Source organism: Stegodyphus dumicola, chromosome 5, assembly GCF_044657685.1.
Source record: "Stegodyphus dumicola isolate Sdum_Otavi_A_Nest chromosome 5, ASM4465768v1".
Taxonomy (NCBI): Eukaryota; Metazoa; Arthropoda; class Arachnida; order Araneae; family Eresidae; genus Stegodyphus; species Stegodyphus dumicola.
In genome coordinates this window covers 118944223-119520938 of record NC_140772.1, presented here as the reverse complement: position 1 = coordinate 119520938, position 576716 = coordinate 118944223, and the positions used below count along the sequence as shown (strand labels likewise).

Below are 576716 nucleotides of genomic sequence, written 5' to 3'. Positions count from 1 at the left end.
TAGAAAGATGGAAAGCAGGACTGAATGATTTGCTTGCGAGATAGATAACATTGTGTATGCTGTTATGCTTTTCTAAATTTGAATGAATTCTTTGATTGCTTTCTTAGGTCCTACGTTTCTTAAATAACTGAAGAAATAAGCATGTGTCTTGAAGCAAGGAATAAGTTAAACTTTCTTCCCCCGGTAATATTCCATTTATAGAATTTCTTAAAAAAGAAAAAGGTATTATTCAAATTGTAAATCTGAGGTAGCAGAACGTAATAAAACACCACCTTGATTTACAAGGCAAAACATTTAAAAATCCCTTTAAATAAAAGTGAAAATTAAATGAAAAATCTCTTCCTAGAAAAATTATAAACTTTAAGCAAAAATTTAAAAAAAAACTCTCAAGAGTTTTCGAGCAATACATGTTTTTAAAAAACCCAGATATGAAGCCTGCATTTTGCTACTTAATATAACCCAATGCGGTTGAATATAATTTCGGTATATAGTAGGTAAGCTAACGTTGAAATAATTCGGTGGTATTAGGAAAAGTTTTAATGAGAATGCAAATGTAATTAGCCCTAATAGATACACACAGTCTTCTATTATACAGTTTAGAACAGTCTGAGTTACTACTCGAAAACCCTTAGCAGCAAACATCAACTAATTTCCAGTGGTATACTATTATTCTATTAAGGTTTAACCACTTTACGGGAAGTGACATTCCTTCTGCGTTTGGATAAAAACATATCATTAATTTCTAGATCGATGACATATACGTGGCTCTTAAAATACCCTATGGCATCGGGTGGTTTTTAAAGTGCACTTCCGTTTCCGCTTGATACATGATGATCACCACGTGCATGTGCTATTGACATAGCCTATCGACTGAGCATCATCTGTAGTTAAAGGATAATTAAAAATGTCCGAATATAGTTCATGAATATCTACATATAATAAGAGCCGACAGAAAGTTAAATTTTTTCTTATATCTCGCTTACTACTAATTTTTTCCCATGATTAAAAAAGCATTTTTCTCTCAGTCCATCACTTCGTTAACATATCATTTTCGCATGTTTTATCAAGATAAAATTGCAAAAGCAAGTCCGAAAATGTTGTGCAAAGTAGATATTTTCAAAGACAACAATTTTCCATCTGTATTGATCCCTTTTGAATGACATGACATATTTTTTCATAATGAAAATCAAAGATTTTGAATTGCTAGATGATTATGATAAACCGTATCTCCCAGAGAGGCTGTAGATCAAAAGTGTAACCTAAAACTAGATCTGAATACTGTTCTGCAGTCGTAGTGCATCGTTATCTTGAGTAAAACATTTTAGACAAAATATATGAAGAGTTTTCTTGCAAAAACAGAGAAGAAAAAACTACAATAATTTATTATATAATTTTAAGTTATGAATGCAAAGATTATATTATCAGAGTTTTGAAGCACATGAAACATTTATGAAATTTATGATATTTCGGGCATAAGAAACTTTCTTGAAACTGCTTTACTATTTATATTAGACTTGGTAACACTGGAATAACTAATCTAACATATTTTCCTTTGGAGTGGTCCTGGTACTTTGATTTCAAACTCAAGCACAGTCTATGAAAGGAATTATGCAGTTATAATTCTTTTCTGAATATTCATAACGCGCTGACGATGAAAACATTGCTGACGAAAACGTCTCGGTGTAAATTCTGCAAGCAGAAAACATCGTGGGAAAACAAAAGCAGGGAGAAAACTTATGCAGCAATTCTAAAACATCGCAGCATGAAACATTGTCGTCCAAAATAAAACGGTTCATAAACATCACAGTTTTAAAATAACGTCGAAAAAATATCATGGTAAAAAATACAGCACCTGCAGATTATCGCATGAGGAAATATCGCATACATGTATTTTACAGGCTTTAAAATTTGTGTATTTGTATGATGATTTTTGACTGCAAGTAGAAATGAGGAATATTTTTATCTTTATATTTCGTATTTTTGATTAATTAATAAATTTTGCTAAAACAGCTAGAAGAAGACTTCAGCATTCAGGAACTGAAAATGAGTAGAAAATTAAAGCTATGTATAGCAGTTAACAGAATTTTTAATTTATGAATCTATTATAGATCATTATTTAATTTATCCCCTTTGAAAGTTATATTGGCAGTTTTTTGTAAAAAGTATAGTCTAAAAAATCAGAAAATAGAAGATGAGTATTACTGCATGAAATACCTACATTAAAAATGTATACTTAATTATCAAATAATAAAATTACTTTCTTTACTTTTGTTAAAATGATATTGTTTTAGTAAAAAATAAGTCATGTTTTGTTTCATTTTCTTAAAAAATCATAGACATTTTCAGGTACAGTCTGCAGTTAAGCGTTTGAATGTTGATTCGTTAGTTATGACGAAACATGCCAGGAAGTAACTACACTGCTTGTCATTAAAATTGCAGCATCAGGAACGAATGATATGACGAACGTCAGAAGGAAGGAATGATCTGACGACATCTCAGTCTTTTGTGGAAAGAGTTATGCTTAGGAAAGGTAATGTTTAAGTCATATGTTCATTTATATTTTCAGAAACCCTGGTCGTTTTAGGAAGATAGTCGCCAAGAGAGTTCATCGTATTTATACTATATTATTTCTGAAAAGTTGTCATCAGTGGCCGAAGGGTAAAGCTGGTGACCACGAGTAGTTCGACCCAGCGAATAAACTAGCTGCTTGAGTTTTTTGTCATTTTCCTAATATATAATTTAGATACAAGCTATTTACTGAGAAAGTTCTCCATAAAGACATCACACATAGTTCTAATGTGTTTTCTCAGAATCCAATAAATACAAACCCTCTACTAAAATATTATATATCTAAACCTTGACATGTTTCGTCATAGCTATCGAATAAGCATTCAAATGATTAACTTCAGGCTATACATCAGAATCCTGATGACACTTAAAAAGACGAATAAACTGCAACAAAACAAGATTTAATTTTTACTAAAAGACTATCACAAGCTTAAGAAAATAAATTTTCTACTTAATAATGAATTAAACAATAGTTTTTTCCCTAAATTTTTTAGACTTTCATGAAAACCTTCTATTTAACTTCTAATTAATTCCAATTTTCTGTTCATTTTCAGTTTTTGAATGCTTAAGTTTTCTTACATTTTAAGCAAAAATTCATTTATTAATTGTAATACAGTTGGTCATCTTCTCTTTTCTAATTTTTAGGCTCTATTTTTCATGAAAATCTGCGAAAAGAACTGTATAAAAGATATTAATTAAATAATAATTTTTAAAAGTTAGGTACATAAATTTAAAATTGTATTTATTGCTATACGTAGTATTAATTTTCTACTTATTTTCAGCTTCTGAATACTGAAATTTCTTTCTTATTCGTTTAACTAAAAAATAAATTACTACTCCAAAAATACAAAACATAGAGGTTAAAATATTCCTTTTTCCTAATAGCGCACACAAATCCTTATACAAATACAATTTTGTAAATTTTAAAGCCTGAAGAGAACACACCTGAGATGTTATCGTCATACGATGATTTGCAAGAGCTTTATTTTTTACCGCCGTATTTTTTACGACGATGTTTTGAAACTGCAATGTTTTTAAACTGCTTTAATTTCGAGGACGACGTTTTACACCCAGTTCCTTTTAGAACTGCGACGTTTTCTCCTTGCTTTATTTTTTCCTCACAGGATGTTTTGTACGACGATGTTTTCGCCTTGCCTTTGTTTTTCCAGAACATTTACTTTCGATATGTTTTTGCATCGATCTTTTCAGCGGACTCCGCCCAAAAATATTAAAATGAATTTATAAAAGCTCATATAAGCATGAATGCTATTATTTAAATGATGATAAATATGGCATTTAAATTTGTTTCCATTCTCTACCAACTATTCAAGTGAAACAAAATAGAAGTATTTCGAGAAGAAAAACTTCAAATTCATGAGCAGGAAGTAAAAGTCGAACGTAATCCGTTCATTTTCTTTGAAGAAGAAAAAGGAATGTTTGATTTTAGTTTTTTATTCTTCAAAACGAAAGTTGCGTATTTCGTTTTTATCAAAACAGGAAATTTCTTTCCACAATCTCTTTGTTTTATACTATTTTATAGGAAATTTGTGTACTTCTTACGTAAATCAAACTGATAAAGAGCTCAATAAAAATTTTGTTTTATTTGTATGGCTGTAGAGATTATGAAGCTCTTCAGGAGCGAGAAGCATGAACAATGAACTGTACGATTGATAAGAATTGAATAACGAATCTTCCAACGTTTAGATGAATGTACTAAACACTAAGCCACAAGGATACATAAAAAGAATATTTTAAGTTCTTTACATCATCTTTCTCACACATGAAAAAGAACAGAGAAGAAATGGCTTCCAGTCGACCAGATCCATTTGTTGTTAAGTTATTGACACCAGATTTTATTCGGGTTCAATCGTAAAATCTGTAAGATGTGTGGAACAGAAAATGCGAAAAATAATCTAGCTCCTCGACTGATCTTGTTGGTTGTGCTAATTGAGACAGGACAGTGTGTAGTGATGCTGACTGCTGTGCCGAAGAGTTCCCGGAGAAGGTATAAATGTTTGTAAGTTCATTGTGTCTATACGGCAAGAGAATACTCGAAATGCACGGCAAGCATAAGTCCTCTCAATAGACTGTTGGTGGGGAAAGCGGATTGCCTATCTTGGAATTTCAAATTGGATCGGAAGTTTAATAAGTACAGACCTAAATCAGTACTTTAGTGCTATAGATTATAACTCCGCTACTTGCAAATATTTAAAATAGCATAAACTGAAAGTTTAAACACAAGAAACCTTTTCTGTGATTACACACAAAGTAGTCTACTTAGGCGGGCTGAAGTAATTAACCATCATAGTTTAACGTCGTTATAGTTTAACGTCGGCTAAGAAAAAGGCTCAAAATAAGAATAAACTTCGGCAGAACTGGCTATTAAGACGGGAACTGCAAGGGAGGCTGCCAAAAGCTCTAACCCTAAAACATTCATAACCTTGACTTAAATACTCTACAATTGATTTGCATTGTGCTGAAAATTACGTAAAGAAAACTATATAATAAAATTTCAAATCATATTAATTGATTAATTGACATTAAATCTTACAATGGCTTCTGATGACAGCTGCTCCTATTACCTTAATTCTTTCGTTTTCTTCAAAACATGTAGATAGGCTTTAGTTGATGAGGAATTTCTCATGCAGGTAAATTTCTGTACCTGAAAAATCTAGCTATTCCCTTAAAATTTCCCACTGCTATCTTTTGATTAATGTCTCTGGGTAATCTTCTCCAACGCCGTTTCGTATTTAAAAGTAAATGTGTGAAGAAAGATCCTTTTTCTGAAGTTCTCTGAAATTTTCCTCATCATTCAAGTCGAAGCTAATCTCTTCAAATTTCATGCTTATATAAAGTCTCCAGTAGATATAGTTCCAGTAGATATAGGTCCAGTAGATATAGATATAGTTCCGCAGTCCTATTTAAAAAAAAACCACGCTCAATAGCCTTTTTCAAGAATGGCAGAAAAGATGGGAAAGAGAAAGCACAGGGAGGAGAACCTACAAGTTCTTTCCAAAAGTCACGTGCTCAGTTAATACATTCAGCGAAGCACAAACTCAATTCTACACTGGCCATGGTCCCTTCCCACATTACCTTAAGAGATTCGGCATACGAGCATCAGATTTGTGTGAATGTGGTGCGGTAGGTGATGCAGATCACTTCCTCTTCAACTGTCCACAAACCGATAAACTGCATTTAAAAATTCCAAGCAGTGAATACTGGCCGTAATGGGCAGAGAATACCCGCGGCAACAAGCAGACGAAAACTAAAATAGAGGAGATAATCAGGCTTTGCTCAGCAAGATACTAAGAAATTCTCCTCCTCTCTTGAGAATTGTATCTTCGCAGCATAATTTTAATAGCAATTCAAAATACTACAACTGAATATCAACATTAGGAAAATAGCTCACCCCGTAGAATAATAACAGGACTGTAAGAGCAAAACTATTGTAATGTTATCAGGTTCAATGTTCCGTCTTACTTTCTTTGGGAACATGCAAGGACCTGATTCGGAACAGAGAGCTTACTAAAGCTATGTTCAATAACTGTGGGAAGTAGACAGGATACACAAGAAGGGTATACAAAACCCTTTATTTTTCTCTATTTACAATAATTTCCGTACTTCGGAATACAAAGACCCACTACTTGTGGTCTAAACGTAAGAATATAAAAATAGAACTAAACTCTAACTTAACTTTGAAATAATAAACGTGGAAGATTGGCCTTATATTAACAGGAAGCCGTATGTAGTACAGAGAACTGTTAACACTACAATACGTTTAAAATTATCAAGAGGATTACACCTCTGGCCTGGAACCAGCAACTGAGTAAAACTTCTAAGGTAAGCGGCCTGCTTCGGCTAACTCCTTCCTCTCTCTCGCTTGGCAAAAAGCCACAACTTAAGTACTTGGCGTTCGCCAGACAAATTTTGCATAAATAAGTTAACGCTTTTAATTCTGGCCGGAAGTAGAAAATAAGAAGTGATAGTAAAGATTTAAAATAAAATAAACGTTAGTAAAACTTAAGATCCTTACATACTTCCCGCCAGAGTTAATTAGTTTGAAACTGAGGTCTAAAACGACCTTGTTGAAAACTTTTAGCTCTAGAATCTAACGCGAGGCCAATCTTTTACAAACATTTCTGACTAGAAACTAGAAATTAAAAAAAAAGAAATTTGTTTTTACAATAGCAGCTCCAAGGACACGTAATTTTTCATCTGTACTGCATCTAAACAGGAGCTTTTATTCAAATCTGGTTCCTTCCAGAGATCTGGAAGGAAAACTAGTTTAATGAAATGTTACACAATGAAATGGCAAGTAACATGCATATTTATATTTCTCTTAACATTCTTATTTCATTCATGACTATTTTAATTATCTCTCCCCGTGCTCTCTGACATGTGTTGTAAAAGAACACCAAACACGAATGTGTTTATGTATACGTGTTCAACACTTCCTCCTACAATCAAAACACTAACGTGTTAAAATTCAACATACCAAGACCTCGTAACACCCCCTAACTTCAACTCTAAACCCTGAGGTACTTTTCTGAAAGTGGCTAACTCTGAAATGTAGCGTCAGAGAGCCTAACTACATTCATTCAACCTTTAACACATATTCACCATGATTTGGTCTTTTTACAGTCACACGAATAAAAAAAAATTTTAAACATTACTTTCACTTTTACCATATCACGGTATTTCTTAACATTTAAAATAACAGTTCACATTGTATATAAGAACATATTAACATGCCGTTAATTTTACGCATTTGAAAACATACATTAGTAGTACATTGTTAACTTCTATTCTTTTCAAAGCAAGTGCCAGTTCTTCTACATTGAAATACTACATTTCAAAAAGTCTTTCAGACTAAAACTTCTTTCTTGCCAGAATGTTTTAAATAAAATTTATACAATAACTTTTACAATATTTAAGTATTTACACATCGCTATTATACATCAACTTTTAGTTTTACGCGCGAGTAATTGAAAAACATAATACCAAAATCGGTAACAACTCATTTCTCGCCTTTTTGGCGATAAAGGTAGACCTCACATGAGGTAAAACTTCTTGAAATCTGCCACTTGCAGTAAGAATGAAAGATTAACTTAAGTTTGCAAAGTAACATAAAATTTTACTTATCTTTGTGATATTTGGACATTCTTTTCTGAGCCCAGTCCTGGAAGGTAGCACAGATTCTCGTTTGATTTATCCTCCTTCTTGTGCGGGCTCGCCCTTCAGTGCCTTCCTCTAGAAGCTTTCTTTTTTTTTCCAGTTCGGTCACCCTTGAATACCTTCTTTTTCGCCTCTGCCTGTGGTCTTGGCCGTTTGATGGCAGCTGGTCTTGGCGGAACCGGGAGACTTCTTTCGCGTTCCTGCTTGGACCTCGTTGCTGGCCGTTTAAATTTTCCTTGTAACTTTTCCTCCGCCGCTGGTGGCCCTTCCGCAGTTCGGCGACATTTACTGTGGAGAGTCCTGTCGGATAAGTAGATCTTCCGTTTTAGAGCCGCGTTATAGTTGCCGTCATTTCTCCTGGCTCTCTTTGCATACGTCGTCCTTCTCCCTTCTTCATTCTGGGGGTGTTCGTGAGCTCTCTTTTCTGGACGGTGGAACGGCTTCTTTTTCTTGTTACCTTCAATTTTCCCGCGGGGAAACTTTCTTTTCACTTGCTTCTGTGTCTCATTGGCTTGCCCTTGTACTTGTCGTTTTCCCACCTCTGGAACTTGTACCTGCGGTGTCTGCCGTACCGGATCCTGCAAAAGATCTGAAAAGATTTTCATTTTATTACGATCGAAGTAGGGTTTAATTTGATCAATATTTGCGGAACAGGTTTCACCATTTCTTGCCTTTAACACTACAACAGCGTGAGTTATTTTTTCTATAACATATGGTCCTTCAAAGCGTGGAAAAAATTTAGCAGTTTTATCTTCTGGTGCTGAAGAAAGTGAATGCTTAATTTTTAAAACTTCATCCCCTACTTTATAAGTTACTCCCCGTCGTTTCAGATCATAGTATAACTTCTGTTTTCTTTGTGCTATTTCCGTATTCTTTTTTGCTTCTTTTATTAGTTTTTCTATATCACCCATTTTAAATTCTGGGGCTCTTTGTTGCACATAAAATAGTTTATCTAACGGTGTTATAACCTTTCTGCCTAGAAATAACTCAGCAGGAGTTTTGCCCGTCGTATCATGTTTTGCGGTCCTAAGGGCGAAAGCAAATTCATTGACATAGTTATCCCAGCTTTTATGAAAATTTTTAACATAACTACGGATAATTTTCACTATATTTCTATTGACCCGTTCCGCTATATTTGATTGCGGCCGATACGGGACCATTTTTAAATGACGTATGCCCAGTTTTTGGCACATGTCTTCAAATATATTACTTACAAATTGAGGATCATTATCCGATATAACTTTTAGGGGCGCCCCGTATTTTAAAATATATTTATTTAAAATAGAATCAGTAACTAATTTCGCGGAGGCTCGTTTTAAGGGAACAATTTCGGTCCACTTACTAAAATGATCAACCATAACAAGGAGATAGCGACTTTTATTTAACTGACTTTTTGGGAAAGGGCCCAATAAATCGATGCCGATTATTTCATTTGGAAATTCGGATTTAATAGTATTTAGAAACCCGGCCGGGCGGAAATTAATATAATTAACGGCTTGACATGTTGGGCAGGACTGGACATACGCCCTTGTTAACTTTTGCAGTTCAGGAAAATAGACTGCCTCGCGTACGCGTTGGATAGTTTTTCGAATACCAGCATGAGAAGCTAAAGGGCTGTCATGGAGCTCCTGCAGGATATTTAATCTAAGACTAGCTGGGATAACAGGTCGAAATTCGTTGTTGGAATTCGTAGTTTTTGTATAGAATAATAGACCATCTATTAGTTCGTAATGGGCCGCCCTATTTCTTATCGCCACAATATCTTGGTGGCTAAAATTTTCAGGATCCTTTAAATACTCATAAATGCTTCCAAACTCAGGATCCTTACCCAGTTCGGTTATTACTGTTTCTCGGGAATTTATTGTACATGCTGAGAGCATTGCCACATTTACAGTATTACCTTCTTTATCTATTTTAATTCTGGATAGGGCATCAGCTACGATATTTTCCTTTCCGGGGGTATGCTTGATTACCGGATTATATTCTTGTAGCTTGAGTGCCCATCTTATTAACCTTGGGGATAAGTTTTTCCCTGAGTACAATCTAGTTACCGCCGCATGATCAGAGTACACTGTTATTGGCGCCTTTCCAAAATAGACTCGGAACTTTTGCACTGCTAACAGAACTGCAAGTGCCTCTCTCTCGGTCGCGGAATAGTTTCTTTGTGTTTGATTTAAAGTTCGGCTAAAAAATGCCACGGGCTGCTGATTTTGCGAAAGTACCGCTCCTACCGCATAATCCGAAGCATCCGCTGAAATTTCTAAATTCTCATCCTTTTCAGGAAATTTCAACACAGGGGCTTGCGTTAATGCTTGTTTTAATTTTTCGAAAGCACTATTGGCTTCGGCCGTCCACGAGAATCTTGCCTTTTTCCTTTTTAATTTTGACAATGGTTCAGCAATAGCTGCAAAATCTTTTATAAAGGACCTATAATATGAACAAAGTCCTAGAAAAGAAGAGAGCTTCTTCGCCGTATTTGGAGTCGGATACTTTTGTACAGCGATTATTTTTGATTCGTCTGTCTCGATTCCTTTCGGAGATATTTTGTAACCTAAATATTTTAATTCAGGGGCTGCAAATTTGCACTTTTCGACATTAACTTTTAGACCGGCCTTATTTAATAAAGAAAACACCTGTCTGAAATCCTGTACATGTTGGTCGGAGATTATCACTAGTAATAATGATATCGTCTAAATAGATAAATGTGGACTTTCCAAGAACAGGCCTTAACACAATGTCCATACATCGCTGAAATGTTGCCGGTGCCCCTGAAAGGCCAAACGGCATACGCAAAAATGCATAAGTGCCAGACTTGGTTATAAAAGCAGTCTTAGGCACGTCCTCAGGCCTAACCCCTATTTGAAAATAACCAGTCGTTAAGTCTAAAGTCGTCATATATTTGGTGGGTGTTATGTTCCTTAGAATTTCTTCAATAATATGTAACGGATATACCGGATATTTAATTATGGAGTTTAATTTACGGTAGTCAATTGCGAATCTCCACCTTTTTGGATGTGTCAAAGGATAGTCATTATTTTTCTTACATAAAACCACCGGGCTAGCATAACTACTTGAGATGGGCGTTATGATCTTTTTACGTAGCATATCGGTGATATGCCATTCTATAATTTTTTCCTTATTCTTATCATACCGGTATGCTTTGTGGCGAACTGGCATTGAATCTCCGGTGTCAATACTATGGTTAGTAACCTGAGTAAATCCTGGAATATCACTAAATAACGAAGCAAATTCCCTTACCACTTGTCGGATTCTTCGTTGGTGTTCATTAGGCAGGTGGTCAAGGTTTACCATCGGCGGTTCAGCCTTTTCTTCACGAACTGGTTTCATTGTCAGGTTAAGGGACGCTTCATTAAAATCTAGCGTTGCTTGTGCCTCTGAAAGAAAATCTATTCCTAAGATAATATGTGCTTGCAGATTCTTTACTATGAAATACATGACCTTTACTTGTTCGTCCTTGATACGGACATACAGCGGTAATTTACCTATACGCTTACATCTTTCTCATTGCGCAGCTAACACTGTCGTATTATCCGAATTATATATACGGTATTTCCGAAAATACTTCCTAAAAAAATCTTCCGCCACACAGGAACACTGCGCGCCTGTATCCAGGAGTGCGGTGGCTGGGATATTATTCACCAACACTTCAATCTTCGGAAGAGTCAAATTTTTCACCATTACTGTATTTAACTTGAAGGAAGAGGGGTTTTCGTGGCCTTCGGATTTCCGCACCCTCCCGTCAGCAGAAATCCGTTTTAGTTTAAATTATTTTTCCTTTCGGTGCTTTCCTTCTTTCTCCACTAGCCTTGAGACTTTTTTCCTGGGTTGCTATTGAACTGTCGACGTTCGCCGGCTGTTTTTGAATGCTCGGGTTTCCTTGCCCACTGATTCGCTTTGCTTCCGTAGCCGTGTGCTTGAGTTTGCTGTAGTCTTGGCGCACCAAATTGGTTTCGCTGTTGATATTGGCGTCTTCTTTCAATATCCGCCGTTCTTCTACTTTCAAACTGGATTGCTAGCTCAAATAACTTTTCCAGTGTAGTCAGATTTCTTAATTCAATAAAGTCTTGCACTTGAGGCAGTAACCTCGGCAAAATCACTTGAATTATCTCAGGATCCGGACGGTTTCCATACAAGAGTTTGAAGACGTGAATTTTTCTTAAAATAAAGCTTGAGAGATTTTCGATTCTTTGCTGATATATACTGAAAAGTTCCGTTTCTAATTTCGCACGATCCCTTACAACAGGGAAGGCTTTTAGTAGGGCAGTCTTGAAATTTTCGTAAGTATAGGTGGGACTTCCTGCTTGACCCAAGAGACTTCTGCCTATACATTTGAACCAATTAAGCGCTTGGCCCCTCAAAGCGCTGGTAGCTAAGGTAACTTTTTGAAATTCGTGCACGGGGTAGAGCATGAAGTGGTCATCCAATTTTTCCAAAAAACTGATTACCGGTGAGTTTCCATTAAATGTTGCTTCTGGTTTCATCGAAGCGCGCAGGGTCTGGACGATGTAACCAAATCCTTCCAGGGCGGCAGCTGGCATTTCTGGATTCTGAGCCGCTTCTGCAGGCAGCACAGGTTCTTCTTGAAACTCGGCCATGGTTATTCTTCTTCGTCGGGCGCCACTATCAGGTTCAATGTTCCGTCTTACTTTCTTTGGGAACATGCAAGGACCTGATTCGGAACAGAGAGCTTACTAAAGCTATGTTCAATAACTGTGGGAAGTAGACAGGATACACAAGAAGGGTATACAAAACCCTTTATCTTTCTCTATTTACAATAATTTCCGTACTTCGGAATACAAAGACCCACTACTTGTGGTCTAAACGTAAGAATATAAAAATAGAACTAAACTCTAACTTAACTTTGAAATAATAAACGTGGAAGATTGGCCTTATATTAACAGGAAGCCGTATGTAGTACAGAGAACTGTTAACACTACAATACGTTTAAAATTATCAAGAGGATTACACCTCTGGCCTGGAAGGCAACCAGCAACTGAGTAAAACTTCTAAGGTAAGCGGCCTGCTTCGGCTATCTCCTTCCTCTCTCTCGCTTGGCAAAAAGCCACAACTTAAGTACTTGGCGTTCGCCAGACAAATTTTGCATAAATAAGTTAACGCTTTTAATTCTGGCCGGAAGTAGAAAATAAGAAGTGATAGTAAAGATTTAAAATAAAATAAACTTTAGTAAAACTTAAGATCCTTACAATGTAAGCATATTACTATCCAGTTTATATGTACTTGATAAAAATAATATTGTAAAGTAGTTTAAATGATATTGAAAATCCAGTCAATGTGTAAATGAATTACAAGTTTAATTTTGATTATCTCAGTAAAAGTATTGTAAATATGAATTCATATAATGTCTAAATGTACACATAGCTGTCATGATTTTATGTATCTATCATATGTAACTTGTACAAGACAATGATTGTAATCAACATATCTATGCTTATACACAGGCCTTGTATGCCCATGTAATATTTATATGTATATTTTTATACGGAGGAAATTTTCCCTTCTGCCAGGATGACTACTAACACTGTAAGACTTTTACATCAAAGTCAGGTCAGTGGTTATCTCAGGCGGCGCTCAGTAGATATAGTTAAAATATATCATATTAACTTAATGCATTTCCACTTCAAAAAAGAAATTAGTAAAATTTGACTACTTCCTTCAGTTTCTTTATTTCTTTCATATTTCTCTGAAACAGATTATATCATATTGCATTTATTTCTTTCCTTCATTTTTTTTTCTGATCTCATTTCAAATTTTACAGTTTTTCTCGACAATTTCCATCCACTTTACGCATTTCTCATTCTGCTTCTCTGTTACTTCATCAATTGTTTCCTGTTCTCAGTTTTTTTCAATCCTTTGAGTTCTTCCAGGGTTACTGTATAACGTATTTATTACCTCTTTTATATATGCCTTCGTGGTATAACTGGAAGTAAACTCGATGCGTATTCGAGAGATCCAGGGTTCGAGTCCTGGAGAGGACAATGCACATTTTTCAAGACTCCTGCTTCAAAATGACCTAATCACTCTACGAGTGGTGCCCGAAATGAAAGCTGGTGGACGATAATTCACCACCGTGAGGTTTTGGCGAATGGTTCCCCTAATTCCCAATCACCCTCTAAAAGCAGGAGTATTTAAAGCATTTTTCCCTCCTTTCCACATTCCTTCGTAGCGTAATTGGAAGTATATTAGACGCGTATTCGAGAGGCCCAAGATTCATGTCCCGGCGAGGACGTTTCATTTATTTACAGGATTTTGATTCTTATAAATTAAACTTAGTGTTGGTTTCTACTTGTTCATTTGAAATTTAAGAATTTTTTATCTGTGAGGACTAAATGCTATTTTTATTGACTGTCATAGGATTTAAATTGAACTGTAAAGTTCGTAGATCTAAATCTTAGAATGCGATAGAAAACAAAGCTATTTACTAACTTACACAGTTTTGTTTTTTGTTAAAAATGCTTTATGCATGCAGAAGATTGAACTAATTTGCTCTTGGTTTCAGACATAACTTTCTCATAGATTGAAAATCACACATTCGCAACTCCATCAACCACTGTTCACTAGAATTAACTTAAAAAAGTTATGGGTAATATGATTTTAAGTATAACGATCTGATGCATTATTTAGCTCAACTCACTGGTTTTGATCTTTCTGCATACTTCAAAAAAGCAGGCTTCAGGAAAATAAACATTAAAAAAAATTTAAATGCCAGTTTTATTCAGGGCTAGGATATATTTATGTTGATTTGTTACTTTTCAAGAAATTTCTCGATATAAAGGCTTTCGAGAAAAATCGGTACATGGATCCAGATATTTATTCATCCCTACTCATCTTGCAAATCCTCCTTATTTTTACTCGCCGGCAGCTTAAACACAAATGCAAGTGGTAATGGGTTAGACCCACAAATTTGATAGGGAATTTTCAATGAAAAGTATGAATTCCTACAGCACGTTTTTACTATTTTTACAATGATGTCTGTGTGTATGTATGCGTGCGACGATTTTTTCGTCCACAACTCTTAAAGCAGGAGTTTCTCATATTTTCAAGGAGAAAATATCGTCAGCCTTTTAATTATCTGTTAAGTATTTAGTTCCTTGTCTTAACGTGGCATTGGCCGAGGGGTCATATGCTGCGATTCATCAGATTTTTTGTTTTCTTGAACGAAGTAAAGGAAGGATTGTAATCGCGAAAATTTCTAGTATCATATTTCAACAAAAATAGCAATTTTGACTGCCTTCGAATCCATTTAAGCGATTTTTTGTGTTATATCTATACGTACGGATAGAAAATACAGTAGAACTCTAATTATCCGTCTCAACTGGGACTGGACCCCATTCGGATAATCAAAAATTCGGATAATTGGATTTTTCCAATGAAAAGGTGTAAGTACACTTTAATGAATTACTGTATATACTGTATATATTGGGAGGAAAAAAAAAACATTTATAAAAAAAAAAGGTTTTAATTTATTAAAATGAAAAGACATGTTATATAATGTACTGTACGTACGTACATGTGCTTTTACGTAAATGTTATATAATGTACTGTACTGTATTGCACAGTGCTAAAAGTCATCGCTTGCTGCACATCTCGGTCAAAGTAAGCTGTTTGACTGTCTTCATCTATTTTGGGGCAGTCAAGTCGCGCTCGCTTGACAAGTTGCATGTGGTCACACTCGGGCTGACGTCCCATCCACTTCAAAGCCGTATCAAGGCTGGCAAACGTTTCACTAGCTGATGGTCCCGTGTCTGCTTCAACTTCGATATTAAGGTCATCTTCTTCCTAGGCACTTTCTTCTCTCTCTTTCTGACGAATCACAACACCATCCATTCTGTTGTATCCTCAGCACTAACATCTGAACAACCAGGAATTTTTCGGAAGAATGTTTCTTAATTTTTCAAGTGAAACGTCATTCTCATCTTCTCCTGTCTCTTCCCTTACCTTTTCTTGAGCTTCTTTTTAATTTTTATCCTTTTCCTTCTCTTCTTTAGTTGATATGCCTTTCCACTTGCGCCATGCACGTCTTAAACCGGCTTTATCCGGTCACTAGACTTTTTATCACTTCATACATATTAGTTAATAACTTAAAATATTTTGCTTTCTTACTTTCTTTAATCTTAATGAATGTATCCTTCTGAAAATAGAGGCTAAAATAAGTAATTATATAAATTTAGCTAATAAATGCTGCATAAATACAGGCCTTCATAACAAATCCAAAAACTCGTGCAGCTCAGAGGGCTAATCAAACTCCAAACTTCCGCCACCATGTGTTCGGATAGTCGGATTTCGGATAACTAAAGTTGTACTGTAGGATTATTCTTCCAAAATGGGTTATAAAATGGATTCATAAGGGATTTTTTTCAAAACATCTGTGCGTACATAGCGATGTATATATCTCGTGTAACTCAAAAAAAGATTAGCCGCAGAAATTTTTTATCAAAGACTACTATCGTACCTAGATATGCACTTCCCTTTCCTGTTGCAATCGGCCCATCAATCGTATATATACGTTTGATCCAAATTCCAAATTTTGACTTCCAGACTATATTCGAGTAGAGGACTACGTTATTCAAAATTTTATGTGTCTATGTACCGTTGGTTTCTAACAGTGCGAGAAACATGCATACTATATATATACATATATATAGTATCTATAGATAGATACTCACTTCGTTACTCAGCATAGCGAGCTCTGTTTTTATTCTTATATGTTCGTAAATTGTGCATTTCTTGCTTTAAAAGTTATTGAATTATGTTGCTTTTATGTTCTGCTTAGGGTTTTTATGCCTTTAATTAATCAGCAGGCAAGGGTTGTAGAATTATGAACAATTTAATTATTTATATGTTTAAGTTACGTTAGGCTTAATGAGGCTGACATTTCTTTGCATTTGAAACTCTAAGTAGAAAAGTAAATTAATTCAGTTGGTGCACCAGTTTCAGTACATCTTCTCCAGTGGGACTAAAAGTTAACTTTCATATTTGGGCTTCGAAAATTTTGTCTTGCTAGCCGTAGCCGAATTGGTTGTTTTTTGCATAGAAACTCTGATTTTAAATGTGAAAAAAATTAAACTGCCTTTAAATCTGTAATGTTTTAATTTTTTCTGTATTTTACAATTTTTAATGAAAATATTTTTAGTTTTATGCATTTTTGCTTATCGTGAAGTGATAACTGAATTGATTAAATGACAAATGTACCCCTAATGAAATTCGAAGAAATAAGTTTAAATGAAGTATAGAAAAATGTCTAATAGGCCGTACAAAGAAGTCATGTGGTGTGTGTCCACATCAGATTTTTTTATTTATTCCAATAGCGTTTATATGAAGAAGTATTAAGTGATATCCAGTAAATACTACTATTCGAATAGAGAGAAAGTACAAAATAAGTATCCATTGTGAAAAGAATAATTTTGGAGCCAAAGGTTTATTGTACTTCATATTATAGATCTTCATAATTATCCCAAAGAGGCAATTTGCCCAGAAGGGCTATTAATTTCATTTTGGCATTTTGCGTCTTCCATTATAAAACTGCGTTTCACTTTTCAAATTGTTGCCACCAAATAATAAAGCCATACTTTAAAGAAATTAAATAATGAAAAATCTGCATGAATGTATGTATGCTTCTCGCACTGTTAAAAACCAACGGTACGTAGACACATCAAATTTTGAATAACGTAGTCATCTACTCGAATATAATCTGAAAGTCAAAATTTGAATTCGGAGTTTGCTTTATTATCTGTTTCATATTTTGTAAAACTTTAACAAATTTTTTATTAACAAATTCAACGATCTGAGAGTGACAATACAATACGAATTAAAACATTTCTATATTGCACGAGAGACTGTGCATCGGAAATTCTAAAAATATGCTCTTTTTAAATATTTTGTGAAAGTGCTGTTGAATTGAATTTTATGGTTTAAGTGCGAAGAACGTGATGTACAGGAAACACATAAAAAAGCCTCTTTGGGAGTAATATAAAATATGAAATCTTTCAAATTTTTTTATTGTTATTATTTTTTTAAAGTATTACCAGGGTAAACTCTTCTTAGATTGACTGAAACAATGTTCGAAGGATGATGGCGTGCTTAAAGCTGTTCTCTTAAACAGAAACAGCAATGACACGTAAGTGCTAATTTCATCAATTTCTATTTGCCAGCCACTTTCAATTACATAATTGGTAAAGACAACTGCAGATACAAACATGTTTGAGCAATTGTTGAACAAATGCAGTGTAACAACCGTAGAGGTAATGCAGGTTTGCGTGAGGAAAGGCTACGCACGACTTGTTTCAAATATCGGTTGAAGGTTTTTATCTCTCTGTATAGTTAAAGGAAAACTGCATTTTCTTCTAAATGGGCAAGAAGACACTTTCATTATTTCCAAAAAAAAAAAAAAAAAAAAAAAAAATCAAATTATTATCCCCCTTTGTCTTTGTTTGTAACTTACAAAGAGAACAGAAAAATAATGCTTTTCTTACGATTGAGAGCATCAAATTTCATAAATTAGTTGGAAGATTTACAACTAAAAGCATCGCAATTGCTTGCATTCAAACTCTTCTGAAAGTTTCAGACTGAACTGCTGGTAAACCGAGTTGCTGGTAAATTTTCAGGCGAAAGTGCTAGTAAAAACGGCAAGAAAAACTTCTTTCCGACTGGAAGGAAACTCCATGAAAAATTGGATTTGAAACAGAATACAGGAAAGAAAACTGTCTCACATAAATTAAGAGATACAGTTTACTAAAATATGAAGCCATGCGTGTTATACTTTATATGTAAGAAATTTAAAACATTGAACTCAAAACTTACAACTATTTATGTTTTCAGCTGTCTGGTTTAAGAAATCATACTGACTGCATGCAAAACATACCATTAAATGTACTTGCCATTAAATAATGTGTGTACATACCATTCAATAAGCCTGCTGTTGAAGTTTATAGAATAGTATTAGATTTGGTTTACAGTTATTAAATGCAATGGATATAGCCATGCTAAAAAATTGTTAAAACGTTTCTATCCTTATTATCTTGCAAGTTCTGTAGTCTGATTGGTTCAGAGCATTTAATATTTCGCGGTATCAGGCGGTACGTAAGATCAACTACGATTAAAACGCATTTCAGTAGCAAAAATCACAAATCGCTAATAAGGTCTAAATTGCTCGGCTTGTTGAAACTAGAGTATAGTGAAAATCATTGCGTTTGATCCTTGCAGACAGGGAGATGTCCAAGAGATCTTGGAATCCTTGGAAGACATCTGCCAAAAGTTTTAGTAAGTGTGTCAAAAGTAATTTGTTACAACATGTATATAGCATCGAATTACGGCTTCCATAGTCGAGCGCTTCTTGAATTAAGTTTCATTTCATTTTATGAAATCTTGTCATCAACATGTTAAATGTTGATTTTGAATAATTAGAAAATTTTCTGGTCATATGAACATAATTGTTATTAAATTATGCAAATTTAGAATACGCATGTATTATTCAGCTGGAAAAATATTGCATAAGAGTTGATGATGTGTGGGCTTCGAAAAAATAAATCAAATGTTATCCTAGGAAATTTTTATGCCACTATTCACATATAAAAGAAACTGATATGACGTCAAACAATTAAACGGCTTTGGACTGGAAACCAGGTACACACTGCACACACGCACACATTCACGCAAAAACAAAAAGGACAGTTTTATACATCCCTTTCTACTGGGCCGAAAGACGAAATTTAGTTTTCATTTTTCCAGTCTCGAAAGCGGAAATTAGGATATATTATATACAGCATTGTTCTAACATAGGTATTTTCACACAAAATCGAACTTTTTCTGAAATGGCATATATATTTTATCCATATGTCTATTCTACGACTCAAATTATGCCTAAATATTAAATTATCGAGAAATTATCTAAGCGCACTTTCTGCAGCTTTCGTCAAGAATAAGTCACTGAGCGAAATTCTTAACTTATGGTAACATTCTCCTTTTTCTTTCTTTGGGCTGTAGCGGAAAAAAAAGGAGCTTCATTCAAATAATTTTAACAAAGAGCATAAACCACATTTGGCGTTACTATAGCTTACAACAAATATGCCAACTTTCAAAACTCTCCTATACATAAATTAAATGATATCTTGGAAAAGTTTGAACAAAGAACTCTAATTACTTCCTTGTATGAAGTAAATGAAGTATTGCAATTGCGAAAATTTTCGGGTATCATGTTTCAACGAAACCATCCATGTTGACCGCTATCGATTACAATTTAACGATGTTTTTGCTTGACATCTGCACGTAAGAAGAGAATAAAGGACTCTTTTCTCAAAAAGGGTTGCAAAAAAGATTTAAAATGGATTCAGAAGAGCTTTTTTGTGACGTCTGTATGTAGTACGTACCTCGCATAGTTCAAAAACGAGTAGACTCACAACGTTGAAATTTTGTATATAGGGCTGCTGTAACATGTAGGTGTGCCCCCTTCCTTTTTGTTTGCAATCGGCAGCACCAAAACCATATAAATATATACATATATATCCACTCTGTTATGCGGCTTCGTGAACTCATTTTTTAAATTCTTATATGTTGGTAAATTGGGCATATTTGCTTTAAAAATGATTGAAGCTTGCTGTTCTTACTTTCCGCTTAAAGTTTTTATGGCTTTAGTTAAACTGAATGCTGTAGTTGTAGAATTATCAACAATTTAAAAGTTGTTTAACTGATGCTAAGGTTAATTTTTTACTTCTTTGTACGTAAAAAGGGAAGTATTGTAATCACGAAAAATTCCGGGTATCATATTTCAAAGAAAATACCCATTTCGACGGCTACGGAATGGAATTTAACGATATTTTTGCGTGACATCTGTACGTAAAGACAGAATAAAGTACTTTTTTTCCCTAAACGAGTTATAAAACTTCTGATTTAAAATGGATTCAGAAGAGATTATTTTCGTTGCGTCCCTACTAAAGTATGTACATATGTATGTATGTATATATCTCGCATAACTTAACAACGAACAGTCTTAGAACGGTTAAATTTTGTGCGTGGGACTGCCATAACATGAAGATGTGAACCTCCCTTTTTGGTTGCAATCGGCCTCACCAAAAGTATATATATATATACATATATATATATATATATATATACACTTTGCTACTCGGCTCAGTGAGCTCAGTTTCCTTATTCTTATATGTTTGTAAATTGCGCATTTTGTTCTTTAAAAATGATTAAATTATGTTATTTTGGTTAAGATTTTTATGCCTTTGGTTAACCTGCATGTTATATTTGTATAATTATCAACAATTTAAAAGTTGTTTAAGTGCGGCTAAGCCTAATTATTTATAACATAGCAGCAATGTTTGTTTACATTTTAAACTTGGCAGAATAGTGAATCGTGTCAGCTTCTGAACGTTCAATGTTGTCTTTTTGTCGAGGGGGGCCAAAAGTAAACTTTCAGTTTTGTGCAACGAAAAATCTGAATTCTTGCCCGTTGGTCGAATTGCTTGTTTTTGAGTAGAAACTCTAATTTTAATTGTGTAATTTTTTTATTATTTTAACTGTATTTGGTGTTTTATATTTTTCTATATTTTTTAATTTTTGATAAGGATGTTTTGAGGCTTTATGTACTTTTTGCCTTGCCGCGAAGTGAGAACTGAGTTAATGGAATTCGAGGAAATAAAGTTTAAATGAATTGAAATAAAAATAATTCATTAAAATAAAAGTTTGTCAACAAAGCGATATGGACTTTGTTTTCCTGGCAAAGCAGGAATGAATGAACTTTGCTGATTTGTATACTCTGAAATTATGCTTACTTAACATTTTATTATTAAAGAGTAATGGATTTTGTGCCTAGTAGAGCAGACTAAGGATTCTATTGTTATTACAATTATTATTTTATTTTAGTTCAATTTTACTATCTCATGTCAATATCATAAAGTGTATTTATGCTAATTATAAATTCACCATGCCTACCACAATGGCTCAAAATTCCAATTCGCCTGATAACATCACGTGAAAACCAAAAATAATTCATTTCGAATTCTCTCATTTTACTAAAGTCTTTTGTGCTCAAGATAAAAGAATATATTTATTTACTAATATAAATGAATCCAAAATTAACGCCGTTTCTGAATTTATGCTATCTCAGTACTTTTAAGACTGTATCTCCTCAAATTGTGAACTTTGAAATGTTTACGACTACTTTGACTTTCCACTCCATCAAAATCACCTGATTCAAACTCATTAACTGTATTTTTGCCTTCGGGTGAGCAGTGCAATTGCACGCTACTTAATAAAAAAACCGTGAATGGCCATATAGGCTTTTTAGAAAGAGTTGGCAAAAATTCTTAGAAATTCCTACCAGAATTGAAAAGAAAGCAGTGGGCAATCTCAGTTCATTTGTTTAGTTGGCTGCTGTTGTTATTGTTGCGAGTTCAGCGTGACATTGGATTAGCTTTCTCTTTACATTGCGCTCTATTTTAACGTTTTTAGTAGTTTGAAGAATGTATACTGATTATATTGCGTGATGTTCTGAACACTTGTTCGATTATCTCTGAGGAAAATTCCAGCGTTCTCTTATATTTCTTTTGATAAGAATAAATTTTATTAACCTTTTATCGGACTTAAGCATTCATTCTGCTAAGAACCCGTACTCACGCAACAATACAAAGTGTTACGATGCAAAGTGTTTAATACTTTATAAGGTATTTCTCCCAACCTTCTTGGCATGCGTTCGTGGTGTGGTGGTCTGCACGCTGGGCGCGTATTCCAGAGGTCAGTGGTTCGATTCCCGGCGAAGGCGTTGCTCATTTTTCATCTTGCCTGCTTTTAAAAATATATCATTCTCTATAACTTTATTCCGTATTGTCTTTCGTAGGCTGCCATAAAAAATTCGTTTGGAAGATTGTAAAGAAAAAATGTAATTGCCGACTTTATTAAATTTCAGAATGGTAATTTGTTTTAAATTTGTTCGTTGATAATTTGTTTATGTTTTGTTATTCACATATTACAAGTGTACTACCCATGTTAAAATATATAGGAATGATATTCAGATATGTTACTTAATTAATTTCAATTAAGAAAGTAAACTACTGTTCTATTAAAGAAATCTTCAGAAATATGTTATTCTTAGTCAAAATTAGGAATATTAATACCTTAAAACGTAAGAGCATACTGGACTTAAGTAATGCGTCTGCTGTATTCTAATTTAATATACTAATTACTAATAAACTGACAAAATAAAAACTCAAAGAAATGAACTATAAATTGTGTTTTTCATACCGTTAAAAACAAATTTGACACGTGTAAGTACGCGCAATCTAAATACGAATTTTATACAAATTCATGTGTAGCTTCCGTGAAAACCATTACCTGTAATGATGGGAAAAAGTCGCATCTAGAAAGGAAGATGCTCGGTAAATCGCAATTCGCATTCCAACTACTACCACGATACCATATTTCAGAACTGGGAGGCAATATGCTCATTTCAAAACACTGCAGGATTTATCTCTTTCTAATCACATAATAGTTGAGCTTACTCAATGTTCCTGTCTTTTAAATCCCCATCACAATGTAATGTGACCTTGGAGTTAATGCGATTCGAAGGAAATGTTCTGTAACTTGGCTATATCTTTTGTCGTGTCGATCTCCGAGTTAGTAACTTATGATTGCTTAAACGGATGTGTTACTTTTAAATCCTAGATCTCTTAAAGGATAAGCTACTACAGCTACAGAAGTTAAAACAGCCTCGTTCTCGATTCAGTAGTCAAGATAGTTAAAATAAAAGCTTTATTAACTCCTATGAATAGTTACACTTGTCATCGAAACTTTGTATTGTATTTTATGTGGTGAATATTTTAAATTTTGAATACAGAATGTTAATTCAAGCTCTTATATCTTCGCATAGTTTTGATTTTATTAATAATTATAACTTTGCTGGAACAGTGCGGTACGTCATAAGTTACTACATTCATTACATATTTTAAACATTTACAACAATTTACAGGACATAATTTTTTTGGATGTTGGATATAAATAAGAATAACTATAATAACACGAAGACTAAAGGTGGAGTTTAAAAGTAAAATTTTTAAAACGCTATTTGAAATATATTTTCAGGGAGAGCACTAATATTCTTAAGTCTAAAAATGTAATGGAAGTTAACAAAAAAGCTGGGAATCTCATGTAAGAACAAACAACAAACCAAATTCAGTTTTCAGTGTTTTGGTTGATATTAAAATTCTGAAGATAATTTTAAAGTGCTTAGAAGTACGAAAATATAAATACTTCGCAGGTAACTAATTAGCCCTCGTTGATCTAAAATTTTGCTATCAAATATGCTTAGTTAATTGTCTGAGATTATGACCAGTTCGTTTCAATTATGCCTAGTTAATTATCTGATATTATTACCAATTCATTTCAAATATGCGTAGCTAATTATCTTAGATTATTACCAATTAGTTTCAAATATGCTTAGTTAATTATTTGAAATGATTACAAATTCATTTAACTACAATTTCTTAATTTCTTGATAAAAATATTTAATAAATATCACTAAGAAACGAAATATAAGTGCTGAAAACTTTAATTCATTCTTGATGTTAAGGGTTTTTTATCCTACACAGCTCATTAATAAAGGTTTCTGTAATAATTCTTATTTTAATAAAGATTTCTGTAGGAGATACCTTTGCTCAAGAAAATTAACATTCGAATTTCAATTTTTTAATAAAATAATTAAGCAGCTTTACGGGTTGAAAACCTTCGTATTTTATTAAAATATTTTATAAAAATATTTCCTTCTGAGCCGAAACCTTTATGGGATATAAATCTCACGGTTTAAAGCAAACGCTTTTATTTAATCACTGTGACAACCTTAGGTATGAAAGTTACGTACTGTTCGAAAATAATGAACATATTTTCATTTTGTGGCGAAGTATTTAAGGCAGTCTTAAATACAGAAAATGGAAAGTATTTTTAGACAGAGTTATTTGATTTAACCTATAAATCAAACGTACACTGTCGATATTGCAAAATAAAGAATAAAGTAGATTCAGGTATAATCAACAGTTAATGGAAGTTTCTTTATTTCAATGATACTTGCCTTTATTTCACACCAAGGAGTAAACTTCACCACTTACCTTCGAAGGAATTTAAATTTTAACACTAATACAACTCAGGAAATAATTTACTTCCAATCACTGCAAGTACTGAATACACCAGCGAATTTGCCGTTTCCTAAATTAATCAAGTTGACATATTTGAAAATTTTATGTGACTGTTTTTCTCAAAGACCAAGATCATTTCTAAATGGAAATGATCTTCTGCATACAGAACATGCGATTATTCCATCAGTCATTTCACGAAAAGGAAACAAACTGATAAGTAATGCCAGTAAACAGTTATCTAAAAGAAACGCTGATTGGCACTTTCTAGGGCTTAAGACAAAGTAGTCACCTAAGGCGAGATACGTTTGAAACCGCAAATAATACACATGCAAACACGAGGCCAAGATAAACAATTATTATTTTTATATGCAATCATTATTAACAATGCAGAATCTTCTTTTACCTTTCCCGCATTCTTCTATACTGGAAACAAAGCACCTTCTTAATATACTTTGGAAGAAATATACTTACCCCCCCCCATCATCCCAGCATATATTATTATAAGCTTATAGCAAACGTGTAAAAATAATTTAACGAAATAAGTAAATTTAAAAGTAGCAAAAACTAGTATCAACTATATTAACTAATAAGTTAAAATATATGCCTGTAGGTAATTTTCGAAAGAAATTTCCGACAAGAAGAGCAACTTAATTGGCCAGCAGTGGTTGAAAATGTTTTCAACGCAGCGTTACTCGTAACGATCCTTGGCCTAGAAGGCTTCAGGGACATTGAAGATTCTGACTGCTTTGTACTTCCTCGTACAAGAGATTACTATCTATTTGATTTGCATGCAGTTAATGGGATTTTGATGGGGATTCAATTTTTTTTTGTGGTTTGGCATATGTTTTCCTAAGTAAGACGAGTAATCAATGAATGAAATCAGCTGATCCTGATTTTTTTTAATCGGTATTTACAAATTGCACATTTTTTACAAGTATATTAAGGATTAATAATCCAATATACTAGCATCTAGCTTCTTACATTTATTACGTGAATAACTGCGCATCACAATACACAAAGTTTTGGTTATTGGCATTTTGAACTGCTGGTATGCTCGATTTTTCTGCGTTAATGTTGAAAAAAAATAATGATATTTTCTTTATAAATTGCAAACAATAAATAATAGAAGTTACAAAGCAATAAAGTACAGGCTTACATCAAACGAAAATACAGCAATTTTTTTTTGGTGATTACAAGAGAATTTTTTAATACACGTTATCCATTCAAAGGACACCTTGTATTAGAGGTATATTATTAATTTCAAGATTTAAAAATTAAAAATCTCGGAAACAAAGATAGATAAAGGAATACAACAAGCAGTATTTTATTGTCAAAGCTGTAAAATTCTCATACAGAAGTTTTCAAATAATAGTTACCAAAGCTGCCAGCATATGGCACTATAATCGCAATACGTAGTGCGTATAAATAGCACTCTAAAAGACGCAGGAGCGATTAGTTCCACTCTTGAAATATGAAAGGAGGTTGGTGAATGGAAAGAAGAGGTTGAAAGCATGTATTCCATTGAACAACGTGTATTTATAGTACTGGAATACCAGAGGTTATATCAGGCTTATGGCATCAAGGCATAGTTTTCAAACACGATTCAATATTCCCAAAGGACCCGAAGTGAAAACTATTCACACGCACTTCTTAAATGTCCAACGGACAAGTAGCGTGGCCGGTGATCTGGTAGGAAGATTTGGTCGGGGGAAATTGTAGTTACTCCTGAACATGACTCAACTGTTTCTGGAATTATTCAGAAAAAGGAAAGGAAATCCTCCTGAAGTAGGAAAACGGATAATATACGCCAGAGTCTGGTTTGGCACCAGAGTCTGGTTTAAAGAGTTCTAGCAGGCAGAAAATACTGAGAAACAGCCAAACATGTTTTCATTCAGAATCTAAAATCACCAGGCGCAAGCGTACAGCTCCGCTTTTAGCCGCTTTTGTAACTGTGATTTCAAAACTTCTTTATAACAGTCTAACAGATTTCACAATAAATATACCGCTTATTGTATTCCTCTGTCATCTTTGCTTTTGTGATTTTTAATTTTGAAAGTAGGGGCTCCTTTGCTGGACACCCTGTATATTATTAGGGTACTCAGATACTTTGGAAATATAACTGCATAAATCATTCTTTTTTGCTTAAATAATAAATTACCATTCTTAGTTAAATATGTTTGACGCAAACACTTTAAAGGTTTTTAAGTGAAGTTTCAATTATCCGTTTCTCTACTTTATGCTGTGTTATTATACGTTATGCTGTAAAGATAGAGTGAAACTAGAGAATGATTATGTTTACATTATATTAGGTTAGTATCTGTGGGTTCCTTTAAATTACTTTCAAATGATATTTAGAGAGCTGTCTAATTACAGTTTGTTAAAAAATTTAGAAGAGGTGGATGATATCTTTCAATGTATAAAAGGAAACGAGGCTTCTTCTTTTTCCAAATGGCGGGCTCTAGCTATTTATAGGCGTTGGCCACTACTGAGGTGAAAGCAGCGGTCTCTTTATTTATGAGGCAAATAATAGATGAGCCGCCATTGCCTCCTATCAAAAGGCGTTCAAATTACATTCATGATTTCTCTGGGATTCAAACTCGCACCCTTCGGTAGGGCACTCTGTGTTACTAACCACTTTTCCGTCTGGACGGCAAACAAGAATGAAATTTTCTGACATTTGTATTGTTTACTCAAAAACCGATGGCTGATTTATGCCAATTCGGCTTTAAGTTATCTATTTAAAAGTGTATTGTTGCCTGAGAAAAACTTCAAGATTTTTCTTACACTTAGTGGGGGGGGTGAAAATAATAATAATTTCAGTAGTTTAAGATTTTTAAGATTCGAAAGAATGATTAATGATTAATTGGTACAATGAAATCAAATAACAGTTTTAATCATTCTAAGTATTTATTGTCAACTGCCGATTGTCTTAAAGCGAAGTCATAAACCGTCAAACAGAAATGTGTTTCAAAGAAATCTTATCTGTATTCATTTCTGCCAAGAAAAGAGATTTACATCAAACCGATATCTTTATCTAGACGCCTTCAAAATTCTGATAAAATCAGAAATATATTTCTTCGAGTTAGATTTGATTGTTTAATTTCTATCATCATGAAGTAGCTTTGCTGGAAAAATATCTGCAGATATTAATACTAAAATATACGAGTCGATTAACTAATAGACCTTGCATTAAGTTTCGATGTTGCGTAATATTCTCGTCCAAATCAAATATACTTCAGTTACATTTTAAACTTAAAACAGTTATAAAACTTTCAAGTTTCTGTTTTCGAAACTCGACTCTGCTTGTCATAAAGCCCTAGGGATATATTATACATAGTACTTAGTACTTAGATATTTCACGCAAATCATTTGCACGAAATGCTTTAAGAATACTTTTATCTTAAAATGATTACGGCTGTGAGGTGAGAAAATTTATCACTTTTTAATGAATTTTCTCCATCTCGGCTGCATGTCTTCGTGTTGTAATTGGTAGCACGTCCGGTCGACAATAGCAAGATCGAGAGTTTAAATCACTGCTAGCCAGTCCTACTACCATTTACATCACAAAAGCAGGAAATGGAGAAGGAGAAAATTCCTGGCAACTGAATTTTTAGGATTTTTACTAAAACATGTAGAGTCATTAAGTTTTTTTCGAAACAGGAGTGGTGAAAAAGGCGCATTACCCTAACCGGGACTCGAACTCTTGACCTCTCGAGTACCCGTCAAGTATGCTTCCAATTACACCATAAAGGCATGCGGAAATGAGGGAGAAGATACCTTATATACTCCTCCTCTTAAAGAACCCACTGGAGATTAGAGAACGCAATCTTGAGATTCTGGTGGTGACGAATTATTGTCCACCACCTTTTAGTTCGGATGCCATTTGTAGAACCATTAAGTTTTTTTTTCGAGGGGGGGGGGAGAAAGCAAGAGAGCTGAAAATGTGCAATGCTCTAACCGAGACTCGAACCCTGGGCCTCACGAGTACGCCTCGAATATTCTTCGAATTACACCACGAAGATATACGGAAAGGAGTGAGAAAAAAACTTTATAAACATTTATAAATTTCTGGCATAAAACATCTTTTTCAATTTTATGTATTTCAGGCTCGAAGAACTCGTTTTATTCCCATTACTTGATTGATGAATTCATTTAAAATGAGCTGATTGTTAACTGAACAAAATGATTTACCATTTCCACTTTGGCAATGATATACGCTTTCATTTTCTGATAGACGTTACAGAATTTAAGAGACCAACACAAATCAAAAGTATTTACAAACAATTTTTGCAAACCTCATTTTAACTCTTTAGATTTTTTGCCAGTATACTTGCAGTATACTTTTTTGCCAGTATACTTTGCAGCAGTATTTAAGCATATAGACATTTATATTTCAAACTTGAAATCTGCACCCTTTAAACTGATTGTATCATAAAAATTGTAAGACACAGATGTTGATTTTTATATTAAGATGGATCCAAGACCAGTACGGTATTAGTTTTATGCTAATACACAATAATAACTTTTAAGACTTGTAATACGCTTGCTGCAAATTTATTTTTTAAATCTCTGAAATTTGTGAGTTACTATGTTATAACTAGAATTCATAGATTAAGAAATTTGTAGTATAATTTCACTCAGTGATTGTTGTAAGATTTCTTAAGGCCTTTTGTGATATAGCAGCCCTTTTATTCTAACGATATTAGGTTCAAACAAAAGTCTGGGTATTACAATTACGGGATCCTTTTACACTGCTGTTTCTGTGCGCAAGTGGTATCAAAGAGAAGACCTAGTTATCTTACCGTGATGCCAACACGTAGAACGAACAGCCACTGCAGCAGTATTTAAGCATATAGACATTTATATTTCAAACTTGAAATCTGCACCCTTTAAACTGATTGTATCATAAAAATTGTAAGACACAGATGTTGATTTTTATATTAATATGTGTGAAACTGGAAGCTGAGAGGAGTCGGAGAAAACGGATTCTTCCGGCTCATTTATAGTTCGCTCACTCTAGACACTTTCAGAAACTCTTGTTGACCGAAGAAAGAACGCCGACCTTTAATATATGTTGCTATCTTTTCTTTACATCACATTTTAATTGCATGTTTTGATTTGCTGAGTTTTGTTCTAGAATTTTGTTCTCAGAAAGTATTCAATTTGTTTTCAGTGACTGGTTTCTTTTTCTATCTATACTTATCTACTAAATGATTTAAATAATTTGGAAAGAAAGTTTCTGTTTAGTTGAATTCTTTGTTGCTGTTTTGTGTACATCTACTAATTTTTAATGGAGCTAAAGCAAACTTACTACAAATTCTTACTTATAATTTCGTTTGATTATGTCAGCTTAATTAATATGATTACAAACTATCTAACATTATTCTACTTTCCAAATGATAGAAAATGCTTATATTGGATAAATTTGTGCAGACAGAAGATGTCCTTAAAAGAATAATTTTTTTATTGTATTTCAGTATTCGAGACTGTAATCCCTATCGTAAAAACTGGGAAAACTAAGGTATATTCTTTATTAATTGACTCATTTTCTTGTGAATAAGATCTGTATTGTCACTTTTGCTTTCATGAGTTCTCACTAAAATGCAAATTAATTACGACTGTTAAAAGCTAGGATTTTGAATCTTTTTGCATATAGACCTTTTATCAGCAACGCCCTCAACTTTATCTCCCTCGTTAACTTCCGCTAAGTTAGCATTATGACATTAGTCATACTGATATCCGAAGTTAAATCGCACCATTAAACGTTTTGCACCAATGTTAGGCAATTTTGTGCAGCCCCAGCCAACGAATCCTTTTTAGTTTGTAGAATCAATTTTATATTAATACTCGCAAGGGGTGGAGTTTGATTCGGTAGACGAATTTATACCTTTCTAAACTTCAGATTTTATTAAAAGGTTTATTTAAACTCTTCATAAAGCTTCATAGAACTTTTGAAAGATGAAGCGATAAATCGTTGTCAGTTTAATTGGGGTCTGATGAACGTTTAAATTATATTCACGCAGAATCCTATTCAAGTATAAGAAATGGGAAACTAAGCTTTTAAAAAAGAAAAAAATATTGGCTTTAAATTCTCAAACGTTGATTACAGATATGTGCCACTAACTACAAATTTCTCAATTAGTAATAAATTTTATGAGAACAATTTCATTCCTTAAAACGCTTTACTTGATTTAAGACAATACGTATACAAACCGCGTACATATTTCAACATACAGATGAGAATTCTCTTAAGTACAAAAATTTAACGTTATATATGTTTTCTGCATAAGGAAATTTCCAGTTAGTAAAATGTTCATTATGGTTAAGAAGATAAATGCAAAATCTAATGTACTTATTGATTTAAAATGTTTCCATTGCTTTTTTTATCAGAAGTCAAAAAGATCTTCTCCCCACTCAGAGAGACTGAAAAAATATCCCAGTTTAGCAGATTTATGTTTCTTAAATGAGTTAAACGGTGTTTTTACATCCATATAGCTAACACATATAGTCCTGTGAGGCTGTGAATTATTAATACATCCGAGAAACTCCCCCCCCCCCAAAGTATGAAATGTTTTGAATTTAATTTATTAAATCATAATGAACACGTTACGAACTGAATATTTTGCTCAAAGAAGACTTTTAGAATATTACGTTTTGGAAAATTATAATCTCTGTAACTGGATGTGCATGTCTAGAACCAATATTTAAGGAAATAAAGCTTGTAGCTACATTTTCCGAACACCCTTGTATAGGACACAAGAACAGCTATCGTACAAAATACAATTGTACTGCTTTCAGATATTTTTTAACATTTTACGTCTGTCCTATGCAAACTTTTATTTCTTTTTTATAATACAACAATTGTTAATTTAAGTGTTTATTATATGAGGAAATGATTCTTATTATTGAGAAAACAGACATCATCTTATTTAGGACCTGATATTTTGAACAAGCCCGCGGAGAATTATGGATGGGAGACAGATTTAGCTATCGCTATTCGTATATATGGGGGCACACATAATGATCAGTTTGCAAGTCTGAGCTTCACACCCTGGTTTTACACACCATTTTTTACTGTTTTGTTTACACAATCTTTATTCAGCTGTCGGAGAATCCGGAGAATGGTATGCGGATTTGCGCATTTCTTTATCCCTTTCAGCACGATACAAGGTTTTTGTAGAGATAAATGTAACTTGGTCCTATTTCATGACAAGTACTGTAATCGAAACGCTATTATAGTTTAGCACTCAATAATCACTGTGATAGTTTTCATCACTAAGCCATTAGGCGAACGCGATTTTACATTAGTTAATGTCAAAATATTTGTAATGCGTGGGACTGACTTGAATAGCATTTAATTTTATAAAATCCATTTTAAAGATAAAGATATGAGTTTTCTTTATGCCATTCCTTGATTTATATTTAATTAAAAAACTTTTTAATTACTTATGCAAATTTAATTTTGTGTTTTGGAGTTTCTTTCAGAAGAAAAGTAAGAAGATAAATAGCTTTGATATTATATTTGCTCATATAACCCATATTTTAATGCTTGTAGTGAATGTTTTTATGCAGGCCATCTATTACAATAAACGATATGTTTTTGAAATTTCTTTCCAAGTTCAATAAAACTATTTGTAATATAAAAAAAGTATGGTATATTTTTCTCTTACTTAAAACAAAATTATTCAACAGGAGTCAAAGTTTTCAAGCAGATCTATTTTTGTATTCTAGTTTCTTTTGAACAAACCTCCAAACAAAAATATAGTTAGTCACTAATACATACCAAAATTAACAGATTGAAGTTTAGCTATAGCAAAAAAAAAAAAAAAAAAAAAAAAAAAAATTAAGTTTTAGAATATTACTCAAGAAAGAATTCGTTCAGTTTGTTTTTTAAAAGTTTCTCATACACTGTTGAAATTTTATATGCTTATGCCTATTAAATTAAAAAAAAATACTACAACAATAAATATTTTAAAACTAGAAAAGGACATTTTCTTTACGAATACACGCATTCCGATCCATAAATATGTATATTTTGGTCTTCCACTGCAAACATTTGCTGAAGATTCTCTAACAAATATGTATGTTTTATAGTGCGTTTCGTTTTTTTATGGAAAGCAATCATAATTTATCCTGGCAATGATAAATACAAATTAAGTTCCTTTTTATTGTGAAAACAGAATATCCCCATTTCTAATTTACTTAACTTACATATTTATTACAAAATTTGAATCCGTAGGAAATGCCGAACTTCTTTCTTGTCAAAAGTGAGATTAATACCGTGTTCTTTTTCCAAATCTTTATCTGTTATGTCTTTTCTTTTGGACACTGTAAATATACATATATATACATAATGTTAAGTTTTATTTTAAGCTATTTTCAATTTCAAGCAGGAAAAACATATATATACAGAGTGGTTCAAAACTGTATGTCAGAAATGTAAAGTCAGGTAGAAGGGACCTAAATAAGCAGATTTCGTATAGGAATGTGTGTGCGGTAATGCCGAGTTGAGGCAGTAGAGAGCGCTGATGAGTACGGCGTATAAAAGTGCTAAGCTAGCTGGATTCTTTATTTCGCGCACGGATCTCGAGCAGCATGCATCGTTACACCAATGCGGAGCTTGCCGACATGCATTTCATGTATGGGGTAGCACAAGGAAATGGATTATCTGTTCACAGGTTGTAGAAGGAGCGATCGGATAGGAATCAGTCGGATCGTAGAACGTCTCAACTTTGCCCATTGATACCTACAGCAGACTGCAGACACTCAGACTTACCCTGAAGTTGCTTTATTCACTGATGAGGCTACCCTTATGTGGTTGGGTATACTTAACATCCATTATCCTTCCATGTGGGCTCATGATCACCCAAATGGCACAATAATATACGCCTACCAAGAAAGTTTTTCCATTAATGTTCGAGCAGGAATTGTGCACAAAAACTTAGTAGCCCCATACATTCTACCTAGTCGTATAACTGGCCACCTGTTCAACAGCTTCTTACAGGATGTCTTACGCGAACGTTTGGTCTATGTTCCTCCAGCTGCTCAGAGACGAATGCGGTTACAGCACGATGGACACCAACTCAGTTCAGCCGGAACTTCAGGAATCACCTGAACGCTGTGTACGGCTTGCAATGGATAGGACGAGGCTGGTCGGTTCTCTGGCCACCGCGTTCTCCTGATTTAACCTGCTTCGATTTCTTCTTTGGGGGCCATATTAAAAGCCTCGCGTACGAAAGTTCGTCACATCTGCAGAGGATCTTCTTGCCCACTTTTCTGTTGCTGCCGGAAGTGTGCTCGACATACCTGATGTCTTTTCTAATGTACGCCGATTCACGCGCCGGGGCTACAAATCTTGTACCGCCGTTGGTGGCCGCTCTTTCGAAAACCTATTACGAACTATTAATATATTTTTTTTTAATTTTGCCTTTACAGTTTCCCGTGGTTCATACTGCTTTACGTGCTAGCGCTTTAACGCGGCATTACCGCATACACATTTCTATACGAAATCTGCTTATTTCGATCCTCTCTACCTGCCTTTACATTTTTGACATAGAGTTTTGAACCACCCTGTATATATCGAGGGTAAAAACAACTCTCCGCAATTTTTTTTTATTAAAAATTGGTCATTTATTGTGAAAGAATGATAAGTTATGTTTTATACAAAGTATTGCCCATCGCTATTCATTATTCCCCCTCTTTCTGGCAGCATTCGGGTACTGTGTCGGAAGAACGCTTCATCTTTCGAGGCTGTTCACAAATGAACCGAATTTTTGGTATCTTCATATGATGTGAAGCTGTGATCAGACAGGCCATGCGTCATCAATCGAAACAAATAATAATCAGAAGGAGCAATGTCTAGTGAATACGGCAGGAAGGGGAAAACTTCTTATTTGAGTGTTTCCGAGTAGGTTGTGACCAGCGCCTCAACATGTGAATGAGAGTTATGATGTATGATGATAATTTTATCTTTGGAGTAGGAGGTGAGAGAATGCTCGACTGTTTGAGTGCTTGCCTCAGTCTTATCAACTGTGTTGGGTAGATGGCCCCAGTAATGGTTTCGTTCTGTTTGAGAAACTCATAATACATGATATCAAGTTGATCCTACCATATACACAGCATGATTTCTTTTCCATGAATATTCGTCTTGACTGTCGATGTTGAAGCATAGTCAAGAGGTCTCCATGATTTTTTATTCTTTGGGTTGTAAGGATTATGTTAATTTTATTAACAGTTAAATTTTGAGTTAAACTTTCTTTCCTATCGATTCTTACTTCAACTTACCACTTCCGGCCAGAACGTAGTTTTAGAATCAAGTCTGAATAATAATGTGGAATGTGGAAGAGCGGTATATAACCTCGAAGTTCTGCAGTCTTAGTGAGAAAGATACCAGATATTCTGGCTGCACGCTTCCGCCTTTTTAGGCTACTCTCCCGTAAGCTATTATTACGCTCGGCCGTACTTTCGGCCCTTGATAGCTTCGCAATCAATTAGCGTTAAGGGGCCAACACTTAGAATTTTGATAGCTTCGGCTATATCTCTTTAGTTAAAATTAGTTTAGTTTAAGTTTTAGTTTCTTAAGCCCAAGTGTCGGCTTTATTGTACAACTCCAAGACGGAGTTTTGTTAAACTTTAATTGGAACAATAAAGGGTTATTTTACCCTTCTATCTTGTTGTTACCTGTCACAGGAACTCAAACGATTATTCGCTTGTAAATTCTTAAGATTCTTCACTTCCAACAGTAACTTAGAATTACACAGTGGAGAATCCTACAGGGTTGTCGCAGGTGATCTATTTTTCATCATCAGTGACTAAACGATGCAAAAACCCTTTTCGTTTACGCCTGGCAAGCACCATTTCACGAATCTTTATCCAATAATGCTTCCGATTTGGCGTACACTTGCATCCTTTCACTACGTTCTTTGTCTTCGACGTCAAATTCACTGTTCTTGGACTTTTGAAACCACTCACGACAACTTCTCTCACTTAAGGCAGCCTCACCATATGCTTTTATAAGCAATCGATGCGCCTCAGCTGCAGATTTCTTTAAATTAAAGAAGCAAATCAAAAGGTTCCGCAAATGACTGCTCATTCGGCTCAAAATTTGACATTTTCGAACGAAAAAAATATGTGATGCTAGTACAAAATTGCTAATATTTCAAAGTTATGTTTTTAGCAAATGTCCAACCTTACGATATGACGTTTTATATCAGGCAAGTTACCAGTTTTATATATACAACTTACCAGTGGCGCCATTTTTTGTAAAACGGCGTATACTTATTTGCACTCCCATTATAGTATATATATGTTTTGCAAGCATCTCTGCTTTTCTTTATACTCCTGTCAGATTCGACCAATCCGTACAACTCCGTTTTGTTAAACTTTAATTGGAAAAAAGAAACAAATCCCTATGTTTATTTTTTCTTGTTACTGGTACATCCCTGAAAATTTTACGACCGCATACTTTTCGCTCAGAAATTTCAATCCAAGAAATAGAAAATTGGAATTAGCCTATTTTTACAGAATGTCCATGTACTAGCCCAACTAACAGATATCCATGTTCTGTTGAAACTATCTTTTATAGCTAAGAGTAATCCATCGCAAATGAAAATTAAATGAATCGAAACGAACGTTACTTAGTTAAACAACATTTAATGGAGAGAAACATATATGCGTATATGCTGAAACATATATGCAGCGACTAGACAATCGCTACTCCTAGTGGACGCTTGACAACACCTAATAATGTTCAGTTATTACGTGTGGATAATCTCCAGTTATATATCGGTGCCATAGTCTTAAACCTCTGTGTCTGGTCGATGTTCTTACGAGGTAATTAAATGTGAATTAAAACTAAAAAGAATGGGAATTTAATTGAAAGGTACGTTATTATCACTTTCTAAGAACACCTTCTGTTCGGATATCTGGAAATTACGAGTCACTACTGAACAAGCCCTGACTTCTCTCAAATCATTTTATTACTAGATTTCTTTTGGCTACATTAGGGGAAGTATTTGCAATTTCCATTTGACAGATTTAGTGACCTTCGAAATTTCTGCGAAGCACCATCAAGTGTATGCTGTAAGTTCAAGTGTATGCTGCTCAATTTTCGTATAAGCAATGATCAAAAGTATGAAATCTTACTTTCTATTGGTTTGGCTTTGCTTTTTTATCTTCTCTGATATTTAAATAGACTTTTTAGCTTCGTCATTTGCTTATTTTTTCTCGAATATACACGCAATATAACTTTCATTAATTAGGATTTTCTGTGAATAAAATCGTTTTACAAGTTGAAGGAGATTTGTCTCATAATTCGAGAATTTCCAGTTTTTGTGAAAACTCTGATATATAATTTATAGTTTAAACGAAAAATTCTTCCATTTTTATATATGCGTTGAAAGCTATTGGAGAAAAATTTTCAGTAGCCGTCAACGACTGCAAATTGCTTTCCTTTCCACGAGCATACAACATGGTGTTATTCACGACAGGCAAGACCGAAGTGCGATTATCTGCAAAAGACTTTTACCTTAGATTAACTCATCTGATGATCATATCGTCTCTTCTCCCACGACATGAGGGTCAGTGGAACTTCTGTCCGACGTCTCTCGGCATGTAAATCGTCCATTGTAATCCTTGACCCGTAGCAAAGGTCTTGTCGGTAATCTGAGGACCTTTTTCCTCTCCTGCTTTTCTTTTGTTCTTGTCTTTCCTGTCTAGATTCATTGTTCTTTCCTTTTTCTCAGTTCTACCGCATCTGATTTTACAAGACTCCCTATGGAAATGTGCAGAGGATTCAGCGAATTTACGAAGTTTTTGCGAACAGCTACTTTTGGGGCTAAACGTTAATTGATATGTTACAAGTTACTCCAGGCATAATAATGACACAAGATATGAATAATTTATAGAAACGAACGGTAATCTAAGCAACGAAATCTGAGTTATGAACTGCTTATGTTTGATTAATTAGACATAGAAACATCATTCAGTGGTAATAACTTAAGACATTTTTGAATGCATTAATTTATTCACTTTCGTTGCCTTTGAACAGTGAGTACTCAGTTGATGAATGCAGAGCATCTCCTCATATGCCCAGAACTAGATAAAGAGTCTCAGGAACGTGGTAAGATAAGTAAACTATACTGGAATGCCAGAGATTTCATCAACTCCTTGTAAAGACTACATGTCTTATGTTCATTTCCTTGTTGTTTAAATTTTTAACTTTTTACTTTTGCTCCCATGTATATTTATTCTGATTTTTACTTCATAAATGTTTTTTTTAATTATTTATCGTTGTTCTTATGTAATACTTGAGCTGTTTAATATGTTTAGACTGATCTTTCCAGTAAAGTCATATGTAACAACAGATTACCCGTTTAAAAATTAATTGCACAGAAATTCAAAATGTAGAATATAAAATCAAGCGTTATAAAAACGAGTTGTCAAAGTGAGCAAACCAAATGCTAGGAAATAAAAAATATTTAAAATTTGTTATGTTTTATTTCATCAAAAATTTTGGCCATATTCTCTTGTTTAGGAAAGGGAAAAAAGTAATGATCCAAGACGTAGCTGTGCATTTATTTTATATAGTTAATTTCTCCTTCCTTTCCTCATACCTTCGTGGTGTAACTGGAAACATACTCGAGGCGTATTAGAGAAGTCCATGGTACAAGTCTCAGAGAGGGCATTGCACATTTTTTCCGTCTCTTGCTGCTAAAAGTCTACAAGTGCACCTGAACTAAAAGTTGGTGGACGATAATTCTTTATCACCAAGACGACACTGGGTCCTCTAATCCTCAGTTGCTCTTTAAATGGAAAAGTATCTAAGGCATTTTCTCCCTCTTTTCCTCATGCTTTCAGGGTGTAATTGGAAGCATACTCGATAGGTCGAGGGTTCAAGTCCCGGCGAAGGCACTGAACATTTTGCACTGTACGTCTCAAAAACCGTAATTTCACTGGCTCGAATATGCGTACCAGGTCCGCAATAAATATTTCCGTTAAATAGCAATGCTTTTTATTTGCCAGCAAGCCAGATCCACTTATTGCAAGCAATAAATACCTTGAAAAATGTTTCTTTTGAGGGCTTTAATAGTAACAGAAATACACAGAAGTAGAAAATGAACGTTGTATGGCCATTAAATATGAAGTGAAAAGTTTTATTTGCTTACTAAAAATTGCTCCACATTTTGGAAAATTTTAAATTAATTATACAGAGTATGGGTAAGTTTCTCAAATTATACAATGTTCACAGTTCATTACTCATATTCTCTAAATTTCAGTTCCTGTAAATTAGTTTACGTAAATTATACTATCAGAATTCTGTTAAAGTTTTCATCACCTTTCTTATAAAGCATTAATTGTTTAATATCCCCTGTATATTTTTATAATATCCTGTTTCCTGACAACTCCTTTAAAATTTTGATATAAATACGAATATGGAGTGTTTAAAAAAGGAAGTGTTTTAAGATGGTAAATATCAATTTGCTTCAGTGTTTCTGTGATTTAAATTGATTGTAGTTACTTAAATATTTCAAATAAATTATTTACCAAGTTGACGCATTTATATAAATTAACGCTACTTTTTGACTGAATAGCGGATCCCGCAGTTCGAACACGTAGAGATTAAAAACCAGATTCCTGGATATTGTGTAGATCACCAAAGGAGTTTTCGATGGCTTCGACGTATTATAATGCTTAATTTGCACTTGTAGAATCACTCGAAATATTTGATTTATGCCAAGATTACAGGTAGACAGAATCTGGAAGAAAGGATTCGTCATACTTGTTTTAAGACTGAACCTACCACCAGCAGCTGTCTAAATTCATTTACAGTATGTCTTGTTTATGCACGCTAAGAAGATTATTTGCATATAATAACTGAAACAGAGAATTCGTTACATTTATCTTCAGACTGACTTCACCTGTCTTTTATACAAATGATTTTATTTCCACAGAATTTGTAAAATTCCCTGCGATATATTATGGTCTTAAATTTCCTTTATTTGCATAATTTCTAGTGCGTGCAAATAAAGCTATTAGTTACTTTGAGTGTAGTTGTCACAGAAAATTGTCAGACAGCTCGCATGAACATCACTCATAGTAGCAGGCTTTTGTTTTTGTTTGAATTTTGCTCAGTAAATCTTATTACTCCAAAAGAGATATTAGTCTCGAATGGCATATTAGCTTCGAAATGACATTTTGCGTTGAATCACTATAAATGACGTATCACGTTTTAAATTGTTGCCACTAAATATTATCGCCTGCATTATTGGGTTGTCCCATAAGTCCTGGCGTTTTTTTAAAGGAAAATTTTGCGTAAAAAATAAAATGTTTTGGAAATGCGTTTTACGCTATTCGATAGAGAATACCATGCTCTATAAAATAATGTGTTGAATTTTTAAAGCTATTTTTTATTTTATTTTTTATTTTTTGTTCTTTTCGTGTCATGAAAATGAAGTGTCAAATCGACAAAAAACAGCATTTTCGACACTACCTCTTTTTTGTGTTTAATGAAGGTGCCAAAGCTATAGAAGCTGCTAGAGAGATTTGTGAAGTGCAGGACGGCTCACAATTGGTTTAAGATACTCAAAGAGGACGATTCCAACACAGTATTTTCTAACATCGAGGTATTGAAAAGCTTGTTGAATGTTAGGAGTTAGGAGGAAGTTGTAAAGACCAACGTAGAATATACAATTGATTGATTTGTTGTTTATTTTTGCGGAACCTATACTAAAAAAAAAAGGTGGGTGCACAAATTATGGGCCAACCCATTATATTTAAAGAAATTAAATAATGAAGAATCTGCATGAAAGTCTGTATTTTTCTCGCGTTGTGAAAAACAACAGTATCTAAATCTTGAATTCGAATTTATTTTATTATCTTTTCCATACTTTGTAAAACTTAATTTTTGATTAACAAACTCAGCGATCTCAAATCGAGTGGCAACACTATATGGAAAAAGCGTTTTTCTCCACCGTGCCAGACTGTCAATCGAAAGTTCTTAAGATATGGTGTTTTTAAATGTTTCATTATTTTGCTGTTGAATTTTATGTGGCGTAAGCATCAAGAACATGATATTTAATAAATAAGCTAACACGCAAAACGTTAATAATAGAAAGACAAAAGTTTTGTAGAATCATCTTAGTATCTTATCTGAACATTAAACTGAGAATGACTGAAAAAAAAAAAAAAAAAAAAACCCAGAAAATTGCATGCCAACACTTAAGGCTGCGCTGCATTATTTAAGCCTGATTCATTCTTTACGTTTTGGTCAAAATTTTAGACTTTTACAAAAAATGTGTCATTTTATGCATATTATTTTATATATATTAAATAATTATAAATGACAAATCATTCGTCATATAAACCCTAGTAGAACCAGAACAAGAATTTTGGGAAAATATATAACACACGTTATTTCACGTGTATAAAGTAATTTGAAAATAAATTGTTGGTCAATTTATTTTGAAACACTTCGTTCAACCTTTTGGAGTATTAAAGCTTCAATGTGTAAGAGTTTATTTATATAAAGAGTGAAATAACAAGAAAAAAATATCTGAAAGGTTTCAGGTATTACATTACGTCTAGAGGGGAGTTTTTTAACGTTTTGTGTGTTACATTTATTTATGAAATATCATATTCTACTTACTCAAACTATACAATTCATTCAACAGCAATATCGCAAATTAATTCTAAAATGAGCAAATCTTTAGAATTTCCGATACAGAGTTTTGCGCGCTGGAGGTAAAAATGTTTTTTTTTTCGAACAGTATTGCCACTGCTCATTTTTAGTTTATTAACGAAAAATTCGTTAAGTGTTACAAAATCTGAAATCGATAATAAAACAAATTTAAAATTCAAATTAGGGCTTCCATTATGCCCATATTCTATGGAAGATTAAGTTATTCAAATTTTGATGGCTCTAAATACCGTTGTTTTATATCACTGTGCGAGATACATTTATGCAGATTCTTCATAAATTAATAGTCCTTAAGTGCAAATTGCCTCTTAAGACTAATAATTCTTACTAAGCGGGATTTTACAAGAAATAAACTATTATTTTAACTACAGTAATCTGATGATTCAAATTTAGAAATAATATACTGTTTAAAAATATTTTGAAAGTGAAATTACAGATTTGAATACTAAAACTGTGGTTTAAGCTGATTTAATTAATTTTGAAAACTTATTAGGTGACAAAAGTTTAACTAAATGTGTGGGCTATTAAAGTTAAAAATGGCTTTTTTATAACCTGTGTGAAGTTATCAGAACTTTCTCTTTTAATTGTAATGGATTAGTTTTTTTTTAAACAAATGATTATAGTACAGGCTTTTCTATTAACTCTTATTAAAAAAAAAATTGATGTGTACACCACATGACTTCCTTGTACGGAATATTAAGTTATATGCATTTTTTTCTTGTATTTCATTTAAACTTATTAGATTGAATTAAATCTACTTCGTCGATAGCGCATAAACCACAACAGAATAAATGCACTCTTTAAAATTCACTATATTTGTTTACCATAGCGACACTCTGGCCTTAGGTTCACTTAACAGTGTTAAATTTCGCTCATATTTTAACTCAAAACGCATATAAATTTATATCATTTGAAGAATTATCTAATCTTTGCCACATGTTCTATTCAAATACTATAATAAATCTAAAACGATGTATAAAAGAAATTAAGCAAACAAAACAAAAAAGGAACATTTTTTTCACAAACGATTCAGTATTTCTCATTCAATTAATTCAGTTTTCACATCCCGACAAGGCAAAAATACATAAAAACTCAAAATATCTATATTAAAAATTACGAAATAAATCTGAAACACTTATTTCCTCGAATAAATTCCAGAATGGATTAGGCATTATTTAATTCGCAATAATAAAAGAAGGCGTTATTGTTGCGAAGCTTAGTTTCTCTAGATTGGCAACAAATCCACTATTTTGCCGAGTTTGAAATGTAAAAAAACATGTCCGCAATCGCAAAATTCATTAGGCTTGGTTGCACTTAAATAACTTTTAAATTGTTGATAACTCCACAAATATTGCATTCAGATTTACTAAAGGCATAAAAACCTTAACCGGAAGATAAGAACAAGATAATTGAATCATTTTAAAATCAAAAAAATGCACAATTTACAAACATATTATCAGGACTGGTATTCCTCTTTACTTGCTTTGGAAACATGAACTGTCCTGACTCGGAACAGGGAGCTTACTAAAGCTATGTTCAATAAATTGTGAAGTAGACAATACACACAGGAAGGGTATACGAAACCCTTTATTTTTCTATCTTTACAGAGATTTCCGGACCTTCGGAATACAGAGACCCACTACTTGTGGTCTGAACGTAAGAATATAAAAATATTAACTAAAACTCTAACTAAACTAACTTTGGATTAATATACAAGTGCCTACTTTAAGATTGGCCGTTAATTAACAAAAAGCCGTATGTAGTACAGAGAGCTGCTAAAACTACGATACGTTTAAAATTATCAAGAGGATTAAACCTCTGGCCTTGAAGGCAACCAGCAAACGAGTATAACTACTATGGCCAGCGGCCTGCTTCTAATAACTCCTTCCTCTCTCTTGCTTGGCAAAAAGCCACAACTTAAGTACTTGGCGTTAGCCAAACAAATTTGCATAAATAAGTAAAAGCTTTTAATTCTGGCCGGAAGTAGAAAATAAGAAGCGATAGTAAAGATTTAAAATAAAATAAACGTTAGTAAAACTTAGGATCCTTACAATATAAGAATAAAGAAACTGAGTTCACTGAGCCGAGTAACACAGTGGATATATATATACGTATATTCATATACTTTTGGTTCGGCCGATTGCAAGCAAAATACGAGGTGCACATCTACATGTTTTAGCTGTCCTACATAAAAATTTGCAAAGTTCTGAGGCTACTCGTTTTTGAGTTATGCGAGGTAATTACGTACGTACATACGCGCGCACATACGCCACGAAAAATTATCTTCAAAATTCATTTTAAATCAGTTTTATAATTTTTTGGGTGGAAAAGAGTCTTTATTCTGTCCTTACTTGCGAATGTCACGGAAAACATCATTAAATTGCATTGGATAGAGGTCAAAATCGATATTTTTGTTGAAATATGATACCCGAAATTTTTCGAGATTACAACACTTCCTTTTTACTTCATACAAGGAAGTAAAAAACTAAGCTTTTTCCTTATTTTCGTTTTAATGCGAAAAGCGAGTTAGTTTCATTTAAACTCTGCCAAAGTTGTTTGCAGCTATGTGTTTTAAAAACACATGTTATTTTCAGTAAAGTTCTTATAAATGGTTAAGAACATGACCCTCTTTGAGAGCCCATGAATGGCCGAGTAGACAAGACCTTTGAAAACAGTCAATAGATTTGTGTCGAGACAGGAAACATGAAAAATCAACAATGCCCTAGCTTTTCAACTGGTTCTCGGAGACGCTTCCAATTTCAAGACAAAGACAAGTAGGAAATGAAGTGAAAATAAGAATCTGGCACTCAAAAAAACCTTCGTGCAACGTGCCTGTGCAAAGTGGACGTCCAACACACTTAAAAATATAGTAGTGCTTGGTAAAACAATGAAAATTTCAAGACACCGTGAATTAATATTGTGTTTGAAATGATCACCATTTAAAGGAGATAATCAGGATAACGCTAGGAGTCTGCAGTTATGAAGCTAAATAATCCTCGAACTACTAGTAAGGGTTATGATCGAATAGTAAAGCTTGTTTCATTCAGCAAGACGTATAAATCTGAGCGACTGTTTGAGGTACTCAGTGTTATTATTAATAATTATAATTTTAAACAAGAAAGACTTTGTAAAATATAGAAACTGCTATTAGTACATAAGCGTCGCTGTGATGAAATATAATTTCGTTTAGTTCAACTCCGTGGTCGCAAGCCATCTTAGGGGTGCACTCACTCTTTCCTTACATTTTCCCATTCTTAAAGGACAAGTAGGAAGGTGTCACTAAATCCTTCCGCGCCGCAAAAATTCCTGGTGGTGATGAGTTATCATTTACCACAAATTTAGTTCAGACGCTAGATAATTGATTTTAAACAAGAAACTCAGATTCGAACTAGGAACCTCACGACTGCTAGTCGGAGTGTATACAGCAATACCTTGGTTTATTTGATTACGGGAAAGCTCATGAGGGCTATCTGCCTAGGAGGAGGGATGCCTTTGTGGAGCATTTTCTGAGGGAAACTTGCTCATGTGCACATTACATATGTGGAAACCACGAAAACGCCCATGCAGACAGCCCGATCGCCGGAATTCGAGCTCCGGAGCGAGCGACGAGTTTCCGACGTTACCGCTCAGCCGCTCAATTGCAATACGTGGGCACGCAGTTAGGAAAGAGAAAATGTTTTACAAGGTAATTTGATCTGGATTCAAATAACCGAAAATAAGCTTTCTCTATGAATTTTTCGTAAATTCCGTTTTGTATAACATCGATATTAGTTTCTCTTAGATAATCTTCTTAGGAGCTATAACTTCCTTTAGTAGAAAACTCTTATGTTCTTTGCCTTAAAATCAAACAACGTGAAACCTCATTTAGAAAATGAAGGGATTTTTTTTATGGTAATCAGTAACAGTGCAATAAATAATACATCTATTCAAGGTCTTCTGAAGAGTCAGTACAAATAATTTCTTAAACAATTAGATGTTCGACTATGCAGTCTTGTCACGCTATGAGATACTGAGTGCTTTCAAGGAAGTCATCAGCAAGGGATAAGTTGCTATATTAGATTATGAAGGCACACTGCTTCAAACAACTTGCACAAAGCTTACATTAAACTAATTTGATTTTCGCAGAAAAACGAAAATAGGAAACGAACCTACAGTTTTTTGTAAAAGAAAGTATGAACACCTTTTTCTATAAACTGTTTTTCATTTTCTTCACATGGCTGACTCAAGCTTTCACCTTGACATCGCAGTAGAAATATTCTTCAGGATTTGTCACAATTGAGTGGTCTTTTTACCACTAAAAACATTCCAGTCTCCTTGATGTGTTTTTGAAGAAAATATATCAATTTGGACAGTAAATCCCTTTTACATAGTACTTACCTGAGAGGATACAGATATGTAAAATATAAAATTTATGCACCATAGATTAAAACTCTGCTATAATCAAAAACGTAAATAAGTTGTACTCAGAAAGAAATTAAGTGCTTTTCTTGAAAAAAGGTAAGTCAGAAATGTACTGAAAAATTTCTGCAGATAAAAATGGAATAACTGTTAAATTTCATACACATGATATTCTTATACATTTTGTTTCAAGTACTCTGTAACAGTAAGGGCAATATTTAAATCGTAAATATCAGTTTGATGATCCTAACCGCAAACTGAAATTTTCTGTATCTATCAGAAAATCAGAATTACACTACATAATTTGACAAGAATATGATTTGGAGCATAGTTAGAAATATTTTACCAGACCTGCATAAAACTTTAAAGTATAAAATAAAGTACCAAGCTGGCGCAAATACCAAGCTGTCGTACTATACATATCTACATTAACTTATCTACATACTTTAAGTGTGCTATTTGTTTTAAGTTGAAAATGAACCCTTATATATGAGCCTACATATTTCTGTTCACAAAGTTTGTACAACATACAAATGGCAATAATTTTCAGACTAGACACTTGTTTGTATGCAAACAAAATCCTTTCCATCTTTTACCACTGATACTGCTGATACCAGTTATGGGCAGTTTTCCATGGCAAAGCCTATATTATAATGTGGTTAGTATCAGGTGATACAACCATTACTAACCAAAGCCCTTGACAGAACAATTTAGGATCTCAATTTTGTTCTAGAAGACCTTGCAAGAAAGAATCCAAACGTCTTTTACCCCATCAAAACGTAGCCCTTGAAAACACTTTCAAATATGCCGATTGTAAGTGCAGTCATCCCCCAGATATTGCAATTAATTACTTATATATGACAAACAGTTTTAGGATTCAAGCCCAAATGCCTAACAGTAACACTTACTGTTATATTGTAATGGATAGCCCATAGTACTCTAGTATACTAGACAGAAGAATCCTGACCTAGGCTAAAGAGAGCCTTTAACGTAGTATATGACTCAAATAACCTCAGTTTCTAGAGGCGATCCACGTGGGACAAGCCACCGGTGTTCAACCCCGGGCGACAAATAGCAATGTCAGGTTATATTTAAGCAAGACAAGGCGAACAAGCAACGCTGGCCACCAGGGCCGGGCCGAGGGAGAGGCAGGTGAGGCACTTGCCTCAGGTGAACAAATAGAAGGGGCGCCAAATTAGCTATTCGATCAAAAATTCAGAAATTTATTTTTAAAACTTATGAGTTTTAACTTTAATTTCGGAATACATCAGTGAATATTAAAAGAATTTTGTGATATAAACAATCCAGTTAAACAAGGAAAAAGAAAAAGTAATTAATTTTTGAAAAATGTAAAACTTCAGCTTTAGAGATGAATATATCATCAGAATTTGAAGAGAAACGAAAAGTTAATAAATCAAATTGTTAGGAATCAATTGATATAAATTGTAGTTTTTCAGAAAAATATATGTTTGTAGAAATTAAAGAAGTGTTCGACGTTCTAATTTTACAGTTGAAATGGCGATACGATAAGTTAAATGAAATCTAACTAGTTTCTAACTGGTGAACAATTAATGTCATTAGAGTTAAGTAATTTAAAAGCAGAAGCTTATAACTTGGCACTTAAATATCCGAATGATATGAACGCTGAAGAAATTCTTTAAGAAATATCTAGTTTCAAAAATTATGCTATTTCAATAATTCCGGAAACAAAAGCAGCTACAAGCTTAGAACTTGTAAAAATAATTCACGATTATAATTTAGTTTATTCCTATCCGCATTTGGAAGCAGCATTAAGAATTTTTTTAACGTTGCTAGTTACTGTAGCTAGTGGCGAAAGAAACTTTAGCAAACTTAAAATTAAACTTAAAATCAAAACCGATGAAAATCGAAAAATCGTTTCTTTTACAATGCCACCGGTTTCTTTAGCGTCAGAGGAGTTTTAAGTCCCGAAACGCACTTTTTGTCTACAGCATTTTCTATCCAATGTTTCGTATTTGTTTTTGATTTATTTGGTATTTTGTGCAAATTTGATGAATTTTGTACAAACTCAGCGATTTGAAAGCTAGCAGTGACACCACTGTTCGTTAAAAACGTAAAAACGTTTTTATATAAAACGTTTAATATCTGCAGGCCGCGAAATTGATGGATTTAGCAAAATGTCAAATATTTATATATTTTTTAGTTTCAGTTAACAAACTCGGCTAAATGTCTCGTGTACGCCAGCGTGATGTCGTTCAGGGAAGCTTAAGATATTTAATTTTCGCACTAAGTGTAAGATTACTGTGCAGAAAACTAAGAGATTTAAAAGCAATAGGCACAGTTTTCTATTTTTTATTATGTTTGATTTAAATAAAAATGTATACAAATCATGAGATATATGATTGGAAATTTTAAATATTTTATGAAATGACGCTAGCTGGACTCATTACAATCATTATATAAATTTAAATTCCTTGTAAAGAAAGTATTGTAATCGCTAAAAATTTCACGCATTATATTTCGATATAAATATCCATTTCGATCATTCCCGAATTCATTTGAACGACTGTTTTTGCGTGGCGTCTGTGCGTATGGATATAACAAAGGATATTTTTTTTCCAAATAGAATTGTAAAATGGATTTAAAATGGATTCAGAAGGAAGTTTTTCATGATTTCTGTACTTACATACGTACATACGAATGTACATACATTCCTGTGTACATGTATTCATCCGAATGTACGTATTAAATTCGTATGTGCTTAATAATTTACTTAAAATATTAAGTACTTTAGTATGTAAAATATACGCAAGTTTGTGTCTCCCATAACTCCAAAATAATTAATCGCAAAACGTGAACTTAGCGGTGTACTAAATTTTAAAAATTTGTAGTTTTTTAATGTCATTTTCAATTTGCCTTCTGGGATCAGCTAATTGCATAAACAATTCGATAAGTTTAAATGAAATTCAGAAAAAAATGTATATAATTTAACAGGCCTTACAAAGAAGTCATTTAGTGTTCAGATCTGATTTTTTCTTTTTTATTGATAACTCTTTCAGGCGGCTGGCCATCGAGAGGTTAGTTTTCAAAGATTTCATATATTTAAAAAGATGTGTAGCAACTCTTAAATGACTCTATTGGAATTCTAAAGATACGCTATTTTTAAACATTTTGTAATTTTATTCTTGAAAGTGGTGTAAATGGCTCTTGAATGGGAAATTTATGTGGCGTAAGTTCGAAGAAAATTGATGCTTGATAACAAAACAAAAACAAGGGGAAAATGTGTTAGCAGGAGGGGGCCAACAGTAGATTGCTAACCTGCGATGCTCTGCGAGAGCATTAAAAAAAAACTCTTATACGGCATTTTTTTCTTTTATCCATTTCTTTTTTTTTTTTTTTTTTTCTTTTTTTTTTTTTAATTGTCCAAACGTCAAAAAAGGTAATTAATTGTTACAGATTATTGCAAACCGCAAATTGCAAATAGTGTTTGAAATACAATTTTACAATATTTGCTACACCACAGTCAAACGAAATCTTAAACTTCATAAAGTAATTACCTCAAATATTGACTTACTTCGTAAATTGTTTCTAATACTTTCTTTGATTCTTTTTGCGAAGTGTTACATTGAACAAAAAGGAGGTAAAATAAAAAAAATAAACAATAAGCATCTGCTAAAGTTAGTAATATGTTCTTAATTGTTTGGAAAATATAAGCATTAAGACCTGATTTTGAGGAAACAAGGAGGCAATGAGACATTTATCTTAAATGTAAAAACAGACATTTTGAAAAATATCATTACATTTAAAATGAAGATCTTTTTAATTGTTTAAAAAGAAAGTTTTTAAACTTGAATTTTAAATTAACCAGAAAATTTGAATGCTTCAGTTAAAAAACATCAGGTTTAATTGTTCTAAAGTGCGAATCAGCATTATATTTGCCTACAATAGATATGTGCATGAATACAATTAGTATGCACAAGTGTTTCACATCACATTTAATTCCTTCTCACAATATTAAGTTGAATTTGAAATGAAATTGATGGATTAACTTATTTTCCAACCCATTAGCCGCTGGTGTTGCGTTGACGCAACGGTCAAAATAAATGCGTATATAAATATAACTACTTAAGATATTTTATACCAGCAAATGATTTTGTGTAGGGAATATTATGAAGATTATTTCTGTCAAAAAATATTTGCCTTCAACAATCATTTTGTTTATAATAATTAATCTCATACTTTAAGCAAAATTTAAGCAAAGCTTTCGACCGGGTATTTTTGCTGAAAATATTTAACGAAAGAATCGCCGTCTTTATGAGTGATCTATTTGTAGTCAAGGTCACAGTTTATCAGAACATTACATCAGTCAGATGTTTATATTTGTGTTGGGAAGAAAGGGAAAACAGGTGTTGCGTTGACGCAACGTCACCAGGAAACGGGTAGTCAATCTCCTTTTTTACTCATTCCTTTCGATGTTCTGTTTCATGTTCTGGTTGTTTAAAAATGACTAGAACGAGGTATCTTACATTAGAAGAAGCCCTTCAAAGATTTATTGATGAAGAAACAGATGATGATAATGTTAATAATGACCGGAAGGAAATGACAATGTTTTAAATAATGTTAATAATGACCAGAAGGAAATGACAATGTTTTAAATAATGGTAATGATATTTTACCAAAGTTGAATGAAATTCACATAAAAAGTAAGTTTCAGCCTTCTAAAAGCAGTTATAGTCATACTAAGCAGAAGACTGGAAAAATACTAAGCAGAAGACTTAAAAAGCAGAAGACTGAAATCTTGAAGTGGATAAAAAAGGAACTGTTAGTTATGTCTCGGGAAGAACATGAAGAAAGAGATAGAAGAGAAATTATGAAAGGCAAAACACAAGGTAAAACTAGTGCTCCTATTTTCGATTTTCTTTTCGGTTTAGACGTTTACTCTCTTCTCGTTGAACAGACATACGCTCAGCAAAAGAAAAAAAAAAAAAAAAAAAAAAAAAAAAAGATGCCCAGAATTTATTGCATCTGAAGCCTATATGAGAAGATTTATTGGAATATTATTGCTTACAGGATATCATTCTTTAGCTCAAGAAAAAATCTATTGGTCTTTTGATAAGGATATTTCTGTTCCTGTTGTACGAGAATTGATATCACGTTTGCAGTACAGGAATATGAAGCAGAATTTGCATTTGAATTTGCATAGTCAAATTGACAATACTGATAAATTATATGAGGTGAGACCGTATCTAAACTTACTAAATATCACCACTTTTTACTACTGGAAATATAAAGTCTCTTTTGGATTTCAGACGCGAGAATGTATTATTCCTTTTGCAAACTCCTATTGAGAGTGTAGAATTAGCCAGAAATATATTAGCAACTGGAAGACCTAGTAAATTCAGCATTCAAAACCCATTGCATGGAAATGGTAGACATTTTATCGTGAAGTCCGTTGATAACAAATGATGTTGTAAAGAGTACCATAGCCAGACTGTTTGTAGATGCAAAGTATGTAATGTAGCTTTACATCATGATTGTAATCAAGCTTTTCTTGCTTGAATCTTTCAAATGAAATAATCTGTATTTGTAAAAGAAATACAATGTATATTTTAATATTAAATTAATTACAAATAAAGTGATTTGTAGATTTATAAAACTTTATACAGCTAAAAAGTAATCCTGCACTCCACTCGAAAGAATCATCCACGAGTACAATCCTACTCACTAAACATCCGTAGTCTTATTCCGCTGACGTTGCGCGAACGCAACACTTGCTTTTTCCACAGGTACGAGCATTTTTTTATTTTCAATGTAAATTTATGTTATAAATGCTTAATTTAATATTTGTTATTATTTTCATGAGAAAAGAAACATTCCTTGTAGTTTTGGCGGTTAATGGGTTAACACTCATTAGCTTTTCTAGCTGGAGTGTTTATCTATGTATCATAATACATCCCAAGTATTTATTTAAACTTCTGAATCATCAATGAGATTACTGATTCTACTCTTGTCTAAATACTATTACTTAATATATATTATATTAAGTATATTATATTTTCTTCCTGAACAATCGAAATGGGAATTTGCTACTGCTTCATAACAACTGCTGTATAATTATTGGAATTACCTTATCCTCAGTTATCATCAAATCATTATTTCAATTATAGATAGTTATTTGGATAGAGACATTCGTTATGTATGTTTAATAGCAATTATTATATCAGTATGTGGGTTTTTTCCTTTACTGCACAATAAACTGAAAAACAAGAGAACTACTGCTAAATAATGGAATGAAAAGGACAGTTTATCTTGAAACTTAAGAAAGCGTGAGATTTGTAGATAATTTATGAATGTTACATTCTCTAAAAGTTAAAAAGAAACCGTTATCAAGATATTATTGCATATGAAACTTATTGAGAAGATTAATTTAAAAAGAAAAAATTCATTTGATTCTGAGAACTAGAAATCTTTGAAAACAAGTTCAGAAAAGCATTGGGGGCATTTTAGAAAATGCAAGACATCGTATATTTGTAAAGTGCATTTACCAGCTAATAAAGGAAAAATTTAAGTAGTTAATATTTATAAACAGAAATTTTGCAGGTACAATAAATACACATTTCCTAGAAGAGCGGTATAAAAGTGGCTTTTCAGGAAAGCAGTTTATTACTGCCAGAGAAATAAATCGGAGAATTGAGGAAGCAAAATCAATTGAAATATGGGAACGAATCCCTAAAATACGCAATCACCTCGCTTAGTAAATGATAACTTGAGAACGTAAAGTTGAGTGTGAGGCGTAACGTAGCGTAAAGTCAAATGAAAATTAAGGATAAAAAATTATTCTCGATTAAGCTGCAAACGATCCTAGAAATAAATATAATTTACTGAGAAATAATCTTCTGTACTTAAAAAATCCGTTGAATATATTTTCAAATTTCTAAGATTTGGTTTAAACTTGAGGTAAAACAAGAAAAACGTATTAAATTTATGTTTATTTCGTAATGAAAAATCTAATACGATATATATTTTCTGAAATTATAAATATTTTTGCCTATTACTTTTATTCCATTGTATATTTTTCGTAATATTGAGTATTTGTGCCAATTTTTTTAATCTTTATTTAATACGTCATTTTATTGCACTTCTCATTTATTTCTCGTATGTGTGTGAATAATTTTTAATTGGCAGCTATTTATTGCCTTTTATACACTTTACCACCAACATCTGATTTTTTTAAAAGATGATTTTATGAAGCAACACTATAGTGTCATTAAGGTTTTTTTGAGGCTGGGGGAGGTTGGAAATGTATAATGCCCTCGTCGGTACTCGAGTAAGCGTCGAGTATGCTTCCTATTACACAAAAAGATATGCGGAAAGAAGGGAGAAAATACCTTATATATTCCCCCTTTTAAAGGGCAGCTGGTGATGAGGGGACCCGATTGCCAAGTCCTGGTGGTAACAAATTATCGCGAACCACCTTTTATTTCGGGAAGCACTGTAGAGTTATTATTATTATTATTATTATTTGATGCTGGAGACGAGAAAAATATGCAGTGCTCTCATCGGGACTTAAACCCTAGGCCTCTCGATTACGGTCGAGTATGTATGCACCATGAAGGCATGCGGAAAAGAGGAAAAGAAATTCTCTTGTCATTTTACTAAATTTTACTTACTATGAAATGGATATATAATAAATCGTCCCTTAGCATAGTTCGGGACCTAAGGACTCTAGCTTTACGTCTTTTGTTTAGCTAGGAAGTACCCCGAGCATCTAGATACATTTACTAGTTTAAGACTAAATACTCACTTTCAATTTTAAATAAAATTATTAATCAATAATCTAAGACAATGATCGTATATTTGGAAATTTTTGTAAAAATTTCATATATAATCATTGGCGCAAAGACCCGACTATCACAACTGCACATCCGTTCAAACTTATAGTTAATAAGGGAAATTGTAAAATATTAGTGTAACAAGTTTAACTGTTATTCTCCTTTCCAAAATGAAAGGATTGTTAGATTTTGACTATCCTAACACTTGCAATAGCATTCTCAAATAACTTAAAAACTGTTAATATTAAAAAGAATTCATTAATAACAAGTTAACATGGTACAAAAAATATTAAAGAAATTTTGGCTATGAATTGTTCGTTCTACTGCTATGTAATATTGTTCGTTCTGTAACTTTGATACGTAGCTACATTACACGTCAGTTTCATGTATATTACACAAAACTGTAGCACGACCTTATCTTACGCATAATGTAGAGAAGCTATATACGTTCTTGCTGGAATATATTTACAGTCTTCGAAAAATGAAGCATATGCCTAATTATTGTAATTGCTTCTACTTCATGTAAATTGTATATATCTTATGATTAATACCAAAACAGCCTAAACATATTCAACTTAAACTCTTCTCTCAGAATGAGTAAAATAATATTGTTAAATGCGGTATTGATAAATCTTTGCTTGCCATGGCTTTTATGGATGCCAAGCATATTTTCATTGTTCTCTCGTTGACAGAGAAATTTCTTCTAGTGGGTCGCCCCCTTCATCCATGTGCCTTTAATGACTCTTATAATGTTTTCAGGGTTAATTTTTATTACAAGCCGTTTATCTTAAGGGGAGTTGGAAACCCCCTATACCGACAAAGTTAAATTGGCCATTTTCGATGTACCTTTTCTCAAAATCTGCTATAGATACACGTTTGAAATTTTTTGTGTAATTAAAGTATACCTATCTGATTGCACTGTAATGAGCTTTCGAAGCATTTTGAGTTTTAGAGTAATTTATAGAATATTGTACTAGGCACAGTAAAATTTAGCTGTGATTCATTCAAGTAAAATTTAGTGTGAAATCACAAAAAAAAAAAAAAAAAACTGATTTGTTTTTCTTAGTTTATCACAAAAAGCTCCTTTCAGTAAATATTAGGAAACATAATAAATAAACCATAAAAATTGACATTCCTGTGAGCATTCCTGAGAATAGGCACATCGAGTATAAAAAATCACATTCGGAATAAAACGCATTTTCATGTAAAAATCCTCATTGATCAAAATGTTCGATGATAAATTAAAACTAGATTTTTTTAAGTTCTAATTTTCACAGAGATTAAAGTATTGAATTTTCAGAGAGCAAAAAGTGTAGAGAATTTGAAAATGCAAAAATCCCAAATCACCGTTTTTGGAATAGTTTAGGCTTCCAACACACCTTAAATAAAGTGTAATAGACCAATTTTGGAGTTTGTTTGATTTTTGGTAAGACAAATTTCTGATCCATTAATGTTATCTTGGAATATGATCCACACTTCAAAGAATTTTTAATAATTCCATATTTATTTATTTTTTTTGATATATCAAAATAATTCAACGATTCGGATAAATGATTCTTTGAATATTTTGAATGTTTTTACCATTTATAAAATAATTTAAATTCCAAACAGAATTTGTAGATTAACACTTTCGGAATAAATTCTTTTAATACAAGGAATATTTAGCTCGTCCTGTATTATATTTTTCAGAAGAAAAAAAATCTGAGGCGTTTTGTTTAATGTTTTGTGTTTTACTTATTAAATATCATGTTTTTCGCATTTAAACCACATAAAATTCAATTCAGAAGCAATATCATAGAATATTTAAAAATAGCATAGCTTTAAAATTTCCTATAGACAGTTTACAGCGCTTCAAATAGAAATGATTTTTTTCGGTATTGTGTTGCTATTGCTCGCTTTGAAATCGTTGAGTATTTTAATCAAAAATTCGTTAAAGTTTTACACAATACGAAATAGATAATAAAGCAATTCCAAATTCAAAATTCGGGCTTCCGGGTGCTCATGTTCGGGTGGAGCATTATGTAATTCAAAATTTCATGGCTCTAGATAGCGTCGTTTATTTAACAATGCGAAAAACATACATACATTCGCGCAGATTTTTCATTATAACAAATAAAGAATCTGCATGAACGTATGCATGTTTCTCGCAATGCGAAAAAGCAGCGGTACTTACATCCATCAAATTTTAAATAACCTAGTCCTCCACCCTAATACGGGCACCTAGAAGCCCGAATACTGAATTTCGAGTTTCTTTTGTTAGCAATTTTGTATTTTTTAAACCTTTAAGAAATTTTAAACTGAATGGTTTCAAAGCGATCAGTGGCAACACTGTACGGAAGAAAACATTTTTATCTCCAGCCCGCTAGACTGGTTATCGAAAATTCTAAAGATATGCTGTTTTTAAATATTTTGTGATTTTGCTGTTAAATCAAATTTTGGTGTAAGCGCCAAGAATGTGATATTTAGTAAATAAAGTAAAAACACAAAATGTTAATAAAAAAAGGACAAAAAAAAAAGTTTTGTAAAGACATCTTAGTAAGAAAACGGAACATTGATGTAATGAACTGAGAAGAGCCTAAAAAAAAGCAAATGTATGCCAACACTTCATCCAGCGTCGGGTACTCTAATCGACTCAAGCTATACTGCTTTTAAAGTTTTTGTAATTTTGCTATGTGTATGGCGTAAGTACGAAGAAATTGATGCTTAATAATAAAGCTAAAAAGAGAGAAAGAACACTAGCAGTTTAACAGCGGACTGTTAGACTGCGAGATGAGCGAGAGCGTAAAAAACCTTGACAAACCCTTTTATGCAGTAGTTAAATCTGAAACCTTTTAGATTTTTTTATTTATTTACAGGCAAAATTAATTTACGCATGAGCACACTTTTTATTATATGCATCAATATATTGGCATGGTAAATGAAAGAAAAGGTAGTGCAAAAAATTTCCGTCCAACATTCCTGTGCGAGTTGCCGTTAATTAAATTGTAAAATAACGGCATGAATGTAGTTTATATTTTTATAGAAGTTTAACACTTAAAAGCTTAACAGCATACAGTTGATCCTCATGATCAGCAAATTTGAAATAAAATGCACTACAAAACTTTGACTTGTCTCCTTCTACTTTTGCGTTCAAGGCGTAATTATAGCGAATACTGACTTCTTTCACACAGCAATTAAAGGGCTTTCAATAATTCGTTGGATATTTTAGCCACTTCAATTACTGTCTAGCACAAAAATATAATCAAAGATGCTCAATCATAATTTGTCTAGCAAGTAAGACCTAGTTTTTCTGAGGGGATAGAACAGAAAGGCAGGACCGGCTAGATGAGCGAGCACTTTTTTTAATATTGTTTTTTCAAGTTCCCGGTCTCTAATCTTGGGTGGTCAGTTTTCGGAATTAGAGGCCAACGTAAGGTGGGCTACCGTGAAGAACAAGCAAGCTAGCTCTTTTAATGTCCAAGTATTTATCATGTGTACATCTGCTGGTGTTACATATGAAAGTGCTACGCCTCTCGAGCGGTGCGCTTTTCTTGGAGATATTTTAAAGTGAGCCTAGAATGCGTGAGGGTTGTCCTTAGGCTAAACCAATTTATCAGCGGCAAAAACCGCTCCTTAGGGCAGTCTATCTGCAGCAGGGGCCATTTAGAAACACCAGAGTGTGTTAATCACTAAGCACTGCACAGAAACTGTCGGCAGCTATAAGGGAAAATTACATACATATGTTCTGGAAAATAGAGACATTATATCATACTCTTATTAATCTTGTGGGCTATTATCATTCTTCTGGTTTTAAGAAGCAAGGCAATTCTATGACTTCATGAAACTTTTTCCCCTTTTAAGATTCATGCTATAAGCTTGATGGTATACGAACTCGTATATGCAGTTGATATGAACTGATGAATTGCGAAACTTTTGTTAGATGTTTTCCTCACATAAAATTTAGTTTGATGCATTTTTGAAAAAGAAAATGAAATCTGTTTTTTAACACCCTGACCTTCCCGGAGTTTTGCTAAGAAAGTATATACGTCTCAAAACTATAACGAGAAAGAATTATTTTCTTGCTTTTAATATCAATGTGCCCCTGGTACTTTATACGTTTAATATATTGCTTTAATGTCTTGGATATATTTATAATTGCATGTACACTGCTCAAAAAAAAAAAAAAAAAAAAAAAAAAAAAATGGGACAGTGCTATATCTCCCGTTCTACTGGGCCGATTGACAAAATTCAAACTGCGTTTTTCATGTCTCGAAAGCGCGACTTAGGATATATATTAGATTTATATATAGCACTATTCTAACATAGGTATTTTGACACAAAATCGGACTTTTTCTGAAATAACATACCAATTTTTTTCCATATTTAGATTCTACGGCTCAAATTATGCCAGAATACCAAGTTTTGTAAAAATCGTACGAGTAGTTTTTAAAATATTAGGTCTCAAAATTTTAGCTCCTCAATGTTAATTGAATTCGGCAAATATTTATTAATATCTCTTTTTTTACTAAACTTTTTTGATTTTTTCTCTCACATTTCGAAATTTAGGTTCATTCCAAATAAAATTGACCCATTTTTTGTGTTTTATTTTTAAAATTTCTATTTTTAAATAATTTTTATAAATTTTTCGAAAAAAATTTTGAATTATAACCTATAAAATTTTTACCATCATCATAAAGTAGGTGTAATTTTAAGCATATCTGCAAAAAATTAGACTTTTTTATTCAAAATTTTCTACGATATACACGAATTTACATATTTTCGCGTTTTGAAATTTGGCATCTTTTTTTTGAGCGATAATAACGCCAAATGTGGTCTATGGATATTTGTTACACTGAATTGCCACAGCTATTTTTAACCTTAAATTTCAAGTAAAATTTTACGGAGAATTAATTATATGAAATTTTTTCCCACAATAAGACGTAATAAATATTTATTAATACTATATGAAAATCTATTTTTTAAATTATAGATGATATTATTCAAATTTTTAACAATTTTTTTAAATTTCTCTCTTTCATCCATTTTTTAAAAAAAATAAGAGTACTTTTTCTAAGAGTAAATTTTTACCTTCGTTTTATCGTCTGCTACTTTACTTCGTTTAAATCGAATTGTCTAAAACTGAGAATTTTCGTTTAATGTTTATTTGAATTTAATGAAAATATTTTATGACATTAACTGCATAATTTATTTCTAAACAAACTGTTGCTTTTGAAGTGGCTGAAAGAGCGGCAGATACTATCATCCATATTTTTAAAGCATAGTATATTCTTATAGAAATATAAGATTTTGAATAATCATTTTTATAAAAGTCAAATTATGATATAAACATACAACCCTGTAGAGACTGAATTAATGGAAGTTCAATGGTTATGTAGAAATGATCTGCAGCTACTTAATGGCTGGATAAGTCAGCAGATTCTGTGGACAAGCAAGAATAATTATATAAACGACACCCAACATTCTGTATTTTTGTATTTAATGTCAATTTAATCTGTAAAAATGTATTTTTGTGCGTAGCTTATTTTCATTATAATCTTAAAATTCTAATTTAGAATGTAATTGTCAAGAACTGAATCCTAATCATCAGTAATATAATAAGTAATTATTACGGTTATTAATAAATCCTTCTTATAAAGTAATTGCAAATATTTCAAAAAACTTTCTGTCTGAATGCAAATATTTTTCTATGCAAAATTTTTAATTTATATTAATCAAGATTGCACACGATATTATTTATTTGCACTTCAATTTTTACCGTCAGCTCTAGTAGAAGTTACAAATCAATTATATTTAATTAAGGATTGGATTGGATTATTTAATTATGGCAAAGCACACGAGGGCTATCTGCCTAAAGGGAGGGATGCCTTCGTGGAGGACTTTCTAAGGTAAACTGGCTCGTATACACGTTACACATGGGGAAAACCACTGAAACGCCCATGCAGCCAGCCCGTTCGCGGGATTCGAACTTCCGACAGAACTACCAGTGCTCAGCGTCTTTACCGCTCGGCCGCTAGTGGGCTATTTAATTAAGGAATGACCATCTAAATTTAGAAACAGTGTACCGTAACAGCAATTCAATTATTGGCGCCGTATCTTTCATGTTACTCCTGATTGGCAAGCTACATGATTTTTAATGAGTATTCGGGTTTTGCTAGTAACTTCATTTGGAAATCGCGCTTAAACTAGGTTAGTTGGTTATTTGAACATAGAAAGAATGTGGAAGCTATTTGGTTAAGATGCTTTCATAGAGAACCTTTGTAAAGAGAACCTAGAAAACTACGAAAACCAACCATGCAAAACCCTGGGTTAGACTTCGCAACAAACAGTTAGTATTTAACAATCTTCAAATGCTAGGCAACTGGTGAGGCTCCAATTAAATCTCCAATTTAATATTTTATTTGTAAATATTTAAAATATTGTTGTATACTTAGACATAAAAAGCAGAACTACCAAGCCGTAGTGCAAATGAATATTCATTTTCTTTTGCAATAATTGTATTCACTTAATATTCTTGGAATATGAGCTGAAGATGGAACGTTCTCGGAAGATTAAAAAAGTGTTTAAATCCAGTGATATAAGGTTTGTCTTAGAAGCTCAGGATCAAAACGATTCTGCAATTGCCCCATTAGTTGACTTGTAAGACTTTTAATCTTACGTTTTCAGTCAGACAACGTATTCCAAATGTTTTGTATTGCATGATAATGCATCTTTTCATTATTCAATAACCAGTCGGAGAACCGCTTGTGTTCCGAAAATAAGTATGTGTACTCAATCGTCCTGAATGTTTTTCAAATTTGTCTTCTTGTGATTTTTTTTCTTTCCCAAAAACTAAAGTTGCCTCTCAAAGGAAAGTTTTTTGATATTGAAGAGACAAAAGGAGTATGACATCTACTTTTAGAGGCATATCAAAAACAGATCTCTACAAGCCTTCTCTTCCATTACATGTTGTGCAGTCAGACAAAAAGATAATGGCGTAAATTCTATAATCTATTTTTATTACACTCTGATTACTTTACTAACATACAGTGAATATATACTAAATCTTTTACATCAGCTTAAGTAATTCGGAATTTTTGACGGAATTGTTGTCGGAACTAGGACTTAGAAGATAGGTCATATTGAATACTTCGATAATCCAATAAATTGAAGGTCGAAGTTTCAATATTTTATTTTCGGAGGGAGGGGAATTTTTTTCAGTTTTGTTCCATTATCCTAAGTATATTTGCTTCGATTCTTTATTTTTTCTATAAAAGCGGAAATCTTACGCATGGTATACATATAACGCATAGCTTCAATTAAAATTTAATAATATACAGGGTGTTTATAATTAAAGTTCCACATTGAAACGGTCATAAAACAAAAACTACTGGATCAAATGTTATCAAACCTGGTAATCGTGTAAAAGAGATCATAGGAATTTATTTTCCGCGAAAAAAGGGAAGTTCCAAACCTCACCACCAGGGGGAAAATGGCGCTGTATGCAATATTTTTAAACGAAATATGGGTCGGAATCTAACTTAACCTTTTATTACACGGGTTTAATATGTTGCATACCCTTAAGAAATTTTGAAGTAAGAAAATTACCATTTAAAGGCGTTAAATTCGATAAACGTCGAGTGCGCCATCCGTGTAAGTGAGAAATTCGTCCGTGAAAACCACGAATTAGCGATTAGAAAATGTGAGATCGCAAATCACTCGCACAAGTGCTTACAATCTGGAAATCGTTTTCTTACAGATCGCTAATTTGTAATTTTTGAAGCCTGAATTCGGCCCTAAAACATGAAGATACTGATTCAAAACGCTTTTAATCGATTTGGGCGAAAAAAATCCCGCATGTTATCTACCTAGTTCCATAGCATTCTCCTACTGCATTCGATTGCATAGCAGTCATTCCACACCGTTTGGTGTGGAATGACAGCTAGTTTTATAACTGAACCATTTTTCTCTGAAGAACAGTCGACAGCTGGACTACTGTGATTGCAGCTCATTTAGAGTCAATGTTAAAATGTTTCGTGATACATGAACTGCAGTAACGTGGCATTTTAGATACTACGACTTTTATGCACGGCTGGGCCCCACCTCACGTGTGTCGCACAGTTACTTAGGCAACATTTCACGAATGAACGTCTTATACGCCAACACTTCCCCTCTTCCCACCAGACCTCAACCTCTGTGACTTTTAGCTATGGGGTTTCCTCAAAAACACTGTTTATGGTGATAATCTAAACAATTTGGCAGAAATGAAAAATGTTAAACACTGACATGTCCGTAACATTCCTCCCGATTTGCTAAGAGCTGCTGTTGAGAATGCAGTAACAGGATTTAACTTGCTTTCGGAAAATGCTAGACGCTACATTGAACATGCTTTGTAACACGTTTCGGAAAATATTAAACACATTTTAAACAGATGTTTTCGTGTCTTATTTCATTTAAGAATCTTGTATACAGCGTCATTTTCCCCCTGGTGATGAGTTTTTTTAACTATTTTTTTCCTCGCTGAAAATAAATTCTCATAACCTCCTTTACACGATTCCCAAGTTTGATAACATTTGGTACGGTAGTTTTCCTTTTATGACCATTTCAAATTGGAACTTTAATTATAACCACCATGTAAATTAAACTTTAAAAATTTTACAGTTTGGTTCAAGTCCCAGCTTTAAATATATATATATATAAATATAATCTTTTATATTAATCCTCTTAGAAAGAATGTTTTAAGAAGCTAATTTTTCTCGCGCGTTATAGATTGTATAAAAAAACATGATCTTTAATATGATTTAGATTGTTTCAGCCGATATAAAAATCGGGTTACTCTGTGGTACAGAATTAACCCTGCTGGACTGTTTTATTTCTTTGTCATTTAGCAAAAATCTTTTAATTAAAATATTTATCCTTTGGACTTTAATTAAAATATTTATCCTTTGGACTTTTTAAAGTTTGTATTTGTATTCTAAACACTTTTTCGCAAAACATTTTGCTCCTTTTCTCGAAAAAGATCCCACCAGTGGCCGAGCTGTAAAGTCGCTGAACACTGGTAGTTCAGTCCGAGGTTCGGACTGGCTGCATTGGGCGTTTTTGTGGTTTTCTCCATGTGTAACGTGTATATAAGCCAGTTTTCCTTGGAAAGTCCTACACGAAGGCATCCCTCCCTTTAGTCAGATAGCCCTCGAGGCTTTGTGATAATCACACACACACACTTTCTCGAAAAAGATATGTCTATAAGTTATTTCAGATTTGGCACTATTTGTATTGACAATCTGGTAATATGTTTTGCCTAAGGGGGAGGTTAATTTTGCATTTTATATTGGAGTATTTCTTTTCATATTCATTTGTAACTGGCTACATTATTCTATTTATATTCTTTCTTCCTTACATGCAGTATGGCCTAAAGTAAACCTAACTCAAAACATCTGAACTATAAGGTGATATTATAAAGATAAACCGGACCGGAGATAGGAGACTTCACTAGCTTTGGGTGCGGTTTGTCTTGAACCTACTGAACTTCTTTAATTTTCCTTCAGGGAGCATTTTATTGACTTTTCACAAATGTCCACTTTTCTAAAAACTAGACTCAATGTGTTCAGTTTGGAATTGTTTATTTAGAAATAGGTAAGGTCCGCAGTGTCTTTTCTTAGTTTCCTGCATACTTCTAACTGAAATACTTTTATGATATGCCTAAATACTTAAGTATCTAAAACCTCCAGTGTTTTCTAAATATGCCACTTGATGCTATTTATTTTCTGATAAAAGATAATTAACTGCTATTGATTTTCTGATAGCAGATAATCAGTGGAGGAAGAGTGATCGCTTCACATGTTTTTCTAGCTTTTCATGAAATACTTTGAACCGCAAGAATAAAACCTATTTGTATTAGTTTACCTTTAAAAGATTTCAATAATTATCTCACTTTGAAGTTTTACCAATACGAAAATTATTTCATAGTTTCAAAACTAACTAGACTAATATTTCTGTTTATTATGGGCTTTACAAAACATGGTACCTTTCAGAAACTTCTGCCCTTTTTAAAAGCACATTAGATTTTCTTTAAATTTTAATTTAACTAATTAACTTTTTCTTTACTTGCACGCATGGTTATCAATAAAGCGTATAGTGCAAGGATGCCCCAAATCTACTTTGTGATATCGAACCGAAAAAGAATCCAATATGGGGTATGCTTTTAATATGCTAATTTCTGATGAATCGTGCGTTTGATCCATTATTAAATTCTAACCATACTACTTAGAGTAAATGATTCATTCACTGGAGACAAGAACTGCATTGAGATAACGATCTCTGCAGACATATTAAACCAAGTAGCATTTGACTTGCTATATCAATAGATATGTTGATCACTGAGACGTACTACATCAATAGATATATTTATAAGAATAGAACATTACTGTTTCAATGCGCTGAAATCTCACAAGACAATAGCCCATCTATATAGGTATTAAAAATTACTGGCAACGACATGCAGAGAAATTCCATTAATTGATGATCCATGAAATCAGAGTTATCGGGTATTATACCATCTGAAGCTGAATTTCGTGCATAGCGTGTGCTCATATAGCACGAAGAAAGAACATATTACTTCCTGATATTCCAACATCTTTAGGATTTCAAAAATGCCTGACAGTCGGTTCCGGAACTGTAAATTCTTAACTGCTTCACCGCCTTACTGATAGAAATATTTTTCATATCAGTTGCTGCTGTGCTGCGAATGAGGATTATAAGGCCTTCAATTCGTGAAGATATACTTAGTAACAACAAGTTCGGGTCATGTAATCATTTATTTTTCTTTTTGTTTTGTATTGCTAGACCAGTCCGATCCTTGTGGACGGTCGAGATCGCTGGCTTTAATATCAGTAAAGATAACAATTTAAGGATTAATATTTTATCACACTGTTTTAATATAGAAAACATAATGGAAGTTTATTCCTTCTGCAAGAATTATAGGTCACAGATGACAGACTATGTAAATATAAACCAATTGTTCTTTAAATGAAATTAACAAAATAATAAGTTAGTCCAATAATTTGGGAAGGATCTTGAGGTTTTTGGTATCATATAATCATTCTAGTTATGATGTTGGGAATCATTTTTACAAATATTTCAAAGCATTATAGCCAGTTTCTCCGACTGCTATCGAAATTTCTATTTTTAAAGATGAAATCTAAAATATTTTAGTATATGAAACTATATTTGGATGCCTATAATTTTCATTGTTTTGCTTAGGAAACAAATTTTTAATTTTTTAAAAAGATCTGTTAATTCTTACTGATATAATTATTCTTCACATTTCATTTTCCTTTTTTCATAATCGAGTTGACACTTTTCTTTCTAAATGTTTTTATTACAGTTTTGGCTTCATTTTCTTTGCATATTTATGCGTCTCACTAGCAGTGGTAGTGCATTATGCATACGTATTGCACCTATATTGGAAACTCTGCATGATAATGATGAGTGATCCAACTACTGAAATAAACAATGCGAGGAAAATGTTTAATGAGGTAATATTTAAATATGCTGAGGCATGATCAAGAAAGATTTTTAGATATCTGTCCAGGAAAGACGTTAAAAAATGAAAGGAAGATAGCAACAAGAATAGCGGGAAGGATATTTTAGCAACTTTCATTGTTACAGGAATAATGGAAAGAAAATAGTCTTCGAATTCCTTTCTTATTCCAATAACTGTCACAGCGTTTTAGATGCACTTGCATAGTGTTACGAAGCGAATAACGATACTAATGCGTAGTTCGAAAGGCTAGTAATAACTTGACGATTCTTGTTCGAACGCTAATTTTGTTCCGACGAATATGCATCAGTGGTAAATTTGATCTTGATTTGGATACAAAAAATTCATGACGATGTCTTTCATTTATATTTAATGAAAGCACCAAAATATATCACAGCAATACCCATACATCGCAATGGCGAACTACAGTTACATAATGTAAAAAAAACAGAATTCTTTTGGCGCAACAGCGCCCTCTATCCTATGAAAAGTTCCAACACACCCCACCTGTGCTCTTTTAAGAGCACATTAAATTTACATATCAATAATATATTTAGATATAATCAAAACCAATATGCACAAATTAATACTGAAAACTACATTGCAAATTAAATACAATACATGAAACAAACATATATATATATAACTTTAAACTTCAAAAGGATAGATTAATTGGACGGGTCTTCGATAAAGTCCTTGAGAAGTACGAATCAAACATGAACGCACATACCCATCCCTACCTTTATAAACTTCTTCTATAATTCCAATAGGCGATAAAAATTTTGATTTCGTCGACCCCTCCAGCAATACAACCTCACCCTTTTTAAGATTCCTTTCAGGAGATGGATTTAGAAAAGTATGCGCAGACCGTAATTCGAGGAGATAATTCTCCTTCCACTTTTTCCAAATTTGTTTCAAAAGATTAGTTAGATACAGTTTTCTCCTAGTCAAAGTCTGCCTGTTCAATGGTTCATTCCTGAAAAGGTCGGCGAAATGTACAGGATAAGAAATATTTTCTTGCCCTGGAAACAAGAAATGGGCAGGTGTAAGAGCTTCTGGCTCTTTTATTTCATTATGGACATAAGTAAGAGGTCTATGATTTAAAACTAACTCAATTTCTGATAGAATAGTCATCATTTCCTCAAAGTTAAGAAGAGCCCTTCCGAGAACCTTTTTCAAAGGATCTTTGATACTTTTCATAAGCCTTTCATAAAAACCACCCCACCAAGGCGCGTGAGGCGCAATATATTGCCAAGTTATGCCGTTTATTGATATGAAATCTTTCAATTTTGAATCTATTATAATTTTTGCAAATTCTTTAAGAATTTCATTAGTGGCTCTAAAGCTCTTAGCATTGTCGGAAATGATAACTTTACAATTTCCTCTCCTAGCTAAAAATCTCCTTAATGACAAAATAAAATTTTTTGTTGACATATTTGCGATTAATTCTATGTGCACAGCTCTAGTAACACTGCATGTAAATAATGTTATATAAGCCTTTTGAGGCGTATCCTTTCCTGATTTTATTAAAACTGGGCCAGTGAAATCTATGCCAGTTACAGTAAAAGGAGGGTTTTCAGTAATTCTACATTTAGGTAGTTGACTAGTTATTTGTTTAGCTGGTTTCAACTTATACTTTCGACAAATTAGGCAGTTACCTAATACTCTTTTTATAATTTGTCTACCTCGTGGAATCCAAAATCTAGACCTAATTTTGGCTAGCGTAAATGTAACTCCACCATGAAAAATTTTATTATGTTCTCGAATAATAATTAACTCTGTAAATTTAGACTGCTTAGGAAGAAGTATAGGATGAGCTTCATCCTTTGTAAACGCTCCTTGTTCTAACCTTCCTTTTATGCGCAATACACCACAACTGTCGACAAATGGGGCTAAATTCGAAAGTGGAGAGTTTTTAGGAATCGATTTACCATTTTTAAGGTTCTGCAATTCTAAGTTGAACTCTATGTTTTGCTCATGTTTTATCCAGTCTATTTCAGCATTTTGAAGTTCTTCTGCTGTGAGAGGACCTGCAATCGTTTGTCGTTTTCGAAGTTTATTAACAAACCGTTTAACTAGTGCAGTTACTCTTAGTACTTTTAACAAACAACTATATTTCCTTAAATCTAAAATAAATTTCGAATTTTCTACCAAACAGTTATTTTGCACTGTACTTTCAAATTCTTTTTTTAGCTCTAAGTCTACGTCTGTAGATTTTAAGTTCTCTCTTTCAGTAGGCCAGTATTCAGGTGATTGGCTTAGCCACGGTGGACCATTCCACCAAAGATGGTTTGTAGCTAAATTTGCTGCAGAAATTCCTCTGGACAAGATATCTGCAGGGTTATCCTTACCAGGACAATGAGCCCAATTATTGGTATCTGATAAAGATTGAATTTCTTCTATTCTATTTTTTACGAAAGTTTTGTATTTACTAGCTTGTCCCTTAATCCAACATAATGTAATCATCGAGTCGGTCCAAAAATAACTAGAAGTATTAAATTTAAGACATTTACTTACTTGATGGACTAATCTTGCGGACAATAAAGCTCCCATTAATTCCAGTCTTGGTAATGTAAGACCTTTCAGAGGAGCTACACGACTTTTAGAACAAATAAAACTGATACTTATCCTCCCATATTCAGATATAGCTCTTAAATACAATACAGTTCCATAGGCTAAAAGAGATGAATCTGAAAAAGAATGAATTTCAAATGAAATAAATTTACAGTTCAAATTTGAAAAATAACATCGAGGAATCTGGAGATCTTCTAAGTGTTCGATTTCACTGCACCACAACTGCCACTTGCGATCCAGTGACGATGGAAGTTTATCATCCCAGTCTATGTCATGACTCCACAGTTCCTGTAGAATGCACTTCAGCTTTATGATGAAAGGCCCAAGAAATCCGATAGGATCATAAATACGACCCACTACTCGAAGAATAAACCTTTTCGAAGCAGTTCCGTTCTTGACAAACTTTGATAATTCTTTCACGTTAAAAGATATACTGTCTGCATCTGGATCCCAAACTAGACCCAACACCTTGGATGGTGAGTCAAGTCCCGTACTTGAGCTCTTTTCCTCATCGATGTCGAACTCAGCATCTTTCCACAGCTTACGCAGTTCCATGGAATTGGTTTTCCATTTTCGTAATATCATGCCACATCTTTTGAGAATTTCTACACTTTCAGTCGTAATTTTCAAAGCCGCTTGCAAATCTTCTTCTCCTCCAATCAAATCGTCGACATAAAACCATTCTGACAGTAATTTGCAAGTATCAGGAAATTCTTCTTTACATTTATCAAAATGATATTTCAGAGTTGCAGCTAACAAATATGGACTTGGTTTTAGTCCAAATAAAACTCTACTAAAGTTCATTTCTTGATATGAATTAGAACCGATATCATCAGTCCAGAAGAATCTAGTAAATTTTCTATCACTAGGATTGATCAAAATTTGTAGATACGCTTGCTTTATATCCGCTGTGAAGGCGATTGTATTTTGTCGAAACTTTAAAATCATTTCAAATAGATTCGGATACAAGTTTAGTCCTTTAAATAAACAGTCATTAATTGAAAGTTGTCCTCCTTCATGAGAAGAACCATCAAACACGATTCGAAGTCGACTAGTAGATTTGTCCTCGCGAATGACAGCGTGGTGGGGTAAGTAGAATGACTGCTCAGAATATGACACTTCAGTATCTGACGACGAATTCTCAATGATACCTTCCTTACGATAATCATCAATTACCTTTTTATAATCCTCATAAAAAGCTGTATCATTTCTAAATCTCCTAACCAGATCATCGAAACGTTTCCGAGACACTTCTCTATTATTTGCTAATTTCTCCTGCATACCTGGTTTCCATGGCAACTTTACACAATATCTTCCATCTACGAACCCAACAGAATTATTAAATTCATCAAGTATCTCCTGTTCCACTAAAGTCAAACACTCCGCTTCCTTGTTTTCAATACCTAAACTTTCCAGTTCCCAGAAACGCCTGAGTTCAGCTGATACAGTGCTTTGATCACCTAAAACTAAGTTCACAGCAGCCGTTTTACTCATATCACCACAATTTCCCTGCAAGGACCATCCAAGTTCTGTGTTTACAGCTACCAAAGACGTATTTAACCTTTCAAAACCTTTTGTCAACTTCCAATAAAAATCTATACCTATTAACAAGGAAATTTCATTATCATCTGACGCTTGATTATATCCCCACGTTAAAGTTAATCCCTTGGCTTCCATTTCAGCTCTTGTACGCTCATTCGGCAAATTAATCGCCGCCCTCGAAATTTCATCTGTTTCCAACGCCTGTATTACGACTTCATTTCCATCTAAAATATTTCGCAATCTCACTTCAACTCTGCGACATGTTTGCAACCTAGGATCCTTTGCTCCAAATGAATAAATCTTTAATGTTTCTGACCCTAGACATTTTAATCCCAACTTCATAGATACATTTCTTTTAATAAAACTCTTCTCACTACCGTTATCAAACATTGCAATAACTGTACCTGACGATTTACGACCAACAATTTCTGTCCTAACACACTGCAATAAAATCACATTCCTATCATTTACAACTGAATTCGAAATAGTAGGCTGAATTTCCAATTCCTTTGGTTTTTCTTCTTCCGGTTTTGAATTAGATTTACACTTGCTAGAATTTTCAAATTTAAAACAAATAGCTTTAGCGTGTCTACCAAAGCAGAATGAACACTGTTTAGCATTACATTTTTTCACAAAACAGTTTGTGTTACAACATAACAGACATCTCCTTTCCTTAATTAATTTATCCCTTTTTTGTTGCACAGTCATGTTCTCACATTCAGTCTTACAGTGACCTTGACCACAGAATAAACAAACTTCGGAAGTTTTCGCCATAAATTCTGTTACTGACGCGTGTTGATTATTGCGACTCGAATGAAAGTTTCGTTTCTGATTTCGAAAATTGTTTTGTTTGTGTTGGTTAGAATGAAAATTATTATATGAAGATATATTATTAGAATTAATACGGAATGCCTTTTCTCTTGCACTAATAGCATTGTGTAAAAACTTCATCAATTCCTGTAAATCATGACAATTATTTATATTTTGTTTCGAAAATTCAAGAGTCAATTCTCCTGGCAGATTTTTTAGTATTATGTTAGTCAGTATTGTTGTGTATGTTTCCGATTTGACATTTAATTCCTCTAAACATCTAATTTGAGTTTGGGCTTCAAAATAAAGATTACGAAGGGCCTGAATGTTAGAAGCATTTTTTACAGGTGCCAGATTCAATAAATTTGACAAGTGAGCATTTATTAAAATGTCTCTTTGGCCAAATGTTTCAGAAATCAATTTAACAGCCTGTTTATAATTCTCTGGAGTAATTGAGAATCCTTTAATGCTAGCTAGAGCTTTACCACCTAATAACGACTTTAAATAGCAAAATTTATCAACCTCAGTTAAATTAGAATTATTATGTACAGAATTCTCAAACTGATTCCAAAAATCTAAATATTCTGAAGGCTCACCATGGAATCGAGGAAGCGAAAGTTTAGGAAGTTTAGTTCTGTTTCCTAAAGTTTTATTTTCTACGTGAACATTTTCTGGATTTACTGTTTGTTCACCTGACTGATATGGAACTTTTCCAATTGATTTAATTTTGTTTTGCAACTTTACTTTAACTGGTATTATTTTTTCGTTATATTCATCTACTGTGTTAATTTCATCCTTAATTTCTTGTTCTTCTTTCAACAATTCATCAATGCCACTATTTAGTATGTTAATAATTTCAATTTTACTATTCAACTGTTCTAAATATGAATCACATACATCTATGTCAATATCTGATTCATTCAAATATATGTTTATTTTTTCTACTAACTTTAATGTTTGTTCACGATATGTGTCACGCTTAGTTCGAAGCTTTAACAATTTAGCCATTTTCAGTTTCTAGCAACAAATTTTACCCCTCAAATACTTTAACAATAAATTCTAATTCTAGAATTCTAAGAAAACAAACTGTAATTTTCAACAACAAATCACACTTCAAGCATTAACAACAAATTCTAATTCTAAGAAAGCACAACATTTTCTTATTTTCAAATACCAATGCAAATATTCAGTAAATGCGAAACCTAAAGTTGTAAATTTTTACCAAACAAGATCAACAACATCAAATAACTTTACCACTTCAACAATTACAAAATATTCTATTCAACCAAATTTTCAACAAAACTATTTACTCACCCCACCATTACGATAATTCCCGGCGACAGCACCACATGTTACGAAGCGAATAACGATACTAATGCGTAGTTCGAAAGGCTAGTAATAACTTGACGATTCTTGTTCGAACGCTAATTTTGTTCCGACGAATATGCATCAGTGGTAAATTTGATCTTGATTTGGATACAAAAAATTCATGACGATGTCTTTCATTTATATTTAATGAAAGCACCAAAATATATCACAGCAATACCCATACATCGCAATGGCGAACTACAGTTACATAATGTAAAAAAAACAGAATTCTTTTGGCGCAACAGCGCCCTCTATCCTATGAAAAGTTCCAACACATAGAGATAAATGGCGTAGCCTTAAGTAACTGTATTTTTTCCCTGGTTTAATGACAGTATTTAAAGATGAAAATATAAGCAGTAATTATTTGCAACGTGTAGTGATTTGCCAAATTTGTTCAATACACGAAGCAGCATTTTTCAAGAGTTTTATTTTAAGCGTAAGCGACGTTTCAGATATCGTTCATAAACAAATTTAATTTTCGTATTTATTTTGGGGAAACAGGAGCTGTGGAAGTTATGTTTAGTATAAATGTGGTAATTTTGATAATATAATTATCTATGCAGTAAATTTTTAGCGATGTGTACTTTTAAAGCTAATTTAGAAATAATTTCTCACATCAAATATAACGGTACGGTTTTTCATAATTTGGAACCACTGAATAGGCATCTTTAAATATGGAAGAGAAGGGGACTGCTATGTAGTATACGGATTAATAGAGCATTGCAATGAAAGCTAAATAATTTTTTTATGCTTCATCATATTTTATTTCAACAAAAGTTTATCGCATAAGAAGCTTTTTTAAATTTCCTTAAGACGAAGAAATACAAAACGCATGTTAAATAACTAGATTATTAAACATGCAATCAATTTCTATTTTGAGTCAAACAAAACAGTGAATTTTATTCAAGAAAGTGCGAAAATTAAACACATAAATTTATTATTAATTCTGCAGCTCTAAAGTCAAAGAAATTATTTTTATTTCCATACGATAAAAAGCAAAATTATTTCTATTCTAATAATTTAAAATATACTATAAAATACAAGCTATTTTATTAATAAAGAGCAATATGCACTTCGAAGATCTAGCTGTTTGAAGTGATAATAATAGGTTGTTTTTTCCCTTGTAATTTTCATTTACTCTAGAAGAATAGGAAAACAAAATGCTAAATTAATTATAGCATATTTGAAAGCATGACGGAAAAGATTTAAATATAGGAGAATCATACCTGTGGTATCTTTGTTTTACATTAATCGCTTATAAATCCAGATCTTATTCATTTGAAAATATCTTTAATAAAATGTTAGAAGTACAGAAAATTTATATGCTGATAGTTCCGATACACCTAGAAAAAAGGTATACTTTACAGCCACTCCTGTTAAATGATTAAATGCAGAAGACCCTGAAAATCTAAGAAAATTCAATCCCTTTAATTTAACTCCTTATTTGTGGCAAAACAAATAAGATGGAGCATTGCGAACTGATCTGAAAAGTTATTATTTAATTGAGTCAATTTAGCAACGCTTTACATAGCAAAGATTCACTTTTATTTTTAATTGTCAATTTTAAAGGGAAGTTTCAAATTTACTGTTATTAGATACAAGAATTCTGATTGACCCATCGCAATGTTATTCAGAAAGAAAATGGGGTTAGTTCTTTCTTTTAAGGATTTTCAATCTTTTCTCAATATTTTGTTTCTGAACCTTTTGAACAACAAAATTAAATCTTATTTTACAGGTCCAAGTAAAAATACAAATCAAATAGTGACAATGTGTGACTTTTAATTGCTGGTGTTCTTATTTCATAAATTATGAATTTTAATTTTGTTTAATAAAAATATTATCAAAAATAAACATCTGCTAGCTGCAGTAAGGTTAGGCAAATTCTTACGCGTTAAATTTGCTGATGTCATGCAAGAACTTTACACAATTGGGTTTAGAGATCTTTAAGATACATTTTATCAGACGAAGAAAAGCAAGGAAATGCAAGCCAAACAAAGGCAGAAGATGAAAGGTGACGTGAGCAAGACGCTTGTCTTGGCAAATACGAATACAAAAGGAGAGGGGATAAAAGTTTGAAAGGTTTCAGATTTTAACTGTCACCCAAAAGGGTTTGTTAAGGATTTTCACATTTCTGCTGAGTTCGTAATCTAACAGTCCGCTGTTACACTTACTCCTACTAACCCGATTTGTTTGTCATTTTACTTTATTATTAATCCTAATTTTAATCCTAATTTTTTTCCTAATTTTTTTCGTATTTACGCCATATACAATTAAACAGCAAAATTACCAAAATTTTAAAAGCAGCACAGCAGTGTACGTTGAAATTTCCCGATGCAGCTTTAAGTTTTGGCATACATTTCTCTATTTATTTCAGTGTTTTCTCAGTTCATCATATCAATGATCAGTTTTCTTAACAATATATAACTGTACAAATATTTTTGTCTTTTTATGAGCTTAAGACACATAAACATAGATTCAAGGGGGAAATTCACAAAATACTTAAAAATAGCATATCTAGATTTTCCGATAGACAGCCTCGTGCGCTGGAGATAAAAAAGATAAAAAATTTCCGTATAAGTGTTACCACTGCTCGCTTTCTAATTACTGAGTTTGTTAATAAAAAATTCGTCAAAGTTTTACAAATATGAAATGAATAATAAAAAATTTGAAATTCAAAATCCTGGCTTCGGGTGGAGGACTGCGTTAATCAAAATTGCATGGTTGAAGGTACCGTCGTTTTTTCACAATGTGAGAAACATACATACATTCATACAAATTCTTCATTATTTAATTTCCTTAAATATAATACAGGGCGATAATATTTGACGGCAACGATTTGAAAAATAATACGCCGTTTATAGCGATTCAACCCAAAATGCCGTTTCGAGACTAACAGCCCATTTGGGGACTAACGTCCATTTTGGGCTAAAAAACAAATAAAAAATAAATAAAAATAATATAAATAAATAAAAAAATCTGAAAGCTCTCAGATTTTATGTTACACACAAAAAGGCGTTTTTTCAACGTTTTATGTGTCACCTTTTTTATTAAATGCCATGTTCTTCGCACTTAAACCATAAAAATAATTAAAAAAGAGAAAATAACTAAAAAAGAGCATGTCTTTAGAATTTCCAGATACACAGTGTGGCGCATTGGAGATAATTATTTTTTCCGTACAGCGTTGCCATTGGTTGCTTTGAAATCGTTGAGTTTGTTAATAAAAAATTCTTTAATGTTTTACAAAATATGAAATAGAAGACGGAGGTTAGATTTTAAGTAAACGTGTGTTTGAATTTTTTATCGTTGTTTTGGCAAGGCTAGTAGTTTTTAGCCACATTTGATTTAAATTGCTGAACTTATATCTATTTGGAAAGGAAGCTTTGAGTTTAAACCAGATCCAAGTTGTACGGTAAATTTGTGCTTGTGTATTATAATTTAATTCCTCACAAGTGTTGAGGTAGAATAATCTTAATATGCTTTAGTTCTGTGTCTGTTTGTTTAATGAGAGGGGAATTTGGTGGTGATAATTTACCTTGCAAAACATAAATAACATATTTCTGTTAGTGTACATACCTAGCTAAGTTATTTGGAACCCACGGCAGGTATTATTATGTAACTTGCAATACCCTGTTTGGGATTTTCAATTCATGGATAATATTACCGAATGCATTCACTAATTCATTTGATTAGACTCCACTAAGCAAATGAATGGTTCGATATTCAATGTTCAAAATGCTAAGGCAAATACATAATGGTAATATAAATAATAATAAAAGCTCTTAAAACCAAAGCTCTTATATACATTTTTGGTAGTGTATAAAACATCATTAATATCCAATTTTTCTTAAAATGGTACCCCTGAATCATCGAGAATATAATCAAATATAAAGTATTTTCATAATGAAAGAATCTTGTACGACATATAGATTATTATTTCATTTTAGTTATTGGTATTATCATTTGCTAAAATTGGTATATTTATAAAAAGAGACTTATCTTTTTAGGTTCAAATATATTTTAAACTAGTTTGTCTTTCATATGTTCTTTACTTGCACTTTATTAGTTTAATGACCCAATTTTTTGATATTACAATCATCGTTTTGGCATTTAAAAGGCTTTAAAACTGAGCCAACATGATTTGTTTTTCAGTTCATAAAGTAAAGTAATGCGTATAACACCATTTCTAAGAAACACGCAAAATGAATATATATATAATAACAATAATAATTGCTAAAGCTTTTCCAAAGTCACAGAGGAACCATCGACCCTAAACCATCCCACACGCACAAACGAGGGTGGTAAGCACTATGCGTGATTTGAAGCAGATCTTGAAGCCCGGAACCTAACCCGCAAATCGGGACATAAAACGCGTCTTCGAGTTCCTGTGATAATTGCCCGTAGGATATGCTGCGGTTCCAGTTACAAGGTAGCTCATGAATTTACTCATCCGAGTAGCATGTGGGCCAATGGTGCGGAACGCAGCAATAGTGGTTTAAGTTAGCAAGAATTCGTTTTTACGGCTCCCAGCATAGCAAAGTGAAGGGCGTGAACTGAGAGAAATGTATTTCCGATGAAGCGAGACGGGTAGACATTAGAATTAAATGAAAAAAAAAAAAAAAATATGAAAAAAGGTCCAGGAATTCATTTCTCTTCCTTTGCCTACCTAACCTATTCAGAAATAGGATTAAAGTTTTGTCAGATCGTCTCAATATGAAAACGTTTTACAAAATTAATATTTAATTTTTTCATACAAGCACCAAAAGTATATGAAATTTTTAATTACTCATTTCCTTGTAAAAATGCACATTTCTATAGACTTGGCATTCACTTTGGACGTGTGCGTTCATTTAAATGATAATTAAATATCGGGATCAAAATTTCGTTAATAATATCGTTAGCGCTATTTGTAGTTGAATTAACTTTTGGTATACAGCAATTAATTTCAAAATGTAGGTAATTTAAGTGAAATGACAAATTTCGTCATTGAAATTCGTGAAAAGAGTAAATATTCATTAGGAATTCCTGAGGTTTATGCTAATCAAAAAGGTTTTCTTCAGAAATGTGCCTCACTACAATGACTAGAAGATAAGGGGATTCATAATAGGAATTTTGATAAAGACATAAACAGCTGCTTACTTAAAGACTGGAAATTTATGCCCAAATTAATCCCATGAAATGGATGACAACAAAAACATAATAAATAAAAGACAAAAATCTGAAAGTTTCAGATTTTATATTAGGTGCAAAGAGACCTTTTTTTTTTTTTTCATTTACACACACATACACATTTCGGGGGCATTTGGATAATGACCCTTCGGGACTAAAATATTTAAAAACAGCATATCCTCAGAATTCCCGATAGACAATCTTGCGCTCTGAAGATAACAAATGTTTTATTCCGCACAGTTTCACTTCAAAATTGTTTAAATAGATAATAAAACAAATTCGAAATTTCAAGTTTGGATTTCCAGGGGCCCATATTCGGGTGGAGGACTATGTTATTCAAAATTTGATGTCTCTAGACCGTTGTCTTCTCACAATGGGAAAAACATAACATTCACGCAGATTCTTCATTATTTAATTTCTATAATTGTAAAACAAGGCAATAACATTTGGTGGCAACAGTTTTAAAAATGATTCAACTCTTTTAGTAATTCGTTCCAAAATGCCGTTGTGAAACTAATAGCCATTTTGGGCTAATAATACATTGCTTCCTAAGTATCATTCTTATGAACCTTTCAGTAGTAAATGCTTAAATTACACAGAGTCATAATGAAGAAAAATGCGTTATAAGAGGTGTCGTAAATCTAAATACTAGCAACAAAACTCTTAGAAAATTTGCGCACTTCATAGAGTTATACGAAGCTTTTTGTAAAAATATCAATGGGAGTGAAAATTTAAAACTTTTACATTAATGAATGCAAGTCTCTGAAGGACCATACTCTGAAACGATAGAATGCTATTGATGAACAAACGAAAACCATAGAATATTGACAACACTTTTAAATACTGCTATTACTGTTATTTCAGTCGTGATACTGATAAGCATTCTTGTGCAATGGTCGGAGATCCCAACCTTTATCTCTTCAGCTGTTCAAGTACCACGATCTATCATCTCCACAGACTTGTGGTTGCAAATGCATCAAAAGATGTATCAGGTATGCATAGTAAAAAAACGCATTTAGAAATTCTTTTACTCTCAAATTCATATGAAAACGCGTATACATAGCCAATCACATTTCAACATTCTGAATTAATGACTTTCTGCAAACAATATCGTTGGCAGAACCATACTCGTATCGTAAAAATTGAATTAATTTGAATATAATAATTTAAAACTTTCTCTTAATTATCTGAATAACTGCTGCTGGAATAAATATTGTTATGAAATGTCCAGCTGCAATAAGATAGCTTCCCCGCAAAGCGGGTTTAGGGTTTCCAGAAAGTAGCAAGGAAACGCACGGTTTCCAGATTTGGCTTGAAATTGCTCATTTGGCAACAAAACTGGTGGGAGCGACAACATTCTGGAACGAATTCTTACCGGTTTGCCCTAGAATTATCTCGAAGGCAGTCCAAAAGCTATATAAACCCTGCCTGCATACACAGTAGCAGTGTATCGTCAGTTTTTTGTGAAGAATATCTTGAATGTGTTGAGATCCGAGAGCGATTGACCGAGTCGGCAGCTGTATTTAGTCTTTTGCTGTGAAGCTGTTTTCACAGTTATAGCCTGAAGGCTGTGTTGCTCATTGTTTCAAGGTGCTTATCTTAGTATTTTGACGACTGTAAACATACTTTTTAAACTGCCCTGAGTAATATTGCCTAATAAATTCTGTTTTGATTCTTCATCAAGTGTTGTCATCAAATCACTCCAAATCCACGAACCCAGAATTGTAGAATGCAACAATATTAAAACAATCTGCCTTAGAAGCTGGTGATCACTGTTAAGTTAAATTACATAAGTCATTATACTTGTAAAGTAAATTATATAAATTTAAAATTAAAATTCTTTAAAGCAGTATAATTGAGAATGAAGTTGTAGAGTCATTAGGATTGTTTGAAACAGAAGTGAAAAATGAGCAATGCTCTCGCCGGGACTCGAACCTGGACCTCTTAAATACGCGACGAGAGTGCTAACCGTTACACCACTAAGGCATGCAGAAAGAAGGGGGATCTCTCTATGTATCTACTGGTTCGCGAAGTGTTAACCTACATGTGGATACCTAAATTTTGTGTGTGCGACCAAAAAATTAGCGAAGTTATAAAAGTTTTTGTGAAAATTACAAAGGAATCCGTCCGCCGCATTTCAACGGTGTTTGTGCTTACCAGCATAACCGTCATCTCGACGGAAACGTGCCGACGAGCTACCACGTGGCGACCGGGGTAGGCCTAAGTTTTCAGTGTAACTTTAGTGCCTAAAAGTGCTTATTTTTTCAAAATTCAAAATCTCGCGATCTACTCGACATAGCCACTCCATCTGAAGAAGACTAAGGTAGGACTGTTATACTCCTTCCATTAATATACCGCAATAGCCTGTAACTGAATTTTTTCAACATTTGATATCAGGACTTAGAATATTCTTCGACCATTTTAGCGTCTCTTTCAGTTAATATTTTGCTTATTTTGTTAAAATTCAATAACTCGGCCCTTAATTACCTTAGCGATCTACTCTAAAGATGTTTTTAACTGTCTAATAGTTTTCTTTCTGTTTATTGCATTTATGTTTATTTCAACTTATTTTTTGCATTAGGTTATCTTTAATTACATGCACTGTTAACATTATATGTTCAAGGTATTTTAATACCAAGTGTAAATTTTACTTATTTTTGTAAAAATCAATAACTTTGACCTCATACGCCCTAGAACAACCATCTAAAAAGGTTTTTTTTTTCATAGAATTTAATGCTTGTTAAATTTATTTAAATGTTTTTCATGTATCAGTGTTATTCCATGTTCTGATTATTTACTGCCTACTGTATTGTAAATTTTCTAAGTCACTCCAAGTTCAACTCACCACTATTAGCGATTTAGCCTCAGCACACCAAATAGTGCCCACAGTATTACACGGAATATCATGTCTCGTGCTTCAGTTATTCCAGCTGATAGTGATTCCACCTCTACATCGCATACCATAATAGACGCCTCAGCAGTAGTTACATCGGACCTGCCCCACGTGGAGAAAGTCACCATTCTATACAAGGATATCAGGCAGGTAGCGACTACGACAAATCAAGGCGCCAAATTCCTTCTGTCAACAGATTTTCGAGCGCGCCTACTAGATTCACTGGCTGCACTCCAAACGCTGGCCCTAGAGGGTTCGGAATTCACGGTTAAACCTGCAAAAGTTGACACAGGAGTAAACACTTCAACAGTGTTCTGTTGCGAAATTTCTCATACACAGCAAATAGCGTCAACTACTCAGCAGCCACACGATCCCCATACTCCAACACCACCACCATCAATCACATATCCGACATTTGCGGAGATTGACCGGAAAACTAAAAACCCGTGCCTGTACATACGCCCAAAGACAGACATTACAGGCACAGAGCTAAAAGAACAGAGCCAAATTGCCTCTCTCCAAGTTAAAAGTCGGCGTTGAAAGAGTAACAAAGAGCAATAAAGGCGGCTTTGAAGTAGTCTGCAAATCCAAAGAAGATGTCGCAGCCCTTGAACAGCAGATCAAGCAGACAGAAATCCTGGCGGACATCTGCAGGCCAAAAATGCGTAAGCCCAGGTTCGCGGTACATGACCTGCCCGAAACAGCAAATCCCGAAGACGTACTTGCAGAAATTAGCGGTGCCTCAAATATGCCCAGCCCCACCTTCAGGACTCTCCACCGACTCCAAGAGCGCCGCAAGGGCAGAGTCAAGTGGATATTTGAATGTGAGCCCACAAGCTTTGAGGCCATCATGCGTCAGAGAAAAATCTTCCTTGGCTGGCAGGCCCACCGAATCACTGAGCATATTGACATCAAGCGATGCTACAGATGCCAGCAGTTCGGACACACACAGGCCGACTGCAAAAGCCGCAAGCAATTCTGCTCCTTCTGCGCAGGCAATCACGGAGTTAGAGAATGCAACGCTCAGATGCCACAATGTATCAACTGTAGAGAAGCTAACTACCGCTACGGGGACAGATACAACATTCACCACCCAGCGTAAAATTCAGACTGCCCGCAATACCAGCGAAACGTGCAGAACATCCGTAACAATACGGAATACTAACAATCAGACAATGGAAAATACTACAAGAAGCAGACAGAATCAGCAACCCCCAAATGTACAGCATAAAAATACACAGTTGGACATCAACGGTACGCAATCGCGCAGACAGGACGCAATACAATGTTTGCAGATAAATCTGCAACGCGCTCGTGCAGCAACGGCACAGGCAGCCATATACACCTCCACAGAACAGATCGACTTCCTACTAGGACAAGAACCTTATTCTTTACATGGCAAAGCCGTGGGCTACCCCCTACAGTGGACTGTTTTCCAAAAGGAAGATACCAACGAGCCGCCAAGAGCCATTATAGTAAATTGCAACCCTATGTGGACCCCCGCTGTAATCATTGCGGAAAAGGACATAGTGGCCATCCTGCTAGAGGTGCACAATTTGATAGCAATCCTAGTCTCCGTGTACTCTCCGCCATAGGCAGATATCGAAAACAGTATCTTGCAAATGCAACAACTGATGCGAGAGCAAAAAATAGACAACGTGTTGATTGCGGGAGACTTTAACTGTCATAGTACAACAAAGGGATATGCTACCACAGAGCCAAAGGGACGTACCCTGGAGGATTTTATTTCAAGCAACAACCTGATCTTGCATAACCAGCAAGATGCGCCACCGACTTTTGATCGCGTCCACTCAAGAGGGTGGCCGGACCTTACAGTCTCGACCCTTCAAATGGCACAACTAGTACAAGATTGGATGGTCGTGGAAGGCGTAAGCCTTTCCGACCACAATTACATACGATTCACCATTGCCAGAGCCACAGAAACAACTATCATCAGAAGGTACAACCTACCAGGTCGCAAGGTCAGGTCATTCGTTACAGCTATCAAATCACGCCTGGCACCCTTTAGCAATCGAATTGAGCAAGCAACCACTAGAGAGGAACTACATGTACTCACGAGTGAACTGATGTCAACCATTAGGACGACTTGTGACGACATCCTACCAGTACGAACAATACGACGGGTCACCACATTAAACTGGTGGAATAGCCAATTACGCGCGCAACAGCAAAAGTGTCGTGCCTTAAGACGACGGCTAAAAACGGGAAAGCTGTTCAAACAGGCCTCCTTTCATCTCCTGCCCATACCTAACACCAATGAACACCTCACTGAAGCTACATTGACAGAAGTGCTCAACACGGTCTTTACGAAGGACGATCCTACAGATGACACAACGACACAAGCAACCATGCGTAACCAAACCCTGGCTATAGATGCCATGAACGATGCTCTTTTCACAAATCAAGACATCCTACATGTCCTACGACAGCTACCGCAAAAGAAAGCACCGGGGCCAGACGGAATAAACTATCGAATAGTTAAGATCGCAATACGGTCGCACGTCAACCTCTTCCGTGCGAGCACGTCAACCTCTTCCGTACCCTTTTCAGCAAACTTCTTTCCACTGGCACATTCCCCAGGTGCCTCAAAATTGGCACAGCAATAAAACTCCAAATAGCTGAGACAAAGCCGTATACACGGAATACTTAATTATTAAGCCGTATACACGGAATACTTTTAGCCGTCGTCTTAAGGCACGACACTTTTGCTATTGCGCGCGTAATTGGCTATTCCACCAGTTTAATGTGGTGACCCGTCGTATTGTTCGTACTGGTAGGATGTCGTCACAAGTCGTCCTTATGGTTGACATCAATTCACTCGTGAGTACATGTAGTTCCTCTCTAGTGGTTGCTTGCTCAAATACTGCTGATTAATAAAAAAAGGGGCACACTCGCACGCCAACCAAGAATAACGCTCAACGGCCAAAGACTCCGCATTAAGCGAGAACTAAAGTACCTGGGCATAACTTTTGATGACAAACTAAACTGGACCCCTCACGTGCTGGAGCTTAGGAAACGAACAGCACAGATTGCCCTCAAGCTCAAGTTGATGAATGGTTACAGATGGGAACTTAACCCCCATTTACTCAAGATCCTGTATATGACAGTCACTGGGAAAATAGTAACATATGGAGCTGCAATATGGGCCTCTCCGATGCAAGGACGCAAAATAAAATATCTACAGAGTATACAAAGGCCGTTCCTGCTCAACATTACTAAAGCTTTTAGAACATCTCCAACGAATGCACTCAATGTCCTGGCCGGATTGCCCCCTCTTTACATAAATGTGGAAAAAGAGGCAGCCTACCAGTTGGTGAAGCAGCTTAGCCGCCCTGCGGTGCTTGGTGACCATACTTTTACGGCAGATAACCTAGAACGGGAATCCAATTGCCTCCACACACACCCGTCGACGCAAGGCCAAGGCGTGCACATTAATATTAAGCAAAACACAAGAGCTACGGACAATGATATCGTGTTCTACACAGATGGCTCAAAAACTGACGAGAATGTTGGCTGTGCATACATCGCATTTCGGCAACAGCAACCAATACGCCAATGGAAAGGACACTTGGAATCCAGAAACAGTGTTTTTCAAAGCAAAGCCAAAGCCATTTGTCACGCAATAAACACTATTACCGAATATCGACATCAAAACAGTTTTATAATAACAGTCTGTCAACATTATATGCTATATTAAATCCTATGCACGGCTCCCCCATAATTGCAGCAATTCAAGAACAACTCTCTTTTCACAAGACCTTAAAAATCAACCTAGAATGGACAAAAGCGCATATTGGCAACCTTGGGAATGAGGCCGCAGATCGGCTCGCAAAAGAAGCAGCCCAAAATAATGATGCAGAGACACTGCAAATTCCATGGCCCACCTCATATCTAAAAAAGAGCTTGAAACAGGCCGCTTTCACACTGTGGCAAGAGGCATGGAACAACGATGAGACAGAACGACGTGCGTATGCGAATCTGCCAAAGGTTGATCCAGAACGTCTTATAGTAAATCCACAACTGGTCTACTATATTACCGGGCATGGCCCGTTCCCAGTCTACTTTGAAAGATTCGGCAAGACGACTACCTCCGTATGTTGCTGCGGTGAACTGGGAACGCCAGAACACTATGTCGAAAAATGCTCACTAACGGAGGATCTACACATCCCGTTCCCAGAGACAAACAGATTAGCCTTCAGCGAGGTTCATAATTAAGCAGCGACATCTTAATTATGAACATTAATTATGAATTAATTAATCATTAATTATGAATTAAGAAGCGCAGCATTACAAAAATTGTTGACAAGCTTATGGGCTTAGGAACAGACCTATGCCAAGTATAAACCATTTAAGAGTACTTAGTGCATCATGCAACATTCCCATACCAGCTAAAGGGAGCTCACTGGCAGCATTATATAATTGTAACTGCACATATGAATGGCTCTAACTTATTATGTATACAAGTACTTTGTCATCATAAAACGCAGTAATGGCAGCATCCGTAATCACAGTCAGCAGCATCCATATGTACACATGAAATACCAAATGTATGCTTTATGTACTCCTATATTCTGCCACCAATGCACTGTTATTTTCGTATTTTTGTAACGCCTGTCTGCAATTTCACTATACGTATTAAATTTGTAATGCGTATTTTTCCCCGGTATTTAATTCAGTAATCATGTATATAACTCACTATCTCGTAACACTATAATCTCACCCTCTTTTCTATGTTTCAATATCACCGCACTATGCATCTCAAGTCTGTAATTTATATACGCCATTATTACACACTCCTATATCCTGTCACCAAGTGAACTGTTTTGTTTATGTATTCTTGTAGCGTCTGTCTGCATATCTTGCTACGTATTTAACATTATAATATGTATTTCTCTCCCATATTTAATTCAGTAATCCTGTATATAATTTATTATCTTATATCAGCATAATGTCACCCTTTCTATGTATCAATTACCTTACTATGTATTTCAAATCTGTAATTCATATATCATCCTTGTATAACTCAGTAATCCGGTATCTAATTTAGCATCTTGCGTCAGTATAAACTCACAAGGTACTTCATGTCACATTTTATTCAGTAACAGCATGTTTCATGTTTCAGTATGTTCAGTTTCCCATGTTTCTCTATCTTTCAAATATCAGTATAACATAAGTATTAGTATCAGTATCTTGTTTCAGTATATCCTCATTATGTTACCCTCGTGTTTCAGAATGCTCAGTTACAATGTGCTTTACTATGTACCTCAAGCACCAGTATAACCTTTCTATACAGCTCAATATTGACATATGTATATCTCTCTTGGATATAATTAAGTATTCCGTGTATAACTCAGTACTTTGTAGCAGTACATTATGTATTTCACGACTTAGACTGTACAATTATAGTATGTTATATGTTTCAGTATGTTCAGCATTTCCTGTTCCAACATGTTTTTCAAGTCTCAATACAATCTCACTATGCATTCTATGTTTGTCATACGAATATCTCTCTTGTATATAATGCAGCAATCCTGTATATAATTCAGTATCTTATATCAGTATAACCTTACCATGCATTTCACGTTCCGGTATGCTCAGTTATAGTATGTTTTCTGTCTCAGTACGTACAGTATTTCATGTTTCATTAGGTATTTATTTCGTGTAATTAGCGTAATCAGTATTATGTCACTATGTATTTCATGTTTCAATATGCTCAGTCATAGTATTCTCATGTTCAGTATGTACAGTATTTAATGTTTCACCATGTATTTTAAGTCTCAGAAATATCTGTATAACCTCATCATGTATATCATATCTTAGTATGTTCAGATACAGTAAGTGTCATAATTCAATATGTATAATACTTCCTGTTTCAATATGTATTTTGAGCATTAGTATAATCTTACTATGCATTACATGATTCTATACCATATTGTATATTGTACTCCAATATATAATTTAGTAATCTGGTATATAATTCAGCAACGTGTGCATACTAATGTCTGATAATTCAGCCTGCAGCAGCAGTGATGACCCTTGTTTAGCCATGTCATTTTCTACAATATTTGTAAAATAATTTCCCAGTGGTCGCAAGGGTATAGCTGATGCAATGTGGGCTGCATCAGGCGCTGGGTTTCGGTGGTCGGTGGAGGCGTTTTTGTGGCCTCAGTGACCTTCGCACGTTTCACTAGACACAAGTGGACGTGGCGCTATACCAATTAACCCTAATGGTAGAAGAATGGTGCCCACGTCCTCCGTCGCATGTCGCATGTCTATGTATCTACTTTACGTTTTTTTCTTTTTTTTAAATTTTTTGTTATGCCTTTGTGGTATGGCATGTCCTCTCATAGCCATATGGCAGGTTTCACCTGCTAGGTGGGCTGGGGGCCAGTGCTCAGAACCAACTAACTAACCTTATATACTCTCCGTTTTAAATGGCAACTGGAGATTAGGGGACCCAATCGCCAAATCCTGGTGGTGAAGAATCATCATCCTCCACATTTTAGTTTGGGCACCACTATAAATTCATTAGGATATTTTTAAAACAGGGGAGGTGAAAAATGAACAACGCCCTCGTCGTTTCATTTTATCAATTCAGGTACTCCAACTTCTCCAGGTTCTCCCAGAAGCATTGCTGTGGTCAACGGAGTAAGATCCTATATATCATAAGAGAATATGTGAATGGTCCAGAATTCACTACAGGTTTACAGGCATATGAAACGTTAATCGGCTGTTCGTATACTAAAGATGACGTTCCTAAACCTCAACTAAAAAGATTTTTAATCATTTGAGCCATTCTTCTCTCGAAACCTTTTCCCTCAGAAGGCTACAAGAAGGTTCATTCCATTGGATTCTTTTTACTGAAACTTCAGTTTTAGTGACATCTCGCTTTATGAATTTTAAAAGATTTTGACGCCTCTGAAACTACTTCTGATATCACTGTAAATACCAAAGTGACGTCCTCTTCCTGCAGTGCGCATTCCAAATAAAATACTTTGAGTTGAAAGAAAGGTCCGTGAATGGCCCTGTAAGCAACAACAACAACCAAAAAAAAAAAAAAACTTAATTAAAATCTTTTCTTGATTTTCACAAATAGAGACCCGTTGAATTCACTCCATGGATCTCAAAAACAAAAGTGTTTCGAACTCTGTTTTCAGATGCAGGATACTCTTTATTCTTTTATTTTCATGTTCTGTATGTTTGATTCATAGGGATATAACTGCTTAAATTGTCTTTCTATTTTTTTACGCTTAAAGATCCAAAATGTTTCTTTTAGCTTGGATATCAAAGCACGTAAGCCAGCATGGTGCATCTTTAAATTCATATTTTTAAAGATATATTCAACAAGTTTATGATTGCTTGGAAGCACCACAGGATAGTTAAAATCTTTGCGATCTTTTATTTCAGTTACTTGATTTTGACTCACAATATGTTTTTCGTCCATAAAGACACTACTGATTTCAATTCATTTTTTACTGATCAACGGTTTCTGCATCAAATATTTTTTGTTGTTTTAACTTCACAAGGGTCTTCTCTGTTGTAAACAGTTCATAAATCTTCAATTCTCCAGTTTCTTTCTTTTCGCTTAATGAATCTAAGCATTCCTATCGTTCTTAAAATTTTCGTCAAATGTCAAAAATTAATCCGTTATCCATGAATCCATATCGCTGTTACAATTTAGTATTGAAGTTAGAGGGTTACACTTGATATGGTACTATTATTTCAGTATAATAACCTTAACGGACGTAAAGCGAAATATCACTAAATCTGAGAACAATGATAAAATCTTGAAAAGGTTAAAATGACTTTTCTATTAAAAAAAATTTAAAACATAAGGACATTCTCATGCGCATATATATCTAACAACATAAATATATATATACTCGTATATATATCTTACACAACTTGTATTGATGCAAAATAAAATAGAAAATTATACTAGTCCAAACTAAATCAAACTTTGAACTACACAATCAATGACACTCAAAGAGAGTGCACAATCAAATACTGTAGAAGCTGGTTCAGTAACCCTAGCGGATCGTCAGATATGTCAGCAATGAGATCGCAGAGCTGAATAATTACAAATATATGAGCTGGCGGGAAACTAATCACGTAACACGCAAACTATGCTAGAAACACTCTCAGTCTTAAATCCAAAAATCTCAGTTTAACTATTTACTAATAATTTTTATTCTGGTGAGGAATACGAAAAAGGAGAAGTAATAATAGAGACAAATTATGAATGACTGGTTAATTGACATAACATTCCCTACAAAATTATAATCTTTATTCGGCTGTTAATTCTTTTTTTTTTATTTTCAAGTGGGTTTGTGGTAGGCTACTTTTTTTCAGCCAGCGTCACCCAGCGTGGCTCCTTGCATTATTTGGATACTATAAATGTGTTGCCAGAACAACCTTTATAGGGTAAATCTACCGGATTGGGGGGGTCTTATAGCATAGTGCAAGTCTTCAGTTTTCGTATTTCTTTCACTCTTTTGCTCATGAATGTTCCCCAAGTCTCATTATTCTTAATCCAATTGAGACCTGTTGTAGAATCAGTCCAAGAGTTTTCTTTCGAAATAATAAAAACAAATAAAGTTAATCTATCTTCACTGAAACAGGAGAGTAATTCAAGATCGAAGATTGTGATTTCTTTCCAACGGACCTACTCTGGCCTTAGCTTGAAGGAGTAGCACTTTTACCTGCTCCTCATTTTCGCTTTTCAGATAAGCTACCGCTGCGTATGATTTCCTCGAGACATCAGTGAAAGTGTGCAGGTTGTACGATGGAGCATCAACTAATGCTATATGTCTAAAAATCTTCGCTGAGGACAATAAACGTACACCGTTCATCCATTTTAGAACGTTCTCTTTAATATTGTCGGCAAATTCAGCATCCCAACTCAGTTTTCTCTCCGAGGGCTTTTTTAAGTATAACTTTGGAAGAATGTTGAAAGGGTTTGGATCTAATACCTTATGTACAACAGATAGCAGATTCCATATGGTCATTAAAAGCTTTCCTAATCCTATATTTTGAACACCACAATATATAAGTTGTTTATACTATATTAGTCCTAATTGCTTTTAAAGGCTCAGATTCATTATAAATTTCTTCGTTTCCGTTTATACCATCCTCTTGAATCGAAATATGAATTTGCTTTAATTTCAGTTGTGTATTAAACGAAAAGTTTTGCATCATTTTCAAAATCTATCGAGCCACACAGTTGTCAACTTAAAAAAAAGCTTGAAGCTTCTCAGCGATACTTTTCAAAGATGGCTGATGCAGTTTGAAATGTGAGTCTGTCATAGACCCAAAAGGAAAAGAACTGCAGTTTTGTCCGAATACTTCATAGCAGTGGCGAAATTCTTTTATCAGTGAGTGACTGTTCAGCATCATTCTACCAGAGAAACCTTAGAAAATCTCTGTGATTTGCATTCAGAGAAATAGGCAAGAACGCTTTTCTTATATCTGAAATAATGCCTATTATCTTTTCTCTATTTAAGCAATATTGCTGGGAGCAACTCTAGAAGGTCTGACCCTTTTCCTAAGAAGTGATTTAAGTAAGAAATTATTTTCTTTTCACACGATGCGTCAAATATCACTCTAAGAGGTATCGAGGCATTATCTTTGAAAAACTAATCAATCAGGAAGGTAGCTTATTTCCCCTCCTGCTTATTTGGCAATTTTTTTTTTATCACTCCCGATTTTAATCAGTCTTGGATTACAGCATTATAGTCCTCAAATCTTATTTTCTAAGCTAAGTTTTTTTGTAGTTGAGAGCGATTTTTGACGGTTCTAATTTTCTTGGCTTGTCAAGAACATGACTGTCGAATTTTGTTAAGTTGTTGCTGCCATATGGCTGAACTGTCCATTTTTGTGGTGAGCTATTACTGATCTGAGAAGGAACTGTACGGAGGTACATCATATAGAGGAACAAGGTGAGGTGCCACTTTTAAATCGTATAGAAGAAGGAGAGAGAAGAAGTGTAGAGGAGAAGAGTATCGAGTATAAACAACATTGAACATGAAGTTAATTTCCGATAACACTGCCGTGTATCTACAACGTATGACGTTTTTCATGAGTTGACATGCGTCTTGAAGTTATAAATAGAAAATGGGAGAATATATATATGCATGATGTATTGCAATATTAGAAAAAGGTAAGAGATAAAAAATACGATGTGAAAAATACAGTACAAAATATGTAATATAGAAGATAAAATATCAAGGAAGCTGAGCAGTGTGCATTGTCCCATATATGCATATAATGGCGCCACGAATAATACGTAAAACCACTAAAATTCCTAGGCCACATCGTAAAACCACTAAAATTCCTAGGAGGTTTAGAGTGCCAACTGTTAAGCAAACTAGATTGCTGAAGCTAAGCATGTAAGCACATCGAAAGTAATAAACATGCAATGAAATAAGCATATCGAATATATTAAACACGCACTGAAAGCATATGGGCAGGCACGAGAGTATTTCGATAGAATTACACAATATAGTATATACACAAGGCAAAAGGTAAAAACACCAGGCAGAAGTGTGTTATTGCCATCCTTAGTGGAGTACATTAACACGTAAAGAAACTTTCGGGTTTCTTACAATGTAAGCGAATGTTTGCCTCTTTCCATCGGATGTTTCATGTGGGATACTTTGTGAAATGGACTATCGTAGGTTCCATTTCGATTATACTGGGAGTAAATTTGAATAAGAAGTTACTGTTTTTGGAATTATCTTAAGAAAAACTTTGTCTTTAGGTTAAGTATTGTTACATGCAATCTGCTTGAACGTATCCAACAGATCCATTATTTTGATTCGTTAAGCATCTTAAATAGCACATTTAGTGTCTCTTCTTGCCGGCACCACTAAAATATAATTACTGTAAATCTTTCTATTATGGAGCTGACGTTTACTAATTTTGGAGGTCTCAGAACTTTTCTGAGATGTTTTTAGAGAACTTTGGCGCAACCTCACATGCTAGATGCGTATGGCAGCCAGTTAACCAAGTACCTTTTGCAAATAAGAATGGCGAAAGATAACCTTAGTATCTGACACAAAAGAACGATCTCTATAGAAATGAATTCATTGAAAAAAAACGTTTAGTTTGATGTTTCTTTCTTCTAAAATAAACAGTTTATATACAGAATTTCGAATCACCCCATATAATATAAACAGAAAATAATAGATTTGAGTTAATAGTAAGCAGAACTACTGTGAAACAAGAAAATAGCTGTAGTCATTGACTAGACACATATGACATTTATCCTGATTCTTAGGTTTAACAATGGTCTTCTGAAATTTGCCTACTATAAGTTAAAGAATTATCTCATCAATTATATGAAAGAATTAAGGAAGAAAAGGAAATGCTCGAATGGCCCATTCACTGGAACATTAGCTTCCACTTTACAATATAAATAATTCGATGCTTAAACTTCCTAATGATGCACAATAGAATATCTGTACGTGAACGGAATTTTATATTGTAGATTCTGAAAACAGGAAATGAGAGCATGAGCCACAGGTTTCAACAGAATATTTTTTCGGCTGTTAAATAAAACTGTATAGGAATTAAGAGGGTTTGACAACATCATGGAATCTAAGCAGCGGATATAAAAGATGCAGAGCTTAATCATCATAATGATGTTTATCAAAATATCTACAAGCGAGCATATATTTACAGAACAAATCATTAAAATCTAGGAATGAGAGAATAGACTACGATTATAGAACGAATACGCTTTCCCCTCTTTCATTTTTATTTTATTTTAAGGTAGAATTATAGAGGGGGTTAAGAGCAATTGATTGCATTTCCACTGTATGTACAACGTGCTGATTGTTTTTCAAATACTTTATCACTCCTATCCTCTATGTATTTGAAACTGTCTCATTCTGCATATTTCCTCGTAAAGAGAAAACATTATAGTATTTAAACTAAGGTAAAAATTTTAAGTAGCTTGAAGCACTTACATCTAATAAGAACGAATAAAACTTCTAAATTACTTTTATTCATAATAGATATATCCACAAAATTATATGTGTATTGAATAAAACAATACAGTATCACTCATTTGATTAACTTCAAACAGTCCAGAATATTTCATCTCATATTCAGCTTTCTTTATTTCGGAAGAAGAAGGGCAGTAAAAAATATGCTGACATTGCGGAATTTCTAGTATTCTAGAGAGATGCTTGGTGGTAAAATTTCTTAAACATAATTTATTACTAGACATCAATACTTCATGAAATAGACTAGAAGAGAAACACGCTAATGTGACAATCAAAATCGTAAAAACAACCTTGTATTTAGCGTAAGTATATTGAAACACTCAATCGATTTCGAGGGCAGCTAAAGGTCCCTCCTCATCAGGAGAAAGAAATACCTAGAAAGAAGAAAAATAAAATTAAAATAAAGGGGAAGGAGTCTCAGAAATGAAATATTTAATTTTCTTTTATCTTAACGTCACATTTTTTCTTCTGTTCCATGACAACCCTTTGCATTTAATCCTCTGTGATACAAAAAGAATTTAAAGAAAAAAGCTAAAAAATCAGGGAAATTTTAAATTACATCTAGAAAAGAGAAATACAGCGTTTGCTTAAAATAAATGCTTTTCTCATTAAGAAAGTATCGTAAATTCCGGCGTATAACGCTCACGTTTAATACAAAAATTATAATCTCAATTTATGGGTACGTGTTATACGTCGGATATAAAAATGCTAGATTAAAAATAAGAAAAAAAAATCAGCGTATAAAAATTAGATTTTTACGTGTACCTAAATGCTGTTTATTTAAAAGAAATAATATACTTTATGAACTTAAAACTTTCATTATCGGGTAACATTAAAAGTTCGTCATGTTCGACTTCAGTTGTATGCTTAGGCACATCATCAAATTCTGTTTCGTCTTCGCCTTAAATGTTACTCTAATACATAAATAATTAATCATTATCCGTTTTATCGGTGCTACTTTGGTAGACGGTTGCACGGATTTTGGCGAGTTTTTGGCAATTTTTCTTTTGGCAAGTAATACGACTTATGGTAAATCCATTGCTGGATAAGTTATTTATGGTAACCGATACTTTGCTGACATTTTATTTAAAAAATAATGCGTGTTATTATGCATAAATTCCGTGTTTTAAATATTATTTATGGCTTCTAAATATTAAAAATCAATTTAATTTTGCATTTTTATTTGAAATAAAAATTTTATTCTTTATCATATTTTATGAAATTTTATGCTGTGGATGATGTAATCAGTGACGTCGCCTTACTTTAAAAGTAATTGGTTTTAATATCTCTAAATTTAATCTAATGTTTTAAACATTATTTATGGCTGTTAAATATTAAGATACAATTTAATTTTGCATTTCTTTTTTAAAATGATTTTATTATGTATGATTATTTAAATAATTTTAATTCTAGGCGTGATGTAATCAGCTCTCTGATTGGTTTTAGAATATTTGTGCATTAATGAGCTGTAATCAGCTCCCTGATAGGTTGCTGAAAATTTGTGCATTACCGCGCCATTTTAAAATTTAATTCATATTTTCGAATTCCTTCAAAAATGTCTCCTTCAAAGATGAATGTTGTTTTTGATAAGTACCAAGAATTTTTGGTTTCGGAATCAAAAAATTGTCCTTTGAGACCTTATTTTCGCCAGCCTGGCTTTCCTAATCAAAGATTTATTTATAAATTCTTACAAGGGTCAGAGGAAATTTATTTTAAATTTTTGAAGGAAACGTCGCTAATTGTTTCTTCAATGAAGTGCGAAAATGTAGATCACAGATGAAGACCTTTAGAAGAGCCGATTCTGAGATGGCCGTATATGATATTGTGGCCATGTTGGAAGAAATAACAGCTGTAACGGTAAGAAAATTATTAGACATTCCTTCTTTTTTACCGACAATAAACTAATTGCTGTCATTTTAGCTTACGAAGCGTTCTTATTTACTTATTTTAAAGTATTTAATTTAAGTAATATTTTAATTATTTTAAATGTTGGTATGATGGTTTTTAATTCGATATTCAATTTACGTAATATTTTAATCCAATTAAACGTTTGCGCAATGTTTTTATAGTGGTATTTTTATTCTATTTCTATGCTATATGAAATAAGTAATAATTTAACCTTTCTTTAGTATTTTATACTCGTAGTAAATGTATTTATTCTATATAATATATATATATATATATATATATATATATATATATATATATATATATATATATATATATATATATATATATATTATATTCTATATAACGTATTTTAAAGTATTTAAATTTAATACTATTCTAATTCTTTTAAATGTTGGATGATGTTTTTTATTTCGATATTCAATTTCAGTAATATTTTAATCTAATTAAACGTTGGCACAATGTTTTTATAGCGGTGTTTTTATTCTCTTCTTTGCTATATGAAAGTAATAATAACCTTACTTTAGTATTTTATACTCATAGTAAATGTATTTATTTACACTTGCCTGCCATCTTAAAAAACGACATTTTCAACAAAAAAATTAATCCGTTATTTCTAACGATATTTATTTATTTATTTTTTTTTAAGTTTCGAATACTTTACTATGCGTAAAAACAGCGTTTTTCAAGATGGCTGACGTTTGTAGAAATCGCGCCAACAATTGCGCCAACGTAAATCGCCAAAAATCCGTGCAACTGTCTACCAAAGTAGCACCGTTTTATCTTTCACCAACATCAAGCATCCTTGTTTCAGCATGATTTGCATTTTCTTTCGTAAACTGAATGACTTTGCATTCGAAAACAGCAATGTGTTGTTTCGCTTGGCAAGAGCCATATTTACTACTAGGCGTAACCCTAGATGAACTGTACTTCAACTAAAGCAAATGCAGTTTAGTGAAGCCTTCGAAGTTCACTTTAAAATCCTGACTTTGACTACAGAAAGAGAAAATATCCGACTCATAATTCCATGAATGCATTCGTGCCAGAAGGGTATTCATACCTCAAATTATGTCCCCCTTTTTCCAAAATCTTAGAATAACATTCCTGCGCACATCTGTACTGAATACAACTCGCTTTCTTTGCCGAATTACACTCTCTTTCAAGCATGTCCCCCGCCCACGAGTGGCCGAGCAATAAAGCCTTCTGAACACTGGTAGTTTGGTCCGAGGCTCGAATCCCGTAAACGGGACGGCTGCATGGGAGTTTTCGTGGTTTTCCCCATGTCTGACGAGTTGGTACGAGCCAGTTTCCCTTAGAAAGTTCTCCACGAAGGCATTCCTCTCTTACGTGTAGTGCCTTAAGGCGGAACACGCAAATAATAATAACAAGAATAAGCATTTTCCTCCACACACATATTATTCCTCTTATCCCTGGTTAGTTCAGTATACCATTGTCCGAACGCTTGGGAAAAATCTTCGAATGAATGACTTCAAAAGATACGACCATCGCACATATATCTTTCAGGTTTCTTTATAAAGAAGAGTGAGCATTATGCGGCAAATATACCTAAAAATTAATAAATACAGTTTAAAATTTTCGTCTTATAGAACAATGCGCATTATAGACTGGAATATAAGGCACTCGTTTGTTACACTGACTTATAAAAGTAAACTCATAAATCTTTAAAAATAATGTCAGTGAAAGAACTGTGCATCGTATATTGAACATGCACTTTTCTCCCGTTTAATATAATGTTTCTGTGAAATTTCACGAGCAGAAATAGCGCAAAGCGAATAATAATTTATTAACCGAATAATATTTTATTATAAGACCAATCTTGTTAGGTCTTCAATAAATCTATCTTACCATACCAAACAACGCATAATTAAAATAACTCTGTAATCAAAAATAACATAACCGAATAGCACAGAATCCATATAAAGAGAAAGTGAGTTGTAACATCTTAGGAAGTCTGTCTCATGGTTTCATAATAAATTTGTGTCGTAAAGTGCATAAACAGCAATATAAGTAATAAGAGTTCGGAGTAATTATAGAGGGATAAAACTGCCAAATAACTTGCCACGTTTGCTACCAGATTCGCTGTCTATCTACGAATTAGACTAGACAATATTAAATTTTATTTTTTGGAACTTTATTTTTTATTCAAAGCTGCAGTTTTCAGTTTCGCATTATATAACATTTCCTTAAAATGAAATAAATTATGACTTTCAAATCGAAATATTAGTTTGCTACTAAAAACCATAAACAAAATGACTTCGAATTGGATCATAAATCATCTTATGTGAAGAAATATAAAACATAATTACTATAAATATTAAATCTGAAAATGTTAAGATTCAAATCACATACCATTATCAAACAGGGCAGAAAATGAAAATCAAAAGTATTCTGTAAGGGAAAAGGTTAAAAATTACAAGAAGTTGCTTGAAACTTAATCTTGCGCTTCACGAGTAGAGTCATGCTGTGATGAAAATTAAGCTCATTTGTTTGGCTGAAGCTCGAGAGTGAATGCAGAATGATTTCTTACTAGGACTTTTAAAGCTTAGCACACTTATGAATATCAATGTTAGTGTCTTTCTTATCAAAACATTTATTGAGTGCCATGTTTTGTGTAATCGGTAACACGCTACACAACAGCTGGATGGGTTGATTGATTTGTTCAGAAAAAGGTTTGGATTGAGATTCATTTTTAATTTTAAAATAAGTAGAATGTAAGACTGTTAAAGAATTGTTAAAATATAAATTTTAAGTAGATGGGATATTCTTCATATAAAAAGCTAGTACTTGAGAAAGTTTATTGACCTAGTAATTAGAATAATATGCATACCCCGTACATCTGATGACTACAATAAATATAATCTAAAAAATAATGATGTATAGTTACGCTTCGTTATAATGTTTCATTCAATTGTGATAATAATTATTAGACAGCATGCCAACAGACTTAAATAACTTTAGGATAGTTTCATGGAGGACTGGTTATAAGGCTGCTGTATGCAAATTCAAAGTTTATTGATACTGAACACTGGAGAAACAAGAATGGCCAACTCCTGAATGGCCAGATCCAAGATAGGTTCAAAGGACATATCTTTGACGAAAGTGTAATCCAGAGAAGAATTATCCGCCTGTGATGCAAAAAAGACTTGAATGCTCCTGTCACTATGGTCTCGGGCATTGTTCTTTCATACTACAGAACTAGATATACCCCGAATCATGACTTCGGCCACTACGACTTTCTTAATATTGTGCTTGCTGTTGAGATTGTTCTTAATTTGTACACATCACATTATCGCACCTGGCTTTTGGACAATATGATGCTATTCCCATTTTGTGCCATTATTCTGCAACGAGTGTTCTTTCCAGACATAGTAATAATTGAGTAAATTATTGAATAACCATTCATCTTATAAGTATATTTTGCAATAGAATATCTCATTATTAAAATTTATATTACGCGCATATATTTTGTTTAAAATGCTGATTAAGAAGATTGTCAGTTTTCTTTTATATATTTATCAACTACATATTTGTAATTTATGACAAAACTGTAAGTGATTATACTAGAATTTATAAAAATTGGAATAAATTGTATAACTATTACGTTATTATAATCTTTTGATAGAAACCATAGTTAACGGAAATATTATGTTTTTGTGGTTAAAACTTTAGTCAGAAAAAAAATAAAATATTAATTTTAAACAGTGATACTAAAATTTATTAAAATTAGAATTATTAATTTTTTATATGGGTAAGTTATATTATTAGTTAAGCAATAAATTACTCCAGTTGCTCAGATCAGTCGTATCCGCTGAAACACTTACACCACTTTCGACTTGATACCTAAATCAAAAAACTACATTTGTTTTTTGGGAGTGGAGACATCTAAAATATAGATGCAGGCATTAGAATCATTTAATGTGATATGAACTTAGCAACTGTCGAAGTTGTGTTACTTCGGATGCATTCCTTTTATGGCTGGTCTTGATTTATTTTACTGATTCGTGGATCGTAAAAACCTAGCCTTGGATCTCCAAGTAAGACGTCGTTTTCTTTTTCCAGCACTCCTTGACGCGGATTGCTTTGTCACTTCCCTTGGCCCTGCATGAATCTTTCAGTGCATTAGGTGGAGTCAACGTTGCTGATTTATACATAGATTATGCAGGGCTTTGTAATGATCTAGTACACGATCTCCAAATTTAGTGGCCCACATGATCTCTAGATTCAGTGACTGATATCTCTAGATACAATAATTTATATTAAATTATTATTTCTTTTCCGTTTTATTTTGATATCATGCATGATTTCTATTGATTTATATTAAATACCGATATATATTGGATATATTATAAGGTGTTTTCTTCCTCCTTTCCGCATGCCTTTGAGGTGCAACTAGAAGCATACTCGATACGTATTTGCAAGATCCAGGTTTCGAGTCCCGGCGAAGTCATTGCACATTTTTCACCTCATATGCTTACAAAAAATGTGGAATCTACGGTGCCCGAACTAAGAAGAGGTGATGGACGATAGTTCGTCAACACTACGATTTGGCGATTTGGTCCCCTGATCTCCAGTTGTCCTTTAAAAGGTTGAGTATATAAGGTATTTTATCCCTTTTTCCGCATGACTTCGTGGAGTAATTGGCAGCATAATCGACGCGTATTCGAGAAGTCCAGGGTTCGAACCCCGAAGAGGGCTTTGCACTTCCTTGATGTCTCCCTTTTGAAAAACCCTATTTACTCTACAGTACAGTATATGTCACTTTCATTAACTTCTGTGTAACTTGAGGAGACTGGAAATAAAAATGAGTTACATAATAAAATATTAGCTTCTCTACAATTAATTAATTGCAGCATTATTAAAACTCAAAGAGCATTTTCTTTTTATCTCGAAAATATGATTTTAGCTGCCCTGAAAACAAAAGTTGTTCTTTTAAATATGTTCTTGAGATCTTCCATCCAGAGCACTACATTAGTCTTAAAATTGTAGGGTTGTAATTGCTGAGAAGTTTAAATCAATGTCCTTAAGATCTTAATATACTGACGATCCAAATATCGTTATAGTTTGAATTCATATAATACAGTCATGAGAAGGTTAAAATAAACTTTTGATTAAAGTGTTGAAATAAAATAGAATGCACCACTTGTGCGTACAGTTAACATTCGTCACTTTCGGATATTGAAAATAACATAAGTTGAAATTTAAATTCGAGGTAACACAGTCGGAGGCTGCACAAAATGGTCTACTTAAAAGGGCTCAAGTATTTTAACGGCGCGTCATTAACGACGGCTATCAAAATGACTAAAGCCGAAATAATCTCTGGACGTATCCTGCAGGCGAGGTTGCCAAAAGCTCTAACTCTAACATGTTCAAAACTCTCTACTTAAACACTCAGAAAACTACATTGCATTCTGGTGAAGATTAAGAAAATGACAATTTATATTAAAAGTTTAAATAATTGGTTAAATAACATAAAATATTCTATAAATTAAATGCAGAAAAATTTCTGTTTCAGAAGAAGTAATAGAGCAATGAAAGTTTTATTAAAACCTCAGCTATTTAAAAGTTTTGTGTTACCAATCTGTAAAGCTTAGTATAGATGTGCTTCGAATTTAGTCAGAAAACTCGGCGATATAAAAAAATTGTGTTGCCACTCGGAAAAACGTAATTATATTAATTCATCTCGAATTATATAAACAAACTCAGCTTTTTAAGAGAAATCTGTTGCTACCACCCAAATTAAAATATTTTAAAGTGCGTTATCGTTCAGAAAAAGTAATTAATTTTTCCCGCATTAAGACGCACGCATTAACACGCGTGTTATCGCATCACAGGCTTTTTCTTTGCTTTCTGAATGTGAAATTCTAATAGTCGCCAAAGAGCATTACTTTGATGTGAAATCCATTATGCCACCGAAACAAAAATTGATTGTTTGATCAATTTTTCTCAACCTCCAAAAAAAGGAATCACCAGTTTCAAAAACAAAGGAGGAACGCGAAGCAAGTCTGGAAAACGTTCGAGTACGCACTAATCAAGGCCGTTCATTTGAAGCAGATGAACAACGAGGAGCAAGACTGGAAAACATTCGAATACGCCCGTTCATCTGAAACAGACGAGCAACAGGAAGCAAGACTGCAAAACATTCGAGTACGCACTGTTCAAGCCCGTTCGTCTAAAATAGACGCGCAACGGGAAGAAAGAACGGAAAATGAGTACGCACTGCTCGATCCAGATGAACACTGCGCACGCTGATTTAAATCTTGGAACAATCCATTAGATGCTAATTATGATTACAGTATTCATCAAAGTGTGGTCGTATTATGCATATATTGAAGAGCCCGGAAATTAAAGAATGTTATAAAATCAATTCTTCGAATTGTAGAAATTAAAATATAAACATTTAATTACAGCTACATAAAGAGGTTTAACATCAGAAAAGCAATTTCTAATAAAATGGTTAGCGGCGTATCAAAACAAAATTGTCTGCTAAACTGAATTATTAAGTTCTAAGAAACAAAACATTATTTTCATTTACAGATTCTTAGAGATGAATATCTATTGGTAGAGTATACTTAGAAATATCATTTCTAACAAACCGGAATCTGCTGCGCGAGAGGAAAAGTGAAATTGCCGGAATTAAATTCTCCACCCAGAGCCACTATCAACCTTGGTATCGGGTGACACAAGCCAATCTAATAATGCAAAATGCGCATAAAGAAAGTTTCATAATACTATTAGAATTCAAAAACTTTCTTTCTTTTAAATAGCATTGCAATGCACGCCGGATAACAACTAGTTAGCGTTTTATAAGGTACTGAACAATTCCTAACATCTTAATGAAATTATATCATAAGCAAAAGCCTGCATTTTATTCATCAGCAATTAACACGCATGCAATGTTTCAGTCAGTATTTGAATATGACGTCCGTTAATTGGCGGCTCCGCTGCAATATTTCGTTAAGATTATCTAAGGATGCTGCAAGATTTCGTCCTTTTCCTACTACTCTTACTGAACATATACGGTACAGATGTCACGGAAAAACATCGTTTAAATGGATTCGAGAGCCCTCAAAATGGATGATTTTGTTGAAGTATGATACCCGAAATTTTTCGCGATTTTTATACTTCTTTTACTTCGTGCAAGAATTAAAAAGAGTGCTTATGGTACTTAAAAGCATTAATATAATTGTTTAACAGATAATTTTATAGCAGCAATATTTATATATTTTGAAGCATAATATTTTAAACAGTGATATCATAGTAACTCATAAGCAACCCTTTGCTAGCTAGAAACGATTTTTGAAGATAGTAGTAAAGTGATTAAACACTATTAAATGAAAGTTATCATTATGCAGCAGACTTATGTTACTCGTACAACCGTAATTCAAGCTTCTAAAAAAACTTCTTTAAAATGAGCTTATAAGCAAGAGTTCCTTTGCCAGTTTTTATAGCTCCTACATTTTGTGCTAACAATATCAAAATATATTACTTTAAGCCACTGTAGAGATATTTTCTGTCAAATCTCTCACTTACATTAAAAGAGAATAATTAGGTTGCAGGTTTTAGAGCATGGAGCTGCTAAGATAATTACACATAAGCCAAAAGTGCGTTAATTTATGTAAATATTATACGTGCTTTCCTATATAGAGTTCAATTAATCAGTAGTGGACGGGTCAGTTTGAAATAAATTTTTGTTAGTTTACCCGGCGTTTAAATTGGAAAGCTATCTAACCGGTAAGGGACGGTACTAGCCGACCTTACTTTCGACTTTACTTGTCGATCATACTGTCGGGAGTCGCTACAAATGATGCACAGAAGTTGGTAACTGAAAAAAAAAAACAGAGTATTACAGTCTGATTATGGCAAATATATAAATACTAATATAAGTATTAAATGAATAGCTATGTAAACTTTTAATAGCCTGAAAAAAATTTAGTTTTTGAATATCGCACGGATATTGAAATGAAATACTGATTCAGTTTCGCATATATTTTTAATTTTAACTTTAATTTAGGAAAAAAATTAGGAATAATTTGATGTAATACTTTATACAGTTTCGTATTCTTTGGTTACATCAAATGTGCGAGATCTCAAAACTAACGCCAGAATATCGCTATATCGCTTATAAGTACCCCAGAGACAGGGAAAGTGTGTAAAGGACATTTTTACTTGACTCACTTAAACAGACGGCACCACCCTTGTTTACAGAAATGTAGTGAAGACGGTCGCCAAATGTTAACGCAAAAGTTAATTTTAACATACAAGGTATCGTCTCCACAAATAATTACTTGAAGTGTATGGAATGTGCCCACTGAGCAAATGTATTCCGACTAGAAATAAATCCCAATGCGTTGCGCAGACAGTAACCCAAATGTTAAAACACCAGAATTATCGACTGTAACATTCAATAATATTAAAACATGTTACTTACCTATACAGTGACGTTTCTTTACTTTCTTTACACACAAGAAACATACTTTTGTGCATTTTGTTAATTTTATTTTTCAATCGTACTCTTTGAATTAACTAATTTCTTGAATAATTATGTATATCATTTTATCGTTACACCAAAAATATTTCATAAGTGTGTACAGACATTAGGTTATTTCGAAGCAGGACCTGTGAAAAATGAGCAATGCCCTTCCCGGGAATCAAGCCACGGACCTCTTGAATACGCGTCGAGCGTGCTGACCACTACACCACGAAGGCATTCTAACAAGGCGGGAGAAATACTTTATAAGTGAATGAAATAAAAGCACATCTTGATCGTCTTCATGACCTCGATTCCCAAGCTTGCACGGGCATATTCGCCTATCTTTAAACATCTGGATTAATTAATCAAGAAAACACAAAATATGTTGATACATCGCGACGAATGATACGTTTTTTAAATCACAGGTGATATTATTAGCATGTAGGAATAATTATTTAGGTATTACGCATGCATCACAATACCCACAGCACATGGTGAATGATAGGTGAAGCTGGCCGAATACTCTCCTAATAACTCGTCTTAACTTTCATTGGAAATCAAGCAGTGAAGAAATTGCTGTAGTTCGGTATATATTTTTTACGGTTACAGTCGAAAGCATCGCGGCAAAATCATCGCGGACGAAAACGTCACGGAGTAAACAACGCAAGGCGAAAACGTCGTGGTAAAAAACATCGTTAGAAAAAATAAAGGGAAAGCATCGCAGTTCTAAAACATCCGTTGTGCAAAATATCGTCGTCGAAAATAAAGCGGGTCAAAATCTTCGCAGTTTAAAACGTCGTCGTGGAAAATATCGTGTTAAAAAATAAAATACCTACAAATCATCCCATGGCAATAACATTGCAGACATGCGTTTTTCAGCCTTTGGTAACTGTAAATGGATATTCGTATAATGACATGTGAGCGCAATATGGAAAGAAGGATAATTTTTACTTTCATATTTTTTATTAACTAATAAATTTTTAAAAAGCGGAACAAGAAATTTAAACAAAAATAATTTTAACTATAAGAGTGTCAGATTAACAAAAGTGAAGAAATTTATCTTATAATTACATTCTCAGCAAATATTTATTAGTTCATAAAACAATATGCAAGTAAAAATTATCCTTCTTTCCATCTTGCGCCCACAGATCATTATACGAGTTTATTATTTTACAGTTATTAAAGCCTGAAAAACGCATGTCTGCGATGTTATCGTCATGCGATGATTTGTAGGTACTTTATTTTTTATGACGATATTTTCGACAACTATGTTTTTAAACTGAGAAGTTTTTGAACCGCTTTATTTTCGAAGACGATATTTTGTACCACGATGTTTTAGATCTGCGATATTTTCTCTTTACTTACGATGTTTTGTACCAGGACGTTTTTTATCTCGTTTGGCGAAGTATGAGCGTACACGTTGCGACCCGAAAGATGGTGAACTATGTCCGGGCAGGACGAGGCCACAGGAAACTCTGGTGGAGGTCCGTAGCGGTTCTGACGTGCAAATCGATCGTCAGATCCGGGCCTAGGGACGAAAGACTAAACCATATAGTAGCTGGTTCCTTCCGACGTTTCCCTCAGGATAGCTGGCGCTCGAGATTCAGTCTCATCCGGTAAAGCGAATGATTAGAGGCCTTGGAGCAGAAACGAACTCAACCAATTCTCAAACTTTAAATGGGTGAGAAGACTATCTTGCATGACTGAATCCCGGACAATTGGATGAAAGTGCCCAGTGGGCCACTTTTGGTAAGCAGGACTGACGTTGTGGGATGAACCAAAACGCTGGGTTACGGCGCCCGATGCGAGATGCTCACGAAAGGTGTTGGTTGCTCTAGACAAGTGACAAAGAGTTGTACCATGACGTTCTCGCATTGCGTTGTTTTCTCCGCGACGTTTTCTTCCGCGATGTTTTCGGCGGACACCATTTTTTACTTATTCATACATGAAGTTTTGTAGAAAAATTGAAAATTTAAGAAGATATCAACGAGACACTCACTTCAAAATGCGGAAGGCACGAGGCGAGGCTAAAAAGTCATGCCGTCCCTTGCAACTCTCCGTAGAATAATGCGTCACAAAACTGTTTCGGTCAGACTTTATGCTCTTGCGCTAAACGATGACGGATAATTTCATGTGGTGACGGCGTAAAAGCGTGATTTTACAAAAAGGCAACAATTATGGTTTAAATCAAAGATAATGGATTAACTAAAGCTAAGAACAGTAAGTTAGCCTATACATCACAGAGATGGAACCCAGAGATAAGACAAATGCAGATGGGGTGGAAGAGGCGTATGGGATTCGAACTCACGACACAGACATAATTTACAATTTTGGCTTATATGCACCATCAAGTAAATGAATTCTTAGAAACTAATTTTTTTGGCCTTATTTCAATGTGCTCTCTCCTAAAAAATTCAGCAGAGTTTGTTTTTTAGCTTCCGATGCCTTTCTCACAAAAAAAAAAAAAAAAAAAAAAAAAATTAAATGACATTTCGACTGAAATTTGACTGACTGCTAAAAATATATACCAAATGAAAGATACGCTTACAATTATATTTTAAATTAAAAAAGGTATGTTTATAAACAGAGATATACAAATTTAATATACTTTTAATGTAGTAAAATATTTAAAAGGCTATAAAATTTAACATCTGAATCACGTTATTAATTTTTTACCTGTTTCAAAAGAAAAAAAAATCTTCTAATGTCTTATCTAATTTGCTATACCAACGTGAGATAGTGAGATGTTCATTTTCATTAAAAGTATATGTATATGCATAACCAGGACCGGGAAACAATTGTCAGGACAAATTTTGTTATTTCATGGACTTGATATTTTTTATAATTGATTTTCTTGAAAGTTATCACTACCTCTATGAGAACTAACACTGTAGTTTAATACTCAATTTTTTTAAACTAGATTCAGCAGATTGCTATCTTTTTCGATTCTCTCTATAATGATAATTCAGAAATAAGTACTTTTTAGGAAACATTTTTTCCTTGATCCAGCTTTAATATCTGCTTCTGTCGCGATCATTTTTTTTTGTCGACAGCCTCTGATTGCTCCTTTTTTACCACGTGACGCCAACGCTACCAATACGGATAGAAGTTGATCATAGTTAAACTCTTTGCGATCCGTCATCCTTCAACGCAGATGTCAATCAAAGTCTGTTCGCTCGATGATTAGAGAAACGCATACGCAAGGCGTCCGCACCGTAGTAATGGAAACGGGCCTAACGCGCCAGCTGGCTCTGATCTAAGGTCGGTGGAATAAGGCCTAATGGCGAAAATAACGCAACGCCGCAGAATACAAGCAACAGAATCAAACTAGCAACGTGGCTTTCAGACATGCAGAACACGCTCGATAACCGAAATTGAAAGAGCTACAGAATAATATCGATTAACGAAAAAGTCTGTTTATGAAAAATAGCTGATTCCATCCTCAAAAACCTTTCTTTAAATACTCTCTACTTTCTACCTCATTTGAATATCCCGCGAGCCAGAAATTTACATTCTGGCAGGAAAATGGAAAATAGGAAGACAGGAAAGATGATTAACATAAAATAACTGTTTAAAAACTAAATGTGAACTCAACAATTTCATAAACTGGTGATCATTTCTTGTTTTAAACGACAAATAATTAGTATTAATGCTAGGGATTAGTTTCTGTTATATAAGAATCACTTGTGCAATATATGACTTTCATGTCATTTGCGTACCGGATCCTGAAAGGGTATTTTACTCGTAATTGAGCACCGAAAATTTGTTCAAGGTCGGACTTCTGGTGACAAACAGGTTGGCTTCAGAGGTGCTTTGGAGTTTTTGGTCCTATCTAAGTGCGGTATATTTCAGCGTATAACGCGCACTTTTAATACAAAACATAGGATCGAAATTTACAGGTGCGCGCTACAAGTCGGATATAAAAATTATAAATTTAAAAATAAGGAAAAGATGAGCACACAAAAATTGTATTTCTACATGTAAAAGAAATGGCATTCCTTATGAATTTAAAAACTTTCTTTATCTGATAACATGAAAAGTTCGTCACACTTCGTCACATTCTGTTTCATCTTCACCATCACTGTTATTCTGATCCATAAATCAATAATTATTTTCCGATCCCATCTACACCGTTAAATGTATTAAATTTTTTAATGTACTCTGAATTATATTGTGTTTAATTTCTTTCCAAGTTTTTATTAACCACTCGCACACTATTTCTAGACTAGCATGAGGTATTTGGCCTCCTTTTCCTTCCTTGCCTTCATTGTTTACTTCAAACAAATGTCTACAAAAAGGGAAAACATTCAACCCCTAATTTCACTAATTTATTCAGGCCGAAAGTGCATTCTTACCACGAATAATACCCCGAATAACGTTACGCCTTTTTCGAAAGTCTAGAGTAACATTCTTGGCCCATCTCAGTTGAATACAAGGTACCCTCTTTGAAGAATTCTTTACTCCCTCAAGCATTTTCTCTACACACATTGTTCCCCTTATTTCTTGTCAATTCAGAATACCATTGTTAGAAAGCCTGAGAGAAATCTTCGAATGAACGACTTCAGAAGATAAGAGCATCACACATGTATCTTTCATGTTTCTTCATGACGGAAAGGGTGCGCGTTATACGGCGCATATACCTAAAACCTAAAAAAATGTAGTTTGAAATTATGGGTGCACGTTCTACATCGGAATATGCAGTAATAAATAGTCAATATTTTTCTTCAGAACACACTTCATTTCCTGACCGGTGTTAGAAGGACTAGAGCTGCAAAGCTACAGTAGCTTATTCCAAAATTATAGTCCGAGGGGGACTAAAAGCTTTGGTTGTACATTGCTGTCTGATATTCGGTACGTTTAACAGCAGTAAAACCATTTTCAGTTAGAAAATGTTTCACGAAAGTATTTCTTGTTAGACAGAGAGCTTTAGGGTGTTTTCGGAAATTAATTCTCCATTACGTAATTTTATCGCCTTAAAAAAACAGTTGATATGTGATTTATCGTAACCAATAACTGCCAATATTATTAGTTACAACTATAAAAATGATGTAAAATATTTAAAAAAAATAATGTAATGCGTACTTTATCTATTGGGAAAACTTAAAATTATGTAGGAAAAAGTGCTAAAAATGAAAAGGTCTTATGTACTGTATACTCCGGCGTATAACGAGCACCGGTGTATTACGCGTCCCAGTAATTTCAAACTACACTTTTTAGTTTACTGGCATATTCTCGGTATAACACGCACCCTTTTCTTTACGAAGAAACCTGAAAGATACACGTGCGATGCTCTCATCTTTTGATGTTATTCATTCAGAGATTTTTCGCAGGCTTTTGAACAACGGAATACTGAATTGACAACGATACGAGAAATATATATGGGAGGAAAGGGTTGAGACAGTATGTAATTCTGCAAAGAGGGTGCATTGTATACAATACAACTCTGCACAAGAATGTTATTTTATGGTTTCGAGAAAAGATTGTTTGATGTACGATTGCTCTTCCAACCAGAATGCATTGTGATGTTAACAGTTAAATATTTTCTCTTTCTGTAATCGTGATTTTAAAGTGAACATCGAAAGCAAGGGAAGAGGAAGGAAGGAAAAGAATGCCAAATGCGTCATATTCGGTCTAGAAGTAATGTGCGAGTGATAATAAAAACGTGGAATTAAGTTTGATATAATTCAAAAGTTATTGAAAATGTAGTATATCTGACGATCTAAACAGAACGGAAGATGTTTATTTATTTATGGATCAGAAAACTGTCATGGTGAAGATGAAACAGGATTCTGTGATGTGTCTGAATGTATAACGTAAGACGAATTTGACGAACTTTTCATGTTATCAGATAAGGAAATTTCTTAAGTTCATAAGGAATGTCATTTCTTTTAAACAAACATCATTTAAGTACATGTAGAAATATAATTTTTGTATGTTCATCTTTTCCTTATTTTTAAAGCCATCATTTTTATATCCAACATATGAAGCTAGAAGGCACATCTCTAAATTTCCATCTTATATTTTCTATTAAAAGTTCTGTTTATACGCCAAAATGTACGGTACTTCTTAAATTGCATTATCTTCAGTTTAAGATAAGATACTGTATTCTCACCATAAGTGTATTTCCTTCAAAATGCTACTTTTTTTGAGAAAAAAGTGTCAGTAATAATAGAGAATAATGACAATTTAATGATCCAAAACTACTGTTGGAACACAGTGGAAATGTCGTAAATGTGATGAAAATATGTACTTAATATATATCCTGTCTTCCATGATTGATGAGAGAGAGAGAGAAAATTTAGGTCATATTTCTTGGGTAAAAGTTCCCCAAAATATCGTAATTAAATTCTTTGAGCAAGGTGTTTTCATCGTTAGAGCAGAAATAACGAAATGGTGTGCACTTCACAATTTTTGTGCTTTCTAATTGGAGCATAACGACGTGCGCTTCTAATGGCTCTGTTATTAAAGCGCCAAATAAGGTCTCCTTGAAGAAGTCAATAGATTTTGTTTATGTAATTATCCATATTGCATTTTGGTTTGGCCTATATTTTATTCATTAAAGGTAGTTTAGTTCTCAAGGATATAATGAAAGGATGCTATTAAATTATTTGTATGATTTGGTAGACAAGTTGTGGGTAATTACTTAGCTTTAATAAGCATATTTCCTTGCTGAGGAGCTATACAATTATCCTTGAGCTGTTATTCTTGTGTAAACCAGAAAGACAGTCTCATTACGTCTTGAAATATATGGCCGACACATCTTTTTAAAGCTAGTCAGTGAATTAATTTGATTAATAAATTTTAAACCTACAGCCTGCAATGAGTAAGTGCATTAACTAATGTTAAATCGCAGCATGTAAAGAATTTCTATCTTACGGAATATTTAAATTTTACCTTTAAGACAGTAAATGTGTTTTTAAGGGGTAAAAAATGATGGTTTTTAATTATGGTGTTTTAATCATTATGGGCATCACCATATTGTATTCACAGTTGGTTAAAACTGTATTTGTCTATAATTATATAACATCGGAATGTCAACTCTTTTTTTTTTAAGAGCAACGGAGTTCATATTAATGAATATTCGTGTTCTGTATTTATGAGTTTATTGAGGGATCTTTTTTAAATGAATAAATGTGCATATATATGCCAGATGGTTAAATGTATAACTATTTTTACTAATTCTGCATACAAAAAAAATTCTTCGCTAGGAAAGCTTTCTAACTGCGTGATAAATCAGTGATGAATTTGTAAGAAGCTCACTTTAAAACATTTCTATTTCCAGCTTCTGGAAATAAAAAAAAAAGGGAATTAAAATTTGGTAGAAATTTATATTTATGGAAAATAAATATTTGCTTTCAAAAATCCAAGACGAAACGAAGAAAGTGCTTTTAATAACAAGTGTATTTATTTTCTCTTTCCAAATGCACCAGATCACTGAATTGATTACTTTATTTCTTCGAATTTAACATTTCTTCATTTTTACTTCCGTAAACATCGCTAAAATAGTTTCATTTAAGAACTTAATCTGTCTTAGAATCATTTAATTTTCTTCATTTTTAGTTATTACGCTATAATAAATATATCTAAATTACTAATTTAAATAAAAGTCCTGTTGCTGTCAATAAATTAGAAGAATATTTTGCTAGATATATTCCAGTATTCTCATTCCTTTCATTTTAATTTCTTAGAATGAAACTTTTTTTTTCTGTTGGTACTACTTAAATTAAGAGGTGCGATTTAAAATCTATGGTGCCTTAAAAATCAAAGAAATACCGTATGCCGCTTTTATAAAATTACAAATTAAGGTATTTCTTGCTTACATAATCCCGCTCTTTACCACTAGTTCTTAAAATCAATTACCTCAATTGATCGAAGAATATTTGTTTTCATAATAATAGTTTAAATTCGTATTTATATTACAATTTTACCAGTAATAAATTGCTGTAGAACGTTACAAAAAAGCCAGTTGTAGACTTATTATAAACCTTTTATAAGAACATTTCTTAATCTAGTTCTTAACTTTAAGATAACTCGGTATGTTAACCTAACTTCTTTTATTAACGAATTATCTAACAAGACAAACAGGCTAATCATTATTCTTTTAGCGGGACCAACATGAGTCAGGCGCCAATGATTTCATTGCAGAGTAATGCGCTGAGTAAATCGGAACTTTTAATCCGGAACTAATCATTGTTCAAAGAAACTCCACGGCGAATGTAAATTAATTCATTTGATGAACTTAAAAAAAATTTAAAAAAATCTTGAAACTCGGAACCACCCTCATGACACCGACGCACATTCATCATTCATCATCTATCTCCACGATTCTTTTCTTCAAATAAAATCCTGGACAAAAGGATGTATAAATAATCATTCGCGTGGCCCGAGCATATACTTCGTATGAGAATGAAATTATTTATGAGTCTTTTTATTCATGCTTGTATCCGATTTATTTTTGCAACACTAGCACGTAAATTACGAAAATAACAATCTCTATAATGAGCAATTATCTCTTCCTTAACCGTTTATAGTGGGTATAGACTTCGAGAACACTGAAAGAAAGAGTCTTATTTTCAACTCACCAACTCCATCTTTAATGAATTCTTTTCATTTATTTCTTGAAAGATCCACGTAATTAGCGAAGTATGGGATACATTTCAATGCAATCTGTTATGACTACCTAAAATCTGAATAACAACTATTTTTGATTCGCGTCTAGTATTTTACTGGATGAATTCTGTTTATTATTTTAAGACATCATTTAATACTTTCCGGGTAAAACGTCCAAAATAAAGAAGATGTCATTATGCTAAAATTTTATAAAATAATATTATAACATTGTGAAATACGCTAACCTTGATACCATGTGATGTAATCGTGCACAAAAGCATGAAACTAATTATTGCATATCAATTCAGTCCCAAGTAGTTTAACTAGTGAAGACTCTTCATATGTAGAGTACAAGTTTACCTATACATCATCGTTTTTATTCATTTCATTAATTTAATGAAAGTAGGTGGTGATTCTTGTATTTTGATTGGAAGAGTTATGAAGAATTTTAACAAAAATAGTGGAAGGGAGAAGATTTATTTCTAGAAATAATTTACTCGGCAAACATAAAATATAATTCCAGGATAATAACAAATATGTTGTTGAATATGTTGTTGTTGTTACTTATGGCTTTATTGGATGGATCAATCCACACATATAAAACAGCTGAAGTATGACACAAAACCAATGATATATAATAAAAGTGAACAAATATCTAAAAACAGGACAAATGAACATGGAAACAAAGTGAAAAGTTAAAAATTTAAACAACAGGGGAAGGAACATAAGAGATGTAGTCTTTACAAGGAGTTCATGGAAGTTCTGGCTTTGCAGTATAGTTTGCTTAGCTCTCCACGTTTCTGAGACTCTTTATCTAGTTCTGGGCATATAAGAAGATACTCTGCATTCATGATGCCCGAATTACAAATTTGGCATATAGTAGATGGAAGGATGTCAATTTTATTAAGATGATGTGCCAAGCGATTGCCTGGCAACATGATCAAAACATGATGCCTGTTTGCAGCCTGAAGCCTACTCAGCCTTTTTACGGGGTTTTTGACAAAACGTTTTTCCAAGTGTCTTGAATGTTAGACCGGTATTTGCCTGTTGATTTTGCTACCTGGTCAGATTAAAGAGTATCCATTAATTTCTCAAAAATATGCTTTTTTATTGTTCGATATGTAATTGCTCTTAATTATGCATTTCTCTTTTCATCACATTTACTTATGTGAAATGTATGACATTTTTATGACGGTCCCATTGCCATGTTGCAGTTGGGTAGTATTCAAGTTTGACACGTTGCATTCATACTGAAAATGTTCACACAAATCAACGATTAGTCATTTATAAATCGAATATGTCACCAAGATCAATTTCGAAATATTAGAAGCAGCCTATCAGAAGCTTTAAAAATATTTTAAACAATATATATACACAGAAAATAATAATAAATAGAAAAGAATCTTTTACGTTATAAACTTCCCTTCCCTCATCTAGACTAAAAAGAACTATTATCTCTGTATCATCAGTTTTAATTCGCATAGTATTAAATTATAGTGTGTTCAGAGTATAAAGCAAGAAGCATTACAAGTAAAGTGTAATTTCACTTACATTTAACTTAAGTTACATATGTGGAAGTATACAGTATTTTTTTCACATGCAAATTTTAATTTTAAGATTCCCAACGATATGAAATATTACTTAAACAATTACGAAATGTGTTAAGTTTTCCCTCTCATATATCTGTTCCAAAACCTTTTTATAATATCTTAAAGTACTACTCAGCGTTAATTATTTAGAAGTCCTTGACAGCGTTTTTCTATTAATTTTAAATTTTCATAGAAACGCTCTTCATAATCGTCATTAACGTAAGCTAAGGAAGAAGAATTTCTATGTGAATGCAGAAGGTGTTAATTCAGAAGTCAAACAACAAAAATCAGCGTTATATTTACAAAATTTTTTAACGCTGATTCTTGTTGTTTGACTTCTGAATTAGTATTTATTCGGCGTGTTATTGTGTCTTAATTGCAGAAGGTGTTTTTTTGTTTCGGGGGGGGGACGATACGATATCGATAACCATAAGTCTTTACACCTTATCCTGATAATTTAATGGAACTAATTGTTGTCTCATAATCTAATGGAAATGTGAACAATTTAATGTATACTTTTTCAGGTATGTTGTAATGACAAGTCTTTATCACTTAGCTATGACACCGCCATATAGCCGTGTAATACAGAAAAAAATGTGCCTGTAAAGCGTATGTCTTTAAAAACATCGTAGCATTTAAATTTAAATATGTCATCAAACAAAACAATCAGTTTTTCTGAAACAAAGCCAATAATATGTCGCCTATGCCCTTGAAAATTATTTGAAAAATTAAGTAGTTAAAATTTAATTCAAAAACAAACAGCGAAATTTTAGAAAAAGCATATTAGGAATTAAACAAAATGATTACCTTAAAACTGCTAAAAAAATTACTTTAAAAATTGCAAATAAATAAGTACAAACCTAGCGTAAAAACACTAAAAAATGGTATTCTGGTAATTTAAAGAAAAGCAATGCCCCATAAAATGTAACAAAAGTACAAGGTAACCAAAAACGTTCTTGCCGTTTCTAATATGACATCGGAAGACTGAACCCCAACATAAAAATAGACGCCAAACCTAACGATGAAGTGGTTAGTATGGGAGCCCGGACATTGACGAAGAGTATAAAAGCGCGTTGTATCGTACTTCAAACATAACTCACACAGCGACTGATTGAAATGGACGCGTCAAAGGTGCTCGTTCGGAGTTGTAACAGCGTGTGGCTGCCTGTTTCTCATTTCTTACTCGGCACCGCAATGCATCCATAGTTGATTGAGTACTCATCAGCGATGAAACGTGGGTCCAGTATGACACAGACAGGCGTTTCAGACGTTGATTGTGACCACGGGACCCTGTGCGTCACACTGCGAGACCTTCTTTCCATCCAAGGAAGATTATGCTCTGTATATGGTGGACTAGTCGCCAAGTGGTGCACTATGAGCTTCTGCCAGTGTGCCAAACCGTCACGGCAGGCATGTACTCGCAGCAGTTGGAACGTTTGCATCAGGCACTGATGCATAAAGAGCCACCATGGGTCAATAATAAGAATGTATTCCTCCTCCATGAGAATGCGAAGCCGCATGTGGCTCGGGAGGTCATGGACACCATCCATCGACTGGGCTGGGAAACACTATCCCATACACCATATACTCCCCAGACCTCGCGCCAACAAACTATCTCCTTTTCTATTCCCTGGGCAACCCATCTTCGTGGTAAATCCTTCAACAACCGGCCGGACCTCGAGAGAGCTCTCACGGACTTTTTGCGTCCAAGACTCCTGAGTTTTCCCGCGATGGCATGCACTGGATGCCGATAGTGATTACTTTGAGGATTAGCTGTGACTATTATTTGTTTATGGGTTTTCTTTCTGACTGTCCAAAACGGCAAGAGCATTTTTGGTTACCTAGGGGTTCGTATATTTACGCAGAGAAACATGCTTGATTTAAAATATGTCATGCTGTACAGAAAACGTAATTCTGCATCTAAAATCAGTAAATTCTGATATACTTTTTCTCTAACGATCGCTGTCTGTTGATTAGTGAAAAATTAATATAAGTGTAAGCACAAACAGCGTAAACACATAAGGCACTATGCATTAAGTATGCTGAAGTGCCAAGAATCCTGATACAAACCGGTCTATGCAAAATGCGTAAAACACGCCATTTTTTTAGAGTCAATCAGAGCTCATTTAAAGCGATGGACATCCGTGGAAATTTCTAGAGCTGTTTCCTATTTGTTACTATTCTTAGTGTTAATAGAAGATCTTCTATTAGGGATTTTTGTGACTTCTACCGAGCTGGTAAAGACGGTTGAGGAGGAGGAAAACAAGTAGCTTGGTTTGGTGAGTCACGTTTCTAAGGTTTCGGTTTGATGGAAAGATCCATTCGCAGAAAATTACGTGAAACATGGACCTCGCATGTCGAAAAGGGAATATGCAGGTTGATGATAGCCCTATAACGGTATGAGATTTACTTATTTGAACATCGGTAGAATCACCTTCCCATTTACTGGCGGCTTTTGATAAGTGAGTACAATGTATGCAATTGTCAAGAGATATACATGAATAGATGCCTTAAGAGTTACACCTGTTCAAGTCTCTGTGCTTGATGCAGGTCTGGGTTCGTCTGTTTGTTCAATGTAGCTTCGGATAAGTATAGAGAAACCAGTTTACTATTAGATTACTTATAAGAGTAATATTAACCTGAATTTGGAGTCCTGACATGCCTGCATCTAAGTCACCAGGTCTCAAAGCTGTCGAATGCAATCTGGGATGTAATACAACACGTTACGGAACACATAAATCCAAGTCAAATTTCAGACGAACTATGGATTGCTCAGAAAGAAGTATGGTATTCGTTGCTTGCACGATATCTCTACAAGCTTTTGATTCATCTATGGCAAGTTTATGATCCACTTGTATTCTTCAGTACTGTTTCTATTCTGCAATCGTAGACTTAGCAAGCATTGGGTTAGTTTACAGCTTTTCAGTGTATACCTTAGCAGTATTCATAAAGCATTTTATATTTCCACTAGAAATTTTTTTCACGCTTTACCAATTTTAAGTAGCAAATAAAAGACAAACTCCAAATCTCCAAATGTAGAATATGGCCAAGCTTGAAACATCTACTCAACCCTATTTGTGTCTTGTGTGAACAAATATATGTAGAAAAATAAAAATTCTGCTTAAAACCGGATTTCTGTCAAAATTATGGAATAAAAATTCACTCTCAAAGATTCTTGATCATTAGATGTCTTAGTAAAATTATACTTCTAATAGCTAGATATCAGATTAAGACGAACAAAGCGAAATATTAAATTCATCAAAATCTTAACCAATCAAAATGCGTAACATATAGTACATTGAATTAGTGAAGAGATATAGTGCATGTTTATATTGCAACCTGATCTCAAAATACAGCTAAGATGTTAAACTCAAAAATTATATCTGACAAGCAACAAATTGTTTTGTTTTTCCCAAGGCAAGGTAAAAATGACATCAAAACATAAAAAATTTGAAATTAAATATCCTGCTTTATTTTCGTCTTACGGGAGTCCAACTTCTTATAATTGTATTGTTTCGTAATGAGCATAAAATTTGCTCAGGTATAACTATAGGAACCGGGAGACCGCTTTAAAAATTCGATTTCCTTATTTGTCGAAAATAAAAGTTTTTAAAAGTTCGCCGAACTTGAATATTTTCGTCATTTAAACAATTCTGCATTTGGAAGTATATGACTACGATCAATTATTGAGGAAATAAAGGTCGTGTAGCGGGTGTGGGTACACATTTATACTTTTGCTACTGCCGGTTGCAGTAAAACTGGGAGGTGCACAATTAGATGCTATAGCAGTCTCATATAAAAACTTTCAATGTTCTAAGGTTAATCGCGTTTAACTTATGCAAGATACATACATATGCGCGTACGTACGTACAGTCGTCCCGAAAAAATCTATTTTAAATCCATTTTACAATCCGTTTTGGAAAAATGTTTTGAAAATAAAAAGGTTACCAAAACGTGTAACCTTTGATTTAATCCAAAGGTTACACGTTTTGGTTTTGGAAATTACTTGATTATGTCCATATGTACAGACATCAAGTAGAAGAATCGTCCAGATTGATTCGGGAAGGGTCAAAATGGATAGGCCCGTTGAAATATGATGCAGAAATATTTCATTATTACAATACTTCTTTTACTTCGTACAAGGAAATAAAATAATTATATTACCTTAAACAAAACAAGAATATATATGTAAATGGAAGCATATATTCTGGAATGGTGGAATGACTGCGTTCAAAATTTGAACTCATATATTCACGTATATTTATATTGTATTTAATATTATAGATGGAAAAAATAGTTAAAACGAGGCAATCTAAAGAGGGAGATAATAAATGTTCTAAACGCCAAGGATTTTAAAATTCTTCCTTTTAGTTTTGTAGCTTGAAAATAAGTTATATTTCTTCTCTCAGCTATTTAAAGCCAAAGTGAGATTGATTAGCTTTGGTCTGTATTCTTCTTAAAGCTTAACTCGCAATTCGATTGGTCTTTTCGGTCGGTAATTCGTGCATTTACATTTTATTGGAGTTCCTTTACGACAGGTAAAAAATTATGGTAAAAGTGTAAAGTTTTAAAGTAGGCATCCCTTGTGATATTGTGGTGCAACGACTACCGTAGCAAATAGGTTGTTCGGACACTTGATTTTCGACTTTGGGTTGCACGCAAAGTTAGTGAATAATTTTATGAGTAAAACAATAACTGGCTGATTAACGTAACTGAACTCTAGGAGAGTTAGTTATAAGCAAAATAATAAACTCCTCTAATGTAAACTGAAACAATTTTCTAAAAGATAACTTAATTATTTGATATTTTAAGAATTCTGATAAATTCTCACATATTCTGATAAAAGTTTCAATAATTACCTTCCCAGAATTCAGGATAAAATTACAGTAAAAGCCGTTCATTGAAATCAGATATTATCCTCATTGAATGAACGATTTTTCTCTTGATTTACACATGTTATCCTTGATTAGAATTACAATCTCTCGGTTAATTTAGCCTTCTTGGTGTAGCTTATTAACATTTCTAAATATCGAATATCAGTCTAACATTTCTAAGGAAATACTCTTTTTTATCGCATGACAGATTTTTACTATTTTGAAGCGGCTCTTTAGAAAGACCATTGAACATTATGCAGGGGGAGCCATAATAATCCGCACGTCGTCACCAGGAAAGTACACCACCTTAGCTTATTCTCTTTTCTGCACCTCAGGGGCAGGTTTCTGACCCCAGAGACTCATTCTTCTATTGTTTCCTTTTTCTGTTTCTTCTTTTCTCTTCCGACATAAACCATTGCTCAAGCGCTCAAACCTCCGAAATGAAAATGCACAAGGACACGACTTTATCCGCTTTCTTTTATTTATAGAGAAAAGAAATCCTGCTACAATGTTCATGTAAGTCATACACGCAACGATATGCAACCACATAACCGATACTCTCTATTACCGTTTTTGTTCATCAGTATGCTAATGCTATTTTTATGAATTAATGTATCTCACTTTCAATTTTATTCATATATCCATAATTAGTCCCAAAGAAACATACATAATGAGGATACTAAATAATTTAGATCAAAATACCACTTTCGAATAAGTTGCTTCATTTAAAAAAATAAAAAAAAGTCTAGGGTTTTATTTGAATACAGAGGCTTTATTGGATTTATTTGTGATTTTTCTTCTTTTAAATAGTTATGTTTAATTGTTTCTAATATTCCTTATCCTTTTACTATAGTTTTATATCTTTTACCACCAGTTTCGTTATCTATAATTCTGAGTGCTTAAATTTAATTTTTTATAAGGATATTTCTAGATGAAGGAACATTTGTTTGCCAAATGATTGACCTGTTCAAATATACAAGCTTTTACGGGTATGGTTCATGTCTATGGTGAAATAAAATTATTCTGAAATTGTTTCACTCGATTGAAATATCTATTTATCTATTTATTAATAATATTAAATATCTAATTGTTAATAATTACAAGAAAAATAAGAAAATGTTTTCACGGTTATCTTTATATAATTATAAATAATATAAATAGATAACATAAATAAATTAGAAATGTAAGACATAATAAAATGTAAATATTCAACGAAAAGCACAGCAGCATTTGAGAAAAATAATTTAATTCCATTGCAATGCACAACGTTTTGTTCTAAAGTTGATTGTTAGATTTCTGTTAAGATTGTTAGATTGTTTCCTGTTTCCAGAGATTGTTAGAGTTCTGTTATTAAGTACGCAATTTGAAACATTTATTTACAAGGAGCTGGAATGAATATACAAACGAACATATAAAAATCGCTTCTGTTATAAAATATTCAATTTAAAAATTTACATGTGAGAAAACGAAATGAATATATGAGAGAACATCCGAGAAAAAATTTCGCTTAGGTGATGATCTCCTTTCACATTTATTAGAAATTTGAATTCAAAGACAACATGAGCGTAGTAAAAAAAAAAAAAAAGCTTTTAGATTTTAACGGTTGCCCCAAAGTGTTTGTTGAGGTTTTTTACGCTTTCGATGAGCTCGCAGTCTACCAGTCTGCTGTTACACTCTCCTCTACTAACCCAGTCTTTTGTTTTTCGGTTTATTAGCTTTACATTAACCATCATTTTCTCCGCACTTACTTCATATGCAGTTCACAAGAAAAATTTAAAAAAAAAATAAATAAAAGCAGCGCAGCAATATACGTTTAGAATTTCCGATGGAGCGTAGAGTGTTGGCATACGTTTTTCTGTTCTTCGCAGTCTTTTCTGAGTTTATCATATCAATGTTCAGTTTTCTTTTTTACGAAACCTTTCTCCTTTCCTTTTTATTATTAATTTTTTAATTCTTTGTGTGTTTACTTATTTATGAAATATATAAAATAAAAAATGTATATATATAAAATATCAAATAATTCGAATCAACAGCAAAATCACAAAATATTTAAAACAGCATATCTTTAGAATTTCCGACAGACAGTCTCGCTCTCTGGAGATAAAAATATTTTTTTTTTCGTACAGTGTTGCCACTTCTCTCCTTGAAATCGTTGAGTTTGCTAATCGAAAATTCGTTAACATTTCACAAAATAAAAAATAGGTAATAAAACCAATTCGAAAGGTTTCCAGGTGCCCATATTCGAGTGAAGGAATAAGTTATTCGAAATTGGATGGCTTTAGGTGCCATTGTTTTTACGCAATGCAAGAAACATGCATACATTCCTGTAGATTCTTCATTATGTAAAGTCTTTAAATATAATATAGGGCAGTAAGGTTTGGTCGCAATAGTTTGAAAATTAATACACCGTTTTTAATGATTCAGCTCACAGTATCGTTTCGAAACTAATATCCCATTTGGGAATAACTTCCATCTTGGTCTAAAACCATACGACAATAATTTTATAGTTCTTTCTGAAAGGGCTAAATAATAAAGTGTGAATTTACTGTAGAGTTTCAAGTAAAGCTGAGCTCTTTCAGCCGTGCGTGATGGATATTATATTTGCAATAATAGGTAAAATTATGTTTTTTAGATGATCGACAGCCGGGTAAAGAAAATGAAAATCAATCGCATAGTATTAATTTTTGCATTTATTAGCTCATTCTCAGATTTCCGATTTTAATTATTCTTCAGTCCCTCAAGATTCCATAGCAAAGAAATAATACCTTCTTCATTATCGTCTTCAGTTTCTTAATAAGAAATGAATATCTAAAGCAAGTAACACATGAAGTCGAAGTCCAGGAATTGGCAGCAAAATTTAATATGTTCTCGCATTATTTTTTCCTGTTTTGTGCAAGAGCATATCGTATTATACAGTAAGATAGTTTAAACAGAATTTAATCACTATTTATATTATTACTTATTTAGTAGTTAGTTTTATTTTATGAATATATATTTTGTTATTTCATTCATTGGGCTGCTTTCTGAGGGGGGGAAAACTGCAAAGAACTGAAAGTTTTTTTTGTTATTCGTAGCAAACATATTCGAGTCTAATTATGCATAATTTCTACTAAAGAAGAATTACAAAACTCTCAGAGCATTAGGAACAATCATAGAAACACTGAGACTGCATTTAATTTTCTTATACCAAATACCAAAGACCGAAGATAATTTTAGAAATTAATTTCTAATACCAAAGACCCATATCTGTGGGGATACTTTGCTACATTAATTTGGCAGAATTTATAATTAAATGAAAGTAACATTAAGAAAAGATGCTGAATGGATTTAAAACATTTGCTCCATTTAATTCGAGATGTTTATGAAGAATCAAGGCATATAGGAGACAAGAAGTCTGTACTTTTGTACTGATATTTCAGATAGCTGAATAAAGGCCAAAACTTCAGAGGAGATAGTTAAAAAAGCCTTATAACTCAGTATCTGAGCACAGCTACAAGGCAACTGTTCAGAGTATCAAATTTCAACTAACAAACTGATTTTCTTGTATAGTATATAACAAGACATTTTTAGAGCTCTTAGGTTAAAATAAAAGTTGTTTCTCTACTGCAACATCATTTATGTTCTCTGGACTACTATTAAACCTAAGCTTTTATAAACCCCAGAACATCCAATCGCTTGTTTTTTCACTGAAGGATATTTCAAAAATTATGTAAGCAGCTATATCAGACCTAAAAAATGATCTAAGGAAGATATTTGAAAGCACATTTAAATGCTTTCTTACAAAGCATTAACTCATTGTAAGCAGAATTAAAAAAAATCTCTGGAACTCTTGTGAAAAATATCAGTGTCAGTTGTTAAGTTAAATACAGATAGGTACGACAAGTAATAAAATGCGCTAAAAGTATTAAGTAGTAATAAAAATAGTAATAATAAAAGTAGTAATAAAATGCGCTAAAAGTATGCCTTTGTGCATATTTATGCAAAACAAAAGATTTTGTACTTGTCAGATGATTTCTTTAAAATTTAGAACCATTTAAAATCAACATCTTGCAACTATTTAAGGTAGTTGCTTTATTTCATTAAATTAAGGAACAGGTTATTAAAAGGTTCTTCCAAGTATGATTACGGACATTAACTCACTTGTAAAGTCTAATTTTTCTAGACACTTTTGTTTTGGAACAAAATTTTTGATTATTACGATATTTTTAGTATACCCTAGGAATTCAATTAAAAACCTTGTTTAGATACTTCCTTTCTAGAAGAACCTTGTTTAGATTCTTCCTTTCTAGATGAATTCTTTCTAGAATTCATCGAAAGTTAATCCTTATAAAGCTATTAACTTAATTATTTTAAAAATATAAATTAGGTTAATCGGACATCGATTTTGAATCATATAGTTGAAAGGTTTTACCTCTTGTTCTTTACATTTTTAAAGAAATTTGTTAAAGCTGAATTATTAAAGCTGACTTATTATATTTTATTAGATGAATAAAACAAACGGCTACATACCAAAGCAAATTAAATAAAAAGTTTGTTTATTTTTATTTCAAAGTGCGCTCATTGGGAATATTATGGCAGTTACAATGTAAAACTTTATTACTTCAGTTTTTTAGTTATAAAAAATGGGCATTATTTTCAAGCCTTTAGTTGTTTAATTTTGCAAGTTATATTACTTGGAGTAGTTTAACATACAAACAGGAATTAGACTGTTGAGACTAAAACCGCAATATTAAGACAAATGGATTCGTATAATATACACTTTAAGGCATACAGAGTTTGTTTACATAGCAAAATAGGAGCAATTATTCATAAAATATTCAGTTATTATCTTTCTTTATCTAGGAATGACGACCCAATTACTTTTACCAGATAAAAAAAAAAAAAAAAAAAAAAAAAAAAAAAATTACTGCAGGCAATGGTGTGACAGAAAGCTAGTGACAAATTCATGCGACAAGGGGAAATATCCAATAAAATTCACTGACATCTTAATGAGAGATAATTATCTCAATTACTGGTAGCCTTGGCCTCATTAACCTACAGTAGAAATTCTCAGTTTTGCGATTGATGTGGAAAATCCAGAAAGTGATAAATGCACTTCTTATGGATTATCCATATTTATGAATAGACTGCAGATTAATAATTGAAGTTTGAGTACCAACAAGTCATTAATTATTTTGGCTGAAGGAAAGTAATATCTACGTAAGGTATTTAGAAATTATATTAAAAGTGATATTTATTGGCCGAAAGATTACCTGCTAGAAATTGGGATCATTCAAACGTAATTTCTAATGACTGTAAACCTATATTCGTGGTTATCTGAATAAAAAATAAAAGTCCATATTGAATCTTAGATATTTAACCCGGCAGTTCACTCTGTGTCATTATAAAATTCGCTTTATGTTATTTAATTAAATAAAATTGTATTTAACTTATATTTCTTGTAATCTGTGAGAAAATGATTGCGTTCTTTACTGTGAAGCTATAAACGATTTACAAGAAGCGAAATCGTTACTGTTGTACAATTTAAATCTTGCTTCCAGCTTGTAACATCTCTAAGCGGAATAGACATGTTTTAATCAGTTATAACACATACTCATCAATATCAGAGACTTAGTTTAACGAAAGTAAGAAGCTGTAAAAGGTTAAAAAAATTACTTAAAAATTAGTACTTGATCGAAAATAAGTGCTTTGGTCGAAAATAAAAATGCTTTATGCATGCAAATTTTACTTATAATAACTACCCGTAATCTAAATAAACTGACTAAATGAAGTACTGCAATTTAAAACGGAACCTTCATCTTACCATCTATTTTTCTTTTGCAGACATCCTGTCTGATCTCTCACATAACAGTTTCAATAGCAGACCATCAGTCATTGCATACTAATTCCAGTTTCCCTGTACCTTCTTTTCATAGAAGAAGGATGGTGAAAAAACATTTCCATATGCTTATCTAAACAACTCCCAAATTTTCAGCACGGTGTCCAGACGAGAGGGAAAAAAAAGCAACTTGTAGTAAATACCAACCAAACTATTGGAAAAATGAAAAGAATTCCTTCACTTAACCCTCACAGTTTTTGGAATTTTCACAAAAATTGCTGAAAATTTATTGATTATTATATTCCAGGCTATATTTTAAGGCATTCCTAATATGAAAGCCTAAGAAAGTTCTGTATTCCTAATCCGATAGTAGCTCACTTCATTATCTTAGACTCACCTATGCCGGGAAATTTCTCTTTTGAATAAAGGAATCACTTTTGAACCATAGTCTTAACTAACCGTAGGATGAAGGATGGCTTATAACGCGTATATTAAAAAAATAATAAAAAAATAAAGAGAAATTTACAGTTGTGCATTATACGACGGATATAAAAATAATAGATTAAAAAATAATGAAAAAAATAAAAATCTGAAAGCTTTCAGATTTTTCATTACGCCCAAAGGGGCGTTTTCTGTGTTACCTTTATTTATTAAATATCATGGTCTTCACACTAAAACTATAAAATTAATTTCAACAGCAATAGCGTAAAATAATTTTTAAATGAGCATATATTTAGAATTTCCGATACACAGTCTCGCGCGTTTGAGATAAATTTTTTTTCGTGCAGTGTTGCCATTGCTCGCTTTGAAATCGTTGAGTTTTTTAATCAAGAATTCGTTAAAATTTTACAAAATATGAAATAGATAATGAAACAAATTAAAATGTGAATTTTTTTAAAAATTAAATTCAAAATTTGGGCTTCCAGATGCTTGTGCTCGGGTGGAATTATACGTTAGTCAGAATCGGATGGCTCTAAGTACCGTTGTTTTAACACAATGCGAGAAACATACATTTATGCAGATTCTTCATTATTTAATTTCTTTAAATATAATACAGGGCGATAGTATTCAGTGGCAACAATTTGAAAAGTGAAACTACATTTGTAGTGAACCAACGCAAAATGCCAAAACGAAATTATTAGTCCTTTTGGGCAAATTGACCCTTTGAACTAAAAATAAGCATACAGAAATTTGATTTCTGCATAAGAGAAAAATTTGACTCTTAATTCTGTGAATTCATTCGGATCGGTAGAAAATTCGTATCCCAAATTATTTCCCCACTTTTCTCGGACATCTAGAATAACATTCTTGTGCACATCTTCATTGAATAAAACTAACCCTCTCTGCAGAATTATTTACTCTCTCCAAGCATTTCTCCCACATACATATTGTTCCCCTTATCGCTTGTCAGTTCGGTATACCATTGTTCGAAAGCCTGCGAAAAACCTCAAATGAACGACATCAAAAGGTGAGAGCATCGCACATGTAACTTTCAAGTTTTTTAGTAAAAAAAAAGGGGCGCGTTATACAACGAATACACCTAAAAACTAAAAAAATAGGGTTTGAAATTATAGGTGCGCATTATACACTGGAATATACGGTATGAAGAAATCAATCTTTTCGCTTCTAAAGTTTCACGTGCCGCGTTTTTTTAACGAGCACAATATTTTTATTTAGAGTTTTCATATGTAATGTGTGAGTTCACGTGTATCACCTCATTTACTGTACCTTTCCCATTAAATGCAATATCTGATAAAACCTTCTTGCAATCCCTTCGTTATATCACAGGCTCTAAATTAGTCCATGTTTGTAAAAAATTGCTCTAAATTAGTACATCTCAGTTGGACTCTGCAATGCATATTTTGAAATAATACTCAAATATCAATGGCAGTTACTTCCATATTTTACAGTATAAGCTATAATAACGGAAAAAAATCTTACTTTGGGAGAATCTATGAAATGTGTGCTGCTTTTCCGAATAATATAGTTTTTCAATCATCAATCAGTTCTTGATCAACATGACATTAATTCGTTTTCCTTTTCTTTTCTTTCCTTTTTTTCCTTCATATTGACATTGTATTTTAAAATCGTTAAATAATGCTTATAGTAATAGACTGTGATTCACTTATAATAAAAAAAACCAAACTTTAGTAATAAGATTTATATTCTTATATATATATTTTTGATTTGACGACCTTATTTCTGAAAAGCGATTTGTCGTACAGCATTTTTGAAAGTTCAGGTAAAGGACGTATCAATTGTACAAAACAGCCATCGATGTAGCAAGCAGGCTTTTTTTTAAAACAGCGCCTAATTGTTCCAATAAAAATGTCCTGTATTTAAGTATAATTTTAATAGGTATATGTTACTGGTATTCATTCGATGATTTTCCCATTATTTAATTCATCTTTTTGATTTCGCATGCGTTGCAATTCTCGTCATATTTAAAAACATTTAAAATGTGTTATTTTGAATGCTATTGCATATTTTAATGTCTATCAACACATTTCTTTCTTGTTATAAAAAATCGTCATAAAATTTCATAAATAAGCATCTCTCTTACATATTATTAAATAAAGAAAACTCTATATGTATGTATGTATGTTCCTAGCATTGTGGGAAAATGCCGCCCACATAGAAACATCAAGTTTTGAACAAACTTAATCCTCCACCTGAACATGTGCAACTCAAAAACCGAATTTTGACGTGAGAATTTTTAGCCTAAACGAGGGGGGGGGGTTGTTAGCTCAGAAGGGCTGATATTTTTCTCTAATCACTTAAAGCGCTGAAACACTTTTCAGATTATTCCCACAAATAATATTGTCCTTTATTATATTTAGAGAATAATGAATAATGGAGAGTTTACATGAATATATGTATTTTTCTCGCACTGTGAAAAAACGATGGAACCTAGAGCCATCAAATTTCGAATAACGTAGTCCTCCATCCAAATATGGGCACCTGAAGGCCTGAATTTTGAACTCCGAATTTGTTTTTTCGGAGTTTATTTCATATTTATATTTCAAACTTTCAATATTTTTACTATTATATATTTCATACTTTGTAAAACTTTCTTTGTTACAATTATTTCATTAAAAAACTCAACGATTCAAAAAGAGCAGTGGCAACACTGTACGGAATAAAACATTTTTATATCCAGCGCGCGAGACTGTCTATCGGAAATTTTAAATATATGCTATTTTTAAATATTTTAAGCCCAAGCTCTCGAAACGTGTTGTGCGCAATTGAAAAAATACGACCCTTTGGGAGTAATATAAAATCTAAAACCTTTCAGATTTTTTAATTTTATTATATTCTTCTTTTCTTAGTTTTAATAATCTTGTTTATGTTTCGGGAGAACTTCATGAAATTTTTATTAGCATACTGAGCAGTTTAAAAGCAATGTATTGCCACTCGGCAAAACAAAGTATTTCAAGTTTAATCAGAAAACTCACCTATTAAAACGAAATGTTTTGCAACTACCCTAAATTAAATAATTTGTATTCCAAGAACCAGGGTGTTGCCATTCGCTAAATCGTAACTTATTAGTCCGAAGAGGCAATTTACACTAAAGGACTATTCGTTTTGGCATTTTGCGTCGAAACCTTTAGAAGGCTGTATCACTTTTCAAATCGTTGCCACCAAATACTATCGCCCTGTATTATATCTGAAGAATCTGCATAAATGTATGTATGTTTCTCGCAATGTGATAAACGGTACCTAGAGCCATCTAATTCTGAATGACATAATCCTACTGCGAATATGGTCATGTGGAAGCCCAAATTTGGGAATTTGGAATTTGTTTTATTATCGATTTCATATTTTGTAAATCTTTAACGAATTTTTGATTAACAAACTCAAGGATTTCAAAGCGAGCGATGAGAACGTTGTACAAAAAAAAAAAAAAAAAAAAAAAAAAAAAAACATTTTTATCTCTAGGGTGTGAGACTGATGATTGAAAACTCTAAAGATATGCTGAATTTAAAATATTTTGCGATATTGCTCTTGAACTGAATTTTATGGCGCTTAAGGGCGAAGAAATTTAATAAATAAAAGTAACACACAAAATTAAAAAAAAAAAAAAAAAAAAACCCCTTTTATTTTAAACCCCCCTTTGACGTAATTTTAAATATGAAACCTTTCAGGTTTTCTTTTCTTTTCTTTTTCTTTTTCTTTTTTTTTTATTTTTCTTTCAAATTTAATGCCTGATACTGTTTAACAAAGTAAGGAATTTAAAAGCAAGAAATGCAGCTATTGTTCTTCTGTTATCAATATTGTTGCGTTCTACGGGTTCGTGGATTTGGAGTGATTCACGAAGAATCAAAACTCAATTTATTCGCCAATATTAAAAAAAAAACACGTTTACAGTCATTGAAAACTACGACAAATACGCTGAAACAATCAGCACACAGCCTTAGACTATCATGCTTTTATAACGGTAAAGACAGCTTCACGGCAAAAGACTAAATATAGCTCCCGACTCGGTCGATCGCTCTCTTAACTCAAGACATCTTCCCGAAAATCTGACGACACTGCTACTCTGCGTACAGACAGTATTTATATAGCTTTGGACATGCCTTCGAGAACATTCTAGAGCAAACCGTTAATTATTCGTTCCAGAATGTTCTCGCTCCTTCTATGGCATATCGCCAATTTTGTCGCCAAATTGGTGATTTCTTAACCAATCTGGCAACCTTAAACTCGCTTTGCGGGAAAGCTATCTTACCGTAGCTGGGCATTTAGTAACACTATTTTAACTTCTCTCTTATTAATTATTAATATTATAATATCTATATTATTAATTATTATTTATATATTAATATTACCCATGAAATTACACTATTTGTACTTCTTAAAATCATTTTCTATCTTTCTTGTAATATCAATTTTAGGCGGCCGGCCGCGCAAGCGAATAATATTATAAAAACCATATCGGCATGTTTCTGTCTGGTTATATGTAATAAAAATGGAATTTTTGGATTAGAAGAACCAAATATTAAATAAATGGTACTGAGCGACTGATTTTATATCAGCATTACAGCAAAAGTATTTCTTAATGTGCAAGTTATGCTGAAATTTTTTCAAACCTCAAAATTTTTTAATTTGCTAAATCAAACTGAATTTTGACAGTAAAATTTGATAATTGATTTTGGGTATAGTAAAATTAATCATGTTAAATTTAGGCGAAAAGTTTAGGAAAATAAAATTTCATTGCGTAAAAGCATATTAAGTAGAAAAGTCGAAGGAAGTTGTCGGAAAGAGACAAATTTTAGCGATGGAAGTACTCTTTTGCATCTCAATTCGCAGGTAGCTACTTTTATTTTCTCTTATGAATTGAAAAAATCAGAATTTTCTGGCAATAATGCTTCTAAAATGTGAAATGTAAGTTAAAGATTAAACACTAAATGAAATAAATTCAAAATATGATTGATTTGCGCCTGTGAAATTATTCTGAAAATAATGGAGAAAGAAGTTATATTTTTCAATTCAAGAAAAGATTTTGAAAGAATCCTTTGCGGATTCTTCGTTGATGGAATATTTTAATCAGTAGTTATTGCTAAAATCTGTAGTCAATAATGTGCTTTTGCACTGAAAACTTATTACTTCCTGTTATGCAAACATTTTATGAAATACTGCTGTACAAAGGTATTTCAGCTCTTTATCCAAACGAAACAAAGCCATAGTAAATAAAATCTCAACCTTAAATTGAAAACTTGATTAAAAAAATGGCTCTGTTTTCATCTCAGGTAGGACACGCATATAATCGAATAACAGAAGCTACCCTCCACGAGCACCTGGTTGAACGACCCTTAAATGAAAACAAGCGTCAAAAGCAAGATAACCAATTGCAATATGTTTATGTAATACAATGAAGCAAAAAAGCAGGCGAGGAAATAAATGAGTGAATAGTTTATCAAAGTGCCAACAGATGCCGCCTCTGCGTTATGCGTGGGTGGCTTCCCGCTGAGATTTAATAGACCGACTGCGATTTGGTTTTTATAATATATTTAAATAATAGAAATAAATAGAACGTTTCTATGCATTCCATGGAAGGGAGTACACATGGCTGATGGTTCAACCATTAATGATCTGCTAGAGCAGGTCAAATCGTTTACAATGTTTTGTTCGCTATATGTAGAAAGTTTGATGGGGAAATTATTCCAAAACAAAAGGCAGTTGTAGCTTGTTGTTGAAGTTTAATATAAAGATAATTAATGCGCGAGGCTTAGTATTTGAATTACTTCTCGGAATATCATTTCTATTTGATATTTTCAACCACTTATCAATTAATTTAAAATCGGACCTCTATATGAATATCGAATTTAATTTATAATCTGTCTTTCAAAGTGTTGAAGGTATTGTATTTTCACAATGTCGTAGTGATTTAAATATTTGATTTCCTTTGATTTATAAGAACAGAAATCTACTTCATGCACAAAGTCTTTTTTTTTACGAGGTTATTTTAACGATTCTAAACTTCATTCTGCTCTTCTGCTTCTCATGTCTTATGCTATCTGTTCTTTTAGGAATTAATGCATATCTGCTAACATTTTAAAACAAATTTAACTATACGCAGCTAAAGAATGAACGAATAAAAATATTATGATTTGTTTAATTTTTCAAAAAAAGTATGTAAATAATAAGAGTTACAAAATAAGTTGCTATGAATACTTCAGTTTAAAATGTTTACCCCTATATCATGTAGCATTCCTTCATTTAATATAGATCTGAACAATGTACAGGTAGGTACATCTTTACGGAAATGATGAAACTAATTCGTGTTTACATTGTGTATTACTTTAAATAAAATCTCTTCAATGGTTTTTCATGTTTTCAAAAATACATGAAAACGATTGAAGAGATTTTATTTAAAGTAATTACTGCAAGAAATGATTTTTACAAATAATCGCTTAATTGATTGCCTGCATTCATTAAATGCCATGAAATGATTTTTTTTTGATTACTTCATTCTGTTTGAATCAAGTAAGGGGAAAAAAAAAACGTTGTCCATATAAATTACGAGCGAAATTAATCCTTGCGATGTATGTTGTCCAACAATATAGCGTACAAAATTTCCTTACCTGTTTTAAGTTTCATAAATAATCTTAAATAAATAGTTATTACAAAAGCAAACTTTACTGCCATTTTAAGATTGTATTTGCTTTCGAAGAAAAATGACTTTTACCATATTAGTAATTAGCCAAGTGCAGCAGAGAAAAATGGATTTTAGCAGAGCGTAATTCCTCCAGTTTTTCGTGTTATGGTAAAACCTGATGCATTTGTTACTATATCATAATTTAAAAATGCATTCGAGAAAATAAATGCAATAATTATCCCTATGGATGATGTAAAATGGTATAGTTTTCAGTTGGCTTAATAATGACATCCACTGGTGAACAAAATGCAGAACTTATCGTGTAATATATTTCTAATATTTTGTGTAATTATGAGATTCAATTAACTAAAATACATTCCAAAAAGAAATTTCAGATCTTTTTAACCTTGCCTTTTTCTCCTTGCTTGAACTAAAAGAAATTCTTTCTCTACTTCCACTATTTAAGAAGCTTTAAGACATATAAGAGCAACGTGCAAAGCTTTGTGGCTTTCTAAGATGCATTGCTAGCGTACTGTTATGGGCTCATAATACATCATGAGCATATAAATGCAACCCATACAGGGCCTAATTAAGACCTTTGGAAGTCCTAAGCACTTAACAGGCTTTCGTTTTCTTATGCCGATTTGCCGATTTTTCTTCATTCCTTCTTTGACTTGGTCCCCCTTTCTCTCATGTCCTAAGCGCGTACTTATATTACTTAATGGTTAATCCAACCCTGAGCACAAAAAGTCAATACAGTATACATAACATATACATCTGTCGGAATCTAATCAAAATATATACGGAGGGCATCCTCTTATGAATTATTCATTCGAATTAATAAAGGGTGAGAAATTGCCCAAGAATGCCCAACTGTAGAATCCACATTCATGACTGATGAAATGTGGTGCCAGGATTCGAACCTAGACCTCCTGAATACGTGCTGAGTGTGCTATCGTTACACCACCATGTTAAATATTGGATTATAATATCTAACATCAATATAGATATTGGAACGAGAAAGAGAATATCTTATATACTCTCCTTTTTAAAGGGCGACAGCGGGTTAGGGGACCCAATCACCAAATCCTGATAGTAGCGGATTATTGTTAGCCATCGTTTAGCTCGGATGACACTTCTAGAGTCATTAGGTTTTTATTAAGCAGAAGACGTGAAAAATATGCCATGCCTTCGCCGGGATTCGAACCTGGACCTCTCGAATACGCGCCGAGTGTGCTATCGTTATGCCCCGAAGGCATAACGGAAGGAGGGAGAAAATCCTTTTTCATAATATTCAAAATCATACTAACATTACTTGATCGTATTATATTGCGTTGCTATTAATAATCGCTCAAGCCAGCTATTGTTAGATTTTATCCGATAAAACAGAGTGAAAGGCATTAAGACGGAAAAAAACACAGCTATTCTGGATTAATTGATTATTTTGAAAGATGCTGTTAACAACAGAGCATAAACTTCATCAGGTATAGATTTCAACATTCTGATGTAAAAGTCAGAAACTCAAACAGATTCAGTTGAAAAAGTTATTGTTGAAACTAAACATATCTCTAGCAACTTTACATTAAGCATTTATAAGACATTTAATCCCACTAAGGGCCTTTGAAAGACCGATGTCTTTTTTGATGTATTGTTTTCAAACTTTCTTAGTCTAGAGAAAGACTTGAAATCTTTTTTAGTGTCATGAAATTGGTGTAGGAAAATTATTTGTCTATAACTTTCATATGCATCACATTATCAGTAAGACCAAGATGATATAAACCTTAATAGTATAAAACCTTAATAGTTTTCAGCGCTGTTTTTTTATATGAAATTTATTTTTTTATTGATGTATTTGATTCATTTACGAAGGTTTTCTTGTTTTAAATAAAAGTATGGCAGTAAAATTTAACTTATCTCTCTTGAGATTATTATCTTCCTGTTTTTCTCATAATTTTAAATTTCTTAACAAATTAATGATTCAAGTTAACTGACTCGAATCTTTGGATTTAATTTCTAGTTAAACAGGCTTTTTAATGCTAATTGTGTTCGGGATCCTGTGTAGAACAGCTGTTTTATGATTAATATCATATATCAAGGGGCTTGAGTATTATAGGTAGCCATTTTAAGGCCATTTGCCATTTCAGTCAGGTGGCCATTGCCCATACCTAAGGTCAGAAGTGGTGTCCATTTTATTGTGGAGGCCCTTAATAGGCGGCCACCTTGACCTCCTATGAGGGGACAGACTATTTACATCCATGTCTTCTCCGGAATTTGAATTTGGACCCTTCAATATTGCAGTCGACTCTCCTAACTTCTATACCATTTGAGCGGCCGCACTGAATACTTATTAATATAGTTTATTTCACTTGTTTCACATTCTGAGAGCGACGGCAGCCGTATCATTTGCAGAACCTTTTCATATATATGATTAAGATATTTTGAATCTACTCCTATTTAAATACATTATACGTATATTGCGTACACGAAAATAGGTTTTAAGGATAAAAATTAGAAAAGATGATGATGATTACAGATGAAAAATTTATATCAAGATGCTTGATAGCACACTGGAAAGTGGCTATTAGCCATACTGTCTAGAAAACAGGTTAAAGTTGATCTCATAAAACAATAGCTGCTCTTGACAAGTCGCTTCTTATGATTAATGTCGCAGTAGCTTAACATAACATAAAGAAAACTTAATTCGAAACTTGGCTAAAGAATAAATCCGAAACTTGGCTAAAGATACCTATAATCCCAAACTTTCAAAATTTGAATTGTTACTAATTTAACTAATTTACTGAGTAAATGTTAAAGATGGAGTTACAGTAATATCTGGCATTTACTTCCTCAAAAATATTCAGTTCAATATTTAAGCACAATGCCTATTTCTATTTTATTTATAATTAAAATTATGATTTATGAGTAAAAGCTAATAGCTTTCTTTGTATTTTAATAATGGGTATGACTCAGCCCGGTAATGATCGCATATATAGTTGCAAAAAAGCAAATTTAATACTGCCCGAAGTTAGAAAATGGCAAATTCGTGACTCGCACCCGGACCCGTTTAGTACCAGCATCGGTCTAAAACCTCACTGTTCCACTTGCGTCATTTATATTGATAATTATATAAATATAAAGGAATTAATTTAAGTAACGGAATTAAAATTGTCCAGTGTATAGAAGCGTTATCCTTCTTTGATCTAGATTGCAATTACCATCTATATCTATTATTAAATGGCATCGTTAATTGCGATAAAAGTTGATAATGGGAAATACGTTTTGGAAATTGGCAGAACTAACTTGGCAGTCAAGGGCTTGGCATTTGAGGCAATGATATTTTGGGTCAATGTTGTGATAGCAATGAATGCACAATTTAGATTTTGAAACCGAGTATTAAATCATTATCCGTTACATGTATGTAAAGAAAATAGATTTTGCATTGTGACTAAATTGTTTACTATATCTTTGGAAGTTGTATGCTTGCAGGTGGGAAGTTACAGTTGCTTAAAGTAAACTCACAGGATAAAAAAACACTTCTAATAACATAAATTAGGAGGAAACTTTGATATATTTTTGGTACAAAACATAGCTATTCAGAGCATTATTATCTCAAAAGGATTTGCATCGCTTCACTTTAAATGTTCGTTCACTGTAAATGTGTTGTTTCACGTTTTATTCGAATTTATCGTCATTCGGCATATTTATCTTTGAAATTTAGTCTTAATTTACAAATTCAGATATTTAAGAGGAAAAGATCCAGAATATTACTTTTTTAGCCCAAAGGTTCAATTTGCCAAGAACGGTTGTCAATTTCGTTTCGGCATTTTGCATCGTCCACTATAAAACGGCGTTTCAAGTTTCAAATTGTTGCTACTAAATTTTAGAGCCCTACATTAAATTCAAAGAAATTGTCTTATTTGCCGGCGTATAAGACCCACCGACCTATAAGACGCACCTTTTTTTTAATACATACTATATTTGAAGGATAAAACTTTATTACTGAATTTACAGTATTTTAAATGAAAAGTAATAAAAATACAAAGTAATACTTTCTGCAAATACTCAATCTGTCTAAGAAAGAACACCTTTTAATCTTCGTCATCAAAATCCAGACACTCATTTCCAGAGCTACGTGAAGACTCACTTGAAACCTCTTCTAAATTAGCATCCATCCATATTGAAGAAGAATTTTGATTGTGTAGTATTTAAAGAACTTGGCAGTCGAGGCGATTTTAATTCCATTTTTATTTCCAATTGACATATGTGGCCACAGATCACTTGGCACTCTAGTCGTGCCTTTCCACAGAAGATTTACATTTTTGATATTGTTGGGATAGAAAGCAAGCCAGCGAAATTACATCTTAGCACAGTAGAGAACAAAAGCTGAAGTGCGTAGTTATGAAAGATGGAAGCACGCGAAAAGTTTTGGTTTACAATTCGGTGATTGGTTGTCAAGAGGCATCTGGTATAAACGGTTACGTAAGATCGCATGATTAATTTGAATGACGCAATGCAGATAAGTTATTACGATTTTAGAATAGAGAGGAAGAATTAATGTTTATAGTTATATTATAATTCTGATTCATACATTTTTATCTTACATATATATATATATATTATATGTACAGTAACACATTTTTTTTTTACTTTTTAATTGATTGATTTAAATAAATCTGCATTTAATAAATGTTATATCTAATTGAAATATAAAATATTTTAGACAGTTATGTTATATATTTCTTCTCTTTTCAAATTAACTGTAAATATATAACTTTCCCGTGTTAAGTCTAAATGCGTCCTCCATTTAACATCCTATAAAATGTTTCATTGTTCCACTTGAGGCATTTATATTGATAATTTATACTGATAAATCACATTAAACTTTTAAACTTAAAAAATCTATTCCAGGCGACCGTTAAAACCTGAGCCATTTTAAAAATGGTATTTTATTTTTTCATTTTTATTTTCTGTAAAATTTTTATTAGATACGTAATGTTTTAATTTTGGACGAAATGTTTTTCGCAGAATAGATAATGATTCTATTTGAAAGATTTTCTCCTTGTAGTTTATTGTAAAATGCAAATTTTCTGTTTCAAAAAGGGAACATATTTAATCAAATTATACTGTACTTTTACGAAGTTTTAAGACTAATTTTTAGCAAATTCCAACAATTCTGCTGGCAACATTTAGTAATGCATCTGAACTTGCTTATCGTCGGTTTACGAATGGTACTATCTATGAAAATAATGGTTTGCTTTGATCTAGAGTACATCTGCTGCTATTGATTCAGCTATATGAGCTATATCTAGCAGTAAAGCCAGAAATAAAGCAACAGACACGTGTCAAATGTTGTATAATGATACGGTGATGTAATTCTAGTACAAGCTGTTATAAAATTAACAGACAGAGTGATGGCTAATTGAAATTTTGGAATTTATTAACAAAAAAAGTAAAGAGAACTTAGGTGCATCTTATTGTTTACATGACAAGAAGAATTATTATTGCCAATTAGAATGGCAAAAATTATAATGCATAAAACATAATAAAATAATGATGCATAAAACATAATAAAACAATGATGCCACTGAAACTGCACATAATATCAATTAAATACTCGATTATCAACAGCCTCCTTCGAGCATGAAAATAGTCATTGTTCATATAGATTAACCGTTACTTATTGACTGTTTTTACACCAATCAACTTCTTTTGGAAATGAAATTGAGGTGATAAAAGCGCTTTAGCCAGAATGTCTGCTCGTTGTTCATTACTTCTGACATAGCCTAATTGAAAACGTCCCTTAGAGAACTCATCTTGCACAAACTTGCACCTTTGGTCAATGTTCTTTGTGCGTGCGTGGAACATTGGATTTTTGATGTTCTTGATGGTAATCTGATTATCAATTTGTAGGATAGGCAATGAGACATTATTAGCTATCTCATTGAACAAGCTCTTCAACCATATCAGATCTTTCGTAGCATCAGCTGCTGCCATGATCTCTGCCTCTGTCGTCGAATTGTATATGGCCTCCTGTAGCTTGCTTCGCAACGTAATTGCATCTCCACTATAGAAAGAAATAACACCTGTTCAAGACCTGCGTGTTTCTGCACAGCTGTTGTTATCTGCATCACTAAACAACATCAAACTTCTATGATCTTCATTATTGTACACAATGCCGTGTCGTATGTTATTGCGAAGGTACCTTAATGTTGTCTGTACGATTTCCCAATCAATCTCGGTAGGATTGTTCAGCTTTCGAGAATGAAACTCACTGCATAAGCAATATACGGTTGCTACATCGCCAAGTACAGGAAACTGCCAACTACTGATCGCCTTTTTTATCTTGATCATGCCGTCATCATTCGGTTGACCATAGTCTACCTTGAGACTCGACTTCTTTACTGGGATGTGTGATGTCTTAGCATATCCATATCGCTCTAATATCTTTCTTCTAAATGCTTCTTGGTGCAGGAAGAGTGAGCCGTCTTTCAAACGTTCAACTTTGTAGACCAAGGAAACAATTTAACGTCGTTACTCGAATGTTAAAGTGTTGCTTGAGTTCGTGCATAAATGTGAAGAATGCTGCTTTGTCCTGAACAGTGACAATGCCATCATCAACATAAATCGCCATCAGCATTTTATGTCCATAATCATTTCGTATGAACAGGCAGCTGTCGGATTTACTTTGTATCATGCCATGTTTCTTCAGCACGTCAGTAAACTTGGCATTCCAACGTCGTCCAGCTTGTTTCAAACCGTATAAAGGTCGAAGCATCTTGCATACACGCTTACTTCCGCCGTTATAGCCTATAGGTTGATGCATGTAAATCTCCTCAGTTAAGTCACCGAAAAGGAATGCCGTCTCCACGTCAATTTGATATAAGTTGAGATTCTCATTGGCTGCCGTTGCAATTAGAGCTCGAATAGTGTCATAGCGACACACCGGACTAGATGTGTCTTCGTAGTCGATATTCACAGTCTGGATGTACCCTTTTGCAACTGAACGGGCCTTGAATCTCTCGATTGAGCCATCGGGATTTGTCTTCACTCTGGAAACTCAGCTATTGTCGAGGATTTTACGTCCTTTAGGTGGCTCAACAAGTTGCTATGTTCCATTTTTGGCATGCGAAGCCATTTCTTCGTCCATGGCTCGTTTCCAGTCGCCGTATTCAGGAGACTTCGTTGCTTCGTCATATGTTTTAGGCTCTTCCAACTTCAGAATGCTATTGTACACGTCGTAGTCATTAAATCTGACATACCGTTGGATAGTTGAACGGTCTCGCAATGTATGCGCGGTCTAATTTACCTCTGTTGACATTAAAACTTACGTACGTCTTATTGTTTACATGACAACGTTTAGAATGACAAAAATAATAATGGCAGATGTATAAAACGTAATAAAACAATGATGCCACTGAAACTGCACATAATATCAATTAAATGCTCAATTCTCAACACAAGCCAATGATTTTATTTGGTTAAATTTACCGTACTGTTCATTAGTACACCGTTACACAATTCATGGAAGATTTAATGATGGACGGAGAAATACTGATAATTAGTCAAGAAATTCTGCGTAGTTTCGAATGAATGAGAACATTAAAAACGTTAGACAATTAGTAAAAATAATTATCTGTCTCCTGAAATGATAAGTCTAGCGAAAGACTCCAAAGTTAGTACATTTTTTTAAGAATTTGAGTTCAGATTTGAAAATTGCTTTTCGTAAGATCTATTTTATTTTGCGACTAGTGAAGTTATGAAAGCCATGGGAATTAAAAATTATACCTTTCATAAACGAAATTGTGAGAAAATGCCCTATGACATTTCCTAGCACCTTGGTCTAACACAGAACTGTTATAGTTGCAGATAACAAAATGTTTCATCAAATTTAATTCGTAAATTACTTTAGATTCAGTTTCAATTCTAAAAATCTGAGAAAAAAATCACAATCGCTACCTAACTGCGATTGCATTTAATGTACCCCTGTGAATTCAAACGTCTAAAATATACTTGGATTTCGAAGATTAGTATATAAGTTCAGCACTGCTGCTCAAGACTATCATGCATGAGCGAATCTCCTATTTTTACGACATTAAAACGACAGTCCTCCATTTGTGGAATTTTGAATATTTTCGACAAATTTTGCGCATTAAAATTATATCAACCATTACCGTTCCGCTTCGGTTAGTATACTATTTATTATGGATGCTTTGTCTCATAATATCTAGATTACCTGCTGATTCTTACCGCATCATGAGTTACATCTGATATTCAGCATCTTTAGTCTTTTGGCCGTAAAATATAATGGCACATGCATGGTTTAGCTCATGTTTATGGGCATCATCCATATTAGTAAGTACGTAAAAAAAAGAGGTATTTTTTTCGTCAAGGTAGATTTGTTTGATATTCCGAATTATTCGATGGATAAAACCATATTTTTCAGAACGAGTGTATTTTAAAATGAAATGAATTAGTCATAGCTTTATCTGTATAAAATGCCAACTGTGAATGCAGAGGATGAAATTTGTTTCGAAATGCCTTTAAGTCGACATGCCATGGAGTAAACGATTTATGTGCCGTCCAGACGGAATAGTAGTTAGCGACGTTGACTGCCGTACCGAAGGACCCGGGTTTGAATCCCGGAAAAGGCATGGGTATTTGTAAATGTATAGTGTCTTGGGGGTATGGGGGCACTCAAAATATGCGGCGAGCCAAAATTCCTCTTGAGAAGTTGATGGAGGGGTTAATGATGGTGGAAGTTGATGAAGTGGATAGTGGAAGAACCTTGGGGTGCACTCCATCAAAATTGGGGGCAGAACTGAGCAAAGTCGAACTGTCACCTGTATAGTTTTCAATGCTCTTGCCAACGACAGACACAATCTAGTACTCATTACCACCATAATAATTCATGGACTTGTTCTGATTCAAACAAGTTAGGTTAGTAACAACAATGATTTATGTCGAGTTATCGAGATAAGGAGAAAAACTTCTAACAGTTTATATTTAAGTTTACAAGGAACATAGATATACTTCCTAATTTTCAATGTAATGCAAGTAATATTGAAGGTTTTTATTTGTATTAAATCTCTTCTGAATGAACGCTTTTATTGCCTTAAAACTTATTAATTTAAATGATTATTTTTAAAAGCATTTTAAAAAATTGCTTTTATAGTTCGTTATTGTCACTGTATTGCATATAAAATAATTATGTTAGTGTTCAAATGCTGTTTCTGTTTCATCCTGTGTTCAGAAAAATCGACGATTTTGATGCATAGTTAGCAAATTCGCTATTTTGGGACTCAGTAACAAACTCATTTTCTAAACTCATTGCTCATTAGCATTGTTTGCACTGCCAGGAAGCAGTATTGTGCTTAGAATTTCCTCTTCGTTTATCATTTCAGCAATATCAAGATAAACATCAACTAAATGCCAGATATTATTCACTTTCTCAGTATCTGTGTCGTAAATTAATGTCAACCACTTCCTTATATTATAAAATATAGGTGAAATTTGTTACAAGAAAGAGAACTTTATGTTAATTTAAATAGGTATTATTTTTTGTGATAATAATAATAGTCTATTAAAATAGACACTTTATGATAGTAAAGACTCTTCTAAATTTTACGATCCATAGATCGTAAAATGCTTCTTCATCACAGCTTAGTGGAATTTAACGGATTTTATCAAATTAGAGGATTATCGACCTTTTCTTTCCATAACAGTCGTTGCCATGTTTATGAACTACGATTTGGGATGAAGTGACCTTGAAATGCTTATTCTAAAGTAACAGACTAAAATGAGAATTTTCTCTATATGTTGTCACAAAAAAAGGAGGGGAAAGTATCTTTAGAAATTCGAACTATCGTGAATGTTGACTAATCGGAGATCAAGAAAACGTGATTCTATACTAATTACAGTATAAATAAATATAAGAGAAATTACAAATATACTGTTTTCATGCGAATCTCGGAATCTCAATAATTGAATTAACGTACTTAACTGCACTTGACCCTGGGATAAATTTAGATTGAGAAGAATGATTCTGTTTTTAAGTAGATATATTTTAGTTTCTTAATAAATTAGAAAGCTCCCAATTCTCTAATGAATCGAATAAGTGAATGGTACGAATGACATGAGAATGAGGAAGGGAGGATAAAAATGTAGAGAATACATGAAGCTTTAAACCTGTGTATGCATTTTAAGACTTGACAATAAGATTAAAAAATCAGAAAGGTGTCAGATTTTTAAAGATCGCCTAAAAGGGTTTGTTAAGCATTTTTTATGCTCTTGCTGATTTAGACGACTACCAGTCTGCTATTACACTGAGTACTAATAACCCATTTTTTTTTGTCTTTTTAGCTTTATTATTAAGCATCATTTTCTTCGCAATTACGCGATATAGAATTCAACAGAAAATTACAAAAATTTTAAAAACAGCATAACAGTATGCGTTTAGATTTCGGGATGCAGCGTTAAGTGTTGGCATATATTTTTCTATTTTTTTCCAGTCTTCTCTCAGTTCATATCAATGTACAGTTGTCTTACTAAGATGGCTTTACAAAACCTTTTTAAATTGTCTTTTTATTATTACCCGTTTATGTGTTTATTTTATTTATTAAATATGATGTTGTTTGAAGCTTACGCCATATTATAAAATTAAGTTGAAGTTGTTGTTTGAAGCTTACGCCAAATTATTAAATTCTCAAAATATTTAAAAACAACATAGCTTTAGAATTTCCAATAGACACTCTCCCGCTCTGTGATAAAAGTGTTTTTTCCCTTACAGTGTTGCGATTGCTCGCTTTGAAATACTTGAGTTTCTTAGTAAAAAATTCATTAAAGTTTTACAAAATATGAAACAGATAATAAAACAAAATCGAAATTCAAATTTCGGGCTTCCAAGTGCCCATGTTCGGTTGGAGGACTACGTTATTTAAAATTTGATGGCTGTTAGGTACTGTAGTTTTTTAGTAACGCGAGAAACATTCATACATTCATGCAGATTCTTCACTAATCAATTTCTTTAAATATAATAAAGTGCGATACTATTTGATGGCCAACAGTTTGAAAAATGTTACGACGTTTAAAGTGATGTCGTCATTACTGTTTCAATGGAAAATATTTCGAGACTAATAGCCCATTCGCGACTAACGTCATTTTTGGGCTAATGAATAATATTAAAGTAGATAAGTGCATTATTTTTTTATTTTATACCATAATTCAAACTTTTCCCAACAATGAGCTGTAAAATTAATAAAATAAATGAACTCATGAAATTAAAAAACTTCACTGAACAAAATGTTTCGAGTAAGAACATTTTTAAACATTGATAATCTCAGTACATCTAAATCACTCATATTTTCTTTTTTCTCTTCATCGTTTCCAATATTTAAAAAACACTTTTAGATAATTATGACATTTGAAAAGTTGGAAAACATGCTTTGTAATCTAGATTCATGAAACAAATGTTAAAAAGTCTGGTATGCTAAAATTCATAAAACATCATCATTTATGATAAAAAAGATGCTAAATATATTAAAATCTTATAGATTTTAGTACTTAACAATGTCAATATGCGTACTGTTTATATTACGACTTTGTATCGCATAAAAATATATTCATGCGGCTATAGTAACCAATCAGTTCACCTCAATTGTAGATCTGAGCATGAATAAATAAAGTATTGCAACTAAATTTTCACTTCCTTGCTATACTCCTTGTAATATTTTCTTTCTTCATCTTTTCTTACAATAATAATATAGAACGTAATAAAATAACATGCAAAATTTGCTGATTCGTAGCAAACGTTATTAGTTAGTCTTTTGGATAACAGATAATTGCCTATACGTTTTGTAGGAATCAAAAGTTTTTCAATAGCACGGAATTATTAACAGCTTTGTTCAGAGATAAGCTGTAATGTTAAAAGTATTATTTATTCCCAGATTGACTTTCTTGTGAAAAGTAAAAGAAGTATTGTAATCGCGAAAAATTTCAGGTATCACATTTCGCCGAAAATATCCATTTTAACCGTTCTCGAATCCATTAGAACACGTTTTTGCTTGTCACCTGCATTTACGGACGGAGTTAAGGACTTTTTTTTTCCAAAGCGAATTGTAAAATACATTTGAAATGGATTCAGGAGAGAATTTTTGTGACGTCTTTACGTACGTACATATGTAGCTCCCAAAACTCAAAAACGAATAGCCTCAGACTGTTGAAATTTTATATATGGGACTGCTATAACAGAAAAAGGAAGTTTTACTCCTTCCTTTTTTTAGTTGCAATCGGCCGCAGCAAACATATAGTATATATATATATATATATATATATCCATTCTGTTATCCGCCTCGGTGAACTAAGTCTTTTCAATTTTATACGTTGGTAAATTGAGCATTTTTCAGTTTTAAAACTGAATGGGTTACGTTGTTCTTATATTGTCGTTAAGTTTTTTATGCCTTTAGTTAATCTGCATGCAGTGGTTGTAGAATTATCAACAATTTAAAAGTTCAAGTGAGGCTAGGCCTGACAAGGCCTCCATGAAACTCTAACTGAAAATTCAGTTGGTGCATCAAATTCAATGCCTTTTTGCACAATGTGGCAAAAGTTATTAATTTTGTGCACCGTAAATTTTGTCTTCCTGTCCGTTGGCCTGTTTTCCAATAGAAATTATAATTTTAGTTGCAAGAATTGTTTTTAAGTATTTTAACTATATTTGGTGTTTTAAATTTCTCTATTTTACAATTTTTAATGAAGATATTTTTAGTTTTTAAGCATTTTTCTTTCCCATGAAGTGATAACTGAATTGACTGAATGAGAAATATACATGTAATTAAATTTGAGGAAATAAGTTTCAATGAAGTGCAGCAAAAGGTATTTAACAGGCTGTACAAGAAAATCATGTGATGTCCACATCAGAAATTTTCTTATATATTATTAAACAATTCATACATTGTTATATATTAAAACAATTCATACATTGTTTAAAATTCAGTTTCGTTCGTGCTGTAATATACACTTCGCCTAAGTCATTCACTGAAATTCTATGCAAACAAGCAGACATCGCACAAAAATTTAAGTAAAATACATATAATTATTTCGGCATAAATACAAGACCTATAACGTGCTTTGAATGCTTACGTCAGATAAAGCAAAGCATGACAAATTAAACTGGACGTTAACGGTTGATCTAATTAATCGTGTCGCTACTGCTAATTTCGTCGGATTTGTTTATTCTGAATCAAAACTAGTGGAATGATAATTAATGTGCTGCTGTTAAGTTACAAATTAAAAATAACGCAACAGTTAGAGAAAATGCCCTAGTTTGACCTTGAATTTACGAACGTTTCATGTTTGACCTTGAACTTTTGCAAGCTGAAACCCACTGCTTTCTTTTCTTACGGTGTTTCAGTGGTCGAAATGGTGATTACGAAAAGCTGACGGTTTCCATCAAGCGATGTAATCCGCTGTATTAATCGTCGAACGTCTTGCTGGACAGACTTAAATTTTTGCTCGTTTTACCCCTAAATTCTCAAAAGAGTAAAAATGTATGCAAAATAATTTGGGTCTTAAATCCACGAACAGCCCTAAAGAAGTAAAAAGACATCGCAGAAGAATTGCAAGAAACTTGGGAAAAATTTCTACGGTTGACAAAATGGTGCTGTCCAACACTGGATAATTCCAGAATGGGGTAATGCGAATGGAGTCAAAAATCTTCAAAATACGACTATTGAACTTTTACTGGTAATTTAAGCTTTATAAAGGATGTCGACGAGCCCTTTCGCAGTAGGTATGAAAATTGCCATCTCCGACCTTAATTCTGTCTACTTATAACGTGAAGACAGAAGTTTATTGTCAGAAGAGGATTAGACCTTAAACATTTGAAAAAGTAGGTATACATGACATCTAATGCCTTATTTTATCTCTGAAAACGATTACTATAAAAATATGCAAAGTATATTAAAATTTCGTAAAGGATTTAAACACGTATTTAAAAAAAAAAAAAAAAAAAAAAAAAAAAAACTCAGATGTGTTATATTTTACCGGTTGCCCCGAAGAGATTCTTAAAAGTTTTTCTATACTCTCGCTGATCTTGCAATCTATCAGTTTGCCTTTGCATTCAATCCTTCTGACTCATTTTTCGTCTTTTATAGCTTTGTTACTTTCTTCTCACTTACGCCATATACAATTCAACAACAAAATTAAAAAAAAAAAAAAAAAAAAAAAAAAAAAAAAAAAAAAAAATTAAAAGCAACATGGCAGTATACGTCTGGAATTTCAAATGCAAAGTTAATTGTTGGCATACAATTTTTCTGTTTTTTTTTTTTTTTTTTTCTTTTTTTGTTCCATGTCTTCTCAATTCATATAATTGTTTAATTTTCGTACCAAGATGGCTTTCCAAAATTTCTTTGTCTTTTTATTATTAAAATTTTGCGTATTTCGTTTATTTATTAAATATCACGTTCTTGGAGCTTACGCCACGTAAAATTCGATTCAAAAGCAAAATCACAAAATATTTTGAATTTTTGAATTTCCGATAGACACTCTCGCGCGCTGGAGTTAACAATGTTTTAATCTGTACAGTGTTGCCACTGCTAGCTTTCATACCTTGCAGTTTCTTAAAAATTCACTAAAATTTACAAAATATGAAACATAAATTTCGAAATTGAAAATTCGGGTTTCCAGGTGCAGATATTCGGGTGGAGGAATACTTGATTAAAAATTTGATAGCCCTAGGTATCATCGTTTTTTCACCGTGTGAGAAATATACAGATTTTTCATTATTTAATATCTTTAAATACAATACAAGCGATAATATTTGGTGGCAACAATTTGAAAAGTGATACGCCGCTTAGAGTGATTCAATGCAGCATGCTGTTTTGAGGCTACTATGACACTCGGGACTAAAGTCTCTTTTATGCTAAGAAAAGAACCAGTGATAAGAGATGTATGATGTATAAAGCGTTAATGAATTTTTAATTAACATACTCAACGATTTGAAAGCTAGCAATGGCAACACTGTACGGAATAAAATATTTTTATTCTAAAGATATGCTCTTATTAAATGTTTTGTGATTTTGCTGTTGAATTGAAGTTTATGTGATATAAGTGCAAAGAACGTGATATCTAAAAATTAAAGATAACCCGCCAACACACAAAGCATTAATAATAAAAAGACGCCAAAAATATTTGTAAGCCATTTTTCTAAGAAACCTGAACATTGATATAATTAACTGAGAAAACTGCATTGTCAACATTTAACACCGCATTGGGATATTTATACATATGCTGTGACGCTGCTTTTAAAATTTTCTAATTTTGAATTGTATGTTTGCTTAGTAATAAAGCTAGCAGCAGTCAATATAACTGCAGACTGCTAACTGTGAGCTTAGCGGGAGCGTAAAAATTTCGGTGATAGTTAAAATATGAACACTTTCAAATTTTTTAAAATTTTCATTAAATTAGTTTTTTTTTTTTTTTTTTTTTTTTCTATTTTGTAAGATAATTTTTCACTTCATTTAATGTTATTATTTTGTTAACGTTATCAAAATAAACATGGACAAACGTAATTATGCTAAGCGGCGCCTACTGTACTTCAGCCTGAATAGCGTTCGTCAGTTCTAGCAACATGAAAGATTTTAATTGGTATATCCCGCATTTAAATTCCGTCTCAACCATTTTAGTCCAATCCAAGGATCTCGGAGGCTCGTGTGTCTTCTCCAAAGATATCGAACAGAAATCTATTTACTGAATGTGTGATGTGAAACTGGGTTTATTGTGCTTTACACTTACGAACAGTGTTAAAAGTAGGTGCATATTTTTATATAACTTTATACAATTAATATGAAAACATGAATATTAATATTGGCTAACATAATAATTGGAAAACCAGTTACGAATAACAATAACATACAGACCTTATCGATGAAATAAGCATGAATACGAGTATCTTTACAAAAACTATGCTAAGACCTTAGTAAATCTTATAATATTCCAAAATTTGCGTAACCAAGTAAAGCACGGTATTAATAAAAGGAAAGGAAAGGAACTGTAAACAGTTATGTACTTACAAATATTACAAAAAAATACATATGGTATGATGCTGGCTAGTATGCTCAAAGCATCATTATACAACTGTTAATGGCAGCAGTTAGTCTTAAACTGTTAATAGTAGCAACTAGGCAAACACTGACACGTTTAACCGTAACTAGGTATATGTTGCATTGTGATTTAGACTGAGACGTGAGGTTTTAATGTAATTTTGTGTAAACAATATCACATGTGTTAATATCATTGCAAGTATTGTATAACTTATTATATTATTCGTGAATATTAAGAGTGAAAATGTCTAACTTTGTTATAAAGAATATCTGATATATGTCTTATTGGGCCGGCTTCTAGTGCGAGCCGACTGCACGTCCAGTAGTCAAGCACTCTACTTAGTACCTGTAAAATGACCGGCGCAATACCTGTAAAATGACTAATGAAGTTCTGGTGCCCCGTCCTCTTTTTCCTGTCCTTGATTATACAGCGCTAATGTTACGTAGGACATCCCAACTCTTTCACATAAAGAAAATACAACAGGTAACAGGTTCACCTCAAAAGGCCATATCCAGCCACATTCACAGTACATTATTTCCAGTTAATTGTTTAAATGAAAACACCAGTAAAGCCTCACCAAATTGTGCCGTAAGATTAATGAAGTACTTTCTGAGTATATATGCGTGAACTGGAATTCCACAATGCAGTTCACAAAACTTTGAATAACTAGCGCAGTTACCTGCTCGATCTTTGCTAAGGCTACATCACATACGTTTCCCACTCTGCAAATCCGATGGTAAAATACTCGTGCAGTGGGTACAGTTTCTAAGAAGAGAAGCGCTTGTTATTGTAAAGAACTTGGCATATTGATACTTACGTGTACGGATCGGGAAGAAAGATACACCACCGGAGCTCCTAGTCTTTGGACACTATCACCATCGAAAACTTGTAGATTCCAGAATGTCACCAAAGAGTGAAAGAGATCGTCATCATAAATCTGAAAAGTCTTCCAAACGAACTTGTGAACTTGGACACATTCTGTACGTGTTATCTCTAGAATAAACCTGAAAAGCTAAGCTATTGAGGTAAAATGAAGTTGACATGGAACATTGTAGGTAAAATGAACTTATACGCAAGTACGAAATAAGTTGAACATAATATACATTAAGAGGGAATACAGAGATATGCTGAGGAAATACGACAAGGATATGGAATATGTACTTAATTTAGAACTGAAAATAACAGATAATCGAAAATGAAATTATAAGAATAAATTATTTTTAAAATACACAAAATTAAATTATTGTTAACATGCGTGTTTTCAGTAAAGATACCTTCGAATATGTTCGAAAAACATGAACATATTTAGTGATGCTTTATTATTGTTAGAGTTCTATTCTCGAATGGAGATTGGTATATCTGGTTATGACAAAGCACTTTAGAGCTATCCGTAAAACGAGTGATATTTTCGTGAAGGGTTTTATGAGCGAAACTGACTCATTTACACGTTACATATGGAAAAAATCACGCAAATGCAACAAACTCGTTCATCGGAATTTGAGCCCCGGACAGAACTACCAGTGTTCACAATTTCATCTCTTGAATGAAGAATGAATTGCCTTTTCATCCAATAAGAATTCCGCAACAAAGATCTACTACAGTAACGACGATCTTGCGCTTCGTGGACGATCATCTAAACGACTGATTTCTCCGATTCTTCTGGCAAATTTAAATAGTCCAGCATATGATATAGAAAATTTCCACTTTTTCCTTCCATATTTATGTGATAAAAGTTCACTAACAAAACTCGATCTGGCAAATGTAGCTTAGCTGATGTTGTTTTTGTTATGAATCTCATTTGTCTGAAGTCAGAGCAAACTCACGAAATTCATCGTCACCAGGAGTCAAGATTACATCTGTTCGTCCGCAAAAGCCTTGGGCACCAGACAGGTGACAGTACGACTTTGATCAGATCCACAACCAATTTTGAAGGCGGGCACGCCGGGGGAACGAGTCCGAGGATCATCCACCACTCTTTCTTTATCACCAAGCTCTACAGAGGACTTTCTGCTCGCCGCAAATTTAGAGTGTCCCTATGCGCCACAGACGCTGTCGCATTTGCTTACTAGAACTTTACTTCCACGGACGCCCTCTGGCGAAAGAGACTAAAAGTAGTCAGTTGAACGGCTGACGCGTCTAACAGATGTATAACGATAGACCGTCTCCGTATAAATTATGCTTGTAATCATTATAACTTGTAAATATTTTGTAGATATCTTTCATATGAATTAAAATTTCTTAAAAAAAGTTTATAGCTGTGTTTCGCAGTGAATCGAAGTTCATCACAGAGACGGATACCGACAAGAAGGAAAGAAGGCAGTTCAGGGCAGCCCTATTTAGAAGGTAAATGAACTTTCACTTATCTATTTAATGATCTAAAAATTTTAATAGTACAAAGTTGATAAAATTTTTAACATGGCGCCCGAACAGGGACTGCCAGTAACTGCTGTTTTCCTAACTACTGAAATTGTCTAAATTGATATCAGTTATATAGATAATACATGCATAAATAATTAGTGAATTGCTGATAGTTGTTGAATTATTGAATATTAAACAATGACGGAATTCATCGATACATTGAAAAGGAAACGCGGCCACATAAGGGCTGCCGTTACAAAATTAATTGGCCGAATCGAAACTGAATTACCAAAAACAGAAGTGAATGCAGAGGAACTAGAAATTTCCTTAGAACTCTTAAATGAAAAATCGAATGAGTTAAAACAAATAGATGCCGATATAGAAAAATTAATAGACATAAATTATCTAGACCAGGAATTAAACGGTGTTGACGAATATCGTGAAAGAATAACTACATTTAAATACGAAGCTAACAAAAAATTGAAAGAAATTAATATAGAACAACAAAGATTTAGTGTGTTAAGAAGCACTGAACAGTCAAGTGAAAGTATTATAGAAAACGTTAAAATCGAAAGTCATAATGTGAAGCTTCCTAAACTTACGATTCCGAAGTTTTATGGCGAGAGCTGCGAATGGCTGACATTTTGGAACACTTTTTCATCAGCGATACACCAAAATAAAACGCTTGACGCTATAAGCAAATTTAATTATTTGAAATCCTTTTTGGGAGGTACTGCTTATAACACCATTGACGGTTTCGATTTAACCGAAGAAAATTACGAAACTTCAGTTAAACTCCTCACAGAAAGATTTGGAAATAAAGATGTACTGATAAACGTTCATATAGATAAATTACTGAAAATAAGACCTCTAAAAGATTCTAATGACATTCAAAATTTCCGTAAGTTATTCAATTATATACAGAAACATATTCGATGTCTTGAATCATTAAATATGACCTCAGAAACATATGGAGCTTTATTAACACCTATTTTGCTTAAAACATTGCCCGCAGATTTGGTTTTGGAATATAATAAAACAGTTCGAAAATCAAATTACGATTTGAATCACCTAGTGGAATTTCTTTCTGAACAGTTAGTTGCGCGGGAACGTACATTCCAGACGGTCCAGCCAAAGGCGGCGCCGCAAAAGCATAACAAACTGAGTGAAACCAGACCTATTGAGAAACACACAGCTTCGGAGTTGACGAACGCAAGTTTGCGGGGAAGACAAACACCATGTGTTTTCTGCGACTCTTCTGATCACGAGTCTATAACGTGTAAACAAGCATCTTTATGGTCTACTGAGAAAAAAGGGAGAAATGCAAAGCGAAAGGAATATGTTATCGCTGTTTACACCCTTGGCACCTTAGTTTTAATTGCACTTCTAGAATAAGGTGTGAATTATGTAAACAACGACATGCCACTATAATGTGTTTTAAAAACGAAAACGGAGAAATTAAGGAAGAACAAATTGAAAATAAGGCCTTAAGGAATAATTCATCCTATGAAAGTGTAATCTTGCAAACTTTAATTGTCAATGTTTACGGAGATGGTGAAAGCAATTTTATACGAATAATTCTGGATACCGGAAGTAGCAGATCATATATCAGCACATTTCTTGCGGAGAAATTAAAACTAAAATCTTTAGGTCAGGAAAGTGTGACTCATGGGCTTTTTGGAGGGATAGAAAAAAGGGAAAATCACAACAAGTATCTGATTAAGTTAAATAAACCAGAAACAGGATTCACAGGCGAAATGGAAGTTTTGAGCCAAAAAACCATATGCTCACATATTCCAAAATTGGAGGATAGGGAATTCTTAAAGAAACTAAGAGGTTACAAAATTTTTCCCAGTGATGTAACTAATGAGAATTCTTGTTTATTTGAAAAACACCCTAACGAAATACACATGCTTGTAGGAGAAGATTATGCCGGAAAACTCTTTACAGGGGAAATAAAACACGTAACGGAGAGTTTAGTAGCGATGAATACACACCTTGGTTGGATTATATTAGGGAGAACGAAGGTAAAGGGAAAGAATTTTAATGAAGTTCTTTTATCACTACACATTAGTGACAGAAAAATCTGTGACTTGTGGTCTCTTGATTCTATCGGAATAACTGAACCAGCTCTTTCGCAAACAAAACAAATAGAAAAGGCTACAGAAAATTATTTCATCCGTACTTTAGAAAGAGATGACGCTTGAAGGTATCAGGTATCACTTCCATGGCTTCAAATTCATCCTGAGTTGCCAGATAATAGAATCCTTGCAGAAAAGCGTCTGAAGTCTTGTGTGAAAACCCTTCAGACAAAGAATTCCTTAGAAGCCTACGAAACTGTTTTAAAGGATTGGGTAGAAGAGGGAATAATTGAACCTATCGATATTTCGGAAGCAGAAAAGATCAAAGGGCATTATCTACCACATAGAGCCGTGTTTCGGGAAAATTCGACTACCAAAATTCGACTAGTGTTCGACGCATCTGCAAAGGAGAAAAATTCGGTATATCTGAACGACTGCCTGGAAAAAGGTCCTAATTATCTTGAATTGATCCCCACAATTTTGACAAAATTTCGAGAGGGGAAGTATGGAGTAATTTCGGATATAAAAAGAGCATTTCTTCGGATAGATGTGAACCCAGCGGATCGAGATTTTCTCCGGTTCCTATGGTGGGAGAAAGGAAAGCTTGAAAAATTGACTATATATCGGCACCGAAGGGTTGTATTTGGCGTAAACGCCAGCCCCTTTTTACTCGCTGCCACGATTAACTACCATTTGGAAAATGTACCAAAACATCATCAGGAAATAGCTTCAAAGCTAAAGAAAGACATGTATGTGGATAACTGCGTAGCGAGCGTGGAATCAATTGAAGAATTAAACTCATTTATCAAAGGATCTAGAGAAATAATGGCTACTGCAAAACTTGACCTAAGAGGTTGGAAACATAATAGACTAAAAAATGAAACTTCAATTTTAAACCTTTCTGATAAAGATTATGAAGATGTTGTGTCAGTATTGGGATTGAAATGGGACTTGTTTGACGATACTTTGTCTTGTCACGTAAAATATGAAGAAAACCCTGTATCGAGCAAAAGATCTGTTCTTTCCGAATTGAGTAAAATCTTTGACCCAGTTGGGTTTACTAGTCCAGTTACTCTCATGCCTAAATTGATTTTGCAAGAGTGCTGGAAACAGAAAATTAACGGGGATACTAATCTGCCGAATTATCTAGCAAGGAAATTTTTCACATGGTCATCTCAGTTAAAATATTTGAAAGACATCAAAATTCCTAGATTGCTTCCCGAAATAGACGAAAGTACCACTCTGCATGTATTTTCGGACGCAAGCAAGGACGCGTATGCGACCTGCATTTTTCTTAGACACAGCGGTGAGAGTGGAGTCACTTGTCAATTGATACAATCAAAAGCAAGAGTTGCTCCGCTAAAAGCACTTACCATACCTCGACTAGAGATACTCGCTTGCACTATTGGAGCCAGGCTCTCTCATACAATAAGAGAAGACTTGAAATTAAAAAAGGCTCCAGTTTTTTACTGGACGGATTCCACAAATGCTCTCTTTTGGATAAAACAGAAAGAAATTGGTCCACTTTTGTAGCCAATCGAGTAAATGAGATTCGAAAATTGAGTAACCCAGATCACTAGCATCACATTCCCGGAAAGTTTAATCCTTCGGATTTGCCATCACACGGTTGCTCTGCAAAAGAATTGAGGAAATCCGAATGGTGGAAAGGACCAGATTGGATTTATCGACCTCCAGAAGAGTGGCCTATTGCAGATTGAGAACATCCTGACTTCGATATAGTAAATGGAGAGAGAAAACGAACTGTGGTTTCAGCCAGCAATAACACGAATACAGATAAATTTAACCTTTTTGACAATATTTCAAAATTCGAAAAGATCATAAAAGTCGTATCTTGGATCTTTAGATTCATTAAAAATGCTACAACACCACCATCTAAAAGAACTCATGGCAGAATTTCAGTCGAAGAACTAAAAGGAGCTGAAACAGTGGTTTTCCGACTCATCCAACGAGAATCTTTTGAAGGATTAAAAGATAAAAGAATACGTGCTCTAGAACCTATCATGGACTCCAATGGCCTTATAAAAGTGAAGACACGTATCTTTCAGAGAGACGATGACGCTGACTTTCGTTACCCAGTTTTACTTCCCTCAGAACATCCATTAGTATTAAAACTGATCAAATCTGAACATGAAAGGCTAAGTCACGCTGGAGTACAATGCGTTATGTGTGCTTTGCGTGAAAAATATTGGATCATAAAGAGTAGGAAGACCATACGCAAGGTTATCCAAAACTGTGTACGATGTCGAAGGTTCGACTCTGATTCATATAAGATTCCTCAAGCGCCACTACCTGAAGACAGAATAAGAGATGCTTTAATTTTTGAGATTATTGGTGTTGATCTGAGGGGTCCCTTAGTTTTAAAAGGAGGCCAAAAAACATGGATCGTCATTTTTACTTGCGCAATATATAGAGCAGTTCACTTAGAGCTAGTCTCATCTCTATCAACCGAAAGTTTCCTGCACGCATTCAGGCGGTTCATCGCTCGAAGGGATAGACCTGTCACTGTATAATCCGACAATGGAACCAATTTTATTGGATCAAATATTTTGTTTGAGACCATAGATTGGAATTCTATCTTAGAAAACCCAACAGTTAAGAAAATTGAATGGAAATTTATTCCCCCTTCCTCGCCATGGTGGGGAGGGTGGTGGGAAAGATTAATCGGAGTACTAAAGAGAATTCTTCGAAAGGTACTAGGAAAATCTTCTCTGAACTACGAAGAATTGTTGACAATCATTTGTGACTGCGAGAGCATTATGAACAACCGTCCTCTCACGTATTTCTCAGAAGACGTAAAGGATTTAAGAGCTCTCACCTCAGCAATGTTTCTAGCAGAAATTCCAGAGACAGGAGTTCCTGAATTAGATTTTTTGGATTCTAAATCCATCAATAAAAGATACCTTTACAGAGCCAAATTGAGAAAAGATTTACGAAAAAGATTTCGATCAGAATATTTAGGGCAACTAAAACAAAGTTCAAAATTCATCCGCGAACCATCTTCTGTGAAAGTTGGTGATCTTCTAATTGTGTCCAACAACGAAAAAAGGATAAACTGGCCCTTAGCTAGAATCGTGGAAATTTTTCCATCCCACGACGGACACATTAAATTAGTGAAACTGAAAACTGCACAAGGGGAGATTATAAGACCTACTAAAAACCTCATACCTCTTGAACTCAACTTTACACCTGAGTCCGATATGCAAGTGAGGTACAGAACTCGACGTATGACGAAATCTCAAAAGACTTGAACTACAGGTCAGTTGAGGTCCATCCTCTGTTGATACTGGACCTCAAGGTGGGAGTGTCGCGTTTGCTTACTAGAACTTTACTTCCACGGACGCCCTCTGGCGAAAGAGACTAAAAGTAGTCAGTTGAACGGCTGACGCGTCTAACAGATGTATAACGATAGACTGTCTCCGTATAAATTATGCTTGTAATCATTATAACTTGTAAATATTTTGTAGATATCTTTCATATGAATTAAAATTTCTTAAAAAAAGTTTATAGCTGTGTTTCGCAGTGAATCGAAGTTCATCATAGAGACGGATACCGACAAGAAGGAAAGAAGGCAGTTCAGGGCAGCCCTATTTCGAAGGTAATTGAACTTATCTATTTAATGATCTAAAACTTTTAATAGTACAAAGTTGATAAAATTTTTAACAGACGCTATACATTTACACATACACTACATCTATACTACAGACACTATACATCCATGCCTTCTCTAGGATTCGAGTCCAGGCCCTTCGGTTTGGTAGTCATAGTTACTAACCACTATCCTGGTTGGGCGGCTAGCTGATTTTTAGGGAGATTTATCAAAAGAACTGAAATAAAAACTCAACAAAGTAGTCACATCTTTTATCATCCACCTCCATTTATATAAATTCGTTACTGAATTCAATGAGTGCAATCTATCGGTAAACTTTCACATTAGTTTTATGGCTGTTGTAAAAATAATTCTTCTTTTAGGCAATGCTGTTGCTGCAAATCTCTGTCTCTTCTCATCATATTTTTTTTTTTTTTTTTTTTAAATTTTGATTTTTACGAAATTCTAAAGCAACCGAGATTCAGAGCCAGGATTATGAAATCACGGAAATCGCAGTCTTGAAGGACTTCGAGATTTAAGCAATAGTAATTAATTAAATTTGATATGATAGTAATTATTTTTTTTTAAATAGTAAAATATCTTGTATCTTAAGATGACGAATTCCCCAAAGCTCAGGTAAGATAGGTTTCCCATTTCCCATATTTGTCACTGCCAGTATTTAATGTTATATGTAATAATAACATAATTAATTATTTTCGTATAAGCTCTTATACTCTTTACTTCCACATTGCTGCCTTTTTGCATTCAGGATATTCATTCACTCAAGAAGAATGCAAGTTAGGTGAAGAAAGATGAGTTTATGAGCTTGCTATTGTTTTTATTAGTTACTTGCTCTCTGGCGCCGATTACATTTCAATCTAGTTTCATGTGGCTGATAGCAGTTACTTAATAACAGAGTAAGTGAAATTTGAAGCTTTAGCAATTCTGAAACTTCCTAAAATAGAATTGAAATAAATGATTAATTTTCGAAAATAGAGACTTGAACTGGAACAATCGATTTTTAAGTATGGAAATCGATTATCCGAACATAGTTGCGTCCTACTCGTTTCGGTTAATCGAGGTTCAGGTTAGAATATACAATGATTAAAGAAGTTTCATTGCCTTCACTGTTATTTTAGGGGTATTGTTATGCTGAAAATGATTTCGCCTGTTTTATTAAAGGAATAGGTTTCGAGATCTTCAATATATGTATGATCCCCTTTTAAGCGGCAAGATAAGTGAGGCTGTGATCTCGGTAAGGAGCCGCGAAGGTGTGGTAGTTACATAAGAAGGTTCTGGTGCGGCAGCGTGTGCGTTCCGAAAGTAACCACCCTCGCGCGCGTACTCTGGCGCACGTTCCCACTTGCATCCTGGGAGAGGCAGTTAAAAAGAACAAAGAAAACAAAATCGAGGAAGCAACACAAGAGGCACGCTGTACTTCACCCTTTCCCCCCGTCAAGTTTCCTTTTGCTGTTTATATTGTTTATTTTTCATTTATGAGTTATTCTTCTTTTGAAGAGCCGGTGAATTCTGCCATATTGCCTGAAGCTTTTTCTTAGAATAGCCTTTTTTTTTCTTTCTTTCTTTTCTAAATCTTCGTTACATGCCCATCAAGCGTTAAGTATCAGAAAGTATCGTAAAAATGATAAAAAGTAAAGAAGATGAAATGGTCACGCGTTTTCCTGCATATTTTCTGCGTCCCAGAGCATCAAAGAAGCTGAAAAGTTACTTGCGACTTGATCCTACAAAATCCAGTCTAGCATTTGAAAGCTAATACAGTATAAATTATGAGAATCTGTTAAAATATTTAAACTGTTCCGCCCCCAATAACGAGAAACAGTGGTGGCGTTATCTTTATACGGTCATATGCACTATTTTCTGAATTTTTTTTTTTTTTTGTTGAAAATGGCCGGACACTTGGAAAAAGAAAAAGCTAAACCGCACTCGAACTGCACCGAACAGCCTCTGTTAACCAAAGTACTATCCAGGAAGAGTAGTTCTTCAAACACTGCTGAGCAAAACTAAATAAATTTATTACGTGATACATAATATAAAACATAAATAAAATCTCAAAAATGCATAGGCCATAAAACAAGAAACAGATGCAATCGAAATAATACCTGAAATAATTTTAGAGAAAAGACGATGCTTTAGAAACAAACATAGACATTTGGAATTTATAGGAAATAAGATTTTCTTTAACTCACATACACACATACCACATTATTTCATATAACTGATAAAATGGTTGAGGTAAAAGACACATGTTTTACTGCTCCAATAATGTGATCTCTAAGGCACTGTTGCATTAATATGGCTCCGCTAATATGATATATTACTCCACCAATATGATCTCGAAAGCACTGTTCTCCTCCTTAGAAGCACCATCATAAAGCATCTCTATCTTTTTTAAATTTTTGTATTCCTTGTATTTTTCTAAAGTTTAAATATTTTATCATTTCCTGAAAACCAGAAGATAATACAATTTTTTCTTTTTAGACTAAATTATGCATAATTAATAATAGCCTTAATTATTTTCAGTACTTTAAAGTTTTTAAATTTCTCTTTAGACTAAATTATGCATAATTAATAATAGCCTTAATTATTTTCAGTATTTTAAACTATATTTTTTGAATAACTTAAATTCTTATTTTAAACTATATTTTTTGAATAACTTAAATTCTAAGTTATTATATAAGATTTCATCATTTTTCCCTAAGTGAGAGTAATTATGAAAGTCGTTATTATAAATATATAACATTAGATTATAAGTAAATAAAACTCAATTAGACATAAATAAAAGTAAAGAGATATATGTGAGTTAAAAAAAATAGCGTTTCTGATAGCATTATCCCATTTATTTCTGTTAATCTCAAAGACAGTGAAAATTGCCCCTGTCATGATAAATTAGGAAGCGGTTCTTAAGGTAACATAATTAGTATTTTACCTGAACTCAAATATAAATAAATTTATTCGCGTTTCACAGCAAAAAATATAACCATTAACTCCTATATCTCCAAGATATGCAAATGAAAGACAGTATAAAGTAGTTAATAAATGTGATCAAAAATGTTCCTAAATCTAATAACTTCACATATTCATATCTAAAAAGAAATAATAACCTAACAAACAACATACATGACAGCATTATTTAAGAAAAAAAAAAACATAAACTAGTAGTGTTTGAAAGTATAAATAGCAGAAGGAAGGTAACAGAACTAAAATTTCCAATTAATAAAAAAAAATGTATTTTTTAAATAGTAAAAAATACATTTTAGTTTTTATTTCTATTTATTATGAATTTCTTTGTTATCACAAGCACATAAAAAGTAAGCGAAGAAAATAGAATATACTTAAATTTATAAAAAATAAAACCTAATTTGCAACATTCATTTATTGAGATAATCTAATAAACATACATAACGGCAATATTTTTTAAATAGTATTAAAAGTGCAATAATTATGGATTGCAGTATTTACTAGTAATGCTGATGATTCTTAACACCATTTCTTTCTATCATATGTCAATGTATTTTCTTATTTTTAGTTTCTACATTTTAGAATAGTGGTAGATTACAATGATTATTTCATGCACTTTAGTAGTATAAAAATACGGGTTCTGCTGCACGCGGTGTGCGGTGTGGGCGTGGCCAACGACGTCACACAGAGGGCGGGACCAAAGGCAACGTCATCACACCAGGAGGCGTGGTTTCGAGTGGAGTTGAGTTGTTTTTAGATTGCTGATTGAGTTGTAGACCTCCTGCTTTTCATTTAAAGTTAGTTTTTTTTTTTAATTGGCAACGGGAAATATTTTCTGCATCTTAATTTTGATGATATAGCGATGCTGCCCTCTCTTGACGAAAAAGTGAATTATATGTTTTAGAAATATATTTTTTAAGTCTGGTGTTAAAATTATTCAATGCGCGACTCTGAAAACAATGTAAAAGAAACAAATATAAAAAAGACTTTCCTTTAATGATAGTTCATCATGTTATGAAAATGTAACTACAAGATAATTTTTTTTTATTACTCTATTTTATTCTGATACTTTTATTCTTTCTAGTTTTCCATGAAACTTTAACTTATTTCTCAGGTTTTCTGTTTTCATAATAACATATTCATTTACTGTCATATTTTTTTAATACTTAACGTTTCTAATTTGTAATATTTTATTTAATTTCCACATACTAATTTTTTTTTTCATACCTTTCATAAATTTCAGCATACCCTGATTTTTAACTTATATGTTATATTTCACAAACGTTCCGGCACATGCTGTTTATTTGTTACATTACTTAATTTTAGATGCAATTTCACACTTTTTTTAACGTTATAATGTTCAATATATTCTGAATTTTAACTTCATTTACTTTTTTTAAACCATTCTAGTATTCTATACACACTTTAACTTAGTGATATGAAATTGTATTTAAAAAGAAACGTTTATTTTTCGTGATCTTAGTTTTTTACTAAATTTTCTACAAAATTTCTAATTTCTTTCACGTGTTCAACAATATCTTCCTTACATTACCGAATATTTTTTTTAAAAAACTTAAGTCTATAACTCTTAATTGCTTTTTTTACGTTCACGATTTCCCTTCTGTGTTTATATTTCTTAATTCTAGTTTAACTTATTTATTATAATGTTTTTATTTCCGTCTCATCACTCGTAAGTCCAACATTTTATCCCTTTTTATTCATTTTGACGATATAAATTGTTTTCATTTACTCCATATTCAAATATTTCCTTACAATTTTTATAATACTTGTTTTATTCCTCGATCATAATAGATCATCTACAGGTTTTACTCAGAAATTTCCATTCACAACTTTACAGTTTAATACCATTTATATCTAAATGTATTTCTTTCTCATATAGTTTTATGGTCTTCAAAGTTTCTAACATCATGTTTAGTTTTAAATCCCGATTACCTTTAAGTGTGTTGATAATTTTCATTTCTAATTTTACAACCACGTTCAGTGTTTCATCCACACATACCAAAATATTTCTTACATTTTCTGATATTTAGTCTATGTCATATTTCAGTACTTCAAATGAATTTACACTGCTCACACTATTATTTTTTCATGTTTTAGAGACACTAATTATACTAATTTTACTATTTTCCTGCACTAATTGCATCTATGTCAGCACTCATGATAAACTAGCAACTGTTTTGCATCACATGCATAAAGAAATTCTTAAAACCAACTTTTTCAATATCGTACTCAAATTACTGTTTTCCAGATGGGAATTACCAGTATTCTTTGGTTTTACTCTGTTACATCTTTTTAAATTTTAACATCTTACTTTTAATTCTAACATACATCTTTTAAACAGTTTTTTCTTTTAATGATAGCCTTACCTTATTTTTTCAAATTAATTCTTTCATTCACCTTCTTTACTACCTTTCAGTACCTTCATAATTCACTATGCAAACGCAATGTCTTTCACTGACATTCTGTTTAATAATACCACAAGTTTCCTTAATTGACAAAAAGCGAATTATTTCTCATTTCAAAATAGAACTACTATATTTTTGCACAAACATTACCTTTATCCATTCAAGGCACCCCTTAACCTGTAACTGACGTAGCGATAGGAAAGGAGATTCTTATCATATGCTCTTTCGACATTTGAGGTTTCTAGAACTTCTTTGACAAGTATATCAATACCATCAGAAAATATACTTAACACTTTTACCTAGTTTAAAGGCAACATACTGTTATAAGAATAGTTTTAGTTAAATTTATCAGACAAATAAACACATTTTGTGCTAAATAGGCATAAACATTTAGATTCAGAATATTTCTTTTTAATCTGATGTAAGACTTGAATTTCATTCATGATACGGATTGTCTCTTGATTTTTTTTGTTTACCTTACACTAATAGAAAATTTTTATTTTACAAGTTCAGCTTTTAACGAAATAAAAACTACGATACACCTGGTGTTTTTAAGAAAAGGAACTTTGATATATTTCTGGAAATGTAAATGCTTTTAGAGTTTCTTTCTTTCAATAATGTTGATTTTCATTACTTTACTAATTTCAATAATTCTCTTATTAGCTAATATGAATGAAAGAAGATTGTCAAAAATGTGACACAGTATAATTCTTACGAACATACGTACCTTTACCAGCATACAGATATTACCGATTGAAATGAAGAAAGATACAGATATTTTACTCCAATCTACATTAAATTAAAAAAATATTTAAACTTTCATACATTCCAAAAAATAAACGAAAACTCAATAGATATTGTCATGTTTGTATATATGAGATAAAAGTTTTATGAATGATATTTAAAGTAATGCTTAGAACTTCATAAAAGCGAACATTCACTATGTTAATACACATATCATCAGTTATTTACATAATTCAATGTAATATTAATCATTACATGTACTATATGCATATATATTTAAAGTTTAATTGTCTTACAATTGAATAATTAACTATTGAGAGAAAGAGGTTCATATCTTACACTATTTAATTCACATGGAACAAATTTTTCCATCAACCACATTGAACCAAGTTTATTAAATTCGCCAAAGCTCTTTTATTTCTGCATTTTCACACTCACGACACATTTTAAATGTAACTATTGATTACCATTTCAAACACCGATTTCATAACTCAGTGTAAAACTACATCATAACTCATTTTTTCCCTACTAACTACAATTTTATATATTCAAGAAGTACATCTAAGACATGATCATTTTCTATGTTCTAGCAAATCGATTCAATTGCGAACATACTATTAAGACTTGCGATTTTAGAAGACTTGCATGTATTAACGATGTCAACGTTTCTTCGTTTTTATAAGATTCACATCAAATCATGTCGCATTCGAATGTGGTGTAAGAGATCACTTTTTCTTTTAAACACTTGTAAACAATGGATGCAATTTATAAGAAGAGAAGTAAAAAAAAAAGGTTCGTGAGATTTTCTTCAAATTCTGTTTTACTTGAAAAAATGTCCGAACATTCAATACGATGTAAAGATTCATATTGTTTTAAATTCTTATGCTCACTAAATATTTTTTATCACGATTTACTCTTAAAAGTAACTTTATAAGTTTTCATATCCTTTTTACATGAAAAGAACTTGTGATTATTCACTACAAAATTCTAAGACGAGAAGCTTCGCGACTTTTCAAACTACAAACTTAAATTTCTTAGGACATACACTACATCTGATGTTTCTTTCATGAGATTTCAAATATCTCTTCAGATTACTCGTATTCAAGAAACCTTACAAATATATCACATAAGTTCAGCGAATAATCGCTTCATAAACTCTTAAATTTTCAACACGAGTGAATCACTTGAAGCATATACTGCACTGTAAACATACAATACTTAAAAAAATTGTTATAAAAAATAAAAATACATTCATTTCACCAAGAAGCTTTTCTATTTAAATACATTTATTTATTTCCAAAGAACAAGTTTCTGTATTATACATAAAATATACTTAGAATTTTCTTTCATTAGTTAATATCAAATTAACAACAATATCCATTTACTGATATTTGATATACATGTTTGCTTTAAAATTAAAACTAAAATTTCAATATATTTCTATTAAAAAAAACATAAGGAAAAAAAATACTCATAACATCAACCAAAGACAGAAATTTAAATAGAATAGCTGTACTTATATTAGTGCATTTTTATAATCTTCATAACATTTCGATTCAAAAAACCTATTACAAAATAAATGAAACATTTTTTTTCTGCCTTAAAGAATCTCTTATATTTTTAAAATTAATACATAAAAATATATCTTCCCCAATATATTTAATTCTATCCTCAACACTTATTATAATGCAATCATGTCTTGTTTGTGAAGGATGATTTACAATACAACCTTCGCATTTAAATAGTTTTTTAATCACTGAATTTAATTCAGTTTTGATAGAGTTTATGAGTTCTTTAAAAAGTTCATCATCATCACTTACCATATCCGAACAATTGTTTTTACATTTGATTTGCAACGGTAAAATAATTTCAAAAATACTTTTATATAAAGTATTAGATACATCAGGAATAATTTCTTTCAATTTTTTTAAAATATCACAGTTTACTTTTAGGTATGTAGGTTTTAGTTTAAAAGAATTTTCATCTTGTTTAAAAACTTGTTGAAAAATACACTCACCTTCTTTGTTGAAAACTACCAACTCATTATTGCAAATGATGCTGGCAGTCGTATAGACAAGATTAAATTCATATATTTTTGAAGAAAATTCTTGCCATGTTGCAGGAGTTATAACAACACTGCGTGTAGTAGGGTATAATATTTTATTTTGTTCCACACATTCACGTAGATGAATGTTCATTCTGTTTTCAAACTGATTTATGGACACAAAATATCCCCAACCAAGAGTCCACTGTGCAATCAACTTCGAACTTTCTTTTTTTCTGTTCTCAATTATTCGGCATGAAGATATTTTCAGGAACAGACTTCATATAGTGGGCAAACCAGTCATCCTCTGGAAGTTCATCCTCATTATCTTCCAAGCGTCGTTTTTTAATTTTCGAAATTTTTATGTTTCGGAATGTGATACTAATTCTAGGATCTTTAACGTCAGGTTGAGAGGGTATTCCATGCATCCAAAATTGATTCGTTGGGTGTTTCATTACAAGGAGAGTTCCATGAGTTAAGTCCACGCTTCGAGATGTGAAATTTCGTCTGGTAAATACCATTTGACGTTTTGCACCTAAACTGATGATAGGTATATCACTTTCAGGTTCGAGACAAGTTTCATTGTCTTTATGCGTTGAAATTTTCGCCACTCCGTCAGGATAATAGTTCAATAAAGCAAAATTATATTTTTTGCCAGTTATCGTTTCAACATAATCTTTTACATTTAGAAGAGTTTGAGTCCATGGTTCTGCACAAATGCTCGTTCCAGAGAATTCGTAACTAAGTCCTTCATCACCAAAACCGAGTACTTTTCTTCGTGGAACATACTGAGTCCTATTAATTTCAAAACTAATATTTTTAAAATCATAATTTGATAGTTCATCTAGCAAAATATCAGCTTCCTTTCGTGAATAAAATTCTTCGTATAATTCCACATTTAACTCTGTATCACATATATTCCTCATATTCGCTTTTAAATCTAACGACAATTCTGAATGATATAGAAATACATAGCATTCTTAAATAGCAAAAATTATCTAAAACATACATTAACGAAATGATTTCATCAACACTTATCGTAATACATTCTTGTCATGTCTTGTTTGTGAAGCCAGTCTTTCCGGCGTCATATGTGTAAAAATAATCATGATAGGATAGTGGGAAAGAGTTATAGTGTCCTAATGTTGTTATTCTGAACCTCGATATTACATATATGCATAAGGAGAATCTTAAAAGCATCATCCACTTATCATGATAGAGTAATGGAAAATTTCTAAAACTCTGATAATCATACGCGAAAGAATGTATTATCTTAAGGTTGTTGTTGCTATTCCAAATTTGACAGTACATACAGAAGTGAAGGAAGATCCTTGATAAGTGCTGTAGACTTCACGTTATCATGATAACGTGCAGCACAAATTTAAGAGTTTATGAAGCGATTATTCGCTGAACTTATGTGATATATTTGTAAGGTTTCTTGAATACGAGTAATCTGAAGAGATATTTGAAATCTCATGAAAGAAACATCAGATGTAGTGTATGTCCTAAGAAATTTAAGTTTGTAGTTTGAAAAGTCGCGAAGCTTCTCGTCTTAGAATTTTGTAGTGAATAATCGCAAGTTCTTTTCATGTAGAAAGGATATGAAAACCTATAAAGTTACTTTTAAGAGTAAATCGTGATAAAAAATATTTAGTGAGCATAAGAATTTAAAACAATATGAATCTTTACATCGTATTGAATGTTCGGACATTTTTTCAAGTAAAACAGAATTTGAAGAAAATCTCACGAACCTTTTTTTTTTTACTTCTCTTCTTATAAATTGCATCCATTGTTTACAAGTGTTTAAAAGAAAAAGTGATCTCTTACACCACATTCGAATGCGACATGATTTGATGTGAATCTTATAAAAACGAAGAAACGTTGACATCGTTAATACATGCAAGTCTTCTAAAATCGCAAGTCTTAATAGTATGTTCGCAATTGAATCGATTTGCTAGAACATAGAAAATGATCATGTCTTAGATGTACTTCTTGAATATATAAAATTGTAGTTAGTAGGGAAAAAATGAGTTATGATGTAGTTTTACACTGAGTTATGAAATCGGTGTTTGAAATGGTAATCAATAGTTACATTTAAAATGTGTCGTGAGTGTGAAAATGCAGAAATAAAAGAGCTTTGGCGAATTTAATAAACTTGGTTCAATGTGGTTGATGGAAAAATTTGTTCCATGTGAATTAAATAGTGTAAGATATGAACCTCTTTCTCTCAATAGTTAATTATTCAATTGTAAGACAATTAAACTTTAAATATATATGCATATAGTACATGTAATGATTAATATTACATTGAATTATGTAAATAACTGATGATATGTGTATTAACATAGTGAATGTTCGCTTTTATGAAGTTCTAAGCATTACTTTAAATATCATTCATAAAACTTTTATCTCATATATACAAACATGACAATATCTATTGAGTTTTCGTTTATTTTTTGGAATGTATGAAAGTTTAAATATTTTTTTAATTTAATGTAGATTGGAGTAAAATATCTGTATCTTTCTTCATTTCAATCGGTAATATCTGTATGCTGGTAAAGGTACGTATGTTCGTAAGAATTATACTGTGTCACATTTTTGACAATCTTCTTTCATTCATATTAGCTAATAAGAGAATTATTGAAATTAGTAAAGTAATGAAAATCAACATTATTGAAAGAAAGAAACTCTAAAAGCATTTACATTTCCAGAAATATATCAAAGTTCCTTTTCTTAAAAACACCAGGTGTATCGTAGTTTTTATTTCGTTAAAAGCTGAACTTGTAAAATAAAAATTTTCTATTAGTGTAAGGTAAACAAAAAAAAATCAAGAGACAATCCGTATCATGAATGAAATTCAAGTCTTACATCAGATTAAAAAGAAATATTCTGAATCTAAATGTTTATGCCTATTTAGCACAAAATGTGTTTATTTGTCTGATAAATTTAACTAAAACTATTCTTATAACAGTATGTTGCCTTTAAACTGGGTAAAAGTGTTAAGTATATTTTCTGATGGTATTGATATACTTGTCAAAGAAGTTCTAGAAACCTCAAATGTCGAAAGAGCATATGATAAGAATCTCCTTTCCTATCGCTACGTCAGTTACAGGTTAAGGGGTGCCTTGAATGGATAAAGGTAATGTTTGTGCAAAAATATAGTAGTTCTATTTTGAAATGAGAAATAATTCGCTTTTTGTCAATTAAGGAAACTTGTGGTATTATTAAACAGAATGTCAGTGAAAGACATTGCGTTTGCATAGTGAATTATGAAGGTACTGAAAGGTAGTAAAGAAGGTGAATGAAAGAATTAATTTGAACAAATAAGGTAAGGCTATCATTAAAAGAAAAAACTGTTTAAAAGATGTATGTTAGAATTAAAAGTAAGATGTTAAAATTTAAAAAGATGTAACAGAGTAAAACCAAAGAATACTGGTAATTTCCATCTGGAAAACAGTAATTTGAGTACGATATTGAAAAAGTTGGTTTTAAGAATTTCTTTATGCATGTGATGCAAAACAGTTGCTAGTTTATCATGAGTGCTGACATAGATGCAATTAGTGCAGGAAAATAGTAAAATTAGTATAATTAGTGTCTCTAAAACATGAAAAAATAATAGTGTGAGCAGTGTAAATTCATTTAAAGTACTGAGATATGACATAGACTAAATATCAGAAAATGTAAGAAATATTTTGGTATGTGTGGATGAAACACTGAACGTGGTTGTAAAATTAGAAATGAAAATTATCAACACACTTAAAGGTAATCGGGATTTAAAACTAAACATGATGTTAGAAACTTTGAAGACCATAAAACTATATGAGAAAGAAATACATTTAGATATAAATGGTATTAAACTGTAAAGTTGTGAATGGAAATTTCTGAGTAAAACCTGTAGATGATCTATTATGATCGAGGAATAAAACAAGTATTATAAAAATTGTAAGGAAATATTTGAATATGGAGTAAATGAAAACAATTTATATCGTCAAAATGAATAAAAAGGGATAAAATGTTGGACTTACGAGTGATGAGACGGAAATAAAAACATTATAATAAATAAGTTAAACTAGAATTAAGAAATATAAACACAGAAGGGAAATCGTGAACGTAAAAAAAGCAATTAAGAGTTATAGACTTAAGTTTTTTAAAAAAATATTCGGTAATGTAAGGAAGATATTGTTGAACACGTGAAAGAAATTAGAAATTTTGTAGAAAATTTAGTAAAAAACTAAGATCACGAAAAATAAACGTTTCTTTTTAAATACAATTTCATATCACTAAGTTAAAGTGTGTATAGAATACTAGAATGGTTTAAAAAAAGTAAATGAAGTTAAAATTCAGAATATATTGAACATTATAACGTTAAAAAAAGTGTGAAATTGCATCTAAAATTAAGTAATGTAACAAATAAACAGCATGTGCCGGAACGTTTGTGAAATATAACATATAAGTTAAAAATCAGGGTATGCTGAAATTTATGAAAGGTATGAAAAAAAAAATTAGTATGTGGAAATTAAATAAAATATTACAAATTAGAAACGTTAAGTATTAAAAAAATATGACAGTAAATGAATATGTTATTATGAAAACAGAAAACCTGAGAAATAAGTTAAAGTTTCATGGAAAACTAGAAAGAATAAAAGTATCAGAATAAAATAGAGTAATAAAAAAAAATTATCTTGTAGTTACATTTTCATAACATGATGAACTATCATTAAAGGAAAGTCTTTTTTATATTTGTTTCTTTTACATTGTTTTCAGAGTCGCGCATTGAATAATTTTAACACCAGACTTAAAAAATATATTTCTAAAACATATAATTCACTTTTTCGTCAAGAGAGGGCAGCATCGCTATATCATCAAAATTAAGATGCAGAAAATATTTCCCGTTGCCAATTTAAAAAAAAAACTAACTTTAAATGAAAAGCAGGAGGTCTACAACTCAATCAGCAATCTAAAAACAACTCAACTCCACTCGAAACCACGCCTCCTGGTGTGATGACGCTGCCTTTGGTCCCGCCCTCTGTGTGACGTCGTTGGCCACGCCCACACCGCACACCGCGTGCAGCAGAACCCGTATTTTTATAATCAATAACTTTTTTTTTGTTACTGTACAGAAATAATTGAAATAAAAATATAGTATACGATAGTAGTAAGCTAAGTACGTTAAAGTAAGCTCTTCGTTTAATAGCACACGATGAAACTTTTTATTTCTAATTAAGACACAATAACATGCCGAATAAGTACTAATTCAAAAATCAGCGTTAATTTTCAAAATTTTCACGGTACTAGTTTCGATGGTTTTACCGAACCACCCTCCTCAGCTGCAAAACTGAAAAAAAAAAAAAAAAACTTTTTTTTTTTTGGGTTCGGTAAAACCATTGAAACTAGTACAGTGAAAAATTTTGAAAATTAACGCTGATTTTTTGTTTGACTTTTGAATTAGTTTTTATTTCTATTTATTATGAATTTCTTTGTTATCACAAGCACATAAAAAGTAAGCGAAGAAAATAGAATATACTTAAATTTATAAAAAATAAAACCTAATTTGCAACATTCATTTATTGAGATAATCTAATAAACATACATAACGGCAATATTTAAAAAAACGCGAATTACACAGTGTTTGAAAGAATAGGCACCAAACGAAAAGTAATAAAACTTCAACTTGATATCAATAAAAAAATATTTAGTGTTTTTTAATATTACAAAATTAAATATTCCGTAATTATAGATTACAATATTTCATAAAAATGCTAATGTTTCCTTAACACTAGGCTTTCGATCATACATTTCATACACTGTTTAAAATCATTAACCTTTTCTGCATACTGTACAAAAGACAATATACTATAAAATGTGCATTATTATTAATTTTAATAATTAATTAATTGCGTGTATTATACATACATCTAATTCATCTTCAGCAGTCATATTAAGTACTGGTACCAGTCCAATAATTTCTTTGTATTTTGAAAATAATGAACATACCATAACAGCTTGAATTGTTGTTGCTTCTGTATTGATTGCATTTTAAGCAAAACTAGAAAGTGGCTTACCGTTGTATGTTATTTTTGGTTTTATATGAATTAATTCTGAAAGTCAACTTTTAAATATGAACACAATAATCGATTAATATGAATGATATGCGATATAGCATTAGGAGTTATAACCGAAGTACAAAGCTAGTAAGTTTATCCAAATATTGCACCGCTGGAGCCACAGCGATTGGAGTCAGACACTATTTCCACAGAGACATTATTTCACGAACCACAGATATACTATTTCACGAACCACAGAGCCACAGTTTCACGAAAACTATATTCTACAGACCACTATAGACCACAGAGACACTATTTCACGAACCACAGAGCCACAGTTTCACGAAAACTATATTCTACAGACCACTATAGACCACAGAGACACTATTTCACGAACACTAGATTCCCGATAGCAGATATTAACATACAAAATGAAAGTAGAGATATTATATGTGGCAAATTCAGCATTCTCACGATAATTTCATTCGCTGAAGAAAGTTGAAGTAAATAGATACAGAACAATGAGAAGATTCAGAATGTGTTCTTTGATTGACAGTGCATTACATTTACTTTTAATATAATCAATATTATTTATATCAGTCATTGCTTAATTCAATTTCAAACATGAAATAAGTCTTTTTAAACGCCTTACAGATAGCATCTTTACCCACTGACTTGAAAGAACTGCTAGAATCTGAATTAATTGCGCAGTTGTTCGAATTTGACAGCTATCCAAAGCGGGCAAATCTCGAGATGTTCATTTATATAAGCATGCAGTAAATAATGTACAGGTCTGCTTCTCCTTCCGCGATATATATTACAAAGCCGTGAATTAGTCCTTACTTCAAAAATAAGAAATGAAGTCATATTTCAGTAGTATAGTTGCTAACACGTGATTTGCATTGATTTCGGCAATATGATTTTTTTTAGTATATAAAATGTATAACTTAATAACTTACTTTATAGATAAGTTTCATTTTTAAATATTTTAAGTATTAAATTATTTAACAAAATTTTAAAAAATTATTTAGCACGTATTTTTAGTGCTAATTAAATTTAATAAATCAAAAGTATTTATATTAAATTTACATTTCATTAGATGAATCTACCTTAGATTAATATATTTAGATGAAGTAAAGTAATGCAAAATAAATATTATGCAGACTTCAGATTCCTGAAAGAGCAGATTAAGTCTCCTTTCATTCTAAAAGTAACGTTGATGAACTATGAAAAAGATGCTAAAATGACTACGTCTAAAAGCGGTCATGTCATGACGTTTCAGCGACGTCGACAAATTGCCAAGATGCAAATGCAAATATTTTGCGTGTTCACAACGTTGTAAAGACGTCGTAAAAGTTACCACGACAACTTTGCAACCTCTCGGACGAGTTTGCAATGTCGTGTGCTACTTGGGCCGTATAATGATTTGTGAGCGCAAGAAGGAATGAGGAAAGTTTTTACTTTTATATTTTATATTTTTGAATTAACTAATAAATATTTGCTGAAAAAATAAGAAGGAAATTCATGCATTCACATACTGAAAATGAGTGGAATAATAATTAATAATTCTAGGTTTAGCAGTTAACAGAACTTTAAAATTTTATAGTTAACTAATAAAAGTCATTGGAGGTCATTTACTAATTAAAATTTTTGTAAAGGTTTATTGAAAAATTTTTTTTATGAAAAACATACTTTAAAAAAGATTAGAAAAAGGAAGATGAGTAACTGAATGTGGTTACTTCTATTAAAATTGTTTAATTAATTATCATTTTATAAAATTATGTTAATCGCTATACGTAGCATTAATTTTCTACTCATTTTCAGATTTTGAATGCTTAAGATTCCCTCTGAATTTCAGCAAAAATTTGTTAGTTAATTCAAATATTTCTAAGTAAAAATATTCCTTATTCCTTTGTTGGTCTCACAAATCATTATGCGAATATGTTTTAACAAATTTTAATGCCTGTGATGTTACTGTCATGTGATGATTTGCAGACGCTTTATTTTTGACGACGATTTTTTTTTTAACTGCGAAGCTCTTGAATGGCTTTATTTTTCACTTGTGAGGCTGGATGCATACAATTCCGCGTTAGAGTAAGTAATGTATGGTTTGAAAACATTAATGTCATTAACGGTGAAAAAATATTTTAAGGTTTAAAAGATTAAAAATTTTAAAATGTTTTTAAAATTAGAAATTCACGTAAATTAAATCCATTATATATATATAAAAAAAAAAAAAAAAAAAAAAAAAGAGCTATTTTAAAGACTAAATGAATTAAACAATTTCTAAAACGTGTACATTGCTATTGAATATTAAGTAATATATACCGTTAATTTGAAAGATAAATTCAAGATCATATATTGTCAAATGACAACACTTTTCAGAAATGACAGATTGGCATGGATGAAAAATGATGTGGTAACAGGAGCCGAATATATTTATCTATATTTTATATCTATTATATTTATATATATATTTATATCTATATTACCTATTTATCTAAATCAAAATTATCTATTTTTATGTCAATAGAATTTAAAATTATGACATTAGAAATATAGGATATATATTTTGTACTGCTCTATGTTTTTTATTAAAACGATTTTTGTCATGAATACTCAAACAATACTCCTAACAAGCGTTAGCAAAAGGGAAAATCTTTATTATTATTATCACTACAAATAACTAATTGGAGTTTTTTTTTTTTTTTTTGAGCGAAGTATTGCATTTATCAGGTAATGATTCAGATTTGTTCGTTTGTAAAATTATCAAATTAAGAATATGTTTGACAAGGTGCTGCCATCTATTATTAAGAAACGAAACCAAATTTAATATTAGTAATAATTACCTAACTTATATTATTCATTAACTATTATAGTCTGTAATTTGTCGAATAACTAATAAAAATTAAAAAAACTTTTCAATAAACTGGAGTATTATCACAAAAGTTTCATTCTTTAACATTTTTTATACAGTAATTTCATATTTTACTTATTTAACTTTACTTTTAATGATTTGGTTAACAATTCATTTAAAGTGACTTTATCAATAATTCACTTACTAAAAATTCTCTACTGGTCATGATTAAAAAATATAGTATTCTTTTGAAACGAGCAGAGGAGCTTGGAGTCAAATTACGATGTATTTTCATTCACTTCCAGCAGATGGCAGCACATGCGATTGAATTTGCTTGTAATTTTAATATTTTTAAGAAAGAGAGTGCAATGAACAAAAAGAAATACTTTTAAGAATTCATACTTTATAAGAAATGAAAATTTGCTCATGTATTAAGTGGTCTACCTGAAGATTCATGTCTTCAGAAGTGAAAAATTTTCATTTTTTTTCTCCGAAATTTCTACGGCGTCAGTATGGTAACGGCGTTTATTGCTTTCGCACTCTTAAAATACTTTTATCCTTTATTTATTTTTTATTATTATTACAAATCTTTAGGGTTTGTGATTTTACTCACGTTAAAATTACATACATTTATACGTATTAAAGTAAGTAATGGGCTCATCAATTTTCTTCGGGTTTATACAGAATTATTTACCATTAATAGTAAATTTCGTATAATTGTACTACCGAAGCTTTAAAATCGGCATTCATATAAAGACACTAAAATTTCAATCAACAGGTCGTATATGGTACTGTATTAGCTTAAGCTAAAATAAAATAAAATGCATTGCCATCACTTTTTCTCTGTTCAGTTAACAAAACTTATGCAGGTTCTCTTAATTACTATGCCTTTTAGTTTCCAAATTCTTTTGATAATTTTATTTCTCATCACAGGAAAAAAAAAAAAAAAATAAATAAAAAAAAATGGACATTTAATTACTATGAAATTCTTTTGTAAAGTGTGAGTTTGATAGTACTGTTTCAAATTAATGATTTAGTTTTTCCACAAAAATATTCGTTTTAATAGCACATTTTTAAGTTGTCACATTTTTTTTGTACTGGTTTAACATATCATCTGTAGTCTGTTCAATCAGCTTTTAAGTTTGTAACGACTGAGGATTATAAACCATTAGAACTGCTAGCTTAGTTAAATCATGAACTATTTTCGCTGTTGTTTTTAACGGTATTAGTTATTTGGCTCTATATCCTACTATGCTGCCTTTACATGATTATAATCTGCCGAATAATAATAATAATAATAATAAAATGAATTTTAATTTATGTATGAAAATTTTATTTTTATATCTTAAGAACAGTGATTATGTCTCAATATTTTTTTTTTTCAGTTAGAAAATACAATGTCTGCTATTTTATCATCATGTGATGATTTTGAGATGCTTTATTTTTTTATCAAGATATTTTATACAGCGATATTTTAAAACTGAGATGTTTCCTCCTTGCTTTCTCTTCTTTCACGATGTTTTGAAACGACGACGTTTTCTCCTTAGATTTTGCATTCTCAGCAATGCTTTCATCTGCGTTGTTTTTGTTACGATATTTTTACCTGTAACCTTCATAAGAACGAACAGACAAAAATACTCACACTGAGTGGAATATTTGCATTAATACATTTTAGTGGAACAGTTTTATTGATAGAAGCATGAGCTTAATTCAAGTCTTATAAAGAAAATTACATATAATTGTATAAAATATTGAATGTAGCTAACAGAAACAAAAGTATACTCTGTATGCAATTCAAAGTCTGAGAGATTTTTTTTTTTTTTTTTAGTATAAATTTTTTGGACACATTGATATCTATTTTCTAAGTAGTAAATAAAAAATATGCTTTGTGTCCTTTTCCTCGGAAAAAGATGTTTTATATTTGGTTTGAATATACTTATGAAGTGCTAAGAAAACATTATGAAGAAGAGTACCGATGTAAGTTATCAATACTTTCATTAAATATATCTATATATATCTGCGCTTATTTGTTTGTGTTTTTTAGTTATATACATTTTTATTTATTCTATGGGTTCACTTCACTAGCTAAAGGCGTGACTACTTCTCAATTTAATATTACTTTGTCTTGCAGTTCTAAAGTGGTACCTTACTATTGTGGTTTTCTATGGCTTTTAATATGTGACTCTTATTGCATTAACTTTATGCATCTTATTGTTTTACTATTCATATTATTCATATTCCGCAAAATTAGACATTGAAGCACTGTGTTTTGTAAGGAAATTGCTTATATGGACTGTTAAAATCTCTTGAGCATATGAGTCAATTTTTAGTTGCCAATTTTAGAGTCATTAGAACTTTCTACAAAACATACAGTGAAAAGCCTTAAACTGATATCACTAGAACGATCTATTAGCGGCTGAGCTGTAAAATCACTGAACACTAGTAGTTCGGTCCGGTGGAACGGGCTGGCTGCATGTTCGTTTTGGTGGTTTTCCCCATGTACAAAGTGCATATGAACCAGTTTTCCTTAGAACATCCTCCACGAAAGTTGTCTTTCTCCGCTTAGGTAGATAGTTCTCGAGAGCATTGCCGTAATCAAATAAACCAAACCAAATGATTTGGTAGTTCGTTTCCTGTTCGTCCTCTTGGCGATGATATAAGTAATACATTATGAAAAACGATAGTAGAGAATTAATTTCGTTTGCTTGCAGACCTTTAAATACCTTTTTATACCTAAAATAAAAATACCTTTTAATTTATGTATTCTCTGATTTTAGTTTTAGCTTATTGAGCGATTTTGTAATTAATAATGATCCTTTCTTACACTGACCCGAGGGAAAAATTGACATTTACTGGTTTACTTTGAGCTATTTTGTGCTGATTTCCGTTATTTTTTAAACTGATTATCACTGAAACTGCACAAAAATTCCAGTACTTGTACGTTTGTCTAGTTCTTTACAAAATGAGGACACACAGCTACAATTTCTGCCTACCCTGCAAATTCAGAAATCTACCTTTCTCGTTATCTCTGATATATCCGAAAAGATTTTAACAGTGAACCATCCTAGTTATAAATAACCCAACATTTAGATTTCATTAATTTCTACTTTGACTATATTATCTCATCGAAATAGGATTAAAGATCTCATCACAAGTTTCTATCACACGGGACTTTAATGAAATGCAATAAATGTCACATTGCAAAATAGATTACAAGACTGACTGTCTTTCCCATTTAGAACTGAAAATATCTTCTTAATTACCATTTTCTCGATAAAGGGAATGTAATCAAGCTCATCGTCTCTCTTGAAATCACTTTCTTTCTCTCTTTTCCAGAAATTTCAAAAATGCTTTGACAAATCTAATAAGTTTCTGCTAATTCCTTAAGCTACATGGAGATAATTCTTTTCTACATGCAAGTTGAACAAAACATTTTTCGTTTGGTTTTATTATCTTTTACGGAGCCCTTGACGACCTCTTGCGGAACTGCGGTATCGAAAAATTACACCTGAGAAACGCTAAGGGCATCTTATAATTTAATTAGTTGAAAGTGATGCAAAAGCAATGAGAATATTATGAATTCGTTCATTTTCATTTGCTGTAACTTCAACCATCTCATTTACTGCGATGGATGCAAGATGATTTTTGTTCAACGCTTTAAAAATGCTTCTGATTTATTTCCACGCAAATCCATCATTTTTAAGGAAAATTTATTTAGCTTTTTATCCACAACAAATTCGCCATTTGAAATGTATCTTTCAACATGTAATAAATGACGTAACGTAAATTACATACATAAAATGCATTCTCTGAAAAACAGAATAAAAAATATTTTCTTTCTTTTTCAGTTAGTAATATTGCCGAATTTGTAAGTTATTTTATTTCAATTAACCAATTATTATGATTTAAGCTTTTAGTGTAACTTCTTTCAGTATTCCTCACTAGAATACAAATTAGGCTTAATTGTATATAAGCCTAGGGTTTTGAATGTTAGGGTTTTGAATTAGAGCTTCCGGCAGCGCCGTCTTGCTGTAATTTACTCTCGCCAGCTCTGGTTAAAGTTATATTATGGCTTTAGCATCTTACTAGCCGATGTTTTATAATTCTGAGCCAGCTCAAGTAAGCTATTTCATGTGTAATCCTAGACTATGTTACATACGTCTGATTTTAAATACCGGGTTATGTTAATTTAGATACGCACAAGTAGTGGAAGCCTCGTCCGTAGCACAAGTTGTGCTTCTTTTGTTTAGTTTAAGACTCAATAAAAATGTGATATTAATCTTCTTCAGTAATGTCACTTGTTCAGGCCTAAGCGACTACTGACTATCAGTCTAGTAGGATCTTCAGGACTATTAGAAGTTTCGGCTTGTAACAGAAGCCTAGAAATTCTTAAAAATGTTGCCAAAGGATTAAATTTATTTTACGGTATTTAGCATTATTTTACGGTTTTAATGTTGCATGATTTTAATAAACATTTTGTCATTTTAAATACTCGTATGTCTGTTTTAAAAATCATTGGACGATTATATTAAAATTTGATATAAAGAGCAAAGGCATACTTTAAAATATCATTTGATAACCACTAATGAGAAGTAAAGTGAATATATAATGATAGTTTCTGATTGTAGTTATGCTTATTTTAAGATATAGACATGAAAGGTTAAAAGAATCATAAGGTTTCTAAAGCACACATTAGCAAATTTTCACTGGAATTGCGTAATAATCAATTAAGATCAGACAGAGTTTATGAGATTTTAAAGTTATGTTAAACATATTAAAATTCATTTAAATTAAAGGTTTTGTTCTAATTGCAAGTAATTTTTATAATTTTGTATTTGTGTAAGATTTAATGGAGGGGAGAGTTTCAAAAGGAAAGCAAAAACCATTTACACACTTAATCAGATGCCAAATATCCTGAGAAGCAGAAAAAGTGGTCTAAAGATGTGAAGACTAATGTGGATTGGATTTTTGAGACTTAGATTTAGTTTTCCTATTAGTATTTGGTTTTATATTAGTAAACGTACATGCCTTCTTGATATATCTAGAAATAAACTCGACGCGTGTTCAGGAGGTCCAGAGTTCGAATCCCGGCGAGAGTATTGCAAATTTTGCACGTCTTCTTTAAAACCTTTAAAAAAAATCGTTTGACTTAATCTTAACTTGTTGGATAAAAGTAAAATAAAACGTTTGTAAAAGTATGTGAATAGATCATGCAGAAACGAAAACTAATTTTACTAAAAGTAATTCAGAAAAAGTTCAAGAAAAGCAAACGTTCAGCGCCATTGAGGTTCTGACTGATATCTGAAAATTGTGTTGAAAATTATAAGTTCTGTAATTTCCCTATATGTCGGATATGAACAATGAGGCATCAGATAAAGAAATTAACAATTTTAAATATTTTAATTTGAAATAGCTAAAAAGAGAATTTTATTCTGCTTTAACATCCTTAAAAATAAAATGAAATATAGTTTATTTCATTTACAATTTCTGTTGGATGCTTGTAAGTGCCAGTAGTAAATTCAGTTTTCCTTCAGATTTTAGGTTATTTGCAAGGAGAAAAAACTTACTATTTACCTGCTACTTACTGAAAAAATAATTAGAATATAATAGTAATGCGCACAAAGTTTTACAATGCTGACTTATAAAGTGAATATCAACTCTTTTAAACAAAGTAACTTCCCGAAAATCTTAAAATAATATTCTCGTCGTTTCGAGTTTGAAAAATACTTTATAGTTTTCGATTTTCCATTAATAAGAATGTGGTCGAAGTGTCTGAAAAATGAAGGAAATATGTGGCATGTAGTTTACAAAAAAAGTGATTTATTCACTACAAAGAAAGATTTATAACAAAGGATTATTACAAAGAAATGATTCATAACTTTTTAAACCATTTAACCAAACTTCTATAAGTAATCTTTAATATATATTCTTTTGGTAGAGTTTTATACAGTAAGACATTTGAGAGAGCGATGTATTTTTGTAAGGATGGAAAGCCCATCTTCTGCTATATTTTTCATTAGTCTTTGGTTTTATTTGCTTTCAATTTACGCCCCATTTTAAAAAAGTCGATTTTTCTGATTTACTTTTTGTTTTCTAACCTGAATAGGGGATGGGTAACAAAGATGGATATACTGAAAACAATACTGATTTTTTAGCTACAAAAGGTCGTTTTTCTTCGATAATAATTTATTTGGAGAAGCTGGAGACTCTGAAAACTCAGACAGCAAAATGGTTTATTAATATTTATCCATCCGCATTCTCATTATAAAGTAGTTTCATAGTTTCTGTCTGTTTGTTTTCTCTTTCGGTGACAAGGAGTCACTTTGATTCAAAAACAGACACATGGCACCTGGAATTTAGAGTTTAGTGTAAGATAAATTTGGATTTATAATAGGCTCATCAGATTACATCTGTATCTAATTGGGATTCGACATTCGAATATTCTAATCTCAATAATAAGTTTTATTTAAAAAAAGGAGAGAGAGAGAAATTAAAAAATTCAAATTGTTACCTAGTTTTCGTCTTTTGAATTTTCTAACCCTGATTTGAAACTTTATGAGGTATGTTCTCCTTTCTTTCGTCATACCTTCGTTGTATAACTGGAAGCACATACGACGCGTATTCAGGAAGTCTCGCTTTCGAATCCAGGAGAGAGCGCTGTCCATTTTTTACGTACCTGCTTCCCCCCTGTGGCCCCCATCAGCGGCCGAGCGGTAAAGTCGCTGAAACACTCGTAGCTCTGCCTTGGGTTAGATGCCTGGCGAATGGGCTCGCTGCATAAGCGATTTCGTGGTTTTCTCCATGTGTAACATGTATACGAGCCAGTTTCCATTAGAAAGTCATCCACAAAGGCATATCCCTCTCCTTAGGCAAATAACCCTTGCGTGCTTTGCCATAACTAACCTAAACAAAAATCAAACATGGATTGTTATAGCCTAATGACTATAAACTTCTTTAAACGTTTTAACTCAAAACTTCGGAAAGATTAGTTTTTCTGACGTCCAAAAGAAACTTTTCTTGTAAAAAGAAATAACACTGTTGCAATTTTAGTTGATTTGGCTCATTAATAACACTTTGTTGTGTCCTTGAGTGACCTAGAGTTGTTTATAGACTGATAATTGTATGTTTAACGTTTAACTGTGTAACTTCTTGAAATTAAATTCATTCCTCTATATTCGCCTTGATTTCGTAAGGTTATGAGAAAATACGAAAACTTAATTTCTGTCAAATATTTGTCTCAAATGATGCTGAAGAAATGAGCTACAAGGTTTACAGACATCTTTAATTCATTTAAATTTGCCAATCATTTAGATACATTCAATTATTTTATTAACAAAAGTAGGCGTATTTTAAAAAATTCGATGTGTACACCACATGCCTTCTTTGGACAGAAAATGGGTAATTTTCCCCCCTTTCTTTTAAAATTATTTCCTCGAATTTCCTTAGAAATATATTTCTCAATCAATTAATTCAGTTCTCACTTTGCGAGAAGGCAAAAATACATAAAAACTCAAAATATCTATATTAAAAATTGAAAGATATAGAAAAAAAATAAAACACTAAATGCAGCTAAAACAATTAAATTATCTTTTTTCAATTAAAAGTGCAGTTTCTACTCAACAGTAAGCAATTCGGCCAGTGGGCAAGAAGGCAGATTTTCCGGGGCACGAAACTGTAAGTTTCCTTTTTGCCGAATGAGGCCAAAAAGACACTGAAGGCGTAGAAACTGACTTAATGCTGAGTCAATATATGGGATAATTTAATAACTTAAATGATAATTTTAGAATGCATTAAGCATAATTTAATTCGCAATAATAAAAGAAGACGTTACAATAATAAAAGAAGACGTTAAAAGAAGACTGTTGCGAAGCTTAGTTTCTCTAGATTGGCAACAAATCCACTAATCTGCTAAGTTTCAAATGTGAACAAATATGGCTGCTATGGTAAAAAATAATTAGGCTTATCCGCACATAAAAGACTTTTAAATTGTTGATAATTCTACAAATATTGCACGTAGATTTACTAAAGGTATAGAAAGGTTAACCGGAAGCTAAGAACAACATAAATTAATCATATTTAAAGAAAAAAGTGCGCAATTTACCAACATATGAGAATAAAAACCATGAGCTCACATAGCCGAGTATATATATATATATGTGGGGATTTTAAACGATGAACAAATTAATTAACGAAAGACATTTTAATTAGACAAACGATTATTACATAAATTTAACATTTAAGAGAATTAAACAAGTAATGATTCGTCAAAGTTCTTTTTGAACGGAAGCAGCGTCTCTGCTTTCACATCAATCGTCTATCATCTCAAAACGGTAATTTCCCTAATTTTTGCTTGGCGCCTTCGCAGCTCGTAGAGAGAATGACGTCACGGCATCTGGTTTTCATCACAGCTCCAAGCGATCGGCACTACATTTCGGCCATCCGAGGGTGGACTGGCCCTCCAGGACACTGCAAAATACAAAAAAAAAAAAAAAAAAAAAAAAGCAACAAGCAAGAATATACAATAACAGAAATAAGTGTTCGTGAAAAATTTTAAGGTGCCGTCCATTTCTTGAGGAATTCGGCACATGTGGTAGTGCATATGGGCCCCTCATGGCATCCTTCCTTTATTACGTCATAGGTGTTACCACCCTTAACTTTCTTGATCTTCTAAGGTCCGAAATACTTCGCTCTTAATTTTAAGTGTGGTCCGAATTGAGTCCTTTTGATTGCCACTAAGTCACCAACTTTGTACGGCTGTGCTTGTTTTCTTTTGGCATTATATGTCTTTTTATTTTCCTGTTGGACTTGGAAAATTTGCCTCTTGGCTTGCTTTCGTAATTCTTCTCTTTGAGACTCGAATTGAGATTGAAACTCACTTTCTATCAGTTCTTTGAGCTGATCGGTGCCCTTACTGTTCATTTTAGTACCGAAGAGTAATTCGAACGGAGTAGTGTTAATGCTTCTTTGATATGTTGAGTTAAGCGTTCTCTGAACTTTGTGTGTATGTTTATACCATTCGGTTGGTTTTTTTAAGGACAGTTTCGCTAATACTGATATAATGACTTGGTTGATTCGTTCGACTTGTCCATTTGCTTTCGGCAGGCCTGTGGTGATTAGATGATGTTTAATATCTTCTTTAGCACAGTAGTTAGAAAACTCACTGGATGTGAAAGCCGTTCCTCTATCAGAAATGATCTGACAAGGGCTTCCGAAAATGGCCTTCTGATTCTCTAACTTCGCTATCACCTCGGCTGAGGTCGTAGATTTTGTTGGATAAATCCAAGTAAATTTAGTAAAGGCGTCGACCACTACTAATAGGTGCTTGTAGTTTTTATAGGTACTTTCCAGAGGACCCAAGTGATCTATATGATAAGTATGCGACGGAATGTCCTCCTTGAATCGCGGATGTAAAAATCCTTCCTTTTTCCCTGCTTTGCGATTTATTAAGATGCAATGAACGCAATTCGCGATAACGTTTTCTATCTTCTGCCGAAGTTTGGGAATGAAATAGTATTCATCCAGGTGTTTCTCTGTATGTTTGATACCGGTGTGCCCTTTCTCGTGAGCACCTTTTATGATTTCAGTCTGCATACTTTCCGGTACGACTATCAATTCTTTACCGTCAATAAACTTGTATAGTACGCCATTTCTATTACAATAATTTTCATAACTTGAGGTTTTCAATAATTTCTTAATGGTTTTTATTTCAGTGTCATTTTCTTGTGCAAGTTTTAATTCAGGTAAGATATTTTCAATAGAAATGCATAAGACGTTTACAGGAGCTCGACTTAGAGCATCTACATGTGGCATTCTAACACCTTTACGATGCTCTATAACATAATCGAATTCTTGTAACAACAGAGCCCAACGAGCAACACGCGTCGCTAAATCTCTTTTTTCCATCGTCCGTTGAAATGCTGAACAGTCCGTCACTATCTTAAATGAAATTCCCAAAAGGTAAACACGGAACCTTTTCAGTGCTTCTACGATCGCGAGGACCTCCAACTCGTAACTTGAGTACTTTTTCTCTGCATCAGAGGTTTTCCTACTCATAAAATAAGTGGGGTGAAAACTATCACCTGGAAGTTTCTGCATTAGAATCGCCCCATATCCTTCTATACTGGCGTCTGTGTGTAGTTCGGTTTCATAATTAGGGTTATAAATTGCAAGTACAGACTTCTCAGCTAGCGCTGATTTCAAACGATTGAATGCGATCTTTTGTACTTCACCGAATTCGAACTTATTACCCTTTTTTAGCAGGTCGCTAAGTGGCTTGGCAATTATAGAGTATTTATTAATAAATTTTCTGAAATACCCTGTCAGCCCAAGAAAACTTTGGATCTGTTTTAAATTAGATGGTTCAGGGAAATTTATAACAGCTTGCGTCTTCAAGGTGGATGGGAAAATTTTACCCTCTTCTATGACATGACCTAAAAAGTCAATTCGTTTCTTTAAGAATTGCGATTTTTTAAAATTTATTTCCAATCCGTATTCACTCGCTAGATTTAAAACTTGACTCAGCCTCTCGATTCCCTCTTCGTATGAGGCGGACAAAATGATGATATCGTCCATGTACGGCAAAACGATGCCATCGTTAACTAACGGTCGGAAAATGGTATTTATGAATCTCTGGAATACAGCTGGTGAGTTACAGAGTCCAAACGGCACTTTCAAAAACTGGTACTGTCCTTCATGCGTAACAAATGATGTGTACTTCCGACTTTCCTTTTCGACGTCCACGTGAAAAAAGCCATTTTTGAGATCAATAGTGCTGAAAATACGTGCTTCTTGAAGGCGGTCTAGGATATCCTCAATCAGGGGAAGGGGAAATCTATCCTTTACGACAACTTTGTTTAAACGACGATAATCAACGCAAACTCTTGGTGTCCCGTCTTTCTTTTTAACGATGACCAATGGGCTGGAATATTCCGAAGAACTCTGTTCTATAATTCCTGACTTTAGCCATTCGGATATTTAGGTTTCAACAATTTTCTTTTCCGCAAACGGTAATCTACGCGGTTGATGCGATACTGGTTCGTTATTTTTAACGAAAATTTTTAACTGTATGTCCGTAGATTTGGTCTTACATGGCATATAGTTCGAAACTAACTGCTGAACAGTCTCTTTAAAGTAGTTTGGAACACTAGGTGCAATGTTTATTTCTTCTTCGTTACTAGCTAGGTCAACAGGTAAAACAGATACAATATTTACTTTCTCTACACTCTAAGACTTACTTTTTATGGTAACCCCATTTTCATTTATTAATATTTCACCTTTTAATATTACGTTTAAGCCTAAAATGGCTTCATGTGTCATTACATTGTTGTCTACAACACAAATATCTGCAGTACACTGGAAATCATTAATTTTAATATTACCTTTAAAGAAACCTAGAGGTTTTACTTGACATTTACCGAACCCACTCAGCGTTGAACTTACGGGCACGAGGCCTTCGATATTCAGTTTATCAAAAGTCGATCTACATAACAAAGTAGTTTGACTTCCTGTGTCTATTAACGCGGTTACATATACATCATTAATTTTTACTTCTTTGGTCAACTTCGAGACTACATCAATATTCACGGTTGATACTTCTGGTTTCGTATTCATATTTGAGCATTCGAAACTTCGGTGCCCAAATTCTTTACATTTAAAACACTTGACTCCCTTATCTTTATGAACACATTGTTTGGAAATATGATCGCTTTCACCGCAGTTGAAACAGGTTGTATTACGTTTAATTTCAGGAATTGTTCCTCGACTATCTGTTACGTTACGCTTTGTTTGGTTAACTGAATTTTTTGAGTCATACTTATGTCTAGATTCAATTTTTTGTTTACTTTCAAATTTTGTTTTAGACGTTCGCGACTTTTCTTCATCATCACATATCTGTTGATAAAGCTTCAATTTGTTCTTAAAATCAGTTAATGTTTGTGACCCATACAAGCAAGATTTTTTAAACGCGGAGCCTGGTATACCATCTATAACATATCGTATTAAAGTAACATCTTCAATTTGACCATTTTTAGCAATTCTTTTCATATTTAAAAAAAAACCTCATCAAATGTTTCATTGCTCTTCATTTTTTGTTTTGATAATAACTCATGCAGTTCGGCCGAATTGCAGCTGGACCGGAATTCATCAAGAATGGCATTCTTAAAAATTTGCCATGAGTTCAACTTTGGTTCACTAAGAACAAATAGTTTTGCTTTGCCTGTCATCAGGCGTTTAGCAAAAATCAGTTTTTGTAAATCATTTAACTGAAGAATGGTAGCTGCATCTTCAAAACTTTCGACCCAACTACTGACATTTTCGTGGCTTTGGCCATCAAATTGAGCAACAAAAGATTTGATGTCTTCAATAGTAACATTTATACTACAGTTATGAAATACATTCGACTTGTTTTCAATTGTACTAAGAATATTATCATTAGCACATTGGGAAGGAAGTTGTCTCACTGTGGCACCAGAATTGTTTCTTAGTTTCGTTTCATCTCGAACATTATCATCTACTTCATTTTTATCCCCACCATCCACACCCTCTAAATCACTTTCTTCTAAAATTACATTATTTTTAAGCAATTCTAAATTATTCAGATAAGAAACAATTCGGGTTGCTAAGTCATCTTGTGTGCCAGAGCTATCAATGCATAAAACATTGGCAATGGAAATTAATTCATAAGCCTGAAAATCTTGTTTAATTTTTTCGAGTTTTTCATTAAGTTCTTTACTATTCTCTTCTAAAGAGAAACCACTAAATTGTCTTAACCTTTTTCGATTATTTCTGTCGCCCACATCGTTAAATATTATTTTGTGTAATAATTTTATATTATGCGCTTTTTCACTTTTCAGGACATCTTCCATTCCCGGCACATCAATTAGAAACATAGTTAATAAAATTGAGAAAATCACTCACTTCATATAATGGTAATCCACGATGTTCCTGCCTCTATAATCCGGAAACAGAAACGAAACAAATTACTTCCATACCATCCAATGGATCACAAATGGTGTCGACAAAAGGCGAGTAGAAACAGGTTATGTCCGATGGATTTTTGGCCACAATTCACGTCTTGACACTTGACATCCAGTATTATTAAAATTAATTCCAGTCTTTAATAGAGCCGCACACTATTTACTCACTATTACGCAGTTTCAGTTCAGGTAAATCAGCATACATTCCTAGGAGTTTGATGAGGTTTTTGTTCGAAACATAGTTGATTATACATCGTAAAACAGTCCAGCACAGCAACAGTTATTCTTCAAAACCGGTAGTAATCCAGGAAAGCAGATAAAACTACAGTTCATTCGAGTGCTAAAGTGATATCCCACTTCTGAGAAAATTTTTGTGGGGATTTTAAACGATGAACAAATTAATTAAGGAAAGACATTTTAATTAGACAAACGATTATTACATAAATTTAACATTTAAGAGAATTAAACAAGTAATGATTCGTCAAAGTTCTTTTTGAACAGAAGCAGCGTCTCTGCTTTCACGTCAATCGTCTATCATCTCAAAACGGTAATTTCCCTAATTTTTGCTTGGCGCCTTCGCAGCTCGTAGAGAGAATGACGTCACGGCATCTGGTTTTCACCACAGCTCCAAGCGATCGGCACTACATATATGTATATATATATATATATATATATATATATATAAATGTGTAAGATAAAAAATATGAAAGCAAACTTCTAAATTTAATTCACTATAACCTCTTTTATTTTCTATTTCATTTGGGAATTTCATCTATCTATCCTAAAAATAGCGCTTAAGTCTAAACTGCGTCATTCAAATTAATCATGCGATTTTACGTAACTCCTAATGCAGATGCCTCTTGACCAATCACCTAATTGTAAACCAAAACTTAAAACTCGAACTTTTGCCTCCCCCTTCTTCCTCTGCATTATTACTGCGACACTCACTCTCTTCTGCCTTATGCTTTCATCCTGTTAAGACGCTTTCGCTTCAGCTTTTCCTGGCCGGACGCTTAGCGGCTACCTTCTTTGTTCAAGGAATATGTGCTGATGTAACAAAAATGGAGAGCGCATAAGACGCTCGTCCGTATGTGAACCAAATATTGCGAATCCCTACTTGCTTTTCTTCAATAATAAAGTTATTTTGAATCCGGGCGTGTCTGCCACATTTCTTCGCTGCTCATCTATTACGGCACCGCTAAGCTCCAAATCATTTATTTTATATCATGTCATTTTCTGTACCTGCTGCCTAGAACTTTAATGGGAAAAGTATCTGTAAGTTCATCGTTCTTAAAGTTAGATATCATCGAGTATTCATATATGGTGCTTACTTCATTTTGCAAATTCTTCAGAAAAAGTGCGAGGAACTAAGTTCCAATGCAGTGCTTCCAAAATGTGTGTTTTCATTACATATATATACTTAGGATACATATATATACTTTTGGTGCGGCCTATTGCAAACGAAAAGGGAGATGTACATATCCATGTTATAGAAGTTCTGTATAACAAAATTTCTACGTTCTGAGGCTACTCGTTTTTGAGTTATGCGAGATACATACACATATACGTACGTACGTACAGACACCACGAAAAACTCTCTTTTTAAATCAGTTTTATCATTCGTTTGGGTAAACAGAGTCCTCTATTCTGTCCTTATGTATTACGTACAGATGTCACGCAAAAACATCGTTTTGTTGCATTAGATAGCGGTCAAAACATATATTTTCGTTGAAATGTGGCATTCGGAATTTTTGGGCGATTGAAATACTTCGTTTTTACTTCGTAGAAGAAAGTAAAAACTATTCTTAATTTTTTCTCTCTCTCTTTTTTTGTAATTAAAAATTTCAAATTCCCTTTGCACCACATAGGATTACACAAGACTTACAGAGGTAAGTAAAAAAAAAAAAAAAAAAAAAAAAAAAAAAGCAAATAACAACACAACACAAAATACAATAAACTTACAAATTCACAGATGACACACATAAGAGAGCTTTTATTATTGCGAAGAACCGAATAGATTCAATATTTTTAAGTTTCGGATAAGAGAAAATTTACAGTTTGTCACATTTCTAATGCTTATATATCCTGCATGTGCTGCAGAAGAATTTTATAAAACAGCAATAAAATGTCCTTAGTATATAATGAAAGTAACTTTCTGTTTCATTTTCTTAAAGAAATAAGGTTTAAGTAAATTATTCTCAATGCTTATACAACAGCGCTTCTGTAGCAGGAATTATTCCTTTAATCTACCTACTGTGAAGGAATAAACTCGCGAAATTTCTAGCAAGGAATGCTTTTATTCAAGTAATATGCCAATAATATTCTGAAGAAGACACTGCAAATATCTCTTTTGAGTCCAGTAACTACGTAGAGACATTAGGTATTTTCAAAGCAAGAGATATGAAAAATGAGCAATGCCTTCGCCGGACTCGAACCACGGGGCTCTCGAATACGCGCTAAGAGCGCTGGACAGTGCACTACGAAGGCGGGAGAAGTACCGGAGAAATATAACTATATCTGCAAATTGTGTGTTTAGATAGCTAATTTTAGTAGAATTATAATTAAAAGGGTTTTATTTCCCGTGCAACGCATCGCCAGATAAATTTTAAGAGAAAGCTATGCAGGAAGAGCAAAAATACAGAAGCACCTGCATTTAATATTGAATAAATGGATATCTTGGTGATTTATATTCAGATCGAATAAATGTAATTGAATACTATGTTAGCAGTAACGGTAATTCCAATCTTTTTGCTTTTCATAAACTTCGAGAAGCAGACAATCCTGGAAATTTCTCGCCCTGGTTGAAAACTATAAAAGGCCGGAGAGAGCGTCTTAGTTATACCATCCGCTGATTCAGATCGAATCGAATTATAATGATGTGCTTCCGCTGCCAAATATTTGCCACGGGCAGTTATTTTGAAACAATGCTCCGAAATGGCTTAAGTGTGGGCTTGACCATTTAACCTACACTTGTAGTTTATCAAAAGATGAAAAACCCACTTATGTCAGGTGCAAAAGATCACATATTGCTTCTTATAAGGGTTGCGGATTTTATCCAAAAATTTGAAGTATTCCAACTGATCATAAGACCGCCTTTCGGCTTTCGAAAGAAAATAAGATTGGCGAAAAATCTACAGAACCCGTTCCTGATGTTTCTGCAGCCCAAGAGGCTGAAGACTTTGATAAATTTGCTGGTGTGCAATTTAGAGACGACAATTTTGCTGGTTTCTTTGGCGAAACTTTACACTTTGCTAAGATACTTAAGGACTTTTGTTCTCAGGAAGATAAACTTTTAAACCCGCAGTTTATTGAATTAATTGAAAAACTGAACATTTATTTCTATTCTATTTTCAGCTTCATGGAAAGATTGACTGTGTATAACTTCTTTTTTTTTTCATCTTATTACTGTTTATTTATTTTTCTGTTTCAGTTTTTCATATTTATGAATTTGTATTTTTAGATTAAGTATTTCTTCTACTTGCAGGTTAATTGTACTTGAACTGAGCCGGAACAAATCTAGTTAATTACACTAGCGACTAGCGGCTTAATAAAGTCATGTCATGTTATGTCTCAATCAGTTGCTTAGTTAATATTATTGCGAGTTGTAGTTCCGCGTGAACTGAGATAAATCAGATTAACTTTCTCTTTAAATGCGCTGCGCATAGCGTTCTATTTAACGTTTTTAGTATTTTGAAGTATAGCTACTGATTATTACTGCGTGTTATTGTGAACACTTGTACGAATATCTCTGAGAAAAATTCCAGAGTTTCGATATATTTCTTTTGATAAGAATAAATTTTATTAATCTATTGTCGGACTTGTGCTTTCAATCTATTATGAACCCCATGCGTACATCACACTATTTAGCTCCTTGCAGTCTGGAGAACGAAATCATTAGACTAATAAGTTTAAATTTAATTTAAGCACCTTTGTCATTTATCAGACGTATTCACACAGGAATAACTCAATATGTGCAATTAGTGTTAGAATAAATAAACAAATTAAAGCTTTATGGTACACATTTTTGAGAAAGTCATTCATAGTACGTTAAGCTAACTGAAAATTTCCGAAGTATTTTACAGAAGGAATTCTAATGAGATAGAATTCTGTTGTGACATTGAAGTATCGATTAATATTGATATTTTATGAAGAAACGTGATCGACATGTAAAGCAATGAAGATCACGAACAGCACATATTAGAAAATATTTCGCTTACTTTGGCAATAAAATCGGCAAAATACATTTTAATAATAACATATAAAAATTGCAGTTTCTGAAGAACTGACTAAAGAGTGCAAAATACGACATTTTAATATGAATGAGATATAAAAATTTAATTACAAAAGAAATTTATTTCCTAGGCGCAATGAAATGATATAGCTCACAATACTCAACTAATTATAAATCATACATAGTACAGAATGAAAAAATTTTTACAAAAATTTAAAACCAACGCTGTTATATATAGATCTGATAATATTTCTAACGAAATAAATGCATTAAAAGTTTTACCTCAGAATTTCTCATTACTTCACATAAAATCGCTTTAAAGATTTTGAGATGATAGGAAATACGGAATTCAGGTTTTGAATTTGTTTATTTGATCATGACAAAATACTCGAGGGCTATCTACCTAAAGTAAGGCATGCCTTTGTGGAGAACCTTTTGAGAGAAACTGGATCATGTACATGTTACACATGGTTCAAACTACGAAAACGTCTATGCAGCCAGCCCGTTCGCAGGATACGAATCTCGAACCGAACTACCAGTGTTAATCGACTTTACCGCTCGACAGCTGGTGAGCCCATACGGATTTCAGAAGATTCATAAAATTACATTGCATTTTAATGGCGAAAATACGGAAAACCGATTCAATCATCTGAGAAACCCGAAATTCCGACAAACTGACTGACTGTAGGGGCGTTTTTGTGGAATTTCGAAGTATTCAGCGTATACGAGCCAGTTTTCGATAGAAAGCCCTCCACGAAAAACAGACATCCCTTGAATGCTTTGCCATAATTAAATAAGTAAGAAATTAAATAGAATTATTTGCAAAAGTTATATGCATAACATTATAGTATAACAACCAATAGTTATTAAAAATTAGAACAAAAATTAAACCATCAAACAGGTATAACGTATTTTTAACGTCAGATGAATCTCGAAGATCCTTTTTAATAGGAAGGAGGGCTTGAATTCAGTCTCAACCCACCAGAGTGTAGCTCTATTACTACTCAATGTTTTAGTACTCCAGTAGCTTGAAGCCCACGTAAAATGATCTCCGTTATTTTATATTATTATTTAATTAATTTTAATCAATTTAATTTAATTTATTACAGTCATATTTTTATTTCAATGTATTATAGTTATTTATTAATTATTTATTGTCCATTATTCTATTTATATTATACTTTTGTTCACTTTTCTGACGGACTCTCACAGGTCTCCCGCACTTCTTATTTTCAAAATTTAACTCTATATAAAGAATAAATATATCACTCAAGTTCTACCGATAAAGGGTATTCTACCATGTCTATGATATTAAAGAGTTTCCTTCGCTGGTAAATACCCCAAAAAATAAAAGTTCGTAGAATTGATACTTTGTTAATTTCTTCTGATGTGACACAGCTCCATCTGTTGGTAGAAATTATATCCGACATATATCCTGTTGTTTAGAATTCAACATTTTACGACTAGGAAATCATTTCAAAAAGCTTGTCAAACACGAATTCTGTCAGCAGTTTTGATATGCTTCTGTTTCCCTGTTCTGTGTCACAAATGTTTTTAACAAATTGAGTATATTTGTGTGATCTCAAATTTTTGTTTTGATCAAAGATAAAAAAAAAAAATATTGCAAAATTATTTTTTCTTTCCGATCAGAAAGCAGACTTCAAGAACGACTTCCGCCTACAAGGAGAATCAAAAAACGCCCTATTAAACTTCAGTTAAAATAAAAATCACTTTAATTTAAATCCGATATTAACTGAAGCAAGTAGATATGAAATAGTTTGGAAATGAGAAAATCGGCTGGTTATTTTTAGAAGTAAAGTTTAGGAACTAAATATAAACGTGTTAATGCGTCCTACTTCCTTTCATTAATTTATAATGTGATTACGTGCCTCCACCCTAGATCGCTTCCAGCAATAAATCTTAGCTTAAGGGTGTCATTAATTTCCTTAAGTTATTTGATAACCGTATAAATGTGGGAAGGTACGATTTCTTTCACAATTTATTTAAGCCATTTAAACCGCAAATAACACCAAAAGTAGTTATTTAGTATAATTATTTATTAAAAGTAGTTATAAAGTATTTAAAATGTATTTCTGAATGTATTTAAAGTATTTTTTACTAAACTTGCATTAATGTAAATAATTGCATTCTCTCTTCCTCGCATGGCGGCTACAAAGCCGATATTAATTATTACACTCTCCTTAATTTCCAAATGGCAGCAGTGCACGAGCTGGAAAAGTTTGATGTGGTTATTTAGCAGCACGCAACGCAAGATGTATATCTGGCTTAGGTAAGATGCTTAGCTTATGTGGTGAATTTTCCAAAGAAAATAAATATTCATATTAAAATTACATATGCAAAAAAAGGCAAAAACTGCTTATAAGATATTTTCTTCCTCCTTTCCGCATACCTACGGGGTATAATTGGAAGCACACTCGACGTGTATTCGGGAGGTGGGGTGTTCGAATCCTAGTGTGGGCATTGCGCATGTTTTTATATCTCCTGCTTCAGAAAATCCTAATTACTCTACAGTGACACTTAAACTAAATGAGAGCCCACCAGCGGCCAAGCGGTAAAGTCGCTGAACACTGGTAGTTAGGTCCGAGGTTCGAATCCCGCGAACAGACTGGCTGCATGGGCGTTTTCGTAGTTTTCTCCATGTGTAATGTGTATATGAGCCAGTTTGCCTTAGAAAGTCCATGAAGGCATTCCTCCCTTTAGCCCTCGAGTGAAGTTTGTTTATAATTTAGCAGATAGCCATCGAGTGCTTTGCCATAATCGAATAAACCAAACCTGAACTAAAAGGTGGCGAAAGATAATTCATTACCACCAAGAAGAGACCATCACCACTAGAATTTGGCGCCTGGGTCCTCTAATCAGTGTTTCTTTAATCAGTGTCTTTAAAAGGAGGGGTATATAAGTTATTTTCTCCCTCCTTTCAGGTTGTCTTCGTGGTGTAATTCGAAGCATACTCGACGGGTATTCGGGAGCTTCGGAGTTCGAATCCCGAGGCGGGTACTGCATATTTTTCCCGTTTCCTGCTTCCAAACACCTAATGTCTGTACAAACCTATAGCATGCTCTTTCAGTTTCTGAAGAACCCATGAGATAAGCAGAGTTCAATGGTCTCTCTCTCTTACTCGATCATTTACTTAATCAGCGGCGGAGCGATAAAATCTCTAAATGTTGACAATTTTACCCGGGTTGAAATCATAACGAACGGGCTGGCTAGAAAGTTATATGGTTTTCCCATTGTGTAATGCGAATTAGATCTAGTTTCTCTTTAAAGTATCCTCTGTGTAGGCATCCCTCTTTTGAGAAAGATAGCCCTTGAATATTTGTCTTAATTCACATAATTACTCGCTCATTATTAGTAGCTTATTTGAAAGGAGTGTGCAATTTACTTGTTGCTTGAATGAAGGTATTCGACTACGTTCTTGACATTAATTTTGATGAAATTCTAGAAAAACATTATATTTGCTTTATATTAGAGCTTATATATTAAGCTTCCCAAACTACTTTTATTTTATCTTCCCTGTCGTTAGAGGCAAAACTGTGGCTGTTCTTGTTTTACGTCTTAAACAGGAAGTTTCTGTTTGAGAATTCGGAAGCTGATGTCTAAAGGTAGACAGTCTACTCTAAATAACTTAAAAACATAACATAAAAAATTAACATAAAAAATGCGACCGTTTCATTTGAATACTTTTAGTGATGTTTAAAAGATAATTTTGATACTTTCTATTTGTTATTATGTGCTCGGGAATAAGATTAGTTTTTCTATTTAAATTTCATGCTTGGCAATATTTTCTTTCCCTTCTGTATGTGTTTGTGTTACATTAAACCTATTTTTTGGATACCTTCATTTTAGAACTTTTCTGTTACGAAAAATTCTTTAACTTAAAATACAACTACAGTAATTTTACGAAACTTTTTATGAAAATATTCTGTCAAATATTGTAAATTAAATGGACTGGAAGTTTAGGTTTATGTACATATCTAAATTTTTTTCAGACAATTTTGTAAATGAAAAGAGAGAAATTTCTCTAAAAATAGCTCGTGCATGTACTCAAGCTGGTATATTTAATAGATAATTTTACTTTATCGCTTGAGATTTTAGTTCATTTAATTCCCTATAAATTAATAAATATAAGTGACAAATATTGATAAATATTTAATATCAATATAATAATAAAATATTGATAAATATTTAGTATCAATATAATAATAAAATATTGATAAATATTCTTGTAGGAACATATCTAGTAATCCTGAAATTTAACATATTTTAACCGAAAATGTAGGAAAAAGAAACAGAAATTAATCACCTGTTTCTATTACTTTAAGTATTATAATGTTAAATAACGCTAATAATAGATTTTATTTGTACATGTTTCCAAAATTTGCTTCTCGAACGTAGTCGAATAAATATTCATAAATACAAGTAACAAGATAATTCCTAGTTTTATCATTCTCACATATGTATGTAAATACTGAAAATAAACTCGGAGTGTTTGAATTAATATTCGTTATACAGTTAGTCGGTAGCAGACTCGTGGTTCTAGTTTATGAAAAAGAATCAAATGAGAGATATTTTCAGACGATGGAAATTTTGGTCATACGATATGTTGCAGTAAAATATATCAAATTAAAAATTTTATGTTGTACCTTTACACAGAAAACTTCAATTAATAAGCTTTTCAGATCCTACTAATAGTCTTCTACGCATAAGAAATTTTGCAATATGACACATTAGGTAGTGAAAGAAAAATCATATTCTCGTAGACGTGACTGAAGCGAACTTAGGTAGAAAACTTCGAATTTTAATATACCTCAGAGGAAAATTCAAACACGTACTTCGATGTAAATGTTATTCTAACACAAAATAAATCTTTAAGAAATCTGCATTTGTGACTAATAATGTGCAAGTTTCTTTAACAGTAATTCCATATCATCCCCACAATTTTTAGTTAATTAAAAATTACATATTTTTGATTATCTTAGGGAAATTTTTAAGAAAAGTAGTTCTGAGTATAAAACACACTTCCCTCCATTTTTTACGAATTTCGCATAAAAATTTCAGTTTCATATTATTTAAAACTAAAATGATCCCATAGTAAAAATATCATCAAACGGAAAATATTTGTTAATTTATTCAAATTTTAGCGCTCCTTGCTGCTGTGTCTTCGCGTTCAGGTTCGAAACCTAGAGAAGGTATGAACGTTTCTAAGTCTACAGCAAGCCTCGACAACCTATGACCCACGGGTGACCGAGTAACGCATTTCATAATTACGAGTAACCTCTTGAGTTCGGAAATAAAGTGTAATATATAATACTAAATTGTAAAGCACAAATATGAAACAAGCACTTGAAAAATGCAATGTATGCAAAATGCTGTCCACTACATCACGAAGGCATACTTAGAAGGGGAGAGAAATACCTTATAAACTCCCCCTTTTAAAGGGTGACTGGGGTTTTAGGGGACCCAATCGCCAAATCCTGGCGGTGAAGAATCATCATTCACCACCTTTTAATTCGGGCGCCACTGTAGAGACATTAGGATTTTTTGGTAGCAGAGAAGATGAAAAATGAGCAATGCCTTCGCTGGGATTCGAATTCGCGTCGAGCATGCTGACCACTACAACCCGTAGGCATGCTAAAAAGGTGAAATATCTAATAAACATGGACTTTTATTTTTTTTAAATACAACTTCAAGAAGAAATCGGTGTCGAGCCATAATATACCATTCCACAAAATTGGCTTTGCCATTTTGTCCCCACTCGGTTCAACTTATAAATACAATCAAATATTTTCATACACGAAATTTACTTTCAGTAAGAACAGGAGCAGCTCAGCTACCGAAAATCGAGATGCTTGTATTCGTCTGAAGACGACTAACCATGACTAAAATCTGATGTCCCAAGTTCAGCATGAAAATAGAGATTGATATCGAAGAGAAAAATAAAGTTCATTCAGGTTATGTTTGCTTTTATAATAATTAGAATTATAATTTTTTAAGTTTTAATTTTAAAGTTTAACGTGTATTGTAATTATTTTCGCAATGAAATATATCTTATTATTCTCCAAGAAAAAATGAAAAACGAAATCTAAAACAAAAATACAATTGACCGGAAACCTCTTCTAAATGCACACATTTTAGTTGATTTTGACCCGTAATTAAAAATGATGGCCGTCGACTGATCTATAGCGTCTGTGCGGCATGAGGCGCTCAAAATGCAGGACAAGTCGAAAATCTTCCTGAGCGGTTTGGTGGTAAGTGATGATGGGTGGAAGACCATCGAAACGGTCCCTCGGGAAGTTCTATATTAAAACTGACACGGAGCTGAGAAAAGTCATACTGTTACTTATATAGTACTCAAGAAAATGCCAACGACTGATGCAATCTTGTACGCCTTGCCACGATAAAAATTCGTGGACTTATTTTGATTATATCAGACATGTGAGATAAGTCACATTAGGAATTTTAATATTAAACTCGGGGTTTTTCAAATGTTATGTTAGAATATAATTTTTTGATGCATCCAACTTGTAAACTATTACCACTAAAATCCGAGCTTTTTCAGATTAAAAAAAAACATTTCTTTTTTTAACCCCAAAATTAATTAAAGGTATTGATTCAAAATCACATATACATTACCATCTAGGTGCAAACATTCAATTGTCGAGAAAAAAGGAAAAATATGTTTCATCTAAACATCACGTTTATCTCTGTGATGACATTCAAATATCGCGTTCAAACATCATACATTGTTTAACGCGATTGTTGACGTGAAAAGCGCTAGAGGAGATTTATTTTAGAATACACAATAGTAATAAAGTTAGATTCATTTTCTATCACCAAGATTACGAGGAAGGGAGAGTAATTAGATAACTTAAATTCAGAAGTAAATTAAAAAACAAAATAAAGTGAATTTGATTTGTATTAGTCGAATTTAACACATATTTGAATTGTAAATTCTATTGATCATTTCATAACTCCCAACTATAAAAATCTATTAATGCGCGATTTCCATGCATGAGCTCCTCAGCCTCCTGCACTCGTCGGTAGGAAGACCAGCGGGGAACACTGGTAGTTCTATTCGGGCTCCAAATCCCGGCGAACTGGCCGGTAGCATGGGCGTTTTAGTGGCTTTTCCCACGCGTATACGAGAGAGTTTCCCTTCGAAAGTCCTCCACAAAGCATCGCACCTCTTATGCAGATAGATTTTGAGTACTTTACCATTATTAAATATACTATACCATACACTTGTAAGCAGCAACAACTGTGAAGTAAACAAAATTGCGCTTTCGCGTGCGCATACGCAAACAAAATTCATGACAGAGATTATTGTCTTTACCTCCTTTATAATAGTAAATTTAGTATCAGCATAGCAAAATCAAACTGTGAAATTTAATATTTTAAATAATTTGAATTCTTAACAATGCACGTAAATATTAAATATTAGCATGAATAGGCCTGAAAGATTTCCAGTGGGGCGAAACCTTTAATATAAGTGTAGTAATTATTTTGGAAAACAAAATATGTTTGCAATGAGATTTAACTATATAATATTTTTAGATGCTGAAGCTGAAATTATTATGTGTCCATAAACATTATGTTTATATTGTAAATTATCTTATGTTTACAAAGGGTAGTAGCTGTAGCTCTTTATTTATGAATGCATAAATAAGTAAATATGTATATACATTAAGACACAATAACACGCCGAATAAATACTAATTCAGAAGTCAAACAACAAAAAGGTGGCCAGATAGTCGTCATGGATAAGAACACTTACATCGATGGTGTCACTAAACTCTTAAACGAAGGACCATATAATCCGATCCCTAAAGATCCTTCACCTTCGGACTTGTCAGAAATAAAAACTGCGATCAAATCTTCTCAAATCATTTCAAGCAACTTAAAACATTCGCTTATCCCATCTGTTTGCGAATTGTGCCAGATTATATGCTCTTCCCAAAATTCATAAAAGTGGTATTCCTTTCCGCCCTATTGTATCAAATTTAGGTACTGCCTCGTATCCATTAGCTAAATTAATTTACTCATGGTTTCTTTTGATGTAAAATCATTATTCACCAATGTCCCAGTGGAGGGTGCATTAAGATGTCTAGAAACCAGACTTCGCGAATTTCATTTCTCTTGCATCGAAATTGATGAGCTAATTTCTCTCACACAACTCTGTTTGAAACAAACACATTTTGTTTTCCAAAATAAGTATTACAAGCAAACTGAGAGATTAGCCATGGAAAGCCCCTTCAGTCCTATCCTGGCTGATATCTACATGCATTATTATGAATCAAAATTGTTTGAAATTTTAAACTTCCCGGCATGGTTCCGCTATGTAGACGATACTTTTACCCTGTTTGAAAGTAATAAAGAGGATTTAAATAAAGTTCTTTCAACAATAAATTCTATTGATCTTGCTATTCAGTTCACTTTTGAACTTGAGACTTGCAACTCTCTTCCGTTTCTCGACATTCTGGTCACACGTAACACATCCAACTTCAGTACTACGGTTTACCGTAAACCTTCATCGGTTTGCCTTCCACCACACTTTAAATCACGCCATCCGACTAAACAAAAGTTAGCTTCATTTTATTCCTATGTTTTCCGTGCTCTTCAAGTTTGCTCCTCCAAACTAGCCCTTGATGCAGAACTAAATTATTTAAAAGCAATAGCTATTGACAGGGGCTTTTCACCCAACATTATTAATCAAGCAGTTAAAAAATTCTCATATTAACACACTAAAAGGCACACTCTTGTTTTAGGAGATTATAAAAATTCTGTTGTCATTCCCTTCTTTCCATCAATTAGCTATAAAGTTGCACATATTTTGCAGAAATTTAACTTTCGGGTTGTTTATTCTCCCATCAATAAAATTACGAGTTCCATAATCAAGGATCCCATTCCGGATATGAATTCCTGGGGTATTTATAGGATTCCTTGCCAGTGTGGTTTAATTTACATTGGCCAAACTAAGAGAGCCTTAAAATTTCGCTTCAAGGAACATGAGGCATATGTTAGAAAAAAGGAAACACAGAAGTCTTCTGTTGCTCAACATTGTTGGTCGAAAATCACACTTTCAATTTTTCTGCTGCCAAAATTATTCAAAAAACATCTTCCATTGGAGAAATGGATTTTCTAGAGGCATTTCACATTCATAAAAATCTTTCTGTTCTAGTTAACGATCCTAATTCCAATCCAAATTTGCCTTCGGCCTTTAAAGAAATTATGTTTTAGTTCTGGTTTCACCAACAGATGACGCCACTTGCTTATTCTTATCCAGGCTTTCTTATCTTATCTAATCATTATTTCCTATCTTGTTCATTTGCGGTTTTGCAGCTGAGGATGGTGGTTCGGTAAAACCATCGAAACTAGTCCTGTGAAAATTTTGTAAATATAACGCTGATTTTTGTTGTTTGACTTCTGAATGTATATACATATTTACACATTCATAAATAAAGAGCGGAGGAAAACAGCTGATGAAATAAATTAACTGTGAGACCCAAACGGTGTCATCGATAATAACTAGTTTAATATTTTTGTCAGAGGATAGTTCCTTTTTATAATGGCACTGGTTTTCAAAGGTATCTTCTAGCAGCTTATTCACTATTTTCTGCACACGAGCAATATTAGTATTTTACCTGTTTTTCTTTTTAATTGCCAATTCAGCTCCCATCACTGACATTACAATTATTTCCCATGTAGATTTCTTTCTCACAGCTATTATATATTCAGTTTCGATGCAAAAGAAATGAAATTCCTCAAGTGTTTTTTGTAGAAACTTCAGATTTCACTGAAATATTGATGAGTAATGATTTCATATCGAAAGGAAATATAATGAAATTTTGATGCACTTTTTTATTCATTAACAAACTTAAAAAACTTTTTTATGCTTTAAATGTTATTGATCGGTAAAGTAGAAAAATCTGGAAAGTAAACATACAGCTAATGGTTAAGAACGCAGAGGCTGAATCGCGGAATCGGCTACCAGTTTTCCAATTTTGGTGGAAGGGCATAAAACTAGTTACACTTTACAACAAGTGGATAAGTAAATCTTGCAACTAAGTAGGGAGAGTTTGAGAATATTTAAACCGCGTTTTCATTTTTGAGAGGTTCGAAGATGAAGCAAGAAAGCTCTGCACACACACAAGAAAGTACAGTTCTCGTATCTACAGTTTTACTGAGCCTATTGTAGAAATTTAATTTGTCTTTTTTATGTCTCAAAGCGCGACATGTCTTCTAATATATGCTATATAGAATTGTTCTAAAATAGGTATTTTGACACAAATTGGAATTTTTCTGAAATGATATTTCTTTCCATATTTCGATTCTATGCCTCAGATTATGCTCTAATATTAAATTTTGTAACATTTGGTGAGACATTTAAAAAAATTATCTTTTTTCTAATTTTTTCTTTCTTTTTTTTTTAAATCTATTTTTCTTAACGAGAAATTGAACAATTATCCTTGTGCACTTTTTTTAGCTTGCGCCAATAATAATTCACTTGGCGAAATTCTTAATTTACAGCAACCTATTTTTCTTTCTATTTTTCATTGCGCACGAGCGGAAAAAAGGGGTCTTCGTTCATTCTTTAAAATAAGTTTTAAAAAATGCGTAGAGAACATTTGACATTATTATCGTTAATAACAAATATGCCAAATTTGAAAACGCGCCAATATGTAAATTTACGTACTACATCTTTGGAAATTTTGAATGAAAAAAATTTTTTTTTTGCAGGTATGCCTAGAAATACATTTACTTTAAGCTGATGGTAAACATTTTATAGGATTTTAATTCACATTTCTTTTAATTTATAAAAATTTCTAAAAAATACAAATTAAAAAAATAAATCAGAAAATATCTCGGAATGGTATTTGGATTGAATCAAAATTCCCAAATGTTAAAGAAGGAATCAAATAAGTTTAATAAAAAAAGAGATGTTAGTAAATATATATCACATTCAATTAACACTTTAACAAAGCTCGTAACTTTGAGAGCTATTTTTTTAAAATCTATTCGTGTGGTTTTTAAAAATTTGACACTTTTTCATAATTTGAGTCGTACTCGAAATATGGAAAAAGAAAATAGATTCAGGAAAAGTCCCATTTTTTGTCCGAATACCTATCTTAGAACAATACTATATCTAAATCTGGTAAGATGTGCTTTCGCAGCATGAAAAACGGGTGTTAAATTTCGTCAGTAGGCCCAGTAGAACGGAAAATATAGAATGTGCCGTTTCTTTTTGTGTAAAATGTACCTTTAAGGATTGAAATTATGCGGACCTACACTAAAGAGGTTACCAACACCTTTGATAGAAGCATTTTTGTCCTTGACGACATCCTTATTGGCTTTAAAAAGAAAGTTTTCTTTAATCTTCAAAATTATAACACCGCAAATTAACTAAAATTACTCCGATTCCTATTTGTTAAATTTTAACAGCTTAAATATTATTTTTTTCATGTTCTTTTACTGCATTCATTAATGCATCTCCTACAAACTCCAGCTTATCAAGCACTATTTCTGTCATTATTTAGCCACTTGCTTAATTTACTCCTACTTTACATTTAAGATACTGCTACTTTTCTTTCTTTCTTAATTTACTCCTACTTTTAAGATCCGCTTTAAAGCGAATAAATATTAAGAACTTATTTACGGTTTTCCTTTGATTTAAGTGTTTTAGATATTTATTTTCTATTTTAAGACATTTCCATTTGTTCCAGTAAATGCGTTTTAAAGAGTTCTGCCCCCGCATTTAATTTTAGATAAGATGAAGAATGAAATTTTTTTCAACGACTTGCTATTTTTGCTATTTTTAACACTATTTTATTACATTAGGAATTTGTTTGCTGTTGTTTTTCTTGTTTTAATTTATATCATATGTGACATATTTCATCAGTATTTACTTTATGCCCTGCTATAAGCATCTATTTCAAAAGAAATTCTAAACTGTTCATTAAAATTATACATTCCTAGCTATTCACAGAATAGCAGTAATACTTCTATCTCAGTTAATACAAAAACATGTTGCAATACTATAGCATTTAATTTTCGAAAGCGATTAGATCAACTCAATTAAATGCATGATAGTTCCATTTTTACTTACTTGTACGAAATTAAGGAAGTATTATAATCGAGAAAAATTTCAGGTATCATATTTCAGTGGGTCTCGAAACCATTTGAACGATGTTTAGCGTTGCATCTGTACGTACTGGCAGAATGAGGAACTGTTTTTGCAGAATAGATTTTAAAATGGATTTAAAATAGATTTAGAAAAGATTTTTTTCCTTGACGTCTACATGTACGTACGTACGTATGTATGTATCTCGCATAACTCAAGAAGGATTAGACGTAGAATACTGAAATTTTGTACATGGGGACTGTTATAACGTGTAGTTATGCACTTTCGTTTTTCGTGAATCGGCTGCACCAGTCGTATATAAGTATATATATATATATATTCCCACTCTGTTACCTGGCTCGATGAGCTTAGGGCTTTTATTCTTATATGTTGATAAAATGTGCAATTTTCGCTTTAAAAGTGCTTGAATTATGCGGTTTTTATGTTCCATTAATGTTTTCATGCTTTTAATTAATCTGCAAAAATTGTAGAATTATCAACAATTTAAAAGTTAAGTGGCGATTTAAGCCTAACGAACCGCCATTTGTTTACATTTGAAACTCAGTGGAATGCTGAAACATAATATATATATAACATATATATAACCTATATATAAGTAATATTATAAGATATATATGAATCTAATTTGAATTTAACAAATACATTAATCTCATTTATAGAAAGCTAATTAAAATTTTAAATTATGAAAATTCAATTGAAAACAAATAAAATGATTAATTATTGCTGCGGACTAATTTGCAATATCATTAAAATTCAGAAAGCATAAGCGAATTAAGTGCAAGCATCTAAATACATGAAAAAATATAATAATCCAAAAATTTTATGTTAAAAACTTCAAAAAAAATTAAAGCTAAATTAATTTGCATTAGGTGAATATTGTTGAGCAGGCAGGAGACAGATCGCTTCAAAGGGAAGTTGCCTCCAAACCTGTCTCTTCAATTACTCAATTCGTGTTTCGTCATCCATACAGGCACGGGTAAAGAATTACACAAAACCAAAAGTATTGAAACTTTAAATTAGAAGTTTTAATAGTAAAAGAATTTGGAGAAATTTACAGTAAACATTCCACTATAGAAAACAATAGCCAGTGCAATTATGAGTACAAATCCAAAGTAATTTAGAAACCCTTACCTATACAGGTACTTCCCCGACACGAATTATGTATGACACGAATTATGCATGCAAACAATAATAAACTAAGAAACTGATCTAGACATCATAAAAATTAAAAATAATAATATAAAATAAATACAATCTGTAAAAATAATGCAAAAAAGACAAGTAAATAGTAAGTTTCAGTTTAACTTGCCATGTAACTATATATTTTTGTACGCGGAAGAGTGGTGTAGCAGTTGCTAAAAAATGCAAGGTTGAGTAGTTTGTAGCTTCTAACTGTGTAAAGAGAGGGTGCTGATTTGATGTAAAGTTGAGTAGTGTTAAGCTGCTAACTGTATTAGGTGTTGTAAAAATGTAGCTGCTATGGATTTTCTGTATGAAAAAATGAAAGAAAAAAATATAAATGTAGTTGCTAACTGCCATAGGATTTTATAAATGTAAGTGATATGTGAAAAATGGCGTAAATGTTTCCAAATTTTGAATAAAAGTACGAAAGGATTAAACAATTGAAAAAGTGATAAAATATTTTAATGAATTTAGCTAAATTTTATTAAAACCGAAGCTAAACTAAAACTAAACTGAATACTGGCCAAAGGTAATGAAAATTAGAAAAAGATAAAAATCTTCACTCAGTACAGGCTATAATTGAGACTTTAAAAAAGAGCTACCCTTCATTAATAAAAGGAAAGAATCCAGTATTGATTAATATGCAAATTTACAAAATTAATCTATTAACTCTTCAAAATCCCCCACTACCTTCCATTTAATGTTTAAGGTAATGCTATCATACTATAAAGAGTCACAAAATTAAATAGAAAAGTTAATGTCTGCCTTTTTAATACAAAAATTAAGAATTTGTGTTGGGACCTGGTTATTTACTTATACATTAATTAACTTTAATATTTCTTCTTTTAAATCTTCCATTTCAGTACATATATATTCAGACTCGTGATTTGGCTATAAAATGTGTTACCTATTACTTTTTTAGAAATATTATTAGAGTTCCAATTAATTAGTTTGATAGTCTCAAATTGGAAATCCCTCCTTTTATCACATAATTTAATTCTGCTGTGTTTAAGAATTAGCAGTCAAGGTATTTAATAAAATTCTGTTTCGTATTAGTTCTATGAAGTATTAAACCATCTTGGTATCAGATCGTTTTCGTGGTTTTCCCGTTGTAACGTATATACAAGCTAGTTTCCCTTAAGTCTTCCGTGAAGGCATCCCTTCCCTTGGGTAGATAGCCCTCGAGTGTTTTGCTTTAATCAAATAAATTAAACTAAAATAAACGACGACTTGGTTCATAGGTTTGAATTGTTCAATAGCATAATCATTGTTGAAAGTTATAATATCATCAGTATATCTAAATATTATCCAAACCTAGAAGGAATTTAATATTCGCTAGCTAAAGGTGGTGTGGTGTATTTCATTATGGCAAAGCACACTAGGGCTATCTGCCTAAGAGGAGGGATGCCTTTCGTGGAGGACTTTCTAAGGGAAACTGGCTCGTATACACGTTACACATGGGTAAAACCACGAAAACACCCATGCAGCCAGCCCGTTCGCGGGATTCGAACCTCGGACCGAACTACCAGTGTTCAGCGACTTTACCGCTCGGCCGCTGGTGGGCTCGCTAGCTAAAGGAAATAGATTACAGATTTGTGTAGAACTGTTCGCTACCATTGGAATACCTCTCACCTCCTGAAAGATCTCATTATTGAAATTAATTAATTAATTAAGATTCTCATTTATTGTAATTAATAAATGCGAAATTAATGTGCAATGCAGGTATGTTTTCCGTTTGTAAATTGAGGATGCTTAGCATGTCAAGAAAAATTTGTGGTAGTTGCATTAAACTAGTAAAAGTGTCGTCCAATTGTAGAGAAGTATAAAGGTTTTGAAGTCATAGCAGTTAATATTCTTGATTTCTAAACTTTTAAATTATCTTAAGAACTGGATCGTTGTTATAAATTATCTAACAATAGTTGTGCTGCTTGTTAACTAGTTGTACATATATTCAAAGTATAAAATATTTTACATTCAGTAACGTCAGTAGCAAATAACTTTTCTTCTTTACAGTTATTTCTTAGTGTTCCAATTAATCTGAAAAGGGTATCAAGATAAGTTTTGCCTTTTTTTTTTGTATTATCCAATATTTATATTAACAGTACTATGTTTTGTATTTAACGTCGCTCAATTTCTTTTTTCTTTACTTTTCCTTCTTCCTTTCTCTCTCTCTTTTTTTCCATTAGAGAATTTGATTAAATAATAATTTATCAAAAGAAATTAAGTTAATTTGGTTGAATCTAGCTGTAAAGCATTTTAAATGATTGAAATTTTCGCACAGGCAAGGATTATCTTGCTACAACTTTCCAATATATTGCAATTATGCTAACTTTACAAGAGAATTGCATCAAGAAAGGAAAATTTATTAACTACTTAATTGTCGTATTGCTCCTAAACGCTTAAAGCGAGCTTCTTCATGTAATCACACTTCAAGTTCTTGATCACACCTTGGTTCGCCCCACCAGCGGGGGAGCGTTAAAATAGTTGAACACTGGTAGTTTAGTCCAAAATTTGAATCCCGCGAACGGACTGGCTGCATATGCGTTTTCGTGGTTTCCCCATGTGTAGCGTATATACAAGCTAGTTTCCCTTAAGTCTTCTATGAAGGCATCCCTTCCCTTGGATAGATAGCCCTTGTAGTGTTTTGCTGTAATCAAATAAATGAAACTAAAACAAATGACAACTTGGTTCATAGGTTGCAGCTTGAAAAATACTTCGGTGGATGACAAAATAATCTTATACTATTCTAAGTTTTCGTCATTTATTATGCATTACAGATATCAACCAAGAGTAAAATATTCCGGTTTTTAACTGAAAGTTCTTCATCCAACATTTTTCACTTTTATTCAAACAATTTTAAAATTATCCAAATTAATCGTGCCTGATAATGTGCTTAGTAGAAAAGAGGAAGATTTTTCCAGTTTATTTAAGAATCTTGGCTTTTGAGATTTTTCAGCCTGGAACGCTTCATACGTATATCAGCAAACACAAGAGCTATGAATCGCGCCTTTTACAATTTTCACGCAATGGACCTTTGGTCTTTAAAATGTCTTTCTCTTAATAACGGAGAGCGAGATTTTTTTCTATTTCTTCATATCTTAAACATTGCTTCATTTGTCCCCGAATTTTCCTAAAAACATTTTAGTCTGCCACTGATGTGTATTCAGCCAGCCATTTAAGCATAAATGTTCAGTCTCTCCAAAGTGTTTAGTAAGTAGTATTAGTAGTGTTTCCTTTAGCGTGTAGGATCATGGGAAATATATAATTGAAATGTATTTAAAAGATGTAGAATGCAACTATTCCAAGATGAGTATAGTGATTACAGAAATACCCATTCATTTTGGCTGCCAGTGACAGATATTCTTCTATTTCCCCTTTCCAACCGGTATAGTGGTACGTAACTGATTCTTATCGCAACACAAAACACAAAATCACATCGAATATGAAGTAAATTCCGTAAATTACGTTCATGATGAGTGAAATAAAAGTGATGTTCTTGAAATGAGTTTTAACCCATTAGCCGCTGGTGTTGCGTCGACGCAACGGTCAAAATAAATGCGTATATAAATATAACTACCTAAGATTTTTTATACCAGCAGATGATTTTGTGTAGGGAATATTATGAAGATTATTTCTGTAAAAAAATATTTGCCTTCAACAATCATTTTGTTTATAATAATTAATCTCATACTTTAAGCAAAATTTAAGCAAAGCTTTCGACCGGGTATTTTTGCTGAAAATATTTAACGAAAGAATCGCCGTCTTTATGAGTGATCTATTTGTAGTCAAGGTCACCGTTTATCAGAACATTACATCAGTCAGATGTTTATATTTGTGTTGGGTAGGAAGGGAAAACAGGTGTTGCGTTGACGCAACGTCAGCAGGAAACGGGTAGTCAATCTCCTTTTTCACTCATTCCTTTCGATGTTCTGGTTGCTTAAAAATGCCTAGAACGGGGTATCTTACATTAGAAGAAGGAAGCCTTTCAAAGATTTTTTGATAAAACAGATGATGATAATGTTAATAATGAGCAGAATGAAACTGATATTGTTGTTGTTTCCCCAGAAATTGCAGAATCTAGTGACAAAGAAGAAAGGAATGGCAGTGTTTTAAATAATGATAATGATATTATACCAAATGATACTGCTGGGGAAGTTGAAATTCACTTAAGAAGTTGTGGTGTTGCGTGGCCCCAACTTGCCCGCAACAATAGTAATGACTGCTATGAACTGGAAAGTACACAAACTCTTAAGAAGCGTTTAACTCCCTTTTTATTTCACTTTAGAAGTTACAGATGCGTTCACTTGACGCTCACAAACTACGCCGACTCGATGGTTAAATAAAAATAAGAAAGTACAACTAAAAATGAATAATAACAAGTCACTACCTACGAGGCTCTCTAAACGTAACTAACTTAACCGCGTTCTAAGATACAGCTGAGATTTCAGCAAACTTTCTGAATAAAAAGTTGAAAGATTCATCTAACTGCCGAAGCAAGCACACAGGCCGAAACGCGCGGTTCTTAAATTTCTACCTAGCAACCTTCACGCTCGTGAATCAGGAAAGCACACCTTCAAACTCGTTTCCCTTCTATTTAACTCAAAATTACTTCTGCTAAAAATTTGAATACTTTGCGCGTTCTACTAAAATTTACATACTCTGGCATTGGCAATTCCAGGGGAAAGTAAAGGCTTGACAGGAAAGATAGTTTAAACTTAAAATAAATATAAACCCTACAAAGTAAGTTTCAGCCTTCTAAAAGCAGTTATAGTCATACTAAAAAGTTTAAAAAGCAGAAGACTGAAATCATGAAGTGGATAAAAAAGAAACTGTTAGTTATGTCTCAGGAAAAACATGAAGAAAGAGATAAGAGAGAAATTATAAAAGACAAAACACAAGGGGTAAAACTAGTGCACAGATTTTCGATTTTCATTTTGGTTTAGACATTTACTCTCTTCTCGTTGAACAGACAAATATATACGCTCAGCAAAAAAAAAAAAAAAAAAAAAAAAAAAAAAAGCCCAGAATTTATTGTATCTGAAGCCTATATGAGAAGATTTATTTGAATATTATTGCTTACAGGATATCATTCTTTACCTCAAGGAAAAAAAATGTATTGGTCTTTTAATAAGGACATTTCTGTTCCTGTTGTACGAGAATTGATATCACGTTTGCAGTACAGGAATATGAAGCAGAATTTGCATTTGACATAGTCAAATTGACAATACTGATAAATTATATGAGGTGAGACCGTATCTAAACTTACTAAATATCACCACTTTTTACTACTAGAAATATAAAGTCTCTTTTAGATTTCAAAAACGAGAATGCATTATTCCTTTTGCTAACTCCTATTGAGAAGGTAGAATTAGCCAGAAATAAATCAGCAACAGGAAGACCTAGTAAATTCAGCATTCATAAACCATTGCATGGAAATGGCAGACATTTTTATCGTAAAGTCCGTTGATAACAAAAGTTTTGTAAAGAGTACCACAGCCAGACGGTTTATAGATGCAAACTATGTAATGTAGCTTTACATCATGATTGTAATCAAGCTTTTCATGTTTGAATCTTTCAAATGAAATAATCTGTATTTGCAAAAGAAATACAATTTATATTTTAATATTAAATTAATTACAAGTAAAGTGATTTGTAGTTTTATAAAACATTATACAGCTAAAAAGTAATACTGCGTTCCACTCAAAAGAAACATCACACGAGTACAATCCTACTCGCTCAACATCCGTAGTCTTATTCCGCTGACGTTGCGCGAACGCAACACTCGCTTTTTCCACAGGTAAGAGCATTTTTTTAATTTTCAATGTAAGTTTATGTTATAAATGCTTAATTTAATATTTGTTATTATTTTCAAAAGAAAAGAAACATTCCTTGTAGTTTTGGCGGTTAATGGGTAATTTGGCATCAAGTTCTTACCCTCTAAATTTTGCAATTTTAATTTGGCTATTATGGTTGAAAATAGAAACTATTACACATAATGTACATACGATGATATTTTATTTTAATGTTTTTGCATTTGTTAATAACGTTGCTTTAAATTTATATTTTTGGTAATATAGCATTCTCAAAGTTTCGTATAATAACGAAATAATTAATTGGTGCAATTAAACAATCAGAAATTTGCCAGTAATTATTACTAACTTTTACTTCGAATACGTAGCTTTGTTTTAAGGTATTAACCAACAACATTTTATGGCATCAGAAAATTAATTTTCAGTAATTATTTTAGATAAATTCGTTAACAAATATTAAACATCTTCAAATATTTCTGTATTTGAAAGCTATTAAAATGTAAAGTAATAATTATTGTAATTTTGAATCATTGTTAAACATTTTGAGTTATTATTATTCCTTAAATGTCTTAATGGTTGTTGAACATCAGTTGTAAAAGGGTGAACAATGCAAACCGCTTCACCAATGTCATGTTACCTCCTTCTGCATGCAGCAACATGATGGCTGTATCTGAGTGTGGTATCATTATGAAGAGTGATTTGCGGAGCCATTCATTGAACATTTTTATACCTACCTGGCATCTATAGTTATGCTATAGGTTGCCGCTGGGTATGAGTCTCTCATGCATCTAGTATGTAAAATGAATTTTGGAATATTTTGTTAGCTCAAAATTACTCCCGATTGGGATGTTAAATGGCGTATCACTTTTCAAACTGTTGCCATTGAAAACTATAACCTTGTATTAATTTAAAGAAATTATACAATGAAGAACCTGCATGAATGTATACATGTTTCTCGCATAGTGAAAAAGCGATGGTACCTACAGACATCCAATTTTCAATAACGTAGTCCTCCAACACTTTATCGGAAAATCTAAAGATATGCTGTGTTAAAATATTTTATCATTTTGCTGTTAGTGCCAAGAACGCAATAGTCAGTAAATAAACACATAAAACGTTAATAATAAAAAGACAAAAAATGTAAAGTATCTTAGGAAGCATCTTAGCATCTTCTTTCTGATATGATGAATCGAGAAAAGGCTGAAAAAACAGAATAATGTATGCCAGAAAAGTATATTCCATTAACGCTGCATCGGAAATTCTAAACGTATACTGCTTTTAAGATTTTTGTAGTTTTGCTGTTGAACTGTATATGGCGTAAGTGAGAAGAAAATGATGCTTAGTAATAAAGCTAAAAAGACAAAATAAAATGGGTTAGTGGGCGTGAGCGTAACAGAAGACTGGTAGATTGCAAGCTCAGCGAGAGCGTGAAAATCTCAGCAAACCCTGAAACCTTTGAAACGTTTTTAAGTATATAAAACAAATATAAATAATTCTAGTTTACTATTTGTAATTAATAACTTTTTGTAAAATAGTCGTATCAAGAGGATGTAATTAATAAAGAATCTTTCTAGAACCATATTATATTTGTTAACAATTTCAAAATAATCATCCACGTGTCAATGAAACTATATTGTTTTCACTGAGTGGACTCTGTCCTGAAAACTGCCAGCTGAGCGAACTAATTATTGTAAGCAAATGAAAAAAGAAAGCAGAAAATTAGAAGTTATTTTTATGACATCGTAATACCGTCCCCACATTTTGAGTAGTTTAAAAACATTTTATTTAGAACTCTAAATTCATATTTTTTAAAACATACTCTCGGTGCATATACTGTACTCTTTCATCCAGTATTCGAGGAGAAAGGTATTTATTTCACCACACATATGTATGTTTGGAAAACAAAAACTCAATAGCGTTTACAAAGGATAAAGTAAATTTTGCAAAAGACTAAATTTAAAACACTCCATTTAAAAGACTTGAATTGAAGAGAATTAATATTTAAATTAAACAAACCGATAATGTTAGAAACTTTGATTCCTGAAATATGAATCATCTAAATGTCCCAAACTCATAAAAATCTTTTCACTATTTCTTCTTTCTTGAGTAAAGAAAATTTCAGAATTTTCAACTAGGGCATCAGTCTTTAACAGAGCTTTGACAGAATAATTAAAGAACTTGAACAGAATATGGAAACCAACTTAAAATCTTTGATACGATAGTCATGTACATCATTATAGCGTCCTAAGGTATGCTTATTATACTTCTTCATTCTCTGAGAATTTGATTTTGCACCTGTGCAATGTAATCATGTTCAAAGCAGAATAAAAAGTTACGCGGGGATTTAAAGGTAAAAGAAGAGTAGAACAGTAGTAAATACTTTTTTCTTTCCTTCTCCGCATGGGCAAATCGTAAACAAGTTCAATTTAAGGAGTCCGTAATTTTTCATTAAAACTTAAAGAAATTCAGGAAAAATATGAAATATGCAAAAAGAATTCCAATCGAAGAACATCTATAAAATTTGTTACATCCGATTTTCATACCTTTGGAGATGAGTAATAGCTGCATAAAATATCATTAGGTATACAGGAAATTGAATCAAAATGTTCGTTATATTGGATTTTTATTATACTTCTCTGCTTTCCTATACATATATTTTATTTTTTAATAGTTGAGGAAAAAACACGACTTCCTTTATCGCTGAATGCGCATTTAAAGATAAACAAAAAACGTTATATAGTAGAGCTTCAGTAAATGAAATTTATATGATCTAGTGATTTCTCAAGATATATGATGTCATAGATAGATACGACGCTGTGTCTTGCACGCTATGTGCTGTGACTTTGTAAGAAAAGCATTGCAGTTGTAAGGTCCATGAACAGCTGGTATTTTTACGAATCAAAAAGGCAACTGGCACTAAGAAAAGTAATAAAGGAATCGTATTGATCGATTCGCGAAATTGTAAGCTTAACATGCAATACCTTGTTCAGTGATTTGATACTGACATTTGTCCTTAATGTCTCACAAGTGTATGTGCAGGTGTTGAGGCAATGTTTGCTCAGATAATTATTTGGTATTTCGTGACATTAAATGGGTTTGTTTGCTAGTATATTGACAGTTTCTGCCGAACCCTTTTTGGCTCAATCATACATGACATTGATCACTGACCTGATGATCTTCAGTGCCGTTAAAATGTCAATAGTAAATCAATACCTTAATCGGCTTTTTAATTCTTTAACCATGATGAGTAAGAAATATGGTTTCTGTACAAGAGAGACAAGATTCATTCCGTGTCAGCAGAATTAAATTATCGTTCCGGAACAATTTCGATAATATATTGGCCACCGAACTCTTCTACATTCGAAAAAACCCGAATTTAACTTGTAGTCAAAGAGGGCAGCATCTGTATTCCTGTAACAGTGTAGTACATTTAATGTATATAATGATTCATATTCCAAAAACATATGTTCCTAAAAATGTAACACTATTCTTGTTTTTATAAATATCATAAATTTATTATAAACTAAATAATATAAATTTAGAACTAAAAGTGTATCCAGGTTTGACGCTTTCAGCTCGTGTAAATTAAAATTTTATATTATTAAGAATAAGAATTGAGGATTTACAGCAGACTATAAAGGTAAGCAATTCTTAAGAAGTTAAATAAAGCAGAATTAAATTAAATTGGTTTCGGATCTGAAAGACTTTAAAATGCTTTTAAAATGAATCAATGTCAAATAAATTCGACACGCCTTGGTATATAAGAAACGACCTCGCCAGCAACAAAATGTGACATAGCAACATAACTCGCGCCTGCCAGTCATCTTTAAAACCGATTGAAAAATCGAACTTTGCATTGTAGAAAATCTTAGAAGTGGCCTTGCTGTGGGCAAGAGATTAAATTATAAACGTAAAGTTGAAATACATGTGCTTAATAATGTACCTCGTGTGCTTCACATCTGCGCTCAAGATTTCATCCTCGTCTCGGTCATTTCGTAACGATGAAAATTTCTTTATTCTTCGGATAAATATGAATTACTGTAGATAAGTCTGAAATGCGAGATCTTTTATTTCGAGGAAGAAGCATAGTGAGAAAATTAGGGTACTTCAATGCACTTGATCTTTTAACATTTATTTCAAGTTCATGCGTACTTTTAAGAAATTTTCATTTTTTCATTTCAACAATAACGCGTAGACACTTTCAGCACAGTCTACGCGTTTCATAATGGGAATGTTTTATATTTCCGTGTATGGAACGAATATTTAGCAATACTGCGGGAATTTATTAAGGACCTACAGGAATAATTAAATACAGAAAGAAATAAGACATATGAATAATTAAAACCGCACGTAATAAGCGTACTTTTATTGTTATTACTCACGTGAAAATGCAAAAATATATTACACCCACATAAACAAATCATTAAATAAAAGCTCAGAACTAGCTGACTATTACTTCCTCTGCCAACAATTAACCATCTAGCGATATAATTTTTCTGCGCACTAGGAATTTATAATTACGTCCCCCAAAAGCTTTAGGACGGATAGGAATCTCGTAGAACATACCAAAAGAAATAACCTTCTTAGCGTAATAAGGCAATTACTTTCTATTAACTCAGATGTAAATGATTTAAGCTGTTCGTTCCTTACTTCTTGTCCTGAACTCAATCAAGGGTTGGGTTTTATGGATGAAGGAAATAATTGGAATCAGTCGGTAGCAGAGGCATTTTGTAAGTTTCTTAAAATAGTTAAACTTTGTACCTTGGAAGTGAAGATTCTTTCTGAAGTCATTTTAGAAAATTACGCGCCTGAGATTAAAATTTCTTTTGAGCAATCATGAAAAGCCAATATACTGTTGGGACTTCTTAAATTTATCGCTGCAAATTCTGGATGGTAATATTTATTTTGCTGGCAATATTATACTTGTTTATTATGTTTCTTTTACTAATGGCTCTTAAGTGAGATGCATGTAAAATCTCGAATTTATTTTCATTAAAAACTATAATTAAGTATTTTTGATAACTCTGTGTAAATGGCTGTTTAGGTAACGTTCCGAATTCCCGATACATTGTATTTAAACTGCTCTACAGTTAAACTATAAATCAACGAAACTGACGCTAGAACTTATCTAAGGTTATAAAGATTAGGTTTCAAATTTTTTGGATGGATAAGCTGTAGAGACATCAGGTTATTTTTGATGAGGGAGATGTGAATAATGAGCAGTGCCCCCCCGGGACTTGAATCTCGGATCTGTCGAATATGCGCCGACCGTGCTGACCATTACACCACAAAGGCATACTAAGAAGGCGGGAGAAATATTTTGTATACTCCTCCTACTAAAGGACCGCTGGGGATTAGGGGACCCATTCGCCAATCTACCACAATTTTTACATTTCCTGAAACGGGAAAGCAAAGGAACATAGGTATGTTTTCACCGGCAGAAATTGTTTTTCAGATCGCTGATGCAAAACAGTCTGACGCAGTTTTCTGATGAGTCCAATGCATGTAGTCGCTTTTCGGTTATTATTCTGCGTACGCATAATGTTTCATTAGAGGAGAGAAGAGAATCTGATACAGCTTGGCACAGAATGTATGTAGAAACCACTGAATGGTCATCAGTAATGTAGTTAATATCTTTACAGCTTCTGTATTGGTCTCAGAGTTTCTGAAAGCAGCGGCGAGATGTGCTATTCTCGACCGCATGCTAGGCATGCTATGGCTATAGTACTCTGCCTCTGTAAATTCCTACAGCAAACAATGTATGATATTTTGCTTTTCATCTGTCGTTTTAAATCATTTGAATTTCTTTACGAATGATGTACTCTTGTAAGTACATTCCTTTTATGTGGCTTCTGCCTACAGGTTGTACTGGGAAAAATTCCAGTAATCAAAGTCTGGCCTACAATATTTATCTGCTTGTAAAATGCATCTTCAAAAATGGGCAGCAATTCTACATTCACCTAACATGTTGCAATATACTGGACTTTTAGATGAAGAATATGAAGATTACCTTATAATTGTGCCAAACTGTAAAGTGTTTTAATGACAGATTTGCGATGAAACATTTTTTACGTATGTATTACCTTTTACGTAGGTATTGGGGAAAAATCATGCTGACAGAAATAACTTAATTCATTCTAGAACTCTTCTGAAGGGCTCATGAAAAAAAGACGGTAGCATTGATTGTCATTTTACCAGAAAATTTTGAGGTAGATTTCAGAAAATGCAATGCATTTACTATTTTATTCTCAGCTGAAATCAAATTACTTGCGAAATTTCAAGTGTGGAACATACGGAACTGCAGTGAGATACGCAACATAAAGAACGTCTTTTTAAGACAGCTTTTATAAGTTGTATTTATGCAAAGAAATGTCTCCTGCGCTTCACGAATATTCCCTGTTCATGACATTTCTCTTTGGAAGTACATATATATTTTTGCGGAAATAATTCTCACGTAAAGCATGCAGAAAGGAAAAGGAAAACCAAACTTAACAAGCGAACACCTTTATAATATTCTTTTCAATGACTATAACGTCTGTTAGATGGATTTTTTTTTATTAAAAAAGGCACCTTCAATGTTTTTATCGAATATAAAGATATAATATTTTTTCTGCATATAAAAAGTAATAGTAATAAGGGTTATATTGTTTGTCTATTATAAATATTGAATTCTGCAAGTAAATTTTTATTGGCATAAGCATTCGTTGATATTTATTTCTTTTAGTATGCGGTACAGAATTTCCAAAAATTTGAGTACCCTATTTTAAATTTTATTCTACTGTCCATATGTGATTTTATTGAAAGATATTTAAAGGATTTTTTCAAAAACGGAAGTTAAATATCTAATGCACTTTCCTCTTTATTAATTATAGGAAAACTTCATAATTGTTCCGTAGCTTTTATAGCAATTCTCGATCTCCATTTTATGAGCACTTACATAAATAACCACCTAAGTTAGGCTTACTTAAATCACTTGATTTAAATTTAATTTTTCTTAAATTTATATCAATTCATTTTCTACTATTATTTTTGGAATGTTATATGTTATTTTGTCTGTATAACATTTTCTGCTATAGATTAAATAAACTTGGAATTAACATCACATTTTTACTAACCCATATCCCTCATTTAAGTTTTATCCCTTTTAATCTTCTAAGAATTAATTACTCATTTTCCGAGATTTCGTTCTCTCCCTTATCTAAGACTCGGGAGTTAAGTGAAAGGGGCAACAATTAATGAAGTTGGGTACGTACTGCACACTTTCGCTATCATCTTGAAGCAGGTTCTGAAGATGGAATGTTTGTAATCAAACGCAGTGTGCGGTTTAGTGTAAAGATGGCATAATGAGTGCTGTAACAAATTATTCTCGATGAATATTTGTGAACTTGCTGGAAATATTGCTCTCTTCCTACGCCGTATATAGAATTTTGTATGAGACTGACATCTTACTGAGCACGAGATGGATGCATGTACTTCGGAAGATCGAATCTGTAAAAGAATACTTGGATATGTTCTGATTCTTTTTGCACATATTTGAACATTACATGATTCCGTAATTTTGTCTCTGGAGTATAAAAGGTAAGTCTTATTTACATGTATCTTTCATAAAATAAAGGAACGTGTTTGTTAAAATATTTAAACTACTGCATTTGGAAATCAGTTTCTGCTAATTTAGTGTAAATAGTACGTAAAATTCTAGCTAAAAAGTTACTTTATTGGCTAGATCTTTAACTGTGAAGGGAATATTCGCTAAGTTCGACTGTATCAGTAACAACACGGGGAAATAATAAAAAGGCCGTTTTATTCAACTCAAGATCAGTACGCACAGTTGGCACTTCTGGTGCTTACAGATTCCTTCTAAATACATTTTGGTGGTAACCCAAAATAGAAATGTAAAATTAAAACAAAATCTAAGTTGAATAATCAGCTGAAGTTGTAATGATATATTTTAACGCGCCGCTGGCTCATGGCTGTAGACTAACCCGACAATTAATGTACACGACCATAGAATAGCAATTTAAGTAGCAGAGAAACAACGAGGCCGAAAGGCAGAACACGCCCTGTCGGAAGTATCTCAGACACCAGCTTAAATAGTACTTTCTACTCTGCTTTGCGTAACGGGCCAAAGCGAAATTTCATTCTGGCAAGAAAGCATGGATTGGAAAAAAATAACTATTACATAAAACTCCACAAGTGTTTTCAAACATATTCCTGCGCCACTTATGGTAAGTAAATTACCTCAGTTAATATTTTGTTGAAAAGGAGTAGCAACGCCTCGGTTTATCGCGAGACTGTGATTAGAACAGTAGTTTTAAAATTTTTTGAAAGAAAATTAGTTTGTAATGAAGAGGTTTGTTGCAAATAATTGAAATAAAATGTTTATACCTAAAAATAAACTTCTTGTCTGTCAGTTTCAAGAGAGCGGTCTCATTTATCTGATTTAATGAGTATCTTTAGTCTAAAGTAACCGATATTTTTGGCGCCCCCGGGTGGGCGGCTTAATTGGAACGGCGACAAGAAGTTAGAAAAGGTAAAAGAAGATTTATTGCTTTCCATTTTTGAAGATTTGATATTTAATATTTGAATATTTGAATGATTGAATTTGATACCTAAACAGTAATTTCTATGTATTGGAAGTACAAAGTTTCAGAAATCTTGAGTGAATAACTAAGACAGTAGAAATAGAAATAATGAGAAACAAAACCGCTAAAAGGGCTTCATTTACGAAGGCCTATAATAAATTAGAAAGCGTACTAACTGATGATAGCGTCGATTATGACGAAATTGAAATGTGTCTAGGTTTATTTAAATAAAAGGCAGACACTTTAGAATTAACTCATAACAGTTATTTAGATAGTTTATAAAATGAAAAGGACTTTGAAACTGAATTTATTTTAGTTGAAGAGTATCGCAAAAAGGCTTTGAGAACTTATTTAATAACTAAACGGGTGTTAGGTAATTTGTTGAAAAATATTTCAAGTGAAAACAAGATTGTTCCGATAATATTCGTTCATTACAAGACGATTAAATTACCAAAAGCGTCATGCCAGCGACTCCCCGAAGTTGAACTTTATAAATTTGGAGGAGACTTAAAAGACTGGTTAACATTTTAGAACCAATTTAGAAATATACATCAGAACGTAAACCTAACTAACGCAGATAAATTTCATTATTTAGGTCAGTCGACGAAAGTAAATTCGGAAGCTAAGGAAATAGTTGAATCCTTTTCAGTGACAGATGAAAACTATTCTTGAGCTATTCAAAGTTTAGTCGAAAGGTATGACAGAGGAGATCTATTAATAGATTTTTATATTAGAGAGCAATTAAAACTCGTCTTGAACAATGTGAATAGAAATAAAAGTGATTGAGTTGTTTATATAATAAGCTATCTACTCAATTGAGAGCATTGAGCTCCTTAGGAGTTACATCTGAAATGTGCGGCGTAATATTGCATCATCTTTTGAAGTGCATTGCCTTCAAATGTTTTACGCTCATTCGAACGTTAAAGAAAGCGAACAACATTTAGCAAGTCACGATACGATTCTTTGTTTTCTGAAAAACGAAGTTCAAACGGAAGAAAAAATAAAGTTAAGTAGAACAGAAATATTTCAAGCCCCCTCCGAGCGAAATAACTAACGGCGCCGCTGAATCACCAATTCAGAAATTGGAAACCTGCAGCAGCGGAACTGATCAGTCACAATGCAGACGATGACACTTTATATACGTTTTGTTTAAAGAATCAGGAGACTAGATTTTGCAAGAAAGCATATTTAATTGCTTTGGATGAAAAACTGTCTGTTATTAAAAGGAAAGGTTTAGGCCATGTTTGTTCAAAGAAGGGTCATTTAGACAAATCTTGTCCGTCTAATAGTAAATGCCATTGCTGTTCTGAGAGACATTTAAAATTTATGTCATCTAATTTCAAATGTTATCAATCGAGTGAAGTATCAAAATAAGATGCTAATGAAAATAAAAAGAAAGGTTTCAGATACTTTACACTCGCGCGTGTATACAGGAGATTTTTACAGACTCTTGTTATTATCAAGGGAAAAAAGAGCACAACGTAAAGCAAGAATAATTTTAGATACGGGTTCTCAAAAGTCTTATATTAAAAAGTCTACTGTAGAAGAGTTAGGTCTTGATTTTCAAGAAGAGGAACTCTCGCACTCATTATCCGGAGGTAAGAAAACCAAAGCACAACGACATAAACGTTATAAAATTTATCTCTATAGCCTTGTATGTGAATATAGTTGTAGGTTATATGCCCTGGATCAGGATATAATTTGTAATGAGCTATCTAGCGTTAGCTATGGACCTTGGATGAGTGAATTAAAACGAAAGAAAATATTTATAACTGACTAAATGATGAAAGATCTATTGAAGTGCTCTTGAGGGCTGATGTTGTTGCTAAACTATTTACGAGTAAGCATGAACAATTGACATCGGGATTAGTATCCTCGAAGACTAAATTTGGTTGGACATATGGGAAAGGTCGCTCAGGTAGAATATCATAATGTGAATATGACTTCTGTTAGTATACTTTCTCAGGAATTACCTGTTTCACTTTTGTGGGACTTAGAGCTGCTTGGTATTAGAAATCCTAAATACTAGAGAAGATTTGCATTAGGCTATAATTATTCATTTTCAAGAAACTGTTCAACGAAGTTCAAATGAAAGGTACAAAGCAAGTTTGCAATGGAAAAAGGATTATACCTTTTTGCCGAATAACTATGAATTGTCTCTCAAGAGATTAGAATCGACTTATAAGAAATTAGAAAAAATTGGATCTAGAGAAAAATACCAGCACGTTTTTGAAGAATGGATAGAAGAAGGAGTGATTGAGTAAGTTCCTCAAGAAGAATTGCCATTACTTAAATCGCATTACCTTCTCCATCGTTTTGTCATTAAAGAAACGTCAGTGAAGTCTTATTTGAAAGTCAGGCCCGTCTTCGACGCCTCTGCCAGGATCCCAAACTATCCATCACTGAACGGTTATTTAGAGACCGGAATCAACTGAGACAATTCCTACCATTTTAGCCAGATTTCGTCTTTACAAAATTGGTGTAATTTCTGACATAAGAAGAGCATTCCTACAAATTTCCCTGAATGAAAATGATCGAAATTTCTTGCGATTTCTTTTGTATAATGCGAAGGATAATGGTAAGACTTATAGATATAGACGAATTGTTTTCCGTCTGACCAGCAGCCCCGTTTTATTGATGGCAGTCATTCATCACCATTTGTCCTAAGAGACTTTCAAGCTATATTCGGAAGAATTATTAGTAAATCTCCGAAACAGTTTTTATGTAGATAATTATGTTACGAGTGTACGAAACGTGCAAAAATTGGAAACATTTATAATGAAATCACAGGAATCATGAAAGAAGGCCAATTTGAGCTGATAAGTTGGGAGAGCAACATGCCCTCTATTTGCCCCCCTTCAAGTTCTGAAACGCATGTTTTAGCACTGATGTGGGAGAAAGACACTGTCACATTAAAAATCGATTCTCAATCTTTGAATCTAGCAGAATCAGAAAGGTTAACAAAGAGGAGAATTTTGTACCTTGTAAGCCGAATCTTTGATCCGATTGGGTCTGTTACTCCAGTTTTAATACAGCATAAGCTTTTGCTTCAAGAAACTTGGAAGACTAAAGAATCCTGAGATTCAGAAGTTAGTTATGATATAAAGAAGAAATGCCTTTCATGGTTTAAAAATTTACACTGTTTAAGTGATACTAAGATCCCAAGATGGTTAAGAGTCACGGCAGAATCGAACTTGAGCCTCCATATATTTGTTGATGCAAACCAGACAGCTTATTCTGCTTGTATATTTTTAAGATGCGAATATTCTGATAATACCGTAAAGGTATTATCAGAGATAAATTATCAGAGCTACTCCAAGCTAAATCAAGAATAACTCCGCTGAAGAAAATAACGATCCCTCGCCTTGAACTGATGGCAGCTACTATTGGAGCAAGATTATTTAATTCTATGATTCAAGCTGTAAAGTTTGAAAATGAAAATATTGATACTTACTTTTGGACAGAGTTATCGATAGTGTTAACCTGGATTACGAGACAGGAAGAGTAGTCAGTATTCGTAAACAACCGAATAGATGAAATTAGAAGGCTAACCGCTTCTGAAAATTGGTTTCATGTTCCAGGAAATCATAATCCTGCCGATCGTCTTTCTAGACGATTTGGAGCTAAACAACTACTGAGATCCGAGTGGTGGTTAGGACCGTATTGGCTGAAGTATTCTAAAGAAGATTTTTCGAAGTCAATAGAGAATATTAATGAAGAGGAAGTTGACAAGGAGAAACGAAGAACTGTCATATCAGCTAGCAATGTAGAATTTGAATCCACTGTAACTTATTAGCATCCAGAATTTCAAAGTTTTCAAAACTAATGAAAGTCTTAGCATGGGTGTTTCGCTTTCAGCCAAAAGCTATAGATTTAAGGAAACATGCGGATCTAACTCTTAAAAGCACAGAAAGAAAGAAGAATCTTAAAAGCAAGAAAGAAGAAATCTTAAAAAGCAAGAAAGAAGAAATCTTAAAAGCAAGAAAGAAGAAATCTTAAAAGCACAGAAAACACTAAACATATATAATTAAAATATAATACATTATTTAAATTTAAATAATCTTTTCTAAACCTTTTCTTATTTAAACATTTCATTTAATTTTATCCGAACGTTCATTTCACTCATGTATTCCATCAATAAAATATCTTCCCCGACTGTTCTCCAGTGAAAATTGTACTTAAAGATCGGGACAATATCTTTTGTATAACTAGTACTAGTCCACCACCCAGTTCCTAATTTACTATTAGAAGTTCGGACTCACTAGACCGTAAAAACGCCTTACTGTCAAAGCCGCATTTAATGCGGTAATAAAAGCATAATTTAAACTTTAGTGTTGGCTGTAGATCCTTACCCTCAAGTCATGCACACAGCTAGGTATTTCCCTTTAACTTTTTTATTATTTTAGCTTTTAATTTTTCTTAAATTTACTAGTTCTCATTTAAACGTCTCATTCATACTATTCAAATTTACTTCATTATTCTATAGACAGAATATAATGCTTGAAAGTTTCTCGCAAGTGAAGATCTTACATAATATTTATTTCCTTAAGTTTTTAAAGCTTAACTTATCGTTAGACTAAAGATTTCTAAAATACTGATATATGCTGCTTTGGTGCCTCAGTAAATTCTTTTTAAAAGATCTAACCTTATAGTCGCTTCATGCTCGGAAGTATTAAGATTTTAAAAATGAAATAGAAAGTGTTTGTCCCTCTAATATTTTTGTTTGCTTATTTAATTCATACGAGGATATTTAAAGAGCAAGAGTGATATATGCAAGGGCTGTCTGTATTAGGAAAAGATGCTTTGTGAAGAATTTTCTGACGGAAACTGGTTCGCATTTACATTACGCATTTAAAACCCCAATGAAACCATATAATTCATTGACATTCAGACACAGATTAATTCATTCTAATATATAATGTCTCGTATTCTTTAGTACCATAAATGTACGAAAGGTTTTAAGACTTAAAAACTATCACTATGTCTTGTAAAATACCACTGAGAGTTGAAAAGGGTGAAAAGGGTGTATAAGTGAATAGAAAATTGTGTAAATGATTCTTTTATTTGGTCATAAGAAATTTTTTACTTGACTCAAGCAAATCATGTGAGCTAGAAATTTACATTCTAGCAGGAAAATTGCATTCTAGCAGGAAAGCAGTTTAACATAAAATAACTGGTCAATAAAGTGAACGAGACCTTACAAATTCTTGCTTCTTCAGAAGTAAAAACTAATTTTTGCAAAATGGGAGGGTCAACAAACGTCTCTATATTTAAGGCAATAGGGAGGACAAATTGAACAGGAATGTAGCGCTGTCAATCGCGAAAAATAGTAATTAAATGTGAAAACTAAGATATTAGAATTCTGAAAGGCTGGAATTAATGGAAATGGATTGGATCTAAGGAATACAATTTTTTATGCATTAGAACACAAATACACATAAAAAGAAAATAAATATGATAAACGGTAGTGCTAAAATCAAATTCATTACGAATAATTAGCATATAAAAAAGCGAAAAGGAGTTACCAGATTCAATTTCAAAAGTGAATTGAATGAATTGATCCATCGAATTCTTAACATTATAAGATCTTAAGTAGTCACTTTGCGAAACGAAGTGAGTCTGATTTAAAGAAACTTAAATGAAAGAAATTTAATTTTACTATAATTGTGTTTTTATGGAAATTTTCAACTGATTTTATATCTTTTGGGATTTACTAGGCAAACCAATTTCTAAATCTATGTCAAAATTTCTAAAACCGGCTTAGACATCAATCATATTATAAATAGAAACATCTTAGAAAAAAGAGTAGTTGGTGTAAACTTAGACCACTGTTTCTATGAAAGATCATGCAGGAAACTATCTGCAGCTTATTTCAACTCAACAAACTTATAGCCAGCATATTTCAAGAAATGGTCTTTTATCTCCTGGATAATTACTTCATAATGAAATTAAGAAGATTATTTTCATTTGTTTAAATTTTGCTCAGAGCAGTGTTTGGGGATTACATTAATATCCTTCTCTCCTTTCACCTTAATAAAGACAGATAATGAAGCTGAGTGAAAATGAAGTTTCGTGAATTACAATTTACGATATTCTGAAAGATTGGGTGACCGAAATGTATATGTATTTTTATTTAACTTCACTCAATTAAAAAAAAAAAAAAAAAAAAAAAAAAAAAAAAAAAAAAAAAACTCTACATACAAATGAAGAAATTTCGTTTTTCAATTGTGTCTGAATAATTTTATTATTTAGTGCAGATAAATAAACCGAAGTTTTAAATAGTGAATATAATGATAATTTTATTTTTAAATGAGCGAGACAAGGTTCACGAAATTAAAGCATTCACATTTAGATTATAATCTACAGTTCATTGTTAAATTAGCCATTGAAAGAACTAGAATATCGGGAGATTTAAAAGAAAATATAAATTAGGGATAAAAATTTTAGCAAAATTAATTCCTTAACGACTATTACGTTCCCTAGGCTACAAAAAATGAGAATGAGAACTATTGTGCAGTGATCTTCAAAATAAAAAACTTTTAAATTAAAAGAGAAACTTTTCTCTTTAAAAATTTTACTGACTTTTCTCCATTTTAACTAAATACGCCATTATGAAAATCAGTTATGTGAATACATTATGACATCTTTTTTTCAATTTAATTTTTTTGGTAAATTAATTCTGTAATTTTTTAATGTAACGTGAAAAACTGCAGTATTCAATTTAAGATGTTGATAACTCGTAATGGTGTCCGTATATTTCCACAACATTCAAGGTTTACTTTAATTAAAACATTATTTCTTATGTTGAATCTTTCTTGCACATCTTTTGTTTTGTTTACTCCACCAGAAAATATATACGGAGAAAATTTAAATATCATGTGAGTTTAAAGACACAGTACGACATGCTACCGGTATTCGATACTCGGTACTCAGTATTACAAACTCAGTATGAGATGATCCCATTTTCTTCCTGCTAGTGCTCTGCCTGATTATAAGTGAAAACTGCACTTATGAAAGCTAAATGGAAAGGTGCTTTGTTTCAGAAGCCAGGCCCATCATTACTGTATTCAGAAGGCGGCAAGCAGCAGAAGTTTAATTTGCCGTTCTATTTATTTTGCAAAGTTAAAGAAATAATATATAAGTTGTTTTTCTACATTTTGTATCTGCTGTGTTTTAGCTACAATGAGATGAAACATCGCTTAACATTTTGCAAAATACTCATTTAGTATGAGTTACATTAGAGTGTAAATAAGTTGTTAAGGTTGTAAATTGGCTTTGTTTCCTTTAAATGTGCTGTACATTTTCTATTGGTCTCGAAACGGGATTTTGCGTTGAAACACTGTCATAGACTGAATCGCTTTTCAAATTGTTGCCACCAAAATTATCACTCTATATTATTTTAAAAGAAATTAAATAAAGGAGAGTATGCATGAATGTAGATATACTTCACCTAGAACCATCAAATCTTGGATAACGTAATCCTCCACCCGAACATGGGCACCTGGACCCCCGAACTCTTAGCTAACGACATTTACTTAAATCAAGTCTTACATTTTGCCGAATGGCAACAGATTGGAAGTGAAACAACACATTTACAGTGGACGGCTTGCAAAATCGTGTTTCGAGACTAATAGCTGCTTTGTGCTAATAATATTTTTAAAATATAAGAATTCAAAGAAATTTTAAATTTATAAATTAATGACAGATCTCTTGGATTACTATAAAACTTAAAATAAAAAGGATATACATAAGTTACGTACGTGTAATATTCCATTATGTTAATCTAGCCAATTATGATTTAGATCTTTACTGTCACTTCTTTCTGTTCACCCGCCATATTGCTAGTTAGATTTGAGAGTATTAGTTTGTTGTAAGACAAAGCGTGTTTATGCTATCTTAGATTATATTGTATTATTAGGTTTTGCTTTACAGTTCCCAACATTAAAATTGTTATGCCGGTGAGAAGTTTGAGCCATAGTCACGTTAAATTTGTGTAGCCTTTGGGTACTAGACATTTAAATTTGAAATTACTGTTATTTTAAGTTACATTGCCACAAGTGGTTGGCTGATCTTTCCAAGCACGAGAGGTGAATTTTATATTCAAAGTTTGGATTTCTTAAAAAGGTTATTTTTCAATCTTCTCAAGCTTCTATCGTTAACTCCAGACACAGCGATAATTCGCTTCCATTCATTAGGAATTTGATACCAATTTACGCTACTAAAGAAAACTTAACTCTCTGTTTATTCCTAAATTAAATTGTATCGTTTATATGAGTTATCTGATTTTCTTGTTGCTACTTTAGATACCAGTCAGGTTCAAAAAGAAGTAATTGCCATGAAAATTGGGTGCTATATGCAGGATACACTAAGAAAAACCATTTTGACATTACGATCCCATAGAACGTGGTGTTTCTTCAAATAAAGGAGAACGTAAAAGGTAAAAATTAAGGTGCTAACATTCTTTTTCTGTCTTGAATATACAGGATGATTCTAAATTGTTTTTACAAATTAAGAGGGGTGATAGTACTCATCCAGATGAGCAATAATTACCATAGAAAATAGGATCGCATTCCACTCTGACAGGCATAAAAGAGGAAAATTAGAATTCCAACCGTAACTTACAACAATGTTAAGAGAGGAACGAGTCTAAAAGTTTCACAATAAATTTAGTGAAAAACTCACAGAGATAAACACAGAACTGATAAAACCGAAAACTTGGCGTTCGAACGTTAATTCGCACTCAGACTTTGATGGAAAACACTCAAATGCACAGCTTTGGTTAGCAGGGTGTCAACCTCGCAAACGATTGCGACAAATTATTTATATAATCAAGGGCTGAATATTATCAACTAACTCCAACTTCCTCTGTATGAGGAGATTAGCATGAAAACTTCATGCTGTGTACCCGCTATCAGAACTTCGTAACCCATAGAAGAGCGCTTCAAGTAAAATGAGCGCAGTACAGTAATTCCAGGAGGACAGGATGGAAAATGGCGAAGGGAAAAACATTGATACTTGATATCAAGGTATATAATTTAGATAATTATCTTGTTGCAATCGTTTTCAAGGTTGAGTCCTTGCCAACCAAAGATGGGCATTTGAGTGTTTGCCATCGAAGTCTGAGCTCAAATTAACATTCGAAAGCCAAGTTTTCGATTTTATCCGTTTTCCGCACTCTCTGTAAGTTTCTCATTAAACTGAATGTGCAACATTTGGTCTCATTTGTTCTTAATCCCAACACTGTTATTAGTTCAGGTTGGAATTCTTATATTCCTATTTTCTGTCTTTCAGAGTGGAATGAGACCCTATGTTCTATGGTAATTACTGCTCATATGGATGAGTACTATCATCCTTCTTAATTTGCGAAAAACAATTTAGAATCACCCTGTACATTAAGTATATTAATTACTACACTGGCATAGATACATACTTACAGTTCACGAAGAACACCCCGGGATACAAGCCTGTATCATCATGTCATTAGGTAGAAGAACGGCAGTAAATTAGTGAAGCCTGTAGCATTTAGGCTAAAGCCGTTTTGGGTTAAAGACATTTAAAATTAACATACCTTTAGAATTTCCGTTAGATAGACTCGCGAGCTGGAGATACAAACGTTTTACTCCGCTTTGAAGTCGTTGAGATTTTAATAAAAAATTCGCTAAAGTTTTATAAAATATGAAATCCGTATAGTGTTGTCACTGCTCGCTTTAAAATCGTTAAAATATTATAAAATATGAAACAGATAATGAAACAAATTCGAAACTCTTGCTTCAAGCTGCTCATGCTCGAGTGGAGGACTACGTTATTCAAAACTGGATGGCTCTAGGTACGTTGCTTTTTACATACTGCCAGACACATGTTTACATTAATGCAGATTCTTCATTATTTAATTTCTTTAAATGTAGTGCAGAGGGATAATTTTTGGTGGCTGAAAATTGATTCACCGCTTTTAGTCAGTTGATGCAAAATGCCATTTTGAGACTAATGGCCCTTTTCGGCTAACGCTTCTTTTGGCTAATAATAAATAAGAAGCGAAAAAATAAGAAAAAGGAAACTCAAACCTCGAGATTAAAGCTTATAAAACAAGCATTCATTAGATTACTGCTACATTTGGTTTATTACCAAAGGTATATCTTGGTTGAAAATAAAGGAAAAATTAATGCCATAATTTTGCAAAACAAACTTGTTTTCGGAAAACGCGGAAGGACGCGACTAACGCTGTTTTTTCAACACAAAAACAGACTTTTGTAATATTTGACAATATTACCAGAGCCGCCTATTTTAACTTACGGTCTGCATATTAATGCATGGGCACAGACTTCCCCTTTATAACTGCTCTAGTTAAGAACAGTGCAATGATTCACGTTGAGTTGATACAGAAAAAATTCAATGGAAGTTAACTCTAAATACAATGCTTAAATGAAATGAATTGCCCTTAAGGTACTTTCTCGATCCTTCAAACCAATTTTGAGAGCAGAATCATGTTTTCTCTGCACATCCATATCTGCATACCTCCATTTTGGTGTTCCCTTCCCCAACTGTAGAGCTTCATTTTATGGGTTTTCGTGCACTATCGTTCGGAGTGAATAATTTCTCCTACTTGAAAATAAATGTGTAGAATATGTTTCATTATTAGGTTAAGTTCGAAATTTTCAAATACATGGCAAATGCAATAATAATAAAAACCCAAGTGACCATTATTATCTCCAGAATTTCTATTCTCGTTCCCAAATTTGAAACGCATTCTTTTACTTTTTTTAAAATACAAATGTTGTAAAGATTTTAATTTAAACATTGGCGATTTCATATGATCCAATCTCTTGGCGACTTTAGAAAAACATTTGGCAACAACTCCGGTGCAGATAACACAGCAGTAATCAAAAATACTATTAATTAAATTAAACTTAATTAAATGCATTTAACATTGCTGCTAAACAATTGAACTGACCAAGTTAACATTTATTTTCAGAGAACTGACCAAAATGAATTAAGTCATGTTTTAATAAGATTTACTAATGAAATCAGCTCTTCATTTTAAACGTTTTTATTAGTAATAAGAGTATTAAAATTTGTTTTTAAAATTTTCTTTATTCTGCTTTAAATCTTCCATTATTATATGACTCAAATAAAGTTTACCCTTTGAGGTTGCTTCACATTTATGCTCGGGAGAAGTCACCTTTCCACCCAACCGGTACAGTGGTTAGCGTCGCTGACTGTTGTGCTGAATGTTCCGGGTTCGAATCCCGGAGAAGGCATGGACGTTTGTAGATATATAGTGTCGGTGCGGCATGGCGGCACCCTAAATATGCGGCGAGCCTAAATACAATGAAAGATAAGCTCGCAGTAGTGACTTCTGAATTTTTTTTTAAACGCTGATTTCTAGCTTCTGTTGCTATACTTGGATAATGCTGCCCAGACGGGAAAGTAATTAGTAATCCTGACTGCCGTGCCGAAGAGACCCGGCTCGAATCCCCGATAAGGCATGGATGTAAATCGCCTTCATAGGAGGTAATGGTGGCCGCCTATTATATGCTTCCATAATAAAATGACAACGGATTTTAGCCTTAGTAGTGGCCAAAGTCTAAAATGACTGGTGCACGCCATGAAAAATTTGCATGATAACATTTGAAATATATGTGTATTGCTTGTTTAAAGACATAATGCTTTAGTTCTAAAAACAGCGAAAATATAAATATTTATTAATTTTCATTTAACATACGTAAGAAAATTTCTGTTTCAATATTCATTTTTAAAAGGGTTTCCATCATCTACTTAAAGTTTAAATATAAAATAAACGGACTGAAAAAAATATAAAATAAAATGAGAAACGACATTTTATGTATCACAACTGATCTAGAGTTCTTTTCCTAATACTTTACTTTTAAATAATTAAAAAAATTGTTGAAAAGTTAATCTTTACTTTTAATTACCATCAAAGTTATTATAACGGTGATTACTATAATATATTTACTATAATGCCCAAAACTGTTTTAAATGCGCATTAAATTATTTTTTTCAGAAGTTTAATAAGTCTGTAATGATATTTGTTCAAAAATACTTCTTTACATTGTTTTCGCTAAGACTCACTTGTACTTGTTTGTTATGTGGTACCTAACAAAACTCTTTATTTATGGTTTTAATGTAAACAGATAATCACATTTGAAGAAGGAAAAAAAACATTCCTTGGGGTAAATTTTTCTGTGTGGGTGTTCAAAAGTAATTTATTTTACTCTGATTAAAATGTAAAGAAATATGATATCAAGAGTCAAAACGTAATAACATAAGTTTTAATAATATTACAAGGAAATAAATTTAAAAAATAAAGATTCCGGAATACTCTAAAAAATAAAAGGATTAGAGAGAGAAAACTAGGTCAAGGAAAAGTATGTCTTGGAAAAAAAGAAACTGGGCAATAACAGTGAAATGGAAAATGAAAATGTCTCATTGGCATATCTTCTTATTTATTTTAATACAATAAAACTATACCGAAACATTTTTATACCTACTTCATAATCTTCGCTTCATGTAACTTGAGTGTACAGTATAAAAACTAATTATTCTTTCAAACCATTTATATTGAAGAATCTATTTAGAGCGGAAAAAAAGAAAACTTCAAATAAGAAATAACGGACGAAAATTAATCAAAATTGTAAACCACATGATTATTACTTCCAGACATCTGAATGATCGAAAGCAAAAATACATGCATCAGTAATCTCGATTGGTGCTAAATTAGCTTTCTGGTATCTTGAATTGAAATGGCACTTAACACAATATTATAAATTTAATATTGCTTTGACTTCCCCTTTTCCTTGGAATTCATTAAATATGAGCGCAAGTAAATATTTTGGAAATGATAATTCTGTTACATTTTTGGAAGTATTTCAGCCATGAAAAGAAACTCTTGTAATGTTGTTAACAGAATTCTTTATTAAGCGCAAAATTTCAAAAAGCCTTCTTGATAGTTCTGCTTTGATCAGCTATTTTCTAACTACCCACATTTTCAACGAATCACGTATCCGTATCTTTTGTAAAATTTGGGACAAATAGTGAGGAAGTAATATTAAATTAATGCTAGAAGCGTGTGAAAGAAATGTATACACCGCCTTTTTTTCAAATTGTGTCACAACATTCTCGAACTTCTATCTGAAAGTATTTTAACTTCATTTTAGCAATAAAATTTCTGAATAAGATACTAAAATATGCAGTTGTATCCTTAGAAGCTGTGCATTAAACTTTCAGGAAGCGTATGAATAGAAAGAACATTTAGAAATAAAGCCTACGCATTTTTATACTTAAAAGAGAATCTTTTGGTTCTAGTTACTTTCTTTAAGGCTTTATGGTAAGTTACAATATTTGAATGGAAGTAAATTCAAGGAAAATTCCATGTCATTTCTTTGCTTAACTTTATGCGATTGTTTCAATATAATATGATCCAGTTATTTTATTTATATTTGATGTAAAATATCAACACACGGAATAACAATTATTGAAAGTGGTAAGGCAACATGAATCATTGTAATATTCATAAATTTTCAAGACTAATTTCGAAGGTTTAAATACAGAACTTCCTTCTTCAGCTGCAGAAGTACAAATGACGATATAGAAGCCTGTGCTCAGGAGATTTTAGTAGGAAGTCAAGCTACTTGAGCTATCAATGGATAAAAAATTAAAAAAGCCATGAAATAATTTCCTTAAAAGCTAAGGGTAAAGATGGATTGAATTGGGATCATTATCTACAAGTGAAAGATTTTATGAATGCAAATTATCTTTAGAAAACGTAAACCGAATAATGGCAGATGTTTTTTGAATAATATTTGCTGCAGAAAAATGGCGAATGTGATTTTCTGACAGTTGAGCAATACTTTATTTTTTCCTAACATATGCTTCACGTTCTATCATGCGAAATTTTAAGAATGTAATGTAATAATTTGACCAATGTAAATTAACCGCTTTGGAAAGGAATTCTTTATATATGCCCAAGGAAATGGGTATATACAGGATTCCTTGGTTTGGGGCCTTGAATCAATCTGGAATGGTGCCTTGAATAGGTTGTTCTCCGGAAACTAGACCTTAATTTTTCTGAATATTACGGTGGTGTTTGTTGCTTTAGCACCTCCAATAATAAAATATTCTTATTCTGTTTTAATCATTAGTTACCTACGAAGCTTTAGCTTAGAATATTAGTATCAAAAACCTGAAAAATGATGAAACTGTCTTTATAAGATTACAAACCATATTTTGAGAAATATTTTAATTGTAAATTCTTGTCTAAGACCGCCGTTAAAAATAATCTCTATGTGTATATTCCTTATATTTTAAGTATGCGAATATAAGCAATTTTTCAGTCTGTTCATACTTGTTAAAATCTATAACGTTTCCACTATTCCATAATTTAACGTCGAACCGAGAAAAACAGTACTATACGATTAGTTTTCAACCAAGAATTTAGAAAGAGGAAATCTCTTTCCAGTTAAATCGAATAGATTTGGGAGATTTCAAGCCTATTCCGACCATTCTGTCGTACGTGTTCCATCTCGAGGTGAGAAGCTGTCCTTCTATGTTAAATGCTAACACGCTTCAATACTACCAAATAGTTTCCTTCTACCTCTGTAGTTTCCTCGCCGCATTAAGCGAAGTTGAGTTTGGCGGAACTTTCCCTCTCATCTCCAATTAGGAAGAGCTGTCCACCTTTGCCCAAATAGGATGAGATTAAATTTTGACACGAAAATAATAAACCACGTTAAAAGGCTCAGCAACGGCTGCTTGCGCATCTCAGTAATCCCCATTCGAACGTTAATGCCCTCGGAAGAACCCTAAGCTATTCGGGTTCTTGAATGCGGGTGCCGTTATGTAAATTAAAGGTGTGTTTATTCTGCGATTCTCACTGCTCCACTTTGTAGGGTTTATAAGGGAAGGAATACTAATTAGTGACTCAGCAGTTTGATCACTGTTATATAAATGATATCTAAATGGTTAAAGTGATTATTTGAAAGGCTATGCAACCAGAATTTAAATGCCGTAAAAACTCTTAGTATGGATCTTTCTTTAAATAGCATCTGTCTTCCATTTATGCTTAAATAACACATTTATTTATTTATTTTGAGAGAACCTTTTCCTTTACCGTCGTAAATCTCATATCAAGTTTTATATATAATTATATATAATTAAATATAATAAAAGTTAAATAAAAATTTAAAAACTTAGGTAATGTGCTTCGATAAAAAATAAGTAATTACCATTAGTTAATTTATTTAAAAAATACCAATAATTTTTTTTATAAAATATTATGAACAAAACTCTGCAGTAATTTACAGGTAACATTATTTTGTGTATTATTATTCTAATGTAGTTTTATTATAGCTTTGTTAAATATGCAAGACTTTCTTGTAGCTGATCGTAATCTCCCCTATACATTTAATATTTGGAGTGGATTGATAAGATTCTCCAAAATATGATAAAAATTTATATATTGTAGGCATCTTTAATTGCTCTGTTTCATTAAAGTACCGTTTTCTGTGAAATATTACTACTAGCTTTTCACCTACAAATTTAGCATTTTAAATTATATTTTATTCAAAATTTGCCAGTATATCGGGCATGTTAATCCAGCTTAATATAGTGCCTCGCAATGTTAGTAAAATTTGCTTATCAAAATATTATTAATCCAAGATTTTGATAGTGTTCGCAGTCGATAAAGGCCCATGACATATGTAACCTGTTAAATCAATTGCTCTATTCAAGGCAAAGTTTTCAGAAGAAATGGCTATAATATTCATTCCTGAAATTATACAAATTATCCATGCGAAGAATGAACAAAGAATAACGACGTCAGAGATTTCCTGTATTTTACAAACCTGCATCTGCAAAATTCTTTCAAATTTCTCAAGAAAAGTTGCAGCTCCTATCTCAATTACGTTTTTCTATCCCTGTATTATTTAAAGTTTCTGGAATGCGGATACCAATTTATTAGTGCTGCTGTTTTCAGCCTAGTTTTAAATAATTATTTTAGACTCTTTGTAGCTTTGATTTTACGATTTTTGTAAATAGCATTAGGATTTTCTCGAATATTCTAAAGCAGCTTTTCCCATTCTTTTTTAACATGAGAGAATGACTCACCTAATTGTTAATGTTATGAATCCTTTACCCGAAAGTAAACTATATGCAGTTTTAAAACTTGGTTATAGGAGTCGGTTTATAATAACCTGGCATCAATTTATGTGTTTATGAATGAAAATTAAGTAAGTAGCTTATTCGTCTTGTGCAATTCCGAGTAAAGAAAATTAATTTCAAGCCAGTCCATCTGCCTAGCTCCTTTAAGAAGACACAAAATTTAATTTCTGTGATAGTAGGTTTAATTGAATTAGGTGAATGAAAACTAGAAATTGCTTTAAATTAATGATATCTGAAACCAAACCTCCCCTAAAAAGAAAACGTTTATTAAGAACATGGAAATGTAGACTTAGATGAACATCTACTAAATGACATTGCGTTCCAGCCATTTGGTTAAACTACCTTATTTATGCAAGACGTCGAAATTCAAATTTTTTATAACAGGTATAATGAAGTTATACCTTAAGCTTAACGGTATAAACAATATTTTACAAACGACTTACTTTTATGATGTCTGCTATTAATCAGTATAGAAAAATTTATCTAATTTTTGGGGTTAAAAGTTCACAGTTTGTATTTGGCCAGCATGCAGTTTGAGTTTGAGGTCACTGCTGCAAGGGATGACATAAATGTGTTGAAGTGTCGAATAAAAGAGGAATCTCTAATTCTTAGCCAAATTTGCAGATTTTTTTAGATAACCAATCAATTGATTTCCGATAGTGTAAGGGAATAGGGGCATACAATTCGATAAATAATTATATTTTCAAAAAATATAAAGCTTACTTCTTGTTCCAAGCAGATATATTTTATTTTTCGCAATTTAGAAGGACAAATGCGTTTTATTTCACTAAATTAAGAAAACGTATCTTACGCTTTTTCTGGGGGTGGTGGGGAAAAAACTCAATAAGTTAACAGTTCAACTATGCCATGTAAAATCTGAATCACAAGCAAATACTTCTTCATAGAGCGAACAAGCGTACAATTTTCAATAATTTCAAAAACATATCATAGACTTGCGTTTCGACAGACATTATTTGCACCTAGAAACTAGTCCTTCATTGGAAAGCCTTGAAGTGTTTAGTAGGATGCACTACGATTTCTAAAGATCCGTACTTCTGTAGGGTAGGTTTTATGAGAAATCGTAGCAGTGGAAGCAGAAAGCGCTGTTCGATGTATGAAAATCGTCATGCAATGGTCTATATTGTCCTTTCTGACCGTGTAGAAAACGACTTAAGTTTTGGAAGGGTTGATTGTGAGCCGCTGATTTGGTTCTAACTGTCCTAGTAAAATCTTGATCTAGCTATCCACACATGTCTTTAAAGCTGCGATCTCCTCAAGGTAATAAGCTACGTGTGCCTTTCTGACCTCTCTACCTGAATAATAGTGAGAGACTGACTGTATATTGCCTAGAACGTTGCTGTTTTTATGGCAATGATTCGGGCTTCGTCGGACTCTATAAGCTACAAATATAGTCGTGAAACCCATCGTCGAAGCATTAAGCTTTGCTTCCTATATAGATATAAAATATCATAAATGTTCCGACAAGAGAAAAGCCTCTGTTTGTGCGATCATTTTCGTAAGCAATGTATACGATTTAGTTCTGTATGAGTTCCAAAATCAGTATGTATTTTTAATAATGCCAATTTATTTTAAATGATTGGTATTTCAGGGAACTAAGTAGTACTTTCATGTGATTTTTTTTCATGCAAATTACTTATCTACTTCTTGTATCCTGTACGTATTCTGATACAGCATATCAGCTTGATCTGCCATATTGTAATGATTTATGATACATGCTATCAAATATACTTTAAATTGAAATACTGATCAAAATAAATTTGAATAATATCAAAACACATATGCATTTATTGCATAGCACCTAATAATAATGGTATGCTAATTATCAGTATCACATAATACGTACATACGTTTTGAGACTCACAGTCTTAGTAAAATATTAATGTATATATAAATACATGACAGCAAAAGTTAAAAAGTAATAAGATTGTTGTATATTGTAGCAATTTTGCTTTATTCTGGGTAGCAGTTTTCCAACTGTATGCTAATATTAGATGTTCCAATGTTATCTGAAATATATGATATGCTATGAAAGTTATGTAGGTGATGTGTTTCATAAAATTAAATAAAAATACCTAAAAGGGATGAATTTTTAACTTCAATTTTTGAAAACGTTTAACGTCAATTTTAAATTTAACTTAAATTTACAATTTTTTGAAGATATGCACGCAGAAGGTACATCATATGAATGATTGAACTAAAAAAATATTATAATATTTCATTTAAAAAATATAATTTAGCAATGGATCGTCAGTTTACTTTATTGCAATTTAAGGTTCATATTAATTTTATAACAGTTATTTTAATTTTGAAACCCTTTCCTTTCAGTTCTTGTTTCCACTTACAACTCCCTACGAGAAAGAAGTTTTAAAATGAGTTTAAAATGCAATTGAGTTAGAAGAAGTACTTAAGGAAAGTTTAGCTTTCTACGACAGAGAGTGCTAGAAGTCCTTAGTGGCGCGTGTTTTCCTTATGTCTGAGTCACTCTTGAAGCTCTTACTCTCGGCCGTATTATACGTGCCTATCGATATTCGCCGACTAGTTTAATTTAAGGGCCAACTACTTTAGATAATTGTGTCTAGCTTCGGCTAAATCTCGTTTAGGTAATTTCAGTTCAGTTTCCTATACTGAGTTAAAGCCCGAGTAGAGGCTTTCCTGTAAGCTCGAGGAGGGGCCAATTTGTATTCTTATTTGAGCAAATATAAAGGTATTTTAACCCTTCTTGAGTCTATTTCTTAGTTGTTCTGAACTCAACGATAAGTCGCTACTTAGTTCACTAAGTTCATCACCCTGTTTCATCATAGAAAAAGTGCGAGGAAAGCTACAGCATAATTAATTTTAACTTGTTTTAAGCGGATTTTTGTGTCATTTAAATTTAAAAAAATATTCTTTCAGCACTTTCTCTGACTTTAAATAATAGGAAATAATACTACAATATTCATGATTTATTTATTTCAAAATAACACACAATATACATTCGAGTGCGTTACATCCAAATCACACTTTATTAGTTATTTTTACATACACATATACAATGAATTACAAATAAATATTTTCATATAAGTTTAACTCAATGAACAAGAAATCGCAACAAAAGCAGAGAATTAAACAAATAATGAATAAATGTTTTACTAATCTTGAATGCATCCAAAATATGAATAGGGCTTAGAAGCGTAAAAATGTCTTGTCAAATTTCTACAGAAACAAAAATATTTCATATGGCCGTGTTGATATGCTTTGTAAAATACAACAAGATTCTCACATTAATTTATTTAAAATCTTTTTTATAAATGTATTTGGCTTATCATTTCTGTTAAATATACATACATATATTTTTAATGAATATTTCAGTTCTTTCAAGGTAATATAACAAAATTAATTTCGAAGATAGTTATTTAACTGCAGAAATTGTTTTCATATTCTTGGGAATTCTAAATACTAAGATGTGTAATGATGAAACAATAAAATCAGAAAAAATATCTTATTCGGATGATATCGATTCTAATTGGTTTCCTGTTCTAAACGGGAATAAAACAAATTTCGTATAATCAAGATCTTGAAGCAAAAATTATTTATTAATATTAACAGTCATCCTTTCTGATTCATTCACATTACATTTCCTTTAAATACTGATATAATTATAGCGTAATATAAATTAATTTTTGGATTAATTTTATAAAGATAAGTTATTAGTAAAAAGACTTAATTACTTGATTTCTGAAGGGTAAAACAATACACGCAGGATTGAGATTGAAATCCTATTCAGATTGTTAAATAAATAGTTGAAAATTTTAGAATTTTTTACTACGATTACTTACTATTGTGTATTAAAGTATATACGTTGAAAATTTATACATATTATTCAATATTGTTTTTATATTTATTAAACAATAAAAGTAAAAAATAAGTGAGGCATTATAATATCTATAGTTTAGATTTCAAATGAAATAAATGCATCTTAATAATAACGCTACTAAGATCTAATTGAACTATTAGGTTTCACATTGGATGAACTTTTAGATTTATCTTCTCAACCAAACTAGAAATAATAGATTCTCGACAGTTAATAAATGAGCTAACAACGACATCATAAAATATCAATAATAAATATATTGCCATTAGATTTAAAAAATAATGTAATGCATTTAGTATAACTGCATTAATGTTTAATGAGTAACTATAAATTAATTTAAGCAAATGAAGAATTTAAAAAAGATGCAAATATTTTAAAACAAATCATGGAAACACTAAATTTAAACATTTATTATTACACTTATAGAAAGTAAACATCTAATGTCATGGTCTCACATCACACGTTTATGCATTTTTCAACATATGGACGACACAATAATTGACGCCGATATCTTGGCAGTTTCTTACATTTGGTCAGGAATGTAAATTCCTTGGAAATCTGTAAAAAAAGCAGTTTTATTAAAGATTTCAAAATATATGTGAGCTTAATTTAATAATAAAATAAATGAAATTAGTCACTGGTTTCTAATCTTTTAAAATTGCTTTAATCAGAATATGAGATATCCTTCCCCATCAAAATGCTTTACTGAAACCATATTCTTGCATAACGTAACATTTTAAGAAATAACAAGATAACGTTCAACTTTGCTTTTAGGTTTAAAGAAAAAATATCTACTGCGTTTTACCTCAAAATATGTTATTAAATTACTTAATTACCATTTATTAACTGAACTCTCAGGATGGAGAAAAAGATAATTTCTGAACATAAGTTGGACAATCTTATTTTCTTCAGAAAAGTGTTCAAATTAGAAGCTTAAAGCGGCGTTCAAAGTACCGTTGCACTATTTACACATGGAAATGGAAAGACTTGCTTACTATTTCGTAGACTTCTGGTGTCGTATTCATCATTTTTGCTAAAGAACGACTTTTGCCATGATAACTTCTTGGGAATTTACAGGTGACTTGTACACTAATACTTTCACACGCCGCCCTGCCAGAAGTTAAATCCAGTGGATTTAGGTCTGATGAGCGTGGATGCCACAGGTTTATCAGTCTAAGGTATGTAGGGTATAAAAAGTGTGGGACTACACTAGTAAAGTATACTAGGACTTCATCATGCCTAAACCACTGGTAAGCTGAAGAGCCTGCAAAAGGCTGCTCCCGGAATGTAGGATATGTTATCCTAGTGAGACATTCTGACTGCAAACCCGTCAAGAACTCACCTAGGATAGCTGCACAGAAGGACAGTGAGGAGGAGATTCCTTTCAGCTCAAAGTGTTTGGTGCGAGTATTGAAAGTGCTTTACCAGGAAAACGAGAATTCATTACTGAATAATGCTAAGGCAGAACACTGATGACTGTTAGTTATCGTTTGGAACATATATCTTACGAACTCTAGCCGATGGGAATAGTTATCTGCGTTTAGAGATTAGACTTTCTGCACGCGAAAGGGGAGTCACGTGTAAACTTTCCACGGTATATTAACAACACCAATATCGGATACTACAGCTAGTGATTATTAAAAAAGAATTATTAAAGGAGTTAGTGCAAAAATATCTGAGATCCGTTTTTCGTTTCTGGGGGATTCTAGACTTTGTTTGTGTATTGTATCTGCCTTTGAAATAGCGAACGAGTCAGTTTCATACAATCTCATTCGAATAACAGCGAATGCAGAACGGTGCTGAGTTTCAATGGTTTATGGCAAAGCATACAAAAGCTATCCGCCTTAGAGAGGCCTTTATTGAGCATTTTATAACGTAAACTGTCTCGTAGTCTCGTTACACATGGCAAAAATCACATGCAACCAGCACGTTCACCAGGATATGAAACCAGGTCGAACTACGATTGTTCAGCGATCTTACTACTCTGCCGACGACTGGAAGAATAATATGCAATACAAAGCATCGTAGATTGTTAAAAAACAATTGTTACGCTTTGTGTGTCCTTTCTCAGTTGCTTGACTATACACTGGATACATATCTGTTAAATTTTCATATGTGCAGTTGGTCATGGCCTTCACGAAGTCGATTCAGGAAATACTATCACGGTGATAATATGAAGCATTTAGGATGTGAAAGTTTGCTTCGGATGGCTTTCTGTAGAACGTTGATAAATCAGTCAACTGCCAGTGGTACATCTTTTGACATGAAATTTGCGTATGAAAAATGTCTGACGGTGATGTTATAGAGGTGTGGCACTTTTCCAGTAGAACAAAAATGACGTCAGGAATGATGAAATGAGTTTATTGAACTTGTATCGAAGTTACTCTTTATTTTTGCCTTTCTGAGTGTATTGCAGCTCTAGGTTTCACGATAAATATTTCACTCGTTAAGATAATACTTGTCTTAACGAGTGTTATCATGCCTCTTATTTTATTGAAATAGCTTACGAATGCCTTAGTTGCAGAGTTGCTAGGAATTAAGCAACAATTAATGCCTGAAAATTTCACTGCCGATTGGCTGGCTCTCAAAATCAAAGCATTTTAGATGAAACGGAAAGAAAGCGGATCAATACACCACAAAGACCATGGGAGAAAGGCCTTGAATCCTTTGGACAGTGAAACAAATCATTGGTGAAACAAACAATTCATCCACTAATGGCTTTAAGGAAAGAATGACCATTTTTAACACCTGCTGGTTTCATTTGGTTTATTTAAATATGGCAAAGCACGTTAGGCTATCTACCTAAGGGGATTAGATGCCTTTGTGGAAGAATTTCTAAGGAAAACTGCCTCATATATGCGTTATACACGAGGATAAAAATGAAAACGCCTATGCAGCCGTCCCGTTCACCTGGATTTGAGCCCCGGTCGGAAACAGCAGTGTTCAGCGATTTTACCGCTGGGCCGCTGGTGGGCCCAATATCTGCTGATAAAGAACCCTTTTGTATAACGTAGACGTACTAAAGTATATTTTTTTCAGTCAAACTATTCTTTTTATTATTTTTCATTCGATTACAGTAAACGCATAGAGCTAAAAAATGTTTGATAATTATTTTTCCTGTGGTTATCAAAATTATTAGTTTTATCTGAACTAGGCAGAGTATGATTTTATTCTGAAACTCTATGTATGAAATTTTTTAACCCTCTTTTCGTTAAACTAAATGAGATTTGATGACGTTAACTAAATAAATAATGCCGTTGTTTAATGCAGTTTGAAGAATAATTAGATACTCACATATATTAAATTTATATATGGCATTGCTCTAACATAGGCATTTTAATACAAAATGGGACTTTTCCTGAAATAAAATACCATTTTTCCCCATATTTCGATTCTACGATTCAAATTATGCCTAAATTTTAAATTTTGTAAAATTTGCTGCGAAATTTACGGAGAATTGGCCCGGTAGAACGGGACATATAGAACTGTCCCATTGTCCTTGCGCAGTGTACCTAAGATACATGCATATAAAATAATTTTAGAAAGTTTGACAGACAGCTTTGACAACGTCACTGACTGTGCATTCTCGTCAGACTGTGAGAATTAAGTTATGCGGTGTTAACTTTGGGCCAAAGAGTTACTCGCACAGGTAGAGAGAATCGAGCCAATGTTTGTTATGTTGGGCATTTGAACCTCTCCAGAGTTAAATTACGTTGAATTTTAATTGTCTATTTCATATTACCTTGAAATCCTTATTTGTAAGCACAAAAAGTGCTTTGTTAAGTTTTATAAAATTGTCGATTAAACCTTCTTCTGATTCTTTTGTTTTGATAGACAGGGTAAAAAGTGTATAACAATCTCAATAGGGTACAAATCAAGGTATGTAAGGAGTGGAACCTTAGAAACTAATTATTAAATGTTTAGTTCAACTAAATTCCCAGTTCATTATTCTTAGAAATAGACATTTTTATATGCTCAATTAATGAAAGCATTCACTTTGAAGCCAATCGTATGAAAAAAAACACCAAATTAGTAAAATTACCAGATCGAAGTTAGACCTATTTTTCTAAATCTTCCTTCAAAAGTGGTTTTAAATTCATCAATGGTCCACGACTAGCTTCGCTGTTAGGTAACAGCCCTTACTACGTCAAAAAAACTGGTTTAAGGATTTATCTAAATGTTCTAACATTTCAACTTTATGCCACTTGGTATAAGAGACGACCAACCACAGCAAGGAAACATCAGTCGACGGTTTCGTTGAGTCAGCTTCAGTTTTCTTCGTGTTTTAGCAAAAATTTATTAGTTTTTTCAAAAATATAAAATATACAAGTAAATATATTCCTCATTCTTTTTAGCGTTCACAAATAACTATGCGAATATACATCTACAGCTTTTAAAGCCTGAAAAACGCATGTCTGCTATGTTATCGTCATGCAATGATTTGCAGATGCTCTGTATTTAACACGACGTTTTATACGACAATATTTTAAAACTGCGATGTTTTTGAATCGCTTTATTTTTCAACGACGATATTTTATAGCACGATGTTTTCTCTTTCGCTTCTCCCACAATGTTTTGTACAACGACGTTTTCGCCTTGCGTTGTTTTCTCCGTGACGTTTTCGTGTGTAATGTTTTTGACGCGATGTTTTTGGCGGAACCAAAAAATGAGGAAAGATAGATAGTATACAGTTTAGGAAAATAATTCTTTAATATTTTGACTTTGTTTTTTAAATGTATTTTAAAACATTTTCTGTTTTTTCTTTCTATTTTTTGTAGAGTTTATAATTTTTTAGTTCGCACAAATAAATCTCTTTTTAAAGTTGAATAAATAATTCCTTTCTTTATGATTTAAACAACAAAAGAGATTTATACTTTGAAATAAAACTGTATCTATTCAAAGGCACTAGATTTTCCCTAGAATAAAAATATGTAAAATCTAAATTTTAAACGACTTTGAACCCCCCCCCCCCCACTTCACCCGAAATAAAAAAGAATACCACACTTTGAAAATACCTTAATTATAAATGTAAAAATAATCTAACCAAATAGGAAACTAGAATAAAATAAAAGATTATGCTTCTGCATGCTACTCCATTTTCATAGGTCTGGCTTCTCTCTAAACACTAATAACTGAAATACGGTAAAAACGTTTTCAGCATTTGAAGTGACAAAATCCTATGAAACTGATCCCACAAGAGGCCGAAGTTAAAAGGCAAAATGTTCTAAAATTTTACAGGCATTTAAGAGTAAATGGAGAACCTTACGTAAGACGGATTTTTAACGCTAAGGTTTCGACTTTCGGTTTTAAAAAGCACATTTCATTATTTTGGTAAAATGCAAAACGGAAAGTGTATAATAGGCATCATTGTTTATCGAAAAGATGTGCAAAAAATGCCAAAACGAGTGGATACAAAAGTGCTAATGCGAGTGGATTAGTTATTTAAAGGCGACATGGGAAAATTTAGAAAATTTTGTTGTAAGGACGTATTTTAGAAAAGAAATGTACCAAGTTTTAAAAAAATGTCATAAGACAGCAGTATATTACTGGATTATATGATGTTACACAATAAATTACTACTTGTTTCCAGTCCCCTAAATTATGTTCCAATGAAAAATAAAAAAACGTCCTACTAATATACTGAACTGCAAAGGATAATTAAAGTTGCATGCAGAAATGATTTCTCAACTGTTTTGTGTTAGGCAAAAATACGAAAGAGCAAAATCTAGGTTTTTAATGTTTTCTGCTATTGAATGGCAAATTAACCATCTAGGAGACGTTAATTACTTTATGGTGATTTATTATTTCACTTATGAGTTATTTTATATTCAATCAGCGTTCCTATCACTCTTGTTTTCAACTCACACTTTCTTGACAGAACGTAAACTGACTAGCGCGCGTGTATTCAAATGAAGTAGAAAGAAATCAGTATTTAAAGGAAGGTTTTGGAGGGTGAAATTAGAGCTTGAGGCCATGTTACTAACCATGAATCTCTAGCTATTAGAATTTTGTGGCGTTGATTTATTCTTGCCATTAGACATGTTTACGCCGATTTTCGAGTCAGAGCCAGCTTGCGCTATAGTTAACCTGTGAAGCGATTAAGTTATATTTAATTTCATTAATTTATAAGTTATTAATTACCTTTTGATTTAAGTTAAAAGTGTTGGATTTTGTAAGCGCGAGCTGGTGCCGACTGTGAACTGTATTCGAGTTAATGAAGGGTCCTCTACATACTTTTCCTAACTTTGTAGTGCTCTAATGGACTTGGTGATAATACACCAAACAGTCTTCAACGTCGAGTACATTTTATGATAGCAAAGAGAAAAAGACATTGACGAAATAATATTCTGAGCGCACGCAGATACTTGCGGAAAACTATTAGATAAATGAGGTACTATTAAAACTCATAATTTAGGCCATCTTCGCTTCGGGTTTTGGGCACCCACCAGCGGCCGAGACGTATGTCGCTGAACACTAGTAGTTCCGACCTGGATTCTATTCCAGGTAAACGGGTTGGTTGCATGCGCGGTTTCGTGTATCTCCCAATGTGTAACGTGCATAGGAGTTTCCGTTATGCAGCCCTCCGCGAAGGCATCCTTTCCCTTAGGCAGCTAGCCCTAGTGGTCTTTGCCATAATCAGTTAAACTAAACCAAACTTAAACAGTTTGTTTAATGAAGAAAGTTTAAAAATTACATCATTGAGATATAATAATAATTTTACGACTTGCAGTTAAAACGTGGTCATTATTTTTTACAGAGCTAGGAAACACAATTTTTGGACTTCTTCAAGTTCTTTAGAATGACTGCTGTGTCAGTACACATGATCGGAGCTGATTTAAAAAAAATTAATTGATTTTACAACTAATTCCTGAAAATATTTAAAGAAGGAACTAAGCGAATTTCGGAAAGTTTGTCAGAAGAATATCCTAAATTATCAAAAGGAGTTACTCATGTTTTACGTTTTATTGGCAACGTATTTTGTGCGAGGCAGGTTTTTCCCGTTACACTGTAACACAATCGAAATATAGGAACCAATTTGGTGCTGTTTTTGATAGAAGGTTGCAGGTTTCTAACACTGTGCCTGATATTAAAAGAATTTGTAATTCCGAGACTCAGTCATATTGAAGCTTTCGAAAACTTAAAATATTTCAAATGTTTTGTGCTTACTTTTTTATGAAATATTATTTTTTTATAAATATCTGTATGATCATTTATAATAATAATATTGTTTTGCTGCAAAATAAGAAAGAAGTTTAGTATCTTCCTTCCTTCAGGATCCTTAGTCGTCTCTTCCGACAGCCAATTAATCGAAAAGACTATGGGAGGAAATACGCTATGGTCTATCTATAAGTTTTAAAGCAGTTTACCTATATTGATTGCCGTTTACAGACGAAAAATAAAAATATTTATAAGTTTTCAAAAAGGAAGATTCTGTGTTTAGATGAAAATATTTAATTCATGTATCAAGCATTAGTCAGGAATGGAACTCTGTATTTAAATATACAATTACTTGGTTTCATTTGGTACTTACAGAAAATTCAATAGAATTATTTATTATTTTTTATAAAGAAAATGCCATACGTGGGTGAAAATATTTAAATCGTATCAAGCGTTAAACTGCACCAGCAGTGGGATATTTTAATTAAATTTAAACGCAGCTGATTTCATAGAGTGTTTATAGGAAATTAAATTTGATCCCAAATCTATAATAAATTAAATATTGCGAATTTCTAAGAATGCAATTCTCGTCGGGAATTAAGTTCGAATTAATTTGGAAATTTCCAATTTTCACGAAATTTCTTTCTAAATTTTAATACTAAGTGGTGTATCTACACACTACCTGTCTGAAGCACAATATAAAAACTGTGTGTTGTTCCATGCTTTTTAATTATGTTAATCATGTTAATGAATTTATAAAACAAATATTACAAACATGCATACGATTTTTATGAATTTTGAAATCGATTTCCCCAAGCAGTCGAACATTTTACAATACTTAAAAATTTTAATATGCAGTTCTTTGTCAGCATTAAAAAAATGCAAGAAAATCGCATTTTCCATCAAACTAAAATATTAAATAAATAACACATTTTAAAAATTTGCTAAATATAAGCATTTTAAATCATTGAAATAGATCATAACCTGACGATTATTCTCAAAATATGTAAAATTCTGGTGAAGCAAGCATTTTTTTATATTAAGACGTTAAGTCAGGTTATTGAAATAAGACAAAGAATATGAGGACTATCGGTCTTAGGGGAAAATGATTTCATGAAGGTCGTTCTAAAGGAAGTCGGCTTAGTATATTCACTTAACAGATGTGGAAAACCACAAAAACCAATCATATAAGAGACCATCCGCCTGGTTTCGAACCTAGGTTTGAACGACATCATTATTAAGCGGTCTTAACCACTTAGCCTCTAGAAGAGGTGGATTAGAACCCAGGCTGAACTACCAATTTTCAGTAGTTAACCAGTTAGCTACTAGTACAGCATATGCAAATAAAGTGATATCAATCATATTAAAATATAAAGTATTCAAATGCTTTGAATTGGTTTTGTTCTTTGTTTTAATAATTTTAAATATTAACGTAATTATTAATTTTTTTATCATAGTTTCTTTAAATAGTTAGTACCAAGTAATAAAATGGAAAATAATTCTGAAATCTTAAATATAATTTGAAAAGTAAAATTTATTCGATGCAGTCAGTTCTCTGTTGTCTTTATACTAAGAACTTGTCATTGCGTTTCAAGTTTTAGTAAAAACTGCCGCAGTAATTATAACTATCAGCCTCAAGACAAGACTGTTCAAAGCAAAATTATTTCCGTTTTATGAAAGATCAGATGAAGGTTAGCATGATGTAATATGTGCAAAGTAAACTAGACATTTTTCATGTATTTTTAAGAAACCAAATATTTGTGACTCACTATCTGATAAGGCCAGATAGCCCTAACGCACTTTGCCGTAATCAAACAAACTTCGCTTTATTGTTAGTCTAAAGGGGCTTTGTTCCTGGACTATTATTTTCGTTTTGCCATTTTGCGTTGAAAGCTTTAAAAGGCTGTATCATTTTTCAAATCGTTGCCACAAAATACTATCGCCCTGTATTATAGCTGAAGAAATTAAATATTGAAGAATCTGCAGAAATGTATGTATGTTTCTCGCATTGTAATAAAACAACAGTGCCTAGAGCTATCCAGTTTTGAATGACATAGTTCTACTACGAGTATGGGCATCTGAAAGCCCAAATTTGAAATTTAGAATTTGTTTTATTATCGATTTCCTATTTTGACAAACTCAACGATTGAAAAGTGAGCAATGGCAACACTCTACGGGGGAAAAACCTTTTCCAGCGCGAAACTGTATATCGGAAATTCTGTGGATATGCTCATTTTAAAATTATTTTGCGACATTGCTGTTGACTTGAATATTATGGCTTAAGTGCGAAGAACATGATATTTAATAAATAAAGTTAACGTTAAAAAAACGCTGCCTTGGATGTAATTTAAAATCTGAAACTTTTCAGGTTTTTTATGTTTTTATAATATATATTGAAGATTTTTGGTATTGAGACCTCAATATCTCAAAGAACGTTTTTGTTACTGAAATAAAGAAATCAGTAGTATTCATTCATTTTGCGTGTAATATTCTGAACGCCCATGTTGAAACTAATTTCAGATTTACCTTGGTTTAAACTGTGCTCCCAAATTCTAAATTGTTTAGGAAACGAAATTCTGTGAACCATCCGAATTACTCAAATACTGAATAGATGTTTCAGCTGTGCAGTTATCTAATCAATAATACGTTGCCCATGGATGTTACCATAATTCCTCCCTCAGTTTACTATTTGAGATTATGTAGGTATTACGTTGACAATAATTACGTGGGAATGATGGTCACTATCATTACATATTTCCATCTGTTTTAGCTATACAATTTGGGTTTATAGTCAGTCTGTTCTTATTAATAGTTTAATTAAATTGAATTAAATTAAATGATCTCATTAAAATTAGTTCTTAAACTATTAATTAAGAGCGTAGTCAAATATCTTATTTACTATGCATAAATCCATGAATGTAAAAATAATGGGTAGATTTTTGTCTTTTCCGTTAGTTTTTCACTTATGCTTTTTATTACGTTAGAAGGTATAAGTTACAAACAAATTGACAAAGACATGTAAAAATCAGAGACTGTGAGAAGAAAGACATGTCTCTGCAAGGGACTAAAATTGACAACGTAAGTGGCAAGCGATTAAAATTAAACTATGCTCTTGAAAACTCTAAAGACGATCGTTTAATTCATCAACCGTAAGGTTCAAAGCCTTGTAAACTATCTAAACGGGACAGATTTAACAGAATAAGGATATAAATAAAAATTCAAAAGCTATCTATAACCAGTAAATAAAGATATGTCCCCTAACTTTAGGTATTGTTAAAGAAGTTAACATTCCATTTCTATTTTTATTGCAATTATTTATATATGTTTTCTTTTAAAGTTATTAGTAATATTGCTTAGAGACAATATAAATTATTATTTCTTGTAGTAGATATTAATACATTTTACATTTTTAGAAACCTGGCGTTCAGAATAAAACTGTAACGTCAATTGTTTAGCCAGAAATTGCTTTTTTTACAAAAGATAGAATCATATGATGTAAACATCACATGACTTCCTTGTATGGCCTATTAAATTTTACACATTTCTCGCTGCACTTCCTTAAAACGCATTTCCTCGTATTAAATCAGAGACATATTTTTAATTATTTTTAATTCAGGTCTCATTTCGCAGAAAGGCAAAAATACATAAAAGTCAGTCTTCATTGAAAACTGTAAACAAAGGCTTAAAACACCAAATACAATTAAAACAGTTAAAAAAGGATTTTTACAATTAAAAATAGAGTTGTAAGTAAAAACAAGCAATCCGGGCAGCGGGCAGTAAGACAAAATTTTCGGTGCGACACTGCAAATTAACTTTTGCTCATACTGGGCAAAAGCACACTGAAGTTGGTGCACTAAGACTTAATTCGCTAGTCTAAAATAGTTTCAAATGTAAACAAATGGCGGCCTCATTAGGCTTAGTTCAACATAAACTTTTAAGCTGTTGATAATTTTATAACTATCACATACGGATTAACTAAAGGCATAAAAACCTTAACTGGAACATAATAATCTTAAATAGATTTTGAGAACAGTGTAATATTCAAATAGATATATTTACGTAAAATTTAATAAAGGTATTAAAGTTTCCTAAGTGGTGTAATGTGGAAATCTTTGTTTAAATATTTAAGTGATAACTTTGTTAAACAAACTAAACGTAATTGCGTTTCATGCAGTACACAATACACAATAGTTTCTATATGAGGGTTTTAATTAGCTTAAGTAAGCTCCAGTTCAAATATTTCAGTATTCTCAAATGTATCACAGAATTCTTTTTATGATATAGTTTTACAATAAACATCTTTTTTATAATACATGCCTTTAAATTAATGAATCATAACACTAAGTTTTAATAACAAAATTCTAATTATTTAAGTGCTGTATAAAAGTAGCGTAAATTATTTTGGATGTTTTATCTGCTTAGCAGATGATTTTGACAGCATAAACAGCTGCTAATGTCACTCACTGCAAAGGAAAATTAATGATTAGGCTTTGTAGAGTTTTGCGCATGCTCAAAAGATAGTTTCTTAATTTTTATGGCAACTGTTGCGATTAGATGGCGATTAGATTTAATAGAATTAAAGTAAAAACAAATAAAAAGCGCTTAAAACAGGTATAATGCGAAACCATAACATGTTTTCACTGATAACCGAACTGAATGAAATGTATAAATAAAAATCTGTGAATAATACTGAAACAGCTGAAAATACATTTATAGATTAATATTATTTAATTTATTAAATACTAATTTTAAATGCTCTTACTTTTTCTTCAGAACTCAGTTATTTTTTCTTTTAAATTAAATGTCTTTGGTATAAATATTGAAAGTTATAGGTTTGTTTTAGTTAAGAAAATATAAGGATATTCTAACTAATAGCATTTGAATTTAACTGGAAGTGAAAATTAATATCGTTCGAAATTTCTATTCGACTTCATAAGTAACTTACTTTATTTCGAATTAAAATTGTTTACAGCAATATAATTGAAATAAAATTGTGAGCTGTGACATCTATAATGCCTGATTTTGGTGTAAACTTTCCAAACACTTATCTTGTCAATCACGATAACAACAGTTAAACCTAGATGAAAAGTGGTATCAACTTGCTTTACGTTGTTAGCGAAAGACTTCGTGAAAACTTCTCCTGTTACAAAGTGAGTTTTTCCCTTTTAAGGGTCTCTTCAGATCGGTACACATTAAAATTGCTGCTTTTACTCATAATTCTCTTCGATCTTCTACGTGTATGTGGACGATGATTTATAACGTGAGCGTCAATGTGCGTATGTCGTCATATAAGCATCATACATAATCCAGGCGTGTCTGTGAATGATGAATGAAACTTGCTCCATCCACTTGGATCAGGAGCAGCTGGGGTGCGTCTAATTTCCAGATATAAAGCTTGTTTACCCTTGATAATGGACCAGGTATTCCCTTCTGTCTGATAATCGCATTCAAGAGGATTAAGAGTAATCCGAAGCATGTGTCGCGTGGGAGTGTGATTGGATGTGTGAAATGATAGCCTAAATGTCTGAGTTATATCTGAATCTATGATTATTAAGTGTTGAACACGACATTTAATTGGCATGCTCATATAATAGCACATTTAATGGATAGCCTTTTTCAAAGCAGTGGTTTACGGGAAGAATTATTTTTATCCTTAAGTATATCGCTTAACTTCGCTTTAGATACTAAATGGATTTAAGCATTTTTATAATTCCTTATTCATTCTTTCTGCGAGGAAGCATTTTTTTATACGTAATCTGCTTTGCCATGAATTCGCAAAAATGTTTTTTGGATTGTTAAAGTAGTATTTTAAAGTAATCCCAGTAATGCAGCAAGCGTTCAAAACAGTAAACCCAATGACATTTAAAAAGAAAGTAAACCTAAAAAAAGTAAAATATGAACGCTTTCAGATTTTATAGTATGCTGAAAGGGGCGATTTTTAACCTTTATTTATTAAATATCATGTTCTTCTCACTTAAGCCACATAAAATTCAATTCAACAGCAATATCACAAAATATTTAAAAACAGCATACAATACGAAATGCACAATAAAACAATTTTGAAATTCGAGCGTCCAGGATCCATGTTCGGGTGGAGGTTTAGGTTATTCAAAATTTGATGGCTCTAGATACCGTCGTATTTTTACAATGCGAGAAACATACATACATTCATGAAGATTCTTCATTATTTAATTTCTTTAAATATAATACAGGGCGATAATATTTGGTGGCAACATTTTAAAAAGTGAAACGGACATTTATAGTGAGAGAATGCAAAATGCCATTTCGAAACTAATAGCCCTTCTCGGCTACCACCCTTTGGGCTAAAAGGTTTTTTAAAATGACATGCATTGTTTATTAAAATAATAGGTCAGAAATGAAAACAAACACTTCTTTTCAAAAGCGAAATTTAATTTCAAAACCGAAATTTAATGTTAAAATAATGTTACCTATGACAGGAATGTTTAAAGGAATTAAGGGTGAATTTTTTTCCTGTACCCAATTATCGTCATATTTAGAAGTTATATAGATTAGAATATGAGATATACAGATTAGTTTTGATGAGAACGAAACTATAACACTACGAAATCTATTGTATTATACGATGGTTTTACTCTAGTAAAGTAAACTGCAATAACTATGACAAAATAACTCCGGAAAGTTTAAGGATTTTTTTTCAGGTTTCCACTTAGTGTCTTTCCAAGAACACATAATTTACAGAATTGCGAAGGAAAATAAGATGATTTTTTACAGAAAAAACACGTTTCTATAAGAGTTGTTGGAAGCCTTGTTAGTTTAATAAATGACAAGTACAGTGATGTATTGGGTCTTGTTATCCTCAATTTCAAGTATTTATATCCTTGAAATAATACGCGAATCTAGTATTTCATTAAAGTGCACGAAAAAATAAGATTTTTGGACTACATTTCAGCCACAACTAGATACAGGTGCAATATGTTCATTAATCAGTTAATGGTTTATTCCGATAAAAAATAAGTTAAGATGAGCATTACGAGGCAGATTTTCTCTGAATTTATAGGTGCAATTCTTTTCTTGTACATATTCACCCCCTAAAAAAAGTTGGAGACAGTTCTATATCTGTACCTGGATAAATTATTGACAAAATTTTAATTGCATTTTAATGTTTCGAAACAGCGGCTTACGATATATATTAGATTTATATATAGCATTGTTCTAACATAGGAGTTGTGACACAAAATCGGGCTTTTTCTGAAATGATATACTGATACTGATATACGAAATATGGAAATAAAACATAAATATACATTTTAGAAAAATTCCGATTTTGTGTTAGAATATCTATGTTAGAACAATTGCTATACTTATAAACTTCATGTATATACTACATTAACCCACATATGCCCACATTAACTTCATTTCATTTAATCATTTAGCGAAATTGATATTTTAAGCAGTCAGTGCACAAATTATCAATTTCGGTAAAATGATTTTAGTTTTTTTTTTTTTTTCCCTTCCATATTGAATGAATGGTTTTCATTAACACTAAACGAAATTTTCTGTAAACTGATTCTTACGAAATGTCGTTTTATAGAAGCCACAAAATATGTAAATCAAAATATCAATTTTAATTTATAGTTTCTTAATTTTTGATTTGGTTCTTTTCTCTTTCTGTCCTAAAAACAATAATTGATGATAATAAATCTCTGTAAATTGCATCATTTCAAAATTAATCGCTATTATAACATTCTTGCATAATATTAATGACGCAAGCACTTAATCAACCTTTCAATCAATCAATAATGATTTCAAATTTTAGAAGCTAAATCTATTATAACTAATAGGATTAAGCCTGATCAAAGCTAATACTTCGGACACGTCGTCTCTCTATGCATCTCTGTATGGCTAGACTGCTCAAGCGGCTTTTATTCTTAGCGCAATATCTCAATAAGCGTAAAATTTATTCAAGTGTGGTTGCGATTAGCGCCAATGTATCAGCAATGCATCTAAAGCGGTTGCCAACGAAAATTAAAAAAATATTACATTGGCCACTACGACTGTAAATAATTCTTTGCGTATCTGCATGTCTTCACCATCGAAATTCTTTCATACATATATGCATATAAATTCAGTGGCCACAATTTTAGTCACATCTCTTAATAATGCGTTTGTCCCCATTTAGTTTTGATCATGGACGATATTCCTCTGGATACGGATGCAAAACATACGCTGATATCGTTCCAGAAGAACGTTAACCCATGGTTACATAACGGCAACTCTAAATTCTGGTCAGATTAAATTTGTTTCTAAGTCTTAAAATGCTAAGGTAAGAGGATGCATCCGTTCGCAAAAGCAATATGATCTCCTAATCATGCCCTTTAAAACAATTTGAAAGCAATCGCCCGCCGTGACAATGAGTGAGTGTACGTGATGGGAAACATTATTGAGGGAAGCTGAGGTTATGATAGCTGTTTCCGAACATATCCAGGGGTAAACTGCAGTTGGAAAATATTCCTCAAACTAAACTGCTGGCGAATTAGAATTGCAGCATCAGACAGGAATAAACAGACGAACATCAAAATTGCATGAAAGGAAAAAGAGGTTGGGATATACAAATGATTAGTATTTCAGCGCATTTAGATAACGCAGGAGAAAGAAACGACATCTGAGGCGCTGAATAAAAGAAAAGTTGTGTAGTAAATTTCTTATTTGGAAAACTCTTTGTAAGATCGGCGTTTGCTCACAATTTCATGTCGGAACCTTAGGGGGGGGGCAAACGTAAACGTTTTATTTAAAACGTAAACGTAAAACTTTTTACGATTACATTTTTTAATTAAAATGGATTTATGTTCTGCTCGATTAAAACTTATTTTATTTCTTGCTTTGTGTAAGAGAAGCAGAATGAAGTGATTTATATTAACATGTGAGAGATGACTGCAGTAAGGTGATGCAAATAATTTAATTGAAGAAATGCGCTTGAACGAAACGAAATTTCTTTTAATTACTTTCGCATGAGTCCTCATCAATTCGATGAATTTCTAGCGCTGACCTCGAGTAAGTATAAGAAATGCTTACCAGCAAGTTTCGAAATTCGATAGAAACAGGATCGTTGCCTATCGACTGTGTGGATTATCGTTCCGTGATATCACCCGTCGCACTGGTCGACATCCAACCACTGTCCTGTGAAAATGAAATTAATGAGCTGCTGAGGGTCATACTGAACGGCATGCAGGATTTCAACGCTCTCCCATGACTATCGCCTAAAAGTTTAGATATACAGTGGTGGCCAAAATTGTGGACACTTTTGGAAATTTTTATCTTTTTGAACTTTCTATGCCTATACAAAACGTTACGTTTCACAAAATGGAAACTTGTATATATCAATTTAAAGAGAATTTATTACTGAACTGAATACAAAACATAAAATTCAATTATTTGCAATACAAAAAAGTTAAACGATATTAGTTATCGATATACCTTAGATAGTGATGATTGCAGTGAGTTATCAGTACTTAGTAGGGTAACCTTTATTTTTGATTACAGCTTCACATCTAAGTTTCATTGAGCTGACAAGAGTTTTAAGTCACAAGAGTCTTCTTTCGTTATTACATGATGCCAGGAAACAATTATAGCTTCAATTAATTCCCTTTTATTTGATTGGCGCCTCATTCGGACAAGAGTTTTCAAATGGTGCCACAAATTTTCGATAGGATTGAGGTCAGGACTGTTTCCTAGCCATGACAATAGTTAAATGCTCTTTGTACGAAACCACTTTTTCGATATTTTGGCCGTGTGGCAAGGAGCAGAATCCTGCTGAAAAATAAACGAAGCATTGTTGGGAAAGAGATCTCTGATGGAAGGTAGAAGTTTTGGTTCTAGGGTAGTGTCAATGTATTTTCTGGCATTCAGTGTCCCATCGATGACATGAAATCGACCAATACCATCTGCTGACATGCATGACCAAATCATAACACTAACTGGGTTCTTCACAGTTGCTTGAATGCAGTCAGGATGTAGCTCTTCTCCTATTCTACGTCTTACGTATTTTCGCCCATTACTACCGAATAACGATATCTTAGTTTCATCACTCCATATAACTTGTGACCACTGATCATCTGTCCAATAAATGTGTTCCTTTGCCCACTGTAGTCTTGTTTTTCGTTGCTGAAAATTAAGATAAGGCTTTTTTCGTAGAATTCTACCTCTCAGTCCACATCTGTTAACCTTCTCCTGATTGTTCTTGAACTGACAGAAACACCAGCATCATTTAGATCACTTCTGATGTCGCTGATGACATTTTTGTATCTTGGAGACATAGTCTTTTTATTCTTCTGTCATCAATAGATGTGGTGCACCTTTTTCGGCCTTTTCCTTCTTTGTTTTTTATTGAATTTATCTCCTGATATCGTAAACAAAACTTTCGGACTCCAGATGCAGTCACTGAACCACCCACCTGCCTTGCAATTTCAGCATAGGAAAGACCACTTTCTTGTAACACAATAATATTACATCTCTTTCTAGGTGTCCAATCTACTCTTTTATTTGATGTCATTGCTTCTTGACTAAATATTAAAATTTTTACAAAAATTCCTACTTGTAATTGCAGTGTATAAGAAACAGATCCTCCTTCTACAGAACAAAGCAAAATAATGAATTGTTTCAAGTGTAAACATGATGTCAGCTTCTACTGGCAGTTACTAACATTTGATTGGTTCTCAGAACAAGAACAGTGATTGGCCAGGAAAGCTAGACATTACAAACTACTTCATAATATATTAAAGTACATATAACTTTTTAATATTATTAATATTATATATTTATAATAATTGAATTTTGTGTTTTGTATTGAATTCAGTAAAAAATTCTCTTTAAAATGATATATACAAGTTTGCATTTTGCGAAACGTAACATTTTCTATAAGCATACAAAGTTCATAAACATAAAAATTTCCAAAAGTGTCCACAATTTTGGCCACCACTGTATTGTGAGGTCAGCCCTTCAAAACCGTACAACCACATGATGGACCATTAGTCAGGAAATGGGCATGTTTCCAGCACGCCCAGTATTCGCTTGTATGGTGTATCAACGTTTGCAGCAGTGTGGACTATCAGCATGCCTTCTCTTGACAATGCAACATAAAGAGAGACGGTGACTCTGGGATGCCGAACAAAGAGCAGGATACAGGAGGTCGTTTTTTCAGACGAGTCCTGGCTTTGCGTGCAGTATTCTGGCGATCGTATACGTATCTAGAGGCTCCGAGGAGACCGCACGTCGCCTTCTAGCATTCGATATCGGCATAGGAGCCCTGCACCAAGTGTGAGGGTATGGTACACGACACGCACATCTCTAACTCGGATCGGCGGTAATTTGAACCCAGATTGTTACATTCTGACAGCTTACGTCCAGTGGTTGTGCCCTATATTCGAGGCCTGAGAAAACGCCATCTTCCAACAAAATAATGCAAAATCACATGTTACATGTCGTGTTCTGGCCTTTCTCGATGCATAGGGTATTCGACTGCTGCCTTGTCCTGCACATTCTACTGATTCGTAACCCATTGAAAACATCTTGTCATGGCTTGCTAAGAAACTGTCCAGCAACCCCTCTCCAGATAATATGATTAATGAAGTGTGGCAGAGATTTGAAGCAGTATAGAATGAATTGCCCGTTTCTGTCATCCAAGCCTAGGTAGAAACCCTGCCTAACCGGGTAAGGGCCGTTTAAGCTGCCAGAGGTGACAGCTGTTTCTACTAATTTAGCCCCGCTGTAAACCCCCAAACTTCTTACAAATTTAATCATTTTGTCTTCATGCCATACTGTTCACGTACAATAAATAATAAATTGAATTTGCTTTCTTTCATGGTGTCGCAATTTTAATGGCCCGCAGAATATAATTCAACAGGCACCAATTTGGAAAGTTGCCATTAGTCAAAAGGGGCTCGAAAATTCCTTCTGTTTGTGCAATATTCCGAACGAAATACATGGGACCAAGCATCAGTTTTGCAATCGTCAGTAGCGCAATTTTGGTTATTTTAAATCCTAAACCAAATAACATTTCTTGCTTATTATTGAAAACTTTGACACATTTATAGATCGCCTGTTGAGAAAATCCAACTATCACAAAGTCCCTTGTGTTTTCGGATATTCTTTGTGAGGCAAATGAATGATATTGAGCTTCAATTTGTCATGTGTAATTGCGAAAGATTCTTCTTTTTAGATAACACTATTCGATGGCAATGTTTCTTGCAGATTAATTTTTTGCTTAGCTACCATTCTCTGTTTCAAGCACTTTCCGTTTGTTCAGCTGCTACTTACACCCAAGATTGCACAAGAAAGGCCTAGAGTATTAACAGTTTTAAAGACGCTGGAATTGAATATTCTTGCATTCACGAGCATACCGCCTCGTATAGAGCCATTAAAGCTTTTGGCTTACCTCACATTATAGGGAATCTTAACTACTGTTTCTTTAATATGAAAATAACATTTGTAAGCAATTCCTAACTGCTGCATCACTGCTTTTCACTGGGAGTCAGGTCTGTGTTAAATAACACGATGTCTCTAATGTTTTGGTCACTCAGCATATGTATTAATAAGTGTTTATATACTTATGCATATATACATATAGAAAGAGAGATAGAGAGAAAATATTCAAAGAAGACTGCACGACTAAGTATCCTTTGTCTGTCTGACATAGTTCCATGCTTTGCATTTAATAACTGCGTTCTCGACGCAAAGACAATGAAGACCCCTAATAGGACCGTGATTTTGGAGGCACTGAATGTCACTGTGTGCACAAGGGCATTTACAGTTCAGCATCACATGCAAAAATAATTTCTATAATATCTGTCTTTTATTGAAATATTTGGGCATACATTAACTTAAATGCAGTTTTATAATGTGAACAGAAAATCAATATTTAGAAGTAAAACGAGAGTTAAAAGTAAGTTCAGTATTAGTAATAATGTGAGTTAAAGTATTTCCACAAACTCCAAAAAAATATTTCCAGAACATAGTCTTACGGCCATCAGCATGACGAGTTGTCATTAAAAGACAACATGCGGATTTATTCTCTCACCGCTATATAATAACTCTACCATTGACGTGAAGAAGCGGTAAACGAGATTTGTCTGACCAAGCAATTTTAAACACAAACGAGATCTATTAAAAGTTCGCAGATTATATTATATGCAAACAAATGACTGTATTGCTTAAACTCAATTAAAGAAATCAATTTAAGTGTTTATTCATAAATTTAAATGTATTATTTGGTAACATCAGTAATATGATGTTTACAAAATCATTTACCAAAATGTAAGGTGACTAGTAACAGCCGTCCGCAGCAACGGATGAGACATGACACCGCAACTCAATACAATTCAGAAGCAAAGTATATCTAAACGCATATTGAACTGATAAATTAGAAGTAATGGTTGATGTGAAATCAGAAGCACAAACTAGGTACTGCTGATTATTGGTTAAAAAAAGGTTTTCCCTCGAAATAAGTCTTTGTGCTATAAGTTAATTATTTGCCCTTTTAAAAAGCTCAGACCGAAGCAACCACACCGAATTGTTTCTACACGCAGGTAAATAATGAATTCTGAGACTTAAAGACATTCCATAGCTAATGAGTTACCGTGACTTTAATCATTTGTAAAGCAAAACGTAGTTCCAGCATCAAATATTTTTGCAGATGGTACACGATTTGTATATTGGTGCTCCATATGATCAAAATTAAAATTTATTTTTTTTTTTTTTTTCATTTTTGCTACTGCAGTTTCAAGTTGATTTTAAAATGCCTTCATTCTTGATTAAAATCAAGTTTTGTCAAGCAAAAAAATTAAGATAGCTTGATAAATTTTGCAGAATATATTTAGAAATAAATACTGTACATTTCTAATTTAACCGTTGGTTTAATTCAAGCATCAATGCAGATGATCGTAGCATTTTTTGGTAGTTTCTTTTTAATGCACAAAAATATAGAAAATTCATTTGTAAAAATAAAGGTAATGGATGACTTTATATTTATTTCTTTAGGTGATCATAGGTGGAAATTTACTAATTTTGTTTTCAAAAACAAAACAAAACAAAAATAAACAGCAACAACAACAAAAAATACTTCTTTTTATAGAACCTTGAAGTTTGCTGAACGTTTGATGGCGTTATTAGGCGTGAATAGTTCAGTCTTAAATATATTATGAATTTTAAAATTAAGAAAACGATTTATGGTAATGAAATGTTCATAACTTTCGTTTCAAATATACGTCATACGTCAGCAAATATGGTTATTTCAAAAGCATTATTTTAAGTTATTTGTATTGTTTAATTTAAGAATAGTGATATACTAGTTGATAGTGATAATAATTGTTATTTTACAGATCATGTATTAAAAAATACTTTTTTTATAGAACCTTTCGTTTGTTTGCATGTTTGTGTAAGAATCGATAATCAGTTTTATCTGCAAACAGATATTCACTTTGATGCCTTTTGAATAAATGAGACAACACAGTAACTCAGAAGAGATGAACACTGAAATTATGAAGCTCTATACGTCATTCGATATTTGTGCAACATAATGGCATTCAGAATTAATTCTTAATTACTTAAAAGTCTCTTTTAATTAAGAGATTGATTAAGAAATTCCTTTGAGAAGCATTTCTAAGTAAATTAAGGTTTTAGAGGGAAACAATATGCCGAAATTTAATTTAAGCAGTAATGTCATTTATTTTAATCTCTTATAATAACAAAATTAGGTGATTCTTTACAAAGCCTATATACAGAAACAGTAAAACACAGAAAATTAACGAGAATTAGAAATCGTTTTAAAATAGCTTTTTAAAATGCTTTATTAAAAAGCTCTCTAATACTTTATGAGCTTTATATTAAAGATTTTTTCTCTCTAATACTTAAATGCAGGAAATATAAAAGGTCAATTTTTTATTAGCTTAATTTGAATCTTTTTTAAGTAGAAAATTAACAGAATAATTTTAACAGTAGATTTGTACATAATTTTACCATCGACGTTACTTTAAAATAAAACGATATGACGACAAATGAAAGTATTTAAGCATATAAGCATATTATGGAAGTATTTAAGAAGTACGCAATCCTGGAGCAAATGAATTAATTATCGTAAACAGTTTAAACTAAATGATTTTAGCATTCAGATCGAAAAAGTTTCTCCATTTATACTAATCAAACTATACTTTGTTCTACTTTAAATTCTAAAGTGTTCTTTTTAAGAACACGATAAATACACAACAAGTAATTAGAACTTAGAACACAGTAAATAATTAGAAGAGATTTCTTAGAAATTTATAGTTTATCATATTCAACGTTTTAATGGTTATCAACGAAATCAGTTCGCATTTCATTTACGCAGCGCAGTGGGCAGAAACGAACACAGCTCGCTTACAAATTCACGACGGAGCGATATCGCGCATATTAGGGAAGAAATAATTGCTTAATCTCATTAAAGTCGAAGGGTTAATATTATGGGGGTTTGCATCTAAAAAGACAAAAAGGAAAAGGCATTACATTACTTTTTCTGTTGTAAATAACAGTGAAAGCAAAATAAAATGGTTGTCGTAAATTTTACTATTGTTTGGTGACTTATATATTCATGCTTCACAATTTTAGAGATTACCATCTATTAATGTGTATGTTATATAAAAGGAAAGGACTAGAATTCCTTTATCCTTTCCATAAAGCCCTGTCAATAAATATATCATCAAAGATACCGAAAGAAAAAAGAATATTTTCAAGGAAAATATGGCTCTTACAAAATTTTCGCTTGCAGAAAAAATAATTTTTTTAAAAACTATATCGATTAGATAATTAAAATTGAACCTAGTGTACAGGGTGAATCTGAAAAAGTGGAAAAACTTTAATGGGTGATAGAACACAGCTCTGAGAGAAATATTTGTGTTAGAATGTATGTTTGAAACTCAAAGGGTGAGAAGTTAAATGGTAGGTTTCCCACTGTCACATTTAAAGAATTAGCACAAGAATGAGCGGAGATACTTCAGAAAATATTTCATTAAGAGGAATGAAATTGATGAACATGCTCAAAGAAATTTATCAAAAGACCTTGCGTCAGCTATAATGCAGGCTTCACACCTGTGGGATAGGGACTGACTTACATTTGCGAAGATACCAGGCATTTCCCGAGTATCTCCAGTAACAACGGCAATCCTGGCGACTAGATCCATTTTAGTTTCAAAGGGGCACTCGTAGATTAGGTTTTCATATGGCTCCACAGAAAGAAGTGCAAATACGAGAGATCTGGTTATCTTGGTGGACGAACTATGGGACCATCTCCACCAATCCTTCGCCCTGGAAATTTCGTGGTTCGTATGCCATCCATTCTCTCGGCAATCCATGGTATAAAATGCCACTGAGTGCGAGGACCTACCCTTTTATACTATTTACAATGCCACCTAGTGACTCGACGTTATAGAAAGTTTCGCCCAAACTTTCTATGGCGAATATTGCTTGTGAAGCTGCGTTCTGTCATCTCGTAAAGTTTTGCTCACTTTTCAGCACCTATATAGTGCCATCGTTTAGCGGTACTGTATTATAATGGCACGGCACTGAACACTGCTAACAGGACAAGTTGTATTTTGAAAGTGTTAAACTGGATTTCTGACTCAGGTAATTTTTTCCTATTTTCCTTCACTGCTGGGTCATTTTTGTATTTCTTTATCACTGCTTATATTGGCTTTTTAAAATGTAGAATGTAAGTGGTATGGACACCTTGAATTTGAATACAACTGTGTAAAATACAGTATTTATTATTAGTTTGTCCAATAGGTACGAGCCGATTATTGTAGGTGGCATAAGGACAGTTCTAAATATATTAAAACGATTGAAAACAAATGACATGCGTACATATCATGAAGACCAGTACTTCAGGTATATTTGAAAAAACATTTAGTAACGTGACGTTAATTTTTGTTAGTTTTATACGTTTTTGAATATGGAAGAAAACAATGTGCCTTTTCGCCATTTAATTCTTAATGCCATTTAATGCTACCTATTTAATGTTAATTTTTTTTAACCGGAAAGGCAAAATGCCACACAGTCGGCAAACAAGATGTGCGCTATTTACGACGAAGGTGCTGTAGCTGAAAAAAATGTGGGAAACAAGGTTTGCTAAGTTTAAAGACGGTGATATAAAACTTAAAGATCAGGTAGCATCTGCAGAACAGATGAAGATCAAATTAAAACACCATGTTAAAATCTCCCCTCTACGAACAGCCTAGTTTCATAAACTTTTTTGATGTGTGGATCCTCCACAATTTAACTGAGAAAAACATGATAGATCTCATTTCCATCTGCGACTCGCTTTATAGACGCAACGAGGAAACACTGTTCTTGAAGAAATATTCACGGATTATGAAAAATGGATCATTCATAATAATGTTGAACGAAAATGTTTTTGGAGAAAGCGGAATGAATCACCTTTAGCCATCCCAAAAGCCGGCCATCATCCAAAGAAGGTCATTCTCTGTGTTTGGACCTATATTATGAGCTTTTACCGAACAACGAGACGATAAATTCAGATAAGTATTGTTCCAAATTAGTTGAATTAAAGACAGTAATTGAATAAAAATCCACAGAAATAGCGAACCAGAAGAGCGCCGTTATCAATCAGGACAATACTCCGCCTCATGTATCTTTGATAATTCAGAAAAGTTGCTGGAGCTCGATTGCAATGTTCTACCTCTTCCACTATTTCACAAGACCTCGCGCCCTCTAATTTCCACCTAATTTGGCCATTATAAAATTCCCTTAATGGAAGAAAACTTCAATTTTTTGGTCGAGATAAAAAATCACGTTACTGATATTTCTGTTAGCCATCTTAGGGCCATATCTACCAATACTTCATCGTAAGACATTTTATTTCCAGGAGATACTTATTGAGCTACTTCTGGGTTTAGACAGGAATCCTCTGCGCTTTGTGAGGACATTATATTTTTACTTTGTTAGCTTCGGCTTATTTCTACGAAATTCCATTTCTGTGGTTTTTGACAAATTTACGTTAATTGTAAATATTATTGTGTCTACCTACACTTCGCTCTTGTTTCTGTTTAATTCTCTCAATTTAAGATTATTTTGGACTAGTTTGGTTGTATAATGCCCAGAAAACTTCGATCAACAAGTGAACAAATAATCTTTCGAAATGAAAGTGAAATTTTTACGTTCCTCTAAAAAGCCCGCACTATTTTGCTCTGTTTTCCATGGATGATTAAAACGCAGCTGTAATCAAGTCTTTTGATTTTCATAACAATAACTTGTTACCACTTGAATTTGTAGAGCCTTGAAAGGAATATAAGAAAACATTTACTGACAAGAAAATAAAATTTCAAAAGCTAAGCTCACTTCAACCCACGTCTGTAAAAATGAGCTTGAAGAACCAGCTGTGGATGTCAAACGTAGCGGATATATTAAATAAAGAAATGCAGTTTAAATCAAAGATATACAGTCTGAATCTTATCCATGACAATGTAGAAACAGGTAACATGAAAAATGAGTATTTCTCAGGTTGTGGTCTAAACTCCGGACATTCCGACTACTGACTACTAAAATTCTAAAAAAAATTATATAGAATCGAAAAAATTTATATAGCTTTCAGTCCGGCGCGATCCGAAACAGTTTTGATTCTTCTTTGACATTTTCCTAATGAGAAAAATCGTTACTTCCCCTCCATGGATGCAGTAAAATTTACATGTTTGTCGTACGCTTACGTCCCATAGTAGAGGAGTTGCTAGATTTGCGATTTTTTCGATGATTATTTTGCTTTCATTTAAATGAAGTTCTAAATAAATAGTGCATAAATAAATATGCAGTACTGGATCCATATACAGTGCACTATTTATTTAGAACAAAATGTATGCAATGTTTATATTTCACTCACTATTTCTGATCAATCTCGTAAATAATTTGTGAATTTTTTAACTTTAATTTCACTCTTCATTTATATTCGCGTATTTTCGTATTAGAAATTAGAAAACGAGAACAAAATTTTACAAAATATAATAAATACGAAGTATTTTTGTAAGTCTGCAAGCTGGAATGCGATTTTGAATAACATATTTTCATTAACAAAATAATGGTTATGACTAATTTAATGAAATAATAATAATAATATTTATTACCATTAGATGATTAGAATGAGATTCAATACAATTAGATTTTGAGATGAACTTACAGCAATAATAAAGCTTTACATAACAATAACAAAGCTTTAAATCTGTGTTTTTTCCATAATTTTTTATTATATTATAAAAAGGAAAATCCGAGATACATTGGGTGCGTTTCATCATTTAACTTTAACAAATATTTCATTGGACTATCAGGCAAAGGAGGTATATCTTTAACGAGAATTTTTCGTTGTAAAATTGGCTTTTGTTTATGTTAGCAGAGAAAAGAAATCCGTGACCTATATATGAAATCATCAAAAGTATTTTTCGAAACAGTTTTTAATGTTTATGAAGAATTAATTATATTACGTCAATTTCTTTTCATAGGTAGAAATTGCGTCTAAAAAAACCATCGTTTTATCCAAAGGTTGAAGTCTATTTCATTTTCAACGAATATTCTATTTGCACATAATATATTTTCTAATTTATTTTAGAAAGAGTAATCTTTCACGTTTTCAAAAGAATGAGGACATATTGAGTGTTGACACAATGTAGTAAATCTGTTTTTCATATTTCTTCCAGTAATGAAAACAATTACCCTGGAATATTTTCAAAGCAAAATTAAGAAAACTGTTTACGCCAAGTTTTGCGTAAAGTATCATCTCGTGCATTTTTTTATTTAAAGTGTGAAATTTTCTCTTTGAAAATATAAAAAATCGTGAACGGAGCAAAATTAATTCATGAGAAATAACTTTGAAATGCAATAATTTCATCGTAATATGAAATAATGGAGAAAAGTGCAATACAGTTTATTTATTCACAAATAATCCCCTCATATGCGTAATTTATGTACTGTCGATTGAGAAATATAGGTTAGTAAATTAAACCGATTATTTCAATAATTTTTCATTATAAATTTTTTTACGGGCTCTTCAGTAGAGCGGTAAAGGTGGCTGAACACTTGTAGCTCGCTCGGGTTTGAATCCCGACTAAAGGTTTGGATTCATGGTTTTTGTGTAACGTAAATGCAAGCCAGCTTCCCTTAGAAATTAAGAGTCCTCCGCGAAGGCATCCCTCCCCTTATACAGGTAATTGTTGTGTGCTTTGATATAATTCAGTAAGCGTAGAAAATTAATCCAACCAAACCCGAAGAACGGGTTGATTACATGTGGAGTTTTCCACCAGGAACGTAAATACGAGAAATTTTCTCTTAAAAAGGTTTACACGAAAGCATTCAATCCTTAAGCAGATAGCGTTCGCGTGCTTTTCTGCAATCCAATCCTAATTCTCATACATTTAATAGTAAGTTGGCATACACCTTATTACAGACAAAATAACAACCTTTTTTAAAGATATTTTTTATTAACTTGTCTGAATTCCCTTTATCTTATAAGAATTTCAGCAAATAATACTGGCCGAAATTTAATACAATGTAACTGATATTTTGATTCAATTCAGAAGTAACGTGAGCTTTACTGATATTTAAATACTTTTTGGCAGATCTCATCCTAAAAGAGGGTCTAAAGATAAATTGATTTTATTTAATTTACAATCAATGAAAATCATTGAAAGCAATCATTGAAAGCAATCATTGAATGAAATCATTGAATGAATGAAAATCACAAAAACTTTTATGCATACAATTGTCTTTTATTTATCTCCTGATAAATCAGACAAAATTGCCTACATAATAGAAGCACTTTGAAAGAACTTAATAGTTCTTAAGGGTTTTATGCACTCCAAAAAATGTCAAAATAAAATCTTATTATTCATAAGTATAAAAAGGAAGTAAACGATAAAAGCGGTTTTAGCTATTTTCTAGAAGGGCATTAAATCTAAAAAATGAATCTATTCTTATTTGCTACGATTAAAAAGCATTAAATCTGGTAAGCTTAAACAGCGTGCAAAATCCCTGACGTTTTAATCATAGCGAAAGTCAGTACTAAAAAAATTAGAGATGGCCTCTATTTGATTTTCAAGTATATTGGCGCGAGACGAAACCTGCGGTTTTTGCCAAAATGTAGCCAAACTGATAAGAAGAGGGAAATAATACGTAGCCGGCGGCTATTCTGAGCAGCGACAATGGACCACCCCGAGATCTACAGATAGACGATTCTCTGAAATAGGGAGGGAATGCTGGTACTACAGTTGTACCATAGCCGGCGTTAGGAAGCTAACTTTTGTTTAGTCGGATGACATGAATTAAAGTGTGGTGGAAGGCAAACCGATGAAGGTTTACGGTAAACCGTAGTATTGAAGTTGGATGTGTTACGTGTGACCAGAATATCGAGAAACGGAAGAGAATTGCAAATTAATAATGTTGGGTGAAAAGCCCCTGTCAATAGCTATTGCTTTTAAATAACTTAGTTCTTCATCAAGGGATAGTTTGGAGGAGCAAACTTGAAAAGTACGGAAAACATAAATTCTTGTTGTTTGACTTCTGAATTAGTATTTGTTCGGCGTGTAATTGTGTCTTAAGCATTTAACACATTCTGTCAAGTGATGACAAAAGCAACTAGCCATGCATGACTCATAAATAAGAAACTCCATTGAAACTGATACCAAGTTCCATCTCCGGAGCAAGTAGAGTGGAGGTAAGTAGTTTCAGGATACGATTTGAGGTGAGTTGTACGGTTCCTGCTTCTTTGAGTTTCGATTTCATATTTCAATTTAGTTTTTTGAAAACTGGCAACAGAAACAGGAATTTTGGTTAGGAGGAAATGTTTATAATGTTCTTTATTGAAGAAAATGAAAATTATATACGTTATTTTGGACTTCAATGTTTTTGTTAAATTCCATCATTTAAACCATTAAGTGCTTTTCTCTGTAAAAAGTGCTAATTTTTATCGTTTTATTTTATTTTATGTAGGCGTTTTTTTTATTCATACGTTGTTAGCAATTTACAACATACTCTTAATTTTAACATTTTTCTTATATTTTATGGTAATACATGATCATTGTTGAATTTTAGATGCAATTTTTCAACTTATTTTGTACTCCTTAACATATGTAATTTTCAACATATTTTAATTTTAACACATTTATATTTTATGAGAGTAATTATTTAAATAAACGATTTTTACTTATCATATTATTTCATTTTAAATGCTATTTTAAACTTTTTGACACTCTTTTTTGGGTGGGAGCAATTTCTAATTGCCAACCTATTCCTAAATTTTAACTTATTTCTTACATCTTCTATTCAGAATGATATTTTCCGTATTCATAACACTTAATGCTTTCCTCCAATCCCCGGATGTCAGTGAACACCACTTTTTGTCTGCTATCGCATAAAAAGAATGGTTCTCCCAGTTTTAAATCATTAATCAAATTATTTATAACATTTTCTTTTGCAATTGAAAATCGTATGCTTACTATTCTAACAAGCATAAAAATGCAAATAAAATAAGAAAAGCAAGTTAAGCTCTTGTATTTTATTGAACAAATCCTTATTTGGAATTCAAAATAGCCTCATAGGAGAATTCATATCAAAGAAAATGAAATCGCATATTATAGAATAGAGCCAAATTTTGATTTTTTTCATGGAAACCTCTTCGTAAACAACAAACTAAAGTATCGCAGATATTCATTTTCAATCTGGAAATGCTTGAGAAATAACAGAGAGGATTATTTTGCTTTGGAAATATAAGTTTAGGTTTAATACTAGTAAAAAAAGGTTATTCGGTAGTTTTACTCGAATTTAGTTTTATATAGCGATTCATGTTTTTCCAACTTAAGGTTCAGATTTAAGTAGAACAAAACAAACGAAATATTTTCGCGAGCTAGAGAAAGTTACGGAAAAGATAAGAGACTTCATGCACTTTCTTATATAATCCTGTCCGTATATTCGGAAGGAGATGGAAATAGAAGAATCTGAAAAAAAAAAAAAAAAAAAAAAAAAAAAAAAAAAAAATAAGAATAAAATAATCCTGATTTTGCATAAGTAACGTTCCGAAAACTCGAGCTAGAAAAATAATGTTAGCTTTAATGTTTTAAATCCATGCTCTAGATTTTAAACTCCATGAGCCATACTGCTGCGTTAAATAATCTTTAGATAATTTTTATAAGTTTTCGTTTGCTTAGTTATACCTGATTTATTAATCTTCTGCCAATAATATTCTTTTCAATATACAAAACAATGGTAAAGATTTTACTAAAACATTCTATTATATGAAATTATATATCGAATTATCTTTCTTGAGATCCGTTAACAGTAAATTACGAAGAAATGCTTTCGGTTTCAATCTGCCATAATTTGTATTTCTTACATACAAAACCATATTTTTGTAGTATGATTATATGGCATATGTCTCATAATTTGAAACGGAAGAATGGCAGTGCTTTAAATAAAAGTAATTAGTAAGAAATCTTCTATAAAATGTGTTATACATTTTACAAGTTTATACGGGGTATTTCAAAACATTTTGGAAAACACTTTACAGGTAGGTCAAGTATATGTAAACAAATCAGTTTAAGGAAGTATAAGGCTACAGGTTCCTAAATTTAAATGGTTTGCGTCATACTCCTGATCTACCTGTAAAGTTTATCTACGACATTTGTAATAATAAAAATGTCCAAGACAACTTGGACACACTGCCAATATAACAAAGTAACCGAAAAATGTAGCATTGGGTTTTATTCTCTCAAGTACTGATCGCAAGTGTATTATAGAATCTATTTATTAACTATAAAAATAAATCTTTTATGAAACTCTGTATGATTTATAAAGGTATTCTACTCAATTCTTCTAGTAAACATAATCAAACTAGATTGAATAAATTCCTGAAATTTTTTTATACTGGAAACCTGCGATAAATGATGAGTTAAAAGAAATAATACAAGTATTACAAATCTAGAAACATTAAAATGTTATTTAGTAAATGATTCGTTTTGATGATTTCTTTGGAAGTATTTACCTCCAGATAAGCTATTTCTTTTGTGTATTTTACTAAAGAATAAAGACTTTGCGTGAACTTTTATTTTAAAATGGACCCTCATTTTTTAATATTTCCAACAAAATCTATGCATATGAGAAATTAACAAGCAAAGTAAGTATAAAATACTGCCTCAACTTTAATATGCTATGAAAAATCGTTAACTTTAATTTCAGCAATTTTTTGGTGTTCCTGAAAAAAAAAATAAAAGTTAATGCAATATTTGTGCCTCGTCATTAAGTAAAGTAATTTAGAATTGTATTTTATTTTTCTCGTGATAACATACAATATATCTTAAAACAAAGTTTAGCTTTATTTGAAATTATTGAATACTGCTTGTGTTTAACAAATCTGCCTTCCGTTTTTCCGCGCATTTTGAAATTAAATAAAACACTACAGGAAATCATACTCTCATTTTGCCTAATTTTTACTTTATGTTTACTTGCATAACTAATTATCCTTAGCATATTTTCTATTAGCAAAGGAGTCGTGGGAGTATGGTTTCTGTCTGAATTTGCTTCAGACAATTCCAAAATTTCTAAACCTATAGACTATTCATACGTAGTTCTGTCACCGAAAAGTTTAATTCTTGCTATTTTTCAAAGAACAGAATGTTAAGCAATTTCTCTAGCGTTTCTCTAATTCCAGCACATTCTGCTCTTCAACATTTGTTTTCTTGTCAAATACTTCATTATATATCTTCACATATTTATTCATACATATTTTAATGCGAAAGCATTGTATTCATAATTACAACTAATGATAATAGACTTTATTTATTTTTTAAAATGTTTTGAAATGAACCACCTGTGTACAATATTGTGCAACTAGTGAACAAACAAATAAGTATCTTAAATACTACTAAAAAAAAATTGGTGTCAAATAAATATTATTTTTTAATACTCATTTTACCTATAAACTTGTAAAGCACAAAGCATGTCTCCAGATCTATTGGGTTTTGTGTTTGATTATAATTTTCGATAATTCTTTTAATTTGTTTATTTTTGGCAAAAATACTGACTAAACAGTACGGACCTGCAAAATGCAAAAGTACTAAGCATATACTTGATCTATCAGGAAATGTAACTATAATTCTTTAAGATGTGAATGATGTTAGAAATGTATAGCGGAGATTTATTTGCAAAGATTGCTTTTAAAAGTTTGTTGTAACTCAGAAAGTAGCCTAAATAAATATAATGTCATCCTCTTTCTATCCTTTAAATTGAGTATTAGCAAATATGATTTTCCTGCAAAAAGTATATTTCAAAAGAAAATGCGAAAATTAGGGTGTTGTATCATAAATTATAATACGACGTTTAGCTTATGAGAGCTTCTCCTGACGCATGCGCCGTTCGCGTTTATCCGCGCGGTGATGAATGATGACGTAACTGTTTATTACGTATGTATGTATATGTATATCTTTCTTACTTCTTCCCTCTTTTTTCTCTGCTGTATGCAACTATGTTTAAGTTAATCTCTGTCATTAAAAATGTTCATTGATATTACAATCTATTTAGGCTCATTTATTTCTTCAATGGTTATGGGCCCAGAAACGTTTCAACTGTGCTTAATTAGCAAAATACCTATTTTAAAATGAACATTTTGAAGTTTTCGAGTATTGAACTATTAAGCCTAATTCAGTGCAAGAACTGTTACGTCTAATCGACGGTAAGAACTTATCAGCGTTCAGTTAAGCCTATTTTTATATTGTTCAATCTTGGTTTTTGGCTGCGAGAGACTGTATTACATTATGTCGTATTTGACTACTATAGAAAAGCTCGGAAAAGATAATTTTGACAGTTGGAAATTACAAATAGAAGCAGTATTGATTAAAAACGACCATTGGGATTATATAATCGGTAAAGAGCTAAAACCAGCGGAAGGAACCGAGGGCGAAAAGAAATGGCTCCAAGCTGATCAAAAAGCTCGCGCAGATATAATTCTTGCTATTAATCCTAGTGAACTGAGTCATATAAAGCATTGTGTGACATCAAATGCTGTGTGGAATAAACTCAAAGCCGTATAATGAATCGAAAGGACCTGCGAAGAAGGCTACATTATTAAAACAGCTTTTATTTAGAAAAATGGTGGAAAGCGAAACGATGTCTGAACATTTGAATAATTTCTTCGAAATAGTTGATAAGCTTAAACAAATGGAAATTGACATAGCTGATGATTTATTATCGATTCTTCTGCTCTATAGTATTCCAGAAATTTTTGAAAATTTTAGATGCGCCATCGAATCAAGAGATGAGTTACCTAGTCCCGAATCTTTGAAAATCAAAATGTTAGAAGAATGGAAAGCAAGAAAACGGAAAACGTCTCAAGATTCACAGAATGCATACTATACTGATTATAAAAGAAGAAATCAAGAACATAAGAAAAATGAAAAATGGAAGGTAAATTCAAACAAAAATTTTCCTGCTGAAAGAAATTTTCGAAACTTGAAGTGTAATTACTGTTCGAAAATTGGGCACAAGGCATCTGAATACAGAAAGAAAATAGCTGATAGAAAATATGCGCAATCAAATAAGGGAAATCAAGGTTCTATGATGGCTTCTAATTATGAACAGCAGATTAGTTTAGCTGTAAACAATACTTATCAGAAGACCTCCTCATGGTGCTTAGATAGTGGCTGTACATCTCACATGTGCAATGACAGAAGGTTATTTTCAGAATTTCACCCTCGAACGAATTCAACCATAAAGTTAGCAGTTGACAAAACATCAAAAATTACAGGAATTGGAACTGTCCTTATAACAGTACCTAACGGAAATAAGGCAATTAAACTTACGCTCAAAAATGTGTTATGTGTTCCGGAATTAAAATGTAATTTGCTGTCAACATCTAAAGCTACTGCAAATAATCGTTCAGTGATTTTTACAGAACAACATGCTAGAATAATAGAACCAAATGGATCTATACTAGTGCAGGCTATTCATCATGGTGATCTTTATTATATACATCCAAGCACTGAAACAGCTGCAATAGCACAGGTAAGTAATTTTGTAAAGTGGCATCTTAAATTAGGTCATTTAAATGAGTCTGGTTTGAAAAGACTTAAGTCTGATAACATGGTTAGAAATTCAAATTTTAATAATACTGAATCTCTAAAAGACTGCAAAGTCTGTATCCGAGGTAAACAAATTGTGCAACCTTTTCAAAAAGAATCAAAATTTCAAAGTGATGAATTACTGAACTTGATTCACTCAGATTTGTGTGGACCTATGAGAGTCCCATCCCATGCTGGTTCGCGTTATTTTGTTACTTTCATAGACGACAAATCGCGTTATGTCGAAGTCAGTTTTCTTAAAACTAAAGATGAAGTGAAAAATGCATTCATTAAATACAAAGCTGCGGTCGAAAATCTTCTAGGAAAGAAAATAAAAATCCTTCGGACTGATAACGGTCTCGAATATCGCGGAGAAGAATTTACTAAATATATTCAAGAATGCGGGATTAAACGAGAATTCTCAGCACCAATGACTCCTCAACAGAATTCGACAGCTGAACGCATGAACCGCACTTTAACTGAAATGGCCAGATGTTTGTTACTACAAAGTAATCTTCCCCAATCCTTTTGGGTTGAAGCCTTGAACTGTGCTGTTTATATTCGTAATCGTTGCCCGAATCGAAGCCTGGGAGTAAACAAAACACCTCATGAGTTATTTTTTGGCATCAAGCCAACTGTATCTCACTTCAAAGTATTCGGACAGAAATGTTTTGTACTTAATAAAAGGTCTAAAGGGAAATTCGATCCTCGTTCAGAAGAACATATATTTGTAGGATACTCAAATGAATCGAAAGCATACAGGCTGTGGAATAAAAATTCCAGAAAAATCGTTATAAGCCGAGATGTTAGATTCATTGATGAATTTGAAAACTCGACTAATTATGATAAAGATTTAGAAGTTTTATTTCTCGAAAATATTCCTGATAAAAAGAAGGAAGAACCTCTGAATGTAAAGCAAATATCGGCTGATGAAATAACAGAAGACCCCTCAAATATGGCAGAAGCATCTGCTGAACCATCTGATAATGAAGATTCTGATTCCGAAGCACTACCTGAAATGCAGATTAAAAGGGGGGCAGGTCGTCCAAAGAAAGTCAAGACTGTGAAGCCAGGAAGACCAAAAAAGGAGTACCGCAATATAAACAGAGAAAAGGAAGAAGCACAAATTGCTGAAGAAGATACAAATCCGACATTAGAAGAAGCATTAAATGGAAGTTATGCTGAAGAATGGCATAAGGCTATGCAAAGTGAGTATGAAGCACTTGTTAAAAATGGTGCATGGAAATTAGTAAAGCGACCACAGAACAAAAAGGTAATAGGATGTCGCTGGGTTCTTAGAACGAAATATAATGCAGATGGAACAGTTCAAAAGAGAAAAGCTCGATTGGTTGCTAGAGGATTTGCACAGGAACCTGGAATTGATTTTAATGAAACCTTTGCTCCAGTAGCCAGAGCAAGTTCTATAAGAACTGTGATTGCATACAGTGCTGAACAAGACCTTATGTTATATCAATTAGATTTTGTTATAGCTTATGTTAACGGTGATTTAAAAGAAGAAATTTTCATGGAACAAGCAAAGGTTTTGAAGACCAAAATAATCCTGATTATGTTTATGCTTTGCAAAAGTCTCTTTATGGTTTGAAACAAAGTGGACGACAGTGGTATGAAAAATTAGAGAAAAAACTCAAAAACTTTGGATTACAACCATTACAATCAGATAAGTGTGTATACAGGATGAAAACATCTCAAGGTGAGTTAATTCTAATTTTATATGTGGATGACTTAATAATAGCAACAAATAGCTGTGATTTATATGCTGAACTTAAAGGTTATCTTTCTAAAGAATTTCATGTTAAAGATTTAGGCAAACTTCATTATTGTCTTGGAATAGAATTTAATCAAGATGTAAATAATAATTCTATTAGTTTATCTCAGCAGAAATATGTTGATAATATTCTACGAAGATTTAATATGCAAGATGCAAAACCAGTAACAACTCCTTTACATCCTAGTGTAAAATTTTAATTTTAAGTAAAGAAATGTGTCCTTCTGAAACTGAAAAGGAAGAAATGAACAATGTACCTTATCGCCGTCTAATTGGTTCGCTTATGTATCTTTCTGTGTTTACTAGGCCGGATATTACATATGCCGTCAGACACCTGAGCCAATTTAATAACAATCCTGGAAAATTACACTGGTTGGCTGCAAAGCGCGTTATTGGATACTTAAAAGGAACTAAAAATTATTGTTTAAAATTTCGAAAGACTGGAAAAGCACTTATTGGATATACCGATGCCGACTGGGCGTCTGATGTTAATACTAGAAAATCGTATACAGGTTACCTATTCAAGCTAGCTGGAAATCCGATAACATGGGAATCACGAAAGCAACAAAATGTTGCATTATCAAGTACTGAAGCAGAGTACATCACAGTCTTTCAGAAAGTGCCAAAGAAGCAGTTTATTTACGTCGTTTCCTTAAAGAATTATACTGCTTTTACTGCTGATTATCCAACTAAATTTTACTGCTGATTATCCAACCATTATATATTGTGATAATCAAGGGGCACAGAAGCTTATGAAAAATGCTGTTTATCACTCACGCACTAAACACATAGATATTAGACATCATTTCATTCGTGAAATTTATGAATGAAATGAAATAGACGTTAAATATGTGCCAACAGAGAAAATGCCTGCCGATGTACTGACAAAAACATTGACTGCTTCGAAACATTCTAAGTGCTGTAAATTAATTGGAATAACTGTAAATGATTAATGTTTATTTTTTTTCCAGCCGCCAAAAGTCGAAAAGGGGGTTGTTGTATCATAAATTATAATACGACGTTTAGCTTATGAGAGCTTCTCCTGACGCATGCGCCGTTCGCGTTTATCTGCGCGGTGATGAATGATGACGTAACTGTTTATTACGTATGTATGTATATGTATATCTTTCTTACTTATTCGCCCTTTTTTCTCTGCTGTATGCAACTATCTTTAAGTTAATCTCTGTCATTAAAAATGTTCATTGATATTAAAATCTATTTAGGTTCATTTATTTCTTCATAGGGCTTAGGAAAAAAGCCCACAGGAATAATGCTCACAGAATAATGCTTCAGGTATAAATGCTCAAAGGAGAAAAGCCCACACAGAAAAAAGCTTACATGGAAAAATGCTAACTTAGAAATATATTCGCACGGAAAAAGCTCACATAGATGTATGCTCACATGGAAATATGCCCACTGATAAATTAAATATGTAGAAATATCCTTACATTAATCAATAAATAATGAATCGATTTGAACATCGTATACGTACTTAATTTTTAAAAGAAAAATTATTTAATCATTTGAAAAAAATTATTGGACAGATTCTCACATTAACCATTTTAGAGGCGGTATATAAAAGGAAGAAAGCTATAGTAAAATTTTGCATGTACTGTAATATTTTATATCTCTGCCCCAGGACATTTTTATTCTTGTATTTTTTACTCTATTTTTGCATACTTTTGATGTGTATCTATAAGAAACTGATGTTTGAATGTAGTTATTTAAGTTTGTAGCCAAAAAAGTTTTGAAGACCCCAGTTGCCAATCGAAGTGTGGAATCATTATGAGGACCCCTTCTAAAAATCTCCTAAAACCACAAATCGTTACGAAAGCTTTCATAAGGCACAAAATTCATTACTTAATTCTAGCCATCCCAGTATGTGGTTTTTATTTGACGAACTGGAAAAAAGAGTTAGCCTCCCAACGTTTATTATTAGCTATTGTAAATACAGGGTGTACTGAAGTTAAAAAAAAGAAAATATGAAGACATTTGGTAATCGCGAATCATGTAAGAAACTCTGATGAAATCGATGATAAAATTAGATATTTACATATTATAGATAATATTCAGTAATTTTATGTATTTATAACTTTTTGAAATATATATTTATGATTTATATATAATAAGGTATTTTATGTAATTTAAATAAAATAATTATATATATTTGCTATTCTTATAAAGATTTATATTATAAAATGTGTAACTAATATTCACTATTATTTTATTTTTTTAACAATTAAAATTGTAAATGTTTTCACTGTATATTGTTTCATTTTTCTCCCCTTCCTCTTCTCCTTTTCCTAATTAAAAGCAATCCATTTGTTAATCTTTTATAGCAACCGAATCTACACATAAGTTATACAGTTTTTGATATATATATATTTATACCATATATGTTTTGGTAATTTAAATAATTTTTCTTTGAAAAATTCAAGTAGGTGTACGATGTTCAAATCGATTATTTTATTGATTGATTAATGTAAGAATATTTCTACGTATTTTACTTATCGGTGGGTTTATTTCCATTTGAGCATATATCTATGTAAGCTTTCTTCCGTGAGAGTATATTTCTAAGTGAACATTTTTCCATGTGAGCTTTTTTCTGTGTGGGCATATTTCTGTGTGAGCTTTTTTCCTATGAGCATTTATATCGTGAACATTATTCTGTGAGCATTATTCCACTGGGCGTTTTTCCTAGGCATTTTTCCGGTCACCGAAAACTAGAACATTTTAAATTTTAACTAAATTGAGCAGAAGTGTAAAAAATTGCAAATGAAGATGTTCATTAAGATTCTTATTTTTTGTATGTATTCTTGTATTTTTTGTATGAGGCATTTATTTTTTTTTATATAAAAGAAATGCATTCTGAATTCTTGTTTCAAATTGCGCTTCTGTTTAGTGTAATGAATGACATAGGAGTGCATAATGAACCGAAATGTTAAGTGTAACCTAAATGCAGTAGTTATTTAAAAAAATATTTTTTATAATTTACATCTAACGCTTTTTTTTTCTGTAAGCAGATGAAATAAACGGAATTTAAGAACTCATTTTATCAAAACTATTTGTATTAGGCAAATAATTATTTGCATATTATTTTTACTGTCATACGAACTAAATGATTTTTCGTATAAGGACAAACAATCTTACCATCAGGAGATTCTCCATCCCATGGTGCAGGGACATCCCAGTCAGCAGCTCGTTTTCCCCATAAACCATTCAGTTTGTTCCATTGTGTTGTCCTCTTGCTGTCATCATCTTTGTTATAATTTCGTTTGCCCCAAACATTGGATAGATTGTTCCAGCCACGTTTGCCCCAAACACCAGATAAGTTGTTCCAACCACGCTTTCCCCAGGAGCCAGTCAAGCTGTTCCAGCCTCGTTTGCCTCCGTAAAGTTGTTTATTATAAGCTTGCCTCTCCAAAGGTGGCATTTCGGTGACTTCTCTTTTACCCCACATATTGGACAAGTTATTCCATCCACGTTTGCCCCACATATTGGATAAGTTATTCCATCCACGTTTTCCCCACATATTAGACAAATTGTTCCAACCTCGCTTTCCCCAGACATTGGACAATTTATTCCATCCTCTCTTATCGAGATCATCATCGCTAGGATTCGTTTGAAGTGATGCCTCTAGTTGTTCAGAAAGAGGTTCCAAGTCGGAAATCGGAGGACTGCCATCAGCTTTCTGAGTTACTTCTGAAATTCTGGGATTACAGGAAGTAATGTAGATCAGCGATAGCATACATGTGATAATAAATGAAAACTGATACATCGTCCAGGCGAGCTAAAAAATAAACGTACAAGAGAATTAGGATTTTGTTTATAAAAAATAGTATTTCTAAATAAAATTTAAAACATAATGAGATTTTATTAAAAATGTTTTAAACAACCGAAAAGTAAAACGAATTGATAAAAATGACTAAATCTAGAATCTACGGTAACATTTTCAAGTTTCTGTTACACCGATTATTTAAGTTGTAACGCATATCTCTATATAACTGTACAAGGCGTTCAAAAAACAACTAAACCGATGTGTTTCAAAGAATAGCTACGCTTTTGAATTTACTTCAAAAATACTGAATTTCATTTGGAAATAATTATGGCTGAGAATTCAGGCAATATTTCACAATATTTCAATAAGTTTTATATAAATGATTTCAATTCCGAATATCTCTGTTACTCTTAAATTTTGAACATGTAACCTAACATTTTCATCAGATGAGTTCGGGCCTCTCAAGTGATATGGCCTTCAGCCGTATTATATAACCCTGAGCACCAAGGAAAGAACTGTCTAAAAGATGCTTTGAAAAATATCTAACACCTGTTTTATCAAATATATGCCTCGAAAATCATCATCCATTATTGGAAAAATATTACTGTTTATATCATTCTGTGATGTTGTTACCGATCAGGAATTGCATCTGAAGGTTCGTATTTGCATAAATAAGCACAGGGAAGTTAGGATAATTAATTATTCAATGAAATTTCTATTTGTTTCATGGCAGAAACGGATATGAAAATGTCAATTAGAAGCATATTGGATCATTTGAACCTGACCAGTGAATTTCTGTTATTTCTGCTGATTTCTGTTAGTATGTAAGCTGTGAACACTAGTGAAATCCATAAATGTCTGCTTCATGTGACGTACTGTCTAGGTCAAATTAATTAGGTTGCTTTTTGAACTTGAGGAGTTTTGTTTTTGCTGTTTGAATGAATTTGCGGTATATTAAAAGTAATAGGGGCTAGTCGTAACCGGGGTAAGTAGTAACACACACACTAAGCAGTGGATTTCAAATTTTTTTATCAGAATTTTCACTTAACTTGATTCTTATGATGGGCCTTACTGCTAAACACAGTCAGTGTCCCGCTGAAACTAGTAGCGAGAGATTATCTACACGTGCTTAGTCTTAACTAGCTAACGAGAAATTTCGTAAATTTTGATTTATAGTCAGTAAATTGATCTTTTTCTTAAAAACTAATTTTATCTTATTATTTTGTGTACCTATTAAGTTTTAAAATGTTGCTTTAATTTCCTTATTAATAGTAATAATACATTTTTATAAATCAACAAAAATGTAAGGAATCATAGGATGGGGTAAATTGCAAAAATCTAAAAACAAGTTGTAACATGTCACAGTTTGCTTCGCTAGTTTAATAGATGTAGATAGATTTTCTTCTCTAAATGTTAATATGCAAATTACTATATTCTAATTATGTTTTCTTTGCCAAAATAGAAAAACGCCGATTTTTCACTATCAAAATTTAAAATTTCCTAAGGTTTCACCTCGGAAACAGTTTAACAGAAACTAAAGAAAATCTGCCATCCTAACTGACTCATCCGAAAACAAAGCACTGCAAAAAGAAAATAGAGTTTTAAAATATAATTAATAAGAAAAAGAGAAAGAGTTTGAAAATATAATTAAGAAGAAAAAAAGAAAAAGAAGATAAAGTTAAATGAAAATTGAAAGGCTAAAAATTTTTAAAAAGAAACTTAAAAGATAAAACAGCCGAAAAGGATAATTTTGGAGAACCACAGATCCTGAAACAATAAAGTGGTTATGCTTGGCTTTCGTAGATGCCTACAGCAACTCTGATGAAGAAGACTAAATGGATGGGATGCAGTTCTTAGTTTACAAAATGTGGGCATACGTTAAAACAATGAGAGCAAACAATCTCTCATTATTTGTGTTAACTGCAATTCTGATAAAGACTGACTTTTATGTTGATTGTTAAACAATTTTACTTTACTATAAACCACTATATATCATTCATTGTCATCCAAGTAATAGTTATCAAAAAACTCTTCTACGTTTTGTCGCTTCTGTTGTTACTATTTGCTCCAAATCCGGGCCATATTGCAACAAACGAATATCTTTGATAAAATATTTTTTCTAAAATCAACAAAATTTCCGAATATTTGTTTCGCGCGTATAGTCTAGTAAATAATAATGAATCATTATGCTATAAAAGCAGCAGTTTCAATTAAGGAATGGTAAATACATTTTAAAATATAAACATTTTTCCAAAAATTGTTACAACTAGCCTCTATCTTCCCTACAACGTATTTTGCTTTCTGTTCTTCAATACCTCATTATTTATTATATTACGATTTTTTTTCATTTAAAATATCTCACAATTGAATTGTAGTCTGTTATTTTTTGATGAACTGTTTAAAAACGTTCTTTCTTTCATCATGGCAATTGATCTCTTATTTTGTATTCTTCGTCAACATTAGTATTAAGATATTTTATATCTAGAGTGCACTAAGTAATTATTTGGTGCAATATTTTGATAAATTATTTTATCCTGCCATCTATTTATCTATGACATTAAATTAAATATGCTTTGTTTTAAAACATAAAAAGCATGGATACTTCACATTACACTAAAACTAATACATATTACAGTCCTCAACTAAGAAAAAGCTGTACAAATTTACAATAAGGAAGAAAAGTTATTTAAGAACAATTTTAAAGAATACGCAATGCGCAAAGTCTGCTTTTATTAAACGAAAACATTCTATGTTTAGGTTCTGAATATGGCAAAAATGTTCACTTTTAAGTAAGTTGCAGTGGTAAGTTAATTATAATAAAATGTAAGCCTATCTTTAATGCTCCATGGCTTTCAGGAAAAACTGACTTTTATGGTTTAAGTGATGAAAACCAGGGTTAGTCTATGTAGGATGACTCAATGTAATAGGATAAGTTTAAAGAAATCATTTTGGTGCTCAAATGTTTCTTAATGTTTCAGTTCCCTACTGCAATTTTAATAGAGTAGATTTAAAGTTTTGTTTAAATATTACGCAGCATTGGATTTTCTCTAAAACTTAAGATGGTATATGAGAATTTAATGTAGCTTTAAAAGTCTTTGTCTAAATTAAAAATAATTTTAAACGCTTTATTATTATTGTCATTAAAGTTACGAATTATCACTTCCACAGGCGGCATAAAAGATTGTGATATAATAAGAAATTTTCAAAGGAATACTCTTACTAAATTATCAAAATCTTCTATTATTTATTAATTTCATTTTCCTGTGCACTAGAGCATAAATCAGAATTTTGAAATCTGTCCATACAATTTATGTTATAAAGTTGTAAATTATATTCCATTTTATACAAATAAAGTGCAAGATATTTTAGATGCACCTACTACAATCGATTTAAAAAACTTGTTGAAATTATTCTTACGAGAAAGAACTGTATAATTTTAACATGACGTAACGTATAGCCTAAAATAATGCTTTCTAAATTTGCATAGGCATAGTTTGTTTTATAAAACGAGAAATATTACTTTAAACATAATTTCAGCGATATTCATTTACGATTCAAAAAGATATCCGACATTTTAAAGAAATTTACTCTAATTTCATGAGATTTCTAAACCTCTAATAGTTGTGTTACGTGAAATTAGTCTAATTTTGAAAGTGAGTAATATTTTAGAAATAATACAAATTTGATATGCGCTAGGAGTATTAAACTGATTTAAAAATATTAAAATCACTCATTTTTCTCTAAACTAAAAATTTCGATTTAAGTATTGATTTTTTGGTCCAAATAAAAATTAGTATGAAGATAATTCCTTATATACTTTATGATTATAGTATATTCCTTGACTTATTGGCCCACCAGCGGCCAAGCGGTAAAGACATTGAACACTGGTAGTTCGGTCCGAGGTTCGAATCCCGCGAACGGGCTGGCTGCATGGACGTTTTCGTGTTTTTACCCAATTTTAACGTGTATACGAGGCAGTTTCCCTTAGAAAATCCTCCACGAAGGCATCCCTTCCTTTAGGCAGATAGCTCTTGTGTGCTTTGCCATAATTGAATAATCCAATCCTTGACTTATTTATTACCATTTTCTAGGTTTCTTGTTTTCTAGATTTAAGTATTTAGAATATTATTAACTCAAAGAAACAACTCTAACAAGCAAAAAAACTACAACCCTTCAAAATAAAGCCTTTCCTGGCATTTAAGCATTTAGTAAGCCCAAAAATAGTTTTAATTAAAACACGTCACTTTTCTAAATATGCATCATCTTAACAACTTGATATATTTATATTATCTTGCTTACACTTAGGTATTTTTGTCTGACCAAGTGAAGATAAAGTGTCCAAGCTTCATTTCAGATGATCTATGTGGAAATATGTCTTCCATTTGTTCCAAAACGCTCGTTCCTAACATGCACTTTTAAAAAAGTTTTATTCGAACTCGCTTTCTTTATTTTATTTTTCTCGCAGAAGAATTATATTTCCTGTTGAAAAGAAGTTTTTGACAGTTGTGCAATGTAGTCTATTATTTTCCATAACGTCTTTTTCCTCCTTGAAAAGAATAAAAATATTGGGTAAAGACCGAACTCGATCAATATTTCATCCAATGTCTAGAAAAAAGATAAAAACAGTAGAATGTTTGTGCGTTCAATGGGAATAAACGTTGAAGACACTTATAGAAACTTCTGTCGTACTTTGAACATTTCAAATCTATTTCACAGTTCTCGTGATTAAATTCTGTTGAGATGAAATTGCGACATTTATAATACGTTTGAGTAAGATAGAAAATGCTGCCTTTAGTTTTATCCACACTTCATCTATGAGTAATTTACGGAAATTAAATCGAGAGAAATATGAAGTTAATTAATGTAAATGTCGTATTTACTTGCATACTTTCCCCCTAGTTTCTTTAGCAAATGATTGAAAAAATTCTTATTTATGGTAACAACGTAAAATGTTTGCAGGAATAGGAAAGTATTTTCTGTAAGAAAAAAAAATCAGTGAATTTGAAAGTCTTTTGAAATACGTAATATTAGTGTATATTTATAAATGTATATTTTAATGTAATATATCTAACATTTAAGCGGTCTTTTCAGAAATAATATATACTGCGTATTTTCCCTATTCTAATTTTCAAGCTGTAAAATTATAAAAGAGGGTGAAAATATGCTACTAAATATAGTAATAAGATTAAAAGTGACTGAAGTCTAAATGTCACAAAGTGTGACTTAAAGTCTAAATATAAAGAAGTCACCCTTCATACTCACTCCCCCCTTCTCACAAAAATGTGCATCACATAGAATGACTTTTTGACTTCAAATAGAATAGGCATAGATTGACATCAAATAGAATATTTTTTGACTGAAATTATGTTTTACTTTTATAAAAGGCCGGTATTTGGGAACTAAGAAATTAAAATTTTGTGTGACTATATTAGTATTTGCTTCTTCGTATTTTGAAAGTGCGTTTATTGCAACCAGATATCCTCAAAATTACGTCATCATCTAATATATAACATCCTGGCTCTATCTATAATATCCTGTTGCATTATAAAATTTTCCTTTAACTAATATTATTAAATTTGTGCAGCTTAATATATCGTAAATGGATAATTGAGTTCTGAAACCAAAGCTGAAAATTCCGGAATTTAAAAGGACTGATATTATTTAAACAGTAATTATAATATTACAATAGTCAAGTATTTACGGACTATTTGCAGGTGACAAGAGGCGGAAGACGGGGGTGCCTGGTAGGATATCCCCAATCTGATCGAATTGAGCAGGTCTTCATAACGTCTCTAATTGATGTGTGAAACATTGACTATCGTTTGCAATTCCTTTGACGCTTCGTCCACATCAAAGTTATATTTTCGAAATCAACATTTAACTGATTTAAGAAGCCTTGCACTAACTAAAATATACATTGTTTCTAGCAGAGATATCGATTTATTTATCTCCTTCGAAGTGGCTTCCTTTTCCCAAAATTCAATTCTGTTCACCATTTTCTGATCATCGTATCTGTAAGTACATTTAAAAGTATTTATAATACATTAAAATTAAAGGGATGTTAGAAATTGTATTTGAAGGAAAAAAGTAATGTTTTTCAACAGTAGATCAAAGGTGTGTGTGCTGGAACCGTTACCTAATTAGTAAAACTATTTTTCCATTTTTTGCTTCGCTGTTTTATTTCCAAAGAAAATGAGTAAAAATACTACTCGTAATTCATGAGTTCGTGTTGCTGTGGTATTTCAAAAGTAAATTCTTGACTCCCTTCAAACAGCGAGGTTTCCTACTTTTGTCAGCAACTAGTGCAGCTCTCTTTAATGTTGGATTCATATTGAACATTAATAACATATTAATTTATTCCTTACTAATTAATTCCAGTTCCTTAAACTAACTTTTGTTTCTATTTTGATGCATGTTTTATTAATGTTCTGTGATGCATTACAGTTTTGTGTGTATTATAAGTTTCGTGTAGTCTATATTCATTTACGAGCAAAAGTAAAACGTTTTTAATCCAGTTTTCAATTGCATGTTATCTGCTTTTTTCTTTTAAGCAGGCAATTTCTAATGAACAATGCTGTATTTCTCTATTTCTTGTTTGCCCAACTTACGAGCCACCTGTCTATTAATGCTGAATTTTCTTCTAGGATTTAGCGAACTAGTGACAAAAGCTTTAGAAACAGAAACACTGTAAATTTTTATAGCTATAGCTTTGAAACTGCTTATAAATAAGCAGTTAATAAGCAGTTTCAAAGTCTTTGGAATTTTCTGGCATTTTTTAGCTTTTTTGATACATTTTCAATTTTTAATTTTTTTTCTATTAATTATATTTCATTGTTTAAATAAACTGCGCGATGGTGCTATGAAATTACTAGTTTAAATGTAATTTTTCTCTGCCTGCAGTTACAAAGAACATTAAAAATCTTCTAACAATTTATACTTTTCACTTGGCATTTTCGATATGCTACAAGTTAAACACACAGCAAATTTTAATAAGATTTCTTTCAACGATTTATTCAAATTTGAAAATCTATGTTTCTAGCCAGCAGAAATATTGCTTTTTGTCTGTTAAGGCGATCTGCCACTTCATGATTACGTATAAGCATGACTGATGATTCTCTTGCATTTTCTTTAGCCTTCCGTGACCATTCAAGACTCTTAAAAGTACAGTAATGCTGGAAAAGCATATCTTGAACTTTTTTTGAACTTTCTGTAAACATAATGTGTCTGTCCCAAGGGGAAGATTTTGAATATGGAAACCTTAAAGATAGGACACAGAAGTTGCGCTTCCACCTCATATCAGCTGGTTTTCGAGAAAGAATCCTTATTCATTTACAGTGCTTCTACTCTACAGGAATGTTTTGTGTTATTGTAATCTTTGTTTTAATCCGATGCGCACGAAGACATCTGAAAACAGTGTCTCATAGGTACAAGAACCAGGCGGAGGTAAAAAAATTGCAGTCAGATCCGTTTTATTGACGCAAAAGATTCGCAAATGACAAAGTTAGGGTCCATTATACATTAAATAGATGAACTACGAAACATTTAGAAAGTACATGTAGAATAATCTGACATTGAAGAATCCGATTTTTGTTAATCTGAGTTTAATAAGCGGCAGAGATAAATTCATTAAACGGCGTCTTTTCTATTAATGCATGGAATTTGAGGAAGTAAGTTTAAATGAAATGAGTATAATTTAATATTCCGTACAAAGAATTCACAAGGAATTCACGTGGTGAAACACATCGGGATTTTTACCATAGCTGCCATATTTTTTTTTACGTTTGAAACTTGTCAAAATAGTGAATCAAGTCCGCTTCCGCACTTTCAGTGTTTTTTTGCCTATTGGCACCAATCTGTTGGTTTTGTGCACCGAAAAAGCTGTCTTCTTGTACGCTGACCGAATTGTTTGTTTCTGCGTAGAAACTAATTTTAATTGTAAAAATTCTTTTTTAATTGTTTTAACTGTATCTGGTGTTTTATGTTTTTCTGAAGAAAAATTGCGTTTAATTTAATATTCCGTGCAAGGAAGTCACGTGGTGTGCACATTACATTTCTACTTCCTTGTACGAAGTAAAAAGTAAGTATTGTAACCGCAAAAAATTGCGGGTATCTTATTCCAACAAAAATATCCCTTTTGGCAGCTATGGAATTCAATTTAATGTTTTTGCTTGACATCTGCACGTAAGAACAGAATAAAGGACTTTTCCTTCCCAAAAAAATATAAACGGATTTAAAATGAATTCTGAAGAGAATTTTTCGTGGCGTCTCTGCGTACGTCCGTACGTAGCTCGCATGACTCAAAAACGAGTAACCTCAGAATGTTGAAATTTTGCATGTAGGACTGCTATAACATGTAGATGTGCATCTCGTATTTTGGTTGCAATCGGCCCCACCAAAAGTATATAAATTTATATATATCATATATATACTTTGTTACTCGTCTCAGTGAGCTCAGTTTCTTTATTCTTACATGTTTGTAAAAGATACATTTCTTGCTTTAAAAATGATTGAATTATGTTGTTTTTATCTTTCTGTTAAGGTTTTTATGCCTTTAGTAAATCCGCACGAAATATTTGTAGAATTATCAACAATTTAAAAGTCGTTTAAGCTAAGCCTAATGAATTTTGCGATGGCGGACATGTTTGTTTAGATTTGAAACATAGCAGAATAGGGGATTTGTTGCCAATCTAGGGAAACTAAGCTTCGCAACAACGAAGATAACGCCTTCATTTATTATTGAGAATTAATAAATCATGCTTTTTCCGTTCTGGAATTTATTCGAGGAAATAAGTGCTTAAGATTTAATTCGCAATTTTTAATATAGATGTTTTGATTTTTTATGCATTTTTACCTTGTCGCGAAGTGAGAACTGAATTAATTAGATGAGAAATACTGAATCGTCTGTGACAAATTGTTTTTTTTTTTTTTTTTGTTTAATTTCTTTTATACATCGTTTTAGATATATTATAGTATTTTAATATAACATGAGGCAACGATTAGATAATTCTTTAGATGATATAAATCTTGTGCATTAGGAGTTATAAAATAAATCCTCCTTCTCCCTGCTCCCTCCATGGGATTCACTCATGAACTTTCATCCCCATGCCCATTGTGGACTTCTTTCAGGTTTACAGGGAAGTACTGCAAAAGCAGTAGAACCCCTGTATAACTACTTCTGTATCAAAGTATCAAAATATAAAATGAATGAAATGTTCTGCTGTTAAGTGAACATAACTCCAGAATGTCGCTATGGTAAACAAATATAGTGAATTTTAAAGAGTGCATTTATTCTATTGTGGTTTACGCGCTATCGACGAAGTAGATTTAATTCAATCCAATGAGTTTAAAGGAACTGCAAGAAATATGCGTATAATTTAATATTCCATGCAAGGAAGTCATGTGGTGTACACATAATTTTTTTTCATTAAGGCGCCGTTAACATTCACTACTTAATCTTTTTGCACGTGTTATCTTAAAATCATTGACATAATTTTACTTAAAATTTCAGTTTGGTGTAGCAAATAAAAAGTAGCCTTTGTATGAACCTTTGAATTCTTTTTTCTGATACTGGAAATATTATATACTGTAAGAATTTTCGACTGTAAAAATTCCCTGTGAAAGTTTGAGTGATTCATATTTCGTTAGAGGATTTACTGGCCTTTCATTGATACGAAAAAAATATTTTTAATACTGTAATATCTTGTTATTTAATAAATAAATATAATTATTGTTGAAGTGGCAACGCCATATTTGTATCAAACCGTTACTCAGCAAGGAGAGATATTGTTTTAAACACCGAGAACTAGAAATAAAATTTATGTTCTACTAAGAAGATTGTCTGTTTGTAAATTACTGCAAAATACATTACAATACATTGCTATAATATCCTGAATTCTTAATACATAGAGAGCTGCAGTTTCTATTTTAATGAAAGAAGGCGTACCCATTATTGCCGATTTGTTAACGAAAGCTACCTCTATGAGTTAGATAAAAACAAAATAGAGTTTTGGCGATACTTACTCTGTTCTAAAGCCTTCAGTTTAAAAGAAAATTTTCAAGAAAGTACATAGATAGAGAAATTAAACTGCATGTCAACGAAAAAGGTTTCTTTGTGTCTATTTATTATTTTTATTTTGTATTGAAATTTCTAAAAATTGAGTTAAGTGAGGAATTTTTATTATAATAAGTAACTTATTGATTTCTTAGAAAGTGATTTATTCAAAATTTCTTATATTTTCGGAAATAACCAAAATATTAAAATGAAGGAAGGAAAATATCTGCATTGTTCCATGAGCATTATTTTATATAATGTCATCTGAGGCAAATTATTATATGTTTAATAAACTATAATTTATGATGAGAATAAACATAAAAATAATAGTATATATATATTAAAACCCAGAATTTACAAATTCGTAAACATAGAAATCTAACCAATACATCAACGTGCGCTTTAAAACTCTTAAAAAATTATCGTTGGCTTTAATTATCACGCTAGTTTAAAACATTAGCCTTCTTTAATTTATCCATTTTCAGTATAATATTTGACGAAGATTGCTACTTGCGTTTAATCCTAAAGAAAATCCATGATGTAACGATATTTGTATGCTAAACATATGAAAAAATAGATAAAATCTTTTTTTAAAAATGCTGCTGGTAAAATCAAGTACATAACATATAATAATTAGGTTACAAATTGAAGGATACTAGATTAAATAGAATAAAAAAACTAACAGAGTTTATGAAGAGTTAACAGGCATATTATAAAAAATTCTTCATATTAGGTCCTTAACAATAATGCTATGGCTCTTTTTAAAATGACACACTTTTCTTAAAATTATACCCGTAGTGAAAAAATACTGGAAGATGGCTCCTTAGTCATTAGTATTCATCTTCATACTTCAGAAAGAAAACCTAAATTAGAGAAGAATTCCAGATAATCGAACTCTAGTCATAGAGAATTCTAATCACCCAGATTTCCTGTTTTTTCCCTCTTAACATAAGTTGTTGCTAACTAATTTACTTGTTTGTCTTAAGTGATTCATTAAATATTTCTCAGTATTGTTTTCAGCAAGGGAATTGATTGTCCTGGAAAAATTAAAGTATTGCTACTTGAGGAAAGCATTTGCTGCAACCTCGTGTGGAAGCGATCCAGTAAAGGAAAGTCGCTACTATGGTTTTGAATAAAAAAATTCCTTTTTTCAATAAAGAAATCAAGAAACCTATATGTTTCATTAATTCATGAAAAAATATAAAAACTTATACCGATTTTTACACCATCAGTTTCTGAGAGGCTGATTCTTAAAACACTAGACGTATAATTACTGCTTTGCTCAAAATTGTTGTAGAGTTTCATTTAATATGTCAAACAATTAATTTTTATTTTAAAGCAACTTTCCTTTGATTCTCGTTTTCAATTCACGCTTTCTTGCCAGAATGTTAATAAGTTGGTGCACGTGTATTCAAATGAGGTAGAAAGTAGTATTTAAGTGTAAAACTTTAGAAGGTGATTTTAGAGCTGTTATGCCTGCTTGAAGGCCATGTTGCTATTTTGATTTCCTAGCAATTAGATTTCTGTGGCATTGAATGTTCAGCTTGTTTACGCCACCTTTTACGAGTCAGAGCCTTCCTTAGCGTTAAATTATCCTCTGGGCTGTTAATTTAAATTTACTGCATTTTATTTTAAGTTCATCGTTACATTTTTTAGTGTTGGCTTCTGTATGCACGATTCGGTGTGATCTGTGATTATGTTGAAGAATAAAGAAATTTTTTACACCCTTCTGTGGACTTTGTCGTACTTTATACTTGAGGATAATTCCTCACATAGTCTTTTACATCTCGTTAGTTTACTCTACTCAAGTCTACGAGATCTGATACTGCTTCAGGTGATAAACTAAAATCTGAATGCCAATATCAGGTTGCAACATCTTTTTAATTTTACAACATTCGTATTTTTAAATATTTGTCCAGTTTTTTGAAACACTAATGACAGATATGTCTTAGATTATAATTGGAAGCATTCAGGTTGCACTTTTTTAATTGTTATCTAAATTTAAACTGGATATTTACTAATACTTGCAAGTAAAATATAATATGTGTTATATGATTGTAATTTAACTGTTTTTACCTAGATTAAAAATGATACCTTAGTTTACATTGATTAAAAATGTTATAGTTTAGCTTTTTTAGAAAAGAAATAAATTATGCATTTTAGTTTATGCAGGCAAAATATTTGCTTGCTTCAGTATGCAGTAAAGATTTATGAATTTTATTGCTGTATTTTAGTCAAAAATGATACTCGTAACTTAAAAATAAGTAAAAATAACTTTACCGTTTAATTGGTAGAAACATGTGTTTAATATTTTGCTTTATGGAAATAAAGATACTTTTAATGCTCCACAATTTTCGATTTTGAATAAATGTTAAAAATAAATATAGCAGATTTATCAAGTAGAAGAAATATTCTAACATAACACCTATCTAATAAGATTTAATTCTACAATAATTACTTTAGGAGAGTTGACTTTTTTTAAATTAATTTGTCACAGTTAATTAATTACCTTTTCATTGATTTCATATGGAGCGTTAAATATCATTTAAACAAAATACGTCATCTACATTAAGAAGCTTTTAAAAGTTCCGCACATGAAAATAAAAAAGAATTTTCTTAACATTGTGTAATAAAAGTCGCACACTGAGAATATTTTTTCAGTATCATTGGTTTATAAATCTTCACATTAAAAACAATTAAAGATTAATCCTAATATTTTGAATATGATGGTCGATTTCAAATAGAATTTTGCTTTAAATTCACTCAGTAACGCCCTTCCAAGAAAAAAAATATATAGATGTTTAAAAAAAAAGTAACGCCTAGTATGAAATTAAAAAGCGGTGCTTTAGGGAAAATCACACAAATCTCACAAAAGTCTAACAAACGTTTTGAAATTTTGTCCAGAGGCATAGAATATGTTTTAAGAAACCTTTTTTTATCAAAAGGTAATAAGATTAAAAACTGAAAGCGGAGACAATCAGTTTTCAGATGCGCCAAACACGAATAATAATGTATTTTGATGTCGGTATGAAGCTCTTCAAGAATCATTACACGTCTTATTAAAAGAATTGTATGATGCATTAAGAATTACTTGCTAATAGTATCTCGAAAGGAAACTACACCAAAGCTTTTAGATTAAAAAAAAATTTAATTATCTAATTAAATACAAATGTTTTTCAAATAATATGTATTGTAATAGTTTTTAGGGAAAGCGTTTGGACTTGTAACTTGTATTGTTTGTAGGTACACTGCAACAAAAATAAACGAGACAGTTCTATATCTCCCGTTCTACTGGGCCGATTGACGAAATTCAACTTGCGTTTTTCGTGTCCCGAAAGCGCAACTTAGGATATGTATAGATTTATATATAGCGTTGTTCTAATATAGGTACTTTGACACAAAATCGGACTTTTTCTGAAATGACATGCCAATCATTTTCCATATTTCGATTTTATGACTCAAATTACGCCAAACTGACAAGTTTTGTAAAAATAAAACGAGTAGTTTTTAAAAAATTAGCTATCAAAATTTTAGCTCCTCATTGTTAATTGAATTTGATTTATATTGATTAATATCCATTTTTTATTAAACTTATTTGATTCTTCTTTTCACATTTCGAAATTTAGGTTCATTCCAAATAAAATTCGCATATTTTTTTAGATTTATTTTTTAAATAATTTTTGTAAATTTTTCGAAAAACATTTTGAATTCTAATCTAAAACATTTTTATCATCAGCCTAAAGCAGGTTAATTTCTATGCATACCTACAAAAACTATAAACTATAGAGTTTTTGCCATCATCTTAAAGCAGATGAACTTCTTTTCATATCTGCAAAAGATTAGAGTTTTTTTGTTCAAAATTTCCGAAGATATGCGTGAAATTATATATTGGCGCGTTTTGAAATTTGGCAAATTTGTTGAAAAAGAACAACATCAAATGTGGTGTTAGGCACCTTGTTAATTTGTTTTGAAAGTAGGAACGAAGTCACATTTTTTCCTCTCATGCACAATGTAAAAAGGGAAAGGAAAATAGGTTGCCATATATTAAGAAATTCGCCGAGTGAATTATTCTTGGCGCAAATTGAAAAATATACCAAGATAAATTTTTGAATTTTCCATAAATTCAGCACTAAATTTATAAAATTTAATATTTAGACATAATTTAAATCGTAGAATCGAAATATGGAAAACAATTGGCATGCCATTTCAGAAAACGTCCGATTTTGTGCTAAAATACCTGTGTTAGAGCATTGTTATATATAAATCTAATATATATCCTAGGTCGCGCTTTAGAGACATGAAAAACACAATTTAAGTTTCGTCAGTCAATCCAGTAGAGATATAGAAATCCCCCCTTTTTTTTTCACAGTGCGCTTTAGCTGAGCTTGATATAAACAAAACGAGCATGCTAAAACGTCACTGCTTTGTTCCATTTATGTTATTAAAACGCAGAACATGAATGCGTTTTGTTTCCAGTTTAAATGTAATCTTAGCCTCTTTTGTAGTAGAATGAACGAAAGTATATATATATAGATTTATACAGGTAAAAATATCATGACCAGTCTATCAGTTTCAATCCGGAGACATCTGATGGAAGTAAACAAAAATGGCTTTCCAAGTCGCACATCACTATAGGGTATTGATATATTTAATTAATGCAAAGCACACTAGGGCTATCTGCCTAAGAGGAGAGATGCCTTCGTGGAGGACTTTGTAAGGGAAACTGGCTCGTATACACGTTACACATGGGGAAAACCACGAAAACGTCCATGCAGCCAGCCCGTTCGTGGAATTCGAACCTCGGACCGAACTACCAATGTTCAGTGACTTTACCGCTCGGCCGCTGGTGGGCCCCGCACTATAGGGAAACGGTGAATGTCTTATAAGTTTCGGAGATTTTTCCCGATGACGCAATAAGTACGTTCTACAGTAGTAAAAATAGGGGAAATTAATGAAAACATTTTAATGTCACAACCACAAGATTTTAAAACTTCTGAATGGAATGTCTGCAAGCTCAAAAAGTCGATTAACAGACTTTAGCGAGCAAAACAGAATGGAAACTGAAAGCTCGATGAAAGCTTATGAAAACGAGCAGATTTGAAGTATTAACATCTATTGTATTTATGAACAGAAAAGAACGGATTTATGTACCTTTGTAGACATATATGTCGAAGATTCGATAATTCTGTATAATAGGAAATCTGCAATGACGTTCATTAAGAAAACTGCTTCGAATAGTTAAGTTAAAAAAGATATAAAAGATCTCTTAGTGAAATACATAAAAGATATGCGAATAATACATTCTTATACATAGAAGATATGCGAGACTGGAATCCTATATTAACATCATGAGACTATAAGATACAAATTTGTATTCTTCCTTATAGATGGCGCTACACTTTTTCAACTAATTCCGACTATTTATTTACTTTTTTTTAGCCCTGACTCTTCCGAAAATAATTTTATTTCTTAAAACAAAGGTAACTTGTCGCTTGACTGCCTCGAAATGGACAGACTTACTATAAAAGCGACACCAAGTAAAGAGTATCAATTCCCAGGTAACCCGAAAGGTTTTGAAAAAAAACTTTTGCGTAATTTAATCAACACAAGATTGCATTAAATTGGTAAAAGAATTTCGTTTTTCTTATAATAAATCTTATTGTTTAATTAATTTAGGTTTAATACCTGTTGTATAATATCATGCATAGTACATATCGCACTGCTGTTATACGATATTACAGACATAAATATTTCATTTCCAATTACGTCTATTACAGCGAGATAAAACTATAATTTCTGTACCAAAACCATTTAGTCACTTATTCTACTTACTACTATTTAATTATCTTTTGATGGAAGAAATCGATAGTCTGCGTCCCATAGATAATGCACATTTATACACGTAGGAATAACAGGCACTTATCAACGGTCTCTTTCACGTCTTTTCCACTAATAATTATCGATACCTACTTAGTGTAGGTGCACTATTCTTTAAAAGGGAGGGATATTTTCATCCACTTATCAGGCATTTCAGAGGAAACTAGCCGTAAGGGAAAACCATTGTAAAAGTGCTTTGAACTGTTTCAGATAAGTTCATTTCTCTTTGAGGAGTTTGATAAACGATTTCATGCTGGGACTTAATAAGCATCGTGTAGCTCAGAAACAAATATCTGAATAAGTAAAGTCATATTTCTTGAAATTCATGACTATAAATTAATAATGAAGATGATTTTCATGAGACTATGTTGCATAGAAAAACTATACTAAATTTTTTAAATATAAAACAGTCTTCCATTAGAACTCGAATCTATGTGTTTTTCATTAATAATTTACGTTCTAAAAACGGTATGTTTCTCTTTCAGTTTAAAACTGAGATTTAAACAATATTTTCAGAAATTTTCGAGATACTATATCCGTAAATCATGAGTTGTTAAATTTAATTTTCGTTTTAAAGACAACCTTACCAACTGACGGATTTTATTTCTTTATTGATAAAATATTTTAACTTAAAAGAAAAACCATATAGTAGTATTTTCATTTACGGTCTTATAGCTTGTTAAAAAAGAAAAGAAGTACATTTGCATTTAAGTGTTAGTGTGATCGCGAAAGCAAGCAAAATTTTAATTTAAAAGTACTTAACGCAGATCCAACTGTTTGACATTTTATTGAAGCTGTGGGTTGTGCAAACACCGATTTACCGACATGTGACGAATTATGCTAAGTCACTAGTAAAATAAGTGTTATTTTAAATGAAAAGGATTTGGGATTTCCGTTTCGAATTTCTATTATTAGTTCAATACAAATGATAGAAAACCCCTCGGTTTTTTCCAGAAAATTATCAAGCGCGTCTCTTACACTTTTCAAACAAATTCTATAGACAATTGTCTGCTTTCAGAAATTCTCAAGGCATTTGTATTTTTTTTTTTTTTTTTTTTTTTTTTTTTTTTTTTGAAGAAAGGATAGAACTGTTTTTCATCTCAGTTGCCTTTCAATGAATAGCGGATTTAATGCATATCCGCAATTCGAATAAACGAGGAAGTTGACATATTCATTTTCGAAAAGTATCTGTACAAAGGGATTTGCAAGAAGCATGAACTTAGTTTGTTTCGAAAGACGCACTCAGAGAGGAAATTTTGCCGTTAGGATAAGTGTTTATTTAAAACATTTTTAATTTAGAGACTAAGAATTAAATATTGACCTTTCTAACCAAGGAAATTCTATATTGCATGCTGTTTGTAAAAGACTAATTGCAACACTTCCTTACAAGTCAAGGACTGAAGTGAATTATATGAAAGCTTCTGATGCAGATAAGGATTTGAGGATATCACTATATAGCTAGTATGTAGTTTTCTGTCATTTACTTCAATCTTCACTTAGTATCCTAAAACCATAAAGTAAAACGCAGTAGCTTCACTATAGAGGCAGAAAAATCAAGGCCGAGCGTTAAAGTCTTTAAACACTGGTAGTTACGTCCGAGGTTTGAATGCCGGCAATCGGGCTCTTTGCATTAGCATTTTCGTGTTTTTTCTCATGTGTTACTTGTATACGAGTCAATTTCCCTTAGAAGTCTTCCAGGAAGGCATCGCTCCCCTTAAGTCTAGAAAATCTAGAAGTCTGTGAACGTTAATTATATAGCAGAGGTTTAATACCTTCAAAAATCTCTTGTTTTCCGCTTGAGGTTTCGTAACCAGAGACATAGTTCACCATTTGTTTGCGAATTAAATTGCTCTTGATATTAAGTATTAGTGATTTGAGGTTCAAATCGAATGGTCGGGCACATTATCTCAACTCTTAAACACTTACCACGGCACAGGGATTAAGTAACTTTAATAGGTCATGATCATGGAGGAAATATTACTCAATGCGGCTACATTACGAAAGCTTCAATACCAGTTATCCTATTCATGAAATATGCCCTTTAATCATACCTTTCTGGTTTGAGCGAATACTGGTGCATAAGCTGAGAAGGTTAAGATAGCTATTAATTCAAATGATATGATAATGAAAATTTTCATGCTAACTTTTATGTTAACTTTTTAATATAAAAGTGTTCAACCACGTACGTTTTCATAAAATCCTAAGTAAAGACCAATAATCACCCTTTAAAGAACTGAAATGAGTTAATGGAACTTTAACTTTTAAAATAAAAAAAGTAAATTAAATTGCTTTAAATTTTTAATTTACACTCGCATAAAAGAAATCTGGAGCATTGTTTGATCAGATGCCGTAATTCTTTTGCAAATGAATAAAATATAAAAAAAGCAGTTTTCATCTTGGGAAATCTGTATCTCTCATTTTCAAGCTGCTTTTGAAAGAAAGAGTTTTAAGCTTTTATCACATTGTTTTTCTTTTTTGCGTAATCGAGAAAATTGCACGAGTCCTAAGAGAACCGCTTCCGTTTTATGGGTTAAAACGTACAAGGAATGTTTACTGGAACACATCTTACACAATTTATTTCACTATTTAAGGAGATAAATTCTTATTTTTATATTTGGAAAGCATAACACCTGCAGGTATAATTGAGTTAAAAATATTTTCATTATGTCATCAACTTTTTTTGCTTTTAAAGTAATTTGTTTAGCCATATTTCTGATGAAATAAAATGAGTTTTGGAGATAAGTCTCGCAGTTTTAAAAAATCAACAGGTGCAAATAATTATAAAAGTCTAACTTATTTAAATTCAATCAAAGTAATTGCCGTTGTATTAAAATTTATTATGGCATTCTTTACTTTGTTTAGAATGTGTGAATGCGGAAACTTGATTTTTATATGGAAATTTATGCCGATATCCGCTTTTCTCCATGAAAAATTTTCAGTGGCAAAATTAATATTTAAAGACGTCTTTTGAGTGTTTAAGAATTATTGATACATTGTTAGCCATTTTCAGAAAATTATAATACGAAATAAACGATTAATGTCGGTTAGGTAAATAGAGAAACTCAATTGTTATGAAAATAAGTATTTAAAATACTGTAGAGAAATGCAGTAAAATCACTTCAGTTTTTTAATTTGATATAAGTAGTAAGTATAAGTAAGGATAAAAAGTAAGGATATCTTAAGAAAATGGTTGATTTCTTACTGTTTTTAAATTGCTATTAACACTTTTATACATGTAATATATCTTTGTTAAATATGCAATATTTAACTAATTATCAATGAGTGAAACTGAAGGTTTTTCCCTTGGTTATTTAACCAATTATTCAAATTTTTGTTATCTTTCCTAAACTTCTCAACTTCACCTAGCATTTCCTCGCCAGGATGTAAATTTAAAGTTAAGTGAAAAGAGTATTTAATCGGGTAAATCTTGGGGTTTATTCAGAGCTTGTTTTCGCTAGCCAGCGCACGTTTCGCTTCTTATCTTGCTGTTACGCTAATACGCCCCTTGGCCATTTCTAATAACTGTTAGATTTGTTGAGTCAACCTAAGCTAGCCGTAACTTAACGTGCTAATACAGCACTATTTAGACTTGACTTGATTTATGTTAGAACGTTTAAATTCCACCTCAAGTTGTCGGTGGTTTGGGGAAGCACAAAGTATGTGTCTTTCTGATCACAGTTGGAAATAATTAAAGGACTATTTTCATTCTTCTTCTGTGCTGGTATTACTTCACGCCAGTGAGAGAATTCGCCAGGTTCATTTGTTGGATATAGATCAGTTTATGTGAAAAAGGAGAGATAGATCTTATAAAATGTCGCGCAAACTTTATTTTTAAATTACGGAAAGCAAAAATTCGAATTACCAAATTCTTAAACATCAAATAAATAACAGCAGACAATTGATAATGAAAGAAATTTTTTGCCGAGGTAACAGATTTTAAAAAGCGCCTATTTTTTAGAAAATAAAAATATGCATACGAATCCAGGACACAAGTTATTTTTTTGACGTGTCGGATTTCTATTTCGATTGTTAATATTTCATTTTACAGCATGTCTTAAGCCTTAAGCGCGGGTAGATTTTTTTCAAATTTTTGTTCTTATATGCCTCTAATAATAAAAGATATAATTAACTGGATTTAAAACAAGGATATATTACTCGCATTTGCAAAACACTGACTTCTAATTTTAAATTAATATACTATCTTAATCCATAGGCATAATCATGAGGATATAGGGAATTTCTACATGCAAAATCAAACATAGGTAAATTTCTAGAGTAAGTAATGAGAAAGGTGCTGTAGAGGAACCGAAGAAATTTCTTATTTCTTAATTTTAGACTTCTATTAATTTCAGTGCATATACTAATGAATTCCGCAATTTTCTTTTTATTACACAATGGCTAGAGTCACAATTGTAAAGTTACAAGTTTTGTCAAGATATCGACTGCCGGAAATTTACTCATGTTTCAGTTTCATTTTGAGGAAACACTTTACACAATTTTAGGCCTAAAAGATAGAAACTGTATAAATTATTTCTCCCGTCTTCTTAGCGTGCCTTCGTGGAACAGTGGTCTGCACGCTGGGCGCGCATTCCAAAGGTCCGCAGTTCGATTCCCAGCTAAGGAGTTGCTCATTTTTCATATTTGCTTCTTCAAAAATAAATAATACCTCTACAATTGCACACATAAAAAGTGCACACAAATGAATTTGCTTTTAATTGCAACACCTTTTATTAAGTTACCGAAACATTCGTACTCCAAAAACGTTTGAAATTGCATGACTACATTATGTACTACTTTTGCTCATTTTTAATTCTCCCAGTGAACGGATACCTGAGCCAATTTCCCTTTAAAAATACTCCACGAATTGGGTCCTTTCCTTACTAAGATAGCTGTCTCTTGTTTTACCATAATGTAAACAAACAAGTCCAAGCCAATTTCCTTTTAAACCTATTTTTGAACCTTCTCATATAACAGACTACCACACAATTAGATAAATCTTTAAATTAAGTGTGTAAATGAGACTTTTTAATCTTTTACAACATAAAATATATGCATCTGCTTTGGGAATCCCAGTTTTTATTGCATGTCATCAATTAAAATGATTTCATTATTTGTCAAGACTATTTTTTTAAGGATAAGAGTGATTTAAAATCCTTCCTTTCAAATTCCAGCAATGGTTAATTAGAATATATCCGATAACAGCAGAATATATCTTCGACTTAAATATTTGTACGTAAAACTTTAAAGTATTACTTAAGCGCTTAAACATTTTACGTAAAAACATAACATTAGCGTCTTTTCAAACCATATTCGTCTAAAATAATCTGTCAGTTTATGGGATAACCAGATATTAATTTTTACATATTCATTAGTTGAGGTATTATAAATTACCAGTTTAATATCATTAGTGACTAAGCTATTTGGGTCGAAAATAACTACACGCATAGAAGACAGGTTTATGTTTTTTAGATTTTTGAACGAGTTTCGGAAGAGTTAATCATGTGGCACTAACTTACTGGACATTAATGACAGTTTGGAACAAACTCTGACGTTAGAGATAGTGGAAGTTCTGTATATATTGATTCCTGGCTCTGAGAAAAAGAAAGTTTTGACGAGGTTTATAGCATTCCAATTACTAAATTACGGGAAAAAGGTCGTTTAAGAGTTTGTAATAGCTTACGTAAACTTCGTATAGGTCCTCATGTTTAAAATTAAGAAATCCTTGTACAATATTTGGCAAGAAAATGACTACATACACATTGCATCACTCCAATTTTAGGCAAAAAAAGACAATGAGATTGTCAGTTGGAATTGAAAAAAAATTAGAACAATTAGAAAATAATCCAAAAGATAAGAAAACTGTCTTGAAGTAACTGAATCTCAAGACTGTACGAAAATCATCATGACCATAAAAAGAGCAATTGTATAAATACATTTCTTGTAACATTTAGAGAAGAATCTGTAAATGGGTACATTTAATTTCTATTATTTTTAATGGTAAATTTTTGAGATGACAAAATTATAATAACGAGGATAACGCTATTTATTCATACGTGAGCCAGAAATAAATGAAAACCGTGCATTAATACCAAGGACAACTGTGCATTAATAAGTAGATCAAATAATATACCAAACTTTTTTTTTTACTTTTATTTCTTTAAACTAGGCGTGAAATATACAGCGTTTGAAAATACATTGAAATATCTCCAATTTCTCTTTCTCTATGAGGGAGAATTACTGATCGCATCGAAATAATAAACAGAAGGATGATAAGAAAATTCTCAATAAATCTGAGAATAAAACTTAATTTTAATATCACTTTGATTGCATGCCGCCTAACGGGATAGTGGTTACTGACTCTGATTGCTGTACCGAATGGTTCGGGTTCGAGTCTGGATGTTTGTAAACGTATAGTGTCTGTGAGGCATAAGAGCACTCTAAATATGTGTCGACCCGAAAATCCTAGGACGTTGGTTGTAGGGCAAGAGGGGTGGGAGACGCGCCCAAGGGTGGTGTTCATCAAAATTGGGGGGCGGAACTGAGCAAAGTCATACTGTAACCTGCATGGTGTTCAAGGCCAACAGCAGGCGCCGTCTTGCACTCTTTGTCACAATGAATTTCACGGGCTTGTTCTGATGATACTGCCATAGAAGTGAGAAGGTTACAACAACTATTACAACTTTGATTGCATTTCTTTTCTTTAAATTTATTTTTAAGAAAATAATTGCTTAGTCTTGCTACAATCTATATGCACTTATCTCCCAGAAAAAGGACATGCAACCTCTTTTACTTCGGAATGAATAACTGAAAATTCTAGGATTTATGTTTAACACAATAGGCATACGCAGTTCAATAAAATGAATGCGGACTCCTAATGAAAAACACGAAAATTGAACAAATTTTACTTTGGAATGAAGTGAGACGAAGAAATTAGTCAGATGCTTAGTTTAATGGCATACTAGAAGTCAACAAACATAAATATGCGAATAACCAGTTACACGGTTGGTTATAAATCGATTGCCGTTGTTGGTCCGAAAGAGTGGGCACTTGCAACTTAACGCATTAGTCCAAATTGATTAAAATCCATAGGTCATTTAGCAGTCTCATCACGAGAACGTTTCCAAAATGAACTACAAGGCCCGACAGAATCATACCTGCGAGAACGGGTAACTCCATCTTAGTTTTAATGAAGAGCATCTCGAAGGAATAATCTGAGAAAACCCACCACCCTTCTTTCCCTACCACTAAATGTATCGAGGGACTTTCGCTCGACAGTACTTTAAGTGCCCAAATTGGCGGAAAAGTATTATACTCTTACAAATATACTCCATGCCACAAAGAAATAATATTCACAAGAATTCGTGCTTTCTCCGAGAACCGAGGCTCAAAGCTATGACAGCCGATTGTTCTACCACCATGCGGAGTGGAGTATATCGATTGTAGAATGCATTTTATTGGTTTATAAAAACATTTCTATCATATTAAATGATGCATTTGGCAAGTATGTTAAATGCAGTACTTATTCAAAATTTCCACGTGACTGCACGACTAAAGTTTTCGAATAGTAAATCGAAAACCAATGGTTACAATTTAAGAAATGAATTAAATAAGGCAGGCCTTAGGACTTCAACAATTCTAGCACGCGATACACTTCTATAATAATTGTATTATACATTTTACTTGACAATTTGACTTTCACTTAACTGCCTATCTTAGACTCTGTAGAAAGCAATGCGTCATCTGTCCAGCACAAAAATAAGTAACCGAAAATTAAAAGAAATTAATTATATCTGAAAGTTTACTTAAACAAGTACTTGTAGTATGATTTAAAATATACATAAGGGTAAACTTCAGGTTAATTAAATGTAAAATATATGTAATTAATAAGCCTAAAGCGGCCAATAGTTTATAATTTTGGCTATCAAATCAAATACTGCACGAAAGTATCATTTCAGAAACATGGCAGTATAAAAATCTTACAATATCTTCGTTAAGAAAGATAAACACTTTGGCGTTTATTTTTATTAATTAAAATTAATTAATTAAAATTTATGCCAAAAACAAGGTTGTTACTTTGCCTAATTTTACGTTTTAATTTGATGTGCCTCTCGTTCTTGGTGCTTTGCTTAATTTTATATATTGTACCATATACTGATAAGTATATGACTTTATTAGTTAAATGCAGACAACGAGCGACTGCACATACTGAAAGAATACTATATCTGTAACAGTAGTGCAATCTATAAAATTATCACAACTGACAGAATAATATGTACAACTATTATTCAGGGAAAATTGTATATGAAAAGATTATACACCCAGCAACAAAGAGTTTGTGATGTTTTAAGCGTGCGAAATTCAGAAGTGTATGGTTGAAGTGAAAACAGATGAAGAGCACAACGCACTATTCATAGGCGACTCACGATTTATGCTAGAATCCGGTAATACACATGGGAAGATCAGGATAGGAATACGAGTAAGCATCAAATTACATAATGTAACCGAACATCACATCTTTATTGTAGATAATGGCGTGATCTGGATTTTCTTTGAGCTTTCGCATGGACGTTCACATCTTTAACGAGATGCTGTAACGGATCTTCATTGCAAGGCAATATCAACAGGCATGTACTTTTGTGGAAGATAATACGCGTTGACACAGAGCAAAATAGGATGGGTAAGTACCTTGAGCAGAGCAGGAAGGTTCACTCGTCTCTGTTATCCTATTGAAAAACCTTTGAAATGTCTTGGATATCACTGTGACCATGTGCCTCCTCTAACTACTCTCTAAAAACTGAAAAACTGCGATTTTGGAGAAATGCTAATTATTAGCCTCTTGTCAGCTTGCCACTTTATTTTAAGTATTAAGCTTAAATGATAGATCAAAGGTTGGTCATAAGTCATATTGCTTGCAAATATTTTTTGAATGTATAAGAGGGGATATTCACGTTATATAAATGATTACAATTATACTTAAAGCTATACTGTGTATGATAAGTCATAAATAGAAAATGAACAATCAAATAGCCTAATTTAGGGGAAATTTTGAGGCAATCAAAGCATAACTTGTCTAATATATCGTTATTATTTTCGCGTGTTTAATTGGCTAGCAGTTGGCTTCTGTATTATTAAACTATTCTGGATATTTTTGACAATGCAACTAAAGCAAAATGTCTGTGAGCGGTTCCATATATGGTGTCTAATATGTTACAGACGACAATCTAGTTTCATTCAAATTCATATATCAATGCACATAAACTTTACATGTGCATTTAGTTTAGATCGTAATTGCATCTAAAGAGGAATCTTGCATCTACACGTCTTCCATCTCGCGCCAGTGATTTCTGAAAACTTTTCTTATGCTTGATATGTTTATGACAACAGATAATCCTTATTAAGCATTTAAGCTGACTCATCGTTAGTTATGTCAGCGCAAAAAGGAAAATGAGTTTTGTTTAAATATGTCTAGCCTTTTTATCCCATGATTTTGGTAGCCTTCTCTTATGACTTTCGTAAATCTGCTTCCATTAACTTGTCAACAGCTTGGAAAAAAAAAACCCCAAATTTCAACAATAATTAACAACGAAAGCTTAGCTGTACAAGGATATTAAAACAACGTACACAGAATTGTACTTCAAAGCAGTTGTTGTTTTGTGTTAAAAATGGGCTTAAAGGATTAAGCCCTTTTGCGCATCTGTAAAAGAGTTAGAGGAAGGAAAACGCCTGGCATTTTATAGTGAAGGATATTGAAAGAAGCTAAAGATTTGACGGGCTTCATTTTTCCAACTTGAAAGAGACATAGGCTAATATAATCGGTGCGTTACGAGCTATAAATGATAAAGGATAATTATTGTTAGACCTAGAGTTTTCTCTTCGATGAAAAAGTATGTCCCTTAAAAGCTTAGGTTTTGAATTTTCAAACATATAAATATATAGCGTATTTCATTATTTTCATATCAAGAAATCGGTGTAATGTGTAAGTGAGTGGAAGGATACAAATGTATATAAATACGGAGTAGCTAAAATAATTGCGCTTTATTTTTTTGAACAGAAAATCATTAATAAAGCTGAACCTATTTAGCTGTTTTCTTGCATCAGCTTTAAGACTAAATACCCAAACATTTGTTTTTAAATTTCCGGACCATAGTCATAAATAATAAACCAACTTCTTTAATAACATGTTTATATATTATATATATATATATATATATATATATATATATATATATAATTTGTATTCTCTGTTTTAATCAAATTCTTATTAGTTTTCGTTTTATAGTCAGTGTAAATTTATGTTCATTTATATTTATATTTTATAGTATGTATAAATTAAGTTGTATACATATATACAACGCATGATAGTTTTATAATTAAAACATACTAGTAATTATTTTGGAGATCTATTGAGAGTGACTGAAAAAATTCAATCTGAAAAATTTGTCTCACTTTACATGTGTGGATGTGTGTGGATGGATGTAAAGTAACTCGTAAAAATTTCCCAACAGAGTACATCTTATAGTGAACGGTTATTTAAAGAACCTTAGTTTTTCTTCAAAAATAATTTTAATATTATGTTACAATTTTCTAGTGATTTTCTAGTAGTTTTAGTGGTTCTTTCAAACTGTTACAATTTTCTAGTCGTCAAGTGGCATGTTTTCGTAAGCATATACGAAAATTAAAGTTTTGCACATTTCACAAAAGTTTTAATCAATAAAGTATCTTTTTTCTCTTAAAAGACTCTTGGCCTTTTTAATTTTGAATAAAGACATCAAAATCTATATTTTATAATAGAAAATCGTTTTTTGAAAGCATAAATGCATAGATTTAATTCTTTAATTGAATAAAGTGATATACATAGATTTAATTCTTTAGTGGATTTTATATTCTTGGGGACATCTTAATGGAATGAAGATTGATTTTTAACATCTTGAAGAAGGTTTCGAAAAATGCAAATTATTTTGTCCATATGTACAGACTTCTCGGAAATAAAATACTCAAAATGGACTCGTGGAACCATTAAGTTGGATATTTCCGTTGAAATCTGGTAACCGAAATTTTTGGCGATTACAGCACTTCTTAAAGCATAAATAATTAATTATTGTTAAATAATTAATTATTTTGAATAATTAATTATTTTCTTTCATAAATAAATGCACCTTTTTACAATTGACGCTAATTTGTTACGGCACAATATCATAGCAAATGTATATGATTTGACATTATTACTGAAAATAAAAAATTATTTGATATTACTTCTGAAAATAGTAATTATATAAGTATTCGTTTTAATTATGTAATTTTCTATTTTGTGTTTTGTATTTCTGAGGTTTAATTTTTGAATCAATGGATTCTTCGCGACTCTTCAGCTAAACAATTATTCAGCTGTTAAACTGGAATCTAAAAATAAGAAAAAAAGTTATAGTGTTTTTAGTGTTTATAATTTTTAGCCGAAAAGATTAAAAATATTATCAAAGCATGATTTTTTAAAAATGTTTTACCCCAAAATGACTAAAGATGGCCTCAAAATAGGATTCTGTGTGGATTCACGTAAATTAGTTATTTCATTTTTCATTCGCGTAAGTCTTTAAATGTATATTCTTTCAGTGACTTTAAAATGTTTTCGTTGTTCCACTTGAGGCATTTCTATCGATAATCTCTATTGATAAACCATAATAAACTGTAAAAGAGCTCTTTTGAACGACTATTAATATCAGAATCATCCGAGAATTAAAAATACACAATTTTTTTACTTTACCTATAAATATTTTAAATTATTAAATTTTATAATTATCTTAAACTATTTCAAAGTTAAATTCTTCTTTGAATTCTTAGAGAATAATATGAAATTTTAAAATTACAATATTTCTTGCCCTATTAATTTGGTTATGAAATATGTATTTCTTACCCAAATATTTTTCGCAGAGGGTCATAATTAAAAGTAGCAATTTCGCATATGTTTGCTTACGAAAAAAAATGTCATGTGATGAAAATTAAAAGGAATGATATAAAATAATTTTGTGAAACAATAGTTTTGCATTGAAGTAAAACAATGTCAATAACTTGTTTGTTTAAAGGAAACCTTTTTTCCTTTTACAACTACCTAAGATCTTTTTAAACATGTATAATTATTGAATTTTTAAATGAGTGATGCGTTTTTAAATCTATTTTATTTTGTTAATTTGTTAGTCACAATTAGTCACTATTATATGTGGATTTTTAAGTCCATTCAGTTGAATTCTTAGTCTTCGTAATACTGAATTCTTAGAACACGAACGTATTCAAAAACACCTTTTAGATTTTAAAGCGCTTTTATTTTGAATTGAATTTGAACCTTCCTGGATTTAGTTTCGAAATACTCTTGGATTAGTAGAAAGTGAAAGCAATTTCTTTATTTTCCATTTAAAATTAAAACTTGATTTAATGAATTTAAGGTTGAATTAGATTATTTAATTAAAATAATCACGGGAGATCTATTTGTTTTTTTCTTATTGGACCAGTTTACCCGTCACCAGATGTAGTCTATCACAAGAATAAATATTATTTCAAAAAATAACCAGATATAAAATAGCTATTCAAAGCAATTATGTTTTCAATGCCTTTTTATTTATTTTAAATATATTTAAACGTATATTGTGAAACGTATTGTGATAAATATAGATTTTTTATTCTTGGAAACATTTATCATACTTTTTATTGCAGCAGTCAATTTTCAGAAAAAGCGGAAATTCTTATCTATTTGTTGTATCATTTTATTACTAGTTTAAATGTGTTGTGATATGAGGATATGATGATATGTGCTGTATATTTTAAAAGAGGTTTTTAAGGCTCTAAAATATACAACAATGCAGTTTATTTAAATGAATATCCCGCAACTGATATTTTCAGACATTTCTTTGACATAAGTTCATATTGTAAGAGTATATAAATCATATAAAATTGAAATTTGCCTTAATTAATTTTTGCATTCATACAGCCATTAAACATGGATCCTGTCATTTTTATTATGTCAATGATTCGATATTGCTACCGAATTATACACCACTATACCTTCTTTATTTCATTAAAAGTTATAAACTTTTATGATGTTTAGTTATTCAGTTATATCTTTTTTTTTTTTTTTGGCTACATGACTGCATTTCATACAACGTGTTTTTTTAAAAAAGAATTTTACACCATTTTGGAACATTTGTAACTTTGCAGAGAAGATAAAAACCGTATATCGAGGCTCAAATTTTATGGAAAACTGAACACTACGCATTCGTAACACATTCCGTTTCATCTTTTATTTGGTGAATAAATGTAACATTCTGAATTGAATTCTCAGAACATGGTCTTCAAATACTTCACAACGAAACGTTCAATTTAAAATTTACTTCAGATAGGTTTTTTTTTGGGGGGGGAAGTTATTTAAATTGCATATTTTGATAGAATAGATGACTTTTAGAAGTATTCCTATATTAGAAAATAACCCATAGCATTTTTCTACATTTGCTTTATTCATTAAAATGCTTAAAATCATTTGAAATATTTCCTTGACAGTTTGCATGCATATTGTTGCGAAGATATCGCAATTCTGACTGAAAATAAGCAAGCAGAAATGAAGTAATTTTACAAACAACAAGTATTCATATTATTAATTGGAATTAAAAGAATAATGCTTTTATAACAAAACAAAAAATATTGAATATTTTAAAATTTTAAATCTTTTAAAAACTCTCATTTTCTTAATGTTTTTAATTTTTAACAGTTATTATATTAAAATGCAAAAGGATAAGTGAAATGCGTTTTATATAGTAAACATGTGTTTTCTTATGGAAAGAAGAATTGCTTTCAAGTTAGAAACAATGCTGCTATCAAATAACTTTCTATTAATAAAAGTTGTTGCGAATTTAATAGGTGACATTTTAAAGAATATTTATCTAAAATATAACTATGAACAATATAGGAATGATAAATGAGGATGAGAATGAGAAACGATGGTGCATAAGTCGTACTAAGAGCATTTGAATAAACGTGCAAACTTTTAAATTTCTTCGTAAAACCAAATTACTTCTGTTAAAATGTAGTGAATTTATAAACCCAAGATAAACTGTCAGTTTTGTTTTCAGACTGCGTGTAGCTTAGAAAGTAAGAAAGATTACACGGCAGTAATCGTGTGCTTATAACGTAGCAGTTTCATTCATATTTTTTTAAACTAATTTAAGTATAGCAAGGAAGCAAGTGGCTGATTACCTGAGAAGTGATGTTTGTGTGGATGTACGTTCTAAGCAGAAACTTGGCAGTACGTTAGGGAAGGGGAAGTGTAGCCATTTCTATCCGCAAGAAAATTAATTTGTTGTTATTGCTAATGCTCACTTGTCTGACGTAGTCAGCCCAAGCCCACGAAATTCCTCGTGGCAAGGAGCGCTAAATTACGCCTGCCGTTGGCAACAGCCTTGAGCACCATTCAGGAGACAGAGCGATTTAGCTCAGTTCCGCCCCAAATTTGATGGAGAACATACCAGGGGGGAAGGGTCCGAGGGTCTACCACCTCTCTCCCTGTCCACCAAACCACACGAGAGGACTTTCGGCTCGCCGCATATTTAGAGTGCTGCCATGCCGCACCGACACTATACATTTACAAGCATTCATGCCCTCTCCGGATTCGAACCCGGGCAGTCAGCGACGCTAACCACTGTACCGGTTAGGCGGCTAGAAAATTAATTTAATCAAAACTACAAATATTTCAGGATTTTATTTACCGAAAAAATATGGGTTCACAAAAGTATCTACAGAATGCTGTATACTGATATATTCTTTATTAAAGAGACAGTAAGATATATGAGGTTAAATCAATTTGAAGCTCAGAATGTTTTCTTGTTGTTTCTTTAATTTTCCTATCGAAAAAAATATTTAATGTGATGTCGGAGTTTATCATAATTTCTTCCGCAGAATCCTAGGGCTGCACGGAACAATATATCGGATTTTAGGAAATGTCAGGATTAAGAAGAATTCTAATTCTGTTAATTTAAACGGTAACAAAATTAAGTAGTGTTTGAGCTTGATAATCAGTCAAAATTTATGTAGGAACTCGGAGATTGTTAAGGTATTCTGAACTAGATGTTTCCTTAAGTAGATATTTTTATAGGGTTCCTATTTTTAGATAGTTTTATAGAAGGATTGTACTAATGGCTATTAATGTTTGAGAAGAGGATTTTCAGTGCAGAGGAAAATACAACGGTAAAAATTAGTGAAAAGGAAATGATCTACAGGAATAGTATTGCCGCCAGGTGTAAGAGTTTGATTTTCCCGATAGGCTACAGTTCAGCTGAATTCATTTATTGATGTGACAACATTAGATGACAGATAATGAATTTTATTTAAGTTTTGAGAATTTATACTTTTGCACTTAATTACTTCCTGACCACAATATAATTGCTTACTATGATCAAACCATTTTACTTTGAATAACTGAGATTGTGTTGATGTGTTGTTCGTTAAATATATATCTAGCAATATATATCTAACAATTTTAAAATTTTTGAATGCATGTTATGAATTTTTAAGGTTAAATCTGTATCGATAACGGACTTCGAGTTAACTAGAGTAGCCTATCTAACTATCTCAACCTACATTATAGAAATCAGAATTCGATTTCTTGAAACTCGAGAATATAAAGAGAGATTCGAAAACTCAAAATTGTCGTTCATTTTTCATCATTCAAACCATAAGAGATTATTAAATGTTTAAATTCAAAATTAAAAAAAAAAAAAACTTAGCTTTACTGCCATCCAACAGAAGTTGTCATTAAATCGAGAATGTTGTTGTTGCAATTTCACTTTTATCTGTAATCGCCAACTACAACTCGTGGTGAGTCTTCCGGTATGTTTCTACAGCTTATGCCATGATGCAAAAACACTGCATCGAGCAGGTGGCTCCAGTAGGCTAGGCTATACTGTTTTTAGTGTTTTGTTGAAATTTGAACTGATATCGAAGCATTTTTATAAAATTATGCTAAGAATAAATTTCAAGAAATTTAAATATTTACTAAATTTACTAAATTTCATCTGTATATAGTTATTATCCAAAACGGGCGTTTGCCTGAACAGGGCATTAATCTTGAAACGGGACTGCGTGGTTTTCTATCAACGGCTGTATCATTTTTTAGGGTTCCTCACACTTTTGGTCTTAGATGAACGTCAAGGAACCTAGTGAACTATTTAGTGACTTATCACTGAGTTCAAAACAACTAAGATGTACACTCGAGAAGGGTTAAAATAAACTTTATTTCACTCAAATCAGAATAACAATCGGCCTCTTCTGGGCTTACAGGAAGCTTTGGGCTTTAACTCAGAATAAGAAATCAGAAACTGAACAGGAATTAACTAAAGGAAACTTAGTCGAAGCTAAAAAAAACTATCTAAAGTTGTTGGTCTTTAATTTAAACTAACGAGCGAACATCAAAAGGCATATAATATAATATGGCCGAGCGTAACAGCTTCAAGAGTGACTTAGCCCGAAGGCAAATACGCGCTACTAAGGATTCTTAGCACTCTCTATCGAAATTAGTTGAACATTCCTTAAGTACTTCTTCTAACTCATTTGCATTCAACGCGATTCTAAAAACTTATTATGGTAGGGAGTTGTAAGTGGAAACAAGAATTGATAGAAAAGAGTTTCGAAATTAAAATTAAAATAAACCTTACAACGTTTCAAATTGTTGTTATCGAATATTATCGCTTGTATTATTTTTAAAGAAACAAATAACGAAAAATCTGCCCTCCTACATGCATTTCCCTCATGTGGTTCCCATTAGATTTTGAATAACGTGTTCTTCCACCTGATCATGGGCACCTGAAAGCCCTAAATTTGAATTTCGTATACTTTATTTAATTGTATTTGGTAAAATTTTAATGAATTTTTGATTAAGAATCCTACTAATTTGAAAGTAAACTTAATGATTTGACAACACTGTACGGAATAAAACATTTTTATCTTCATCGCGCGAGACTGAAAATTGGAAATTTTAAAGATATGCTGTTTTTTAATATTTTATGATTTTGTTGTTGCATTCAGTTTTATGCAGTGAAGGAGCAAAAAACATGATATTTTATCAATAAATGTATCACACAAATCTCTAATAATAAAAAGATAAAAATATTTATAAGCCATCTTGGTGAGGAAAGTGAGCATTGATATGGTAAACTGAAAAAAGACGCAAAACAAAAAAACAGAAAAATGTTTTTTAGCCAACACTTAACATTGCTTCGGGAATTCTAAACTTGTCCTGCTATACTGCTTTTAAAAATTTGTGGCTTCGTGTTTGAACTGTGTATGGCGTAAGTGCGAAGAAAATGATGCTAAATACGAGGGCATTGATATGGGCTAAGATACAATGGCTCGCATTCCCTAAAAAAAACATTTATTTAGAAAAGTCAGTTACATCTTATTAACTGTATTATTTATTATTTTTCGACATAATCATCCCCGTTATCCAAACATTTGTTAAGTCGGTGCACAAGCTTTTGTATCCCACAGTCATAGAAGGTTGCCGCCTGTTGGAACCCAGCGCACACACAATTTCCTGTACCCTAACTTGACAGTCACAACTTCATAAAGATTTGTCATTGACACTTCCGGTATGATCTGATGCAATTCTTTCAATTTGAAACGTCTATTCGCACGAATTGCTTCCTCTGTTCTCTGAAGAAGGGCATCAGATATCACAGATGGCCGACCTGTTCTTTGTTCGTCATGAACATCGGTCCTTACTTCAGAGAAATGACGACACCATTTCGTTTCATTTTGTCGATTCAATAATATTCCCATAAACAGAAACAATTTCTTTGTAAATATCTGCTGGTCGCTGACCGTTTGCATGAAGAAACCGTAATACGGAGCGCACTTCGCATTTGGCGGGATTCTGAATCGGCACAGCCATTTTAAACTCAACCTACTCCAACCAGAATCAACGTTGAAATGCCGAACGACCGCGAGGAGAAAGCTAACGGTTCAAGGTTAACATCTGTGTTGCCAACTTGCTCACCAAAACTTTTCTTTTCCTCTGGCGTACGGAGTATCTTTACTTTTCGAAATGACCTCGTAATAAAGCTAAAAGAAAAAATGTTTATTAGGAATGAGTAGAACAGTAGACTGCTAGACTGCGAGCTAAGCGAGAGCATAAAGTTAAAATAACAGTAAAAATAAATAAACCCTTAAAAAACCCTTCTGGACGACCATTAAAATCTGAAGCCCTTCAGCACTTTCAGAGTTTTCTTTTCCTTTTTTTAAAAATATTAATGTATTTTTTAAACTGCATTTTTCAATTTGTTTTTCATCAAATGGATATTGGAATTTTACTTTATCTAAAGCTTTTAAATATTAGGTAAATGTTGTTTATTCTTAGTTTTTCATTTATTATTTGAGGACTCTCGAGATTCGAATTGCAAAAGGTTTGAGATTCGAGAATTTCGAAACTGGATTCGAAAGATGCTAGGTCTCTTCTGATATTTAATTCGAGTGATACAAAGCTGATGAGCACTTGACTCCATTTTTGTAATTAATGAAATATCTTACTAATATTACGTATTACCTACCTCGCAACAAAAGAATATATACTCAGCACAAACGCTGTAAAATATTTTGGAGCAGTTATATTATTTAATTCGTAATTACAAATAGCGTCTATTATTATCGTGGCTATTAATGGTGGCTACGTTGCTTTAATTGTGTAATTAGTTAAGAAGGACGGGGTAATGATTGCTGCCAAGTAGGTACTTTAACTACTGTTCAGAGATCATACACAATGTGCTTGTGAGTTAGAAAATTCACTTTACACACAATTATTATCTGGAAGCGGACAAAAGGAAAGGAAAAATATTTACAATCGTAGAGCAAATCAATATCCTATAACAAAGCTGCAGGAAAAAGAGGCATCTGTATAAATATCAACTGAAAAACGACTTCTGCTGTCTCCAGAAAAAATATCAAAAGATACATATTCTTCATTGTGTTGGGAAAATAAAATGTTTATCTGGAAATGACGTTAGAGTCACGTTCTCCAGGGTAAGATTCGTCAGAGCGTGATGCTTCGACCGAAGTTGAAATCGAGTTACTCGGGTCTTAAAAGAACCGACTCTATCGGGAAACGTGTGCGAGAGGTCGAAATGGAACTTTTGCAAAATCGTTTATCTTATTCAAAGTGTGAAATCTGAAAGTTTTAACAAGCTGCGTATATTTCCTTTGGTTTCTGACTAATGCCAGTTCGTAACTTTTGTGGTGAAATCTGAATTTATTCAGATCCTCACCTCAGTTCTATGCATTGTCGAGACTTAACTAATAGTTTATTCCTTAGAAAAAAAATAATCCATTGAAGGCGCATATTTTGCGGCTGAAAATAATTCAAATAATAAGTAAGGTTACTAATATGATAGAAGGGTTTAAATTAAAGTTTCCATCTAATGCATAGCATGTATTAACAAACGCATTTGACAACGGAAAAGAAAAGGGATTTTTACATGGTTTCGAGTTTAAAATTGGAGTAGTAAAAACATGTAAAATGAACTACCGGAATTTTTCTCGTTAAAATGGAAAAGTTTTCCTAATGGCTTCTGTTTCGTATTTTTAACTTTCCCCTTACTTATAAATGTAAATTCTTAAAGAAATTATGCTGGTATATTTCTTATAAAAGATACTATGCTATGTTGGGTTTCTTTAAAATTATCTTATTTGTCCTGCAGATATGCCGTTTCTTCATTTTGAATTAAAGCATATTGTTTCTGTTTACCACGTGTGGGAACAGTTCTAATTCTAGTACTTATTGTAAAAAAGTAGTTGTATTGCTTTAATTGAATTTCTAGAGCTTGTACAAAAAACGCAGCTGTTTTTTAACGCTCTTGGAGTATCCCTGATGTCAACAAAATCCCCTTTTTCAATCGTCATTTTCTATTCTTTTATTTGAAGTTTGGTAGTTTTTTGTTTTGTCTAACTGTCAGGTATCAATCACATTAAGGCGAGATATGTAAGTTTTTCTTTTAATTTATTGTACATTGCAAATAATTATATATTATATTGTGTATTGCAAAACAAACAATGAAATATTTTACAGTATAGCTTTCACGTGTCTTCAACCCTAACAGAATAATTCAAACCATTCTATAGGAAATAGGAAAGCCCTTTTTATTCTTAAGATTTGGTTTGATTTATTTGATTACAGAAAAGCACATGAGGGCTATTTGACTAAGCGGAGAAATTTATCGTGGAGGACATTCTAAGAAAAAAATCTGATGTGTACACCACGTGACTTCTTTGCATTGGAATATTAAATTGGAATATTAAATTATACGCATTTTTTCTTGCATTTCATTTAAACTTATTGGATTGAATTAAATCTACTTCGCCGACAGCACAATAGAATAAATGCATTCTTTAAAATTCACTCTAGTATCTGTTTACCATAGCGAAACTCTGGCGCTAGATTCACTTAACAGTATTAATAATTATATAACAGTTAACTTATATAATAATTTTATAACGGAAACTAAGTTAACTGTTATACAATCCAATAATTATATAACAGTATATATTTCGTTCATATTATAACTCATAATGCACAAAATTTATATCATTTAAAGAATTATCTAATCGTTGCCACATGTTCTATTCAAATACTATAATAAAGCTAGAATGATGTATAAAAGAAATTAAGCAAACAAAACAAAAAAGAAACAGTTTTTCACAGACGATTGAGTATTTCTAATTTAATTAATTCAGTTCTCACTTCGCGAGAAGGCAAAAATACATAAAAACTCAAAATATCTACATTAAAAATTACGAAGTAAATCTCAAACACTTATTTCCTCGAAAAAAATTCCAGAAAGAATTAAGCATGATTTAAATAATAAATGAAGGCGTTATCTTTGTTGTTACGAAGCTAAGTTTCTCTAGATTGGCAACAAATCTCCTGTTTCAAATGTAAACATCAATGGCCGCCATTAAAAAAGGCTTAGCGGCAATTAAACAACTTTAAAATTGCTGATAATTCTAAAAATATTGCACACAGATTTACTAAAGGCATAAAATCCTTAACCGGAAGATAAAAACAACATAATACAATCCTTTTTAAAGCAAAAAATGTACAATTTACCAACATATAAGAGTAAAGAAACTGAGATCACAGAGCAGGGTAACAGAGTGGATATATATATATAAATATAGTTATATACGTTTGGTGCGGCCGATTGCAACCAAAATACGAGGTGCAAATTTACATGTTATAGCAGTCCTATATACAAAATTTCAACGTTCTGAAGCTACTCGTTTTTGAGTTATGCGAGATACGTACGTACGCACGCACGTACGTACATACGTTCGTACAGACGCCACGAAAAATTCTGTTCGGAATTCATTTGAAAGCAGTTTTATAATTTTTTTGAAGGAAAAGAGTATTTTATTCTGTCCTTACGTACAGATATCACGCAAAAACATCGTTAAATTGCATTCGATAGCGATCAAAATGGATATTTTCGTTGAAATATGCTGCCTGAAACTTAAAATATTTCCTTTTTACTTCGTACAAGGAAGTAAAAAATTGCATATGAGGAAGCAGACAAATTACATATGACGAAAACCACGAAAACGGTCCATGCAGCCAGCCCATTTGCCAGGATTTGAAACCCCGAACGGGCATCCATTGTTCAGTTTCTTCAACGCTTATCCGCTTCTGGGCTTTTATTCTTAAGGGGTTTCTACTTTGGTTGCTTTTAGTAGAAACACCTCGTAAATTTAAGTTATTTGGAATTGTTGAACTTTTTTAAATTTCCATTTTAAAAAAGTTCAAGAACTCCAATTTTAAAAAGGTTCAACAATTCCGCTTTTTTAAATTTCCATGTTACACCCGCGAGTACATTATATCTTTCGATGCCTGCAAGTTAATTTTTTTCAGACACTTTTATGCAATATTTTTTACAAATTTCTTGTTAAAGTTAGAGCATCCAAACAGATAACCTAATGTTAGTCGCTCAACATTTATAATTGGGTCTGTTGTTCGAATGAACGAGCTGGCTGCATGATCTTTCCGTGGTTTCTCCATGTGTAATGTGCATACGAGCAAGTTACCCATAGTACGTCCTCCAGAATCGCATCCCTTTGAGAAGACAGCCCTCAAGTGCTTTGCCATAATCAGATAAACCTCTTCTGAAAATATTATTTAATTATTAAATAAGTAGTTCTAATTATTACCTCAAATAACGCTGTTATTCAACTTACATTTGAGGTCTTCCACGTCAGTGAGAGACCTACCAGCGGCAGTGCGGTAAAATCGCTCAACCCTGGTAGTTCGGTCCAGGTTTCGAACCCCGCGAACGGGATGGCTTCATGGTCGTTTTGGTGGTTTTCCCGTCGCTCGATAGTATACTCCTTCGGTAAAGTTTATGTGCTCCCTTTTTACAAAGATACTCTCCCTTTATAAATAACTATGCTTTCTCCAGAATTTAAAACTAGCACCACCGGTTTGACAGCCGGATTTCTTATATACCATACCTTTCAAGGTTATCTAAAGAAATTCTCAAACTCGGAGGTAAGCTTACGTAGTGAATAGATAGGATAAGATAAGCTATACAACTGACAAGTACATCAGATCTATCTGCCTAACGGAAGAGATACCTTCATGGAAGACCTTCTAAGGGTAACTGATTAATATACATGTCCCAATGGATAAACTCACAAGCGTAACACATGGGAAAAACCAAACATGCAGCTAGCCCGTTCGCCTGGAATCGAAGTCAAGTCGAAATCTCAAGTGATTCTTTAAGGCAATAAAATGATTCAATTTTTTTAAATGTTTGTGTTAAGTAAAAATTTTACAATTTGCTTAACAAGAAATCTAAAATCGTAATTATTCTTCTTAAAATCGTAATTATTCTTCTTAATTAATACAATAATTACCAATGTTTCAAGATAGTTCGTACAGTTTTCAGTGCAATGCCATGTTTTCCCACTTGGTAGAGGTATATTATTGAAAATTAAAAATATATCTCCCGAGCTGCTTGCGGAAGAGGCACAATTTGATTATTTTAAATCTCTTTGGATAACAAGTTGGGAATTATACTGCATATTAATGGCGTCGGATATCAACTTAATTTCATAACAATCACTCCCTGTTTTCCATCCTGATACTAGTTAGTGCCAACCAAGAAAATTTATGTTGCTAAATAGAACATTCTTATAAATATTTATTAATTTTGAAGTTAGCGTGATCGCTATGTAAGCATATTTCAGAATAACAAAATTCAGTCTTCAGAAATAGGAACACGTTAGGTTTAATAGACGTTATTGTTGCCCATCTGCCATAATCATATCGCGAAAGCACTGCAATGCCCAGAGAAACACAAAGGATTAATCTTGAAGTCTCATCATTTCCCGTCACCGTTCCATCATTTTCCGTCCCCTGAGAAAACATGTTGTATGAAAAGAATCTTTACAGGGAAATGGCTTCGTAATTATTCTTCTAAATTCCTCGAAGCCTTCAGTTTAAAAGTAGAAGATATCGCTAACTATGAATTCTGATGCTAATGCTTTAAGACGGCAGAAATCATATTTAAACTCGTTTTGACTATTTTCTGCAAACGGAGTTTGTAAAGTTTGTAAAGACATACATAATTTAGGAAGAATATAAAAATACAGCCCATGTTTAAAATTCTCAGAATGAATTAATAAAACGGTGTCCGCCGATAACATCGCGGCAGAAACATCGTGGACGAAAACGTCGCGGAGAAAACAACGCAAGGTGAAAACGTCGTGCTACAAAACATCGTGGGAGAAAACATGGCAAAGAGAAAACATCGCAGTTCTAAAACATCGTGGTACAAAACATCGTCGTAGAAAATAAAGCGGTTCAAAAACATCGCAGTTTAAAAACATCGTCGTCGAAAATATCGTGGTAAAAAATAAAGTATCTACAAATCATCGCATGACGATAACATCGCAGACATGCTTTTTTCAGGTTTTAATAATTGTAAATGGATATTCCCATAATGATTTGTGAGCGCAAGGTGTAAAGAAGGATAAATTTTACTTTCACATATTTTATTAACTAATAAATTTTTGCCGAAAACGTAAGAAGGAAACTTAAGCATAGAAAATTAGATTAAACTTATAGATTATACTTTTCATGAAATATTACCAGTAAAAACTTTATAAAAATGATTTATTAATGGCCTTTGTTAGTTAACTATGTCGGTTTAAAACTCTATTAAGTGCTATAAGTTGCATTAATTTTTTATGCTTAAGTTTCCTTTTTATTTTCTCAGCAAAAATTTATTAATTAATAAAAAATCTGAAAGTAAAAATTATCCTTCTTTCCATTTTGCGCTCACAAATCATTACGGGAATATCCATTTACACTTATTAAAGCATGCCTGAAAAAAGAATGTCTGCGATGTTATCGTCATGCGATGATTTGTAGATACTTTATTTTTTACCACGATATTTTCGACGACGATGTTTTTAAACTGCGATGTTTTTGAACCCTTTATTTTCGACGACGATGTTTTGTACCACGATGTTTTAGAACTGCGATGTTTTCTCTTTGCGATGTTTTCTCCCACGATGTTTTGTAGCACGACGTTTTCGCCTTGCGTTGTTTTCTCCGCGGCATTTTCGTCTGCGATGTTTTTGCCGCGATGTTTTCGGCTGTAACCAATACAACAGTTCAAGGTATCCGAATACGATCTAATCGTCAATTTTGATGAAATTTTGACATGACACTTCTATTCATTTTTGAATCACATTACACCTCTTTTTGGAGAAACTTGATTTTTCAACTTTTCTGTTACAAAAAAAAAAAAAAAAAAAAAACATTAACGTAAAATATTACTATAGTAATTTTATGAAACTTATCACAAATATTCTATGTGAATTAAAGGGGCTAAAGGTTAGGTTTATGTAGTTAACTAAAATTTTTTTCAGACAGTTTTGTTAATGAATTATTTTAACTATTAATAAAAAGAGAGAAATTTCTCGAAAATTAGTTAGTGCAATGTACTCAAACAGAGATAGGTAATATGTATTTTACTTTATCACTTACATTTTAGTCCATTTATTTCCTTATACCTATAATAAATATAAGGGTCAAATTAAAAGTAAAATATTGATAAATACTTTTGTTGCAATATATCTAGCAATCTTGAAATTTAACACATTTCAAACCAAAAATATAAGAAAAAAACCAAAAGTTATACTTTGATAATTAATAAGTATTCTGCTAAATAGCACCAATAATGGATTTCTATATGCTGTTTTCTAAAATTTAGGTGTCAAACGTAGTCGGATATCTTAAATTGGATATATTTATGGGAGATGATATTTAATTTCGATATTACTGCTAATTGTAACAGATGTATAATAGATAAGAGTGCTTGTAAATATATTTGCAAAACTGGAATGTAGTTGAAAAAGTGAAAGTGAACACTGTTAAGAAGTTAAAATTAAATTTGCTGATTAAAAATATCATGTAAGTAAAGTTAAATCAATATCTTATAAATCACATGCATTAAAAAGTTTTTCTCACTTATGTTCGCGTCTTAAAATTTCTAAATTGATAGAATTTTCAGAGCCATCATACGTCCAGAAAATACATTGTAATACTGATTTATGCTTTCTAAATATTTTTGAAAATTTTCTTAATACATGAAACTGATACTTAACATGTTATTATTGAAGCGGTTTAAATACAATAAATTTACTTAAAAATTTTCTTAATGTTTCAGACAGTAAACTTAAATGTCATGCATATGAAGTTATCCATATTTTAAACATTATCAAATGTCTTAAAATGCTCATATTATTAAACTCTGTGATTGACATTTCTATATTCAAAATTTTCACATTTGTTAAAATATTAAAAAATTACGTATTACTAAACGAAAAATATTTTTTAAAAGTAATATAGACTGTCATTTTAAAGCTGAGAAGAAATATGGAAGTAATATAAGTAGTATAGAAGTATAGTAATATAAAAGTAATATAGTAATATAGTCACTAGATGTTTTAAATGCTTTTTCAAACCTAAATTTTGTGTAAGAATCGGAATCTTAATCCCCGGTTATGACAGAAACTTTCTCATAATTAAGTACTAAAAGTACTAGCCATCGAAGAGAGACTAAATGTTGTTTTGTACTTTACAGATCTTAAGGCAGTATGGATTTTGTCTGACAGTCGTAGCGCTATCAAATATCTTTGAAACTGGCAAAGAGTTGGTGATAGGGCCGGAACCACAATTCTTAGCAAACTTAGGCAAGTCTCGTCACTCTGTGAAGTGCATCTTCAGTGGATTCCTTCCCATGTTGATATATGGGGGAATGAAATGGCAGTCATTCTGGCGAGGGAGGCTTCTGAAGAACCTTTGCTAATTATCAATTCACTGACATATCTTGAACTGCATTCCATTAGAAGACTTGCTGACAGGCAGATATGGCTCGTTCCCCCGAGTCATCCCTGGTATCAAGCTGATTGTCCTGGAAGATCCCTTGTTATGGATTGCAAAAGATGTGTTCAGACAACACTTTCCCGATTCTTCTGTGGGCACTTGAGGGGACTTATTTTTGAGAGTGGTGTCAAGATGCACCCGATTTGTTTTAAGTGTCACAATGCACCCGCATCACAGGCACTTATCCTTGAGTGCCTGGATTTGTCTCTTGTGGACCTTTGCGGGTCTCCCAAGCTTGTTTTCTATTTTCTAAAGGTGAATGGACTCGTGGACCTCGTCTAGTATATTCCTAGGCATGGAGATTAATAACAACAACAACAACAGTAGTAAAAGTAATACAAATATTCATTTCAATATCTATTGCGTTTACGTGATAATATCGAACGCTATGAGCAGCTTGTTCTTGATGTAATTTATACACAATATTAAAATGGGAAAAATAAGCGCAATAAGTCCTCATTGCAAAGTAAAGGAATAATATAACGCATTATATTCTACAATCATGCTTTCTGTTTCTCGTGCAAGTTAGGAAATCTGATGGTTTTGAACGAGGGGAAAAAACCGATTATTTATCATAACTTATGTTGGTAGAAATTTCTTTTACTAATTACGACAATGTATGTTTATTTACGTTTATTAGATAATATTTTAAAAAAGTTTAAACTATCAAGAAATATGTTTATTGCTTTTAAATCGTCAACCGCTTAAGCGGTTGCATGTTAATTAAATGTGAATGAAAAACTAAAGATCTTACACTTTGACGAATAGTAAAACTATAAAAGGTGATTATATGCAAGGGGCGTGGAAGATTAATCAAGCACATTTGTTTTTATAGCTTTAGCAACATTTAACAAAGTGAAGGAATGATGCGCCAATGGTAGTGGAAGGTAATAAAATTTTTTTGGCTTCGCTCAGGTTTTGCTTAGGTTGTGTTTATTTTTGGTGTTTGGTGTATTTAATTATGGCAAAGCACGCTAGGGCTATCTGCCTAAGAGGAGGGATGCCTTCGTGGAGGACTTTCTAAGGGAAATTGGCTCGTATACACGTTACACATGGGGAAAACCACGAAAACGCCCATGCAGCCAGCCCGCTCGCGGGATTCGAACCTCGGATCGAACTACCAGTGTTCAGCGACTTTACCGCTCGGCTGCTGGTGGGCCTAGGATGTGTTTAATGGAAATAATTAAAATAACGGTTTTCATTAGAACACTGCATATTCGATGAGATACGAGTCCAAATATTTCATGCGTATATTTATATTCATGGCACTGATTGTCATGACAACCCAATGCTGATTCTGTATGGACTGCTGTAGTTTATCTCGCTACGGTTTATTCTTGCCAGATTTGTAAATCATAGCCCATTTACGCCATTAATATATATCCTTTTGTGGATCTGGTAAGCCTCAGGTAACTGAAACCGCAAGTACAGAATCAAATAATACGCATACATGTGTACTGCTTGACATATTGTACATACGAATTAAAAATATTTCTTTGAAATTACTTTGAAATTTCTTTGAAAATATTTACGCAGCAACTAAATAAAGCATTTAAGTGTATTAATATAAATAAATATTGATGCAAAGAAGAATTTCCATACCATTCTGCTTGTGCAACATACGTTCCCGGTTTCTAAGACTTTATTGTTTTATTATTTTGCTCGCAGGCAGTATGCGCAGTTTAAATGTGTCTTTTATTTTCTCCTTAGCAGTAATTTTTTATTTCGACTCATTTTACATTTTGATTCATTTCATTCCATTCATTTTACAAATGTTTAATCGATTTCCCTAGTAGTGCAGGGAAAGATAAATGACAGAACCAGTACTTCTGTATTATAGTTGTTTTTAACTGTATTAGGAAACACATGCTCACAATCATTCTCTTGCCTTTTTTTGCCAATGCTTTTACTTTCAAATGTATCCTTTTTCGTTTATTTTTATAATTGCTCTAATAAATAAATTAAAAACTCTATTGTTCAAAAAACGGAAAGAAAAACATCAATATTATGCGACATATCTAGTTGAAGAAAGCCAAATTTATACGAAAGTGTCATTATTTCGTTTCAAATAAACTTTTATTAAGTACAGAAAATTAATTACTATGAAATTGAAACGAGATTTTTCTGCTCAGTGGAAATGAAGCTAATTAGAATTTTCAATAAGCAGTACGAAAATTTTGGGACAAAAGTAAATAAAAAACTAAAAAAATCAAGTTGATAAAAAATTCTGAAAGTTTTCAGATTTTATATTACGCCCAAAGGAACGTTTTACCGTTTTTTCTTTTCTTTATTTATTAAATATCATCTTCTTCGCACTTAAACCTAGAATTAAATTCAACCGCAATATCACAAATTATTTAAAAAGAGTATATCTTTAGAATTTCCGATACACAGTCTCGCACGCTGATTATACGGAGATTATTTCCCCCCCCCGTACAATGTTGCGTGCCCATCAGTGGCCGAGCGGTAAAGTTGCTGAACATTAGTAGTTCGGTTCGAAGTTCAAATGCCGCTAACGGGCTGGCTGCATGGACGTTTTCATGGTTTTCCCCATGTGTAACGTGTATACTAACCTGTTTCCCTTAGAAAGTCATCCACGAAGGCATCTCTACCCTTAGGCAAATAACCTTAGTGCACTTTGCCATAATTAAATAAACCAAACAAAAGAACCCGCACAATGTTGCCATTGCTCGTTCTGAAATCGTTGAGTTTCTTAGCCAAAAATTCGTTAAAGGTTTGCAAAATATGAAGTAGATAATCAAACAATTCCAGATTTCATATTTGGTCTTCCAAATGCCCATATTCGCGTCGAGGATTAAGTTATTCAAAGTTTGATATAGCTAAGGTACCGTTGTTTCATCAAATTCGAGAAACACACATACATTCATGCAGATTCTTCATTATTTAATTTCTTTAAATATAATGCAAGGCTCTAATATTTGATGGCAACAATTTGAAAAGTTAACCGCCGTTTTATAGTAGACGACTCAAAATGCCAAAACGAAATTAATAGCCCTTCGAGGCAAATTGTCCCTTTGAGCTAATAAATAAATAAAAATAAAGTTTCAAGTGATTAATAAAAATTTTGTATTTAAATAATGAGTGAAAATTAAAGAATTGATTTTAATTCATTGAATATTTTACATTCTACATAATTTTCAATACTATTCTCTAGTTTCGGACATAAACTTACAAATGCTGACGTTTTGCCAATTTTTGACTAAACTATTGCTGATGGATATAGGAATTGAAGATAACTCGAATTCTGAAACTTTTCCGAGCATTTCTTAAAAATAATTGCTCGTGTATGTGTATAAATAACTAGGAGATAAAACAAAACATTCATTCTTCTTTCGTAACACAGTTGGTTTAAGATATTAAAAAATTTCATAATCCTCAGTTTTGAGGAACACCGAATCCATATCCACTTTTTTCTTAAATAGTTTGTAGAATGGAGAACAAAGCTCTGAACTATGCTGTAATATCATCAAAAAAAGCAAAATCCTTCCGCTAAATAAAAATTCAATTTTCTCATGACTTAAATCCCACTCAAGATATTTTAATCCTTTTCCAAAGTCTGCGCTAGAAAATTATTTCCGAAGAAAGAGGAAATGAGGAATTATACAAGAGGTTCAGCTTTTGTGTTCTTCAAGAAATTACTTTATAACTAGAGTTTGCAATTTAAAGGAAATGTTGTTAACAATTTTGTTCTATAGAATTCTACTCTAATAAAAACCATATTTTAGTAGAAGATAAAAATTTGAATCAGGGAATAATATCTTTTTATAAATTTATCAATTTTATATTCCTGCTAATGCGCGCATTTTATTTAAATTTTGAAATAGGGCAAAATAATTGCCTCAGAACTGCCTTACTATTTAACAGTTTTACCGATTAATGGGTCTTCTTTAGGAGCAAAATATTTTCAAAAATGGGAGGCGCAAACAGCAAAATTTGCACGAAAATCAATGTGCCGAACACAAGGTAATCGGGCGTAGTATCTTTTGTTGATAAAAGTAAAGTAAAGAATTGTGAAAACGCTAAAGTGATAGAAACTTTGCATTGAAATTAATATAATTTACTGAGAACATCAAATTTTGGGAATGTGGAAAGCTCTATGGTAATCCAGTTCACCAACTCATGGAAGATAATGTCATGGAGGATGATGACTATGAGGATAATGTTTGCAGAATTCAAAGGAAAAATCGTAGTAACATGTCTATAATGAACACAGAATTACTTATTTTTGTTTTTCGAACTATTTTCATGATAAGAAACTGCAACGTTCCATTAGTTTAACTGATATATATATCAAATCACACTGAGAAGAAATATCATGAATTTCTTAAGAATTAAATTCGGAAATTTATGTACTTTTTAACAGATAAGAAAAAAGTCTGAGAATTAAAATAAAGAAAACTTTTAGCTATTTTAGAACCAAAAACAGAGAGATAAAACAGGATGGCAACAAAATTATTGTGATTAATTTTAACAACAAAATGATTTTTAGAATGGTAGAAAGAAAAATTTTAAAACTTGATCAACTACTATGAGAATAAGTCTTGAGTCAAAAGCTCAAATTATTATGCTCCTGAGAAAGAAAAATGTAATTTAACTTCTTGAGAACGAAAAATGCTATTTTTCTCGTACAGTGCGAAAAAAATTGAAATGTTTTAGATTTTAAATTACGTCCAAAGGGGCGTTTAGGGTTGTTTTTAACAATTTTTACGTGTTATATTTACTTATTAAATATCACGCTCTTCGCACTTAAACCATGAAATTCAGTTCACCAGCAATAACGCAAAATAATTTTAAAACGAGTATAACTAATTTAGCATTTCCGATACGCAATCTCACGCGCTGGAGATAAAAATGTTTTTTCTGTACAACGTTGCCATTGCTCGCTTTGAAATCCTTGAGTTTGTTAATCAAAAACTCGTTAAAGTTTTATAAAATAAGAAATCGGTAATAAAACAAATTCCAAATTTCAAATTTGGGCTTCCACATGCTCATATTCGTAGGAGGATTACGTCATTCAAAATTCGATTGCTCTGTATACCGTTGTTTTATCATAATGCCAGAAACATACATACAAACATACATACATACATGCAGAATTTTCATTATTTACTTTCTTTAAATCTAACACAAAGCGAAAATACTTTGTGGCAAGAGTTTGAAAAGTGATTCACCGTTCGTAACGAATCGACCCAAAATCGCAAAACCAAATAATAGTCCTTCAGAGAGCCACTTTCGACTAAAAAAAAGTTACAGCTCTACCATTTTGTCTACCGTTCTACTTGGCCTATTGAAGAAATTCAAGTTGAGGTTTTCATGCCTTGAAAGCGTGAGTTAGGAAATGCATTATATTTATATATAGCATTGTTCTAATATAGGTATTTTGACACAAAATCGGCCTCTTTTTGAAATGACATGCCAATTTCTTTCCATATTACGATTCTACGACTCAAATTATGCCAAATTGCCAAATTTCGTAAAAGTCGCACAAGTAGTGTTTTCGAAAATTAGCTCTCAAAATTTTAGCACTTCAGTATTAATTAAATTTGGTACATATTTTTTAGTCTCTCTTTTGTTATTAAAGATATTTAATTCTTTCTTTCACATTTCGAAACTTAGATTCACTGCAAATAAAATTCGCCCATTTTTTATGATTTGTTTTAAGAATTTGTATTTTTAAATAATTTTTATATATTTTTCGAAAAAATAAATGAAATATAATCTATAAAAGTTTTACCATTATCTTAAAGTAGGCGCATTTCTAAGCATACCTGTAAAAAATCAGAAATTTTTATTGAAAATTTTCCAAGATAAACACGAATTTATATATTTTTCGCGTTTTGAAATTTGGCATATATATTGAAAGCAATGATATCATCAAATGTAGTTTAGGCACTTTGAAATTATTTGAAAGCAGGAACGACGTAACTTTTTTTTTCCGCTCATGGCACAATGTAAAAAGGAAAAGCAAAATAGGTTGCCATTTATTAAGTTCACCAAGTGAATTATTCTTGGCGTAAACTGAAAAAAGTGCGCAAGCTAAATTTTTGAATTCCTCAGTAAATGTCGCATCACATTTTACAAAATTTAATATATAGGCATAATTTAAGTTGTAGAATCGAAATATAGAAAAAACAAATTGGTATATAATTTCAGAAAAGTCCGATTTTTTGTCAAAATACCTACATTAGAAAATTGCTATTTTCGTTTTTTCGCAGTGCGGGTTTTTATTTTTTTAACCTATTTACAGATTGTGTTATTTATTGTAAATTATTAATTTAAACGCGGTCAGAATTGACACTTATTAGCAATGATAATAGTTTGTGTTGCCCTTTTAGGAAACCGAAAATAATAAAGTTCGAAATGCATTACTGGATTCAAATGAAAAAAAAAAATTGTGATTTTTGATAGAAAGGAAATATTAATGTCAATGGGTATTTAATAAACCTGTATGTTATAATATTTAAAAACTCATATTTACAGTAGAAACTGGTATTATTAGCACAAAAATGAGCACTAACCCAAATGGGCTATCAATCTCGAAACGACATTTTGCGTTGAATAATTATAAAAAGCGTATCACCTTTCAAATTGTTGCCACCAAATATTAGAATGCTGTGAAGAATCTGCATGAATGTATGAATGTTTTTCTCAATGTAAAAAATTGAGGGTACCTAGAGCTCTCAAAGTTTGAACAGCATGGAAATGGGCACCACCCGAAAATGGGGTCCTGGAAGCCTGAATTTTGAATTTCTATGTTGATGACTTTTATTATCTATTTCATATTTTGTTACGTTTTAACGAATTTTTGATTAACGAATTCAATGATTTGAAACCGAGTACTGGCACCACTGTACAAAATTAAATATTTTTAAACATTTTTATCGCCAGCACTCGAGACTGTCTATTGAAAATTATAAAGAGAAGCTGTTTTTAATATTTAAATGGTATTGATGTTGAATTTTATGTGACGGAAGTGCGAAAATCGTGTTATTTGATAAATAAAGTTAATACAAAACAGTGCCATCATTCAGTAGGACAACATTAAGGTTAAGAAAGCAGCCACATGTCAAACTTTACTGTTAATATCCTTAAAAAAATGGAATAAGAAATGGGTATCAAAGTCATACCCTTCATTCACATCCCTAATAAATCTCCTGATGCATCATCCATGGACTGTTGCGCTTTTGGATTTTTAAAGTAGATTGTCGAAAGGATGACCTATAGCCTTCCTTGTAGTTTGGAAAGCTTCTCAAGAGGAATGGGATAAAATGCCTCTTACGATACTTCAAAAGACTTTATTGTCTTGGAAATTAAACTGTAGAATGATAGTGAAGGTTATCAAACAGAACATTCAAAACACAAAACGTTTATGCAAAGTATTTCTATATATACAGTGAAAATCGTCTAAAATATGTACGAACAACTTGTATTAGTATGTTTCCTATAAAGAAGATTGCAGTTTTATTCTAGTCAGTCAAACAACAGTAGATATTAGAAAAGAACTAGAAATCATATAATTGATCATATGTATAAGAAGTTATTGAGTATACGCAGTTGAACATAACAACGTTATTCTGCTTAGCAGTTATTTAGCTTTGAGATATTAAATGTATGATTTATTCAGAGGAATAGCAAATAAAACTGAATAAATAAATTTGTAGAAACCTAGTAATATTTTTTTTTGTAAACTATATTATTTAGCATATACTATTATCTATTTATTATTTATTTTATACCATTTATCATCATAAATGATGCTATTACTCTTTAAGTCACTCCTTGAAATTAATAATAGATAATTATATAAATTTAGAGTGGACGTATATCTTAGGGAGCAACAATGCAGATTGAGTTACGAATATTTAATTCAAAGGAGCTAAAAACTAATTTAATTTTCATGTCTGGCTGCATAAATTATTCATGAGGTTTAGAAGACACTGCTCATCATAACAGAATTAGCATTTACAAGATAATTTAACAGACAAAAGAAGTGAATAAAGTAAAACGAGTCAAAAATAGAAAGCCGTGATAAACTACTTTCATAACTTTCTAAAACTTAAGATGTATTTTAATGCTCAATTTTAAAGTTAAAGTTAAGAAGATCTTGACTACACTAGGGAAAATATTTATTATTCCCATTTTTCGCGGAAACGTTCACTTTAAAATGAATTCAGGGAATTAATTATCCTAATAAGGACTTTCTGGCCCTTACGTACTGCTGTATCTTCCTGTTGTTTTAAAATTTTTGAGTTTCATTCCACTGTTGCACACTAATGATGATAATCCTAGTACTTCATTGAAATGTTTCCAAAGAAATGCTAGCAAAATTATTAAACGTTTATTGTTTATTTTAATCATAATTAACAGCTTAATTTCGCTTAGTCATACTTCCTGCAGAAGGAAGTAAAATTTTCTTTAATAATGTGGATAGAAACCTTTTATTCTGAAGTAAAGAAGCATAATTTATTTTTAATTCAAATGTGCAGACGTCTGAAACACAATTTATACGGAACATAAAAGAAAAAACACCCGTTCTTTTAAGCTGCTACATGACTTAAAATTAACAATGTAAAACTCATATACTTAAAAGTATTTATTTTTTTTTAATTTATACTATTATTTCTATGTGTTTTAACTTCTCTTGACAAAATGGAAATAGATCACATCGATATAATAATACTTTTTTTTTAACTCGCCCATGCATTCGGTCGAATATCCCGGATGTTGCAGAAAATTTCTGTTTTCGAATTTTATCAGAGTCACAAACCAGAGTACATAGTTACAGGGATTTCAAACTCTCAAGCCTTTTTATTAAACCAAAACAGTTTTCCGAATCTTTAAAACCGAGCGCTTGTCCCCTTATTTTTGTTTGAATCTCTTGTGAACAACTCTATGGGGAAAATATTAAGTTCTTGATCTGCGGAGATGAAAAGAAGTATTTAGTGATTTGTTGAGCGAAATTCTAGTTGAAGAACGAGAGTTGTTGTTGAAAAAGAAGTTGAAAAGCACAATGCAGCAATAATCACGTATGTTCGGAAGAACGGAATCCTTAGCACAAATCAATCGTTGTGAAATGTGATGGGTTTTGTACGGAGAAAAACAACAATACTTGCCCAAAAATTATATATAGTAAAACTTTTATGAAATGTGCAATTTGGCAAATAACACTTGCTGCAAAAGTCCTGATTTTGATGACATATGCTTTTTCTTGATTTTTGATAAGTAAATTGTCGCACAGTGAAAATTAAATTTGTTAATTATTAAATTATTAAATTGTTAATTGTTAAATTAAAAATTTTAAATAACATTGTCTTAGCTCCTATGAACTCCTTTTTACTAAGCAAGCATGCTCTATTCACAGAAAACTGATTATGTAATCTGTTAGTCCTACATATAATATGAGTGTCAATTGTAAAAATTTTTCTATAAGGAAGTTTCTTACCTCTAAGACTTTTTGTTTTGCATATTCAGTGCAACATAGGATTACATATAGAGAGGAAAAGCTATTGCACAGATACACTCTTAAAATTACACGTTCTACAGCTGTATGCAATGCTTTTTCTAATCTCGATCGAAATCCCAATCCCCCTTTTTTTTTGCTCAGTCTTAGTCCGTCGGTCTGTCGTAGGTAAGCTGGCGAATAAACTTGGACATACGACATAAAAATTTTTAAATTTTTGAATTTTCAATTTTGGGCTAGAAAAATAAAGTAGACTCAGACGATTCCCAAAATATATAATTTATGCATGTTTCGAAATTTTAAAAGGCCGAAATCTCTCATTTAAAATGTAAACAAGCACTGGCACGCCCACAAGTTTAAAGGGACATATGTTTTAAATTCCATTATCGCTTCACATACAGTTGTTTTAGCAGTTTTTATTACTTCCTTGGTCAGAATATGATTCTTTGAAAGGCATTTGGCAACACTTTTTTTAAATTGGCTTATTCACTAAGCTGTGTGGTGGATAATTGTCGAATTTCGTATTTACAACTTGGCTTTGTTTATTTTGTCTGTCGCTATTCTTTTCGTTCTTTTTCATTTAAATTCGTGCTTTTTGTGTTTATTTCTGATTGTTTTATTGTGTTATGTTATTGAATAAGCCACAGTGAAGTAATGGAATTATTAAGAATGCAACCAGGGTTTTATATGGTAAAGAGTCTGAGAAAAATAGATTGTCTTAGAATTCGTGAGGCCCAGCTCGCTTACCAAAAGCTTTCTAATATGGCCAGAAAAAAAATAAATTTATAAAACAAAAACAGTTTGTGCAGAAATGTCAGTTCAAGATGATTATGGTGCAGATTAAATATTAAAATGATATTTTTTTTATAAATTATTACTGTTTAAATAATTTTTTTTTTTCATTTTTCTCAAAATGTGTTTTTCGTAACTTTCGGTACATTTTTCTTGAAAACTATTCCACCTGAAAGATTGCAATTTTCCATAGTTGTTTATCATTACTATTTTTTTGAAACTATGCAGGATATCAAATTTACGAGCATTAGTATTGGATATATTAATAATTTAATACTAATTTGTTTGTGATTTTTCAAAGCATTTTACTAATTTATTTTTAATATTTTTCTTTTCAAGTAAAATCTAAAATACTGCTTATTATTCTTAAATGATATGTTTTTAACTACCATGCACGATTTGAGGACGATTGGTGCAGTACTTTTTAAGTAAAGTGTATCGAACTAGCACATTGTCAGAAAAGATTCGTCAAAGGTAAGTGAAATTAAACAACTGGTTTTTAAAAATATTAGGCATTTAATACATATTTTATGTGTTTTCTGTAATCTGTAATCTATGCATTTTAAATGAAAAAAGAATCAAGTGTATAAGTTTATTTTGAGAAAAGTTATACCTTAATAACTTTCGTCTCGAAATAGTTGCATTTTGCCAGTCGACATGTCGCATGTCCCCTTAATGTAGTCCTTTATCTATTTAGTTAATGAAATAAAGTCACATAAAGTAATTAAGCATACATGTAACCATTTGCGACGAACTTTAGTATCGACTACTGGCAACATACAACAAATTAATCAGTCTGACTACTATGGAAAGAAGGAAGGAATTCGGTGGAAACTAAAAGTGACAATGTCATACATTTTGGAAGATAATTTTGGTGATTTAGGATTGTATTTGCAAATATACTTTAAAATTTACAAAACAAATCCCACTTTGGTCGTTCAAGCATTCTAGCTGAAAGCTTATAAGGCGACACTGCTCATTTAGCAGCATCAAAAGAATTATTTATCAAAATTTGCATACGTTTGGAGATAAACTAGATATTAACTAAATCATCCATAGTTTATCAAACAATGCACAATCATACACTAAGATTTGATGGAGTTTCGTATTCAATATGTTACATACAAGCAGGCTACAATGAGAATAAACGAAGAGAAATTTCGCATCAAATTTTTATTATAAAATGTAACTGTTAAAAAATCCCTTAGCTGTTCCTCTAATAGGTTCTTATGTTTACTTACACTAAGCAGCGTTAAATACTCTTGTCATTCCAGGCAGAGCAACCTAATTGCTCCCCACAATCTATCAGCAAGCAACTGAATAACAAAAATAAAATAGTCTTCACATATTTTATTCTTTAATGCATATTTTTTTTCTGTGATGTGAAGGAATTATTAGATTACGTTAATGTTTTATTCCAACTTTTAGTTTATTATTTATTTATTACATGTCCCTCCATTAGGCACTACACGGATAGGGAGAGATGCCCCAAAAAATCATTTTAAGGGAAACTGGCTCGTGTCCACGTTACACAATGGGGGAAGCCATGAAAGCGTCCATGCACCCAGACTGCACCGGCACTTGAAGCCCGGACCAAAGTACCAGTGGTTAAAAGCAGCTTTTTATTTTCGGCCGCTGGTGAGTACCGTCTTTTTAGTTTCATTAATGATTTTGCAGTTTTCAACAAGCTCACTTCAAAAATCATGATTACAGGTGAAATCATGATGGCCACTTCAGATTGGAATGACTATTATCTTATGAATAAGTCATACGTTACAGTTAAATAACCTGCTAAAATGGACATTTATTTTCTGTTTTGACCCCCAAGCTATTGGAAGGAATTATACAATATATCAAACTCGTTGACGAACAGAAGATTGCTGTGTAACCAAATATATCTTACTTCAATTATAACATACATTTAAATACATTATAAATTATGCAGAATAAACAAAATGCTAAAAAAATATCAGTATTACTAGAAATAGAATTCGTTAGTTTTTAAATCTCTCATTCTGTTACATTAAAAATAAATTTTTTAAACAAATGAAAGGTCCTTTTTTCACAAAACGGGCAACACTCGGAACAGCTCGGCATTTGTTACTAAGCATGGTTATTTAATATTACGGTAATGTAACCTAACTTGAAGACGAAAATATATTTTAAACCAATAAAAATCTGAAAGTATTCAGATTTTATATTACGCCTAAAGATGGCTTTTTTAATGTTTTATATGTTACCTTTATTTATTAAATATCATGTTCTTCGCACGTAAACCATAAAATTCAATTCAACAGAATCATCGCAAAGTAATTTAAGGGGTATCAGAAACCTCTATACCGACAATGTTAAATTGGCCATTTCCGATGTACTTTTTCTCAAAATCTGCTGTAGATACACATTTGAAATTTTATGTGTAATTAAAGTATACCTATATGATTATACCGAAGTGAGCTTTTGAAATATTTTGAGTTTTAGAGTAATTTACAGAATATTTTGTTAGGCATAGTAAAATTTAGCACTTTTCTCACTCAAAAAATGTTTTAAATTTTATTTCTAAATTTATCACAAAAACCTCATTTCAGTAAATATTAGGAAACCTAATAAATAAACCATAAAAATTTTAGATACCTGTGAGCTGCAGTTCCTGAGAAAAGGTACATCAAGTATAAAAAAAATCACATTTGGAAAAAAACGCGTTTTTATGTAAAAATCCTCATTGATCAAAGCAGTCGATGACAAATTAAAACTAGACTTTTTACAGTTCTAATTTTCATAGAGATTAAAGAATGGTATTTTTTAAAGGATAAAAGTGTAGAGAATTTGAAAATGCAAAAATCCGAAATCACAATTTTTTGAAGATTTTGGGGTTCCAACAAGCCCTTAAAAAGAGCAAATCTTTAGAATTTCCGATACACTGTCTTTCTTTTTTTTTTTTTCTTTTTTTTTTTTTTTTTGGTGCAGTGTTGCTATCGCTCGCTTCGAAATCGTTGAGTTTGTTAATCAAAAATTCGTTAAAGTGTTACAAAATATGAAACCGATAATAAAACAAATTCCAAATTCCAAGATAGAGCTTCCAGATGCTCATATTTGGGTGGGAGATTATGTAATTCAGAATTTTATGGCTCTAGGTGCTGTTGTTTTATCACAGTGCCGAGAAACATAGAGCCGAGAAACATTTATGCAGATTCTTCATTACTTAATTTCTTTAAGTATAACACGGGGTGATTATATTTGGTGGTAACAATTTGGAAAGTGAAATGGACATTTTAAGTTTTCAGTACATAATGCCAAAACGATTAATTTCCCTTCTGGACTAACGCCTTTTGGGCTAATAAGCGTAATAGACATTAATGTTAGACTATGGTAGTTTCCAATATCGAAAAGAAGGTATTGTGTAATGCACATAAAGAGTTACATACAGCATATAGAGTGATTAATTATTTAATTGAAACCGCCTATTACGTTTATTTAACATTATGGTAACGTAACGTAACTTGAAGATAAATAAATATATATTTTGAATATATTTAATAGGCATTAACGTTAGACTATGGCGTTTCCAAAATCGAAAAGAAAGAATTGTGTTATGCACATAGCAATTGCATATAGCATATAGAGTGATTAATTATTTAATTGAAACAGCCTATCGATGCATGCTGATTCAAGAAAAATCAAAGATATTCGTATAAATAATATTTAGGACTATGTAATTAAAGATATTTGATTTGAAAAAGATCTAGAGCCAGTTCCTTTGCGAAAAATTATGTGTGCTTTCTTTTCGCTCCAAGAGGATCCACTTCCGTAATCGAAAGTTAAACATTTTTGTCTCTCTTTGTATAAGATTTTCTAAGAAGAGAAACTAAAACACTGCAATAAAAAGGAAAAGGAAGCTTTGAGATGAGAATCGTAGAGTTTGATCCAAATAAAGGACATAAAAGTGCGAGCCATTATGTGCCAAGAAGTGAATTTCTTCCCGCTTTTGTGGACTATTTAACTCGAAATACAATCACAAAGAAACATCTTTTATTACTGGCTTCTCTTGAGGAAAGGAAATAATTTTATGATTTAACTCCTTGGAGAATAATGTTGAAAACAATTGTATATTCTTTTAGCAATGTTTAATCTTTGGAAAAGAAATGTTAGACAATTCCTCAGATTTTCTAATTTCTTGTTTTCTTTTACTCAAATAAAAATGAAAGTGTTGCATAGAATTTTCAAATAATGGACATTGCTTTAAAATATTGTCACGAGTTTTGTACATATATAAATAATTTTAGTGAAAATATATGTGAAATTGTATTGTTGTTTCTGTATAATGTAATTTGAAAATCTAATGAGACGATGCTATGCCAGAAAAGTAAGAATACAGGGGCAAGTCTGTTTAATATTGACTGTCTCGCTAAGGTTGCGAGATATCGCCAACTATGTTTTTGCGACTACTTTTTATAGCCATTTTTGGCAAGAAATTGCCAAAAAACGCCAAACATGGCAACTATTTGACTGCATTTGGGTCCTGTTTCTGTATAATTTTAATAGCTATGTTATTTGATAACTGTAATTAACATATCTACGTAACTGTAGCCGTATTTGGCCTTTATATTTAACTTGAACCGGATATGCTTTGCAGTAATTTCAAAAAATGGAATTTACTAGAGATTTCTCTGCGTTGCAGTTAAACCGCAGAGAGCAACTGATCTTGCTCGTAGTAATTATTAATTCAGAGCGATTTCGAAGTACTGAGATATGCATGAAGGCTTAGCCTTTTAGGTGCGCTTTGCATTGCATTGTGTTTAACTTTCTTAGTATTTTGAAATGTAATTATTGATTGTGCTCTGTGATACTGTAAAGAATGTACGAGTATTTCCGTGGAAAGTTCCAGAACTATAAAGTGTATCTTCTGATAAAATCAATTTTATCATGCCATCATCGATTTTGTGTGCATTATTATGAATACGTACACATGCAAATATATGATTCGTTTTAGCTATAGATCAAGATATATGAAAGGAAATGAGTTTTCTCTATGTCTGAACGATTTAAGCGAATGTTTAAGTGATCTTTAACCAGTTCACCGTTTGCCCCGAGAGAGATACGTTCACAGGAAAGGCATCGTCATCCGTTAGCGTCGGCAGACTCTCGTCGGGGTGAAATTTGGGCTGAACCGTAACCCCCGAGACACATACGACACAGCGACCTTTTTCCAACCCCCACAGAATGAGTCGAAAATCAAAAGGGGTGATTGATGGGTTACTTATCTTCTCAGCGGTGTCGCATTAGGATCACAGTGGGGCTGTTTTAGGAAAGTAAAGGATGGGGACACTTTCTTCGAATAGCTACCCCCTCAACATATCCATGGAGGTAGGAAGTCCTACCTCCATGAACATATCTTATGAGATCCACAACAGCTTTCTCCCTTTCTATTAACGAACAAAGGGATTTGAATTCTATCTTTTCAATTCTTAACGATTCAAATCTTCTCTTTTGTTACAGGCCATCAAAATAATAAAACAAAATTCAAGAACATTTCAAATACTAGCTAATGCCCTTATTTTTACTTTATATAAAGCTTTTTCTGGACAATTAAAAATTACATTTACATTGTAATAGATTGCAATAGATTTGGGGTTGGGTGCAGGAAGTGGAAGTGGAGTTGAGTGCAAAGGGAAAAATATCTGCTCTAAGGACTACACCAGTCTTTGTGTTTTATGTTGCCCCTTAGGGGGTCATTATTCACCATCCTTCAGTGTGACAGGTACGCTGTACAATCTGATTTGAACAGAACTTCTAAATAGGCTTTCACAGGTTGTGAAAGGGGGAAAGAAATACTCTGAGCCCAGTTTTAGACTCAAAAAGTTTACCTTTGGATGCAAAACATGGCACGAAATGTTTGCGATTTCCCTAACGGCAAACTGGTTAAAGTTAAGGGCTTCTAAATTGTAATAAAAATTGATATTGATTGATAAAATATAGAAAAATGGGAATGTATTTAACTTATGATTATTCACTATTGAAACAATTCTTACCCTGTCTTATTACATTTCTATATTTCTGTTCTACGACAATACTTATTTAGTTACGGAAATTGAAATATGTTACTGTACGGCAAACGGAACTGTACGGTTGTCTGTAGTTTCAGAACCATATATTTGAAATAAGATTTTATTTACGAATTTAAAATTTGCAATTTCTACATTCAGTATGGATTAAGATCTATGTTTAAGACAGCATTGTTGCTTGATTGATATCTAGGTATGTTATTAATTTAAAAAAATACCGTATTTTATAGCATGAGGAAGTAATCAAATTTCAAATTACCTAGATTTTATTTTCATTTGCATTTTCTGATTTAGAATTTCCGGATATATTTATTTAAAAGATATATAAATTAGCAATTTACAAAAATACGAAAATGGTAAATTCCTGATAGCAGTTAGAGAGTAAATTTTATGACTGTATGAGACTGCTGTGAATGTTAAGTGACGAGTTATCAGTTTATAAGGTATTTCTCCCACCTTCTCAGCATGCCTTCGTGGTGTGGTGGTCTGCACGCTGTGCGCGTATTCCAGAGGCCCGTGGTTCGATTCTCGGCGAAGGCGTTTGCTAATTTTTCAATCTCTCTGGCTTCCAAACTACCTAATGTCTCTACAAGGTGGATTGAGTTTTATTGCTACTAACTGTCTTTATGGTTAAAGTCCAGCAATATAGATCATATATATTTCAGCTAAGGAATTAATGATGTTTTTATATCATAAATGGCTGATATTGTTACTTAATAGAGACACATATTTGAAAGATATGATGGTGGTTTGAACAGATAATAGATATGCACCGCATCGAGGTTTGCTCCTTAACTATCGAGATTGCCATATATCTGAACTGTTAGAGTTCAATTTTAATAATATTTGTAGCAAAAGATTGCTAACTTGGACTGTAATCTCCTATAACTGAGAAATTTGAGATGTCGTTAAGCCGTTAATAGCGAAAGTGTTTACTGGGTAGCAAAGAGTGTATGCCAAACTGCTATAATAGAAAACTTTAAAACTGCCATTATTTTCAGCTTGCGTAGATTCTACGTAGTGGCATTCAGTTAAAGTTTGATCTGTCACTATGAATACTGGTATTTCCTTTGCAGTGTTTTAGTTTAAGTTCTGTAGCATCGATAACTAACATGCTATAGTGAAAAGGCTAACGAAAGCGTTCAAATTATATTTGGATTTCGAGATCCTTATTTGCGGTCCTCAACACAATTAGCAAAGTATACTGTTATTATTGTAACTATTTCTATTTTAAAATCTTATGGGTTTAGTAATGTAGATGCATTGCTATATCTTGACACACTATATACTCGAATTTCTGAAAATATCAAAAATGTTAATATATTGGACCTTCTATTAACCGAAACAGTTGTTACTGTTATCACCTCGGATAGTCGAAAACTCGGTTAACAGAGAATAAATACATTTGAAATCATGCGAATTTTTTTTTCAACAGAGTTTTCTAAAACTCTCATTAATTCTAAGTACTGTTATTCACATTATGTGAAACACTTTTATTATGAAATAAAATTGCTTCTTTCAATTAAATAATTAAGCTATATACAATTTTATTTTGCAGCAAAACTATTCATGAAAAAACTTGAAACTGAGCGAACTCCATCAAATTTACGCGAATTGTGAAATGTTCTTACCTTTTTGACAAAACGTTTTATGCGACATTGTTTTTTTAAAGTATGTTATATCTTTTTGTGATAGTCCGATAACATCATTAGCTGCAGCTCAATCGTGCCAGATACTGATCAAAAAAAGATCCATAGAAGAAGGTGTTAGGATCTTTCTTTATGTTCACTCAAATCTCCAGTGCCCAGTGGAGGCTGACCGCTGAACGCTCATAGTTCTATCTGGATTTAAATTCCAGCGAACGGACCGGCTGCTTAGGAGTATTCATAATTTTTTTTATAAATAAAGTGAATGCGAGGTTTGTTCTCAAGTCTCCTACGATGACTTTTTCTTTATTACATAGATGATAACTTTTGTGTGCTTTGTCATAATGAAAATATCTTTCCCTAGCCACTGAGAAACTTGCTTCGCTGTTTTCCACATAATCCACTCCGAAACATTACCATTTTTTCCATTGAAATATATCTGAAAATTGCAGTGCTCTTTAATAATGCTTTCATTTTTATGCACATATAAACCACAACTTTTACCGTAATACACATGAAAGCCACTAAATGAGCCATCATTGAGGAAAAAGGCAAAGGAATTAGTAGCTAATAAGGTAACTAGGGAATATTTCTGATATTTACCCACATAAGTTGTGATTAAGTGGAGTTATATTTTAATTTTTTAAATTTAAGACCATAAATATTTAATAGACATATATATTTAAAATGACATTTTGAGATTTATATATATTTTGTTTGAGATTTTCTCATAGTCTGGCATTATTAGTCAACACGTTTTGCTTTCAAAATATTTTCATGTTTGAAAACATAAGCAAAATACAAATATTTATGCAATGTAAATAACGACTGACATTTTTATTAAATTGACTCTTTGTCAGTTCAAATAAGATATTCTTCAATATATAACCACATTACACAATATTGTCCTTTATTGAGAGATGATTATTTAAATTGCTTTTTCTATTCTCACGTATGTGTAATCTCCCCTTTGCCGCCGGTATTGTTTGTTTGTCTCTGCAATGCTGTTAGCAAAAATAATACGAAATATATATGTTACTATAACTTTAAGCAATCCATGTTTTCCAGGATGAATTTCTAAATATTGGCAAGAACTTCTTAAACTGTAAGTCGTAAGTACGGTAGTTGACATACCTTTGAACCTACGTAAATTTCTTCCCATTATGCAGCATACAATGCGTTGTTACATAGCATGCTGATATATAATAATTCAGGTTTCAATCCGAATGACAATAACTGCAAAACACAAGAATACGCATGAATCAAAATAATATATTTTTATATATGTGCTTGATCTGTTACTGAGGCTGGAACATATCAGTGCTTTCCTTTTTCATGACGCAGATGATATATCATAGAGGCCTTTCGATCAACAGATGTAAGCATCTTTTATATGCATCCTTTGTACAGAAATTGTCGTCTGTATTTCACTAGATTCATTACAGGTTGACAGAATGGAATTGTATATCAAAAGAACGGTACTGTGGACGGAAATAGTCCAAAACAGCCGTTTCTTAAGAGGGAAACGTGCTTGTTATGAGTATTTTGTTTGCTGTTATGTTAGCAGAACACTATGATTGTTATTTAGTATGGATGCGCGGAATGTTTACAACGTAGTCGTATTTATTTATTCCTGCCATTTACTTCACGCGCATACAGAAGAAGAAATCTGACTCTGAAAGAAGCTTGGCATTTAATTTCAAAGATATGATATAATCATGTGCAAATTTGGCTTGCCTGTTTTGCGAAGATATCTTTAGTGATACTTCCATTTACATACATATCTCTATGCATATATATTCATTGAAAATATATGCAATGTTTCAAAAGCTCTTTATATATATATATACATAACTTTAAATTATATATATATATATAAATTATATTTTCAAATTCTGTGAATGTAAATAACATAGTTTCTTTGCATGTACAACTTGATCAAGTACTTGAAAAAAAACAGTAATGCCATCAGTTAAGACAAAACCTAGAAGTAATATCTCTGAGGTAATAAGTGTTGATGAAAATAATATATCTAATGAAAATAATGTGTCGAAAGGTACAATAGTTAATGAAGATAATAAGTCTAATATTATGAAGTTTAATGATGATAAAGTGTCTAAGGTAACAAGAGTTAATGTAAATAAGGAAAGTAATGTAAAACTAAAAATTCAAAAAAGTTATGTGACAAAACAAAGTAGTGAAATAACAACAGATTCAGAGAGTATGGAGGAAGAAAACTCTGAATTAATTAAATTGCTAAATAAATATAAGAATGTGTTTTCCAAAAATAAATATGATGTAGGTAAAATTAACATTGAACCACCACAACGAATTAACTTGACTTCTGATTTGCCTGTCACTATAAGACCTTATCGAACTTCCCCTAAGGAAGAAGAAGAAATTAGACAACAAATTGATCAATCATTAAAAAATGGAATTATTAAAGAAAGTAGTAGTCATTATGCATCCCCAGTAACTTTAGTATTAAAACGCGATGAGGACAAAAAAACAGAATATGTATTGATTATATACGATAATCAATACATATTCTGTTTTTTTGAAGTTGAATGCTTTAGCAAAGACTGATGCTCATCTCCTGCCCCGGATAGACTTTTTATTAGACAAATTAAGTAATGCAAATGTTTTTTCTACAATAGATCCAAGATCAGGGTTTTGGCACATTCCTATTCACCCTGATGACACCGAAAAATTGACTTTTATTACAAATTTTGGACTGTATGAATGGCTAAGACTCTCTTTTGGCTTCAAAAATGCACCGGCTATCTTTAACAGAGTTATTAAAAGCGTCCTCACTAAAAATAAAATCCAATTTGCTTGTAGTTATTTTGATGACATAATTGTTTACTCTTCTTCCAAAGAACAACATCTAAAGCATTTGAGTGAATTATTTGAAATAGTTATTCAAGAAGGTATTAAATTGAACCAGAGTAAATGTGTCTTTCCCAAAGATAAAATCAATTTTCTAGGTTATGAAATTAAAAAGGGTAAAGTTATCCCAGATAACCAAAATATTTAAAGTATTAAAAATTTGAAATATCCAAGTAATGTAAAAGAACTACAAAGAGTGTTAGGCAGTGTAAATGTTTATCATAGATTCATGCCTAATTATGCTAAATTGTGATCTCCTCTAAATAAATTATTGAAAAAAGATGTACCATGGAACTGGGATAATCAATGTCAAACTGTGTTTGACGAACTGAAAAATATTCTTAGTTCAAAACCAGTCTTACAATTGTATGATCCAAATAAATTTTGTCATGTTTTTGTTGATGCATCACAGATTGCTGTGGGAGCAGTTTTGAAGCAGCCAGATGAAAGTAATGTATTACACCCAGTTTCCTACCATTCTAGAGCTTTAAAAGATTACGAAAAAATTATGCAATTACAGAACTTGAATGTTTAGCTATTGTTGATGCATTACATAAATTTTATTACTATCTTCATGGTCAAAAATTTACAATCCATACCGATCATGCAGCCCTTGTTTGGCTTAAAAATGTTAAGAATTTAAGAGGCAGATTATTCCGTTGGTCACTCCGACTCAGTATGTTTGATTACGAAGTTAAATATTAAAAGAGCTCTACAAACGTTGAAGCTGATATGCTTTCTAGACAACCTGTTCTCACCAGCTCCAACATTCTGTGTATTTATTTAATCGTTATGAAATTATACAACAGCAAAAATGTGACAATATGTGTGATAAAAAATATGTAGAACTGAATGATTTGATGGTAATTAAGAAGGATGGTAATTAAGAAGAAGGAAAAAGGTTATAAAATTGTGGTACCAAAACCTTGAGATTAAAATTATTAACTGATGAAAACTTCGGACACGCAGGTATTCATGCTATGTTAAATTTAATCACCCCACAATATTATTGGCCCTACATTAGTAAAGATATTGGAAATTTCGTGAAACATTGCCATGTTTGTCAAATTAATAAAAAGGAAAACACCAAAAAATTTGGACTTATGCAAGAAGTACCCCCAACTGATAAACCTTTTGAATGTCTTTATATTGATACAGTCGGCGGTTATAATTATTATAATTCTACAAAAAATATTTACATCTTGTGATCGATCATACCACAAGATATGTCTGGGCTTTTCCATCTAAAAAGGCAACTACGGAAACTTATGCTAATATTTTGAAACAAATTTTCCAAATTCAAGTCACCGAAAAAATCCTTAGTGACCGCAATGCCGCATTCACCTGCAATAGATTCAAAAACTTTCTTAGAAATTATAATGTAAAACAACTTCTAACTACTGCCCATCACCCCCAGACAAATGGTAAAGTAGAAAACATCATCGAAAATTCCATGGATGAAAATTTTGGATCAAGTTATTAGTGAATATAACAATTCCCCTCATTCGGTAACTAAATTCACCCCTGCATATCTTTTACTCGTAAAGCTTCCTTTCGATTCTCTCCTAGATCAAAATACTTACCCTCCGGTCGACATAGCGAGAAAATTAGCTAAAGAGAGAACTATTGAATATCATAAACGGAATAAAAGTCGTTATGACACAAAATTTGCAGATGTAGAATTTCAACCTGGTGATCTAGTTTTATTTGATGAATTTGAATTTCCGAATACACAGAAATTGACACCTCCCTATTCTGGACCATACCAAATTGTCAAAAAATTATCTGATGTTAATTATGAAATTGATAAAAAGAATTACCACACAAAGAAACCTACTGATATTGTCCATGTTTCCAGACTTCAACACTACCAAGACCCAGAAAATTTTAAACTGCATCACCGATAGGTAGACACGCTTTTCTTTTGGTAAACGCTCAACTGGGGTTGCTACTAAAGGTAATTAGAGCACCTCTAATTATTTAATGTCTATTTCTCTGTGTTGTAAATTTTTGGTATGTTGTTTTGTATCTTTGTATTTATTTTGTATTTATGTGTCAATTTTTGGCAACGACATTAATGGTAATTATAAAATATTATTGAAGTTGTGTTGAAAGACAATGCTGTATATGACATAATTGTCATTGTCGATAGTAAAAGGTAAAATACGAGTAAAATTATTGTGTAAAATGATTATTATCAAAATAAGTGTTTTATATGAATAAGTAGTCAAACTGAAATACTGTAAACAAACTAAAAGTCAAAAGGAAATGTTAAGAAATTAGTCAAGTATTGCAATTGTCAATGATATGAAGAAAAAAAAAATAGAGGAATAGCTCACCTCAAATAAAAATTTTTAATATTAAAGCCACGGCGAACTGGAAATGAAAGATTTGTAAAATACGAACTGCTCTAATATTTTGCAGCAATCTCTAAAGACCTGGATCCAGAACTGAAACTGTTCTCGAGAAATGTTTTCCCAATACTGCATGCATAATGTTATTTTTCTTTATTTTCTATAAATGTCAATATATTAAGATATATTATTTACAATTTATATATTGATATTATTATTGACTGTATTATAGTGAGAGTGTCTATTCAAGAATAATATTATTGTAACTCGAATTCCGGATGCGAGTTCTTCAAATAAATTAAGCTAAATTAATTTTCTAGCTGTTGTCGCGTTTTTTTTTTCCACTATCTGGAATGTCTTGTAGTCGAGGCGCCCGGCTTCAAGCCTTTTCATACGGGGGGAATATTTTGTAATAGTCAAGAATACACTTAAAATTCTGTCTGTATGTTCTTTTCATTTTTAATGGCGACGGTCTCTTATTTGAACGTACGTGGAATTAAATCCACAGCCCCGTAGTCAAGTTGTTTTTCCCGCCTTTTCTACACGTACAGTTATAGAAGGTTCTGGAAATATTTAAAGCGAACTGGATTAGCTGACGAGGCTGACGTCATTTCTTGGAAGCTCAGCCTTTCCAGAGGCTATAAAAGGACTTGCAAAGGAATATCGGGGGCTTTTTCTTAATGTAACGATGCAGTAAACTTCATACAAAAAGTTATTAGTAATTCTTTTTATTTACTTCGGATATCTGATTTTGTAACTGCTATTTCTCCTGAATAATAATAAATGGATCCTGTTTTTTAAACTTATCGTCTGATAATTTAAGTTGCGACTACATTTATGATTCTTCACCAATCTATTTAGTCCGGACAAAAGCTGGTACATTACATATATATATATATATATATATAATTTAAAGTTGTAAGAACAAACAAAAAAAAAAAGACCAATTATATAAAGATAGAATTTAGTGTTAAATAATAAACTTCTATATTAAAAATGAACTTTAATCAGACAAAAATCTGCCTTTCTGTTGGCTGAACGTTTGACATCTTTCTTGTAACATTGATTCTGCGCTTATAGAACTTCTGGTTGTTATCATCGAAACATTCAACCAAGCGCGATTTCACCATTATTACTAAATTCGTACCATTTAAGAACTTTTGTGAACTTCGAAATAAATCAGAATGCGTTAGTGCAAGATAGGAGCTGTATGCGGGATGCTATATCACTTCCAAGATCCAATAGTTTCATAAAAGTTGCTAAAGATGTGTGAGTCTTCGCACTGTCGTGATGGAGGACAATTCCTTTGTGATTTGCCAGTTCTGGCCTTTCCTCTTTGATTGCTTCCTACAGTTTGGTAAGTTTGTTCACAGTAAATATCTCATCCGATCGTTTGGTCACTTGGAAATAGCTCAAAAAGCACAGCACCTCTGTAATCCCACCTATTTGGCAGCATGATCTTTTTCTGATGCAATTTAACTTTCGTTATTAATTAATTCTACTGATGCTTGGACTATGATAGTTTTCGATTAATATTACTGTAGACGATCCATTAATCCCCATCAGTGATAATTCATTAAAAAAAAGGGTCGACTGCATAATGTTTCAAATACGTATCGCAAATATTCATTTGTTACGTTACGCGAACCCAAAAGCTGAGTTTTTCAACGAGCAAAAGACATCTTCTGTGATTTTCAATTGTTGTATGTGATACATTTAACTTTTGTGCAATCTCTGGCTCATTTACATGACGATTCGTTACATTATGGATTTAATTTTGTCATCAACATCTTGAGAAGGTTAACCAGGACGTTGACACAATTAACGTCATACACTTCATATATCTCTTTGTGGGCCTCAGCCGTTATGAATATCAAAAAGTAAAATATGTCGAAAGTGTATGTTTTTACATCTCATGTTAAAACTGACCGTAAACTAACAGTTTTAAACTTCAGAGTTTATTTCTTAAGCGACCTAAAGGTATCAGATGCCAAAACTCTCTCTCTATACATAAACATATATACAAATATATATATATATATATATATATATATATATATAAGATTTACAGAAGAATAATAAAATGAACATAACTCTATCTACTTGTGCAAACCGTAATTACTTTCTTGCCAAACAAATATATAGCGATTAAACACTGCCATCCATTTACATTTTTCCTGAATTTCTTGGCAACATTCGAAAAGATAAATCATGTAATGTAATTCTAATATTGTAACAAACGGTTTGTTTTTATTGTCTGCGAGTTGACGTTATTGAGAGTAGCAGGCTGCAGTAACGGTTTCTCTTCTGTAAGAGTATGTGTTTATGGTATAGCTATGATTCTCTTGAATGAAAATAAATATTGTTGTTGAGAAAATGACTCATCACCGCATAAAATATCCCCAGACAACACCCCCGTATCCTTTATCCCGCTTACGGTGCTAATAATCGAACATAGTTACATAAATTCTCTTAATTTTAATCTAAAATATGACTGTTACTAGTGCTGGAAAATATTTTCGTCCAATAAGTAAGGAAGTTAAAATTTAAAGCAAAAACCATAATTATCACTTAACTGCCTCCCCATTAACCATATTAACTCAGATAGGCTTTGTTACCTAACTGCGAATTGTCATTATGAAAAATAATGGATAATCGACACTAAACGTTCAAGTTAAAAATGTTAGTTGGACTAGTGCACACATTTCCCCAAGATCTTACAATTTCATTTTATGAAGTGTGTATACCAAGGCTAACTCCATAACCTTAATAACGCATTTTATGTTTCAGATGGTGAAGTACAGAAACATTAACTGGCATTCGCAGAGACTGAGTGAAAATCATACGGAATTTTATTTCACAGAAACGTAATCACATAATAAAGAACTCATAATAAAGCAAAAGGAAATGTTCAGTGAGAGTATTGCCCCAAATAATTATCACAACATGTTTAGGAAACATATTACGTCCTAAGATTTCAAATTTCTAAATGATGAAACATGACACATTAAGACAATGAAGGAGCAAGATTAATTTATAATTGAGAACTGGGTTACGATATAATGCTACTCATATCTATTTGCATAATAATTTCAATACATTTGAATAATGCAAAGAGAATAGTATTTCTAGGAAGCGACCATTAACTATCGCTTTCTCTCAAAACTGAATATATTGAATAGTTTATGATCAAACTCTAAGCCATGGATCTTAAAGGAAGCATATTTCGTTTCTTCATATTCATCTTCTGCAAGCAATTTGAAAGGAAATAAAATGTATGAAGTATGTTTGAAATGTTGGCAACATTTTTTCTAGCTTGTTTAGTTGATACTTTTGAAATATTTCATGCAATGATATTTCCCTTATGTATAAATTAAAAACAGTTCAAGTAAGAAAATACCGTCTATTTGTACATACTTTAGATATTTCTGAACAAATATTCTCATTTATAAGTGAGCTGGTTTCATTATGTCATTGAATATAGTATGTTATCACTGAATGGAAAAAAATTCAGAGAAAAATCTCCCCAAAGTGACTGAAAATTTTGTGGAGATGGCATGATTATTTATGACTTCAGAACTTGTGTTTAATTATTTTCTCCAAAAATGAATGACTTTCAGAGCGATGAGAAGGTAATCGTCGGGAGGAGATTTTAATACAATTGCATCAAATTTGACGTGTAGTATGGCATCATAAAAACTTCAATGACGTAATGATTTTTTAAATTAAAATATAGACTACACATACAAATCTATGCAGACATTTTGCGGGTATATGTGACATAGATTTATATCATAAATGGTAAACGTCAGATTGCCAAAGTAAATAATCAGTTGAAACTGAATTATATGTGTAAAATATCAAACGTCCATCAGTGAGCAAGTAGTTTAAACCGCTGAATATTGGGAGTTTGACTGAGTTTGATATCAGACGAACAGGCTGGCTGCATGATTGATGTTCGTGTTTTTTACTGTTTACAACGTGAAAGGTTTTCCACGAAAGTCATCCCTTCTCATATGGAGATAGCATGCGTATGCTTTGTCACATTCAAATAACTTAACCTAACCTAACCTCAACGTTTCTTTGAAGAGAAAGAATAGGAATGGATTACTTAATGGAGGTATGGCACATGAGAGCTATCTGTTTAAGAGTAATCCAGATTTTATCTATAGCGTGTTGGAGAACAGAGCTAAAGGATTTTGAGGCCTCCGTTCATAAACTTCCTGCAAGTAACATTTAGGTAAGATTTTCAGACGGCAGATTGTACATGCCTCCATATGACATTGCTGGTACAAAATTTCATCCTCAGCTTGGTTTCGAAAGTGAGGCCAGTGGAATTCTTCTTTTGCTACTATCTACTATATCATTCCGGACTTCAAAGCGTATAGAACAGTCGCACATCGCCTTAAACTTTGAAATATATATTTGCAATCAAAAATTGGTAAAATTCTGTTTGAATAAAACTTCATGAGACTGCAAAGATACGGACGCCGTAACGTTTTAATTATTACTTAATTATCTCATTTGCTAAGACGTTTTATTACAAGTGTTTAAATTCGTGAAAATACTATATTTCATTTGTCAACCTAAATAAAAGTATCTTTTACCCCATACAAAGACATATTTATTTTATATGTGCAGCCATTCCTAAGAAATATTTGACAATAAAAAGATTAATTTATATTCATTTAAGCTGAAATTTTTAATAAACATCAAAATAATATAATATTATAAGAAGAAAGCATTTAATCAACTCTTTTATTTAATTATTTAGATTTTAAATTTTTCTTAAGACCTGAAAGTTTTTGCATCTTTGCTTAGAACACACAAGTTAAAGTACTACATTCTATCAGGACATATCCTCAAAATTGAAGTATTCAAATTTCTTTCTTATTCATGCAGTTTCAGATAGGAACATGTAACAATAGTTGTCCAAAGAAAAATTGAACATTAAACGTTCTAGCCGCACACCAAGATTCATATATTTTTATAGCAGATATGTCTTCAGTCCGTGTGTTAAATGGGCAGTAATTACAGTTTATTATATATTAATCTATATTTTGAAATAAGTTTCATTTTCCAGAAGCATATTAAAATTTTTATTTTTATTTCATTAAAGTACATATTTACTTTTCGATTCTAACACCAAAGTGAGCGTGTTTGTATAAATCTAACGTAGCGATTCTTTAACCAGTGAAGCAGTCTAAAATTTCACGGAAAGGTCACTATAAATTAAATTATTTGTAATATAATACATATTTCATGTCTGCCTTTCTTCTTCGGATTCTTTATACTATAGTTAATATGACAATTAATTTAATTTCAGAAAAGCCTTTAATTCTACTCTAATGAAAATTGCAGTAGATCTGTTAATAAAGCTCGAAAACCCGCGTAATATTTGCAAAACTAAAAGTATTGCTAAGTAAATGAAATTCGAATGTAACTTCATATATTGTAAACATGTTTAACTTTCGTATATTCACAAAGTTGTTTTAATTCAATAAAATGCTTTTCTATTAAGAAAAGCGAACTTTTGTAGATGTTTAGAGCATACATTTTTAAGAAGCGTAATATTCTTCATAAACCGCCGTGTTACAAATTTTGAACGATTGATTTGATATAAACCCGATAACACCTTTTGAAATGAAATAATCTCATTTTCAAATAAAAATTACATGATAATTACAATTTTAAATTTTATTAAAAATATTTCATAAATTCAATATATATATATGTGTGATGATAGGATTTAAATCCTTGTTGTAATTTGATGAGAGATGAGTGTTTGAGTAGAGAAGACATTACTTTGCAGCCGCAAGAGGATTAAGGTTAGATCAGCACTGAAAATATCAATTACGTAGTAGAAAATGAGAAGAGCTTTTGAAGAATCACTCGATAATCCAAATATCTCTTTATTACTTGTTGATCGCCCTGTGGCATGGCACATCACAATGGGGCCAATCTGTACTCTACAATTTTGATTACATTTTTAATAGAAGCAGTTAAACTAGAGACGTCTTTAAGGTAGAAAGCGTAGGAAAAAAAATACGGTGAGTTGTTGGAATGCAACGGTATTTATAGTAACATTTTTCGTTAATATGATTGGCTAAAATTTGTAAGCAATGCAGAAGTTTAAGATGGCATGATGCGGAATTAGATTTCAGATATGACGCAGTTTCGAGAAAGTTATTTTTAGAGAGGAAGTACCGAAATTAAAAATGAGCATTTAAGAGGCGTTTTAAGTTATAATTTTGATTTGTATATGTTTAATTTTATATATCCCCCCTTCAAGGAGAAAATGTCTTGGCGAGAAAAGAGCCTTTTGAGAAGAAAGGATTAAAACATTAGTGAAGCAAGCAGAATACAATTTGGGTGAAAAATCAAAATTTTGATCTAAATAATTTTTTAAAATAACAAAATACTGTAGATATCAAAGCCATTTTTTTCTCTTTTAAGGGGGGAAATATGTAAGATAAAAAATATGTAAATCATATTTATAATTTAATGTATTAATCTCTACTTAATTCCTCATTTTTAATTTGTGTATTTCATTTTTCTCTATTCTAAAAATAATAATAACATTTATGGACTGCGCCATTTCCAGTTAATCTATGCCGCAAAGCTTGCGTAACGCTCCTGACGTAGCTGTTTCGAAACCTGGAATCTTGAGAATTGAAACGTTTCTAACCTAAACCAAATCCTTCGTCTTGGTGAGCTTCCATTTTGGATAACTGCGCCGTTCTAGTTTGAACCTCTACGCTGTTTGGTCTCTATTTCGCTGTGCTTTCTTCCAATGGCAATAATATCAAAAATGTAAATGTTTTTGAATAGGCACGATTAGAGTGCCAAGTGATAGTGGCCACAAATGTCAATTTAAATAAAAATGGAATTTTACCTTACTCGGCTGCCAAATTTCCTCGCCAGTATGGATCTACGTTTTACGCCTGTTGTTTGTTTAATTGTTTCATTTAATATAATGTTTGCGTTATAGAAACTAACGATCTAGCAGCACATTGCTTTAAAAACCTGAATCTTATTTCTAAAAACGGCTAAATTAAATTGTTCTTCCGGGATATGAATTATTAATACTAAATATTCATATGAAATGTATAGACTTAAAAATCTTATTGGGAATCAAAATTGTAAAAGTGAGAGTCTAAAAATTCGAAAATATATGAAATTGATTTTAATATTCTCTTGAATGTCGAAAACTAAGTCCAGTAACATTTAGAAGTTAACTGAGGTGGTCAATAATCATCAGACATGATGATTAAATATGCATAAATATTCATTACGTTTAAGCTATAAAGCAGACATTTTAAAAGATTCCAGTCACGATGAAGTGAAAATTTAAATAGAAACCATGCTGTGGAATCAAGTTAAAGTTTGAAACTTAAACACTGGAATTTACAATTCTCTATAGAATTTTTGTGTGATAACAATAATGTTACTAATAATAATAATAATAATAATCTGAAAGGAGTCGGCTGTTAACGGTCGCAAGGGTCTGTTAAAATTTATTACTCTTTCGATGAGCTCGCAGTTTGCCAGTCTACTATTACACTCACTTCTACTGACCCAATTGTTTATCTTTATAACTTTATTTTTAAACATCATTCTCTTCGCGCTTATGCATGTACAATTCAACTGCAAAATTAAGAAAAATTTAAAAACAGTGTACAATTAGAATTATCGATGCAGTGTAGGCGTTGCATACATTTTTCTATATTTTTCAATCTTTTCTCAGTTCATCATATCAATGTTCAGTTTTCCTATGAAGCTGTATGTACAAAACGTTTTTTAATATTTTTATTATTAACGGCTTGTGTATTTACTTTAATTATAAAATATCGCGTTTTTGGTTCAACAAACAAAATCGCATAATATTTAATAACAATATATGTTTAGAATTTTCGATGGAAAGTCTCGTGCGCTGGAGATAAAAAAAGAATGTTTTATTCCGTACAGTGTTGCCACTGCTTGCTTTGAAATCGTTGAGTTTGTTAATAAAAAATTCTTTAATAAAATTATTTTATAAAATTTAAAATGATGATAAAATCATTTCGAAATACAAAATATGGGCTCACAAATGCCTGAGTTTGGGTGGAGGACTACTTTATTCAGAACTGGAAAGCTCTAGGTATCTTAGTTTCTTTAACATGCATGCATTCATGCAGATTCTCTATTATTGAATTTATTTAAATATAATACAGGGCGATAATATTTGGTAACAACAATTTGAAAAGAGATACTCCTTTCATAGTGATTCAATTGAAAATGTCGTTCCCAGACAAATAACCCAGTCATGAATAACATTATTTTTTATCTAATAGTAATTTAATTTTTTTCTCTCTTTGTAGAACATTTCACCTGAAATTTGCATTTTCAGAAGCGAAATGCTTTCAGTTCAAAATTCCGAAGAAGGAAAATAAAGTTGAATAACTTGCGCGGAATTATGTTGTAAAGACATTAGGTTATTTCGAAGCAGAAGACATGAAAAATGTGCAGTGCCCTCGCCGGAACTCGAAACTCGGACCTCTCGAATACGCGTCGAATGTGCTGGCCATTACACCCCGAAATCATGCTAAGAAGGCTGGAGAAATACTTTCCATTTTATGCTTCCCATTTTAAAAGGCGACTGGGAATTAGGGAACCTAAATGCCAAATCCCGGTGGTAGAGAATCATCATCCACCACACTTTTAGTTCGGGCGCCACTGTAGATGCAATTAGGATTTTTCTGAAAGAGGATACATGAAAAATAAGCAATGCCCTCACCGGAACTCGAACCACGGACCTCTCGAATACGCGCTACATTACGAAGGCATGCTAAGAAGGTGGGATAAATACCTTATAATGTAAAAAATCTAAAATGCGATGTGAATATTACTATTTTCAGCCATTTGTACTAACATATATTCAGACAAACAAAATTAATTTTAAAATATATATTTTAAAATTTACAATGAAGAATAATTTTTTAACAAAGATTACTATTCCATAATATAAATATTGTTTGTTAGTATCCATTATTTGAAACGGGTGTAAGGGAAACAAACAATTCCATTTCTAAATGTGTAAAAATGAAAGATTATATAAAAATGCATGCATGACTAGAGATTTTCAAGCAACAATTATCATGAATGCAGAGTCATATGTTTAAAAAGATTATCGAACTATAATAGATGGCACATTCGGTTATACATGGTACAATTTAATTACTGTTTTCATACCACCAGCTACCTTTTAAATGCGTCTATCGCCGCCTTTCTCGTATTTTTAACAGTTTCATAAAACTAGCTTAATTCACTGCACCATAAAAATGGACATATATCGCTAAAAGCATTAAAACTGTTCGCAATGGCTTATAAATACAGGCTCTAATTCCACGAGTTTTAGAAAAATTTCGACCGTAAGTTGGAAATTCACCTCGTGAACACCGGTGGAATATTCGCATCCATTATAATTATTAAATTCGAAAGTTTCCTGCTTAATGGTTAAGTAGGAAGGTTGTAAAACCGTCGGAATTATTTTTTCGCCTTGTGGGTTCCTGGGATTTGTTGAGAGAATTCTCCGAAGAGTCTATCGTAAGAGTACGTTTTATAAGTCATTCTTGAAATGGGATTCTCTCTTCCTCTCCTTTCCGCTTTTATTTATGTACCAGAAAGAGATTTTTCTTCACCTGAAACTAAATGCTTTGACACCGAGAAGTAGTCTAAATATCTCCAGAGTCCAAATCTGTGTTTAATCGATTTAGATGTGAAGCAATCGTAACAGCTTCTTTTGAATTAGTCTGAAGTTTTCACACAGCAAATTATTTTACATAAACCCTATTCCCTTATTAGCGTGTTTCAGTAATTGCTTCTAATATGGATGTATACATTCCTGCATGCATTTTCGATTAACAGATAATTATGGGAATTCGATAAAATATAAATTCTAAAATTTTTACAATTAAAACCACTTTATTAATACATATATTTTTTGAGCTTCCGAAATGGAACGTATATATTAAAAATTCCAACTTCAAACACATGCTTTAACAGTTTCATTTCAAACACCTGCTGTGTGTACTCCTGCTTATCTAAAAAAATCCTCATTCTTTGCCATTTGCCTTTCGTATTTCTTTCTCTATATTTATGGGCATGTAGCGTGTAATACCCAAAATGGAAAATTTGATCTACCAGCGGGCAATTGCCTCATACTTGCGCAAACCTTACTCTGGTCTCTAACAACAACTTTATAAAGGGATTTACATATTTCATAATGAAATATTAATTTTTTTCTTTTATGGCTCTAAAAGAATCATTTTAATTATCAAAACACCATTTTAATTTTTTCTCTAAATATTCGCTTCCTTAAAATAGTTGCTACTGTATACTTCTGTATATTCGAAATTGTAGAATCGAAGCCATTTTGTAAAGTGCTTTAAAGGAAACATTTTGGACAGTTGTTGGCAAAAATAAATACTTTTAGCATTTGCAAAGAATCCTTATTTGCAAAGAATCCTTATTTTGGAATTATTTGCTTTGCATTTTCATATCTACTTCACGAAGTACGTGGATCCTCATATTACTTAAATACACTTACAATTTAAAAACTATGAGAACGTAATCTTCCCTGTTTTGCAACAAATCTTTCTTTAATTTGATGCGTAATCACTTCTAACAGAAATGCGAGAACCAAACATTGATTTCACAGAAGTTACCAAAGTGTTGATCAAGTCTTGCGGAATTGCACACCACGCTTCTAAAATAATCTTTTTAGGTCCTAAAATATTTCGGAAAATGTTTGGTTTGCTGCAGTTTGGGGACCTACTGCCTCCAATTGGTTTCAAATCTGATTAGTAAGCTGTCAAACCCAGTCATACAGTATCTTTTGCTTCCAGGTATTCCGACACCAGATATGCTAAAAGCGGCTGAGCACTGTAATTCATGAGTAGGCAGTTTTGGCCAACAGCCATCTTAAATTATTTTACATGAACTTAGACTTTCTTAACATATCTGTCTACGGTAGAACCATTTTTAGTGGTTCTATCAGCATTCTGACACCACTTCAATGGAAATAAGAACTTTCCTGAATAATGTTTGCAATTGAATAAAGTTGCATATTCCCCGCTCCCTCCAGATCAAATCGCGAGTAAAATCTCAATTCTGGTTATATCTTGACTCATCAATAATCAGTACACGGCACACTTCCTCTTCGCTCTATTGAATATCACAACGATGTCGCGTCAAACGGATCACTTGTCGAAGCTGAAGTGATTGGGGCAAAACCCATTAGTTTACCGCATAACGTTGAAGCTTTTAAAACTTTCGTGCAACAATAAAAAAACTGATTCGAGTTCCTATGGCAACTTTCTTGAGGGTCAGAAATCAACTACCTTATAATCACTTTACGGTTTTCTGAGCTGAGTATGCGATTGTTTCTCTTGGTCTTCCTTGTCAGGCTTTCTACTAACTGATGATTCACTGCTTATAAAGAGATTTCATGTTTCTAAAATATGACTATTTTAGAATATTCAGCTCTTTGGCGACATCCATTTGTGTTCGGTTTCCCTTGAGTCTGCCAATTAATTGACAGATTTACCTTTCACTTAAAGGTGCTTGAATAACAAATAGTGAATTCGTATCATGCTCATAAAGCATTTCAAATTTAAGCGACATATCTGAACTCAAACGTGCATGCATTGCGCAGTATGTTGCCAGTCAGCTAGTCTGCATAGTTTTATGTCCTAAAGTATGCGTAGAAGTCCATTTTTGCTTATCAGTTGTGCATGGCTTTGTAAGAATATTAGAGCTGTTTTAGCAGATTGGGATACAGCATTTTAGCACACCGGGTCTGTCAACGTATTTTTAATAAAACATAATGTGAATGGTAATGCGAACTAGCCTACACTACAACTATAAATGATAAACCCTCTTATAAGTTTTTCAAAGAAAACTCTCATATGCTTATCAAAATCTCAATAAATCAAAGGTGCTTCTCATCTTGAATCTCAATTATTTGAATGTATAATAAGCTATGAAACTTTGTTTTCTGTACTGAATCTAAGGCTTTCCACTGTTAAACTTCTGTATGTTCTTTTAGTTGGCAAATCGACAGCCATTCCTTACGCTAAAGTGTTAATGAATTTCGCAAGCGCTCTTGTGAACCCTGGCAGAAGTATATCGTTCCAAAATTTCGTATTCTGAAGGGAAATCGATTAAATATTATGCCTATGAGATCACTTTCATGGAAGCAATTTGAATCCAGACATTTAATTTTTGGTTTATGCTTCATATATACACGTTTCTCAAGCAAAGTGATTCGTGTTGTTGAAAGATTTAATTTTTCTACTTATTTAGTACTGTGTTAATGCCTTAAAATTTATTTTGGATTTTTAACTTATACAAAGATAATAGTAAAATATCTATTATGCCATTTTTTAAAGTCTAATATCTAATTTTCTAGATTTAATTATTTCATAGCTGTCAGCTAAATAAAAATGGAACTTAGGAAAATGATTTTTAATTAATATGTTTTTTTTTCTTTTACTTTCATTGTCAATCTATAGAATTTCAAATAATAAAATGCGAATTGTTCTTAAAACTAACAAAAACAGGTTTTAATCTTTATTTTTTAAAAGAAAATAGCTAGGTTTTATTGCATGAAAGAGAGTTTTGTATTTAAACTTGAAAAATAAAAATAAATATGTTCTCCTTACTTTATGGTCTTTTATTGAATTTTCTCGGTATAAATGATAAATACAAAGGATCAGAAGTTATTTATAACTATTCTTAAAATCCTGCAATGTTTAGAGAATACGCTCCAAAAATATGATTGAAAAGTGCTCTTTTATATTTGAGGTTTTAATTTCACGCTTCCCTGAATTCTTCAAAATCTTGCTGCAACTGTTATAAGGAATTTTAATGAACTCTTACGATTGACTTAAGTATCTAAATATCCTTTAAAGAAAAATAAAAAAAAGCAAGATATTTCTTTTTAAACTGGAAGTATATGAAACAGCGTAACGCTGTTTTTAGAACTGGAAGAAATTACCTATCTGTAAAATATATCCTTAATTAGTTTTTTGAACATTTATTTTATTCATTCTATTTTAATTTTTACTGATTTTCATTTAGTGAAAGTCTTTTGTAAGCTTTAAAATGCAGTCAATGAATTTTATATTTTTACTGTAATCATTTCTTTATTAGCAAATATCCATTACCTCATTTTTAGAAAAATACATTATACGCGAAAGTATAATAACATCAAAATAGTAAAATATCTGACAAACAGCTAAAACTTTCCTTTTTGGCAAACAGATAAATTTTTAACGTCTTTTATGCTTTTTGATTTACCAACTGCAAAGAATTGAATTGCAAAAATTGAGATTTTTTATTTTAGAATCTTTTTGTAGAGTATGCCAAAATATAAGAATTATTTTTAGACAGTTTTTTTTTTGTGGCTGTGTTTCCGGAAATATGGATAAGGAAGATTGTATGATATATAAAGCATCGGGTTCGCATTTGTTTCATAAAATTTTAGCAATTAAGCATAAATATTTATAGAACACTTACTGTTTCAGATAGTTTTCTTCTAGCAAGTAAACACCAGAAAAGATGTCGTTTTGTAGCAACATTCCCTTTAATAAGTGATGTAATATTTTAAAGTAAACTATATCAAAAGAACTTAAAAATGCTTTCTGATATGTTATTTAGTCATTGTAAGGTAATTTACAGTTAATAAATAAATCCTTTTCTGTTCCATAAGAAATGCAAATATCAAAATTTGAAAGGAATAAAATTTTTTTACTTGCCAAATTTCTCGATATTTACAAATTAAATGGCTTTAAAATATGTATGAAACAAAACATGGTGTTGTTAATGGAAAAAATGTAATTTCCTAAATTTTAATTTAAGCTAACTGATCTTTTTCAAAAATGGCTTTACCTATTTATTTTATTTGTGCATTAAATTTTAAACTGCTGCTTAATTGTTTTTAATAATTATAACATTTTTATAAAGCAACGAAAAAATGCGAAACCATACGATGGTACAACTTATAACATGTTACAACTCATCCCGGGATCTTGTTAAGTGTTAACATGCAAATTATTTCATTCTACCTACTTTTCTTTAACAAAGTACAAAAAACCATTTTTACCCTACAAAATTAGACCTTCCATTAAGACTTCACCTCGGAAATAATCTAACAGAGTACGGCGTAAATGTAAATCTGCCGTAAAAGTAATTTCTACTCACGAAACAGAAGTATTGGAAAACTAATATGAAGAGATGATTAATAAGAAATGAAAAAAAAAGAAAAGAAAGATAATGGGAAATGCTATAAATTTCCAAAAGAACATAAAGAAATTAAATGGGGAAAGAAGATGATTTTGAACTCAGATACAGATTCTGAAACGGAAAAGTGGTTGTGCTTTACGTGAGAAGATGCTTACAGCAACTCTTATGAACAAGAATGGTGCAATGCTTATTTGCAAAAGGTATAACTATGTGAGAGGAAACAATCTATTATTTCTTTATATGACCTGTAGTTCTGATGAAGACTCACTTTTATGCTGATCGATTAAATAATTTTATCTTTGTTTTAAAAATCATTTAATATGATATATTGTCGCTGTAATAACAAAGAAGAAACGTGTTTTTTAAATATTGTAGCTTTCACTCTTATTATTTAACTCAACTCCGTTACAAATATTTCTAAGTCTGTTCAAGTTGTAACAGACGAATAGTTTTAATTACGTCTCAAACCTAAACCAGTGAAATTAGCAGAGGTTGGTTTCGTGCGTATGATGAAAGAATAGTTATCCTAAAAAAGGCAGAATCATAAATGCATTTAAAAATATAAACATATTTCCAAAACATGTTACAACTAGCCTCTAACTCTTTTATTTTGTTCATGGCTACTGTCCAATAATAAAAAAATGCCAAGAATTAAACTCACACTGTGAAAAAGCGTTATGTTGAAGGAAATTCAAACATTAAAAAATAAGACTCTTGATAAATTTTAGAAACATATTACAACCCAGGAACAAGACTTGTTCACTCAAAAGTTAAATAAAATATAAACAAATAAATAAAATTAAAAAAGGTCAGAATTGCTGTAGAGAGGCAAAGCTAGGGTCAGCTCTATCCTGACTAGATTCATTCATTCATAAATAAAATATATCATGTTTATCGGCTTCAGCTGAAATGTTACAGAAATAAGTGTACTAGGAAACAGGCAAGGGAGATGTTTATTCATTTGATGCCCCCTATCAGACAGTTGTCCCACTCGGGGCTCTTTTAGTTTGGCGTATAGCATTTGCCAATCTCTGTCCAGAAAAGAGATGACGTCTGAGGTGGCATTCATTAATCATTTGCGAGATTGCATGAAGGCAATCAGTTCTGTATAACAGAACAACGTACAGATAAATCGTACATCAACATGATAGCTGTATTAATACATATGCAATCAGTAGCCAAACCTGGAAAAGGAAATACACCTGATTATCGATTACTGCAATAAACTAATATGGACTTTCAATGTTGACGATATACTCAAACGCATTTCATTTATTACAGTATAATCCTAAAATAAAATACCCTTGGTGAAAATCAATTTACGTAACTCAATCACATGATTTTTTTATAGAATAAAAAATAGTATCATATTTTGTTACGGTAATGTATAAGTGGGTACAAGACAAAAATGATGCCCACAGATGCCGCAGATAAATAAGGAAAAGCAAATAGTTTAAAACAGGAAAAATTAACTCAGTATATATCCAATAATAAGAATAGATTGATGGTAAAGTCAATGTAGCCCTAATTTTACGGCGTACTTTTAATTTGTTTATAGCTTATATTGCGCAGGTTGAACCCTCGCTTATAACGAAACCCCGAATACAGTGAACTAAACCTTTGGCCCCGTCCACTTTCCTGAGCAGTCAATGTTATTTTATATCGAAACCTTCAAGGTATGAAAATCGTAATTAATAAATAGTACGGATGTCTTCGACTAAAAATTCTTCTGCATTTTTTTATATTTTCAAAAATTTCGGCAAAATTTAAAGAAAAATAAACTAACCTTTAAAATCATCCACGCTTATGCTCCACAGACCATCACATTCCATGTAATTTACATTTTTCGCGTATGTTTTAGCCAGAATTTTCGGTAAAATCAATGGATTCAAATATTTTTTTTTGTTGTGTTTCTTAATTCTGTTGGTGTGCTTGCGAGTTATTTAAGCTTTATTTATAATAAGTGCGAAATATATAAGCTTTACATTTTAAAAAATTTAGTTAATGCACCAATGCTGGGAATAGTTTATTTTACCGTTCATTTCAAATATTCGTGGAATTGTAATTCATTTGAGAAGTATCTGCTTCATTTCAATAATTGGTAAAAATTGTAATTATTGCAACTAAATTGATATTCTAAGATGCAATCGATCGAAAGATAAAACCGGCAGAAGATGGAAAATGCGTAGTTCATGTTATTAGCTGGAAAATACTTTCAATCTTGAAACGCAGTTTTGCACTGACTCAGTTTAAATGCATTTTATTTCTTTTCGCTTGTTTGTTTTTAAGATATTCAACTTTTGAATTTAATATGTCGTTTTGATTAACAAGTTAAGTTACTCAAGAGCAAGAGATTTAGTTCTTAAAAATATGATTTTTTTTACATTTTTATCTGATTTACTTATATAAAAGCGTATTTATTTCATGATATATCTAATAAATATTTTTATAGAATTATGCACTATATTTTTTAAATTTAGAAAAGATATATATGTACGCCCATAAAATAAACAGACAAATTAAAAGATTAAACGATAAAATAGAAAAGAATAAAGGGATATTTAGAAAGAGTGATATTTCAAGTCTTGTTAAAACCATTTTAAACAGATTATTTTGTCATCCACGTATCCAAACAGTTTAATCATTTTCATTTACTAAGAAGACACTGTGCAATAAAATTTGCTTTGAGAAAGAACCAAGTTGTAACATTAAGTTGTGTTACAAATTAGGTAAATCTGCTATTGAAACGTTAGAGATCATTCGAGCAGTATATGATGGTGCATCGTTATCAAGAACACAAGTGTATGAGTGGTACAACCGATTTAAATGTGAGTGCGAAAGTTTTGAAAATGAACCTAAAATAGATAAACCTAACATACTCTTCAGCTTTCAAGAATGGAGAAATTGTGAGGGAAATTCGTTCTTTGGTAAACGCTGATAGACATGTAACAAGTCAACAACTTTCAGACATGCCTCGGCTATGCAAAGAAAGTTGTAGGTTTATTTTAATTGCAAATATGAAAATGACTAAAATTTGCTCTCGATTTGTGCGTCGAATTTTGACGGAAAAAGAAAATGAAGAGAGAAAAGTTGGATATGAAGATCTGCTGACTGCTGCAAGACTTGACTGTAATTTTTTATAGTGCCACATAGTGGAAGAGCAGACCTGGTTTCCAATTACGATAAGGCGTGTTAGGAGGGAACTTTTTGACTCCAGATAATGGTTTCTTTTACATAATAATGCTAGGTATAGTACAACGTTGTCTGTACACCAAATATCTTCTTATGCGTTCAATTGCAGCGATAAAGCAGCCACCATATTCCTCCGATTTATGGCCAGCTGACTTTTTTCTCTCTTTCTACTGACTTTGTTAGAGAGCCAGAGATTCTGAGCAGCGCTTTCGCCTTTTAGGCTACTCTCTCTCTTAAGCTACTATAATTACGCTCGACCGTACTTTATGCCGTACCTTGATAGCTTCGCCGTTAGTTAGCGTTAAAGGGCCAACTGTGGTAGAATCTTGATAGCTTCGGCTATATCTTTTTGTTTAGTTAAGCTTTATTTATTGGTATTCTTGAATTCAAGCCCGAGTGGAGGCTTTTCTATAAACTCCATGAAGGAGTTGTTTGTTAAATTTATTTTGAATAATAAAGGGTATTTAATCCTTCTTGAGCTCTGCTCTCTGTCTACTGAGCTAAGCGATTATTCGCTTACCAGTTCTTAAGTTTCCTTATTGTCAGCTGTAACTTAAAGGCAAAAATCTTACAACTTTATGCGCGAAACTTTGTATAACACTCCCAGGTTAGTCAAAATGTATATTAATATATTATCCTATAAAGCTTTTCCCTATTCCCTATTTATACTGATAATCTGTACTGATAAACCATATTAAATTTTGAAAGAACCCTTTTAGGCATCCGTTCAAATCGGAACACTTTCAGATTTCTTTTTGAAATATTAAATTTTAAAAAGCTGAAGTGCTTATTACATAGTATGTCAGATCTTTATACTTTCAAATTTAATGCGATCCTTGGAACATTCAAATTTGAAGCATCTCTCTTAATTATAATAGGTTAATTAAAACTTTAACCATTTTGATATAAAATGCATAATAAAAAATCTTAAATGTGTCAGATTTTACCAGTCACTTGAAAGAGTTTGTTACGGTTTTTTACACTGTCGCTGAGCTCACAATCTACTAGTCTGCTGTTACACTAGCTCCTACTAACCCATTTTTTCGTCTTATTAGATTTATTAAATTAAGCGTCATTTTCTTCACAGTCACACCATATACAATTTAACAGCAAAATTATGAAAAAAAAATATTTAAGTGGCTTAAGTTATATTAATAGTAAATTAAATTAACTAATTTTTTACAACTTAATTATAGTAGTAAAAAAATTAAAAGTATACGTTTAGAATTCCCGAAGCAGGGTTATGTGATGGCTTTTTTCAGTTCATCAAATCGATGCTCAGTTACCTTCCTAAGATAACTTTAGAAAACTTTTTTTACCTTTTTATTAGTTACGTTTTGTGTGTTTATTTTATTTATTAAATACCCCGTTTTTGCCGCTTACGCTACATAAAATTCGATTCAACTCCAAAATCTCAAAATATTTATCCCTGGACTAACGTCCCCCCCTGTTGGGCTAAAAATGAACAATTTGATATTGAATTGATTTTATTAACTTTATGCACTGCATAATTAAAAAAATAATATCAAACATATCACAAAAAATCTTTCCATACCTTTGTGAATTCTCTTTAGCAAAGCATTTTTAAGAACAAAAACTCGTTTCGAGGCTTTTAATGAAACGTGACATAATATAGCCTCATTCCTGTATCGTAGGCTCTATTAACTCAGCTACTTGTTTTACCAAAACATGGACGTCCTGCGGAATTATCTGTTATTAAGAAGAAGCGCAAAAGAATATATTGTATTCAGGACCCATAAAAGCATTCACATAGTGGAATCCTGCTGTTTCAATGAACACTTAATAATGGAAAGTTTTCGGTGCATTAATGAATTTCCTTCTATGTAAGTGGATCAAGCAATTAGATCTTAATGGGATCAGTATGCAAATTGTAAGCTTTGATTAGCATTAAATAGTCAGAATTAACGTATTTTGTTCGTAAAATGTTTGAGACAAAAGATTCTTTTCCATTAAATCGGTGTGTAAGGTTAAATCGGTACAGATTAAGAGATAGTTTTAGATGTCTAGTTAAATGCTAAGGTATTCTACGAAGGAAAATGCCCTTAGTGATTTTGTGATCCAAACTATAGGCACTTTTTTATTTTAGTTTTCTATATTGCAAATTGTACCGTCTTAGTATGTTTAATATATTTATTATGCAGCTAATTGCATTCTTTCATAATTAGTTTCGAGGGAAATTACATTTACTTACGTAATATTTAGAATAAATGTCAGACATATTTGTTTAAAAATGGACATTATGTCAATGGACGATTATGGAAATTATAAATGATTATAAATGATTAACGGAAGAATCATAATGCAAACTGAATTAATACTTAATATTTGTATTCATAATATTAATGACTTGTGTCATAAAATATTATAATATTATTTTAAACAAAAATCACGAAACGCTTTAAATAAAAATTAAGCACACTTTGCAGCCACAGAAATGAATATGACATATTAATATAAAACAAGATTTAATTGATAATAGATCGAAGAGTAAAACATTCAATTTCTCATAAACTTCAAAACTCATCATTGCTTCATTTTTTAAAATCAAAAAATTATCTGAATAATTCATTATATTCTTCATTTGATGCCCCCTTGATCTAGATCGTTTATTTACTTTATAAGGTATTTCTCCCGCCTTCCTAGCGTGCCTTCGTGGTGTAGTGTTTCTGCACACTGTGCCGGTATTCCAGAGGTCTGTGGTTCGATTCCCGGCGAAGGCGTTTGCTCATTTTTCATCCTGCCAAAACGTTTTCCAAAAATGCCTAATGTCTCTACAACTTAAAGTTTTATTCAGCGTGCTTTTGCAATATAAACACGGTCTCTGTTGCTCTGATACCTATGAAATCAATATCCAAGACTGCATTATTTAAGTAATTAAAAATCGTTCTTCTTGTTAAATGCTGTAACTTCTATGAAACATAAGCAACAACATATTTGGATTTTGTTCATTTCTAACTGCATATTTCTTAAAACGTTAGAAAACTATTCTCAGTTTGGTATTGAATACCTGAAAATGGAATAAATAAACTCCATATTAAAGTAAGAACATATTAACTCTTCACATCTTAAAGGTATCGTCTGGATATTATATCTACTAAGTAGAGTACATACTTTCATATTTCAATGTTATTACTAGTATAATAAAACTCCGCATTATAAAAAAATCATACATTTGGAAGCCCTATTTGTGGAGATTATTAGAGACTATTAAACTATTAGGCTATTAGAGACTATTAACTGTGTTCTCCCGAGAATCGAACCATGGATCTTCCGATTGAATGTGATGAAAATACTACACCACAAAGGCACATAAAAGAAAAATGTAGTAATTCCTTGAAACGTTTACTTTCTATCTTTCGGGAAACCAAAGGAAAGATAACAACTGAAGTTATACTCGTATTTTACATCTTAAGAAAAGCGAAAATTAGAAATGCTTTTTTCATTTAAAATGAGAAAAAGTGGGAAATTCCGATATTTTAGTATAAAAGCTGTAAAATTGCAATTACGAGGTAGCAGTAGCATTTGGGAAATTCGTAATTTCCTGTTGTCTTAGGTAAAGAAAATGTTTGAATTTGTTAAAAAAAAGATCGATAAATGTGTCTGCAAATAAATGTTTCTTTATCTCCTTGTTCGTAAGTATGATAGAATTCACAGCAGGAAAGATCACGCAGTTTGAATCTTCGAACAAAGTACGAAATCTTGACAGTTCCCCGTTTCAGAATCGTTACAGTTCATTAATTAATTATTGAATATCTAATCACCATTTTAATTACCTCCTACAATCATTTTTTAACTCTGTCAAAAATACATTATCTTATCCGAAATTTATGACGAAAGTTTTAAATGAAATTGTATGAAAAAAATGACATCATCTGACATCAGTTTCTTCTTTTATGTCAGGTAAGAAATGTATGAAGAAGTGAAGTATGATTTTTCCCAAACTAAAGAAAATAAAATGTTCAACGGCTATTGATTCACAAACGCACTATCTAAGAGCGTTTCTTCACAGGCGTTTTGCATTCGAAATTAAAAGAAAAAAAATGTCAGCAGTTTTAACGGTCGCTCAAAAGAGTTTGTTAAGGTTTTATATGCTCTCGCTCAGCTCGCAGTCACCCATTCTTCTGTTATACTCACTCCTACTAACTATTTTTTTTATCGTTCTGGCTTTCTTATTAAGCACAATTTTCTTTACTCTTAACCATATACAATTCAACAGCAAAATTACAAAAAAAAATTAAAAGCAACATAACAGTATACATTTAGAATTTCTCGATGCAGCGTTAAGTGTTGATATAACATTTTGCTGTTTTTTTCAGTCTTTTCTCAGTTCATCATACAAAAGTTCGGTTTTGTTTCTATTGCTTTACGAAACTTTTTTATGCGTTTTTATTATTAACTTTTCATATGTTTCCTTTATTTATTAAATATCGCATTCTTGTCCCTTATAACACATAAAATTCGATTCAACAGCAAAATAAAAAATTATTAAAAACATATCTTTAGAATTTCTGATAGACAGTATCACGTCCTGGAGATATAAAGGTTTTATTCCCTAGAATATTTCCACTGCTTGCTTTGAAACTGTTGAGTTAGTTAACGAACATTTTATGAAAGTTTTACAAAATATGAAATAGATAATAAAACAAATTCGAAACTCAAAATTCGGGCCTCCAGGTGACCATGTTCGAGTAGAGGACTAAATTATTCAAATCTGCATGGTTCTAAGCACCGTTGATTTTTCCTAATGCGAGAAGCATGTTTACATTCATGCACATTCTTTATTATTTAATTTTCTTAAATAGAATACGGGGCAACAATTTTTGCTGGCAAAAATTTGAAATGTGATACGTTATTTATAGTGATTCAACGCAAAATGGCTTTTCAAGGAAAATATCCCATTCAGGACTAACGTCCCTTTTGGGCTAAAAAATTCAGTATTCCTTAATTTCCCATAGAGGCATTGGTAAACGTTGTACCGAAATTTAACCTTCGAATTTGCATGTGCAGGCTTACATTCTTTTTAAAACTCAGTTCCGACCTTTGATTATTGAACAATTTACCTATTTGACATATTAGACATCTATGTGATAAAATCGGGAAAAGGAAAATTAAAATAACGTTTTCTGCTATTAAATTTTAGAATCTTTTCTGAACTTTCTTGAGGGAATTTATCGGCGTTAATGGAATTCTTCACTAATGATAGTTATATTGTGTCATAAGTTTAGTCTATTAATTTAGCTACTCAAGAATGCCTGGACAGCCTTTCACTCATTACTGAAAATCAAATTACGAACTGTTTCTAACCTTAAATTATATTTTCACCGAAATATTTTAGATAATATCGTATAGTAGTATTTATTGCTTACTTATCTTCATTTCGTCTATCAGCGACTAAGCAATTTAAATGAAACAATTGCCTACTCAAAGCTGTGCACTGTGCCAATCATTTGTCTCAGTTCAGAATTTGTCCCAACTTTTGAAACGTTTATCTGAAATTCAGAGAAATTACTTGCCATTAATAATTTCAGAAATCTCGTCACTCCTGTTCAAATAACGCGTCTTTCAAATAGCAGTGTCTCCCACGCAACCATCCCTTAAACCGGGTGAGACTATTTCTCAGTGTAAACGATGTAGATCTCCCCAAACTATCCAGTTTGATAAATTTTCTGTCATTGCATTTCACTGCCAATCAAGCGAACTTGTAATTTGCTATTTGAAAGTTAAAAGACCGTCTCAGATGCATTCCGCCTAATTGGATTCCTCATCAGTAGAGACGTAGTTTTCAAAAGTATTTAGGAAAACTCGCTAGACCTGCAAATGTTTATGCTATCAGAAATACTACAATAAACTGAGAGCAAAAATTCTCACGATTAAATAATATTAAAATATGTTTAAATTAAATGCGCCTTCTAACGGAAATTCGCATATTGTTTATGCAAAAACTTCCCATAAAATAAAACATACTTAAACAAAAGTGTTGAAGAATCTGTTCGTTATGGAGATTGGAAAACTTGAATGTTAAAAAAACACTGCTTATGAAGATGATTGAGTGACGCAGAAAGTAATTTTTAGCAGATTACTTCTTCTTATCAAATTTAGAAGTTCTCTAAGGAGATCTGAAGTAGAATCTAGATTTGCAGTAATATTTGATGCCTGCTTACTAAGAGTGAAAAGAAAAGAATTTTAGCGTCATTCCCGAACTGTTCGCCTTAACAGACATTTCGCACGGAAGAAATTCAACTTCTTCGGTATATTACGATTCATTTCGGAAAAATATCATGTACGAGAAGAGTTGTATTCAACTTATAAAAAATTTCAGATATTGAACTTCGAATTCTGTTGTATGAGATAAATGAGCCCTTTATGAAGTAAATAGCATTTTTTATTAGCTCTTACTAATTCATACGATGCAAAATTTTATCTGCTGCAGATGCACTGAAATCTACTGCAGATTTCTGAGTTTACGATAAAAAGATTTTTAGCGAGTTAAATTTAAATAATATTTCATTTGTCACAGATAAAATGAAATAAGGGAGAACAATTCTTGCTAACTATCAGGTGATGAAAAAAGCTTCAGTGTATGACGGGCAGTCAAAACGTTCTAGAATTTTGCTGTAAATCTTTATCATCACATATATTTAATTTATTTTTTACTGCCACTATATTTATTTAATACCGGAATTCATAAAAGGCAGTGTAGCTGAAGGTAGAAGTGTGTGGTGATCAGTTGGTGCAATGTCAAAATTCGAGCAAAGGGTAAACATCAAGCTCATGTGCAGAGATTGCGAAAATTTGCTTCAGCGAACTTTAGCCTCACAAACAGTTTATGGTGACAGTTCTTAAAAGAAACCACCTTTTAGGAGTGATTTTCAAGATTTCGGGATGGACAGGAATCGCTGAAAGATCAGAGCCACAGTGAGGGATCCACAATTTCTAGAAACAAAGGAATGGTAGAATAAACTAAACAGTTACTCAGACCGTAGAATGACCATCGAGGAGTTGGCACAGAAAGTGAGAATTTCATTCCATGGATTCATTCACGAAATCATAGCAGATGATTTAAACATAAACGTGTACGTGCAAATAGAAACGTGTAAACGTGTTTGCCCAACGGCTATTGAAGCGAATCAGATACGACCCGGAAACAAAGATGCAATCATCAGAATGGCACAGGATGTCCGCTCCTCGACTAAAGAAATTATTTTATATCAAACCCAAAGGCGATGGTCATTGCGTTTTGTTGATGCAGCATGAATTTGTGCCACTTGGACAAACTGTTAATGGACCTTTTTATGAACAACATTTGAAAAGACTGAGGGAGGCAATCCGAAGAAAACATCCCGCCAAATGGCAAGGCGGATGGTCTTTCAATAACGTCAATGCTTCCTCCCACACATCGATTATTATGCAGGCATATCTTGCAGAAAAGAACATTTCAGTCCTTCACTAGCCTCCCTATTCACCATATTTAGCACCATCGGATTTCTGGCTCTTCTCCACATCAAAATTGACCTCAAACCATTTGGGCACTATAGAAGACATCAAAACCTACGTGACGGCTGAACTTCGGAAGATGACTTGCATCGTTGTTTCCAGGAATAGCAGGAGCGGTGTAGCAAGTCTGTGTCTCCTGAAGGAGCCTACTTTGAAGGCCATTAAGTAAATGAGTATTTGTATTGTGCTAATAAATAGTTAAGAAATTCCGGGAACTTTTTGATTGCCCTGGTATTTGCCTAATGACAGTTGTTTTATGGTTTAATTATAAAAAATATACTTCATTTACTAAATCATAAGAATATACTTTCACACTAATTTTAATATTTTCTTTTAGAAATTTCTAAATTTTATGTATAAAACTGTTTTATACTGACTTTTCTTTAATTTTTACTATTTTTTTTCTAATGGCTTCGAATTTACAGAGGCACTCCCTTCAGAACTAAAGGAATGTTTAATGTAGTACCTAGGAAAAAATTTCTGGAGGCAAGATTTAATTTCTGCTGTTATTGATTTTACAAATAGTGAGCTCAAAGCGTTAATAGGTAATAAATTCAAAAGTTTCCTAATTTCTGTCTCGTGAATAAAAATTCTTCGCAATGCAGAATAGAAATTAACAGCAAATGTAGCGAAAGTCACCAGTTCCTCGAAAGTACCTTGTTTTTCTTCCCTTTAATTGTTTCTATGTGTTTATTCTGTTTAAATCTGAGGTACTTTAAGATAAAAAATTTTAGCGAACAGAAGCTAACTCTATTTTTGTTTCTTTAGAAGGAAATTAATTTTGCTCTTCGAACAACTTAAATGTATTTACATTTTGCATATATATCCTGTTCGAAGTTTAGCCATTTTAGAAATCAAAATTCTCTAAAAATTAAGAGTATTTAACAGAAAATTTGATGACATTTTAAAAGCAACTTCAGAACATGTATATTCATAGATTGTCACTTATCACTTCAGAATCCAACATAACATTTTACGAATAACATTTGTCGAAGTCAATGTTGTAAACTCAAAACTGCATCAAAGATTTGTATGCATTCTTAAGAGCCTACTAGCTTATCGCTCTGAAAAGACACCATCACAACTTTATCGCTCGGCCGAGCGATAAAGTTGCTTAACACTGGTAATTTCGACCTGAATTTGATTCCAGACGTACGGACTGGCTGCATTGGCATTTTCGTGTTTTTCTTCATGTGAAACGAGCCAGATTGCCTTAGAAAGACCTCCACGAAGGCATTCGCCTTAGGCAGATAGCCCACACGTACTTTGCCATTACTAAATAAAACAAACCTATGTATTCTTAATATAAACATTACTCTATTCAGTCGTATAAAACCTGCTACTTTTATTTCTTACACATAAATTTCAACCACAGAATTTATTAAAAGAAAATAATTGTTACGTTATATAGAATGATTACCAGTTAATGTTTGACAATACATTTTAAGTATTGACAAAGAAGATGTGTCTCCGTTCATCGACAACTGAAATGAACTTTGCAAAACTGTGATTAAACAACTATTTAAAGAAATAGTGACGATAACTAAAATTTGAAGAATAACTTATTCTAGATTCTGCAAACCCTCCAATGAAATTGTTATTTCTTTGTAAAATCATGTGTTATTGGAGATTCTAGGAGTTTACAAACCAACGCATGTTATATTTAATCATAAAATTCTATTACTAAGGAAATCAAATTGACTTTCTTCCCAAGCTTCTCGAAAAAATCTCAGATCTTAAGACCTTGCATATATCGAAGATAGTTTTTATTGCTTAAATTGAATTTTCTTATTCTATAGTTCAAAGAAACCATAAAATTAAGAATAATATTTTATAATGCCATTAAGCAATTTCTTAAGAAGAATTTATGTCAAGGAATTTGAACCAAGATTGATTTCCTTTCCTTTTAACAATTACCTTAAAACATTCTTTACCATTTCCATTTTATCCCTTCGAATAATTTAAGCTCTTTACCCAATAGAAGAATGTCAGAATTGCATTGCTAAGAGATCACAAGCAAGTACCATCTACATATGAGAAATTTCTCTTCTTTTGTTTTAGTGAAATGTTGAGTGGCGTACATTATACACTTATCGCGCAAACTTTTACCCTGAATAATTGAGTGTTTTGGTAGAGTTTCTTCTTATTCTCTTTAAACATCATTTGCACAATTCGATCTTATCAAATTAATCTTCGTAAATTTAATCACCTTTGATCTTTACAGTTTCGTTTCAAGATGTCCTCTTGTGACAAAAATCGTTAAGCTACTGTCGTCATTATCTTCGTAGCATCCATAAACTCGCTCATCCCGCAGGCGAGATCCTCGTTAATAATGTTTACTTAATTAAGGAAGAATAATGGTTCTAAAAGACGTTTATCAACAAACCTGGGACTCATCTTCTAATATTTAACCAAGCAAAAATATTCACATTAATCCATATTCTTTCTTTTTCGCCTGCACACACTATTTAACTAGAGTACTGAGAAGACAAGATTTCATCTAGGCATATCTCCTTGGCCATATCATTTTAAGCTGGATGATATTTTCAGTTTTTCAGTTTGTATGCTGTAACTTGCAAAATATGTTACAGAATCTTATCATAGAAGTTTTTATTGAGCTTCTCTATAATATCTGATCTTTTTACGAAGCATACAATTAGAGCAGAGTTCTAAAAGACAGCTTTTCTCCGTGTTTTATAAATACAACAGAGACTGGGAAAGGGGGAAAAGGACTCTTTTATTAATCCAAATAAAGATTAACAGACGGAATCAAATGTGCTTACAGAAACCAAGACTTTTGCCTTAAATCAAAGATAATGAATAAACTAAAATTAGTGTAGTTTAAATATAGCCTAACGGCTTCACAATATAACTAGCGCGCAAGTTGTCTCTGAACGAAGTCGGCATAAATAAGAATAATGAGAGAACAACTCAACGCCGCAGAATTCTAATCGAGAGCATCAAAATTAGCAACGTTACGTTCAAGCAGGCAGACCACGCTCTGAATTCACCCTTTAAAACTTTTCTTTAAATACCTCCTTCTTTCTGCTTAATTTGTATAGCTCTAGAATTTTACGTTCTGGCAGGGAAATGAAACGAGGTTTCATAGGAAAATAACTTTACTTAAAATAACTGGTTAGAAAATTAAAATGAGACCTTATGAGCTCTCTGTCAAAGTGGGAGTTGGGCTAGCCTAACTCAACACTAAGGCATTAGAAAAAACGCCCGCTCCAGTTACCACATCAATAATTCAAAAGGCATTTGAAAATGTCTTATTATAAACAAAAAATTAGTACTGTAGATACGATGGGGATTTCAGTGTAGACGTCAAACACAAATGCATTTTATTTTACGAAATACCATCTTAATCTCAATATTGGACCAAACAACAATTCAAGTAGACTTGGCAATTCATTTCTAGATTTAACATTTACGAGGAATATAACTGCAGACATAATAAATTATATATTTTAGTTCTCATACCCTGGATAAATTTTACTTAGGGTTATTTTGAATGAATAGATGTAACAAATAGAAAATAAAATATATTTGTGTAAATAAAACTTTTTGGCAATTCATTTCTTGGCAATTCATTTCTAGATTTAACATTTACGAGGAATATAACTGCAGACATAATAAATTATATATTTTAGCTCTCATGCCCTGGATAAATTTTACTTAGGGTTATTTTGAATGAAAAAATGTAATAAATAGAAAATAAAATATATTTGTGTAAATAAAACTTTTTTTAGTTTATTTGTTCGTTAAAATCCTCATGCTCCCGTTAATATTTCTGCGAACTAAACACCAGCGGCTTTTTAAACTAAAAGAGAAAGCCTACCGTCATATTTTTTTAATTATTTTTTTATTTTGATTTTAATTATTTTTTATTATTTATTTTAATTATTTACCGTCATATTATTTAAGTTCAATGTTCATAACTTTTGTAAAGAGTAATTTTTTAAGTACTAATGATATCGACAATGATAATAATGATAATAACTAATGATAATAATGAGTACTAATGATAATAACAGCTTATATTGCAAAATTTTTACAGACAGAATGAAACAAAAGAGATTGAGAAAAATATTCACGTCAGCCAAGTCTTCAGCTATAGAGCATCGAGGTAGAAACTTGTGCACTCACAAAGAAGGAGTTTATTCTTCCTCTTTCACAATATGCCTCGGGAAGACTTGTTGCTGAGGGGAGGGTTCTGCAATCTCTGAATTCGCCCAAATAAGAAAAACTTCGGAAATTACGAAACTAGAAAGCTTGCAAACAGGACAAAATTATAGGAATTCTGAAATTCTAAACTAAACGCTAAGATTTTCTTATTAAATTCAAAATTCAATCTGGAGAAAGAAAAGCTGTTTTATTATTTACATATTATTGCATTACTGACAGAATTATTATAACTGCTCTTTAGTTTGTATCTTTTCAAACATATTATTGCATTACTGAAAGAATTATTATAACAGCACTTAAACTTTGTATCTTTTCTACAAAAACCTATTTCTAAAATGATGTGATTTATAATAATGTTACGAATTTTGTACATGCGAAATGATTTTAGTAAATTTACATGTGAAATAATAGTAGTTTTTTTTTTAGCCTAAAGGGGCAATATGCCCAGAACGGCTATTAATTTCGTTTTGGCATCTTGCGTTGAATCACTATACACGGCGAATCACTTTTTAAATTGTTGTAATCAAATATTAGAGCCATGTATTATATTTAAAGAATTTATAATAAAGAATATGCATAAATGTATGTATGTTTCTCGCACTGTGATAAAACAACGGTACCTAGAGCCATCCAGTTTTGAATAACGTATGATTCCACCCGAACGCCATCAAATTTTGAATAATGTACGTCTTCACCCGACTATGTGCATCTGAAAGCCCAAATTTGGAATTTGGAATTTGTTTTATTATCTATTTCATATTCTATAAAGCATATATGAGTTTTTGTTTACGAAACTCATCGATTCCAAAACGAGCAATGGCAACACTGTACGGTAAAAATATTATCCTCAGCACGCGAGACTGTGTATCGGAAATTCTTAAGATATTTTAAAATATTTTGTGATATTGCTGTTGAATTGCATTTTATGGTTATAGTGCGAAGAATATGATATTTAATGAATAAAGGTAACACATAAAGTGTTAAAAATTTTTGGGGGCGTAATAAAAAAATCTGAAAGCTTTTTTTTTTTTTTTTTTCTTTCTTTCTTTTTTTTTTTTTTTCTTTTGTATAACGTAACGTGAAAATCTAAAGACGCGAAGCTTTCTGGAAAGATCAGAATATAGGGGAAAGTCTATTTAACATTGAAACAAATGACTGTCTTGCTGATTTGGTGAAACATCGTCGAGCTGGCGGTCCTTTTGGCTACTAATTTTTGTCTCCAAATGTCGCAAAACGTTTAGACTATTTGGGAATATTTTGGTCTGGTCTCCTGTGTGACTGTAATGGGTGTTGTAATTGAATAAATATAATTGATCACTGTATGCAGTTGTAACCGTATACGACCCTAAGATGCAATCTTAACCGTATATGGCTTTCAATAATTTCGTAATTTCGAGAAATGACATTTACAAGAGATTTCTTGGCGGTCAAGGAGAACTATAGTAAACGGGAGGGAGCGTCAGCTCTCGGTTGTTAGTTCAAAGCTGAATTCGGAGTATTCATGATGGGGTAAACGCTCTTTAGATGAGCTTTGCATTGTGTTCTGTTTAACATTCTTAATAGTTTGAAATGTAACTACAGATTGTACTCTGTGATACTACAATTGTAAGACTATTTTTGCGGAACGTTTCAGAACTCGAAGTGTTTCTTTTGGTAAAATGAATGTCATCAAGCTATTATTAGTTATGTGTTCATTCAGTTTATTACGATCTCGTATGCATGCAACAATATTTTTAAAAAAGCAATGTTATCACCTTAAGAATTCCACGAAAAAACAGAATTTTAGAAGGATAACATTGTTTCATTCCTCTAAATGCTATAACTCAGATTTTCATAGAAAACTTCAGGGATAGGGAATATTAAGGAAAGTGAAGTTCACCGTTATTTTACATTCTGCCCGAAATTTCTAAATGATTAGGCTTTAGAAACTCAATGTTTTGGAAAATGAAAATAATATTAGAACAAAAAAATAAATTTATACTTTTGTAGTTAGTGATGTCCTCGTTCGTACAGTGGCAGGAAAAACAAAGGGACCTATACGAAAAATTAATTGACTTATTCTGGAACTTTGAAAAGATGACGACATAAGCGGATTAATCCATAATCCAGAGGACGACTTAAAGGAATTTAAATGCATTGCATTCAATATAGCCTGTCTTTTATCTAATCTGAATTGCATAATCAGTTAATGCGATTGAACTCTTTTAATTCAGCAAAGTCTTAACTTTTACTTGTTCATGGAAATAAACGGCATGACTAATAATAAAAAAAGCTTTCAATTCCTTAGATAAATTGGAAAAAATCTAAATTTAAGTCACCTGCATTATTTTTAATTAAAATTAATTTAAAGCGAGGTATTGAGATAAGAAACGGAATTTTTTTTTTTTTTTTTTTTTTTTATTTTTACTTTTATTTCTGATACCACATTATAAAAAAGCTGAACATCAAATAAAATACAAAACAAAGACAAGAAAATTGGCATCAGTATATCAGACGTTCAAGACGTTCCTCGCAATCCAGTAGCACTCCCAAATCGAAGCACGAGGAAGGGCTGCGCATTTGTGGAGTTGTCGCAAGTCCATGTTGTCTTTAAGACTGCATAAGGGCCAAAGAGAGTCAGGAGTGAAATTGATGCGTTGAAAGTCCTTACGAAAGCAGTTATGGCCAGTTATAAGACAGAATAATGCGACAGATCTTTTTCTAGCTATTCGTTCGGGTATTTCAAGAATCTGTCTAAACCATGGTTTATTTCTATTTTTCTCTACCACATGTTTTTAAAAGGTGTCTCTCAGGGCTTTCCCAACAATTGAGCTAATGGCGCTGTAGAGGAGACCAGGCTGGGATATTACTGAAGGACAGAAGCTCTCTTCTTAGCCGTGAAATCGGTGACCTCATTAACCTTAACTCCGCAATGAGCAGAAATCCTTTGAAGTACAACCTCTTTGTCATTACTTGAGAGACAGTTAAGAAGATCGAAACAACAATCGCAATTGAAGAGCGTTACTAACTCTCTAAGTAAATAGCTTGAAGGTATTTCGAACGATAAATGGAGAAGGTATTTCAAAACATAAACTGATATTTTAAATTTTCAGTATATAAAATGGTATATGTAGAAATTTGCTCCAAACAGCAGGCAAATGGAAGGAGCTTCATATAAATCTGTTTTATTAAATTAATGTCTGTTTTAAATATAAAAAAATCAAATAGCATTTCAAGGGAACCATTGAAAAGAATACAAAATATTTTACAAATTCAAAATGCAAACGTTTCCTCTAGAAGTTATGGAGTCTCTCGAGAAAAAATATGATGATAAGATTTTGCATTAACCGAATTTTGCATAATTTTTTAAATGTGTATTCAACAGCTTTTCTGGTATTATAGCATAATTTATATCATATCGACTAACTGGTTAATGCAATTTAAGCATGCAGAATCAGATGATCCATTTAATTTACATCTAAGATATGAAAGCAGCATATTTGTAAAATGATTTAACAATATTTGAAAAAAAATGTAAATGATAAATATCTGTCGGACAAATCTATGCAGAATTACATCATAATAATAATATAATTGCTTTAAATATCACATGCAGTCAGTCATTTTTCTTCTCCCAAAATTAATATTTTTAGTTTTATTTTGTGGAATAAAAAAAGCAGTAATTTATTTATCTGCCTTCGAAAATAAGAGGGTTTCCTTTGTTCCAAAATGACGATGGATAAATACAGGTGTTTTACGAAGAAATATAGAGGACTGAAAGAAAGTATTGGTATTAATTCAAAATTAACTTCTCAGAACGTTATTGCAAACTGTTAATGCAACTTTTTTTCAAATGCTGCCTTTAATACGAATATGTAAAAATAAACATATTTGTAGTTTGTGCAAAATAAATGGCATCTGTTTGTGCTATGATACTGTGAATTGTGTGTGAATCTCAAAATCTATCTGCCATACGCAAAAAATCCAACTATGCAAAAATTCTTAACTTTCAAGCAGAGTGCAAACTGTTAACAGTTGTCTACGTAATTTTTTTAAATAAGTGTTGATTTTAGTTAACGTAATAATAATATAGATATATCGATTGTTGAAAACTTTTTAAAAGACTTTAATACTAGATAAGTAAAATATTGTAAGCACTCACTTCGAGGCCAACAGCATGGAATTAGAGATGAATAATTTCAAAATATTGTTTTCAGTATTTTACCCCGTGCGTAGTATATTTTTTTCCCTTTCAAGAAGCTTTTATTAACTTTACAAATGTATGGTAGCTATGAGAATTCTGATGATATATATGATTTCCATTAAAGTACTTTAGAACAATGCATGGTGAATATAAGAAATTTTAAAACTAATTGTGCGACTTAGGTATTATAACCAAGTATACAAGGAATTTTGGCAAAGATTAAGAATGCAGATTAAAAAGTCCTTGCAATGCCCTTGCCGGGATTCGAAATCTGGACTTCCAGCTGTTAGTGGGATATGCTCCCAGTTACACCACGATTGCATGTAGTAAGGAAACTGAAAAATCCTTTACAATCTGTTCCAATGAAATGTAATACTTTTGAATAGCTTTGAGTTTCTTTGTATAAAATAAAATTGAGTTAATAACTTTCATCAAAAGGTTTGCTGTTTGCTTTCTAAAAATAAAATAAAATATGGAACGCAAGCTATGAAATTTTTCTCCGGAATTCAAAAACATATTTGTTCTAAATCTTCTAACGTGTTCATTCGAATGTTTAGAATTTTTATCTTGCTTGTAGTTCTTGCTTTCCTTTTATAAATTGGTTTTAGAAAAAAAAAAGTTTAAAATATATTTATTATACATTAAAAAATACACACACACATATATATATATGTATATGGGCGATAAAGATAAATTATAATTTAAATAATCAATAGCCCTTTTATGATTAGTTTAAATTTGTGCTTTCCTCCTTTCTATTCCAAGAATAGTAATCTTTTCTTACGCTACGTAATTTCGAGATTAATCAATTTCATATAAGGTTTACCTAACACTGGTTATGTAAATAGAACTAAAACTGAAGTAGCCAGTAAAAACTTTACAGCAGTGTTAATTGTCTAATCGAATGCACTGAGAACCGAAACTAACTCATATGAATTATGACTTCATCCTGAACAGAAGTCATGTGCTTTCTGCACTTCGGCCTAGACAGACTGCTGCTTTTTTGCTGTCTTTTCACTGGAAAGCTGTTAAAAATCTAAACATTTCTGAAGTAGGCACAAATTAGAATGCAAAGTTGTTTGTAGCCGCAGCATATTTACTGAAATAAAAATGAATATTTAATCTGCTTCGGTTGTCAAGTTGCTTTTCATTATGAATTAACGTTTATGAAATCCAATATCTTCAATATTTACGCTATAAATGTTTCTCCAACATCACTTCATTTAAGTCTGTTCCATCACAGCGTCTGATTCTATTGCTTCATTATAGTGATATATATATGTATATGTGTGTGTGCACGTGCATACGGTGCTGTTACATTCTAAACACTTTTTGGTTAAAAGATTCTTGATTGACCAGGAATACTGATAACATTTTTGAACAGTGAAGAGAATAGATATTGCTTCATTAAGATAACCGCAAGTTTTCTAAACTTATATTTATTAAAATGTTATTCTGTGAGTTATTCTTGAAATTGTATGAAAGAAGAAATGAAATACATATATAAAGTATTTCTACCATGATGCATATTTGTGGTACATAAACATAATATAAATAAATACTGCTCCTCTTACGTTGCCTCAGATGCTTCCGGATTCTAGTGCAAGCGAAAGAAATTTAAAACTTCAGATAATGACTTTCAGGAAGGAAATCATCTTTTTGAACGAGAAATTTAAATAATTTATGATTTACAAGGACATCAACTTCCCAACTTAAATTTAAAGTAAAGAAAGAAATTATTTGAAAAGAAAGAAAATAAACTTTATATTATGGATTACTAAACGCTTACGACTGTTGCTCAATAGATTCTTTACCCCAGCTTTGCATACCGAGAGGATAAATATTTCTTTTTACTCCACTATTCCTTATCGTGAATTTCGATTTTTATTCCCAGCATTTGTTTAATGCCGTTTTCTGCCTTTAATAAGAGTTTATTCCTTGCAGATTTAAAGATAAATAGAAAATTCAAATTGTTTATATAAAAGTTTTCAATACTAATATGAATATAAAAGTTTTCAATACTAATAAAGTGTTATAAAGTTGAATACTAATACAATGGAAAAGCAAAGTTAGCATTTCGCAAGTTTGTGAATGGGTCAAAGCTTCATGGGATGCTGTGAAAACAGAGACAGTGGTTAAATCATTTAATAAGTGTGGCATTAGTAATGCACTGAATAGTGCAGAGGACAATTTGTTCTATGAGAACTCAGATGTTGATTTAGAAGAGGTTTCAAATGACTTTACACTTTGCCCTGGAGAGGAGTGATTGGGTTTTGACTAAGACGATTAAAAGGTGTTCTTTTCCATATAGAATGGCTATTTGCAGAAAGTATTACTTTGTATTTGTATTACTTTTATTTAAAAAAAAACTGTGAATTCACTATAATGATCAGGAATAAAGTTTCATCCTTCAAAAATGTGTATAAAAATGGGGTATACGCCGGAAAATACGGTATTTATAAAACTCTACAAAATTATTTATTTTTATGAACGAAGATTCAAACTATATGATATTAATTTGATCTGTGAAATTGGATACGCCAGTATAATTCATTGAATCATTAAAGATTGAATACGAATTGAATTTTAAACTATTGAAGTCAAAATAATCATAACCAATATATTACACTAATACTTCGAACCGGGTTTAAATTACGCGAAGGATTTAGCTGCCAGAGACGTACCCGCCCTTATATATCTTGAACACGAGCAAGTTTCCCTTTAAAACTTCTCAACGAAGGCATTCATTATATTAGACTGATAGTTAATTTCAAATATGATATATCATACTGTAATAAAACTACTCTAAAATACTTATATAGGGTAATTAAAATATCTGACCAAATGTAAAGGCACACTTAGGGAACCGATATAAGCGAATTTTGTAAAGAAATAAATAGTGCGTTAGGGTTGTAGACAGGGCTGAAGAATGGTAGGTAAAAGTGTGCTGTTGGCGTAATGTTTTATTTTCCGTATGACTTTCGAGCAGTGTTTACTACCACGTGAATACCGATATGTAATTTTATGGATAAGGGTGCAGATGGAAACAGCTGTTCAAAGAAGTTTTTTGGAAATTGTTTTTTGTATCTCATTTGAGTACCTGCTCCATGTATACACACACATCTATATAATGTAAGATAAAAAATAATGTGTAAGATAAAAAATATCAAAGCGAACTTCTAAATTTAATTCCCTATAACCTCTTTTATTTTTTATCTCATTTCGAAACTTCATCTCCTGTCCTAAAATTAGCGTTGTAAGTCTAACTTGCGTCATTCAAATTAATCACGCGATCTTGCATAACGCATACTGCAGATATCTTGCCCAATCAAAGTAATTGTCAACCAAAACCTTTGACTCCCTCCTCTGCATTACTACCGCGACATTCCCTTTCTCTTTCCGCTTACGCTTTCATACTGTTTAGATACTGCAGCAATCTTCTATCCCTTTTACAGGCGGTGGTAAATATCTTACCAGTAAGCAATTTGTTTTATAGCAGCATAAGGAAAATTATTTACCAGCGCCCGATTTTAGGAATATTCCTCTGAAACTAGAGCTTCACATTTTCTGTAATAGATGGCTGTAGAGGCTACGTAAAACGCAACATTTCTGCATTCATCCAGTTTTCAAGCAAAATGGAGAGGGTAAGCACATACTCTTTTCTTATTTTATTGTGTAATGATATATAAAAATACGTTAAAAGCTATATATTCATATATTTTGTATCTTAAAGGTTTGATAGCTAATTTGTATTAGGTATTTAAAAAATATAGCGAAATATTTTGTTTTATACATATTTGAATTTGGTGGTAAATTATTTACCAAGGCACGCTCAGTGATTTTAGAGGTGGTAAATAATTTACCACTGCCTGATAGAAACACAGTTTTACTAATATGTTTCGCTTTAGAAATAGCATTTTGTTTGGCATGGTACTTGATTTCTTTGTATATCTAATACTTTTATATTAGCATTTCAGTAATTAATTATTTCTAATATTAATTATTATAAATATTATGGAAAATATTTTAGAATTAATTTAAGATTACATAAATATTTATGTATTTAGACATTAGAATTAAAATATTACTTTAGAATCCTATAAAGGTAATATTTTGATCAGTATGTTCAAGTGATTTCAAAATATAAGTAACTAATTAAATCTAATGAATATTATTTTAGGTAAACGCATTGAAGAAAAAGAAAAAAAAAATAATCACCTATGAAGCTGTAGAGCTTTATTTTGCACTGCCTTCAGATCCTGAAGATTCCGAAAAAGGACTCCCTCACGCAAGAACTGCAGGCTTTTCGGGAAATCCTAATTATGAAGGGGATGAATAAATTACCTTAGATTTGTGCTGGTCTTCTGACTCTTTTTTTTTTAATAATCAAGAAATCTCGTCAATTATACCAGCATAGAGATTATAAAAATATCCTTTCAAATTTGCATATCAATGGCAATCAAAAGGCTGTCCCTTGAAATGAGCCAGAATTTGACAAATTACAGTAAATGCGTTCTTTGATCACTCATTTAGATAAAAATTCAAGAAAAATATTCAGACTTCAATCTATTGATGAAAAAATGGTAAAATTCAAAGGAAGGTCCACAATGAAACAAGCACAATGGCCAGGGATCAGGTCCACAATGGCCAGGGAAGCCTGTAAAAAGAGTTTATAAGATTTGGGCTAGATCAAACGCATCAATTGGTGACCTATATCAGTTTGAAGTTTACACTGGGAAAAAGACTTGAATTTAGGTTGAGAGTAACTCGCAGCCCAATTGGAGGCTTCTCTAGTAAAAAACGAAAACTGCAATCAAACTGGGTATCAGCAAAAAAAGAAAATGCTATTCCAAGGGGAAATCCGATCAACTAATGGCTAGAACACACGTGCCAGTCAGAGGAGAAAGTTACTGAAGGTGCATAAAAGTAAATCAGAAACGTACCAAGGTGTTATGTTCAACATATCATGTACCATTCTGTGCTGCTTCATGTTATAAATAAAAATTAAAATTAAAATCAGTAGAAGTAGTGCATTTGGTTATATTTATATCTGTAATCAATTTTATATTAATCATCGATTTTATATTATATGTATATTTAAATAATCAAGAATAAATAGTTTTCATCAAAAATACATGTTTGTTTGTGATATTTTTGTAATTATGATTTTTTTCTTTTGCACAACTCAGTAAAATGCCATTGCTTATACCGGGCGGTGGTAAATATGTTACCACCCCTATTATAAACAACAACAACAACAATAGAATTCCAAAAATAGTATTTTTGGTCATAAACGAGCTACTTTTCTCTAATAGTTGCATAAAATATGAATTTTGAAAATAAATGGCCTGGGCCCGATAAAGGGCTATGCTCGTTTCTATCGCTGTAGTATCAAAATTGTAAATATTTTGAAAATAGGTAAGATTAGAGTGCCAAATAAATTGTGGCCACCAATGTGAATTAAAATAAATAATTTTTTTCAAAACTGCTTCTTTTTCAAAATGGATGGACGCTTTAGGCATCAACTATCTATGCTAAGCAATACTGCTACGCATCTATATCTCAGTGTTCTGACATTAGTGCCTCCAAAATTGTTCTGTCATTACATGTTTTGGCCAGTTTTAATTATGAAGAAATCTACATAGGTTTGTTATTATATGTTCACAGTGAATCATTTGAAAAGTCATATTTCACCGAAAATTTTAATGCAAGTTTGTGCCGCATTCAAAATTAAATCGTTCATGTAGTGTCATTTTCCTTAATTCCACAAACTTTCATCTTCGTAAATGGTAAATTTCTAGGCTTTTAGGCTCTTTGGAGGGGTTGTTTTAATACATAATGCATTGTCAGGTTTGACCATTATTATCTTAGAATGAAGTTTGCATCAAATGGTAACCTCGCTACTAAGATCCAAGCGTGCTTTACGAAAAAATAGGAATAGCGTCTTATGAAGAATTATGAAGAAATCTACACAGGTTTGTTATTATATGTTCACAGTGAATCATTTGAAAAGTCGTATTTCACCGAAAATTTTAATGCAAGTTTGTGCCGCATTCAAAATTAAATCGTTCATGTAGTGTCATTTTCCTTAATTCCACAAACTTTCATCTTCGTAAATGGTAAATTTCTAGGCTTTTAGGCTCTTTGGAGGGGTTGTTTTAATACATAATGCATTGTCAGGTTTGACCATTATTATCTTAGAATGAAGTTTGCATCAAATGGTAACCTCGCTACTAAGATCCAAGCGTGCTTTACGAAAAAATAGGAATAGCGTCTTTTTGAGTTTTACAGGTTGTGTAAATTATGAAAACAGAGTTTTTTTAAAGTTTTCTTAATTTCTTTAATGCTAGTAGCATTAGTGCAAGAAGATTTAACGTTAATTGTCAATTATTAATAGTTATAAAAGAATTTAAAGGATTTAATATTCTTTCGCAATAATGCTTTTTACAAAATTATAATTGGCAAATTTGTTACGAATCTATTGAGTAAATTTTAAATTCGACGTTTAATTTAACAGCTGTATTTTCAGTGTGAATCGACGCGTTTTTACTAGATTTTCTGTTCAATTATATTTTATATTTTTATCGTAATTTATTTTTTAAATTATGTACTAAAAATTATGTATTCGGCGATAGTTATCACGTCGAAGTAATCGCATAATTTTTGAGCATGGGGTGTAAATAATGTATATATTTTTCTCATTTTTCTTTTCAATTTCCGTTTATTTTATTGTGTATTTTATTTTTATCCGTAGATGCTCAGAAGGTCATGTGGAACGAAATGTGATACGGTTGTCTTGGATTATTCAGGTTTTGTTGACCTGAATTAGGCAACATGAAAATATGAATGTATTTTATTTAGTATCAATAGTATGAATGTATTTTATTATGTTTGATATATCCGCTTAAAATAAGTTATTAAAATTTTTCAAAAATATTAAGGCATCGTCTTTAATTTCGATTCATGTTTTTAAAATGTAGTTGGTTTTACAATTTAGGATCTTCCTGGAATGGATCCTTTTTTAATAAAAATTATTAGTTATGTAAAATAATTTTTTTAAATTCCAATGTTGTTTTTAAATTAGAAAAAAATTGCAAAAAAAATAAGTTAAGAACGGAAAGGAGTACAACTAAAATCTGATTCAGAGTTTTTGAGAGAAGGTAGATCAGACCTCAGTTGAACTCAATTTCATAGAAAAACAATTGCGTTTCTGTTCAGCCTAAACTAGCTGATGAAATACTATAAATTATTAATTATTACAGTGCATCCAAAAATTTTGAACTCTTCCTTTAGACAGCCGCTTTCATTTCTTATGAAATATTACAAAAATTAATAAAAATACTGAAAAAATACAAATTTAAACGAAATGCATTCGCGTTTCCAAATAAAGCTACTAAGTTAAAATGTATAATTTTTTATAATACAAGAATTCAAATTTAAACGTAATAATTTACAAAATCTAGTCTTATATGCTAATAATATTTATTAAACGGTAACTAATATTTTATCAGGAAAACAAGAAACTACGAGTCAGCACATAATCCAAAGTGCTATAAAGCCAGGAATATAAGTCAATTTAACATTATTTAATTTTCAAAATGCATTAATATTATACCATTTTAATATCAGAAGGTCGAGACTTTCTCCGTATGATTCGCAATTTTTTCCCGCACAATCACCTGCAATTTTGGGAAACCATATGCACAAGTAACTGCTTAATGTGCATACAATGCAGTCTAATTGTTAGCGAAAAACTAATGAGAAAAGTTATTCTGAACTACAAAAATGAGTCCATGGAAGACAAATATTTAAAATCATGAAAGAGCTGACATTTAATTAGCTTTCTCAAGGTGAAGTTGTGTAAGAATAGCTTGCTTTAAGAAAGGAAACGAATGGATGTTCTGAAAGCACAACTTATTAAAACAGCCATTTCGCATACAATGGAAAGCTTGATGAAGCTATTAAGTTATTCCCTAGGTTGAAATAATTACGTAATATTTTACTGTCTTAATTCTTAGCTGTTGAATCACCTTCTTTCTTCACGTAATGAAGAAACACAGTTAATTATATTGTATGCCGGTAAATGTATCACCAGAAGTTGTCCCTGCTGTAACTGGCACATACATCATTATCAATGATATTATCAGTTAATGAGACAATGCACTGTTGCTCCGATCACAATTTAAATCAAATGTTTACAGCTTGGATAATAAGTTGAATAACAAAAGAAATCTCGGTTTAAATCTTGATTTAAAATATTCTTTAAATATAGTTCAGCACTTTGGCAAAGAGCTGTTTGTTATGAATGCTAAAAAATGAAACAAAAATATGGAAAACAAAAAACGTGCTTTATGTCTGGGCGGGAGAGAAATGATAAACTCTAAAAATATACTTTGAGAACAAAGATATTCGAATTTTCCTTTTCTTTCTTATTTGAATCTTTGATATATATATAAGAGTAAATCTCTTCCAAACATTCAACTACTTTTCATGCTTAGACAGAATGCAATATGAACGGGCAGTTTTGCTTCGGAATTTTATATCTTTTGTTTCATATATAGCAATTATCTAACTAAATGATTTGAACATTTGAAATGAAACTGTTCACAAAGATTATCTCTCAGATACTTAATGGAAGAAATTTTGATGAAATTAAACAATTTCGTTATTATGCAGGACTGACTATTTCCCTACATGCATTCGGTTAGGCAGGAAGATAATTCGCCTCTTATGATCTCCTCAACATTCGTATATTGGCTCATTTGAATGGCCAGTCTTGGAGCTTAAATTACTCGTCATCAAGTGAGAGCTATAAACTTTATTGTGATACAAATAGTTTGATAGAAAGAAATAACGATGCTCATAAAACGAATTGCAATTTTATGACATGAAAAAAAATTATTTAAATAATAAAAAAATTTGAAAGGTTTTATATCTTAACGATTGCCCAAAAGGGTTTGCTAAGGTTTTTTACGCTCTCGCTGAGCTTGCAGTCTACCATTCAGCTGTTACACTCACTCCTACTAGCCCAGGTTTTTGTCTTTTGTCTTATCATTAAGCATCATTTTCTTCGCACTTACGCTATCTGCAGTTCACCATAAAAGTGGAATATCCAGTCCTCACCTCTGAGCAGAGGTATCAGCGGGGCTTCTGCAGTTCAACAGCAAGAATACAAAAATTTTAAAAGCAGTATACTAATATGCGTTTCGAATCCCCTATGCAGCATTCCGAAACACTTGACAGTATTGGCATAGATTTTCCTTTTTTTTTTTTTTTTTTTTTCAATCTTTTCTCAGTTTGTTATGTCAATATTCAGTTTTCTTATAAGATCGCTTTACAAAACGTTTAAGACCAAAGTGGCAATTAGCCCAGATAGGGTATTAATTTTGTTTTGGCATTTTGCATTCATTCACTATAAACGGCGAATCACTTTTTTAAATTGTTGCCACCAAATATTTTCGTCCTGTGTTACACTTAGAGAAATTAAATAATGAAGAAACTGCATAACTGTATGTATGTTTCTCGCATTGTGATAAAACAACGGTACCTAGAGACTATACAAATTGCCTGTACAAATTTGTTAAAATTGCGTTCTACTGTTTTTAACATTCTCACTTTTAATTTTATTATTCTTAGAATTAAAAAATATATATATATTTTTGATTAATATTCATTTGAAGGTTTTGCACTGGTTTAACTAGAACGGTACAAAGATTCAGAACAATGGTTTAAGTAAAATGATAAATCGCAGTGGTATATTAAAGAATGTTAAACGACAATAATCGCGAAGGTTTATTAAAAAGTGTAAATTCAATAAAAATATTTATGAAAACAAAACGTTTATTTTTCTAATTTTGAAGATAATTAAATCTAATAATAACCTTGGAGATTGATCTTGGGGATAATAAAAGTTCAAAAAATGCTTTTTTCAATATACATGAAGCAAAGAAAGCCTTATTTTCCTGAACTAAAGCTTGTAACGTGCGTAACTAAAGCTTATAACGTGCGTAAACTGCATCCATGCGCTGTGCGGAAATTTTTCGAAAGCGACGCATATATTCAGTTTTACATGCGTAAACTATCAAAGCGTCAAATAGAATTTCACAAATTACGTTAAATTGAAACCAGATTCACAAAACGGAGACAATCGATTTCACAGTGACACGAATAATTAAGATCTTTAGAAATTACCAGAGTTTAATTCCCTAGTAAATTCAGCGACTCATTTTAATGGAATAATTCATCTGATATGTTTGAAATTAGAATTCTGATATGAGACTTGCGATATTAATGTGAACATAATTATATTTTATAAGTTTCAGGGAAGCAAATATTAGACGATCATTATTAGATCTTAACTAGGCTTCATTGAAATGCTCAAAATTCAGTCACTATAAGTGGATGCAGCTATAATATATTTTCCCTCAAGCACATTTTAGATTATAGAAATAATGTTTTAATAATTTAATTTATTTAGAGAATGCAAATATTGAAATATCATTAGCATCATTGCTCTAAAAGCATAAATATTTGACGATATTTCTAATTAAGGTCTACTTATCCAAGGACAAATTTTACTGGAATCGTTTTCACATATTCCCTTTAGAAAAATCTATACTTCTTTTCCTTTTTAATTTTTATTTTAGAGATGTATTCTAATGACAAATCTTTGCCAACGATATATGATATTTATCATTTTTGTGATGCAACAAATTCTTTTTCTGAGTTCTATTGGCTATTCACTTCCGACTATATCTTTGGTTTGCCTTCTAAATCATAGCTGAGTATTTCTTGTTAATTTACAAAACACATAACATAAGATTCAATATAAATATTCTTTAACATTGTTGCTAGTTATTATAGCATTACTCTGTCCAATAAAAGACGTTTCTAGAACACAATTTCCCGAATTAGTTTTCCAAAATGTAGAATATATTTTTAGTTTTGGTCCAATGGCTTGAAACCTAAAGCTTTCTCTCATACCGCCTAATTATATACTATACATCACAAGTTTCGTTTTAAGCAAAAATAACAGTTTTTTGAGTTTCATATTTCAAAGTGTTGGGAATTTGTTTTCATTTCTGATTCCAGTGAACTGAAAAATAACGTCACTAATGATGTGCGAGTAGCAGTGGTTTCGTAGATTTACATACTGTCCGTGTGACAATATTATGTTCTGCATGTATGTGTGGGTTTGCTCCTTGCCGTTGATAATCTTAGATACTGGCTTCGAACTTTTTCTGAAATGTTTGTTGTGCTTTCGTATACCTTTTTCTAGACACTAGGCGGTTCCTGTACGAGTTCGAGCAAATTTTTAGGAGTCATGGTTCCATTCCTAACAAAGGATCTGTTAGAATGACAGAAGACCCAAGCCAGAGTTTCATCTAGTATCGACGGATAGCCAAATACTTAACGGTTAACTGTTGACACCAATTTCTGACTGTATAACCACTCTGCATTTTATGTTTCCTTTGCTTTACAATCATGGATTTTGTTGGTTTGTTTAAAGATTAATCTTTAATTTTTATTAGTCATTTGTTCTACCTACAGAAAGAATCAAAATTAGTCTTTCTCTTTGAATAAATATAATAAAGTATCACTAATGATTATGATATGGAATAAAGATATAAATTTATACATTGATTAATATTCATCCTTCAAACACAGTACTTAAATCGCGCATTTACTCACTGTTAGCACAAGGTTCTTAAAATGTTTTAAATATTCTCGTAATTTCTTCCTTTCTCAAGACGTTCAGGAAACGAGTAGATGAGACTCAAGATACAAAAAAGTAAAAAGAAGTGTTAGTACCACTATGTATCTATGTATTCTGATTGGACGTAGATGTATTTTTAAAGAAAAAATGCTGTGGTATTTCACATTATTCATTCATAAATAATTTTCATTTGTTTTGTTGTTGTTGTTGTCACTAGCCTTGCATGATATCAGAACTATAAGGTATTTCTCCCACTTCCCTAGCGTGCCTTCATGATGTGCACGCTGGACCGGTATTCCAGAGGTCCGTGGTTCGATTCCGGGGGAAGACGGTTGCATATTTTTCATCTTTTCTGCTTTCAATTAACCTAATGACTCTACAAGTGGCGCCCGAACTAAAAGGGTTGTGGATGATGATTCTCCGCACCCAGGATAAGGCGACTAGGTCCCCTAAAACTCTAGTCGTCCTTTAAAAAGGGGAGTATATAAGTTATTTCTCCCACTTCCCTAGCGTGCCTTCGTGGTGTAACGTTAGCACGCTGGGCCGATATTCCAGAGGTCCGTGGTTCGATCCCCGGCGAAGGCCATCTTTTCTGCTTCCAATTAACCTAATGACTCTACAGAACAAGCTCTCGAATTTCATCGCGGCAAGTAGGCGTGTTTGCGCTTGTCGTTGGCAAGAGCCTTGAGTATCATACAGATGACAGGACGACTTTAAATCAGCCCCTCTCCACAATTTTGAAGCAGAACACACAGGGAAGACATGTCCGAGGGTCTTTTACCCCTCTTCTTCTACCATCAACCTTTCGAGAGGACCTTCGACTAGCCGCATATTTAGAGAACCTCCATGCTACACAGACACTATACATTTACAAGCATCCATGCTTTATCCGGGATTCGAACCCGGGCCTTTCCAGTATCGCAGTCAGCATCGTTGACAACTATCTCGGTTGGGCGGCATTTGTTTTGTTCTTACTGCGACTATGTCCTTTGGAAATTTATAATTAGCATAATTTTTCCTTTTCATTTTCGTAGAATAAAAACAATAAAACGGGGTGGATACACAAGTAAACACGGTCTATAATATTAAATTCTAATTGGTATTTTGTACCTACACAAGTGTAAAACAACAAAATAAAAGCATTATTTACAAGACTTCAAATGTCTTGGTTATTATTAGGTTGAAATGTATGCGTATTTAATGAAGTTTATGTTTTGATTTGTACAATAAATATGCACTATTGCTGAAATAATTAAATTCCGCTGTTTTAATTTTCCTCTCTTACGCTAAACATTCGGAATTCCAGGAGAATAGAAAGAGAATTTTCCTATTCATGCCTTTCATTTAAAACAAATAAAATAAGTCATTTTCTTTTCTCCAGAAATAAACATTAACCTTTAGAAAAGCAACCAAGTTATTCCGAGAATGCAATCAGGCGAAGTTCTTTAAGTATGCTAGTTTGAAATATAATACCCATGCATTATGAAATGACAAAAAGCTGCTCCGAAAGTTTTGTTGCACGGGGAAAATACGAAACACAAGATAAGAATACGCCGAACGTTTATAGAAGAGCTACTTGAGTAGACTTTAAATATGAGTTTTTTAAAAATAAGTTTTAATGCTGGGAAAACCTATCCTATTAATATTTAACTAAATACTTTTTCAGAACTTAAAGGATTTTACTATTCAGCATGCTTAAGGGAAATATAATATTTATTTTTGTTACTGCAATGAATAAGTAATGTTAAATCAAGAGAGATCTTGTTAGCGAAAGTTCAACCATTTTCTACTTTAGCTTCTCCGCAGAAGGTTGCGCAATAATTGATTTCATGTTAGTTGTTGATTCCTAAAAAGGTTTCTGATGATTCTTGGAGGAAAGGAAGTTAAGCATTTATGAAAGTGTAGGATAATTATTGTACCTTTTGATAGCATTTGGACTCTAAAGAAGGTGAAGCTTTGTTAACTCAAATTTTGATACCAGCATCTAATAATCAGATTTCACAAAGTTTGCTTCCGTAATGTCTGTTATCCGTAATTCATAGCATACATACAAGATAATAGTATCTACAGGGAAACGGAAACTTTCAAAATGAAATAAACGTAATTCTGAAATAATAAGATGATCAGCTGTTAAATAAAAATATCATAAATAATACTATGTCAGTCACTCATGTCTATTAAAAAACCTTAACATCGTTTAATCTTAAATTTTTTTTTATCTGAAATAATGCCCGTAATTCATTCATTCATAAGCAAGTTGAATAATTAGGGGTTTTAAATGGTGACTAGTGTGCTATATATTTCGATCATGCAAAGATGCATGCTAGGTATGTGATGTAGAATTCTTTAGTTGTAAATGAAATAAAGCAACGGATGAAATTAACGCGTGAAAAGCCAGTAATATTTGTCTCAATGTTTACGATAATTGCGTGAGCTGCGAATATGAACTTACAATGAACACGTTAGGAATTAAGATCAGCTGTCAGACAACTATTATAAAACCATGAAAACATGCTTTTTCAACAAAAGACGATCGTAATTTTTCATTTGTAGGGCAGTGCATTTATATAGTGAGACTTTAAACTTATCTACATATACAAATAAATTGAAAGTTTAACTTATTTATATTAAATGGTATCCGGACATAATCCCGACAGCCGAAATCCCGACAAGCCAGAATCCCGACAGACGGAATCCCGACAAGCCAAAATCCTGACAAACCAAAATCCCGACAGGGTCGAAATCCCGACAAGCCAAAATCCCGACAGGGTCGAAATCCCGATTGTCCAATATCCCGACAGGGTCAAAATACCGACACGGGCGAAATCCCAATAAGGCCTAATGACCCCTTAACATACTTCCACAGCTGCAGCTAGTATATGCTTTGATGACTAGCAAATCTGAAGAAAATTACAAAAGATTATTCCAAGATTTAATTGATTTCACTGAGAAAATAATATTGAACTGAGGCCATCTAGAATTATTAGTGATCTAGAATAGGCAGCTATAAATGCTCCGCGCACTCAAAATGCTGTCGAGGATTGGCACAGAAGATGGAAGACCTTAACTGGACGGGCCATTGTTGGCGTTTATAACATCATAGAAGGATTTCAAAAAGAACAGGAGCATGTGGAATACCAAGTTGAATGCATTCTTCGCGGAGAACAACAACCGAAACGTAGGAAGGTAGATGATGACAGAGAAAGGAGAATTATGACTGTTGTGGACGATCGTGATAATCGACCTGTGATGGAATATCTTCGTACTATCGCTCGCAATGTGTCACTGTAAATATGTCGTTTGCATGTGTAAGTGATGTTTTCTTTTTCTTAATAAAAAGAATTTTATAAATCTTCATTTCAAATTTTAACGGTCATTTCAATTTGTTAAAAATTATTTTAAGTAATGACATAATTTTTATGATTTTTTGATGTAAACTTTTAATTAGTAATATGTAATAGTTAGTTAAAAATTGCATTTTATTAAGCTAAATTGAGTGTTTGTATTTAGATATTAGCTTGTCGGGATTTTGGACAGTCGGGATTTCGACCCTGTCGGGATTCTGGACACTCGGGATTCTGACCCTGTTGGGATTCTGGCTTGTCGGGATTTTGACCCTGTCGAGATTTCGACCGTGTCGGGACTTTGGGTTGTCGGGATTTCGGCCCTGTCGGGGTTTTGGACAGTTGGGATTCCGACTGTCGGGATTATGACCCAGACCCATTAAATAAATTCTACAAGAAAGGTATAGTTAAAATCCAACTCTAGATATGTGTATGCGTGATAAATGATGATACATTTAAGAAGCTTTAAGCGGGAACAGTTTTGTGTTCATGAACTGTTATGGAAATAAAGTCGCCTTATTTCGGCTTAGGTTCATATTTTCCTCGAAATGAGCCTGCCGATATCGACACTTAATCTTGTGAAACATCAATGTTACATGACCCGTGGCTGCACGGTTCAGGAGATGATTCAAAATTCAAATAATACTAAAAACTGAGTTTTTTCTTTCCATTTCATGTGCTTGATGTGTGAAACCATTCGTGGAATTGAAATTATATCTTAGGTTGTTATAGATCACAATTTTCACTTGGTAAAGAACTAATAACTAAGATAGCTAGTTACTAAACGTTCAGCAATTTCTTTGGTTAATTTTGCAACAATCGCTTGCAGAGCATTATTATCTAGAAAGATAGGGTGCCCTAAGTGAGACGAGACTTTAAGTTAAAAACTTGTTATCAAAATACATAAAGCCATCGTTTAGTATAATGAAGTGACAAAAGTCATGGGATAGCAATATGCAAATATACAGATGGCAGTAGTATCGCGTAGAAAATGTATAAATGCGAAGTGCTTTGGCAGGGCTTTCATTTGTGTTCAAGTTATTCATGTGAAGAGGCTTTCACATGATTATGTCCGCACCACGAGAATTAACAGACTTTGAACGCGGAATGGTAGTTGGAACTAGACGCATGGGTCATTCCATTTCGGATATCGTTAGGGAATTCAACAATCCGAGATCCACAGTGTCAAGAGTGTACCGAGAGTACCTAATTTCAGGCATAACATCCCACCATGGACAGCGCAGTGGCCGACCACCTGCACTTAACGACCGAGACCAGCGACATCTGCGTAGAGTTGTCAATGTTCACAGACAAGCAACACTGCGTCAAATAACCGCAGAAATCAATGTGGGACGTACGAGGGACATGTCTGACAGGGCAATGCTTCGAAATTTGTCTTCCTTGGGCTATGCCAGCAGAAGTCCGACTCGAGTGCCTTTACTGACAGCACGACATCCCCTCCAGCGACTCTCGTGGGCTCGTAAGCATATCGGTTGGTCCCTAAACGAATGGAAAACCGTGGCTTGGTCAGATGAGTCACGATTTCAGTTGGTAAGAGCTGATGGTAGGCTTCGAGTGTGGCGCAGACCCCACGAAGACATGGACCCAAGTTGTCAACAAGGCACTGTTCAAGATGGTGGTGGTTCTATAATGGTCTGGGCTGTTTTTACATGGCATGGACTTGGTCCTCTGGTGCAACTGAACCTATCATTGACTGGAAATGGATACCTTCAGCTACTTGGAGATCACTTACAGCCATTCATGGACTTCACGTACTCAAACAACGATGGGATTTTTATGGATGACAATGCGCCGGGCCACAATTGTTCGCGATTGGTTAGAAGAACATTTTGGACAATTCCAGCAAATGATCTTGCCACCTAGATCGCCCGACATGAATCCCATCGAACATTTATGGGACATCATCAAGAGGTCAGTTCGTGCCCAAAACCCTGCACCGTCAACACTTTCACAATTATGGACGTCTATAGAGGCAGCATGGCTCAATATTCCTGCAGGGCACTTCCAACGACTTGTTGAGTCCATGCCACGTCGAGTTGCTACACTTCTCCGGGAAAAAGGAGGACCGACAAAATATTAGGAGGTATCCCATGACTTTTGTCACTTCAGTGTACATGCGCCTAATTCATCGTTCATAAATTATTGTTCAAATATGATTTTATTATTTGTGTTCATTAAAGTTTTGAACTTTCGGGCAGTACTAGCACGATTGCTGAAATAAAAAATAAGGCATCCGAAGCCTGATTGAGACTGCCTGGATCCTAGAACAGTTTCTAGGACTTCATTGTCCACTTCCTTCCCTAAAACCCTAAGACTTCTTCAGCCCAGACCTTGTCAGCTTAAATTGCAATAAGACTCTGGATGTAAGTAATGATTTTCGTGTTTGTCTTCATAATAAAAAATGCTATTTAAACTAGAATTTATGTATGATGTTCTTGCAGGAGAAAGTCTTCATAACTATACCATTTCAGTTTAAAAATACCGATTAAAATTAAGTGAAGAGTCAACACCCATTAAATTTAAGTCAAGAAGAGGTGCGTCTGATCTAGTAAAGTTTTGAAAACAAATCCTTGGATTACTTTCAGACAATATATATAAGTAATATATGAATTATGCCTTTTACTAAATGCAACTTGTGGCAAATCCTCCGTAAGACTAAGCGAGCCGCCCAACCGGTATAGTGGTTAGCGGCTTCGCTGACTGCTGTTCCGAAGGGCCGGTTTCGAATCCTGGAGAAGGCATGGATGTTTGTAAACGTACAGTGTCGGTCCGGCATGGCGACACTCTAAATATGCGGCGAGCCGAAAGTCCTCTCGTGTGGTTTGGCGGAAGGGAAGAGGGGTCCCCATCCATCAAAATTGGGGGGGGGCGGAACTGAGCCAAATCGCCCTATCACCAGTTAAGTGTTCAAGGCTGTTGCCAACGACAGGAGTAATCTAGAGCTCCTTGCCGCGAGGAATTGCGTGGGCTTGGGCTGACTACACCAGACAAGTGAACATAAGCAACAACAACAAGACTGTAAGCGACTTACCGCTATGTCTAATATGAAACAAAAATGTAAGAATACTGTAAAAGATTCTTTTGCATAAAACTATATAAGTAGAACAGAAGGCACACCTAGTGCGTACAATTCAACCAGCATTTTTGGCGAGAACTTAAAGTAGAATTTAAATTTAAAGCATAAAAATAACCAAAGGCTAAGCAGAGTAATTTAAATGTGAAAGTTGGCTATCGGCAAGAATAAAGATACCCCGAAGGCAGAAACCCTTAGAAAAGCAAACTAGTAACGTGGCTTTCAGCAAGCTGCTCTGTCTAGCCTTTATTTAAAAATGAGTGTTCTAGGGCGCATTCTGGTGGAGAAACGGTAAAAGAGAAGTGGCAGTACTGGTTCAGAACATTAATTGGTTGATTAATATAAATAAAACTCACAATAATAACAAAAATTTATCTATCAACGTAGATATCCTTTTAAACTAGTTTCATTTTTTGTGCCAATTATGTTTTAAGGGTGGAGTTTTAAAAGAACTTAAGATTAACTCATGTATTCCAGTGGATATCGTATTATCGTTCAAAACAGAAGTTCGAGAAACATGAGAGTCACAGAAAATTTAAAATTTTAATAATATTACTGAAGATATGATAGTCACTTGAAGATAAGTTATACTTATGCGTATATCAATCCTAAGTGTCCATTTAAAATATTTTCACAATTGTTTTGAGCACAGGAAGGAAACAATGAAAATGTTTCGCGTACAGGAATGAAAATTTTGAGTATTTTCTTAGTAAAAGTATTATGTTTACGTAAAATTAAAGGGTTCTTAAGTTTTTAAAAATTCAAAGAAAATACAAATGGTATTCATCTAACAAACGTTCTTTAACACCAGATCCACTATTGCTAAGTCGAGACTGCCATTGAAATGGATAGTCCCCTTTCCAATTCACTTCAATTTAAATTTGCATTTAAATAGACAAATCCATTTCTGATATGGAAAAGATATTTTTTCTGACAAATAAATGAATAAACTGTTCAAACGTGTCAAAGGATTCTTTATAATATCATCATTTAGACGTAGGGATAATTTAAAAATCATACTGAAATATTGTGAATAAAGAACTGTTATTTTATTTAAATAATAGAAATTTTAACTCTTAGAGATTTAAACAAAATTATTTTTCAACAAAGACTCAGAGCAAATTATAAACTTTCAAAGCAAGAAACTAAATTACTTCCCTGAAATGATATGCAAATTTTAAACTTTCAAAGCAGTAAGTTCATTACTTAGATGTTACAAACTAATTCCATTATTTGAGAAATAAGAAAGCAGGCACAAATCCAGAACAATATTATTGAATATACTATTTCAGAAATAGTGTGCAGATTCAAATAAATGTCGTTACTTATTTCAGGGTTTTGCAACAATTGTTTTGCTTCATTAATGTCGCTTTAACGTTATTTGCTTTTAATAAAAATTTATGACAGCCATTTGAAGTTTAGATTTCGCTTGTACATGATATCTTCACTAAATGTTTAACGGCGTTTTTTTTTTTTTTTTTTTTTCATATTAAATATTTCAATTCAGTGGCGTTTGTTTCCACATTTTATTTCAAGAGGACGGTATATATTTTGTTCTTTAATATACTATATATATAATTTTTTTTGTCAAAACGTAGCAGCTGTAGAATATTGTTTTAGAAAACATGCAAAGGAAATAAAGAGGCTGTTTGATATTTCTTTGATGATTTTGCTTTGGTATAAAACAAAATAGCCCGCTCGAAGTTTTTTAAATTGCAGCTATATTTTTGAAAGTATAAATTATCGTCTGCTACTTGACAGTTTTGTTTTCATGTAAAGTGACGCTTTTAAAGAAGCAATGGATAGAAGGCTATGTTTTTGCTCTTTCGAAAGAAAACTGTTCATATCAGGTTGTTAAAAAACACGGCGAAAGCCATGGATTTTAATCTAAAGCTACTGTAGACAATATTGTCTACATGGAAGGACAAAAAACGTCAGAATTTGGCTTCAGGTCGAAACACTGCTTCAAATACATAGCCAAGGGAAAACAATTCGAATGTTGCAAAGGTACAATCTTTAATGTTGAAAGAAATCCGCCAAGTCTTTCAAAATCATTACAATGCTTACTTTTAAATATAAGCAAAGTGAGTAAAGCTTATTTTAATATTAAAAAGGCGAAAAACATGATGTGAATTATCTTGCTCTGCGACATATAGGCGAACTCAAAACGCGCTGCAAAATTCTTTATAAGAAATATTTATCCGAATAAAGATGGAAAAATATTTTCACAATAGATGAATCTTGGGCGTATTTAAATGCCTACAATAGAAAGAGATCCGTTTATTATCATAAAAAGAGGAGAGAAATTTTCAAACGTGATTAAAAGAATCTAACGAAAGATTTTCAAAGGGATTTATGATTGTCACAGGTTTTTCACATAACAGCAAATTAAAAAGAAAGACAGTAGATAAAAATGCTAAAACCAGTTACGCATATTATCAGGAACATATATTATACCCAGTTCTCAAACATGAAATATTTCCTCTTTAAACACAGTGTTACTAATCAGTAGAACTGCTTTAAGACAAAGCAAGCAGCTATACATCAAAATCCTCTGTTAATTCCCTGGGAAAAATGGAACAAGAAACTGGTATCAAGGTCATAACCCTTACTCATATCTTGACTAAATCTTCTGATATCATGGAGTTTTGCGCTACTGGTGTTTGGAAACGCGGATTGTCCAGACGTTGGCCTACAAGCCTTCTTGGAATTTGGAAAGCTGTTCAACAGAAATTGGATAACATACCTGTTCCGATATTACAAAGCGCTTTACTGTCCTAGAAATTACGGTGCAAAAAGATAGCGAAAGAATTAGGTTTATAAAATAGAACATTTAAAAAAGAACACTTTTAGGTAAAATATATGTGTAAATAAAAGGCAAATGATCTAGAAAATGCCAAACAGTCTCTGTACTTGTTCTTTAATTATGTGATTCTTATTATATATTAAATATCCTGTGTGCATTCTGAGTAAGTTCCATGCTTCTAGTAATTTAAATTTCTTAAATAGATCCCTATCTTGTTCATTTGCGGTTTTGCAGCTGAAGATGATGGTTCGGTAAAACCATCGAAACTAGTCCTGTGAAAATTTTGTAAATTAACGCTGATTTTTGTTGTTTGACTTCTGAATTAGTTTCTTAAATAGCTTAATTAAAACTTGATAAATCTGAGTCATTAGGTTATCTTAAGAGAGAGGACGTGAAAAATGTCCAGTGCATTTGCCGGGACTTGAACCTGGACCTCTCGAATACGCGTCGAGTATGCTACGCCGTTATACCACGAAGGCATGCAGAAAGGAGAGAAGAACTATCATAATTTGCTATTAGAGTACAATCTTCTACTGTTTTGCAAAATATGAGTCTAGCAAATTCCTGATCTTTGTTTAGTTAGACTACATTCTAATTGACATCAAATATCTCGAATTTCATATACAAACCTTTATGGCCTCTATACAAAGTAAGCATATTTCCAGTTGCTCAAACTTCGCAAATACAGTGCTTAAATCTTCGCAAATACAGTGTTCCCTCTTCAGTGTTTATATCAGTATTCCTTGATAATTTAATAGTATAACTTTTGTTTATTCATAACTGCTTTAGTATTTTTCAGGGCCATTTGCCGAAAATTTTTAATTCAGTCCTTGGAGTTTATGTAATACTTTTGAAACTGAATGAGTTTATTTCTTTCTGCTTTGGAAGATTCTCGCGACTGTCCCTGATTATTTAAAAAGTAGTAGAAATAATTTGTATTACATGTATTTGCTATTTAATGACTTAAAGTATCGTTTAGATGAATGGTGACTAATTTATAAATTTATAAACGATTTTAAGGTAGTAAAAGGCGATATTGAAACCAAAAGTAAAAAAAAAAAAAAGAAACGTTCTTAAACTAAATTATAGAAAAGTGATGAATTCTATACTATAAAATCAGGAAGTTGTGAAACTTGGTCTAAGTGCCTTATCAGGGTGCATATGATTTATAGAAATACTTATAGCAACTAGTAGGTCTTTGATATTGAGTCTTTTCACAAAATTCCTTGCAATATTAGTCAATGGTCTGTAATTCTTTTTATTTAACGGTGTTTGGGATTTTGGATTTTCTAAAACGCAATGAATCTTTGTCACCATTCTAAAGTTAATATTTTGCAGTATTTACAAAATGGCAGACAGACTGTCCATACCTGATACCTGAATATATTATGGACTTCTAAGTATTGTTAGTATTGATCGCATAGTAAATGCTTAGGAACTTTTCAGCAGTCATGGTATAAATAGAAAGTATCAAAAAGAAATTACCTAAAATAAAGGTACGCTTATGTTTAAAAAACTTGTTAGAAATTCAAAATAATCGTATCTGAACCAAATTTCATCTAACTCAGTAGCGGGTTTTTGTAATGCATTGAAATTAGTGTAACAATATTAAAGAATTTTTATGAACGTTAAATCTTGTGCCATCGAAACTTAATCTTTTTTTCTGGTTCCTTATTGTGCTTTGGTAGCAATCAATAATGCATTGCTAAAGTTTTTTATTTTTATTTTAAAACCTTGTCGTGTTTCCGCTCTCGACTTCAAAATGTGAAAGATTCATGCCCGAGGGGTTTAACTGGACGCTTTGTATTCCGTATAAAGGAAAAGGATGTTAAGGCCTGGCGTAAAAGGGCGCGAAACTGATTATATGGAATCTATGTATTTCTGTTTGCCATTCACGTACGGAATTGAGCGGAAAGAGATATTTTACATCGTATGCTGTTCTGGTGAATTATAATGCATCAATAGAAGCATCTCGTTTATTTCTTCATCTCTTTTATTTTCCCTTGAAAATATTTGAAAATTCCCTAATACTCCTTTAGCAACAGAAAAGAATGTAACAAATGATTTTATATATTTAGCACATGTATAGAACTGTTGATTAATATACTTCCATAACATATTCCTATACCTTGTGTCTCAGGATCTAATAAAAGCTGTTTTCCTGGAAGCAGTAATAATAAAGCGCTACATTATGTAAAAAATTATGAAACTATTCTTTATGTTGATAACTGAAACAATAAATTTAAGGTATGCACCGTTTACCTAACCTTAAAAAATAGGCTAATATTGGGTACTTACAGCACATTTGCCCTAACAGTCTTCTTTTAACATATATTTACTTGGCAAAGTCTCTACATTTATTAACTGAAGACAGTTTTCACTGCAGTTTATTCTGACTGTCAACTTTCCTCTACATAGATATATTATTGAGAAGACATACTGTCGCATACGTCAAACGAATAGACCGTATCTCGTAACTAAACAAAGAACATACGGTAGTAAACATATGACTAGCACATGGCTCCGTCAGGTACTAAGGATACATAAATGTGCTCAAAATACGTGCATTATGTCAATTGAAGCCAGTACAGGTATATGACATTTACCAACTGAATACACTGTTACTACAATGGAGGTTTACTGTATGAGAGAGAAATTATGGACTTCGATAATCAGAGCTGCAGCGAGTGATAAAGTAATGTGTGACATCAACTACTGCGACATGATTCGCAACATATACTAGATTTGTCAACAGAGTTTAAATAGTTAAAACTACTCAAGCTTTATATGTAAAGGCTTGCTCTTAGAGGAAAATGTGAAATCAGTCTGAGTCAATGATTCTAACGATATTACTTTTGTTGTTTTAAAGATTATTTGCAGTAAAGAAACTTTGCTATCCGTTGAATACTTTATACGCACTATATGCCAATTCACATTATATTTTGCATAAATTACACACATATTGTGAATTCTTTCTTTTTCCAGTGAAACGGATATCGCTGTTTTCCTTTGTTCTGCACTGAAAGTATTCAGTAGGTAACTGCAAGACTGCTGTATTCAACTTAACAACATTTTATTTTAAGATTAAGTTCAAACAGGGTATAAAATATTTAATAGTAAACAACCAATCTACGTTCTTATTTCAGAGTTCAGAAGATTAAAACGGTATATTTTATTGCATTTATTACAGAAACATTTAGCTTTGAAGTCGAAGCCATGAAGTTAACAAAGGTAAATCTGTTTCCTGAAATTTGCCCACAGCACGGACTGGCCGTTTAATCAGATCTTCCCCGTTAAAAGTCTGGGATGTTTCCCATGCCACTGAAATTATTCCTCCCCAGTTTAAACTTATACAGCATACCGGCGCGCCTATAGGTATAAACTTCATTACGTTTCGCTTGAGCCGCACTTGCAAAGACAAGAACGAAACCTGCCAGTTGGATAAGATGCTTCCGGAGAACTGACCGTCTCATATATAATCAGAAACAGATCATATTATAATATTTCCTACATTAATTGCTTACACAGTATACTATTAATAGTGAGTAATTAATAGTACACCGTATACTATTAATGTTTTACTCTATTTATCGCATATTAATTTTTTTTCAAAACAATTTCCTTTCAGTATAATTATGAATGTAAATAATTCATTTCTGTTGGTTAAAAATCATCACAACATATTTATGATTCACAAAGCTGTTTTAAAAAGGAAAAATGTGTCAAATATTAATTTGTATTTATAATAATCTTTTATAAAATGATACTTTAAATGATGCTTTAAATCGAAATAACATTACTCATCGTTTTCTTTCTTTCTTTTTTTAATATGATTATGAAAAAAAAATTGTTGTTTTTTAATATTAATACTTTTTAGGTCTATTTTAAATACTTATTAAAGCATTTCAAATGACAGATCATACCAAGGGAGACTAATTTATATTTAAGGGGTAGAAATAGATAGAAGTAAAAAACTCTCAATAAAAATATTGATAAGAACAAAATACGACTCTCGGGAATTTTCGGGAAACTCAAATGAGGAAGGTTTGATCCATAAATGAACGAAGGTTTCCAATAACATCTGAAAACAGTGTTCAGGTATGGGAGTACACTGTTGGGTGTTTCTTAATGTCCGCTACTTATATCCTTAAATAATATATTATAATGGAAAAAATAAAACAACGACACTGCTATTATCTTCCATAAGCTCAAGCAATAAATACATTTCAATCATAGGGTAAAAGTTCCTCAATCTTTCGAAGAAGAGAAAAGTGAAATGCTGTTAATACCATTACAAAAAACTAGCAGTTTTTATCTCTTGCCAATCAGAGTAAATATTGCCTTTCCTAAGGAATACGACATATTATATATTGTAATGAGGTAATCTGTCCGCATTTTATAATAGCATGAAATATTCATTTATGATTAATTATATATTAAATTATATCAGTGAACAAAAATTAAATTAATTTTTATTAGATCTGTATGTTCCCACATATCTCTTCCGCTTCAAATTTTATTTTTTATGGTTTAATAAAATTTCGGAAGTAAGAATTTTAAGGAAATACACGTGTTTGTATATACACTGTATTATGCGGTAAGATACAACTAAAAAAAATTAAAATTTCATTAAAAATGCAGTTTTTGTAGCGCTAGCATGAATTTAGAAGTTTTGTATATTAGCGATTAATGACTTCACTGAAATAATACATACTTACTCACTGAGCACTTATTTACGGATATTATATTTAAATATTTAGTTTGATTTAGTGTTGTAAATTGTAGTGCGGAATATTACTTGTTTACATACATAGTTACTATAATTACAATATTTCTCGAGAAATATAATTAATTATTGCATGTGTGTATTCGTATATGTTTCGGTTTAAGTATTTTTTCTGTTTGTGTGCTGTATAAGAACCATTATTTATCTATAAAATTAGTTTAATCAAGAATTATTATTTTGTAGCGCTGGCAGTCACAGCTTTCTAAATAAAAATAATAAAGGGTTTGTGATAGATAAAAAAATAAATTAGGAAGTCTTAGGAATATAAAACTCCAAAACTAACCATCATTTATGCACGCTCACTGCCTAATAAGTTTTATCTCTTTCAGAAACACTTTTAAATAATTTTTATAGTCTGAAAGGACAAAGGATGATAAAATCGCTATATCGATCTACTTTTTTAACAATAATTATGCCCAGCATACAGGGTATTTCCCAATCTATTTGCGTAAAAACAGGTATATTTTTTTAAATAAGTTTCTTCAGATAACATAACACTTAACCGACTTTTAATTAATTTTGTCTTTTCTAAAGAATATGCTCGTATCAGTGGTGCTGTAATATACTGCATTTCTGATATTTTATTTTTATAAGTTTGAAATTCTGTCTCCTGTTCAAATGCGACAGATGAACACACGTTATGAAATCGAACATATTTATGGTATTTTAAATATTTCTTAACGAAGAAAGGAAGTGAAAAATGTAGAAAATTGTTTTTTGGTGGAAATTTGAATTTAATGGCAATAATAATTATACCCACCATTATGTTAATTAATATCATTTGCTACTCTAAGTGTAGAAGACAAACAAACCAATAAAATATTTTAAGTTAGGCAAAAAAGCAACCTTAACGTATATTTTGAATAAGAATCTGCCGATTTCGAAGACGTTCAACTACAAGTTCCAGATCTTCAGGAGTAAAAACAATTTTTACAAAATAGGTGGAATTATAAGATATTTCTACAGCCTTCGTGGTGTAATGGTCAGCACATTTGACGCGTATTCGAGATGTCCGAAATCCGAGCCCCGGTGAGGGCACTGCTCATTTTTCACATCTCCTGCTTCTAAAAAACCTAATGTCTCTGCAGAATGATTATGTTTGTGTGGCAAAATTTATTGGTCTTAACAATGTCAATGTAGTAATCCTGCAGAGGACAGTCACGTGAATATTTTCAAGTTGCGTCCCTCAGAGGAGAGTCCAGGAAGAAGGTAGGAAAATGAGTATTTTGCGACTCAGTAGTAGTATTTTGTTTTTGACTCAGTTTTGAGTATTTTGCGAAGGTAGGAAAATGAGTATTTCGAGTATTTGCGGTATTTTGCGACTGGTAAAAGTCGCAAAATACAGAGTGTATCAATTTACGTTTCTATGGAAATCTAACAGCTAGGTCTACTAGATTCCATGCCTTCTGTCACTTCAATAATTTCCATGTCAGGCTTTAATTTCCGCCAGAGAGGAGTTATCTTCTTGAATCTGCTACAAATCGCGTGAGCTTCTTGAGAAACACCTTGAACTTTTGTATCTCGAAATATCGAAGACATGCCCTCTTTATTGTCACATGAGGACAAGGTCTAGCACTACTCGTGGTTAATTGATACAGGATGCGAGATTCTGGGTAGAAAATAAGCATAAAATTTATTCTCCTCTATTTTTCGTTTTTTCGATTCATTGTTTTCTTTTGTAATTTCTTTTATTTCGGGGACATCGCATAATATTTCAAGCTACAAGAATGGCCACTTTGACGCCTCAGAAAAGCTGCATTCCCCCCTTTTTTTTTGGTAACTTGGAGGTTAAGTCGTGTTTGGTTCCCACACTTTAGGCAACGTGATTCGTTGAAACAAACGAGATGGTTGTGACTAAAACGTTACATCGAAAGTAGATTCTACGTCTTCTACCATCTTGGATTTACGCACTTGCTAAAAAGAGACAGTTGAGACTTCAAATATGTTCTCTCTATCATCACTGGGGAGTACTTCTAGGAACACGTCGAAAGTTTTACAGTGTACCATCGTTCTTCCTCGTTAACAGACAGACGCCCATTAGAAAAAAGCCATTTTTAATCCTCTTTGATGTAACGTTTAGGAGTGACGACAAGTAGAGGTAAAAGTGAGTAGGACTCCAGTAACCTCATTGTAGAATAAAACGGTATTGTCCCAGAACACTGACCATCTAGAATTTGAAACCTATCCCATACAGCTATATGAGTATGTGTTTTTACCGGTGAGGTATTCGGGGTTAGCGATTGGTGGCAACAGGATTTATTTGGGATGATTGCATAGGATATATATAATCAGGCGAATGAGGTTTTATGCATATTTACACATTATTTCAATCCTGGATCCATAATTTTGTCATGTACTGAATCGTATTTAGATTATAACTGGTTTATTGAATATATATATATTGTGTTATACCTATAATTTTGTTACTTGTACAATCACCTATTCATTAACTGTTTAGATTTCGGATCAATAATTCATAATTCACAGAGGTTCAGTTGAATATTTTTATATATTGATGTTATAGATCTTCTTGGAATTTTATAATGATAATTTGCTGTTTCTGATTTAGTATTAGGCATTGCTGTGTTCATTACAGGTTTGGAGCAACTATGGGACTATTTAGTATAGATCTTAGCCCAGAGATTTGAGTTGGTGTTTAATTTTCATTACTTTAAGGTGCAGATGTCACTGCGTAGATGAATGTAGCTTGTTAGAGCCAGAAGCGTATGTAGTGATCTGCATCTCCCTTTTCTCCACAAATGTAAGTTTCAGTATTTGAGAGTTTCCCCTTGTAGAAATATGCTAGATATGGACCACGAACGTGATGTATCGAGTTAGGAAGGATTTAGTTACCAGCATTGCGTCAGTACTAATATTTGGAAAAAATTCGAAGGTCTGCCGACTTGTTGTAACATTGTTCTTTCATTCTGCCATTTCTCAATTATATTTTTGTTTAGAAGCTATTAGAGATGTATTTTAGGCACTATGATGTTATATTAAATTCTCGTTTTGCTAGGGCAACTTCTTTAAAAATTTTCGGTGGTGTCGTTGCCATTATTGCCGCTGTTAAATTTAACCCAGGAAATTTTTATTTCCGTTTGAGCGAGATTTTTGCTATTTTATCGATCCTTTATTTTTAATAATATTACGTGTTGTAGCTTTACTATCGAAAAACCATGGTTTCACAACTTTTTTAGTATTTAGATGCGAATAATTTTCTTCGGAAAGAGCACAAATATAGCCTTCCATCCACTACTTCTTTCAAAGCGCCATTTTGCAGAAAAACAAAAATGCCAACTAGAAAACGATAGTTTATACTTTCAAATATATAGTTGCAGTTAATAAAAATTTCCAAGCAAACTAGCTGTTTTTTAAGCAAATCAAAATCATCTAAGAAATGTTCGAACAGTCTTTGTAAAGCATCTCATTGGCACATTAATATAACTAGTCGTGAAAAGTAATTTTAGGAACTTTGTAAATACTGATGCAACAAATTGCCAATAAATATTTCTACAGTCACTAATGGTATTGCTAAGGGTGACATCACAGTGTTTCTTCAGGCTGAATCAATTGCTTCTGAAGTGCAAGAGAAAATAAATTTGATTACCTCGCCCAATGCCTGTGGCTTTCTAGGCAAGTCACCGGAAGTGTCATCACCGTGAAAGTTCTCCAAGATATCTGGGAATAGAATAAAGGCAAGGACTACTGGCACTATTATCTTTATTCTGACACTGATTGATTGAATACGCTGTGGTAGTTCGATTCAGAAATAATTAGGAGGAAATCCTATACTATAGAAAGGAATCATCCACAATAGCAAATAGTAACCAGACTTATTGTGAACAGACATAGTGCAACGTACTCATAAAAATGAGCAAAACCAGATTCAAATGTTTATTAAATATTTTGTAGATGTTCATCATTTTACTTGTATAATACAGGTATGTAAGTAGAGAAAGTCTGTACATTTATTATTTACTTGTATTATTTTCCATAAATATTAATTTCTTTGCATCAAATTGTCGAAGAGATTTATCAGAGATAGATTTTGAAGAACATAACATCGTCGTACATTAAATATATTGACAATAAGTAAGGTACATATCTAAACTGGATGTCATAACTATATACGTCGTGTAATCCTTTCTTTGTTAAATAACAGCATAAAGTTATAGAGCATTTCTAACATTCATATCAACGCTATTATATACTTAATTAGATTAAAATAGCTAATATATTTTAAATCGTAGTGTAAAATTAATTACTTTAATCATAGCAATATATACAACATAAAAATAAGCAGTGTGAATCTCAAAAACATGCAGTTTAACTTCGATGGTTAGAAATTACATTTTGCATTCCTGAAAATTTCTATATCAATGTGATTATTAAAAATCAGACTTTTGAACTTCAACAATTTAAACTTTTTTACAATGGGTATTAAATGTTTTTATGTATTTTGTTTTCATTTAGTTACATATTATAACTAAACCATAGAAGCCATCATGTGAGACCCACGGCTTTTGAAAGCTAAGTAATATGTTTTTATAAGTATTTCTAAACCAATTAAGCATCCCCACAAACAGAATACGTGTTTGTGGGGACACTCTTGCTTCGCTGAATATTTAAAATTGTGCTTTTAGGGAAATGGTAATTTCTTTTAGAAAGGCAGTCTATATTTTTGTTTGATATAAAGGGAGAAGAAACTGCCGGAAGTTCTGGATTTTTATTCATTGTTTTAAAACGCTTAATATGTTTTCTTCTAGGTGTATAACGGTAATGGTTTTGAAAACAATTTACATGTAAAATTGATTTAATTTTGCATATCTGTGAATCATTATTTCTTTATTTATGCTAATATTTCAAACTACCGTTTCTTTTAATAAAAGCAAAATAATAATTATAAAATTTAAAGTGTTTTACTAATACTTTTTTCATGCTTAAAAACATATATTTCGTTTAATTCTCTATTAAAGCGTGGGATTCTTTGCACTAATTTATTCTGATGAAAATATAAATTTTATGAAAAATAAGAAAATTACGTTTCGATATTGAAAGAAATTTATTATTAATACGCGTATTACATAATAAAGTTATTTGTATGTGTATGTATCTATGTACAAATCTAGATACTTTTAGAGTTTAATTTGCCTAAAGTCTCGTTAACGATTTCCTTTTTGTATTTTTTCCTGCTCTCTTCAGTTTCTACTTCGAAGTTTGACTCAATAGTTTTGAGCAATAATCAAGTTTCTTCATAAACTTTTTGAATTTTTATGATGAGAGAATAAAATATTTTTTTTTCTTTCGGTTAACAAAAAACGTGTTAAGTGTGAGGTTTCACAAAGATTCCGCGTTAATTCAAATACTATTTTCTTTATCCCCGATCATTAGTACGCAGATAATGGCTTCCATAAGCAGCCATGAAAGAAAAACAATAAATAATTTCTCAAGTCCCTGTGGACATTTTGCATCTGTTCTCTTAGTTAATCACCCTCAATCATTCACACAGACGTGACATGAAATATTTCTTAGCGACTGAACTAAACGTCTACCATAGTTAATTCTTAAAAAGCAATATATCTAATTGAAGGTCCATCTAATGAATCTGAGGTTTTGCATACAATCTCTTCATTAAAGTCTCCGAGGGGGGCTTTACATTTACTTAGAGAAAAGCCAAAGCTGTCTAAGTCAGAATTTTACAATATATAAATAACGGAATTTTATGTCTTAAAAAATAATAATAAAATAAAAAATTTTCGCTCATTTGATAAACAAGATTAGGGATTACGTTTGCTACTCTCTGGCGTAAAACACAAGAATATTTTTTAAAAATTCTCTTGTTAGGAAATGGAATGTAAAGAACACAGTTCAAGACACACTTCAAGTACATATTAAAATAATATTTACGATACTACAAATACGGTAAAATAGAGTATTTGAAAAATATTATGGGAATGAACATCCCCTTGTACAGTTAGTCGTAGTTAAATGATTAAATAGTAGATTTTTAATTTCTAACCAGATTTGTTAGAATTACGTCTGATCTATCCTTTCTGTTCTATCATTTCTGTTTTTTTTTTTTTTTTTTTTTTTTTTTTTTTAAAAGGAAATAATGAAACAGGACATTTTAGAAAAAGGTGGTTGAAAGAATTATGAACATATATGAATATTTAACAATACTTTTAAAATTTGAAAACACTGCACATTTAATTGAATAATAAATGCATTAATTTTTATAAAAGATTTTCTAACTATTGTTCACATCGGTACCTAACACATCCATTATGCATAATAAAGGTGTGTGTTTTGAAATGCAATTACTACTTTTTCATACTAAGAGTTTATACTTCCATTTCTCTAGTATAATAAAGAGTTTCCCTTCTATTATATTTTCTAAACGAATTCAAAAAATTACGTAGAGGCAAATTAAACTTATCGTCTGGTTATGAAATTATGTATAATGGGTATCTTTGTAAATTAAAATAAATTCGGATTTAATTTCCTTTTTGACAAAATATAACCATATATGTTCAGAACACACAGAAAGTTAACCTTTGAAAGCTTTCCTAATAGAGATTTCCAATACAATTAGGACTAATTAGATAAAACATTCATTCATATGAATTATGTATTTTGAACGTAACATAAACTACCAGAAAAATAAGTGAGTTAACAAAATATTCGGGATTTTGTTTGATAGTTAAAGGTTTACAAAACTACTACTATACAAAACTTGTAACTGAAAGGGCCTAAAACAGCATTGCATTAGGATAGTGCATTTTTGTTGTCCCTCATTAAACTAAGCACGGTATGTATTTGTTTCCACTGTCAAGCTTCAGACATTCATGAGCAGGCTGTGAGGCGCACATAAAGAATCATTTGCCACAATAGCTGTTTATTAGGTATAAAGCTAGCAAAGAATGATTTCGATAACGTAATTACGAATTTAATCAATAAAATATAAGAGAGACGCTTCTGTCCCTTGATTACCTTTGCTGACACAAGAAAAAGTCTGAATGAATTAATTGTATCCTGATAATCAAGCTATGTATCATAAGCAAATTAATTATTTGGAAAAATTGCATATCGGTAAGAATCCTTTCATGGTGTCTAGATTGTAAATTACCAAATATAGGTTTCATTTTTAATGAAAAAAATGTATGCTCCTTTAATAATAGGTAATTCATTTATATAGGCCTCGACTCTGAAATTACTTCCATCAGATCAAATCAAAAAACGGATTATCAGGCTATTCTTTAATGTGATGTAATTAGATTATTTGACTTCTAATTACAGAAATAAATTAAAGTTATTCTGGATTATAAAAAGTGTATTTATTTTGTTCAGATCTTAGAGATAGTTTCTTTCTTCTGATGGAACATACCTTTCATAGGAAGTAATTTACATGTAACATTGAAATCACGTTGTGTTAAATCGGAGTTCTAGTTGTAACAAACAAAGTTTGAAAACCTTTGATGGTAAGGTTTCCAAACTGAATCTCTAATAATTTCACTTCTCGATCAAATGCCATAGCCTGCTTAACGTGTGTATTCAGATAATGTTTTTCGGTGCACTGATGAAATACACGTCTACGAAACAAAACGTTTGCAGTTCAGTAAGTATCATCGGAAAATGCGGTTAATATTTACCGACAGATGTACCAATACTAACATATCCTGTAAAATCTCCATAGCGGGCCGCTACAGATTAGTGACTCGCATGTCATGTAAACTGCTTCATTGAAGTTCCACTACCTTCCTGTTGATCTCAGCATACTGGAACTGGATCATATGCTCTTCATTTCACAAGTATTCATACTTATGCCTCTGAATGTTCCAGGCATTATCTGAGCTCGCACATATTCAAAATTCAGGGTTCCTAAATTAGCAGTGCAACAGGTACAGATACGGACGCTAGGGTATATTGCTTCAAAACAGGCCCTTCACTGTCATAATGAGCTTTCGTTTCATTTGCCATCATAAACTGTATCATAATCCCAACACAGAGGGAAATAAGAGGTTGAAAACTCAACCATCCTCAGCAACAATCGTCACTATGGTTAGGAGGCAACCTAAAAATGGGAAATAACCTTGAAGTGCCCATTCTAATGTAATAGACTATAGTACGAAGTTACGCTAAATCTGCATGGTTTGCCTTTGATAGATATACAGTGTGTGCAGAAGCCTTGATTTCGCTTTGTGGCAAGCCATAAAAAGTGTCGTGTATCACGATCCTGTTGTGTCTGAAAGTGGATCTCGTGGCAAGTCTCGCCTGCGCAGCTGCTACAATAAAAAAAACTCTCAGTGTGTTTAAACATATTCGGCAATCAATGATCGGTCGGTATCAGGCATGTTTGGCATCTGATGATGCAAACTTCTAGCATCTGTTGTAGCATTCAAGTTGTCGAAACACCATTTGTATTTATGTCCAATAAATATTTAAAACTAATCGCTCTCTTGTTTCCTTTCCCATCTTCTACCTCTGCTACCACTTATCCCTGACATTTCCGGGTATAGGTTCCTATGCAATTCTTAATCCTTATGATATGCCTTACCTCCCCTAGAAGTTTGTCGCAACATTTACGGTACACCCTGTATAACGCTCAACAATAATACTTTGAGAGCAGATACTTCATGAGATTGATATTTTGATGCTCACTGACCTTATTGGAGAATGATAAACTAGGATGTTTGTTTCTGTATTTGCTTATGCATGTAGATTTAATAGAAAATGGCGAACGTGAGCTTGTTAACTTTCCGTTCGCAGATTTCCTAGAACAAAAATTCTTTTCATAATGTGTTTTAATTTAATCTTGAGAAGTAGGGCATTCTAGCTGAATATTGTTGATATTCAATGACTTCTGCTGGAGTTGGTTTGCAGTGCTGGTCATGGGTAAGATGACATGTAAATGTAATAATGGTCACGATTCCTCATTTTTCTACAGATGCACCACATGTGCTTTAGTTGTTTTTGCACACAGATATGTGAAAATTGGTTTGTTGTAGATATTAATGTTGAATTTAGAATCATAAATTAGGGAAATAAAATCATGGTCTTATGCCTCTCTTTTGATTTTCATTGTCAATTCATTTTGTTTGAAAGCCTTTAGAGAAGAATTAATAAAACGTTTGTAGTGTTCCATTGTGTTAATGTACACATTTATGTTATGTTTTGGATCTTTACTGTCACTTCTATCTTTCGTTTTCTCTCCAGAATGCAAATCAGCTCACTTGCATTTAAGCTGAGGCTTTTAGATTGTAAGACAAGCGTGTTCTGCCTCTCAAGGTTACGTGACTAAATTGCAGCTTGCAGCTAGATCAGATTAGCAGATTAGATTTGTAGTCTTTAGCCTTGCACTATAATTGACAATATTTGAATATCTGAGCCGGTTAGATTTGTGAGTCAAATTCACCTTAAATTGATCCATGTAGCCGTTGGCTTATTTAAATATCTTATTTAGTTAAAATTTTACATTTGACTGTTATTTTCATGTTACACTGCGACAAAGGATTGACAGATTTGTAAGCACAAAACGTTTACGTTCCACTTCTCATTTAATAAAATGATTAGTCAAACCTTCTCAACACTGTGTTGTTAACTTTTAGACTTAGCGATACTTCGCTGTCAGTCTACCTAGAGTTTGGTTTCAAATCATGGTAGCTAAAGAATGCTAAACTTTATCAGTTTGCTTGTGCTACTGCTGCAATGGAACTGAGTTCTGCGCAGAGGGATTTGTGGCAGTCTACTATCTTGCAGAAATGTCATGGGATATTTAGTGCCCAGATAACAGGCGGAAAACAAAACGAGGACAAAGAGGGAGACAGAAAGGAACACCTTACTGTTTGATAAAATGCGAAACCCAAATTGGAATTTGAAATTCGATACTTACTTCACGCATTTGCTTTTATTAGCTTGAAACTTAATATAAACATTTTTCAGCTGTTTTTATGTAATAATGTACATACCAAACATTTATATTTCTCTCATTTTAATTTGCGTTCAATGATTTGTTAATAATATATTACTATGTGCTTTGTTGACTTTGTGCTGTTTGCATGCATTTATACTAGAAAATACTGTAAAGGATTTTTCCTTGTCTTCAATATGTTATACGTTTATGAAATTCCAAATCATCTGCAGGATTTCTCATATTTTATTTGGTGTTTCGTATCCGAAATTTCCAAATAATATGCTATTAAAAAGTTATTTATTCAGGCAAAATTTAATAACCAGCTAGAAATGGTTAATGATTTCTAGCAGTTACACAAATAGACGAAACTGTTAAATAAATATTAGAATGTTTCCTAATACTAAAAGGACGAAAACAAATGATTAAATTATTCTTTAAATTTATATGAGGAGGTGAAATAATTCTATTATATCATTTAAGGTATAAATATTATTATAGAAATTCTCATTTCACCGCAAAATAATAGCTTAAACTTCGGATTCATCAATCAAGTGTACTTATCTGCAGCTTTTCGCACCACAACATTGCAAACACACAAATTAAAAGTGTAGGTGCACGTGACAACAAAATTTCGTCACTGTTTACACAGGTATCGTCCTTCCGCACTAATTAAGGAGCTTCGCCCCACCTTTGATTTAGAGCACCCGAGGCTCAGTTCAAGGGTCTCTTACCCCACGTTTCCTACCGTTAGACCACTCAAGATGATTTTAGGCTCATAAATATTTCTCTTAGATTTAAACCCAAGCGCATTGGTACGGCTTACTATTACTAACCGTTTTATTAATTTGGGCAACAATGCAAATGCCCAGCATTAAAATCTTATATTTGGACCAATTAACATACAGTACTTAGAACCTGAATCAATAAAATAAAGTAAATAAATAAATAAATAAATAAAAACTGAAAAGTTTCAGATTTTTAATTACGTCCAAAGAGGAGTTTTTAACGTCTTGTGTGTTTCCTTTATTTATTAAATATCATGTTCCTTGCATTTAAACATAAAATTCAGTTCAACCGCAATGTCGCAAAATAATTTTAAAATGAGCCATATCTTTAGAATTTCCGATATACAGATCCGCGCGCTGGAGATAAAAAAGTTTTTTTCTCCGTAGAAATTTGCCATTGCTCGCTTTTAAATCGTCGAGTTTGTTAATCAAAAATCCGTTAGTTTTGCAAAATATGAAATCGATAATAAAAAAATTTCCAAATTTCAAATTTGGCTTTCGGATACCCATATTCGTAGTAGGATTTCGTCATTCAAAATTGGACGGCTCTAGGTACCATTGTTTTATTACAATGCGGAAAACATAGATACATTTATGCAGATTCTTCATTATTTAATTTCTTCACATATAATACAGGGCGATAGTATTTGGTGGCAACAGTTTGAAAACTGAAACAGACATTTATAGTAAACCAACTCAAAATCACAAAACGAAAACAATAGTCGTTCAGGAATAAAGCACCCCTTTGGACTAAAAATGAATTTCGATTTGTGCAGATTATGAGCATGCTGATTATTAGACCCGGATTCAAATCCCAGCAAATAGGGTAGCTATTTCGGTTTTCGCCATAGGTACTTAAGTCATTTCTCCTAAACGAGTGCCCCTCTTCTCCTCTTTACCTTAATCTATTCAGAAACAATCTTTAACATAAAATTAATCCAAGACATAAAAACAAATTCCTTTTCAAAGACAAGCAAATTTATAGGTATAACAAATCATGGTGCATGGTTACACAAAATAATTTTGAAAATCTGATCTCAGTTAATCAGTTCTGTCAAGGCAGAAAATCACAGATTTTCAACAAAAAAGCCGACAACATACGTGATAAATTTCACTGATGAAGTCTGAAAATAAATGGCTCTTAACTGACAACTAGTACTTTCATTATGCAGTCTACAATATACATGTAGGAACACCGATTCATATATTAACTTAAAGTGTTTTGTTGTGACTACAATATCACTTAGAAAAGACACAATAACACGCAAAATAAATACTAATTCAGAAGTCAAACAACAAAAATCAGCGTTATATTTACAAAATTTTCACAGGACTAGTTTCGATGGTTTTATCGAACCACCACCCTCAGCTGCAAAACCGCAAATGAACAAGATAGGAAAAAATGATTAGATAAGATAACAAAGCCTGGACAAGAATAAGCAAGTGGCGCCGTCTATTGGTGAAACCAGAACAAAAACATAATTTCTTTAAAGGCCGAAGGCAAATTTGGATTGGAATTAGGATCATTAACTAGGACAGAAAGATTTTTATGAATGTGAAATGCCTCTAGAAATCCAGTTCTCCAATGGAAGATGTTTTTTGAATAATTTTCGCAGCAGAAAAATTGAAAGTGTGATTTTCGGACCAACAATGTTGAGCAACAGAAGACTTCTGTGTTTTCTTTTTTCTAACATATGCCTCATGTCCCTTGACGCGAAATTTTAAGGCTCTCTTAGTTTGGCCAATGTAAATTAAACCACACTGGCAAGGAATCCTATAAATACCCCAGGAATTCATATCCGGAATGGGGTCCTTGAGTATGGAACTCGGAATTTTATTGATGGGAGAATACACAACCCGAAAGTTAAATTTCTGCAAAATATGTGCAACTTTATAGCTAATTGATGGAAAGAAGGGAATGACAGCAGTACTTTTATAATCTCCTAAAACAAGAGTGTGTCTTTTAGTGTGTTGATATGAGAATTTTTTAACTGCTTGATTACTAATGTTGGGTGAAAAGCCTCTGTCAATAGCTATTGCTTCTAAATAATTTAGTTCTTCATCAAGGGCTAGTTTGGAGGAGCAAACTTGAAGAGCACGGAAAACATTGGAATAAAATGAAGCTAACTTTTTGTTTAGTCGGATGACATGATTTAAAGTGCGGTGGAAGGCAAACCGATGAAGGTTTACGGTAAACCGTAGTACTGAAGTTGGATGTGTTACGTGTGACCAGAATGTCGAGGAACGGAAGAGAATTGCAAGTCTCAAGTTCAAAAGTGAACTGAATAGCAGGATCAATAGAAATCATTGTTGAAAGAACTTTATTTAAATCATCTTTATTACCTTCAAACAGGGTAAAAGTATCGTCTACATAGCGAAACCATGCCGGGAAGTTTAAAGTTTCAAACAAATTTGATTCATAATAATGCATTTAGATATCAGCCAGGATGGGACTGAGGGGCTTCCCATGGCTAATCCCTCAGTTTGCTTGTAATATTTATTTTGGAGAACAAAATGTGTTTGTTTCAAACAGAGTTGAGTGAGAGAAATTAGCTCATCAATTTCGATGCAAGAGAAATGAAATTCGCGAAGTCTGGTTTCTAGACATCTTAATGCACCCTCCACTGGGACATTGGTGAATAATGATTTTACATCAAAAGAGACCATGAGTAAATTACTAGGAGAAATGTTTTTAACCTTTTTTACAAACTCTATTGAATTTTTTATGGTGTAAATGTTTTTTTCTAATAGAGTGGAAAATCTAGAAACTAAATATTTAGCTAATGGATACGAGGCAGTACCTAAATTTGATACAAAGGGCGGAAAGGAATACCACTTTTATGAATTTTGGGAAGAGCATATAATCTGGCACAATTCGCAAGAGATGGGATAAGCGAATGTTCTAAGTTGCTTGAAATGATTTGAGAAGATTTGATCGCAGTTTTTATTTTGGATAAGTCCGAAGGTGAAGGATCTTTAGGGATCGGATTATATGGTCCTTCGTTTAAGAGTTTAGTGACACCATCGATGTAAGTGTTCTTATCCATGACGACTATCTGTCCACCTTTGTCGGCCTTTGAAATGATAATATCCGGGTTAGAATGAATTTCGCGCATTGTAGCTCTTTCTCTCGCAGGTAGATTTGGTATCAAAGGTTTTTTATTGAATTTCACATTATGAGCGATAAGATGCCTAATCATTTCTTTCTGTGAATCTGAAACTTTACTGAACTTAAAAACTTTTTCGATAGGAACCAAAATCTTTGTAATCGAGGGTTTACAGGTTTGCGAGAAGTTAAAATTATGTTTTAGAACTCTCTCTTGTTCTTCTGAAAGACTAGCATTAGAAATATTAACTATTGGCTTGATGTTTACAATAGGAAGATTTTTTGAACTACTTGAACTGGAAGACTGTAAAACAAGTTTTTCGAATTTAACTGCAATTGTGTTTATATGACGGTTAACTGCATTTTCCGTTCTAGACCAAGACTTTTGTTCAAGGGCAGTGAATTTTGGATATGATTTAGCGAGTGCCAGATGAAGCTTATAGAGTTCATGTTCAATTTTGGACAATTGTTGAGGTGTATCCCTTATGACGGACCGAAGTAAGGCAAGCTTGCAATTTAACAGAATTCTTGAAACGCTACTCGAGGGTTTTTGATTAGATTTGATTTGAATAAAATTGGGGATAATTTTTTTACATTTACAATTACAATTTTTACATTTACAATTACAATTTTCACATTTACAATATTATTATATTTACAATACATTGTATCAAATTTAGGTACTGCCTCGTATCCATTAGCTAAATATTTAGTTTCTAGATTATCCACTCTATTAGAAAATAACATTTACACCATAAAAAATTCAATAGAGCTTGTAAAAAAGGTTAAAAACATATCTCCTAGTAATTTACTCATGGTTTCTTTTGAGATAAAATCATTATTCACCAATGTCCCAGTGGAGGGTGCATTAAGATGTCTAGAAACCAGACTTCGCGACTTTCATTTCTCTTGCATCGAAATTGATGAGCTAATTTCTCTCACTCAACTCTGTTTAAAACAAACACATTTTGTTCTCCAAAATAAATATTACAAGCAAACTGAGCGATTAGCCATGGGAAGCCCCCTCAGTCCCATCCTAGCTCATATCTACATGCGTTATTATGAATCAAAATTGTTTGAAACTTTAAACTTCCCGGCATGGTTCCGCTACGTAGACGATACTTTTACCTTGTTTGAAGGTAATAAAGATGATTTAAATAAAGTTCTTTCAACAATAAATTCTATTGATTCTGCTATTCAGTTCACTTTTGAACTTGAGACTTGCAACTCTCTTCCGTTTCTCGACATTCTGGTCACACGTAACACATCCAACTTCAGTACTACGGTTTACCGTAAACCTTCATCGGTTTGCCTTCCACCACACTTTAAATCACGCCATCCGACTAAACAAAAGTTAGCTTCATTTTATTCCTATGTTTTCCGTGCTCTTCAAGTTTGCTCCTCCAAACTAGCCCTTGATAAAGAACTAAATTATTTAAAAGCAATAGCTATTGACAGGGGCTTTTCACCCAACATTATTAATCAAGCAGTTAAAAAATTCTCATCTAAACACACTAAAAGGCACACTCTTGTTTTAGGAGATTTTAAAAATTCTGTTGTCATTCCCTTCTTTCCATCAATTAGCTATAAAGTTGCACATATTTTGCAGAAATTTAACTTTCGGGTTGTTTATTCTCCCATCAATAAAATTCCGAGTTCCATACTCAAGGACCCCATTCCGGATATGAATTCCTGGGGTATTTATAGGATTCCTTGCCAGTGTGGTTTAATTTACATTGGCCAAACTAAGAGAGCCTTAAAATTTCGCGTCAAGGAACATGAGGCATATGTTAGAAAAAAGGAAACACAGAAGTCTTCTGTTGCTCAACATTGTTGGTCCGAAAATCACACTTTCAATTTTTCTGCTGCGAAAATTATTCAAAAAACATCTTCCATTGGAGAACTGGATTTTCTAGAGGCATTTCACTTTCATAAAAATCTTTCTGTCCTAGTTAACGATCCTAATTCCAATCCAAATTTTCCTTTGGCCTTTAAAGAAATTATGTTTTATTAATTATGTAAAATTTTTAATAATTATGTTCTGGTTTAACCAACAGATGGCGCCATTTACTTGTTCTTGTCCAGGCTCTCTTATCTTATCTAATCATTATTTTCTATCTTGTTCATTGCGGTTTTGCAGCTGAGGATGGTGGTTCGGTAAAACCATCGAAACTAGTCCTGTGAAAATTTTGTAAATATAACGCTGATTGTTGCTGTTTGACTTCTGAATTATCACTTAGAAACTTTATTGCGGCTACAATATCACTTCGAAACTTCTTTTTGCAACATAATTGAACTTGGGCTTTTGGAAAAAAGGCTTTATGTTTTAAAAATTCTTGAAAATTCCATCTGAAATATCACTAAACTTAGTGGTTTCTGTTTTAAAGCGACTTAGCTATAATTAAGATGCATACGCCACATTCAAATTAAAAGTAGCAAATTTCATGTTTCATGCTCTAAATGAGCCAATAGTTTATAATTTAATTCGATGAATTTTTCCAGGAATTTTGATAGGACGGTAAAAAGCTAATTTAGGTTTTAGATCTTTTGTTTTATAGAACGTATCATTTTTAATTAACCATATATAATTTTTTATTTAATGAGATGCAATAAAACTTTTTTAAAGTTATTAGAAATGATCGGCACTGTAATTGTGACAGGTTTCTTAGTGATTCTCGATAAGATTATCAGTATTTGGTTCAAGATTTTGGTGTTTCACACTTAAATCTACTCGTAATTACACATCTAGTGGATTTTTCTGTTTTGCTAAGGTATAATTAGCATGGCTAAAATTAACTTCAACTACAAACTAACTTCGAATTATAAGCAAGAAGTGGAAGTACCACTTTATAATATTTACGATATCTTTGTACGACATCCATATTCATCAAAAATAATTTAAAGTCGCATTTTTCTAAAGAATTTTAGTTTCATTATCAGACTATAATTTAATGAATTCATATTGTAAATTAATTTTAGTAATCTCAATTTCTTGTGAAAATGGTGTAAGGTTTTACTTTATTTTTCTAATAGTTGTTTGTAAGTTTGGAACAAGCTTTACCTTTACCTCCTAGTTTCTCACCTACGTTTTCTTGCCAGAATGAGTTTTCAGGATTACAATTTATGCAAATAAGGTAGAAACGAATATTTAAGCTGAGATTTGAGTTAAAGATTTGTTATAGTTACTACAGTAGGAGAGCGTGTTCTGTCTTTCGCCCACATTGTCGCTGTTAGCTTAAAGCTTGCTATTCTACAGCCGTACTTGTGTCTGCTATCCTAGACTGGTTATCTTTAATTAACGGTCAACTCTGTGAGTTTGATTCTGTGCAGCTTCAGCTGGTTAATTTTATTTAACATTAGATTGGTTTTATAATTTTTATTTTGAGTTAAAGCACAAGTGGAGGCTTCTTGTACGCCCGAGACGGTCATCTGTAAATATATTTTGATTTGGAATAAAAAGGTAATTTAACCCTTCTCCGGAATTGTTGCTTATTTACAAGAACTCATCGAGTAATCGCTACATAGTTCTTCAGAAGTCTAGATTTCAAGTAAAGCTATTTTAGCTAGGATATTACAAGAACACTATAGCTCCGTCTAGAATACATATTTATATTTTCTAAATCCTCAAAGAAAAATTTAAAGTCGTCGTTCAGTTTCTGAAGATGCTTGGTGTATATTCCTAAATTTCTATATTTTATTTCTGGTTGTTGCAGATTCGAAAATCTTTTCGCAATAACGAAGATTTTAACTGAGCATAATTTAACTTGGAAGATAGGAAAAAATTGCTCAAGCATGAATAATAGTGAAATCCTTATCAAGTAGACAGAACAAGACGTTATTAAATTTATCAAACTGATCTGCGAAGTAGAAAATATGGTTGCGCTGCAGTTTAGACTATTATTAGATTAGTGATTTTTTAATTTATTCTTTCATCGACTTGTAATCGATCCCGAGTCTATATATCAACCTTTTCGAAAGAAATATTGACGCTTATGTGACTATAGCGACTACTTTGCAGATTCCACATAATATAATAAAATATTAGATTGTTATTTGCGGATAATTATTAAACGAATCATTTAAAAATATTTAAGCTAGAATAAAAGTACGTAGCTTTATGAAAGCAACTTTTTTAGGCAGAAACTTTTGCTTTATTGCAAAATTATTAGATTTTACTTCGTGGATGATTTACGCCACTTTAGCCTCTGACTTCCTGTAAAGGTAATGTAATCTTGTTTTAGACCATTATCGTTAGTGGAGAGAGTTAACCAATTACATAATTAACAATTGCTACAAATGAAAGCTATAATTCCAGGGGTTAATTTAATTACCGTAATGAGTAATGACTTTAGTTATGGCTTTATCCCAAGTTTTCCTTTGGGAGCCACGTGACTCGTTCTTTATGGTTCATTTTATTGATATGCGTGGGATAAAGTATTCAGAATTCCAGTGAGAAATTTGGAAAGAAAGGATATCTGACAACACACGAGAAAATATTTTGTAATTCGGATATAACACTTAATTTTTGAATTAAATTCATTTTCAGTTGGTACTTATGCACATTTTACTAGGCGTTATAGATTTCGGTGAGCATAAAGCTGTATGTTATTTGCTCAATGAATCGTTTTCGCATAATTAAAGCAAACAACAATAAATATTTACTAAACTAAGCAAAATATTTTATGAGGAAAAATAAGCGTAAATATCCCGATGTAATGAAACCACTTCGCAAATTGATCTTTAAAAGTAATGCCAAAGAGAATGAATTTGTAATGTGAAAATTTTATGCTACAGCTTTTCACCCCCAAAAGGAGAGTTAAACACTGCGCTTTTTTAATTAAACTATAATAAAATTAATTATAAAAAAATCTGAAAAGTTTCAAATTTTAAAGGTCGCCCAAAGGGTTTCTTAAGTTTTATCACTTGCGATGAAACTTAAAAACCAAATCGCTGAACTTACAGTATACCAGGCCGTTGCACTCGCTTCTACTAATCATTTTTTTTCCTCTTTTTAACTTTATTATTAACCACCATTTTCTTACTTACGCCATATACAATTCAATACCAAAATTTTTAAAAAAATAATACTAATAGAAGTATGCATTTAATAGAATTCCCGATGCAGCGTTTTTTTTCTTTCTGATTTTATGTTTATGTTATTTATTATTTATTTATTAAATATCACGTTTTTGGCGCTTAAGCCACGTAAAATTCGGTTCGAAAGGAAAAATCACAAAATATTTAAAAACAGCATATTTTTAAAACTTCCGATAGACAGTTTCGCACGCCGGAGATAAAAACGTTTTTTGCCGAACAATGTTGCCATTGTTCACCTGAAATCGTTGAGGTTGTTAAACAAAAATTCATTGACGTTTTACAAAATAGATAATAAAACAAATTTGAAATTCAAAATTTGAGCTTCCAGGTATCCATGTTCGGGTGGAGGACTACATTATTCAAAATTTGATGGCTCTAGGTATCGTTGTTTTCTCAGAGTGCAAGAAATATGCATATATTTATACCGATTTTTCATTATTTAATTCATTCTTGTCATAAAAAGCATTTATTAAAATTTTTTTCTTAATCCATGTAAAATATTTTTCTAAAATGAATCATTTTGTTTCGCTCATAAAGAACTGGCTATTTTATTACGGACGATAAATAAAAAATCTTGCGTAGCATCGACAACGCGCAGCGTCCTGCCGATATTTGAAATTTCTTATTTTCTTCTCAACAAACAGGAATTCATTATTAATTGAAAATAATATCTCTTCGAGGTCTAATTGAAAGAAGAGAAAAAAATATTTTTATATAAGACAAAAAAAAAGCAAATTTAGATTGCTATAGATGTTGAATGAAATTCTATCAGTTTTGAGGGCAATCTGACACTCAAGATTCGAAACTCTCTTTTTCAGGAGCAAATTTTTGGGCTTCTAATAAAAAGAAGCTTATTTCCGATAGCTTTCAAAATACTATATAGAGTTTTATTTAAAATATGCGCCAATCTTAGGTTTGCATTTTGCTTAATATCTTCGAAATATTTATAAGGCGCACGTATAACCTATACTTTATCCAAAATTGTAAATTTATTTTGATTTTTTATAATCAACAACTGAAAGCAAAAATATTGTATAATATTCTTCTAGCTTGATACAGATTACAGGAATCTATTATGTTTTTAAGTTGTAAAACGCCATCATTCTTTCCTTACTAATTTGAATGAGCTAAAACGTATTAAAACATAATCTTTTCTATAGTATCCTCATACGAAGTATATTTTCATTTGTTGCATTTCTTCAACTCTTTTTTCAATATTCAATGAAGAATGATGTAATCATTTATTAGTTTAATTTCTATCATTATAATTCTATCACTAAGGTTTCTGTACAACGTGTTGACATCGACAACAAAATTTTAAAAAAACTCTATATCATCATTTAAAAGTGCTGAATTGCTTTTCTGCCAAAGCGCCAGATAACTCTCATTTAAACAATATTCCTATTCGAACTTCTGCTAAACGATGATATTTCAAACCTACGATCACGCAAGCAGTGCAATAGGAGTACAATGAGGAGAAGTGAAGTAGCCGTAGTTCTGTTGCATGGTTTCACCTGTTAATGCTAATAAAAAATAGATTTCTTTACTTCTAACCCGAAGGTTCTGAAACCACCCTGCATCGTAATTCTTCAAATCCATATGATTTAAATTATGCCTTACGGACGGCTTTCTAGGAAACAGAATGATATTTTGCATCTTCATTTTCAAAATGTTCCCAGCCACCAGATCCCCATGATATTCAGAACTGTTCACGATGGTACACTCTTTTGTTCATACTTTCAACAAACTTCAGCCAAAGCAAATTTCAACATTTGTTTTAAAATTTAGTTTGAGTCATTATCTCAAGCAACTGTAGTTTCATCGCCAGAATATCTTTTACAAAGTTGTAATGCATTACTTCCTTCAAGACGAAGATTGCAGCATTGTTTCTGTGACAATTTGTTTTGGAGAAATGCGGTTTCGTTTCTTAAAATCAATTCTTCGTAAAATGTCCCCCAGGTGAGCAAACGAAAGCCGTCTCTTAAACTATTTGGCAGATTCATTGGTTTTTGAAGCATTTGTTCAGGTACTGGCAGAATAATTGAACAGTTTGAGAATATTACTTCAATCGCCTGATCCTCGACAGTTTTTAACTTTAACCTCTCATCTACATTTTCTCTGCATTTACTCTATAAGTTCTATAATGGTCACTGTAATTTAAACGTAGAATACTTATACAGGTTTTATAATGTTCGTCATAATTATGAATTTTTGACGAAATAATATTTAGAAAAATTTAAAGAAAGAGAGTTAGATAAAAGTATAGAGTTATTGTGTTTCTTTTTCATGTTGTAGACGTGAAAAATGGGCAATGCCCTCGCTAGGTCTCGAACGCGGACTTCTCGAATACGCGCTGAGGGTGCTACAGTTACACCACGAAGGCATGCTGTAAGGAGGGAGATAATATCTTATGTACACACCCATTTTAAAGATATATCTTTTAAAGGGTGACTGGAGATTAGGATACCATGTCTCCAGATCCTGGTGGTGACGAATTATCGTATACCACCTTTCAGTTCGGGCGTCACTAGGATATTTCACCCGACTCGAGCCTTGACCTCTCCAATACGAACCGAGTGTCCTACTGTTACACTACAAAGTTATGCTGGAGGGAGAGAGATAATATCTAATAAGATTCTGCAGTTTTTCTCATCTGGATAAGTTGAAAATCAGTTTATTACCGATATTTCTGATGTCAAAAGGAGAACTGATTCTTGCTTTACTTCATGTATTGCAAGAATATATTAAGTAAAGCAAGTCGCTTTACTTAATGTACTTTTGCAATACTTTATTATCCATATTACTTTACTTAATGTCGTAGTCTTTTAAAAACTGGTTGTTGCACACGCCTTGGACTCTGTTCAGAACACAAGATAGGAGTGAATATTAGGAGTGTTCATTATGTCCTTAAGAAATAATATTACATTGATAGCAAATTAAACGGGTAAATGCTAGTTCTGGACTTTCATTGTCAACCCGATTTGCTAGATAGGGTTTGTTTTCAGTGCAAAAAAAGCGGTTTAGGGTGCTATCATTAATTGTTCAAATAGATATGAAGGTTATTTCCGAATTAACATAAGTATGCCAAATACTAATGCACTGTTCAAAACTGATAAAAATGTATTATCATTAACTGAAAACTACGAATCTTTTTAAAAAATCAGCCCTAAACATTATCATTTCTTAAGAGAAAAGAGAAAAAACTAAACATATCAAAGCGAACAGTACTCACATATCAGTAATTAAGCCGATTTCATCACGTGAAAAAAACTGAATAATAAATTTCTTTGCAGGAATCGAATTAATCTTGTCGAAAATGCCAATCTATTAAATTGTTTGAATTAATATTAGTTAAAGATTATACTTCTTACAAAATACAGATTTAAGCATTAATGCCTTTTAAAGTATTTTTCAAGTATCTGAATAATCTTTAATTAATTTACGATGTGATACATTAGGCCATTAAATAATTTTTACAACAGTTTAAGAATATTAAGTTGCGTTTAAAGAAGATTAAAGATGAAAGAGTTGGAAAATTTATTTACTTTTATGTCTCAGATATTTAAACTACAAATATTATTTAGAAATACATAATGAAAATTGCTTGCTATTTGCAGATAAATGATGAAAACTTAAAATCATACGTATAAGAATTCAAAATGTAAAATTAAATAATTTGACAAACGATTTTCAAAGCAGTGGCTTTCTTGAAATAATATCAGTCAGAGATTATAGAGTAATGTCTTGAATCATCCATATTACCTACTATACCAAATTTATCTTCGAATATCCAAAAATGATGATACACCATGAAATATTCAGTCGATGTAATAAATCATCTGAAGGCGAATAAAGCGATTTGCGCAAAGTGGATATCTTAGTGAATTACTGTAGTAGAGCCTTGAATTTCAATGTGTAAGGACTCAACATGTTTTGTTGGCACAGCTTATCGTTTGAAAGAATCTCTGATGTGAAGAATCATCAGCCGTTTTGAAGCAGAGCAGATTATCATGTAAACAGGCAGGTGTATGCATATTTTAAGAGAGACAGTCTCTGAACTATGGAAACAATTTCAGAACACTAGAACTCTTGTAAATAAGGATTGGAAAAGTTTGCAAACGAATAACAGCTGCTTTTCAAGAACATCTGCCCTTCGTAACAAAAAGTCAGCAGTTTGGTTCAACGCAAATGGAACTCTTGTATCATAGGAAAAAGTAAAGATGCATCATAGGAAAAGCTAAATCATATAAAAGAAGGCCTTTATATGAGAAAGCCAAGGGTATTTCACTGTCTTCACTACAAAAGAGGGATCGCTTTAATTGGTGCAAAAAATATCAGAACTGGAATGAACACCAATGGTTTCACGTTCTCTTAATTAAAAGCCTAGGTTTAATTTAAAATATGATTCTAAGCGTAATTACAGATGGAGCGAGTCAGGAACCCGAAATCCGTCCTTGAATGTAGTGGAATGTGACTATTCGGTAATGCAAATGTGATAGTATGGCGGAAATTAATGATCGAAGGACGTATTCCCCTACACGTTAAACGAATAATAAACGTTTGCTGTGCTGATTCGAACTGAAAAAATTATCAACTTTTTTAATGTCCAGTCTTAAGTTTCAAATTTTCCTGTGATTTTTAGTTCTTTCAAGACGAAGCTGTAATTATCTCCAAGTCTATTAGGAGAGTGGTCTTAGTTTATGCTACCAGAGCTTTATAAGATACTGACAGGTGTTATGCCGTTTTCAATGGTTAAATTATACATTTAATAAAAATATTATTATTTGTTACTGTTCTCTAAATTTCTAAGCTCTCACAGGTAATGGGATAGTGTCTTAGAAACTTATGTCAGACATTTCAGATGTGCCTATGGATCTGTCGTTTTATTTATGTATCATAATGCTCGTCTACATCAAGTAAACCTCGTTAACAAATTATTGAAAATGAAGACACTAAGTTAACCCGCGGGAAAGCGCGTGGGGTGTATCATACCCCAACCCCACATAAAAGTGGAATATTCCTAACTTGTGAAACTGAAATTCTGTGCTGCTTCAGTAGCTGAGTTTCTAGTTGTGGTTGACTTTCCGAACCGCTTTTTCTTTGCCTGTGTGTTTCAGAAAAAGGTTTATCGGTATTCTGTTGGAACTGGGGTATGACACACCCCACGCGCCTGTCCGTGTAAGTGTTTTTCTGACTGAATATTTAGTTCAGAAATTTGAAAGTGATGAAGATTGCATTTCGGAAACTGAAGATGAAACTAAGAATATTTTCTACAATGTTTTGATTTCGAAAATGATAAAACATTAATTCCTGGTGTTCCTAAAAAAGGAAAAACTGTTCTTATGATTTCAACATTATATAACGATCATGCTATAGATGATACTATTGGAGAAAATAAAACGTCAGGAATTATATGTTTTAATAATATGACTAAAGGAGCAGTGGATATAGGGGACGAAATGTCAGACAATTATTCAATTGCCAGAATAACAAGGAGGTGGCCAATGGTAATTTTCTTTCCTGCACTGAATTTCCTGCACTTTTCCAAGAAATTGACTTACTGCATGCAAAACAAAAGCAGAAGTTTCGACGAAGAATTAAAACGAATACATGAAATTCGAAACAACTAAGTATGAAAGATGTGATACATTTTTTGTTCTCGCGCCAAGGACAGAAGAACGTAAATGCAATGTTTAAAATGTGAAAACATTCTGTGCCAAGAACACATGAATGTATTTCGTTCAAAGTGTGAAGAAATAAAATAAGCATGGTGTATTACAGATGCAATGAAACTTAGAGGCATGATTATTATTTTTTTATTATTTTTATTTATCTTAATTTTAACTCTAAGATTATTTCGGAAATTAATTTTTTTGAAACCCAATTATTATTCACTTATTTATAATACACGAGAAAAAAAACAGTTTTAATACTAAATAATACTATTTTTATTGTATTTTAAATATTGGGGTATGTGATACCCCACGCGCCCACTCTAGTAACTTTTCTTGGTGCGACTTCCGCCGGGTTAATACCGTGGTCAAAATCTTCCGATCTTAACCCTACATAGAATCTATGGAACTACCTTGAAAACGCAACTGCATGGAGATGCTCTCTTTTTGGAGATGTAGCCCCGATGACCTCACTGCTGGAGGAGTGGAGCTTAATTCATTAAACTGTGTTTAACAACATTATTGTTATCATTATAACACCCTTGTAATATGTGCATACAAATAAGGGAAGACCGCATTCTATATTATATTCATAAGCTTAATTTTTTTCAGATTTATTCTTTCCCCCTGAACTTTCCATATAACATAGTATTATAATTTTTTTTTAGTTTCATGTTATGCAGTGCTCTTAAAAGTTCTTTTTTGTATTTATATCTTATGATGTTATATGTCATTCAACACATATTCTTAAAATTATAATTTACAGTCCGTCTAGACGGGGAAGTGGTTAGTGACTCTGAATGCCGTACCGAAGGGCTCGGGTTTGAATCCCGGAGAAATTAGGAATGTAAATTGTCTATCCCTTCACAGAAGGCAACGATGGCTTACCTATTAGGTGCCTCCAAAGTAAAATATTTTCGACCTTAGGAATGGCCAACGTCTATGCCGATTTACCGCAGCCATTGGAAAAAGAAAATAGTTTCTTAGCATTACTGACTGAAATATGATAAAAGTTTAAAATAAATATAAAACAAATTAAAATACATAAATATATATTTTCTGCAAAAGATGAATTTGAAGTCTAAAGTTTCAAAAATCTTAAAATTTAAGAAGGAGAATATTTCTCTTCAAAAATTTTAAAGACAAACTAACTATTTTTATTTTTCCAAATAATGTGTTTAGGGATTGAAACATAAATACCGTTGACATATGTAAGCTAATCTCATGTTTCTCTGTAACTGGTAGGGAAATGTGTTTTTTGTAACTAAACAAATTTTTGCAACGGCATTAAAGATTACATATTAACATAATCAATTTAGTAACACTAAAGTAGCAAAACGTATATTCCACATTATGTAATAAAGAAAAATTTCGAAGCTATTATTTACCTAATTTAAAAGAGCATTACGATGGTTGCACTTTGATGGCTTTCATAATTACAAGTATTAACTAAAATATTTATTTTTTTAATTTTTAGCTAAAATGTTCTTAAAATCTGTGCTTAGATCGTGGGGATAAAAATACAAGCTCATCTCAAACTGCGCTTTTTAACGGAATGAAAAAAAAACTTCCATTTCATGGAAGATTTTTAAATCTAAGAGAAATGAAAAATCCTTATTCTTATTTATTTATTTATTTATTCTTATTTGCATCACTAATAAAGTTTTATGCAATAAAAGTATAGCAAGTAGATATAAATAAAAAACTACGAAATTTTTTATTATTATTTTTTATGTATATAGAGTAGAGACGGTGTAAAGATCGTTCTATTGGAGACTGGTGAGGATTACATGAATAATATTTCATGCGAAATCCTTTTTAGCTGATCGCTTTTAGAAGTGTTATATTAAAGCTTGAACCCTTAATCTCTTTCATTGTAAAGAACGACAAGAAATTTCCTCCTGTTTTATATACCATAAGCATAGTGATATTAATGCCTAAATCTGTAAAATAATATAAAATAGTATATCTCATAAAATCTGAGAAAAATCTCATACAATTTTCTTAAGTATGGTGTCAAAATTATGCATTTCTCTTTTCTAAAATGAAATACAGTTGGTGTACAATTAATAATTATTCTACATTGCATTTACAATATACGTATTGCAATAAAGACTTTAAATTCCATTAAATACACTTTGATGAATAAAATTTACTTATTTATATTCAATTTACATAAAAGTTTTAAAAGCAGCTTTTCTAATAAGCAATAGTGTTTTATGCAAGGTGTTCAACAGATTTCGCCCCTCAATCAAATTTACTGATATTTTTCTTCGTTTAACATGCATAGCTAAGATACATGACTTTGTTCAATGTTTATCTGTCTATTAAAGCTTATTCTTCAAATTTACAAATACTTGAAGCTATCTTTTTAATTTTCTGGCTGCGATTAAATAAACGTTTTATAACCGACATATTCCAAAATGTTTCGACTGAAATAAATTTGTGTTCCAGAGCTTCAAGTTTTGTGTATAAATCAGGTCCGATAAAACGCATCTTTCATAAATATGCTATCATTGCAGTAATATATTTGGCAAGGCAATTATTTGGAAATATTAGATGAAGAAATCCCAAAAACCAAAATTAAATTTCAGTGACGCAAAGGGTTTCTGAAGCACATTTTTTTGGAAATTATAGATTTCCGATAATGAGTTTGAGACCACATTTCCATCTCTTACATTAAAATGGAATTCTTATCAGTGCACGTATCGCAAGATCATTGATATAATGAACTTTTTCCATTAATTGTATTCAATCATAATAATTTATATCAGTATTAGAACATGATTATTATTTCATGATGAAATGATTTTTCCTATGAATCCTTGCGATAAATTTATACGGAAACCGTGTTTTTTATGCTGATTCCACATGTGTTTGTTCACTTTCTGTGCTCATTATACCCATTTTATTCCTCATTGCTACGTTTCTAGTTGTAAGTAGTTTGATAGTTCTAGTTGAACGTTGCCTTGATAAATGTTTAATTCCGTGATTTATAGAGGTAAGTTTAACATAGCCTTATCCGAAACTGAGAGACGGTATGTTGTTTTCAACGTTAAATTTTACATTATCACAAATAATTACAATTTATATATATAGAGAGAGCGAGAGAATAAATATTAATTTTAATTTCAGAAACATACTGCGCACGAAAATAACTTGGCACACTACTTATGCTTATTTAAAAATGTTTACATTATTGATAGTTCTGCAATAAGAAGAGAGCAGCAGGCAGCAGTCCAGCTAGGCCGAAGGGTAGAAACCAAGTGAGTTGTGTTCACAAAGATTAATTCAGACTAAGTTAGTTTTGATTATCAATGCATTTTGATTGGATAATTAATACTTCTGGAAAATTAGTACTGGCTGTTTTAGTTCCATTTACATTATCAGTGTTATGTAAGAGTCATATGATATAGATTAATCACGAAATGAGAGAGTGCAGAAATAAATATTTTTACAATAAAGATAGAAATTAATTTACTCATTAAGAGGCTTTTTTATCTTGCCCACATACTCACACATCATATGTTTATATAAATGATGGTGTGTGCGTATGTGTGTAAAATAGTATATTAATATATATATATATATTAATATATATAATATATGACACTTATTCAATATTACTCCCCCAATAGTTGCAACTACCGCATATGTTTGGATTAAAGTTTAAAGAACTATTATTGCACTTTATTTTTAAATTATATATATATATATATATATATAATATATATATAATAATATTTAAAAATAGTAATATTGAATAAGTGTCATTTGGTTCTATAATCTTTCTCCATCTTTCCAGGCAACTTGAAAATTCCATCTTTCCAGAACCTCTCAGGTTTTCAGCGATAAATCTTTCTACGTGATTTTTTACTCGACCTTTAGCTGAAGTTTATTTTTATTACGGAAATTTTGTAATGATCGAAATAGTTATAAATTAGAGAGTGCGAGGTCTGGTGAACATGGTGGAAGAAATAAAATATCCTAACCCATCTTTTTTCCCCAACAACTATGGTGACGTTATCAAAGACACATGAGGCCGCGCTTTGACCTGATTCGGAGTCTCTTCCGAATCGCTATTTCTCGATTTTTCTGTTCAGTTACTGTCTTTAAATAGTCTAATTGGGAACAATATTTCTCTGAATTTATTGTCTTTTTGTTTGGTAAAAGCTCATAATACAGGAGCAATTTCCACTCTTACCAGACACAGAGCATTACCTAATCTGGATGAAGACCGGTTTTTTGGGGCGGATAAAGGTAGTTTTCTTTAATATCTTTTTCGTTCATCATTATTAAAAATGATCCACTTCTCATCCCCCGTCATTACTTGCTTCCCCGTCACTACTTACTTTGTCTCCTCGTTGCGTTTACAAAGCGAGTCGCAAATGGTAAACGAGAAGTATTTTTGATTGGTAAAAGAAATGCATTAAATGCCTCAAATGCACATTGTTTTCTTTGATACTTAGAGGCGTATAAACCTGGCAAAAATTAGCGTAAATCAATTGTTTTTCTGTATATCCCTGAAGTACCATCTTTTACGATATGTACGCATGTAATTTGTTTTCAATTGTTCTGACCATATTCAAACCTGTCATTACGCCATCTGCCGAAAATCATCACTAACTTTCCGGATAACCTAATGAATTTTATTTTACTTTTATATTTAAATAAATAAATAAATTTTACTTTTTTACTTTATACATACATGTTTATATATATATATATAGTATATTATACTTATAGACACAAGATGATCGTAAACATAGAAAATATTTGAATAACGATATTACTCTACTAGCTTGTTTAAAAAGTGACGTAAGAAGGTTGAAGCATAGTTTTCTAGGAAAATGAAGAAGTATGACGCTCTGTTAGGTTCAAAGAAAATTAAGCGACTTAAAATTAAAAGAGTCTAGAACATATTAAACCTAGAATTATTTTATTAAACCTAGAAGTTATTTCACAAAAAACAGCATTTTTGAAAATGGTTATTTTGCCTGTGGTATTACGCCGATTTACAATCTGAATATGTTGCGCATAAACGGATTTACGGATTTGTTATATACAAATAATACAAATAAACATTGATTTTGTCCTAGGAAAACTAACGATTATTATGAGGCTTTCATATTTTAATGCTTATTTCCAGTATGAAATCACATTTCTCCATGTTCAAATTTCCGCCTTTATCTTTGTAAGATAATTTTACATAAACGCAGTTGTTTGACATCAAAAGAAGGTTTAACTATTTTTCTGGACCTGAAGTTTTCAAGATGCGTTGTCGATTAGGTTAGTTTGAGTAATCTTTTTTTCGACCCTGAATATTACCCAAACTTCAGTAGACGTATGAGTCAATGTTGAAATTTATGTAAGCCTTTGTAATGTTGCTTTATGTTAACCAGTTATTATGATTTTTAACTTTACTGTCACTTTTCCTTTCTGTTTCTCTTCCAGAATTCAATTTAGCTTAAGAGTATTTAAGTCGCGGGTTTTGTATTGTAAGACCGAGCGTGTTTTTCCCTCTCGAGGCCATGTTTCTGCTAGCTCAGATAAGATTGTATTCTTCGGTTTTGCATTACAGGTTTCGCCATTTGAAATTATTACGTTGGTGAAACGTCCGAACCAACTTCGCGTTGAACCATTTGTGTAGCCTTAGGCTACTAGACTTGGATTTAAATCATCAGTTTGACTGTTACATTAAGTTACCTCGCCGCAAGTGTTGGCTGAGCTATTCAAGCTGAGGTATATTAAAATTTTTCTTTAAAAACAATGTTTACTTTAAAACCTTCGTAAGACTTTGTAGTTTTTCTCAGAAGAAGCAATAAGTAGCACAAAGTCTGTTAGGAGCTTGGACTTTGTACTACTAAAAAACACCAAACTCTGTACCTTTCGAAAAAAAAATAAATGTTACTTTTCAAGTAGAGTTGGCAAAGCTCTTATTTAAAGAAGATTCATGAATGTAAATAATACTTTAAATACTTCTTAAAAAGTCTATTTAGTCTATTTTTAAAAGTCAGGTATCTCTTCCTTTTCTAAAAAAAGACGATCGTGATCACATATATTATTTGAATATTAAATCAATCATGAAAAGAAGAGACACTTTACAATTCTTGGAAAATTTTAAAAACAGTCTTGCTTTGTAAAGCAATTGAAAATATGCCAACACCGCGTGTTTATGTTCCACATGTGAAATACTTATATGAAAATATGTACTTTCTGCATATTTTAAGCTAAAATTTAGGGTGATATATAAATGAAAAAATCTGATGTGTACACCACATAACTTACTTGTACGGAATATTAAAATATATGCACTTTTTCTTGCATTTCATTTAAACTTTATTGGGATTGAATTAAATCTACTTCGTCGATAGGGCATAAACACAATTGAATAAATGTACTCTTTAAAATTCACTATATTTGTTTACCATAACGACACTCTGGCGCTAGGTTCACTTAACAGTGTTACATTTCGTTCATATTATAACTCAGAATGCATATAAATTTATATCATTTGAAGAGTTATCTAATCATTGCCTCATGTTCTATTGAAATACTATAATAAATCTAAAACGATGTATAAAAGAAATTAAGCAAACAAAACAAAAAAGAAACAGTTTTTCACAGACGATTCAGTATTTCCCATCCAATTAATTGAGTTCTCACTTTCCGACAAGGCAAAAATATACAGAATTCAAAATATCTATATTACAAATTGCGAAGTGAATCTTAAACACTTATTTCCTCGAATAAATTCCAGAATGGACTAAACATGATTTAATTCGCAATAATAAAAGAAGGCGTTATCTTTGTTGTTGCGAAGCTTAGTTTCTCTAGATTGGCAACAAATCCGCTATTTTGCCAAATTTAAAATGTAAACAAACATGTCCGCCATCGCAAAAATTTTAGGCTTAGATGCACTTAAACAACTTTTAAATTGTTGATAACTCCAAACATATTGCATGCAGATTTTCTAAATGCGTAAGAACCTTAACCGGAAGATAAGAACAACATAATTCAATCATTTGTAAAGCAAGAAATGCACAACTTATAAACATATAAGAGTAAAGAAACTGAGATCACTGAGCCGGTTAACAGAGTGGATATACACATACTATATTTATATACGTTTGGTCAGAACGATTGCAACCAAAATAGGAGGAGCACATCTACCTGTCCTATATACAAAATTTCAATGTTCTGAGGCTACTCGTTTTTGAGTTATGCAAGATACGTACGTACATAAGTACGTACGTGCTTACGTACAGACACCACGAAAAATTCTCTTCAGAATTCATTTTAAATCAGTTTTATACTTTTTGGGTGGAAAAGAGTCTTTTATTCTGTTCTTACATACAGATTCTGTCCTTTTCACTTCGAACAAGGAAGTAAAAAAGTCTCTTTTGCTTCAGGATAACAATGAAGAGAAAGTAAATCATTGTCATAAACATTCTGAAGTGAAATGCGTATAAGAAACTCAAGAACAAGAAATGTCATTCCTGTATATGCTTTCAGGTATATGTAAATTTCACTTACACATTTCAGTTAGAGTTCTTCACTTACACATTTCAGATAGCGGTTTCAGGAGATATGCTCAATTACGCTTCAGATCAGGTTTGGCAGAAATTTTATGAAGAGAAGATATTTAAATTTCCATAAGTGTATCTTAAATAAATTACCACATAACAAATATCAAATTTCCACGAACTTCTTACTTCATGAGTCAGTTTCGAAATCTAATTCAGTCTTTAAACAAACTACTGAAAAAATTGCAATCTATTCCGTTATAGTGAAAAGAAACAGTTAAGAAAATGTATTTAACGGCTTTCAATAAATAATGGAAAGCGGTTGTTGTACGTTTTTGTCTGAAATTTGATTTATAGGGCTTTTCAATTAACTGTACTGTCCTTCGTTTTGGTGGAAATTCGAAAGTATTAAATAAATTCTTGGCAGTTGACGGCCAGGTAATCTCTTTGAAATGTTTTAGTTACAAAGGTAAGCATTGATATTAGTCAATCAAATGTTATATTTTGCTTAAAGAAACATTTTTTATTTCATTTTACATTGATTACTGTAAAACACTAAAGAATTGAATTCTTATTTTACTTCGCTTTCAGAAAAAAGTGCAAAGTAATAAATGAATTGCCTGAAACTATATTTGGAATGTTTGAAATAAACTCATTTTATATCGGATGTCCTCCGACATCAGTCTTCATGCGAGCAACTTGTCGAAACGTCATTTCACTGCTCGAAAGCTGATATAGAAAAAAATGTTTCTTTCTCAACTGTAGTAGAATCGGGTAAAAGTTTATTAAATGACTGTCCTACCATTTGGCATCGGAAGGAAGCTAAGAATTAGATTGCTCTTTGACAGACCACAACTGTTTAACTGAAGAGAAGGTTTCATTTTTAAAGAAAGATAAATTTTGCTCGAATCTCCTCCGTTATTTTGGTTTTTGCTAAAGAAAGCTGATGTTTCCTATCGATTCACTTTTAAGTTAAACAGTGCAAAGGAAAAACCAAAGAAAGGAATTATTAAATGAAAAAAAGTACTTTTGAAGAAGACGCGTAACATTTAAAAACAAACAATGAAACCAACAAACGAAACAAAAACACTTTTTGAAGAAAACACGTAGCTTTTAATCATATGTTTAAAATGTTAAAAAAAATATTTTGGGTTAAAAAATGTTTTGCTTATAATTGTTTGTTGCCTTCGTTGAATATGATCAATTAACAAATTAGGTTTTATCTTTTGTAAAAAGTAAAATACTTAATGATATATTTCGGTTCATTTAGTGCAAACATACAAGAAATTAATCGAAAAAAACAAATGAATCCTCTAAAGATCTGGGTACACATATGGTTATCCCTGTCATCAACAAAAAACTTGAGAGCATTCCAATTCAAGCTTTTTCATAGTTAAAGAAGAATGTGAAATAAGGATGATTTATAGTATAGCTAAAAATTTAATTATACTTAACTCGTGCGAAACAGAACTAGTAAGTACTAAGCACAGCATTTTCTGCTTAACAAACTCAAGTTGCTCACTTTAGTCTACACTGAGGTCAAAAACGAATGGGAATACAATTAATTAAAGTATATAATTAAAGTATTAAAATTGTATTCTTTATTTTTTTTCTAGCATGTATGCGATAAATATCGGACTTCAAAGTAATTGGATTTTACAAATTTTCCTGCTTATTCTTGTATTAAGGAAATATCAACAGTTAATTTGAATTAAAAGATATTTCTTATTAGCGTCCATAAGAAAATAAATGACACATTTTAAGATGCATAAAGGAAAGAAAAACCAAGAGAAATTTCATTTTGTTATCAAAAGAAACAAATAGTTATGATATCATCGTACAATAAAATTCCCTATCACACGCTAAATATTTATAGTTTGGACACAACTATCTGGGTACACATATGAATTGTTTCTTTCGTGTCTTTAAAGTTAGGGGAAACCTAAATTAAGATTGTAAGACCCTTATATGTGCATTGAAATCAATTAGCTTCTTAGTTTAAAATGCTTAGTCTAAAATGTACCTAATTTTTGTTTGTTTTTGCTTTGTTCAATTTATTAGAAAAGCTTTTTGCTTTTAAATTTTTTAATTTCGTTTACATTCTTTCTTTAAAAATCATCAATAATAAGCAATATGTCTATGACACAAGTTACAAATATTGTTTAGCGTACCTTTCCCTCAGAAGGTTATACATCGCTTTAAGAATTTTGAAATCTTACCATATTCTATTCTTAAATATTTGTATCCACTCTAGGTTTTCAGTATTGTGTATGAAATTAATGGCACAATTATTTATACTATAACAAATTTAATAAATCTCTGAGTCAGTTAAGAGTGCATAAACAGCAATAAATTACAAATATTATATTAAATGTAAGAAAGAAAACAATAATGTCACGATTTTGAATATGAATGCAGAAACGTTTTGTTCATGCATTCCTTTAGTTTATAATTTTTTCTCTGATCATTTGCTCATAGTTAATCTCTGCAAGAATCAGAAACTTAAATAGTTGTTAAAAGTGCATGAGTTAACAATAATTTTAATTAAAATTGTATTTAGCTCGAACAGAAGAAGATATGTTAAAGCTGGGTATCTAAGTAAGTTTATTTTTGTCTCAGTATGATATATTTCGATTGTTTTATTTATCAAAGAAAATGGTAATTAGCGTTTCATTACTTAAATTCTTTTTGCTTGTTTCAAACATTTTTAAAAATTACTGATATATTGATTTATTCACATAGCCTCCACATTATGTTCATTTATAATCAGAAGTTCTAAGAAATAAATATGAACTCTCCTTAACTGCCGCAACATAAAACTTTGAGCAACTAGGATAAATCTTTTAATCTTTGAAGAACTGATATTATAAATTGATAACTGGTTAAAAATAGATTGATGAAATCACTGTGCCGAATGATAATTTTGCAAACAATGTTTTATTTTATAAAGTAGATTTTCCTATTTACTAAAAATAATACCGGGGAATATCATGAATATATTAGAAATACAAACATAGAGCACTTTCTGCAGAGAAATGCAGATTTTCTCAAATACAATTTCTTTTATTTCAATACTTTTAATTAATATGACCTGTCGTATATATATATATATATATACCGGGTGGCCATAATTAAACTGACAGTGCTCACAGTGTTCTGTAACGCGATCTATTTGCGAGAATGACGCCACATTTTGTAGGAAGATTAAACAAGACGGGGGACGAAGGATTCCGTGAAAAAAAATTAGTTTCAAAAGTCACCGCTAGGGGAATATTTGGCTCTGTGTAATAGAAAATTGAGTGTTAACAAATGCAAATTAATACGGAATAAAATTTATCGTAGGTCCATTCTTCTATGAGAACATTACCTCGATAGGACTGGAAACCTGTTCTGCTACCGAAGAGAAATATCGCCACATGTTGAACAGCTTTGTCATTCCGGCACTTCAGCAAAGACAATGCCTGAGGGAAATCATTTTCATGCAAGATGGAGCCCCTCCACACGTTGCTGTACGGGTGCAACAGATGCTAAGACAGAAATTCACAACAGAAAGAGTCATTAGCTGCTACTTTCCAACTGCATGGCCACCTCGGTCGCCTCATCTTACCCCATGCGACTTCTGGCTATGGGGTTACCTTAAGTCCAATGTCTATCAAGAAGTGGTCCAGCACCTGGCTACGTTGAAGGATAACATATCACGGACTGTACGGGAGATTCTGCAGACATGTTACTTTCTGCTGTTGTGCATACTGTACACAGAATGCAATATGTGGTCCACAACAACGGCAGCCACATTGAAATTCATTTGAATGCAAAGTAAAAGGTGATTTCCGTATTAATTTGCATTTGTTAACACTCTATTTTCTATTACACCGCGCCAAATATTCCCGTAGCGGTGACTTTTGGAACTAATTTTTTTTCGCGGAACCTTCGTCCCCCGTCTTGTTTAATCTTCCTACAAAATGTGGCGTCATTCTCGCAAATAGATCGCGCTACAGAACACTGTGAGCACTGTCAGTTTAATTATGGCCACCCGTTATATCTTTAATATTTTATGCAATCCAGATTGTCGTAGGCATTTTCAATAGTCTTAGAGGTAATTATACCTCTAAGACTAATAGAAATAAATAATAAATAGAAATTACTATCTGTGATTTTCGGAAGTTTAAAAGTATTGTGATTAGAATCTGCTTTTTTTTCTCATTAATAAATATTTCTTAAGCGAGACATAGTTTCAGCGAAATGAGCGAAAATTTCAGTTTTTATTTGCATCAAAAGTATATGTATTTAACATTGCCCTTAACTTCAGACTAATAAAACAATTTGGGACAGAAAATGTCGAATCCTTTAATCAATGTAGAGGAAAATCATAGCTCTCATGAAATAAGAAAAGGGTAATTTAAGAATAATTCACTGCTGCAAAAAAACAAGAAATACTATGAACACAGGATGCAATGATTTATTTCGTAAAGCGTGCAGTAGACTGTCAAATTGACAGCTAGCTTTGGTTTTTAGCAGTGATTACAGTTTTACAAACTATCGATTCTAGAATAGAGCAGAATGGATAGAAAAGCTGATCGAAACTAACGATTCAATAAGACGCAGAGTTAAGACTTTAGTTCCATAGGAGAAGGAGGAATTATGGAAGGTATTTCCAGTTCCGGGAATCTTAATTAGCGATAGGTTTGGCGGTACCACTAACTTAAGATTAAAGGATTCTATTTTCGATAAATGCAAATTTTTTTCTTTAATAACCCAATCTTCTAAATTCTAAATCAGTTTCATCCCAGCTGAATCTGATGATAAAGTGAACTAAATGACATAGCACTAAGAATCGGAACTGTAACGATATCTGAATCAGTTATTAGAGATTTTGATTGTTATATATTTTGTGTGCACAGTTAGACGTAAAACTTCAATTTGTTAATTTTCATGAAAATTATCAATGGAAGAAGAATAAATTAATATTATGATAAAATATTACTTAATAGCTTTATACTACAATAATCAAAGCAGAAGGAAAATTACTTTAGCAAAAATTTAAAGAAATAAGTCTTAAAGGAAACATGCTATATTATGCTTAAAACTGCCAATTAAAGTGTTATACAACTTAAAATGAAAAGCAAATATGTCTGCAAATATTGCGATAAGTCCTTTGGAGATTTTGGAGTTGCATAGGATAAGCATCAGCACTTTTTCTAGATGATTGATTGATTAGTTCTCTTAAAAAACACTTTCAAAATGTATTTCCCTAATCCGTTTTGTCAGTACCTTGATCTTAAAGCATTTGGGCAGTAGCCTACATTAAGAGGAAACAAAGCTTTACTATAACGCAGTATAATATGTCACATTGTTTATGGTTTTAGCTTTCAAAGGGTCTTTCAGTAAATATGCATAATCTCTAAGGAGTCAGTATAACAGTTTTATCTGCATGAAATCTGACTCTACAAGCCTTATAACATTTTTAGTGACAGCTACAATGCATGAATTCTATTCCTGGGTATCACTAAATTATATACAACTTAAATTAAGCAAAACATATTTCGTCCTCGCCTGCTTAAGGAACCTACTATCCAGCCGATAGTAAGAGCAATGTATCCTAATAATTTCTGAAGAGTACAAACAAAAGTTCTTATTGCAAGAACTGAGTGTTTACTAAGGCGGATTGAAATAGTTTAGTTTAGTCCTATCTTATATTTTCTTTTCTGGCAGCCAAAGAATGTATTACTGATTTCATTATTACATAAAACAAAACTGTTTTTATAACAGATTTTAATCTACGAACTACAGCAAAAAAAATTAAAGCATTTTTTCAACATTTTACAATCGACTGCGTTTTTTGAAGACACCGCTAAAACTGATAAATAAACGTTTTCCTTTTCCATTCTCTACGAAGTTGGTTTCATGCAGTTGGTATTTCAAAAAACCGAGTGAGAGATTTTTTTGGTGAAAGATTTTTTGATTTTTTCACAACTAACAAGGTACACCTTAAATCATCTCGTGTTTTACTGGGCCGATTGACGAAATATATCTTGCGTTTTTCATGTCTCGAAAGCGCTATTTACGATATATTATAGATTTATACTTACGATATATTTTAGATTTAGGTATTCTGACTCAAAAATTGGACTTTTTTAAGATGGCATTTTTTCCACATTTTGATTCTAAACTTGTAAGAGTATAGTTTTTAAAACATTAGTTCTCAAAATTTTAGCTTCTCAGTGTTAATTTAGTTTGGCATATATTTATTAATATATCTTTATTTTATTAAACTCATTTGTTTCTTCATTCACAGTTCAAAATTTAGGTTAAATACGAATACAACCCATAGATACTCTTTTCTTAATTTGTATTTTTCTAGTAATTGTTATAAATTCTTCAGAAAAACTTAAAATTTCCCAAGATAATACTAGAATTTACATACGGACGTGTTCTGAAATTTGGCATGATAACGCCAGCGATAAAGCAATAATAACGCCAGATGTGGCTTTCGCAGTTTGTTAAAATTATTTGAAAGATTGAAAGATGCCGCTTTCTTTCCACTCGTGCACAGTTAAAAGGAAAAATGTTAACATAAATTAAGAGGAATGCTAGGTGAATTATTCTTTTCGCAAACTGAAAAAATCTGATGTGTACACCACATGACTTCCTTGTACGGAATATTAAATTATACGCATTTTTTTTTTCATTTCATTTAAACTTATTGGATTGAATTAAATCTACTTCGCCGACAGCGCATAAACCACAATAGAATAAATGCATTCTTTAAAATCCACTCTAGTATTTGTTTACCATAGCGACACTCCGGCGCTAGATTCACTTAACAGTATTAATAATTATATAACAGTTAACTTATATAATAATTATATAACGGAAACTAAGTTAACTGTTATATAATCCAATAATTATATAACAGTTAACTTATACATTTCATTCATATTATAAATCAGAATGCACAAAATGTATATCATTTAAAGAATTATCTAATCGTTGCCACATGTTCTATTCAAATACTATAATAAAGCTAGAATGATGTATAAGAGAAATTAAGCAAACAAAACAAAAAAGAAACAGTTTTTCACAGACGATTGAGTATTTCTCATTTAATTAATTCAGTTCTCACTTCGCGAGAAGGCAAAAATGCATAAAAACTCAAAATATCTATATTAAATATTACGAAGTAAATCTCAAACGCTTATTTCTCGAAAAAATTCCATAAAGAATTAAGCATGATTTAATTGGCAGTAACACATGAATGCGTTATCTTTGTTGTTGCGAAACTAAGTTTCTCTAGATTGGCAACAAATCCACTAGTCTCCTGTTTAAAATGTAAACATCAATGACCACCATTAAAAACAGGCTTAGCGGCAATTAAACAACTTTAAAATTGCTGATAATTCTAAAAATATTGCACACAGATTTACTAAAGGCATAAAATCCTTAACCGGAAGATAAAAACAACATAATTAAATCATTTTTAAAGCAAAAAATGTACAATTTACAAACATATAAGAGTAAAGAAACTGAGATCACTGAGCCGGGTAACAGACTGGATATATTTATAAATATATTTATATACGTTTGGCGCAACCGATTGCAACCAAAATACGAGGTGCACATCTACATGTTATACCAGTCCTATATACAAAATTTCAACGTTCTGAGGCTACTCGTTTTTGAGTTATACGAGATACGTACGTACGCACGTACGTACATACGTTCATACAGACGGCACGAAAAATTCATTAGGCAGTTTAAATTTTAAAGCAGTTTTATAATTTTTTGAAGGAAAAGAGTATTTTATTCTGTCCTTACGTAGAGATATCACGCGAAAACATCGTTAAATTGCATTCGATAGCGGTCAAAATGGATATTTTCGTTGAAATATGCTGCCTGAAACTTTTCGCGATAACAATACTTCCTTTTTACTTCGGAAGTAAAAGGTAAAAAGCAAGGAAGTAAAAAGCAATCGGTATGTCATTTCAGAAAAACTTTTGTATCAATTACGTATATCAGAGCACTGCTATATGTAAGTCTGATATGCATCTTAAGTCACGCTATAGAGACAACAAAACTGCAAGTTAAAATTCATCAATCCCCCGAATAGAAGAAGAGATGTACAACTATAAGGTATTTCTCCCGCCTTCTAAGTGTGCCTTCTAAGCGTGCCTTCGTGGTGTAGTGGTTCTGAACGCTGGGCCGATATTCCAGAGTTCCGTGGTTCGATTCCCGGCGAAGGCGATTGCTCATTTTTCATGTTGCCTGCTTCCAAAAATACCTAATGTCTCTACAGTGGTGCCCGAACTAAAGGGGTTGTGGATGATGACTCTCCACATCCAGGATTTGGCGATTGAGTCCGCTAAAAACTCCAGTCGCCCTTTAAAAGGGGGAATATATAAGGTATTTCTCCCGCCTTCTTAGCGTGCCTTCGTGAAATAGTGGTTTTGCACGCTGGGCCGGTATTCCGCGGTTCGATTCCCAGCGAAGGCGGTTGCTAATTTTTTATCTCTCCGGCTTTTCTAATTAGCCTAATGTCTGTACACAACTATCCCATTTTTTGTGTGCAATATGTACAAAACTACGTTTTAAATATTATATTGGTTGAAAGATATCAGCTACTCAATTTTCGAAGTAAACTATGTTTCATTTTGTAATTTATGTCTTTTTTAGCTTCCAGAATTTTTTTAAACTTTATTCTGTCAACTTCAGAGGGCATATATATGGAGAAAAAATGTAATTATCGAATATGTATGAGCAATTTAAGAGATTGTTCTTAGTGGAGAAATATAAAATATATAATACAAATATAATACAGGTATTATGCAGCATTTTAATTAAAAATTACATTTAACTTCACTTTTCGTTTCTTGAGCAGCTTATAAACATATTAATCTACAAAGCTGGACAAGAAAAATATTTTGAAGAAATGTCGTTATAGGTTAAATGAAATGTTTGAATTAAGGTAGAAAAAAGATTAAGTTTCATGCCATCGATTGCTTTTATATGTATTTAGTAAGCATTCGTTTTGCTTATTTTTGCAATTATATTGTGTTTAAAGATACGGGAAAATAGCTTAAAAAATACGCCATGTAATACCACATTTAATATTCAAGTAATTTATTATGCTTTCCAGAGCTGTAAACACATGCATGAGAAAAAAGGAAACAGACGCAAAACAATAAATCAATTTCAAGGATTGTCGCGTTAAGTTGCTATTTTGCCAGCTTTACATTTTTCATATTTGATGGTAGCGAAAAAATAACCTATAATTTTCAACCTGACCGATTACACCGTGACTTGGAATTACAAATGATGACAGATGACGACATTTTTTACTCCTTAATAACACGTTAGGTTAAGAATTTATCAGCACATTTTACACAAAGAAATTTAGCACTTTATCGGTTTACATTTTGCAGAGGCGGCATTGATTTATGGTTTTGTACGATACAACTGGTATTATATCATAGCGAACGTAGACCTAGAATAATTTTATGTTTAAAAAGCGCTGTACTTTTTTTAAATAAAAAAACAACTTCTGTACTAATGCCCATATTAAACACAAATGATAGAAACTTTCTTCATTTTTCATGTTTAGCTCTTTTTTCGTAAAGCAATCACTAACTAAATGTTCTAAACTATAAATTAAACATAATTAGGATTAAACATACTTTTCATATTTTAAAATAAATAAACTTTCATGAAACAGAGTATATTTGGATATTTCATTGAACCTGGAAGAAACCACTAACTTTCCTTTTTTTAATGAAATATTAATCATTGATAAGCAGGATATCAGAAATATTTTAATGAAGATAAAATGATTCATTTAACAGGTATTGTCCTTTTTAGTGCGTAATTTATTTTTTAGTGTTGATTTTAAATTGTGAGGAAATTGTGAGCGGGACGCAAACAGCCGGTCTTCTGCAAACAACCCTCTCTCATTCAGTCTTTTGGAAATAGTCACCCTTGTTACACGGGTTCCTGTGGCTGCATACAGGCCCCGAGAGAGCTGAGAAGTTGTAGACCCTCTGTTATGCCTCGCTAAATTGGACAAATAGCGATCTTCTCTGGCCATCGTGGCTCTTGGACGCTTTTTTCCAGGCTTCTCTCGATGAATCCAGTATCCTGAAACACCGAGAAATTCGCCGAGGTGTGCTAGCGAACGCAAATTGTCTTACCCTCCACGCGCTTATAAAGCCTGTTTTTCTGCTGGCTCCGTGTACACACACGTGTACGCTTACCTATTGGCCACACAAGATTTTTTTTTTTATCAAGAGGCAGTGATTTTTCCTTCAGTTCAGTTCTTTTCATGCAGTTAGATAAAATATGCAAATTATCTTCATTTATTTCACTAGTGTAGTTATTTTGACAAAAAGTCGGATTTTTTCTGAAATGACATACGGACTTTTTACATATTTCTATCAAATTATGTCTACATATTAAATTTTGTTAAATTTTATGTGAAGTTTACAGAGACATTTAAAAAGTTATTTTGGCCCACAATTTTCAGTTTGCGCCAAGAATAATTAACTCGACAAAATTCCTAATTTATAGTAGCCTTTCCCATTTTTCAGTGTGCGCGACCGGGAAAAAGAGTGCATCTTTTATTATTTCAAAGAATTTTTAGAAAGTAAGTCACATTTATTGACAAGTAAGTCACATTTGACGTTTTTATCGTCTATACGAGATATGCCAAATTTAAAAACACGCCAATACATAAATTTACGTATATCTTGGGAAATTTATAATAAAAAACTCTAATTTATGACTAATTATGACTTTAAGATGATGGTAAAATGTTTATAGGTTGTAGTTCCATATTGTTTCCGAAACCTGTCCAAGAATTACTAAAACACACAAATTTAAAAGAATTATCAGAAAATATCTGCGAATTTTATTTGGATCAAACGTAAATTTGTAAATGTGAAAGAAGGAATCATGTAAGTCTATTAAAAAGTGATATTAATAAATATATACCAGTTAATAAATATATACCAAATTCAATTTACATTGATGAGTTAAAATGTTAAAAGCTAATTTTTTTAAAATCTCTTGTGCGATTTTTACAAAACGTGACACTTTGGTATCATTTGAGTGGCATAATCGAAATATGGAAAAAACTCATTATGTCATATTAGAAAAAGTCCCACTTTGTGTTAGAACAATTGCTATACATAAATCTGTTATATATCCTACTTTGCGCTTTCGAGACATGAAAAACGCAATTTAAATTTCGTCGATCGACTCTGGAGATATAAAACTGCCCCTTTTATATTGTGCAAGGTGATTATTAATAATGTTTCTTTTAAGTGTATTAAACGCAGTTTATCCTTTACATTTATCAAATTTTCATATTTTAATTACTTAATAATTTCATATTTAAGTACGTGTTCCAATATATCATCTTTCTGATTTATTATACAGCACCAGGATTCTGCATATTAGAGTGATCGGTTTTCTATATTTCTACTGAATTCAATAACAAAACGAGATAGATTTTCATTTAAAAGAAAACATCTTAAAATATATCATGTTCAATCGGTTAATGTTTTTCAAGCATGTCATGAATCAAAATTTTAAGAAAGAAATGACACTACTTTAAAGATTTTCGCATTTAATACGATCTGCATCAATCTGTAATAACACAAACTTAATCTGTAATAACCGAAATGTTTGATTGCAATTATTTACAATTCCATTTTCGTTATTTTCATGAGTCCTTGTGAATTTTGTTTTGGATGTCTGTTATTGAAAAAAGAGGCCAAATCCATTATTTTAGTAACTGGGGAACATATAAGCATAGGAAGCAGATAATTACCATTCGATCTTTCTTTCTATATAGGAAAATAATTACTGTTTTGTTTCATTTCTAATATGTTATAGTAGCAGACGCAGATGTGTTTTAACATACCATCCTTCCAAATGAAAGTTTAAATATTTTAGTCTTTTCAGTTTTTTACAGTTTCATAATTCACATTCATGAGTGTATATTAATAACTATTTTGGCATTTGTATGCCATTAATGCAAGTTATGTACTACTTTATGCGCTGAAGAATTTAGCATTTAATTTTACATATGATATAAATGAATGAATTTATCATATGAATGAAAAGAATGAAATTTAAAGTCAACACCCTCAGTTAAGTAAAATACAGAGTATTGAATTGCATGTTAAATATGGTGTATTAGGTCCAGAAATTTTTACTAAGAGCTAATAAATTAACATTACAAATCTTATGGTGTTTAAATATGTACATAACGTGACATTCTGTCAACACTTGACGCTTACATGTCTGATGAAATTTGACACCTGCAAAACACGTACAAGACAAGATGCTGTTAATTGTTTAAATAACTGACTATTAATTTATACTTAGTTCTTAAGCAATTACGGCACATATGATTATGTGTTTCATAAATTATCAGTCCTCCATCAATGTCAGCAATGCTAAAATTATTTAATTCCCATGATTAAACATTTATTAAAAATAATTGAATAATAGACTTTTATGTAACTCTATGCATTCTTTATTCATCCTTTATTCTACGAATGTATTATAAATAGGAAGTAGCTATCAAAAGAAAAGTACAAAATACGTAATTCTAAAATAGGTGGCTGCTTTAATTCATTTTACGCAATAACTTAAATCAGGATGCTTTTTACTTCGTACGGAGTAAAGGAAATATCGCAATAGCGAAAAATTTCGGGCATCATATTTCAAACAAAATATCCCTTCTGGACTCGAATCTATTTGAAAGATGTTTCTGTGTGACATCTGTATGTGAGTACAGAATATAAGAATCTTTTCCAAAACAATTGCAAAATTGATTTAGAACGGATTCAGAAGAGATGCTTTCGTGACTTCTGTACGTACGTAAGTAACTCAAACTCAAAACCTTAAAAACGGGTAGCGGTAGAATGTTTAAATTTTGTATATGGGACTACTATAACATATATGTGTGCACCTCCCTGTTTGGTTGCAATCGAAGGCACCAAAATAGTATACATATATATGGAATCAAAACAAACTTAGAAATAATGACTAGCAGAAATTTTGATGGCGTAGAAGTGTTGATCCATAATGAATTGGAAATTGGGGCGAAGGCAGATTAAATATTCAGTTTTTATTTTAGCAAATATGTTGCGGCTATAAAAGCATTGGCACACCAATTGTGCCTATTCCAAAAAGCTTACATTTGAGATAATTGTGCAGTATGAAAATAGGAACAGAACGACTGCAGTCCAGCTAGGCCAAAGCGTATAAAGCAAGTGTGTTTTCTTAAATCAGACTGAGTTAATTTTGGTTTTCAATAAGAATCATATGACATATATATATATATATATATATATATATATATATATATATATACATATATACCTTTTCTGTCACTCGGGTCGGTTAGCACAGTATTTTAATTCTTATATGTTGGTAAATTGTACACGTTTTGTTTAAATGTGACTGAATTATGTTCTTCTGGGTTAACGTTTTTATGCCTTCAGATAATCTGCGTACAATAATTGTAGAATTATCAACAAATTAAAACTTCAATTGCAGCTACGCCTACCGAAGTCGCCGTATGTTTACATTTGAAACTCTTTGTGAAACATTGAATTAAGTCCGTTGGTGCACTAATTTCAGTGTAATTGAAAGTTAATTTTCATTTTTGGGCACTGAAAAATATGTTTCCTGTCTGTTAGCCAAACTACTTGTTTTTTGCGTACAAACTCAAATTTTAACTGTAAAACCTTTTTTAACTGTTTATAATTCTATGGTTCTATGGTTTTTAATTCATAGTTTTCTGTATTTAACAATATTTAATGAGTATGCTTGAGTTTTTATGTATAGAGATCCGAATTTATGTAGCGATTTCAAGCAATACGCTTTATTTAGCAGATATTTAGGAATATCTCCTGAAATAATAAGTATATATTATTTTAAGTTTCTTGTGGTATTAATTTCAAATGATATTTTTACGAAGAGAGTTTCAAAATAGCAAAGTGCGTGGAAACATATAAAAATTCGTTATTTTTGTTATGATTATAAATATTATTAACTTCCTATAAATCATATATTAACCGCTCCTGGTGTACTACAATAGACTCGTCATCTTACATGCTTCTGTTTGCATATGTAATACATGTGACAACAATATTTCTATCCATTTCTCAACACTGAAATTTGTTAAGCAATAAAAATTTGCGATGGAAATGCATTTTTGACGAAATTGGAATATAAAACGGAAGAAATAAGAGAATTCTATGATAAATATGTGATCATATCGTTTCCTAAAGCGCAAGGAAACCTTATCAAAAGATCACCTGGAATGAGTCGATGGAACGCCATTTGAAATAAAATTATTATGAATATCTGAAGTAGGACTTTCAGTTCAATTAATTTGAATAATTTCTGTTAAACTACTTTTCCGCTTTAACGTCATAAAGTGTTTCCTATTTTTATTCTTTTTAAATTAAAATATGGAAGATAAAAGAGGATAAATCTAATTTTTAAAATCTTTTAAATCAAATACGTATTTAAAACATAAACATTAATCTAACTAATAAAAGTTTATTGTTAAACAATTTCCAAATAAAATCTTATCTATGAGCATTCCTTCACTACCCTAGTTTAGTGTTAATCTAAATTAAATGCCTTGAGTATAATTTCTTGATAACATTTCAATCCGTTATTTTTACTCCATTTTTAACTTAATATCCCGTAGGACGCGGGGTTCTAACAAGGAACAAAAGTGAATTGGAGAAAGTGACTTATTTAAATTATGCAAAATAGTTAGTTTCTTAACAAGAGATAGTTTAAGAAACGTTTTCTTAGGAAAATCGTGTTATTAATATCTGCATATAATAAAAGAAAGAGTCTGTGTGTCTTTCGTTCGTGCTGAGCGTAAGCTAATAGACCCAGGGCTATAAAATTCGGTATATAGGTGCATATAGACAAGAGCCAGTGCACCTAGAAGTGATTTTTTCAAAATTCGAATCAGATTTTTTTTATTTTATCTTTTCGATTTTATCTCACATATTTTGAATAGTTTCATTCTTTTAGAAATGTGGTTTTGGCAACAGTTTTTCCTTCAGTGCTTTGTATACTGCACTGCTGACTTTGAAAATATGAGAAAAAACTCTGCTTTTTTTCTTTCGATTTTTGGACACGCAACACGCATATCACAATCTTCTTATTCTCACTGGCATGTGTCTCGCGAGGCACAACAGAAAGAATTTCATTTTCCCTTCTTTTCTCTTTATTAGCTAATGGCAAAGAGATTTGAATATTTTAAATTATGTCATCCAAAAAGCACAATTTTGATTGGTTATTGCTTTCTGATGATAGCTTCATTCTTTTAGAAATGTGGTTTTGGCAACAGTTTTTCATTCATTGCTTTGGATACTGGACTGCTGACTGTTTTCTCTTGAAAATATGTAATTTATTGCTTATTTCATTATAATGACTTTATATTATGATTTTGCATGATTTGTTTAGGAAACAAAGTTTTTAACTTCATTTATACCATTTGAATTCTTAACATTTTGCAACGAGAATTGGTTAATTTATTTATTAGAATAATTCATATTCGTATTAAGAGATATTTCTTATTTAATTGTAATTTTGTTATATGTAATACATTTTTATGAAGTTTTTCTGCAGAGTAAAGTTCTGCTCCATTTTTAAATTTAACGTTTTGTGTTCCTTTTTGGACATTTTTTCGGTACATTTAAAAGCCAGACGAAGGCTGGCTGCGTAACTGCTAGTTATTAAAATAAACTATTCGTATAAATATGCCTGTCTTGGAAGCGAAAATGTTTGGAAGTAGCATAAATATTTTTGCAAATAAGTATTTGTGGCTAAAGGCTTGGCTGCACCTAAATCCACACTGAAAGGGAAAATGTTTTAAGAAAAATGTTTCTTGTAATGAGACAAACCTTTAGTCTACAAAAAGTGTACAGAAGAATCAGTCGGCATCGGATTCACTTGAACCAAATATAAGCAAGAAAATTAGAGTCGTTGAAGTTGTTAAATTGTGATCGTTCAGTGAGCCAAACATTTAGTGATACATGCTCCAAATTATTAATTATTGCATGCAAAGAAAATTCAAAGATCTTCTAGCAGGTTTTGTGAAGGGTTTGTTTGATGCCTTTTTATTACCTCTTTTAGCCTATGTGGGTCTAATTTTTGCATATTCAGTATAATGCGAAATTTCTAAATTTTAATGGGAACAAATGAGACCCCTGTAGCATTCAGTGAAATAAAAGATGGCTCCGTGAAACAAAAATAAATCACTGGTATTAAACGAACGAAATGCTTGACGAGAGAAAAATAATTATATACGCATTAAAGGATATGAGGGAAACGAAACAGTTGGAAATTTAAAATTAGACAAAATTAAATTTTAGATTGGTACTAACTTCATAAAAAATTTAGATATATTCTGATCAAGATAGTTTAGATTTATCTTCAAAGAGGAAAATGTTCTGTTCTATGAATGTTTTTGCCCTTATTGAAGGCAGTGCAGGTAAAATTAATGCATTACTTCATACTAAGTGCATTATTAAGGAGATAATTGCTTGAAAGAGCCCAACTGAATTTCTTTTTACCTTTTCCTCATAGATAGTACCAATGCGAGGAAGCTTGATTTACAGGTAACGAAGCAATACGTCATCCGCCGTTATGTGCATTTAATACATTTTAATAGATCACTTATTTGTAAATAAGAAATATTTCGGATATTATAGAAAATAAAAAATAAATAAATAAATAAATAAATAAATAAAAAACAAAATCTGAAATGTTTCAGATTTTAAATTACGTCCAAAGGGGCGTTTTTTAACATTTTGTGTGTTACCTTTCTTTATTAAATATCATGTTCCTCGCACTTAAACCATAAGATCCAGTGCAACAGCAATATCGCAAAATAGTTTTAAAACGAGCATATCTTTAGAATTTCCGATACAGAGACTCACGCGCTGGAGATAAAAATGTTTTTTCTGCACAACGTTGCCATTGCTCGCTTTGAAATCCTTGAGTTTGTTAATCAAAAATTCGTCAAAGTTTTAAAAAATAGGAAATCGATCATAAAACAAATTTCAAATTTCAAATTTGGTCTTCCACATGCTCATATTCGTTGGAGGATTACGTTATTCAAAATTCGAGGATTCTATGTACCGTTGTTTTATCACAATACGAGAAATATACATACATTTATGCAGATTTTTCATTATTTAATTTCTTCAAATATGATGCAGGACTCTAACATTTTGTGGCAACAGTTTGAAAAGTGAACCGACATTTATGAGTCCGACGCAAAATGCCAAAACGAAACTAATAGTCCTTCGGGATTCAAATCCCTTTGGACTAAAAATCGTAGGTGAGATTTCAAGCTGACTATTATATTGTTTTAAATATTTCGCATCTATATTGTTACGAACTTTGCACGTATACAATAAATAATTTTAGTTAAATTATATCTGACTTTTTTTTTACTTCCTTGTACGAATAACAGTAATCGCGAAAAATTTCGAGTATCATATTTCAACGAAAATATCCATTTCGACCCTTATCAAATGCAATTTAACGATGTTTCTGTATGACATCTGTAACGTAAGGACAGAATAAAGGACTCTTTACTCCCCCAAAAAATGTAAAACTGATTTTAATTGAAATTTGAAAAGACGTGTATATGAATGCTGTTTTGTACATAGGACTGTTATAATATGTAGATGTGCACCTCACATTTTGGTTGCAATCGGCTATATATAGTGATCTCAGTTTCTCTATTTTTATATGTTTGTAAATTGTGCATTTTTTGCTTTAAAAATGATTGAATTATGTTGTTAAAGTTAAGATTTTTATGCCTTTAGGTAACCTGCATGCAATAATTGCGGAATTATCAACAATTTAAAAGTAAATATTTGAATATAAGTGATGGTAATTATTAAGATGATATAATTTTTGTACACTCTAAGTTATAAAATGCATGAAATGTAATGCTGTGATAAGGTGGCATAAAGTTTTTTTGTTTAGGATGAGTTTTCAGAGTGCAATAGTTTCATGTCCAGTGTGCAATCCTGTGCCTTTGTAAATGATTCCGGTTGCAGCCTCGAGAGTCTTTTTATCAGAGTCAGGAGATGGATACTTTGTTATGTATGCGTGAAAGTATCATTTACCCTTGGGAGCTTAGCGCAAGTAAACACAGGAAGATATATATAGTGGTTTACTGAGAAGAGAGGAAAATCTTTCCTGTTTAGAGCTCTGGACATGTTGGCCTGCTAAGAACGATCATTCCTCGTGTATAACGCGTTAGAAAACTTTCCTGTTTAGAGCTATGGGCATATTGACCGGCTAAGAGCGATCATTGCTCGTGTATAATGCGTTAGAGCATTTTTCATGTAACAAAATTCTGAAATTACGGGACTAAATATACCCAAGTCCCATATTGGCTGTTCGATAACGTTCCTCATATGCTGTTGTGTGTCGTCCGCTCTGGAGGCAATTCCAAGTTAAATATTTGTACACAAACGAAGTCCCATATTGTCAAGATATGCAACTGTTAAGGTTTTCATCTTATTAAAATTCATGTTATTGTTAGAACTTGAGTTTGTAGTTCATTTCAACCCTGTGTCACAACCCAGGGTTTACGTAGCGGTTTCGGCCACTACACCACAATGCTGGTTAGTGAATCTAGCGCCGAATTTTACTATGGTAAATAAATATAGTGAATTTTAAAGAGTGCGTTTATTCTATTGTGGTTAATACGCTATCCACGAAGTAGATTTAATTCAAAATTCGTTAACTGTTAATTCAATACATTTAAATGAAATGCAGGAAAATTCTGCATAAGTTAATATTTCGTACAAGAAAGTCATGCGGTGTACACATCGGATATTTTATATAATGTAACATAAAAATCTAAAGAAGTGAAGCTTGCTGTAAAGTAAGAGTATAAGAACAAGTCTATTTAACATTAAGCAAACAGCTGTCTAGCTACATTAGCGAAATTTCGCAAATTGGCGATTGTTTCGGTGACTAATTTTTGTTCTCAAATTTAAAGAGAAATCCCCAAAACTTACCAAACTTGGTAACCATTTGGCGACATTTTGATCCGGCCCTGTACAAACTGTAATGGGCATTGTAATTAATGCTATAAGTAGCTGTAACCATATCCGGCTCTCGTATTCCTTCCTTAAATTTAGAGAAGTACTAGGAATTTCACGACGACCGAGAGAAAATTATATAAGAGAGGATTAGTTTCGGACAGAGGATTAGTTTCGGAGTAGTTGCTGTTTAGTTCAGCTTGAGCTCCGAGTATTGAGACAACTCCGTACTAGCTTCGCTCTTTAGATGCGCTTTACATTGTGTTATGTTTAACGTTCTCAACTATTAATTTGACTCTGTCATATTGTGAAGAGATGTACGAATATTTTTGTAGAAAGTTCCAAAACTATAAAAGGTTTCTTTTGGTAAAATAAATTTTATCAAGCTATCATCGGTTCTGTGTGTATTCAATTAATTACGAACCCGTAGGTAAGCAACAATATAAAATTTTCGAACAATCGCGTGTCTAGATTATCTACAGTGTTATTAAAAGGAACATAAAGTGTAGAATGAATAATTTATATCTTCCTTTGAAAGGCGTAACATTAAGATTTTTAAGTGCATAATATCAAACAGAATATATGTTTTAAATAAATGTTGTAAATTACAATTTAACTTAAAACTTGAAGTAAAAAATAAGGAAAACTTCATTCTCAGAAATTACTGAGATTTCTTAATTTTATAACCTTTTTAATATATCATACATTCGTATTTTCCGAAACTAAATTGATTTCTAGACTAAACGTTGGTTTTTCTTATGAAGGTATTATTCTTTAAAAGTTTTCACCTGGTTATTCCTACCATATATTGATAGAATACAAACTAAGAGGTATTTCACACAAATGTAAGAAAAATTACAAAAGAAAAAAATAACGTTATGTCGGCTCTCGTACCATGCGTTTAAAAAAAGTATGTTTGTGTTTCTGATCTTCGAAATATTCACATACAGCAGTGAATTTTGAGTTCTTTCCGTAGACACAGATCCATTTTCGTGAAATAACATGAAGCCATGTTTTCATTAATAATTCAGGCAGAATACAAATCAAAAATTAACACTGGCATATTGTTTTAATGATCCGGTATTATCCTTAAAAATAGATGCAAATTTATACAGTGATTCCACAATATAAACTCTCTGAAGTATAAGTAAAATTTTTTATACGTTTTAATATGAAATATTTTGATGTTTGCTTGATATATTTTTCTAAATACCAATATCAGATCACGTGTTTCTATAAATGATTATACTGGATACAAAGAAGTATTATAGAATAGTAAGTCTTATCATACATATTTAAACAGTAAGCATTGTAAGAAAACCTTTCTAATGTTTAATTTATTAAAGCGAAAAAGGCACTGAAACACCATTTAGTCACCACATTTCATAAAGCACGAAAATTAATATATAAAACTATTAATATTTTGTAGTTACATAAACAAGTAATGCCAGAATTTAGAAAATTTAATTTATCTGAGTGGAATCAAACATTTAAGTATATAAATATTTAACTGCATAACTCTGCTGAAGTTAATTCAAGAGCTGCCGCTTTTTTTAAACAATGCAAATAAATATTTGTAGTGGGATATTTTCTTCTGAGTACACTCTTAATAAAGACGCTCTATTTCGGTAAGTGGTGTAGAAAATGTCGCATTTGGGTGATATGCAAAGCACTCAATAAAATTAATTCATTTTTAATTTGGAAGTGTAGCTTGCAGGAAACAATAGTCGTATTTTTTAGCATTATTTAATCATCTGTTTTATTTTGTAAGTCAAATAAATTCTTCCAGCTCTGTCTATTTACATTCCCAGAAAGAACGGAATTAGAAAAGAAGTAAGTGAAATGCAAATAGGAAGCAAGTAATTTTCTTCGTTAACCTGGCATTTGGCAAGACTTCAGTTTGGTTTTATTTCATTTTGAAATAAAGAAACTTAAGAAATAACATCTTCCAGGAAATAGTTTTTAATTTTTGGTATGAAATATATTTATTGTGAAATTTGATCTAAACTGAGTTTTGAGGAGCATTATACTGAAGAAAACTTTCGGCAATAATTTTGAAAACTTTACTCATAGCAGTTATCGTTAAGAGAAAATCAGCTTATTTACATTTGTTACATTTATTAAATTTATCAAACTTTCTACTTAAGTATGCAAAGGGCTCAAGTATGCAGAGACTCAGGTATGTAGCAATATTTATAGAACATAAAAAATATTTTTTAAGTCTACAGAAGGTTGAAGGTTAATTTTTTTACTTACGAAATTCAAGGACTGATCAAGACTTTAGAGAAGTTAAAATAAAATTAACATGTATTTGGTGTATAATTTTCTTTTTTGTGAATAAATTGTATTGAAGTAAACGCTGTAAAATCTTACATATAAGAGCGGCAATCATTTTGTATATATATATATATATATATATATATACATACCTATATACCTACATATATATATATCTTAACGATATATATATATATATATATATATATATACCTACATATATATATATACAATTTCTTTAATGTTGTTTAAATATTATATGCGGATTTGTATTTAAATAAAATGCATTTATATTCGTATAATACTGAATGAATTTTGTTTTAAAATATTTAAAAAATAAACTATTAGATAATAGAATCTGCATATTTGTTCTTTTCACTGTGGAAAGACAGTTGCACATAACAGTCAATTAACTTTGAACAAAACTGTCTTTAACCCCAACATTAGCAGGTCGAAGCTTTGATTTTTGATTAACAAACTATACCATTTAAAAGCTACGTTGCCACTGCTAAACGTAAAATATTTTTATCTTCCACATACCCGTGTGTTGCCATTCGGCAAAAAGTAATATATTTATAATTCACGTTTAATCCAAAAACTCAAATAATTAAAGAGATGAGTGCATGGAAGGTAAAGCGCAACGTATTTAATTTAATCTCTATTTAAGTAAGCAACTGAAAGTTGGAAAACGCAGATCTTAATATGTTTTTACTTATAATAACTATCCGATTGATTTAAATAAAAATTAATTTTTAGGAACATGTCAAATATTTTTATAATTTATAAAAGATTTATTAAAGCAATATAGTCCGTTAATTTACACAAAATTCTTGTTTTAATTATTACGGACATTTTTAAAGACGAACCTCTGATAGGTTTTATTATAATTTAAGACTTTAGATGCAATTGTTGTACCTAGGGTAACCCATTTCTAATTATTGCAACGTAAACTCATCAGTATTTTTTAAGTTCAGTCCGTCAAGTTTACCTTATACTAGTGCTAACTTCTTTCTTGAATTTTCTGGATATCCTTTGAAAAAGGTTCATGAGGTTTCCTTACATAAGCGGACAGAAAAATAATTTTATTTATAAGTAATATATATAACTGAAACAGAAAACTTATTATGTGCCTAATAGCTGAAATCGTCAGAGCAAACAAAAAGGAAAAAAAATTAATGGAATAACTGATAATTCAAGTGACATTGTTCCAAAAAAAAATAGCATTGCGCTCTAAAAATAATATAAATATATTAAGAAGCTCATAAGAAAATAACTATCATTCCCTGCATTTAAGTGCTATATAATAAAATACACTGAAAACTAAAATGCTTTAAAACAATTATCTCCCTTTTCTTCGGAACCTCAACAAATGTAGTTGTCATATTAAATAAATTACACACTCAGATACAGTATTCACTAGAGCTCGCTGTATAATTTCTGTTTCATGTGAAATCTACAATCGTCAGACTGCAACAATGGCATACAGTAGTGTAATCTAAAAAGCAATACGTTTGCTTTATTATTAAAAATCATTAATATTTTTGTTAAATTAAATTAGCTGGATCTCCATGATATTACTATGCCTGCGTTAAGATCACTTGTATGAAAGCATAATATATGTCTTCGTTTTCTTTTATAAACTATTTAGCCTGGCCGGGTAAGTAGTTTAAAATGAATAAAACATTAGTATGAATAAAGCATTTGACTAAAATGGTTTAATGTTCGTAATTCTCATGTCTAAATAAGTTTCTTTTCTATCTTAATTTCCAAATAACTAAATTCTCTGAACAGCCCTTTTAATATGTAACAAAATAAATTCTTAAAACAAACTTCATATGCCCTATTTTTAAACAAAATAAGTAAACAAATAAATAAAACGAATAACAAAAATTCCATGAATTTTTAACTAAGTGTTTGGCAAAGGCAATTGCTAATCTGGTTTTAAACAATATAAACCAGAGAAAATAAAAAGCAAAATTTTAGCAGTGCTTAAATGTTAACATATATGGCATTTGCAAAAAACACGAAAAGTCTTAAAAGTCTTGTCATCGATTCAAATGTTTTATTCAAATAATTATTTCAAAATTCACAGCGAGCGGAATAATGTAAGAAACAAAATTAAATTATCTCATTCCACACACTTTACTATTTTGCATCTGCCGATGTGATAAATTATTTGTATTCTTTTCAAAATATTGGAAATTTGAATCTGGTTCTGGCTAGAATTCTTATCATTTGAGTAGAATATTTTCATCTGTGATTCATAAGTGTTGTATCATCTCATACTATATTTAGACTCACATATAGAGCCCCATTCTAATTTGAAGATTACGCAAAAGCTTTTCTCTGCTTAAGTTATGAATTAAGAGATTTAATTTTGTTACTGAAACTCACGGAATAGTCTCGTTAGCAAAAATTAATGTATCTCTAACTTAATTAAAATATATTCATAAATAAAAGTGCTTGTAATTACTATTTTTTCATGCCAAAACTTACTTACAGATAAATATTTCATATTTTTAGAAATTAAATTATTTCATGTTAAACAAAATGGAAGAAAACAACCTAAATAATGATTCATGACTGGTTCTGCTTGCATTGTTTCTGTGTAAATATAAGGTCTAAATGTTTTCTTTTGTTTTTCCGGTAATTCTACAAAATAAAGCAAAAAGCATTAAACATTTTTATTGTTAGTTGGAAACGTGTCTAAGTAGCTTGGAACATACATCCAAGCAATTAACATTCATGCCTTAAATAATTAAATATCACAAAAGTCACCCTCCCTTTTTTTCACACTTTCGGCAGGAAATTACGATAACCAAAATCGGAAATATAATTTGAACCATTTGATGCTAAAATGGCTTTTAACTCTGCATAATTAAGTATGGAATTCTTAACAGAAGTTAAAACCTTCTGTTTTCATTAATAATGGTACTGAAAAAACTACGAGTATTTTCTGTAGTAAAGGATTTATGTATGATATTTAAAGACGGTTTTACCTATGTTTCTGAAAAACAAATGAATGTGTTTTCAATTATGATCTAAAAAAGACGGATGTGAACCGCACATGACTTCCGTGTACCGCCCGTTAAACTATGCACACATTTGCTACGTTTCATTTAAACACGTTTCCGCGAATTTCATTACAGATATCTTTCTAATTCAATCAGTTCTTTTCTCACTTCGAGGCAAGGGAAACATGCATAAAAACTCAAAAACTTACTTTAAAATTATAAAAAGTTTTAAAGTATCTTATTTAAGATATAAATAGTTTGATAATGATTAAAAAGTTCATAATACTGAACTACTTACTGCTAAGGAAAACTTAGTTTTTGTGAGCTATTTTTATACAACTATACAGCTCGAAATAAAGTTATTTTTATTTGTTTCATAGAAGATACGCTAAGATTTGTATTATGCAGTAGTACTTGTGTCATACATGTTATCACATGCTACTCAAACGTTTTTAGTCTCTTTCGTTTTCCCATCACGATGGCTATAAACAGCAGCATATGTCATCATTAAATACACCTGAACTGCCGCTACATGCTTTCCTGTTTCAGTTTTCTCACAAAATGCAATAATTTCCCTAATACAATACAGATAGAAACTATGAAAAACGTAATATATTTTCCAAACCAATTCACTCGTTATAGAAATTCCTATACCTTTCTTCCTGGAAAACTATTCTTTGTTATTTTCATTTAAAGATTTATTATCATTTTCCGTGATTCACAAAACCTTTATGGTTGCTCAAATACTTGATTGAACAACAGGTTTCTCTTTGAACAAAAAGTTTTAATTCATATGCTTATGTTTGGAAAATTAAATTGCAAATAAATTAAAAAATATATCAGTATAGTTTTTTATTTAGATTTCTATATTTTATTGCAGAATATGCTGCTTAATACAAATATGTAAGTCGAAATGGATGCAAAATTTTTATTATATTCCCTACAATTGTAAGATGTTGATATCGCGCATAAATAAAAAAGAATGCTGCATAAGTGCCTAAAATGTTTGACTGCAAGTGTAACTCCTAAATAATACAGATAATAATGGTAACTATTTCCATTATGATAAAATTCATTTTTTCTTCTTTCTCATTTCGATATCAAGTGGAAAAAATAGATTAAATAGTGCTGCATGTTTTAATAACTGAATGGATCCTACCTAAATAAATCTTGTGTAAGTAATCCTCTCGAAGTAAACGTAATTAATGATAGCATGGAAAATATATGAATACAATACATATTTAAGTGGAAGGAGTAGACTAAACATTTTTACTGATATTTAGCAATTTGACTCAGTTTTCTCAAACCAAAATGCATGTCTCCATACCTGATATACAAGTAGATTTGGCGTATATTCTTTGGGGATAATATTAAATGAACATATAAGTCTGTAATTTCATAGCACAAATAAGTGAGATTTTTTTAGATTTTTTTTACATTGAATTCATAAAATTATATATTTATTTTTTTGTTTAAATCTTTGTTTATAGCTTGCTCCATAATTGTTTGAAATATAAGGATACGAATGAAACCTGCAAATCAAAATCTGTTTGTGACAGCTTTTAGTAAATACCTTCGAAACATGAATTTTTAAACTTATATCAGTTGCAATCACAGAAATTTTCTTCATTGTCAGGATTGCCAATGGCAAAAGTAGTTATCTTTATATTATAAGCTGTAAGATTTTTACCCCTCTTTACCACTTTCCTTCGTCTTCCAATCGAAAAGCACATCTGCCTAGGAATGAGAAGGTCTCGGGTTCATCCCGGGGAAGGCATATGGTATCCCAGGGAGGGCATATAGTATTTTTACCATTTTCTGCTACAAAATATTATGCCTAATGATACTTACAAAGTAGGGTACATATCATTAAGAAAATATTTTGGGAGCCATACACAAGCAGGTATTGCTGAAATAATATATTTAAGTTTTTCATTGCAAATTTCCAAATTTATAATATGTGTGTGAAAAAGTCATAAATGTAGTCTCTCATCCCCATTTAAAAATGTTACAAATGGAAGAATATTAGGCCATGTAATGAAGTTATATTTGCTAAAATGATCTTTGTAGGATGAGGAATGACTTAATAACTAAAGCACTCGGTAGAGGACATATGGGAGAACTTCAAATTTGTAAAGTTTTACAGAAGGATGCCATGAGATTAAATTAAACAGGCTGAAATGATTAATTAATAGATTAATTTCTTAATAATCTTACACATGAACTATAGGTATAATTCTTAGAGTTCAACAAATATTCAGTTGTGCAAATTTTCAGGAACACTTTGGACTTATACCAAGCAGAAACGTGCTTAGAACGGAAAATGTAATGCACTGTCTTCAGGTAAAAAACGAGAGGGAGGAGCTAAATAAAGATATGATTATTTTTTTAATAAAAGGGAAGAAAAGTACTTATATTGTTTGAAATTTAATTAGGCGTAAAAATGTATCATATGTATCTCGTGCTATATTTTCCTAGATACCTTATGTTAACTAATTATATCAGTACTAGCAAAATCTTCCAAACAAAATAAAAATAAAAAGTAACATTAACTTAGGAGGAAAATATTCAGCTTTAAATCTTTTGTTATTTGAAAGAAATGCTTTCGAATTGAAGGCTCATAAATTATTATGCCAATGTGAAAATGAATTAAAAGTAATCCTTAAAATTTAATGAAGCTTAAATTCCAGTTTATTATGCATTTTAAATAAAGGTTAGTTGCTTTGCCTGTTTCCTTCACGAGTTGTATCGTATAAAGGAGGTGTTACTTTTATTCCCTTTTCTTAAATTTTCATTCAAGTATTTTTTTTTTCATCATCATACTTGCTTGAAAGGGTTCCTTTTTCAGATCTCATTGTTTCCTGTTTGTTCATAAGTTTCCCCCTCCCGAGTTTCACTTTTTTAAAGGTAAATGAAGTTTCTTTTTCTTTTCTTTTGTCTTTTTTCCTTGAAATGTTTCATTGTTCGCCTGCTTTCTTTATCTTACGCTTGCACTGTGTCTAGGTTTATTATAAATTCCCTTTACAATGTGTTTAATCCCTTGAAAACTTTATTTCACATTTCAAAAAATTGACGGTGTATTTTTTATTTTTTTATTTTGTCTTCTACTGCACTATTGCTATCTTTCAAGCCATTGTTGTTCGCTGTTCTAAGCAAAGCCAATGATAAGTTCTCTAATAGCTGTTCCAATGCAACAAAACTTTATAGACGTTAAAAAAATTCTTATTTGATAAACTTGTACAGACATATTTAGAAGCGCTGATAAGGCGAAAATATCAACACTTATTCTGAAAATAATATGAAAACGTGTTTATTCATATTTAGATGTAAAGGGAATTTTAAAACGGTAGATGAGATATAAAAGAAAATTTCACCATTTTATCACGTTTGATTAAAAGTTTGGATATCATATGCGTAAAATCAATTACTTACATCAGTAAAGTGTTACATTTTGAAGCCTCATTCACTTAATAAAAATATAACTTCAAAAGGACTGTAACTCTAAATTTCCTCTTAAATAACGACAAAGTCATCGAAATATCTTAAATCTCAGCGCATTCTACGGAATCACTCACGAAAAAGTTTTATAATTACAAAATAGTTATATATCTGCAAACTGCAATGTCTGTGCAATGAAATTTCACGTTAATGAACTTTGCTTAACAGAAATGATGAAGGAAGGTAGCATCGAATCACAGTATCCTCAAAATCTGTCCTCTTAAATTTTAATTAACAATTTCATTACCAATTGATAAATATATAATTTATGATTAACAAGCTCCTAAGGATATTTTGTACAACAACAAGAAACTCTGAAATCTCTGGTTTCTAGCTGCTGATTTGCGCATATATTTTTATCCAATACTGGCGCGAAATTGCCACACATAATCATATCTAACTTCTTTCTTTCCTGTTTATTAATGTGGTACATAATCATTTCTAACTTCTTTGTTTACAAATGTGATATATAAATCAGAAAACAATGGTATTAAAGATCTGCATAGAGCGCACTAAATTGCATTCCCTTCATGCTTTTCAAGGAGGAAATTCGGAAGGGCAATTTTGACCTGTTTGCATGTAGGCCGACTTAACTAATTTGATTAATGTACACTTTGCAATATACTTTTTACCCAAAGAGTGTTAATTTCCGTTTGGGCTTTCTGTGTTGAAAACTTAAAATGTCTGTTCACTTTTCAAATTACTACCGCCAAATATCATCACCCTGTGTTATAAAGAAATTAAATAATTAAGAATTTGCATAAATGTATGTATGTTTCTCGCAATGGAATAAAACAACGGTACCTAGAGCCATCGAATTTTGAACTATATCTTAAATACCTAATTGAGCAGGTAAGCCTATATACACTCCTGCTAAGAAATAAGCACCAAAGACAAAACACGGAATGAAACAGAAACTACATAATGGATCTGCCTGAAACTGATCCAAGACTTTGGTGGGGCAATGCTAGACCACATAGCAAAGCATAAAGCAATGGCATACAAAACAAACATGTAATTACGTCCATCACATTGCAAAAGATCAAATGGGACGGAAGAATGTGCAATGAAAACTTCACGCTAATAACGGGTATGATAACCCTCTAGCTGCAATGCATGCTTGACAAAGGGAAGGAAAGCTGGCATAGTGTCGTTGACCGTTTGTTGTGGCAGTAACGTCCATTTCTTTAGTAATGCTTTTGAAGGGTACCTAAGGGCACAATGCGACTCGCTACCTGTTGGTCCAACATGCCCTACACATGCTTTACGGGAATCAGGTCAGGTGGTTTAACAGGCTACGGCAGATGTGAAACGGTTTCACTCTCCAGATAACTCCGCACCATTCGAACTCTATGCGAGCGGGCATTATCTGCCATAATCGTATCGGTACCCATTGCAACAATAAAAGGTCGCGTAAGACAGTTCAGAATTTCGTCGCGATATCGGGCGGCTGTGATGGAACCCCTCAGGAATCAGGGAAAGTTCGGTGCTATTTTAGCCGATACAAGTAAACTTCCTCCTCTGTAATGGTCTCTTTTGACGGTTTTGGGAAAACGATTGCGTGTCCCTGGCTCTCGCCATATCATGACCCTTCGGGAATCGTTCTGTATATTAAATCGAGACTCACCCGAAAGAGTATATGACCCCACTAACCTGATATCCAACTGCGATGTTCGAATTACACCGTGCTATGACATGCGATGGGTAAAAAGGAACACAAACCACAGGTTGTCGGGTGTACAGTCCACCTTCATGCAGTCAACGTGATATAGTTTGTTTTATTGGGACATGTGCCTTTATGCAGCAGCAGAGAGATGCGACGTCAGCTGTTAAAACGTTAGTGATCTACAACGTCTTGCACATAGCAACAGAAAACGACGTCTGCCGTTGTGGTAATATTCCGGTATCCAGACGCACGTCTTCTCCAGTGGATTTGATCTCTGTAGTAACAATTGCACAATCTACTGATGACAATACGATGTATATCAGCTCCCTCCCAACTACGGATTGTCTTCCAGCAGCTTGCAACATCCCGATAGCCTTCCAACGCATTTCATCAGGCAAATGGTGTCTTCAATTCATGCTTTCCGCTTTAGCTACCTCAAATTACACTGAATTGTCTTTGCTTACGAATTGACGCATAGGTCCGGCGTGTCCCGTTTTAGACGTTTTGGTTTGACTGCAGAAGTGCGTTTTATGCTAATTTTGATTGCCCGTTCATATTCAGGGGTGCAACCTCTGCCTCATAGTTAAACTGTATTTTTTAATTCTTTTTACATTGTACCTTTTCATTTAGCGTTTGTTGCTTATTTTTTAAGCACGATTGTATAAAATTTTTTACAGCTTCAGAAGGTTTATCTGTTTTTCCTAGTACCGTATTTAATTTGTACATTTAAGATAAAACCCTTTATTAATATAAATAGTCTAATAAGTTTAATTTTAATAAATGTTTTAATAATCATATGTGTTGATGTGAATAAACAATTTAGATATATTTCCTGTGTTAATTTTTAATGTTAGTAGTATGCGAAAATGTAAACTTCTATTAATTAGGTTTCTTTTTATTGTGGAATGATAATCTGTCTTAATAATGCAACAAAATTGTAATTTCAAATTTTAAAACTCTTAAAAGTTTTGTGACCGCTAGATTTCATAAGAAGGAGATAATTTCATATAAAATTCAGTTCACAGTCTGAGGCAATGAAAATTTTGTACTGGCGTTATTTTAAGAATTAAGTTAAATAAATTCGCTATTAAAGAAATAGGCAGAGATATCTGTTGCTTCTTAGAAATAACTTTGAAACGTTCTGTTGCCAAAGAAATTTATCGTAATAGGGTAAATTTGATATAATACTACTTTGTAGAGACATCAGATCATTTTTGGAAGCAGGCGCGATAGAAAATTAGCAACGCCTTCGCCAGGAATCGAACCACGGACATCTGGAATACCGGCTCAGCGTGCAGACCACCACACCACGAAGGCACACTAGGAAGGTTGGGAAAAATACCTTATAACTTGAATGTGCATTTCAGAAAATAGTACGCTATTTTAGGAGGATAGAGATATGTATTCAAAATATGACTCCATTAGTATTTAAATATTTATTTATTTAGTTAATTAGTTACCAGATAAGAATAACTAAGTACATGAAAGAAACTTATAGTGATACAAACTCAAAAGTCAAAAATATAATAATTGTCGTTTCAAAGTTTATGAGCTTATCGTTACTATGGCAACTCGTTACTAGTATGCGATGAATCTAATTATTGCGACAGTGGTTACCTTCTAGTCCAGAGGACGACCTAAGAAGCTTGGTAAGGTTGAACAATTTTTACGCCTCTGCCTAGTGAAAGTTGGGAACGTTTGGTTTACCTGTAGAATGTTTCAGACTTTTTATTGTTACTTATGTGATTTTCTTCTCGTGAGTCTACTATTATGTATGCAGGCTTTAAGCGATCTACTGATACTGTAGATTTATTGCCATTTATATTGATTGTAAAAAACCTTTCACTCATATCTAATACTTTGAATGGTCCTTGGTATGGTTGTTCTAAAGGTTTCCGCACAGTGTCTCGTCTAAGGAAGACATGCGAGTTTGTAAGTAAATCATCATGAATGAACACGTTGCTCGAAGAGTGCCGCGAAGTAGCAGATGGTCGAATAAGTCGCATCAGTTGACGAAGATTGTCAACAAAGTCTTTTGCAGGAACAACATTTGAAAAATAATTGCGAAAATATTCTCCTGGAAGTTTCAAGCAAGTTCCATATACCATTTCAGCTGGTATCTTATCTTCTTTAATGCATAACTCCATTCCAAGCAAAACTGATGGTAACACTTCACTCCATCTAGCAGTTGCATGACATTTAATGGATGCTTTTAGTTGTAGATGCATGCGTTCTAAAATACCGTTACAAATTGGATGAAAGGCAGTAGTTCTTTTTTTGTGAGTTCGTGAGTTCCTAGGAATTTTGTGAGTGATCTAAACAATTCACTTTCGAAATTGGTACCACGATCAGTCGTTATGGTATCAGGTACTCCAAATCTAGCAATCCAGCCAGAATAAAAAGTCTCAACTACAGTTTCAGCAATCTGGATAGGCATCGGAAACGCTTCTGGCAACCTAATGAATCTATCTATACAAGTTAAAATATGTCTGCAATCTTTTGATGGTGGAAGTGGGCCGGTATAAGGCTGAACCTAGCATCAGGTAATGAAAATTTATCAAGAGGACTTTTAGTGTGCCAATGAATTTTAGATTTTTGGCACATTAAACAGTTTTTGCGCCAGTTCTTTATATCACTATTGAGTGATGTCATTACAAATCGAGTTTTTATTAGGTTTGTAGTTGTTTTTATTTCTGGATAAGATGTGTAACGTTTCAAAAACTTAAAATCTGAATATTTTAGGTGCATACGGTCGAATGTTTTTTGAAGATATATCACAATAAATTGGAAGATTTGTTAAACGGAAATTTAATTGCTTAAAAACAAGACTGAGCACGCGCCAATTCATAATAATCAATAACTTGAGGCAATTGAATTTCTGAAATTCTCGAAAAAGCATCTGCTATTGTGTTACTACTTCTGGAAAAGTATTTCAAATCGGTAGTGAATTGTGATATAAATTCTAAATGACGAATTTGACAAGATGTTGCTTTATCATGTTTTTGTTGTAGAGCATAAATCAAAGGTTTGTAATCAGTGAATATCACGAAATCTTGATCTTCGACCATGTGCCGAAAAACATTAACTGCTGAATATATTGCCAAAAGCTCTGTATCGTAAGTGCTGTATTTACGTTCAGAAGAAGTTAATTTCTGTAATAAAATCCTAAGGGTTTAACCTTATTATCAATATTTTGTTGTAATATGGCTCCAAGAGCTATTCCTGAAGCATGGGTAACTAACGAATGTTTTACATTTCAAAAGGGATGCGTCAATATAGTAGCATTGGATAATAGTTGCTTGCATAAGTTGAATGCATCTTTTGTTTTAACATCCCATGTTAGTTCAGATGTGTCTTTCTTCATTTTTCCTTTAACCAAATCATAAAGACAAGTTTGCGTCTCAGCTGCATTTTGTATAAAATGATGGTAGAAGTTAAGCATTGCAAGAAATCGCCTTAGGTGTTTTACAGTGTTAGGTAGCGGGTATTCGGATAGAGCTTTTATCTTTTCTGGTAATGGGGATATACCATCCGAAGAAATTAGAAAATCTAGGAATCGGATTATCAGATTTCTTTTTGCCCGAAAACGCATTTAGATAAATTAACTTTAAGTCCGTAGTTCTTCAATCGTTCAACCACCTTTTTTAAATTGGGTATATGCGTGGTTTCATTTTCTGATGCTAAGAGTACATCATTGAGGTAATCATAAAAGCAATCCAAACCTCGTAAAACTTGATCAATAAATCTTAAATGTTTGAGCTGCATTTTTAACGCAAATGTCATGTTTGTATATTCATATAATCCAATGGGAGTAATTCATTCTGTCATTTCTATATCAGATTGCTGTATTGGAATTTGATGATAAGCCTTGACCAGATCTATATTGCTGAAAATACTTTTTTTGGTTACACATTGAGAAAAGTCATGCATATGTGGTAAAGGGTAACGATCAGGTAGGTAATGGAATTTAATTTCCTGAAAACACCACAAATTCTCCAATCACCATTTTGCGTGTTCAAATCACGTCCGAGTCACCAGTTTAGGAGGATAGACATAAGTATTCAATATATGACTCCATTAGTGCTTAAATATTTATTTATTTAGTTAGTTAGTTACCAGTTAAGAATATCTAAATACATGAAAGAAACTTATATTGATACAAACGCAAAAGTCAAAAATGTAATAATTGTCGTTCCAAAGTTTATGAGCTTATCGTTACCACGGCAACTCGTTACTATGCGATAAATCTAATTATTGCCACAGTATATTATATAGAACTGCTATTAATAGCACTCTAATTCTAATAACTAAAGTAACTAAAGTAATCAGAGTGAATTTTAGAACTTCCATAGCAGACTATTTTCATTGATTACGTTTGACAGATTTTACGTATTTCTTTCATTTTTTTGTAATTGTAAAGATGAGTCTAAATTTTTACATTTAGTTCACCAGATAATGAATTCTTATAATCTCCAGGAAATTAGTTTTAAAATTATCTTTTCGAAATATTGTAAGATACCTCTTATAACTCAGATTACCATTACTTAAAACTGTGTTAAAGGAAATACAAATAGAAGTCTTAAGTTTTGGACAAGTCAGAAGTTTCCAGACAAAAGTCTTAATGATGAACGTGGGGTCATCTATTCTAATTGTGCAACAGCTGTGTGCTAACAATATGCTACTACGCTTCACCTCAGAAACATTCTGAAGTCTGGAAACTGCGTAATTGGGTCACGCTTCTTACGTACCAATTCAAATATGGCACTTGTATTAATTAGAAACAATTTATTACTAAAGTGGCTTCATAATGAGTAAAGTCATATCCAACTTAATAAAATCTTTTCAAGTTTTCTTGCATTGAAATTATTTCAAGACTAAAGTTTACACTAATTACTGAATACCACATGAGTTGTCTCTTTCCTTTCAGTTAGCTTTGATATAAAATAAAAACAAGCAGAACTAGGTTTTAAATTTCAAAGGTTTGAACAGATGCAAAAGAAAATACTATTTTAATTAACAGTCTAGAATATTTTGAAATGCATATTCGTTTTGATCTGCTAATTAATTAAAGAATAAAGCGAATACTGTGATTAGTATGAAATAATGTAATTTGTTATACCTATTGAAATTTCGAATTTTAGAAATGGCTAAGCTCTGACTCAAATATGGCTCGAAGATGATAAAATAAAAGGAATCGGAGAATAAGTATTCCAAGGACAAAAATGAAATAAGTAATGATACAAGATAAAATAAATAACTGTATTGGACTTATCTTAAAGTACTTTAAATGTGTATGCAAAGAATGAGGCTTCATTTTTAATATGATATACAGTAATATTCCATAAATATGGAAAAAATCATTCAGTCATTATATTTTGCAATGCTTGATTAATCCAAATGATTATAAAAAACAAATATCATAATTTTCAATGTGCTCAAAAATTTTTTAATTTAAAATAAATGGAATTTTAAGAATTCACGTGGCTTATATTGATAATTAACAGGACTGCACTTAGACTTATAATAAACTCTCTGTTTAGATTCTTTGCCAACTATCCTTTTTCTTGTATATTTATTTTACTATAAATAATTAAAACATTAATTTGCGCAAATTAAATTATGAGACTGAAGTTGTTTTCTAATTAAGTGGAATAATTTAGAACTGCATGAAATGAATCTTAAATTAAATATAATAAACCTAAAATATTATTTCTGGTATATTTTAAACCACTAGGCGTTAAAATGTCTCAAAAGTTACAATTTGTTTAATTTTAAAAGAAAAATATTGAATATAAGAAATTAAATAATTAAGCTGGGGTTCTTAGCATTTTTTAACTGAATATATTCTAGAGGCGAGTAATAAAAAGAAGAAATTTCCTTCCAAAAATCTTACTCTTCTAGGTTTTTAACGTATATGTAACTCTTTGCAGTATATTAACAAAACACGTAATGCTTATCCGTCAGAACGTGAGAAGCGTGTTTGCGACAAAACGCGAAGAAATAATTTAAATATTTTGTTCTTTTTCTTCTTTTCTCGCTTTTTCGTTATACCTCTGAAGATTATAATCTTGATTTCTTGCCAAGCCTGCTTTCTTTTGTTCTAAGCCAAAAACGAGTATTACAATTTTATCAGCAAGCTAAAACTTTGGTATTTTAAATATATTGTATCACATTTTAGACAGTTTTTAGAGCAAATAACATATAATTCCATTCTTTTCATACCACTTATGCTTTAAGTTCTACATATGACACTCCGAAAAGTCCAGGATTGCACAAAATTACTTTTCGCATCAAGTAAAAAAATACAAAATTACTAGGTAAAGATAGTGAAATTAGAAAAAAAACATCATATTTAAAATCTCGCGAAACATTATAGATGCTAAACGAAGAAATAATGAAGAATCCGCAGGAATGTATGCATAGTTCTCTCACTGTGAAAAAACAACGGTATCTAGACACATTATATTCTGAATAATGTAGTCCTCCATTCGAATATGGGCATCTGGAAGCCAAAATTTGGAATTCGTTTATTTTATATTTTGTAAAACTTTAACGACTTTTTGATTAACAAACTCAACGATTTCAAACGAGCAATGGCAGCATTATACGGATTCCCACCCCCCTCCAGAGCGTGAGACTGTGCATCGGAAATTCTAAAGATATGCTATATATATATGTACTTTCATCCACTTGAAGAGAAAAGAAGCTGCACTATTTTAACGAACTACAACGTTTCTCCAAAATTATATGCTATTTTCATGATTCAACGCTTCACTATATGAATGGAGACACAACACAGTTATCTGTTTTTGCAGCATTTTAATGCATATACGCGATGCCAAAACTTTCATTGCAGGAACTATTAACTGTATGAGAATATCCAGTTTTAGTATTTAATTGAGATATTTCCTTAGAAGCTATAATTATATTTTTAAATAATGACTGCCTAAATCTGTTTGATGGCTATTAATCTTTATTTATAAAAAAAACATCGTCTTAATTTTGGCCATTTTAACTCCGAGTGACGCTTCAGCTTTAAAGATCTCTGGGTGCATTCAGCCTTAACAAATGACAAATAACATACTATGGATTTTAATCAGCACCTTTAGTGAAACCACATTTTATATAATCGTCAGAATACTTTTAAATTCAGTATTTTTTTATTTTTATTTTTATTTATTTTTTTTTTTTTTTTGCATATGTAAGCCGCCATTAATTAGAGCTATTCATGGAACTGAATGGCTGAGTACTGTCTAGCTGAATGTCACTTAACTGTGTTATTTAATTTTAGCGTCATGAACAAAAATTATTAAATTATTCCTGTCTAGACATCCTTTGCTTGTTCATCTGTCATTAACCAACACAATTTCTTTTCTTATTTTATTAATCATTCATCTCTTAATAATTAGATGTTATAAAATATTATAATTAATAGTAAATTAGTACAAAAATATATAGAATATTTGAATTTATATGTAACAAATAATTATTGAGGGGGCGAATAAAGCTGTGACGCTATCACATTTTCTCTGGAATATAATAGCGGACACTAGCAATGTTTTCCCGCTGTAGCCTAGACTCTGTTATCGCCGATCTTATACAAAATCTTTGGGTGGGTCTGATGCGGTACTCCAGTAACCTTACTTAAATTTTAATTGTGCCGCAAATAATATTAAAATAGGAACGACACTAAGAAATAATTTTTCAGCATCATTTGTCACCTATGAAGGCATTAAATTACTATATCTCAACATCATCTGTTGTCAAATTATTATATAGTTTCAAATTAGTCAAATTATTATATAGTTCTTACTTTATTATATAAGATTAGTAATTTCGTGAAGTTTATTTGTGAGCCGGCGTATTGCTTTCGAGATTCAGTGCTAGGTCACTACCCAACAAAATTGTGGAAATAGCAGTTTTTGATGGATCAATCACTGATGAGTCAATTGCAGGAATGTTATTCATTTAAAAGGATTAACTAAAGCAGGTTTTATTTGTATTAAAATAACCTATGTGAAAAATAAGTCAGTTTAATTTAACATCTTTTAATCGTGCGAAGATTATGCAAAATTATCCACCACATTACATTTAAATTTTACCTATAGCTGCCTATGTTAACTTCTTTCCTCTTTGTATTTTTCTGCACATATTCGCACAGTCAAGAGGTCTATAGAACCTTTAAAACAAGCGGCGTAGATTGAAGCTAGGGGGCAATCGCAAGTGGTATGATTCTCAGTAGAAGTCTGTGGATTGCCTAGAGAACTGCTCAACCGAGCAGAAGAGAACGCGTGACTTTGTCACGTTGGTTACTATTAAGAGTTACTTGCATTATTCTAACCAGTCCGATTGTAGCTACTCCAAGAATGGCTGCAGTTGTAACCCAACCAATACACTGTACAGTTCCAACCATAAACTATCAAAAATAAGTTGAAAAAATATAGATACAGACACACATCTTTCTTAACGTTAGTGTTGTAACATCAAAGAAGTATGTCTCGGCGTAACATTCTTGTGATAGCTGCAAACATTGCACATAGAGATAGCAGTTTAAATGCATAATAGTCTTAGAAATAATTGATAGAGATACGAAAACATTTATGATCAGACTACCATCCTTGTTTTTAACGAAAGGCGATTTCATCCAGCTTTCTCTCAATATACACTCATTTTACATCACCTTTAATCTCATTTTCATTCCTAAAATTGCATTGAAGTGCCAATGAAATTCCACATTCAGAAGCTGAGTGCAAAATTCATTTAATTTTATATAAATTATATTTCTTAAATTTTACAGTAGTTACACCAGCATGCCTCGTAAACATATACGTCTATATTCAAGTTACATTAAAACATTTTCATCTCCTCCGTAATTGATGATGTTACTTATTTAAGTTATGAATGTGTTTTATGTTAACAAATTATGAAATCGTGTACCTCGGTTACAATCATTTATATGAATAAAGCATACAAATAGAGATTGTCAAATACATTGTCTTTGCGTAGCATCTTTGAACCACAATTTTAGAAATTTCTTAAAACTAAATATACATGATTTGAGTAGATTTTGATTTGAGTAGCACCTTAACTCTAAAATTGCCCTAAGATTTTTTACATTCCTTGCAGTTTGTATATTCTAACATAACAGCAAAGTGTGCATAACCCTTAGTTCTTTTTGCCATATAATCCTGGGTATAACGCGCAATTTTGTTAAAAAAAATAAGAACGTAATTTACAAGTGCGCTTTATACGCTGGATATAAAAGTGATAGAATAAAAATAAGGAAAAAAATCAGCATACAAGAATTGGATTCTTACATGTACCTAAATACAATTTACTTCAAAATAATGATATACCTTATAAACTTAAAACTGTTCATCATCGGACAACATAACGTCCATCTTCTGCTATATCTTTACGCACATCAACGAATTCTGTTTCATGTTCAACATCATTGTTACTCTGATTCGTTAATAAACAATCATCATTGTTCCACCTTTCACCAAAGCTAAACATCCTTGCTGCAGCACGACCTCCATTTTCTTTCGCAAACTGAATGACTTTGCATTTGAAACCAGCACTGTGTTTCTTTCGTTTGGCAAGAGAAATATTTACTACTAAAAGGAACCTGAGATCTACTTTATTTTAACTAAAGCAAACGCGATTTACTAAAACCCAAAGTTCCAGAAGGGCATTCTTACCTCAAATGCTGTCTCACGTTTCTCGAAACCCTGGAATAACACTCTTGTGCACAACTGCATTGAATACAACCCACATTCTTTGCAGAATTATTTACTCTGTCAACAATTTCTCCCCACAGACGTATTGTTCTTCTTATCATTTGTCAATTCAGTATACCTTTGTTCGAAAACCTGGGAAAACACTTCAAATGAATAACTTCAAACATAAGAGCATAGCATATGTATCTTTCAGGTTTCTTCGTAAAGAAAAGGGTAGTTCAAAAGTATAGGTGCGTGCTATACTTTGGAATATACGGTACCTAAGTAAAACAGCTGTTCCAAAATAAATTCCAGCACTGTCTTTAATATGCACACAAAACCAAATACACTTGATGAGCTTATCATTTCTTTTCTAATCAAATTGTGTGTGAGCAGGTTCTAGAACACACCTGAAGATTCCTAAGTGCTTTATAAAATATCACAGTCCTAAAATATTTTTCTAAGATCAGTAGTTCTAAAATGTTTTTCTAAGGTCAGTTGATCAGTTTTTGAACTTCATATTGCCGTGCATAAAAGTTTTTTTTGGTCATATTGCCGAGCATAAAAGTTTTTTTTTTTTTTTGGTCATATTGCTCAGCATTCAGATTGAACAATATTACACACACACACACACACGCAAAAAAAAAAACAATAATAATCTCTTTTCTAATTAAATTAATTACAAAGCCATAATAATAAAGGGAATTTTCACAAGAAACTGGTAGAAAATAAATTTAATTTTAATTTGCGTCTACTCTGACTTTCATCATTTATCTTTATTTATATCAATATTATTATTTTTATTATTGTGTCATTCAGAGAGACCTTAAATTGAATTTTCATTATTTCTGAAATCAGCACCTTGTGTGTTGGCCAGAAGTTAATCCCTGCTTTGTAGTACTTATAATTGTTTTAATGTCTTTCATATTAAAAGCAAAAATAAAACTTTCACAATATGTATTAGTATGGTACTTAGATAATGAGAATAAGAGATTAAGTTTTGCAATATATAAATAAAGACAGCCGTTAAGGGCATTTAACTAATGCAATGAAATCCGATTAAATTTAGTGGAAAATGAGAAACAAGCTTTTCGATAGAATAGGTTTTAAAAACGTGCTTGAAAATGTCTCAGCAAGTGAGTTCAAATTTCATTTCCTGATTTCTGCCACTGACATCTACCCAAGGGATTAATATAATGAATGAAGAATCGTTCCAAACGTTCGTGTAACGTATAAAGAATAAAAAATTATTTATAGAGATATTTATCTTAAACCTGTTTATCGTCTGTTAGATAATTGGGAAATTCTTTCGTTTACATCCGTTTGCTTTCATATATGCAATAAAAACGTGCACTAATTTAGTTTTAAGACAAACATATGAATTCATTATTGAAACCATTTCTTATTTCCTTTCAGACAAACATATGAATGCATTATTAAAACTATTTCTTTTTTTCCTTCCATCTCTTTTCTGAACTTAATCAAAGGGCTACTTAGGCTTTTAGCTTGCGGATATTCTGAGAAGTTTTTATCAGTTGGGTTTGAAACTACATAAAATTTTTAAATTTTATGATAAAAATTTACTAAGCATAAATATGTAAAATTTAAAATGAGATGAAAATATGCCTGCCATGCACATTCAGAAGCGCTTGTTACAGATTACTTTAACAGTAATTATAAGGTAACAACAAAATATATATAGATATTGCTGTTTTAAATTATAGTACGATATACTTAAGTAGTCAATATTTATATAGAATATAGGTATGTGACTGAGTTGACTGATAGATAAGAATGTGTAAAACAAAATCCTAACTTTAATTTGTAATAGTTTGTTAGGCCGCCTATTTAATTTGGATATTTATTTTCTATCCTAAGGACAGTAACCTGCTTGTAATAAATTTCTCAAAACTGCGCCGCATCACACTTAATCCGTGTCATCTTACTCTTAGACAAAGCCAGTATCGGATATACATGCATCTAGCTTCATCAGATAGCAACATTAAATCTGGAAACCTAAAACTTAAATTAGCCAAGAGCTTTAAAGTCAAACCAATTTAACATAGACAATTTTAACATAACCTTGTAACTGGAATTTACTCCATTTTCTCTATTTTTCTCTATTACAAAGTTAAATCCTTTTTTACTTTCTTGTACGAAGTAAAGAGGAAGTATTGTAATAGCGAAAAGTTTCAGGCAGCATATTTCAACAAAAATATCCATTTTGACCGCTATCGAATGCAATTTAACGATGCTTTTGCGTGATAGCTGTGCGTAAGAACAGAATAAAATACTCTTTTCCTCCAAAAAAATTATAAAACTACTTTAAAATGAATTCTGAAGAGAACGTTTTGTGGCGTCTGTAGGAACGAAGGTACGTACGTACGTATTTCGCATAACTCAAAAACAAGTAGCCTCAGAACGTTGAAATTTTGTGTATATGACTGCTATAACATGTAGATGTGCAACTCGTATTTTGGTTGCAATCGGCCGCACCAAACGTATATAAATATATTTATATATATATCCAGTCCGTTACCCGGCTCAGTGATCTCAGTTTCTTTACTCTTATATGTTTGTAAATTGTACATTTTTTGCTTTAAAAATGATTGAATTATGTTGTTCTTATCTTCTGGTTAAGGTTTTTATGTCTTTAGTAAATCTGTATGCAATAGTTTGACAATTATCAACAATTTCAAAGCTATTTAAGTGCCGCTAAGCCTAATAATGTTTTTGATGGCGATCATTGCTTGTTTACATTTGAAACAGCAAACTAGTGGACTTCTTGCCAATGTAGATAAACTTAGCTTCGCAACAACAAAGATAACGCCTTCATTTATTATTGTGAATTAAATCATGCGTAATCCTTTCTGGAATTTTTTCGTGGAAATAAGTGTTTAAGATTTACTTCGTAATTTTTAATACAGATATTTTGAATTTTTATATATTTTTGCCTTATCGCGAAGTGAGAACTGAATTAATTGAATGAGAAATACTCAATTGTCTGTGAAAAACTGTTTCTTTTTTTGTTTTGTTTAATTTCTTTTATACATCGTTCTAGATTTATTATAGTATTTGAATAGAACATCTGGCAACGATTAGATAATTCTTTAAATGATATAAATTTTGTGCATTCTGAATTATAATATGAACGAAATACAATACTGCTAAATTAATCTGGCGCCAGGGTGTCGCTATGATAAACAAATGAGTGAGTTTTAAAGAATGCATTTATTCTATTGTGGTTTATGCGCTGTCGGCAAAGTAGATTTAATTCAATCCAATAAGTGTAAATGAAATGCAAGAAAAAATGCGTATAATTTAATATTACGTACAAGGAAGTCATGTGGTGTACACATCAGATTTTTTTAATCTCATCATCCTGTACATTGAAACGTGTGCCTGCTTTATTATGCCTGTTTGATCCTCAAAACGTATTTAAACAAAAATAAGCTGTGAAAGGTACATCAACTTCCTCAACATCTCCTTTATCCGAATTAAACTGTTTCATCATATGTACAGTTAATTACAGAATCAGCGTACAGCCGGAAACCGATAACCGTGCGTTGTTAATAAAAACAAAAAGGAAGAAATATCCCTATACCTACTGTTGATAATTTACATTAATTCGTTGAGTAATCCAGCAAAACTCAAACTTTTAATGGGGCAAGCATATTTTAAGGGATTGCTTTCTAATAATAAATAGTAGAAACTTTTAATTAATTTTTTACCTCCTTATACGGAGTACAGGAAGTATTGTTAAAAATTTTGGGTATTGTATTGCTTAGAAATATCTTTTTCGACCTCTCTCGAATCCAATTGGATAATGTATACGATCCAACGAACGATGCTCTGTATTTTACAATTTTTAATGAACACGTTGCATGTGTTTACGTATTTTTGCCTTGCCCGAAGTGAGAACTTACCTAATTGGATGCGATATATATTTCTAATGAAATTTGAGAAAATAAAGTTGAAATGAAGTGCAACAAAAATGTATATAATTTAATAGGCCGTAGAAAGAAGTCATATAGTGTTCACATGAGATTTGTTTTCTTTAGAGATAAGTGGTCGAGTAAATGAATATAAGAATTAAAAATATCGAATATCTCTATAAGGAAATAGAGTTTGATTATCACTTCGCTTATCACCTCTGTCATGAATAATGATCTCTTACTAAATACATTGTGAATAGATATTTTATGAACATAATGATGTTTTTGAAACAAAACTTATGACTAAGTAATAATATGAATCATACATACAATAGGAATAATATTTTCGCAATCTAAGGGTCTGCTTGTTTTGTAAGCAACGAAAAGACAGCATCTAGCAAGTGCAAGATCGTCGTAGTCTGTTTTATGTTCTCTTTCTGGAGGAATGGAAGCCAGCGAAGAATAATTGGCCGTAGTTCCTCCACGATTGGGTTTCTGCTCGTCTTTCTTATTTTGGCTGTACAAAAGTTTTGTGGCCCACCAACGGCCAACGGTAAAGTCGCTGAACACTGGTAGCTCGGGCCGAGGTTCGAATCCCGCGAACGGGCTGGCTGCATGGGCGTTTTCGTGGTTTTCCCCATGTTTAACGTGTATACGAACCACTTTCGCTTAGAAACTCCTCCATGAAGGCCTCCCTCCCCTTAGGCAGATAGCCCTAGTGTGCTTTGCCGGAATTAAATCAACCAACCAACAAAACGTTTGTGGTGGAAAGAATCTTTTCTAGGATTCTTCTTTTTTCTTAATGTAATTTGAAAGTTTCTGACATTTTTGTTAAGTTCATGGAAACGAAGAAAGAAATGGTTGCATTCACATATCAAATTCCGTCTATTTTAGAATTTGACTATAAAACACACAAACACGCATGGCATTTAAAGAGTTGAAAGAAAATAAAACAACGTTGGTTCGTTTGTAGGAAGTACGCAGTAGACAAAAGAGTTAAACCATTCTCCATTGGAAATAATAAGTTTTATTAACAGTGTGAGAATCTATAATAGTAGTAAATATTAAATATTGTTTGAGCAGTAGAGTAATTTGTTTTCATTCATCGTAGAATAAAGTTTTTATAAAAGTGAAAGAAATTACATGATTAGTGCCTTTCAAGCATCTTCCAAAAATTTTCGAAAATATTAAATGAGAAAAGACGAAAACATTGCTAGTTTTTATCATCTTATGTTCATTTATTTAGTTCGAGATTTGCCTGTATGTACGAATGGAAGTTTTCTCATCTGGGAAAAGGACTTGTTTCATGCTTTACTGTCCAAATATCTTGAAAAATCCCCGATAAAGAAGTTAACATATTTCATCTCTAATGCTGTGCATAATAATAAATCCTGCAGCGTGGAACTAGTATTTCTGAAACGTCATTGAACATGAAATCATGATACATTGGAAAATAGAATAAATGTAGGATCCAAATTTTCCAGCAATAATAATCTAATCACAATGACATGTTTTACGCAATCTTCAGATATAACACCAAAAGCAAGTGTTTTTCTTTTAAAATGTAATCATTTATAAATATCTAATGTAGAAAATTCCTGAGGAATCCTTAGCTAAGAAACTATTTAAATTAGCGTTACAATTAATTAAAGATAGCTTCAGATTTTTAATATCAAAATATTAAATTTGAAATAACATTGTCAGCATAGTTTTCACTGGAATAATTTATATGTAAATTAAAAATCCGATAGGTTTGTACAGCTTTTATTATACGCAGCGTAATGCAAAGAATCCTAGAAAACCATCAAGATCCTTTAACTTCATTTACAGTAATATGAGTCAGAATTGCCGTTTTTCATTACACTTTACCATATAAAATTATAAAATGTCTCTGCGAAATAAAAAAGCAATGTTCTTATAAAATTACAAATTAGAGATTAGATACACAGATTTGAAAAATCTTAATGTTGCTTAAATTTAAAAGACTGAAGCAAATATGAAGAAAGGAAAGTAGCTAAAATGTTAGAGTATGATTACCACAATCTAGAACAGTGATGGCCTGTTGGCGTCGTGCGCATGTTGTATTTTTTGTCCCATAGGTTGTATTTTCTGCTTTTTATTTAGTCTTTTCTTCAATTTTTTTCTGAAAAAAGGCTCTATTTTTTACGGCCGCGACTGAATTACAGAAATTTTATCAGTGAAGCCGGATTTTTTAATGTGTACTTGCTGTTACAGTTGGAAACGTTTTCAGCATCCATCTTCTCGATGTATTGAAGTTACCACCAATATCACTTGTTAACTTTCGTGTTCCTTCCATGCTTTCGTTTAGTGCCTTTATTAATTTGTAATTTTAAGACTTAAGTGTTACGCAGTATATTCCAAATGGACATTTGAAGCGTGTTCTGCAATTTTGCATTTTATATCAACTTTGCGTTATGTGTAAGTATTTACAAAGACTATTTAAAATTGATACCACGGTAATCATGAAAAAATCGTAAATTATTATTCAAGAACATAATCATAATGAGTTATGTAACATAATGGTTTATGAGGCTCGTAGCCACAAAGCATAACTTAAACTGATCCTTGAAGAAGCAGAAGTTTTTCCAATAACGTTCAGTGCCCTTTTTAAAATAAAATCTGACAACTATGATTTATCTTTATTTAATATTAATTTACAGTTTATAATCTTCTGTCATGCAGATAACTACATCACATTTCAATCCATTTGTTAAAAGAATTTTTTAGCAAAATGCTTAGGAAAAAGTATAAAACATTTTAATGGAATTTGGAAAATGCTTTACAAATTCACCAATATCTTTTGGTTGTACTTTATGTTTAAATCCAAGCTTGCTTTACTTTTGCATTAGTGTTTATTTAAGATTTTACTCCATATTTATGAGTATTTGCTAAGATCTTCGCTTTATTTGTTAATCAAATAACAGTGACAAAGAATTGCAGATCTTTGAAACCATGCATGATGTTTAAGTAAATGTATCTATTTGCGTATCATTCGTGTGTTTATTAGGAACAAAAACGCCATGTATGCGGAAACAAGAAAATATAGTTTCATAAACATTTACGGAAATAACTAAAGATGATGTATAATTTCTTTATTCACTTATACAAAGTAAATTTCAAATACACAAAGCTATGAGACTAGTAATAGTTCCAGAAAAGATACTGCTTTACATATGATTGAGTATTTAATCATGCGTAACTAATGTAAACTGTTGTTGAAAAATTGAGTTATGTTTCAAGCCGATTTAGAAGCAAACAGAGAATATTTTGATTTATTAATTTTGAGACATTTTGGAAAGGTATTAGAATAAGTAATGATGTTTTAAAGGACGAGTCTGCTGAACGTACTATAAAAATGTGCGTATCTAAGTTATTTACTGCTTTAAGCTGATAAACATTTAGGTTTTGAAATTTTTTTCAAAACTATTGTAAAAGACCAGAGGTTTCGGACAAAAAATGTAAAATTATCTGTGGCTTCAACGAGATTTGAGCTATATATTATCCTGTGATATACATTGGCATACTAGAAGTCTTATACTAGAAGTCGCTCAAACAGTAGTAATTCGGTCCAGGGTTCGAATCTTGCCGAACGAGCTGGCTGCATGGGCGTTCTCCTTAGGAAGATAGCCCTCATGCGCTTTGCCATTAATCAAATAAACAAACCAAATCACTTATACCAAAAGAGAATGGGGGAATGCGATAATTCTTGCCTTATGTACCATGCAGAGGAATAATTTTCATATTGAGCAAAGTATAGCTGCAGATGGGGAAATAAAGAATAATTTGACGGCTTTTATACATTACATCAAATGCTAAAATATATGATTATAAGCTGAATTCATCCATTAGCATATAACATTTGCCGTTGTTTTGGCTTCCAATGACCTGATGAGTATACAAAGTAAATTTCAAATACACAAAGCTATGAGACTAGTAATAGTTCCAGAAAAGATACTGCTTTACATATGATTGAGTATTTAATCATGCGTAACTAATGTAAACTGTAGTTCTTGAAAAATTGAGTTATGTTTCAAGCCGATTTAAAAGCAAATAGAGAATATTTTGATTTATTAATTCTGATTTTGGAAAGGTATTAGAATAAGTAATGATGTTTTAAAGGACGAGTCTGCTGAACGTACTATAAAAATGTGCGTATTATTTACTGCTTTAAGCTGAACTTACTGCTTTAAGCTTTGAGCTGAACATTTACTGCTTTAAGCTGAACTGCATGGCATGCTGAAACTTTCCCTACATGAAAATTAAACTCTCTGGAGTTTTCATTAGGAAGTCCTGTACAAATAGATCTCTCACAATAATCTCATGGTATTCAAATATAATTAAATAGTATCTACCTAGTTAACCGTTAACTGAACGCAAAATATTTCCAAAATGCTGAGACGACTGATTTTTACTGAATATTTTCAATTTCAGTCACCAGCTTCTGATAATATTCAGTTATATAATAAAGTGACTGTTGCAAAATACGCGAAAGTTATCCATCGTTAAGTTAATACCTGTGTTGGAAGATTATATAGCAACAATCGTCTCATATATGAGCTAAATGTAAGAAAGGCTGTATGTTGCAAAACACTCCAAAGACAATCGCTAACTGTTCAAAAGTATTTCCCTCTTTATGAAAGTGGTCATGTTGGAGAACATAAACATCTGTGAATTCATTATTATAGTTTGTAGAACCATCAGTTTTTTTTATGCAAGAAATTGCATAAAAATAACAGTGAAACTATGAAACAGTGTTCCAGTGAAAACTATGCTGACAGTTAATTGCCTACGTGAAAAATGTGCAGTGCCCTTGCGAGATCTTAAAATCTGGACCTCTTGAAAGCGCTTCGAGTATGCTTCCAATTACACCACGAAGGCATGCGGAAAGGAGGAATAAAATATTTTATATACTCTGCTTCCGTAAAATATCACTGTTTATTTTCTGCGGTGGCATACCTATTACTTAATACTATTTACTATTGTAGTATTAATTAATTATATATGCTAATATTTTAATGCATAATATCCACAAACTATGACTTATACTTTATATCCTGCCAAATTCATTACGCCTGGTTATAATTTATTTCACTGCTTTATAGAAGCATTACTTGAGTCTCTTTTAAATTCGATCCTATAAACGCCTGCTGTAATGGAAGATTTTGTTGAGCCAAATTTTAAGTCTTTAGAGTTATATTCAAACATGGAAACTAATACTCATTCATAGTGGATCGTATTTCTTTCACTATTATATTCTGCGGTAACTAAATGCATTATCCTAAAATAGAAAGAATAAAATAAAACAAAGCAGGAATTTTGTTTTGTCTAGTTACCGATTTCCTGCCCTATTCTGCTTTCAAGAGATGCTATATTATTACCAGAGAAATTGCTTGCAATGATTGTTGCAAGTTGCGTTAATTATGACACTCGAACCTTGCTGCTACCATACTTTACTGCATTCTGTTATACTTTTACTATTATTTATTTTATGACTTATTGTTAATTAAAGATCATGTGTTTCATCTTTTTAATAGTAATAAAATATGAAAAAGTAATGATGACATTTGTTTCTCTTCAAAAAATTTTTAAATCAACACACACTTCGAATAAGTAAATTCGATTGGTTCTGTAAATATGATATTTAAATTCAGCCTCACAAAATTCATATTATGCTTATTGTTTTAAACCTTTTTGCAACTATTATTAGATTAAGAACCTTTTAGTAAAAACAGTCCAGATTAAACTAGAAGATTTCATTAACTAATTGCCTACGTGAAATAGATAAAACATATCAGTAAAACAATTATAAACATTAAGATGCTGGATTTTTAAAAATAAATGCTACAAATGAATGTTTCTGAACTTCCTCGAAATGTACACAACAATCGTTTCCGAAACAGCTGAAAAATATAAACATTTATTGAAATATCATGTGCTATGATAGAATTTTGTCCTGCGAAGTCCAAAAAAATTTTTTTTATCTTGCTTAAAATGCCATACCGAACAAGATTCCCCAAATCATTTTTTTTATAAATGTTTTAGTCTACCAGTGGCCGAGCGGTAAATTCGCTGAACACTAGTAGTTCGGTCCGAGGTTCGAATCCCGCGAACGGGCTGGCTGCATGGGCGTTTTCGTGACTTTCCCCATGTGTAAGGTGTATACGAGGCAGTTTTCCTTAGAAAGTTCTTCACAAAGGCATCCCTCCCTTTAGGCAGATAGTCCTCGAAACTTTGACATAATCACACACACACTTATAAATGTTTTATTATAGAGGAAGATCTTGAACCTGGTCTTGGATTTCCTAAAAGAGAATCAGCTAAAGATTCTTTAGCTAATAAAAAAGATAGCATCATCTAATAGATTGTTTAGCTAATAAATAGCATCAGGTAACCGTATCAACTAATAATTGTGATCTAATAGTATCAGCTAATAACTGTTAGTTATGGTAGACTTGCTAAAGATCGAATTTCTTACATTATTCTAAATGTACTTTTTAATATTCTAAATGTTCTGCTTGCTTTTACTTCATGCTTTTCATTTTGTTTTAATTACAAGATTAACGTTATGAGAATTTTCGATGATTTCATAGATTTTTTCCCAATAAAAATGTAGCGTTCACAAATATAACATCTATTACGTATGATTAATGTCTAATTCTTGGACAGGATTTTAACTATTGAATGGCAAACTTGGCTTTTAAAGATGAATGGGTGATTAAATTAATGCTGTACTATATTTTAAATAATAAAGCATTGAATTAATAATCTCTTCTTCTAAGCAGGATTTTCTTTTCTCATTTTCCGCGAAATATATCACAGGCTTAGAGTAAGAAGTTAAGACAAAAGAATAAAACATTTACAGAATCCTAACACATTTGAAACATAATTAGAAAATGTTTATTTGTAAGAAAAATATCAAAATCATTGATTTGATTTAACATAAAATCCTTTAAAAAATAAACTGGTAAGAAAATTTAAAATGTCTTGTTTTAATTGTCTTGTTAGTCTCTTGAAGCTTATAAACTGGTGGCCAAGATGTTCGCAGGTGTTTCAAAGTAGAGTGAAATATATTCATTTTTTGGAAACGACGAACATAAAATACTCAAAATCTTCTTCACCGCTACAGAATGTGACTAAGTTCTACATTATTAAATGCCAAAATACGTTTTTATTTTACAGATATTTAAAATAAACAAAACTTAAATGTAAGTTAAAAATACAAAGATATTAATTTCAGTTTTCTGAAATAAAATGTTATTTTTCCTTATATATAATTTCCACTTCAAAATATGTAAAACATAAATAAATCTATTTCTTTCAACAGGTAAATGGATGACAATTTAATATGGTTGTGCAATGCGCAGCTGCAAACTACTGAAAATACAAGAATCATGTTGGAAAAGGTCATTATGTAGGATACATAAAGGTCACGGATACTGTTCATGGAAACATGTCATAATAAGGTAAAATATTGAAAGATTCGTTTCTTGGAAAAGTATCCATCCTTGCTCTGTAAAAGTTAACTTAAATTTCTATGAAATGCGCTTTTTCCTTTGAAAAATATAGCCAGCCCACAGGATAATGTCTTCAGCTCTTAGTGTAAAACTGCCTTTGACATTGGTGGAATATTTTCAGAAGAACAGAATAATTAAAATAAGAAGCAACTGTGTTTTTAAGTATACTTTAAATTTGTTTTGATTTTTTATGTAGCTAAAGAAGATATTTGTCTTAGGAACAGTTAATTTTTGTCAATTAACTTATAACATACATAAGAATAAATTACATATTAAACCAGAAATATCTGTAGATTTGTCGACAATCGATACAATGAATATGAATTCGACATTTACAATCGTTGCAATAAGCACATGCCATTTTTCAAATCCATTCCGAAGTATGTGAAATTTAAATCAATAAATCAATTACGTTCTCGTAGTTTTTTCATTAATGCATAATAATGTGTAAAGATGTAATATTTCCATGCATTTTCCTGAATGGAACGTGAAACATATTTTTTAAATTGATGAATGCCTATGTCGAACAAAATATTTGCTTAACATGTATTTATTTTTTGTTTTTTCTTCAAAACACTCAGCCTAAAAATGCAGGTTAGTTTGAATTTTAAGGCGCTACTTTTATAAATGGAGTTCAATCTCAAATCCTTAATTTTCAGCAATTCTTACTAGCCATTTTTGATTCATTCAAATTTCAGTTCAAGTATGTTCCATTTAAAATGTGATTTAATTAGAATTAGAAAATACATTTTTACACTCTTTCGAAAAAACATTGTTTCTGATGCCCTCTGTTTAGTTTGAAATAAATTGATGATATTCCATAAATAAAGAAGAGACTTTTTTCAGACAAAATTATGATTAAGTAAATTTTCAGACACGTTATTCACAAATGATTAGAAAATTTAAACCACTAAAACACAAAAAACACTTTAAGATCACTCTGCGCTTCTTTAAAAACTTCAAAAAACTTAACAACAATATATGCAGGTGAATATAAACTTCACTTACCTCTTGTAAAGGGATACGTTTCTGTATTCAGAGTCTCTTCTTCAAAGGTATTCAGGACCAGGATTCTCTGAAGATGGAAATACGGGATATAATGGTCAAGAGTTGGAATTCCAGGATACACGCTTTCTTATATTCGGAGACTTTTGCCCAGGGTTGCCAGCTCCGCGCGCTTGGCATCATTGCCGCCAACACGGCACGAAAAAACGCCAAGCTGCTTATCATTAGAGGATGAGGTGGGTATATTATTTCGGAAGGACTGATTTCAGTTCATTTATGACTGTCCAATCAAAACGATTTTGCCTTTCGACCATAAATATTTATAACTAATTAATAAATATTATGTGAAGGGTTATGGGGAAATATTATGTGAAGGCTTATGGGAAAAACTTCTGATTAAATGGAACTCGCATTAAGTTTAAATGTATATACAATATGTTTATTAGGTTACTTTAAATGAAATGAACTAAAATGTTCGGGTTAACTAATTTTACTCAGTGTAGATTATAGTTTTGCCCACTTAAATTTCATCAGATGTATTTACTTTAGCGCCTATCTTCTATTTAAAAAGTATTACGTTTCTGGCTTTTAGGGACTTATTCATCTTTAGTCTTATGACTGATTTTGATTTTGCCTGCTGTAAATTTAAGGAATTGCACAGTGTTGAAGTTTATTTAATAACGATATCAAATAAGGAAAACCATAATGGGTATAGTTCGTTTTAATAAATAAATTAAAGAAATAAAACAAAAAGTCGAAAAAAAATAATTAATCGGACTTGTAATAGAAACAAAAAACTTAATAATTTGTTGTTTAAATAAATACTCATGCCCCGACCTATAAATTACATAACGACTTTACATTTAGATAGAGCATGAGATACCTCACTAAGCATATATTTTAGAACGTATATGTTAGTTGTGGTTTAGTAATGATATTTCATTCAAAACCATATAGCCTTGACAATATACCTTAACTTAACTTAATATTTACTTGGTTCTCAGGTATATGACCAACATGTCCTAATAATTTTATTTAATATTATTCTTTCAAATTCAAAGTATTTTTCATATTTTAACTTTAGAGCCAGTCCTAGTGAAACTCTCCTCATGTTTGTAATTCTGAAATGTCGGGGGAAAATACAGAAGATTAACTAACTGATGATGTAATTAATCAGTTAGTAAATAATGAACATATTTTTCATGTTGATGTGCATCAACATAAAAAATAATACAAAGGACGAATTTTAGTCATATGATAACACATTATTTTTAAAAAAAATTTATTTAATACGCAGTGTCTGCACAGAGTGCTTATAGCTTGCCTAATTTAAAGGCACTTATCTTTTAAATAATTCATAAAATTAACAATAAAATAATGCAAATTTATTACTTATGCATCTTTAAGACATTTAAAGCATCCACATTTTAGGATGCGATGATTATTTAAAATGTTCTGAATTTTATTCGAATGTATTTTATATTTAATTAGAGTATTACTTTCTAAAAAGATTACATAATAAACTAAAAGCATTACTTTTTATGGGTTATCAGTTTTGAAACGGCACTTTTTAGCCCAAAAGGGATGTTTTCGTGAGTGAGATGTTAGTCTCGGAACGGTATTTTGTGTTGAATCACTATAAATGGAGTATAAGTTTTCAAATTGTAATCACTAAATATTATTACTCTGTATTATAATTAAAGAAATTAAAAAAAAGAAGAATATGAATGTATGTATCTTTCTCGAACTGTATAAAACTAAAGATAGCTAGAGCCATCCAGTTTTGAATAATATAGTCTTCCATCCAAACATGGGCACCTGAAAGCCTGAAATTTAAATTTCGAATTTGTTTTATTATCTATTCATATTTTGTAAAAATTAACGAATTTTTCATTAACAAACCCACAGATCTCAAAGCGAGCAATGGAAACACTGTAGGGAATAAAACATATTTATCTTCTGCAAGCGAGACTATCTATCGAAAACTATAAAGATATGCTGTTTTTAAATACTTTGTGATTTTGTTGTTGGTTGAATTTTGTGTTCCACAAGAGATAAAAATGTGATATTTAATAAATAAAGAAACACAAAAACATTAATAATAAAAAGACAAAAAAATTGTTTCGTAAAGGCATCGTAGTAAGAAAACTAAGCATTAATATGATGAACTGAGGAAAGACTGAAAAGAGCAGAAAAATGTATGCAAATACTTTATTGCGTCGGGAATTCTAAGCGTATACTGGTAAGCTGCTTTTAAAATTTTTGGAATTTTGCTGTTGAATTGTGTGTGGCGTAAGAGTGAAGAAAATGATACTTAATGATAAAGCTAAAAAGATAAAAAAAAGAAATGGGTTAGGAGTCCAGTGTAATAGCAGACTAGTAGATTGCAAGCTCAGCGAGAGTGTTAAAAAAACCTTACCTTTTGGGCAGCCGTTAAAATGTGAAGCCTTTCAGATTTTCTCAAATTTTCAATCAAAATTTCAGATTTCAAATTTACTCACTTTTATTCGAATGTATATTATAGTCAATTAAAGTATTACTTCCTTATATGATTATATCATAAATTACAGTTATTTATTTTATTTATTTATTTATTTATTTTGTTAAAATAAGACATCTAACTTCATTTTTTTATTTTTCTAGCGAATCTGAAACATCTGAAACATAAAATCAGAAAATTTTCCAGCCCCATTCCGAAAGTATTTGGTATATCAATTTAAAAATATACATTAGTCGATAAATTGATGAGAGACAACTGTATTCAGTCTTACTGTTCCTTTTTCTCTTTTTAAAAATATTTTTATTGCTTATGGCCATTTTCTTTCGATATAGTCTTCCCTGCATTTTAATAAAGAATGATGCTGACAGTTTTAAACAAATTGTACATTTTGTTGAATTACCTAGAAATATTTCATATGCGTCTAAAATGAATAATGACTTAAAACTACCCGCGATATTTGAAATGCAATATATAAATGCATGAATAATCAATCACACAATAAAGTGAGTTAGAATTTCATTAAACGCTGTTTTTCAAATATATTTTTAAATATATTTTCCACTATGCATTTTAATGCGTTTGATAATTTTAAAGAGTATGGTATGTATTAAGATAAATTGTATTAGTTTATGCTTACTTATGGATAAGAATAGTTTCTTTTAAGTTTAAAAGCATACTGTTCTTAGATGTTCTTAAGATTGGACATCTATTTGAATGGTTATTCGTATATCCATGTTTTCGATTTTTAAGAAAGAATTTTTCAAACTATGGTCAAGTGGAGCATTTTAGCATAAATTTGAAATTAATTTTATTTACCATCATTTTAATTCAAAACGCTGATTCCAAAAAACGCCGACATAAAAAACAAAACACGTTTTAGTAAACTCACATGCGAAACTTAAATATTCGTATGGATCTTGTGACAGTAATGAATAGTTGCAGAAAGAAAAAAAATCTTTCCCATAGTCGAGCTGAAGAAGGCGAAGAAAATTCATCTTTTACCTTGACAAGTACCTGGATTATTATAAATTAAGTATTTTGGAAATAGCATAAGCATTTTGCAAAAGTTTGATTTTCAAATGATTTTGTATACAAATACTATGAATTTCGATAGCAATTAATGTAGATTTGTCATCCGGAAGGCAGAGGAGTCAGGAATAGCATTTGTTTTTAGGATTGAACTAAAAAGAAAAGGAATGTAAAACAATAAAATTTTGTATAAAATTTGAATTTATCAAGCGCTGTTTTTGTTTTTCTAATTTTACATTTTACATAAGCCTCTACAGTTTTCATACTTCCTATATAACAAAAGTACGCAGTATTAATTATGAGATTCAAGGTCCGTCCAGCAAAAATGCTATTACCTCCGAAACCTTCGTTTGTCCAGATAAAAATCGGTAAATTTTAATTAATTAAGTTAATTTTTTTTCTGGATGAATTTTTCATATTGTGTATCTTTTTGTTTGTCTAGAGGATAGTTAGATAACTAAAATACAACTTACTAATCCTAACTTTCCTCGTAGTGAGCTGATATAAAAAATCAATTTTGTATATTTTACTAAAAGGAGTCATGTGACCGAAATTTTCATAGTTTGTAAATGCATTTTATTTGATTCATTTCTTAACTGAAACGATGTGCACATGTCCAACGCTCAAGAGGTATTTTTATGCAATGTTTTTGAAATGTCCTGTGTATGTTTAACGACAGCAAAACATATTTTTAAGGATGTATATTATATACGAACTAGCTTTTCGTTTCTCTCACAATGTTTGTTTATACTCAATATTTTAAAAATATTAATATTATTATATTAATATTTTTCAATTATTTTAATTAATTAGTTAAGTTATTATTTTTGCTTTCTATATTCCTATATTTTCGCCAACTTCTATAAGAAAGGAAACATTCTGAAAGAAAGCTGCTATCCTAAAACCTTTCAGTTTGTGTACTAAATTTGCTGCTGAATTCAGATACTTAGGTCTCCTTACAGAAAACCATTTATCATGGATGCTGCATTTGAACTATTTAAGGGACACAGTAAGTAGACTATTTCATGAACGTTTTCATGAAATCTTTGTCCTCTGCTGTCATAGGGGGCATGACAAAGCTAGACGATTCAAATCCTTTAAAAGTGCATTTTATTAAAAGTTTATTTTTTTTATTATTTTATGCGTAACAGCACATTTTTATTGATGAAATTTGTCCAGTTTGATTTTATTGATGAAATTCTGTGTAGGGTTTTGTAAGAAGTGCCATAGTCATTTTATATTTAAAATACTGCAAAAAAAATCTTGTCATCATACTCCAACATTTCTTACGAAAAACTACAGCTATTTCTTCAAATAACACCATTTGGAAACTTGACAAGCCACTAAAAATTATATTGTCTCACAAATGGACTGCATTAATTCTGTGTAGTTTTAAAGGCCTTTATGAGAAGCAACTCTCATTTTCCCTTAGACACTCTTCCACGATGTCACATCTTCTTCGGCAAGTAAATTTGTTGCACAGTTATGCATCTGTTTCCTATATATTAATTCAGTTTATTTCGTTTTTATTCTATTTTAGCCTCTTCAAAACTGTACAAATTGTTAAATAACGTATTAAACGTAAACATAACATAGCGGGATTAAACATTTAATAATAAGGTTATATGCATTCTTCCTCTTTTGTGATAGTTAATTACCTATCTATTGCTCTAAAAGCAGTCAAAAGATTAGGAAAGCAAAAAAGAAAACAAGAGGACTTAACCACTTTGGATTAGTATATGTATACTGGGGGAAAATAGGAGAAGTGCAGGCAAAAAGAGTATAAACATCTCATAAATTCAAATTTTTTGATGTATATATGTGTTTTGAAAACACACCATTCATGCCATTTCAGAATTCAGTCACATTAATATCTTGCATATAGTGCTTTTCATAATAATGCTCGAAATAATAAATTTTATGATAGTCAAAAAAAATTAAACAGATTTACACACTAAGGACAGTAAAGAAGTCACATAAAAACGCCATATTATCTGAAGTAATACAGCATTTTCGAAGGTTAGAACGGAAAAAATGAGCTTCCGTACATATGAATCTATTAACATCATACCTTGAGATGAAGCAACGTAAATATACTTTCTTTTTATCTTTAATTTAAAGTTTAGTAAATTATTTTAGCACACATTTTTAAAACTTTACAAAACGGGAATGGTTTGCAGAAACATATTTTATTAAGGTAAAACAACTGTCTATAACCCAGATAAATAGAAGTCATTATTATTATAGCATCGAAAATAGGGGCTATTAACATGCGAGGATGTCCATTATCTGGATGTTTTATAACTCATCAAAATTTGAGGCAGCATTTCCATAGTACGTTATATATAGAAATAAGTATAGATTAGACTATATGATTTTATACAGAAATACTTTGGAGATAGATATGCTCTTACGTGGAATCAATTAGTCTCAAATAAAATCAGTTACAGTTCTGTTAAACACACACAGAACAAAAATCAAAATATATATATATATGATAAATGGCGTAGGCTGTTGTCATAAAATCGATCCTTTGATCAATTCATCTTTGTCGGTTCGTTCTATCCACTTATGAATGTTATTAGTCAACTCTATTTGCAGGAAATAAACTGGGACACTTATGCAGGTTTAACAATAACATGAGCTATATTTTAATTTTGTAAATACAGTTTAACTTTTCACAAAGTATTGCTTTTATTCACATTTACATCAAACGAACAAGTAATACATTGCATCTCTCAGCTCTTAACAACAAAAAAAAAGAAGCTAACTTTTCTCTCGGAATACAGCCAAACTAATTTCAAATTTTTTCTCACGAGCATGCCGTCCTTCTCGCATCAAGCACGCTTCTTCTTTTCGTTGCCAGATTTTCTCCTCTCTTCTTTCAGCTATAAGTCGTTGGCTTTCAGCTATAAGTCTGTTCTTCCGGCAGGTTTGGTCGTGCATGACACGCCCCTGCCAAGAATGAAATTTGTCCTTTCTTTGGGACGTATTTCATTAATCAATATCCAAGCAAATTTTCTGTACATTACTTTTACACAATACCAACCTCGTACAGTATTAAATAAAACAAAACAGAACAAGCAATAAATTATTACAATCATACAAATAAACAAAGAAAAAGAAAAAAACAATCAAATTATATTAATCATATCATATTTGATCCAGACGTGAGAGTGCATCTGCACTTTGGTGCTGGATTTCTGGCCTATGACTAATCCGTAAGTTCCATTTCTGCAATGCCAAAGACCACCTCGTCTATTTGGGACTTCGAGGAGTAGTTTCATTCAAATATCTGAGAGGGTTGTGATCCGTTATAATTTCTACTTGAGCCCCATAGATCCATTTATCAAATTTATTCAGGCCAAATAAGACTGCCCAAGCTTTCTTCTCAATGCTTGCCCAATTTCTCTGAGTTTGAGAAAGCTTTTGACTTGCAAATGCAATAGGACAATAGTTACCACTCTCGTCTATCTGGGTTAAACAGCAACCTACCGCCAAATTGGATGCATCACAATGGATCTGAAATGGCTTTCCTATATTTGGTGTGGCCAGAGATGTCACTTGGCACAAAGTATCCTTTAATTTGTTAAAAGCATTCTGTTCCAACTCCCCCAATAGAACAATATTGGCTTGCCTCTTCTTCGTCAACTCTGTCAATGGTGCCGATATTTCTGCGTAACTGGGAATATAAGATCGATAAAATCCCTTTAATCCTAAAACCGATCTCACATCTTTTTTTGTGACTGGCCTGACGACTTTTCTAATTGCTTTGATCCTTTCTTCATCAGGACCATGCTTGCCTCCTCCAATTATATGTCCAAAATATTTGATTTTTTTAGCTGCAAAAGTACATTTGTCCAAACGTACAGAAAATCCTAATTTTTCTAAAGTGTTCAGAACCAGAATCACTATGACTCTGCAAAGCACAATTCATTTCCTTCTAGAATGTCCCCGAGGCTCCTGATAAGCCTAAAGGCATTGTTCTCCACTGGTACACTCCATTACACGTTGCAAATGCAGTCAAAGGTTTGCTCTTCTCATCCATTCGGATTTGCCAATACCCTTTTCGAAGGTCGATGCTTGTCAGCCAGTTTGTTGCACCCGACACAAAAATCAATTCCTGCATGTCTTTCATGGGAAATATTGGAGTTTTCGTTACAGCATTCAATGATCTAAAATCTATACACATACTAACTGTAGCATCGTTTTTCGCCACACAAACTATAGGATGAGCAATTTCTGACTCAGAAGCTACAATTAATCCTAATTCTAGCAACTCACGTATCTGCTCATCTACTGCTTTGCGGTATGCCATGGGTATTCCATAGCAGTGGGGTTTCTTTCTAATAGCAGTAGGAATAAGTTCGATCTTGTGTGTACCTACTCGTGCTGGTTGCACTGGACGTGTAAATAATGTTTGATATTTCCTCAGTAGCCCTAAAAGTTTACTCCTTTGGACTGAATCTAAATTAGACACTTCTAATCCTTCCAGAGATTCAGAAAAACTCTTTTCTCCCTTGTTGACAGGTATAGATTTCCCCAAACTCTTCTTCCCCCTCCAAGATAACATTTACTGCTTGGGATCTAACTACATAAGGTCTAATCTTATTCTGATGGACATATCTTTTGGTCCCATCGGGCATTTGTACTACAAATGAGTGAGAACTTCTCTGTTCCAATATATTTGCAGGACCTTGCCACCTAGCATAAAGCTTGTTATTAGAATCGGGAATCAAGACTATCACCTAAGTCCCACCTTAAATGTTTTCATGGTAGACCTTAAATTATGATAGTGTTCTGTCCTCTCTTGTTGAATTTTAGCTGTGAGCTTTGCCTGCTCCGCTGCCTTCTCAAACCTAGCCTTTAGATTTTGTAAATATGTATAAACAGGAGTTGCATCTAATTGTAAATTTTCATGTTTCCCTGTCCATGATGATTTTAATATCGACAGAGGTCCCTGAGGTGTCCTGTCGTACATGAGTTGAAATGGAGCCACCCCAGTTGTTGAGTTGGGTACTTCTCTATAGGCCCACAATACATAAGTAATTTGCAAATGCCACCTTCTACCTTCTTCTCTGATGATATGATGCAACATTCTTTTTAAAGTACCATTAAACCGTTCAACTAATCCATTAGCTTGAGGATATCCAGGGGTCGAAAACTTAGGACTGGCCCCTATTCGTCTTTCAAATTCTTGATTCAAATCTGCTTTAAAATTTGTTCCATTGTCACATGCAATTACATTTGGAATACCCATTCTTGAAAAAATATGTAATAACTCCTCACAAGTCGACTTGGCGGAGAGGCTAGTTAGAGGTATTGCTTCTGCCCATCTGGTATGCTGATCAACTAAACATAATATATACTTATGACCCTTAGAACTGGGAGGATCAATCGGACCTATCACACCAATGTTTACAATTTGGAAGGGCAGATCTGGACTCATTACTGGGGTGATTGGTGTCCTATCAACAGTTTTAATTGGTCTAGTCAAATGGCACTCTTTACATGCCTCGCAAAATTTCTGAACGTCTAACCTCAGACCTTCCCAATAGAAAGAGTATCTAATTCACTCCACAGTTTTCTTTACCCCCATGTGCCCACTAAACACCGAGCAATGTGCTAACTGCAAGACTTCCTCCGTTCGACTCTTAGGTACAACTAATTGCCCCACACTTTCCCCAAGAATTTTGTCCTTATGAAAGAGGAAGTTATCCACTGTATAATAATTCCCCTTTCCTTTCTGAGCATTGTCCCATGCTCCTACCAGAGATTCAAAAGTCTCCTGCTCTCTTCTAAATACATCCGCTGTACATAGTCTGCCTGGCTGAGGTTTTTGGCTTTCACTTGATTCCACCTTCCTTTCCTCATTGAGATTCCTTCCCATACTAGCGTTTCCTTCTAGTTTCCCTGTGTTTACCTTCACAGACTTTTCCTTTCTCCTAACCTCTGGAATGTTTGTGGCTTCTTCAGGTAAGTTTTCCACCCCTTCACCTGTGTCATATAACCGACCTCCTAACATGGTGAATACTTCCGGAGGAAGCAACACATCCTCTGACAGCGATTCTGCAACTGCACGCAAAATCTCTTGATGTATAACATTGGCACTTTCTCCTACAGTAATACTCAGTGGAATGCTTATGAAAGGGCATTTAACAGCTGGACCAAATATACCTTTCAAATATATACTCGATCCTTCCTTCAGTTGGAGACTTTTGGTTAACTCTTTCTTAACCACCGTAATTTCTGTTCCTGAATCAACTAGGGCCTCCTATTGTTCCATTCACACTAATAGGAACCCTTTTCAACTCACACAGCTTATAGTCTTTACATCCCCTGACTTCCTCAAAGGATCCAAACGAGCTATCACAACTTTGTCCTTTAGGATATTATTATCCTGATCTTTCTTTACCCAGTTTACCAGATCTTTACCAGATATTTCTTTTCCTCATTTCTGTTATACTGCCTAGAACCTTTAATCTGAGGACAGTGCCTTTTAAAATGTGAAGCTGAACCACATACAAAACATGTTAAACCTTTAACGTTCCGTGTGGTTTTCCCTATGCTTTCTGACGTATACCGACTGCCTCGTCTTTCTTCGACCTCAGGTTTCTCACCTACTGCCTGATTTAAAATCTTAGTTTCACAAGCTTCCCTACGTGCGTTGTAGGACTTCCCTTTAGCCGCAAAGAATATGTCACACTCCTTCCAAGCTCTCTTGGCTTGAACCACGAGTCTCCCTGCCTTATACCTATGTGTACTGCAGTTTCCGTATCAAGAGTCTGGTAGATTTTGTCCGCTACCACCAACTGATTAAGACCTTCAAAGTCTGTCACCCCCCTTGATTTCGCATACTTTTCCCACATGGCAGAACTCTAGTAGAAAACTAGCCAAAGGTCTCTTCTGAACTTCGTCTTGCCTTTCTGAAATTCTCCAGGCATACCTGAGGTTAAGGTTTAAATTCTTTCAACACAGTTTCCTTTATTTCCTCATAATTCCCATACTTATCCTCGCTTATCAATGTTAATAAATTTGCCGCTTTATCTCCCAAAAGGTAAATCAAAATTTTGGCCGTATGCTCATCAGGGACACTTTCATTGACATAAGCTCTTTCTAAACTGGAGAAGAAATAGTCCCAGCCATCTGCTTTACTTGGAACCTTTACTGTCAATAATCTGATTGTCCTCGTTAACTCTTCTACTGATCTTTCCTTCCCATTCTTCCCCCGTTCGGGTGTAGTACTCCTATTCGAGTAACGATCCTGGCAATCTACCTTATACTTCTCAATGGCAATCCGCTCCTCTGCCTCTAACTTTAGTTTATATTCCCTTTCCTGCCTTTCCTTCTCCTCCTTTGCCTCCATATCTGTAATGATAACACTCAGAAGATCCTTTGCTACCTGCTCCTCATAGCTTTCACTAGCAAGAATCTTTTCCCTCAAGTCCAAAATTATAAATGTAGGCAACACTTCAACACCAAACTCTTGTGCAAGGGCGACTAGATCAGCCTTTCTAGATTTGGCCAAAAATGGCATTATGCGAATTTATGTTCAACTTAATTAAAATAACAGAAAATTAAAACTAAATTTCCTTACATAAAATTATACACTAAGTTAAATCCTTAACTGCTGTTGAATCATAAACACACGGTATCTGCATTAAATACGCAGAACATCCAAATCCTCAATAAATAAAAAAAAATGTATGTTTATATATAAGCATTTGAAAATTAATGCAATCATATCTCATAAATAAAACACAAGCATTACTTGAATTAATGATCATTCACTCATATAATAAAAGATAAATGCACTTGCAAGGTAATTCAAGTCTTATATGATAATCACACTGATAATTTTTGTCTTATAAAATACTTGTTCAAGTGTACCTTTATATTAACAGCAAATTTTTCATAAACACAAAAACATAAATAAATCACTTAACGAGAGAACCTGGTAGAAGATAACTATTCCAATTAATAAGCTTCGCAGCATTCGTAAGGAATTCACTTGAGCTTTTTCCGAGTCAACAAATATACATCCGACCAGCTGCCACCACTGTCATATCATCGATCCTTTGATCAATTCATCTTTGTCGGTTCGTTTCTATCCACTTATGAATGTTATTAGTCAACTCTATTTGCAGGAAATAAACTGGGACACTTATGCAGGTTTAACAATAACATGAGCTATATTTTAATTTTGTAAATACAGTTTAACTTTTCACAAAATATTGCTTTTATTCACATTTACATCAAACGCACAAGTAATACATTGCATCTCTCAGCTCTTAACAAAAAAAAAAAAAAAAAAAAAAAAGAAGCTAACTTTTCTCTCGGAATACAGCCAAACTAATTTCAAATTTTTTACTCACGAGCATGCCGTTCTTCTCGCATCAAGCACGTTTCTTCTTCTCGTTGCCAGATTTTCCCCTCTCCTTTCAGATAAACTGTTTTTTCACACGAGCATGCCGTCCTTCTCGCATCAAGCACGCTTCTTCTTTTCGTTGCCAGATTTTCTCCTCTCTCCTTTCAGCTATAAGTAGTTGGCTTTCAGCTATAAGTCTGTTCTTCCGGCAGGTTTGGTCGGTAGCATAGAGTATGTGCATGACAGCTGTTATAATTACTTTTATTTTATACTATAATTACGTTAGTAATAATATTTTACATTCATTATGTAGGTAAGAGTTGCTTGCTGTGTTATGTTTGTGCTGCAAAGACCACTCAAAATGCACGGCAAGCCGAAAGTCCTCTTGAGTAGTTGTTAGTAAGGAAAGAGAGGTGGGAGGCCGTCGGACCGCCCCCGTCAGGGTGTTCTCGCCTCAACATTTTGGGCGCAGCTGTACAATCAGTGCAGTGGGACTATACCTATACAACCTATGGCGAAATTTGGTGCTCAGTCCACTTACACCTACACTTGTCCCTAAAGATGTAAATTTCGATGAAAGCGAACTGCCTTATTTACCAGAAAAGCGTTATAATATTTAAATGTCAGTTATTTGTACTCCTGTTATATGATAATTAAGCGGAATATAATATTCCCTCGTCCTTAGTAGTCCTTAGCCATCATTTTTTAATTTTATCCTTACTTTAAAAATGATTTAGTGTAATTTCGCAATTCTATAATTTTCCTACATCTAGACAAATAAGTAAGTAAATATTATAGCAAATACATGCCCTCTTGTTTACAACTTAAGATGTAAATATTCAGGTGTTCAAAAGAAATAATTGTATCACGAAATAGTTATGGTTGGTACTTCGTCGCACAGGTGTACGAGTATCAAATAGTTTTAGTTAATGTAAATATCTTGCATAATTTGCATTTTACAATTTTGTATAAGTGATTGCTCTATTTGTATAAGCAAAACCAACTACAAGATTTATAATTTATGATTGTTAGAAATATGAAATTTTGTCTAATTTCATTTATTTTTATACATTACTTATATAAGTCCCAAACTATTTAAATTCCTTATAAAGGCAAGATTTGCTAAACTTCTGTATTGTATGTTTAAGAAAATTCTCTGTTTATCACTCATCATTTAACAAAAACATTTACGAAATGCATTTTAAAGAGGTCCGATATAAAGCGAAAAATCAGTATAGCTTCACATTTTATTCTTATTACGCAAAATAATATCTACTTTCCAGCAACTGTTGTAAAATATTAATAAGAAATTAAAAAATTAAAATATAGCGTTGTTTTAAACCAAACTTTATCCTTGTTGGGTTCTTATAAAATGTGTTCGTGAGCATTTTAAACATTATCTCATTTCGTATTTTTATACATTTTCTCAAACAATTTCCTAATATTCGAAATGAAACAGAACTTCAACTTAGCCGTTTAAAAACGTAATTTTGTAGTAATACAAAAATGTTTCAGACAAAGGGAAAAACAGGAGTTCAACTGAAAAGAGGCAAAATCGCGCCAAATATGGAATTCAGCCTTACTGATCGTCTACTTCAAAGTCCAACACTAAGCAACAGGCCGAAGCGCGGGCGGAACAAGCTCGTCATTGGACAAATAGATGAGCGACGTCATATGAAAGGGATTATGGGATATTCAGTCTTGCGGTTCTCAAAAGGATGGTTAAAAGTTTAATCTTGGCAGCAGCTGAGAATTTTTTGGGAATCTACGAAGAGAATAATTTGGAAATGAGACAGAATAAAACGTTTTCTCAGAAATTACTTCTTTACTCAAAAACAAATGCATTTGTTCTTAGAAAAGTATTGTTATTATTTTTAATTTTAAAATTAAATGTTTGCATGTTTTCACTTGCCTTAAGTGAATTAAATTAAAAATAACGGAGACAGTTTTCAAAATGTATTAAGGTATATATCATCATACATAGCCCTAAATATTTATGTACTTCGGTACAGAAAATTTAAATATTCATTGAAATTCACTGAATTATCAAAATACAAACAAAATTTTTAAAAAAATGTACAAATGGCTATGCCTATAAGAGATCGCACAAAAGTGAGGTAAGCGAGACAGTTGCTTCCAATAAGCAACTAGGACAAGGGGTGAAATTACCTATGAAAAATTAAAAATTCATGTTCAAAACTATGATCGTTAAATTTCAAAAGCACGTAGTTTTAAATTTTGGTATTTAAAATTATAAAATTTTACTAATCTATTTATAAAAATTTTAAAATATAGGTTATTGAGACTACATTTAATTTTTATGATGGCTGCTCTTTAAGGTTAACTGTTCGTTTTTAGTCGCTTTTAGGGGTGTTGCAAAAATCTTCAAAAAATGGTGATTTCGGGTTTTTGCATTTTCAAATGCTGTATACTCTTATCTTTCTGAAAATACCATTCCTTAATCTCTATGATAATTATAACTGTAAAAAATCTAGTTTTAATTTGTCATTGGATGCTTTCATAAATGTGAATTTTTACATAAAAACGCATTTTTCTCTAAATGTGATTTTTTTATACTCGATGTACTTTTTCTCAGGAACTACTGCTCACAGGTATTTGAAATTTTTATGGCTTATTTATTAGGTTTCCTAATATTTACTGAAATGAACTTTTTGTTATAAACTAAGAATTTTTTTTTTTTTTTTTTTTTTTTTTTTTTTGTGTGTGTGTGTGTGTGTGTGTGTGAGAAAGTGCTAAATTTTACTATGCCTAACAAAACATTCTGCAAATTACTCTAAAATTCAAAATTTTTCAAAAGCTCATTTCAGTATAATCAGATAGGTATACTTTAATTATATAAAAAATTCAAGCATGTATCTGCAGCAGATTTTTAGAATAGGTACATCAAAAATGGCCATTTTAACACTGTCGGTATAGGGGTTTCGATACCCCTTTATGTTCAGTCTGATGCATCTCAATTTATATGTAATTCAACAAACTGATAAATAAATAAATAACAAAATCATTTAAATATTAATTAAACTAAATACATATTGCTATTTTATAAATACTTTTATTTCTGAATCAGGCTATTTTAATACAAATTTGCATTGTATAATTTCCGTTAAATCCAAAATATGAATTGAGAGGAATTTTAGGATATAAACAATTTAATTGCATTAAGAATATTTAAAATAATGACACGGCTATATATACTCTCAGAAATGGAGCTGTTTATTTTCGCAGTACGCAGTTGTTATAAATGTCATTTACAGTTCGAACTGAAACAGAGAATTTGATTCCCGTTAGTCATAATGAATGAAAATGATGAAACCTGTTTAGAAAACCTATGTCATCGATATCAGTGATTCTCCGCTGGTTTTCTCTTTTCTTGAATTGTTATTCTTCATCGCTGTTTCTGCTAGGAAAGCTCGGCAAAGTCAGCTAGGTGCAGTTCATACCATTTCTCTGAAAAGCTTCTCACACTCTCAACTAATATATTCAACATTATCATAGCTTTGGATACATTTAAAGAGATCTGGTTTACTGAAAGTGCATCAGGAGATTAAACGGAAATTCAGAGTTGCCAGATCTTCGATATTTCGTAAATCTGCTGCTTTTGACAAACCTGCGCTAGTTAAATTGATGTCTTCGCGATTTTGCGATTTTTTTGCGACTTCATAATTTTTGTGTGTTACTTCTTGGTACCTTAAAAAATGTAAAGCTTCATAAAATACGTGTATTTTAATAGCATCATTTGAAATTAATTTATAATAAAACATAATAATTTATTTAAATAAAAATCGGCAGCTGGCAATCGTGCGATCGTTGTATCCTTTTCGTAATAGCTTGCGTGTGGAAAGGATTTCACGGACTAGAGTAAGTTAAAGTATAAATAAATATTATTATAGAATAAATTCTGAACAATGTAAACAATTCAGCAGCATTTTCCAAAATATTTTTCTTAAAATCCCATGTTTGAAATTTCGTTACGAAGAAGGAAAATAAATAAGACAAAAGCTTATTACAAGCTACGTAAGTGTGAACTGAGGGCGGGTAAAACAGTAAACAACTAACTAGAAAAAATTATAGAATAACAATTTAAACAGGGGAAAGCATCTAACAATGGCTATGAACAAATTAACTAAAAATAATTATCTAAATTAACTAATTAGTCAACGATAATTAGTCAAACGGAGAAACGAAGGCTTAAAAACAACGGAAAACTAGCAATATCATTTTAATATTTTCGTTAAAATGAATCAGATAACAGTCCATAACTTATAACACACGGACTTTGTGATGATATCAAAGATCAAGGCAACTGGCGTCCCTATGACGTCCCAAAAAATCACGTTATTTCTGACGTCACTTGCTACTTTTTGAGACTTTTCGACTTCTTCTCTTGCTACGTCCGCTCAAAATTTTCTGCCAACACTGCAAAAATGTCCAAAACCGAAATCTGAAAAATGTGTATAATTTTTTACTCGATTTCTTGAATAAAAATTGTAATTGACTCAAATGTACACTAGTTTCGAAAAATTAAGGAAAAATCACAAAAATAGCGATAACGCGTGCCAATCCGTGTAACATTTAAGTATGTTTTCAAGTAAGAGTTGCTGAGTAAAACTGCAAATTGCAAGTTAGTGGGGCTGCAATCGGAATACATCCTCTGCAAGAAGCATAAAATTACATGCTTCAGGGCAAGCCTATAAAATTCGCTGTGATATTGAGATAATAAATCTTTCAAAGCCAAATCGTAACAATGACTCCAGGCATCATTTGCCAGAAGACCTGCGATGGAGAGCTATTGGGAGTTTAGAGACAGCACGAAGCCAAACCGAAATGGAAAGATTGCTACGAGTAAATGTGAGTCTTTCCGTGGTTGGCAACAATTTCCGACCACAGATTCGGCATCCAGGAGGTCAGCCGAGAACATCTACCTGCTATGACGAGAGCTGATAATCTATATTTGTTGTTATGCGAACTAAGAAATAGAACCTCAACTCCGACTCAACTTAGATCCTTCCTTGCTGCAGCCACAAGAAAGTTGGTGTCAACGTCGGCCGTTCGTAGAAGGCTTCACGAAGGTGGTCTGTAGGCTAGTCGACCAGCCATTTGCATGCCACTCACATCACGTCATAAAAGAAAACTTTTGAGTTGCGCACGTCAACATGTCCACCGCACAGCCGATCACTAGAGAGATGTTTTCTTTACGGATGAGCTCAGGTTTAGCCTCCAAAGCGACAGTCGGCGATGTTACTTTGGAGAAAACCTGAAACCGTTATCATCCATCAAACATCCGGGGAAAAGATGCAAATGGAGAAGGCAGCGTCTTTGTTTAGGGTGAATGCACGTCTCTTTGAGTGGATGCACAGATTTCCGTGTCTTTTCACGTGAAACCATGAATGCTCTAGCCTATAGAGATGAGATCCCGGATGCTTATGTGCGACCTTATGCCGGGGCAATGGGTGATAATCTCCTACAGGTTGACAATGCTAGACCGCACATGGCTCTATGGATTGTTATCTTCAGCAGCAAACATTTCAGCGCATGGACTGCCAACTCGATCACCGAATCTGAACCTATCGAGCATGTTTAGGATGCTTTAGGGAGACGTATAGATGTTCTCAATCTTCTTCTTCAGACTTTGCAATCTTGTGCAAGCGCAATGGCTCTCCCATTCTCCGAAACTGATAGACTGCATAACTGACTGATTCAGACATTGTTGCGTCTGCTCTGTTGCTCCTAGGGAAGATCATACTCGATATTGAAGGTAAATTTCTTATATAAAATTGAAACATCCGATTTGTTCAATTTATACACATACTAATTTCTATAACTTCATAATTGTATGGTAATTTCATATTGTTGCATATCTTACTATGTATTGTATACTGTGGGTCAGTGTCATTAAATTCTGCATGTGATTTTTGAGTAATTATCATTTTTGTGATTTTTCCTTAATTAATGATAACCAGTGAATTATTCGAACATTTGTATTATTTACATTTAATCTGCCTTATAAGCGTACGGTTATATTTACGGTAAATATACGGTTACTGCACAAAAACTTACAGTTATTGCTGAATGGTATTCATCAGAGTAGGGTCTAATTTCATTTCCAGTCACAGGTGGAAAATAAAGATGTACTGTGTAATGTAATTTGACATTTTCTGAATTATAAAAGCTAGACCTTTCTACTATAACAACTTCCTGCTACTACTTCCTAAGATAACAGACGGGAAAAAAAAAAAAAAAAAAAAAAAAAAAAAAAAAGAAAAAACTGCTTAGAAAAGTTTAATTTTATTTCTTTAATTTTAAGGTAACTGGTGGAAAATAACTTATTTTAAAATTTTGCTCCACTTATTCTACAACAACTTAGATATCATAAGAGAATTTTTACAAGAAAGAAAAACTCTTGGTTCTTCAAATATTTAAAAAGCTGCATTTTCAGAATAAATGAAACTTGAAAAACAAAACATAAATGAAGATGCAATGCTGTCGTGACGTTAGGACATCAAAAACAATTATAGCGTGAAATTATAACGTTGATTGCAATTATAGCGATTATTAAAAACAACTATAGCGTTGATTGCCAGAAAAGTTTCCACCTTTTATAGCAATCAACGCTGTGGGTAATATATTTATCCCCAGCTTCCTACAAGGTTTCAAAATTTAATACGTTAGGTAGGCTATGCTCATTGATGAATATGGCTAAAGTTAGATATGGATTATAAAATAATATAAAATTGTATTAATAATGTTCTATTTCTTCGTTCGCATAACAACAAATATAGATTATCAGCTCTCGTCATAGCAGGTAGATGTTAAATGTTCTCGTCATAGCAGGTAGATTTAAAAATAATCATCTGGTAGTGACGTTCTTAAAAATTGCTCCTTTCGGCACCAGACATGAAGAAGTAAATAAAATTCTGCTCAAAAACTTATCTTGAATTATAAATTCTGAAATCGAAAGGGAAATATCAGATAGATTATAAAAGATGGGCGTACATTTAGGATTGATTAGCTGGTCAATCGATTATAGCAAAGCACACTAAGACTATAAAGCAGACTAGGATTACAAAGCACGTTTAGCCTTAAGACCGATGTCTCCGTCGAAGGCATTCTAAGGGAAGCTGAGTCGTATGCATGATACATTTTGCGAAATGTCCATGCAGCTACCTTTTTGTTACAGGGCTAACATTTGATTGTAACAACGCATTCACGCATCTACACGCCACCCACATTTCTAAAATATTATACATATGCATATACTGTTGCATTTATGTTTACGTTTTACTAACAAAATGTTATTTTACTTGTTTCTTTCTTTTCTGTCTCTTTTCGCCTAGAGGATCTCCCATTCGACAATTATGTAAATTTGAGTGGCAAGTAGTTTTACTCTAAAGTTTAGATATTAAAAAATCGGAGTGTGAGACTTTATTCCACTGTTTTGCCTATTAAAATAAATTCTGTTGAAGACGGCAGTGCTTGCTTTGCAGACAGTACTGTAGATTAAGATTAGATTTTATTTTAATAAAAGTGTATGTTTGAAACAATATCGCTGTCTAAGCATGCTTGTAGTCTATAGTTAAATTAGATTTAAAATTTTGAATATGTAACCAATGTGAAAGGAATCTTTGAGTTTTAAACCAGGCCTATGTTGGATTGTAAATTTGTGTTGGTTTACTTTAATCATTCACAACTGGGAACGTAGAATAAACTTGAAGTCTTTTAATTATGTGTCTGTTTCTTTGATGGTTTGGTATTCTGGTGTGATAATTCATCTCATAAAACATAAGTAATACATTATTATTATTATATTTACTCAGACAAGGTAACCCACAGCAGCTGTTACAATTGACGACTAAAATAGTAGACTGGAGAATATTCATTCCAAAATAAAAAAAAAAAAAATTAAAAAAAATAGCTTTCTGTAAAATTTAAATTGATGGCGTATATAGTTGTGAAAATAAAATGGCAATGACTCATAGACCAGGTCAAAAGAGCGGTGTTATATAGAAGTGCGATAACACCATCGAGATTTGACCCTAGGAAAAGAAGCAAGGTATTAGAAGGATTTGGCCGGCTAATAGATGCGTTTACTGCGATGATCAAGCCTAACGTCATATTCGATGAAACAAGAGCGGTACTACAAACTCAGAAAAAAAAATGAAACGCATTTTATTTAAACGTTGTACTGGAGTCGCAAAAGGTAGTGATCGTCGTATCAGTGTTAAAAGGGTAAGCTTTGAACTAGTAGAAATTTTTTGGGAAGGCATCATTTAGCTCTGTCAATGCTCCAAGTTATTCGTATGATGCTTTTAAACAAGCTCTGTTGAAGGTACTCCCGACAGTGAAAAACAGGAATAAAAACACAAAAAAAGAGTTGACAAAATTCCTCTATTTGCTTGAATTTTTACTTTTTTCAATCTTTTGCTATGAAATTTATTTTGTGCTATTTGGTTGTAAAACTCAGAGGGCTTTTTTAAGAAACTGTTTTTGCATTAACTATCTGGGTAAATTAAAAGACTTTAGAAAAATATTTTAGACATGATGATGAATGTTGATTAATTGCTAGTTTGCTGATAAGGAAACAGAATAAACAATAAAGAATAATTTTCCTGCCGCTTCCTCCTTAGGTACTGCATTTCAAGTAGGTTTTAAAAAATTATGGCATGACGCCCAATGCTTAGATAAATTATTTTATCTTAGCAGGTTCTTAAGCAGTTAATTCATGGTTGCTTTAATTTATATCGATAATACTATACATTTAACAAAGATGTGGGCTTAGACCTCATGTAGCATAAATTAAACTTCCGAAAATTAAGGAAAATAAACTTTCTATAATACTTTGGTGAAATATAAAATAAGTACTAGAAAAATTAAAAAAAAAAATAAGTACACTATTAAGTAGCGTAACTTACCATTAGAGAATTTAGAAGAAAAGAAATATTCTTTAAAATTTAAACAAAAATACTTAGAACAACAATTAAACTTTGTTGGCTTCGGACATGGTATAAGTGACTCATATCTATTAAGTGGCTTAAGAATAATATCTGCGAGATGGTTATGCCATAGATAATATAATATTAGCAAAACATCTGAGGATTTTCTTAGTTTCGATATGGACTCTTTAATATTGCAATATAATAAAGCATATATTCATCAATTCAACATTACTTTATGTAAACCATTAGCATAAAAATAAATGGTAGAATGAAAATAATATTTGAGATCATTCAGAAAGTCCTGTACAAAGATAATATTACATAGGATTAAAGTTTTTTGTGTCTTCCTACGTCACTCAATGCCTAAGTACTAGTAAACCATTGAGTAGTGGAAATGTTATATGTGTTCAAGTGGAAGATCTACATGTGTTCAATTCACAATGAACAAACTGACGGTATTAACATGTTTTAGATAAATAGCATTGGCATTTTTGTATTTAATTAAACATAAGCCAGCATTTTCCAGAACTTTGAGCTCAAACTTGAGTGTCTGAAGAGAGATAATCCCAAAGAATTAAAGAGATTGTACTGAATTTATTATTGAGAACTAAACAGCAAAATAATGGTTCTATTTCAAATATAATATTTATAAAACATAACATTTATAAAACATAACATTTATTGCAAAAAATTCATATGTACTTTCCCAAAGTACCTCCATGCAAGAGAAAAATGAATACTCTTTCCGCAAATAATAACAGTAAATCACTGATTAGCACAAATGAAGAGTGTCAATAGCATTTAGAACATAAGACTATATGTAATGTTTGTTAACCTGTTAGAGTTATTTTTAGCTTGTAAATTACCAGGGTCCACTAATGTACTGTAATGCTCAGCTCAATATCCGATTGCATTGAAAAAGAATGTAACTTATATGTACGAGAATGGTAGGACCTATATATAAGTTTAAAAATTTATTCATTTAATTTTACTTATAAAATTATCGAAAGTAATATTCTGTTTTTGAGACTTCCATTTTTTAATTCAAATAATATGCAGAGGAATATTTTTACTTCATGTCTTTCGGAATTTTTTAGGTAACATTTAAGTGCCTATATATCAATACAACAAAAAGTTTAATAAATTTGAATTGAATACTTATGTTCATAATTATTTCTATATGGATGTTAACACGCTTTCAATATAACAGTAATAAAGATAAACACAGTTTTTAGTTTAAATTTTCAAAATATCAGTTTTTAATTTGTGTTAATATCTGTGCATGCAAACTGCTTCAGTTTTTCCTTTATTACATTAGACTGCTGCAATATTCAAAATATAATCTTCCAGGCTGCCATATTTTTTAAATATGCTGCTACAATCTCTTGAATTTTTTAAAATTTGCTACATAGTTAGTTAGCTTATAGTGCTTATTGAAATGACATCGCTATATCAAAAGTTCCCAATGGGATCAATACTGACCCCTGGCAGACGTTGAAACTTTATAGAGATTAATGGTGATATGGGAGTCATTATCCCAATATTCAATAGCAATTAGTAAGTACAGTCAAGGTCCCATTATTAAAAAAACACACATGCATCTGAGGTTTGGATTTTATCATACGAGAGAAATACCCCAAAATAAAATTTGCTATCGAACAGAAATGGTTGCCTTTTCTCTCTTCCTTACTTAGCATAAGTAGGCTAGAGTCAAGTCAATAATTTGCTATGGAAAACAAGTAACAGGGTAAACATTTTCCGAAGGAGGGGGGATTTAAGAATTACGTTAAGCAATTTTATGCCAAATATTAAAAACAATTACATCTAGACACCGAGGGCAGACATCATACTAATTCAAACTGAACATTTGTGTAGTTAAAATCTGTGACTTTGTTTCTGCGAACTTTTTTTATATTTGAAAACTAAAAGTAAAAATAATATAGACAATTATTACATGTAAATCTTATTTTGTAAACTTTCTTTCATAATTTTATTCTAATTGTTATTATTCAGTAGAGCTCGGTGAAGGAAACTATTCTTTTAAAAGTGGTCGATGTAAAAAAAAAATTGAGAATCCCTACTCTATATGATAAGCAAAAGTTTCTAAGACCTAGCACCTCCTTTCTTTAACTTCATTAAGTTACATTACTTTTAATTTCGATGTGCGTTTTCTAAAGAAAACATCGGAAAATTCCGAAAAATGGACATCTCGAACAGCCAGGTAATTAAAATCCTATAACAATACTCACAAAAAAAGAACATGATGCCTTTAAGCAAACCACATTTCGCTGTAATTCCCATAGGAGGGATCATGACCTGCCGTTATACTGGTGAAATATCTAGGAAAGTGGAAATCCGTTTGGGATGCCATGGACACACCTAAACTACCGCATAAATAATTTTGGACAGTATTTTAGGTTTACATTAATAACATTAATACTTCAGTGCCTGTATAGCGTGAGGTATACCCAATTTTTATAATGTTTTGTAATTTTTTCTTAATGTTTAATGTTTTGTAATTTTCATAATTGTGTACATTCTTTATTGTGTACATATAGATTTGATTTTTTAAATATTGGGGAAATACACATTATACTAAAAACAGACCAGTGGACAGCACGCTATACCGACAACAACGCATTTTATTAATACCACATACATGAACACTGTGTCATATGAATACTTGTTTTTGGTGTTGCGCTTTGGCACATCAATCCTTTATCGCGCCCCTTCCTTTGTGGTGGGGATAACCAGAAAAAATATTTATATATATTACTGATAGTCGACCATCCAAATATTTGGCATTAGTATTTAACAAAAACTGTTTTTAATGCATCTTCCTTTTTAAATTATGTATTTATCAGTACTTATATAGCTATCTATAAGAAAGTAAAATTAACCTAATGTTACCAGTAACGGTGTTGTTAAGACTGTTTAGAGCTAGTAGTTCAACTCGGATTTAAACCCATGCAAACATCATTTTAGAATGTCACGAAAGCTGTTCCTGCTTTATTTTTAGCTTTGAGCTTTCTGTAAAGATCTCTGGATATGTTGTGTTGCGTCTTATCTCCAAACGATTACATCGTTCTTTGCTGGGTGCATGTGAACCCAAAGCCGAGAGTGTTACTCTAGATCATGGTGTCTCCTTTCACGAGGTTCTCTTTATGGGTAACGTCTATGTTGGTGTAGTCGAGAAAGCTTTCGAAAAGCACAAAACTGCTGCCCTTTTTTAGTCGTGTGATTTTTCTGGTTTTGATGTTCTGTCTTTGTAGAACAAGTCCTTGCTGATCGCCTTCGCCACCACGTTTTCAAAAATAATACTAACAGCTCAAAACAATATGGATTTACTCCAAACATATCGACACTCCATGCAATAAACAAAGCAATCTAAGGCATAAATAAAAACAACGTAGAAAATCACCACTCTGCACATTTATGCCTAGATCTCAGTAAAACACTTGACTCTCTATGGTGGGCAACAGCGCTACAGGCTCTCAGGGTGTCAAACTGCCCTAAAATATTTCCCTTACACTGGCGAACTTCTTCAAGAACAGAAAAAGGCCTAATTATGCATACCAATCAAATTATTGAAAGAACTCCTGAAACAAGATGTCCGGAAGGATCGTGCTTTAGTACCGACTTACGGAACCTGGCTTTCAACACAGTTGTAGAGACATTAGGTATTTTGTTGGAAGCAGGAAAGATGAAAAAGTAGGAATCGCCTTCGCCGGAAATCGAACCACGGATCTCTGAATATACCGGCTCAGTGTGCTGACCACTACACCACGAAAGCTCGCTAAGAAGGCGGAAGAAATACCTTATACAATCACAAAGAACGAATGGCCAGAACACACCAAAAACGTTGCATTTGCCAACAACGCGGCATTCATCATCAGAGGCAGGACAGTGCAGCTTCTCAGGCAAATACGAATGAAACACTTCAAATCTTTGACAATGTGGGCAAATCCCCAAAACTTAAAATTTACAGCAAAAATCAAGAATAATCCTATTCCACAAACTTGGGCAGAAAACTGAAGATTCCGAAATCCGCAATTAATGATGAAAGAATAAAAGTAGCAAAGAACACCAAATTCTTCTGACTTGATCTAGGCCAGAAAATGAGCTGACTTCATCACTTTGAGTTCCTCAACCTAAAGACAGCAGAAATAGCAAAGAAGGTCAAAGACTGGAAGGCCAAAAGTGGGGGATAAACCTTCATATCGAAAAACTCCTCCCTTTAACAGTTATTGAGAAAATTACGACGCATGGAGCTGCGATTTGTGCTCCCCCTCAACACAAGAAAATAAAGTAAACTACAAGCAATCCAAAGACCTTTCCTGTTAAATATTTCACAATGCTACAAGACAACATCGAACGAAGTACTTTACTCAATAACCGGCATCCCTCCACTTTTTCTTCACAGCAAATACAGAGACAAATAGATCAAAATGATTACAGCTAAATAAAAGCATTACACCATACAATGAGATGATCCACCGGAAGCTTAGGAAGAAAAAGAAGATCCATATAGTAAACATCCGGCTACCCCCTCTAAACTTATAATAGATTAACAATTACGCAGATCACAATTTTCATGGTTAACCCATTTTCATAGATGGTTCTAAAGATGAATCAGGCACCGGGCGTGCCTACGTGTGCCTAGATCCTCTAAATAATGAAATTGCAGGAGAAAAGTTCCGTTTGAACAAGAATAGCATATTTCAGGCAGAACGACTTCTAGCAATCAATTCAAACCTCCAAAAATTAACAATCCTTATAGTCTCACAGTCAGCAATTTATGCACTGGCAAAATCTCAACACAAATCTCCGATTATCAGAGCATCACACCAAACTCTAGAAATAGCAAAGTCAAAATTGCATGGATCAAAGCCCATGTAGGCCACCAAGGCAACAAACCAGATGGCAAAGAAAGCAGCAAAAGATATATAAATAGCAGAACAGAGAAATCCATGGGCATCCTCTCACTTAAAACATTTAAAAGACATTTCAGAAAAATGGGCAAGATTATTGGGGAAATAACGAGCAAGGAAAACGCACCTACATGTTCCGGTCATAAATAGATGAATTACTCACAAACCCATTTTATGAACTGGTTTATAACAGGTCATGATCCCTTCTCCACAAACTTCTACAACATAAATATGTGCCCTACAGACAGCTGCCAATGTGGGGACAGAGGCGACCCAGAGAGCTTTACTTTCCATTGCCCACTCACAATCAATAGCACTCAAAATATCAAATCACATTGACATTTTCTGATATTTGAGATTCTCTGTGGGAAACAGAAACACAAAAAAAGAAATTATTAAAAATAATGGAGTACCTGGCAAGTCGAGGCACAGATCTTTGCGGGAAAATTTGATCATAGTCTTCGTCCACATAAACCTCCCACAATTCCATGTATGCTGAGCACCAAATAAATTGCATACCAAGGTACAGAATGTAAAAATCGAAGTAATTTGCACCCTCTGTCTAATATCCCCTTTCATCCCTTAAGATTCAGCATATTTTAAAATAGCAATAATTATGAAGACTAAGACATAAAACTGTACTATGTAATGTATTGCACTATGCATTATATATTATGTACTCTGCAATGAATGTATTCCATTCAAATGTATAAAAGCAGAATGAACTGCGTATAGAAAACCAAAAAATCTTTCAAGTATAATATATGTAACAAGCATCTGAAACTTTTGTATTATACTTCAGATTATCGCATCTGGGAGCGCCCAGCATATACCACGTATTTTTTATTTATTTGCATTAAAAGTAGAAAGATCCAACGACTGTGAAGAACATTAAACAATATGCGCGTGGTCTACATGCGGAAGAACCAAAACGATGTTGCCTGCACCGGACCTGCGCGTGCGTACGAATATGCCCCACTCGATCTCGGAGGTGTAACTCAAGATAAGTAGTGGTAGGGGACAATACCTGCTTTTCCCCTATGGAGAATACGTGGTGTACCCGCCACTTTTCCCTGTCCCTATAAACCTTACTGTCCATTCCTATAGGATTAGGCGTCGAAAGCTCATAAGTAATATGTCCTGAACCCATATATTGATTATTCGCTTAGCAGTCATAGAGTCCTGACCAACACGAGAAGTAAACTGTGGTCGACCAATAAACTGCAGGCCCAGTAGGTTACAATCCTATTGAGGTTTAATTCCGACACGTAGTGGTAGTAATTTCTCTTTCTTATACGAGTCACAAGATGACAGCAATCAAATTCAGAAATAATCAATGCAATATTCCGATTTATACACGGTGTAGATGGCATTACTCATACCTGCTTTATGCGCAAGCGCCGAAATTCTAATTATTTGCATATCCTAATTTGTAATACATTTTATGCAAATCTAAAGTTTGTTCCATTTAACCTACATTGCGCATCAATTTCAATAACCAGCAGTGTAGCATGATACAGTTAGATAACATGTTTATGTAATTTTATTTCTTTTTATTATTAGAAATACGATTTATTCTCCTCTCCATGACAGAAATCTATACGCAATCTGAATTTCGATTGACTATTCTACATGCTATTTAGTAAAACCACCAGCATCAGTCTCCTCCTCATCAAAAGAGACACATTTTAAGCGTCGTTGAAGTGTACAAAATGTTTTGGAAACCGATCGTCATTTTGGTCTCTTTCTTTAAGAATTGCTTTTCCTTCCTATCAACCACTCTGTTATTCCAATTAATACTCACGTAACTTTGCCTTAATTTCTTCAGTTTATTAGCAAGTGAGCTCAGAACAGGCAAATTAAAAAAGACAAAAGTAAGTTTGCATAAATTTTACTTATTCTGTTATTACTATGTAATGTTGCGCGCTTCCAACCTGCACGCAACAATAGTGGTGACTGCTATGAACTGGAAATTACACAAAGTCTTAAGGGTTTAAATCCCTTTTTATTCAACTTTAGAAATTACAGATGCGTGCTCTTGACGCTCACAAACTACGGCCGACCCGGCGGTAAAATAAAAATAAGAAACTAAAAATGAATAATAACAAGTGACTACCTACGAGGCTCTCTAAAACGTAACTAACCTAACCGCGTTCTAAGATACCGCTGACAATTCAGCAAACTTCTGAATATTACGTTGAAAGATTTAACTATCTACTGAGGCAAGCACACAGGCCGAAACGCGTGGTTCTTCAATTTCTAACTAGCCACCTCCACGCTCGTGAAGCAAGAAAGCACACTTTCGAACTCGTTTCCCTTCTATTTAACTCAGATTACTTCCGCTGACAATTTTGAATACTTTGCGCGTTCTACTAAAATTTACATACTCTGGCACTGGCAATTCCAGGGGAAAGTAAGGCTTGACAGGAAAGATAGTTTAAACTTAAAATAAATGTTAGTTAAAATAAATATAAACCCTACAACTATTCAGCTCGTATACTTCTAACACTTGGTTTTTATGCTGGTATAGTGCTCACGTACTGCAATTAATTACTCACGTTTACATGTGCCACAAGTTGTGGCGTTTTTGTTGAATATTCTTTAATTTTGAAACCAAATTTAACTTGCTAATTTAAATCGATTGATATATAGTGAAAACATGATTAACATTAAGTGAGAATCTGAACTAAGAAATCTTATTTCCCGAACTTTCACATTCTATATATATTCTATACTTTCACATTCAAAAGTTTCAATGTATTTAAATTATATACACTAGTATGTACCGACTGACTGATATATTTTGTATTATATGCTTTCTAGCAGTGGTATTATTTCATGATCTATATTTTAAGCTATAATTAAAAAAGGTATAAGGAATTGTCTTCCTTCTTACCGCGTGGTGGAATTAGAAGCATGTCAGATAATTGCCAGGTCCGAAGTTCGAAGTTCAGGCTGGAGTTCAGTTGCATCGCTGAATTTTTCCAGCTTAGTGCTCTAACGTAAACCTAATACCTTTACAAAGATATTCATTAGATTTATATGGTTTTAATTCTTATATTACTGGCTTCTTACGCTTGCATTATTTTTTTATTTGATTCCCATGAGTTATAAAGAATTAAATAACTATTCATTATTAAGAAGATAAAATTTTCACTGTTACAGCTATTTAATTTATAAAGGTATTGCCTGCGTTAGGAGTGTGTTTTGTAACAAAGGCTAAACATTTTAATGGTGGAAAACGTCTCAGTGCGTTTATTTTGTTTCTTATATCTGTTGGAATATTTTGCTGCATTTGAAGCTAATATAAACGCAGTCCACGAATTGCATTCAAACTCTTTCAAGGAAACGTGCTTTAAACGTCAAAACAAATTTAAATTTCTCTGTAAGGAGAAAGCAAACCCTTGAAATTTCTTACAGCGTCCTTTCTTATTTGTATGCAAGAATCAAGTCTTTTTTTTAGTGCAGATCTACTTGGACTCTTTATATATTTACTGTATATTGAAAAGATCCTAGAAATATATGAAAACAAGATTTCTGTAAATAGTTTTCTCTCTTAACTCTGTTTGTACTGGAAGTTAGACATATTTTTTTCTTTATATAAGATGCAAATTTTACTTAAGAGATCTGAAATAATTGTTCTGGATAAACGATTTGTATAGATGAAGAGCTTCAGAACCGCTTGTTCCATTCCTGTCGCAACCATTAATTTTTAACCGGACGCACAGCAGCTGCATCCGCTTTACTGTATATTGCACATCCATTTTACCAAACTTTTAGCTTTTACCCCAGTTATAATTTGCGTTTCTCTCGTGCTAACAATTTACTAACATATTTTACAAAATGGTTTCTACGCTAATGGTAAAATATAATGATATTTATCTTTTCTATGTTTCGCTTTCAAAATAAAGCTTTTTCTTCATAGACTTTTATTTCTTTATAAAATGCTTGCTTTTATGACATTTTTCTAATTTTTTTCCGTTCGAAGTCTTAGTTTGTCGTTTAAAACTAATCAAATTATGGACTAACTTCCTATTTTTATATTTCTCCTGCATATTATACTTTTAAAATGTTATTTAGCTTGCATTAAAAATGATGGGAGGTAGTTTAGTGTAAACAACGTTTTAAATTTGAATTTTGTCTTAACTAGAAATTCAGATTACTAATCCCTTCAAAATTTACGACGTTAAATGAATTCAACTTGTATACTGTATTTATCCTCAGTTATGTATAAGAATGTTACTAAATAATATTTCATTTGTCTTATATTTGATTTACGTTATACGTAAACTTTTGCATATTTATTCTTTCCTCTATGCCTTCTTTCGCCACGTCTCACTCCAGATGTCTATGTAAATGTTTAGCAACTCGCTTAGACAAAAATGAAAAAAAAAAAAAAAAAAAAAAAAATAACGGATATGATTCTGAAACTGCGTTTAGTTATTGTTTCGTGCCTAGAAAGCCTCAGTTTTCAGTAGAAGTAGATGATATTGACACTTTTGGTAAGTTCTAAAAGTTGAGTTTTTTCCCTGACCGATCCAGTTACTATTCTCGTGGAGTTGCCGGATTTGTAACCTATTTCATATACAGGGGAGTTAGCCGCCCAGACAGGAAAGAGGTTAGTGACTTTGATTTAAGGGCTCGGGTTCGAACCCAGAGAAGGCATGGATGTAAACTGTGTGTCCCCTCACATGAGGCAATGCTGGTCTTAGTAGTGGCCAACACGTATAACGAATAGTGTCTGCCATTGGAAATAAAAATAGTATTAGAGAGCTTCAGTAAATAGAGGTACACAAGAAGCTTAACATTTCAGTACAATCATTCTTTCCTGTGACATTACCGCACGCATCGGGCCAATTTTACCCTAAATTTTACGCTAGCTTCTCAGTAAAATATAGACATTTAAAACAAAATATTATATCCAAATAGGTCATTTAAATACGTTTTTAAACATCTGAATATATTATTTGTTTTAAAATTTTCAAAAAGAAAAAACTAGTTTTAACTTTTCTTTGACTTTTCATCCTTTTTCCATTTTATTTCTTTTAATACCATTTTGAAATTTCTAAACATTTAATACATACAATTAATGATGTTTTTGTTGCAAGAAAGTGTTTAAATAACGATAATATTGGTGTTCTCTGATCTATTAAGAAGATATTCATTTACTAAGTTCGCGGCAAGTTCCTTCGAATAATTCTGTCTTGACAAATGATCGGTCTCATTATTGAATTTATAGATAGTATAAGAATTAAAGAAAGCATACGTTTTATACCATATCTGGCTGTTTTGCTGTCGATGTATTCGCGAAACGTGCATCTTCTTTGAAAAGGGTCTAGTTTTTCATCAATACTGCAATGCTCAGAAATGAAATATACTCGTACATTTTGAAACATATTAACTATTTTTTCAAAAAGGTTCTTTTTGGGGCGCTAATCTATCAAATTCTTTTCTCACTTGACGACTGCGTATGCTATCGACAATATATATCATCAATTTCCCTGTCTGTCGAATCATTTGCAAGAAGACCTTTCAGCCTCTACTGCTTCCATTCATATTCAGTAAGATTCATAATGTGAATTGAGTGCGAGACGTTAGCACACGTAGTGGGCAAAATTGACTCAGACTCACTACCCCATATATATAAAACTTGCCTTTCAAATTCATGTTCCGAGGAATCAGTCTTACACTAGATTACACAATAATTCACCGAAAATGGCAGGTGAAAGTTTAAGAAATTCTTAAAATATCTGTTAACAATAGGGAACGTCTGATCAAAAATACCCAGTCAACATGCTCATTGGTTAAACCTTGTTTTTTGTTAATTTAATCTTAAACCTTACAAACTCTAAGGAATAACGCTCACTTTTTGAGTTACAGGAAAAGCAATAAAATAAATGACGTAGAGTAAAATAAAAGTATCTATGAAGTAACTTCAAAATAAAGAAAATAAAACGAAATTCTGAGTATTAGCAGTTAGTGGCAAGTAGCAAATTAAATAGTTAAATGCATTTAGGTGTCATAATTTTAATGTTACGTCATTTTGTTGTGTTCTTTTAATACTCTTTTCCGGAAGAATTAAACTTTTTAATTTTACAAAATTCCCTTCATTTTTTTCGCTGCTATGAGCACGCGTTTTTAGATTATTCCACATCTATGTACTATACTTCCATATTTTGGCGAAATCTTTCTTATTATGAAAGTACATAAATTAGCAACAGGTTAATTGAATAATTTCGTTTCTGAAAGCGTTTCGCAAATTATCCAAGGCACTAGATTTGAAAAAACTCATGAGAAGTTCACTAATTGTTTTTTAAAAGTAAGTATAAATGCCAGAAATTAGTTGAAAAAGAATAAAAGTGACTAAACGACGAGTATTATCAGAAAGAAGCGCATGTTTAATGAGAAAGAGTCTATCAGAAATTTATCAGTGTCTGTAGCAAAGAGCCAAGGAAGTTGGATTGCAAGAAAACAGAAAGTGTTAGAGATATATATAAAAAGAAGTGACAAATTTTAAGCTAGAGATGAAAAAAATATTTTATATTTTAGCAACTTTATTTTCTTAATTATAACCAAAAAGCATAGTAGATTAGGTCAAACTAAATTACTATATTCCAAGGTAATTACAATTATTCGACCATGATAGTTTCTCTGTTACCTTTTATCTTATGAAATCCTCCCACATTTTATTACAGAAACCGTGGAAATATAAACGTTTGCCATAAATTCATTTCAGTTTGTTACACTGATGGCAAGTGAGTTTCTTCGAATAGAGATTAAGTAGAATTCAATGATTTTCTTGTAAAAGAGTCACGATTGGTTCTCTAGGGACCAAAAATAAACCTAAAACATAATTTATTCTTACTTACTGAATGCAGCAAAACAGCGAAGTGTATACAAGCAGGAAGACTAACGATATCGTAGTTCACTTGAAAATTTATATTACCCACAAATGTACGAAGGTGGGATTATGACAAAGGAAACAAGTATGCACAACATTTGTTAAAATGGACCACAGCAGCCACTTTGCAATTAAATGCTTTCTTTGCATTCATTCCGTAGTTACATTTATCCGAATCTACGATTCTAACCATACCTTTGCTTCAGGAGCATTAATGAAGTTAGAATCCTGAAGTAAGAATTGCCTTGTACAGATTTTGGAAATGAACGCAATAGTATCTGCTTGAATACTTCCGTATCATTGCATTGCTGAGCATTCAATAACGAATCTAGATTTTGCTACGAAAAGCAGTTTCTTTTTTTTTTTTTTTTTTTTAAACTTACTTAGCAAGAAATTTTGCATTTTTACCAACGTACGTATTAATGGAAAAAAAAACGTATTTATAATAGTGGTTTCATAAAGGCAAAATATTGATTGCTCTGTGCTGATAATAAAAGGAACCCATTCAATTCAATTACATAAAATTCCGCATTTCTCTTCCTTGATAGGTAATTTCAATCTTTCCAATAAATTACGTATTGATTACTTTCGCTGCATATTTTTTTTTCAAGTTAGTAAGAAATCTCTCTATCTAATGAGTTTACTACATATTTAATAATAAAGAATTATTGCATATTACTTGTAAAACAGAAGGCATTATGCATACGTATAAATAATTTTGGTAACGGCAGTCTTGCTAAACCCACATTAAAACATAATTAGCGATTCGCGGCCTCTTTTGTCGACTGCGGTAGCTTTTTAAGTAAGTATAAACAACTGCAATAATACTGCTAGTTATGAATAACAAAGAAACCTTTTCTAATAGATTTTTAATAGCCATTACTATATTAGTTTTTAATTGAAAACTATCAAAATACTAATAGTAAGCATACTGAATTCATTTATTTTAATTATGAAATTAGAGTTTTTATAAGTGGTAAAATACATTAAACATGATGCGTAGTTGGAAAATGTTGAGAAATTTCTAATGCGATTAAGTTTTCTTTTCATTAAGGATGGAAACGAAACAATTTCTATTAGAATTTTAAGCAAATATATTTAAAATTATGAATATAAAATAATAAGAACTCCCAACTGGAATAGTGGCCAACAACGCTGACTGCCGTACCGAAGGGCTTGGGTTCGAATCCCGCAGAAGCCATGGATGCTTGTAAATGCATAGTATCTGTGCAACGTGGGGGCTCTCTAAATATGCGGTGAGCCAAAAGTTCTGTCGAGAGATGGTGGTAGGGAAAGAAGGATGGGAGAGTCTTGGACGCCTCACCCGGGTTGCTGTCTCTCGAAATTGAGGGTAAAACTGAGCTAAAGTCGGACTCTCATCTATATGGTGCTCAAGGCTTTTGCAAACGACAGGCGCCTTTGAATCTTTGCCATGATGAATACCTTGGGATTGTACTGACCTTTGTCACAAAAGTGAGACTGGTAACACAACAAATAAAAATAGTATTATTCAACTCCGAAAAAATACTGATAATTAAACTGCAAAAACAAAGAGGAAACTGACAAAAAAAGGGTCCATTAAGTAAAATATATTCAAGAAACAAACTTATGTATAAACAAAAAATTAAGAATTGTTCAAATTTGTTAAAATGATTAAAAATGGTTTCAAAACAAATGATATTGATTGTTTTTCACTTTATTCTTCAGGGAACAAGAACCATACAACAATAGTTTATCATACTATTTACAATAAAATCATTTTATAATATTTTAGAAATGTAAGCAGAAGGAAATTTATCATATTGAGGGGGCATTTATATATTCCTATTGAAGATTTATAACTTACTAGTTATAGAATATTTTGTCCATGGAATTTATCGATGATTTTGATAGTAAGATTCTCTTGGAAATCGAATAAATTGTTTGGTAAATAACATTAGTGACACTTCTTTCTGCTATTATCCTTTTTCGTTTAATTAGCTTAAAATTTTTGAGAAGACATAAAAGAGATCGGAAGAGAATAAAACGTTAGCCCATGAATTCCATTAATTGTGGCCAATAAATAGACATCTTTAATATATATTTCAAATTGTAATACTTTATGCTTAATCAGGGCAAAATGTTGTTTCTAGCAGTTTCGTTATAAATTGTAACTATTACAACTGTAATTATTTATATTCTTCAAACATCATAAATATAAAATAAAATGAAATGAAATAAATGACACTTTATATTTGATGATAGGAAATGTTTTGGTAGGATTTCAGAAAATGAAGTGGCATGAGTTTCTTTATAAAACCAGTTTTAAATAATACGTAACTTATAATTCGCTTTATTAACAGCTGAAACAAAAACAAAGTTATTAAGAATTCATATTTCAGTACAGAACTTCTCGAACATTTATTTTTGAGCATATTAAAGAGATTAAATTTATCTTCGAAAATTAATAATGATAAATAAATTATAATAAAAAATTATATTTTTAATACATAATCTTGACTAATATTTTTGAGACCGATATAAAGAATTTATGTATTAGTATAGAATCCTTCAAACCTGTATTTTTGAGTACATTAAAGAGATTAAATTTCTCTTTGGAAAAGTAATAAAGATGAATAAATTAAAAACAACACTAATATTTGTAGTACAGAATCTTGACGAATATTTCTGACTTATGTACTCTGAGCACAGTTTCGGAATATATTTATGATATAATGCTGTTGGTATGCAGCTTTCAGTCTTTCAGCTTTTAAATTACATGAAACCATATATATTTGTAATTCTGTTGCATTTGTTTTACGGTTATGTACTGGAATTTTATAAAACTAGTGTAAATTATCTCAGGCGGTTTGTTAATTGTTACTCATAAATTCAAGCATTTGAAACATTTATATTTAAAAACATAAATTAAATTTTTAGATAATTATTCAAGAAGAATTATTTATAATGATATGTGTATAATCGCTTATCAAACTTAATTTCCTCTTATATTAGAAGCGGATTGTGAATAGTGAAATAACAGATAAGTAGGTAAGATATGAGATCTAAAAAATCAGTGGGAACCGACTGTAATTTGTAGAATTTGTATACTTTTAAAAATTAGATTTTTACCAGGCTTTCGTTGAGACCAACAATAACGCGATTAGAAGATAATATTTAGATTATATACTGGTGTGCTTAATATCTTAAAATTGGATAAAACAAAAATGTTGACATACCCACATACTGTACCCAAAAAAAGCGTAATATCTTCACCTATGAAACATGCATGAATAACATATTAACAACATTAATGTTCTTGTAGAAATTTAAATGCATATTCAGTGACAAGAAACCTAGGTAACACTTGTAACATAACGACATTCGCGAGTTCGTCATAGAAAAACAGAACATCGAAGCACATTAAATCTTGAAATATCGTCAAAATCAATAATTAATTTCGACCTCATGCTTGCAGAATAGTATAGGACTTGATAGGAAAGAAAATTGTCCAGCTATGTTTTAACAAAATGCGCTACTTGGTCGATCTGGTGACTATGATGTAAAGAATGGGTCTCTGTATTCAATTCTGACTTTACGAACTCTTCTTCATCCTAACAGTGTATGCAACTAGAAAAATCTTGATGAAGACTATTAAACACGCTCACAGGCATGAAAACAGTAATTAAATGAAGAAACATAATAACATTAAAGAGAGAAAAGAGAGGAAAATTTAGAGCTGGTCTATTTATATTCTTTTTTGCCAACGTCCGTTGCCATAGTTGAAATAGCATTCGAAGTGAAAATGTCAGCGTTTGCCTTCAGACATCGGCCTTTCATGTGACCTGAAAATAATGCCAATTCACACTGTATAAAATTTTCCATTTGTCTTCCAGGTTATAATAGTATATATTCATTTGTAATGTAATTATGAGCGCCGCTTGTAACCAGAATGTATGCATAGTTACTATTTGAATAATTTTAAATAACGATGTTAAGTCATTAGGACTATTTAACTGTAAGATTACGTCATTTTTTCTCTTCTTGGCGCCTTGCATGGAGCAGATGTTCAATACAGCAACCCTGTAAACGCCCACTCAGTTTTATTTTTATTGCTGTTATTTTTATTGCTTATTCTGATTTAATGTTTTAAATATTAAACCCTTGGAAAGTTCTATTTGAAGCATTAAACGTAGGGTGGCTTAGCGTTTTTATTTTTTATTTGTTATCCCAGTGAATACATTTTTCTAACATTGATTGCCATTTAGAAAAAAAGTACCTTGTCCAGTTTTTTTTTTTTCTCTTCCAATTAATATAAGGCAAATTTACTGCCCTACATTTTCCTCACATAGGACAATCCATAATTTTTTTAATTCAATTAAAATATTTTTGTAATATTGCTTATATAGGCTAGGCGCAGGATTCCAGCGCCTAGCCTATATAAGTTGCATTTGATTATTTGTTAATATATTTATGTAACAAATAATAGCTGCTTTTCAGCGCATTATTTGATGGACTCACTAGCTGACTCTTATTAGTTTCATTATTTACACTCTTTCAATTCTTTCTTCATTGTTTAACTAGGAATGGCTAATGATTTTATATATGTTTTAGTTTCAAATTTATTTTTTAACTCAAAAATTGTTATATATGTTTGGGCTTCGAACATGTTTAGCTTCAAATTTATTTTTGTAAACTTAAAATTTATTTAAATTTAAATTTAAGTTTTCTACAATGTTTTTTTCAATTTATTACATAGAATTTAAAAATATTTCCTATTATAAAAATTTTTAGTTTACGAATTTTGCTTCAAAAATTCACTGTACTGTAGATTAGCTCTCTCTGCACTTTTGTCAATGGTTCCTATCACACACATAGAATTAATTAAATGTTATTCTTCGAAATGACTAACACGAAAACGTAATGCCATGCCCACTAAGCCTGCGGCAATAATCAAGCTTAATCTCTAAAGAACATTTAATTGTTTTTATCTATAAACTTGAAATTTCTGTAATATTAAGTACATAGGGCAGACCAAAAACAAACTTATCTTTAGAATAGTCAAAAACAAATGTAACTTCAAAATAAACAATTATCGAATGCATTTAAAAATTTTTCTACTTTAAATAGTAGCACAAACACTAATAATGCAACAACTGACATTCATACTGCAGTTTTAGAACACTTCCAGCATCATAATTTCAATAGTATAAGCTTAAAAATTTTGGGCATTATTCCCAATTTTAAAAAATAGACTGCTAATAGAATTTACATGCTTTAATTTAGAAAGCTTTACCCATATGGGTTTAATACCTACAGTAGACAAATTAAAAATACATATATTTCTACGTACAGCAACTTTAATCCCTATAGTACGAAAACTATTCGAGGGAAAAGATGTGGTAATGAGCATAATAACTGCCTGCTATAGATTTTGCAAGCTTATTCGTTTCTAATAAATACTTACTTAAACTTGAAGCTCATATAAAATTAAATTACAAAGTCTATATTATTATAAAAGACTTAATTCTAGATTTCAGCAAGTATAAATTATCCAATAAACTCAATAAAAACAAACAAACGTTTTGTAAAATTAACTTCCTTCATCCAAAATTCGACATCAATTTTAGCAAAATCTTCATATATTGCCAAAAGCAGTTCCCAGCAAATAATGTTAAAGATTAAGCTGCCTTTAGTTATTGTATTAGTTACTCATCATTACATTGATTCAACAGTTACATATAATTGCCAGTTTCTGAATTACTTTGACTCTATTGATTTATACAATCAACGAGTGCTCACAGGTGACCTCAATATTACAAAGGACCCACATTTAAGAAGTCTAGTGAAAACAGCAAATAAATTTAGACCAGTTTTAACTATCAGCAAAACTAAATGCATTAATAGCATCATAGAAAATATTAATGAATTCATCTTCAAGGCTAGCTACAGATTTAATCTACCCAATGCAACTTTTATAGAATTGAAGTCAGCAATTATTGCCCTACTCAAACAGCGTGCTAGCAAACTTATTTTTCTTGACAATTTACAATGGACTCAAATTAACCAAAAACATTAAAAAATTAAAGCAGCATTTTACTATCACAAAATAGATAAAGCATTATTTGCAAAAAAACGATGTTTAAATATTGGAGAAAGAACTAAATAGCAACTGTGCCTACAAATACACCAAAATGCAAGAGACTACTATAGTTAAAAGATAATAAGCATTTCACAAAAAAATGAAAATTTCACTTCTTCCAAGTTGTAAGAGATTGCACTTCTTAAATTTCATAAAAATCCTTTTAAATTTAGATTTATTGCCAACGATATCAGAAACTACAAGAAAAATATTGATTACATCTTCGCATTAATTCATAATTTAGTCAAAAAAGAGCACAGTATTAGCTGGATCATTAATAATAACCTTCCAGTAATACACGTTATTAAAAAATTAAACATACATCAAATAAACTGCTACGACTTTCAAAACCTTTATTCATCTTTACCGCTTCAAAATATTTTCGACAGTTTCCAAAATTATGTTCACAAGTTCACTCAATAGTTAGTATTAAAAACTGCAAAACCTTCTTCAAAGTACGTTATTCAATAATTTTATTAAATTACATGATAGCATTTTTTACAAGTCAGATGAATTCTGATGGACTCTAACAGTTCAATACAAGTTTGTAATTTATTTCTGTTTATACAAGAGTATAAATTTTGTTATGTGTTATTTGTTATTGTTTTCGAGCTTTAAGTTATTTGCTTACTTAATTCAGTTTTGATCAGTAATTGAAGTTATTAATTTTTGCTTTAGTTTGTTTAAAGTTGGTTGTAAGTTTAAACTGTTACTTTTGTAAACTTTAAATTTAGTTTGGTTGCTTGAGTTGAAGTTATTTAATTTTAATTTGAGTTTAGGGACTTAAATTTTATTTGGTTTTTGTACCTGTTTGTTTTTTACCCTTAAGGTTGTTTAACTTTAATTATTTTGAAGTTTTGTTGTTGCACTTTTGGTGTGCTAATTTTATTTTTTATTTAAGTAACTTAATTTTTTTAATCATCTTTCTATTAAAGTTTATCGAATTTATATTTTCTGACTGGTGGTAAGGTCAATCAATTGTAAATGAAACTCAATCTTGCAAATGAATACGTATACTTATTTCTTCTGAAGAAAGAATTTATAATGTGTTGACATTTTAATAAACTTAGCTGTTAAATAATAGTTTAATTTTTACTGTACTAAATTTGTTAATTGTGTTGAAAACTATTCACTGGTTCTGTAATTTTCCCATCCAAAGTAGTCGGCTGGGAATTCGTTTCTCAGAATTCTTTATCTGGGGATTGCTGCGCCTCGAATTCTTTTTCTTTACCATGTGTGCTGTATTACCTTACCATATGTGCTGATTTCTTTACCATCTGTGCTGTTTTGCATAATCGGGACCCTAGTTGCTCTGACATCTCTAGCATAGAAATGTTCTGCTGGGAGATTGCTTACAGAGTGAAGATTCGTCAGTTGCTCGCTATACTAGAGAGGCACCCCGATGCGAGACTAGGGCTTTCCCCCTTCCTTCAGCATAGGGGCATTTGACCTAAAGCCATGGCCTTGGAGGCTGTACTTTTGAACCGCGTTGTTTGCCAAATTCTGGTAGACGGCTCAATATATCGTATGTTTCGTTCCTCTCAATATTGTAAGACATCAAACCGTTGTAAAACAAAAAAAAAAAATTTAAAAAATTAATTTGCTTTTTGATTAATTACTTCTAAGTCTACACGTTATCCGACATCTTCGAATTAAAATTAAAAAAAGAATAGAAACATTAGTAAAGTAAAAACACTTTGTAAAGCAAATAAAGGTAAAACAAAAAAATATAAAATCTCATAACGTATAAAAGTACAGTAAATCGCAAGAAACAGTGTATAGTAGAGCTGCACAAACAGATTCTGAAAATATTCGTCCTATCAATTTTAAGTTAAATAATTTTTTACGGCTTTCTTTAACTTGGACACAACGTGCATTTCTGTAAGAAAGCAGCGATGATTTCTAAATTACCCAGTAGTAAGGTGGCAATATATAAATCATATCTAACGCACTTAATTTAAGTTAAACTTTAGATAGAAACATTTCAGAAAATTATTAAAGAAGTATAAGATTTCAGGAGATAAAATCTTGAAAGAATTAGTGAAATAAGTATAAATGAAAGAGCAATTTTAAGCATGGGATTGCAAGACAAAGAAAAGTACGTATCTAACGGTTAGCGAAAACTAACAACGTCTGTATTCAACACGCAAGTAATTTAAGAATATTAGGAAGTATTTTACCTGCAGCATTTTAATTTCAAAAGACTATAAAATTCTGTTTTAATTTTAACACAAATACGAGAGTTTGTTTTATGTTTATGGTGGGATTAGCATAGAAAACGAAAATGAATAAAGCGAGTATTTTTCGAAGAGGAAATGGAAATAGGAACATAATTTAATAAAGCTATCTCATCTTGAAATTATCCTTTCTTGGCGAATAACGTTAGCATCATGCATATTTGTTTAACCTTCAAGCAAGCTATTAAGTTGCTAAGCCTGTAAAAGTTACAATTTATGAACTCTTTCTAATGAAACTAAATACATATTTTTTATCAATTCTGGTACGTAACTGTTAGTTCAAATGCAATAATAAATCAATTATATTGTTTACATTGAAAATTTTAAGTTAACTTTAAGTGAAAAAAAAAAAAAAAGATATTCCTTATTGGTCCACCTTTTGGTAATAACTGAGTAAAAGTGCAGTCATTAAATTTTATACATTTACGTTGTTGTAAATAATGTAAATGTATAAACTGAAAGACTTTTATACCCTTCCTACTGTCCTTAAGTAAGTATAGTGTATTTAATTATGGCAAAGCACACTAGGGCTATCTGCCTAAGGGGAAGGATGCCTTCGTGGAGGACTTTCTAAGGGAAACTGGCTCGTATACACGTTACACATGGGGAAAACCACGAAAACGCCCATTCAGCCAGCCCGTTCGAAGGGTTTCGAACCTCGGACCGAACTACCAGTGTTCAGCGACTTTACCGCTTGGCCGCTGGTGGGCCCTTAAGTAAACAAACTAATATATTCAATGTCTGCGTAGGGTAGATTGAAATAAATGGTTATTTTCCCAATTCTTACATATTTAAATAATTTCTTTAACTGTTTTATTTGACGTTTAACTTGTGTGATCATTTCTAATGCATTCGTACTGGATCTAGTTACTTTTATAAATATTCAGACTTGTAATACTCTCTCGAATAAATCTAAATATTTCTTTATTCATTTTGAGAACTATTAACAAGAACAACACGAATTGTAAACATAAGAGTTTAGTGATTTTATCTTATTACATACCTCTACAAATCAAACACATAACTTATATTTAACACCTCACATTTTGGTAACCTTCTATCCCTCCCAATACATTCGCATGCAGTTCTAAGAAATCTATTTATTAAGACGTATGTTCTCTTCTTATCCATTATACTCGCAAATTTAATTGAAATTACCAACGTAATAATTATCAACACATTCTTCTAATTTTAACTTTCGAAAATCAATGTACACTATGCACAAAAAAAGAGCAGTTTTAAAATTTCAAATACTTTCCTTTCTAGCGGATGGGTTGACGAAATTTAACTTGCGTTTTTCATCTCTCGTAAGCGCGACTTAGGATATACGAGTATATTAGATTTATATATCGCACTGAACTAACATATGTATTTTGATAGAAAATAGGACGTTTTCTTAAATGATACACCGATTTTTTTTTCATATTTGGATTATACAACTCATATTATGACCAAATGTTAAAATTTTGTAAAATTTGCGGGGGAAACTTAAACAGAAATAAAAAAATTAATTATTTGCAGCAAGTTTTTTCAGCCTGCGCCAAGAATAATACACTTGGCGAATTTCTTAATTTATTATAAACTATTTTTCTTTTCCTTTTTCAATGCGCTCGAGTGTAGAGAAAGGACCATCATTCATTCTTTCAAATAATTTTAATAAAGTACGTACAGAATATTTTGCTTTATTACTGCTTATAAATAATATGCGAAATTTAAAATCCGCCAGTATGTAAATTCATCCTTTGAAGTTTGGAATAAAAAGTTTAACTTTTTCAGGAATGCCTAGGAATACTTATATATAAGATGATGTCAATAATTTTATAGGTTATTCAAAAATGTTTTCGAAACTTTCATAACGATTACTAAAAAATATACAAATTTAAAAAATAAATCAGAATTAATCTGCTAATTTTATTTGGTTTGAACCTAAATTTCGAGTTCTGAAAGAAGGAATAAAGTAAGTTTAATAACAGAAGAGATATTAACAAATATATATCAAATTCACTTCACATTGAGTTGAAATTTTGAAAACTAATTTTTAGCCCAAATGGGCAGTTTTGCCCAAACGCCAATTTCGTTTTTGCATTTTGCGTTGGTTCATTATAAGCGGGGTTTCACTTTCCAAATTGTTGCCACCAAATATTAGAGCCCTCTATTACATTTCAAAAAATTAAAAAAGATAAAATCTCCATAATAAAAAAATAAAAATAAAAAACAAATAAAATGTGTGTACGTTTCATGCAGTGTGAAAAAACAACGGTACCTAGAGACATCGAATTTTGAATAACGTAGTCCTTCATATTAATATGGGCTTCTGAAAACCCAAATTTGAAATTTGTTTTATTATCTATTTTATATTTTGTAAATTCTTATTGGATTTTTCACTAACAAACTAAATGATTTCAAATCGAGCAATTGCAACACTGTACAAAAAAAAAAAAAAAAAAAAAAAAAAAAAAAAAAAAAAAAATTACCAGCGCTGGTTTAACTGTGAAGAACTTGATATTCAATGAATAAAGATAAAACACAAAACGTTAAAAAAGTCCCTTTGATCGTAATATAAAATCTGAAAGCTTTCAGATTTTTTTCCCGTAATTTTTAGGATTTTTTTATTATTTACTTAAAAGGTACTCTTGCGAATTTACAAAACTTGGAACTATTTCATAATTTAATCGTAGAATCGAAGTATTGAAATATTTCGATATATAATTCTAGAAAAATTCTTATTTTGTGTCAAAGTACCTATGTTTGAACAACGCTGTATATTAATCTAATATATATAACAAATCGTGCTATCGAGACATGAAAAGCACAAGTTAAATTTCCTCAATCGGTGCAGTAAAACGGGAAATATAGAACCTTCCCACTTTATTGTTTGCACACTCTATGATTTCTATGATCACTTTCACTCTATGACCCAAGTCTCCCACCATTTGATTTTAAAAATATTTGAGTCAAAAGCGAGTGACCTGGGTGTTGTTGCCACAAAAATGTTATAACATTTTAAGAAATGGTTGGATTAAGACCTACAGTTTGCTGTAAAGATCTCTGGTGTAAATATGACATTAAACGTTATGTCATATTATGGTGTAAATATGACATTAAACGTAATACCTTCCATTATAAACTATAGTGGACTGTAGATAAAACTTCTTTAAAGGTTTTATAATTATGAAAAAGTTAAACATAATATTAAACGGGATTCTGAAATATTTTATGCCCTACCAAGACTTCGGAAATTTCGCTTTCTATAAAATGTTCCAACACCTTGTATTCTATTCCTTCTATTATTGTGTAAGAATAATTTCAAGTAGCAAAATATATATATATATAAAATTTATCATTACTGAGAAGTCAAACTAGCATTTATGTCGAACAATTTTATTACAAACAACAATATACTCTTTATGTTCTCAAACCCTTTTTCCATTTTATTATTCCAAAGGGGCTTTGTCCCTGAAGGACTATTATTTTCGTTTTGCAATTTTGTGTTGAAAACCTTAAAAGGCTGTATCACTTTTCAAATTGTTGCTACCAAATACTATCGTCCTGTATTACATTTGAAGAAATTAAATAATGAAGAATCTGCATAAATGTATGTATGTTTCTCGCATTGTGATAAAACAACCGTACGTAGAGCCACCCAATTTTGAATGACGTAATCCTACTGTGAATATGGGCGTCTGAAAGCCCATATTTGAAATTTGGAATTTGATTTAATATCGATTTCAAACTTTGTAAAATTTTAACGAATGTTTCATTAACAAACTCAAACGATTTAAAAGCGAGCAATGGCAACACTCTAGGGAAAAAAACCTTTTCATCTCCAGCGTGCGGAACTGTGTATCGGAAATTCTAAAGATAGGCTCATTTTAAAATTATTTTGCGACATTTCTGTTGAACTTAATTTTATGGTTTAAGTGAAAATAACATGCTATTTAATAAATAAAGGTAACAGACAGAACGTTAAAAAACGCCCCTTTGACGTAATTTAAAATTTGAAACCTTTCAGATTTGTTTAATCTAATTCTTTGATTATTATATCGAGTTTTTTTTCTTTTTTAACTTTCTCCAAGCATTCATTTAAATCTTGCATTAGTAAAATTATTTTGCATGTTTACTAATAAAATAGCGAAGGCGAGAATACAGTTAAAACTCAGCGTTTCAGAGAAACTTTATTCAGTGTTTTAAATGAAATGCATTTGGTGTACATAGATATTTTTTTTAATTATAATACAAAGAGATAATGATTTTATATAATTTTGTGTTGAAAACTTTAAAAGGCTGTATCACTTTTCAAATCGCTGCCACCAAATAATATCGCCCTGTATTACATTTGAAGAAATTAAATGATGAATAATCTGCATAAATGTGTGTATGTTTCTCGCATAGTGATAAAACAAAGGTACCTAGAGCCATCCAAAGCCTTACGGTACCTAGAGCCACCCAAATTCCATATTTGTTTCCCTTGAAAGTATGTAAACATGCTTTCAAAGGAAACCTGAATTTGAAAGGAACGATTTCTACAATTCAGTCAAATATTTATTTTTAAATAGGAAGAATTCAAACAGTTCACCAAAATAGCTATTTAACCACCCAGTTACTTAAAATAAACGATTTGTGGTTTTAAGGTTCCATGAAAAGAATTTTCTGCAAGTTCTAATTTCGGTATTTTGTGATGAGAAAGAAGCTAGAAAAATATTAGAATAAAATTTGCTTCGTTAATATTACTTATTATTTCTAAATAAAAATTTTATGAAACATTGTATGCTATGAATGCAGTAAAGTCACCTTGCATCTTAAATTATTTGTTATTTTTAGTTATTTTCGTGCGAGTATAAAACCTTCCTAATCATTAAACATGGGAAATTTTATTTCTTGCTTAGACAATTCCTGAATTAAATATTGTTGGAGGAAAAATATATACTTTTAGGGATAATACACGTAAGACGATTGTTTCGGTATCATAAAGTATGTAAGAATAGATTAGCATGATATGCTTAATTTATGTGCGGCATGCAAAATGCATGTACTATAGTTTCATTTATCTATGTTCTCTTCAATTACTTCGAATAAGTCCATTAAAATGTCAATGAAATACTTCAGATTCTTTAAACTTTTAATGGGAAAGTTAGTCGAGTTTTCTCTGGTTGATATCAAGTTCTTGGAAATACTTGAGTAAGAATTGCTTGCAAAAGTTCTCAGATAAGGGAATTAATGCAGTGTAAATTGAAATTTATTTTCTTAAAGCCTTAATCAATCATTCTGAAACTATACAACATTCTGACGCATAAAAGTAAATAAACAAAACTTTAGAAAACATAAACCAACAAACTCGAAACAGAACAGATTATTGATGAAAACTATATTTTCAAAAAATATTTCTTCACTGCATTCATATAGCTAATAAATAGTAACTCTTGTTTAGAAAACGATTTGTGAATTCAGTGCTTAGAAGATATCGAGCATCCATTATTCATGTGATTCTATTACTATATTAGAGCGCTAATAATAAATACTAGTTTTTACTGCATGCATTTAGACTTACAATATTCTGCTAACAGTTATTTAGGCTATACACAAATCAAAATGAGAGAGAGAGAGAGACTGATTTCATAGCAAGGTACAGAAGGATAATCCACCTAATCGGAGGTACGCACCCGTGGAGGACGTTTTAAGGTATATCCCGTAAGGTTTTATGACCCGTATTTCTGTTACACATGGAAAAAACAGGAAAATTAACCAGGCAAGCTACGCGTTTGCGTAGTAGGAAACCCAAGTCGATCTCCCAGTATCTAGCGGTCTCAGCCACTCGGTCATTACTGAAGCCTTGGTTCAAGATTCAGAGTTAAAATAGTGTCACTTTTAAATTTTTATAATTTTATGAAAACAACAGCTTAAATTTAATTTCATTTATTTCAGCAAACTGTCACACTGTAAAAAAATATTCTAAACATTTTATTACTTTCATTGTTTTAATTATAACTTGAACAATGAAATAATTAATTAAATAAAAATAAAAACGATTTTGCGCTCCATATTTACATTTATTGTTACCTTCTGACCATAATGAAAGTAATATTATCAAGCGTAACTACCATACATTCTTATTTATTATGCTTCTTTTAAATAAGTTTACTTTGCTATAAATATCGAAGTTACTGGTATATTTAAGAATATTTTTAATTGGCCATTACATGAGAGAAGTTAAAATTTACGAATTCATAAATAAGGCAAATAGTTTGATTACAATGTGATCTTACGTGGAAGCGAATTTCCTCCAATAATAATGATTCGAAAGTAATTGAGATATTAAAAACTTTAGAAATATAACATAAAATAATTAGAAAGAAAATGAAAGATTACAGATGGAAGTGAATTATTTATTCTGATGCCAAAGAAGCTCCAGAATCATTGCTTAATTAGTTGTCTTTTTCTTTATCGCCAACGGCGATTGAGTTCATGGTAAAATCTTGAATTTCGCTGCCCCAGTCTCAGCATCTGGCGAAGAAACTCAAAATTGTACAGATAAAAAAGAAGGTAAGAAAGTGTATAGTTTTTTGGTTTGTTAGAATATTTTTTTCGAAAGAAACCAGTAATAAGAGCGAAAATGTGAAACAACGTGATTATCATCCTGCTGCAGAAACCCTGTTTAATTTGAAATTCTGTAATTATGACAGTAATTATTGTGGTACTTATAGATACCAAAATAAAAAGAACCCGATGATCGGTTATTAAAATGAAAACTATATATTTGGCCTTATTGCAAAACAATGAGAGTAAAGACTAAAAAACTTCTTTGTCATGTGATACGTGTTTGTATACAAGAACTGATAATCACATTGTTAAGACTGCAATTTTACATTCAGGAATATTATGGTAAGCAGCTGAAAATACATTCATTTTCTCAGCACAGGCAACTTTTCTGAAGGGTAAATTAAACAAGCCGGATTTAAGAGGGACCGGAAATTTCAAATCGGAGTGCTGGCATACATTTTTCTGTTCTATTTTCAGTCTTTTCTGAGCTACGCATAACAGTATTCAGTGTCTTTACTGTTCAGGTTTCCATCACATCAGTTTAGTGTTTAGGTTTTCATCATATGAATGTTCAGTTTATTTGGCTTTACAAAACTTTGTTTTGTCTTTTTATTACTAAGGCTTAGGGTATTTACTTATTAAATATCACGTTCTTGGCTCTAACGTCACATAAAATTTGATTCATTAGCAAAATCACAAAGTATTTAAAAACAGCATATCTTTAGAATATCCGATACAAAGACTCGCGCGCTGGCGGTAAAAGTGTTTTATTACGTACAGGTTGCCACTGCTTGCTTTTAAATGATTGATTTTGTTAATTGAAATTTCGATAATATTTTACAGTATATGAAATAGTTAATAAAACAAAATCCAAATTCAAAATTCGATCTTCCGGGTGCAGTTCGATGTTCAGATGGAGAACTACGTTATTCAGAATGTAATGGCTCTAGGTATTGTTTTTTCACAATGCGGGAATACTGCATACATTTATGCAGATTCTTCACTATTTAATTTCTTTAAATATAATACAAGGCGGTAATGTTTAGTGGCAACAATTTGAAAAATGATATGCCATTTATAGTGATTCAATGCAAATACCGTTTCGAGACTAATATCCCGTTCAAGAGTAAGGTCCCTCCTTTTGAGCTAAAAGAAAATAAAAAAACAAGAAAGAAGCCTATAAGCCGCTTTAAGACCATGCAAAGTTTGAGTAGGGCACCACTTGTCTAAGTGACATATCTACACTAGTTAAAAATTGCTTTCGGCTGAGAAAAACATGCTACTAATTTCTATGCATGCAAGGAAGTTTTGCATGCATTAAGTTTAAAAAATAAATGCTAAATATTTTTCAAGGAAGTTTATTTTTCAAAATGATAATATGCGAGTTATTCATGTACCAAAATGTTAATTAATTACAAAGTATTCCTAAATTGCCCACCTCAAAAGAGATCGAAATGACTACTACAGAATGTATTGTTAAAAAAGTATTCATACCATTCTGTCCGTTGACGCAAACGGAAAAAGTTGCTTTCTCTTAGTAAACCTGAACAGCTTAAAATAAATTTCATTTTTTCAAGTCTAAAGACCAATTCACTCCACGTGTTGTGAACCATGCGCACGGTTAGTAAGCAAAATCTCATTTACCCTGCATTTTATGTAAACTTACCCGCAGCTTGTTTATTCCAAAATATATTGCACTAATTATTTGGCTGAGAGAGTTATAACTAGTAGAAATCTCGTTGCTGAAATACTTCAAAATAACTGTTTTAAAATCTATTTCTTGGCCATAAACAAACACGCCATTTACACTGTTGTGTTCAAGAGTCACGTTGTCATTTGCAATTCCCAAGTTCACCTAATTATATTCACTGCCTCATAGTTATATTCAATAAGGAACTTCAGAATTCCTCGTAGTCATATTAGTACAAAACGTGTCTTAACAGCGCTACGTCTATGTAAAATTTTATTGATAAGAAATATGTAAGTTGTAAAACAGTTACGGAGTCATATGCGAAACTCAATGTAAATCCCAGTTTCACGTATATCCCAGTATACGTGCACAGACAATATCTACACAGTACTAAGCACATGAAAATTTTTATTGATCCGGAAAACTTTGTGAAATGTAAATTTGGCTGAGTAAAAGGCTTTACCCCATGAAAATCCGTGAAATTTATGCTATTCTTCGAACATTTAATGATACTTTCAACAAAATAGAAATAATTATTATTCCTATCACGTACATCGTAAGAAAGAGAAGTTTCGCATGCATTAAGTTTAAAAAATAAATGCTAAAGATTTTTAATGATTGTAGCCTGACCTAGAGAACATTTGTGCATCTTATCTGCAACGGCAGATATTTTATACACAACCTATTCCATATTTGTGTTACATAATGGAACTAATTTTTTGTGAATTTTACATGCAATTGAGAAGACACTTATTTTCATTAAAGAATAATATTTTATTTTAATCAGATTTGGACGGTGTTAAGAAAATATTTTATTTCTAATTTTTATTTCGAAGTAATAAAATATTCTGCCCGTTTACCTATGAAATTGCTGCGTTACTAAATATAAAGGTGCAAAAATTATAATTAATCGTTTTACCAAATTACTCCTCTCTAATGTGTTTTAATTGTCCATCCATAGAGTACAAAATTTTCCTACTTTCGCTATTCAGTCAAATGGATGACTACCTAAATCTTAAAAATCTCCTTCTGAAACTGAGGCCCACCAGCGGCCGAGCGGTAAAGTCGCTGAACACTGGTAGTTCGGTCCGAGGTTCGAATCCCGCGAACGGGCTGGCTGCATGGGTGTTTTCGTGGTTTTCCCCATGTGTAACGTGTATACGAGCCAGTTTCCCTTAGAAAGTCCTCCACGAAAGGCATCCCTCCTCTTAGGCAGATAGCCCTAGTGTGCTTTGCCATAATTAAATACACCACACCACCACCACCTTCTGAAACTGAGCGCATGATTAGCAATTTTAATCATTGCAGCGCTACACGCAGGACGTCAGCTCCGATATCGGTTATACTTAAAATCGTCAATCATTCTATGCGAAGCTCACATATTAAGGTAACTGAATTCATACAGCATAGCGCTCCTAACTGTTAGTCGACATAAAACTACTACATATTTATTGCCGATATTTTTACTTATTGCCTACTAAATCTGCATACAACTGAAGCCTATTAGAGTATACAAAAACTATTTAGTTTACATTAGGAATTAAAAATATGAACAAAGACTCTCTTTAAGACAGCCTCTATTCGAATATTTAAGAAATCTTAATAAGATATTTTTAATCTTATGGTCCAAATAAATATTTACTGTAACGCAAGTCTGGAAATTATATTTTTCAATTTATCAGATATTTTTTATCAAACAGTATGCAGTTTAAGATAATAAAAAGAACTTCATAAAACTATTATTATAAATTATATTATTATAAAACTTAATATTACTGTTTGGGAGGGAAAGAACAAAAAACTAGACATATTTCTAAAAATTTCAAGAATTAAATTATTTTCTTTTTTTAATTTCAATTACCATGCAACTTGTCTCAATTTAAAACTAATTTTAAAATGTAGTTTTTATTTTTTTAGGTCTCAAAATTTTGTACACAAGATTGGTCCAAACTATAAGCTTAAATTTTATTAGCTGTAGAAGAGTTAGTATTTGATTCTTTTAATTGGTGCAGGAATATCTGGATTCCACATAAGTGGAATTATACACCTGCAATGCAAATTTATATTCTCGTCTTTTCCAACGTATGTATGCTTTTTTAATTTTTCCAGTGACTTTCGTACACCTTATAATCAAGAATTGTGTTAAATCTTTGAGCTAAGTCGCGCACTTAAAAGCATTCTTTCTTTAATAAGATGTACATTACCTGGAACACATTTCTATTAAAATTGTATACGAGTACCACGCACATTGAAATAAATTTTCATCTCTCTGCCTTTAAAATACTTAAACCAGGAATTTAATATTTTATACATACCCCTAACTATACATACTGAATTTGTAACAGCTGGAGCATAATATGCATTTATATTATAAATTTCGTGTGTTCGTAAGTAATTTAAAAATAGTGAAATAAATGTAAAAGTACTCTCACAAACCATATTGAAACTCTACAAAGTTTAGTTAATTAAAAGGCTTCCCTCTGTATCTGTTTTAATTAAAATACGAGAAAGCTTTCAAAACCTTTCACTAACAAAATTGTTGACTTAATGTAGAATAAATAATGTCACTTTCATCTTGCAATTATCACAGTTTTAACTTCAGGCAGATATAAAGATACAAACATATTTTGAGGAATATAACATTTTAACATTTTTCAAAGTAAATTCTTAAATGCCATAAAAAAATTTTTTTATGTATGCCAGATCTCCATACATAAACAAAATAATGCTCCACTTTTTGCGAGCTGTGATATTTTTTGGTTAGACTAAAAACTGCTTATATTTCAATATTAGTTAAGTGTAAATTTTTATTTTTTACAGATTTTACTATTATTAAATTATAACTTAAATAATATTATTGTAAATATGAAGAAAATTTATAATACGACTTATAATTAGCATTTCAAATAATAATAATTGCAACTGTATAAGAAATCGTATATTACATTATGGTATAACGGCCATTATATACAACTGGTTATTGGAAAAATTCGGAATTTGATGGTTGGTTAAATGTCGTATTTCAAGGTTTCTTAATCTCGATGTTCCTGATTGATTCTTGAATGATTTTACGGACTGTACTGTAAAAAGACATTCGTAGCTGAATAAATCAAATATATTGCGAAAATGAATCTTCAATTAGATTAACAATTTCATTTACTATTTCACAATTAAATTTTAACAAAATTATATTTTCGATCAGTAGTCTTACCCGACCTAGGTTCACTTCCAAGCTAACGGGCTGGCTTCGTGAAGGTTTTCGGGGTTTTACCCGTCTTTAAGGCGAATAAGTGTCATTTTTTGCTAGAACATCTTTCACGAAGGCATACTTTCCCTCAGGCCGATAATCGTTCAGTTTCCTATACCCAAATAACTTAGGCTAACCTGGTTTAATTTCGTGTTTACTTATTACAGGTTTAACGAAGTTTCAGGAAACGGTTCCAAAAAAATTTAATGCGTTATGCAGAGACCTGGAGTCAGGGTAATTCTAACTGTTGTATGTTTCTATGACAGGATAGGCGAATAATTAAAGTATGAGTGGGTAAGCTGCAGACATCGATGGAAAGATAAACAATTAAATTGTAAATAAAGGAATCTTATAGCATTTTTTTTTTGTGTCCGCTGCACAGAGAGAGAGAGGATGCCTTCTGCTGTCAAAAAGCGAGCTGCAGGAAAATTCTTAGAAGAACGCTCATTGCTTTGAAATAAAAGGTTTCCTAGCAGATGAATTTTCTAAAATCCTAGAAGGGAAAGTTGAAAAATATTGTAAATAAATTTGTTATAGAAAGTCCGCGTGAGCATTAGACTTGGAAAAAGGTGTGACTTTGGAGCATGACTTGTTTTTACTTCTTAAACGGCTTATGGATTGCTAAGGAAACCAAATGTAGACAGATTGTCCACTAGACCTGTTTTCTTATAAGAGATTTTTTGGGGGGTACAAGTGCTACAAGCGCTTTACATGGCTTGAAGACGAAAAATATCTGGTATTAGACTTTTCTTGGCGCGAATAATAGGCCTTTTCTTAAAGCCCTTTTCTGGGGAAAATAAAATGAATTGTGTCATAGCTATAATTCGTTTGAAAACATTACGGAGTGACTAATATTGAACAGTTACAACAAATGTGACATATAAAAATATTACTATGTATAATAAAATATCAACAAGTAACTGAATTATGAAAAATCGGATTAAACACAATTGCAATTCAAACTTTATTTATTACTATACATAATCTATATATAAGCAGCTAGTAAAACTTAGATAATAAAAGACACAAAATACATATTGTATTTATCACTAAAATAAATAGCAAAGAGACAAAATAAATGTGTCAAAGATCTCAGTTTTTAGCAAGAATAAATGTAACCTCATAATGTTCTGAAGCGTTTTCTTAAAATATTGTAGAGCTCACCATCGACCGAATGGTAAAGTAGCTGACCTCTGGTAGTGCAATTCTAGGTCAAGTCCCGGCGAGGGGGGGATATTTGCGTGATTATTCTTGTAGATACGAGATTCTTAAATTTCCTTACTATTCTCCAGGAATGCATTACTCAAAGGCTTTGCCATAATTAAATTAATCAAACCTTAGAAAGACTCAATAAAGAAATTCTTTTCCTTAAGTAGTTTTGTCACAATCAAAACAAACCAAACTAAAATATTTTAAATTAATGACACGCACAAAGAATTGTTCCAATTGCGCTGAGTATTTAGGTTATATTTTTTAGATACTTTGAAAACCGTAACATATTTATCTTTCATGAAACAAAAAGCATTATTGTAGATCCCACATACTAATTAATCGAAGTATATGATTAGTGAAATGAAAACCTTGCTCCTTTAATATTATTTACGTTTGAATAAAAATGACTTGTAGTCCGCTCATTTTTAGGCTAAAGGGAAATGCATGACTGAAATTCACATAGAAATGCTGAAGGTGTTAATTACATAAAGACACAAAGCAACTTCTCTAGCAGCTATGTTATTCGGTTTAGTTGAAGAAATCTTATTGATTGTCAACAAAACCGTACAAACATAGAAACTGACCTTTAAGAATGAGGAACGTACTAAAATTGTTGGAGCCGTAAAACAAATATCACGAACTACATACCTATAAGCTTTGTCAAAGTAAAAATATATTGTATTAGTAAGATAAATTTTTAATTTTGCTCGGTTAATTTAAAATAATGCTGATTACGTTTTAGACCTTCCATTGTGTTACATAATATTTATCTCTTGTAATAAATGAGTATTTATCTAATAAGTGATTTTACTTATCAGTGGTAGTTCTCTTCAATAATTTGTTAATAATTTTGTTCATACAAATTTAAGTAATTTTGTAAAAACTATTTGCATATTATGTAAACACTTAAAAACAAGTTGCAGTACTCCACAAAGATAATTTTATTCTTTTAATTACTGAAAGGAGTTTTAAGAGACAATAGTATCTTCTGTTTACGAATTTAACATTGTGCTCAATTACAAGAGAATTAGCTGTAATTATTAGATTAGGAGTTGTCAATCTAATTGATAATTATAATAAATTCGAAATTCTGATTTCCAGGTTCTAAGATAAGCATTTCTCGCTCCATGCATGTGGAATGATAAGAGTTTACGTGTTTTTAGTTGTAGCTATTCTAAAGACAAAAAGTAATTTTACTAATTTGGTGAAAGTCAAATGTCGCAAACAAAAATGTGTTCTGTTTTAATAAGCAGTTATAATGAAAAGCCTAATTAATCTCTTATTATTCTTTAACATAGATGGTTTATTCAAATTTTCCCTATATGACAAATGCAAAATACCAAATTACATTCATAAATTAGCCATTTCAAATATTAAAGATATACACATTACTAGAAATATTTCGAAGTGCTTTATTTTATTATCAGACCCTTTTGTCAGAGAGATATCAATTTATCATTTCCTCACGCATGGACACATCATGATTGGATAGCCGCCAAATAAATTTCTTGGAAAAAGTAACGCTTCATATAACCATAATATCATATATCACTTCACACAATCTTGACCAAAACTATCTTGATAACAGATATTTCGTTGCTGTCAATAACTATAAGATGATTTCGGGAAAGGAATTTTTCATCATTATTCACAGAAAAAAATATTAAGCTACTTAATGCAACTGCTGTTATTAATGACAGAATTTACAAGTATAAAGGAAGTGTTTACTGTTACCATATACGTATGACTTTATTAATTAGTATTTGTCATCACTATTAATCCTTTTGTAATGACATTTTATTCAAAGTACTTCTATAGTATTCTTTTAGTTCGGTTATTGGTAAAATCTTTATTTTGTAGGAAAGCTTAGTATTAATAATACAAATTAGGCCTCAATGACTAGCAATGGATGAATTAGCCAATAAATGCTTACACCTTTTGGAAAATAGTTCGTGTAGTTGTTACTATACGATTCATGTTTTGGACAAGCTCTCATTAAAACTCTTTGAAACAGTACAGGGTGTATACATGTCGTCTACAGAGTGTATATCTACAGAGTGTCGTCTACAGAGTGTAGTATACTACAGAGTGTATCAACAAAATTTCAGAAGAGATAGAGTACCGTCATGTACCTTCGATGTGATCGTTCATGCACCAGAGAAGTGAGGCCTCCAGGTCCGGGGGCGTAATTCGAACATCTTCTTTAATGACGATCGTTGTTTGTTTGTGTTCTTATTTGTAGGTTTCTGCTGTACTAAACATAATAAAATATGTTTTGTCTCACTATTTGTGTCCTTCCCTTTTTTGCGTTTTGTGCTGTCACTACCGCGCCAGGTGTTTCCGACCATGCATTCGTTTGTGATTTCCCATTGTCTAGGTGTACTCTATCTCTCCAGAAAGTTTGTTACCGTTGAACTGATAGCCCACTTACACGAGACTTCCACCACGCTCTGCCAACTACAAATACAGCCGCCTACAAAAGATTTATGGTCAAGCAACTTTCAATACAGAGGAAAATACGTCTAATGATGCTAAAACTAGAAGCGCTAGGCACTGAACTCTGCAGTGCGGAACACAGTCCCATCTAGCCATAGAAGACCTAACCTTTACATAGATATTAATATCTTTATACTAGTTAATGCATAACTTTAATGATCAATCTAATCGAATAGGGAAATGCACATTTTATCTCATGTATGTGTTAATGTAATGTATGTATGCATGTACTATTATTGTATAATGGATAACGATGTATATAGCTATAAGTTGTACAATTTGCACTAGTATTTCTCTGCAATATGACTTCAGAGTTCAGAAAATGTTTATTATTGTGTGTATAAATATATTAAGTGCACCTATTAATGTCTAATGTATTAATGTATCGAATGCACATTTTACGTAATATATGTGTTAATGTAATGTATGTATGCATGTTTTATTAATGTATATAGTTATAAGCTGCATAATGTGCACTTGTACAGCTTTGCAATATGTCTGTAGAGTTTAGCAAATTTTATTATTTTATGTATTAATATATCGAGTGCACTATTAATGTATTATGTATAATGCACTGATATATCGAATGCACCTTTCATGTTACGTATGTATGAATGTAATAGACGTATGCATGTGTTATTAATGTATAATGTATATAGCTATAAGTTGCATAATGCGCTCTGGTATTGCTCTTCAAAATGTCTGTAGGGTTTAAATAATTTTATTATTGTATGTTTCAATATATCGAGTGCACTATTAATGCATACTGTATTAATATATCGAATGCACCATTTATGTTACCTATGTATTAATGTAATGTATGTATGCATGTAATATTAATGTATAATATATATACTTATAGGTTATACAGTGCGCATTGATACCGCTCTGCAATGTCTGTAGTGTTCAGGAAATTTTATTATTGTACGTATTAATTTATCGTCTCTGCGTCGACTATTATAGTAGTACACTTAATGTATAATGTAAAACAATATGTGTTACGACTGTGGTAATTCAACATAATAACATCACTTTTTGATGTAAGTATCTTTATGTTGTATAATAAGCATTGGTATTTTAGAATCCGCAATACGCCTCTCTTCCACCATCTGCCCCTGTTTGCATTATTCATTTTCTGGACAGTTAGGGATTCGGACGATACTCAAATAGTCAGTGAAAGCCGCCCGGGTGCCCGGACCCTTCTCTCCCTTGTCACCTGTACTGATACACCCTGTATTTCCTTATCTCAGCAGTAATGTATTTTTTGAGGGGGAGGAGATTCAGCAAACCAAAGACTGTGTTGGACATAAAAAGAGGATTGTGGTATGTGAAAAGGAGTGGGAACAAAAATGCGTCCTGTTGCGGTTAAAAATTTTAATTAAAATTATTATTGTTTTAAATTCCGAATTTAAAACTTTTTAAATATACTCGTCTACAAAAATTAGGATAATTTGCACATTATATCGAATTTCTGAAAACCTAACGGGCAGATTTTAATGGAAGTTGTTAGAATACACATTTCTAAGAAAGAAAGAGATGTATCATTCAAAACCTATTTTATGTAAGCATGATTATCAGTAAAGATCACAGTGCATGGATGTCGAAATTCCGCAATCTGATAGCAAAATGAAAATAAGTCTAATATGGAGTATAGTCCCTTTTCATAGTCAGACAAGTCGTGCAGCGTGACGGCATACTAAGCAGGAGGCACTTGATGACTCTATGTGCCAGCTAACTCCGAAATGGTTCTAAAAAAAACTGGCGAGATGAAGTGCGTCTCAGGCATGCTGTATAGAGTAGATGAGGATAACTGGCTGGCTAATCCCATGTGGCAAATATCCTCACTTTCCAGGTAATCCTCGACCCATTGAGCCCCAAGCAGACGAGCGTTTGTGTTCATTTACGAAAAGCCAAGTCCAACTGTTTCCCTGAAAACATGAACATAGTTCTGTGCGATCTCCAGTCTATACCTTAGAGAAGTCAGGAAGCCTTCGTCAAACACGCGCAGGGTACGCGGCCATCCAACATAACGCCTACCCAAACCATTACACCTCCATCGCAATAATTTTCACTTTCCCTGGTCAGAGAGGTATGGTATCATGTTTCAAGCTCTCCAAGTACAGGTTCGCTGAAATCCAATGTTCAGACTGAATCTTGACTAATCCGTAAAGAGCGCGGTGCTCCATTAAAGTATGGTACAAGGCGCACATTGTCTGCACCACGTTAAAAGCCCTTTCTTGTGTGCTGCAGTAAGTGGAACACAAATAGGGAGTCTTCTAGCATACAGCCCTATCTCAAGAAGCCTTCTTGCAACTATAAACCGTGAAACGCGGGTTCTATTGCAGCATATAGCTCACTTGAGAGCTGTGATGCTGTTGCAGTGCAATGTCATCGCTCTTAAAGTTGCAAAGGACGATCCTCATTCGTTATTGTAGATCTTGGTAGACCTTGTCTAGGTCTTTTCGATACAGTTCCAATGTCCTGAAACAGTTTCTAAAAATTGTTGTGGGTATGACAATGAATTCTGCAGCCACTTGTGCTTGTGACTGGCTAGCCGAATCTACCAAATAATTCTCCATTATCATTCCATCACCCATACCTTTGTCACTCCTCAGAGTATCTGATAGTTACTAATTTGACTCAACTCGCGAGAAACACGGCGATCATAGCTCCGCAAAGAGGCATGTGTACGCTTACTTTTCCATTTTCGACACTGAATATTTGTAAAACTCTTCAGAGGCATATTTTGTACCTTAAGTTCAATACCTTTCTTAAAAATAGACATAACTTGTAATTATCTTAATTTTGCATATGCTTATATTAAATTTATATTTAAATTAGAAATTATATGCTGCTTTTTTTCTTCGCTATATTACAAATGCTCGCTGTGCAAACCAAAAATTTTAAATGATCATATTCTTAAAAGTATAGAATTTTAAATACATCATGAAATAATAAAAACTCCCGCAGTGTCAGACTTGGCTACTGTAGCCAGCTTCTTGAAATCGGGAGTTGTTTACCCTGAATGTAAGGTAAAATCTGTATATTTCTGCCAGAATAAATTTAATCACGAAAGCTATAAATTGTTTATGAAATCTTTCCCTTGATTTTAAAAATATTGTCTTAATTCTGCATTATTGTTAAGATAAACCGGAAGAAAGTAGTTACTATACAAATATCTTCTATATTATTCATATTCTAAGCAAGGCACGTAACGGGATATCATTAAAAATTTGAAAACTAGTAGGAACAATATACTTCGAAATGTAATTTAAAACAAATTCGGTAATAACTATTTTCAGAGCTTTAGTTTTAAGTTTACATGATTTGTTTTCTTTCCATGGAAAGCTAAAAAGATAATGTGGCCAAAGTGTTGAAAATTTAACAGTAATGACAAAAATAAATTTAATATTATTCAAGCTTACTTTTGACAGCGTGATGTTCGGAGGAATATTTACGTTTATAAATGGTATATGCAAACTGACCTGCCTATTCGATCATTATAATACGGTTGATGAAATTTTGTTTAAAAACAAACTTGCTCTGTAAAGTGAAATCCGTGGGCATTGCATATGATAATAAGAAAGAGTTCATTCAGGAACAGAATATTATACTTTGACACTTTTATTAAAATTTTCTGAAAGAAACAGGAATCAATCTTGCCATATAAGTTTTCTTTGAAAGAAAAACAGTGAGACCCCAACTGTGTTTACTTCATTTTTCCGCTCTGGTAATATCATCTAATAAAACATGTCAGCACTAAAAGTTGCTGCTGCGCCATCTGTTGGATGTGTTTGACATGACTATAATTTCGATCCTGTTTCAGTGAACCCCATTTAAACCGTTTACATTGTTGTTTATTTTAAATCGACATGATTTTCATATTTATTTTTTCTCTTTCAACATCTGTATGTCTAAAATGTATTGTCTGTATGCCATTGAATTTTCTTGTGTAACAAATAACATTACTGTGAGCATAATTAAATCAAGCAACAAAATGCAATGATTAAAATTTAGGTCTTTATATTCTATATATATATACATAATTAAAAATAATAAAAAAAATCTGAAAGGTTTCAAATCTTAAAAATGCCCAAAAGGGTCTATTAAATTTTTTAAGCTTTCGCTGAATTCGCAGTCTACCAGTCTGTGTTACACTTACGCTTTATTATTAAGCATCATGTTTTTCGCACTTATGCCATATACAATTAAATAGGAAAATTACAAAAATGTTTTATAGTAGTATATATCCAGAATTCCCAATGCAGCGTCAAGTTTTGGCATAACATTTCTCTCAGCTCTTCATACCAATGTCAAGTTTCAAGCTTTATATATTTTTTTTCATTTTAAACATTAGCATTTTGCGATTTTATTTTATGCATTAACAATAATATTCTTGATGCTAACGCAATATGAGATTCAATTGAACAGCAAAATCACAAAATATTTAAAAACAGCATATCTTTAAAATTGCCAACAGACAGTTTCGCAAGATGGAGATAATTTTTCCCTCGCACAGTTTTTCCACTGCTTCACTTTGAAATCTTGGAATTTGTTAATCAAAACATTGTTAAAGTCTACATAATATGAAATAGGTAATAAAACCCATTCGAAATTCAAAATTCGGACTTCCAGGTGCCCATGTTCGGTTGGAGGACTACGTTATTCAAAATCGAATGGCTCTAGGTACCACTATTTTTTGACATTGCGAGAAACGTACACGTTCATGCAGATTCTTTATTATTTGATTTCTTTGAATATAATGCAGGGCGATAATATTTAGTGGCAACAGTTTGGAATGTGATACTCCATTTATAGTGATTCAACGCAAAATGACGTTTCGAGATTAATAACCTATTTGGGACTAACGTCCCTTTTAGGCCAAAAATTTCAGTTCATGCAATTTTAAATTTCTTTAATTATTACTTCAATTTAGTTTAATTTATATTAGATTCATAGTCATGTATGTATTACCGTGAATTAAATTAAAAACATACATGCATATCTGCTAATATTTCGCATACTCACTTGCTTGAACTAATATGTATGCAACTACTAGACCATGATGCATTTAATTTTATTACAATATATAAATATCAGTGTTATGGGTAGAAACATCGCAGAAATGCGGTCATTGACGAAAATTAGTAGTATAGGCATTTATTTAATTACCTCCTTATAATTTTACTATCACGGCTTGCTCTTCTATCTTCTCCTTTTCATTTTACACTACTAAATTGTGTAAATGATGGTCTTAATCTAAGAAGAAACAGGAAAAGAAACTATTAGTATAACAAAACTTGTTTTAATGCCATCATTAATTAATTATCAACTAATGTTTGCAAATCAGTGTAAATTTATTACTTTTTTTATTTGAGTAAAGGAAAGCAGATGGTATTGTGGAAATCCAACACTGATCTTTAAATGAAGAATTTCGCTTTTTTTCGTTAAACGGGGGCTCTCCGAATGGTCTGAGCTGTATGCGTGCTTGGGTGCTGAAAACCTCCACTTTATTGATATTAAAATAGATAAATTTATCTGTTTAAATAGTTCAAAATCCAAATTGCAACAGAATGCTAAAAAATGGGCATTTTGCGTCATCCACTAGAAAACAATTTTTCACTTTTCAAATTGTTGCTACCAAATATTAGAGCCCTGCATTATGTTTAAAGAAACTAAATAATGAAGAATCTACGTAAAGGTATGCATGTTTCTCCGATTGTGAAAAGACAATGGTATCTAGAGACATACAATTTCGAACAACGTAGTCCTTCACCCGAATATGGGCATCTGAAAGCCCACATTTGGAATTTGGATTATTTTTTATTATCTAGTTCATATTTTGTAAAGCATTTATTAGTTTTTGATTAAGAAAAACGATTTCAAAGCGAGCAATAGCAACACTTTGCGAAAAATATAAAAATATTTTTATCTCCTGCTCGGGAGACTGTGTATCGGAAATTCTAAAGATACTCTCTTTTTAAATATGTTGTGATGTTGCTGCTGAATTGAATTTCATGGTTTAAGGGCGAAGAACATGTTATTTAATAAATAAAGATAACACACAAAACATAAAAAACGCCTCTTTGAGCGCAATATAAAATCTGAAAGCTTTCAGATTTTTTTACTTATTATTATTATTATTGTTATATCATAATTTTTTTCCCATTTGCAGTGCTATTTGACATTTATTTATTTATTCTTAGTGCTATAGCTTACTTGGTAACATCGTGGTATATTTTGTGGAACACGAGAAGTGTAAATTATAGTTAACAAAACAAAAAATTATATCCCATAGTGGTTTTACACATATGAAAGCAACTTCATTTAGAACATGTCTCAAAGTTACATATGAGGCCATTAAACTTTGAATGCTCACATTATTAAATGACCAGCCAATAAAAAGGCGAAGAAAGTAAATTTTACTTTTTATAGACTTTTTAAAGAATACAAAAAATTAATTCAGTGCTTTTATCTCCAGAGCATTTTATTTTAATTTCTTAACCATTGAAATTTAATTGCCTTGTCGCAACTTTAAGTAGCAAACCATGGACGCATTTGATTTACATCAGACTGCAGAACTGGTATCTTTATTTTAATTGAACGCCGGAATGCTTCTCATAAAAACTTAATTTTTTTCTTAGTAATTCGATTATTCTATACCTAAAATTAAATTAAAACTTTTATTTCGAAAAATCGATCTAAATGAATTTTTTCCAAAACATTTCATGTACTTGATTATTTGTCTGGAACTTAATTTTGCGCTGCTTGCAAATAATATATAATTTCAACCAATCTATACGATTTTTAATGTATATACTAATATTTGATTTATATTTCCAAATGCACATTTGAAGAAAATATTCTTAAGTTTTAAATATGCATTGTGAGTTATAAAAATAAATTTTGACGCAAATGAAGAAATGAGATGTTTACAGAAAATCTAGAGGACTTTTCGTTTTGTGTGGGTAAATGTAATAGTTAATCAAATATGAAACGATCCTACCAAAGGATGAACATTTTGGTTACAGACGAAAATATTGCGGTAAAAAACATCGCGGACGAAAACAACGCAAGGCGGACACATCGCCATACAAAATATCGTGGGAGAAAAGAAAGCAAAGAAAAAACATCGCAGTTCTAAAACATCGTGGTCAAAGATCAAGTTGTTCAAAAACATTGCAACTTTAAAACATCCTTGTAGAAAATATCGTGGTAAAAAATAAAGTAACTACAAATCATCGCATGACGATAACATCGCAGAGATGTGGTTTTCAGACATTAGACGTTTTTAATGTACATTTGCATAATAATTTGCCAGCGAAAGAAGTAATAAAAATTATGTTATCTTCATATTGCATATTTTTAAATTAACTAATTTTAGGTAATAATGTTGGTAAAATCATGCTTAGTAATATTGCTAATAAGTATAGTAATCTCCTGCAGATACTCCATTTTCTCTTTTTAAATCTTTCTTAGACTATATTTCGGATGGAAAAACTCCCAACACAACTTTATAAAACAGATTAATTAAATAATTAATTTTAATGGTTAATTACAAGTTTAATACAAACGACTAGTTTAACATTATTAATTTTCTACTCATTTTCAGTATTTGAATGCTTTAAGTTTCATTCTTTCTCTTTTAGCAAAAATGCTTTAATTGTTTAAAAAATGCGAATGAGAGTGAGTACCAGTATTTTTCAACAAAATAATGTTTCTACCCTTATTATTATTTTAACTGCTATTGTTATTATTAGCATCATTTTTAAAACTTACTGTGAAAGGGAAACAGTTAATTATGGCAAATGATGTATATGCTGCAAATGTTGTCTTAATGCAATTGGAAAACTTTCTTTGGAAATATTTGCTGTTAGTTTCATTATAAGGCGAGATAAAGTAATTTTTACTAATGTAGCAGACATTTTTTACCTTGAAAATTCATTTATAAAATTCATTAAAATTTTTAAAATTTCTTCATAATCATTGAAACATATGTTAACTTTAACACTAACAACATCATTTTTTTTTCTCGAAGAAGAATGAATGTATTCATACTGAAAGTAAAGTTTCTCTGAATTAATGGGACATTTTTCTCTGTAAAAGGTGTAAGTGCTTATAATAGCAACAATAAATATATGAAAAGTTTTTAATATAAATCAAAAGTTTTTAAATTCAAAGCGATTTATAAAATCTAATGTGGCAGAGACTATAAAATTGCTCCATCTCAATAAACAGACTCATTACTTTAAAACATTGCTGTCAAAACTGGTTTCAGTTATATACGAGTTTTCGAATAATGAGATTGCAGACTTTTTCGAAACACATCGGTGAACTCATGAAAAAGGAAGTGGATTTTTCAGAATTACTTTAAGACAGCTTTAGGAATTAAAGATAAGTTGAAAAATCTAGTATTGTTTTTTGCTTAAGGATCAAAATGAAGGCCTAATACTATTTATGGCATTTTAAATGACAGCTCAAAGAGCGCTTTACCAGTTAAGAGAAGCATAAATATTATATGCGCTTATAAATATATTTAATCAGGTGTATAACATGAGGAAACCTGTTTAAATATTCAAATATGTGTCTTATAACCCACACCTAAGAGTATTCAAAATAGCTCTCGAATTTTAGGAGACTGATAGGTAACTCAAACTTTAATAAAAATGATTTTATTGAAATATGAATCAAGAATTAGTTTGAAGATCTTAACTATAAGTGAATCCTATAACTAAATATTTCTTTAAGTGGAAATTACTTTACTTTCTGCTCCTGAGCTTCATGACACAGAATGTCAAGTAACATCTTATTCCAAGGTAGGCTTGTAAACAAGAAGTTTGAAAATGTACACTGCACACGCACACGCACACACAAAAAGGCACAGTTCCTATTTCTCCCGTTCTACTGAGCCGATTGACGAAATTCAACTTGCGTTTTTCATGACTCAAGATATGTATTAGATATATATATAATATTGTTCTAATATAGGTATTTTGACACAAAATCGGACATTTCTGAGCTAGCATACGAATTCTCTTTCAATATTTCAATTCTACGACTCAAATTACGCCAAATTATTCGGTTTTGTAAAAATCGCACGAGTAGATTTTAAGAAATTAGCTCTCAAAATTTTAGCCTCCTCAGTGTTAATTGAGTTTGGCATGTATTTATTAATCTCTCTTTTTTATTAAACTTATTTGATTCTTCCTTTCACATTTCGAAATTAAAGTTCATTCCAAATAAAATTCACCCATTTTTTAAGATTTATTTTTAAAATTTGTATTTTTAAATAATATTTATTAATTTTTCGAAAAACATTTTGAATTATAATCTATAAAATTTTTTCCATCATCTTAGAGTAGATGTAGTTCTAAGCATACCTGCAAAAATTGTAGTTTATTATTCAAAATTTTCGAAGATATACATGAATTTATATATTTGCGCGTTTTGAAATTTGGCATGTTTGTTGAAAGAGATAAAACATCACATGTGGTTTAGACACTTTGCTAAAATTATTTTAAAGAACGATGTCACTTTTTTCCCGCTCATGCTCAATGTAAAAAGGTAAAAACGAGGTGCCTCTTTTTTCCGCTCCGGCATAATTGAAGAAAAATAAGTTGCCATATATTAAGAAGTTAGCCAAGTGAATTATTCTTGACGCAAACTGAAAAAAATTGTGCCAAGATAAATTTTTGAATTTCTTCGTGAATTTCACACCAAATGTTACAAAATTTAATATCTAGGCATAATTTGAATCGTAGAATCGAAATATGTAAAGGAATCGGTATGCTATCTCAGAAAATTTCCGATTTTGTGTCAAAAATATCTATGTTAGAACAGTGCTAGATACGAGTATAAATCTAATAGTATATATCCTAAGTCGCGCTTTCGAGACAAGAAAAATGAAATTTTAATTTCTTCAATCGGCCCAGAAAAACGAGAGATATAGAACTGTTCCATTTTTTTCCTGCAGTGTATACATACCATTGCAGGATGGGAAACTATTTAAAATGCAGAAAATTTCAGTATCATAATATTATGAAGAACGTGAAGAGCTTAATGATATAGTGAGAGATATCTTCAATTTTGTACTGTTTTCACACACAGGTATGATTCCAGCTAACCCAGGACAGCTTACCCAGGCTTTCTATTAAGTATGGCATTTTGGCTTCGCAACTTCAAAGCAAAAACAAAAGTATCGTCTTTCAAAGCTCTTCCTTGCTTTAGCTCCGTTTTTGTAATAAAAAAAAAACACGTTTTTAAAATAATTTATTTATAAGTCTGCATATGTGTTTTTCTCGTCACATTTCATTCTTTTCTCAACTGAAATATATACTTTAAGCTTAGCATCAAATACATAGTTTTATATTTGATGGATTTAATTTATTCCACAATATTACTGAGATACTATTTTTTTACATAATTATGTTGTTTAAATTTCTTTAATATGCATACAGTATCAGAAGTGGAGTTATAAGTTGCATACTTTTTTATTTACTTTGTTGACATTAAAACTTTCAGAAAATTTTAGTTGGATTCACTTTATTAGAAATCTATTAGTTTTCTTGCTTTTGGCTATCTTCTTGCCATTCATTTTATAAATAAAATATATCTTGTTTTTCCTACATTTAATCAAATTTTCGTATTAATCAAATTCTGTGTTTTTGGTGCTTATTACCTTTGGAAAGTTTGAAATTTTAAAAGAAATTTTATAATTTATAGACTAAGATTTGTTATCTTGCTAAACTGTAAAAGCTGTTAGTAAGCGCATTTTATTTTGATATATCTGTCTTCAAACTGTTACATTGACCTGTTACAGGTACCGGTTGAAGCAAGGTTGGCATCTGAGTATTCCCGTACATTACGTAACAGGGCTTTGCTAACTGCTACGTTTTTGCCCAAATTTTTATTAAAAAATCTCTTGGGGGGGTCTCACTCATTAACACTGGTAGGGTAGAAGATTTAGATTCGAAGATGAAATGATCTGCTGGTTTAAATCAACAATTACCCATGCTAATGTCAAGCAATATATAACACGAACACTGAGCTCGCGGACATACATTTTATCTATAAATACTCTACATATATCTATAAATATTCTTACACGATCATTAAGAAGAATGATTTGCAGAGGTCCCATTTATTCCGATGAAGATCTAGCGGCCAGATTTTTAGGGTAGTCCATGAATGGCAACTGTGAATTTTGCATTATTTTTGGTGACTGTACATTCGAGAACTTATTGTAAAAGGTTCAGTTATTAAAATGTTTCCTTCTTTGACTCTACATGTCTCTTTTTGATAGAGATTGAGCCCATTTTAGTAACAATGGAAAGCTCAATAATCAGATAAATATTTTCTTATAAATGCACGCTCAATTATTCATACGCTCCTTCTCCTTATATTTGCATCCGTATTTCCACATTTTTACCTGCTATTTGAGAATAACTCTATGTATGCTTCCTGTCGACAAAAGTGCTTATATCGCCTTTATTTTAGGAACTATTCATCCCAGACATATACTTTCAATCACAAAAATTATTTTAGTGAAAACAAATATTCACGTTTTTGGCACCTCTGAAATTAAAGCCATCTATTTTGTAAAAAATCAGGATACCTAACTTTTTATATTTTCCTCCTTTTTCCTTTATACCTGTATTTAGGAAAATTTTGTACTCGCTCTAAAAGATAAAACATAAAATGCTTGATTTCGGTTAGATTAAAATTCACCGAGATATTTAATTTCAAAACTTTAGATTTCAGATATCATTTTCAATTTAAATTGACGGGTTATTTAATAAATGAATTTCTATAATTTGAGGATTATTTTCCCTCTTTAAGAGTCAGTTTGTCAGGACTTCTATTCCTTCTAATTGCCTTTGGGAACATTTAGTAGTCCTGACTTGGAGCAGAGAGCAGAGATACAATACAAATACGAAGGGTTAACTTTACCCTTTATTTCTCATAGAGTACAGCCGCTCCTGCACTTCGGGATACAGAGACCAGCACTGAATGGTCTGAAACGTAGAAAGTAAGAAATAAACTAACTTCACTAAATAAGAACTAAGATATTTTATAGAGACTAGTAACGCAAAGATTGGCCTTTTCACACTACATATGTACTAAGCGAAATGCAAAAATTACAATACGTCTTCAAGCAGGAAATAAGTTCTGGGCAGACGTGAACTGACTGAAAAGCACGCGCGTGGTGAGGCAGCAAGAAGTTTCTCTTTTCTCAAGGCTAAAAGCCACATCTTAAATACCAATACAGTTTGCCAACTCATTAGCATAAACATTTCTACTCGCACTTTTTCTAAAAGGAAAGGGAAACTAAGAGAGGATAGCAAAGTTTTAAAATAAAATAAACGTTAGTAAAACTTAAAACCATTACAAGTTATTGATAATCTTTTGTGATTTAGCGGTGTCTTTAAGCTTTGTTGCATTTGGTAAGCGGAAAGAAATTTCATGCAAAGAATTTATTATTTCACCAAGTCTAGAAAACGTTATTATAACATTCTTAAGGGGTTTTATAACTTTGTAATCATAATGTAGCAATTGTACAAAAATGAATTAAACTACAAATATTTTTCTTTTTTAATTAATGCAAATAATATTACGAGCAGGTGAATGACAATACAACTGGAATCTAACATTAGTTTACAGTCAGTTTTTTTAGAACATAAATCGTATAAGCTTTTATGAATAAGGTCTCGTTTTGAAGACTGTATATAGGTCAATATATCCCCAATAACCTGCACAGAAATGCCCGTCCGTTAATCTATTGTCATCAGAAAACTTTCCGAAACTAATATTTTAATTTCCGTTGCATACACATGCAACAATTTCGCTTTTCTACTACTTGTAGTACCTAGTAGGTAATAATAATAACTTTCTTCAACAGCAGTCTCTTAATTTTAAAATTAAATGGAGTAATCATTCGCCAACAATATCCGCGCTTTTAATTAAATTTCACGCAATAGATTGAGCCCATATAAGTAACAATGGGAAGCTCGATAATCAGATAATTATTTTCTCATAAATGCACGGTCTGTAAATATAATCTACGATTTTAATAATATGTATCTCAGTCAAAATTTTGGCATACGAGATTCAGACGTTTAATAAAGAAGTTATTTTAATCGCGAAAAAGTTCGGATTCCAGATTTCAACCGCAATACCCATTTTTACGTGTGTAGGTACCTTTCATAATTCAAAAATGATTAGCCGTAGAGAGTTGGAATTTCATATATGGACTACTATAACATGTAATTATGCAACTCCCTTTTTATTGCAGGTAGATATAAAAAGAGTAACTCTCTCGCTATATACACAGTGGTGGCCAAAATTATGGACACTTTTGGAAATTTTTATGTTTTTGAACTTTGTATGCTTATAGAAAACGTTACGTTTCACAAAATGCAAACTTGTATATAACATTTTAAAGAGAATTTATTACTGAATTCAATAAAAACACAAAATTAAATTATTTTCAATATAAAAAAAATTAAACGATAATAGTTATCGGTATACATTAGATAGTGATGATTGCAGTGAGTTATCAGTACTGTAATACTTCTTTGGCGAAATGAAGCAACTCCAATGATGGAACACAGTAATAACTTTTATTTAACACTCAAAAATGGCGACATACAAACAAGAAGATAAAACATATTCTAACATTTAAAAATAATTTACATTCTTCGTGCGAGAGTCGCACGTGGCACTCGAGTCTGGTTTCAAATATTGCCATTCACAAATACCTTAATGTTCATCTAATTAAATTATTTAAACTACAAGATTTTAATAATATGTAAAGCTGTTACAACCTCTCCCCCAACGGAGAGACTTTTTCCGAAGGGAAAAGTTCTGTAAAATTCGAAAGTTTATAAGCTCGGCTTGCTCAAATGCTTAAAGAGAAAAGGTAATTTCTCTCATAAGTTTCCAAACTTCAGGCCAAAATTTTTAAGTTTTAAACAAATATTTTTATACCACATTTAAATAGGAAGAAAAAAATGGAGAACGTTCAAATACATCAGTTGAGTATACATTAAATAAATAAATAAATCCTGAACGTGGTTACATACACTAAGAGTTATTACATTACTTAATTCTACTCAGAACATCTACGTTCTTGTGCAAAGATCCTTTGCGATGAATGACCTTAAAATTATAAGGTTGTAATGAAAGTGCCCAGCGCATCAATCTAGAGTTATATTTGGCGTTGGATTGTAGCCAGACCAAAGGATTATGATCAGTTTGAATCAAGAATTCTTGTTGACCATCCAGATAAAAATGCAGTTTCTTGATAGCGTAGATGATAGCAGCGCACTCCTTTTCAGTAGTACAATAATTCTTTCCAAACTTAGTAAATGTTGTGCTTATATACAAGATAGGATGTTCACGTTGTTCATCATCTAATTGGCATAGTACTATACCCATGCCATTGTCTGAGGCATCGGTTTGTATAATAAACCTTTTATCAAAGTCGGGAGCATACAGAATTGGTTTCTTGCATAGCAACTCTTTTAAATTTTTAAAAGCTTTGTCACATATTTCAGACCATTGTATATTTCCTTTTATTGTTACCCCCTTCAAAACGTCCGTGAGGGGTGAAGCAATTTCCGAAAATCTCGGTATGTACTGGCGATAATACCCTACCAGTCCTAAGAAAGCACGTACTTCTGTTTTAGTTTTAGGTGTAGGATAGCCAGGATCTTTACTTCATCCGGGGTTCGTTGTCCTTGTCCCACAACATGGCCTAGGTATCTCACTTGATCTTGTGCAAATTTACATTTTGATGGTTTTAGTCGTAAATTTGCTTTCTGTATTCTCTCTAGAACAGAAGTTAAGTTTTTAAGGTGCTCTTCCCAGTTTTCTGAGTAAATGGCAATGTCATCCAGGTATGGTACAGCGAAACCTTCGCATCCAGCCAGGACTTTAGTCATAACTTTACCAAAAAAATATGGGGCATTTTATAATCCAAAGGGTAAACGTAAAGGTCTGAAACTTCCAAAACTAGTTACAAATGTTGCGTATCTTTGGGTTCTTTCTGTTAACGGAATTTGCCAGTAGCCTCTAGATAAATCTAATAGGGTAATATATTTTGCTTTTGCTACAGTTTCGATACGTTCTTCAATATTAGGCAAAGGATAGTATTCAGTTTTAGTAACAGCATTGAGTTTACGATAATCAATACAAGGCCGAGGATCCTTTGATGAAGATTCTATCAAAATCATGGGAGATGTATAGTCCGATTCTCCCGGCTCTATAATTTTAAGATCGAGCATTTTCTATATTTCCCTTTTGAGAATTTCAGTCTGTCGGGGTGACAGTCTGTATGGCTTTATTTGTATTGGTTCGTTATTTAATAGCTCAATATCTTGACAAACTAAGTTTGTTAGTCCAGGATTATTTGAAAAACAACCAGAATATTTCCATAAAATCTTTCGTAAATCTTCAATTTGCTCGGATTTCAACCTTTTCTCGAGTTCATTTTCCTCTATGATGTCCGAAAAAGTTAATATACTTGGATTGGAAGGTAAACGATGAATGTCCATTTCTAAGTCTCCTTCCACTTCAGTTATCATATTAATCATTTCTGGTCTTTTGTAATATGGTTTAAGCATGTTAATGTGATATACTTGATTTGACTCATTTTGTTCCTCAAAACTTACAATATAATTGGTTTCTGAAATTTTCTGCTCTATTTTTCCAGGTCCTTTCCACTGTACTTCTAGTCTATTTTGACGATTCGTTGATAAAACAAGAACTAAATCTCCTCTAGCAAATTCTCTTTTCACTGCGTTTCGATCGTACCATATTTTCCTCCGTTGTTGAGCTTCTTTCATATATTCCACGGCAAGTTCTTGGCATTTCTTCATTCGATTAATAAGTTCGAAAACGTAACTGACAACATTATTATTTTCTTCAATCGGTTCTAGCCACTGCTCATAAAGTAAAGTGACTGGCTTTCGTAGGTTTTTGCCATGAACTAATTCTGCTGGTGTAAAACCAGTGCTTTCGTGTGTGACTGTTCTGAGAGCAAAAAGAACTGATGGTAGATAATTCTCCCAATCCGAAGTCGCTCCTATACATACGACTATTAACACCGTTTTTAGAGTTCTATGGAATCGCTCAACGGGATTACTCTGCGGATGATACACAGAGCTTCTTACATGTTTAATGCCGAAACGCTCCAAAAATTCCTCTGTCAAAGCACTGACGAAAGAGGTCCCCTGATCTGTTTGGATCACTTTTGGGAAACCCATACGACTGAAAATCTGTAAGAAAGCATCAATCACAGATGGCGAAGAAATGTCTGTCACCGCTACAGTATCTGGATATTTGAACGACATACACAGAGCTGTAATAATATATTTTTTCCAGTCTTTGAAATAGGTAGCGGACCAACGGCATCGACATTTATTTTAGTGAATATTTCGGAAATTACTGGTACTAATGTCATTGGAGCCTTCTTTTTGTCATTTCCTTTTCCAGCGCGCTGACAAGCATCACAGGTTCTTACAAAATCTTCAGTTTCTTTGTAACACCTAGTCCAGTAAAAATATCTAGCAAGTCTGTCTTTGGTCTTTTTGACACCCAAATGACCAGAAGTTCCTTCGTGGCACATCTTTATAATTGACGGCTTGAGTTTTTCAGGTATAACGACAAGCTGTCTTTCAAAGCCCATTTTATCCGTCGTTTTTTTAACTAAAAGTTCTTTTCCTGTCAGACTATAGTTCTCATTTTTGCATGTACCTTCTTTAACTTCTTGGATGATTTTAGACAGTTCCTTATCAGCAAGCTGAAGTTGTGCAATTTCTTCTGAGTCAATGTTTACCAGTTTCATGAGAGTTTCATCTTCCGAATTTAGCTCCGGTAAATTATCTTCTTCTTCGAAAACATCTCTGAATGCTTTATTTTCTTCCTTCGACGGTTCCAAGATCTTCTCTTCGGCTATTTCTCTTTTCTTTTGAGCTCTAGTAGAGACAGCATTAACCTGGTGAGGACAACTATCAGGTTCCTTTCCTCGTTTATTCAACAGTGCAAAAGTTCGATTGCCTAATAAATACCTTCCTTTGTCGAGTTCATTTCTAATAATGGCAGCCTTAGTTATTACTCGCCCAAGATCGCAATTTAGTTCGATCTCAGCCAATGGTAAACAGGTTGGATTCAAATCTAATGGCTGTTGCACCCACACATTTTCACCTGTCAGCATTTCCGGCGTGATGTATTTGCGACAAACTATATCAATACTAGCACCTGAATCCCTTAATATAGGAATTTTATGACCATTTACGTAACCTATACTACTATAAGGTAATAGAAATTTATCCTCTGGTTTTGCACTAATTCTGTTAAGATTAGCAGGAGATTCAGTACTATTCTTAAGTTTTGGACATTGGGGTCTTAAATGTTGATAGGACCCACACTGATAGCATTGTGGCGTTTTTCGTTTTTCATATTTATCATCTGGACGTGGACTTCTAGGTCTATGAAACCAGCTTTGCGAATTAAATCCTGATGACGATTTTTTTTCAGTTTTATTTTTATTATCTGAACTCAATTTACCTTGAGTTAGTGCATTGTATCTTTCTTTCTGCCGATCCACTACAGGCCTTTTTTGAAAGTTTCCGCAAACGTTTTCATAGGCATCAAGTTTTTCAGCTAATTTTTTAGATGAAATCATCTCTACCCATTCATCAAGAAAATGATCTCGAATTTCAGGAGGAACTCGACGTTTAAGTTGGTCAAGCACCATCAAATCTAGCAACTGATCAAAAGTCTTAACTCCTAGACCAGTCACCCATTCTTTGCAATAATTTTCTATTTCATAATTGAAATCCACCCATGTGGATTCGGTACTCTTTTGATGTTTCATAAATTTCTGCCTAAACTTTTCCGGGCTTAATTTGAACCGTCTTAACAATAATTTTTTCACGTGTTCATAGTCTTTAGCTTTATCGGAGGGTTCTCTAGCTATTAACTGGGTTACTTCGTAAGGAAGTAGTCCTGGTAAATGAGATACAAATTCTTCTTTATCAATTTTAGCCCATTCTGCTTGCCTTTCAAACAATAGCAAATATAGACTGATATCTCCTTTCTTGTCATCGAATTTCTGCATAAGGTGACGCAGCTCCGTTTTGGCCGGATCTGTCCGGTATTTTGAGACTTTGTCTCTGCTTTAAATCTTAATCTCTCTAATTCATATTGTTCGTTCCTTCTCCGCTCTTCTGCTTCTTCCTGTCTCCTACGTTCTTCTCTTTCCCTTTCCTCCCTCTCTTTCCGTTCTTCTATTATTGTGTCTAAGACTCCTTTGACGAAGACTTCATCATAATCTCTACTTTCAACAATTTTCTGTTTTAAATCAACTATTTTCAAATCTGCAGTCACATGAACTCCCAGTTCAGCCGCGAGATTTTGCAAATCTTCCTTACGAGCTCTTCCTAAGTAAGACATTGTTTGTTTTTGTGTTTAAAATTAACGAACACTGTGTTCCTTATATTTCCTCAAAATAGCTCAAATTAATTACTTTAATTAATTAATGCAGTCAGGAGTCACGAAATTAAATGCACTCTGTTAAATACGTATACCTCAAAAATGAAATATTTAAATTATATGAAGTTCATTCTCTCTATTACATTAATGGTGACTAAAATAAGAATAACAACATAGAGCAATATATATATCTACTGTCTGGACAACTAAAATGAATATTAAAAATAATATCCAAAACGGTAATAAAATAAGACAATTCAATATTAACAGAAAGTAATAATCTGGTATCACTAATATTATGTTCAGTGATGAACTAATAAAATAAAAATACGCACGATTATTCGATCTCTGTCGGTGCCTCCAAAATAATTATGACTGTAATACTTCTTTGGCGAAATGAAGCAACTCCAATGATGGAACACAGTAATAACTTTTATTTAACACTCAAAAATGGCGACATACAAACAAGAAGATAAAACATATTCTAACATTTAAAAATAATTTACATTCTTCGTGCGAGAGTCGCACGTGGCACTCGAGTCTGGTTTCAAATATTGCCATTCACAAATACCTTAATGTTCATCTAATTAAATTATTTAAACTACAAGATTTTAATAATATGTAAAGCTGTTACAGTACTTAGTAGGGTACCCTTTATTTTTGATACAGCTTCACATCGAACGTTTCATTGAGCTGACAAGAGTTTCAAGCTCTTCTTTCGTTATTACATGATGCCAGTAAACAATTATAGCCTCAATTAGTTCCCTTTTATTTGATGGGCGCCTCATTCGGACACGAGTTTTCAAACGGTGCCACAAATTTTCGATAGGATTGAGCTCAGGACTGTTTCCTGGCCATGACAACAATTTAATGCTCCGCATTGTTGAGAAAGAGATCTCTGATATAAGGTAGAAGTTTTGGTTCTAGAATAGTGTCAATGTATTTTCTGGCATTCAGTGTCCCATCGATGACATGAAGGCGACCAATACCATCTGCTGACATGCATGACCAAATCATAACACTAACTGGGTTCTTCAAAGTTGCTTGAATGCAGTGAGGATGTAGCTCTTCTCCTATTCTAAGTCTTACATATTTTCGCCTATCACTACCGAATAACGATATCTTAGTTTTATCACTCCATTTAACTTCTGACCACTGATCATCTGTCCAATTAATGTGTTCCTTTGCCCACTGTAGTCTTTGTTTCGTTGCTGAAAATTAAGATAAGGCTTTTTTCGTAGAATTCTACCTCTCAGTCCAATATCTGTTAATCTTCTCCTGATTGTTCTTGAACTGACAGAAACACCAGCATCATTCAGATCACTTCTGATGGCCGCTGATGACATTTTTCTATCTTGGAGACATAGTCTTTTTATTCTTCTGTCATCAATAGATGTGGTGCACCTTTTTCGGCCTTTTCCTTCTTTGTTTTTTATTGAATTTGTCTCCTGATATCGTAAACAAAACTTTCGGACTCCAGATGTAGTCACTGAACCACCCACCTGTCTTGCAATTTCAGCATAGGAAAGACCACTTTCTCATAACACAATAATATTACATCTCTTTCTAGGTGTCCAATCTACTCTTTTATTTGATGTCATTGCTTCTTGACTAAATATTAAAAAAATTTACAAAAATTCCTACTTGTAATTGCAGTGTATAAGAAACAGGTCCTCCTTCTACAGAACAAAGCAAAATAATGAATTGTTTCAAGTGTAAACATGATGTCAGCTTCTACTGGCAATTACTAACATTTGATTGGTTCTCAGGACAAGAACAGTGATTGGCCAGGAAAGCTAGACATTACAAACCACTTCATAACTGCGTTTTTTATTTATATTAAAGTACATATAACTTTTTTTGTATCGCAAATAATTGAATTTCGTGTTTTGCATTGAATTCAGTAATAAATTCTCTTTAATGATATATACAAGTTTGCATTTTGCGAAACGTAACATTTTCTATAAGCATACAAATTTTAAAAACATTAACAATTTCCAAAAGTGTCAACAATTTTGGCCACCACTGTATATATTATAACCTTTTCACACATTAATGTGTTAATGTAAGCGGACGCGTCGGGAAATTGAAACAGAGAATTGAGACTAAAGTTTTTGACATTGTTTATTTAATTCATCGAAAAATATGTCGCGTTCAGTTTCAGTTGTCTGTTTCGGCGAAACTCGTGATGGAATTAGCTTGGTTCGAAATTCATTTTAAAAAATTTACCCCGACAAGCCAAAATGAACTTCGAATTGAACTAATCATCCATTTACCGCTTCTTAATTTTAATTTTATTTTTATTTTTACTTTGTTCAATTGATTAGTTCTTTTACTATGTTTTAAATATACTTAATTAGTTTAACATATAGCTTAGTATTTTTGTTAATTTTTACTTGTAAATATTCAAATGTTGTATATTTTTCTTTATCACAATTCATTGCAACTAAATTTGCTTATGTTTGCTTAAGTTTTCGCGGAGTCACAGTTTTTTAGCAACTTTTTAGCGTGCGTATTAAAATTGATCTTCTAATTTCCTTAATTCTGCAGCACAATGCGCAAAAGTTTTGACCACATAGGTCTTTTATCGTTTGTGCTTTCTACTTTACTTTAAATTATAAACATGTATATATTTTACCCGGCTTAAAACTACATTATTTTGGCAATTCTTGGTCGCAGACGTATACTTCATTATACGAATTATGGAAATGCTTTAAAAGACCCAAATGTTAATGCATTGGCAATTTCAAAGTCAAAAAAAGTTAATTTTGGACTAATAACGAAATATAATTTTGAATGAGGTCTACCTGTCTTTATACTTATAATTGAGAAAGTTTTGTACTCGTTATGAAAAAATAAAAATAGAAGAATTTTCACTCCAGTACGATAAAAATTGATCGAAAAATTTAATCTTAAAATTTGCAGTTTTTGAGATTATTTTCAACTTGCTTTAAAGGGTCGGTTAATTAAGTTAAAATAATTCGAGCGAATAAGCTTAAATGACGTGTACCAAATAGCATAAATTATTTAACAGGTGTAAAAGGAATTCATGTCGTATCAATATCAGATTTTTTTTATGTAATGAATACAAAACTTCTTTAATATATGTACAGGGACTGGCGAAATGTATAAATGGTTAGATTTTGTAATCTTTGCAAAATGTATTTCTCGAAATTTAGAAAAAATCAGACTTTAATATTTGCATCATTTAAATCATTTATATAATGGAACGTTATGTCTATAACAAACAACTGAGAACGTAAAGGCCAAGTAACGTTTTTTGTGGACGCGGTGTATGTAAAATGCATATATATATATATACTCACATACATCCACCAAACACACACTTCTCAAATGCTGGTGCAGGTAATGTAATAAAGTAAATGTCGTGTAGCCAAATTGAATTATTCTTATTTAACTAATCCGTTAATCATTATCCCAAATTTAGGCTGCACATTTAATACGCTCTTTAATTAGGGGTATTAGTAATCCGTTTGTTTAATTGGTTTTATCGTAAGAAAGTTCAAAAATAAGAATTTCGATTCGTAGTTCCCTTAGCTCGGTCGGAGAGACAGTGTGTATTAGGTAAAATTGAGTATAACTGCAATTTAAAAATACTGATTATTGATAAATCTATTAGAAATGTTTACACATGCAGATTTGATAAAATAAAAAATACGTCTATCCTTTTGACAATTAATCCAAGAAAACAACAACAAAAAATACCCGTTTAATTAAAGGAAAATTAAAAAGGGAAAAAGAAAGAAGTTAGAGAGACAGGTAGAGTTACTGCATTTCTCTAGGAGAAAACTATATTCTTTCCATTACTCACGACGTTTTTTACTCTGAATTTTTTTTTTTTTTTTTTTTTTTTTTTTTTTTTGTGCAAGTTGTACTTTGTGGGCTTTGAAAAGTGAATAAATGAAGTAAACTTTCAGAAGATTTAGAGTTTTATAATTAATAAATATTGATGACAAACAAGAATAATATTGAAACGTTTTGTTTTGTTTCTTTTATTTTCGCTTTACATGTAAAGTCAGTTTACAATGTTTTAAAGTGTTCATTTCTTAATGCACTTCATAAATTTAAGTATAAAGTAAATTTTCTTTGCGATTTTTCTTCAATAATTGTTTTCATTGTTATTTACTTAAATTAGGAATTATTTCGATATCCACACTTCGCTAACCGACTTCCGCCCTTGAATAGAATAAACCCGTGATAGAAACTACTCACTGAGGTTTTGGTTGCTCAGTTAAGGCAAAACACGCAAGGGCTGTCTACCTAAGGGAAAGGATGCCTTAGGAGAAACTGCCCAACATTCAGATAACAAATGGAAAAAGCAAGAAAACTAACCATACCGACTATCCGTTTGCCTGTGGGATTGAATGCAGGTCGAACTCCTAGTATCCAGCCATCTTAACCACACGACCACTGGTGGGATAAGAAGACTAAAATGATTTGAAATTGGGTGCATATCTGGCGGTTTACTTACTTCTGTTAGAAAATTTATTTACTCGCTACTATATTACACAAAATGCCCAAATATTTTAACAGATCAGGCAAATTGCACAATAACTGGATAAAAATTTAAACTATGATACATCTTTCTTTAAAATTTGATTACAGAGTGTAATATGTACAATATTTTAAAATTAGTGAAAATGCAAGTTGAATATCGAACTAAAAGTTTTATAAATTTAATTTCAAAGATTAATTTCTTTTTTATATGTAAATTACTTGAAACTCTCATGTACTAAAGATTTATTCATATGCAGAAACACTTAGATTGCCTTAGGACAAATGCATAATTTTCCTGAAATAATATTCATTTTCCTGAATTAATAGTGAATTATCTATGGTTGGATAGGCATTAAATTGTGATAGGCTATAAAAAAAGAACAGATAAGTAAAAAGCAACTGCACTAAATGTATATTTGCGAAGCAGGATCTCATACCGTGATGTGCTATTATAGCACATTCAACAGATGTGTCCAATCCTACCATCTCCATGGGAGACATCTTTACCGACTAACCGGTAGTTAACGACCCTCCTTAAATGCCTATAGCCCTGACATTCGGATGCTTAGTTCACTTAACGGTTGCAGTTATGCGGGAGTGTGAAGAACCGTCGATATTTTGGATCTGTAGATAAGGTAGAGAAATAGAAAAACCAAGAGAAGAAAAAGTAGGAATTTTTGTTTCTCTTGCAAGGAAATTACTTTGAAGTTCGCAATGCAGTTAATTTTACTTGGTTTCTTATTGCACATTTTAACCTTTGCCGACGAGTAATGACGTCAGACTATTAGATCTGGAAATTCTTCATGTATTTTATAAATTGCCTTTTTAAGGTATCCGACTATGTTCGACACCCATATTTTTGAAAGTAATATAAATAAATCTATTATTGATGTTATTTAGAAGAACACTACATAAATGATAGTAACAGGTAATAAACATGATGTTAAATTATATATATTTTTTTATTTCTTTTTTTTTTTTTTTTTTTTTTTTTTTTTTTACATTTATGGTTTCAGGATTACTAGAAAGGTGCCCACAAAAATACCTATCATTTTTTTACTTTTAAATTTGTCACTTACGTTTAAGAAATTAAATGGACAGAAATATAAATAATAATGTAAAATGTCTATTAAATATACCTTTTTGAGTCATGAACTAGTTATTTTTCGTAAGCTTTCGCTCTTTTCATTTACAAAACTATCTGATACTTTTTTAGATATGTACGTAAACCTAAATGTTTATTCCATGTAATTCACTATATTTTATTAAAACTTAGAAACGTTTCATGAAATTCTTATAGTAATATTTTCAGTTAAATTGTTTTTCATATCAGAAAATATGAAAAAATTTATTAAAAAAATAGTGTGTGTGTGATTATGGCAAAGCCTCGAGGGCTATCTGCCTAAGGGGAGGGGATGCCTTCGTGGAGGACTTTCTAAGGGAAACTGGCTCGTATACATGTTACACATGGGGAAAAACACGAAAACGCCCATGCAGCCAGCACGTTCGCGGGATTCGAACCTCGGACCGAAGTACCAGTGTTCAGCGACTTTACTGCTCGGCCGCTAGTGGGCCTTAAAAAAAAAAAAAAAAAAAAAAAAAAAAAAAATTAACAGAAGGAATAGAAAATATTGCCAAGTATGAAAAACAAGTTCCGAAACAAATCTTGTTTCTGAGCACTTACATTTTCCTCTTGGTTTCAGCTAAAAAGTCTGTTTGGCCTACTTTACGTAAACAGCACTTGAAAAAACGTAAAAGTTTCGGAATTTAAAATAACTACTTTAAGGTATCCAACTATGTTCTAATCGCCGATTTTAATGACATTTTTCAAAATATTTTTAGTACTTTATTTTAAAGATTAAACTTCCCAAATTACTTTTATTTTTTCTCTCTAGTCGTTAGAAGAAGAAGTAAGGCTGTTCTTGTTCTGCGCCGTGAATTGGGTGTTTCTGTTTAAGAACCCGTGTCTGATATCTAGAGGTACACAGACTACTCTAAGTTTTGAAATGAGAATTTTTAATTTTTTTTTTTTTTTTTTTTTTTTTACATTTATGGTTTCAGGATTACTAGAAAGGTGCCCACAAAAATACCTATCATTTTTTTACTTTTAAATTTGTCACTTACGTTTAAGAAATTAAATGGACAGAAATATAAATAATAATGTAAAATGTCTATTAAATATACCTTTTTGAGTCATGAACTAGTTATTTTTCGTAAGCTTTCGCTCTTTTCATTTACAAAACTATCTGATACTTTTTTAGATATGTACTATTTTTTTAGATATATTTTAATTTGATGTATTTGTAATAACAAATAGAAAGGTACAAAATCATGTTTTGAACACCGCCAAAATATTCAAATTAAAAGATTAGGTAAAACTGCTGGCAAGTTTACGGTTAAAATTATATTTTAGAAGGGTCCTATCTAATGGGAACGTAATATGTACACCAAAATTAGCAACATAAAATTGTTTTAAGAAAACAAAACTTTCATGCTGTTTATCATTCAAAAATAGTATGTTTTAATAGCCGTATTTAGAATACACGTTTTACAAACGTTTGATATAATTTCGTATCGCGTGCTTAAAGCCACCTACATCACTTAAGCAACTATGTGTGATGAAAACTGAGTTACGCAAATTGTTTGTGTAACCATTTTTAAAAGTAATAATTTTTAAGCCCAAGGAATACTACAGCGAAATTATCTTTCCTATAAGCAGTGGTTTTCATGTATCTTGTTGAAGGTGTAGAATATAGGCCAATATAACACGAACTAAAATATTTACTTTGTGACGTAAAGATACTCAAGGATGTTGCATTAATTACCATAATTTAAACAAAGATTTGCTTTTGCACATATAATTGAGAATTCCTCAGATCATAACTGAGTTAAACTGCTACGGGAAAAAAGAAGCATTCTCACATTATTTGGTAAACGTATAATATCTCTTTTTAAATCTATAAACTATTTATCAGTGTACTGATTGTTCGTTGTAATTTTGCATGGAAGAAGCAGCTTTATTGAGCTTACAAACTGTGGAATATTGTTATGTAGACCAAAAGATAGATATGATTGAAAAAGCGTCCATAATATTTATTAGTGTAAGGTTTTGCAAATATCAGTGTTTGAATGATATTATTTCGGTTTATCTGTATTTTTAAAGCCTCATGCACTTTTTTTGTATTTTTAAGCAAACCTTTTATTGCTTATTTTTGTTTAATCGAGTTTGTGACTATTTATTTCATACATTATGTTATAGATATTGGTATTTTGTATAGATCAGCTTCTGAATTGGAAGCTTCCTCAATCAGAACTGTAGATATGGTAAAAATCTTTTTATATCATTTTAATGACGTTCAATTATAATGTTAATTTATAATCTCTAATTTATTTAAATTTTAAATTGGAAGAACTTGTTTCTAATCAGTTATAAAATCTGTGAAACAAATAATAGTAAAATTTATTCCTTTGATATTTAAATAACTAAACGACAAATATAGAATAACATTATATGGAAACAAAAAATAAAACTATAAAACTGGCGAGAATATTTTAAATCCGAGGGAGACTTTGAAAGAAGATTTTAAATGTTTTCTCTTTTTCAAAGAGCGGGGGGGGGGGTATCAGTGTGTGTTCTATATTTCAGAGATTTCAGATTGCATCTAGTTTCAGAGTGTCGCAGCGCTGCAAACTGATGACAGGATAAAAATAACTTCTGTATGCATTTAATCTAGCGGAAATTCTAATGCATATAATCTATGCATTTAATCTAACATTTAATCTAGAAATTCTTAAATCGGTGAAAAGCTAGGTAGTAAATAGAATTTACAGATAAATTTTAAGAAATCGTTTAAAAACAAGTAGGGAAACATATAACAATTCTGAGAATATTTTCAAATATGCGCCTTTTTATAATAAACACATTTTTGTATTTTAAAACAATATTTTCATATATTTGACTACATTTAACAGAGAGAATTTTCTTGCTAAAGTGACAAACCACATATGTATTCTTTGTCAGCTTTCGTCTAAGGAGATCGAATTTCGAATGCAATGGTGCCTCTTTCACACCAGAGGGGAAATCCTCTGCAACGAGGTCCCATTGTTAATTATTCTGGTTTCAGCCTACAATGCCATTCCAGCGGTTCCAGAGATAAAAAACACTGTCACCGGATTCGGAATATGGACACCTATGTTATATACGAGTGGAGGAATTCCTCCTTCCGGGATTCAGAGGAGGTAACGACACAGTGAGTTAGTAAAGGTTTCGCAGCGAGAAAGGAAGATGGTTTTCTGAAAAGAACCAGAAACTTCTTGCTGAGGCTATGGGTATTTTGGCCCTCCAGAACTATTACTCCTTGTGTATGCTGACTGCGTATGAAAATTTCGGTTTAACAAATTTCTGAAATAGCGGGACTGATTGTATCCAAATCCCACATGGTCATGAACTGTACTTGAGTATTTTTTTTTAATTTTATTAAAGTTCATGTTATATTGTTAGAACCTGAGTTAAAAGTTTATTTCAAACCTGGGTGACAACAGGGGCTTTGGGTAGCGGATTCGGCAGCTACACGACAGCAGTAATATTATAATTGGTGGAAGGGATTGGGATTATTCCTGAAAGTAAACTTAAGAACAAACTTCTCGCCTGTGGACTTCAGCTAACATCGAGAGTTGTTTTATTTACATCTCACAGTGTGAGTGTTCCGGATCATTGAAAGAAGTTCCATAAAAGGCAGTGTTATAAACGATTTATTTCGAATAGTCACTAGACGTTCGCGAGAGATACCTGTACCCAATTTCGTGTCAGTAAAGTCATAGAAGGCGTCTTCAAATTAGCGAACACCATTTTTGTGATTTTAGAGAAGTTACGCAAGTTATTTGAGACTAGGTTGATTTCGGGTATACACTGGTGTGCAAAAATTAAGGACCAGACGGTTTTTTCAATATAACTTTGTACAAAAGCTTTCCAAATCAACACATTTAATACCGTAAGATCCCCAATACGTAAGGACATGAGTAATGTAAGCAACACCTACTAAAAGAAAAATCAGAGGGATAAAAAGAAGCTTTATTAAAAAGTAGCATGGAGCGCAATGCGACTGAAGGCCGAAACATCCCTGTGATGGGTGTCCAGCAAGAAACATCCGGTCTTTAATAGGGGATATGATCTCCCCTGACTGCTAGGCAGTTTTCACAGCGTCTGCCTATGCTGAGAATGAGGGTGTCAATGAGTTGTTGAGGCATTGCTGCCCATTCGTCTTGCAGCGCTAATCGAAGCTCCGGAGTCGTTACTGGTGGTAAGGTGCGAGCTGCCAAGCGTCTGCCTAGAAAATCCCATATATTCTCGATGGGATTGAGATCCGGAGATCGTGCCGGCCAATCCATACGTTCAATATCCTCACTCTCTAAGAGCTGTTCGGCAGCTACTGTGCGATGACATGGTGCATTGTCGTCCATGAAAAGGAACTGCGGACCCATAGCGCCTCTAAAAAGGCGCACATCTGAAAGAAGAATCTCGTTGCAATAACGGGTCCCGTTGACTGAACCTGCGTCGAAGATGTGAAGGTCTGTACGACTACCAAGCATCATGCCTCCCCAAACGAGAACACCGCCACCTCCATACCTGTCCCTTTCAATGATGTTCGAGTGATGATTGCGGCTTCCCCGCTCTCTCCAGATGAGTATGCGATGAGAATCGCTACTCAGACTGAATCTGCTCTTATCTGTAAAGAGTACTCGTCCCCATTCCTTGTCTCTCCAATTCCGGTGTTCCCGGCACCACAGAGAACGCTTTCTCAGATGCGCAGGCGTTAGAGTTACACACCATACAGGGCGTCGTGCAAACAGACCACCACCGTGCAGTCTTCTGGCCACGGTAAAACGCGATATCGGTCGTCCAGTCGCCTGTGTCGTGTGTCTAGCGATTTCTCCCGCTGTCTGCCGCTTGTTTCTTCTGGCCTGTAAGACAATATACCGGTCATCGGCGGGTGTGGTTCCTCGTGGACGATCACTACTAAACCCCCGGATAGCTGTTCCTGTAGTTTGAAATTGTCTCCAAAGTCGTGAAACGATGCTGTGAGCAATTCCGAACTCTGCAGCCACACTTGTCACACTGCGGCCTTCCTCCAACTTCCCAATGATTCGACCTCGGGTAAAAGCATCCAGATGTCGTCTAACAGATTGATTATTCGCAGTTTCTCGCTGAGGCAGCAACTCGGTGTGATTTTAACTGCTATACGGCGTGCAATCTCTTTGCCAGAAATACTGATCTTACACCGACAACATGCTTTACACTACTCAGACACTCCCTCATTACGTCTACCTGCATATTTGCGTATGTGCTACCGTACATCACCTTACTTAATCTCCTGATTGGTCTTTCTGTCCGCTCTGCCTCTTCGTTCAGCTGATATGCTAATTTTTCGACTTCGTCCTTAATTTTTGCACACCAGTGTAGCTGTATTATCGAGAATTAAATGTTTTCTTGTTGTTAAACTTTGCTAACTGAAATTTAACTATTTGGTCTATTGCTCTAGTAGCAGTTTAAATTGCTGGAAGTATTTTAACAGAATGCTTTGTGAGAAATTTAATTTTTTTCAGTCCAGAGTTATAGGGCAAAATATTTATAACTATAAAGTTAGTTATAAACAGATAGCGCAGGAAAATTTTTCATGCTAGTTAGCCTTTCTGATTTACGTTTTACTTGTACATATTTATATATTAAATGTTTTAGATATCATTAAGATTTTTAAAGCAATAAATGTTCAGAATTATTAGGAAATTACTCAGTTTTGGAGAAATATACCTGTTTTTGTGTTTTGGGATAGGTCATTTTTCTTAACTTTATTTTTTTCTTAATGGGTGTATATATGTGGAAATTTACTAAAGCTTTTACTAATCGAATAAGCCCCGGAGCTTGATATATATGTGTCCCAGGCAAATTAAGTGAGATAAATTAGGCAGACTATTCTTAATGCCGAGGAAGCTGCGATAGAATGCGTGGCGAGAAATTGGACTTTGGCTGAAGAGGAATAATAGCTGGGCAAGAGACAGCATAGCGGATATGTGAGCAAGACAGAGCTTTCAAATTGGAGAAGTTGAGCTTGACGAATGTAGTTGTGACTAATAGCTTAGCTTCCACGGTTTCGGCAGTTCAACAACCTAGAGAAAAGAGTGTCGGAATACGGACATCTTTGTTATGTACTAGTCGAGGAACTCCCCTTCGGGATTCAGGGGTGGTTACGACACCGTGAGCTTGTAAAGTTTTGGCAGCGGGAACGAAAGGTGGTTTTCTGAGAAGAGCCAGGATCTTCTTCCTGGGGCTATGGGCATTTTGGCCCGCCAGAACTATGACTTCTCGTGTATGGTGTTAATTTCGCACATTCCTCTTTAACAAATTTCTGAAATTACGGGACTGAATGTATCTAAGTCCCACATTGTCATGAACCGCACTTAAGGTTTTTTTTATTATTATTATTGAAATGCGTGCTATTGTTAGAATTTGAGTTGAAATTTTATTTCAACCCTGGATTAAAACAGAAGCTCTGGGTAGCTAATTCGCCACTACACTCCAATAGTAAGAATATCGACATAAATATACACAAATCCATTAACATAAATTTAAAAAAATTAATAAACAAAACTGTTTTATACCAAGAGACATAATATGCGGCACTGAAAGTTTTTTTTTTTTTTTTTTTTTTTTTTTTTATTATTTACTATATTACATCTATAAATACTTTTATAAAATACTGTGAAATGAATGCATCTTAAATCAAATATGTTTAGAATTATGTCAATATTCTAATTATTAACGTATAGAACAAGAAAATTGCAATAGGAAAGTTAGAGATCGCAATCTAACTTCTAAAATAAGTTTAAATGATTTTAAATCAATCAATTAGGCCTCGACTGATTATATGAAATATAAACAAAGGATTTTATGCTTTGCCGAATGGCAATTTCGCAGGGAATTGTTGTACAAAAATGTGGACAGAAAATAAATTAAAGGTTTTCAGTTTCGAGGAGTGGATCATATCACTTAATCATTGAACTGGCTTATTAATTATATGTTTATAATGATTAATTAAAGTTTTTAATGGTTAATTAAAGATTTTATGCTTTATCGAATAGCAGTTTTCTGAGAATATTCTATGCGCAAAGGTGAGTGAACGGCAAGTCAAAATTATTATGTTTCAAGCAATGAAAACATTTGCCGAGTGTTCTTTTTATACCCTCTCCATTTTATTCGATCGTCAGTTCCCGAAACAGGATTGAACTCATATATTTACTTTTATCAGGATGGACGTTTATGTACTAGGTAAAAGTCTTAAATCTCTTTCGCAGTTTAATAAAGATTTAAATTATTAAAGATTGCTTATTAAAATCGCTATAACAACCTTGTATTTAGCGTATATATTATAACATATGTACGCTAAATACAAGGTTGTTATTCGATTTTAATTGTCACATTGGCGTGTTTCTCTTCTGTTCTATTAAAGATTGCGTCAATTGCTTTCAAATCAGAGTATTTTTAAGCAATATAAATATAATTTGAAAGATAAAATAAAGAGCTTATATCACATTTTATGTGTGGCGGCATTCTGGGAACTGGTTATTTCCGCGGCTATCAGGAAACTAAATTAGCATACTTATGTTGCGCATAATCTCAATATGTGCCAAAATCATGTGGATGATAAGCGGAATCTTAGCTTGACGAATTTGATTGGTCAAAAGTATTTGAATAACCTTCCTAAAGTTATTTTTAACTTTCAAAATTAAAAAGTATTAAACTTCCTTCAGAGAGTACAAAATATCATTTTATTAATGCTTCAATTTCAAATTCAGGGATTTTAGAATGCTATATCATTAAAAGCATGATACTAACTTAAAATATTTATTAAACTTTAAACTTTATATTGTTGCTTTATTAAGAAAAGTCCTGAAGAAAAAGGTTTATATTTTAGTAATTTTTCTTAATTACGAATTTTTTTGTAATTGTTCATTTTCTTACATTTTTTACACTTAAAGTGAAATGCGCTTTACACTTAATTTAAACGCAGTTAATTCATATATTTACTTTTGTAGAAATTACCAATTTCCCCAAGCATATATTGCAAGAAGTTATCTTTCTCTTCTTTTTCAAACTATCGTAAACTCATTTTCTGTATTAAACTTCCTTTCGCTTTATCCTAGAGCGGCAGAGGCTCTTTCAAAACATTTTCCATTTAATTTACAATCAATTTTTGTTCCTACAAAGAGAAAAAAAATGAAACTAATGTTTTTCTCTTTCCGAAAATGGTGACATTAAAGAAAGATAAATTATATCGGAAAGACAAAATCCCATCTGGAGTTGATTTAGATTTTATTTGTTTGCTTCGTTTCCATTTGTGAGTTAGAGGCATTCTCTTTGGGAACATTCATGAGCTGTTTCAATTTGCATAAATTTGGAAAATTAGTGATTAAATTATTCGAAATTCTTAGTCTTCGAAATATCCAAGTCTTAGTTTGCTAGAATAAATTTGAAAGATATAAAGAATAAAACTAATTGATTTGTATGCATTTATTATATGCTTAAACCTGGAATTATTTAGAACGCATAAAAATGCGTGTGAAACATTAATTTATTTTGTGCAATTAACGTAATGGTGTCCATACATTTTTCTTAAAATTTCTTTTGTTAAAATTACTTAAATGAAAAAGCTATATAAATAATGCTCGAGGACAGTTAATGCAGTTGTATATATATACATTTTTATTGTCAGCTTCTTTGACAAACGAAAAATATCTAATAGTATTTGCATTAGAGTCACAGTATTTATTTTGTTATTATAAATTCTTGTAAAACTTTCAGAGATAACATTGAAAAAGGAAACCTTAAGCATTTTTTAAAGCAAAAAATGTGGCGTTCATTTTCGTATCTGAGTGCACACGGAAATTCTAAAATGTGTGAGTTAAACTTTTTGTTTTCAAAGAAAGGTTTAAATTTCATTTAAAAAGTATTTGATACGTTGTAGAGACATTAGATATACTTTTGGAAGCAGGAAAGATGAAATATAGCAACCGTCGTCGCCAGGAATCGAACCATGGACAACTGGAATACCGGCTCAGCGTGCAGAACCACACGAAGGCACGCTAGGAAAGTGGAAGAAATACCTTATATACTCCCCTTTTTAAAGGGCGACTGGGGTTTTTAGGAGACCCAATCGCCAAATCCTGAGTGAGGAGAGTCATCATCCACAACCGTTTTAGTTCGGGCGCCACTGTAGAGACATAAGGTATTTTTTGGAAGCCGGCAAGATTAAAAATTAGCAATCGCCTTCGCCAGGAATCGAACCACGGACCTCTGGAATACCGGCCCAGCGTACAAAACCACTACACCACGAAGGCACGCTAGGAAAGCGGGAGAAATACATTATAACGTGTTTCTGTAAAACTCTCGAAAGTGTTGGATTGCTTAGGATTCAACTCTGACTGTAATAAACACAAATTTTTATTTAGGTAGTAAAAATGTGTATTTATATTATGAATGTTACGTCAAGGTACTGATTATCTAATCATATAACAGAGGAAACAAAAAATCAAGTTTGGGTTTGAATAAACACTTTTCTCTACTTCTGAATGGAAACACGAAAATCAATAGAATCCGCATTGACTTAGAGAACGCTAAATGACAACAGTGTGAACTTTGGAACTTGCTTTCGATTTGCTTGATGCAACTCGAATTCTACTGATTGAGATGTTATACAGATTGCAGATTAGATTATTTTATTTTGTGTTCTGATAAATTCTCTTTCAAACTAGATTGAATGTTGATTTATATAGAAATACCGCTCAACCACCCATGCAGAAATTTAGATGCGGCATTCAGATGCATCGGAGAACTTTATTACACAGGCTGCACCATTATTGTCTATTGAGCAGTGATTGTAACTAATAAATACTGTGCACTAGCTGGCTAATATTTCTTTACACTGCATTTTGGACGTTTTCTAAGGTCACCATCTACGGTTCTAGATGATTATAGTCCATTGTAAAAGAGGTCGTTTTAGTGAAGATGTGTAGCAGTATGACGGCTAAGGATTTGCATTAAGAGATTTATGTTGTTCATGCATCTTAGAAATGGTTAAAGAAAAATATTTCAGTAGAAGTGTGGTATTCACTTATTAACGAATTAAAATAATAACATAATGAAAAATTAGAAAAATGATAGTGAATAATATAGAAAATTCAATTATCAAATACGTATTTTTTTATATACTAAAAGTGGAAAATATCTTTTGCTTTATTTATGCACGATTGATTGTTATATAGATTACAAAAAATTATATTTTAAATTTTGTTTAGTCAAACTCAATCTCACTGCTGAAACACTTTCACTGCTTGATGAAATATTTATTTAATAAAGCCTACCAATCCCCTTAGCGGGAGCCTCCAACCACACATTCAGAATATGTAATCATGTTTATTATATGGTAAATGATCGAAGATTATGAAATTTTAAATCATATAGACATCCAGATACGCTGAACTATTATTGCAGAATAATCAAGAATAACGGCAATAACAGAGAAAGGACTAATGTAAGGCCGACGAAATTTTTATTTTTTATATTACCTATAGAGCTGATAGGAAAGAAAAAAATATCAGTATGGAACTGAATAAATCATTTATAGCAATTGTTTCATAATTCGAAGTAAGCACGTGTATACGCATTCCATTGGATAAATGAATTACTGCTGTTTTTCTTTAAAACAACTTTGCTGTTTTAGGAGAAACTGAAAATAAAACACTTTTCTCTAACATGTTAAGTGCCATAGTGAAATGGAAAATTATAGTGTTATATTAATACATATTTCATCATCTACTCATCATCATTAATACAGTTTAGATAATGCTCCTTTTAGGTCATTATTAGTATGCCTTCATGGAGTAACGGTAGCAGACTCGGCGCGTATTCGAGAGGTCCCGATTCGAATCCCATCGAAGGTGTTGCTGATTTTTCACGTCTTCTGCTTCAGTCTTGTTAAATGCTTCATCTCCTGCTGCCTGTCCAACGTAATGACGCTAGATTAGCGCCCGAACTAAAAGCTGGTGAACAATAATTCATCACTACCGAAGCTTGGATACTGGCTTCCCTAATCCTCAGTCACTCTTTAAAAAAGGGACGTATATGAGGTATTTTCTCTTTCCCTCCAGCATGTCTTCGTGGTGTAACGCTAGTACACTCGGCGCTCATAAGGTCAGGTTTCGAGTCCCGGTGAAGGCATTGTTCATTTTTCATGTCTCCTGCTTCAAAATGACCTAATGACTCTACACACTGATACAAATTCAGTATTAGCAACCTTTGGAGGTTAGATATATGTTCTCATGATTTCGATATAAGTATATCTAATAGGAGTTAATTATTGCATTCTTATTTCGGTAATCACAAAAGAGGCATTTAGAAACTCTAAGTTTGAAGGTATTCGTATTAAATAATTCTACACGATTAGCTTGCTCAATGAATTCATTTGTTTGAAATGAATATATTACAGTGATCACGAGTTTATGTGAAAAACATATTAAGTACAAAACATGACAACTGCCTTTAACATGAAAATTCTCCAGTACAAGTAATCAATTGTTTTTATTGATTAGCATTTCATATTTTATGAGTCACACAGGATAAAACATTTATTTTGTAGATTTCATTTAACGTTTGTTAGGATATTCCAGCAGCAGTAAAATGCTCCGAATATTGAGAAACTCTGCTGTC

The 576716-nt window shown here is 32.1% G+C and overlaps 1 protein-coding gene across 1 annotated transcript; it reads right to left on the bottom strand.

Moving 5' to 3' along the window:
• Positions 1-235394: 235394 nt before the first annotated feature.
• Mip (Myoinhibiting peptide precursor) lies at positions 235395-484869 on the bottom strand. Its single transcript, XM_035356434.2, has 3 exons — positions 484724-484869; positions 275519-276158; positions 235395-236875 (listed from the first exon to the last, which is right to left on the bottom strand). Exons 2-3 carry the CDS (start codon positions 276144-276146, stop codon positions 236841-236843), a joined length of 663 nt encoding a protein of 220 aa, XP_035212325.1. The 5' UTR covers positions 276147-276158; positions 484724-484869; the 3' UTR covers positions 235395-236840.
• Between the last annotated feature and the right edge of the window lie 91847 nt (positions 484870-576716).

Excerpts from the sequence above, each read along its gene's own strand:
- Mip (XM_035356434.2), bottom strand. The coding sequence starts at position 276,146 with ATGTATCAGTTTTCATTTATTATCACATGTATGCTATCGCTGATCTAC. Across the intron at positions 236,876-275,518 it reads GGATGGAGAATCTCCTGATG|ATTTCCAAGGAATTTACATT; the intron begins GTAAGATTGTTT and ends CTTTTTTTACAG.